Source organism: Lissotriton helveticus, chromosome 2_1 (assembly GCF_964261635.1).
Source record: "Lissotriton helveticus chromosome 2_1, aLisHel1.1, whole genome shotgun sequence".
In the NCBI taxonomy this organism is placed as follows: Eukaryota; Metazoa; Chordata; class Amphibia; order Caudata; family Salamandridae; genus Lissotriton; species Lissotriton helveticus.
In genome coordinates, this window is record NC_136059.1 from 280,571,227 (window position 1) to 281,089,465 (window position 518,239).

The 518,239-nt window shown below is 46.2% G+C and overlaps 1 protein-coding gene across 2 annotated transcripts; it reads left to right on the top strand.

Moving 5' to 3' along the window:
- The first annotated feature begins 1,346 nt into the window (after positions 1 to 1,346).
- POLI (DNA polymerase iota) lies at positions 1,347 to 311,555 on the top strand. 2 transcript variants are annotated; one of them, XM_078677262.1, is made up of 10 exons: positions 1,347 to 1,527; positions 7,686 to 7,811; positions 61,720 to 61,884; positions 69,510 to 69,662; positions 121,070 to 121,306; positions 144,458 to 144,636; positions 172,871 to 172,962; positions 277,512 to 277,645; positions 279,479 to 279,687; positions 310,312 to 311,555. In XM_078677262.1, exons 1-10 carry the CDS (start codon positions 1,422 to 1,424, stop codon positions 311,173 to 311,175), a joined length of 2,265 nt encoding a protein of 754 aa, XP_078533388.1. In that variant the 5' UTR covers positions 1,347 to 1,421; the 3' UTR covers positions 311,176 to 311,555. The 2 variants fall into 2 exon arrangements, with proteins under 2 accessions (XP_078533388.1, XP_078533389.1); XM_078677263.1 differs by lacking the exons at positions 1,347 to 1,527; positions 7,686 to 7,811 and adding an exon at positions 57,752 to 57,772 and having other exon boundaries at positions 310,312 to 311,323.
- The last annotated feature ends 206,684 nt before the right edge of the window (positions 311,556 to 518,239 follow it).

The window sequence follows — 518,239 nt, forward strand, 5'->3', positions numbered from 1 at the left end:
CAGCCGCACTCAGCTGCTTGGTGCAGTACCATGATTGCGCTTTCCATTACCCGGGCGCGGCTCTCACTATTGGCCTGACGTCATCGCAGGGGACGTCACGTCACATCCTGCTGCCGGAGCGCAGGGTTAGTTTTGAGAGCTGCAAGGTATTTTGCGGGCAGCTCTGTGTATCATGGCCGGAATGCTGCAAATAATTCATGGCGCAGACATCGGACGGTGCTGCGCTCAGTCAGTGCTGTCTGCTGCAGCTCGCACCGGGCCTCGCCACAGCTTAGTTTGCCCATTCACCAGTTGGCCCGTGTTATGTCCACGTACGGCCAATGGGGCTCTGCGCTGACACAGAGTAAGTGAAGTATCACGCACGGTTTCCTCTTGTATTCCTACTGTAATTTACTTTTAGTAAGTATACGTCATTAAGCCTGCGTACAGTTACATACTGCAGCTCTGCACGTAGTCTACACAAACAAGTTGAACTCAGCTGCGAAAGTAAAATCTGTCTTGATTAGAACTTACGATGTAAAGGTCACATATACATGCCCTCAATGCCTAATTATCGCACACATCAAGCCGAATCTGCCTCTCTGAGTGAGTGTATCTTAAGGTCATTTTCACAGTTCCGGTCAGGCATTGTCCCAGGTGAGGGTTCAGGCCTGCCTATAGCTGCCAAGTTTTCAGATTGCCAAATGTGACATTGTCTAAATTGCTTAGTTTAATGCTCGCAAGAAAATGTCACTCATACTCGTTGAAATGTCACTCATAATTGCATTGAAATTTTGAAAATGTCACACATAGAAATCTGAAACCTTGGCAGCTATGCAACCCAGGGAGGAAAACATAGTTTGGAAATATGACTGACAGTTGTTAGCAGTGACTAAACCGCCTCTTCCAGAGTTGGGGGTGGTTAAACCAACGTGCACTGGGCTAATGGGTCCAGACACGGTACAAGCCTAACCGTGTGGGGCTTACGGCGATTGCTATTTCAAAATGGTAATATTGTTTAAATTATTTTTTAGAACATTTATCTGAATTATATCATGCTTTAAAATCTAATAAAATGGTGTCCATATTTTTATGAATGAAACAGGATGTATTATTCATAAATAAAACAATCAACCTGTTTTACAAAAGAAATCTAAAGACATTTTGCTAATTTTTGAGTCAACATATTTATCCTAGTTTATGACGAAAAACAACTTTTTTCTCTCCTTTCACATCAGAATTACATTTGTTAAAGGGATTTTTTTACACTGTTAAAGGGATTTTTTTACACTTCAAGATGGCCGCCCAGTTAGTGAGTAGGTAGACTTCATTATTTCCAGCGCCAGCACAGGTCTTATTTTGGACCGACAGATCATGCTGCTACTGTGGTGGTGCAGGCTTTGGAGAATTGCTTCCCGCGCTCAGAGCTAGAGAGCGCGGGCATGGACTTTTCCGAGATTACCCCGGAGGAAGAAGAAATCGAAAACTGGTTAGGAGACCCCGCGGCAAACGGTGCCACGCCCAGTAGAATCCTGTCCCGCACAGAATGTAAATAACAACCTCAGGCCTAATAGTGGCTTGGTTTAAAATTAACCCTAGCAAAACTAGCAGCTGAGGCCGGTCTTTTGTACTGCGCAAGGAAATTCATGTCTCTGGGTCTTGTTTTGCGCTGTGCCGATGAGTACATACATGTGCCTGTTGTGCGTCAAGTGACCGACTTGGTGCTTTTTTTAACGTAATATTGGGGGTCAAGATGTTGCAGAGGAAAGGGTGGGGGAGGAGGGGTCAGGTGTCAGGAGGGGCCGAGGTTGAAAAGAAGATTTTGACATTCACCTTATACATTTATTTATAAAATAAACATCTGCTGAGGAATTGGCGTCAAGAACAAACGTGACAGTAAATCTGTTTATAGCTTACTTAATTGGCTGAACAGAGACTGCATTTTAAAATATCTTACAGAGTTTAGACCCCTCCTGTTGACTACTTTCTTGGACTGGCAGATTTGAGAGGATTATATCAGTGATAAGGTAATTAGTGATTACGGTAGTTTTGGGAATGTTCTGTGTTTTGTCAGTAACAATTTTGACTCATGAGGTAGCATAGCTGGTTAATGTACTTGCTGCCGAGCACATAGTGTAACATAAATATTACAGATTTTAATTGTATTTAGCTACGTAGCTTTTGACCTTGAGATTTTGTTACTTCCAGTTCACAAGATGCAATCTGCGTAGTGATCTATTTTCTGGCATGAAGGAGCTGCATGCAAATTCTAAATCATGAGTTTAGATCCTTATTGTTTTTTCCTCAGTATTTTGTTATTCTAAGACTGCAAAGTAAAGTTCCTTTCGGATGTAGTAAAGCCTTAATAGTACAGACCGCCAAAATCACTGCATTATGTTTTATATTCTGTGTTTCGCCCAATCATTCACTCTTAACCTATGATGTCTACAAGTATGAGCAATATGTGATTCCTTTCACTTATAACCCCCATTTACTTATGTAACATTTTCCGTAGATTTATCTACACACTCGGATGGTTTATTGTGCCACTGTGTGTGATGTAAAATGTTCTGACAACCTACACTGGGATGTGTAGCACTGTAAATACAATTAAATAAAAAAAAGTAGTTGCCATTTAAACACTCACACACAGATAAATCTTGCATTCTTACAATGCAGATACATCTCTTATGTGGGGCGTTGAACAAAGTCAAAAACCTTCCTCCAAGTCATAATTTCTCTAAAGTGCTTGTGAAATAATAACAATCTGTGTGCCTTTGTTAAATTCGACTACATTGGCATCTAGGTAATATGCGCCAGAGGAATGCTTGCAATAAGTCCAATCACAGGAAATCGCTTGAGGGTAGCATCCCAACACATCATTCCTGTGCTCCCCATGCCTTCTCTGTTAAAACCCAGCTATATGCAAATCACTCTTGGTCCTGCTCCAGTAGGAACAGTCCAGCCTGGACTGCAAAGTCTCGTCCTCTCTGAACCGAAAAGCAAACAACCTAATACCTTTTTCTCCCAGATTAGGGCTTGTCATATGGGTGCTTCTTGTTATCTGTTGAACAGTATGCACGGGACCCGCGTCTGGGCATACCTTTGGCACTTACATCTTTACATTAAACGCACAAAAGGTAATGGAAGGAATGCTTTCAGTTACTTTAACCACTGGCAGTCGCCTGGATAGCATTCCAATTTACCATTATTTTGCCCATGATGCCAACTCATGTTGGACCTAGCTTGTACTTGCACTGCCCTGAAGTTTTGCTGCGAACAACAAAACTGCACTACCAGAATTCAAAGTGCTGTAATCTGAAAGAAAAATGTGCACTTGACGGTTTCACTTTCTTCTAATCCCTGTTATTTCCAGTATACTTGGAGGAAAATGCCCTTCCCACCCACAAGGCTTAACAAAGGGTCAGATGAACAAAGCCATTTTGTGGTTGCAAAACCTGCTATTCTCAAAATCAGATTGTTTGCAACAGCAGAACGGCTTGCTACTATGTACCCATTGAGCGTGTCGGGAAAGGACTTTCCTTTTTCGAAAATGGATTTCCTGAATGATTTCGAATCACAATTAGAAAGCGGCTTCCCCTCCTAATTGCGATTTCGAATGGTACGTATCAATGTATTGGAAGTGCATTCATTAAGTGTTAAAACTCCTCAAAAGAGGTGATAACGGATTTACAAAGGGGTAGCTGTCCCCGTTAGAAATCTTCCCTTTTGGAAATCATGTCCGATGACCTCATGGGAAGAAGGTAGTGGTCCCGGAGGGAAGTGAAGAACCTGCAAGCAGATGGGACAGAGTCTATGCCACTCAGGAGTGACTAGGAGGCACGGAAGAGCAATGCTCACCGATGTTGGACAGTTCAAAAGAGTAGAATGTGACCTTGTCACTGCAGCTGTGAGGACCAAGTGACGCTGATGAAGACCAGGAGCCATGTGAGCTGTCCCATGTTGGATGTCGGTGACTAGGTGGTCGGTGTACGTCGGAAGAACCAACAAGCCTTGGTTGCTGCAATTGGCATGAACAACGAACAAGGAGCAGGAAGAGATGCAGGAGGCTGGAGCTTCTTCTATCCCAAAAACCTCTGGAGTGCAGAGCCAACAAGCATTGGCAACAGCAAGTCGACACTGTGCACAGGGGTTTGGTCCCAGCGGTTCTGACGCGGAATACTGGCCTCAAAATTGCAGAAAGGGCAGGTAGGCCTTGAGGGAGTTGCAGAACCACCACCTGTGTTGCTGAACCTCTGGAAGTCCGTGGGACGTCAGGATCAGGGGACCGGTCAGCTTTGTTGAGGTGCCTGCAGATGCAGGGGAGTGACTACATCACTCCAAATGAGATTACTTTGTGTGTCCTTGATGCCCACAGGTCTAGAGAAGATCCTTGAAGAAGCACAGACACTGGCGACAAAGAAGACTTGCAGAACAGCAAGACCAGGAGCAGCAGGAGTCTTCTACGGTGCAGTCTCAGTTCCAGGCGAAGTCCAGTGAAGTTCAAGTGTCCAGACGGTCGAAGAGTGGCGTGGTTTCAGGCTTAAGTCTTGTTCCACGACAAATTTAAGCAGCCACCCACAGTTAAGCCCTTAAGTACCCTAGGGAAAGGGTTGTAATGACTCATGGGTCCGTTCCAGAGGAGGGGCTGGGCATAGGGGAGGATACATCCATGTCCTTTGTTCAGTTTCGCACCAGAGCGGGAGGCAAGGTGTCCCTGGACAGGCTGAAACTGGAGTATGCAAGGAGGGCACCAAATGTGTCCTTCAAAGCAGTCTGGTCACGCTGGCAAGGGCCCCCACCCCAGCCCCGAACACTAAATCATGTCTGGGAAGTGGTCACATCTCCCTGCAGCAGGAAATCTATTGTTCTACCTTCCCTGCTCGTACTTGATTTAGCAGCAGGAGGACAGAATCGTGTCTGTGGTCGGCAGCAGCACTAGCTTGCTGTCAGACCCTAAATGGGTGTTACCGGTAGTACAGGGGGGTACCGCAAGGGAGCCCCCAAGTACATGGGATCATACTTCCAACACTGGAACCTGTGTTGGGATATGATTCCAACATGTATAATACCAAACATGACTGGGTTCGGTGCAGCCACTATATAGTTAGACATCTCATAATGACTGATGTCCACTGTATGTATTAAAATGGCTGAGCGCACTTCCAAAGCATGGAGAATCGACTTCTGGGTTTACAGGGGTGTTCTGCTCATGGACGGGCATCCTTGCACCCATAACCAAGCACCCTGCCCTCAGGACTGACTAGGTTTTAAGTTTAGTGATCCCAGATATAAGGAAACTTATATCTGTCATGAGAGGTGCAAGCACCAATTCCCACTGGCTGCAATAGCAGGCTAGTAAACAGTGTACGTGTTTAAGTGCACTCTCATTGGTGGCATAATACATGCTGCAGCCCATGGGAGACCTCTGGTGTACCTATACCTGGGTCCCTTAGTATTATTTACTAGAGACTTACAAGGGAACACCAGTAGCCAATTGTTGACTCACAAAAGTACTTACCATGGTCAATTTAGGGAGAAAGCACAGTGACTGGGGTCCTGATTAGCAGGATCCCAGTCAGTTTAGGTAAAAAACACTGACACCAAACAAAAAGCGGGTTAACCATGAAAGCAGATCCTACTTTCCTACAAACTGCATGATGGCAAGGTCTGTTAAGTTTAGTTTGTGATTGCCAGAGGAAACGACTACTCAACCCAGTAGCCTTAATGCCACTTTTCACAGAATAGTTCATGAGAATGTGTCAAAGGGTCCCTATTAGAGATTACAGTATAGAAGAATAAGCCACTAAGGACAATAAACCTCCTTCGCAATCTTGTAGTTATTGATTGAAGCTTAAGAATAATACACAAATAGTAGCAAGGCACCAGTGTCTCCTTACCTAAGGGAAGATGATAAAAACAAGCAAAGAATTTCAGAAGGAGTTCCAAAGGAAGAATCCAACAGTAAGTAACAAAACAAACCCAACAAATAGCGAAAGGGGAGCAAATGTGCTGTGAAGTGTTCAACTCTTGTATCTTTACATATGATTCAAATGGAAACTGACATCAGAGGAAACGACTCAACTCAGTTTTAGATTGGAAACATGAGACCGAGTTCTCTGAACAGACCACCATTGTGGAAAGGGAAGTTTGTAAGGCTTGTCCATGCTTCTTTCATGTAATTCGTGACGTTTGCCTGACAGACGAAGAAGCCCAAGTTTGACTTCCTGTGCCCAGCACAGAACTCTACAGTCCCATCACTGCTCTACCCGTTTGATGCTCACTGACCTCAGAATACCCATGCAGGAAGACCAGGGTAGTCCTGATGACGAGGACACCCAGCCATGCGCCCAGCGCTCTATTTTACAGCACGCTGCCGCCTTCCGTGGTAGGCATGTTGTCTTCACAATATTCTAATTCTCTTAAGCTCTTGGCAAAGATGTAACACATATGTTGATCTAGTACAATCAATATCCGGTATTGTTTAGTTGTTACTTTATTCACAGTATATGTTATTTGCAATAGCAAATAGATACTGAATGTAAATTGAAGCTGGCCTATCTCTTTCTTTAGTTAAAATACTTAATAGATTTCAGCTAGCTTTGAGTACAGTAGGAGAATGTAAAAAAAGCAAAATAGAGTGTTTACAATTTCTATACAGACAGGGCTAATAACAGATCAAAAATAGAAAGAGATAAAACAATCCACATGGATAATATTAAGGAAGAAATAGCATGGATTAAAAATGTTGTTTTTAGTAAATTGTAAAAGGCTGAGGTCTAAATTGATATTGAATTAAATGCGTTTAAAAATATGGCATCACTGTCAGAGGCAGCCTAGATTAGAGTTGGACCTTCCTTACTAGTGCCATATCTGTTTGACTCTGTTGGCCTGATCCCTTGATTGTGGCTGCTTAAACACAGTGCTAGCCTGCCTATTGCCCTCTAACTCTCCTGGATAGATTCTAAAGAGGATTCAGTATGGCTGGGTTAGTATGTTCCTGCCAGGCATATGTGCTATGTCCCTACTGGGTAGACCACTAACATAATCTACAATGCTGCCTGCACTGAGTACATGCTCATGGACCTCACTTTTGATCCCCACAGACAGCTTGCTCCATTAATAACCACTGCCAAAGTTCAGCCCCCTAGAAGCGCCTCCTCTTCAGACAAAATACAAGTGTTTTGTGTGGGAGAGATACATTTATTCACAAGGTACATCCCTTTGAATGCCTTTTCCCTCCCTTTCCTCCTTGAGGAAGGCTTCATAAAGTTCCATATGCAATGGAATACCGCTTTTCATTGAAACACATGGACTTGACCCAACATAAACCTTCTGTCTCTCAACCTGCTTCATAATACCAGAGTGCTCTGAATCACCCACATGGCTGTACATTGGCTGCAAAAAAAAAAGAAATATTATGTTATACAGTTATACAAAGTGTGGGGCTAATGTTAAAAAATATCTATTCATCAATGTATTAATTCACTGATGCAGCTCCATAGATTCAGCGGAAAAGAGCATGCCAGTAGTTGGCGCGATGAAACCTTTTTAGCAGTCATTTAAATCTTATCACAGCAGTACTCCTCCTTAAAATTCATAAACAATTTATGTGATGGCAACATTGCATTATGTTGTCAGGTTAATTTAGTATAAAGTTGGAGCTCTATGATCTATAATTATATATGCTATTTTTTTCTCTGCAGTGTTTCCAAAGAAGGCTGTCTCAACTGCAAGTGCTGCGCTCCGCGTTGTTGCCCATATTGACATGGACTGTTTTTATGCACAGGTAGAAATGATTCGAGACCCTGAGCTGAAAGATAAACCATTAGGTAAGAATCAGTATTTAATTGCTTTGAAGTTGGATAAGATTTGTACCAGAAGCAAGTGGGTAAAAATCATGTAGCTTTTAGGAACACATACATGAGATGACGTGGAAGTCCTACCTTGGCCAGCCTAGTGAATCATTTTGATTTGTGTTGAACCTTATCGTTCTAAAGCACTAGATTTTTTAAAACAAATGATAGGTAAGTCTTAGACTGACATACATGTCATTCTCCGAATAAACTTTCTTTTTAGAACTTGCGGCACAAATAAAATGAGTCTGAGCTGGTACAAAGGTCAATTGAGTGTGACTGAATACTATTGGAGGAGTTGTATTCCAACTGAGTGATTCTGAGGGTCAACTGTTGGTTCCTTGGTATTGTTTGATGGCCATCTGAATGCGTCGCAGGACAGGTAGATGGTCTCGGAGGGTGGCTGAGGAATAGCTTATGCCTGGCTGAAGTCTAGCTTTGGATTGGTAGGGCTGGTTTAACATCTCTGAGAGCCAAATGGAGCTCTTTGAGGTCGTGGTGATGTAATGTAAGGCTAACGTAATGTATAGACCAGCTAAGGGCCTACGCAGAAGATAAACAATGGCAAGCTCAGGGCTATCCTAACTGCTGGCTGAATGTGACTGAGTGCAGACTGAAGAACTTTCCGGTCTCAGTTGGGGGTCTCTAAGGGCTTAATGAAGTGATCCAATGGGCTAGTTGGCCTGCACGTGGACTCTGAGGAATATCATAGGAGTTCTAGGACCCATTAGCTGGCCTCTGATCCAAAACCCACTTCAGTCCCAGTCCTCATCCTCCTTCACAGGTAAACCTTTGAAAAGGGGGATAAGGCATGTTCCTATCCTCTATGGTAAACACAATTGGGGTAATAAAGCCATGGAGCAAACTCCTGCCCCCACACCTGCCAACATAAGGTGCTGGGGTTTACATGGTTAACAGAACATTTCCCCCCCAGGCTTAGCGCTGTGGTTCTTGTAGAATACTGTTCTGTCTGCGAGAAAGTTTTGTCCTGCTGTACCTACCTATACACTGACAGCGGTAAAGCTTGTTGTGCTGTTGCCTTGACATACCTGTTCACTGTGTCTGAGTGAACCAAACAGTAGTGGTGGTGGCTAGGACCATTGAATATCATGTATGTTCCAACTTTAAGTTTTGCCCCTAACAAACTCCCCATAACTTATAACCAACAGTATTCAATGTTAACTGTTGAACAATGTAGGGTTTGTTATTTGCGTGGATGGATGGAGGAGTCAAATATATTTTTTAGTCGGGGTGAGGGGGTGGTGAGTTCAGCATAAACAGTTTTGAAGACCACAGGCATATCAAATGAAGATCTTGTTTTGATGCTTGATGCCTCCAACTTCCTGCTAAATCTGTGTGCATTATAACAATCTTTTTAATCCTACTAAATATGCACTCCTGTGAACTTTAATAGTCATACCGCTGACCACAGTTTGCAGCCTCTTATGTGGCATTGCTGTGGCTTATTGTAGTTTATTTGTATTTTTGCTAATTTTGCAAACGTATGAAACAATAAAAGTAGTGTACCTTTCAATTCTGGTTTTGATGCCGAATCTTCAATGCAGTTATGTTTGCTCAGTGGTCTGCTTATTCTTCTTTTAAGGGTTGTATAACTTTGACGTAGGGTTGTAGCAGAGTGTTGATGTTCCTGATATGTTGTGTTCAGGCAATTGGCTCTCTTTCCTACCATCATTTGCTTCCCTTAATTTTGAAATTGTTAGTTATGCCAGTACACAATGAGTCATTGTAGAAAGCAATCACACTCTGGATGTATGTTGAAAGGTGTATTCTCAGCAGCACAGCAAGTCCATCGTCACAGGAAAACAGCCAAAGTCCACCTGGCTTTCAACACTAGCATGCACATGCCAATAAATTGAATCACAATGCAACAGTCATTTTGAAGAGCTCCACTTCAAAATGTTGCAATAAGAAAGTGATTGATTTGTTACCTGGCACATTATGGTTGTTTATGCATAATATATTTACTTGGAATGTGAGGGGTATGCACACACCCTCACGCCGATATACAGTGTACTCTTACCTTGAACATAGATCTGCCCACATAGCACTATTACAAGAGACCTACTTGACACTTGCCGAAGCCAAACGCCTTAATCGATGTTGGCATGGCCAAGTGTTCACCACTGACTACTCCTCCTATGCTAGGAGAGTCCTAATATGGGTGAAGCTGGGGACCCCGTTTGTGGCTGACAAGGTGGTGGTGGATTCAGACGGTTGATAAGTAATCATACAATGTCGCCTAAATGGTTGACCGCTCCTACTAAAGAGCAATGTATGCCCCCAACACATATTGGACCTCGTACCTGCACAAACTACCTGGCATCGTACCTCCACAAACCATCTGGCCTACTATCTAGTTGGAACGTGATCCCATGGCTCTTAGGAGGAGACTTAAACTCTGTCCTCAGCACTACATTGGATCGTTCCTTCCCTCCCCTACCGTGCACATTTGAGTCATCCAACCCCCAAACACTGACCGACTGGCTACAACACTGTAGTCTTGTGGACAAAAGGCGAGTCTGCAACCCTGAAATGTGGGTGTACTCATTTTACTCTAAAACCACACCATCTGCATGTCAGGATTGACCGCATAGTTGGATCAGCTACACTCCTTCCTAAATATGATCGTCGGCTAGCTGAAGCACGTAGTCAGCACAACTCGCTGTTGAAGCGCCTCAGATGTTCAAACTACATGGCACACTCGTCTCGCACTCACACGATATCAGATCACGCTAGACAATTGCTATTGTGGCTGATATGCCAGGAGCAGTCCCGGCAACCTATTCTCTCATTACGCACCCACTCGGGACACCTCCTCTGCACACAGCACGCAATACATGCTGAACTGACACATCATTATATCTCACTCTACAAATCGACAATGGGACTTGGTCAAGATTGCCTCCAAACAATCTTCTCCTCAATACAATTACCCACCATTTTCCCTACACAGTGAGAGAAACTCAATCAGCCAATCACGCTCTTTGAAATTCGCGAGGCCATTATGGCCCTGTCAACCGGCAGGGCTCCAGGACCAGATGGCTTACCTGCTGATTACTACACTGTCTATGCCTCGGTACTGGCTCCTCACCTGCATGCCTTATATGCAGACGCCATTGCTGCTTTCATTCTCCCTGCGTCAATGCGCAAGGCTTTGCTGATCTCCCTACCTAAGCCTGACAGAGACCCTACTGCTTTGAGTTCCTACCAGCCTTTGGCCTTGCTAAACACCAATTATAAAAAAAAGGCTAAGGTCTTCACCGACCGCCTGGCGCCCTTAGCCCCGTCTCTGGTCCACCCAGACCAGAACGGGTTTGTCCCAGCCAGTAACACCTCACTAAATCTGTGTTGTTTCTTCCGGGTCTCCACCTATTCTGCAATACAATAGCCACAGTCTGGAGAAACCCTTTGACTCCCTGGAATGGGAATTTCTATTTGCTACCCTACCTCGCTACAGTATCGGGTGCTGATTCCTTAACCTGGACCTACTGTTCTATACAGCACCGACCGCCAGAGTAAGCACGGGCTCATGTATATCAGACCCCATCCCAGTATGTTGTAGTGCCCACCAAGGATTCCCGCTCTCCCCTCTGCTTTTCCCCTAGCTATAGTACCTCTTGCAGGCGCTATTCGAATACATAGTGCGAACTGGGGTATCCCACTGGGAGATGAAACACAGGCAGTCTCTTGTATGCATACGATCTCCTCTTGTCTATCTGTGACGTTCGGTCAGATCCTGTTACATTGGCTTGGATACTCAATGACTTTGCTGCCCCTTCAGGCCTGAGGGTCAACGGGGCCAAGTCATGTCTATTCCCCTTCACTCCCGCATGCCCTAACCCTACTTTTTATACTCCATCATGTCCCCATGATTTGCAACCAAGCCCGATCCGATACTTAGTGTTTAGAATCTATAACTAGCCAGCCGATTTTTTTTTAAGAGGATAACCATGGGAGAGCGATAAAGGCTGCAGGTCCCAGATGACTTTCTGGCGCACGCCCCCCTTATATGTCATGGGTCGGTGGCTCTTCTTAAAATGGTGGCCTTACCGCGTCTCCTCTGTTACTTCACTATCCTGCCCATCTACATTATACTCCCCCTCTTCTGCGCATTTGACAGTATCATGATAGAATTAATTTGGAACCACTCCCATTGTCGTGTGGCACTCTCCAAACGATATTTGCCCGCAGGCCAAGGCGGGCTAGCAGTTCCAAATAGGAGCAAAATTATCTCGCCCCCCAGGTTCAGTGGGTGGCTAAATGGATTGCGGTACTCCAGAACACGACACAGCAACTATCTCACCGGCCTAGACACTCTCGGCACTGCTCCGGCTATTTCATCCTTGCACTTGGGGTAGACCACCAGAATGCTTACTACTTGGAGTTGCGTACTGGTGCTATAGCAGAAACCTGTACATAACGTGATTCTGTATGCACCAGTCCTAACCCTACTGGGCACACCCCAGGGCCACACAACTAGCACATCCATGGAACTTTCCACTTGACAGGAAGCTGGTCTACATGAGGCACAGGGTCAGACTGATTTGCTTATGGCCATGTCTGAACTGGGTGGGCTAAAGAACGGTGATGGATTAAACCCAGATCTGTTGACTGGGTGTGAGTGTTTGATTGGTTCAGATGCTCCGTCCATCACCACCCCCTTTTGTACCGCTTGTTCGCCATAAGTTGGCAGGGTATGCTCAGACGTGAGTCCCTTGCTCACTTTGCCACTGTATTCAAGCAAGCCTGGCTGAAGATGGCTGTAATGCCAGAAACCGGTCCTAGGTAGCTTGTTTCCGGTCCAGGGAAGGCATGGCTTGGCTGTTCGGGCTGGACTGTTCCCATGAGGCACAGGGTCAGACTGATTTGCATATGGCCAAGTCTGTACTGGGGTGGCAGAGTGGGCTAAAGAACGGTGATGGATTAAACCCAGATCTTTTGACTGGGTGTGAGTGTTTGATTGGTTCAGATGCTCCGTCCATCACCCCCCACCCCCTTTTGTACCGCTTTGTTCGCCATAAGTTGGCAGGGTATGCTCAGACGTGAGTCCCTTGCTCACTTTGCCACTGTATTGAAACAAGCCTGGCTGAAGATGGCTGTAATGCCAGAAACCGGTCCTAGGAAGCTTGTTTCCGGTCCAGGGAAGGCATGGCTTGGCTGTTCGGGCTGGACTGTTCCCATGAGGCACAGGGTCAGACTGATTTGCATATGGCCAAGTCTGAACTGGGGTGGCAGAGTGGGCTAAAGAACGGTGATGGATTAAACCCAGATCTGTTGACTGGGTGTGAGTGTTTGATTGGTTCAGATGCTCCGTCCATCACCCCCCCCTTTTGTACCGCTCTGTTCGCCATAAGTTGGCAGGGTATGCTCAGACGTGAGTCCCTTGCTCACTTTGCCACTGGATTCAAGCAAGCCTGGCTGAAGACTGCTGTAATGCCAGAAACTGGTCCTAGGAAGCTTGTTTCCGGTCCAGGGAAGGCATGGCTTGGCAGTTCGGGCTGGACTGTTCCCATGAGGCACAGGGTCAGACTGATTTGCATACGGCCATGTCTAAACTGGGGTGGCAGAGTGGGCTAAAGAACGGTGATGGATTAAACCCAGATCTGTTGACTGGGTGTGAGTGTTTGATTGGTTCAGATGCTCCGTCCATCACCACCCCCTTTTGTACCGCTTTGTTCCCCATAAGTTGGCAGGGTATGCTCAGACGTGAGTCTCTTACTCACTTTGCCACTGGATTCAAGCAAGCCTGGCTGAAGACGGCTGTAATGCCAGAAACCTGTCCTAGGAAGCTTGTTTCCGGTCCAGGGAAGGCATGGCTTGACAGTTCGGGCTGGACTGTTCCCATGAGGCTCAGGGGCAGACTGATTTGCATATGGCCATGTCTGAACTGGGGTGGCAGAGTGGGCTAAAGCCCGGTGATGGATTAAACCCAGATATGTTGACTGGGTGTGAGTGTTTGATTGGTTCAGATGCTCCGTCCATCACCACCCCCCTTTTGTACCGCTTTGTTCGCCATAAGTTGGCAGGGTATGCTCAGACGTGAGTCCCTTGCTCACTTTTCCACTGGATTCAAGCAAGCCTGGCTGAAGACTGCTGTAATGCCAGAAACCGGTCCTAGGTAGCTTGTTTCCGGTCCAGGGAAGGCATGGCTTGGCAGTTCGGGCTGGACTGTTCCCATGATGCACAGGGTCACACTGCACCTGCTTTAAATTGTACATTCCAAACTGATCACTTAACAATGTCATTTCATGGTATAGAAACGGTTCCCAGGAATGACAGGGGTGGAAACCGTGAATTGAAATTGAGGCTACAGGAAGCACGCTGGATCATGCGGGTTCATGCAGTGGAGTGGGGTTTAAATTTTGATGAGGAAAAGCAATACTTTTTAGGCTGATCAATCACTGATATGCTCTACATTTGACTATGAACATAATTTAATGAAATCTCTTTTGGATACAAATATGTACTCTGCTTTTCCTGCAGTAATTGTATGAATGTCATCTCGATATTTTCTGTTCATTAATAGTTGGGGTTTATGTGAACCAAGTAGTGGACATTTATAAGGTTTTGACTATTAAGAACAAACTTAGAATATATGGCTTGGAAATTATTTATTTATTTATTATGCAATTTGTAACGCGCAAACTAAACCCGAAGGTGTCAAGGCGCCTATCAAAAAGATCAGAATAGCAAAGCACCACTACAGGTATGCACGTACAAAGAAATGGGTCTTTAGGGCAGATCTAAAAGCTTGTAGAGTGGAAAGAGACCTTACTTCAAGAGGGAGAGCATTCCACCATTTAGGAGCCAGATTGGAGAAAGCTTTACCCCCCCATCTGGTCTTCCGAATACGAGGAACGGAAAGAAGAAGTCTGTTGGAGGAACGGAGGTTCCTGCCAGGATTATAAGGTGACAAGATAGCTCCAATGCCAGTGAGGCTTGTTTTAGCTAAAGCCTTGTAGACCATACACAAGATCTTAAAACAGATACGGTCCACAACGGGGAGCCAGTGAAGCTGCTTCCGGGCAGAGGTGGCAGAGGCACGTCGGGGTAGATCGAGAACAAATCTGGCTGCTGCATTCTGGACCACCTGCAAGCGCTGCAGCTGACTTTTATTCAGTCCTGCATACAGCGCATTGCTGTAGTCCAGATGAGAGCTCAGGAGTGCAACGGCAAGTTGCTTTCTTGCCTGCAAGGAAAGGTAGTGCCTAATTTTCCTTAGTATATGGATAATACCCCAACAGGTCGATACAGTCCTGTTGACCTGTTGGCACATGCTAAGGATAGGATCAATCATGACCCCCAGATTTTTAGCCGAGGAGGTAGGATCAGGGCAGGCACCAAATGAGTCCGGCCATCACTCAACAGACCAGATCTCTTCCTTTCCTCCGAACACCATCACCTCAGTCTTCTCCCCGTTCAGTTTCAATGAATTGTAAATCATCCATTGGCCGACTGCCTCCATACAAGATCTAAAATTGGCGGCAGTCGACGTAACTGACTGGGAGAGAGAGACGAGGATCTGGGTATCATCCGCATAGGAGACTACCTCCATCCCAAAAGATCTAATAAGTCTGGCAAGGGGGGTCACATAGATGTTGAAAAGGGTAGGACTAAGCGCTGACACTTGCGGGACCCCACATTGCACAGACAGGGATGGAGATAGAAACTGGCCCAGCATCACTCTTTGCTCTCTATGGTCAAGAAAAGAGGAAAGGAGTCCCAGGGCTGCCCCCCGAACCCCGATCTCCCTCAGTCGAGATGTTAATACCGAGTGAGAAAGGGTATCGAAGGCAGCCGTGAGGTCTAAAAGGATCAGGAGGGAGGTCTGTCCCCCATCAACTCGCGTGCGGATGTTATCAAGCACTATGGTGAGGGCAGACTCGGTGCTATGTTTCCTCCTGAATCCATGCTGGGATAGATCCAGACAGCCCGAACTCTCCACGAAGGCAGCCAGATGTTTATTTAAGTGGGCTTCTAACATCTTAGCGGGAGCCGGGAGCAGTGAGATGGGGCGAACATTTTTTAATACCCCAGGATCAAGAGAGGGCTTCTTGAGCAGTGGTTTAACCACAGCATTTTTCCACTGCTGGGGAAAAATGCCCTCCTTCATCGCCCTATTCATGATGTCAACCAAAGGGGGAAGGAGGGATTCTCTACACTGCTTAAGGATCTTTAGCGGGCAAACATCCAGCGCAGAGCCAGATTTAGTTTTGTTAAGAAGGATCTCAAGATCCTGGCAAGAGAGAGGAGGAAAGGATTCCAGACCCACATGCTGAGATAATTCTACAGAGTTAGAGCCCAGAACAGCGGACACCGGAGGCTCAGCGGTAGAGGATCTTTGCGACTCCAAGGCAAAATAGATGTCCGATATTTTGGACTGAAAGAAGGATGCTATCTTGTTACAGAGCTCCTGAGATGCAACAACAGGATCTGGGATCTGGAGAGAAGTAAGAGAGTCGACAATCCTGAAGAGCTCTCTAGGAGATGAGTGAGGATGTGAGGACCGTAAAGTATTCTTGTTTGGTCTTAATCACTTCCAGCTTGTATCTTTTTAACAGGATCTTGTGAACTTCTCTATCCTTTTGGTCCCAGCTAGTATGCCATAGGCGCTCCTGTCTCCTTACTTCTTGCCTAAGGAGCCTTAGTTGTTCTGAGAACCAAGGAGCTGAAGGTCTTTTCCTGGCTGAATAGCAGGACCTAGCAGGAGCCAATTCATCCAGGGCCTCCGAGATAGTCTTTTCATAATGCGAAACCGCTGAGGACACATCCATCCCCTGAGTAGCGGACAAACTAGACGTCCACGTATGAAAAGAGTTTTCCCTGATATTTTTGTAGTTCCTTCGTACTTCCATTGTACTCGGGACCCTTCTGATAGTGTCCTGGTTCGGATAGGTCAGATTAAAAGGAACGGCCAGGTGGTCCGACCATGAAAGATGGAAAGGGTCGGTTACAGTCAGCCTCTTGTCGTTAGAAAAAATTCCATTGAGTGTGTGCCCCGCTCGGTGGGTGGGTCCTTCCACCAGTTGGGTGAGTCCACAGGCTGACATAGCTTCCAGCAGGGAAATAGTGTCATGGGCCTTCAACAGCTCTAAGTGAAAATTAAAATCCCCCAGAATAGTGAGATTTTGGCGGCCAAAATAAGGTTCCAGAACCTGAAACAACTTCAGCCCGAAATCTGTTCTAGGGCCAGGGGGACGATAAAGCAGAATCCCGTTGAACGCGGGATTAGAAGAGTCGGACAGGGAAAACTATAGGGCTTGAAACACATCCTTGGGATCAGAGACAGGTATAGTATGGCATAGAAACCTGTCTTTATACAGAATAGCTAGCCCACCGCCAACTCGACCCATTCTATCCTGCCGTGCTAAGCAGTAACCCTCAGGGACCGCTTCAACAAGGTCTGGACCTGAAGAGTCTTTGGCCCATGTTTCGGTAATAAAAACCCAAGAGGGTTTCCTTTCTAATATGAGCTCCTTAAAGACCACATTATTCTTAATAAGTGAGCGGGCGTTGATTAAAAAACAATTTTCGCTCAACGCACTAAAACCAGAACAGGGCTCCAAGGGAGAGGGGGGGCAAGGTAGGTTAGAACCTCCCGACTCTACCTGATAGCAACCACATCCGATGGATAGTAGGAAGTCTTCAGGAACGCACCTATGAAAACAGGGTGCTAATGGAGGTGTGAGCCGTAGTACATCTTGCAAGGAGTATTTTAATGGATGATGGCCTCCCTTATCCTGACCTATAGTCCAGCCGTCCAGCCCGTCCTCAGCGCGGACGGGCGCAGACGGGCTGGACTCTGGCGCGACTCCGGCGTGGCTGCGGCGAACACGCTGCGCGCACACGCTGCGCGTCATTATAACCAGTTTAAATAGAGCTCTAGACAGTCCTCCTGACTGCTAGAGCGCGGGAGAGTCCAGCGATTGCCTACACCCACCCAAGATGGCGTTCACCAAATCCTGAGCGCGAGGGACCGGCCCGCCAAAGTAGCGGTGAGGAGCCAATTAAATGCAAGAATGCGATCGGGGGTTTTAAAAACAGGGTATAAGAGTCACAAACAACATTAAATAAAATACAAAACGGGATAGTTAAAACAAAGGTATCCTGAGCCAGAGCCTAGCTGTATTAGTGCTAGCAAAAAAAAACCAAAAAATCCAAAAAGAACTCAGAGGATCTGAGTGTTCGTACTGTCCATAAACAAATATGTTTAATACTAATATGTACAAGGCAAGTAACCGGCTTGAAAATATTATCTTGCCAGTTAGAAATCTATATATTTTGTTCTCTTATGTTGATTTGCAGTATAATAGCCCAAATTAACAAATTGTTCTCATGTCCTCTCACAGGTGAGGGGTACACTATTGGGATTTCTTCTATTTCCTTTGTACTGTGATTTGGCTACATATTGACAACATAAATGCTTTTGGCGACTTTTCTCTTTTGCTTTCCCTTCTAACCTTTATTCTTACATTGTCGTGTATTTCTATAGGTTCTGAATCGATCCCCCTATTCCTGACCCTATTCTGGTTAAACTAACTATCAAGTTAACTAACAGTCAGCCCATGAGGCAAGAAACCCCCCATGATGCAGATACCGTTATCTGACGCAGTCACACTACGGCACAGGAACGTGTTATCTGATTAGGTCATAACGCTTGAGATCTAATTAGACAAGCGACATTCCTCCAGCCCCTGATAAGGCATACGACGTTCTCATAACAAATCAAACCTATGACAACCTGGATAATCCGTGCGGCCATTGTTTTGATTTCACAGAGAACTTTAGTAAAGAATGTGCTAACGAGCAAGTCGTATGACATCTTTATTGACGTACCTATGTCCATCCTTACGTCAATCCCGGCACCTTTAAGGTATAAATATTGCCGACCTTGCCCTATGCAAACACACGCGTGGTGACAAGACGGAGCAGCCATACTTGCCGAAGCCGAGAGCAGAAGCAGACCCCGCTGGCAGCAGCCCCGCCTTCCTGACGCGCTGAGAGACGCGCTGCTATCTCAAGCCGAGAGACCCAGCACCGGTGTTTCTGGGCAGCCCTCGCAGGCAGCCTGGAATATCGAGAGCAGAGAAAGAGATACCATTCCTCATCCATCCTAAATTCCAGGTACAGAACTGAATAACCCCTCACAGAGAATTCTTTAGTTATTCACTTGGCAAAAACAAACTTAACTTAAACTGTAACTTTCTATTCCCGCCCACGCATTAGACTTAGGTCAGGTACACGGGGTAGGCGTATTTAGAAACACCAGTTGAGTACGTTTAGTCAAATGTATATGTGTATGTAAATATATTTTAATCATTTTAAACATCGTATGGCTCAGAAACCATATCAATGTTTTTACAGTATTATTTTATACTATTGCTTTTAATGTATGCACTTTACTTAACTATAAGTATTGCAATAATATCGATCCATTTCTCTTGTACGAGAAAAGAGACTGATCAATAAATAACACCTTTTATTGAACACGCCCGTCTCTTCCTTTTCTCTACATTCTGATGAGACTAAGAATGCACGTACTGACTGAGTAAAATAATTGCCTTGTGCTCACACGACTCTTGAGATTGACTCTTGATTAGGGGAGAGCAAAGTTGTCATGTTCTATGGTTGTCAGAAACTAAATCCCTTCTTGTCTAATCAGGGGATTTAATCCTTCCTTGAACATTCGAGAAAGTTTCTAGCGAACTCTGAGCTTAGCTGGCAAACCCAAAAATTAAGTCTAGTATCGACAGTAGTAGACCTAGTTAACGTCTGGCCTAGGCCTTTACTGCTGTAGGTACTATTCCAATGCGCAGAGCCTATTGGGAAAATAGGAGCTACACTACATGGCGCCCAACGCGTTTGGAAAGGGCGATAAAACGAACGTAAGACATTTAGAGTAACTCAGTCGTGCTTTCTCACTCAGACCCCTTTTCCCAAATACTCCAAAGACGTCTGGAGTGGGTGAAAGGTTATAATATCCTCCAAAACCTCGCAGGAGGGAACTCCTATGTATGGTTTTTGGTCTAGTCAATGTTGAAGGATAAAACAGTTCCAGAATATTGTGCATCTAATCTCAGGTTTCCATAAGAAACCTGATCTGCAAATAAAAATAATACCATCCTGTCAGTAAAATGGGAGACAGTGATGGAGAAAGAGAGGCAATTAGATTAGCCACTGAAATAGCAGATGCTGATGCTACCATGCAAGCAGCAGACGCGGATATAATACTCATTCCGGTCATTAAAAGGAGATCTATAACCTTAAAACTTATAGAAAATGGACTGACACCTAGAGGTGGCACAGTCATATTCGTAATTGAGGCACACGAATATCGGCAGACAGAGGTATACTATACATGGATACATTTTCCAGCAGCAAATGCTGTAACAAAGTACTTCCACTATTACAAAGTAGAGGAACCTCCTGAAACGTACACTCCTTTCGAGGAGGTGGAAGTACCACTCAAATTCCAAGAGCATTTGCTCTTATTTGATGGCGCCCTAATACATAACAATCACATTACAAGGCTCGGTCCTTTAGGAAGACCAGGAGCAACGTGGCCGGTCTTAGCCGGATACACACCACATCCAGACATCGAAAGAATGCCTGCAGCAGAGCTGTTAATACAGCTAAAACAACTACTAAAAATTCATAGACAATTAGTTCAGTATGTAATGCGGACTTCAACAATTCAGCCAGCGATTAAACTTCCACAGCTGACCCCTCACCAGGGGAACACAAATAAAATTACACCACAGAACATCCAATCCTGCCTAGGTAAAGTTCCAGCTAAACGGGAACAGATACCATTCTGGTTGGCACAGAAAATTACCCAAATAGAGGCGGTGTTTCCTGACACCACCCCGCTGGAAAAACACAGGATTCTGACTATATGTCTCCCAATGGGAATCGCACCACACATTGAGGACTGTGACACTTGGGGTACAGTCTTTGCTTCCATCTATACAAAAACGCACGGTGTTCCATCCATTTCGGTAATACCAGATGTGCTTAAACAAATTCAAGATGAATACGGTCCAGAACCTGCTTTAACTCTTGGTATGAAATTACTAAAAGACTTCAAACAGGTTTCGGCTATATTACTAGCCAACATAAAGGGTGAAGCAGCAAACGTGGCGATCCGCCAGAGGTTAAAAGAGACAGATATAGCAGACCAACCAGCTGAAATTGCCAGAATCATAGAAAAATCCTATGAAGAACTAGGCAGAGATAGTCTAGGTGGAATACCGGTAAAACCGCAACTGACTACAAGTCCAGAAAAAATGTTTTTTAATAATAATAATAATAATTCACCAAAAAAGAACTGGGATGGGAACAAACAATCCAATCCTAAAGAAAAGAAATTCCAGTCCAGAGGAAGGTCTCCTAGGCGAAGAGAGAAATCTCCAAACCCGAGACAAAGGTCACCCCAGAGTGACCCCTCTGGGAATAGATATAACCTTAGAAATAGGGATAATATTAAAAAACCTGATAGATATCAAGACATTGATACACGTCCCTCTCAATCTTTTCAGAATTCCTCGCAGAAATCGGAAAGAAGAGGACGATCAGAAGAGCACGCCAAGTCCAAAGACAAGGAACCTGCTCAACTGAAAAAGAAATCACAATTTCCAAAAAAAGAAGGTAGCCAGTATCAAGGTAGTTAACAATGCCGAGAATACTGAGGACACAACTGAAAAACGGAGAGTGGGCTCAGACAATGCTAGACAGCGCAGCAGAGGTGAGCATAGCTCGCAAAGTCCTTATGAATCATCTGGAGACAGTGGACACGAATGAATACCTTCAAGTGGAAACTGCAGACACCAAAGTTAGCAAACCCCACAAGATATACGAGATAACATTACGTATAGAGGGAGATAAGACTAGGAAAATAAGGGGACTATTTTGGGATAACCTATCCAAGGGCTATGACATCCTTCTAGCTGAAAAAGACTGGCCACCAGAGTTTGTCAGTGAGTGCCCTCATGGCGAAGAAGTAATTATGCCTGCCTTCTCGAATCAAATACCGATTCATAAAAAATACACACTTGCTAGAAAGTGGGCAGTGGCCTTAGCACCTGCTTTATACAAAAATCATGTAGGATGGGATGAGGACTCTCCTCCTCACAAAATCCAGCTAAAATCACAACCAACTGCACAAAGGCAGTACCCAATTAAGCAAGAAGCTAAAAAACAAGTAAATGAAATATTAGATCAGCTAGAATACCAGGGGGTGATTGAAACTTGCACCTCACAAATGAACAATCCTTTGTTTCCGGTCTCCAAACCAGACAATTCATACCGTCTAGTTTTGGATTACCGACACCTTAACACATGTTGCAAAACTTTTGCAGTGCAAAACTCAGACAGTGCTGCACTAATGAATAACATAGTGCGCAAAAAATACAAAACAACCTTGGACATCTCCAATGGATTCTTTTGTCAAAACATAGCACCAGAGAGCAGATATTTAACAGCTTTCTCAGTAAATGGCACTCAAAAACAATTCTGTCGGTTAGCCCAGGGGTACAAGAACAGCCCAGGGGTATTCTCAGCGAGAGTAACAGAATTACTACAACTATATGATGATGAAGCGTTATCTTATGTCGATGACATTTACTTAACAGATGATGACTTGGAGACTCACTTGAAAAGAGTGAACACCATAATACTTGGTTTCGCTGCAGAGGGTTACAAATTCAACTTCAAAAAGTCCAGAATTGCCCATCTGACAGTCCTATTCTTAGGATATGAGTTATCAAGTGAAGGCAAAAGCCTGGCAGACAATTTCCTAGAGAAATGTGCCGTAATCCAAGCTCCTAAAACACTAAAAAACCTACAGTCAATTCTAGGCTTCCTAAATTTCGGAAGAACATACATTGCAAATTACGCAGAAAGGGTCAAGCCCCTTTATGATCTAATTAAACCAGACTTTAAAAGATCCAGTTGGACTCAAACACACACAGAAATTTTGAGATCCTTACAAACAGACATGCTAATTAAGACAAAATTAGAAACCCGTGATAATACACGCAACCTTGTGATCCGAGTCATCCCAGGGAAATGCGGATTCACATACCTGACCTCTAATGAGGGAGAAAAGGTACCAATTGCATTCAAATCACATTTGTACACAAAAGCTGAACAGAGATTCAGCAACAAAGGAAAAATTGTTCAAGCAGTTCAAACCGCAATAGCTAGAGAAAAAGACATAGCTGACGGTAGACATATCACAGTCAGAACAGCTGAATCAGCCTTTGAGGCATTAACAACACCGTGTAATTTACCATCAACAACATTAGATCCAGAATGGATACAATGGGTGAATTCAATTACAACGGACAAAGTATACTACTACTTTGATCCAGAACTAGAAGAATGAAAAAATCTAAAATATGAAAAGACGTATCCTCTGCCAATCGACATTCTGCCTCTACGACATTACGCCTGTGTAATCTATACAGACGGACATGCTCAACCCTCCGTTTGGGGAGAACATGCATACAATCCCACATGTGAGATCACAAAAGAAGTGTGGCGCGGAGGTATATTAAAACCTCTATTAACAAAATCACACTCAGTAGAAACTAATTCAGAACTACAAACTGAAATAATAGCTTTGAAAATGGCGCTAGATAATGCGGATCGCGAATTCCCGACGCTTATAGTGTCAGATTCATATTTCTGCGTCAAAGCATATAACAAGGATTTGCAGACATGGATTCAGAACGGTTACAAAGATGACACAGATGCACCAATAAAGCAGAGACTTCTCTGGGAACAAGTAGCTCTTTTAAAAAAAGAACTACCAAAGACTCACGTGACTCACTCACTGAGTCATCAACGTGATGGCGTTCACGTTGTAGGGAATTCATTGGCTGAAACAGCCGCAGCGGCAGCCACTAAATCGGCTCCCGTAGATCGAAAAAAGCGTACATTAAAATACATTGACGGTGAAACAATGCTGGCGGTGAAAACGTCATCAAAAGGCGACTGCTCAGCGTTACCGATCAACTATCCACTCAATTATACATACATAATCAATGCAAACTCCGTCCCTTTTGCTCGAATCCCTGGAGTGGGGGATAGAGTGATTCCAAACATGGACAGGAGACACTTGTTAATCGCAGACGCACACATGGGCGAGGGTCTCAGACACCTTAAATTAAAAGATTCTCTGGAAGAATTACAATCACGGTACTGGTGGCCAGGCATGAGCCTGCACTACACCATGTTTGTAAAAAACTGCCCAAACTGCAACAGAGATCGCAGTGGGGAGAGAAGCAGTTTAATACCTCGTCGTATCAAGGCAGATAATATTACCAACAAAAAGAATGGCTTGCGATTAACATACACAGGCTAGTTCCACTTATAATGTAGATCCACTGCACTCGGCTGACGTCCGGACTGTTATACAAGATTTGCGAGTCTAAATGGCATATACGCTAAGAGCATGCTACGTTCGACCATTTTTTTTTTTTTCTCTCAGGCAATCCAGCCTGGGGGGGGAAAGAATGGCCAAATGAGCACAGCCCAGCGGGAATCTTCTCACTTCCTTCCTGAGGGTATGGGATGGTGTAAAGAAAAAACCAAGGCAGAAAGCAATCTATAATGGAAAGGACATTAGGTTCGGGAGCTGGGTGGGTCAAACATCTAATAAGTGTCCAACGTAGTCTAAATAACTTGCCAAGAAATTCTCTGAAGGGATTCAGTCCGTACGAATTATTATTCGGAACTAGGATGTTGATCTCTGACCTTGATAGTCAGACTTCAGTGGTAATAGAAAAAACCTTTGATGTCAAAGACCGTTTGGCTATTTTGCAGGACTTAAACAAAACAAGAAAAGATCTGAGCAACATACAGTTGAAACAACAGCCAACAACCACTGAAGAATCACCACCTGTCCCAGCAAGACCTGTCTGGATTCCAAAAGTCGGGGATCTAGTCAGGGAGAAGATCGCGGTAAAGAAGGAATTTGGGCCTTCTTACAGAAAAGCAGTTCCTGTCTTGTCTGTCAACGGGACAAGATCAGTTGTACTACCGCCACTTGCTGGAAAAAAGGAGAACCGAGTTGTATCCATCGACCTGGTAAAACCACAACATGTGGCCGATAACAAACAGTAGGCCAAGTGGACTCCCAATAAGTAGCAGAACACCAAGGTTTGCTACCAGTACAGAGGTCCTAACAAAGAGGCTCATCACATTCGAAACGCCTAAAGAAGAACAACAAGGACTATGCAACAATGCAATAGAACTCAGACCTCTGAAAACCCAAATAAAGACATTTAGCAGAGACACACCAATCTACAATGAAGTTCCAAGTGAAATTGCAAGAAACAAAAATCCTGAACCAATTGGAACAATTGACAGAACTGCATCTGGTTACTTCATCAACTTCGATGATTCCTCTGAAGGTTTCAGCGAACAAAAGACACAGCCATCATCAAAATCCTTTAAAGACAAAGCTAAGGAACTTTTGAAACAACTGAAAGAAACATATCTGGTTACTCCATGGATTGAATTTTGGGTGGGTTTTGGTGCATTTATCCTCATACTTTGGCTCATCATGGTATTTACCTTGGGACGCTTCATTGAGGGAAAATATGCTAAAATGGACACAGCAAGTCAGAACATCAACTTGGTCCTCAAACCACACACATCTTCACACGTCGAGAAACGAGAACTTTCTTCAGAACTTTCTTCAGCCAACTTCACAGCAATTCCAATACCTGGTGGGGTAGCCTGGGACAACACGGACTATGAAATTTATGGTCCGGTCGAGATCCTGAAATATCCACACCAAATCAAGATCTCCTTGAGTGATTTTGCAAAACCAAACTCATTTGCTGATGATTGGGACTTTGAAAGTATAAACAATATGATGTCTGACTTAGTAATGTCTGCTAAATTTACAAAACATGATTATTTGCAAGGTTCTACAAATTATGATAGTATGTATTGCTATAACCATTATGGTAACCATTTCTTGCATAAATCTGCACAACCTAGAAATGTTTTAAATTATAATCAATGGGAACATTGTGCTACACCTCCAAAAGGGAGCTCTAGAACCGTTTATGACAAATATTCATATTTTTCAGGTTTTAACATAACTAATGCTGAAACATTTTATTACAAATTGTCAAACAAGACAGGGATGAAAACCATGATAACCAACACAAAATTGATATATTCAGATTCATTCTTTGAAAAAATGAATACATTTGGATTTGATTATTGGGACAAAAATGTTGATTTGAAAAGTGTTTGGGGTACAAAAGAATGGCAAGTACAGGGTATAGAAGCTTTGTTTAGAGCCTGCATGATCCCAGAACAAATGATATTTTTAAATGACACTGTTCAACAAACCACCTGTCTTGGCTTAGCCAAAATCAAAGATTTAAATAACCCGTCTATTCCAAAGCCAACAATGTTTAGCAATAGCTCTGAAACAGATGAAGAAATAGACATAAACCATATACTTAACCAAAACAGAACACATCCTGATTGGAAACAATGGTTGATCTGGCCCACAGATACAAATCACTGTCAAGATAGATTCCTGAATAAAACACAGGGTTTCAAAATGACCAGGCCAGACCCTAGATATCCCCAAAGACATCACCCAGGGATAATAACAACCTACAGTGTGGGCAAATTATGCCTTCAATGGCTACAAACTTCCACACTGCCTGAAATTAAGCAACACCTAACTTTACTTACTGATGGTGCTGACTTGCGTGATTTCATACTGGGACCACGCAAACAGCGTCAAAAGCGTTTCATAGCAGCCTCTGTATATGCAGCATACAATGAGGCCTGGAAGGTTACTCAAATTGAAACAGCAGAGAGAATACGTGAAATTGATCGTATTAATTTGGAAAAATCACTTTCTGTAGTGGACAATGGGTTAATGACTCTGTCCTCCAGAATATTTTCATTGGACAGCATTGTGTCTTCAGCAATCGATATATTATCGCAAGACTTACTGTTATTACAACATGGTCAGTCACAATTGCGCTCTATTGTACAGCTTGGCTGGACGTTACAAAATCTGCGTTCAGGCTATGTGCCTTGGCGTTTAATCAACACAACGTCACTATTCCAAATCTTTAACCTTACTGATAGACAAATCGGTATGGCGCAGAAGGGTGCTGATTATACAATCTTGAGCATTGAAAAACTAGAAAGATTACCGATGACAATGTCAGAACGACCTGTCAGTGAATGGATAATCCACGGAATCATAAATATTCCAATCTCAACCTTCAGGTTTCAATACTGCCAAAAATATATACAGGCTGGCATGTACGAGAAATTGGGAAAGGGGTACCTTAAAACAACTTGGAACCTGCCCTATTCACATGCATGTGTCAGTAATAAAGGACAGAAAGTGTTTCTAAGTGGCAACAATTGTGCTATGTCACTAAGCGGCACGCTTCTGTGTAACGGAATTAGTTTGCACGGAGCCTGTGAAGGGAATTCATACAACCTTTCATGTCACCAGCAAGGCGCACCTGCAACTGAAATAGAACCATTCTTTCAAAGACTCTATAATGGGAGTTACATTCTTATTGTAGACCGCAGATGTTGTAGTCTTATGCCCGGGACTCCTTATCTCGTCACCACGACGGCGAAGGTCAAGTGCTGTGGACGTTCTTTGTTCCCCAGCTCCTTACCAGACAGGGAGGCAAGGGCATGGCCCGGTTTGAAAATTACTTCTATTCGAATAGATACTTTAAGCAGAATGAAAACAGTGCTTCTTCAGACGCCTACAAGGCTCACGTCATCAAAAGAAACATATGATCTACAAGTCGCAAGGACGACTGCAGAGATACATACATTATTATCGACTAATTCCCCCGTACATTTCGCGGAAATCCTGAGCGAAATCTTAAATATTTCTGATACCACTGGGGTCTCAAAGGTATTTAAGACAGTATTTTCGATGGCATTAACACCATTCAAAGCCATACTGGGTATTTTTCCAGATTTCGTCCATTCGATTTTTGGCGGACTTCCCCTGATCCTGGGACTAATTGCAGGAATCCTATTCCTAGTCCTTATTTTTCGTTATGGCAACCCATGTCACAGATCAAACTCTCGCGACAATGGAAGATACGATCCTAGCCATTGGATACCGGGACCGGATATCAAAAATCCTGGGACTCTCCCGGCTTAGAGACCTAAACATGACTTGGTTTCTATCATTTCGACCAATGTGGCAAAGGTGTGTTTTACCTGTACTAAGGTGTCTGCTATGCGGAGAAGAATGCGTGTTAGACACCTGTCTGACGCTACAATCGGATGCGCCGGTGGATGCAGATACACTGTTGGTTCCTACCAAGGTTCACGCTCTGTGCTGCCCTCAAAGGCTGCCAATCCTGATGACGGCATTCCTGGAATCTTCACCACTACGATTGAAGAGTAGTGAAGTTCAAGATGAAAGCAACATCGAACAGGTACGACCTTCTGTCAGCAATGCGAATCAGAATGTCAATGGAGACAATCATGCGCACGAATGCATGGTTACCCCTATTTCCGACTTAGTGGAACTTTCCCATGAAGCTGTTGACAGTTTTTTCGAAAGCCTGAATGATATGATGTTCTCTCCAGAACAGAAATAGAGACTTTTGAGTAAACTCGCACACGGCGTTCCCTGAATTCGGCCTTCAACTTTAAAAATAAAGTCACATGAACAATTACAATCCAGTTCACGGACAGCAACTTTTTTCAGCAAGCCCCTTAAAATATTTTTCTATATATTTTTTCCCCGGGACACTGATCTTCTGCTTGAAGTAAGAAACTATTCCTAGAGAACTAAGATTTCTATTTTAGATACTTTATATAGACTTTAGCTGCCCGCTGGTATGTTCACAAATATTTTATTATGTGATGAAATGGTCTCGACCTTCCTTTCTGTATAGCTATATTAAGAGCCATTTCATGTGTATTTCTCATATACCAAAAAGCAATAATGCATTACAATGCGTGTTTACTTTTGCATTTAATTCATAGCTTAAGTGCATACAATATATATGACTGCAATTTTTCAGTATATTTGAAAATTTCGAAATGCATTTATGTATTTTGGGGTGGTAAGGTATACACTATACTCTATAGTATGTTGTACTATGTTATACTATGCATAGATTAGTAGATATGACCATAGTTAGCGTGGAGTGGGTGTCGTGTATTTCTATAGGTTCTGAATCGATCCCCCTATTCCTGACCCTATTCTGGTTAAACTAACTATCAAGTTAACTAACAGTCAGCCCATGAGGCAAGAAAACCCCCATGATGCAGATACCGTTATCTGACGCAGTCACACTACGGCACAGGAACGTGTTATCTGATTAGGTCATAACGCTTGAGATCTAATTAGACAAGCGACATTCCTCCAGCCCCTGATAAGGCATACGACGTTCTCATAACAAATCAAACCTATGACAACCTGGATAATCCGTGCGGCCATTGTTTTGATTTCACAGAGAACTTTAGTAAAGAATGTGCTAACGAGCAAGTCGTATGACATCTTTATTGACGTACCTATGTCCATCCTTACGTCAATCCCGGCACCTTTAAGGTATAAATATTGCCGACCTTGCCCTATGCAAACACACGCGTGGTGACAAGACGGAGCAGCCATACTTGCCGAAGCCGAGAGCAGAAGCAGACCCCGCTGGCAGCAGCCCCGCCTTCCTGACGCGCTGAGAGACGCGCTGCTATCTCAAGCCGAGAGACCCAGCACCGGCGTTTCTGGGCAGCCCTCGCAGGCAGCCTGGAATATCGAGAGCAGAGAAAGAGATACCATTCCTCATCCATCCTAAATTCCAGGTACAGAACTGAATAACCCCTCACAGAGAATTCTTTAGTTATTCACTTGGCAAAAACAAACTTAACTTAAACTGTAACTTTCTATTCCCGCCCACGCATTAGACTTAGGTCAGGTACACGGGGTAGGCGTATTTAGAAACACCAGTTGAGTACGTTTAGTCAAATGTATATGTGTATGTAAATATATTTTAATCATTTTAAACATCGTATGGCTCAGAAACCATATCAATGTTTTTACAGTATTATTTTATACTATTGCTTTTAATGTATGCACTTTACTTAACTATAAGTATTGCAATAATATCGATCCATTTCTCTTGTACGAGAAAAGAGACTGATCAATAAATAACACCTTTTATTGAACACGCCCGTCTCTTCCTTTTCTCTACATTCTGATGAGACTAAGAATGCACGTACTGACTGAGTAAAATAATTGGCTTGTGCTCACACGACTCTTGAGATTGACTCTTGATTAGGGGAGAGCAAAGTTGTCATGTTCTATGGTTGTCAGAAACTAAATCCCTTCTTGTCTAATCAGGGGAGTTAATCCTTCCTTGAACATTCGAGAAAGTTTCTAGCGAACTCTGAGCTTAGCTGGCAAACCCAAAAATTAAGTCTAGTATCGACAGTAGTAGACCTAGTTAACGTCTGGCCTAGGCCTTTACTGCTGTAGGTACTATTCCAATGCGCAGAGCCTATTGGGAAAATAGGAGCTACACTACAACATCATTAGTTATCCGGTAGCATCACGTGACCGCTACATTATGACAGAATCTTAGACTGAATTTAGAACCTTGAGTTACTATCAAGTTTATGATTTAATAGGATACCTTGGGAGTTGACGATGCGTTCAGTATTTAATCATGAGTGACTACGATATCATCCGTGGCGTTAGTAACGCGTTAGTATCATTATTTCTTTGCGTTTTAAACATCGTATGACTTTGCAGTCTCAGATAGAAATGGTAATTGGTACTAATGCTATTATTTTACTTCAAACTTACTGTTTATTTACAGTCGTGCTACTAATGAAATTTAGACTCTAAACGCTTTAACAAATACACATTGACATTGATATTAATTCCGATATCCACACCTTAAGATGGTGGTTACATTTAGTATATATGCCTTGACTATCCTTCGCTGACTTCGTTAGTCCATTTTTTATGTTTACTACCATGTCAATCTGGTTTTAACACCTTGGCTGCTAGGGAGATTCCCCTCCTGTGCTGAAGACCATTATTTACCATTGTTCATGACGAGCTAAGCTCGTCATGAGCACACGATCAGTGTACTGCATGACGAGCTGAGCTCGTCATGAGCATCGAAGGGGTTAAAGAGTAACTCAATATGGTGCAGATACAAACCGCCGATATTCGAAAAGTTGTAAGTGGCCTTTCCCGTACTCGGAGGAGAGTTATATTTTTTAACATTGCTTACCGCGCGGCTCACTCAACTGAGAATTTAACTTACCTTGCAACCTATACATAACTGGTTGCCCCGTAATAATAGTTTGCAACAAGGTGAAATAGTCGGTTTTAAACTCATATATTTAAAACTAATGTTGTAACCGTGGATTTTTAAATGCGCCCATCGTTTCGGGCGTGTTTATTTAACGTTGTTTAACTATCTTGGGGTGATTTAAGGATCGTGCAATACGGACATTACAACAATATGTGAGCAACCTACGTTGTGTTTTTATAGGACGTCGGCAAAATTGGTTTTTATTATGGAATGTCTTTACACGACAAGACTGATGTTTGAGATTTGAAAATATATTGGAAGATTGGAGAACGACATCAAATATTGAACGATTACTGGATCCCCGTATCATAATTGGAATTTTTACATTTACAGTGAGTGTTTCTCTTGATACATGTTCGGATTGAAAATGGTTTTCACTGATAACTGGTTAGTTTATGCTGCTAAACTCTGTGGTGCAAAGAGTGAAGAAAGACACAGTTTAGATTTCCGTCTTTGCGTTTTTTCTGCCCTAGTTTGCTCTGGTGTCTTTGGCGTGTAGTCAAGAAGGCCCATCACTCGTGCTTCTTGATATACTGAAACTAGCCATAGGTGAGCCCTTCGCTTTCATTTTTATTAGTTTTTCTTTATTTGCTTCTGTCTCACTTCTTTATGTGGTTCGGGTCACTATTGCACGTATAACACTTCAGACTCTTTAATTGAATATTTGATTTGTTTCTTTATTAAACACATGGATTTATGGTTTCATTCTTATATACTCACGGGTGTGGTTTTCTTATCACACCACCAATCTTTGGATGTCGTTTCGGTCACATGATTTAGTATTTCCAACTCTTTCACCTTGTTTGACACTCTGGTAGTCCTATACTCCGATTGGCAAGTACAGTGGTATTCCGTCCTGGAAGTAGGATGTTTGATCTAACTTTTAGATATTACAATCTGTAAATTATGTTAAAAGTGTTATTGCTGATTGTTGTACTAATATTCTGACTACATACCCAGGCCACATTGTATTGCTATGAATTCTCCGTGGTTATTGTGGTTTCATTTGTAATACTCTTATTTAGCAAGTCTGAGTTTTACTCAAATGTATAACTTGTTTTGGTTTTACACTTTTGTGATCATGTGTATTGTAACTTTTTACCCCTGAAGAAGTAGGTTGGTTTCAACACCAAGACGAAACACGTGTTGGCGGCTAGTGTGTGTTCGTTTGAAGAAGACTGAAATAAATCAAGATGAAATGCGATGACTAATCGTCTTATTTGAATTGATGGACTATAAAACTTGTCTTGGAGCTCAGGATATACCCCTTGTTTTTCTGCTTTACATCTGTTACATTCTGAATCACAGTGTTTGATCCGTGGAGGGTGACCAGGATCTTATCCTTTGAGCTCAACAAATTTTCAAGATTTACTTGTGTTTCTTCCCAGCGCAATTAACACTCACTCACCTGTCTTTTTCTGTTGTGATTTGCATATGGCCATGTCTGAACTGGGGTGGCAGAGTGGGCTAAAGACCGGTGATGGATTAAACCCAGATCTGTTGACTGGGTGTGAGTGTTTGATTGGTTCATATGCTCCGTCCATCACCACCCCCCTTTTGTACCGCTTTGTTCGCCATAAGTGGGCAGGGTATGCTCAGACGTCAGTCCCTTGCTCACTTTGCCACTGGATTCAAGCAAGCCTGGCTGAAGACTGCTGTAATGCCAGAAACCGGTCCTAGGAAGCTGGTTTCCGGTCCAGGGAAGGCATGGCTTGGCAGTTCGGGCTGGACTGTTCCTATGAGGCACAGGGTCAGACTAATTTGCATATGGCCATGTCTGAACTGGGGTGGCAGAGTAGGCTAAAGAACGGTGATGGATTAAACCCAGATCTGTTGACTGGTTGTGAGTGTTAGATTGGTTCAGATGCTCCGTCCATCACCACCCCCTTTTGTACCGCTTTGTTCGCCATAAGTAGGCAGGGTATGCTCAGACGTGAGTCCCTTGCTCACTTTGCCACTGGATTCAAGCAAGCCTGGCTGAAGACTGCTGTAATGCCAGAAACTGGCCCTAGGAAGCTTGTTTCCGGTCCAGGGAAGGCATGGCTTGGCAGTTCGGGCTGGACTGTTCCCATGAGGCACAGGGTCAGACGGATTTGCATATGGCCATGTCTGAACTGGGGTGGCAGAGTGGGCTAAAGAACGGTGATGGATTAAACCCAGATCTGTTGACTGGGTGTGAGTGTTTGATTAGTTCAGATGCTCCGTCCATCACCACCCCCTTCTGTACAGCTTTGTTCCCCATAAGTTGGCAGGGTATGCTCAGAAGTGAGTCTCTTGCTCACTTTGCCACTGGATTCAAGCAAGCCTGGCTGAAGACGGCTGTAATGCCAGAAACCGGTCCTAGGAAGCTTGTTTCCGGTCCAGGCAAGGCATGGCTTGGCAGTTCGTGCTGGACTGTTCCCATGAGGCACAAGGTCAGACTGATTTGCATATGGCCATGTCTGAACTGGGGTGGCAGAGTGGGCTAAAGAACGGTGATGGATTAAACCCAGATCTGTTGACTGTGTGTGAGTGTTTGATTGGTTCAGATGCTCCGTCCATCACCCCCCCCCCCCTTCTGTACCGCTTTGTTCGCCATAAGTTGGCAGGGAGTGCTCAGACGTGAGTCCCTTGCTCACTTTGCCACTGGATTCAAGCAAGCCTGGCTGAAGACTGCTGTAATGCCAGAAACTGGTCCTAGGAAGCTTGTTTCCGGTCCAGGGAAGGCATGGCTTGGCAGTTCGGGCTGGACTGTTCCCATGAGGCACAGGGTCAGACTGATTTGCATATGGCCATGTCTAAACTGGGTGGCAGAGTGGGCTAAAGAACGGTGATGGATTAAACCCAGATCTGTTGACTGGGTGTGAGTGTTTGATTGGTTCAGATGCTCCGTCCATCACCACCCCCTTTTGTACCGCTTTGTTCCCAATAGGTTGGCAGGGTTTGCTCAGACGTGAGTCTCTTACTCACTTTGCCACTGGATTCAAGCAAGCCTGGCTGAAGACGGCTGTAATGCCAGAAACCGGTCCTAGGAAGCTTGTTTCCGGTCCAGGGAATGCATGGCTTGGCAGTTCGGGCTGGACTGTTCCCATGAGGCACAGGGTCAGACTAAATTGCATATGGCCATGTCTGAACTGGGGTGGCAGAGTGGGCTAAAGACCGGTGATGGATTAAACCCAGATCTGTTGACTGGGTGTGAGTGTTTTATTGGTTCATATGCTCCGTCCATCACCACCCCCCTTTTGTACCGCTTTGTTCGCCAAAGGTGGGCAGGGTATGCTCAGACGTCAGTCCCTTGCTCACTTTGCCACTGGATTCAAGCAAGCCTGGCTGAAGACTGCTGTAATGCCAGAAACCGGTCCTAGGAAGCTGGTTTCCGGTCCAGGGAAGGCATGGCTTGGCAGTTCGGGCTGGACTGTTCCTAGGAGGCACAGGGTCAGACTGATTTGCATATGGCCATGTCTGAACTGGGGTGGCAGAGTAGGCTAAAGAACGGTGATGGATTAAACCCAGATCTGTTGACTGGTTGTGAGTGTTAGATTGGTTCAGATGCTCCGTCCATCACCACCCCCTTTTGTACCGCTTTGTTCGCCATAAGTAGGCAGGGTATGCTCAGACGTGAGTCCCTTGCTCACTTTGCCACTGGATTCAAGCAAGCCTGGCTGACGAGGGCTGTAATGCCAGAAACCTGTCCTAGGAAGCTTGTTTCCGGTCCAGGGAAGGCATGGCTTGACAGTTCGGGCTGGACTGTTCCCATGAGGGTCATGGTCAGACTGATTTGCATATGGCCATGTCTGAACTGGGGTGGCAGAGTGGGCTAAAGACCGGTGATGGATTAAACCCAGATCTGTTGACTGGGTGTGAGTGTTTGATTGGTTCAGATGCTCCGTCCATCACCACCCCCCTTTTGTACCGCTTTGTTCGCCATAAGTTGGCAGGGTATGCTCAGACGTGAGTCCCTTGCTCACTTTGCCACTGGATTCAAGCAAGCCTGGCTGAAGACTGCTGTAATGCCAGAAACCGGTCCTAGGAAGCTTGTTTCCGGTCCAGGCAAGGCATGGCTTGGCAGTTCGTGCTGGACTGTTCCCATCAGGCACAGGGTCAGACTGATTTGCATATGGCCATGTCTGAACTGGGGTGGCAGAGTGGGCTAAAGAACGGTGATGGATTAAACCCAGATCTGTTGACTGGGTGTGAGTGTTTGATTGGTTCAGATGCTCCGTCCATCACCCCCCCCCCCTTCTGTACCGCTTTGTTCGCCATAAGTTGGCAGGGAGTGCTCAGACGTGAGTTCCTTGCTCACTTTGCCACTGGATTCAAGCAAGCCTGGCTGAAGACTGCTGTAATGCCAGAAACTGGTCCTAGGAAGCTTGTTTCCGGTCCAGGGAAGGCATGGCTTGGCAGTTCGGGCTGGACTGTTCCCATGAGGCACAGGGTCAGACTGATTTGCATACGGCCATGTCTAAACTGGGTGGCAGAGTGGGCTAAAGAACGGTGATGGATTAAACCCAGATCTGTTGACTGGGTGTGAGTGTTTGATTGGTTCAGATGCTCCGTCCATCGCCACCCCCTTTTGTACCGCTTTGTTCCCCATAAGTTGGCAGGGTTTGCTCAGACGTGAGTCTCTTACTCACTTTGCCACTGGATTCAAGCAAGCCTGGCTGAAGACGGCTGTAATGCCAGAAACCGGTCCTAGGAAGCTTGTTTCCGGTCCAGGGAATGCATGGCTTGGCAGTTCGGGCTGGACTGTTCCCATGAGGCACAGGGTCAGACTAAATTGCATATGGCCATGTCTGAACTGGGGTGGCAGAGTGGGCTAAAGACCGGTGATGGATTAAACCCAGATCTGTTGACTGGGTGAGAGTGTTTGATTGGTTCATATGCTCCGTCCATCACCACCCCCCTTTTGTACCGCTTTGTTCGCCATAAGTGGGCAGGGTATGCTCAGACGTCAGTCCCTTGCTCACTTTGCCACTGGATTCAAGCAAGCCTGGCTGAAGACTGCTGTAATGCCAGAAACCGGTCCTAGGAAGCTGGTTTCTGGTCCAGGGAAGGCATGGCTTGGCAGTTCGGGCTGGACTGTTCCTATGAGGCACAGGGTCAGACTGATTTGCATATGGCCATGTCTGAACTGGGGTGGCAGAGTAGGCTAAAGAACGGTGATGGATTAAACCCAGATCTGTTGACTGGTTGTGAGTGTTAGATTGGTTCAGATGCTCCGTCCATCACCACCCCCTTTTGTACCGCTTTGTTCGCCATAAGTAGGCAGGGTATGCTCAGACGTGAGTCCCTTGCTCACTTTGCCACTGGATTCAAGCAAGCCTTTCTGAAGACTGCTGTAATGCCTGAAACTGGTCCTAGGAAGCTTGTTTCCGTTCCAGGGATGGCATGGCTTGGCAGTTCGGGCTGGACTGTTCCCATGAGGCACAGGGTCAGACTGATTTGCATATGGCCATGTCTGAACTGGGGTGGCAGAGTGGGCTAAAGAACGGTGATGGATTAAACCCAGATCTGTTGACTGGGTGTGAGTGTTTGATTAGTTCAGATGCTCCGTCCATCACCACCCCCTTCTGTACAGCTTTGTTCCCCATAAGTTGACAGGGTATGCTCAGAAGTGAGTCTCTTGCTCACTTTGCCACTGGATTCAAGCAAGCCTGGCTGAAGACGGCTGTAATGCCAGAAACCGGTCCTAGGAAGCTTGTTTCCGGTCCAGGGAATGCATGGCTTGGCAGTTCGGGCTGGACTGTTCCCATGAGGCACAGGGTCAGACTAAATTGCATATGGCCATGTCTGAACTGGGGTGGCAGAGTGGGCTAAAGACCGGTGATGGATTAAACCCAGATCTGTTGACTGGGTGCGAGTGTTTGATTGGTTCATATGCTCCGTCCATCACCACCCCCCTTTTGTACCGCTTTGTTCGCCATAAGTGGGCAGGGTATGCTCAGACGTCAGTCCCTTGCTCACTTTGCCACTGGATTCAAGCAAGCCTGGCTGAAGACTGCTGTAATGCCAGAAACCGGTCCTAGGAAGCTGGTTTCCGGTCCAGGGAAGGCATGGCTTGGCAGTTCGGGCTTGACTGTTCCTATGAGGCACAGGGTCAGACTGATTTGCATATGGCCATGTCTGAACTGGGGTGGCAGAGTAGGCTAAAGAACGGTGATGGATTAAACCCAGATCTGTTTACTGGTTGTGAGTGTTAGATTGGTTCAGATGCTCCGTCCATCACCACCCCCTTTTGTACCGCTTTGTTCGCCATAAGTAGGCAGGGTATGCTCAGACGTGAGTCCCTTGCTCACTTTGCCACTAGATTCAAGCAAGCCTGGCTGAAGACGGCTGTAATGCCAGAAACCGGTCCTAGGAAGCTTGTTTCCGGTCCAGGCAAGGCATGGCTTGGCAGTTCGTGCTGGACTGTTCCCATGAGGCACAGGGTCAGACTGATTTGCATATGGCCATGTCTGAACTGGGGTGGCAGAGTGGGCTAAAGAACGGTGATGGATTAAACCCAGATCTGTTGACTGTGTGTGAGTGTTTGATTGGTTCAGATGCTCCGTCCATCACCCCCCCCCCTTCTGTACCGCTTTGTTCGCCATAAGTTGGCAGGGAGTGCTCAGACGTGAGTCCCTTGCTCACTTTGCCACTGGATTCAAGCAAGCCTGGCTGAAGACTGCTGTAATGCCAGAAACTGGTCCTAGGAAGCTTGTTTCCGGTCCAGGGAAGGCATGGCTTGGCAGTTCGGGCTGGACTGTTCCCATGAGGCACAGGGTCAGACTGATTTGCATACGGCCATGTCTAAACTGGGTGGCAGAGTGGGCTAAAGAACGGTGATGGATTAAACCCAGATCTGTTGACTGGGTGTGAGTGTTTGATTGGTTCAGATGCTCCGTCCATCCCCACCCCCTTTTGTACCGCTTTGTTCCCAATAGGTTGGCAGGGTTTGCTCAGACGTGAGTCTCTTACTCACTTTGCCACTGGATTCAAGCAAGCCTGGCTGAAGACGGCTGTAATGCCAGAAACCGGTCCTAGGAAGCTTGTTTCCGGTCCAGGGAATGCATGGCTTGGCAGTTCGGGCTGGACTGTTCCCATGAGGCACAGGGTCAGACTAAATTGCATATGGCCATGTCTGAACTGGGGTGGCAGAGTGGGCTAAAGACCGGTGATGGATTAAACCCAGATCTGTTGACTGGGTGTGAGTGTTTGATTGGTTCATATGCTCCGTCCATCACCACCCCCCCTTTTGTACAGCTTTGTTCGCCATAAGTGGGCAGGGTATGCTCAGACGTCAGTCCCTTGCTCACTTTGCCACTGGATTCAAGCAAGCCTGGCTGAAGACTGCTGTAATGCCAGAAACCGGTCCTAGGAAGCTGGTTTCCGGTCCAGGGAAGGCATGGCTTGGCAGTTAGGGCTGGACTGTTCCTATGAGGCACAGGGTCAGACTGATTTGCATATGGCCATGTCTGAACTGGGGTGGCAGAGTAGGCTAAAGAACGGTGATGGATTAAACCCAGATCTGTTGACTGGTTGTGAGTGTTAGATTGGTTCAGATGCTCCGTCCATCACCACCCCCTTTTGTACCGCTTTGTTCGCCATAAGTAGGCAGGGTATGCTCCGACGTGAGTCTCTCACTCACTTTGCCACTGGATTCAAGCAAGCCTGGCTGAAGACGGCTGTAATGCCAGAAACCAGTCCTAGGAAGCTTGTTTCCGGTCCAGCTAATGCATGGCTTGGCAGTTCGGGCTGGACTGTTCCCATGAGGCACAGGGTCAGACTAAATTGCATATGGCCATGTCTGAACTGGGGTGGCAGAGTGGGCTAAAGACCGGTGATGGATTAAACCCAGATCTGTTGACTGGGTGTGAGTGTTTTATTGGTTCATATGCTCCGTCCATCACCACCCCCCTTTTGTACCGCTTTGTTCGCCATAAGTGGGCAGGGTATGCTCAGACGTCAGTCCCTTGCTCACTTTGCCACTGGATTCAAGCAAGCCTGGCTGAAGACTGCTGTAATGCCAGAAACCGGTCCTAGGAAGCTGGTTTACGGTCCAGGGAAGGCATGGCTTGGCAGTTAGGGCTGGACTGTTCCTAGGAGGCACAGGGTCAGACTGATTTGCATATGGCCATGTCTGAACTGGGGTGGCAGAGTAGGCTAAAGAACGGTGATGGATTAAACCCAGATCTGTTGACTGGTTGTGAGTGTTAGATTGGTTCAGATGCTCCGTCCATCACCACCCCCTTTTGTACCGCTTTGTTCGCCATAAGTAGGCAGGGTATGCTCAGACGTGAGTCCCTTGCTCACTTTGCCACTGGATTCAAGCAAGCCTGGCTGACGAGGGCTGTAATGCCAGAAACCTGTCCTAGGAAGCTTGTTTCCGGTCCAGGGAAGGCATGGCTTGACAGTTCGGGCTGGACTGTTCCCATGAGGGTCATGGTCCGACTGATTTGCATATGGCCATGTCTGAACTGGGGTGGCAGAGTGGGCTAAAGAACGGTGATGGATTAAACCCAGATCTGTTGACTGGGTGTGAGTGTTTGATTGGTTCAGATGCTCCGTCCATCACCACCCCCCTTTTGTACCGCTTTGTTCGCCATAAGTTGGCAGGGTATGCTCCGACGTGAGTCCCTTGCTCACTTTGCCACTGGATTCAAGCAAGCCTGGCTGAAGACTGCTGTAATGCCAGAAACCGGTCCAAGGAAGCTTGTTTCCGGTCCAGGCAAGGCATGGCTTGGCAGTTCGTGCTGGACTGTTCCCATGAGGCACAGGGTCAGACTGATTTGCATATGGCCATGTCTGAACTGGGGTGGCAGAGTGGGCTAAAGAACGGTGATGGATTAAACCCAGATCTGTTGACTGGGTGTGAGTGTTTGATTGGTTCAGATGCTCCGTCCATCACCACCCCCTTCTGTACAGCTTTGTTCGCCATAAGTTGGCAGGTTATACTCAGACCTGAGTCTCTTGCTCACTTTGCCACTGGATTCAAGCAATCCTGGCTGAAGACGGCTGTAATGCCAGAAACCGGTCCTAGGAAGCTTGTTTCCGGTCCAGGGAAGGCATGGCTTGGCAGTTCGGGTTGGACTGTTCCCATGAGGTACAGGGTCAGACTGATTTGCATATGGCCATGTCTGAACAGGGGTGGCAGAGTGGGCTAAAGAACGGGGATGGATTACACCCAGGTCTCTTGACTGGGTGTGAGTGTTTGATTGGTTCAGATGCTCCGTCCATCAACAACCCCTTTTGTACAGCTTTGTTCGCCATAAGTTGGCAGGTTATGCTCAGACGTGAGTCTCTTGCTCACTTTGCCACTGGATTCAAGCGAGCCTGTCTGAAGACGGCTGTAATGCCAGAAACCGGTCCTAGGAAGCTTGTTTCCGGTCCAGGGATGGCATGGCTTGGCAGTTCCGGCTGGACTGTTCCCATGATGCACAGGGTCACACTGCACATGCTTTAAATTGTACATTCCAAACTGATCACTTAACAATGTCATTTCATGGTATAGAAACGGTTCCCAGGAATGACAAGGGTGGAAACCGTGAATTGAAATTGAGGCTACAGGAAGCACGCTGGATCATGCGGGTTCATGCAGTGGAGTGGGATTTAAATTTTGATGAGGAAATGCAATACTTTTTAGGCTGATCAATCACTGATATGCTCTACATTTGACTATGAACATGATTTCATGAAATCTCTTTTGGATACAAATATGTACTCTGCTTTTCCTGCAGTAATTGTATGAATGTCATCTCGATATTTACTGTTCATTAATAGTTGGGGTTTATGTGAACCAAGTAGTGGACATTTCTAAAGTTTTGACTATTAAGAACAAACTTAGAATATATGGCTTGGAAATCCAAAAAGAACTCAGAGGATCTGAGTGTTCGTACTGTCCATAAACAAATATGTTTAATGCTAATATGTACAAGGCAAGTAACCTGCTTGAAAATATTATCTTGCCAGTTAGAAATCTATATATTTCGTTCTCTTATATTGATTTGCAGTATAATAGCCCAAATTAACAAATTGTTCTCATGTCCTCTCACAGGTGAGGGGTACACTATTGGGATTTCTTCTCTTTCCTTTGTACTGTGATTTGGCTACATATTGACAACATAAATGCTTTTGGCGACTTTTCTCTTTTGCTTTCCCTTCTAACCTTTATTCTTACATCATTAGTTATCCGGTAGCATCACGTGACCGCTACATTATGACAGAATCTTAGACTGAATTTAGAACCTTGAATTACTATCAAGTTTATGATTTAATAGGATACCTTGGGAGTTGACGATGCGTTCAGTATTTAATCATGAGTGACTACGATATCATCCGTGGCGTTTAGTAACGCGTTAGTATCATTATTTCTTTGCGTTTTAAACATCGTATGACTTTGCAGTCTGTAACGAGGGTGAGGTCGGAAAGCGTACCCCGGGGGAATGGTGGAATCCGTGCCCCTCTGACCCTGAACCTCCTCCTTCGTTACAGACTGACCCCTGGAGGAACGATCAGTGCAACGGCAGCGTGGACGGCGATCACAGGGGCCCCTTTAACTGGGCGTTCGATTCCGCGAAGGAGGACCCGCCCCCTGTGGACGTCAGCACTACCGGAATGGTCAAAGGCCAGGATGTGATGTACGGAGGGTGTGTTTTCACCCCGGAGGAGCGGAAGGAGGAAGTCGAGACGGCGACAAGCGGAGAGAAGGACGGAACCGAGGAAGAAAAAACCCCTGAGGAACATCGAGGAGGCGAGGTGGAGCCGGTGGAGAGAGGAGAGCCAGGAGGCCAACGACCCCGTGAACCGCCGTGCCACACTCCCGAGGGAGGAGTGTGGCTGTCACAGGTACGGCGGCGTTGGGCAGCCTGGGTGGGGAGCCGGAGTGCTCACGTGTAGTATAGTGTAAAAAGCCCTTGTTTGTTTCATCCCTAACGTGTCTCCGACCCCCCCCTTTCCACTACCCGCTTCCGTCCCTGTACCTCACCTCCTATCCCGCCCTTCGATCACCGTTGCACTAAGACGTATGAGCACTGCTGTACACTAGGGCTGTCCCCACTACCCCGGTCCCTGAAGGTGCATAGACTGAGAAGAACAAACAGTAACGGCCTCCCTCTCTCTCTGGTCTCTTACATGTCACGGAGCTGGTCGGAGTCCCGCTAGAGCGTCCCCACATACCATCAAGAAACGGACGAAGCAACAACCACGGATCCCAGCACATTACCCCGAGACCGCCTGACCCAGAGGAGGAGAAAGACATTTGTGTATAAAAGCACCTTAAAAATAAAACCTTCTTTGCCCGCAACACCTGGTGTCAAGGTCGTCCCTGTAACCCCGCCTACACTGGTGTCAGAAGTGGGATCTTCCCCAACGGACCCGGCCATGGCAATGGACCAGGTGATTCAAACCCTGATCGACGGGCAACAAAAGCTGGAGTGGGCCATTGGGCAACAGATCAACACAGCAGACGCCGACAGGGAGCTGTTTCGCACCACAATAACCCAGCAAATGGACAGCATTCAAAAGACTGTACAAGCCCCAGGCACAGTAACAATGGCTGATAGAAGACCCCTAGGGCCACACCCCTCAGGAGTAGCATTACAAAAATACGTGGCGGGGGAAGACCCCGATGCTTTTCTCCTCAACTTCGAAAGGGCCGCTAGGGCTTGTGGGTGGCCAGAGGAGAAATGTCCTTTCTTCTTGGCCCCGTTACTGACAGGTGAGGCCCAAACAGCCTATCAAGTAGCCAACCATTCGGGCACCGCTTCCTATTATGAAGTTAAAGAGGTGATACTGGACCACTTAGGGATGGACGCAGAGGCCTACAGGCTCAGGTTTAGAAAGGAAAAGGGGAACACCGGTGAAAATCCAAAAACTCTGTACCTGAGGATCAAGATGGCGGCGGAAAAATGGCTGAGACCAGGTAGCAGAAGTAAGGAAGAAGTTATGACCAGTATTATCTTGGAACAATTCATGGAGGCCTTGCCCTATGGCACCCAGAGGTGGTTGCGACAGCATCCAGGGCTGACAGCTGCTCAGGCGATCGAGATGGCGGCCAACTACACCAGGGCTGCCCCCCGGTCCTTCCCTTGGGATATGGAAAAAGGTGGTAAGACCAGTGTCCCGCCTCCAAAACAGGACAGAAGAAAGATAATACCCGAGCCCCTCAAACCTCGGCCCTACCGGCCGGAACCCCCCCTGAAAGGGCCTCAATGCTTCGAGTGTGGGGAATGGGGCCATATAGCACGGATGTGCCCCCACAGGAAACCAACGGAGGAGCCCATGGAGGTCGGCTACATACCCCGAGCCGTGATGTACACAGCGGAAATGGGACCCTCGTTTTACGTAAGAGTCCTAGTGAATCAGAACCCAGTGAAAGCCCTGTTGGATTCAGGTTGTAGACAATCTGTAATCCAAGAGCGATTGTTGCACCCAGCTCAAATAGGCCATGAAGGAATAGTGCACATTAGGTGTGTGCACGGGGACGTGAAACCCTACCCCCTGGCCAGCATCACCTTACACCCAAAGGGTAGGGATCCCTGCACGGTAAAAGTAGGAGTGGTGGGTTCTTTGCCTGAAGAGTTAATCATAGGAGTGGATAATCCAGACTTCCTGTCTATGTTCAAAAGAGAACTGAGAGACAGCCCCGTAGGGGCTTACCTGTCGATAGAACCCTGGGCCTTGGATAGGGGGTTCAAGTTCGCCCAGGCTAATGATCCCTCACTCTTGAACGCGTGGGAGGCGGCTCACGTGGCACAGAATACCCAGACAACAGCGTACCCCCGTTTCAAGATAGAAAAAGACCTACTTTACAGGGAAGGAAAGGCGGGAGAACCAAGTCAACTAGTGGTACCCAAAGACTGCAGGGAGCAGATACTGTTTTATGCTCACACGCACTTAACTGCTGGGCATAGCGGGACCGAGAAAACAACCCAAAATATATTGCGTCTGTTCTACTGGCCTGGTATATACAAGGAAGCGGAAACCTATTGCAGACAATGTGAGGTGTGCCAAAAAAAGAACCTTACTAAACCCCCTGCAGTACCCCTACAACCTTTACCTGTCATAGGCAATCCCTGGGAAAGGGTGGGGATGGATCTCATTGGTCCCTTGCCGCGCACTGCCAGAGGACACACATATGCCTTGGTAGTAGTTGACTACAACACAAGGTTCCCGGAAGCCTTCGCCATCAGTGCGCCTACCACCAAGAATGTGGCAGATAAATTAGTGGAGTTATTCTCGAGGGTGGGGTTTCCGAGGGAGATCCTCACCGATCAAGGAACCCCATTCGTGTCCCGTATGATGCAAGAAGTGTGCAAGTTACTGGACCTACGCCACATCCGCACCAGCGCCTACCATCCCCAAACGGATGGCCTCGTAGAGAGGTACAACAGAACATTGAAAACCACGTTAAAAAAACTGTTGAACACCGAAGCTAAAGATTGGGATAGGGTGTTACCCTTGGCCCTCTATGTCGTAAGAGCCCAAGTCCAGAGCAGTTTGGGGTTTTCACCGTTCGAACTTCTGTACGGGAGACAGCCCAGATCCCTGCTGGAAATCACCAGGGAAGCATGGGAGGGTGAGGAAGCAGCAGAACAGAGAAGTCTACTGGACTACACCCAGCAGTTAAGGTCTCGCCTGGGCAAGTTGCGGGATCTCGCCTATTCCAACCTAGAAAAAGCACAAAACAGCCAAAGATATCAATACGATAAAGGAAAAAAATGGAGAACCCTAGAGATAGGCGATTGGGCGCTGGTACTCCTACCATCATCCACCCAAAAATTCAGGAGCGAGTGGAAGGGGCCGTACAAGGTAATAGAAACCATCGGCCGCACAACCTATCGGGTGCGACTGTCCCCATCAAGGAGACAAACCTTCCATATCAATCTCCTGAAAAAATGGCTAGGACCCCCCCCCCAGTTCAGCCAATCTAGCCCTTCCGTCAAGCCAACAACTGTCGACCTTGGAACTACTTCCAGTCAATCCGGAGATAAATGACAAAGAAAAAGAGGAACTGATGGAAGTCCTACGCCCCTTTTCCCCATTGTTCTCCGATACCCCTGGATGCACCCATATGGCGGAGCATCAAATACAAACCAAAGAGGGACAAATCATCAAACAAAGGGCTTATCGTATACCTGCGGCCAAAAGGGCCGACGTAAGAAAGGAAGTACAAGACATGCTTAGACTAGGGGTGATTCGGCCTTCGAGAAGTAACTGGGCCTCACCCATAGTCATGGTGCCAAAACCCGACGGGTCAACCCGTTTTTGCATGGACTTCAGGGCGTTGAACGCTATCTCCTCGTTTGACGCGTTTCCCATCCCAAGGGTGGATGAGCTCATAGAGCGAATAGGGGAAGCCCGCTACATCACGACTTTTGACCTGACCAAAGGGTATTGGCAGGTGCCTCTGCGGGAGGAAGATAGGCACAAGACGGCCTTCGCAACAGAGGACGGGCTATTCGAGTTCAACGTGCTACCTTTTGGGCTCCATGGAGCCCCGGCCACATTCCAGAGGTTGATGAACACCGTGTTGGCCCCCCATAACCAGTATAGCTCAGTATACTTGGACGACATAGTCGTCTTTAGTCCTACATGGGAAACACACTTGAGCCACGTTGACAGAGTCCTTCGTGCTCTGCAATCGGCCGGGCTACATGTGAATGCTCGGAAATCCAGAGCCGCCTATTCCAAGGTGAAGTACCTGGGGTTTATGCTGGGGGATGGAGTAATAGCCCCCCAGGAAGAAAAGATAAAAGCAATCACCAAAACGCCATTCCCTAAGACCAAGCGAGAATTAAGGGCGTTCTTGGGCCTTATCGGCTATTATCGGCGTTTTATCAAGAACTTTGCTGCCCTCTCAACACCCTTGACGAACCTCCTACAGAAGCAGGTACGGAATACCCTGCCATGCCCACCTTCAGATGAGGCTAATGCAGCTTTTCAGGCCCTGAAAGAGGCCATCACCTCAAGCCCTGTGTTGATTTCTCCCGACTTTGAGAAACCCTTCTCCCTAGCAACAGACGCATCCGACACTGGCATAGGAGCGGTATTATCTCAGGAGGGTTCCGATGGACACGAACACCCCATCCTGTACGTGAGCCGAAAACTACACCCAAGGGAACAAAAGTATCCTACGGTGGAAAAGGAATGCTTGGCAATACGTTGGGCAGTGGACAAGCTCAGGTATTACCTGGAGGGCAAAGCCTTCACACTCTACTCCGATCACGCCCCTTTGCAATGGATGCACAAAAACCTATCCCATAATGCAAGGATCCTGAGGTGGTTTTTATTTCTCCAGCCATTCGCCTTCACAGTTACACATAGGAAAGGGTGTGATAACGGCAACGCAGACTTCCTGTCCAGAATGCCCATTCTCCCCGAGCGGGCGAATCCAGGGGGGGAGGAGTGTAACGAGGGTGAGGTCGGAAAGCGTACCCCGGGGGAATGGTGGAATCCGTGCCCCTCTGACCCTGAACCTCCTCCTTCGTTACAGACTGACCCCTGGAGGAACGATCAGTGCAACGGCAGCGTGGACGGCGATCACAGGGGCCCCTTTAACTGGGCGTTCGATTCCGCGAAGGAGGACCCGCCCCCTGTGGACGTCAGCACTACCGGAATGGTCAAAGGCCAGGATGTGATGTACGGAGGGTGTGTTTTCACCCCGGAGGAGCGGAAGGAGGAAGTCGAGACGGCGACAAGCGGAGAGAAGGACGGAACCGAGGAAGAAAAAACCCCTGAGGAACATCGAGGAGGCGAGGTGGAGCCGGTGGAGAGAGGAGAGCCAGGAGGCCAACGACCCCGTGAACCGCCGTGCCACACTCCCGAGGGAGGAGTGTGGCTGTCACAGGTACGGCGGCGTTGGGCAGCCTGGGTGGGGAGCCGGAGTGCTCACGTGTAGTATAGTGTAAAAAGCCCTTGTTTGTTTCATCCCTAACGTGTCTCCGACCCCCCCCTTTCCACTACCCGCTTCCGTCCCTGTACCTCACCTCCTATCCCGCCCTTCGATCACCGTTGCACTAAGACGTATGAGCACTGCTGTACACTAGGGCTGTCCCCACTACCCCGGTCCCTGAAGGTGCATAGACTGAGAAGAACAAACAGTAACGGCCTCCCTCTCTCTCTGGTCTCTTACATGTCACGGAGCTGGTCGGAGTCCCGCTAGAGCGTCCCCACATACCATCAAGAAACGGACGAAGCAACAACCACGGATCCCAGCACATTACCCCGAGACCGCCTGACCCAGAGGAGGAGAAAGACATTTGTGTATAAAAGCACCTTAAAAATAAAACCTTCTTTGCCCGCAACACCTGGTGTCAAGGTCGTCCCTGTAACCCCGCCTACACAGTCTCAGATAGAAATGGTAATTGGTACTAATGCTATTATTTTACTTCAAACTTACTGTTTATTTACAGTCGTGTTACTAATGAAATTCAGACTCTAAACGCTTTAACAAATACACATTGACATTGATATTAATTCCGATATCCACACCTTAAGATGGTGGTTACATTTAGTATATATGCCTTGACTATCCTTCGCTGACTTCGTTAGTCCATTTTTTATGTTTACTACCATGTCAATCTGGTTTTAACACCTTGGCTGCTAGGGAGATTCCCCTCCTGTGCTGAAGACCATTATTTACCATTGTTCATGACGATCTCAGCTCGTCATGAGCACACGATCAGTGTACTGCATGACGAGCTGAGCTCGTCATGAGCATCGAAGGGGTTAAAGAGTAACTCAATATGGTGCAGATACAAACCGCCGATATTCGAAAAGTTGTAAGTGGCCTTTCCCGTACTCGGAGGTGAGTTATATTTTTTAACATTGCTTACCGCGCGGCTCAGTCAACTGAGAATTTAACTTACCTTGCAACCTATACATAACTTGTTGCCCCGTAATAATAGTTTGCACCAAGGTGAAATAGTCGGTTTTACACTCGTATATTTAAAACCAATGTTGTAACCGTGGATTTTTAAATGCGCCCATCGTTTCGGGCGTGTTTATTTAACGTTGTTTAACTATCTTGGGGTGATTTAAGGATCGTGCAATACGGACATTACAACAATATGTGAGCAACCTACGTTGTGTTTTTATAGGTCGTCGGCAAAATTGGTTTTTATTATGGAATGTCTTTACACGACAAGACTGATGTTTGAGATTTGAAAATATATTGGAAGATTGGAGAACGACATCAAATATTGAACGATTTCTGGATCCCCGTATCATAATTGGAATTTTTACATTTACAGTGAGGGTTTCTCTTGATACATGTTCGGATTGAAAATGGTTTTCACTGATAACTGGTTAGTTTATGCTGCTAAACTCTGTGGTGCAAAGAGTGAAGAAAGACACAGTTTAGATTTCCGTCTTTGCGTTTTTTCTGCCCTAGTTTTCTCTGGTGTCTTTGGCGTGTAGTCAAGAAGGCCCATCACTCGTGCTTCTTGATCTACTGAAACTAGCCATAGGTGAGCCCTTCGCTTTCATTTTTATTAGTTTTTCTTTATTTGCTTCTGTCTCACTTCTTTATGTGGTTCGGGTCACTATTGCACGTATAACACTTCAGACTCTTTAATTGAATATTTGATTCGTTTCTTTATTAAACACATGGATTTATGGTTTCATTCTTATATACTCACGGGTGTGGTTTTCTTATCACATCACCAATCTTTGGATGTCGTTTCGGTCACATGATTTAGTATTTCCAGCTCTTTCACCTTGTTTGACACTTTGGTAGTCCTATACTCCGATTGGCAAGTACAGTGGTATTCCGTCCTGGAAGTAGGATGTTTGATCTAACTTTTAGATATTACGATCTGTAAATTATGTTAAAACTGTTATTGCTGATTGTTGTACTAATATTCTGACTACATACCCAGGCCACATTGTATTGCTATGAATTCTCCGTGGTTATTGTGGTTTCATTTGTAATACTCTTATTTAGCAAGTCTGAGTTTTACTCAAATGTATAACTTGTTTTGGTTTTACACTTTTGTGATCATGTGTATTGTAACTTTTTACCCCTGAAGAAGTAGTTTGGTTTCAACACCAAGACGAAACACGTGTTGGCGGCTAGTGTGTGTTCGTTTGAAGAAGACTGAAATAAATCAAGATGAAATGCGATGACTAATCGTCTTATTTGAATTGATGGACTATAAAACTTGTCTTGGAGCTCAGGATATACCCCTTGTTTTTCTGCTTTACATCTGTGTTACATTCTGAATCACAGTGTTTGATCCGTGGAGGGTGACCAGGATCTTATCCTTTGAGCTCAACAAATTTTCAAGATTTACTTGTGTTTCTTCCCAGCGCAATTAACACTCACTCACCTGTCTTTTTCTGTTGTGATTTGCATATGGCCATGTCTGAACTGGGGTGGCAGAGTGGGCTAAAGAACGGTGATGGATTAAACCCAGATCTGTTGACTGGGTGTGAGTGTTAGATTGGTTCAGATGCTCCGTCCATCACCACCCCCTTTTGTACAGCTTTGTTCGCCATAAGTTGGCAGGGTATGCTCAGACGTGAGTCCCTTGCTCACTTTGCCACTGGATTCAAGCAAGCCTGGCTGAAGACAGCTGTAATACCAGAAACCGGTCCTAGGAAGCTTGTTTCCGGTCCAGGGAAGGCATGGCTTGGCAGTTCGGGCTGGACTGTTGCCATGAGGCACAGGGTCAGGCTGATTTGCATATGGCCATGTCTGAACTGGGGTGGCAGAGTGGGCTAAAGAACGGTGATGGATTAAACTCAGATCTGTTGAATAGGTGTGAGTGTTTGATTGGTTCAGATGCTCCGTCCATCACCACCCCCTTTTGTACCACCCTTACCCCTGAGGCAGCATTAGTAATGGATCTGAATCGTCCGTGTACCGACCAAGAATGGACCACAATACTGGAGAGTCAAAAATGTGTCCCTCATAACGCCCTCTTCCACTTAATCCAATATTACATCATACAGAGGGCATACCTCACCCCAGCTAAAATTAATTGATATTTTCACCGCACTGATGTGGCTTTCCCCAGATGTTGCATCCCAGATGTCGATCTCCTCCATATGATATGGGCCTGCCCGACTATTGACATTTATTGGCAGGCAGTCACAACCACATTATCCCGCTGTACTGGACACACTGTGTTGCACACATGGGAAGTATGCATTTTGAGCCATTTTCACTGGAGCAAACAACAGAGGGTTACTTCCCTCTTCCTAGATGTTGGCATGATAGTGGCCAAGCTCTTAATCACGAGATGCTGGAATTCACCTGAACCTCCTCCTCTGGTGGCCTGGAGGCAGTCATTTCTGGTATGGGCCAAGGCTGAGAACGCTGAACTACACAAGGAAGACACCCTGGACCTTCGTAAAATCCATAAAGCTACTGACTGGGACACTATACTACACTACTTCCAAAGTGAGCCGCCGCTAGAGTCGGGCCACCCAAACACTATAACAACAGCGACGGATGGGGCTTGAGAGACACGGCACCTCATCACATAACTGACACAAGCGATGTTAGGTTGGACTAGCATGTTCACCTCACATTTTCTTTATGACTCGAGGGTCCAGTTACCACAAGAATGCACAATACATATATCCTGGATGAGCGGGAGGAGGGAGGAAGGGCTGGGGTTGCCTAAATTGGGCCAAGTTATCTCTATTATTTATATGTTGTCCCTCTACTTTCCCTTCTGCCTCTTGTTACTGATGGGTTTCAACGGGTACCGCACTCCACTAACGCCACGTATGCTTAGCACCCATTTTCATGTAGTGACGCAACTAACCTACCAGCATTAATACATTACCACGTACCTATCTACTATTACCTACAAAGTCAACATATATTTGTTAGATTGAAGCTCTGGAGATAATTTAGTGAAATAAATTATGTTTATTACCATAAGGATACAAGCAGGTACCGCAGCACGACTGGTCAGCTGGCTCTTCCTAATCTCTTCTCAGTAACTGCTCTTAGCTTCGCGTTCCATGTTCTATGGAACGCGAATACACAGAGCGCGCATCAAGACATGTTAAACATACACAACATAACACATCCCCTTCGGAATACAATAAAAAAAATGAATTAAGGGATACATATCATCCCCTTCCTTTTATAAAAGAAAGAAATAATATTAGGAAGAAAGCATAAACTGAGAGAGAATACAATGAAATGTGGTGAGCAAATAAAAAAAAAAAAAAGCAACTGGAGGTCTACTGGAGGTCTTTTGTCATGTTTGGAATGCCTGGAATCCACATTAAGATCATCATGACTAGTAACCTCTGAACTTCTTGAATCTGTTTCCAAAACAGGTGAATCAGGAACTGGGGAAACAGTAACAGTATTGTCTTGAATGACCTCATAAAGATTAGCATTAGAGTTTACATCAGAAAGATTACTACCTAACAAGTCATCAAAATCATACCAGTAAGAAACTTTCTCAGAGCATTCTGAGGGTGCAGAACATTTTGCTACTCTTTTGAGGTTCCAAACTTTTCCATCAGTGAGACGTCCGCATTATTCAAAATTTCAACAACTTGCATAGGTTCATAAAAACAACTAACCTCTTTGGAAATCTTGCCAGGTTTTTTCACTCTAACCCATTGTCCAATGTCAATGCTGACATTTTTTGCACCATGTTTAAGATCACTCTTTACTCTTAACATGAGCAGCATCATTTTTTTCTTTTACCAAGTCCTCAGACCAATTCACTACATTGGACCTGAACAACCAACCGGTACTGAATTTGTCCCTGGGATTTCTTCCACACATTAGAACTAAAAGTGGATACCCAGTGACATCACATATGGAAACTCTGTAAGCCCAAACCATTTTTAGGACCGGAGTTTCCCAATCATTACATTTAGCAGACAGTTGAATGGTATTTTTAATAACATGGTTAAAGCGCTCAACCATGCCGTTGCTGTTTGGGTTGTACAGTGATGTAGTTCTGTGTTTAATACCTAGTCTATTGAAATATTCTTTAGCTTTGGTTGAGAAAAATTGTACACCATTGTCACTCAAAACAGACGTAATGCCTTCCATTATAAATGACTGAGATAGAAAATGAAGGACAGTATCAGTGTCAGCTTTGTTAACTATTTTGACAAAAGGCCATCTGGAATAATCCATTACCACTAAAATGTACTTCTGCTCATTTCCAATGGGACCCATGATGTCTATTGCAGTGTGCTCCCAAGGTGAACTAGGTCTAGTCATAGTACTTAACGGAGGTTTGAAAGTGATTAAAGACTTGTCAGCAGCATGACAGGGTTTACATCCTCTTACAAATGTCTGAATTTCAGCATCCATGCCAGGCCACCAAAACAAAGTTTTAACAATTTGTTTGGAGCGGACAATGCCAAAATGGCTTTCATGACACAGTGCTATTATAGATGAACGCAATGTTTTAGGGGGAATAACTCTTTCACCCCGCCAAATGCTTTCACCCTGAATGCTAAGATCAAACATGACTTTCCAGAAAGGCTTTTAAGGATGGTCACTGCTTACTTTCCTCGGCAAAGATTGTACTAGATGCAATTGTACTAGATGTCACTTGTGATAATTCATCATCTTTAAGGTATTCTTCCTCCCATTTGTCTTTCAAAATACCAGCGTTCCCTTAATCCTGCACATAAGCAATCTGAAACGAATTCCAAATTTCATCTTCACACATATCTAATTGTTTAGGCATTTTTTCCAGGAAGATACTCCATTTTGTAACAATAATCCTGTAATCTAATTGCAAGTCTAGCAACTCTAGTTGAAGTATTTCAGGGGTGTGGAATTTAATAAAATATCTACTTGTCCATGGGACAGGTAGCTTCATAAATCTACTTGTCCTGTAACTAAATCCACTTGTCCCTTTGGTGCCATGTAGTGCACCGTCAAATAATGGCAACACTCTCATTATAGAAGAGCTTAGATAATAGCCTCTCTGGTTATGTCAGGCTCATATTATAGAAGGTTTCGAATACTAGTGATTTATTTATTTTGCCTCTTTATTGCAGATCTACCCATTCATCCTTTCATTCACCCACTGATAGCTAGCATTTCACCTTAACATTGGCATCCATTCATTCTTTCATCAGACTTTCACCATTCTGTTTGTCCATCCATCCATCCATTTTCAAACCTACCCATCCATCCCCAACCATATCCATCCATCTCAGCCATCGATCCATCCTTTCGCTCACCCATCCTTCCGTTCATCCATCAATGAACCCTTTCACTCATCCATCCTTCCACTCATTTGTCAATTTACACTTTCACTCATCAATCCTTTAGCTTACTAATCAATCCACCCTGCAACCCATCTATCTTTTCATCCTTTCCTTCAACACATCCATCATCCATCCACCATCCCCATCACTCATCCATCCTTTCACTCATTCATCCATCTAGCAAGCCACACTTACACTCACTCATCTATCCACCCTTTCACCCACACATCCATTCATCCATCCTTTCACTCACTCACCGTTACATGTTAGTTATGGGCCTTTGACTGCTGAGCTGCAGACAGATGAGGCCCATCAAGAGCTCCACCCCGTAGCAGCTGCTAAAGAGAGGGGTTCACAATGCCCCTGGCCAAACCTATCCTTCGAGCTCTAAATCTATCATTCAAACTCATCCATCCCTCTTTCCTTCCGCTCATCCATCCATCCTTCCTTTCGCTCATCCATCCATCCATTCAATTTCACCCCCTCCATCCCCCCTTTCACTCATACCCATCCTTTCACACATCTCTCCATCCTTTTTTTCTAACATCTTTCACCCTCTCCATCCACTGACCCTTTCACTCATCCCTCCATCCTTTTGCTCTTTCATCTTTCACCCCTCCATCCTTCTTTTCCCTCATATCCATTCACCTTTTCACTCATCCCTCCATCCATCCTTTTGCTCTTCCATCTTTCACCCCAACCATCCTCCTTTTTACTCATATCCATCCACCCTTTCATTCATCCCTCCATTCACCATTTCACTCCACTATCCACCCTTCTACCCATCAATCTATACATCCTTCCACCCAGCCATCCAACCACCCACTCCACCATTCATTCATCCACTCCTTGTCTCATCCATCAATCCACCCTTTCATTCAACTATTCATTCGTTCACTCATCCATCCTTTCACCCCATCCATTCATTCACTCATCCATCCTTACAATCATTCATCCATGTATATATCCTTTCACGTCAATTATGAACCTTTGTCTGGACCTGCAGAAAGAAGAGGCCCATCAAGAACTCGACAGCTGCTGTAGCTGCTACAGCGGCGTGTTCAGATGCCCCCGGTGCACGCATGTAGTGAGACGAGAGGCCCAGTGCAAGGACAGACATGAGGGTGTGCCTGAGGACTGCATGCATTCCACATTGGGAAACTAATGAGCTTTATTGTAAGACCTGGATGATGTAGGATATGAGAGGCCAAGGGGGCGGCTCAGGGCAGTCCGAGGGGGCAGCAGAGTGGTGTGGGATTAGCAAATTCAGGCACCGAGTGAAACATAAGGTGCACAGTAAAGGAGGGTTGTGCAAGAGCTGCATGAGAAGGGAAAGCATGGCACTTTACTGTAGGCCCCGAGAGTCGAGGGTGAGAAGGGATCTTGGGGCTGATTGAGGCCCAAGGGTGAAGCACAGAATAAAAGGCAGGAGGTCACCAGGTTCAAGTCAGAGCAGGAGCCAAGCGGCCGATAACATTACATTCCAGTGATGTGAGTGTTCTGGAGCTGCAGAAGCTCCATGCTCGTTTTGTGCTAGAAGAAAATGAAAGGACCTGGGGAGGGTCATGAGTCTGGGGGAGAAAGCAAAATTACTCCAGTGCTGTGGATGTTTTATACGGAGCTGCAACTTTGACCTCAGCTCCATCATGTTGTTCTTATGCTCTTGGGAAATTAAAATGCAGGCCCCAGCTTTTGCATTGACCCTTTCACTGCCAATAAACTTTGCAGAGCTAGGTATTAACTGGCTGTGACTAACAGGGTTTAACAGCGGTGTATGAGATTACTGCAAGATTGTCTACTTGTCCTTTAGACAAAATAGAAATTAAAACCTCTTGCCCTCGTAAGAAATCTAGATGTTTCGGGCGTCGGGAGATAGGAATTCCCCTCCCCTGGTATTTATTGTTCTTTCAGTGGTCAGAACCTTGAGTAACGGTCTATTATCACAACGCAAAGTAAACTGTTTAACCAATACAAATGCACGGAAATGGTCAACAGCCCAAACGCACGCTAAGGTCTCTTTCTCAATGGTTGAGTACTTCTCCTCAGTGGGTGACAAGGATCTGGATGCGTAAGCCACAATATGTTTGTTACCCTTAAGGTCAATTTGAGCCAAAAAAGCTCCTAAACCTTTAATGCTGGCATCGGTTGTTATTATGATTTGCGCCTCAGGATCAAAACTTTTCAAGGAAGCAATTTTAGTAATACAATCCTCAATGTCTTCAAAATCCTGTTCACACTCAGGTGACCAAACAAATTTTGTTTTGTTCTTTAAAAGTTGCCTAATGTTATAGGTTCTAACCGCAAAATTTGGAATATACTTTGAACAAAATTCTGTAAGACCTATAAATGATCTTACGTCATCTTTACAATTAGGAGCAGGAACACACTTGATGGGGATTAGGTTTAGGTCTTAATTCCAATCAATAACATGTCCCAGATAAGTACCATGATCACTGGCAAATGTACATTTGGAATATTCAATAGTTAAACCTTTTGATTCTAAAATGTTTAAGACTGTTTCTAAAGTTGTATCATGTTCCACTTTGTTTTTTCCAAATATAAGGATGTCATCCTGAAAGAATTTGTTATTTTTTATGTTGGAAAAGAACCTATGCATAAGACGTTGGAAAACCGCTGCAGCGGATGCTAGGCTGAAAGGCATCCTTTTGAACTGGAAACAGCCCTGCGGGGTAATAAAAGCAGTACATTTCTTGCTACCTTTCGAAAATGGAGTCTGATGATACACGGCAGACAAATCTATTGTGGTAAACCACTTGGCACTTTCTAATAAAGCCAACATTTTGTTTATTTTTGGTAGCGGGAACTGATCAACCACAATATTTTCATTTAAATGCCGCAAATCAACACACAACCTCAATTTCCTGTTACTGCTTTTAACTACGACTAAGGGAGAAACCCAAGATGACACTTCAATAGGCTCAATTAAGTCTGAAGATACTAATATGTCCAGTTCTGTAGTGACATCATTCCTTAAAGCAATTGGAACATTTCTGACTTTGTGAATTTTTTGAACAGTGTTGTCCTTAAGAATTATCTTGTGTTCAAAATCTTGTAACATACCAATTTTCTTTTGAAAAACTAAGGTAAACTTCCTTAAAAGTTTTTCACCAACCTTGGTGCCTTCATCCATTACAAGCACTTTTTCCACAGAATTTGGATCAAGAATAATATGTAAATTCCCTTGGTCTTTCCATCCCAATACTGATGGACCCTTCTTTGAAATATACAACTTACCATAAGATTTTCGATTTTTAAATTCAAATCTGAACCAACAAAAACTTATTATGTGTATTGTTTCACCCCCATAACTCTCAGGATCAATATCAGAGGTGAAAAGTTTTGAACCAAATTTACCAATGAAATTCTTTTTCCAAACATCTTCATTATTAATGGAATAAGGTGACCCTGAATCTGCGTACATTTTCACACACACTCCACCTATGTGAATCCAACATTCTGGTATATTATCAATCAGCAAACATCCATCACTAATGTTGAGAAGGAGTTTTTTCTTTAAAGCAACAGAGCAGTCAGAAATCTGTTCATCACTACTGCTCGTAGTGTCATCCGAATCAGTGTCTACTAGGATACACTTCACAGCTTTAGTTTTTCTCCTACATGCTTTAGTGTAATGTCCATACATACCACACACACCACATTTACTCTTCCTAGCGGGACAAGATTTAGCAAAAGCTAAATGTTCAAGACTTCCACACCTATAACACTTGGGAGGTTCATTGCTCACTTTAGACTTACTCCATCCATCAGCTTTCTGCTTATAACTATAAAGTTTTCTAGAACTGGAACTCACTTTAGCTACCACATCTTAAGCAATATTTTCTGTTCTCAAGGCATTAGCACATCTAAGAATATCATCAAGGCTAGCATCCCCATTCATCCAGAGGCGTTCCTGAATAGCAAGATTAATGGCATGCATAACCACTTGGCCACAAACTAAATCCTCTAGTAACCCACCAAAAGCCCAATCCGTTGCCAATTTTTTTAACTCACTAACATAGTCATCCACGGATTAATTTTTTAGTTGTTTCCTCTGAAAAAAAAATTGTATCGTGTAATACCGATACAAACTTTGGGAGCAAAGTATTTATCCAAGTTTAACAAAGCAACAGTGAAAACATTGCTATCCCCACTCCCAACTATGGGTTTGTTCATTTGATTGTAGGATTTAAGACCTTTTGGGCCTAAAGAATGTAATTGAATGCTTTTTTTCTGTTCAGGTGACATCTTGCCATCAGAGTCCGTGGTCTCAATATAGTTAAAAAAAATTCTTTCCATACTGTCCACTTTAAAGCAGGTTCAGAACCGCTGGACCAAAAAGCCTGAGGAGGACTCAATGAGAAGGTTAGTTAACTCATGTTGCTACGCAAATAAATGAAAAAATGTAAGGTGGAAGCGCTAAAATAGTGGAATTGTTCAGTGTAAATTATAGTGAAACACTGTCCTTTCTTCACCACCTAAATTGCTGTAAAGTCTAACTTCAATAGTCAAAGTTCAGGGAAGAAAGAAGAAAAACTAAAATGTTTAAAAATGGAATTAATTATGAAAAGTCTGAGTCCCTGTTAGACCTGGCACAATTGGCGTGGGTCTCCCTTCCATTTTTCGCTGTTGTCTCCTATGTTTTTGCTGGTATTAGATGCTCTGGGTGCTGTGCCACTGCCATTCAGTGCCACAGCGCAAATGCTTCCTATGTAAATATGACTGTGATTTGGTACATCCCTGATTGGCTTATTTGAGTTACTTATTAGTCCCTAGTAGTGTGGCTTGTGTGTGCCCAGGGCTGGTAACCCAAATGCTGCTGGTCGACTTGCAGCGCTGGTTTGCGCCACCCACAAAAGCAGCTTGTAAATGGGTACCTCAGACCTGCCACTGCAGTGTCTGCGTGCAGTCCAGAACTGCCGTCTTGGCTCTGAAGTGCCCACACTTCCCAGCCCCTGAACCTTCCCTTAGCATCATGTCAGTCACCCCTTTGGTAGGTGCATTGTGTGCGTAAGGTAGGACATGGCTTGATATGTGTAGCATGTCCTGGTAGTGAATTACCCTCCATTTTGTTTTTCACTGCTGCAAGGCTACCTGTTCTCCATAGGTCTAGAATGGGCAGATTAGCTATTACATCTTATAGTCCTAATTGTCCCAAGGAACATGGTAGAAATTCGAGTTTAGTATGCCTGAGTTCAGAATAATAAAATACATCTTTTAGCAGAGTTGGTTTTAATATTCTGTGTTTGAAAATACCACTTTTAGAAAGTAGGTATTTTCTTGCCTAAGCCTTCCAGTGTGCTCTGCTGTTATGTGTATTGGCTGTCTGGGTTTAGAGGGGCAAGGCAGGCTGAGTCAGACCTGGGATGAATAGAGAGATCTGCATTGAGTACTGGAGAGGGGTAGCTCCTTGACGTGAATAGAGCTGTTCCTGGCAAGGTGAATGCTGACTCCAACTCCTACTGTGCGTCTGATGGCAGACCCCACTCTTTCTGAAAGGAAGGATGCAGCCTGGTAAACAAAGTGCTCCAGGCCTGAGCAGTACTGGTTCTGGCTGGGTTCAGTGAATAGAGACTTTTGAGAACAAAGACTTGTGGGGTATAAATATCTGTGCCCAAACCCCTGATTTTTGTATTGCTCCTGGATGTCAAGAGGAACCTCTGTCCGTATTACTGAAGGAATCTGCAGGAGAGGACTGTCCTTGTGCTTGTGTGCGGTTTCTTGGATTGGCCTGCAGTAGTTCCCCTTGGACTTGGAAGAAGAGGGAAAAGGACTTTTGAAAGACTTTTATTTTTGCTAAGCAATCACCCAAGGGCTAGAAGAGAGCCAGCCTCCTGCTGGAGTCACAGGCACATCTGACTCCCCCACCAGCCTCCTGATTCCTCCCAGCGAGGATTTCTATCTGCAGGTGAGGCTCCTCTGAGTTCCAGGGCCTCTAATTCTACTACAGAGAAGAGAGTGCTGAAAATCGTCGCTAACGCCCGCTTGCGAGCCGCCGCAGCTGAAGAGCGCAAGAAAAATCCATGCGCTGCTACCGCGCTCGCAAACCAAAGATCATCGCATCGCACGCTTGCGGGCCACAAAATGCTCGCTAGCCCCAGAGATCATCGCATCGCACGTTTGCGGGCTTTTCGAAGGCTCGCTAACCCCGGATCATCGTCCGGCATTTTCCTCGCATCACACCCGAAACGTTGCTCCCTCGTGGGGCGCCATTTTCTTTCATCGCAACAAGATCGCACACGCAGCAGGATCAGCGCATCATCCTCCCTTGCGGCAAGGATTCAACGCATCGCTGGCCTAGCGTGGGGAAAATCATCGCTACAGTCCGTTTGCGACATTGTGCTTGTTTTGCTACGAAATCCAGGTACTTTGTAAGTAAAAGGGTCGCAGAGACCCCTACTTTGAACTGAACCCCTATTTGAACACTTTTTCCAGCTTTTCAAGAGTACCCTCCTTTTTTAGTATTGTGTCTTTTTTACCGTTATTGGTCTTGTGTTAAGTCTATATATAAAGATACTTCTTTTTTATAACTACTTGTGTGGTATCCCTTTGTAGTGTCCTTCACTGCGTTACTGTGTATGATCATAAATGCTTTACACACTGCCTCTGAGATAAGCCTAGCTGCTCGTGCTACGTTACCACAGGGTTGAGCAGGGGTTATCAAAGGGTGTAGCCCCCTTACTCTGAATTAGGAAGACTGGTCCCTACTTGGACTGTGGCCAGCCATTGCCAACTAGAGACCCCCATTTCTAACAGTCACCTTGAGTAAAGATGCAGTGAAGTGATCCAATCGCTGAAGAAAAATCCTTTAAAGACTCAAAGTGCTGATGAAAATGCGTTTAAACAGCAGAAACGCTCTTCAATAACATTAGGAAGGCCTTCCCAATCCACAATGGCCGCTACGTGTCATGTGACACACCACGTTCCTTACGGACGTCCTACGCGCACCCAGAGTTCAGCTTGATTACACGGAATGACTCCCAGTTTGAGGAACCGATCGCGAGCGAGCGTCGAGCAGTCAGCTGGTTGCTATGGACTGCAATTGAACTTGCATCCTTTGAACGGTAAGACCAAGCACAGCATATGTTTCAACACTCAGAGCGTTTAGATATCAAATAAGACAACGCTCACCGGTGCAATGAATTTTCCTACTCCAACAGCATGTCCCCTTCAACTTCCGAGTTGCTGAAGAACTCTTTAGAAGTGTCGCATCAACTCTGCCTGTATCCAGCATACAAAAAAAAAATCTCGCTGAGTAATCGCTTCAAGTAGTCGTATCCCGATCGTCGCCAATTGTTAGATTGAAGCTCAGGAGATAATTTAGTGAAATAAATTATGTTTATTCCATAAAGATACAAGCAGGTACCGCAGCACGACTGGTCAGCTGGCTCGTCCTAATCTCTTCTCAGTAACTGCTCTTAGCTTCGCGTTCCATGTTCTATGGAATGCGAATACACAGAGCGCGCATCAAGACATGTTAAACATACACAACATAACAATATTCCTCTTTTTGTATAATGCTAATGTTATGAAGTGTGGGAACACGCTGAGAACTCGGCAGAGTAACTAATACTGAAATGTTGATCCCCCAGTGCTTAATTTGTACAAAAAAATAAGTGCCAGGGCCCTCGTCAGGAGGCCGCCCCAGTTTGTACCACCCATTGCCACTTCTGTCGCTGCCAGTGACAGTATTTACAAAGCTTCTAGCCACCACACTGCTACAAGTGTGACCATTCAGACTGTTGGAGGACCCTCATAGCGATCAGAATGGCTTGGGAGGCAGGTATTCGTTTTAATGTATATTTACTTAATAAAAACTGTTGTTGTGGTAATCTCTATGTTACACAAACAGCACCACCATGTGGGAGCTGTCATAAGTCCCAGTGCTGTCAATTAGGTGCCGGTGCCGAACACCGGAAACCACCGGCTCAAATTCACGTACAATTTGGGAAAAATAAAAAGATTTAAACAAAAAAAATGATGGTAGTTTATGTAAGATATCTTGTTTACTAACAGACAAAACAACTAAATATCTTGTTGCCAAGCTATATTTGTTAATGTGAAGCTTTCATTTTTTTCATGTATTTTTAATTGAAGATTTTAGTATTGTGGATTTGTTATTGCGTCAAATATTTTTACACAAAGTAAAGCTTCTTTAGATGAAATATGATTTCAAGCTTTTAATATTGATCACCGATTAGCTATCAAATTGCCAAACGCATTAATCTACTTCTCAAATCAGCTGTTCATTTAGTATTGGTCACCGATTAGCTATCAAAGTGCCTAGGGAATTAATATACTTTTCTTTTCAGGTGTTCAACAGAAGTCTTTGCTTGTCACCTGTAATTATAAAGCCAGAAGTCTTGGTGTGAATAAATGCATGTCTCTGAAGGAGGCTAAAGATGTTTGTCCGCAGTTGGTTCTGATTAACGGGGAAGACCTCACACCCTATAGAGAAATGTCTTACAGAGTCACAGGTACAGCATATTTCCTGTTACTTTTAATCGCAACGAGGTACACAAAGATGGCCTGTTTCTGTCAGAATGTCATTATCATAGCCGGGAAGGTGTGACACTTGTGGTGTAGGATGCATTATCTTAAAAATAGGAATTTTAAGAACAAAATTATGTTGCGTGAAGACGTTTTGTAAAATGCTTGTTTTGTATTTGAAAATGATTTCTAAATGTTGTTGGGGTGCTGTAGAAGTTAACAACATTGATGAATACAAACATGTTTTTAATGAAAAATTCATATTTTGTTTTTATATATTGTTAGCATTTCGATGTAATCTTTATTGAGAGCATATAGTTACAGTACACAACATGATTTAAGGAAAAAGGTGGCTAGACAAAGAAAATCCAGGGCGTTCCAGAGTACTGGCCTTAGTAACTGGAAAATGCTGAATCTTTGGAACTGAAAGGAGGCTGGGTTTAGTTTGTCCTGGACTCAGGATTCAATGAGAAAGCTATCCAGCGTAGTGCCTTGTTTGTCCTTCAGGGACACTGTTGGGAGCAGAGGAGCACAACTAGCAATCCTGAAGTAGTTCACTTTGTTTTCTACTAGGGCTGATAGAGTTTTAAATAAGGATTTAATGGTCCATAATGAGAAGTCTTGCAGTACTTTATAATGTTATGTAATCATTCCAGTTTATGGTTACATGGTTGAGTTGAACACCACACTGCGGTTCCTTGTTGAGGAAGACAGATTAGTTGTGTCAGGCAATGGTGAAGGGGCAAAGATGGGATCGGAAAGATAGTTGGTGGCTGAGTTAACAGGAAAGTAGAGGACAAGGAATCGCTAAAAATATCTAACGTTTAAAATCCACTTCTGTGTCGAGGGTACAAGAGGGAGAAGGTCCAGTCTTTCAGGGCTCCTATCAGGTTACACACAGCAGGTCTGATCCTCTTCGAATATTGCAGAGGTCCTGAAATAGTTCTGCTATGCAGCAACTGATGCTTTGCAGGTGGCGGAGAATGTTCAAATTTAGATACATGTACAAAATTAAAATTAACTTGTTCCACCAGTGAGTAGGCTCCCAAAGCTGTTTTCAATCTCGGGGCTGTATCTGAATCCTAGAAAATGATTATAAACCTTAATCTGTAACTTTTTGCAGGAAGTAACTAAAATGGTAATTCAAACACTAATTTCCATATTTACAAAAAAACATGAAGTGTAGCAAATCCTGAGGAGATACTTCGTCGCAGCCACAGGATGCCAAGACCTGACCTCTGCAGCTCCCTTTCGGAACGGCAAGCATCAAGTGAAAATAATCTAAATGAAACCTGGTCAATAAAAACCACTCATGAGATGAAAGTGGCCACAAGAGATAGGGCTCAGTGGATGGCGATGTTTTGAGCACCATATGTTGCGGACACTAGTTTTTCCAATTTCTAAGTCATCTCTACAAAACCTTTTTAAGGTAGTGAAAGTTTTCTTTACAAATTCCACGTCCTTCAGGGTAATTGATTCAGGCTTTAAAAACAGGTCCGGCCGTCCCAGCTCTTCACAGCATCCCTTAATATAGTTTAACCATGTGTTGCGGGGTAAGCGGGACGCGGGGAGGGGCAAGAGGAACTGACGCCGAGCCTTTAAGGGTGTTTTTAAGTGAAGGCTATATTTTCATAAAAACTCTTCTGTTTCGGCTTGTAAGTCTCTCTCTGGCGAATGCCGCTGGATGCGTTTTGATGGTCTTTAAGGGATCCAGTCTGTGACCGTTTGAACAGTTTATGCCCCAAGTACAGGTTCTCTGGGGAAACAGGACTCTCTCACAGCGGATGGTACCAGGATCCAGAGAAAAGAAAGAAAAGGGAACAAACACATGTATTAGGACGGTCGTCCTGGTTTTAAATCTCAAAAGGGGCCGGGAGTGAAGGAAACCGAGTGCTATGGTGTCTACACTGTACAGAGGCAGTGAGATTCGTGCGCGTGAGGGGGGGCGTGCAGACTCTTAGGAACTATGTACAACTATGTACAAAGTAGGTATATCGAACAGGCGTGCTCAGGGAGCAGGAGGGTTACGCTGTCCCACCCAACCCGCTACCTTGCCCCGTAACTGTTGAAGCCACGCTCCTCCCGTGGGAACGTGGCGGGGTGACTCGTGGAGTCGTTGACCTCCTGGCTTGTCGTCAGTGCCGATGTTGTTCAGGCCTTTGACTACCTCGTCTGCCTCTTCCTCCGCTCTCTCTCGATTCGCTCTCCTCTGCTCTCGCTCGTCCTCTGCCTCCACGGAAACGCCGTCCGTCCTCTTCCTGGTTCCGTCGTCTTTTGACGGGTCCTGCGTGACGTCAGCCAAACTGGGAGGAGTCTCGTCCGGCTGATATCCCCAGTTAAAGGCGCCAGGGTCTTTTCCTTCTTCCCAACTCCATAAAGGTTGATCGTCAGGAAACCAGTCAGCGCTTCGATGAGGGTCAGACTGCTGTTGAAAGTGGATAGAAGTTGGTGAGAGGGGAACGGCGGACCACCATTCCCTTATCCTGTCGGGTGCCTCGGGCGTATGACCCGTCCCGTCACACCATGGAATGCGTGTCATATGATCAAGGGTCATGGTCTCTCGTAAAATCTGATGGTTAAGAGCTAGATCTTTGTTTAACCAGCAATTAAGCCAGAACAACAAGGGGTGCATAGCCAGTGTATTCCCAATATAAGGCAATCCCAGGTCCTCATGAACTACCGAGTTTGATGTTCCACTGGGCACTCCTAAAATTCGTTTTAAAAAGACATTTTCCGCCACCTGCAAAGCATCAGTTGCTGCACAGCAGAACTGTTTCAGGACCTCTGCAATATTAGAAGAGGATCCGACCTGCTGTGTGTGACCTGATAGGAGCCCTGAAAGACTGGACCTTCTACCTCTTGTACCCAGGACAAAGAAGTGGATTTTAAAGGTTAGACATTTGTAGCGATTCCTTGTGCAGAGTCAGTAGCATTGCCCACAGCGAGTTGCTTTATTGCCCTTTTTGGAGTTACTGGTTGGAGACCCTCAGCCACATCATTCTTCTTCCTCAGGACAACATGGACAGAGACCCACAGGTCTCTCTCACTGTCGGGCCTAGCCAGCCTATCAGCCTGTTCTTGGTTGCTCGCTGCCTGCATGTCCTCCACCTTCATGATTATAGTCGAAATACACCACTTGAACTCATTGTCTAAACCTCATAAAGCAAAGAAAGGCCTTCATCTCACTTGTTCCCTTTGTCAAATCCTGTATTGCAGATTCAGTTCTTTTTAATTTTGCTCATATGGTACCTTGCCTGTGTTCTATCCCTGTAACATTAAGCACCACATTACCTACTTTCTGGACAAAGTTCAATTATTCCATCAGTTTTTGATCTCTTTTAGCAAGGATCTCCATTTGGCCACTGGTGACTTCTTCTACACCAGTTCCCCTTCATGCAGTGATTTTGGGTGAAAACAATCCTCTGCATGTCTCTTGTAATCTGAGATTGCGGGGATAATGTGCCCCTATGAATTCAGAAAGGGAGTTTGAGGTTCCAACAAGCTCACACGTTTGCATGGAGAAGGCCATGCCATGGGAGCAGGGTTGGAACATGGAATAAAAGCCTGACCACTTGGCTCATGTGTCATTAATTAAGATACCTGTGGCATGCTGATTGAAATGCTGGCTTGGACTGTTTCTGTTCCAGTTCAGCAGTACCCTAGTAGTCAGTAACTGTGAGTCCCCTCTCGAGTATGCAGCTTGATCTTTGTGCTGCAATAAAGAACCATTTTAATTTACCATGCACACGAGAATTCTCGGATGCTCACCAGTGAAGAGGATTGCAGAACTGCCACATAAGGACGAGTATTCAACCATTCAAAGGAGCAAACCATAGAATTGCTATCAGCAGGTTGTAAACTGGGGGCGGGGGGATGCTGGTAAGATTGCATAAATATTGTGTCACTGTTAATGAGATACTGAAATTACAAGCATGCAGTGTTACAGCAAGAAATAATAGATATTTAATTATTTTACGAATTGTAAAATTTAATAAAAGATGCTTAAGAAACATCTCCTCAGTTGCAGCACAGGCGTAACGCTGGCAGTAGGGTGCTGCCTTCTTGTGACGAAGAGTGATAAAGGGATGCTGTGGAACCACCTATTTTGGTGGTTGCCTCACCCCCCATAGGAAAGTGCACCTCCCTCTTAAGTCACAGCAGAGGCTTAGAAAGATGAGAAGGCGCCTGAATGGATGGATGGCGTGCATCATAGGCTGATGCACCCCTGCCAGGAACCTGGAGACTTGTGGCTTGTACCCTGCACTCTCTCCAGGACTGTCTAAAAGACATCCCTAACAGCATTATACAGAATGGACTAACAGGGCACTGAAAAAAGAGGGCCACAAGACTTGCGAACACTAGTGCTGCTGTCTGTGTCCCAGTTGTGGGCATTACAGACTCTTTATTGGACACACAACCATTCTTCAAATGGCCGAAGGCCTTGGTGACTGGGGAATGCAGGCAAGGAGAGTAATCTGCTGTGGAAGACCATAAAGGCTACTGTCAAAAAGACACCAGTCAGGAGAACATCTGGGCTGGTAAGGAGTGCAAGATATGCCTTCTCCTACAGCTGCTGCTAAGGAGAGAGCAGCATTGCTAGAGACTTTGGAAGACAATAGGAATTCCTCCTATAGTAATCTATGCACCAATATGCAATCGGAGACTTCCCCTGTGGTCCAATGTTTGCCACCAGTAGCACACTGGTGGAAACACAGCAAAAATATCTTGTTGCCTATATGCAGCACTGTGTGTTGTGCCATGGGTGCTCCGGTGTCAGAGACCCACAGCCATGAGAAAATCCCTAGCAAGTTCAGTGGTTGCCTCCCTGGGACCATGAGCGTGTGCCATCTAAACTTTATTCTACTTAGAGGTGAGGGACACTTTGACATCATCCCTGCCCCAGAAGATACTTAAGGGATTATCACCCAAACCATGCAGTGGTGTGGGAAGCCTGCCCTAGCAATGCCAGAAGCACTGCTACCAGCCACCTTGATCCCTGTGGTGGGAATCCAAGCAGTGCATTGGAGAGCAAGCAGATTGGAGCCCACAGTGTACCCCACCTGGTTGAATACAGGCTATGCGGTCGTAGGGGGAAGATATAAAACCACATGGCACTGGGACTGCTGTATACTCCCTAAGGAATAAATGTGAGGATACCACACGCGGTGGCAGGGACTCCTCCCTTGAAATAATGTTTATTTACTGTGTGCTTGCATTAAAGAATAAAAGAGGAAATCTCCTTGGCCACCGCACATATAGCTGCGCACCCGATAAGCTCCTGACATGGCAAAGATTTGCATATTATTCTAGCAGCTACCTAGGATGGAACAACGAATGAGCAAGAGAAATTTGTTGTTGGAGGGGACCCAGCTCATTAGCAGCTGCATGCCTCCAAAAGGCCCTTTAGTCAGGAGAAATTTAACTGTAAAGTCTCCCTAGAAGGAGGACAGTGTACCCAGGAGGAGCAGGGCAGTCACTTGAACCATTCCCAGGGTTTAGCTTTAAGAGTGGTTTCTAGGTTTCCTGGTGTAAACGAATATTCATGTCAAAGGGTCCAGACTTTATATTTTATCAGTGTAAAGCAATATTAAAGTCAGAAGGTTTCGGTTATTTATGATGAAAAGCCAGTATCTTCATTGTCATAATAAAAGCCAACAGGCTTCTGATTTAGGGGTAGGGTTTATCTGGTGATCTAATTCTCACAATGATTTGCTCCCTAGTTGTTCTACAAGGAAGGAAGGGTTCCAAAGTGCCAATTCCACCTGGAATCTCTAAATATTTCTAATTGTGTGTGTAGGATTTAGTTCTGTGTATGCATTAAACTATTTTTCATTTTTAAAAGAATCAACACACTGACTGCACACAAGTTACTGACTGTCATTTGTTGCATTACTGAATCAAAATTGAACTGCTCTGGATCCTACCCTGAGAGCCAAAGGCGTTTTTGGCCCTCAGTTGAAGATTCCGCATAACTGCTGTAACTTTCCATTGTCATGTTACCTCCTGAACCGGATTTCTCATACACCCTACTCTCAAATGGACCTTCTCAGTTTGATGTTTTGAGAGGATGTAGTGCAATTACACTTGTCAGTCCAAGTGGTAGCCTAATGGAGTTGGTACAATTTGTTTCATTGAGGGTAAGAAGGAAGATGTACTTAGCAGTGTTGAACTTAAGTAGGAGAAAAGTAAATGTGTGCATGATAGACTGAACAGTATTCGGAAAGTTGCTGTAGATGTCGGGGACGAGCCTATGGTAAATTTGTCAGGAGCTGTTAAGAAAAGGTTGTTGAAGGTTGCACCAGTGGAGGCTATGAATGAGTTTAAATGTAATGGATCTGGGCAATCCTGAAACATGAAAGGATTGGCTAAAATACGTAGAGCATTAAAAACTGCCTAGCAGAAAACTGATTCAGAATTTGTCTTAAATAAGAATTAAACAGAACAATGTTTCAATGCTGATCATCCCAGCGGGATGGCTTTGTTTGATTGAGAGCTTGTCTCACATGAACGGCCGAGTATAGAACGATTTCTTCATTGATCTTTTTTTCTCGTTTTATTGTGGTTTTGTGGTTTGGTCTAGCCTGAAAAGGAGTGGTGTGTGATGTCTTCTGTCTTCCCTATAAAATGCTTGTATGGCGTTATTCTTCAGAACTATATTGCTGTTACAGTTCGTGTGTTCTGGAATGTGGATTGACAGTTGGGAGATGAGGCACTGCTTTTAGGTCTTGACTGTAGACAGGTAGGACTATTGTTATCAATGCTAAACAAACACATAGAATGGGCTTTGGTTCAGCGCTTTGCTCATGATTGGATGGCTTTGTGGTCTATCTTGATTGTCTAATCCTGATTCATTGTCATCTCTCCTTCCTATTCTTGTGATTGTCCCACCCAGGAGCTTTTCGGTCACACAGGGTTAGGACTGGCTTAGTTATATCCTTCCACTGCTTGCTCAAGTGAACTCAGTTTTATTTTGGTTCAAGCACTGCATGGGAGCCAATGGTTACCTCTGTCTTTTGCTCTCCCTCATGCACTCTGTTCTCTTCCCCCACACCCTGATACTCCCTTCCTCGTCCTGTTGCTCATTCTTTTACCCATGTATTTAAAATGTCTGCTTTTTTTTGTTTCATATTTAATGACGTTCAGCAGCTGCAATGTTAGATGTGTACATAAAAAATGGCATCCTGCATCATGATGTATGCCCATGCATGACAATTCATGACTAATGCATGTGCCTCAGTGGTCATCTTGGAATGACAACTCATTCCAAATTTGCCAGCCACTTGTGTGCATGCCATCGAGAGAGGAAAAAGCCAATTGTAAAGCCAATGGACCTGCATTTTAATTCTGCATCTATTGGCTGTGCCAGTGCTTGGATTTTCTTTTTTGTCTAGTCTCCGCTTACGCTGGTCGCCATTCCTGTGCACTTGAATACAGGAGTTATGTCTGGTACCCTTATCTCCGCGTCTGCCTCTAAACTAGTGTCATCTTATGCAACATTGATGATGCATTTGTTAAACAATTCTACGCTTGTCATGCTGGTCTGGTAGAGTGTGATGTACAACATTATATGCTAGCTTTATATTTATTATATTTATTTGCTTGTTTTTTGCAGAACTTTTAGAGGAATTTTTTCCACTGGTTGAAAGACTCGGGTTCGACGAAAACTTTATCGACATTACCGAAATGGTGGATAAGAGACAAGAAAAACAGCTCATTGATGACTATTCCAATATTGTTGTGTCAGGTCACATATATAACAATCATGGTGAGTTCTTCATTCTAATATACCCACAGACATGGCATGAAACGTTCTTTACAATAGTGTGTTTAAAAGTGATTACAAATATTTTAAATGAAGTTTGTTACCCAGAATCGAAATTTGCCTAGCTTAGTAATGGTAAGATTCAATTCTATTAAGGACACGGAGGCGAGATTATGCTTTTCCTTCTTCGCTGTGTATTCCAATACAAACTCACAGCAGCCCAGAAAAGCTCAACAAATGCTTACATATCCCAAAACAAAGGGAAAAAGCATTAGACCAAGAAATAAAACATGTGATTTCCGGATAAACAAACTACAAATCCCATCAGTCCATGAAAGTAAACACATCATTAGTCCTTTCACAATGCCCATAATGTCTAGATAGGGTGTCCATCTTGTGCCATCTTCCTCTTTCTTTGCGCGAGTCGTGCCAACATCTTACTGGTCCTGTTTTGAACCGACATTCCCTAGCGGAAGAGACACAACAGCGTAAGCATCGTAAGACAAATCTATACTCTTAAAACAAATCCACACTGAATCTTAGCACAACTTGAACAATCCATAGTCCCCAGGTAAAGCCAAAACCGGACTACTTACTGCATTACGGGCGGCATGTCGCCCAAAGATGAGTTGGGAGGGAAAATCCTCGCCTCTATGCCCTTAATAGAATTGAAACGTACCGTTACTAAGTTAGGCAAATTTCGATTCTATGTCTGGACCGGAGGCTTCAGATTATGCTAGTTCAAAGCTTACTTACCACTAAATGTGCAATGTCCACTACTGGTTTGAAATAAAACCTCTTAAAGGTGGAATCTGAGGACCAATCCACCGGACGCATCAAGTCCTCCAAACGAGCACCTAGAGAAAAAGCTTTCAAAGCCATGGTTCCTCTAGCCGAGTGAGCTCCGAACAGCTGAGGGTCAATGCCTGCTTCCTGCAAGACCCAACGCACCCACCTGACAATGGTGGGGGAGGAGACTGCTTTGTGTGGCTTTCGTAAGACAATGAGCAATTGTCTTTCGCCCGGAGGACGAAGCTCTGTCGTCATGTCTTCGTTTGCATATATAGGCATTGAACCACGCAAACCTGGGAGCGTCTACAAATGCTGGATATGAAATCGTCTTCGACGCTGACTTTGTGCGACGTTCCAATGTAAAGATAACCCCTTACGGAGAAAAAACTCTAGCTGAAATGTCTAAGGCTCGCACATCCGAAGCCCTACGGCAAGACACCAAACACAAAAGCATGGCCAACTTAGCCGACAGTTCTTTCAAAGAAAGATATTTGTTGGGTTGCCATGAAAGAAAAAGATTCAGGACGACGTTGACATCGTAAAGGACTGAATAGCGCGGTTCTGGGGGTAATGAAAGCCGAATGCCTCTTAGGAGTCTATACACAAAAGGATGTTCCCCGACCGGGACTCCCTCTATCGGCTGGTGCGCCCCTGAAATCGCAGAACGCATTGCGTTAATAGTACGATACGCCTGGCCGTCTGACGCCAACTCCGCTACAAAATTCAGAATGGGAACGACGCCTGCGACCAGGGGATCCAGGTCCCGTCGAAGACACCCAACGCACCCACCTGGTCCAAGCGGATCGATATCTCTTTGCGGTACTGATCGCCCAAGCCTTTGTCAAAAGGTCCTCAGCTGATCTCGAAAGGCCTGGAAGCGACCCACGTCGCCTGAAAACCGCCATGTCATGAGGCGGAGAGAGCCGTGCGTTATGAGGTGATGGGGCTCCCTGTCCGGATTGAGAAGAAGACGAGGAAACCAGGGAAGTAGGATTGGAGAATTCCAGAAGAACTGGAAACCAAACTTGAGACCTACAGAATGGCTTCACCACTACCATCTCTGCTCTCTGGCGGCGAAGTTGGGGTGCCATCCACACCACCATTGAAAAGGGGGGAAACGCATAAGCCTTCTCCTGACTCCAGTCCTGGAGAAAAGCATCCGGGGCTTCCGCGAGAGGATCCAGCCTCCAGCTGAAGAACCGTAGGAGCTGATAATCCAAGCGGGACGCAAACCGGTCCACCGGGAACGGGCCCCACAGATCGTTCAGCCATCGGAATACCTGAACATCTAGTTTCCACAGGCTAGAGTCCCGTAGATATCTGGAGTGCCAATCCGCCACCTGATTGGCTAGACCCGGTAAGCATTCGGCTGTCACGGATACATGATGAGCGAGACAATAGTCCCAAAATTCTGTTGCCATGTTCGTTAGCGCTCAAGACTGAGGACCGCCCAGATGGTTGATGTATCGAACCGCTGAGACGTTGTCCATTCTTAGGAAAACACAAGACCTCGCTGACTCTCTGGTCCAGCAGCGAACTGCGAAGAACCCCGCCAGAAGCTCTAAGCAGTTTATGTGTAACTCCTGTTCCTCTGACGACCAGGCGCCACCTGTGGAGAATTCCCCGCAGCGGGCGCCCCAGCCAGACCTGCTGGCGAGGGATTCTATTATTAGGTCTGGAGTCGACCCAAAGATTGCCCGGCGGTTCCAGGCCTCCATATGGGTAAGCCACCTGGACATCTCTCCTTTCACCTCCTCTGAGAGGGGAACCAACTGTTCGTAAGTCATGCCTCTCCTGAGGTGGTGCACCTTGAGACGCTGAAGGGCTCGATAATGGAGGGGCCCTGGGAAGATTACCTGGATGGAGGAGGAGAGAAGCCCTACCACTCTGGCAATCTGGCGCAGGGAGGTGTGTGATTTGGAAATTGTCTGTTGCAGCACATGCCGAATCTTGGCCATCTTCCGGGCTAGAAGCCTTAAGGAAGATTGTAGAGAGTCCACGACAAAAGCGAGGAATACCACACTCTGGGACGGGTAGAAGACAGATTTGTCCTTGTTGATGACGAAACAAAGACCTTGTAACAAGGAGACTGTCGGTTGAAGTTGAAGGCCCAATTTCTCGGGGCATTGGGCCATCAAGAGGATGTCGTCCAAATAAGCAATCATCCGAATACCCTGGCTCCGCAGAACTTCCACCGCCGGATGCAGCAGCTTGGTGAAGCACCAAGGGGCCGAGGAAAGTCTGAACGGAAGGGCAGTGAACTTGAATACCTGATCCTTTCAGATAAAATGAAGAAAGCGACGGAGAGGGAGATGAATGGGTACCACCAAGTACGCGTCCTTGAGGTCCAAGCGGAACATCCAATCGTTTGGAAGAAGAACATCCTGAAGAAGATGGATTCCTTCCATCTTGAAATGACGGTAGAATAACCACCTGTTGAATTCTTTGAGGTTGATTACCAGACACTTGCCTCCATCGTTTTTTTCCACAAGAAAGAGATTGCTGAGAAACCCCAAGGGATGTCGAGTTGACCGACAAATGGCCCCTTTGCGGAGTAGCACTGAGACCTCTTCATCGATCAATTGCGCATCGGCCAATGAAAAAACTTTAGGGCGCAGAGGCCTTGTCTGGTGGGGCTGATCGTAAAACTCTATAGGAAACCCACGCACTGTCTGTAGGACCTATGCGTCTGCAGTAATTGCTGCCCAAGCCTCTGGGAAGGCCGCTAACCGACTGCCAATTTGAACCTGGTCTGCAGAGATAACACTTACCGTTGGAACTGTTGTTGCCGGCGTTATTCCTGAAGCCACCTCGCCCATCTGAAGTGCTGGCCTCTGGTAGGATAGAAGTTCGTGTAGTTGGCCGAGGTGTTCTATTGACCTCTTCCAGAGCCTTGCCTCTTGTTGGCAAAATTTTGACCACCACAGCCAGTTGCGTGGCCCCTGCCGTGACCGGCCCCTCGAGAAAAACGCTGTTGAAACACCCTTTTTCACTGGATAGGGCCTTGTCCAGGAATGTGTAGGTCGAAACGAATTTCCCTAACTCTTTAATGAAGGGGTCTCGAAGAGGCCCCCTTGGGGCCACCGCTCCTGCTTCCGAGGAGGCCAATTTTGGGTCCAAATTAATCCAGAGCGAACGTCGACGCTCGGTCGAGAGGGCGCAATTGGCGTTCCCTAAAAAGATGACCATCCTTTGCGCCCAATTTGACAGCACGTCGGGGGGGGATGGCGGAACCTGACACCTTCGCTTCTTCTGCCATATCCAGGATCTTTGTGTTGGGCCCTATCGCATCTAGCACTTTGTCCTGACAGGAACGCCAGGAGCCGTCAATGCCTTTGCGGGATCTCTCACGAATTTTGCCATGAAATTGGCCATTTTTGCATCTAACTGCGGTGTCAACGTGACCTTTCCTTCCAACGTGGGACGCGAACACTCCACTCGCAGAAAACTTTTCGCCTCCTGGATTATTTCATCCGGGTCCAACATGCCCAAGCTATCCTGCGATAACTCCGCGGCTGAGCCAGACGGGCTCTAAGAACGCACCAACTCTTCGTCTTCGTCCGTGTCTACTGGTGACATCCCCCCATGGGATGAAGGAGCCGTCCCCATAGACACCGAGGGTTTGGGGGCTGGTAGTAGCGCAGGGGTGGGGTTTGTCGCCTTAGCTAAAAAAGCGTTGCACAGATTCTCAAAGGCGTCCCTATCCACACCCTGCATCCCCACGGAATCCCCCTCCCTGTAAGGCTTCTTAGGGGCAGGTGACCCCCACCCCCCAAGGGAGGTGCGTCATTTACCGGTGATCCTAAAAGCGCTTGCACCAATTTTGCACACTCCTTCACAATACGGGTTGACAAGCACTCTTCCATGGGGCCCACTATCTCTGTAACACAGCGGTAGATTGAACTGTCCTCCACGTTAAAGAACTCATCATCATTGATGTACTGATGAGTTTCCTCATAGAAGCCCTCTCACATGTCTAGGGACTCTTAGTGACAGGTTTGTAATAAAAGTTAGGCTGAGGGCAGTGCTGAGCACATTAGCGCTAAATGTGGGCAGGCATTAGGCCAGCAAAAGCTTTAGGGCCGGTTGGAAACCAGGAATTGAGGCAGCACGAGCCTCAGAGCGCGCCGACCCTCTATAAAAGACCGGATCTTAGCCGCCTCCATGTGTGCTGCCACACACTGTAGTGAAAAAAATACCTTTGCAGGCTCCTAAACCAACACGCTCTTAGTGCTTCAACTCGCCCGCAGGCGTCTACGCAGTAGAACCGCCGAACTGACCCTCGCGGTCGTTCAATTACAGGGGCAAAATACGGACCCAAGTCTGGGCGTTCAGGTGAGGCGGTGGGGTTAGTTTCTGGCACGTCCCTCTCCTCAGTGCGACTCCCGTCTCTGAGGAGAAACACGCTGAGGAGCAACAAGACGCAACGGCTCCCCCTAGCGGGCGTAAAACGCACCGCAACACAAAATGGGAGATCGCGTGAGGGACTTTGCAGAGGCAAATCACAACAATTAGCACCACAAAGACCCCTCCCAAAATCAATTAAAAGGCATTTAGCTAGCCAATTTACAAGCAATCAACATCACAAATTACTATCAAATTACAGGCACAATCTCAGAGAAATGAAGAAACCACTTAACTGGCTGCGAAGCAGCGAAGAAAGAGGAAGATGGCACCCTATCTAGACGTTATGGACATTGTGAAGGGACTACTTCTGTGTTTACTCTCATGGACTGAAGGGATTTGTAGTTTGTTTATCCAGAAATCACATGTTTTATTTCTTGGTCTAATGCTTTTTCACTTTGTTTTGGGATATGTAAGCATATGTTGAGCTTTTCTGGGCTGCCGTGAGTTTGTATTGTAATAAACAGCGAAGAAGGAAAAGCATAATCTGTAGCCTCCGGTCCCGACATAGAATCCCTTGCAAACCTCAAACTTTGTAAAAAAAAAAAAACAGAAAAAAACCCCCTAAATTTTGCAGGCCGCCCAAATTTTTGTCCATTTGCGGGGGCTTCCCCGGGTAGCAAATACTGTCCGTTCTGCGATCATAGCCAGATCCATATCTCTGCACCATGCTGTCAACAAGGGTAGTTCCATTGCGCCCCATTTTTGTGCAATATTTCGTTTCGCCACCATCAGACCCAACGTGACCCACATCTGGCTATGACGCGTCAAATCATTAGGTTCCCATATGTTAAGCAGGCATCTGCGTGGGTCTGGCAGAAGTGACACCTCCATGACCTGTGACATTGTGCGCAATACTTGTCGCCAATAGTTTGCCAGTTTTGCACATTCCCATATGGTATGTAAAAACTAGCCCGCCTCCCCGCACCCTCTGAGACAATAGGGATGTTGTGATTTTTGTAATTTATGCATGGTGAGTCTGGTATAATATATTCGATGCAGAACCTTGAGCTGTATAAGTCGGAGCCGTGCGGGGATTCCCACCTCCTTGGGTGAAGCCAGGGCATCCTGCCACTCAGTCATCTATGTCCCCCAAGTCCGCCACCCACTTGTCCCGCAGAGAGATTGTCGGATCTGGGAGATTATGAATCAATTTCTTATATGTGAGAGATGACGCGCATTTCTGCATGTAGTCCGTAAGTAGCCAATCTTCCAGCGGGGCGGACTCGGGGACCTCCGTGTCTGGTGGGATCACTGCTAACAATGCATGTCGTATTTGTGCGTACCTGTAGGTCTCAGTCGGGCCCAGGTCGTATTGCTGCTGGAGTTGGGAAAATGATATCGCAGTACGCCTGTCCCACATATCTCCCACCGTGGAGATGCCTATGTTGTCCCATTGTGTAAATCCCTTGCTGTTCCGTAGCTCTCCCAGTTTCTTTGTATCCCAGAGTGGGGTGAGTTGGGTTATGACCCCTCTCCATCTCAAACGTGTTTGTGCTGTGTGCCATAGCGTGGCTGTATGTCGTGTGTGCCCTTTTAGTTTCCGCATTAGCCCTTTATTATACAGGATCGCTAGCATATTATGTTCACCCAATTGGGCTCTATCCGCCCTATAAGCTGGGTCGTCGTGGGGCGCATGGATCCATTGGTTAATGACCTTTAGGTGTGCCGCCCAATAGTATAGTTGTATATTGGGGAGGGCTATTCCTCCGTCATACCAACTTTTGTGTAGCTTTGCCTGTGCTATGCGAGTGGGTCGGGGGCCCCAAAGAAGGACTGACACTTGTGCCGCTATCTTTTTGAAATACCGGGGAGAGACCGGGAATGGCGTATTGTCAAGAGCGTAGAGGTACCGGGGTAGGGCCATCATCTTATACAATGCCGCCTTACCAAGGAGAGTGAGGGGCAGAGACGCCCAATGCATCACATCTCTACGTAGGCGCTCCAGAGGGGGTGCCAGATTCTTGGAGTGAAATTCTGCTGCGTCTGTGTAATATGTATTCCTAAGTATGTAAAGGAATCACTTGCAACCACTAACGGACAATCTGCAGAGAGCTGCGGTGCGGGTCCTTTCAGTATATAGAGTTGGACCAATTTATTGTGTACCCTGACATTGACCCGAAATTATCACAGATGTCAAGGAGCTTAGGTAGTGAGCGGTCTGGATCTGTGAGATATACCAGTAAGTCGTCCGCATATAATGAGAGACGATCCTCCCATCCTTCCTCCCATCTAATCCCTCTCAACAATGGGGCCTCTCTAAACAATGTCGCAAGAGGTTCCAATACAAGCGCAAATAGGAGTGGTTACAGGGGGCAGCCCTGACGTGTCACCCTCGCCAACGGAATCTCGCCCGATAGGTGTCCATCAGCCGTCACTCAAGCCAGAGGTCCCGTGTACAGGAGCCGTACCCATGCACAGAATTTAGGGCCGAATCCCAGATGTGGAAGTACCGCAAAGAAATATTGCCATTCCACCATATCAAAGGCCACTTTCGCGTCTAGGGATAGCACCACTGCCGGTTCTGATAACGATGGAGCTTTAGCCAGTACGCCATGCAGGCGTCTGAGATTGAGGGGCGTGTTCCTGTTAGGCATGAAGCCTGATTGGTCAGGGTGTATCAAATGCGGTAAGTGGGTCATCAGTCTGTTGGCCAACAGTTTAGCCAAAATCTTAGCTTCAGGGTTTAGCAGGCATATCGGGCTGTAGGAGGTGCATTCAGCCGGATCCTTACCAGGTTTTGGAATTGCTACTATCGTTGCTATTCGTTGGTCTAAAGGCAGTTCACCCTTCTCCAAACTCTCATTGTACATTGCCAACAAAGGCGGGCACAAGGTTTCTGACATTTGCTTATACCATTCAATCGGAATCCCGTTGGGTCCCGATGCCTTGCCTGAATGAATCGATCGAACTGCCAACTGTAACTCTTCAATCGGCAGGTCTGCCTTGAGCTCCAGGGAGGCTTCCGGCATCAGTGTCGACATCTCTATCGGCCGCAGAAAGTCCACCGCCTCCGTCACGCCGGAGGTTGGTGTGTAAACTACGCGGAAATGGTCCGCCAGTGTATTTACAATTATTTCTGGGTCAATCGTGAGTTGGCCCCCGCCTGCCGTATATGCCGTATACCCCTAGCACTACTCTCCCGTTTATCGAGCCATGCTAGCATTTTCCCAGCTTTGTCACCTACATCATTTAGTCTATGTCTGGAAGCTGTCAGGTTGGCCACTGTCCTCTCCTTCAGATAGTCCTTATGTTGTTGTTGTCGAAGGCGTAAAGTGTCTGCCTTATCTGGTGTGGGGTCTGCTGTGTATTCTGTGTCAGCTGCCTGTAATGCCAATTCTAGATACCACAGTTCCCTCTGTTGTGCCCGTTTGTGTCCTGTGATTGCTGCTATTGCCTGTCCTCTAAGGACGGTTTTGTATGCCTCCTACACTATAGATGGCGATGGAACCGACGCAGTATTCTCCTCAAAGAAATGCTTTGTAGCTGTACGGAGTTCCTTTTTAATTGCGGGAACGTGGAGGTAGCCGTGGTAGATAGGGTATATCCTCCCGCGAGACCGTTGGCGATAGGAGTAGGTCAGTATCACCGGGGAGTGATCTGAGATGCCCCGGGGCTTGATGTTTACTTCCTCTACATTTTCTAAGCTGGCTTCTGACGTCATAAAATAGTCTAACCTGGACAGACTGTTATGTACAGTGGAGTGGTATGTGTATTGGCAAGTCGCAGGATGTGTGTGTCTCCAAACATCGACGAGTCCCATCGCCTCCACGAAACCCTTGAGGCGAGAGGTTCCCAGTGTCGGAGGCCTAGCCAGGTATTTATCTACGGTGGTGTCTATGACTGCGTTAAGTCCCCTCCAATGATAAGGTCTCCCTCCAGCAGTGCTAGGAGAAAGTCACTAAGTGCCGGGAACGCCACCGTGTGTAGTGCTGGTGGGATGTACACTGATACCACGTTAAAAAGTCTGCAACCCCACTGACCCTGTATTGCTGCAAACCTTCCCTGGTCGTCCGTCTTAGTCTGCAGGACTATGAAGGGGGAACTTTTCTTTACCAAAATACCTGTCCCTCTGGAACTTGAGGAGAATTCGGAGTGTGCCACCATTTTACACCCCCACCTGTGCATGGCTTTACATGCCGTTCCTGTGAGGTGCATTTCTTGTAGCAACGCTAAAGCGGGGCCGTGGCGCTTCAGGGCCTGCAGTACCAGACCCCTGTTAATTTTATCTCCCAGCCCCCGAACGTTCCATGTTACAAACTTTAGAGGGGTTATGGGAGCATCCTGGGGAGTGTTCAGGGTATTATCAGATTGTGAACCAAATGCCATGGGTGCGGTGTATAGAAACCGGGAACTGCAACCTAACCAGCTCCATCCAGGAGCTACTGATCAAACATGCCTGTGCTCTGTCATCAATGCCACTAAAAACTAAAACCATGCTAAACAAAATCCCAACTGCCCTCCCCTTAAACCCCCCTTCCCACCCTGCCTCCCTGCGTAACGGACTAACAACCGCCCGCTGCCCCAACTTAGCAGAGTGCTTCTTGCCAACCCCAACCATAGTACTTGCTTGACGGGGGTAAAGAATCCAGTAGAGGCCTTAGTCCTTCCTCGCCTCCAGGGCCCATCTCATCCCGGTATTCAAGTCAGCTCGACCGTAGCTTTGTCGTGATGGCAGTTATCCCCCGAACAGTATCGGGCGCTCACGATTATCCTTGACCGGTCTCGTCTGCTACTGACCGGGGTGAGTGGTCCGAATCTGGGCGTTTTGTCGCTTGGCTATCGGTGACTTCCTCCTCTCCTCGGTTTGGACGGCCCCTAGTCCTGCGTCTCAGTTTGTCAACTCTTCTCCAGCCTTCCAGCCAGTCGTGGGCATCTTCCGGAGTCTCAAAGAACCACGTTTTTCCCTCTGCTATCACTCTGAGCCGGGCGGGAAAGAGCATGGAATAGGGCAATTCCTGCGCTCGCACTGTTTTTTTGACTTCCAGAAAACTACGCCGACGTCGGGAAACCGCTACTGTATAGTCCGGGAAAAAGGCAATCGTTGAGTTGTTGATCCGAATTGGCGGGGAAACTCTAGCTGTTTGTAAAATGGCATCTCTGTCCCGGAAGTTGAAGAGTCTAGCGAGCACCGGCCTGGGGGGCGCCCCTGGTTTAGGCCGTCCGTCCGGAACCCTGTGCGCTCTCTCAACCCAGAAAAAACTGGAAAGGCCTTTGGGGTGTAGATGCGTTTTCACTAGCTCCTCGACGTAGAGGTCCATAGCTTGCGCACCTTCGCTTTCCGGTATACCAAGGATACATACGTTGTTCCGGCGCGAGCGCCCTTCTTGGTCATCAAGCTTCTCCGCTAACTGTTTGTTTTCTTCCTCCAGCCTGGACAGGGTTTTTTGCATCTCTGCGGGATCAGTCACCAAGGACTTGGTGACTATTTCTACTTCCTTAACACGGTCCGCCATTTTATAAAAGTCGGCCCGTAGCAGTGTATAATGTCTGTTGATATCGTCCCCACTGTTGTGTGGACGCTCGAAAGGGCTGCCATAATGTCCTCCAGCGTTACCTTTATCATATGCATATTTGTCCAATTTGGCCTGCGTATTCTGAGTTTGTGGGCCCCTGCCCGACATTGCAGCGATGATGGCGAGCCCAGCGATGTTCTATATTGCGTTGGTTGCCTTCCTTGGCGCGTTGGCCTCATGTGTTGGCAGGCGCAGAGTCACACACCGGTGTCCGCACGTGGGGCAGCAACGGCTATGAGGGTCGTCCCAGCGTTCCGGTGTTAGGCGCTTTAGGGCTTGCGCCCGTGTCTAGCTGGTAATGTGGGTTCTAGCCCCGGGCTCTCGGCCCCTTGAGTGGGTCTGTGTCTCCTGCGCTGTGTTCATAGGGTCTCCCAGGGTCGGTTTATGCCGCTTGTGTGCTGCATCACTGGGTCATCAACTCCTGAGGAAAAGGGGGGGGGCATGAGAAGTCCAACACCCCCTGTGTCTCAAACCCCCCCTCCCCACAGTCGCTGTCACGTCCTGTGCCTCCCCACTGTTGGTCCGAGAGCGCCCACGGCCCCATACGATCCGGGCCCCCAGCCGGTATTAGATCTCCAGGCCTCACTGCACCAGCGACGCTCCTCCAGCCGTGCTGCTCCCGCCGTCAGCCAGTTCGGGGCCCCCGGGTGGTGTATAGCACGCCACAAGTCGCATTAGTGCTCACTGTTTTCTCCACCCGCGGGGCAACACTCGCCTTTGTCCGCCCCCTCCACGCCTCAATCTCGGGTCTGCAATCACGCCAGGCCCCGGTCTCCGCTCAGACGATAGGCCGCCACAGGCCGTTCGCGGTTTTGGGCAGTTCCTGATATCGGATTAATTTCGGAATGTCGCCGGTCAGTGCCGCCTGGTTCCAGACCCCAGCTCAAGCCCTTGGAGGATCGTAATTCAGCGGATAAATGTCCGGATTAATATGAAGGGCTACACCGTCCCTGGAGCTCTTCAACTAAGCAGCCATCTTGCTTGGCTGTTAGCCACGCCTCCCCCTTGAGGTATCATTTTTTATCGGGAGGTCTGGGGGAACGCTGGGTGGTCGGAAATTTGTGGATCCACGCCGATTCCAGATCTTTCCCTCAGAGAAATGTGAGGAAAATGTGTTTTGGGGGATCCACGCAAGCCATACCTCATTGGACTCCCCCGGGTGTCTAGTTTTCAGAAATGTGTGGGTTTGGTAGATTTCCCAAGATGGACTCCGAGCCTGGGCCCAAAAACCCAGGTGTCCCCCCTTGCAAAACCAGGTTGTTTTGTGATAAGTCATTTTGATGTCTCCTTTATATGTTTTGGCCCTTGCCTATCACGGGTACCTGGGGCACCCACATGAGTGAGGTACCATTTATATCGGGAGAAATATGAGGAAAATGTGGGGTTTTTTGGACGCATTTTTATGTTTGCAAGGGATTCTGGGTTACAGAACCTGGTGAGAGCCAGACAAGTCACCTCATTCTGGATTCCCCTGTGTGTCTAGTTTTCCAAAATTTATAGGTTTGCTAGGTTTCCCTAGGTGCCGGCAGAACTAGGGTTCAAAATCTACAGCTAGGCACTTTGCAAAAAAGGGGTCAGTTTTCATTGTGGAAATGTGGTGTGTCCACTTTGCGTTTTGGCCCGTTTCCTGTCGCTGGTACTAGGCCTACCCACACAAGTGAGGTACCATATTTCTTGGGAGTCTTTGGGGAATGCGGGGCAGGTAGAATTTTGGTGTATCCATGCAGATTCCAGAACTTTCCGCCACAGAAAATGTGGGTTTTTTCGGACGCATTTTTATGTTTGCAAGGGATTCTAGGTAACAGAACCTGGTGAGAGCCAGACAAGTCACCCCATTCTGGATTCCCCAGCGTGTCTAGTTTTCCAAAATGTATAGGTTTGCTAGGTTTCCCTAGGTGCTGGCAGAACTAGGGTTCAAAATCTACAGCTAGGCACTTAGCAAAAAAAGGGTCAGTTTTCACTGTGGAAATGTGGTGTGTCCAAGTTGCGTTTTGGGCCGTTTCCTGTCGCTGGCACTAGGCCTACCCCAACAAGTGAGGTACCATTTTTCTCGGAAGACATTGGGGAATGCGGGGTGGGTGGACTTTGGTGGATCCACGTAGATTCCAGAACTTTCAACCACAGAAATGTGAGGGCAATGTGGTTTTGGGACAGATTCTGAGGTTTGCAAGGGATTTTGGGTAACAGAACCTGATGAGAGCCAGACAAGTCCGGTTCAGGGTGTCTAGTTTTCATCAGGTTCTGGGTGTCTAGTTTTCAAAAATGTACATATTTCCTAGTTTTCCCTAGGTGCCGGCAGAGGTAGGATTCAAAATCTACAGCTAGGCACTTTGCAAAAAAAGGGTCAGTTTTCACTGTGGAAATGTGGTGTGTCCATGTTGCACTTTGGGCTGTTTCCTGTTGCGGGCACTAGACCTACTCACAAAATTGAGGTACCATTTTTATTGGATACTTTGGGGATTGCAGGTGGGTGGAAATGTGTGGATCCATGCAGATTCCAGAACTTTCCACTACAGAAATGTGAGGAAAATTTGTTTTTTTACAAAGTTTGAGGTTTGCAAGGGTTTCTGGGTAACAGAACATGGTGAGAGCCAGACAAGTCATCCCATCCTGTATTACCCCGGGTGTCTAGTTTTAATAAATGTATAGGTTTGCTAGGTTTCCCTAGGAGCCGGCAGAACTAGGGTTCAAAATCAATATCTAGGCACTTTGCAAAAAAAGGGTCAGTCTTCACTGTAAAAATGCGGTGCGTCCACGTTGCGTTTTGGGCCATTTGCTGTCGTGGCCACTACGCCTACCAACACAAGTGAGGTATCATTTTTATCAGGAAACTTAATGGAACACAAAATTGTGGCGGAGCAACTGTTATTACCTATTGACCTTCAATGCATTTCTGCCTACGAAATGTAAGACTGTGTAAAAAAAGACGTCACTTTGAAACATGACCTATAATTCACATTCTGGTATGGATAGCCACAATTTTAGAGATGTGCATATAGCTACTGTTTCTAAACTCTATATTTTGTTCTCATTTCAGAAATACATAGGTGACTTTCATACCAATTTTTCCCTGCTTATATTATTCCAAAGAATTACTATATACCCGGTACACAATAAAAAACCATTGCAAGATGCTACTCAGTTATTGGCTCTGGGTTCCTCAGGTTCTTGGTGAACGTACAAGTCCTATATATCCCCACAACCAGAAGCGTCCAGCGGATGTAACGGTATTTTGCTTTCAAACATCTGTCATACTTAGTAGAAGTTACAGGTGAAAATGTTGGCACAAATGGCGTTTTTTTTTTAACTCATTTTCAATTATGTCTATTTTTAACTGTTAGTTTCTATACAAAAACCTTGAAGGATCTACACAAATGACCCCTTGCTGCATTTAAAATGTTGTCTACTTTTCAGAAATGTATAACTTTCCAGGATCCATCATTGCTTTCATACCCATTTTTACCATTAACTGAAAGGATGTTGAAAGAGTAAGAAAAGGCTATGTCCCAGAAAAAAGCCAAAACTGTGTAAAAATGTTTGGTTTTCTGACAAAAGTCTGCTTGTCCCTGAAAGCTTCGAAGATGGTGATTTCAGCACAACAACCCCTTAGTTGATACCATTTGCAGAGAAAAAACAGATGCTTTCATCTGAGGCCCTTTTTTCCAATTTTTTAAAAACAAACAAAATGTAGCTGTATTTTGGCTAATTTATGGGTCCCCTCCAGGGGAATCCACAAACCGTGGGTACCTTTTGAATCACTGTGATGTTGGAAGAAAAGGGCGCAAATTTGGCATGACATTGCACACCTCTAAAGTAGTTGGTCTCATAGGTCTGTGGGACATGTCATTCTAGCCTTTCTACGCCAGTGGGTGATGTCCTTCTGCGTCCATGGTCATATCAACGTGTAGTCCGAATTTAAGTCTCGCCTGCCCAGGATTTGGTTTTGAAAATCTGGTCACCCTAATTGCTTACCACAAAGTGAAGTGTCTTTTGGTGCTTGAATATTAGTTATAGCTGTGCCAATTTACACTTTGTCTGTTTGTAAACCAAGAGCTATACTAGGGAAATTCCTGAGACCCATGGCTCATTTAGCTCATGTTGTGCTGTTGCAAGTGACCAGAAGGTCGTCATCGCTGAACTGTCAGCAGTTGATTAAAACAATGTGCCATTTCTTTAATCAGGATTTATAAAGCGTGATTAATTAACCGATAGGGTATCCTCCTTGAGAGGAACTGGCACTGGCGAACAGAACACTGGCCAAACACAAGCCACAGTATACTGTAGGAGTTAGCGCTAACGGGGCACAAAACATTTGTTAAAAATGCCCAATTCCTTTAATGTAAAGTGCTTTCAAGGCAGCTCAGCTCTATGTTGGCACAATACACAAAAGTCATTTGTAGTATATGGTTAGGTGTGCGGGCATTAACTGCTCCATGAGAAGATCACTGTGTGGCCTCTAGCCACAATTTTTAAAGTGCATGATTGTATGTTATTACCTTATAATTGGGCCTTAACTGCAGAGTTGAACAGGAACGGAAAAGTTTGTATTGAGCCAGCCTGCAACAATGAGATTGTGAGCTGAGCAGCAGCTTTCCTTCCCCCTCAGTTCTCCAGTTTCAGTCTAGTTTATTGCGCCTGGCCCGAGTCATTTGAGCAAGTCTTTCTCCTTCCCTCCCACCTTGCGCAGCCACGAAAGTTTAAGGTCACATGATCTATTGAGCTAGAGTTTCTATTAGCGGTTAGTCGTGGATTCTGATTGGCCTTCCAGGGCTAGGATTCCTACTAGCTGCCTGATCTAGGGTTCCTATATGCCCTAGCGTTTATGGATAGGTCTTCCTTTGGTTCCCAGGGCTATGGTTCCTATTTGCTCTAGGGTTTAGGGCTTGATTTCCATTGGTCCTCAAGGCTAATGTTCTTATTGACTCTAGGATGTAGAGCTTGGACTCCTAATGGTTGCTATAGTTTTTGTTTCTATTGGCTAGGGTTTAGAGTGTGGGTGTGGGCTCCCATTGGCTCTTAAGGTGAGGGTTCCCATTGGCCCACTTGATTACTAGGGTTATTTAAACCGAGGACTTAGACCTCCAAGGTAAAGGGTAGTGGGTTAAGGGTGCATGTTGTGGCTTGATAAAGTCTTAGGGCCAGAAACCCTGCATCTCCACCATAACTACTTCAGGCAAGCAACCGCTCATTTATTAGGGAATATAAATTCTACTAAAACATATGTTATGGGGTGTCCCTTGCATGGTGATTTGCGTACACCCCTGCCCCCCTGTAATGATGTCTGGTTCCCATGCGCTGATTTTTGTTGTCCTGGGCGAACACGGATCATGAGTGTGCGCCATGACATAGGCCTATCTATCTCATGGGTTGCGGTATTTTGGGTTGGGTTGGGGTAGTTAAGGTAATACCCTATTAGTGGCTAAAGCCTACTGCATTGTGAGGAGTTAAGCAGCATGCACGCGGTGGCGGAAGCATGCCGTGTAGTGATCAGTAGGATTGAACATGCCTTTTTGCTTGTCACTGAGGTGAGGCCCACAGGCTCACTCTTTTCAAATTCCTCAGCTGTAGGTTTAACTCACCTTTAGCCTACATCAGTTTAGTGTGAAGCGTATGTGTGCCTGCGAATGGTACAATATATGGAAAGATTCTAGGTTCTAATTTGGGAGACCCAGTGAAACCACCAGAGGAACACGAGGAGGTTGAAGAATCCCTCCAGACAGATTTGTCGATTGCTGCATTCCTGAGAGCTTGTTGGGACACACTGGAGTAAGGTAGATGAGGAAAAGGGTTTTGTCTGATCGGCATAATTTGTACCGGGACTCCATTGTTTTTTTCATTGCCATCTCGTGTCAAACACTTCCACGCGACGCACCTGGTCGTTTCTGCTGATGCCTGAGAAAAATCTAAACTGACACGACAAAGACCATCTTGCAGCCTGCATTTCTGCCCAGGAACTGTCGCACACCCAACCCCCTGTTCTTTGCAGTTCAACAGAAAGCCATGAGACACCCACGCCCTGTGTAAACAAGCTTGTTTTCCATCTCCTGCTCCCAGCCTGGTAAACATCCTTGACACCGTGATCAGTTTATCTGGACAATGGTCTGACTGTTGGGCCCTGATCAGGGTGATTAAACAATGACTTAAAACCGGCTTTGATCAAGCTGAGTGAACAATGATCTGTGTACCAAGCCTTGACCAGGTCACCAACTACAAACATCGTCTGGATCTGGTTATCAACTGCAAACACTGCCCTGATTGAACAATGGACTAACAACCAAAAGACTGGGATGAAAATGTATAAAAGGCTTGTAAGCTACAGAGTGAAGTAGCAGCCTCCTCTGTCTTGTCTCTGACTAGCTTGGGACTCTGTTCCATAGCCCGGGCTATTGAAATAAATCTGGGTTCCTCCTGCAGACGAAGGCTCCTGTGTCTCCTTTTACTAAGTATGGAAGGTATGGAAAACTAGAGCGGTTCCCCCGCCGCCGAGACCCAGTAAGTGGGTTTAACCGGTTCTTCATAGAGCTGCACTCTTCACACCATTTGAAAGGGTGCTCTCTGATTCAGAGAGAGGTCAATTGGGTGGACCCTGGGCCCTTCTCAGGAAGGGGATGGGGCTGATAAGAGAATCATGAAGAGTAGGGCTGAGGCCAGGAAAAATCTTTTGATACACATTTCACTGTGACTGACATCCAGGTGTGAACCTCTTAACACTCCTGTGGCTTGCGTTATGGGGCTATCAGATTTGGAGTCTCTTCTGCTGTGACAGACTGCTTTCTGGAGGAAGGGCAGGGCACGGCACAGGAGAGGGCACTTCAAAAGGAAGCAGACCAGCAACATATATATACTTGAAAGACTTCTACTCTAAATCACGTTTGGTGTGTCTGGAAATAGATGATAAAAGGGGAGGAGCTTGAGGCCCCGAAAATTGTCTACTGTCAAGCAGCTAGTTTGGCTTCATGAGGAGGAGATGCTCTGTAAGACTTCTGCCTGTGACCAGTACTGGGGGCCAAGACTGGGTGAGGGGACATCACTCAGAAAATCCAAGACCACCTACCCATGGATCACCTGCACCTGCCTGCTTCCCAAAACCAGTGTGGCTTGTGAGGAAGAGGAGAGCATTGTTGGGAGCACGGTCCAGTGGGGGATCCTGGCGATTGTATCCCTTTAGCAACGTGCGAGGAGACGATGTAGCCCTGATCGGGACATTGCCGAGCACAGTTTTGAAGTCAGTGACTCATGTTTCCTAGGTGCGGCTGCTGTGACAATTGCTGCCGTGCCAATAGGGTTGCAGGCTGTGCGCGAGGTGAAGTTGGCGACCATGTAAGACAGGGCCACACTGAACATTGCTGATGCTCTGATCTGATCATAGCCCATGTTTAGAGTGAGGTCGGTGACCCCGTATGCCAATGGGCTCCACAAGAACATGGTAAGTACATCTTGACTAGTCTGGTTGAGACCGATGTCGTGAGGAGGAGGCCTCCTTGTTGAGCTGTGCGGGCCAGAGCCTCAACTGAGGACAAGAAACGTTGCATCCTGCCCCACCACACCTGCGTAGAGAATCCCATCAAACCTACCTGCATTGGAGGAACATCAAGGACCCTTCCTGGCTGCTGCCTCTGTAGGATGCATATGAGGAACTAGCGACACCCCACCGCTGCCCTGCCTGGGCCTCCTGTGTGTGTGAAGAACTCATTGGAGACCGCTGTTTGAGCTTCAACGCCCATTGAGGGGATGCGCCCGGAGACTTTGATTGTGCAGGTCCTGCTGTTGTTGGTAAGACTAATTTACGGGCTGGACATCCCGGATGGCCTTGCTGTAGCACTCTTGAGACTCGAGCTGCTAGAGAGGCTTAACCTGAATGTCTCCTATAGGGAATGGGAATAACCACTACTGCTATCGACAGGAGAGTGGGACTCAGGAACCCACCTGTTAAAACTCTTCATCCCTGACCTCAGGGAACTGTGTGTATTATTTGTGAATTCCGTTTTTTACTTTGTGTTTGTATATAAGTACTCCTCTTTTCATAAAAGCAAGAATTTGACTGGACTGACATTTATTGCTGCTGAATGGACTTTGAATTTTAAACCTGTGTTCATCTCTCTGTGTCTTCCTTCCCCACGAGAAGCCTTGGACTGCTTGACCATCGCTACCACTAAGATTCAAGTGCTGAACGGGTAAATGGCCCAGTTACTCAAGACCCATAGTATGTCTGGCCCCCGGGACACGAGGAATAAAAGGCTCCAGTCCCCACAGTTGTGCCCAGTAACCCTTGTTTGCCCCTAGGTTCTCTGCACTATAAACTATACAACCATGTTTAACACCAAAATATGCCACTACACCTACACCACACAACCTATTAATAACAACACACTAGCTGTAAAATTACAAACCAAAGAGCTGGCAAACACAAGGTCACCTGTTGGAAGGAAACTAACACAAAGACACTAAATTCAAACCTAGTATCACTGGGTTCCCCTATTGTACCTCCCCAGAACCCTCCACACCGCATTCAAACCACCAGCCAATACATTAGTTACAACACCACTACCCTACATGAAAAGCCTTACACGTCTTAAAATTCAGAATTTTCTAACCATCCACCTTTACCCCAAGCTGCAACCAGACTACTGCCCCAAAGCACCCACACCAAAATCCCCATGGCCCTGTTCCTTCTCTAACACTACATCACACAATCACTTCTAGGCACCTTAGCAGAAAGAGGAAAGAGACACAACTATAGATTGCTTCAGCAATTTTGACCTACTTTCAGAAACTGCACCTGATACCAGCTTTGTTACAGAAACATGGCTCACATATGCCACAAAGCCATCACAATAGATATTTGCACAAGCTCTTATCCCACCACTGAACACCAATTATGTTGGACCTGGGGTTACCAGTCCACATATATATACTTGAAAGACTTCTACTCTAAATCACTACTCAGTGGAGTAGTGTGGCTCACTGGTTAGAGGCGGCAGGCCTGAGAGCAGAAGTCAGCCTGGGACCAGGGTTCAATTCCCGACGCGGCAGGGTCGTGGACCTTGGTCAGCGGACTCGATAATTCTCGCTTCAGTGCTTACTCTAATCAGGGGTTCCACTCGGCAACTCTGGGCATTAGCTTGCCTAATCTCCACAACGGCCCCACCAATTCCGGGGATGCCTGGCTCCACCTTGGGGACTCCCAGCAAGGGACCATCCCACAGGGAAAGCCGGGACGGGTTCCCCAGAGTTATACAGCGCCGGGACGCCCCGTTGCTGGGGCAGCTGTGCGCTTTACAAGTATACTACACACACACACACACACACACACATAGGGTAGCCTGGCACAGAGTAGGAAGGTCTATTCTCCAAGGCAAATTTGTGTTATGCTTGCGTCACATCCCTCACAGTAACCCAGCGCCCATCCACAGAAAAATGACACTACACCAGTTTAGAAAAATACAGATGACTTTTATAAAAGATCTTTTTTATTTTGTTCTGGTAGTCATATTTGGGTTACACACATTAGGCACCTCCCCCATCAATTTCCTGCACCAATAAAGATTCAGCAATACATCGTTCCCTAGACTCAGTGGATTCAACAATTACACTTATTACTTCAAATTGTAGACGGTCTCTTGGTTGTTTAGGGAAGGTTCAATAGGAAAACATTTTACATTAAAACTGGTTAGCGAAATCATGCATTAGAACAGTTTGGAGACCACTTTTTAGTCTTGTTTAGTTAAATTGCATTAGGAGCTTGCTCAGCAGGTGCCAGTCATTCCGTCCTGTTAAGATAAGAGCAGGCAGGAATTTCAGTCAGTACCATATATTGGTTTAGATGTCTCGCCATGCACTGGCCCCCTGTTTTACTTTACTGACCAGCGACAGCTCTAGGTCTGGTAGATCTCCGGTTTCAGGTTAATTGTCCTGCCAGATCGGGCTCCTCTGGCCAACACAACAGTTTTAATAGGGTTCATATGGGTGACCAACCACTAGGACCTGTGGCGTCAGCTTTCGAATTCAAGTCCCTCACCAGCCCCCAGATCCCTGCTTACTTGTGGCCAAGGCACCTATGTTCCGGTTCAGCCGTCTCTGGCAGCTGAAAAAGATCAGACCTCACCGTCAGCTCTTTCTGTTCAGCGTCGTCTCCCTCGCAGGCCAGGCCGCTCTACATCATAGCCTGCACTGAGGGGAGGACGCGATTGCTGAGCGGTGCCGCTGGAATCACCTCGTCGTGGCTCCTCACCGGAGCGCTTTCGTCGTTTCCTTGTCAGGCCGCGCAACTGGGCCTGTGCGGGGGAACAGTGTCTTCAGTGCGGTGCCGCCCCTTCCCTCAGGCAGCTGGCAGGACCTCCTCCGAACCCACTCACGAGCGGCTGATTCCCCGATGCCACTCCGCCCCCTGTCATTTATGATTAACCCTCTACGGGGCCTGCGCGGGGGAACAGTGTCCCCACAGTTTCTCTCCGCCGTCTACTCCGCCTTCGCCTCAGATCGGGCAGCGGCTCCCGGGGCACCTCCGTCACCGGCTCTTCCCTCCCCCTTCCTTAGTTGGGAGCCTCAGCAACCTCCTGGGTTACCGCCAGAATCGAGGCCGCGAGACAGGCGGTCCTCACCACAGCAGCCACAACATCAATCGATATGTCCCTGGGGGTAAGACAACCTCCCGGCAGCGCTTCATGGCTCAGGTGAGAGGGGGTAGGTGGCACAAGAGTAGGTTGGTTATGGGATGGGGAAGGGTGTAAAGTTCCCTCAGTCCTATCCCTACCCTTCTGTAGAATTTTAGAGTTCTTGGGCAGTTTCCTTTAACCGGATAGCGGGGCAGAACTTTCCACTCAGCTCAACCCCACAACAGTCTCACAGGTTCACCCCAGTGCCAGGGGTCAGTTCCTCTTGACTCGTGAGGACCCTATGACCAGGGACATCAGGGGCGTAATTAAGCAGGGCCAGGTCTCCTGGTAGGGGGGCGGTGACTGCAGTAAGGAAGCAACCCTTGAAAAGAAGTCAACCCTCGGAGTGTCCTAACCCCCTAGCGCCACAGCCTGCACTCCAGCTAGCTACCCTGCCACACAAAATGGCCGCCCTGGTTCTGTCCTTATATACCCCTAGGCCCAGGTCACTAGAATGGGCCAGAAGGTTCTAGATCACTCTCACTAGTCTATGGGCCAGTCCCTGAGGTAAAAATTTGGCAGTTACAAGCCTCCATTTTGTGTCTCTCTACTCTTCCATTTTAAAGGAGCACCTGTGCCTCAGGTTGTTGTAGGGATAAGGAGGCACCCAAAACCCTAAAGACAACACCAAAAACTTTAGTGGACACAAAAATAAGAAGGTTAGGAGGCAAAAAAAAGGACAAAATAAATAAATAAATAGGAGGGACCACCCAAAGGGCTGACAGGTCTAACACGCGTCCCCCCAGCTGAAAGTAGGGAGAGCTACCCAACCCCTTGGGAGTTCTCATCACAAAGGCGGAAATACCTAGAGAGACCGTCTGCATTGGCGTGGTCCACTCCAGGCCAATGTTCCACCCGGAAGTCCATTCCCTGGAGGGAGATGGACCATCTCAATAACTTGGGATTCTCTCCCTTCATCTGCATCAGCCAACGAAGGGGCCGGTGGTCAGTCTGTACCAGGAAGTGCGAGCCAAACCGGTATGGCTGCAGCTTCTCCATAGCCCATACCACCGCAAAGGCTTCCCGCTCAATCGCACTCCACCTCTGTTCCCGGGGAATCAGCCTTCTGGACAAGAAGACAACAGGTTGGTCCAGTCCCTCTTCATTGAGTTGCGATAGCACTGGCCCAATGCCATGCTCTGATGCGTCCGTTTGGACAATGAATTCCTTAGAAAAATCAGGGGCCCTTAGGACTGGAGCTGCGCACATTGCTTGCTTCAAGGTGTCAAAGGCTCGTTGACAGGGCTCTGTCCAGACTACCCGTCAGGGTTGTTTCTTGGATGTGAGTTCAATTAGAGGTGCCACAATTGTGCCGTACCCCTTCACAACGATTCAAAAGGGGGTGGGGATGGACAGAGTATCTGAATTAAGCAGAAAACTCCTACCCAGTCAAAAGATCAGGGCTTGATCCATCACCGTTTTTTAGCTCACTGCACCATCCCAGTTCAGAACCTGGCTAAATGCAAATTAGTCTGACCCTGGCCCAGTGCATCATGGGAACAGGGCAGACCAAACTACCAAGCCAATTCTTTACTGGAAAGGAAACAAGCTTCCGAGGACCGGTTTCTGGCATTACAGCCGTCTTCGGCCCGGCTTGCTTGAATCCTGATGGTGCAGTGAGCAAGGGACTCACATCTGAGCATACCCTTCCACACTTGTGGTGGCCAAAACGATTCAAAAGGGGGTGGTGATGGACAGAGTATCTGAATTAAGCAGAACACTCCTACCCAGTCAAAAGATCAGGGCTTGATCCATCACCGTTTTTTAGCTCACTGCACCATCCCAGTTCAGAACCTGGCTACATGCAAATTAGTCTGACCCTGGCCCAGTGCATCATGGGAACAGGGCAGACCAAACTACCAAGCCAATTCTTTACTGGAAAGGAAACAAGCTTCCGGGGACCGGTTTCTGGCATTACAGCCGTCTTTGGCCCGGCTTGCTTGAATCCTGATGGTGCAGTGAGCAAGGGACTCACATCTGAGCATACCCTTCCACACTTGTGGTGGCAAAAACGATTCAAAAGGGGGTGGTGATGGACAGAGTATCTGAATAAGGCAGAACACTCCTACCCAGTCAAAAGATCAGAGCTTGATCCATCACCGTTTTTTTAGCTCACTGCACCATCCCAGTTCAGAACCTGGCTACATGCAAATTAGTCTGACCCTGGCCCAGTGCATCATGGGAACAGGGCAGACCAAACTACCAAGCCAATTCTTTACTGGAAAGGAAACAAGCTTCCGCGGACCGGTTTCTGGCATTACAGCCGTCTTCGGCCCGGCTTGCTTGAATCCTGATGGTGCAGTGAGCAAAGGACTCACATCTGAGCATACCCTTCCACACTTGTGGTGGCCAAAACGATTCAAAAGAGGGTGGTGATGGACAGAGTATCTGAATTAAGCAGAACACTCCTACCCAGTCAAAAGATCAGGGCTTGATCCATCACCGTTTTTTAGCTCACTGCACCATCCCAGTTCAGAACCTGGCTACATGCAAATTAGTCTGACCCTGGCCCAGTGCATCATGGGAACAGGGCAGACCAAACTACCAAGCCAATTCTTTACTGGAAAGGAAACAAGCTTCCGGGGACCGGTTTCTGGCATTACAGCCGTCTTTGGCCCGGCTTGCTTGAATCCTGATGGTGCAGTGAGCAAGGGACTCACATCTGAGCATACCCTTCCACACTTGTGGTGGCAAAAACGATTCAAAAGGGGGTGGTGATGGACAGAGTATGTGAATAAGGCAGAACACTCCTACCCAGTCAAAAGATCAGAGCTTGATCCATCACCGTTTTTTTAGCTCACTGCACCATCCCAGTTCAGAACCTGGCTACATGCAAATTAGTCTGACCCTGGCCCAGTGCATCATGGGAACAGGGCAGACCAAACTACCAAGCCAATTCTTTACTGGAAAGGAAACAAGCTTCCGCGGACCGGTTTCTGGCATTACAGCCGTCTTCGGCCCGGCTTGCTTGAATCCTGATGGTGCAGTGAGCAAAGGACTCACATCTGAGCATACCCTTCCCCACTTGTGGTGGCCAAAACGATTCAAAAGAGGGTGGTGATGGACAGAGTATCTGAATTAAGCAGAACACTCCTACCCAGTCAAAAGATCAGGGCTTGATCCATCACCGTTTTTTAGCTCACTGCACCATCCCAGTTCAGAACCTGGCTACATGCAAATTAGTCTGACCCTGGCCCAGTGCATCATGGGAACAGGGCAGACCAAACTACCAAGCCAATTCTTTACTGGAAAGGAAACAAGCTTCCGGGGACCGGTTTCTGGCATTACAGCCGTCTTCGGCCCGGCTTGCTTGAATCCTGATGGTGCAGTGAGCAAAGGACTCACATCTGAGCATACCCTTCCACACTTGTGGTGGCCAAAACGATTCAAAAGAGGGTGGTGATGGACAGAGTATCTGAATTAAGCAGAACACTCCTACCCATTCAAAAGATCAGGGCTTGATCCATCACCGTTTTTTAGCTCACTGCACCATCCCAGTTCAGAACCTGGCTACATGCAAATTAGTCTGACCCTGGCCCAGTGCATCATGGGAACAGGGCAGACCAAACTACCAAGCCAATTCTTTACTGGAAAGGAAACAAGCTTCCGTGGACCGGTTTCTGGCATTACAGCCGTCTTCGGCCCGGCTTGCTTGAATCCTGATGGTGCAGTGAGCAAGGGACTCACATCTGAGCATACCCTTCCACACTTGTGGTAGCCAAAACGATTCAAAAGGGGGTGGTGATGGACAGAGTATCTGAATTAAGCAGAACACTCATACCCAGTCAAAAGATCAGGGCTTGATCCATCACCGTTCTTTAGCTCACTGCACCATCCGAGTTCAGAACCTGGCTACATGCAAATTAGTCTGACCCTGGCCCAGTGCATCATGGGAACAGGGCAGACCAAACTACCTCACTGCACCATCAGGATTCAAGCAAGCCGGGCCGAAGACGGCTGCAATGCCAGAAACAGGTCCCTGGAAGCTTGTTTCCTTTCCAGTAAAGAATTGGCTTGGTAGTTTGGTCTTCCCTGTTCCCATGATGCACTGGGCCAGGGACAGACTAATTTGCATGTAGCCAGGTTCTGAACTGGGATGGTGCAGTGAGCTAAAAAACGGTGATGGATCAAGCCCTGATCTTTTGACAGGGTATGAGTGTTCTGCTTAATTCAGATGCTCTGTCCATCACCACCCCCTTTTCTGAATCGTTTTGGCCACTATAGGAGTGGAAGGGTATGCTCAGACACGAGTCCCTTGCTCACTGCACCATCAGGATTCAAGCAAGCCGGGCCGAAGACTGCTGCAATGCAAGGAACCATTCCCCGGAAGCTTGTTTCCTTTCCAGTAAAGAATTGGCTTGGTAGTTTGGTCTGCCCTGTTCCCATGATGCACTGGGCCAGGGACAGACTAATTTGCATGTAGCCAGGTTCTGAACTGGGATGGTGCAGTGAGCTAAAAAACGGTGATGGATCAAGCCCTGATCTTTTGACTGGGTATGAGTGTTCTGCTTAATTCAGATGCTCTGTCCATCACCACCCCCTTTTCTGAATCGTTTTGGCCACTATAGGAGTGGAAGGGTATGCTCAGACATGAGTCCCTTGCTCACTGCACCATCAGGATTCAAGCAAGCCGGGCCGAAGACGGCTGCAATGCCAGAAACCGGTCCCCGGAAGCTTGTTTCCTTTCCTGTAAAGAATTGGCTTGGTAGTTTGGTCTGCCCTGTTCCCATGATGCACTGGGCCAGGGACAGACTAATTTGCATGTAGCCAGGTTCTGAACTGGGATGGTGCAGTGAGCTAAAAAACGGTGATGGATCAAGCCCTGATCTTTTGACTGGGTATGAGTGTTCTGCTTAATTCAGATGCTCTGTCCATCACCACCCCCTTTTCTGAATCGTTTTGGCCACTATAGGAGTGGAAGGGTATGCTCAGACATAAGTCCCTTGCTCACTGCACCATCAGGATTCAAGCAAGCCGGGCCGAAGACGGCTGCAATGCCAGAAACCGGTCCCCGGAAGCTTGTTTCCTTTCCAGTAAAGAATTGGCTTGGTAGTTTGGTGTGCCCTGTTCCCATAATGCACTGGGCCAGGGACAGACTAATTTGCATGTAGCCAGGTTCTGAACTGGGATGGTGCTGTGAGCTAAAAAACGGTGATGGATCAAGCCCTGATCTTTTGACTGGGTATGAGTGTTCTGCTTAATTCAGATGCTCTGTCCATCACCACCCCCTTTTCTGAATCGTTTTGGCCACTATAGGAGTGAAAGGGTATGCTCAGACATGAGTCCCTTGCTCACTGCACCATCAGGATTCAAGCAAGCCGGGCCGAAGACGGCTGCAATGCCAGAAACCGGTCCCCGGAAGCTTGTTTCCGTTCCAGTAAAGAATTGGCTTGGTAGTTTGGTCTGCCCTGTTCCTAAGATGCACTGGGCCAGGGACAGACTAATTTGCATGTAGCCAGGTTCTGAACTGGGATGGTGCAGTGAGCTAAAAAACGGTGATGGATCAAGCCCTGATCTTTTGACTGGGTATGAGTGTTCTGCTTAATTCAGATGCTCTGTCCATCACCACCCCCTTTTCTGAATCGTTTTGGCCACTATAGGAGTGGAAGGGTATGCTCAGACATGAGTCCCTTGCTCACTGCACCATCAGGATTCAAGCAAGCCGGGCCGAAGACGGCTGCAATGCCAGAAACCGGTCCCCGGAAGCTTGTTTCCTTTCCAGTAAAGAATTGGCTTGGTAATTTGGTCTGCCCTGTTCCCATGATGCACTGGGCCAGGGACAGACTAATTTGCATGTAGCCAGGTTCTGAACTGGGATGGTGCAGTGAGCTAAAAAACTGTGATGGATCAAGCCCTGATCTTTTGACTGGGTATGAGTGTTCTGCTTAATTCAGATGCTCTGTCCATCACCACCCCCTTTTCTGAATCGTTTTGGCCACTATAGGAGTGGAAGGGTATGCTCAGACATGAGTCCCTTGCTCACTGCACCATCAGGATTCAAGCAAGCCGGGCCGAAGACGGCTGCAATGCCAGAAACCGGTCCCCGGAAGCTTGTTTCCTTTCCAGTAAAGAATTGTCTTGGTAGTTTGGTCTGCCCTGGTCCCATGATGCACTGGGCCAGGGACAGACTAATTTGCATGTAGCCAGGTTCTGAACTGGGATGGTGCAGTGAGCTAAAAAACGGTGATGGATCAAGCTCTGATCTTTTGACTGGGTATGAGTGTTCTGCTTAATTCAGAGGCTCTGTCCATCACCTCCCCCTTTTCTGAATCGTTTTGGCCACTATAGGAGTGGAAGGGTATGCTCAGACATGAGTCCCTTGCTCACTGCACCATCAGGATTCAAGCAAGCCGGGCCGAAGACGGCTGCAATGCCAGAAACCGGTCCCCAGAAGCTTGTTTCCTTTCCAGTAAAGAATTGGCTTGGTAGTTTGGTCTGCCCTGTTCCCATGATGCTCTGGGCCAGGGACAGACTAATTTGCATGTAGCCAGTTTCTGAACTGGGATGGTGCAGTGAGCTAAAAAACGGTGATGGATCAAGCCCTGATCTTTTGACTGGGTATGAGCGTTCTGCTTAATTCAGATGCTCTGTCCATCACCACCCCCTTTTCTGAATCGTACCCCTTCACAAAGCGTCGGTAGTATCCTGTGAGGCCCAGGAAAGCTCGGACCTCGGTTTGGGTCTTGGGGGGCTCCCAGGCCATGATAGCTTCAATCTTAGCCTGGAGGGGCTGCACCGTTCCCCTCCCCATCAAGTGGCCTAGATACACCACAGACCCCTGCCCAATCTGGCATTTGCTGGCCTTGATTGTCAAGCCAGCCTGTTTCAGGGCTTGGAGAACAGCCTGTAAGTGACATAAGTGGTCCTCCCAGCTGCTGCTGAAGACGGCAATGTCGTCGAGATAAGCAGCAGGGAAGGCCTTCATCCCGGAGAGGACCTTGTTCACCAGCCGCTGAAAAGTGGCAGGAGGTTTCTTGAGCCCAAAGGGCATCACACAGAACTGGTAGTGGCCCTCCGACGTGGAGAAGGCTGACCTTTCCGTTGCTCCATCTGTAAGGGAGATCTGCCAGTACCCTGATGTGAGGTCAAAAGTACTCAGATATTGGGCAGCTCTCAGCCGGTCAATGAGCTCATCCGCCCTAGGGATTGGATGAGCATCTGTCTTAGTCACTGAATTCAGTCCCCGGTAATCCACACAGAACCTGAGTTCTGGAGTGGTGCCTGGCGGGGCAGCTTTTGGTACCAGAACCACCGGACTGGACCAGGGGCTACTTGAAGGTTCAATCACTCCTAGCTCAAGCATCTTAGTGACTTCACTGTGAATGCTGGCCTTCACCTTATCTGACAGCCGGTAGGTCTTAGACTTCACAGGTGGGCTGTCTTCTGTGTCCACATCATGGGTACACAGGTGGGTCCTTCCCGGGATAAGGGAGAACAGCAAGGAATATTGCTCCAGGACTTGGCGGCAGTCCCTCCGCTGTTCAGGAGTTAGGGATGGTGAGAGAATCACTCCCTCCACAGACCCATCCTTTTCTTGAGACGAAAATAGATCAGGGAGAGGCTCACTCTCCTCTTCCTGTGCTCCATCAGTCACCATCATCAAGATGACCTCGGGCCTCTCATGGTGGGGTTTGAGGCGGTTGGCATGGAGCACCCGATGGGGCTGCCTGGGGGTCTTAAGGTCCACTAAATAAGTGGCCTTGCCCTTCTTCTCAATCACCTCAAAGGGGCCTGTCCAGCGATCCTGGAGGGCACTAAACTCCCCAGGCACCATCACCCACACTTTCTGGCCAGGCTCCAACTCCACAGGGTGAGCATTGTGGTCATACCACTCTTTCATCACTGCCTGGCTGGCTTCCAAGTTGTCAGAAGCTTGCTTCCACAACTTAGCCATTTGGCTCCGGAAGGCCAGCATATAGCTCACCACATCCTGGGGAAGCTTCCTGGGAGTCTTTTCCCATCCGTCTCTCACCAGGCTGAGAGGTCCACGAACAGGGTGCCCATACAGAAGTTGGAAGGGGCTGAAGCCCACTCCTTTCTGTGGCACTTCCCTGTATGAGAACAACAAACAGGGTAGGAGGACGTCCCATTTCCTCCGCAGGCTCTCAGGCAGACTTCTGATCATGCCCTTCAAGGTTTAATTGAACCTTTCCACCAGACCATTGGTCTGGGGGTGGTAAGGAGTGGAGAACCGGTAGGTAACCCCACACTCCTTCCACATAGCCCGCATGTAGGCTGACATGAAGTTGGTCCCTCTGTCAGACACAACCTCCGTGGGGAAACCCACTCGGGTAAAAATCCCCATCAGGGCCCTAGCCACCGCAGGTGCAGTAACGGTCCTCAAAGGAATTGCCTCTGGGTACCGAGTGGCGTGATCCACCAGAACCAGGACAAACCTGTGACCAGCTGAAGTGGGTGGATCCAATGGCCTAACAATGTTGATGCCAACCCTTTCAAAGGGGGTGCTAACGACAGGTAGTGGTTCCAGGGGAGCTTTTAGCTTAACCCCTGTTTTCCCACTGGCTTGGCAAGACACACACGTCTTACAATAAGTGTCGGACGCCACCCTTATTTGAGGCCAGTAAAAATGGGGGACAAGGCGGGCAAAGGTCTTGTCCTGACCCAGGTGTCCTGCCAAGGGTATCTTGTGAGCCAATTCTAAGAGAAAGGCTCGGTAACGTTGGGGGACTACCAAGGCCCGTGACGAACCGTGCACTGGAGCCTTGGGTTCACTGTAAAGGAGTCCATCCTCCCAGTAAATGTGGAAATTCCCTAACATGTTACCTGCTGCCTGGGCTTTGGCCTGTCGCCTCAAACCCTCAAGGGTAGGTCACTCCTTCTGGCCCTGACAAAACTCTTCCCTGGTAGGCCCCCCCTCCACGTGCCATTCGGCAGGGATAGGTAGGTTCTCCAGGGAGACAACATCCCCCTCCGTGGACTCCGGGTCCACCACCACAGGTGGCCTATCCATCTCACGGGGCGTGGATGCCGAGGCAGGTGTCTCCTGTCCCCGGATCTTTCCCTTTCTGGCAGCTGGCTGTGCCTTTGTTCCAGGCTTCAGCCCTGGCGAACTCCCCCTCCGGGTAGTCGCAGACCGTGTGCTGGCACAGGTCCACTTAGGTGTACCCAGCTTCTCTGAGTGAGTCCGGTATTCCACCTCCTTCCAAGCATTGTGCTCCATATCATTCCCCTACAGACAATCGACTGGCACGGCAGGGCTTACGGCAACTCAAAGAGGACCTGCGACCCCTTCCCACTCAAAGGGAACTTCGGCCACAGGGTAGTGACCTAGTCTGCCGTCAGCCATCGCGGCGGGGTGGAGTACGTTTGGGATCACCTGCTCTGGGGACACCAGATGACTCCTTACCATAGTCATACTGGCACCTGTGTTCCTCAGAGCTTCCCCTCTTTGGCCATTGATGGTGACCCACTGCCCACACTTGGTAGTATTTGGGGGCACCTGGATCTTGGGACCATCTCTCTATCTCCCAGGGACACTAAGGTGACTCCCGCCCACTCCCCTCCCTTATCTAAGGGCAACTCCTCCCCGAGCACTACACTAGCAACTCCCGGGGTTTTTCCTCCAGTGGGAGGGGGTGGTCTCTTTAGGCACTTGACATCTCCTTTATAGTGCCCAACTCCACCACATTCATAACAGCGGACAACCCTTGGCTGCTGACTATGGTCAGGATGAGGGTTTTTCTGCGGGTTGGCCCTAGGAGTGAATCCTGATCCCCTTCCTTGGGAACTGTTTTGGGGGCCTTTTGAGAACTCCCTCTTTTTGCCTCCCCCCTCTTTCTTCTGGGGAGCGCCCTGACCAGTCCTTTGGGAATCCCCTCCAGTCCCCTTTGAGGACACCCGGGTACTGGCCCAGATGTCCGCCTCCTCAGCAAGCTTCCTGGGACTGGTCAGCTTGCTGTCCACCAGGTGTTGTCGCAGCTCTGGAAAACATTTCTCGAGTAGGTGCTCCTTTAGGATTAGATCATACAACCCCTCGTAGTCCCCCACCTCGCTGCCTTGCACCCAACCCTCTAGGGCCTTCTTGGCATAGTCTAGGAAATCCACCTAGATCTGTGTAGTCAGTTTGTGGCTGCTCCTGAATTTCTGTCTGTATTTCTCAGGGGTCAGCCCCAACTTCCTGATCAGTGCCACTTTCATGGTGGGGTAATTAGTCTGTTCCTCCTGCTCTAGGGCTAGAAGTGCATCCCTCCCTACTGGAGGCATATATTTATACAGGCCACCCCCCCAGTGTGTCTCTGATATCCCATGGGCTCTTAGCGAGACCTCATAGGCAGCCAACCATTTGGCGATGTCGTCCCCTACACTGTAACTGGCGACTACGTCTTTAGGCAAGTAGGGTCTGGGTTCCCTGGTTGTTTCTTTGGGTACGCTGCCACCATTAGGAGTACTGGAGGTCCCTACCTGTAGGGCTTTGAGGTCTAACTCCTTTAAGCTAAGCTCATGAGCCTCGTCAACTCCCTCTCCTTTTCCAACCTAGCTAACTCCCACTTCAACTGCCTTTCCTCTTTCCGGTCAATTAATTCGGCTTCGGTCAAGCTCCTTTCAGAGACACTACTGCCCTCCCTCGAAAGTATCCTAGGACCTTGTAGTAGGTTCCCCCCTTCGGTTTGGTACAGTTCATCCATTCCGATGACAGTGTCCCTATCCCCCTCTTCCTCCTCCTTCTTCCCATCTGGGTTAGCTGCAACCCATGCTCTCAAGCTGGTTTGGAGTTCCCCCTTTTTCGCACCACGCTTGAAGAACACCCCCTTGCTCTGGCAAAATTCCCTGAGTTGGGCCACAGTGTAGGTCTCCAACTCCTCCAATTCAAATTCCATTTTGCCAACAGGGTCCCAGACAGTCACTTTGAAAAATTCAAAGAAGAGACGTTAATTAAGGGCTACCTCCACCCACCACCAGAAAAGAATTTGGAAAAACAAAACTTCTAATTAGGGAGTCCGCCAGGAGAAAACTCCAGGTGTAGGTACGTGGTGGACACTAAGCTACTGCTAAGTGGACGCAAGCACAAGCTCTTATCCCACCACTGAACCCAAATTATGTTGGACCTGGGGTTACCAGTCCACATAGGGTAGCCTGGCACAGAGTAGGAAGGTCTATTCTCCAAGGCAAATTCGTGTTATGCTTGCGTCACATCCCCCACAGTAACCCAGCGCCCATCCACAGAAAAATGACACTACACCAGTTTAGAAAAATACAGATGACTTTTATAAAAGATCTTTGTTATTTTGTTCCGGTAGTCATATTTTGGTTACACACATTAGGCACCTCCCCCATCAATTTCCTGCACCAATAAAGATTCAGCAATACATCGTTCCCTAGACTCAGTGGATTCAACAATTACACTTATTACTTCAAATTGTAGACAGTCTCTTGGTTGTTTAGGGAAGGTTCAATAGGAAAACATTTTACATTAAAACTGGTTAGCGAAATCATGCATTAGAACAGTTTGGAGACCACTTTTTAGTCTTGTTTAGTTAAATTGCATTAGGAGCTTGCTCAGCAGGTGCCAGAGTCATTCCCTCCTGTTAAGATAAGAGCAGGCAGGAATTTCAGTCAGTATCATATATTGGTTTAGATGTCTCGCCATGCACTGGCCCCCTGTTTTACTTTACTGACCAGCGACAGCTCTAGGTCTGGTAGATCTCCGGTTTCAGATAAATTGTCCTGCCAGATCGGGCTCCTCTGGCCAACACAACAGTTTTAATAGGGTTCATATGGGTGACCAACCACTAGGACCTGTGGCGTCGGCTTTCGAATTCAAGTCCCTCACCAGCCCCCAGATCCCTGCTTACTTGTGGCCAAGGCACCTATGTTCGGTTCAGCCGTCTCTGGCAGCTGAAAAAAGATCAGACCTCACCGTCAGCTCTTTCTGTTCAGCGTCGTCTCCCTCGCAGGCCAGGCCGCTCTACATCATAGCCTGCACTGAGGGGAGGACGTGATTGCTGAGCGGTGCCGCTGGAATCACCTCGTCGTGGCTCCTCACCGGAGCGCTTTCGTCGTTTCCTTGTCTGGCCGCGCAACTGGTCCTGCGCGGGGGAACAGTGTCTTCAGTGCGGTGCCGCCCCTTCCCTCAGGCAGCTGGCAGGACCTCCTCCGGACCCACTCACGAGCGGCTGATTCCCCGATGCCACTCCGCCCCCTGTCATTTATGATTAACCCTCTACGGGGCCTGTGTGGGGGAACAGTGTCCCACAGTTTCTCTCCGCCGTCTACTCCGCCTTCGCCTCAGAGCGGGCAGCGGCTCCCGGGGCACCTCCGTCACCGGCTCTTCCCTCCCCCTTCCTTAGTTGGGAGCCTCAGCAACCTCCTGGGTTACCGCCAGAATCGAGGCCGTGAGACAGGCGGTCCTCACCACAGCAGCCACAACATCAATCGATATGTCTCTGGGGGGAAGACAACCTCCCGGCAGCGCTTCACGGCACAGGTGAGAGGTGGGAGGTGGCACAAGAGTAGGTTGGTTATGGGATGGGAAAGGGTGTTCCCTCAGTCCTATCCCTACCCTTCTGTAGATTTTTAGAGTTCTTGGGCAGTTTCCTTCCACAGGATAGCGGGGCAGAACTTTCCACTCAGCTCAACCCCCCAACAGTCTCACAGGTTCACCCCAGTGCCAGGGGTCAGTTCCTCTTGACTCGTGAGGACTCTATGACCAGGGACATCGGGGGCATAATTAAGCAGGGCCAGGTCTCCGGTTAGGGGGGCGGTGACTACAGTAAGGAAGCAACCCTTGAAAAGAAGTCAACCCTCTGAGTGTCCTAACCCCCTAGCACCACAGCCTGCACTCCAGCTAGCTACCCTGCCACACAAAATGGCCGCCCTGGTTCTGTCCTTATATACCCCTAGGCCCAGGTCACTAGAATGGGCCAGAAGGTTCTAGATCCCTCTCACTAGTCTATGGGCCAGTCCCTGAGGTAAAAATGTGGCAGTCACAAGCCTCCATTTTGTGTCTCTACTCTTCCATTTTAAAGGAGCACCTGTGTCTCAGGTTGTTGTAGGGATAAGGAGGCACCCAAAACCCTAAAGACAACACCAAAAACTTTAGTGGACACAAAAATAAAAGAAGGTTAGGAGGCAAAAAAAAGGACAAAATAAGTAAATAAATAGTAGGGACCACCCAAAGGGCTGACAGGTCTAACACACAACTATAGATTGCTTCAGCAATTTTGACCTACTTTCAGAAACTGCACCTGATACCAGCTTTGTTACAGAAACATGGCTCACAAAGACTTTGCTCCGATACGCCACAAATCCATCACAATAGATATTTGCATTATTAGCTAAATTCTTATTGGCCATAAACACCACTAACAATAATACAAATTGAAAACCACACAATGGGGAGGTGCTAGACCTTGATGATAAGATGTCACCCAACTCCAACAATTACTTATTCAGCCCTCAAAATTTAAAGGCCACCACCCAGCAATACTGCAAAGCTGTTATACTGTAATGGCTCAGGCCCCAGACACCTGAGCAGGCTGTTGCAACACATACTGACCAGCTAATGCATTGCATACTGACTATACGTTTGATAAATGCAACAGATAACAGGCTATTCCAACATATTAAATCCTACTGTCCACTTTTAAATATGATTCACCCTACCTTGTGGACTACAAAGCCTTCAATGGGGTGACTTATTAATATTTTAAAATGAAGTTTCTTCCCCTGTCAAAATCGTTATTTTGCCAGGTCTGTCTTTAGGTTTAAACTGTAGCAGTCAGGCTACAACTAACGGCCTAAAGCCATGTTTTCCTTTTCACACTAGCGTATGGCTGCAGTCACAGGCAACATTGAACTTTCTATACCATAAATGCATTTTCTGCACCAAATACTATGGCCTGATTAGAACGATTAACCAATTTAACCAGGTTTTAACAAATAAAACACATGCACTGGGGCCTGATTTGCAGAGATCCAGCGCTTAGAGTCAAACATCCAGCAACATCAGTCCAAAAACAAAATTTGGGGAGGCACTTTCTCACAATGTGGATCTCTTTAGCTCTGCATACTGTGTTTTAACCATATAATATTTGATTTGATTTATGGATTTGTAAAGCGCTTGTATGCCCGTGGGCGTCTTGGCGCTGGGTAAATGCAGGGAGACTAGGGCACAGTAAGATTGTGATGTATTCCTATAGGTACTGTATCGATTCCCCTATTCCTGACCCTGGTTTGGTTAATAATTAACTAGCAGCCATCCAACTGTGCAAAAACCGTTATCTGATTAAGCAACACCACGGCACAGAAGCGCGTTATCTGATTAGGTCATAACGCATGCCATCTAATTAGACAAGCGATATTCCTCCAGCCCCTGATAAGGCATACGGAGTTCTCAAAACAAATCCAACCTACAGCGACCTGGGAAATTCCCATAGCCATTGTTTTGATTTCACCGAGAACTTCAGTAAAAGAATGTGCGAACGAACCCGTTCATATGACATCCTTATTGACGTATATATGTCCATCCTTACGTCAATCTCGGCACCTTTCAGGTATAAATATTACCGACATTGCCTTAAGCAAACACACGAGGTGGTGACGAGATTGGAGCAGCGAGACGTGCCGAGGAGCCCAGCAGAGAGCGAAGCCCCCAGGCGCTGCCCCTCCTTCCCGACGCGCTGAGAACGAGACGCTGCCTTTCTCCTGCTGAGAAATCCAGCTCCGGCGCTTCCAAGCAGCCCTCGCAGGCAGCTGGAATATCAAGACCTGGGATAAGAGATACCAGCCCTCCACCATTCTAGATCTCAGGTACAGAACTGAATAACCCATGCAGAGAATTCTCGAGTCAGTCCCTTGGCAAAACAAACTTAACTTAAACTGCTACTTATCTACTCCCGCCCACGTATTAGGCTTAGGTCAGGTACACTGGGGTAGGCGTGGTTAGAAGCACCAGTTGAGTACGATTAGTCAAATGTTTATATGTATGTATCTATTTTATCCATTTTAGAGTATCATATGGCTCAGAAACCATATCAATGCTTTTACAGTATTATTTTATAATTCTGTCTTTACTGTATGCACTTTACTTAACTACAAGTATTGCAATAATAGCGATTCATTTCTCTTGTATGAGAAAAGAGACTGATCAATAAATAACATCTTTTATTGAACACGCCCGTCTCTTCCTTTTCTCTACAATCTGGTGAAACTAAGAATGCACTGAACTGACTGAGTAAAATAAGTTGTCTTTTGTTTTCACACGACTCTAGAGATACACTCTTGATTAGGGGAGAGCAAAGTTGTCATGTTCTATGGTTGTCAGAAACTAAATCCCTTCTTGTCTATCCATGGAGGTTAAAATCCTCCTTGCCTATTCGAGAAAGTTTCTAGTGAACTCTGAGCTAGCTGGCAAACACAAAACTTTAAGTCTAATATCGTCGGTAGAAGACCTAGTTAACCTCTGCCCTAGGTCTATACTATTGAAGATATTATTCCAATGCGCAGAGCCTATTGGGATAATAGGAACTACACTACATGGCGCCCAAACGTTTGGATAGGCGATAAAACTAACGCAAGACATTAGAGTAACTCAGTCGTGCTTTTTCACACAGACCCCTTTTTCCCATAATACTCCAAAGACGTCTGGAGTGGGTGAAAGGTCATATCCGCCAAACCTCGCAGGAGGAGACTCCTATGTATGGTTCTTGGTTTACTCAACGTTGAAGGATACACTGTTCCAAAATATTGTGCATCTAATCTTTGTTTCCATAGAAACCTGATCTGCAAATAAATAAAATATTCTTCTTGACAATAGTATGTCAGAAACTGAAGAAGAAAGGGAGACAGCTAGATTAGCAACTGAACTCCTAGCAGCTGACAATACTCTGCTGCAAAATGACCCGGATATAATACTCATCCCGGTCAACATAAGAAAATCTATAACCTTAAAGCTTATAGAAAATGGACTGACACCAAGAGGTGGTACAGTCATATTCGTAATTGAGGCACACGAATATCGGCAGACAGAGGTATTCTATTCATGGATAAACTTTCCAGCAGCAAACGCTGTAACAAAGGACTTCCACTATTACAAAATAGAGGAACCTCCTAATGAGTACACTCCTTTCGAGGAGGTGGAAATACCACTCAAATTCCAAGAGCACCTGCTCTTGTTTAATGGCGCCCTAAAACATAATAATCACATCACCAGGCTCGGTCCACTAGGCAGACCAGGAGCAACGTGGCCGGTCCTAGCCGGATACACACCACATCCAGACATTGAAGAAATGCCTGCACCAGATCTTTTAGCACAGCTAAAACAATTAATAAAAATACATAGACAATTAGTCCAATATGTAATGCGGACTTCAACAATCCAACCAGCAATTAAAATTCCACAGCTGACCACTCATCAGGGGAACACAAATAAAATTACACCTCAGAACATACAGTCCTGTCTAGGTAAAGTACCCGCAAAACGGGAACAAATTCCTTTCTGGCTAGCACAAAAAATCACTCATATAGAGGCGGTGTTTCCAGATACCACCCCTGTTGAGAAACATAGGATTCTGACTATCTGTCTCCCAATGGGAATCGCACCACATGTGGAGGACTGTGACACTTGGGGAACAGTCTTTGCTTCCATTTACACAAAAACACATGGTGTACCATCCATGTCAGTAATACCAGATGTGCTAAAACAGATTCAAGATGAATACGGTCCAGAACCCGCCTTAACTCTCGGTATGAAACTACTGAAAGATTTCAAGCAGGTCTCTGCAATATTATTAGCCAACATAAAGGGAGAAGCAGCAAATGTGGCGATTCGCCAGAGATTAAAAGAGACAAATATAGCAGACCAACCATCTGAAATTGCCAGAATCATAGAAAAATCCTATGAAGAACTAGGAAGAGATAGTTTGGGTGGAATACCAGTGAAACCCCAACTAGTTGAAAGTCCTGAAAAAGTATTTATAAAAAATAATTTAAACACTCAAAAAAAGAGCTGGGATGGAAATAAGCAATCCAATCCTAAAGAAAAAAGATTCCAGTCCAGAGGAAGGTCTCCTCGGCGGAGAGAAAGATCTCCTGATCAAGGATGCAAGTCTCCCCAAAGGGTGCCCTCTGTGAAAAAATACAACCTTAGAAATAGGGATAATATAAAAAAACCTGATAGATATCAAGATATTGATACACGTCCCTCTCAATCTTTTCAGACTTCCTCGCAGAAATCGTAAAGAAGAGGACGATCAGAACACAGGGAAGAACACGTCAAGTCCAAAGACAAAGAACCTGCTCATCTGAATAAAAAATTACAATTCCCAAAAAAGAAGGTAGCCAGTATTAAAGTAATCAACAATGCCGAGAATACTGAGGACACAGCTGAAAAACGGAGAATGGGCTCAGACAATGCTAGACAGCGCAGCAGAAGTGAGCATAGCTCGCAAAGTCCTTATGAATCATCTGGAGACAGTGGACACGAATGAATACATTCAGGTGGAAACTGCAGATACCAGAGTTAGCATACCTCATAAAATATATGAAATAACATTGCGTATAGGGGGGATAAGACTAAAAAAATAAAGGGTCTATTTTGGGATAATCTCTCCAAGGGCTATGACATCCTTCTAGCTGAACGAGACTGGCCTCCAGAGTTTGTCAGGGAGTGCCCACATGGCGAAGAAATAATTATGCCTGCCTTCTCAAACCATATTCCAATTCATAAAAAATATACACTTGCAAGAAAGTGGGCAGTAGCTCAAGCCCCTGCCTTATATAAAAATCATGTGGGATGGGATGAGGACTCTCCTCCTCACAAAATCCAGTTAAAATCACAACCTACTGCACAGAGGCAGTACCCGATTAAGCAAGAAGCTAAAAAACAGGTAAAAGAGATCCTAGATCAACTTGAATACCAGGGGGTGATTGAAACTTGCACCTCACAAATGAACAACCCTTTGTTTCCTGTCTCCAAGCCAGACAATTCATATCGTCTTGTTTTGGACTACAGACACCTTAACTCATGTTGCAAAACATTTGCGGTACAAAACTCGCATAGTGCTGCACTAATGAATAACATAGTGCGCAAAAAATACAAAACCACATTAGACATTTCTAATGGATTCTTTTGTCAAAATATAGCACCAGAGAGCAGATATTTGACGGCGTTCTCAATAAATGGCACGCAAAAAAAATTCTGTCGTTTGCCCCAGGGGTTCAAGAACAGCCCAGGATTATTCTCAGCGAGAGTAACAGAATTACAACAAACATATGATGACGAGGCATTATCTTATGTCGACGACATCTATCTAACAGATGATGACTTGGATACTCACTTGAAGAGAGTGAACACCATAATACTTGGGTTCGCAGCAGAGGGTTACAAATTCAACTTTAAAAAGTCAAGAATTGCCCATCTAACAGTCCTGTTTTTAGGATATGAACTATCAAGTGGAGGCAAAAGCCTGGCTGACAATTTCCTAGAGAAATGTGCTGTAATCCAAGCACCTAGAACACTGAAAAACTTACAATCAATTCTAGGCTTCCTAAATTTCGGAAGAACTTACATTATAAATTATGCAGAGAGAATTAAACCTCTCTATGATCTAATAAAACCAGATTTTAAAAGAATTAATTGGACTCAAGAACACACAGAAATTTTGAGATCTTTACAAACAGATATGTTAGTTAAAACAAAATTACAAACACGTGACAACACACGCAACCTTGTGATTCGAGTCATCCCAGGAAGATGCGGATTCACATACCTGACCTCTAATGAGGGAGAGAAGGTACCAATAGCATACAAATCACATTTGTACACAGAAGCTGAAAAAAGGTTCAGCATTAAGGAAAGCATTGTTCATGCGGTTCAAACAGCTGTAGCAAAAGAAAAATACCAAGCAGACGGTAGACAGGTTACAGTCAGAACAGCAGAATCAGCTTTTGAGGCATTAACAACACCATGTAATTTACCGACAACTGCACTGAATCCAGAATGGATACAATGGGTAAATTCTGTTGCTACAGACAAAGTAAAATACTATTTTGACCCGGAAATGAAAGAATTAAAATATCTAGAATATGAGAGAGAATACCCTCTGCCAATCGACATTCTGCCTTTACGACAGTACGCCTGTCTAATATATACAGACGGTCATGCTCAACCCTCAGTTTGGGGAGAGCTGGCTTACAACGCCACATGCGAAATTGTAAAAGAAGTGTGGCGCGGAGGTAAATTAAGACCTCTACTTACAAAAACACACTCAGTGGAAAAAAATTCAGAACAACAAACTGAAATAATAGCGTTAAAAATGGCGCTAGATAATGCCGATCACGAATTCCCGACACTTATAGTGTGCGATTCGTATTACTGCGTCAAATCATACAATAACGACTTACAGAAATAGATTCAAAACGGTTACAAAGATGACACAGGTGCAACAATAAAGCAAAAAGTGCTTTGGGAACAAGTAGTTCTTTTACAGAAAGAACTACCAAAAACTCACGTGATACATTCAGTGAGTCATCAGCGTGATGGCGTTCACGTTGCAGGGAATTCATTGGCTGAGACAGCCACAGCGGTAGCAACTAAACCGGCCTCCGTAGCTACAAAAAAGCGTACAGTAAAACACATTGACGGTGAAACTGTGCTGGCGGTGAAAACGTCATCAAAAGGCGACTGCTCAGCGCTACCGATCAATTATCCACTCAATTATACATACATAATCGATGCAAACTCAGTCCCTTTTGCTCGAATCCCTGGAGTGGGGGATAGAGTAATTCCAAACACGGACAGGAGAGGCTTGTTAATAGCAGACGCACATATGGGTGAGGGTCTCAGACACCTTAAGCTAAAAGATTCTCTGGAAGAATTACAATCAGTGTACTGGTGGCCAGGCATGAGCCTGCATCATCAAATTTTTGTAAAAAACTGCCCAGACTGCAATAGAGATCGCAGTGGCGAGCAAGGAGGACTAGTGCCATGGCATTTCGCTCCAGATAAACAACAACAATAATAAAGTACACATCATGAAAAAAGCGTTATATTAACATAAAAAGACTAATTTTCACTTATAATGTAGACCCAAGCGCTCGGCTGACGTCTGGACTGTTATAAAAAGATTTGCGAGTCTATAATGGCATATACGCTAGGAGCATGCTACGTTTTGACTAATGTATTCCCTTTAGCCCTCAAGCTTATGGAGAAGCATGGCCAAATGAGCATTGCATAGCGGGACTCTTCTCACTTCCTTCCTGAGGGATACGGGATGGTGTGAAGAAAAAACCAAGACATAAAGCAATCTATAACGGAAAAGGTATTAGGTTCGGGAGCTGGGTGGGTCAAACATTTAATAAGTGTCCAACGTAGTCTAAATAACCTGGCAAGGAATTCTCTGAAAGGGTTCAGTCCGTACGAACTATTGTTCGGGACTAGAATGATGATCCAAGATCTTGATAGTCAGACTTCAGTGGTTAAAGACAAAAGCTTTGATATCAAAGATCGTTTGGCTATTTTGCAGGACTTAAATGAAACAAGAAAAGACCTGAGCAACATAAAGTTGAAACAACAGCCAACAACCACTGAAGAAAAACCACCTGTCCCAGCAAGGCCTGTCTGGATTCCAAAAGTCGGGGATCTGGTCAGAGAAAAGATCGCGGTAAAGAAGGAATTTGGGCCTTCTTACAGAAAAGCAGTTCCTGTCTTGTCTATCAACGGGACAAGATCAGTAGTACTACCGCCCCTTGCTGGTAAAAAGGAGAACCGAGTCATATCCATCGACCTGGTAAAACCGCAATCATGTGGCTGATAACAAACAGTAGGCCAAGTGGACTCCCAAGAAGTAGCAGAACACCAATGTTTGCTACGAATACAGAGGTTCAAACTGAAAGACTGATCACATTTGGAAAATCTACAGTGAAACAACAAGGACTATGCAACAAAGCAATGGAACTTGAACCTCTTAAAACCCAAATCAAAGCTTTTCATCAAGAAACAACAACCTATGATGATGTAACTACAGACTTTGCTAATGAAACAAAGCAAAATCCAAAAACAATTGGAACAATTGACCGAACAGCATCCGGCTACTTCATCAACTTCGATGATTCATCTGAAGATCTGAGTGAACCTAAGAAACAGCCATCAACAAAAACTTTTAAAGATAAAGCTAAGGAACTTTTTCAACAGCTGAAAGAAACCTATCTGATTTCTCCATGGATTGAATTTTGGGTGGCCTTCGGTGCATTTATCTTCATTCTTTGGCTCATCATGGTACTATGCTTGGGACATTTCATTGAAGGAAAATATGCTAAAATGGACACAGCAAGCCAGAAAATCAACTTGGTCCTTAAACCACACACATCCTCACACATCGAGAAAAGAGAACTTTCTTCAGTGAACTTCACAGCCAATCCTATACCAGGCGGTGTAGCATGGGACAAAACTGATTATGAAATCTATGGTCCGGTTGAAATCCTGAAGTATCTACACCAATTCAAGATCTCATTGAGTGACTTTGTAAAACCAAGCACATTTGCTGATGATTGGGACTTTGAAAGTATTAATGATATGATGTCTGAACTTGTGATGTCTGCTAAATTCACAGAACATGATTATTTGCAGGGTTCGTCTAATTATGATCAGATATTCTGCTACAACCACTATGGTAACCATTATCTACATAAATCTGCACAACCTAGAAATGTTTTAAATTATAACCAATGGGAACATTGTGCTACTCCTCCAAAAGATAGCTCGAAAACATTTTATGATAAATATTCATACTTTTCAGGGTTTAACACAAGTAATGCAGAAACATTTTATTTCAAATTGTCAAATAAGACAGGTATGAAGACCATGCTTACAAACACAAAATTGACATATTCCGATTCATTTTTTGAGCAAATTAATACATTTGGGTTTGATTTCTGGAACAATAATATTGAAACAAAAACTGTTTGGGGTACAAGAGATTGGCAAGTACAAGGTATAGAATCATTGTTTAGAGCCTGCATGAGCCCAGAACAAATTATATTTTTGAACGACACTATTCAACAAACTACCTGTCTTGGCTTAGCCAAAATCAAAGATTTGAACAAACCGTCTATTCCAAAGCCAACAGTGAACAGTAATAGCTCTATAGATGTTGAGATAGACGTAAACCATATATTAAACCAAAACAGAACACATCCTGAATGGAAAAAATGGTTGATCTGGCCCACAGATACAAATAACTGTCAAGACAGATTCCTGAACAAAATACAGGGGTTCACATTGACTAGGCCAGACCCTAGATATTCCCAAAGACAACATCCAGGGATAGTAACCACCTACAGCGTGGGCAAGCTCTGCCTTCAATGGCTACAAACGTCCACACTGGCTGAAATTAAGCAACACCTAACTTTACTTACAGAAGGTGCTGACTTGCGTGATTTTATTATGGAACCACACAAACAGCGTCAAAAAACGTTTCATAGCGGCCTCTATATATGCAGCTTATAACGAAGTCTGGAAAGTAACTCAAATTGAGACAGCAGAAAAAATACGGGAGATTGACCGTATTAATTTGGAAAAATCACTTTCTGTGGTGGACAATGGGTTAATGACTCTGTCCTCCAGAATATATTCTCTGGACAGCATTGTGTCTTCAGCAATCGATATAATATCGCAAGACTTACTGATGTTACAACACGGTCAGTCCCAATTGCGTTCTATTGTACAGCTTGGCTGGACGTTACAAAATCTGCGTTCTGGCTATGTGCCTTGGCGTTTAATCAACACAACGTCATTATTTAATATCTTTAACCTTACTGATAAACAAATCAGTTTGGCACAGAAGGGTGCTGACTATACAATTCTGAGCATTGAAAAACTAGAGAGATTACCATTGACAATGTCAGAACGACCTGTCATTGAATGGATAATACATGGAATAATAAATATTCCGATAACTACTTTCCAGTTTCAATTCTGCCAAAAATATATACAGGCAGGCCAGTATGAAAGGTTGGGTAAAGGGTACATTAAGTCAATATGGAACTTGCCCTATACACACGAATGTGTCAGTAATAAAGGTCAGAAAGTGTTTCTCAGTGGCGATAATTGTGCAAGATCACTAAGCGGTACACTTCTGTGTCAGGGTATTAGTTTGCACGGAGCCTGTGAAGGGACTTCAAATAACCTTTCATGTTACCAGCTAGGCACACCTGCAACACGAATAGAACCATTCTTTAGGAGACTCTCGAACGGGAGTTACATTCTAATAGTAGATCGCAGATGTTGTAGTTTGCTGCCCGGAAAACCTTATCTCATAACCGTGACTAGGAAGGTCATGTGCTGTGAACGAGTTTTGTTCCCTAACGATTCTCCAGACAGGGAGGCAAGGTTATGGCCAGATTTGAAAATTGCTTCTATTCGAATTGATACTTTAAGCAGAATGAAGACTGTGCTCCTACAGACGCCGACCAGGCTAACATCATCAAAAGAAACGTATGATCTCCAAGTTGCAAGGACAACGGCAGAGATTCATTCATTGTTATCAACTAATTCCCCCATACATTTCGCAGAAATACTGAACGAAATCTTAAATATTTCTGATACCAGTGGTGTCTTATGTGTATTTAAGACAGTGTTTTCAGGAGCTTTAACACCATTCAAAGCCATCCTGGGTATTTTTCCAGATTTTGTCCATTCAATTTTTGGCGGACTTCCTCTCCTTTTGGGACTAGTGGCAGGCTTCCTATTTTTGATCCTGTTATTTCGCTATGGCAAACCATGTCACAGACAAAACACCTGCGACAAGGGAAGAAATGATCCTAGCCACTGGCTACCGGGACCGCATAACTAAAGTCCTTGGACTAGCACGGCTTCGGGACCTGAACATGACTTTGTTTCTTTCATTTAGACCAATGTGGCAAAGTTGTGTTATGCCTGTATTAAGGTGCTTGCTATGCGGCGAAGAATGCGTGTTGGACACCTGTCTGGCACTACAATCGGATGTGCTAATGGACGCAGATACCTTGTTGGGTCCGGTAACGGCTCATGCATTGTGCTGTCCCCAGCGGCTACCAATCCTGATGACGGCATTCGTGGAGACTTCACCACTACGATTGAGGAGTAGTGAAGTACAAGATGAAAGCAGCATCGATCAGGTACGACCTTCAGTCAGCTATGCTGATCAAAACATCAATGGAGGCAATCATGCTCAGGCTCATGAATGCATGGTAACAACTTTTTCCGAGTTAGTGGAACTTACGCAAGAAGCTGTTGACAGTTTTTTCAACAGTCTAAATGATATGATGTTTTCACCAGAGCAGCAGGAATAACTTTGAGCAAATTGGCACTCTGAGTTCCCTACATCCTGAATTTGGCCTTCAACTTTTTAAAAAAAGCGATATGAAAAATTTTCTCATCAGTTTCTTCAGACTGCAAGAACCTTTTTCCCCAATTCCAAAATATTTACGATTTTTTGGGACACTTCTGCTTAAAGTAGACATTATTCTTAGAAACCTGAATTTCTATTTTAGGTAGTCACGAGACATTAGCTATCCTCTAGCACTCTCATACAAAACTTTATGATTGTGATGAAATGGTCTCGCACTTTTTTTCTGTATTAAGAGCCATTTCATGTGTGGTTTTCGCATTTTATTCATGCTGAATTTAAAATATGCATTATATGTTTAGCATTATTAGACTGCTTGTGCATATAGTACACGTGATAGTACATATGATTGTGTTTCGTATATTTTATAATTCCAATTTTCAGAATACATATGAATGTATTTTGGGGGGGTACGGTATACACAAACGCTACTGGTTTCACTATGCCTAGATTTGTAAATATGGACATAGTCTACGTGGAGTGGGTGTGATGTATTCCTATAGGTACTGTATCGATTCCCCTATTCTTGACCCTGGTTTGGTTAATAATTAACTAGCAGCCATCCAACGGTGCAAAAACAGTTATCTGATTAAGCCACACCACGGCACAGAAGCGCGTTATCTGATTAGGTCATAACGCATGCCATCTAATTAGACAAGCGATATTCCTCCAGCCCCTGATAAGGCATACGGAGTTCTCAAAACAAATCCAACCTACAGCGACCTGGGAAATTCCCATAGCCATTGTTTTGATTTCACCGAGAACTTCAGTAAAAGAATGTGCGAACAAACCCGTTCATATGACATCCTTACGTCAATCTCGGCACCTTTCAGGTATAAATATTACCGACATTGCCTTAAGCAAACACACGAGGTGGTGACGAGATTGGAGCAGCGAGACGTGCCGAGGAGCCCAGCAGAGAGCGAAGCCCACAGGCGCTGCCCCTCCTTCCTGACGCGCTGAGAACGAGACGCTGCCTTTCTCCTGCTGAGAAATCCAGCTCCGGCGCTTCCAAGCAGCCCTCGCAGGCAGCTGGAATATCAAGACCTGGGATAAGAGATACCAGCCCTCCACCATTCTAGATCTCCGGTACAGAACTGAATAACCCCTTGCAGAGAATTCTCGAGTCAGTCCCTTGGCAAAACAAACTTAACTTAAACTGCTACTGATCTACTCCCGCCCACGTATTAGGCTTAGGTCAGGTACACTGGGGTAGGCGTGGTTAGAAGCACCAGTTGAGTACGATTAGTCAAATGTATATATGTATGTATCTATTTTATCCATTTTAGAATATCATATGGCTCAGAAACCATATCAATGCTTTTACAGTATTATTTTATAATTCTGTCTTTACTGTATGCACTTTACTTAACTACAAGTATTGCAATAATAGCGATTCATTTCTCTTGTATGAGAAAAGAGACTGATCAATAAATAACATCTTTTATTGAACACGCCCGTCTCTTCCTTTTCTCTACAATCTGGTGAAACTAAGAATGCACTGAACTGACTGAGTAAAATAAGTTGTCTTTTGTTTTCACACGACTCTAGAGATACACTCTTGATTAGGGGAGAGCAAAGTTGTCATGTTCTATGGTTGTCAGAAACTAAATCCCTTCTTGTCTATCCAGGGAGGTTAAAATCCTCCTTGCCTATTCGAGAAAGTTTCTAGTGAACTCTGAGCTAGCTGGCAAACACAAAACTTTAAGTCTAATATCGTCGGTAGAAGACCTAGTTAACCTCTGCCCTAGGTCTATACTATTGAAGATATTATTCCAATGCGCAGAGCCTATTGGGATAATAGGAACTACACTACAAGATCACGGCTAACCAGGCGTGAATAGCCAAGTTTATACCAGCTTCCTAAATGAAAGCAGGGAGGGGCTGTTTATAATTGTGTGTGGGAGCAGGTTCCAATCTTTAGCTGCATGTAACAGGTAGCTTCTTCCCCCTCACCTAACCTGTTTGTATCGGGGTACCTGAATCAGTTTTGCATGACTGGATCATAGCTTCCTGGATGGCTCATACAGTTTGAGATCCGTTTTTAGGAACTGAGAGCCAAATCCATGAAGGGCTTTGTATGCTAGACCTACAGATTTAAATGTGTTTCTTTTTACCATAGGGATCCACTGGAGGACACCTAGGCGATGTGCAATAGGCTCAGACCTGGGAATGTCCAGTACCAGCCTTGCTGCTGCATTTTGCAGGCATTGTAGTTTAGCTAAGTGCTGAGCTTGCATCCCAGCGTACAGAGCATTCCCGTAGTCCAGCCTTGACAGGGCCAACGCCGTTACCACCGTTTTACGGGAATCACAGGGAATGAATGGCAGAAGCTTCATTATTTTCAGCATATAATATATGGTGGATTTTAATTTGTTAGTCTGAGCGTCAAACGTTAGTCTATTGTCAAGTATCATACCCAGATTTTTCACGTTGTTAACTGGGGATTGGCAGTTGCCTAGACTAACTGGCTACCATTCCGGAGACCAGATTTCACTGTTTGTTCCTAGTAGCATGACCTCGCTTTTGTCTCCATTCTGTTTTAAGCAGTTTCTCTGCATCCAATGACTGACTTGCATCATACAATTTTTTAATTTATCTGCCGTCTCTGTGGTGGTGTTTGCGTTGAAACCACTATTTGGGTGTAATCAGCAGAAGAGACCGGTAGTAATCCACAAGTCCTAATAATTTCTGCTAAAGAAGCTACATACAAATTAGAAAGAGTGGGGCTTAATGACGATCCTTGCGGGAACACCACAGGGGGAGTTGAAAGGTCTTGATTTTGCTTCTCCCAACTCGACTGTGAAAATCCTATTGTACAGGTAAGAAGCCAGCAATGTTCTTGCAGTTGGATGAACGCCGGCCTCTGCAAGTCGACCCAGGAGTGTATCATGGCTGACCTTGTCAAAGGCCGCTGAAAGATCCAAAAGGATCAAGGCGGCCCTCCCCCCGGCATCCAGTACACTCCGGAGTTCTTCGACTGCCATTAGCAGGGCTGTTTCTGTTCCGTGTCCCTCTCGGAAGCCGAATTGCGAGTGGCCTAAGACATTAGTCTCTGGGAGGAATTGGGCCAGCTGTTTGTTTAACAATTTCTCCAGAACCTTTGCACCGAAAGGTATTCTTGCAATAGGTCTGTAGTCCTCTGGTTCTTGTGGCTCTAAATTAGGTTTCTTTAGTAGTGGCAGTACTGAGGTAGTTTTCCACGTATCTGGGAAAAGACCGGAGTTCACTATTTGAGACATAAGCCTAACCAATTGTTCGCTTAGCAGCTCCGGGAATAGATGCAGTACCTTCGGTGGACACTGGTCCACTAGAGCTCCGGACTTAGTGTTTATGACCACCTGAAATATCTGTTCCAGTGAAGGTGGCGAAAATTGAAACAGGGGTTTCTGTTTCGTTGGGAACTGAAGATTTGCTACATATAGCCCAGTGTAATCCTAATCCCTGTCACCACCCATTATGTTGTAGAAGTGTCCTATGTTTGCACAAGTTAGACACAACAAAATCTTTAACATTATGTCGCCATGCCCCTTTCAGCAGCAGGAGTCATAATGTCAACTGTCATGACTTGAATTCTCTTAAACTTGTAGTAGAGCCATCGCTTGCATACATGCCCCAACTGACAATCTCTGTACAGTGCTAAATACATATTTTATTTTGCAATTATCATATGTATAGGCAGGATTACAAATGTAAATTATAGGGTATATATAGGACATCAACATGACTGAAATGCTCTATGTTGCAACTTTCTTTAGCAGTTTAGGTATGCCATAGGTTATGGTGAGAGTGGTGAACATTAAAGCACTTTCGAAGTAGTGCACATAAAAAACATAATACTTAAGATAGGTGCTGCATTGGGGACCACAATTTACTAAATTAACAGCTCGGCAACCTAAACTTAAATTGAATATCACAATTGCATCAAGTTGAAAAGTAACCTTGAGGAGACATTTAAAAAAAATTCATTATTGTGTTTTATATAGTGCAAACTTTACCTTAGAAGGGTATCAGAGCGCTTTACAAATAAATCAATACGTAGAAAATAGATAACCAAGAAACATAAAAGCTGACATTGCTGACAACTAAAAATGGCATGTATCGCCCATAAAGCGATTCATCATAACACACCCAGATATCTTGCCAAGAAAATAAAAATTGCAGGAGGAAATAGACCCATCCGGAGTGCTAATCTACTGATGCTGAGACCACCTATCTTCAGGAAGAAAAAAACTTATGAGAGATCTTTCTCTGGTGCAGCCCCTAGAATATGGAACTCCCTTCCTGCAAACATCAGAAAGATCTCGAACACTGCAACATTCAAGAAGGAAACTAGGTCGTTTCTCATGAACAAATTCCTCCAGTAGATAGTCAACTTGCCTTCGGCGACTCTACAGCGAGGGTCATCTGGATTACATATTGGGAAGCATAAAGAAGTTGACCCTTGGCAAGAAGTCATTGACTGTACTCTTGCATCTGCCCTTTATGTGCTCGTTTTGATATATACATTATTTTTTTATAGGCTACTTATGTGCGTGTTATTATCCTTGTTGTTCTTATTATATTCCATATGTTGTTAAGCGCTCTGATACCCAAGGGTCTAGTTCGCGCTATAGAAAACTGTTATAAATAAAAATTGTCCATTGCAAATCAAGAGTGGGGTAGTGAGTTATAAACCAGGACTCAGACAAGCCCTGGTTGGAGAGTTGTCATTTCAGTATCCAGAGAATGAATCAGTGTAGAGATTTGTTCATTAAAAGCAGTTTGACTTCTTTTTTTAATGAAGTGATTGAAGGGATCAGTCTGAATTCTGGGGGCAGGTAGTTCCAGATTCTAGGCGTCAATCCGGAGAAGGCTCAGTTGTAGGTTTTCTTTTTCTGAAATTTTTGAGGTTTCAACAGTAAGGTGCTGGTGCTTCTGGATGATCTGCCACCGCCGGACAGTTCCAGTTTGTCAGTTCCAGTTTGTCAGCTAGGTACTTCGGTGTGTTGAAGTGTAGGGCACTGTGGGTCATACAAGCAATTTTCATCTGAATTCTTGCCTCATAAGAGAGCCAGTTTAGTGCCTTCAGAGCTGGAGTGATGTGTTTGTACCTTTTCGATACAGTGATGAGCCTTTCAGCAGAGTTAAGGGATGCCTTTATTGGAGCCAACTTGGATCTCGGCAGCCCACATAGGGTAGCACTCCCATAGTCTAATCTGGGCATCACTAGAGCTTGCACCGCTGATTTAAAGTTGTCAAAGGGGAGGAAGGGTTTTATTTTTCCTGGAATGCTCATGTGAAAGATTGTTCATCTGGTGGCTGAGCTGATATGTTCTTGCATGTTGAGATTCTTGTCAAGTGAAATTCCTACTGATCTTGTGGAATCTATAATGTGTGGAAGGCTGTTAATTGTTTCATCCAATCTTTGATGTCGAGGGATCTTTTTTTGGTGGGGCAATTTGGAGGAATTCGGTTTTGAGCGAGTTGAGTTTAAGTTTAGTTTCTAGTTAGCCAGGTTTTTTTGCAGAGTTGTGTTGAGTAGTCGTTATTGTGTTAGTTGTGATATTTGGAGAGTCCTAATAACTGCATATTTACTATTTTTTGTGTGAAAAACTACATTTTGATTGCACCTCCCTTTGTTGGCCTTTAAATTGGTAACAATGCTTTGAGCCAACTGTAGGTATGTCATCAGTTGATAATTAATTTATCTCTTACAGCTTTAAATCTGAGTGACCCAATGCATATCCGACTAGCTATTGGATCGCAGATCGTAGCTGAAATGAGGGCTGCGCTCCTTGACCGACTGGGTCTTACTGGTTGTGCAGGCGTGGCTTCAAACAAATTGCTCTCCAAACTGGTGGGTGGTACATTTAAACCAAACCAACAAACAATTCTTCTTCCTGAAAGCCACCAGCATTTAATTGCAAGCCTGGACCACATCAAGAAAGTGCCTGGTAAGTTACCCATTCAACTGTGGGGGATTTCTTGTAGGAAAATCATGAATCAAGCTATCAGAAGCATCTATGGTACAAATCCCTGTAATAGAAATGAATTATCAAGTAAAATAATGTCTAATCATATTTATAGAATGCCTTGACATACATTAATAGAAAGTACATATAATTGCTTCGACACATGATGTTCTATGTGATGTTATATTCTCTGAAAGGTCTCGTAGTACCATATATTCTAGGAGACAGCATAGACAAATTGATTGGTTAGTATTTGAAATATTTAAATCTAATCTCAAGTGGTAAATAAAATTCTTCCTTTATAAACAATCATTCCAAGCATTGGAATTTCAGAAGTAGCATACAAATGTACCAAATGCTATTTGGTGGATGCACACTTTAGTGATGTTCAGTTACTGGACATAAAACACACAAAAGGTGACAGAAGGAAGTCTAATCACTGGCAGTCACTTGGGGGTAAACATTCCAACCAATTTTTCTTTTGCCCACCATGCTACTTTAGTTTGGACCCAGCCGTTTGCAAATCAGGCTTGACCCTGCTCTAATAGAAACAGTTCAACCAAAACTGCCTGGCCAGGTACTCCCTGAACAGGAACACAAGCAACCCAAGACCGGTTTCACCTGTTTGAGGCTCGTCAGTCTGGTATATCGTGGTTAAAGTGGCAGAGGTTTGGGCTGGACAGTTCCTGTTGGAGTAGGGTCAAGACTAATTTGCATATGACTAGGTCCAAACTTTGGTGGCTTGACAGTCAAAATATTGGTGGAAGGTACTGCTATCCTGCATGAATGCCAGTTGTAAGCTTATTGCAAGAATTTCTCCCATCACCTTTTGTGTGTTTGATGTACCGCCCTAAGTGGCAATGGAATGCCCATCTGTGGGTCCCAAGGTCATTGTGCACTGAAACAAGGTTACACATGACTGACGAGACCCAATCAGGGCAAAACAATCTTATGTTGCTAGTGTTCCGGCTCAGGGAGGACCATGCTTGGCAGTTCGGGCTGTACTGTTTGTATTGGAAAAGAGTTGAGATGGATTTGCATATGGCTGAGTACAAACTGTGGTGGCATGATCGGCAAAAGAGCGATGGGTTGAAATACTACCCCGGGCTATTGCTACCCTGAGCACTAGCAGTGGTTAGATTTATTCTGTGCTGATTTGTTTAAAAAATGTATAAGCGGCCGGGCCACCTGTCAGGAGGTCACTGCAGCTTGCACCACCCATTGCATCTGCCAGTGCCGCCAAAGACAGAACCAACATAACTACTAACCATGGACAAATGTGACTATTCAGACTATTCCAGACCCTCAAAGCAATACCATTGGCTTGGGCAGCAGATACATTTCAATGTAAATAAAATGAATAAAGAATTTTTGTTTTGTTCCTCTCTAATTTAGACAGTAGTTAGTTATAAGTGCTAGTGCTGGTGTTTACAAATAAGTTCCAGTGCTGACCACCAAAAACCACCGGCTCAAATTAAGCACTGGTCTTATTGCAAGCATTCCTCCCTTTGCCTTTTGTGTCTTTGATGCACAGTTTCTCTTAAGAGCGTATGTATTGCTCACCTTAGCCCTAGGGTGGTAGTAGTTGCCATCCTACCCTATCCCATAATTTAATTCCAAGCTTTGTTGATGTTCTGAGATAAGTACTATTTAACATGCCTGGCCCATAGTCCCTTCAGTGGGTAGTTGTTCTTTGCTTGTAAACCTTTTCATGTGTTTAATTAAGATGCCACTTTGATTTATTTACTTTTTCGTACGTCCATTCTTTTGTCGCTGATCGCTTGCCTAGGTAATTATCCCCCACTGAATGGCGTTTGTCCTTCTTTTTTGTACCTCATGTTGATTCTTTTGCTCTTGTTCAGTAGTTCTGCAATCTGCCTTTTGATCTCAGTTTCCCTTTTGATTGGCCTTTGCGTGAACCATGGCAGTGTTTGTGCGTGGGTCATCGGCACCCTGTTTGTTTGATATTCCTTTTTAGGTCTCGTATAGGGCAGCGCATGCATGCGCTGCCTCTATGAGACATCAAGTAATTAGCATTAGTAGTTAAACTCCACCCATTGCATTTCTCTTTGTTTCCTCACTTACCATTGGTTAAATCTGACATTGCTCTTCTTAACGTGCTCTCTGTTGGCTGGAGGTCCGTCATGTCATTTCCGTTTTCTTCGTTTCTGGCAGGAAGCAGCAGGACTCAACTACTGTTAACTTGCGCTGCAGGGCGGAATCTTTGAATGTAGGCACTACTTTGTTTTTTTTCCCATGGCGCCTGGTTCGCGCCCCTCGTTTCTTTTGATGTCCCTTGGGCGCCCGCTCCACGTATATCATGTGTTGGATGTCCTGCGTCCGCTTTACTGAGCCGTGTTTTACGAGCATGCTAGGCATGCAGTGATTCACCGCCACCCCCACTCATGCCGGGCTTGAGAACAACAAGAGTCACCACCTGCGTGTCCAGGCAGGGGGCGGGTGAGCAACGATCCACTTCCTGGCACAGGTCGGGGATAACCCTTAATCTCCGGCTTCTCTACTCTGTTCATCCACACCAGTCTCTTCGTGCCCCTGCTCCTCGCTGCTGTAGACATCGTCCGTCTGTCTGTGTTTGGGCTGTCGTTTGGTCACTGCTTGTTTCTCTCAAAGTCCCTTGTCTTTATCTATGACTGTCGTGTTTCCCTCAGTTTTTAAAGCAGCGCCATTGTACATGAAAGCCCACCAGTTACCTGCAGGCTCTGAAATATTTGCGCTATATTTGACCTTTGGAATGTTGTGCCAGTATGAGGGTGAAATCCATCTGCTAACAGATAAGTTCCGCAGCCAAGGGTAATAAAGGATCACAAGGGTGAACACCTCCCGTTCACTCCGCTTAAAACGAATCAAAATGCAGCGGATCTGGAGGGAGAGTTTGAAGTATTGGAGTGCGAGCTGGCCTATCTCAAAGAGCTGACAGGCACTGCATTCACAGAGTACTCAAGGAAATCAGCGGAAAGAAACGACAACCAAACCTTGCACAAGTACACCCTAGCAGGGAATTGCGGCTGCCTGTCTTTTACCATTGAGTTTCAGCACCTTCGTAATCTGCAAAATGACATAACCCTCGCACCGTGCCCATTCCGTGGAATACATACGTATGCCCCCCCGCCCGCCACATTATTATCACAATAACTTAGCCAACAATACGTGAATCTGTTGTGGTCGTTGTTGGCCGCAGTTTTATTAGGATTGTAAAAACATGCTGGTTATACATCTGTCATTTGCGAACTGCCGTAGGTTAGTCATAAATCATACTTGTCATAAACCATAAACCATCCTGGGTCGCTTCTGGGCCGATACTCTTGAGGTACATATCAGTTTGTAAATGGCACACCAAAACCAGTTCCTTTTGCTAGTCCTTGGTAGTCCTCTTTGTTGGTTATTTCTGGGATCACCATTTGGTTGGTCGCCCACGCCCTCTGCGTGTAGTGGAGGGTAGCTTCTCTCTCTGGAGTTAGGCCCCCACCTCGCTACCTTTTGCGCCCTGCCGTCCGGCCGGGTCTGGGCCGCGAGCGCCCTCTCCTTTTGCAACTCCTCTCCTTGGCGCGGCCACCTCACCCTGCTGTGCGGCATCCAAAAGCGAGTGGCCCTCATCCTACACACCGCCTGTCAGTGTGTCTCCTTAGCCAATCCTTGTACCATTTTCCGCCACGCCGCAGGGAGGCCAACGTCTTTCTGCGGCTCCCCCCATAAAATAAGTTTTTTTTTTTATCTGCCACCCGCGAGAGCCATTGCGCCCCACAAGTTGTCCCAAAAACTCTCATCCCTATGCCGGAGAGATGGACCCCGTCTGGCCCATACAATTCTGGGCGTCCTGGGTGAATCAGACCATGTCTGATGGATTCCAATCCGTTGGTCTTGCAGAATTTGTGCATTGCTATGTTCAGTTTCCTCCTGGCGTTATCCACCGCTTTGTTGGAATCTGCGCCCCTCCAATGCCTCCTGGTCACCATCTCAGACCATATGACCGTCGTGCCACCGAACCATGTAGCCGCCCTGGTGAGGTCCGTCTGAATGGCCTGCCCCAATGCTTTGCGTCCCATCTGGGTCAGGTCGTTGCCGCTGAGATGAATGAGCAGTACGTCTGGATGCCATGCTGAATCTGCCAGTAGGTTGTCCAATGTCGCCGGCAGTTGCTTCCATTTCATCCCTGGATGCCCCAGCCAGCGAATGCATGTCGCTTTGGGTCTGTTCTCCAACCTGTGCCCCGACTGCTGCCATCAGGTCTCCATCCTGGACACGAAGAAATGACCCACTACCCATACCAGCTGTGGGCGTCTCCCTGCCGAGAGAAAAATTAGTAGAGTAAAGGTGGCCTGCTGCGCACCGGGTCCATTGTCTGCAGTCTGGGGTGTGGAGGGAGGACTTCTGACACCCTGCCGTGCGGCATCCCAAGGTTGCCCTGCTTGCTGGTCACCCTGCCGTGTGGCATGCCAAAGTGACTACCCCCCCCCCCCCATGCAATGCCTGATCTGTTCTACAATAGTTGTGGGCGGATGTACGTCTTGTAGGCCCGGGACCGCAATCTTCCGACCGCATGAATTCTTTCCTCTGGCATGCCATGCTGCGATGCCGAGGTGGCTGCGCCGATTCTGAAAGAGTGGGGCGCAAAGGACTCCGGGTGGAGCCCGGCTTTTTTGAGGCCCTGACGCATAACCGCAGTGAATTGGAACTTGCTCAAGTTACTCCCATCCTGGTGTTTGAATAATGGGCCTTCGCCCGCTGGGCGGGACACCATGTATTTGACCAGACAGCATACTGCGCATACACTGGACTCTGGAATGCATTGCAGCCGTATAGTCACACCCTTTTCTGCTTTGTCGTTTTTTGATCTTCTTAATATTATCTCTACCACCTTTCCTAAGGGTCTGATGTCTGTGGCCTGGAGGCACTGTTGGGCCGGGTCCCACTTGTTAGGTGCTACCAACTCGCTGATGCGGAAAGCGCCCAAAAATGCGGTGGTAAATGCTGCCCCGAAGAGTTGAAGCTCAAAGTTGTCTTCTGTAACCCTTACCAATGCGTCTAGTAGCTGGCCCAATGTTTTAAAATCAATGGGACGCCTGGTGTCCGCTCTTACCCCCTCAGCTCTTTTCCACCCTTTTAATGCTGTCTTGAAGTATAGGGATGCTGTGGGATCCTCCCCGTGAGGATCTTGGCAAAGTGGGCAATGGCTGTCAGATGGGCCTGTGCCCACGACCTTGTTTTCTTGTTATTAAATGCCCACTGTATGAATTTCTCCACCGCTGTTTGTGTGCCAGCCCTATTGCTCAGTGACTGTATGCCCCCAATCCGCATTACCGTGGCAGCATACTTCTTGTACCTTCTAGTTGCCTCGGGGTAAGTGAGTGATTTATCAGTATGGATAAGTCTATCCCCCCAGGTCCCACAGGTATGCCGGGAAAGGGGTCATTTCCTCGTCTGCCCCTGGTACCAGCTCTCTGAATCACTTCATCTGAGATCGCGAAAGGGCTTCCGCCGCCGTGTTCTCTGCCCCTGGCACATGTCGAGCCTTCAGCTCCAGATTTCCCTCCAGCTGCAATTTAACCAACTGTCTCATTAGCCTCAGCGTGTCAGGGCACCTTGCTACGCCTTTGTTAATGGCCTGTACCACCCCCTTGTTGTCAGACCAAAGGGTCAGCTTCATGTCTCTCAACTCCTGTTTCCATATTGTCAACGCTACTATTATTGGGAAAAGTTCTAAGAATGTGATATTACTGGTGGTGCCCTGTCTGTGCCACTTTTCCGACCACTGGCTCCCGCACCACCGCTCCCCAAGGATAGCACCGAAGCCCAAGCTCCCTGCCGCATCCGTAAAAAGGGCTATCTGTCTGGCTGTCACCCATATCAAGATGCCATTAAAGTTTTAGAGGAACTCATCCCACATGAGTAGGTCCTGTTTAACCCCAGTTCCTAGCCGGATGTGGTGGTGTTTGTGGGTGATGCCTGATGTCAGCTGTGTGAAGCGCCTGGCAAAAACTCTCCCCGCGGGAATGACTCTGGCTGCGAAATTGAGTTTCCCAATCAGACCCTGTAATTCGCAGAGTGTGGCCTTGCTCCGGGCACACAACTTCCTGACCTCCTCCCTGAAGTCCTTCACCTTGTCCACGGGCAGGCTGTCTGTCCCAGCTATGGAGTTCAGCTCTATGCCCAGGAACGTAAGTCTCGTGGTTGGGCCCGTCGTTTTTTCGGATGCTAAGGGGACCCCTAGTGTCCCGGCCAGCTCTTCAAAAGCCGCTAGTGTGGTCCCGCATGTGGAGGACCCTGCGGGGCCTGTAAACATGAAATCGTCCAAGTAATGCAGTTTCCCACCTCCCGGATGTCTGTCGTGTAGGGCCCCTTCCAGAAAGGTGGCAAACTGCTCAAAATATGCGCACGATATGGCGCAACCCATGGGCATTGCTTTGTCGATAAACAGGTCCCCTTCCCACTGAAACCCCAACAGGTGAAAACTGGAGGGGTGGACAGGCAAGAGGCGAAAAGCGGATTCAATGTCTGCCTTGGCCATCAGTGCCCCCTTTCCTGCTGCCTTTACCAGGTCGATTGCGTCATCCACTGATGCGTAGCCCAGAGAGCAGGCCTCGGGGGCGATCCCATCATTCACGGAGGTGCCTTCAGGGAATGAGAGGTGGTGAACTCAAGGAAATCAGCGGAAAGAAACGACAGCCAAACCTTGCACAAGTACACCCTAGCAGGGAATTGCGGCTGCCTGTCTTTTACCATTGAGTTTCAGCTCCTTCGTAATCTGCAAAATGACACTGCGGCTGTTGTTACAGATTCAAACATCGTAATTATTGAATCAGAGGGCGACTCCGAGCTAAGGACATTTGTATCCAGAATAGAAGAGAAAAAAAACCTATTGCTCTTCTTTCGTGCTTTCTCGACTTTCTCTGAAAGTTTTACGCATAGTAAAAAAACTTTACGTCGTTTCCAGGGACAGTATCATGTTCTTATCAGGCTGCCAGAAGCATCTTCAGCAAATCACGTGGTTGTAACCAATCCACAGTTACCCGGGAGTGAATTAATAATTGTCTGGCAAATCCTTGTCAGTGAAGAGGGAACAGTGACTCAGTGCTTAATTTGTAAAATGATAAGTGCCGGGGCCCTAAGTGCTGCACAGGTGTGCTCCATGGGAGGGGCCCCAAACACGAGAATGACCCCCTTGGAACCGGTGCCTCCGCGCTGCTTCCTCCTGTTTTCTGTCGTGGTTGAAGACTTTTTTCTTGGTACAATATAGAGCGGGAATACATTAAAAGCGCAGGTCGGCGTTTTCCACAAAAAATTTAAAATGACACTGTACTGGGCATGAGCCCTTTGGTGAGTTTAGCGCTGACTGCCAGGAAGTAAGCTTCGGCACTTGAATTAAAAAATGAGCGATTGCGAGCAAATCACTTTTCTGCCATGTGCCTCAAATTGTAATATTTAAAAAAAAGACAACTGTTGACTTTGCTTTCTATTCAGTTCCAAGGGTTCATATCATTATATTGTGGTCAAAACAATCAGCGTACAAAAATATCGTCTCGGGGACATTGCAAGCTGAGGAAATACAGATTTACTGTCCTAACCCCACATCTGCGTCCCTTCATGATAGAGCGGCATGCAACAATAGATGCAGCATTTTTGCAGGTTCATATTTCAATCCGAATCATTCTGATCTATAGACTCGCTTGTCCAGGCGCTTGCACATCAAACACCATCGGCCTCCGCATCAGACTTCAAAGGAATGTGCTCCCCCGACCCCCCTTCAGACCAGTGGCGTAACGAAACTTGAGGGGCCCCCTGCAAACTACATGCTCCTCTCATGCTCCGTGCCAGTCTAGAGCTCTCAGGCCAGCGACCCGCCAGTTAAAGGTTGGGCTTAGTCTGCCCGCAGGTTATCATAGGTGGTGGTCCATTCATTACAGGGTCCCTGCCATCAGTACGCCGGAGATGTTTGCCCAATTTTAGGTGGGTTTCCTGATGCAGACTCCTGTCATGATATACAACATCGGGCCCACTCATCGTTCAGTTTTGACAAAAGTGCATCCACTGCTCCTTCTGGTTTCCGTTTTAAAACATTAGACAAAGCGACAATGCAGTATTTCAAAAGCAGATGTAACTACAAAGAGCACATTTTGATAATACATTTTTATTAGTAGACAATAGCAATCTTAAGAGGCATTGCATAGCTTCATACACACTGTGACCCCAATTCCATCACAGTCTCTCTCTCTCAATGAGTCAGTCTCTCTCTCTCGCTCAGTCAGTCAGTCTCTCTCTCTCTCTCTCTGTCATTCAGTCTCTCTGTCAGTCAGTCTCTCAGTCTCTCTCTCTCTCTCTCTCTGTCAGTCAGTCATTCGACCTCTCTCTCTCTCTGTCAGTCTCTCTATCTCTCTCTCTCTGTCAGTTTCTCAGCCAGTCAGTCTCTCCGTCAGTCAGTATTCAGACTCTGAGTCAGTCAGTCTCCACTCTCTCTCCATTCTCTCTCCAGTCTCTCTCCAGTCTCTCTCCACTCTTTCTCCAGTCTCTCTCCACTCTTTCTCCTCTCTACTCTCTCGACTCTCTCACTCTCTCTCTCTCCACTCTCTCTCTCCACTCTCTCTCTCCACTCTCTCTCTCTCTCTACTCTCTCTCTCTCTCTCTCTCTCTCTCCACTCTCTCTCTCTCTCTCCTCTCTCTCTCTCTCCTCTCTCTCCATTCTCTCTCTCTCCACTCACTCTCTCCACTCACTCTCTCCACTCTCTCTCCACTCTCTCTCCACTCTCTCTCTCTCTCCACTCTCTCTCTACTGTCTCTCCACTCTCGCTCCACTCTCTCTCTCCACTCTCTCCACTCTCTCTCTCTCTCTCTCTCTCTCTCTCTCTCTCTCTCTCTCTCTCTCACTCTCTCCACTCTCTCCACTCTCTCCACTCTCTCTCTCCACTGTCTCTCACTCTCTCTACTCTCTCTCTAATCTCTCTCCACTCTCTTCACTGTCTCCCTCCACTCCCTCTCCACTCTCTCTCTCCCTTCTCTCTCTCTACTCTCCCTTCTCTCTCTACACTCTCTCCACTCTCTCTCCACTCTCTCTCCACTCTCTCTCCACTCTCTCTTCACTCTCTCTTCACTCTCTCTTCACTCTCTCTTCACTCTCTCTCCACTCTCTCTCCACTCTCTCTCCACTCCCCCTCTCTCTCTCTCCACTCCCCCTCTCTCTCTCTCCACTCCCCCTCTCTCTCTCTCTCCACTCTCTCTCTCCACTCTCTCTCTCTCCCCACTCTCTCTGTCCCCACTCTCTCTGTCCCCACTCTCTCTGTCCCCACTCTCTCTGTCCCCACTCTCTCTGTCCCCACTCTCTCTGTCCCCACTCTCTCTGTCCCCACTCTCTCTCCACTCTCTCTCCACTCTCTCTACTCTCTCCCCACTCTCTCTACTCTCTCCCCACACACTATCTCTCCATTCTCTCTCCACTCTCTCCCACTCTCTCCACTCTCTCTCCCACTCTCTCTCTCTCCACTCTCTCTCCACTCTATCTCCACTGTCTCTCTCTCCACTGTCTCTCCACTGTCTCTACTCTCTCCACTCTCTCTCTCTCCACTCTCTCTCTCTCCACTCTCTCCACTCTCTCTCTACTCTCTCCACTCTCTCTCTACTCTCTCCACTCTCTCTCCACTCTCTCTCCACTCTGTCCACTCTCTCCACTCTCTGTCCACTCTCTCCACTCTCTGTCCACTCTCTCCACTCTCTCTCCACTCTCTCTCCACTCTCTCTCTCCACTCTCTCTCTCCACTCTCTCTCTCCACTCTCTCTCTCCACTCTCCACTCTCTCTCCACTCTCTCTCTCTCCACTGTCTCTCTCCACTGTCTCTCTCCACTGTCTCTCTCCACTGTCTCTCTCCACTGTCTCTCTCCACTGTCTCTCTCCACTGTCTCTCTCCACTGTCTCTCTCCACTCTCTCTCTCTCCACTCTCTCTCTCCACTCTCTCTCCACTCTCTCTCTCCACTCTCTCTCTCCACTCTCTCTCTCTCTCTCTCTCCACTCTCTCTCTCTCTCTCCTCTCTCTCTCCTCTCGCTCTCCACTCTCGCTCTCCACTCTCGCTCTCCACTCTCGCTCTCCACTCTCGCTCTCCACTCTCGCTCTCCACCCTCTCTCTCCACCCTCTCTCTCCACCCTCTCTCTCCACCCTCTCTCTCCACCCTCTCTCTCCACCCTCTCTCTCCACCCTCTCTCTCCACCCTCTCTCTCCACCCTCTCTCTCCACCCTCTCTCTCCACTCTCTCTCTTTACTCACTCTCTCTACTCTCTCTCTACTCTCTCTCTCCACCCTCTCTCTCTCTCTACTCTCTCTCTCCACTGTCTCTCTCCACTGTCTCTCTTGCTCCACTCTCTCTCTTGTTCCACTCTCTCTCTCACTCCACTCTCTCTTTCACTCCACTCTCTCTCACAAAGTAGTGTACGTTGCCATGGGCGTCCGCAGAAATGTTTCCGGGGGGGCACATTTTTTACTTCATCACCATCCCCCTTGCACTCTTCTCCCCTCTGCCTTGCACCCTTCTCGCCCTCTCCCTTGCACCCTTCTCTCCCTCCCCCTTGCACCCTTCTCCCCCTACGCCTTGCACCCTTCTCCCCTCTGCCTTGCACCCTTCTCCCCTCTGCCTTGCACCCTTCTCCCCTCTGCCTTGCACCCTTCTCCCCTCTGCCTTGCACCCTTCTCCTCTCTGCCTTGCACCCTTCTCCTCTCTGCCTTGCACCCTTCTCCCCTCTGCCTTGCACCCTTCTCCCCTCTGCCTTGCACCCTTCTCCCCTCTGCCTTGCACCCTTCTCCCCTCTGCCTTGCACCCTTCTCCTCTCTGCCTTGCACCCTTCTCCTCTCTGCCTTGCACCCTTCTCCTCTCTGCCTTGCACCCTTCTCCTCTCTGCCTTGCACCCTTCTCCTCTCTACCTTGCACCCTTCTCCTCTCTACCTTGCACCCTTCTCCCCTCTGCCTTGCACCCTTCTCGCCCCCCCCTTGCCCACCCCCTGCGGACGCCCACATGGTGCTTCTAACAAGAGTGCTTACCTGAGAGCACCATTTTGCTGCCTCATCCCTTCTCATATGAGCTTTGCCCTGGAGAATGCTCTCTCTGAGGGCTCCCACTCCCACCCTTGTCAGTGCTCTGTGCTGCCTCCTGCTCTCTCTCTGGGGCCCCCACCCCCGTCCTTGTCAGGGTCTCGAGCAGTGTTCTCTGCTGCCTCCGCTCTCTCTGGGGCCCCCAGGCCCCCCTGTCCTTGTCAGGGTCCTGAGCAGTGCTCTGTGCTGCCTCCTCTCTCTCTGGGGCCCTCAGCCCCCGTCTTTGTCAGGGTCCCGAGCAGTGCTCTGTGCTGCCTCCTCTCTCACTGGGGCCCCCAGCTTACATCCTTGTCAGGGTCCCGAGCAGTGCTCTGTGCTGCCTCCTGCTCTCTGGGGCCCCCAGCCCCCACTCTCCTTGTCAAGGTCCTGAGAAGTGCTCTGTGCTGCCGCCTCCTGCTCTCTGGGGCCCCCAGCCCCCCTCTCCTTGTCAGGGTCCCTGCTCTGTGCTGCCTCCTGCTCTCTGAGACCCCCAGGCCCCCTCTCCTTGTCAGGGTCACTGCTCTGTGCTGCCTCCTGCTCTCTGGGGCCCCCAGCCCCCCCTCTCATTGTCAGGGTCCCTGCTCTGTGCTGCCTCCTGCTCTCTGGGGCCCCCAGCCCCCCTCTCCTTGTCAGGGTCCCTGCTCTATGCTGCCTCCTGCTCTCTGGGGCCCCCAGCCCCCGCTCTCCTTGTCAGGGTCCCTGCTCTGTGCTGCCTCCTGCTCTCTGGGACTCCCAGCCCCCCCCCCCTCTCCTTGCTAGGGTCCCTGCTCTGTGCTGCCTCCTGCTCTCTGGGTCCCCGAGCCCCCCCCTCTCCTTGTCAGGGTCCCTGTTCTGTGCTGCCTCAGAGGAGCAGTGGAGACTGCTGTCTCTGGGACACCCACCCTTGTCCCGTTGGCTCTGACTGAAGAGAAACAATGTTGATACTTTGTTTCTCTACAGTCAGAGGGAGGGGGGTGAGGGGCTCAGAGCAGGCTGCAGCCCGCACCTGCTTTCGAGGGAGAGAGGCTTGCTTCAGCGCAGGTCTCTCTCAGAGCTCTCAGAAGAGCTAAGGGGGTGGGCCGGGGCCGGGGCCCCCTTCATTAATTGAGGAGAGTAAATGTATGTGTCTTGTAAAGCGCACTGCTGCCCTGAGGCGTCGTGGCGCTGTAGTCCGCTGGGGAACCCGTCCTGGCTTTCCCTGTGAGATGGTCCCTACTGGGTATCTCCAAGGTGAAACCAAGCATCCCCGGCGAATGTGGGGGGCCGTTGTAGAGATGAGGCAAGCTAATGCCCAGAGTTGCCGAGTGTGATCCCTGGTTAGAGTAGGCACCGAGGCGAGAATTATCGAGTCCGCTGACCCTGGTCCACGACCCTGCCGCGTCGGGAATTGAACCCTGGTCCCGGGCCGTTCTCTGCTTCCGGGTCTGCCGCCTCTAACCAGTGAGCCACACCACTCGACTGCGGGGCCTGCGGTCTATTGTCAGGCACCTATCAGTTCTTATTTTATAAACACGACGCATTCTAACGAAGGTCTCTTAAAACTTGAGTCCATCACACATTGGTATTTACCCATGGTGATATTTTTATGAAATTTCTGAAAGTCTATCTACACAGAATCCGGTCCACGTATATTGAAAATGACAACCAATGTTAGACCGTTCCTTGTGATTAAGAGAGAAAACTGTCCTGAAGAAGGTGAACATCTGTGTGAAATCACTGAAACGCAGCGTCAACCTTTGTTTTCTTGAATTATGGACTGTATATATGAATGCTAATGAAATGTTTTAATGTATGATTTGTTTTTAAAACTTTGTGTAATAAATTGCTTATAACTATTTTTACAAACTACACTTTTTTTGTATTCCTTTGAATTTCTGTTGTTTGAGTGACCCTTCAAATTTAAATTTATATTATTGCACATGTATAATGGTAGTAGTACGGCGTTATTTGATAAAAAACATATCTTAAAAGCATCACATTAAAAAGATACATTTACACCTTAGGGAAAAGGGATTTGATACACAAATTACATCAAAACAAAGTAAAATCACAATTTACAGATTAAAATCAGAATTTACGCATTTTCTTTAAGATCTAAGATGAAACATTTTCTTTAAGCCTTTTTGATCTAATGGCCCAAGCCCATGATAAAAATTTGGAGAGACCACATACATACAGGATACGCAATGCCTCATTATGATGCCTAGTGCCCAGTAATCTACATAATGGTTTAAGCCAACATTTCCTCGGCGACAAATATGCAGGACATGCGAACAGAATATGTGCAATAGATTCTGTTCTAGACTTACAGATTGGGCAGAAGGGTGTTGTTTGAAATGGGCCATTCCAGCGGGCAGTTAGTTCGCGCACTGGGAGCACCCCGACCCTAAATCTAAAATACAGAGCCCTATCAGCAGGTTTACGAACTATATCAAGGTAGGATTCCCGGAAAGCCACATCCTTAAACCTGAGAAAATCTTCTGTTAGTCTAACAAGCTTAGGGTCAGTACTATTTCTGGTTGTGACCCAACTCCAATAAAGATTCTTCAGTTTTGCCTTAGAAGGGGAAGACCTACTTACCCAGGCTTCGTTAAGTCCCAATTCACCCAGTAAGAACTTCACATTTTTAAGCCACTTTATTTTGTGCCAACCCGACATCGACATTACTTCTGCGAGCCCCTCTGCATACTTTAATAGTTCTGGTACTCGCCATAGCCGGGCCCATAACAGTAGTGGACGGACTTTTGCCAGATCTTTAATCGAATGGCATCCTAGATCAAGTAGCAAGGGTACCGATGGGGTGCTCTGCGGGAGTGACATTAAGTCCCTTAGGAATTTATTTTCTGACCTTACCAACTGTTCCATATTACAAGTGCCCCAAAGCTCCGCCCCATAAAGGGTCGCGCTGACACCCCTCGCCTTATAAATATGAATGACCGGGGCAATGGGTCTGGTTGAGGAGGAACGTTGTTCCTTAAGGAGCACCCCACTACCCTTTTGTGGCTTAATAGCATTTTACAAGGATGAGGGTTCCACGGCATAGTGTCCGAAATACGTATACCTAAATAGTCAAATACAGTGACCCTTTCCAAGGATACCTGGTTTAGGACTGGGGGTCGCTCAAGTTTTTTCGGGGGGTTCAACACCAAATACTTTGTCTTGTCTGTATTTATTACAAGCCCTCTTTGGGTGCCAAAGGCCTGAAAATTATCTAGGAGGCTCTGGAGGCCCACAGGAGACTTGGATATTAAAAGCGTATCATCAGCGAATAAGAGGGTTGGAATTCGCTCGCCCACCAGGGATGGTGCATCAGATGGATTTTCCAGCAAGTGCTCGACCACACCATTCACATATAGGGAAAAAAGGGTGGGAGCAAGAACACATCCCTGGCGGACGCCTCTCTCTACTGGAATTCTGTTTGTCTTTTGTCCCTGAATGCCCCACCTCACTTGTGCAAAATTTCCTTCATGAAGCTTCACTAGAATTGACAGAATATTTGAAGGGATCCCCATATCGGACAGCACTCCCCATAAGCTCTCCCGAGGCACCAGGTCAAAGGCAGTCTTTAAATCAATAAACGCAAGGTAAAGACTGCCTTTGCCTATAACAACCACTTTCCAGTAAATTATTAAAAGTCTATATGCCTGCTCTATTGTCCCGGTACCAGCCCTGAATCCCGCTTTGTAATCTGAGAGGATCTTATTTTCATCAGCCCATTGTAGGATTCTTTCCAGTACCACCTTCCCGACAACTTTCTGGGTGGAATCTACTAGGCTTATAGGGCGATAGTTAGAGGGGTCGTCCCTACGCCCCTTTTTGAAAATTGGGACTACCTCAGCCCCCTTCCACGATTCAGGGATTGCGGCACCGTTGTCAATGGCGATAAGTAAAGTATGAATAAGTTTCCCCCATTTGGGCAGATCAAAACGAAGCAGGTCCCCGGGGATGCCATCTGGACCAGCTGCCTTTTGAGGCACAATGCGGCTAATCGCATTTTCCACTTCCTTAACTGTGAAGGGATATCTATCTGGTTCTCCTAAGGGTATCTGAAAACTACGAAGAGAGAACTCATTATCACCTCCCTGTTGCCATATGTACAGTTTCGAAAAGTGATCAAACCACATTTGGCCAGTAATGTTACACGTGATGAGGTCACTAGCAGGACTGTCCTTGGCTCTTATGGTATTCCAGAATCGACCCGCATCCCTCCCATCACTGGCCTCCTTAAGTGTTTGCCAATACTGGTCCTCCCACTCCTTTTTGGCTTCTGTTACCACTAGCTTGTACTCTTTCCTAGCCTGCTGGATCAAAGCTTGCAACTTGGACTTAACTGCCTTGATTAGTGCAGATTTCTTCTTTTGGCATTTAGATGTATACCACCCCTGTTTACCCTTGGGCCTCTGTGGCTCTCTCTGAGCCCCACCTCTAATTTGCACCAAGAATAGGTTGCCCACCGCTTCGATAATGTTCTGAAATGCTGCCGTCACCCTGGAGGGATCACAACAGATTAAAACGGTTGTGTCCAACTTGCTCTGTGTGGCTGTCAAAAGGGCCCCTATGGACTGGACTTTCCCTTCATCCTGGGCGACTTTGCACCACTTCAGACACCTTCCACAATTTGATGGACAAACTTTTGAAGTTGACATTATTTTACTTGTTGCAACTGGACCATTTTCGCTTAGCCATAGGTGATGCAAACTCAAAGAAAGCAGGTTATGGTCACTATCTATGGTTGGTAAAATGTCCATATCCTGCATAAAGTGCCAAAGCTTAAAATCAAGGAGAATATAATCAATCCTTGATGTGTGGTTAACCATGTTGTACGTGTGGGCCCCGGAAGGATCTAAGACGGTTCTGCCATTTGCTGCTCTTAAGCCGAACTCCATAGCTAATGCATTCAGCTGCATTGCCCGTTGCGACCATCTTTTTATTGGTTGGATCATAAGTGTGGGTATACCCCTCCTGGCATCGTCCTCGGTAAGATCTAAAATATCCTCTGCCGCAAGGGGCTCAAACGTACAATGAAAGTCCCCCGCAACCAGAACATGCATATCGTCCTGACATTCTCTAAGTTCATTTTCAAGTAGTGTAACTGTGGAGGATGAAGAGCCCCCTTTGGTGCCCCTAGCATATATATTAAATATTTCTAGGGTTCTCCCTCTTTGTGCCCCTCTCAATGAGATCCTGAGAATATCTGGTGAGTTACATTGCTTTTGTGAGATGCTACATTCCAGGGAAATACTGACCCATATTAAGAGCCCCCCAGAAGGGCGACCCCTCCCAGATATTGCGGATACTGCTGACAAAAAGTAAGTAGTATAGCCGACCTTGAGATTGGGCTCCAAACTCCAGGTCTCCTGGAAGATGCAAATCATATACGACTCGACCAGGGTATTCCAATCTGGAAGGTCTAGTTTCTTGGAAATACCCGCTATATTCCAGCTAATGATCTTTATAGTCGTGTCGGCCACAGTTAACTCCTGGGGTACGAATAATGGTGCCGTGGGTATATTAATTGGCTCCCCTGCAGTCTCAATTACCAAGCGTGACGGGGTAAAAACATGCAGCATAAGGGTATCACACGAAACAATAGATTGATCTGGTAGGGTCATACAAGTATCATTGGAACCATCCTGGGTAACCTGGTCACCAGTCGTTCCAATCCCAGACTTGAGCTTATTGGCCAATCCCTCTGCCTCAGGGCTCCAATAGTTGTTCTCTACAATTGGAAGTTCAAACACTTGCCTTTTCCCCAAGTTAGCTACATTAGAGAAAGGGGAATTAGCAAGGGTAAGGGAGGTCCCATGTGGTTGAGCAGGGGTTCTGGACCTATTATGTCCGTTATTAACGGCGGTATAGAATGGGCGATTTAAAATTGAGTAATCATCTTGTCAGTAACCACCATCTATCCCATAGCAATCTAGGCCTCTATCAAAAGCAGGGATTGGATGGATGTAGCAGTTGTTACTAAGGAAATCGCCTGTCACCCCCCACCCCCCGAAATTGATTTCGACTGCTCTGCCTATGTTGCAAATAGGCAGGCTGCAAGTGGAAGTGTCCCAAATCGTATGTACCAATTCCACTACCATCATGCCCATTCTGTTGGTTACAAATGAATCTTGCGACCCGAGCGTCCCTAAAATTTACAAGGATGCAATCACCGGGAACATCCTTAGTCCTGTTACCTATCCAATTAACCCTTCTTACAAAAAGAACCTGGCCATCAAGTTGCCTTGGAAGAGCTCTATTGTTCTTTAACCAGTATGTAGTTTTGTTTTTGAGTTCATGGTAGGATTCCAATTTACCCGCCTTAAGTCGTGGAACTCCAGTTAGTACAACTACATAAGGCAAACATTCAGGAGGCAAGTTAATGTGGGGAAAATTGGTATCGTTAGTGGCTACTGTGTCAGACTTTTGGGGTGATACAAGTTGATCGTTACCCTGCCTTGCTGCTTTACTGTGGCTATGATCGACTTCCCGGCTCTGTGTGTGTGCACTTTCAGGGGCTCCTTTATCCCCTTTGGCCAGTAATGGGTTTATAGATTTTCTACCTTGCTGAGTAGTGGTGGCTATCACTGGAGTGTTGGTTCTACACCGGGGCCCAGAGATTTCTTTTGAAGTTACAGGTGCAGAATCGCCTGTGTGTGTGGGAACTAACTTCTGTTCTGATGTGTCCTGGCTATTTTTAGAGTGCAATTTAATTAGAGCCTTTAGGGAAAAGAAATTGTCAAGTGTCCCTTGTTCAAAGAGTTCCAATCTCTCTGACAGTACTTTTACCCTTTCGAGAACCGGGAGTATAAGTGACTTCACAATATGCTCAATATGAGCAATAAGAGGAGTGTCATTTGCAGAGCCTGAAGACGAAAGTGGCTTCGGGCAAGTGGGGAGGATTAGCAAGAGTTGATTCACTGCTTTCTGGAGTATGAGTAGATTTCTCTGATCTCCCTGAACCCAACACATTTTCATGTACGCTGTGTGTTTTTAATTTCAACTTCTTTGCGGTTTTGTGACATCCCCCCCTTGACCCGCTACCAACTCTCTTTCTTTTAGTGGGTTCAATTCTCGTATTCGCCATCTTTGAGTGCACTGAGATTCCCTGAAGTGGCATAATACTGCTAATACCCCCATAATCGCTATTAGGGGCAACTGCCGGCACCAGTGCAGTCGGAGAATCCGACTGATTTGATGAATCTAGCGCAATAGGCCTCTCCAGGTTAGCTTCAGTACTGCCTGGGCTAATCGGCGTGTTTGCGGTGTTAGCACCTTGTAGGGGCTCATCAATGTTGGCAGGAGAAGCTGCCAACGACAGCGGCCCCAAGGAGGAATGCTTACGGTTCAGAGCCTCTACGGAGAGACGATGCTCGGTAATGGCAATTTCCTTTTCAAAGACCGAGTATGCCCGAGTGATGAACTGATCGAGCGTGCCACTGACATAACCTCCCCCCCCCCCCTCCCTCCCTTCCCTGACCGAGTAGACATTGACATGTAAGATGTTAACAGTTACAGGTAAAAAAAGGTCCCGCTATAGCAATAGGGTGCCAAAGAAAAATCAAAAGTCCAAACAATGTCGTGATGGAGTACAGTTCCTTGGGGTATATGTTTCAGTTGATGAGAGATTAGGGGGGTAGCCCAGCCCGGCCTCTTCCGGCCCCGGACGGCCACAGATGGCCTCGCCCTTGTCCCGGGCTTCTCCCGGCGCAAACCTGTGCGCAAACCGCGCAGCGGGAGGCTGGTTTAATTATATACAGTCAGGAAGGGGGCAGCAAGAGTCAGCAGCTGTAGGGTGTTACGGGGCTGCTGGTCCTCGCAGTCCCGTCCCCAAGCCTCTAGCAACCCTCACACCCAGTCACACACCCTCACTCACCCGTACAACCCTCTCACCCTCACAACCCTCTCACCCTCACTCACCCTAACACACCCTCACCCTCACACACCCTCACCCACCCTCACCCACCCTCACCCTCACACACCCACGCCCACCCTTACACCCCCTCACCCTCACACCCCCTCACCCTCACACCCCCTCACCCTCACACCCCCTCACCCTCATACCCCCTCACATCCCCTCACCCTCACATCCCCTCACCCTCACATCCCCTCACCCTCACATCCCCTCACCCTCACATCCCCTCACCCTCACATCCCCTAACCCTCACATCCCCTAACCCTCACATCCCCTCACCCTCACATCCCCTCACCCTCACATCCCCTCACCCTCCCTCACACCCTCACTCTCACACCCTCACTCACACCCCACTCTCATACCCCCTCACCCTCAAACCCCCTCACCCTCGCACCCCCTCACACACCCCCTCACACACCCCCTCACCCCCATCACCCTCACACCCCCTCACACCCCCGCACCCTCACAACCCAACACCCTCGCCCTCACCCACCCTCACACCCCCTCACCAGCACTCACACCCCCTCACCCAACCCCTCACCCTCACACACCCCCTCACCCTCACACACCCCCACCCTCCCACCACCTCACTCACCCTCACACTCACTCATCCTCTCACCCGCACGCACCCCCTCACCCTCACACCTCCTCACCCTCACACCTCCTCACCCTCACAGCCACTCACCCTCACACCCCCTCACCCTCAAAGCCCTCTCACCCCTTCACTCACCCTCGCACACCCTCACCAGCATAGCATAACAAAACATAGCATAACAAAACACAGCATAGGATAGCAAATCATAGCATAGCATAACAAAACAAGCATATGAATGCAAAACAAAACAGCATAACAAAACAAAACAGCATAGCAAAACACAACACAACACAACATAGCATAGCATAACAAAACAAAGCATAGCATAACATAACAAAGCATAGCAAAACAAAACATAGCATAGTATAACAAAACCTAGCAGAACAAAACATAGCAGAACAAAACATAGAACAAAACATAGCAGAACATAAAACATAGCATAACATAACAAAATAAAGCATAGCATAACAAAACAGCATAACAAAACATAGCAAAACACAACAAAACAGCATAGCATAACAAAACACAACAAAACCTAGCATAACAAAACACAACACAACATAGCATAGCATAACAAAACAAAGCTTAGCATAGCACAACAAAACATAGCATAGCAAAACAAAGCATATCATATCAAAACAGCATAACAAAGCATAGCATAGCAAAACACAACAAAACATAGCATAGCATAACAAAACAATGCATTGGATAGCAAAACTAAACATAGCATAGCATAACAAAACAAATCATAGGATAACAAAACATAGCATAGCATAACAAACATAGCATAACATAACAAAACCTAGCATAACAAAACACAACACAACACATAGCATAACAAAACATAGCAAAACACAACAAAACAGCATAGCTTAACAAAACATAGCATAGCAATACATATAATAGCATAGCAAAACATAGCATACCAAACGCAACAAAACATAGCATAACATAACAAAACATAGCATAGCAAAACAAAGCATTGCATAATAACACAAAACATAGCATAGCATAACAAAACATAGCATAGCATAACAAAGCATAGCATAACAAAACATAGCATACAAAACATAGCATAGCATAACAAAACATAGTATAGCATAGCATAACAAAACACTGCAAAGCAGAACAAATCAAAGCATAGGATAGCAAAATATAGCATAGCATAACACAACAAAACATAGGATAGCAAAACAAAACGTAGCATAGCATACAGCATCACTGGGCTCCACCACAGCATCACTCAGGGGCGCCACAATATCACTATGCGCTACCACAGCATCACTGAACGCCACAGCATCACTCGTTTGCCATCACAACATCACTCAGCGCCACCACAGCATATATCTGTGCAACCATTCAACAACACCTGGTTCAAATATGTTCTCTCAATGTTTCAAGCTTTATTACAAATGTCACAAAAAGATGTTAATATTTCACTTCTGTTCTTGGATTTTCGTCACAATAAAATACACTTAACATAATCTTCACAAAAGTTATTTACAAAAGTTTAAGCTATTGCCATTATAAATTACAATAACTTTTATTTAAGTATTAATAAAAAAAAAAAAATTAAAAGCCATTGTTATTTGTAATATCAATACATGTAAGTCACGTAAATACAACACATATTGCATTACAAATGCTATAGGTGTCACATTTGCATAAGTTATAACTATTGGCATTGTAAATGACAAAGCTATTAATTTCGCTATTTTCAAAAACAAAACATAAATAAAAACATTGTCATTTACAATACCAATAGCTCAAACTTTCCTAATGCGAGACCTATTGCATTGCAAATGCTTGTTTAAACCCGTATGTGGCTGATTGAAACTCATCTGTGTATTTTATTCTTTCATTGTTCACATTTTGTGGTAAACTGTGTTTTAAATAACTCTTGCTTTTCTACTCATATTCTATTCTACTTTTTGGGTGTAATCTGGTCGTCAAATTCCTCCACTGTATATAATCCCCTTTTTGTCAGAACCACACTCTTTTTTCGTATCTCGCCATCTCCCTTGGGTAGATTATCTCCTTTTGTAAAAATGATTTGCCTTTGACAATCCCCTTTTTGTGACTATCCTCCAAAATTCAATGTTATTTTTGTGGCTGATACCTTCCCCTTCGTCACTTCTGCACCCGCCCTCTATGCAGGAAATATAGTTCTCAGGCTCCATCTGAAGTATCTGCATAGTCTGTGTTGGAATACTCGTAGTGGACAATGGATGTCCGGCTTTTTGGTCAGTCATGGAGTACACCAACCCCTCCCCAAAAGTTTTTTTTATTAAGAACAGTTACCTTTCAACTGCTGATTGTCTTAAAGGGGGCATATTTTTATCTTGAAATCCTTTCATATATTTTGTGCTTCCCCATGCGCACCTTGACATGAACACTCTTCTGAAATACCTCATTCACCAGAGTGCTATTGCTCGAAGAGCCAGGTCTTGAGGAGCCTTCTGAAGGTGAGCAGGTCCTGTGTCTGCCGTAGATGGGTGGGGAGGGTGTTTCAGGTTTTTGCAGCGAGGAAGGCGAAGGATCTGCCGCCGGAGGTCGATCGTTGGATGCGCGAGACGGCGGCCAGGGCGAGGCTGGCAGAGCGGAGCTGGCGGGCGGGGGTGTAGAAGTTGAGTCTGTGGTTCAGGTATGCTGGTCCGGTGTTGTGGAGTGCTTTGTGTGCGTGGGTGAGGAGTTTGAAGGTGATCCTCTTGTTGATGGGGAGCCAGGGCAGGTCCCTGAGGTGGTGGGAGAAGTGGCTGCGACGGGGGACGCTGAGGATCAGTCGGGCTGAGGCGTTCTGAATGGGTTGTAGTCGTCGCAGGTGTTTGGCCGGGATTCCTGCGCAGAGTGTTTTGCCGTAGTCTAGCCTGCTGCTGACGAGGGCTTGGGTCACTGTTCTTCTTGTTTTGGTCGGGATCCACTTGTAGATCCTGCGAAGCATGCGGAGGGTGTTGTAGCAGGAGGAGGAGATGGTGTTGACCAGCTTCGACATGGAGAGGGAGTAGTTGAGGATGAATCCTAGGTTGTGTGCGGGGTTCGTGGGTGTTGGAGCTGCTCCCAGTGCGGTCGGCCACCAGGAGTCGTCCCAAGCAGAGGGGGTGGAACCTAGGATGAGGACCTCCGTCTTGTCTGAGTTTAGTTTCAGATGGCTGTGCCTCATGCAATCGGCGATGGCCTTCATTCCCTCGTGGAGGTTGGTTTTGCCGGTGTGCGGGTCCTTGGTGAGGGAGAGGATGAGCTGGGTGTCGTCGGCGTAGGAGATGATGTTTAGGTTGGGCTATTTTCTATTGGCTAATTACTGAACAATCATTTATCACTTCGATTTCCAGTCTTTCAGCATCCAAATTAAGGATCATTGGTGACTTTGCATAAGGGTTAGCAAAAACAGTAACCACTACACTACTCCACAAATTATAGTGCAGCAGTTTAACTAGAAATGTAAAATGATCGTGATAAGGCTTTTGTGAAGGCATGTAGTTGGTTTAGGGTGCATAAATAAATACTAAATGCCTTGCCCTTTGTTTGCTTGCTCTGTGTAATGTGTGTAAAATTGCTATGCAATCTTTTAAGTGCTTTCATATTCTCAGGTATTGGATATAAAACAAGTGAGCGGCTTGAGTTGCTGGGCATTCATAGTCTACCTGATCTTCAGACCTTTCCACTTGCAGTGCTTGAAAAGGAGCTGGGTTCTTCCATTGCTCAGAGAATCCAGATGCTCAGTTGTGGAGTGGACAATTCTCCGGTGACACCCACAGGCCCACCCCAGGTAGAGACCCTTCCATTTATTGTATTAAGAAACTAAACACTCTTCATTCTTTATGGTAATGATTATCGACTGAAAGTATGCTTTACTGAATTGTAAGAGTAAAATATCACAGTGCTATTAAATTGTTAGATTTAAAGGAAAATAGTTTTTTGCATAACAATGAGATCCATAGCGAAGTAGACTCCAAAACTGCATAAAAGAAACTACCAATATTGGAGCTGATTTTTACAGAGGGCTCTAGTTGACATCAAGTAGACAACGAGAGCAAAGCTCAAGTTGTCTATGTCACTTATAACCCATCTACAGTTTATGTGGTGTAGGATTCTCCATCAATAAGCACTGCCTGTAGCAGGAGAGGAGTCCGTAAGGGGTCACACACTAGATACCTCTCTTCATTCTCTGTTCACCACCCTCGAGCTGTCACTGCCTTACACCGTCCTTCTACCTCAGCCATCCCCTCGTCCCCCAGTACTACCTCCAGAAAAAAGGAAAAAACCTGGCATCCTTCTTTTGGAGCGAGAGACATGGCTTAAGGTCAAGTAGACTGTCATTGATAAATCTACTGCTTCCTTCAATCTGGTGAGACATAGAGGTGATGATAATTCAGCATCTGATTACAGAGCTTCCTTTTTCACTGGTTTGCAATAAGTGAGGTGAAGAACTGGGTTTCAAATCCTGTATGGTGTAGAGTGGTTTCCAATGAAAGCCAAATTCAACAAGGTGGTTGGTTACAAGGCAAAACAAAATTTCTACAACCAGATAAGAAGCTCGTAAGAAGCTGTAGAAAGAAATTTAGAAAATGTTAACGATACATAAAAGGGTACTCCATGATATTATCTTGTTCATTTAGTAATGCTTAAATATAATACCAGATATATTTTCATTGATGGTGAGTGTTGAATTAAAATGTAATAAAATTGTGACGTCTGGCATATTTCATTAAACAGATATCCAATAAACAAAATGTGATTATAAAGTAATACAAAATTATAAAAATGTTAACAATCAGTTGGAGACATACACTGATTTTAGATAAAACAAAGTGACCAAAGTTCAGAAAATTTTGAAATCATACCTTACAAGAAAATTATTTAGATCTCGAGCTTAAGAATGACAAAACTGTAAACTGGAGCAGGGGATCAGGGAACCACAAATGAAGGGAAGGCTCTACAAGAACTTGGAGAAGTGACTACTATGGAATCCAGCAGGGACAAGGAGGAGAACAGGAAAACCAGAAATGGAGCACATAGAGGAACTAAGTGTGAAAAGGTGAAGAAGGAAATCTGAGGGCATCAGTATGAGTATTAGAGACAGTAAGAAAAATGCTGGGCAGAACTCCACCTCCTGGACAAGATCTGGGTAAGGGTTGTCAACAAAACAAAGTACAACAACCCAAGTCCGTTCTCCCATCTTTACTAGTGAGCCAGATGTTTTCGCCTATAGGCTGATTTCCAGATTTAAAATTCATGTAAAATCTTCTTACATCAGTGTTAGGGTTTGACTTTAAATAGAACCGGATTTCCACTATTTTCACAAATGTGCAGCTAGGATGTAATCATTTAATGTTTACACATATGAAGAAATAACGAAACCTATTTGTTTAGACACTATTTCATCCATAGTTTCATATTGATTGTGCTGGAAACCATCTTAGAAAACAAATATTTTTCTTCAAAAACATTTGAAATTTCACTTCTGATTTACTTTTTCATAAGAAATGATGAAGCCTTAGAAAAGTTGTAAAAATCATGTATTACGTGTGGAGTAAGCTCGATAATGTATGGCAGTTATTCCCATTTCAGGTCTCAACTAAAGGTTGAGCGCCACATACCAAAATGTTTTGAAAGTATACACGGTCATTAACCCGTTAAGTGCTGGCGTCGGCCGCTGGGCGTCGCAAGCACTACCTTCGTAGTGCTGCGTACGGCTGACGCGGCCCGCCCGTTTTGCGGAAAGGGTTAAACAGATAATGTCTATTTACTAGTAGGGCCCTGAAGAACTGAAGCAAACACATATCAACTGAGCTAGATTTTGGTAGTTGAGTTTTAAGATGACAAGACCTTAATAGAATATTGCTCTTTGTAACTCCTAGATGAGTACAACATTTAAGTACCTCAAAACATTTGTTGTTAAACGCCTACGTAGGCTTTGTAGCCCACAATGTAGGGTGCCTAGTGTTTAAAAGTGGTGCATGTACGAGGGGCATGGCTAGCAGCCAACCAAGATGGCCACACCCTGAGTGAGCTCCTGATGAAACCCCGAATATCAGTAAGAAACATCTGTACATGCGGCCAGTTACAATCCGGTGGTCCCGACAATGCGTAGAACGTTTGGATGAAGTTTGAAAGACCAGTGACTGCTCCCTTCTGCAGAACAGGCGAAGGGGGCCGCCGTGAGAAAGTGTGGCCTAGTGAGTGAGCAGGTACAAAATGTGAAGTGGTCGGCGTAGTGTTAAATTAAAGATAGAACTAAACGGTGGTCCATTAACAAATTCAGGAGAAACACGTGTATGCCTATGATGGAACCTGAATTTTAATTCATTCAGTGAGTTATGTCAATACATACTTCTGTATCAAAAGACATTTTTGACATCTTGACAAGTACACAGTAGTATTCTATACAATATTATACAGTGCTCATAGGTGCTATTAACAAAGGGTTAATTGGTCCTCCTTTCTGGGGTCTTCCTCAGGACAAGTGTTGGTGTATGAGCACTAGAATTTGAAGGCTCTGGGGGTCTAATCTTGAATGATGGCTGCCGTGGAGAGCCGTGTTCTAAGGTACAGGAAATCTTCCTGATAGGGTTGATGATTCCAATGGACAAATAGTTTGTTATTAATCCGAACTTTAATTGGTCCTGTACCGCTAACCAGTCGGTATCAGCATCTGTGAGCGTCAGCCGATCGCTCTGCAGAGTCACCCGTAATCTGCAGAGCGATCGGCTGACGCTCACAGATACTGATATCGACTGGTTAGCAGTACAGGACCAATTAAAGTTCGGATTAATAATGAACTATGAATTAATCCTTTGTTAATAGGGGTCGAAACGTCGACAATATCTATCTAGAAACATACACTATAGGATTGTAAAAGAATTCATTATTGCCCTATGTGTAATGTTTGAATATGGGAACTTATGATCGATAATAGACTGTAAAGGTTCCACCATATATCACTGAATTGTGCCTTTACCACAACGCCTTTACCCTGTCCCTCACTGACCTAATCAATTCTATCCCACCCCAATTACTTTTCCCTCTCTTGCACCTATGAGCACTGTATAATATTGTATAGAATACTACCGTGTACTTGTCAAGATGTCAAAAATGTCTTTTAATACAGAAGTATGTATTGTCATAACTCACTGAATGAATTAAAATTCAGGTTCCATCATAGGAATACACGTGTTTCTCCTGAATTTGTTAATGGACCACCGTTTAGTTCTATCTTTAATTTAACACTACGCCGACCACTTCACATTTTGTACTAGTGGGTGAGCAGGGCGCTGCCCAGTGAGAGGCAGTAGAATGTAGATCTCCGAGCCTTCGCATATCAGGAGCCGGCTCCCGAAACAGCGGAAGCGGTACGCTGCGGGTTGACCTGCCCGAGGGCGGAGAGGAGGATACACTGCGGTGCGGCTGCTCCGACCTAGGTTAGTGGAGAGGCAAGTGAGGCGGAAGCAAGACCGAAAGCCGTGACCGGGAGGAGGCACTGACGGCAGCTGTACTTGTAAGCTGGCTTCGAATGAGTGAGAGGCAGAGAGACAGAACATCAAGGAGTTGCCATCGGTGCACGCCCAGATAGGGAATATTGTACAGCCCGCTGTGAGGTGCAACTGAATGGAACCGAGTGGGAGTGCCTGCAGTGAGCACGGCCATCTATCAACTCCTCACTAAGGCAAGGTCGCGGACGCTATGGAAGATAGTGAGGCGTAGGGCTGACAATGAGGCGATGATTGTGGAGGCACAGACAGGAGACACGACCTGGGTGCAGGACACGGGAAACACGAACATCGCTGAAAAAGCCGCACATGCGGAGCACATTGACTGGTATTGGAGACCCTGCATCAGAGTCTGATGAGGGGCCAATAGCCAGCCAGTAATCTAAGACTGCTGCCGATTGAGAAGATAAGGAGGTGCAAGGTGAGCAGTAAAACGTTTGTTGTGGAGGCCCGGATAGACAGGCGATATGTCCGGGGCTCAAGGCAGTAGAGGCGCGACCACGGATGAAAAGCCACACGCAACAACCATATGGCTCTGTATCAGAGACCCTGCATTAAATTCTCACAACAGATAAACAGATAGCCGGTAGTCTAAGACGAGATAACCAGCCCGTGAGACAGCGGTACAGCTGTATAAGACAAAGGCGAGCGGCAGTGACCAGACCAGTTGTTAGAGGTGTATAAGGAATCCGGCTGGTGTGGTGTGAAAGGAGTGGCCACAGCTCACCTAACAGTAAGATGGTGAACCACAAAGGTGAAGCACCAATCAAAGTTAGATACATTTAATAACCTTAAGGTAGACAGTCTAACGGAAGGGGTCACGACCAGTGCCAGAAGCTGGTGACTGAGGAAGGAGGCCTTACACTACAGGATATAAGGAGTGCTCTCAGCACTTGAAACAAAAATTGATACGGTCACTTCGGAGGTAGCGCTGATGAACACCGACCTTCCTAACCTGGGGGACCGGGTCAAAGTCACTGAAGACTCCATAACCACGCTCCAGTCATCCACTAAAGAGCTTGAGGCGCTTGTTGGAAAGCTCCAAACTACGACTGCCCTGAAGGAGAGACTAGAAGACTATGAAGGGTGCGCCCGCAGAAATAATTTTCACATTTTGGGAGTTACCAGAAAGGGCTCAGGGCCCGGCAATGGACTTATTTTTTGAGGATCTCATTACAAACACATACAACCCCGGGATGTCTCTAACTATTTCTCTGTGGAACGGGCCCACTGAGGATGCAATATTACAGACTGCCCGCTCGACCCCTCCATTAAAATATGACAATGCTACGAAAACCTTCTTTACGGATTTCACGGTTAAAGTCCATAAGATGTGGCGCACCTTCCTGGAAGTTTAAAAGTGGCTTTTTGAGAGAGAACTGAAATACACAATGCTGCTTCAAGCCAGGCTCTGAGTTGCGGCGGAGTGTAAACATGATTCTTTGACTTACCCTAGGATGCCTGGGAGTGGCTGGATGGCTTGAGGAAGCCTGAAAACAATAGAACTAACTCCCACCAACGAAAAAGTGAGAAGGTATTGTGACTACCTGGGAGACAATAGAGTGGGAGTTGGTGACGGTCAACAATGGACCCATTAATGACAGGCCTTCGTAGAATCTTCAACTTCCTCCGATGAGAGCGGATACTTGCTGGGAGTGAGTCATTTAACAAAAGCTGCTCAATACGTTAGACAGATAGTAGATAGATGGTAGTCACAAATACTACCGGGGTCACTTGAGAGGCTACTAGCAGAGGAGAATAATCTGGACTGGAGCAACGTGTAGCCACAAAAGTGACTCAATGGAAAGCGGCAGGGGATTGTCTAAGATCCTGTTGAACTCAACTAAACCGTTACAAAGTGGTAAACTTAGTGCATGCTTAGGGGAAGGAGCTCCGGTGGGTGGAAGGCCGACTGTTTAGGTTTCGTAGGTACATTATATGATTAGTAATGACAGTAAAGCACGATGCATGTCTCAAACACTTATAAGTTGCAATACAAGACATTTCCCAGACTACTTTAGAGGAGTCTGTAGAAATTCCATCTGCCCGATTGCCCCAGAACGGGTTACGGGCGGACTTTTGGCTCCCACGGAATTGTTATATCCTTGGTCGTATTTCCAAACATTATAGATGCACTGTAAAATGAGTAGCGATAGACCCCCTCAATTGCTTCATAATCCTCTTTTGGAATGACAGTGGTCTAGAAGATAAAATCAAAAGAGGAGTGGTGTTACAAAACCTTAAGCGACAGAAACCCACATATAAGCGGCTTCCTACTGTGCACTTAATAAATGGGGCTATAACCTAGTTGCTCATGCAGGCTATACCAGAGATTCAAAAAGTGTGAGTATCTTATTGCGCAAGTCCTTTCAATTCACAATACTTAAAGTAATGCACAACCCACTCGAAGTTTTGTGACATTGTCGGGGAACTGGGAAATATTGTGGTTCTCTATATCCCCCCCCAAGATTACATTCCCCCACACTCGCTGACCTAGGTTCACACAGTCAGTCTGCCACAGGGATAGCTGCTCATTGGAGGCGATTGTAATACGGTGCTGAATGGAGAATCGGACCGCTGACCAGCCAGACAGAGCGATATCCCAGGGAAATCCGTGGTGGAGTTTCTCTCGGCGATCAGCCTAGTAGAAGTGTGGCAAATACGCAATCTATCAGCCCAACAGTATACCTTCCATTCCAGTGTTCACAGGAGCTTGTCCCTCATAGACTATACAAAGCTGCCATTGTTTCAGATTGCTATGTGTGGCATTTTCCTAATTTATGTGTAAATATGAGTGACATTTCAACGACTATGAGTGACACTTTCTGGCGAGCAAAATCAAGCAATAAAGGCGAGGAAAACATAGAAATATAAACAATTACACACATCTCAGCAATAAGAAACTCCAAGAAAAGTCACATTGCAGGCCACCGGCTGTATTATTTCAAAAAGAAATAAAGTCATCAAAAAAATGATTAGGTGACTGAGCGGTCCGCCCAATCCAGCACGCCACCCACTGTCTGCTGATCCCGACTGACGGCAGTCACCATCAGAGCAGCTGCAGCCTGTCCCTACAGGCTTTGCTGACTTAATGACACTGGGCATGCTGAGAAGTTCAGTTGACCGGCACCACAGTTGGTCTCACATTCACCCGACCCAAAAGAGATAGTGGGAGCGACTATTAACATAGTTTAAAACTGACAGTGAGGCCGTAGATCTCTGTGTAATGCACAGTTCCCCACAGTAAGAGGGAAAGGCAGGCGGCAACTCAGAAGGTGATCACGCCGCTAAAGCGAATGTTTATTAGCATGCTAGGTAACATGCCTCGTCATGTTAGGCAGCGGTAATAACACCCTCTTTACAGTAAAAGTGTAATAAAGCTTTACGCACAATTCACTGGTGTGGTCCATTGGAATATACAGAGGAACCGGTGACCATGGCAGACGTTTGTAAGACAACATACAGAAACATGAAGTTCATGTAGGTGCCGCCCCCAACTGGGGATTTTACATGGATGTGCACATATACAATAATATCATAAACATATGCAAAGTGATCACCGCTGATGGTGTCTGCTCTAACGCACTCTTTCACTCTGGTAACAAGCCTCATTTATACATCCAGGATTAGCAATTAGGCCTATGAGATTACCTTACTGAGGCGAGACCGAGCCGACAGCAATTGGCGGGCCATGGCCGCAACGACTCATGTACTTCCTCTGCAATGCCCTGCCGCAGTCTGGTTCCGCTATATGTGCTGCCTCTGGGCTGCTGAGGAACCGCTCGTGTCATGTCGGGTCACAGGACCACTTTACTGCGAGCACAGCAACTCTGCTCTGCCATGATTGTTAGAAGAGCACTGCAAGTTCAAGTCAGCCGCCTACGCCAGTGCGCTCAAATCTAGCCACCATTGCGGGGCAGCCAAAATGAACAGATCGCAACCTCCGCCCGCTGAGCGCTCGCGCTGCAGTTGGCAAGGCAAACCCGCCTATAAAAGTGTGTATCTCAAACTGACACCATCTCATTGGTTACTGACTCTTGACGTAATTCCATGCTGTCGGGTTTCATTAATGTGCAACATTGTATCAGTGCAGCAGCTAGAGCTATCCCCCTTAGCCTGCCAGGAAAAGTGTGCATTGCTCGCTGCCACAACTTTCACAGGCATTGTGGTGCATTATAGCAGCCTCCGACTTGGCAGCTGCACAGGCGCTATAACGCGTGACTTTGCATTTCAGTGCGGTGATGCGGACCACCACACTGAAATGTGTTAGTCTAACACCTGTTGCGTGCTACTTGGCAGGGCTGACTATATATATTCGGTTTGGTGGACCAGCTATCAATGTTTGGGGAGATGACCCACCTCCCAAGAGGTATTTCAAACCACTCTCTGCTTAGTGCCTCCTACGGGGATGTGCCCTCAATCAGGGGGAATCAGATGTCACTTAACCCATGGTATCTCAAAATACAATCTATTAAGCAGAACCTAATAAAAATGCCAATTAATTATTTTGAAGAGAATAATGGGTTGGTAGAATGGAATCGAACTTTATGGGAGGCCTACAAGGCAGTAATCAGAGGTCAGGGAGTCTCCTTAATATCTGGTCATAAAAAAATGGAGGATGAAACAGCTTACAATAGTGGAATAGGAGATTCGGAAATTAGAATCTGAGGTACTGCTGTCGGACACCCTAGAGGGGCAACACAGGTTACAAATTAAGCAGAATGAATATAGGGATATAGCCGAGCAGAAAGCCAGAGCACAACACTGTGCGACCTTGCACGACTATACGAGGTGGGTGACAAAGCAGGCAAGTTGCTGGCATGGCTAGATAGAAGAGAGCATGCTTCTAGATGGATGTACGAAATCATTTCAGAAAAGGGAGAACCGAGATTGACGGGGAATAGTGAACGCCTTTGCAGCATACTATAGACAATTGTATGCGCCGTCAACACAGACTACCCAGGTGGCAGCTCAGAACCTGCTATCAAACCCTAATGTGCCCTGCCTCGAAGAGACTGATAAAGATAGATTAGAATTAGAGCTTACAGAAAGGGAAGTGTTGCAGGCCATCAGGGTTTTAAAAGCTGTGAAAGCAATGGGCCCCAACGGCCTGCTGAATTATACAAATTAACAGCATCCACAACGGCCCTGTATTTTTTGCGGATGTTTCAGGAAAGTGTCAAAGTGGGGACGCGGCCCGAAAATCATAGTTTGGCCAATATTGTGGTAATACACAAAGACTGTAAATCACCAGAAGATTGCGCATCATACAGACCAATATCGCTGCTTAATGCAGAAGTGACTATCTTCGCAAAAGTCCTTGCGACCTGCCTGGCTCCGCTGATGCATAAGTTGATCCACCCCGACCAGTCTTTAATCATGCCAGGTAGACGTACCGCACTCAACCTAAGGTGCCTTCATGGCGTGTTGGGAAGAGCCGAGAGTATTAGGGAAGAGGCAGTTGTAATGTCACTGGACGCTAAAAAGGCGTTCAATGTTATAGAATGGCCCTTTTCATTCTCGGTCCTAGCGAGATTGGGCTTCAGAACCAAATTTTTGCCATGGGTCTGATCTTATGCTCAGAACCCCTAGCGCAGGTGACTGTAAATGGGGGATGATCAACAATTTTTAAACTACTCAGGAAAACGAGGCAGAGATGCCCCCTATCGATATTTGCCCTGGTATTGGAACCTCTGGTGGTGTGGATATGGGGTGACCAGCTTATCAGAGGACTTAAATGGACAGTGGATTGGGAGGATAGACTCTACGTGGACGACATTCTCCTTGATCTGGCCAGCCCATATTCTTCCCTGCACAGAGTGCTTCATATATTCACCTTGTACCAAAAATACTCCGGGTATACTATAAAGTGGGAGAAATCGTTGATATACGTCCTCTGGGCCTCGAGTCAGAGGCTTCCCAGAACCTGTACAGCTCGTGTGGTGACAGAGGGATTTATATACCTGAGAATTTATGTAACTAAAGATCCCGCGGTGTTCTTTGACCGCAATTTGGACCCCCTCACGCCGCCTACGGTAAGATGTGTGACATTGAAGTACTCTACCCCTGTCTCTATTAACCGCATGCGCGCTAGCGGTTTTCCCGCTGCGCGCTGCGTTTAAAAAAAACCCGCGTTACGTGACGAGCTCAGCTCGTCATCCGTGTAGCGCAGGTTACGCCCATGACGAGCTGAGCTCGTCATCAGCCCCGAAGGGGTTAAGCACGGCTTCCCTATATAAAATGATGGTGCTTCCCCGATTTGTATACATCTTGCAAAACACACCATGTTTGGTCCTTCCTGACTACTTTCGCGCTGTAGAAGCCGAGATATGGACACTCCTCTGGGATGGCAGTACTCCGCGGATAGCATTGAACAAATTAGTCAAGAGTTGGTACGATGGGAGGATTGCACTTCAAGCGTTACAATACTACTATTGGGCAGTGCAACTCATAGTGATTAACCCATGGCACACGTAGCCCAACACGAGCCAGCCTATAGCATGGATAGATATAGCATGAGACAGGTATGCTACCTTAGGGCCATCTATGGCGGGACACAGGAGGCACCAGTGAATACCTTAACGACGGTCAAACTATGGCATATAGCATCAGCTGCAATGGGGTAGAAATATAAGATCCCTCTGGCTATGCCACTATGGGACTCGAGTCGCCTGGGACTGTTGGTTGGCCAACCGGGTGTCGATAAGTGGGACCTTATTGGTCTCTCCAGAGTCGGCGATCTGTGGGTGGGGGGGAGATTAGACCCTTTGCTGACCTTCAGAAAGATTATGAACTTGCCTCCGCTGAGACCTTCCGATACCTCCAGATACGACACACATTGTAACAAGCCATCCCAAAGGACACAGATCTCCCAGCCTCTTCCCCCTTGGAGGATAGGCTCCTAGATGATTATTTGTACAAAAAGGAAATTTCATTACCGTACCGGAAAATATTGAATAACTCCCCAGTTCACCGGAGAGAATGCGTACCAGATGGGAGGAGGACTTGGGGAATTTACTGGAACGGTTCCTCGAGTGGGCTAACGCAAACTCAATCATCCCTATTAATTTGTCGGGGCTCGCAAAAAAAAAACTGGGACTCTGACAAACATGGTACTGACCCTTCTGCTTTATGCCTCATAAACAACCAGTCTATCAATGCTACATAGACTACAAACCTGCCTTCGACTGTGTCACCTGAAACGTGTTTTGGAGCAAACTAAAGGACTGGGACGCACCACCAGTTCTTTTAAGAGCAATTAAAAACCTATATTTGTACACCTGGGTCAGAGTAAAGCTGGGTAGCAAGGCTTACCTGTCCAGGGCCATTCCAACATTCTGTGGGCTCAAGCAGGGAGGCGTTCTAGCCCGACACTTTTTTACCCTATTCCTGGTCGAACTTTCTTCATCACTGGCTTTGGTTAACTCTCACACCTGAAGCTTGGCACTATTCTCATCTCAAACTTGCTTTATACCGATGGCTTGGTGTTGATCAGACACCACCCATGATAACCCAATAAGAAACGACCTGACACTCAACACCAAGAAAACCAAAATAATGAACTGTTGTAGAAGGAGAAAAATTAGCTGGTTACTTTATTTCACCAAGGTCGAAGAAGTCAATAATTACAAACACCTCAGACTCAAAATTGTCAACAAAGGAAACTTGAAGCCTGATAGAGAGGAGATAAAAAGAAAAGGGCTTGCTGTGGCAGCAGGTTTTAAGGCGCATTTTGGAACCTGAATGGGTCATCGTATAGCTCTATTTTAGAAATAGCAAGATTGTCCCAACTCTGGCATACGAACACGTAGCCCTTCATGGTAGGGCCTTAACTACTCTAGACGACACGGTCAAGAGTTTAGAATCTACAGGGAAGTTTTCTATCTCCTAGATAAACCTCAACTGCCCAAATCAGGCTAGAATTTATTCTAACCAAACAATAGCTAGATGTGCAGCATTTACCATCATGTGATAAAAACTCCAGTCTGCATAAAGAAAACACCATGAACTGAAACGTCTGGCTGGAGATCAACAGACCCCACTCATCTGCCTCAGAATATCTCAAACACTCTATTAACCTGCTTGGACTACCTTAACTGTTGTCTGCAATGACTACACTCGAGTCGTTTCAAAGAACTAGTAAAACATCAAACTAATTTAATCTTTGGAGGATAGGGCATCTCTTGAGACCCGCACCCATGCATGCTTGGTACTAAACAGCTATACAGTTCTAAAACTACAGCTACACCTGGGTGAAGCCTCCAGTAGAAGGACCAAGGGATCCTTCCTAAAACATAGGATTGGCATCCTCCCCACTAAAATGCATGCAGCACCTTGGCTTAGGGCAGAAGGAGGAGCTCCCTTTAAGTTGTGCGGCCAACCAAAGGAAGCTGCAATCCACACTTCCTACCTTTGCAGATACACCTTAAATCTACGCTGCCACTGGCTTAGGCCCTTTTGGAATCAGGTTGGTGTGTGTTGGACTTGGCCCTTTTTGCAGGGTCATCCCAGAATTTTTTACCTTCTTCCTGGTATTTTTTCCGACCCTGGTGTTGGTAGTTTTAGGACTCTGGGCACTTTATCACTGCTGTTCATTGTTAAAGTGCATGTGCTTCTTCTCTATGGTAAACTTGGTAAGATTGGTCTACACCTGTGTGGCGTATTTAATTTACCTATCAGTCCTTTGTAAAGTGGTATCTCATATACCCAGGGCCGGTAAATGAAATGCTACTGCTTGGCTTGCAGCGCTGCTTGCGCCACCCACCAAAGTAGCCTTTCAAACCTGTCTCATGCCTCTGCCATTGCAGGGCCTGCATGCGCAGTTTACTGCTGCTGTGACGTGGCACATAAAGTGGTTGCCTCATGTGCGACTCCCCTTTTACTACATACCAGTCACCCTTAAGGTAGGTCCTGGCTAGCCCTATGGGCAGGGTGCGCTGTAGGTAAAAGGTAGGACATGTGCCTTAAATGTGACCAAGAGCCTATTTGGTTTCTCACTACTGTGAGGCTGCCCTCCCATAGGAATGCATTGGGGATTCTCTGATATGTGTTTCAGTGGTAATTCCTGACATGAGAGGAGTAGTGTGATCACGTTTGGTATGTTTGGAATAGTGGTAATAAATGCTGCTTAATGGTGTTCACAGATTTATTATCACTATTTTAGAAATGCCACTTATAGAAGTGGTACAAAAGGGGGTGGTGATGGACGGAGCATCTGAATCAATCAAACACTCACACCCAGTCAAAAGATCTGGGTTTAATCCATCACCGTTCTTTAGCCCACTCTGCCACCCCAGTTCAGACATGGCTATATGCAAATCAGTCTGACCCTGTGCCTCATGGGAACAGTACAGCCCGAACTGCCAAGCCATGTCTTCCCTAGACCGGAAACAAGCTTCCGAGGACCGGTTTCTGGCATTCCAGCCGTCTTCAGCCCGGCTTGCTTGAATCCAGTGGCAAAGTGAGCAAGGGACTCACGTCTGAGCATACCCTGCCACACTTATGGCGGCCAAAAGCGGTACAAAAGGGGGTGGTGATGGACGGAGCATCTGAATCAATCAAACACTCACACCCAGTCAAAAGATCTGGGTTTAATCCATCACCGTTCTTTAGCCCACTCTGCCACCCCAGTTCAGACATGGCTATATGCAAATCAGTCTGACCCTGTGCCTCATGGGAACAGTACAGCCCGAACTGCCAAGCCATGTCTTCCCTAGACCGGAAACAAGCTTCCGAGGACCGGTTTCTGGCATTCCAGCCGTCTTCAGCCCGGCTTGCTTGAATCCAGTGGCAAAGTGAGCAAGGGACTCCCGTCTGAGCATACCCTGCCACACTTATGGCGGCCAAAAGCGGTATAAAAGGGGGTGGTGATGGACGGAGCATCTGAATCAATCAAACACTCACACCCAGTCAAAAGATCTGGGTTTAATCCATCACCGTTCTTTAGCCCACTCTGCCACCCCAGTTCAGACATGGCTATATGCAAATCAGTCTGACCCTGTGCCTCATGGGAACAGTACAGCCTGAACTGCCAAGCCATGTCTTCCCTAGACCGGAAACAAGCTTCCGAGGACCGGTTTCTGGCATTCCAGCCGTCTTCAGCCCGGCTTGCTTGAATCCAGTGGCAAAGTGAGCAAGGGACTCACGTCTGAGCATACCCTGCCACACTTATGGCGGCCAAAAGGAAACCGGAAACAAGCTTCCGAGGACCGGCTTGCTTGAATCCAGTGGCAAAGTGAGCAAGGGACTCACGTCTGAGCATACCCTGCCACATTTATGGCGGCCAAAAGCGGTACAAATAGGAGTGGGCATTTCTGTGTGCTATGTGTCTTTGTGCCTGCCTGTTGTGTATTGCATGTCTGGCTCTGGATGACAGGGGCTGGGGAGGTGCATTGGCTCCAGAGGGGCTGGGTGAGTTATGTTATGTTTTAACAATTTGTAGTGCGCACTAATGCCCACAGGTTTCTAGGCGCTCACGGTCTACCATACTGTGTCGGGCAACGCTAATTTCTAAAAAGCCATGTCTTGAGCAGTTTCCTGAACTCAAGTAGGAAGGAAGCCTTCCTAAGGGAGAGCGGAAGGGAGTTCCATTCTCTTATTGTGTTGTAACTGAATCTCCTTCCCCCCCAATTTGTCCTTTTAACTCTGAGGGTGGGCATTGGCAGAACGAAACAATCTATTTGGAGAGTACCAGCTAAAAAGGTCCTAAAGAAATTGTGGTCCTTCTCTGTGCAATGCCTTATGTGCCATACAAAGAGCCTTGAATTTGACTCACTGACCAACTGGAAGCCGATGTAATTCCTGAATCCCTGCTCTGATAGACTGGTATTTGGGAACATCCAAGACCAGTCTAGCCGCTGAATTTTGTACTGCCTTCAACCTTCTGAGTAAATTGGATTGCAAATTAACATGTAAACCCATTACAATAGTCCAGTTTGGATAAAACCAGTGAGGTCAGTACTGTTTTTCTGGTATTTAAGGGGATAAAAGGTAGTATCTTGCGTAAGATTCTACTAGTAAGAAAGGAAGAGGACACTACCTTGGAAACTTGGGACTTAAGATTACGTTTTTCATCTATAATGACTCCCAAATTCTTTGCCTTGGCTACTGGTGTGGGAGGGGGAACAGGGTGTCTGGCCACCAAACTGGCGAACACCACCTCAGTTTTATTTGAGTTCAGCTTCAAGCAATGCCTTCACATCCAGTTGCTCAGGGTGACCATACAGTCATGAAGTTTGGTCGAATAATTTATATCCTTGTCGACTGCTGAGATAACCAACTGGGTATCGTCAGCATAAGAAGTGGGTTTTAAATTAAAACTTCTGATCAGGGTGTTAAAATCTGGATTGTGGCGTAAACATTATCTGCGCCATCTTGTCCTTTTCAGATCCATACGTGCGCGTAAGCAGCAACCATTTTGATTGCCATGGCCTCTCTGCCCACCCCCGATAGCCAGCGTCTCTCTCTCCCCCTCACTCCCCAGCCTCGCAAGCATCCCCGACAGCCCCCGGTCTCTCCTGCTTGGGTCATAAACGCACCTCCAGCGCGACCCTTTCTCCGAGCCACATCCCGTGCTGAACCCCCCTCACTCTTTCATCTCATTCATAGAACAGGCCCTTTTGATAACCTCTTCCTCCCTGCCCGATTGTCCGGCCTGACCCCAGGCCATCACCTAGCTCAACAGATGCAGTTTATTGCCCCCTACAGTAGGACCTCGCCCCACATCAAAGGAGCTGGGATTAATCAATGCCTTCACACCCCTAGATCCGACCGATCGCCCACATTCCTGTTCCCAGCGGAATGTCCAGCTGCGCGATAGCCATCATGCTGAGATTTGGGTGGGGACCTCTACTGTAGATATGTGTGAGAACGGGCCTGAACCGGGGATTCCAAAGATGCCTTTTTGAACTTCAAAGCAATACCACGGATGTCATAAATGTAATAAAGCCATAAACCTGTGTATAAGAGGCCAGGCCTCAGAGATGCGGTTAGAGCACCTCGAGAAGATACTCTGTTGTCTGATTTGACGTGTTCTGCTCCGTCGGAATAAACTCCTGTTTCCTGCCTTCCAGTCTCCAGCGCCTGCCTCTTTATTTGGTAACCGTGAGTTGGGTGAGAGGCGGCTAACGCCGGGCAAACCTTGAAAAGGGGTAATCGACCTGATCTGCCTGACCCCTTTTTCTACAATTGGCGTCCCAAACGTGGGGCCCATCAGCGACACGTGGATCCAGTGGGAGAGGTCCTGACGACGGAGTGAACGACTGCAACGATCGGGAAGTGCACCTGCCCGATAGACCCTCGTCTGGCAGCCGATCATCCGAACTTCACTGGTTCCGAGCAGACCTCTCTCGAGTGATCTACGGTCCTGACTGGGAACCATCAGGAGTGCCACGACAGAAGATAGAGGACGATCGGGCGCTGGAATCGGAAGACAGGAAACTGTCCATGCGGTCCGGGTAAGGTCGTGTAACACGACAAACTGTGAAATATTTGATTGATTGATTGGAAAATACTAGTATTACTCTCCGAATTGTTGGTTCTCTTGGAGATTCTCTGTCTGCAAACGGAGAGGAATAGAAAGTATTCTCTCTTCCTTTGCAGGTAGTGAAGGGTAGGTAACGCAGGCCTTTGCCCCCGTTGTAATCCGTCGTACCTATCTTTCTCCCCCACTGATTGATTGTTTGCCCGAACATTGTTTGTTCGAGGATTGTTTTCTCGAGAATTCTCTGTCTACAAACGGGGAAGGATAAAAGTATTCTGTCCTTCTTTGCAGATAGTGAAGAATAGGTAACGCAGGCCTTTGCCCCCGTTGTAACCCGTCGTGCCTATTTCTTTCTCGCCACTGATTGTTTGATTGAACGGACATTAATTGTTCGATATTGGTTCTTTGGAGGTATTCTCTGCTTACAAATAACGTGGAATAGAGATATTCTGTCTAGTCTTTGTAAGCAGTGAAAGGGTAGGTAGCGCTGGCTTTTGCCCCCGTTGTAACCCGTCGCGCCTATTTGATTCCTCATTTGATTGATTGATTGTTTGTCCGAACATTGACTGTTTGGAATTGGTTCTCTCTTTGGGTATTCCCTACTTGCGAATACTGTAGAATAGAAATATTCTGTCTAGTCTTCGCAAAGTAGTGAAGGATAGGTAGTGCAGACTTTTGTCCCCATTGTAACCCGTCATGCCTATCTTCTCCCCATTGTTCAGTAGTTGGTTCAGCCCGGACCGCTTATTAGAGGTGGATCATCCGGCTCCTCTGGAGGGCACCCCTAATAAGGATATGTTTTTAAAGTATGGACTAGTCGCCGTAGCTTATAGTAAATTATGGCATAAATATACTAAAAAGGATCAGGAAAGTCAGTGGCCACTGATAGGATCCTTCGATGACGCAAAAATAAGCGTGCTGGAAACAGCCCTTTGTAACAATAAAACAACGCCCACTATGCTTGATAGTTTCGGCATGTGGCGCAAGGACTAGAGAAAGAATTGCGAAAAGCAGCTCATTTAGCCGCGAGCAAGTTGAAAGAAGAGATAAAGGAAAGAGAGGGAGCTAGACTGAAGCAAGAATCCGAGACATCGAGCCAATGTCCCGTTAGAACACCCTCTACGCTTTACCCTGAGCTACCTTCGAAGCAGCGAGCGAACGATGATCTACTGCTAGGTCCCCCGATCATCTACATGCCCCCTCCATACGCCTCTTCCCAACCTCTAGTGCAACGCGCGCAACCCCCTAGCACAGATGAGAGCAGTGCCAGAGCCTCGGTCCTCACGGCCTCCGCGCCGGCCGAGCCCCTTGTACTCAGCGCAGCGCAAGCAGCAACATTAGATGAGCCCGAAACTGAGAAGAAAGACTCTGCTAGGCTCCATCGATTGAGTAAGAATGAACGAGCAGGGATTGATAAGATCGCAAAGACGCTAGTAGAACGGAAAGAAAACGAAGATTACGTGACAGATATATGCAATACATATGCTGATAACCACAAACGACACTTTGTTGCACGTTTCTGTTACCACACCCTTAACGCCTATGAAGACCGGTATCGTAACAAAGGTCCTGAAAGCCTAACGACACTGTATAGAAAAGTCGACATTGGAGACGAGGGCGAAGGTGATGTGACGGACCTCTTCTCGTGCACGCTTGAAGTCTTCCGCCACCTCACTGAACAAAGATTAGAAGCCGACACCACTACCCCTGTAGCGACTGAACCTCAAACCGAGAGAACTGACACCATGATGCCAATAAGAGAAGCGGCACCTTATTTGGTCCCCTCACGAGGACAGGGAACACACGACGATATTAACCACCAAGATGCGAGAGGGAGGGTAGTGTACAACTGGGTCTACCAACCCTGGGATCGGCAAGACATCCTGACTTTCCGAAAGTCCTTGCCCGATCTACGAAAGAACCCCACTGCCTTCTACACAGAATTAGGTACCGCCTTGGGTTCGACGATTATGACCCTAGCGGACATCGACTTGTTTTTTGGGCTATGTCTGCCAGCTGATGTGTGGAAGCAAATCCGGAAAGTCGACCACCTTGAGCTGTTCGGACATACCTGGTCACAACGCGATGGCATAGACAAACAGCGAGAGCCCGGACAGCAACCCTTGAAATCGATTCTAGACCTGCCAGACAAAATAGTACTAAAACTGAAAACCATAGTACCAGAAAAGAAGGTGGACTGGTCGATAGTAACGGCTTGCTGCCAGAAACCACAGGAAGACGCCTCAGAATATTTCTCCCGGTTCGAAACGGTGTTCTCCGATTACAGTGACTAGGACATGACCTCTGCGACCGGACATCACTTGTTCGTCCAGAACTTTGTAAAAGGCCTGACACCAGAAGTCTCGCAAAAACTGCAGACTAGTGAAAGTAGTTGGGCTGCCTCCAAACCCGCGGCTATCCTTCAGATGGCTCAATACTACGAACGGCAAAAGAACGAGAACGATAGGGCGACTGAGAAAAAGAAAAAGGACTTGAAAGAACGAGTGATGATTGCTCAATTGCAAGGAGTGACGACAGGAAGGGAACAGTATAGAGGAAACTACCAGTCGAATGCTCCTAGAAATCCACCCCCTAGAGACCGCACACCCGGACCCGGCGCTCCACGAACAGACCTCGATGAGAACCAGTGTGCATTTTGCAAAGGATTTGGGCATTGGAAGTCCCAGTGCCCGGTCCTGCTAGAAATGTACAAAAATAGGGTTGCAAAAGACGTAGCGGGTGGGCCGAAAAATACAGGACAGGGACGAGGGCACGCAAACGACGCCAGAAATGACAGATCAGGCAGACCGAACACTTTTGACCACCCCCGACAGAACCAATGCCAGCAGACTGACTGTGACGATGCCCGCGACTGGGCATAGGACTGCCTAGGGCAAGGGAGGGATCCAGTCGAGCTCTATGTTGACCAGCAAGGTCCTTATGTCACCGCTAAGGTCCTAGGTACGAAGTCTCCATTTCTGGTAGACACTGGCGCGACACGTAGTGCGTTATCTAAACGACTGACTCCAAGGGCACCCTTGTCTGGCTCACACATAACATCAATAGGCTTTGATGGAACGCCCTCCACTAACCCCTTATCCGCACCGGTTTCCTTCGACTTGGACAGTAACCCCACTGACACGACGTTTCTGCTTTCCTCCAACACCCCCGATGCCATTATGGGACTTGACTTACTAAAGCATTTCCGAGCTACTATCAGGTGTTCACAGGACGGAGTTCGAGTCATTCTGTACGATAACCCAACTTTGCTCAGACCTCATCCCGCACGACACATGTTCTCCATCTCTGACGCTGACGCATCCTTACTTGACTCTCTACCTCTGTATCTGTGGGCTAAAACTGACGCTGACGTAGGACGAATGATGATCGACCCCGTGCACATAACTGTTCGCCAAGATGCGATACTCCCAAAACTCCCACAGTATCGGATATCGCCCGAAGGTGAGAAGGCATTGGTAATGATAATCCAGTCCCTGGTAGAGGCAGGAGTGGTAGAGGAAGTAGTCAGCAATATTTGCAACAGCCCTATCCTACCCATTGTGAAGAAGCAGGGCGAGGGAGATGAGAAAGCGTACCGCTTCATCATCGACCTTCGAGAGGTCAACAAGGTAGTTGTACCTCAGTACCCCGTAGTCTCAGATATCGCCACCATTCTGACCCTGATTCCTTCCACAGCCACCACCTTCACTGTAATAGACCTCAAGAACGCTTTCTTCTCCATCCCCATCCACCCAGACAGCCGCTACCTTTTCGGCTTCACGTTAAAATCCCGCTCATATAGATTTTGTAGAGCTCCCCAAGGTTATACAGAAAGTCCCAGCATCTATAGCCAGGCCCTCAAGAGGCAGCTGGACGCCGTTCAGCTACCGGAGGGAGTGGTGTTGATACAGTACGTCGATGACATCCTTTTGGCGGCCGACACCACTCCACTTGCAGTCACAGCCACCATCCAACTCTTGCACTTCCTTGCGGCAAATGGCCACAAGGTCTCCAAGAGAAAGTTGCAATTCTGCCAACCCCAGGTCACCTACCTAGGCCACCTCTTGTCCAAAGACGGGAGAAAGCTTACACCCGATCGAATTCAGGCCATTCTAGAAACCCCTGTCCCAAAGACCCAGAAACAAGTCCTCTCCCTGGTAGGCCTCACCTCCTTCTGCCGGCAGTGGTTGCCAAATTTCAGCCTCATTGTAAAGCCACTACTTTCCCTACTAGCCAAAGATGTCCCCTTCCCACTCCCTTGGACCCCCGAATGCCAATCTTCCTTCAAAGAACTTCGAGACGCCCTTTGTTCTGCACCAGTCCTAGGAACCCCCGATTACACCAAGCCCTTCTCTCTCTATACTCACGAAAGGGAGGGGTGCGCTTTGTCTGTCCTGACTCAAACTATTGGCCCCAAACAATGACCATGTGCCTATTTCTCTGCCACCCTTGACCCCGTAGCGAGAGCCTTGCCTGCCTGCCTTCGAGCCGTAGCTGCCGCTGCTGTCTCTATCCGACAAAGTGAGGGGATCGTACTATCGAATTCCCTCACGGTATTAGTGCCCCATGCTGTTGACACCCTCCTGAACCAGACTAAGACGCAACACCTGACTAGCGCACGACTGACTGGATACAAACTGACTCTGCTTGCACCCCACATCACGCTGAAAAGATGCACCACACTGAACCCAGCCACCTTGTTGCCTCTGCCCGAAAACGACCCAAATGTCCCCCTATATATGACTGTGTGACCCTCACAGACGAACAGACTAGGAGTAGAGTTGACCTCCGAGACACCGCCTTCACAGACCCTGACGGAGAGCTATGGGTAGACGGCTCTTGCATCAAACTCTCCGACTGCACCACCTCAGCTGCCTATGCAGTAACGACAGCCCGAACAGTAATCGAGACAGCCCGCATCACACAACGATCCGCACAGGCGGCAGAACTGATTGCCCTCACACGAGCATGTATTATAGCGACAGGGACCACGGCAAACATTTACACGGACAGCCAGTACGCCTTCGGAGTGGTTCACCATTTTGGACTCTTATGGAGAGAAAGGGGATTCCTGACGTCCCACGGCACGCCCATCCTCCACGGAGATCTAGTCTCCGCCCTGATTGAAGCAGTTCTCCTCCCCAAACGATTAGCCGTAATCAAATGCCAGGCACACAGGAAAGTGACAGACTTAGTCGGACAGGGAAACGCACTGGCCGACATCACTGCCCGAACCACAGCTGAGAATAGGACGACGACACGCATGTATGTGACCAGGTCACAAGCAGAAAAATGGACTGACGCTAGAGAAACGATTAGGGACATCCAGTCGGCCAGCACACCTCACGAACTGACTGAGTGGGCTCGGGTAGGCTTAAAAGACGATGAAGGCTGCTGGCGGACAAAAGACACAAACAAATGGTTGCTGCCTGACTCGTACCTGATTCCCATACTGACTATGGCACACTCCCCCGCACACATAGGATCTGCCCCCATGATCGAACTCATCTCCAAGGTCTGGCACAACGACAAAATCCCCGACTCAGCCAGACGCCTGGTCCAGCAATGCCTTATCTGCCTGCAACACAACCCTGGGAAAGGAACTGTGGTACCCCGGGGAGGGTTTGGGGTCCCCGACCATCCCTTTGAGGTCCTCCAGATGGACTACATCCAACTAGAAAGATGCCAAAGCCTGAAGTATGTATTAGTCATTGTGTGTGCCTTCAGCAAATGGGTAGAAGCCTATCCAACCCGTGATAACACTGCCATGACCACTGCCAACGTACTACTGAAAGAGTTTTTCCCTCGCTACGGTCTTTGTCGAATTCTATGGAGCGACAACGGCCCCCACTTCATAGCTGAAGTTATCCAACTAATCTTGAAAGGGTTGGGTGTAAAACAGAGGTTTCATGCAGTCTTTCACCTCCAATCTGCTGGCTTAGTTGAGCGACACAACGCCACACTGAAACTAAAACTGTCGAAGATAGTGGCCACCACAGGACTTAAATGGCCAGATGCCCTCCCACTGGCATTGCTATCGATGCGCTCCACTCCCACTAAGCACCATTTGACCCCCTACGAGGTTGTATTTGGGCGACCGATGAACCTCTGGACTGCCCCTAAACCGACCTCCATTCACGACGTCCCGGATGTCCTACTGTCTGATTACTTGTGCAAATTGACTAAAACGTTGTCTGTCATTCATCAGCAGGTGCAGCAGGCCATCCCCGATGCTTCCAGGGGTCCGGGTCACGATATCCAACCGGGGGATTATGTGCTGATCCGAAATTTCCAACGGGCAAAGAGTCTGGAACCCCGGTGGACGGGCCCCTGGCAAGTACTGATCACCACCCGGACGGCTCTTCGAGTGGAGGGGAAACGACACTGGCTGCATGCACACCACTGTAAGAAGGTCTCCTCGACCCTGGCCACGACAGAAAACGTCAGCACCCAAGAAGAGCTCCTGAACAAAGACCGGCCATCACTGAACTGTTATCCTGATGCCGAGGCACTCAAACTTGCAAAATTCTCTGATCCCACTGTGCCATCCAGGGAAGGGTATTTCCTGCGTCGAAAGGAGGGAGCTTCGGCTAAGTAGACCACGGACTAAGTTGAATCTCAGAACGGTAGCCTAAACACAACCAAGGGTTACCCAGAGAGAAGCTAAACGAAGTCTGCGGTTCTGCCCACTACCGAGCACCTCGAAGATGATGGAAGCGCCAGATAAGAAGATGATGGAAGCAACCGGAAATACCCACTACAGGAACCCAAAGACTGACAGTATGCACAAATCAAAGACAATTGCCCTTTTCATTGTCCTCCTCTTTTGCCTCCTCCTCATGACTTCCTTCTGGATCGTGGAAGAGAGCGCACCCGCTCATCAGATATTGCTGACCACTGCACAGCCAACCACTATGAAAGAGCACCACCTGATCTCCCTTTCGCCTCGGCTCCGAGAAAGGCGTAAGGAGTTCTGGAACAATTCCTTCGTGCAACTGTTGCACCAACACAACCTTGCCGCCAACGCCACAAACTGCTGGATCTGCGGGTTGCTCCCGCATGCCACCGGACACTCCATCCCTTTCATCCCTTCCCCTTTCTCAGTTCATGGCTCCTGCCTTGCCTGGTTGATCCTCTTGCAAGAGAGCTACAAGGACAACGCCACTTCTGGTCAAACAGTGTCACACTTTTATCATGGGTTCTGGCTGAACAAAACCGGGAGGACATCTGCTCCCTTTTGTCCTTTGACCTCTGGTTCCTCCTTCCATATGGACATCCCTGCCAAGGAACGAGTTGAAATGCAGGTGTTCCATAATCCAGCCAGACCCACCTTCTCCTACCTACGGAAACGAACTGCTGCCACTCTGACTGTGGCTCTGTCTGTTATCAATGTCACGGGCCTCGTGTGCCTCGAAGGCCTGGGAACACAGCTGGTGGGTCACAGTTCCTGCCACATCACCAGAACATTGGACTCAATTGATCCCCCCTCCTTTGTTGCTTCTACGAATATGTACTTTGTTTGTGGCACCAAAGCTTACACTTGGCTTCCAAAAGGTTGGGGGGGTACTTGCTACATCGCCTTCATTCTCCCTCCAACGTACGTGGCCCCAGCAAACCATCACCGGCAGAAGCGCGCAAGAGACATTGAACAAGCCGACTCCACCGGAGCACAGTTCCTGGATGCAGTGAAGGGACTTGTTCCTCTGTGGGGCCCAATGGCAAACAGCCGCGACATCCGACACCTGACCCAGGCAGTAGAAACGACCATGAACATCACGGCTGGCATCCTCACTAACAATACGGCCGAGCTTCAGGCAGTCCGCCTGGTGGCTCTTCAGAACCGCCTTGTTCTAGATGTGGTTCTAGCTGACCGTGGAGGAGCATGCCGCATCATCGGATCCAGCTGTTGCACCTACGTGCCAGATAACTCTCCCTCAGTCTACAAAGCAATCGAGCACCTCCACAGACTTTCTTCAGAGGTTCACCAGGAGCAAGAAGGATGGTCGTTTGGGAGCTGGTTTTGGGGTACTCTGAAGGACTGGGGATGGAGGTTGTTTACATTTATATTGATACCGGTCGTGGTACTGTGTGGGTGTTGCCTAGGTATTCAATGCTTGCCACCTTTGTGTTCACTCATTACTAACTGCATGTGCCCTTAGACTCCGAATTTCGAAGCTGAACGTATGAAAGCTTTGTATGATATCGAAATACGTAATATAATGGGGATAGACATAAATGGACAAGCTGGCTAGATATGTTGAAAAGGGAGGACTGTTAAAATCTGGATTGTGGCGTAAACATTATCGGCGCCATCTTGTCCTTTTCAGATCCATACGTGCGCGTAAGCAGCAACCATTTTGATTGCCATGGCCTCTCTGCCCACTCCCGATAGCCAGCGTCTCTCTCTCCCCCTCACTCCCCAGCCTCGCAAGCATCCCCGACTGCCCCCGGTCTCTCCTGCTTGGGTCATAAACGCACCTCCAGCGCGACCCTGTCTCCGAGCCACATCCCGTGCTGAACCCCCCTCACTCTTTCATCTCATTCATAGAACAGGCCCTTTTGATAACCTCTTCCTCCCTGCCCGATTGTCCGGCCTGACCCCAGGCCATCACCTAGCTCAACAGTTGCAGTTTATTGCCCCCTACAGTAGGACCTCGCCCCACATCAAAGGAGCGGGGATTAATCAATGCCTTCACACCCCTAGATCCGACCGATCGCCCACATTCCTGTTCCCAGCGGAATGTCCAGCTGCGCGATAGCCATCATGCTGAGATTTGGGTGGGGACCTCTACTGTAGATATGTGTGAGAACGGGCCTGAACCGGGGATTCCAAAGATGCCTTTTTGAACTTCAAAGCAATACCACGGATGTCATAAATGTAATAAAGCCATAAACCTGTGTATAAGAGGCCAGGCCTCAGAGATGCGGTTAGAGCACCTCGAGAAGATACTCTGTTGTCTGATTTGACGTGTTCTGCTCCGTCGGAATAAACTCCTGTTTCCTGCCTTCCAGTCTCCAGCGCCTGCCTCTTTATTTGGTAACCGTGAGTTGGGTGAGAGGCGGCTAACGCCGGGCAAACCTTGAAAAGGGGTAATCGACCTGATCTGCCTGACCCCTTTTTCTACAAGGGGAGCCAATTCGGAGACATAAATATTAAAAAGTGTCGGGCTAAGCGAGGACCCCTGTGGCACCCCGCAAGGCAGCGTAAAGGGTGCTGACTTAAAATTGCCCAAGTGCACAGATTGAGTTCTGTCCGAGAGGAGTGAAGTTAGAAGGGAAAGGGCCTTTCCTCCTGCCCTATGGTTTTTAGGCGTTCAACCAAAAGTGTATGGTCCACGGTATCAAACGCCGGTGACACGTCGAGGAGAACGAGGGCTGCCGACCCTCCACCGTCTAGTGCCTTACGGATTTCTTCTGTAGTTTTTATTAAAGCTGTCTCAGTACTATGACCCGTTCTGAAACCAAACTGACTCTGGTCTAAGATGTTGTTCTCTGTAATGAAAGTAGAGAGTTCAGTGTTTAACAGTTTCTCAATGATTTTAGCGGGAAGTGGGAGCCTTGCGATAGGATGGTAATTGGCAGGATCTGTTATGTCCAAATTCGAATTTTTTAGGAGAGGCAGAATACAGGCTGGTTTCCACCGAGACGGAAATGCCCTTGTAATAGCATCAGATTAAACATGAGTCAACGCTAGGCTAAATAGGCCGATCTGCATTTCGAGTAGTGGGAGGAGGAGCACCTGACCCTGATGAGGACTGTGCCTGCCTTCCACAATGCTGGCTCCGCCCCCCAGTGTTGTGTCTGCGGCCAGAGCCTACACTGACAATGGGGACTATTGTGCACTTGTTAAGTGCCCACCACAACTGGTTTGGACTGGGTCCTGAGCCCTGTGCCAGGGCAGAACAAAGACACATTTAGTATAAATATTGGGGCTGTGCCCCATCCTTTTTGTGGTACTTGGAATTGAGGATGACTGCTGGGCGCCAGGAGGAACCGCCATGAAAGACTTCCCCTATGCTGGAGGGCCCTGTGAGCTGGGCTGCCTGAGCCCAGCTCTGCCCTGTGTGGCCTGAATTCCAGCACAAGATGAGCGCTTGATTCATTTCCCTGCTTCATTTTCCTGCCTCTGGACTGGAGAGAGGTAGCGCAAGGGGAGCGCTGTTCTGCTTCCTCCCCTCACTGATCGATGTGTAGTGGGACGCTTTGGCAGGACCCAAGAACCAAAGGTGGAGGGGTCTGCCAATTGCCCCACATCGCTGTGCCCCCACCCGAAGAGCGTAGCGGCGCTGCACCCTCTGCTGGTTGAACCTGAGGAGATGGCTCTTGTGGTGAGAACGGCGAGAGCAGCTGCACTGCGAAGCGGAAGACAGGAGGAGGACGCCTGGATGTGGGCGGGGCTCCTGTAAGGAAGGGGAGAGCCCCAAATGCTGCCTCAGCCTGTTGGTGGGAGGAACCTACCCCTGTGAAACGGAAGTCAGGCGGAAGCTGCCTGGTTGTGGGCGGAGCTGCCTTCCGCAGACGAGGCCGGAGACTCCGCTCCGGTTTCTGCTCCGGTCTTGCGGGAAGACACAATGGGGTAACCCAGTATCCCTTAGAACCTGGGCAGTAGTAAAAAGATACACAATTGGTTCTGGTGGGTGCGTATTATGTGTTCACATTTTTTCTGACTATTCAATCAATTATTAATTTCCAAGCCAACCTTTTTCAAATGAATTAATTACAAGAAATGCAAAACCAAACCGTCTAGGGTATAACAAAAGATTTGTATAAATTGGTTCATTTATAAATACCCTTATTCCAATATATAAATGGCTGTCAACAATACATGCTGGCGCATCATATGTGAAAAATATTGTGATGAGACTAACGCTTGTGGTCCGCAGAACTATCTAAGAAACCTTGTATTACTGGCCGATTCCCCCCCTTCCTTTCCTCCCCTTATCCCAAATTATCACTGAATATAGTACACTTTCACGAATATCACTGAGCACTGAATGTCACGATTTGTTTCACATATGATGCGCCACCATGTATTGTGCGTTCTGATGGTTATGCCAGTGGCCCAGTGGCCCGAATAGCCCTGTAGTGTATATAATCCCTGTAAACTCATACCTAGTGCCAGGTGGCACGTTGTACATATGTGATTGCGCACTAATGTGTTTTATGAATAATACAAAGGCTATTTTTGATATATCCTTGTGTGAAGTTTCTTTTGTGGTGGGCCTGGTGTGTTGCTGCTGTGTGAGTGTGTTGGGCAAACGCTTTACACATTTCCTCTGGGATAAGCCTGAATGCTTTGCCTAGCTACCGAGGGGCTGAGCAGGGAATTATCTCCAGCGTGTAACTCCCTTGCCCTGTCTAGCGCATGCCCTAGCCAACCAGAAATCCCATTTCTAACAGCGTGCACCTCAGCATACAAGCCATAATAGCATGTTTTAACTCTGGGAACCCTTGAGTAATTTCCAGAACTATAAAATCTCTCCAGGGAGTCGACCAGGTCTTTAAAGAAAGCACCCCATCAGCCTGTACCGCTCACTCAGCCGTGATCTCTGGTCTCCAACGGGGATAAGGGCGATGAATACCCTCTCATCAATCACAGCACTGAACTGACATTCCCAGCTCACTTTTCGTGTTTTATTTATCACTTGCACAGTCTTTCCTTTTGCACAAAGCACTTTCTGCACCCGGGCTACATGAACCATCTTTGCCTCAGGGCAATTAATTGCCAAATCTTCCACAGATGGTTAAGCTGCATTTAGCTCATTTGCAGAAAGAAGGACTTCAATTTTTAGCTGGGACATTTATTTTATTTATTTAGTTTCTTGTAATGCGCATGAATCACCCCACATTGAAAATCGTGCATTCAAATCCTTCCTTCCCTTGTACATTAAGGACTTTTTTATTATTTTAATGTATTTTATTAATTCACTGCACTTAATATACAGTGTAATGATTTTAATTAATTGACCAATTCAGTTTACTCTGACTTTGACTGTTACCGTTAATTGTCTCATCTCTGGCATTTTTTGTAGTCCATCAGCGATGAAGATTCCTTTAGAAAGTGCTCCACAGAAGTTGAAGTTAAAATGAAAGTAGAGGAGCTGCTATGCAAACTTCTGAGCAGGTAACTACAAACGTTTACTTCTTATTTAATTAACATTTGTGATTGTTCTAAATGCGGACATGGTCTGTCTTTTATGTACAGATGTTTTTGAGTTGGATTAAATGTAGATTAGAGCTGTCTTCCGTGTACCTGCCGTAATACGTGCCCTAAATTAAAAGGTTATCTATGATCAAAGATAACTCTTATGTAGTCTGAACGCTTAATCCTTTAATCCTGGATCAGAACACATGAAATAATTGATACTCATTTAACACTAGGAAGACGATCACTGGCACAGCCAATTAGTGTGATGCACGCTCTTAAGAGCTGACAATAGCAATACAAAAACCCTGCTTTATAGCAAACCAATTAAAATAAGCATTGGCAATGCAAATCGCTCCGGTTTATAAATAAAAGTGCATCTTAAGTCACCAATGGGAATTTAATAAGCCATCATACATCTCTCTCACTCGTTCTTGCCGTCACCCATTTGCAGAACATATTTAAACACAAACATACCCAACAACATATGCTAGATAAAAAAAAAGTAGAAAAAAGAAAGCATGCTACCAGCTGCCTTTCAATAGCAAATGAAATTAAATATAGGGCGAATTGCCATCCTAAATTCTCCTTGTGCATACAGTTTCAAAGTCCCAGCTTGGCTGCCACATTTCAAACCTAATGTGTTGGTCATCTTGGAATTGTAAAACATTGATATGCTGTGGACAATGCCACCTAATTTAGAGGCAGTGGCTGGGTTGGATGAAAATACAAAGTATATGAAACGAGCACCAAGCATACGTCCTATTGGCATTGTCTTTGAAGCTCTTGTATGCTCTAAAAATGAAAGTAAAAAGAGGAGGAGGAAAGAAGTTATTGGCCAGGCCTCTCTATCCACCTTGGTAGTGTGTAAAGGTCTTCCTGCCTTTTGCCAGGATGATGGACAGCTTATCAGAAGGCCCCCCCCAGTGTGTTTCCGCCGGTTTGGGTGACACGTTCTTCATGTCCTGGAATATGAGGACATCTCCACCAAACCAAGAAGAAAGTACTCCACTTGTGTTGATATTTTGTGCAAAACTGTGGGCTTTTGTTGGATAGAGGGGCCGGTGCCATTCTGTTCTGGTCCAGTCACTCACACAGCTAATGACACACCCACACAGACACTGATACGCCCACTCTCAGACCCACTCAGAAACTCACACACCACTAACAGACGTACTCAGACACTCTCATAAGCACTCATATAACTGCTCAGACACTCATGCACCTGCTCACAGACCCACTCAGACATGTACACCCACTCCCAGACCCACTCAAACATTTATGCGCTTACTTACATAACCACAGGTACTCTCTCACACCCATCTGGTACAAGAAGACGGCATTGGGTGACTTGTTGGAGCTATGCATGTCTTCTCGGAACATCGGGGATGAACACTACAGGCTGGTGCTGCTTGATGTCGTCAGCTGATGCCTGTTTGGGGTTTTGATAAAGATCAAGAACAAAGTGGCATATACCCCAATGCTGCCATTAGGGTGTATTCCTAATGTCCGACAGGTTGCAAAAGTTACGAATGGGGCTGATTGGGCAGATGCCAGAATTGTAACAATGGGTGACTTCTGTGATGGCAGTGCAGGTCACACATTCCAAACATGGAAACTGGCAAGCTTAATTCCCACAAGCCATTTCTCGACCTTCAGTACACTGACCAAGATAAAGCAAATCTGATCACTTAGAACCGAGCTACCGCCAATGAACAATGTTTGGACATAGTGATTAATTTGGAAAGTAGATAAAAGACCGAGTCCACACTTAACTCAATGTTACCAGAAATGCCAGTTCATCAGTCCAGGTGCTGCAACATGGTTGACAGACGTATGAGAGGAGGTGACCGTCGCAGAGTGGCATACTGCGAAAAAAGTGGCCATAAAAGCTCAAATTCATCCAGCACAGTTTACTAAACCACACACATTTGACACATTGTCACTTGCATAAATTGCACCAATCGTTTTCTGACTAATGTGCCAGATACCACTCAGACCTAATGCAAGGGTTTTGAAGCTGCAGAGTCGTACAGTATTAGAAGAGGTCGCAGATACAGCAGAACAATTCTCGAGTGTAAGAATAGTTAATAACCCCCAAACCTGTTTCCTGGCTTTACGGTCCCACACCCAAGAAAACAAGTATGAGTGTAAATTTGTGGATTTAGCACTACTGTTGACCAAACAGCAGCTTTCCATGGCATGGAAATATGTAGGCCTTGGCGGAGTTAGCGGAACTCCTTGAAGCGCCAGAAACTCCGCCGCTGTACGTGCTGATTTTTAGTGGCAAGAGTTTTTCCTGCGCTGTAAAACCAGCACTAATGACATCACACAGAGTGCCAGAAGGCCCAGCTTCTTTCTGCTGCTCAAGTAGATTTTCTATTTGAGCGGCAGTTTCCATAATGCAAGCGGCAGCTTCCTTAACCAGGCCACAGCTTTCTCAACGCGAGCGAAAGCGACCTGCTGCGACCGCCCACGTTCAGAAATCTCGCCAGGAGGTGATGTAGCTTGTGATATCTCTCGCTTTCCAACGTAATGTTAGCGAGCCGCGCGAGAGAAAAAAAACCCGCTCTACATCGCTTCACAGACTTTTACGTAACTCCGCACTCCACTTGGAGTGAGCAAAACTCTGTGAACTCCGCCCGTGGAGCGAAATTGTTCACCCTCGCCCCCCCCAATCAAATATGACAGTTTGCCCAAGATAGCACAATGGAGGAGAGAGTTACTTAAATGGGCAAGGCAGAGAACGAGGTATTGAAACAGCAGCAAACAATTAAAGGGGAACTACCCACATAACTGGGATCCGATAATCCTAAAATTTTCTGAGAAATGCAATGAGAAGCCCCCGAACCTGTAAAACAAATATTCTGCATGTGCGACATTAGACTCTAGAGTAGCCATGGCAGCCCTACCCGACTGTACATGCTTCATTAATTTCATTGTAGGAAATGACTTGCTAACATGCGTAAATGTTATGTGCGACAGATAACTCAGACTGGGAACATTTGCCAAGCCTTAAATGCTTTTATCATAGCTGTGAGTGATATTTAGTGGCGATTTGCTTAATAATTAATATACATGTTAGCTTTAGTTCATCACATGGAGGTATTCTCCAAATGTAGAACGATTCTCTTAACAAACAAATTGTTGATATCAAGTCTATCGGAAATACTGTGCTACTGCCATACTATTTCTGTAAAACTGAGCCTCATAGTTTTTGTATATTGCAAAGAATATAATAGAATACTTATTTATAGTTGGGTATCATAATAAGATCTTAGCTTATGTTATAAAAAAAATCTCGACATTTCCAGAAAGGAACAAAGGTTAGAGTGACGCTCTAGGGAGGTGTTGAAATAATACAAAAACTATAGTTTAAAGACTGTGAATATATACTTTTATTTGTTTTCTTGGAATCATAAAAGGGTGGAACATACCACAATAAGATGTATAATGTAACCCAAGTGTACTGGACAGAAAATGTCAATAAAACAATTTTGTACTTATGCCCCTCACATAGTGTAATTCATTCCCACGGCCAAGAATGTGGTATGAGTTACTTCGACCACAATATAAAATTAGTTGTACACATGATTGTTCCTCCTATTTCGAGTAAAGTGCTTGTGCTAACAGGGCAAAAGGAAAGAGAGAAAGTGCAAGATAAAATTCTGGAAGGAACTCAGCCCGACTACTTGATGGAGTGCTAGTCATCTGTCCTTCTTTCGGAGTTCTTTGATCACTGAGTCCTTCTTTCCAAGCTGCTAGTTTCAAAAATAGACATATCTATGCTTCCAATTTCGAGTAAAGTGCTTGTGCTTAATAGCGGGAGGGGAGAGAGGGAAAGTGCAAATTAGAAGTTCTGGAAAGGACTCTGCCCGACTACATGATCGAATACCGGTCATTTATCCTTCTTTCCAAGTTCTTTTGACCCTAAATCCTTGTTTTCGAAATCTTGCGCTGCCCAATTCAAGAAGTTAATAGTATTTCAAGACAGTTGGACAGAGGAGCCGCTCAGGCATTTTATGACAGCCGCTCTACAAGTCCTTATTTGAGTTTCCCTTAAGGCTGGTCGTAAGAGGATCTTCCTTTCATTGGTTAAAGCCAGGCAGATGCATAATATGTGTAATATAGACACTGCTCCCTTACCACAGAGGCGGCAGTCCGAAGTTGATCAGATCCGTAGCCATTTTGGAGTAAGATCTATTGTCGTGAAGGACCCCAGTCTTAGTAAAGTTAGTTTCCGCTTGTAGTAATCTGAGAAGCCTTCTTGTAGATATGGTTGCGGTTTCAGCTGTTTATAGCTTGGCATCACCATCCATGCATGACTTTTGCCGGCCAATAGAGCTTTATCTGTTTGCAACGATGTTTGTTTGATCTCTTTATTGGTAATTTATTTGAATGCGGAGTATGGCATTGGGGTGTTATAGTTGGGCATCATAATAAGATCTTAGCTTATGTTATATATGTTATATAAAAAACAAATCTCGACATTTCCAGAAAGGAACAAAGGTTAGAGTGACGCTCTAGGGAGGTGTTGAAATAAGACAAAAATTAACATTTAAAGAATAAATAACCACAGAAATTCACTAGTTCTAGTATAGCGAGCTACCTATAACTTGCGCCACGCCATGCACTGCTTATGACCTCACACATTTCATCACTGGTGATATGTTAAATGACCTCATTGATGACATAAACAATGACATAATAAATTACAGCAAGTAAACACTAATAAATTACAAATATATACAAATCAAAGTTGCTAAAACAATATGAAATCCTTCCAAACAGGGCATAATTGTAATTATATTTATATAGCACTTACTACCCCTGACGAGGCGTAGAAGCGCTTTTCGGCAAGTAGCACGCTACTCCAGAACCTAAAATGGGTTAATGGTGGATTAGTATAGGAAATATGAGTTAATTAGAGCGGTGGGCATGCAAGTCTGTTAATTGGATTGAATAGGATAATGGAGGGGTAGAAGAGGGAAGAGTCTAGAAAGTGTTATTTGAGAGATCATAGAGGTAAGATAAGGTTTGAGATGATTAAAAGGAGTGATGGGGAGGGAAGAGTCTCTAGAAAGGGATTAGGGAGATAATAGTAAAATGCTGTTTGGTATAAGTCAAAGAAGGGATACAGGAGGAGAGAATTTAGGAAGGGTTGTTTAGGAGTTTATAGTAGTAAAATGAGGGTTTGGGTGAGCCGAAGAGGAATAGAGGAGGAAAGAGTCTAGAAAGGGTTACTCTGGAGATGACAGTAGCAGAATGAGGTTTAGGGTCAGTCAGAGAGTGGAGGCAGAGGGTACATCGATAGAGGCATAGGTTGAGACAGAGTAGTTCATTGGAGAGAGTCAAAGGTGTTTTTATATTTATTATTCTCTTCTACAGTAGAAGTAAAGTAATACATATATAGATGCATTACCACAGAAAGGGTTTACATGTATACATGTAGAAGGAAGATAATATATCTAGTTTTAAAGTGTTATTGTTGTTCAAGTGTTTGCTGTACTTGAAGCTAATTTATTTGTGTATTTCTATAGCTTTTTTCCTTTTTTGTTTGTTTTATCTTCACCTTAATATTTCAATAGAGAAGCAGCTGTAGATAAAATAGAACAGAGAACCATAAGCATCCAATCAAATCCCAATCAAATAACTTGTACGAAAACCATACAGTCACCTATAAACATGTGGCGATATATATATATATATATATATATATATATATATATATATATATATATATATATATATATATATATATTCACTGAAAAAAACATAGGTTATAGACCATATATAGTTAGGAATTAGCATTTAAAAAACCTTATTTTACTCACACAAAACCATTGAAATTCCATATATAGTTAGTTGCACTAACTATATATCGCGCACCCGCAATCCACTGCTGATCATGTCACATATTACATCATTCATGACATGGTCAGTGACATCACTGATGACATCACTGATGACATCTCAAATGACATCACTGATGAGATCACTGATGACGTCATCCAGTGACTGTATAATTCTGTAAAGTTAAAATATGTCTTACATATTGAAGAATGAATGGATGTATAAGTGTCTTGATGAAGGATTTAGTAGGGGCATGGCTGACTGTATGAGTGACTGATTAAATGTGTCTCACTGAGTGCATGGGTTAGTGACTAAACTGTCTTAATTTGTGCATCATTATGTCTGTTGTTCTGTAAACTGCTGCATGTGTTGATCATTAGCTATATGATTAACTGTATGGGTTATTGATTGGTTGCCCAAGCATTTGTATGGGAGACTGAGTGTGTGTGTGGGTGGCTGGGAGGTGTATGACTCTCTGCATAGATGTGTGAGCAGTTGATTGACTAGATGTATGGGTTCAAAAGTGCATGTGGAAACAGCTGTATGGGCGGTTGACTGTGTGCATGAGTGTATTGGTGAGTGAATGGATATCTCAGTGCTACATGTCAAAGTAAGTACATATGTAAAACACAGTACATGTGAGAGTTGACATATATAAATAACTGTGCATAAGAGCCAGTGAATGTGTGAGTGGCTGTATGGATCATTGTGAACTTGTATCCAGGATTGTATAAGTAAGTAAATATGTTTTAGTATATGTTTGAATAAGTAAGGTGTGTATAACTGTATAGTTGAGGAAATGGAGGTGTGATTGATTCTTTGCATGACTGACTAAGTGTCTGAGTAACTCCATGGATGAGTGACAGTCTATGAGTGTCTGTTTACACTGAGTGTATCTAAGGTTATATTAGAGTCTGAAGAGGTTCATCGTATTATCACATGAATGATGTCATCAGTGATGTGATCAGTAATGTCAAATGAGATGTCATCAGTGATGTCATTTGAGATATCAGTGATGTCATCAGTGATGTCATTTGAGATGTCATCAGTGATCTCATCAGTGATGTCATTTGAGATGTCATCAGTGATGTCATCAGTGATGTCACTGACCATGTCATGAATGATGTAATATGTGACATGATCAGCAGTGGATTGCGGGTGCGCGATATATAGTTAGTGCAACTAACTATATATGGAATTTCAATGGTTTTGTGTGAGTAAAATAAGGTTTTTTAAATGCTAATTCCTAACTATATATGGTCTATAACCTATGGTTTTTTCAGTGAATTTTCAAGGTTTTGTAAATGCTAATTCCTAACTATATATGGTCTATAACCTATGGTTTTTTCAGTGAATTTCAATGGTTTTTTAATAGCAAATATCATAAGCTGTCGAATGTCAAGTACGTGGTAAGTGAAAACATTTTCGTGTTTATGCACACTGATCTGCTTTGAATGGTGCCCCCCCCCCCCTCATTTCTATTAAGAGTACTCTCTCTTTGCAGATAGTGAAAGGTAGTTAACGCAGGCCTTTGCCCCCGTTGTAATCCGTCGTGCCTGCTTCTCTCTCCATTTGATTGATTGTTATCCAAGTATTTACTGTTTTAGAATTAGTTCTCTTTGGTTCATTCTCTATTTACAAACAAACACAGAGTCGCAATACTCTGTTTAGTCTTTGCAGATAACGAAAAATCGTGTAAAAAAAAAAGAAAAGGAATCGAGCAAAATCAGTAGGCCACTAATGGGATCTCTTTTTGACCTCGCTAAAATGGAAACATTAGGAACAACCCCTCATGACAAATACAAAACTAGTGAGATGAACTGAACTCCACACAATGATGGCTGCAAAACAGCTCGGCTCCGCCACCCACCCCGCCCAAAATAACGATAAAGAGCGGCTGCCATGATTGGTTGCGGAATGGCCACGACGGAGCTACGAAATGGTGCTGCTCTCATGCTAACCCCAGCTTCAGTCTGAAACATCCAGAAACACTGTAGACTACCAATTCGATCAGTTCCGGTAGCGCCCCAATGTAACCCGGTAGAGAAGAACTAGCCCTCCCCTCTTTGACTGATGGTTCTTGTTGCCTGTCCCTTCTGTTGTCATTTAACAGAACTATTTAGCCTGCTGAAAGGGGCTGTGTTCCGACCGCTGGTTGGTGGAGACATTTTGACTATATTCTGGACCTGCGTTGTCGCGTAATGCGTCATATGACGCGCCGCGTTAGCGCATCCGGAAGTCATCCGGGGCGCGCAGCGCGTAACGTAAGCATAACAAGTCATGTGACTTGTTAATAAAACTTTTCATTGGTTCATTTTACTTTTCTTATTGTAATGATGAAAGGCTTGGTCATATGACCTAAAAATTACGCTTTTCATTACTTCCGAACATTATTTTTTCTTAAATATATGTTATAATGTTCCAGGCTAATGTACTTTCCCGGAAATTTTACAACTGTCCTGCAAGTAAAATATATTCTTTTTTCGAGAAAAAGAGCGTTTCTTCGTCCCATGACGGAGCCGTTGAGCAAAAGAGGGTCGACCTGCTGTCTTAGTCGCCGATACGCCTGAATATGAGATTCTTATCGATCACTTTATGTTGCAGGAATAGAAAACACAACAGCCCTTGACCATTTATCTTTACTGCGTTCCTTCGTATTATACCTTTTACCCTTCATGTAATTGGTCTGCTTTATTTCACTTGCCTTTTAATGATTCTAAAACAGTGACTATTATTAAAAACTTTACCAATGTATATACTACTACCATGTTTTCTTTTAAAAACCTTTATTGTGAAAATTTCATTATACAAATACGAGCCTATAACCACGTGGGCCTGCCACGGAGCAAACTGTAATTGTATATGATGAATAGACATTTACACTGTAGAGGAACGTAACGGGCGGGCCATTAGGTTGCAAGAACTAAGGTGTCTAACAGTTACGGAATCGGTGGACGTACATTTTATAATTAAAATACGACAGGGCCAGTTACAATAAAATTATCTAGATATACATTTGCGGGCAAGTACCATGGGTGACGTTAATTCGAACTTTCAACAGTACAGTAATCAATAACACATCAGAACTTAATATCAATAGGGATGTCGAAATATTCAATCAATTCTCGTCCCCGCCCGCCATGTGCTTCAAAACTGCATACGTATCTCGTGATTTCAAGGTTCTGCAACCAGTACACAACAAGGAGTTACGAGTCCCATTTATTCCGGCGCCATTTTGGGCGAGGACGGGCAGGTCCAGGATATAGTCAAAATGTCTCTACCAACCATCGACTATGATGATGTTCATATGCTGTATTTATTAGAGTAACACTCATCTGTCCACATGAAATTAATTTGCCACAATCTAAACATGTCATTTTAATCTTTCCAAAGTTCTTCTAAAAATTTGGGACCGTTTCCCTTGCCTCTGAAGCTCTCAGTGCCACTTCTTTGATGAATGTACTAGCAGGTCAGGGGTTCTCCTCCAAATCTCTCTTTTATGCAGCACTATAATTAATTGGTGCCACCTCTCCATATGACGATGCATGGTATAGTTACCACAACTATATTTTTTTTCGGTTCCTCTGGAGAGTTCATCGTGGCAGATGAAGCGTGTAACGTACCGGGCATTTACCTTTTTTTGCATGTACAGGAAAGGAAAAAAAAATCGAGCGTCCGAGTTCTAAGGTGTCCCAGGGCCATTTTAGTGGACCAGGCCCAAATCCAAAGAACAGGCCGCCATTTTGAGAGTCCTCTTGCAGCCGCCTGTCGCTGTAGCATCAAGAGCAGCCGAAACTCAGCTGAATGGCAACTGAAACGGTAAAGGGGCGCCCCACTACAGCAGACGAGCCTCCACCTAGGAAGGCCCATTCACGCCGCCTCCCCCCCCCCCCTTCGGGCACCCCACGCCGTTATTCGGAGCAGTATTGTAGGATGGCCACACCAGTGCGGCAACTTGCTAGACATCACCTCGGTGCCATCCGGATCTCGGCGCCCCACTGCAGATGAAGTGCCTCTCAACTATGAAACCACCACGGTGACATCCGGATCTTGGCGCGTTGTGCTACCTTCGGCCTATTCGCACATCGGTCCGCTACTGACGCCATCTCACAGGCTAATGGGGCGACCCACGCCGAGTTTCAGCATTGTAGGATGACCACACCAGTGCACCTTACTAGACACCACCTCGGTGCCATCCGGATCTTGGCATCTCAGCGCCTTGTGGTGTCTTCTATTCAGAAAATATTCTTGCGCTACCTTTGGCCCCATTCGCACATCGGTCCGCAACTTAGACATCACCTCGGTGCCATCCGGATCTTGGCATCTCAGCGCCTTGTGGTGTCAGTCAGAAAATATTGTTGCGCTGCCTTTGGCCCCATTCGCACATCAGTCAGCTACTGACACCATCTCACAGGCCAACAGGGCGCCCCACGCCGACTTTTACCATTGTAGGATGGCCACACCAGTGCCACAACTTGCTAGACACCACCTCGGTGCCATCTGGAACTTGGCATCTCAGCGCCTTGTGGTGTCTTCAATTCAGAATATATTGTTGCGCTGCCTTTGGCCCCATTCGCACATCGGTCCGCTACTGACGCCATCTTACAGGCCAATGGGGCGCCCCACGCCGACTATCAGCATTGTAGGATAGCCACACCAGTACAGCAACTTGCTAGACATCACCTCGGTGCCATCCGGATCTCGGCGCCCCACTGCAGATGAAGTGCCTCTCAACTATGAAACCACCACGGTGACATCCGGATCTTGGCGCGTTGTGCTACCTTCGGCCTATTCGCACATCGGTCCGCTACTGACGCCATCTCACAGGCTAATGGGGCGACCCACGCCGAGTTTCAGCATTGTAGGATGACCACACCAACTTGCTAGACATCACCTCGGTGCCATCCGAATCTTGGCATCTCAACGCCTACTGGTATCTTCCATACAGAAAATATTGTTACGCTGCCTTTGGCCCCATTCGCACATCGGTCCGCAACTTAGACATCACCTCAGTGCCATCCGGATCTTGGCATCTCAGCGCCTTGTGGTGTATTCTCTTCAGAAAATATTGTTGCGCTGCCTTTGGCCCCATTCGCACATCGGTCCGCAACTTAGACATCACCTCGGTGCCATCCGGATCTTGGCATCTCAGCGCCTTGTGGTGTCTTCTACTCCGAAAATATTGTAGAAAATATTGTTGCGCTGCCTTTGGCCCCATTCGCACATCAGTCCGCTACTGACACCATCTCACAGGCCAACAGGGCGCCCCACGCCGACTTTTACCATTGTACGATGGCCACACCAGTGCCACAACTTGCTAGACACCACCTCGGTGCCATCCGGATCTTGGCATCTCAGCGCCTTGTGGTGTCTTCAAATCAGAAAATATTGTTGCGCTGCCTTTGGCCCCATTCGCACATCGGTCCGCTACTGACGCCATCTCACAGGCCAACGGGGCGCCCCACGCCGACTTTCAACATTGTAGGATGGCCACAGAAGTGCGACAACTTACTAGACACCACCTCGGTGCCATCCGGATCTTGGCGCGTTGTGCTGCCTTCGGCCTATTCGCACATCGGTCCGCTACTGACGCAAACTCACAGGCCAACGGGGCGCCCCACGCCGACTTTCAGCATTGTAGGATGGCCACACCAGTGCGGCAACTTGCTACACACCACCTCGGTGCCATCCGGATCTTGGCATCTCAGCGCCTAGTGGTGTCTTCTATTCCGAAAATATTGTTGCGCTGCCTTCGGCCCCATTCACACATCGGTCCGCTACTGACGCCATCTCACAGGCCAACGGGGCGCCCCACGCCGACTTTCAGCATTGTAGGATGGCCACACCAGTGCGGCAACTTACTAGACACCACCTCGGTGCCATCCGGATCTTGGCGCGTTGTATTGCCTTCGGCCTATTCGCACATCGGTCCGCTACTGACGCCGCCTCACGTGCCAACGTATTTTCTCCGCATTTTATACCCTATGCCGCATAACAGGTCATGTGACTTGTTTATAAAACTTTTCATTGGTTCATTTTACTTTTGGTTTCCTAATGATGGAAGGCTTGATCATATGACCTAAAAACAACACTTTTCATTGGATGAAAACTTTTTTTTTCCCCAAACGATGAAAGCCCCACCTTGTTTCTGGATGTTTCAGACTGAAGCTGGCGTCAGCATGAGAGCACCACCATCTCGTAGCTCCGTCGTGGTCATTCCGCGAGCAATCATGGCAGCCGCTCCCCACCAGAAGCCTGCAGGAGTCGGGGCCCCCAAAACTTTTGATGAATTCTCAAGGCGGAGGGGACGCTTTCGAGAATGGGGTCCAAGACCTAGCAGACAAGCGTCCGATTTCCAAGGTGTCCCAGGGCCATTTCAGTGGACCAGGCCCAAAAAGGAAAGAGCCTGCCGCCATTTTGAGAGTCCTGTGACAGCCGCCTATCGCTGCACCGCAAGAGTGGGCGCAACTCAGCTGAATTGCGGCTTTTGACACAGTGGACCAAAAACGGACGGAATGGCAACTGAAACGGTAAAGGGGCGCCCCACTACAACAGATGACACTCCACCTGGAGAGGCCCGTTCACGCCGCCTCCCCCGGGGCGCCCCACGCCGTTATTCGGAGCAGCATTGTAGGATACCAAAACCAGTGCGGCAACTTACTGGACATCACCTTGGTGCCATCGTTCTGCTGCCTTGGAACTATTCGCACAACAGTTTGCTACTGATGACCCACCCCCCGCGACGCCCCACGCCATTATTTGCTGGGTGGCAACTTACTAGACATCACTTTCGTGTCATCTAGATTTCAGCGCGTTCTGCTGCCTTGGAACTATTCGCACAACAGTTTGCTACTGATGACCCACCCCCCGCGACGCCCCACGCCGGAAATCTGGAAGTTGTGCTGCGTTGGGACTATTCGCACAGCCGACCGCTACTTCGTTGTTTTTCCCTAAAAATGTTTATATGTTATTACTATTTTTGTTTTCTTGTATATATTTATAAATGATTAAAGTTTTATAATCTTACTACTTTGTCGGAGTGCTATATATTTTTAATGTGACACATAATTGTAAAAACTTTGATGTACAAAGAGTCATCCCTGGAATCTTCCGCTTCAGGCTCGGTCACCTCCCCAATCACAATACAGGATGGTTTTCAGATAATAGCAACGCTTCTGCTGTGACGGATCTCATCGAGTGTGGGCCTTGATCTACTATAACTCCTTTGAAGAGGGGTGATTCTTTACAGCTGTGGCCATAAACTACATCTGCAGGGCTAGCTGATACCCTAGGACCAGCCTGGACAATCGGACACAGAGGAAAAGGAGTGTCAGAGGGTGCGGTAGTGAATAGGGCGAAAGGGAGGTGTCGGGCAGGCACAGGGTGTGATTCTCAGGGAAGAGCAGCGCAGATGGGGGGAGGTTTATTACCCATGCATAAGACAGAGAGCGGGGGTGACCACTGCCTGGGGGAGATGCATGCGAGGGTGGGGAGCCATGCTAAGGATCGACAGCGTGCACAGAGTGGGTCTGGTCAAGGCATCTAAAATGGCTGCCTTGCACGACAAAAGTGTGGCATTTGAAAAAAGACAAGATGGCGCAGACAATGTTTTTCAACACTTCCTGATTTCCTTCGAATCGAACGTTAACAGACGTTGGGGCATATTACCAAAGTTAAGCGATATTTATCCCTAACGATGCTTAGCAACGATTTTTTTACCGTCAGAAATTATCGCAGATAAACCTTGCTATTATCAAGGTTTATCGCAAATACGATAAAAAACGACCGCAATGCATTAATATCGCTGAAAACTCAGCGATATTCATGCATTACCGAGCTAATGCTCTTAGCCATGTTATCCACCTCCCATTGGATAACATGGCTAAGAACTGCTCAGGGCAGGTGCTAGCTTTTGGAGATATTCGCGCTTATCTCGAATATTTCCAAAAGTTAATAATAGGAGATAGCGATGTTAGCGACTGTTTCCAGTCGCTAACATCTTGGCATGCCCACTTTGCATGTCATTAGTGATAAATATCACTCACATGCAAAGTGGGGCCCAAGATGGTCGCTATCTCCTACTAGCCGTCGCTAACTGGTGTTAGCAACAGCTAGGTAATACAGATATAATTTTATCTCCGCGAAGCGGAGCGCTGTTACAGATATATATCTTGTTTTTGAACGTTAATTTCTCAAAATGCACTGAAGCACATATATTGAGACCTAGCAAAGGCACATCGGGCTACCAGTCCCTAATATTTTACCAAGTTTCGTGCAAATCCATTCAGCCGTTCGATTATTATTATTATTATTATTTTTTTTTGCCCCGCGGGGCCCTTTTAAAACCTCCACATCAAACCTAGGGGGTCAGCGAGGATCTACTATGCCCCCTTATGGTCATTTGCCCCTTCGCTTTGGCCTCCTCTTGTCTCTCGATCCTACCGAGAGACAAGATGGCGGCCGCTACGGACTGTTTGGAATGTTTACAGACACCGGAGAGCCAATCAGCTTCGCTTCGCAAAGCTCCGTAACGCGAAAAGTACGCGAAGCGGTGCGCTGTTACAGATATATATCTTTTTTTAAACGTTAATTTCTCAAAATCCACTGTAGCACATATATTGAGACCTACAAAAGGCACATCGGGCTACCAGTCCCTACAATTTTGCCAAGTTTCGTGCAAATCCATTCAGCCGTTCGGGCTAAAAGTGAGGCCAACCGCCCTATGGAAAACTCAATGTTAAAAACACGTTTTGGGACCCCCCTTTTTTCTCGGCCCCCCCTTGACGAACCCCCCCCAAATTTTCAAGGGCTGCTCAGAAACAAAATGTGCCATTTTCCTGAAAATTTCAGCCAATTCCGTCCACAAACGCCAAAGTTATTAGACATAGAATTTTCAAAAATCCCATAGAGAAAAAATCCTAACTATATATACCTACTGGCGACCGCCAGTAGGTAATATATATATATATATATATATATATATATGTGTGTGTATATATATATATGTGTGTGTATATATATATATATATATATACAAAATGTCTGCAGCATTCACTTTACATATTTACATTTTTACATATATATGGCGGGTCGCGCAATATTCTATACATATTTTAACTTCGAGCCCTTAATGTTCTGATCAAGCCTGTAACTTTTTGACCACATAAGGTATCCACGCCAAATTTGCGTCCTTTTCTTCCAACATAATGTGGATTCTAAAGGTGGCCAGGGTTTGTGGATTCCCTTGGAGGGGTCCCAGAAATTAAGCGAAATGCAGTAAAAATTTAGTTTTTTTCAGAAAAATGGGAAAAGCGGGCTGCAAATGAAAGCCTCTGGGTTTTTCCCTGCAAATGTTATCGAAAAAGGGTTTGTTGGGCTGAAATCTCCATTTTCTCAGCTTTTAGGGAATGACAGTCTTTTGTCAGAGAACCAACATTTTTCACACAGTTTTGGCATTTTTCTAGGACATAGCCTATTTTTGATATTTTTAGAGCTTTCAACCTCCTTCCAGTTAATGGTAAAAATGAGTTTGAAAGCAATAATGCATCCTGGAATGCTATACATTTCCGAAAAGTAGACAAAATTCTGAATTCAGAAAAGGGTCATTTGTCTAAATCCATGAAGGTTTCTTTATAGTAACTAACAGTTAAATATTGGAATAATTGAAAATTAGTTGAAAAAAACAGCCTTTTGTCTCAACGTTTTCACCTGTAACTTCTTGTAATTTTGACAACTCTTTAAAAGCAATATACCGTTACATCCGTTTGACCTTCCTGGTTGTGGGGATATATAGGACTTGTAGTTTCACCAAGAACCCGACGAACCCAGAGCCAAAAACTGAGCAGCAACTTGCAATGGTATTTTATTATTTACCGGGTATAGAGCACATATTCTTGGAAAATGTATACATGGAAAAATCGGTATGAAAGACACCTATGTATCTCTGAATTGGGTACAAATTATAGAGTTTAGAAACAGTATATATTTGCACATTTTCAAAATTGGGAATACTCATACTAGCATGAGAATTATTGGTCATTTTTCAAAATCATATTTTTTTACACAATGTCTTTCATTGGGAAGGGAGAAATGCATGAACACTCAATAGGTAATAATAGTTGATTTTCAAATCTGAATTACCCTAAGTCTCCCGATAAAAGTGGTACCTCACTTGTGTGGGTCGGCCTTGTGCCTGCGACAGGAAATGGCGCAAAATGCAACGAGGTCACACCTCAATTTTGCAGTTAAAAATTGACCCTTTTATGGCAAAGTGCCTACCTTTCGTTTTTGAACCCTAGCTCTGCCGGCACCTAGGGAAACCTAGCAAACCTATACATTTTTGAAAACTAGACACCCAGGGGAACTCAGGATGGGGTGACTCAACTGCCTCCCACCAGGTTCTGTTACCCAGAATCCCTTGCAAAGCTAAAAAATTGACTAAAAAACGCATTTTCCTCACATTTCTGTTGTGGAAAGTTCTGGAATCTGCGTGGATCAACAAATTTCCACACACCCAGCGTTCCCCCAGGTCTCCCGATAAAAATGGTACCTCACTTGAATGGGTAGGCATAGTGGCTGCAACAGGAAAAGGCCCAAATCGTACGGTGGAGACTTAAAAATAACCTATAGCAAACTACCTTATTTGTTTTGGGGGGGGCACCTGAGTTTTTTGCCCGGAGCTCGGCGGCAAACTTGGGAAACTACCAAACCCAAACAGTTCTGAAAACTAGACACCCGGGGAGTCCAGGGAGGTATAGCATGCGCCCATCGTATTCCTACCGAGAATTCCCTGCAAACCTTAAAATTAGGTAAACAAAACACTTTTCCATACATTTTTGCGTGTGATCTCCGTGACGGCGTTCCCCTTGTTCTCCCGAGTAAAATGATACCTCACTTGTGTGGGTGGGCCAAAGCAGAACAGGCCAAAAATGTATTTTTAAGAAATTGGAGCGTTTGGTATTGACAAATAAAGCACAGAGAATTCTACTGTTTTGGGGTCATCCTAGTCACAGGCCTTTGGCACACCCACACAAGTGAGGTATCATTTTACTCGGGAGAACAAGGGGAACGCAGGGTGGTAGGACATTTGTGCTGGCACGGAGAATCCACGCAAAAATGTTTGGAAAAGTGTTTTTTTTAACCTAATTTTAAGGTTTGCAGGGAATTCTGGGTAGGGAAACGTTGGGGGACCCACGCATGCCATACCGCTCTGAACTCCACCGGGTGTCTAGTTTTCAGAACTGTTTGGGTTTGGTACTTTTCATAAGATGGCCGCCAAGCCTGGGGCAAAAAACACAGGTGCCCCCCCCACAAAATAAGGTAGATTTGCTGTAGGTAATTTTTAAGTCTCCACCGTACGATTTGGGCCTTTTCCAGTTGCAGCCACTATGCCTACCGACGCAAGTGAGGTACCATTTTCAACGGGAGAACAGGGGGAACACTGGGTGGGAGGATATTTGAGGATCCACGCAGATTCCACAACTTCACCACATAGAAATGTGAGAAAAAAGTAATTTGTTTTACAAAAAATTGAGTTTTGCAGTGGATTCTGGGTAGGAGAATGATGAGGGACCCACGCAAGCCATACCTCACTGGAGTCCCCCGGGTGTCTAGATTCCAGAAATGTGTGGGTTAGATAGGTTTCCCTAGATGGCCGCCGAGACCCGGGCCAAAAACTCATGGGAACCCCCTTGCACAACCAAATTGTTTTGACTGAATTAAGTTTTCAATTAGAGAGCGTGAGATTCTTGGGACAATATTGTATGGAAATTGTGACAGACATTTTCAAGTTTGCAGGACATTGTGGATTAAAAAAAACCTTAGAATTCCCAAGAAAGACATGACCATATACTCCCATGATTTAACAATAATATCTACATTTAGTAAGTTATTTATAGCTGTAATGTACACCTTAACAGAGTTACTCAAAAGGCAAACATTCCAGCACAGCTATCTATTCCTCAAAGACACACACATACAGGTTGGATTTGGCACGAGGGCGAGTGATGGTTCAGTACATAAAATTTTATTAACAAGATATTTCAACGAAATGAAATTCTCTGTCAATAAATAAATGCATAAAAACCGAACCAGTGACTCGCAACTCGTGAGCTGTAAAGCCACGACAAGGCACCAACCATTTTACAGGCCATTCACGCACGTTTCATACCCGATACACACCAGACCATTGACACCATCCGGAAGGAAAATCAACACATTACAACATTCACAAAAAGGGACAAGGTACACCCTACTGCAGAATGAGAAAAAAGACAAATGTTACTGCACAGCCATCTAATCCGCAAGCACACACACATACTGGTTGGATTTGGCACGAGGGTGAGTGATGATTCAGTACATACAATTGTATTCGCAAGTTATTACACAAAAATGAAATGCACTGCAAATATTTGAAAGCATGAGAAACTGAACCACTGACTCACAGCTCGTGTGCTGTAAAGCCACGTCAAGGCACCAACCTCTTTACAGGCCATTCATACACCTTTCATACGTCTGACACATACAAAACATTCACACCGCCTGCCGCGGACCCATCACATTACAACACTCACACCAGCAGACAGCGCCATTCAAGGGCCCATCACTTTCACACGCCCACATTCCTGACACTGCAACTACACAAAATGATGGACTGCGTGAGTGTCACTCAACTAGCAGTGTTTGTAGTGACCAACAGAAAGTAACTACTCGCATAACGCCAGCCGAGCGCCAGTCCACCCACACCACCATCCAAGCACCAGGCCATGCACACCGCCAGCCAAGCACCACTCCGCGCACACCGACAGCCAAGTACCACTCCACGCACACCACCAGCCAAGCGCCACTCCACGCACACCACCAGCCAAGCACAACTCCACGCACACGGGCAGCCAAGCACCACTCCACACACACAGCCAGCCAAATACCACTCCACGCACACCTCCAGCCAAATACCACTCCACGCACACCGCCAGCCAAGCGTCACTCCACGCACACAGCCAGCCAAGCACCACTCCACGCACACCTCCAGCCAAGCACCACTCCACGGACACTGACAGCTAAGCACCACTCCACGCACACCTCCAGCCAAAAACCACTCCACGCACACCGACAGCCAAGCACCACTCCACGCACAACGCCAGCCAAGCACCACTCCGCCAGCCAAGCGCCAGCCTACGCACACCGCCATCACATTTTGAATTTTTTTTAGCAAAACAATTGCAAATAGATAAAAATCTAGTAACACAAAATCTGTAACTAAATACATTGCACAAATGACAACCTTAAAAAAGAATACAAATTATTTAAAAAACACAGACCAGGCAGTACATTTTACCACTCATGGATACTCCCAAAAATTCTTTTGTGTGTGGTAAGCTCTATAACAAGCAGGCACACACAGCCCAGGGTTAGAAGGACACCCAGGGCAGTAAAGACGAGTCTCCTTCCGCAAACCTCTTCGCCAACAGACTCTACATCTCCTAGTGGGAAAGTCTTTTGTAGATGTGGGAGGAATGTAATCAGGAAAGTGGCGATCTTTCAATCGAGCCACATCCTCCACCACTCCAAATCTAGGAACACTTACTTGCTCCATAACTTCAAGGCTAGATATCACAGAGTGCTGAAACTGAAGAAATGTCAACTTTGACCCAGGAGAACACTCCTTGAACACAATAAAAGCATTGAAAGTTGCTAAGTTGAAAAAATAGATGGCCAACTTCTTATACCAAACATAAGCCTTCCGAATAGCAGTGTAAGGTTCCAACCTCTGATCTACTCTGTCAACATCACCCATGTGCTTATTGTAGTCCACAATGCACACAGGTTTGTGCACTTCAGCAACCTGACCCCAAACTGACAGAGGTGAAGTACTCGCATCATGGATGGTACTCAGCATGTACACATCCCACCTGTCCACAAATTTCACAGCTAGTGATTGCCACAACGTAAGGAACTGCACTGACCCCTCTGAAGTTTCTTGCAAACAAGCTCCTTTGGAAAACCTTTGCGGTTAGAGCGGATTGTGCCACATGCAAAAGTGTCCACTTTAAACAATTCCTTAAACAATTGCACAGCAGTGTAGAAGTTATCAAGGTACAAATGGTGGCCTCTGTTGAACAGTCTTCAAGCAAGATCCCACACAATTTTCTTTGACACTCCAAAAGTGGACGCACAACCAGGGGGGTCAATAGTGGAATCTGTACCAGTGTACACACGAAAATTAAAAACATACCCTGTCTTACTCTCAGACAACATATACAGTTTAATTCCATAGCGTGCCCTCTTGCTAGGGTTGTACCGCCTAAAAACCAAACGACCGTTGAACAAAACCAAAGACTCATCAATAGAAATTTCTTTCCCAGGAATGTAAATCTCTGAAAATCGATCAACAAAGTGATCAAGAACAGGCCGAATCTTAAAAAGACGGTCACAGTCAGGGTGACTACGTGGCATCGCAAAAGAATTATCCACAAAATGCAACATGCGTAGCAAAAGTAAATACCGATCACGAGTCATAACAGCTGGAAATATGGCTGTTGCCATCAAGGGACTGGTAGACCAATATGAAGCCAGGTTCGGCTTCTTTAACAAACCCATCAATAAAGTCAATCCCAAAAACTTCTTCAGCTCTTCCAGATTTGTGGGAGTTCACCGGGTAGCTCTAGAGTGGGGCCTAAGTTTGTCACTGTTGACCTTCAAAAACTGTTCAGCATACAAATTAGTCTGCTCAACAATCTTACCCAAAAACACATCATCCATAAATAACTGAAAATACTGTATAGGCAAAAAGTTTTCACAATCCACTCTACACCCTGCATCACCGCTAAAGGCAGGCAACAACGGCTGTACCATGTTAGGATCAGCAGTGTCCTCCTCTAACACAGGCCCTTCATCTGCACTGAGAGTACCTTCATCATCCGATGATTCCATGTGGAGAGAAAACTCACTACCAGAATCTTCCCCTCCCTCTTCTCCCTCAGACACACTGTCAGTGTCATAATCCGGCTCAGAGGAAGACTCAAGAAGCATACCAACCACCTGCTGAGCAGTCCTTCTACGGCTAGCCATAATGATTACTAATAAAAGTAAATTGTCACACAAGTCAACAACAACAATCACTATGTAAAATAAATAATAAACAATGAACAAAATTCACCTTTATCAAAAATACCTATACACTGCAAAACAAAATCACTCACTTGCCTGAAGCAGCTAAACTCAACACCACGCACTCTGCACAGGCACAGTATGGATCAACAATATCCCACTAAAAAAGAAAGAGAAAACAAAAATACACATAAGACAATGCAAAACACATCACAAAGAATTTCATGCTCAAAACAGTAACTAAATGCCACTATGACACCGCTTACAAAAAAAATTACATACATTACAATATAACTCATTTGGAGTACATACAACAAAAATAATTTTTCTTATCTAAAAAATGCAACTACACAAAACTGCAGAACAACCACTGTCAAAACAGCAAACAGGAAGCAAAAGCTTTACACTAGATTTAAAAAGAAGAAAAAAAAATTAGATTCACATATTCAAAAAAAGCACCAGTCCACCTGCCAAGCTAAGGGGTAGGTGGGCCTAACAGTATAAAATCAAAAGGGGAGCAACCCTTGCCCATGAGGCCACCCCCCACCAAAACAAAAATTTTAAAAACGCTGGTGTTCAGTGGCTTCTGCCCCCCTTGGGGACAGATGGGACTAAACACATTCTGCTACTCTACCACTCAAAGAGGCAGTAAAGGCCACAATCATCCTCCCATAAAGGGGGAACGACCCACGTCCAAGGGGCGGATCCCCAGCATAAAAATAAACCCTGGTGCCCTAGTGACCCATAAAAAACCCAGCAAAACTGCCCTTCAAGACAACACCAAAAGGGGGATGATGGACGGAGCCCTTGAGCAAATCTAACACTCACCCCCAGTCAACTGATCTTGGTTTAATCCATCATCATTATTTAGCTCAATTCACCAACCCAGGTTAGACATGGCCGAATGCAAATCAGACTGACCCTTTGCACTTTGATTGCCCTAAGTTGGCAGAGGTGGGTCCCTTGCTCACTTTGCCACTGGACTCAAGCTAACCTGGCTGATAACGGCTGATTAGCCAGTAACCAGTCCCATTATGGATGATTCCGGGCCAGGTAAGATATGGCTTGGCAGTTCGGGATGGACTGCTCCCATGAAGCATAGGGTCAGAATAATTTGCATATGGCCATGTCTGAACTGGGCTGCTGGAGTGAGCTACACCAGCTAAAACCTAACATAATGGGCAAAATATATGCACCAAAAAAGGGGAGTGACCCTTGCCCAAGGGGCCACTCCCCACTAGAGTTACTCAATTGGCACAGTCTGCCACATACATTTAAAAAAAATTAAAATCTGCCCCCTGGGGGGGCAAACAAAGCAAAAAAGAGTCACTACCCAAAACAAAAAAACAAAAAATGTGGGTGTCCTAAAATGGCCCCCAAGGGGAGTGACCCTTGCCCAAGGGGCCACTCCCCAGCATTTCCTACAATTTAAAATAAATTTGACCCCCCCAGGGGGGCAGACAAAGCCTTCATAATTGCCCCCAAAACGGGAGGGACCCTTGTCCAAGGGGTCACTCCCCAAAACAATAACAAAAAATGTGGGCTTCCTAAAATGGCCCCCAAGGGGAGTGACCCTTGCCAAAGGGGCCACTCCCCAGCACATCCTAAAATAACATTAAATGTGCCCCCCCCGGGGGCCAGGCAAAGCCTTTTTACTTGCACCCAAAAGGGGAGCGACCCTTGTCCAAGGGGTCGCTCCCCAACACAAACAAAAAACAATAGTCCTCGCAAAATGCCCCCCAAATGAGTGACCCCGTGGGTGGGGCTCATGGCGAGCAGAGCTCGTCATGAGCACCCGAGCACTGTATGCCATGACGAGCTCAGCTCGTCATGAGCATACAAGGGGTTAAACTGTGGTGCATCTTGTACATTGTAGTATAACAGATTGCTTCATGAGCTAGGCGTCAACGTAAGCCATGTTCCCTTATTTTGTAGACTTTGTGGTACAGCAGGTTCAAATCGGCGGGCATGGAAATGTTCAAGCGCAAAGCTGTAACTTTGGAAGAGTGCGGTGCTTCACCACAAAGGAAGAAATCTTGCCTTGTATTCAAGGAAGAGTGGATGAAAGAAATTGTGGAGGCTGAGACACAGAAATCATGAAACAAGGTTCTCCTGGGAGGGGCGCTAGAGAGCGCACTGCGGGATGGTTGACTCGTGAGTCAGCTCCGCCGGATAGATGCAAAAAAAAAACGATAACTACCCGTGCTAATGCCGCTGGACCTCCGCAAATGACATCATCTTGGATCGGAAGGTGATATCTACAAATTGGTGAGCTTGCAGTGGGCTAAAACTTGGATACGGGAACATTATAATGGAAATACCGTATCAGAGGGCACTGTGACCCAAAATGGCGGTTCCCGAAGTTTGAAACTGCCGGCTACTGAGGTGGACAGAGGGCATGCCTGGGGTGCGGACCTGACTTGCAAGTAGCCACACGAAAAGGCAATCAGCTCCACTGCTCTCCCGGCAGAAACGAGGGGACACAAGCATCGGGACGAGGGTATTTGGCTATGCGTTCCATGACTAACAAGATGGCGGCTGCAGTGGAACGCAGAATCCGCCGATCGTGAAATTCCACACAAGACTGCTTCCCAGAAGAAAATGAGTGCCCCAAACCGCCGAGCCGAGGTAAGATGCCGCTGCAGGTGGGAAAGATAACGACTGTTGATGGCTGCGGATACGCACGGGCTGCCTGGAGAAAATAGCTGCCTGTCTCACGAATCACACACCTGCTGCACTGCGGGAGCGAGCGACGCACCAACCCTCCTGGGGAAATAACGCGGCGAGTGGGGCCAAACTGCTCGGTTCCCGAAGCGCTGGACGAAGTTTGTCACACCTAGCCCTACAGCGAGGAAGGGAGCTGCCATTAATACGCCACACATGCAAGAGCATGAAATTGAACGCCGGACCTGGCCAATGAAGCAGTGAGGGAGGTCGAGTGATGACAGCCAAGGCTCCATAAAGTAACAAAACGCCTCGGGGTACTATCTCATGCTTTATAGTCAATACCGCCATATTCCCAAAGACTACCAATTGGTACGCTAATGATTAGCACTGGCACTCGTAGGAAGACGGTTACGCAGAAGGACAGCCCATTACATAAGGCGACATCAGCTCCAGAGAGTGCCGCTACAGATAAAACTCGAAGAAACGCCCTACCACGTTATTCCAACATGGGGAAACCAGAAAAACAACAATCCAAACTGCAATTTGAGGCGAAGAAGCAACAGCAAGCCGCTACGAGGACATCGGACACTGAGGGAGACAGTGAAACATGTGATGGCACAAGTATGGAGAAGGTCCTGCGGGCTATCCAACAAAGCCTGACTGACATGAACAATAAATTAGATACTGTGGTACTGAGAGTTGACAATATGGCTGCAAAACTTGATAAACATGGTGAGAGGCTAGTCGAAGCAGAACAAAGAATATCAAGAGTGGAAGACGAGTCAGCAACTACAACTAAAGTATGTGGTGACCTGGGAAAGACGCTCGAGACACTGCGTGCCAAGGTGGAGGATCAAGAAGCTAGGTCCAGGCGCAACAACGTCAGAATTGCGGGCCTGCCGGAATCCACGAACACGGGAAGGATGGAAGACTACGTAGAAAAGTTGCTAAAAGAGCTGTTTGGAGAGGAACAATTATCATCTGTCTTCCTCGTGGAAAGAGCGCACCGCTCCTTGGCTCCCACGCCGAAACCGGGCGCACCGCCACGGGTGATAATCGCTCGAATGCTCAATTACAGGGACAGGGACACTGTTCTTCGACTAGCTAGAGAAAAGGGGACGGTGACGCATCAGGGAAACACCCTTCAATTTTACCCGGACCACACCATGGCTGTCCAGTTAGCACGAAAGGAATTTGCGCCAATAAAGAAGAAGCTGCGGGAATTAGGCGTGGAATATGCAATGTTATACCCAGCGCGGCTCAAGATCACCAATGCGAGCAAACCTGTCATCCTCTTAACTGTCAACGCAGCGCACGAATATATCAAGAAACTGGGACGGCGACGAAAAACACAGGACCGTGAGGAACAAGGAAGTGGAGACGAATGAGTATAAAATGGACTCGAGGGAATACTAATGTGTTGGTCTACAATTGGCTAGAGGTGCCGCAGGTTGAGTGATTTGGATGCAAGACACTTCTACACACATAGCTAAGTAACGAGCCACGAACGAATTGAACGGTTTATCAAGCACGGAACATGTGCAGAAGTGCTGAATAGACGGAAACACAGGGGGCGCTAGCACCATCCGCGCACCCTGCACAGTGAGTAACAGCATGGTCCACACGGAGCATAGAGGGACGGAGGGAGGAATGAGACTATGGAATATTTCACGGTCGAAGTCGCAAAGACACACTGAAACAGTAGGGTGTGGAATGGGAGAATGTTTCTCGTTTGTATTACTGACCGGATTGTACAGGGAGGTGGGCGGTGGGGGCGCGGGATGGACAAACGCGACACTTAGGAATGTTTGAAATGCATCTGTCCACATCCACTATGTGGATGGAGAAGTGTGCCGCTGGTGACACCCCCAGGTGGGTGCACCCCTACTACGGTTCTATTGAATGTTTTGTTCTTGAATGGGGATGGCTTTGGCAATGTTTGGGTGCTGGAGTGGGTGGGGGGTGGAGGGGGGAGTTGGGGGTGTTTCGAACTACTGCACTGTATCTAAGAAGCAATGCGACCTCTGTCATTCCATTGAAATATATACACCATTGCGATCACATATCTACACTTGGGCTATCACAAAGAATCACACCAGAGGCATTTGGTAACACGGGACACCAAGATGATGGCACATTACTCTAACATGGACCGCCTAGCAGATTTAAAGTGCATCACTTGGAATGTTAGGGGCCTGGGAAATCCAAAGAAAATAAGACAGATTTTTGCTTATTTTGATAGACTACATGTAGACATCGCGTTTCTTCAAGAGACACATTTGGCCGCTACCGCCAACTCCACATTGGGTGCGAGATGGGCGGAATCGGTAACCAGTTCCAATTATTCCACTTACTCTTGTGGTGTCAGTATATTAATACGGAAGGGAGTGCATTTTGAGATATCGACAGTGCATAGAGACACAGAAGGGCGTAGTGTTATTGTCCTTGGCACAGTGCGCAAACGACAGATTGCATTGGTGAACACGTATGGCCCCAACACGGACGACCCGGGTTTCTTTACAAAATGATGGCACGAAATGGCACAGCTTCAGACCGACCACATCATCTGGGGTGGGGATTTTAACATAGCACTGCAAGATGGGTTAGATAGATCACAAAACACACCAGAACCGCACACACGAGCGAGGGTGACATTGCGGGACGCACTCACTGACTTACGGTTGGAAGATATATGGAGAGTTCACAGACCAGGGGAGTTAGAGGCAACGCATATCACTGCATCACACAATAGTTGGTCCAGACTGGATTACTGGTTGGGTACAGGAGAAGTGGTTGCCTGGACCACCTCTGTTAAACATCTGCCGAGAACACTATCGGATCATTGCCCTGTACTCTTGGTGCTCCAAATCCCACACTTTGTACCTCCGCCTTTCACATGGAGGTTTAATGCTAGTGCTTTGCGAGACTCAATATACACCGACACTCTTCATAAAGCGATAGTGGAATACTTTGAACTAAATTGCCCCACGATGGATGACCCCTGCCTCCTATGGGAAGCTTTTAAAGCGACAATACGGGGAGTGTGCATTAGCACTACCACGGGTATACTAAAGGACATCCGACACCAATTGAACACGCGGGAAACAGCTATACAGGCACTAGAACAGCAATACGCACAAACAAGGGACAACAAATCATTGGGGGATATTCAAACGCTCCTACAGGAACATCAACAGTTCGCTATGGATGAACTTAATTACATAAGCAAACGTAAGACGGCTAGAATGTATGGCGAGGCTGGTAGACCGGGCAGGACATTGGCAGAGAAAATTTGCAAAGGTAGACCACCGCAGCATATAGCTGCGGTCAAGACTCGGGAGGGAACGATCACTCGAGACATTAGGACCATTCTGGGTGAATTCATGTCGACATATGGGCAACTATACGAGGCGAGACCTTCGCTGTTACAAGAAGACATGCTGGCATACATGGATGATGTAGAGATAGCGTGGCTATCGAACAGTCACAGGGAATATTTGGCTCGCCCTGTCACGGTGGAAGACGTAATAGACACTATCAAACACTTACCTAATGGCAAGGCACCGGGTCCAGATGGATACACGACTGAATTTTATAAGACATTCGCTGATCTATTGGCCCCGCACTTGGTCAGACTATACGGTGCAGCGCATGAGGCACAACAACTGCCAGCATCTATGAGGGAAGCCATGCTGGTAGCTTTACTAAAACCTGGGAAGGATGAGGAACTTTGCGACTCTTATCGCCCCTTATCCCTCATAAACGTGGACACGAAGATAATAGCGAGTCTCCTCGCTGCGAGACTTAAGCCACTAATGCCACTTTTGGTGAGACCGGATCAATCAGGTTTTATACCGGATAGGTCAACTACACACAACATGCCCTAGCCCATTATCTGGCACCGGAGGTGAAGGCGGTGGCGGTACTTTTAGATGCCGCCAAAGCTTTCGATACGATAGACTGGACCTTCTTATGCACAGTAATGGTGCGGATGGGTTTTCCACCCATATTTACACAGTGGATAGCTATGCTCTACACGAATTTAACGGCCCGCATCCGGGTTAACAAACATGTTTCAGAACCCATAGCTATTTGCCGAGGCACGAGGCAGGGCTGCCCGCTCTCCCCGATGTTATTCGCTCTGGTGTTGGAGCCACTAGCCTGTAAAATCAGACAGCATCACCACTATTCTGCCATCCAACTACCAACGCGCCCAATTCACATATCCTTATATGCAGATGACATGGTGATTTACGTCAAAGATCCGGCACAACATCTCAATCCCCTGATACGGGAGTACATAAAGTATGGCCAACATTCTGGACTGCAAATAAACTGGTCAAAATCCTTAGTCTTGGCACTGACAGACAGCACTTCCCCATTTACACTGGATTACCCACTAGAGTGGCAGGACGAACCTACGAAATATCTGGGGGTGTGGTTCCATAGGGATCCTGAGCAAGTAATTAGAACTAACTATGGCAGAGTTATAACATCATTGGAGGATAAAATAAAAAGGTGGAATAGACTACCACTATCGTTAGCAGATAGAGCAGCGATTGTGAAGATGGTACTATTGCCCAAATTACTATACCTGTTTACCAACATCCCCATTAAACCCCCGGCAGAGGTGTTCAGAAACATAAACAGATTAGTACTGAGCTTGCTCTGGGCGGGAAAGCATGCTAGGATAGAATTGAAAACGATGACACTACCATACGACAGGGGAGGTTTCAAGGTTCCTGACACTGAACGAATGAGAGGTAAATGGAGCGCGTTGCTGGGCGACACACTGTCGGAGAAAGACTGGGAAACGGCATGTTCACTCACTAGTATGCTGACTCCTAATGGAAACCTTAGAATAATACACTATAAATACCTTCATCAGGTGTATTACACGCCAGAGCGCCTCCATAGATACGGTTTGCGTGAGGATGCGAAATGCACAAGGTGCAGGGCAGATAACGCAGACTTCTTACATCTGGCATGGCAATGCGGGATGGTGGGGGAGTACTGGAGGGAGGTGGTGCGACTGTTGAATGCAATGCTGGGGGAAACACTTGACTGCACGATACTGAGCTGTCTGCTGGGTTTGGTCCCAAGTCTCAGAGCGACGAAGCGAAAGTTTTGTGTGGTAGCCCTGTTAATGGCTAAAAGGAGAGTGGCAATGCATTGGAATGGGAAAAGGGGTCCAAAAGTGAAAGACTGGCTGGTTGATTTAATGTATTGTAGAGATACCCTAGCGACTTATGAGGAGGACCTGCCGGCGAGATCACGTCCCAGGGATTATTGGACATATCTGAGGGATTACCTACAGGCACAGCCAACGGATACGACTGAATGATATAGCCTATATACTGTGTTATACAAGTGCTTAAGAGGTGCTCAATGGTTTATTCTTAACGTCAGACTGCGGAGGGAGATTGCCGTGGTGCAGTGATAGTAGTTTTGCTGGTTTCCTGTTTTTTGTTTTCAATGTCCTTCATAGTTACAGATGAAGGTACAAATGAGAGTAAAATGTAAGTGAATAACTATGCATTTTAAGATACGTTGCAAGACACTAACATGTATAGGTTGCTCGTGACTGCGCCGCCGGTCCCATGGATGTCGGCTAAATGGCTGTGTTCATCTCACATCACCCAGAACGTGCTATTTGTGTGTGCAGCCGGCCCGTTGGGGTTGTAGGCGTGATTTTGTATATCTAATTGCAAACTGTGGAATAAAAGACTTACACTATAAAAAAAACTACAAAAAAAAAACCAAGGTTCTCGTGCAACTCGGGGAACTATTTCAATACAATCCAGACGTGGGCTTGATTTACAAAGCATGTGCCGAAGCCAAGATTTTTGGGGACTTTTCCACAGGGAAGAAATGGAGTGATGGCTGGAAACTGGATTACATGAAACGTCATCTACTTAGCAAAGTACACAAGTCTGCCATGGTGATTTTGAGAAACAGAAGTGCCGCTGCCAGGTTTGGTTATGAAGTGCGGCAATGCAGACAGAAACTGCCACTGACAAAGCAAATAGAATGAAAGTAGTTGAACGCCAAAGATCTATGCCTGAGGAGATAAAAATTCTCATCAACAACGTGTTGCTGGCAGTCAGGATGAATACTTCAATGTTATCTGTACAAGACATCCATGACCATCTAGCTTTGTATGTCAAGATACCAGACAGCTGGAGGAGCAAGAACTCTGCCTTTGAGTTCCTTGAGGCCATCAATAGTGTGATACGCTGTAAAGCTATGGCGAACCTCAGCACGCTCTATATCACACATTGATAATTGATGAGAGCACAGATATTTCTGTTACAAAAATGCTCATCCTGTACTTCAAGTTCCGACCTGTAACATCAACAGAGAACAAAACACAGTTTGGGGACATAGTGAAGCTGACTAGTTGTAATGCTGAGGCTATCACTACTGCTGTGAAAGACTTCTATACTGCCAATGAACTGGACCTTATGAAAATGGTCATGTTCACATCCAATGGTGCGTCTGTGATGCTGGGTAAAAATAATGGTGTTGCTACTCGCCTTAAACAATCCATTCCTCATCTAGTTGAGCAGCATTGTGTCGCCCATCGAGAAGATTTGGGAGTTGATGATGCCTGGCAGAGGTTTCCAATGATTAAATAGATGGAGACATTACTGAGGACTGTCTACACTGTGTCCTCCAGATCTACTGCAAGGAAGTCCAAGCTGGATGAAATTGCATCGGTCACTAAATGTGAAGTGGTCTCTTTTCGACCACTGAATGAAGCCCGGTGGCTTTCAAGGCATTTTGCTGTTGGTGCACTAATTCGTAATTACGAGGTTGTTCTTAAGTACTTTGAGCATGAGAAAGTTGAGGAGAATGATCCAGTTGCTAAATATTGTTACAAAAAGCTATCAAACTCCAACTACCATATTTCACTTGCAGTACTTAATGACATTCTGGGTGAATTTGTATCTTTGTGCAAACTATTCCAAAAAAGTTCTTTGACTACTGTTGAAGTTGTACAGTATGCAAGAGCAAAGATTGGCCAAGTTAAGCGACAGTATTTGGGGACACTGTCTTTTGAAGCAGCAATGTAAGAGATCTGATAGTGTTTTACAAGGAAAGGCAAGTATTTGACTGTGGGCCTATTTTGTCTTTTGTTTCCCTTCTTTGTGAGCACATGCAAAAAAGGTTCCCTGAAAATGAGCTGAAAGAATGGGCAAGTTTTTAAATCCAGGCAATAGCAACACAATCCACATTTTGATTTTGGGACTGAGAATATACAAAGACTTGTTGAAAAGTATAAAAATGTCTTGGTCCTGGGTGATTGTGAAACACCAGAAGATGTTGTTCGACAATACAAATACTATAAATATGTGGTGGCAGAACATGTAAAGGGTGGGTTATTAACCACCTTTCAAGACATGGTGAATTTCACTGTACGCAATGCTGCTCAGTATAGTGTGGTGTCTCAGCTTGTTGATGTCTGCGCAACGTTTCAAGCATCCAGTGCAGATTGTGAGCGAGGATTCAGCCTCATGAATACTATCAAGAGTAAATTGAGGAATAAACTAGAGCAGAAGCATTTGGATATGCTGATGGGGACAAAGGCCCACCTCCTGAATGGGAAAGTTGATCTAGATAGAGTTTATCAGCACTGGAAAAATGGCAAGGATCGCCGTGAGAAGCAACCCTGTCACCCATCTAGTTATGCCATTTGACATGTCTGAACGGCCTTCTCCCTTATTGTTTATGTGTAGGCTTTCCTGTTTTCAGTTTCTATTTTTGGTAAATTCTGGTGGTTTTTTTTCAGTGTTTTCAATATCTTAAAAAACAGTTGTTATCAGTGGTTACACATTTTCGCGTCACTAAAAACAACAGAAAAAGTGTTTTTCTGGTGTTTATGGAACGTTTTGCTTTTATTATTGCTTGCTTTCTGCACTGAAAGAACATGGTATATAGACAGTGTACTTATAGTGTATATGAGGTCCAAATAGGTTTTTGCAAATTAATCTTATTTTAGTACACCATACAATAGTTCTTCAGTGAGTCTTTGGGTCATGTGCGCTCGCTCTTTCCTTCCCATGTAATCTTCTATGAAAAGGCCCTCTCAGCAATCATAGCCCCTTGGGCTGAAAACCATCAGCTAAGAGACATAGTTGGGATGGCTCTTTCTTTGATGCCACATAAAGCACAAAATGATAAATATTTGCGTTTTAGTTCCTGTGCATTAGAAACCAGTGCACCAGAATGGATTAAAAAGTCAATAGCATCCCTCATTAACTCTTAAGATTGTAAAGATGCTTTCAGCATACCATTTAACAAGTGGCAAGGATCTCCTACAGGGAATCACTTCAGCTCGGGTATCAATTTTGACAGGTCATCACACAACTTTTTTATATACGTAGCTGAATCACTGCAAGTACAAACAATATCACTCCAATCTTTGTTGAACTTGGAAAGAACCTTTTTTGCAGAGCATTACAAGTGACACTGCGTTCAATGTTTTCCAAAAGTCTGGTGTCATGTTTTCACCACTATCCCAGATGCTTGGTGATGATATACTTGTCACCATACCTTGCATTGAATGTTTAAAGCCTGAGGTGTTGGCAATTCACCTACTATCAATACTGACCCACTAGAAACTATGGTCTGATGTATTAAGGGATTTTACCCATTCCCTGTGGGTAAATGTGATGACACATATTAGGAAAGATTTTTATGAAACCAGACATTTTACCTATCGGTGAAAGAATCAAATGCAGCCAAAATATCCAATATGAGTTTGATATTTTCTGATTCTCTACAGTTTATAAAATAATTAAACTAGACCTAAAACATGAAACTAAACCCTGCATCTTTAGACCAAAGGCCACAAAACTGAAAAAAGTAAAAGTTAGAAGTAACAATATTTTAGTGGCATCCCTAAAGAACAAAACTCAAGCAGAATAATGTTAGCCAGTCTTCCTTACTGCTAGCTTGTATAACAAAGTTACATTATATTGACACCTTCGGAAAGAAAAAAATGACTCTTTCACTCTCCTTTCCTTTCTTTGAATGTCATTTAGTTTGTGGTTGTGCAGGTGTTTTTTTAGTGTTTATATGTTTTTACCGGTGAGGGCTATTTATCTTTCAGTGGGGTTTTATCAGTTATTATAGGTTTAAACCTAAAACCCCACAGCCTATTTATGTGTGATATTGTATAGGCTCTCAACATTTCTCCACCCAATGAACAGTGCTCCAGTTAAGAATATTTATTAAAATATTATGATTGTACCACCGTTGAAGTTTGGTGCTTTTCTAAACTTGAAGTGTACTTGCCTGTGTAACCAATTCATGTCATGGCGTGTTGATCCAATTTGCATACTGCCCTTAAGACCCTTATTGTTGCGCTGTATGTGTGAAAATGCACCATCTTTTCACTTTTTAAGTAAACGTTTTGAGTGACATTTGGTGCCTCACACATGCGCGGTCTGGTTCCTGGCGCACATAGCCATAGTTGCAGCGCAGAGACCCTCCACTGCCGCACACAGAGGAAAAGAATTAGAGGGAACATTGGGCCTGATCCCACAATGGACGATGTCCGATATTACCTGCTGCTTGCTTTTCACAGAATTCCCTTTGTTGAGGTGCATCAGACACTGTGCTTGCGTAGCTAACTGTTGCTAAACCACAAAAGGGACACTGCAACTAGGACGTGGGATGCAAAAAGTCATCCTGAAACGTAGGGGTGCAAAAAGTCACCCAAACAAACAATTTAAAAGGAAGGAAGAAAAGGGGAAGGAGACAAACAAGCCTAGGTATGAACACCCATCGTAACAAAGGTAAATATTGTCCTTAATAGCCTTCACACACCCTTAGGCTATCATGTTTCATCATACACCAATAGGATGTCATGCTTCATCATCGGGCTATAGCTCCACGTGGGGCCGGCGCTGCAATCCCCCACGGGCCCCAAGAAGGGACACTTAACTGGAGATCTTTTAGGACAGCCGGATGGTGCATGCAGGTGTGCGGGGAAAAAGGAGGTATGGGGTAAGATGAGGGAAAAACCAGTGCCTAGTGAGAAATCAAGATATGGGGGGGGTATTGTACGCAACAATATGTCGTCATGATATACCTCTATGAAAAAAGTTCTTGTTCTAATAGGTATATTCACCTGATGAATCAAGGAAACAGGGGTCAACATGTTTCATGCTCTTAATCGCCAAAAGGTCGGTGGCATTTCGTCAGGACCAAAAAACCTATAAGTGCACGTGAATTAAAAAAACCTCTCAACTTGACAGGGCGGCCAGGAGGGTTATGTATTCTGGCTCAGGCTACATCTTCTTAATGTGTCCCGCTCCTGTATAGTACCTAGGACAAAGAGACAGACAAAGATATACTTGTGTATGCATCAGTAACAACTTGATGTCATAACGTGTGCCATCAGTGGTGCACATCTTTCACAGAAAAGAGACAACAGTGAGCTGTACACAAGAGGCACACCGCAAACATATAAATATACGAGTGCATGGGTAATAAGGCAGAATCGCCCCAATATAGGCTCAACCATCACATGTGTGATAGTGAACTCAATGCCACGTGGTTGTTTTAAGAGAAGGCTCTAGATCTAGAGGGACTACTTTGCAGGCGCAAAAAACAGGGAAAATTGAGATAGTTCAATTAATTAAACAAACACGTCTCACTAATTAAGGGAAGTGTTGGCTGGACCAAGAAGGGAAAACAAACTTTGTTCACGAGTGTTAATCACAAAATTAGCAACAAAAATAGCAACAAAAAGCAGGCTTACCTTGCTCATTGACGAGTGTCAGGCAAGGCGTGGGCATCCTGCACTGACTCGTTGGCGAGTTTGTAATCACTAGTCAATAGAAAACATAAGAAAACAAGAGAATAGCTGAAGCGAACAACCATGAGCCAGCCTCCGACTCGGAGAAGGGTTGGTCCTTGAGGGCCATGCCTTTTTTCTTCCATTTTTAACTAGCACCGGATGCCGGGTCTTCTTGGCAGGCATCCGACATGACTAGGTTCACAGCTGGCAGCCCCTTGAGAGCAACGTAAGTACAGAGCGGGTCCCTCTTGTGGGATCCCGGCCGCGAGACTCTGGGATATTTTTGCACGAGTCGGAGGCTGGCTCATGGTTGTGCGCTTCAGCTATTCTCTTGTTTTCTTATGTTTTCGATTGACTAGTGATTACAAACTCGCCAACGAGTCAGTGCAGGATGCCCACGCCTTGCCTGACACTCGTCAATGAGCAAGGTAAGCCTGCTTTTTGTTGCTATTTTTGTTGCTAATTTTGTGATTACCACTCGTGAACAAAGTTTGTTTTCCCTTCTTGGTCCAGCCAACACTTCCCTTAATTAGTGAGACGTGTTTGTTTAATTAATTGAACTATCTCAATTTCCCCTGTTTTGTGCGCCTGCAAGGTAGTCCCTCTAGATCTAGAGCCTACTCTTAAAAAAAACCACGTGGCATTGAGTTCACTATCACACATGTGATGGTTGAGCCTATCTTGGGGCGATTCTGCCTTATTACCCATGCACTCGTATATTTATATGTTTGCGGTGTGCCTCTTGTGTACAGCTCACTGTTGTCTCTTTTCTGTGAAAGATGTGCACCATTGATGGCACACGTTATGACATCAAGTTGTTACTGATGCATACACAAGTATATCTTTGTCTGTCTCTTTGTCCTAGGTACTATACAGGAGCGGGACACATTAAGAAGATGTAGCCTGAGCCAGAATACATAACCCTCCTGGCCGCCCTGTCAAGTTGAGAGGTTTTTTTAATTCACGTGCACTTATAAGTTTTTTGGTCCTGACGAAATGCCACTGACCTTTTGGCGATTAAGGGCATGAAACATGTTGACCCCTGTTTCCTTGATTCATCAGGTGAATATACCTATTAGAACAAGAACTTTTTTCATAGAGGTATATCATTACGACATATTGTTGCGTACAATACCCCCCCCCCCCATATGTTGATTTCTCACTAGGCACTGGTTTTTCCCTCATCTTACCCCATACCTCCTTTTTCCCCGCACACCTGCATGCACCATCCGGCTGTCCTAAAAGATCTCCAGTTAAGTGTCCCTTCTTGGGGCCCGTGGGGGATTGCAGCGCCGGCCCCACGTGGAGCTATAGCCCGATGATGAAGCATGACATCCTATTGGTGTATGATGAAACATGATATCCTAAGGGTGTGTGAGGGCTATTAAGGACAATATTTACCTTTGTTACGATGGGTGTTCATACCTAGGCTTGTTTATCTCCTTCCCCTTTTCTTCCTTCCTTTTAAATTGTTTGTTTGGGTGACTTTTTGCACCCCTACGTTTCAGGATGACTTTTTGCATCCCACGTCCTAGTTGCAGTGTCCCTTTTGTGGTTTAGTGATTAGGTTAGGAGCATGGACACTGTATCTTCAATAGCTCTTGGGTTTCCCTTTGTTGTTAATGTAGCTAACTGTTGCACATGATTATTGTGCTTGGTTGACAGTAGTCGGTGGAGCAGCAGGTCCGAATATCGAAACAGGGTCTTGATTGTATGATTGAGGATGTCAGAAGTTAAAGTCTGTGATTATTTCTGTGTACCACCTCCAATCAGGTGCAATAAACTCTAGGTCCCAACAGTGGAACGGATGTCATGATTCCACAATGGAAGATGTCCGATATTACTTGTTGATTGGTTTTCATAGAACTCCCTCCGTTGAGGTGCATCAGACTCTGTGCTTCCGTAGCTAACTGTTGCACATGATTATTGTGCTTGGTTGACACCAGTCGGTGGGGTCTTGATTGTATGATTGAGGATGCCAGAAGTTAAAGTCTGTGATTATTTCTGTGTACCCCCTCCGATCTTGTGCAACCAACTCCATGCTTTCGAATTCAACAGTACGTGGCTGTGAGGCGTTAATGAATAGTGCCTCTGGCCTACACTACGCTCAGCACGGCTCACAATTCAGATTGAGTGGTGATTGTTTAATTACAGAATCCAGTAGTCAAGTAACAAGAACTGAAATATACACAATATCCTTTTAATATACTTGCTTGAAGAATTTTTTTCCGATGACTTGTAGGTTTACTACAATGACCAAATGCATCTTGCAAGTCGAAATGAACACTGAATAGTCTACACTGTGAACAGCAGAAATTACAATTCGATTTGTTTTGATTTATTTATTGCAGCGTTTTCTGTAATTTATGTTGTGTTTTGTGAAGAGGAAGTGAGAAAAAGTATTCATGGTTGTCTGTGTGAGTACTGCCTTCAATTAACACTGCAGACAGCAGTGTACACATGGAGATCGAGTCGCTATTGCAGATGACACAGTCCTGTAGGAAAAAACATTGTTCCAGTGCGCTCTGTCTGCACCATGCATACGTATCTTTACAGGCTCTGCACACGCTTTTTTTGCTTCGCGTATGACAAAGTGGGCCGCTCAAGTCCACGTTACGTATCTGTGTGCCCTTGCTGACCGCTCTCTCTGGTCTACACTGCAGACAGAAGTGTTCACAATTGAGATCGAGTGGTGATTGTTTAATTTCAGAATCCAGTAGTCAAGTAACTAGAACGTCTATTGAAATATACACATTATCCTTTTAGTATACTTGCTTGAAGACATTTTTTTAGATGACTTATAGGTTTACTACCATGACCAAGTGCATCTTGCAAGTGCAAAGGACCACTGAATAGTCTACACTGTGGACAGCAGAAATCGGAATTCGAGTTGTTTTAATTTATTTATTGCAGAGTTTTCCGTAATTTATGTTGTTGTATTTTGGGAAGAGGAAGTGAGAAAAAGTATTCATGGATGTCTGTGTGAGTACTGCCTTCAATTAACACTGGAGACAGCAGTGTTCACAATTCAGATCGAGTCGGTATTGTAGATGAGGTAGTCCTGTAGGAAAAGACATTGCTGCAGTGCGCTCTGTCCGCACCACATATACGCATCATCGAAGGCTCCGCACACGTTTTTTTTTTGCTTTGTGTATGACAAACTGGGCAGCTCAAGTCAATGCCACGTGGCTGTGGGTACTTGCTGAACGCTCTCTCTGGCCTACTCTGCAGACAGCAGTGTTCACATTTGAGATTGATTTTTATCAAACAAAGGGGTTTTCCCTAATCCCCGAATACTCCAACTGCTTCTGGGCAAGAAAGACCAACACAAACAAAAGTAATGCAGTGGAATGGATATAGCAATATTTCGTTTTATAATTTCTTTTTTTTCTTTACTTTATTTACCGGTTTTATCAAGAACAGTTACAAACCAGCGGTCACAGTCATAACCAGCATAGAATGCGCAATACAACAGAGAGATCCATAATACAGAGTATCCAATTATCTCATGTCTGAGCACACATAGCACATATCATAATAAATCAAACCATAGGAAATGTATCTGCAATCAAAGCAATTAGTCAGGGGTTTCCTTAAGCAAATCAGGGTGTTCTCGCAAATAATCAGTAAGTGGTCCCCAGATGTCTGAGGGCCTTGAAGCAGCAGGTAATTCTTCCGCATATAACATAATGTTGTCACGGCAGTACACAGCGTCCAGTATCCAATCCCTGAACGCCGGGGCTTTTTTACTGTCCCAGCACATAGAAACCCGTCGCTTCGCAAGTAGTAACATAATTGCAACCAATTTCTTTCTCATGGACCGTAGTGGTATGTCGAGGCCCAGTAGGCATAGCCGTGGGGTGCATGCCAAAGTGTAGGAGACCATCCGCCTCAAGTGACCAGTCACCGTTTCCCAATATCGTTGCACCCTCCCACAACCCCATGCAAGATGTGCAAAATCAGCTTGATCCATCCCACAGCGTTTGCAGCTGGCAGCATCCCTCAACTTATATTTACATAGTTTGGCTGGGGTGTGATATACTTGGTGTATGTATTTATAATGGATAAGTCGAAGATTGCCATTTGTTGTCAGCAACGTGATCAGTGTACAGCAGGCAGTCCAGTCCTCCTCCGTTAGGGGGGGTATCTAGTAAGGTGGACCACTTATCGCGAGCCCTCGATGTATCTGCTCCAATCTCCGACTGTATCTGTTTATATAGTCGTGATATGAGATGTGTTTGAGTGTTCGAGGTGAGAGCCATTTGTAACGGTTGCAGTGTAGGGGGTTCATCTGGAAAAGAAGGGTATAAGACCCGGGCAGCGGCATTTAATCTGTGATACAGGAATCGGAAAAGTAGCAATTGATTGTATATATAGGACAAGTCCCCTGGAGTGATGAACGAGCCGTTTGAGTATAAGTCACCTAGCTTAGATATGCCCACCTGTTCTAAAAGAGACATGTTGTTTTTTCCAGCGTCACTGATAATCCGGGGTGGTGTGCCAAAGGGAGGTTGGGAGCATATATTGGGGTCTTGTGTGCTAGTTGGCTGATCCGCTGCCAGGCCTGAGAAGTTGTGCGCACCGTGTTTATCTCCCGCGAAGTAAGGTGAGGCCGAACATGTGTGAGTATGCTAGTCAGCGGTATAGGGTTCGCGTCGCCGTCTTCCACCACAAGATGAGGCAAATATGCCACTGGATGATATCAGTAATAGGCAAAATGCGCCTGAGCACATAAATAGTAGAGGTAAATATCAGGCACTGCGAAGCCACCCGCACTGTAAGGGAGGGAAAGTGTGTGAAGACTCACTCGAGCCTGTCTGCCTGCCCATATTAGTTTTACAAAATTCGTACGGATTCTGGCAAATACCAAAGAGGGGGGTGTAATCGGTACGTTGATGAATAGGTACAGCAACCTGGGCAACAGCACCATTTTAACCAGGGATATGCGATCGGCTAGTGAGAGAGGGAGTGTGATCCATCTTTGTATTTGCGTTTCCATGCGGTCAATCGCGACTCCGTAGTTCTGTCTAATCACTAGTTCCGCATCCCTATGTATCCAGATCCCAAGATATTTAATGGGTCATCCTGCCACATGAGGGGGAAGTCCATATGTGGGGCTGTTGTGCACTCAGTCAGTGGCATCACTGCAGATTTACTCCAGTTAATGTGCAGGCCAGAGTGCCTGCCGAATTTCACATATTCGCGTAATAGCGTGGAGAGATTACTCTCAGGATCACAAAGGTTTAATACCATGTCGTCGGCATATAGTGATATACTTATAGGCCGCAAACGGAAACCAAGTGCAGTGTGGGCATACTTCTGACGTACTTTACAAGCGAGGGGTTCCAGCGCAATCGAAAAGAGGAGGGGGGACAGCGGGCAGCCCTGTCTGGTGCCGCGCTGGATAGGTACACTATCGGAGATGTATCCGTTGACTTTAATGCGTGCCGTGGGTTTAGGGTAAAGAAGAGTGATCCACGTTATCAGTCGCGGGGGTAGACCAATCTGACGCAGAATCGTAAACATATAAGGCCATTCCACAGAATCGAAAGCTTTGGCGACATCCAGGAGGACCGCCACTGCCTGTAGATCTGGGTTTAGCTGGTGTAGGAGTGCGAAGATCGTGCGCAAGTTATGAGTCGTGGATCTTTCAGGGATAAAGCCTGACTGATCGGGAAGGATTATGGTAGACATAAGGGGTTGTTATCTTGTGGCAATGATCTTTGCCAGTATTTTCACATCTGTGTTGATTAACAACAGAGGTCGATACGACTCCGCCTTCGTAGGGCACTTATCTGGTTTTAACAGAGCCACTATGAGCGCCTCTCTGAGTAAGTGGGGGAGAATCTCATTATTATAGGCCTCATCATACATTTCAAGGAGATGTGGTATCAACATATCCGAGAATGCTTTATAAAACTCTCCGGTGAACCCATCGGGTCCCGGTGATTTCCCATTTGGCAAAGCTTTAATGGCCAATAGTGTTTCCTCCTCTGTTATTGGTTGCGCCAGGTATTCCCGGTGGGCATCTGACAGCCATGCCAATGCTATGTCCTCAATATATTTTAAAATCTCCGGCTCTATTGCTGTGTGTTGTGTAGTGTAAAATTCCCTATATGTGTCCACAAAGGTGGCTAATATCCCGGGAGTGTCATAGTGTTTTAGTCCCTCATTATCCTCTATCTGCGTGACTGTATGTTGCCTGTGCTCTGTGCGTATCTCTGTGCCAGTATGCGTCCCGGTTGGCCGCCCTCTCCCAGTCTACGCGCCCTGTGACGTCGAGACGTGTATTTCATTTCGTCATCTGCCAACTCGTTGTATCGATTTACCTCGGCACGCAGGGTCCCTAGTGTGGCGGCATTGTGAGTGGCATCATATTCAGTCTCTAGCAAGCGAATATTGTCCTCGCATTTCTCCAACTGCGTTCGTATATCTTTCAGTATACCTGCAGAGGTACCTATGCAGACTCCCCTGATTGTTGGCTTGAAGGCTTCCCACAGTGTACCTGCACTATCTACAGATTGGGCATTATGTATGAAAAACTCTTCTATCGCAGTATGTATTGCCTCTTTGTACAAGGGATCCAACAAAGCTGTTGCATTGAACCGCCAGACAAAAGGAGGTGGTGCTTACGTGGGGATATTCAATGATAGAGTAACTGGTTTATGGTCCGATAAAGTTCTGGGAAGATGCTGAATATCCTTAGCCCAGGTGGAGGCATGGTCCGTCAGCAGCCAGTAGTCTAGCCTAGACCGGCTGTTATGGACAGTGGACGAGTGAGTGCTCTCCTGAAGATTGGGGTGACGCTCTCGCCATACATCATGGAACCGAAATTCTGTCATGCCACTAAGGATCGCTGAAGCTTCACGCTTATGGTGTTCAGTAGTATCGTAAGATCTGTCTAATGTCGTGTTTAGATCCCCCCCCATATCCACTCCAAGGGCGGCAGTTCCCGCATCTTGGCTAAAAGGGTCAGGAAAAAAGCCGGATCATCTGTATTAGGCCCGTAGGTATTGATGACACCCACTTTAGTGCCCCGGAGAAGACCTGTTACAATAACGTATCTACCTTCTGGGTCAATATGTGTTTGATCCAAGCTAAACTGTGTGCCCTCAAGTATAAGGATCGACACTCCACGTGCATATGAAGAGTATGTTGAAGAGATTGCGTGTGCAGCCCATCTGTAGCCCAGTGTTTTCGCTTTGCTAGGGAGCAAATGCATTTCCTGCAGGAGTGCCAAATCCACAGAGTGTCTGTCTAGATATGCAAAAACCTGCCTGATTTTTTGGGGACTATTGAGGCCTCGAACATTCCATGTCATGAGTTTCAAAGGTCGCACCCCTGCCATACCAATGTTATAGTGTAAGATACATATACCATGTGCGTCATGATCATCTGTGCATTCTCATGGATCAATAGACAAACCAATGCAGTGACCGCTCCAACCGTAACAAACACCCCCCACCTCTCCCCACCCACTTCGCCAAACCAATCATGACAAAGCCACTGCCTGATATACACAACCTAGAACGGAAGAGGAAAAAGGAAGAGAAAACAAAAGGAAAAAAACACTACCATTCAACACACACAATCCCGGAGTGTCCACAGGACGGGGTCAAACAATGTGGGTCACACATGGGGGGCGGCAGTTGCCCGCTATAAACCCCAGCTAGGTGAATGCTGGGGGATCAAGCCAATTGCATAAAACACATAGGGTGTCATGGTGTGCTGAGCCGCAACGTCAGACTTAAATTGAGAGACATAAAAGCACAAGTATGGAAACAGAGGTTACAGCCATTAGTTACACTATCTTATCTGCCAGTGCCAGTTCTCAATAGTAAACCATATAGGGCAAAGAGCAAACGTAGGGTGGGGACACCCTCAGACCGGCACTGTGCAATCCATGCTCTCATAGTACAGCTACTTAGGGAAGATCAGTTATTCATCATCAGAAGGAGGGCCTTGCTCTGCCTGATGTCCGCGCGGTGATTTACGTCGCAAGACATATGGATGGTTCGCCTGCAGAAATTTGAGTACTTCTTGCGGGATGTTACAGATTGTGCTTTTCCCATCTATGGTTATTTTCAGGCGTGCTGGGTAAAGTATGGCATAGGGAATGTCACTGTCTTTCAGTTTCTTTTTTACCTCCAGATACTGTTTCCTCGCCTCCTGGACCTGCGATGTGAAATCCGGATAAATAGAGTTACTCATCCCTTCATGATTCAGTGCCCCCAGCTCTCGAGCCTTTCTGAGCGCCACATCCCTATCTCTGTAATTTAAGAGTTTAGCTATTATAGGGCGGGGTCGTGCCCCAGGCGCAGGTGGCGGCGCCAAAGTGCGATGCGCCCATTCCACAATAAAGACTGGTGAAAAAATATCCCTGCCAAGGATGGTGTAAAGAAGAGTCTCAACATACGTTTCCATATTAACAGTCTGTGTGGTCTCCGCCACTCCCAGGATGCGTAGATTGCAGCGCCGGGACCGCGCCTCCAAATCCTCCGCCTTTGCCGCCAAACTCTGCAGGATTTTGTCCACCTTCTTATGTTTCAGCTCAAGCTGTTGTGCAGTGTCCTCAGCATCTGATATGATGCGCTCCGTATGTTTATCCAGCCGCTCCGACATGCGGTCCACACGGTATGCTAGCGAATCTATCTTCCCATCAATGTTGGTGAGGGTGGACTGTATAGTTGCAAACATCGCCTGGACATCCATTGTGGATTGCACGGCAGCAGGAGATGCGTTTGTCTGGCTTCGACCGGACTAGTCAGCAGGCGTCATCGGGGTTTTTCGCTGACTGTCAAACTGCAGCCTAGGCTGGGTCTTATCCGGCTTGCCCATGCTTTCCGGCCGCAGGGGGACAACGACGAGGGGAATCCCAGGCAAAGAGTACATGTATGCACCAGTGACGCCGCCGCCGCCGACAAGACACAGGACGCAAAGGAGTCTGCGCTATGAGGTTTAGCACATGGTAGGCGCTGCAGTGGTAAAGCAGAGAATAGGCCCTCAATTCGAGACAGGGCTGGTACTTGAGGGTCCTTCAGCTGTCCAGTAGGGTTGATGGTCGGCCAGGGGCCACAGGCCACGGCGCACCAAATCACAGAGGGGGCGATGTAGCGAGAGAGCAGGTGCCCGCGCCTCAATCAGTTCAGACCACCACACAGCAGGGGAACAAAGGCCCGCTCCCAAGGAGGCCAAAGGGTGACCGCCACAGCACAGTCCCCAGCGCATAGAAAGGATCTCCCGTAGAGCCGGCAGGTCAGCAAATGTCTTGACTCCCTCGCCGCCGTCCCGCACCCCGCAGCAGCCGGCAGCACCAATGGAGGCAGAGCACCCCCGCACGGAAGAATCTGCGGAGGACGGTAGGCTCTTCTCTCGTGCAGTTTATGCAGGGTTGCTCCTACCTCGGGGGTCACTCGGCCGCGTGGAGGCCCGCTGGAGTCCCTCTGGGGGGGTGGCGGCCCACAGCAATGCCGCTGTTAGGCACAGGACGGCAGCTCCGGGAGGGCAGCCGCCGCTCTCACGCATCCGCCGATGGACGCGAAGCGCAGCGCAAGCTCAGACGCCGTCACCCTCGCAGTAGGCCCAATTCATTCGCCCAGAGCCCTGGGCTCGCGTAGTGGCGGCGTGGTCTCGTGCGCTGGGAAGCGCACCTCTCCGATCACCGGGAGGGCTCGGGCCATGCCCGAAAACAGCGTGTAGAGGCACCGGAAGAATCTGCGGAGGACGGTAGGCTCTTCTCTCGTGCAGTTTATGCAGGGTTGTTACGGCCTCCAGCAGCCAGACACCCAGGATCATGAGGATTGTGGCTCGATCGGCAGAGCTCGCCTAGAGCGCAGCCATTTCCCAGCTCGGCAAGCTCCGCCCCCCCCAAATATTTCTTTTTATAATTAATGGAAACCTTAATTAATCCATTAATGAGAAAACAATCTCAAAGCAACCAATTATCTTAATTCAAAAACACACTCACACTAGGTTGTAGATCTGATGTAAATCGTTATATATACAATTCTTCATACATATCTGTTTTTTCAACACATGAATAATACATATTTATTTACAAGGACATACAGAAATATATATACATATACATGCATACAGACAGTACATTTATATGTCAAAAGACAACACACAATGCTTCGGACCTAAGTACTAGTAGTTCTGCGAAACAATATACGATTCACAGGTCACATTCAAGACAACCCTTGTGTAAACACCTTTCAGGGTATATAACATTCCACCCTATTACACTCTAAACAGGTGTTACAATAATCTCTTTTCAAAAAATGAATTAGAATAGCGAAAGGCTTCTTTTTATGTCTGGTTGACGCGTTTCAGCCCATTTAATTTAAGCCTCATAAGGACTGTGGGCCAAAGGAAGCCTTGCCGTCAAGCCTGTATTGGGCACCTGTGTAGCAACCTCCAACCTCGGCCGGGCTAAATCACAGTAGATATGAAAAGACCACGTCTCTCGGTTCTCCTCACTGTCCCCACGTTTCTTTCAGTATTCGACGCCTGCAGGAGCTGCACGTAGTATTTCTTGACAGTTTCCCTCTACTGCTTCCTGTCACTGGAGGAGGGGGTAATCCTTTCATCACCCAGTCTTTTCCACGCATGCCTTTACCACCCAGATGCCTTCACCGCTCATGGTAAGTATTTATTTATTTATTTTATTTATTTAGAAGCTTGTAAAGCGCACGGCTACCTCCGGCGGAAGTGTCCCGGCGCTAAGATTACATGAAAGTCCCCATAGAGAGTAACCAAGAGTACATCCCATTAAGGGAAAGGAAATACAGAACCTGAAAATGTTGCAGACCTAATGATTAGTGAACAACCAGGTCTTAAGTTTGCGTCGAAAGGCTGGCTCGGAATCAGAGAACCTGAGATCAAGAGGAAGGCTATTCCAAAGCTTGGCAGCAGTGACGGTGAAAGATCTGCCGCCACTACGAGAGAGCCTGAATCTTGGCACCGTCAGTAGACGCAAACTGTTAGATCTCAGATGTCTAACTGAAGAAGAGATCTTAAGACGTTTTCTCAGATAGAGAGGGCCGATTCCATGGATTGCTCGGAATGTCAGGGTCAGTATTTTAAAATCAATGCGTCGGGCTATAGGAAGCCAGTGAAGCTCATCCCGGTTGGCTCTAACCGAGGTACGAGCAGGGATATTACCAATGAGCCGAGCAGCCGCGTTCTGGACAATTTGCAGGCGGTCAATTAAGTATAGGGGGGCACCTGCATATAGACTATTCGCATAGTCTAGATGGATGGTAATGAGTGCCTGGATAACTGTTTTGCGAGATGATTGAGGGAGGTAGGGGAAAATTTTCCTGATCATCCGCAATTTGGAAAAACAAGCACCTACCACTTTATTGACTTGGACACTTCCAGACAAAGCGTTGTCAAAGGTGAAGCCAAGGTTGCGAGCCGCTTGTACAGGAGAGGGGGGAGGATTCAAAACGGTATGCCACCAAAGACTTGCAGGGGGGGGGGGATTTCTTGCTGAAAAAGAGAACCTCCGTTTTGTCGGTGTTGAGGGCAAGGTGATTGGCTGCCATCCAAGTGCAAATATTGCCAAGGCAGTTTCTAAAGTTGGAAAAGAGGGAGTCAGAGCGGTCTCTAAAGGAGAAAACAAGCTGATTATCGTCAGCATAAGAGACCACCCTGACACCCCAAGACTCCACTACCTTGGCAAGAGGGGCCACATAGGCATTAAACAATAAAGGGCTCAAGGCAGAACCCTGGGGCACTCCGCACAGGAGGGGCTTATCCTCTGATTCAAAAGGGTGCAACGTAACTCTCTGAGATCGACTGGACAGAAAAGATTTAGTCCAGGCCAGCACTGTCCCTCCTACCCCTAACTGTTGTAAACGGGTGGCAAGTATATTATGGGATACAGTATCGAATGCAGCGGATAGGTCGAGGAGGACCAACATGGCCTCCTCGCCCCTATCCACTGATTCCCTGATGATCTCAGAGACTTCTACCAGCGCCGTTTCAGTGCTGTAGCCGGTTCTGAAGCCGGACTGGGAGTCGTGTAGAAGCTGGTTTGATTCTAGATACTGCGCCAACTGTTTCTGTACCACCTTCTCCAAAATCTTGGCAGGTTTGGGCAAAAGCGATATGGGCCGATAGTTGCTAAATTGCAGGGGGTCAGCACCATGTTTTTTCAATATAGGAATTAGCCTGGCCTGCTTCCACACTTAAGGGAACTGACTGCGGGACAGAGAGGTATTCCAGATGGAGAGAAATGGATTTACTAGAATAGGGGCAAGAATGCCCATGACTTTGGCCGGGACTGGGTCCAGAGGGGAACCAGACTTTACGTTGTGTAGCAGAGACAGCGCAAGGTCCGGGGTCAGCTCATTAAAGGAGTTGAAAGAACAGGGGATAGAACCTGAAATGTCTTCAAGGAGGTTAGGAGGTGCCGTAGCAAAGGAGGGGGAGAGTTTGACTATTTTCTCCTGGAAGTAATCCGAGAGTCCATTACACAGATCTTGAGTGGGGATACATTGGGATTTTGAAGCCGGGGGGTTTACAAAGTCTTTCACAATGGAGAAAAGAGTTTTGGAGGAGTTATGCGCCTGTTGAATGAGAGTGGAAAAGTAAGTTCTCATAGAGGAACGTTTCAATTTGTGAAAATGGTTCCGGGCCGATTTATAGGCCAATTTGGCTAGAGGGTCATAATCCTGTCTCCATTTACGTTCCAACTGTTTACACTTGCTTTTTTCATCCCGAAGCAGGGGGGAAAACCAAGGAGCAGAGGGACGTGACCTGGAAGAGGTGAGTGGAACAAGAGGGGCAACAGAGTCAAGAGCGGCATAGAGGGTCGAATTAAGTAAGTAAGTATATATCTATTCCCCCAGATGGAGGTTAGTTATTAGGGGGTGGCCCACCCCAGCTTCATCAAGCCGTGTCCTGCCTCACATTTGAGATTGAGTCGGTATTGTAGATGAAGTAGGAAAAGACATTGCTCCAGTGCGCTCTGTCTTCACCACTAATACGCATCATTGCAGGCTCCACACATGCTTTTTTGTTGCTTCCCGTATTGCAAACTGTGGAGCTCAAGGCAGTGCCGCGTGGCTGTGGGCATTTGCTGACCGCTCTGTCTGTCCTACACTGCAGACAGCAGTGTTCACAATTCAGATTGAGTCGCTATTGCAGATGATGCAGTGTTGATGGCAACAGATATTGCTCCTAGTACGGCCCGCCCGCAGCACGCAACATCGCTGGCTGTGCACATGCTGAATGCTTTTGATGTGGCTATGTGAGTGCACCATAACTGATGCTATAATCTTTTTATATATTATTTCAGATCTATTGATTGTGTCTCAGTATACCACGAGTTGTGGTTCTTTTACGATAGAATTGTTTCTGTATTATTTCACATCTTACTGTTCCTACCTTAATTTTTAAAGTTAAAAAAAGGATAATAAAGTTGCAAAATATTAAAAAACAATTAGAAAAAATATAGGTTTTATAACTATTAAAATATGAAATTAACATTTAAAAAACCTTTGAAATTCACTGAAAAAACCATAGGTTTTACAGACTTTATAGTTGGGAATTAGCATTTAAAAAACCTTAGAAATTCACTGAAAAAAAACATAGGTTTCAGGGACGTTATAGTAAGTTGGACATTTGATTCATATAAAACCAGAGAAATTCGCCAGTTATTCTTAATTGAGCTAACTATATCTTGCGGGCCTGCAATGCACTGCTGATGACGTCACATATTACATCACTGATGACATCACTGATGACATCTCAAATGACATCACTGATGACATCATCCACGTGATAATCTGATGCACATACTGATGCTCTAATATAAACTTTGATACACCCACTCTAAAATACAGACTACTATGTTTGAAACCATCCACACAACAATGCCAGATACTACATATCACTGACTATTTCCTAGGTCTAATCACACATCCAGTGACTTATACATACAGTTACTTATCAATACAGTACTATAATATGTACTCATACACCTATACATAGTCACAATCTACCACTCATCCATAGTTACACACACACCTAGTCAGTCATGCAAAGAATGAATTACATACTAATTTACTCATGTATACAGTTATACACACCAACTGAGTTATTCATACACACACCACATCACTTATTTTTTTGATATCCACATTTTATTGAATTTCAACACAGACAAACAAATCAGCAAAGTCACGGACAGTAGATACTCGGGTACATCTTCAAACTCCACATGACCCCAGTACTGCACCCTGTGAGGTGTACAACCACAGGTACAAAGCGAATAATACTCTTACTCTTCGACAGCGCACAACCATTTACCCCACACCCTCCAATATTTCTTGGGGCATCCTCGTGTTGCGTATAGAACTTTCTCTTGTGTCGCGCACCAGTCCACGCCTTTGCGCCACTTTCCCAGAGTTGGTGAGTCAGGAAAAATCTATGCGGCCGCTATATCGCGTTTGGCAACTATCATAGCTGTGTTGAAGATGGTCTTATCATTCCGGGACCCGTCCAACCCGTCCGTTATCTCCAACAGCGAGGGTCGTGTGGAACTGTCCATCCCAGGACCTCCGTAAGTTCTTCTTCAATGGCACCCCAGAAATTTGCCAGCTGAGGACAGGACCAGACCACATGGAAAAAATCTGCTGCGGCCTGGCCGCACCGAGCGCATGATGCGTCAGGGCATAGCCCTGCTCGATGAACGCGTACCGGGGTGAGGTATGTGGCATGTAAATAGTATAGTTGGATTAACCTAAGTTTGGAGGAGGCTGTAATTGTACTGGGCGCCATAAGCGCATCACGCCAGTTCATTTCGTCCAGGGGCCCCACCCAGTCTGTCTATTGGACTTTCAGTCTGTCCAGGGAGGCGGGAGTATTGTTAATTAAGGTGCAGTATATACGGGAAAAACCCCCCTGCCCAAATCCCCCAATAACGTCTGGGCCTCCGTGGAGCCGAGTACTATCTGCGACGTGTGTGCGAAGGGCGTGTCTTAACTGTAAGTATCTGTAGAATTTGGCGGGGTGCAGGGAATAGCGATCGCGCAGATCTTGGAAGGAAAGCATATGGCCCCTCGCCCAAACGTCCCCAAGCTGTGTTATGCCTATGAGGTCCCAGGTTCTGAACCCGGGTAAACCGCTCACCTCCCGGAGCCAAACTCCATGCCAGAGGGGGGGTGCATTGGGTCAATTTGCCAGCCGAACCGGTATGGCGCAGCAATGCCCGCCAAGCCAGGAACACCGAGCGCGTCACGTCTGGCAGCCGAATCGGGACGGGCCCCCCGTACAACATGGCTTGTACTTTAGAAAATCCCATCGCACACAACTCCAGCCGGTAGGCCGGGTCAAACCATCCCCCGTTGAACCAATCATGAGCCACCAGCAAACGTGTGGCTATATAGTAGAGATATAGGTGTGTAATGCCTATGCCCCTGTCAAAGAAAGGAATCCTGCATGTGGAGAGGGCCAGGTGCGGCCTCCCGCCGCCCCATAAAAATCGGGTCAGTAGGCCATCCAACTCCTTAAACCAGGATCTGGGGAAACAGAACGGGGTGTTTTGGAGGACATAGAGGAACCTAGGGAGGATCAGCATTTTAATAATAATTATAATAATTTTATAAAAATTATAAAGCGCCTGGTTACACTGAGGTCAGTGTGTCCCCGCGCTGTGGCATAGCTAGCAACAATTGAGCGGGCAAGTATTCAGTCCTCAGATGCGAAACCTCCTCATTCTCTAGCCAGAGGGAAGAGGTCGTTTTTCAGTTGTGGGACACCCCCGCGCCGCACGGCCACCAGCTGCTGCGTGTGCCCCCAGTGCCTGCCTCTGTCTCAGCGCCGGCCTCGCTGCCGCCCTGAGCGATCTCCGTGGTGTTTCCCCGTTTTTGCCTGTAATTGTGCTTGTTTTTGCCTGAATTTGTGCTTGTTTTTATTTCTTCCCCAGATCGTGTGTCACTGTATTTCTCACCCGCTTTTTGCCTGAATTTGTGCTTGTTTTCCCCAGATCGTGTGTCGCTGTCTTTTTCCCCTGTTTTCACTTAGATTTGTGCTTGTTAATTGCCGTTTATCGTCGCGCTTTGCCCCCGCTTCCCGCCACCGCCTTGAGCCCCGCCCCTTTTCTCTTCTGTTTCCCTCCCCGCTCCCGCCTCCCAGCTGCTCCGCCCACCCGCGCACTTGGCCTTAAATGGCGACCGTGCGACACAGGTGAGTGTGACCCACTTGTGGGACACCCCCGCGCCGCACGGCCACCAGCTGCTGCGTGTGCCCCCAGTGCCTGCCTCTGTCTCAGCGCCGGCCTCGCTGCCGCCCTGAGCGATCTCCGTGGTGTTTCCCCGTTTTTGCCTGTAATTGTGCTTGTTTTTGCCTGAATTTGTGCTTGTTTTTATTTCTTCCCCAGATCGTGTGTCACTGTATTTCTCACCCGCTTTTTGCCTGAATTTGTGCTTGTTTTCCCCAGATCGTGTGTCGCTGTCTTTTTCCCCTGTTTTCACTTAGATTTGTGCTTGTTAATTGCCGTTTATCGTCGCGCTTTGCCCCCGCTTCCCGCCACCGCCTTGAGCCCCGCCCCTTTTCTCTTCTGTTTCCCTCCCCGCTCCCGCCTCCCAGCTGCTCCGCCCACCCGCGCACTTCGCCTTAAATGGCGACCGTGCGAACGCGCAGCGGGCGCGCCGATTGTGCGCCGAAGGCGCGCCAAAGGTAAGCCCGTCTGCGCCCGTCCGCGCCTGGACCGCGCCCAGTGCCAGGACCCCTGGCCCCCACCGTCGGAAGCCGACCCGACGAACCTACAGCGCCGCCGACCTCATCGCACTCAACACCGGCCACATCCCAGGATGTCACCGAGCCGCCCCGAAGCACACCCACGGACCTTTCAGCTGCCACGCCTGCAAGTTCACCTGCATCCGGACCTTCCCTGCACCCGCCAAGCCGAACTCCAGCAGCACCCACCTCAAGTGTATCCTGCTCAACACCCGCTCCGTCCACAGACACGCCGTAGAACTCTGGAACCTGCTCGACACCACCGCCCCCGACGTTGCCTTCATCACCGAGACCTGGATGAACGCCTCCTCAGCCCCAGACATCGCCATCGCCATCCCAGAAGGCTACAAGATCGTCCGGAGGGACCGAGACAACCAGACCGGAGGAGGCATCGCCATCATCCACAGAGACACCATCCGCATCACTACCAACACCGATGACACCCTCACCACCGCCGAACACCTGCACTTCCAGATCCACACCAACCCGAAGACCACCCTCAGAGGCACCCTGATCTACCGACCCCCGGGACCACGCACACGATTCAGCGAGGACATCGCCGACTTCGTCAGCCCGCACGCTCTCCCCTCCGCCGACTACATCCTCCTGGGGGACCTCAACTTCCACCTGGAGAACAACAACGACCGCAACACCATCACCCTGCTCGACAACCTCGACAACCTCGGACTCAAGCAACTGGTGACCACCCCCACCCACCTCGCCGGACACACTCTCGACGCCGTCTTCTCATCCAGCAAAGACGTCACCTTCAGCCACGCAACAGGACTCCACTGGACGGACCACAGCTGCGTCCACTTCACCTTCAGAAGAACGACGATCCACCACCTCCAGCAACAGGTTGCTCGAAGAAGCTGGAACAAGATCACAGCCGACCAGCTCACCGCCTCCCTGAGCCAGCACCCTCCCGCCAACTCAGCGAACCCCAGCCAGGCCGCCGACAACCTCACGAAATGGATCAACGACTGCGCGGACGAACTCGCCCCTCTGAGAACCCCACCCAGCAGATCCTGCAGCAGAAAAACACCATGGTTCACCGACGAACTCAAGAGCTCCAAGAAGAACTGTCGAGCCCTCGAGAAAGCCTGGAGAAGGGAACCAACGACGGACAACATGACCACCCTCAAGCTCGCCACCCGGAAACACCACCAACTGATCCGCGCCACCAAGAAAAATGCATACAAGGACCGGCTGGACAACAACGCACACAACTGCAAGGAACTCTTCAACATCGTGAAAGAGCTCTCCAACCCCAGCGCCGGAAACAACGACATCACCCCATCGCAAGACCTCTGCAACTCCCTCGCGTCCTACTTCCACAACAAGATCACGGACATACACAACAGCTTCAACAACCAACCAACGCAAGCCACAACCGCAACGACGCCACCCACCACCACCCTCCGCACCTGGACCCCGATCAGCACCGAAGACACCATCCGCACCATGAACTCCATCCATTCCGGATCTCCGACTGACCCCTGCCCTCACCACATCTTCAACAAGGCCGACGCTGTCCTCGCACCCCACCTGCGGGACATCATCAACACCTCCTTCGACTCCGCCACCTTCCCTGAGAGCTGGAAGCACGCCGAACTCAGCGCTCTCCTCAAGAAACCAACAGCAAACCCCACCGACCTCAAGAACTACCGTCCCATCTCGCTCCTCCCGTTCCCGGCCAAAGTCATCGAGAAGACCGTCAACAAACAGCTGGCCGCCTTCCTCGAGACGAATGGATCCCTCGACCCCTCACAGTCCGGCTTCCGAGCGAACCACAGCACCGAGACCGCCCTCATCGCCGCCACCGACGACCTTCGAACCCTGATGGACAACGGAGAAACAGCGGCCCTCATCCTCCTGGACCTCTCCGCGGCTTTCGACACGGTCTGCCACCGCACCCTAGTACAGCGCCTCAGCAACATCGGAATCCAGGAGAAGGCACTGGAATGGATCACCTCCTTCCTCGACGGAAGAACACAAAGAGTCCGCCTACCACCGTACAAGTCAGAGGCCACCAAAGTCATCTGCGGCGTCCCTCAAGGATCCTCACTGAGCCCCACCCTCTTCAACGTCTACATGAGCCCCCTCGCGACCATCGCACGCCAACACAACCTCAACATCATCTCCTACGCTGACGACACCCAGCTGATCCTCTCCCTGACCAACGACCCCGACACCGCCAGAGCCAACCTGCACGAAGGGATGAGAGACGTAGCCGAATGGATGACGACCAGCCGCCTGAAACTGAACTCAGACAAGACGGAGGTCCTCATCCTGGGCTCCACGCCCTCCGCCTGGGACGACTCCTGGTGGCCCCCCGCCCTGGGCACCGCACCCAAACCGACGGACCACGCACGCAACCTGGGCTTCATCCTGGACTCCTCCCTCTCCATGACCAGACAAGTCAACGCCGTCTCCTCGTCATGCTTCAACATCCTGCGCATGCTACGTAAGATCTTCCGGTGGATCCCCACCGAGACGAGGAAGACGGTCACCCAAGCCCTCGTCACCAGCCGACTGGACTACGGCAACGCCCTCTACGCCGGAACCACCGCCAAACTCCAGAAGAGACTCCAGCGGATCCAGAACGCCTCGGCGAGACTCATCCTCGACATCCCCCGACGCAGCCACATCTCCGGACACCTGAGAGATCTGCACTGGCTCCCGGTCAACAAGAGAATCACCTTCCGGCTCCTCACCCACGCGCACAAAGCCCTACACGACCAAGGCCCGAGCTACCTCAACAGCCGGATCAACTTCTACACTCCCAAGCGCCTCCTCAGATCAACCAGCCACGCCCTCGCCGCCGTCCCCCGCATCCGAAGAGCGACAACAGGAGGAAGATCCTTCTCCTACCTGGCCGCCAAGACCTGGAACTCACTTCCGACCAATCTGCGCCTGACCCAAGACCACCTCTCCTTCAGGAAGAAGCTCAAGACCTGGCTGTTCGAGCAGTAGCGGCACCCCCCCCCCTCCCAGCGCCTTGAGACCCTACGGGTGAGTAGTGCGCTCTACAAATGACCTGATTGATTGATTGATTGAGTTGTTTCCGGAATATGCGTTCCGAGGTCTCTGATTGCATTTCGGGTGGGAGTCTGTTCCAGTGTTGAGCAGCCTGAACTCGGAAGGCGCGCCCACCCATTCGAGCTCTTTTAAAACTAGGGACCTTAGTCAGCCCTGTCCCGGAAGATCTCAAATGGCGCACAGGAGTATACGGGGTCAGTAGGTCCAAGAGGTAGGAAGGTATTTTCCCCCGCATGATACGGTGACTAATCAGCAGGGTTTTATAGAGCTCCCGTTCTTTAATAGGCAGCCAGTGAAGGAATTCAAGGGCTTTCTTAGATGACGCTCTTTTGGGAAGCATCAGGATCATACGGGCAGCCGCAATTTGTATACGCTGTAACCGAGTGATACACTTGACATTAGCTCCCAGGTACAGGACGTTCCCATAGTCCAGCCTAGATGTGACAAGAGCATGGACAAGGGTTTTCCTGGCCGAAGTAGGGAGTAGATCAAGTGTCTAACGCATACTCTTCAGAATACCAAAGCACTGTCCTGCCACATGTCTGGTATGGTGTTCGTAAGAGATTTTATTATCTATCCAGATACCTAAATTTCTAACTTGTTCGCTGGGAGAAGGTTGAGGCCCCAGCACCTGCGGCCACCATGCCGATGTCCACACAGACGGTGCGTTCCCCACCACCAGCACTTCAGTCTTACTTCCGTTTAATTTCAGACAATTATTTGCCATCCAGGCCGCTATTTCTTGTAGGCACATCGAGAAGTTACTGGCTGCTGCCTCATCTGGTTGAGCGAGAGACACCACAAGTTGGGTGTCGTCAGCGTAGGTTACCACTTGTACCCCAAACCTTTCAGTGATCTCTGCTATCGGAGTTACGTAGGGGTTAAAAAGGGTGGGGCTCAAGCTGGACCCCTGAGGCACCCCCTGATTCAGCCTGGTACTTTTCGAGCGATAGGGTCCCTGGGCTACTTGGAAGCTGCGGTTCTGGAGGAACGGTTCCAGTCACTCAAAAGCTCTTCCTGCCACTCCCCCTTTTTTAGACACTGCAGCAAGATGTGATGTGCTACAGTGTCGAACGCAGCGCTTAAGTCCAAAAGGATAAGCGCTGTTGTCTGACCTTCTTCCACCAGCTTACGTATGGTTTCTGTTGATAGAAGTAGGGCCGTTTCGGCCGAGTAGGACGCTCGAAAGCCTGATTGGGTGGGGTGGAGTAGTTTACATGTTTCAATGTGTTCTGTCATTTGTATGTTGACAACTTTCTCCGCAATTTTAGATAAATAGGGGAGGAGGGAGATTGGACGCAAGTTGTCTAATTGCTCTGTGCTAATATTAGGTTTTTTCTTCAATGAAAAACATGGCGTTCGGACTAGAACGTTCAGGGTCTTTTTGACCAGTGGGGCCACGTTGAGGGACCAGCCCAGCTCCGGGAGCATGGTGATCCATATTTCAAGATACTTAAAGGAATTGTGACGGATCGGAATATTAGACTGCCAATCATAAGTGGGACCAGCACTGATTTCCCGGGGTTCAGCCTAAGACCCGATGCACGCCCAAATGCCTGCAACAGCTGGAGACAGTGCGGCCCCGAGGAAGCGGGCTCGGCCAGGAAGAGCAGAACGTCATCCACATAAAGCGCAATCTTGTCCGTGTCTGTATTCGGCCACTCCCATCCCTTAACCCGAACGTCAGCCCGCACCAGAGCCCCCAGAGGTTCCATTGCCAGAACAAACGGGTGAAAGGGGACAGCCCTGCCGCGTGCCCCTGGCAATAGGAAAGGCCTCGGACAGGACGCCGTTCACCAGCACCCTCGCCCGCGTGTATAGCACCTGGACCAAAGCCCGGAACTGGGGCCCAAATCCCATCTCCCTCAACACGTATTGGAGATGAGCCCAAACCACCGAATTGAAAGCTTTTACAAAGTCTATAAGGAGGAGGGCCAATAGGGGGTGAGTACGTGTCAGTGGGCCAGTGCCGATTGCACCCTTCGGAGGCAATGACTGGTCGCGCGTGCGGGCATAAAGCCACATTGGCCCGGGTGGACCAACGTGGACAGGTACGGCTTCAGCCGTTGGGCCACTATGGTGGCATAAATTTTGATCTCTGTATTGAGGAGAGATATAGGCCGATAATCCGCACAGTGATGGGAGGGGGGCTGGGTTTTCAGAATGACCACAATAGTGGCAATGTCCGTCTCCGGTGGGAAGGAGCCCCAATCAAGGGACTCCCGAAAAAGGCCAGTCAAGTGGGGCACTAGTGTGTCGCGGTAAGCCGCATAGTATTCTTGTGGTAGACCGTCTGGTCCCGGAGTTTCACCCTGTGACGTAAGAGAAATGGCTTTCTCGATTTCTTTCTTAGAAATGGGGCGATCCAGAACTTTCTGGGCTGCCTCATCCAACCGAGGGAGACTGACGCGATACCCACCAAGGACATCATGGAGCGATGATTTAGGAGTTTGGGCAGCATACAGGTGCACATAATAGTTAGCAAATAAGTGTGCCATCGCTGAGGGGGCGCTTAGTACCATTCCCTGTTCATCCACCACTTGCGGAATTATACGGTTCACCCTGGGGAAGGTGGCCAGCCTGTGCAAAATCGTACAATTTTTGTCCCCCCACCCATAAATTCGTGCCACCGAGGACCACCAGAGGAGCTTGGTCGCATCCAGAGACAATTGTCTAATTTCAGACCGGAGAAGGGCCAGTTGTCGGCTTTGCGCGGCGTCAGCAAGCAGGGAGGGGGATTGTTCCAAACGAAGCGCCTGCGCTTCTTTCACGGTGATTTCCCGATGCTGCTCCTATCTCTGCTTCTTGAGTTATCCGTTCGCAAAGCCCCGGATGGTTGCCTTCCCAGCCTCCCAAATGGTCCCCGGGGAAGAAACACAGCCCTCGTTCGTGAGGAAGTATTGTTCGAGCTCCTTCTCTACCGCCTTCTTGAAATCTTTGTCTTGAAGGAACCACGCATTCATCTTCCACGTTTGGCGAGCGGAGGGAGGAGGAACCCCTGTATTAAGGAGCACCGGGGAGTGGTCCGAAATTCCCATGGGTAGGATACGAGTGTCTACAACTGTTGAACAGTCAGTGGCAGCGAGAAAGATCATGTCTATGCGTGCCTGCGTGTGGTGGGCTGCGGAGGTGAGAGTAAAGTGGGATGCCCGCGGGTGCCACATGCGCCACACACCGCAGAGGCCCAGCGACTCCAACCATGACCTCAATTGAGTGGCCTGCGCAATGCGGACAGCAGAGGGGAGGGCCTGTTGTGTCTAATGTTGGACTGGAGACCGCATTGAAATCGCCACCCACAACCATGACACCTAGGGGGAGAGGGGCGAGGAGGGCGTACGTCTGTGTCAGTGTAGAGAGGTAAGCATAGAGGGAGGCGAATATATGGACATAAGATGGAGCGGGGAGCTGGCCAAAGAGCCGCATACCACCACATATGTGCCTTGAGGGTCGTGGATCACCCGGGATGAAACAAAGGGACGGCGACCCCTCGGGAACCCCTAGAGAAGCCGGAGTGTCACACTCTGTCGTACCTGTACCGGGCTAGAAAGGGGCAACAGTTCCCCAAAAGGTGGGTCTCTTGGAGAAGGAGGATGTCAATGTGGAAGCGCTGCGCATAGCGCAGGACCGCGGTGCGCTTCAGCCTGTCCAGGAGGCCATTGACGTTCCAGGACAGGACGTGGAGGGAAGCCATGGTCGCAATGTCGTCAGTCATGGTGGGTGGTGTCTGGGGCTGGGCCACACCACCCCTTTGGGTGGTGCGATTGTGAGCTGGAGCCAATGTGTATGTAGGTGTTCGGGCGGAATAAGAGATAGTACAGTCTTAATAGTTGAAGCATATACCTGTCCGTGGGAGCTGAAGCAACAGAACAACTGATAGAACAACAACTGGGGAAGAAATCCCTCACTAAACCGCCCCCCCATTCCCCTCCCCTACCCTACACTTCGAGAACGGAAGCATCTGTCGACCCCCCATTTTAACTAAACCAAACTAAAACGCCCGGATCTGTAGCATGGAGGACCCCTCCAGAAGAACGGATAAGCAAAGCATTGGCATGGAGCAATGAACAGTAACAAAGAAGTCCATCATAGTCTGACGACCCCCCACTGAAGCGCTGCACCCCACTGGAGGTCGTTTGTCCAATACTGAACACATGGTTATTAGAATGTGGGAGTGCGGGAAAGATCCGAGTCCACTTGGGCCTGCGGTAGGGACGACCTCAGTAAGTTGTCAGCGGATCGGGGCCTGCCACGTGGTGAGGAGATTGGTTGACTGGAGGAGTCTCTGCGGTCAGGAGCCGTTACACTAAGGGATCTGGATGTCGTAGCACGTGACTGCCGCCCCTTATGAGACTTTGTGCGACGCCGGCGCTGGCGTCCCGGTGATCATTAGATCGAGACTGCCGCTGAGACTAAGGGGTGCTGCGCTGGAAAATCGCACTTTTTAAAATACAACTCTTCCTCATTGCCTAAGCACTGTATGGTGATTTAGACTTACATGCGCTTCGCTAGGGTGATTTTAAAACTGTATATCTTTTGTAAATCGTTGATTTTAATACTGTTACATCGCTCCTTACCGCCTTTGCACTGCTACCAGTCTGCAACTACCCGCCAAAGCTCCCCGGTCCGTCACGGCAAGTGCCGATTGTACGGAGGGGGCAGAGGGCGCAGGTAGCAGCAATACCACTTCCGGCTTGGGAGAGCAGGACGGGGGTGAGCGGGCTAGTCGTTGAATCTCTGAGAGCACAAATAGCCTGGTAGGATACTCACGGAGTCCATTAGATCGAGACTGCCGCTGAGACTAAGGGGTGCTGCGCTGGGAAATCGCGCTTTTTAAAATACAACTCTTCCTCATTGCCTAAGCACTGTATGGTTATTTAGACTTACAGGCGCTTCGCTACGGTGATTTTAAAACTGTATATGTTTTGTAAATCGTTGATTTTAATACTGTTACATCGCTCCTTACAGCCTTTGCACTGCAACCAGGCTACAACTACCCGCCAAAGCTCCCCGGTCCGTCACGGCAAGTGCCGATTGTACGGAGGGGGTGGAGGGCGCAGGTAACCACAATACCATATCCGGCTTGGGAGAGCAAGACGGGGGTGAGCGGGCTAGTCGTTGAACCCCTGAGACCATTTTAACTGATGCTGAATCGTGCGCGCAGCGGACGTGCGCAGCGGGCGCGCCGGCGGCGTGCCAAAGGCAAGCCCGTCTTCGCCCGTCCGCTCCTGGCACCGGCCCAGGGCCATAACCCCTGCCGAAATATTCACTAATTCAAGTAGGAAGGTGTCCCGGGGTGCCCGGGGACTCGAGAGTAAGACTAGCCTCTACTGTGCTAACTGGCAAATCGAGGGAAGGAGAGGCAGAGAACTTAAATAGGCTTCTCAAAGAAGGTTTTATTTGTGTATAGGTCTTTCTCCTTCGGCTGGTGATGCGTTCTCTGGCGAAAGCCGCAGGGTCATAGGCCGGAGAGCGGGGTAGATCCAGTGTGGCTCTAGAGATGGTTCCACACGTCCTCCGAACCAGGGGTCTCCGTATGAAAGAGAAGAAGACAGCAGAGTATCAGGGCTGGGTATTCTTACACGGTGAGGGACCGGGAGTGAGGGAAATCCGTGCCACGTGGTATATACAGAGATCATATAAGGAGAGGAAGTGCTCGTGAAGGGGGGGGTCAGGGACACTTTACACGGGCTGTACAATTCAATCGATAACAGGCGGGACTCGGCTTCCCATCCACCCTGCCATACGACCCCGTACCTGTTGTAGCCACGCTCCTCCCGTGGGACCGTGGCGGGGCGGCTCGCAGATCTGTTGGCCTCCTGGCTTCTCCGTCTCCTCCGCTTTCCTCAGGCTCACGTCCTCCGACTCCTCAGAATGGCTGCTCACACGCTTCTCTGCTCCTCGGCTCGCTTCTCGGGAAATGCTGTCCGTCATTTCCTTGATCCGGGCTCCTTTTGATTCCGGCGCGTCATCCTCTGGGGGCGGGGCTACCAGTGCAGTGTCCAGCCCCTTAAAGGAATAGGTATCATGCAGGTCCGCCGTCGACCACCAGTATTCCGGGTCTCCGATTCTCCAATCCGAGTCCTCGTCAGGGCCAGGCGGCTGTGGAGAGGGAACGGAGTCAGGTGAGAAAGCGGGGTCGGACCACCAGTCCGTGGTCGGACCCCCCTCTAGAGGCCCCCAGGGACCCACCCCGTCACAGAAGGTTTTCTCCAGCCTACTACTGCATAGCCTACGGCCAAATCGTTCTTGTGCACCCCTCAATCCAGGAGACGAAATCAAATATTGTACAAACTGTCATCTTGAGTTCTCCTACGCACATTGCAAGATGACAACACCCCGCTGCCAGCGTCAGGGTCCCCCATTAAATAAACAATTAAAGGCCTCACTAGTGAATGCCAGATCCCTGGTGAAACATAACACAGAAGTAGCAATCCTGATTGACTCCTATAATCTGGATTTGCTGTTTGTAACTGAAACCTGGGCAGATAGATCGTCTGACATTGATCTGGCTTTACCAGTGCCGAAGGGCTATTCACTCCTCCACGCTGATAGAACCGGGAGGAGGGGAGGAGATCTAGCCATCATCAGCAAAGACACACTTCATGTGCAGGGACTTGAGAGTCTGAACTCCCTGGAGTACGAAACACTTCCTTTCAAGATTCGCATCACTAATAACTACACATTCTCTGGCCTCCTACTGTATAGGCCTCCAAAGGCTAACATCCCCTTGGCACAACTTTTGGGGCCCGTTCATGAGTCCAGCCTATCCACGGCACACTTCACGATTTTGGGGGATTTTAATATACACCTGGAAAAAACGGATGATAGCTATACGAGTAACTTTTTAGATACTATGTCCAGTTGTGGCATGTCCCAACTAGTAAATCAGGGAACGCATTCCGCTGGACACACTCTGGACGGAATTTTCACCTCGAATCCCAATATCAGACTAGGGGAAGTGTTGTCTGTCCCATGGTCCGATTATAAAGTAATTTATTTCTCATTAAACCTGGAGCAGACAAAAATGGTTAGGGCGTCGAGGGCAGGGGAGCGCCCATATTAGGATTGGGAAAGGATAGATAGCGCGGAACTACAAGCACGACTTGGCTCCACTACCTTACATCTAGATAAGGACTGCGACATAGCCACACACCAGGTAGAGAGCTGGATCAAATCAGCAGTACTGGCAGTCGCCCCTTTCAAAACCAAAATACAGAAAAGGATTAAACGCTCTAAACCCTGGTTCTCCGAGAAACTTAGATTGCAAAAACAGACTTGCAGAAGGGCAGAAAGGAGATGGAGGGCAAACTATGGAAAAAAAGAGAAAATAGATTATGGCAAAACCTTAATCATTTATAAAAATTTGATAGTGGAAGAAAAATCGGCGTTCTTTGTCAAAAAGATCGACGAGGCCAAAGACTCAAGTAAAGAACTGTTCGCCACGGTAAAGAAACTTACTGGTCCCGTGATCAAACAAGTCTAGGGCAGCATAGACCTATGCAACAAACTAGGACAGTCCTTCATGGACAAGGTCCGACTTATATACGATTCATTCCCTCTGAGGCACATTGTCACACATGTGGAGGGTACCAGTCAACCGGTTCTCCCCACTCAAGTTAGCCCTCAGACCTTAGCCCCCCTATCCTCAAATGTAAGTTTTCTATTCCCTCGACCGAAGAGATCAGGCAGCTGGTCATGTCTACCAAATCAGGAGGCCCTATGGACCCTTGTCCACCTAAAGTCCTTCATCTGTTTCCTGATCTGCAGAGCGCCCAACTGCAGCTACTCTTCAGCAACATAATTCAGTCCAGCTGATTCCCTAAAGCTTGGAAGGCAGCCTCGGTACTTCCACTACTTAAGAAACCGGGTCTCGACTCTTCCGTCCCAGCCAACTTCCGACCAATCTCAAGAATACCTTTTCAGGCTAAAATTCTGGAGAAACTGCTGAACTCACAACTGGCAGGATTCTTTAGGAACAGGCATATCCTAGATGACTCCCAATATGGGTTCCGGGAGGAACATGGGACGGAGACTGCCTTGGTGATGGCAGCGGAGGAAATCAGGAGTATTCTGGACACAGGAGGGAAGGCCGCCCTCATTTTGCTAGATTTGTCGGCGGTCTTCGACACTGTTAACCATGATATCCTCATAAGCAGGCTGAAAGCCATAGGCCTTCATGCTTCAGCTGTCAATCTGCTGGCCTCCTTCCTAGGAAATAGAACCTTCTCAGTTCAGCTTGGGAAATTTGTATCAAAGTCCTTTGATCTGCCATGGGGGGTCACCCAGGGCTTGTCATTGAGCCCATCCCTCTTTAACCTATACGCCGCCCCTCTAGCCAATATCATCAGGAACGGCCAGTTCGTTACTCTATCCTACGCGGACGACACCCAAATAGTGGTGGCTATCACTAACAATTCCACAGAGACCGCGGTTAGATTCAGACACTGTATGGACCAGGTCAGTCACTGGATGCTGGACAACTGTCTAAAGCTAAATGGCGACAAATCGGAGGTTATGCTATTAGGAGCCAAGCCGGATATCTGGTCCAACCTCTGGTGGCCAGACAGCCTAGGTAGATGCCCGTCGCCGGTGGACAAGGTGAGGAACTTAGGTGTCATATTCGATTCCAAACTAACCTTCGAAGCACAAATAAACAATCTCTCCGCATCTGTCTGGTACACGCTGAAACTCATTAGGAAATTGTTGCCATATATTCCACCTAACACCGCAAAAACCTTGGTTACCATGTTAGTTTTATCTAAATTGGATTAAGGCAATGCTTTATACGTAGGGCTCCAAAAACAGCTGCTACAAAAACTTCAACGACTCCAGAACGCGGCCGCCAGGCTGGTTCTGAATATCCCTAAGTTCGAACCTATAACACAAAAAATGAGAGGCCTCCATTGGCTCTCTATTGAAAAAAGAATTCAGTTCAAGTCAGCATGCCTGGCGTACAAAACTCTGCACGGATCAGGATCTCATTTTCTGAAAAGAAACTTAAAACCCTATGTACCATCTAGGATGCTAAGATCCAGCAGTGCTAAGCTCCTCACGACCCCCAGATTCAGACAACTAAGGTCGGGGGGGAGAAGCTTCATAGGCAACACGGCTAAAACATGGAACAAGTTACCTGTCGAACTAAAAAACAGCCCTTCCCTGTGGTCCTTCCGTAAGAACTTAAAGACCTGGCTTTTCTCAGCCTAGCCAGGAGGTGCACCCGATTCATCGGCAGCAGTTTCAAGCTATGACAGCGCCAAGACGCCCTCGGGCATTCAAGCGCTTTACAAATCACAAAATCAAATCAAATCAAATCATGGCCCCTCCCCGGCTGCGATCCCGTGTGATCCAAGGCACCCTCATCTCGGTGGCGAAGGGGACGTTTCTCTGTCAGCCACGTCCATGCTGCCTGGGGTGATTCGAAGAATTGTGTTTTGCCCTGAAAAATAACTCGAAGACGTGCCGGAAATTGAAGTTGGTATTGCAGGCCCATGGTGGGCAGCTTCTTCTTGACCTCCGTGTAGGAGCGACGAAGGTCTTGGACTTTCTTGGTATAGTCCGAGAATATCATAATGACGTGGTTTTGGAACCTGAGGGGACCACTCACCCTGGCCGCCCGCAAGATGGCATCTCGGTCTTTGAAGTTAAGGACTTTCAGGATAAAGTGGCGGGATGGCGCACCAGGAGGAGGCCTGGACGCCAGGGACCTGTGGGCCCTCTGTACAACAAACCATGTTGACAGGGCATCAGCCGGCATTCATGACTTGAACCAGTCTTCAACGCAGGTGGCTGTCTGTCCCGCGTCCATTCCCTCGGGAAACCCCACCAGATGGAGGTTATTGCGACGTGCACGGTTTTCCGCATCCTCAGCACGCCTGTGAAGCTCCCCGGTACGACTACGAAGTTGGGCCACTTGATCTTAAAATTTAGAGATGTCGTCCTCTGCCGTGGAGATGCGGGATTTAGCCTCTGTCAGGCGTGCGGTAGTGTTGCGGATGTCCTGTCTGAGGAGGGACACATCCATCTTGATTTCTCCAATCTTCCCCTCGACAGACGCTTGCGAAGTACTGATAGCCTGGAGAATGGTAGCCAGGTCCGTGCCCTGTGGGGGGGGTCCCCCTGCCGCCCCCACATCTCTTATTTATGCAGATACTAAAACATACTTTCTGTCTTATACAATCACTGATACAAGCAGACACTCATTTATACACCTACTCTTCAAATAACTTACTCTCACATCCCATATACTGCCGTAAAACATATGTAGTTACTCACACATATACCACTGAGACATTCATTCACTCACCAACACACCCATACACACACTAACTCACCCATACACACACTACCTCACCCATACAGCCCTTCCCAGATGCACTTTTGAATCCATACAACCAGTGAATCACCCACTCAGACATCTGTGCACAGTCACCCCCCCACATGATCCACACAGACACTCAGGCACCTATACAGATACTCAGACAACAAATCAATAACCCAGATAGACAGTCATGTAGCTACTCACCAACCCATGCAGCCGCTTACACACCAACTGAGAGACTAATAAAGAGTTTCACACAGTTTAGTCCCTAACCCATGTATTCAGTAAGACACGTTCAATCACTCACTTACACAGTCAGTCACGCACCTACTAAATAATCCATTCAGGGACTTGTAAATCCACTCTTTCTTCAATACACCTTGGCATAGATATGAATGAAAAATATTTAAACTTTACTGAAACACACATTCACTGGATGATATCATCACTGATGTCATCAGTGATGTCATGTGAGATATCAGTGATGTCACTGACCATGTCATGAGTGGTGTAATATGGGACGTCATCAGCAGTGCATTGTGGGCGCACGAGGTATAGTTAGCTCAACTAACTATAACTGGCGAATATCTCTGGTTTTATATGAGTCAAATGTCCAACTAAATATAACGTCCCTGAAACCTATGGTTTTTTTCAGTGAATTTCTAAGTTTTTTTTAAATGCTAATGCCTAACTATAACGTCTGTAAAAACCTATGGGTTTTTCAGTGAATATATATATATATATATATATATTCCAAGCACAATCTAATAACGTACGCTCTCAGGACAGTAAGCAGATCACCAGTGTATAGTCCAAGTTTATTACACACCGCATTTCGACTGTAGACACCGCCTTCATCACGTGTAATGTGCACACCAACAAAGGTAAGTGATAAAGTTTCAAACAAGTAAACAAAGTGGAAGAAGGACTATGCCACAAGACAAAACCATGGCGACCATGATGTAATGGTCAACACATAATGCATAACATATAATAAAATGAAATAAAGTTATCCAAATATAAGATACACACAGTAAATGCAGTAATGCCATATACATACATACAAAGTCCCAATACTGTCTGTGTCGAAATTACATACAGAAGCTAATATTTAATCTGGATCGAGAAAAAGCTCTGTATGCAGTTAATGATTATGCTGTCTCCAAACATCCAATCTATTTGCAGGATGCCCTCCCGTCCGTAGCCAGTTTGAGCCCGTGCAACAGTGATAGGGGAAATGCAAAACCCATTTACATTATGTGTCGTCAGCTCTCACTATGACCCAAGTGAGGGGAGAGGATGAATGGCCACTACCCTTGTTGCCATCAAGACTAGTCTCAGTAATTGACAAGTGCCAAATACCAAGTACACGAGAACCTGAAAACTGATGTTGACCAAAATAGGGAAACACTGGCAGACGTCAGCGTAGTTGCGGTAACGCTAATTCGTAGAGAACCAAAACAATTAGGGCACACTAGTGAAAAGATCGTTCATTGTAACTTGTGTGTATCAAAATAACTAGACTGCGGTATGTGGGGCAAGTGCCCAAACAAACTGGTGTAAACCATGGAATAAAATAGTTATGACTCGAACACATACCAGTTACCCGCAAGTGAGGAATCTATTCTAAAGATGTGAAGGATGTGAGGGGGAAAAGGGTAGGCTGCCTGTGCAAGTGAATACAAGTGAATGGGCCCCTTCCTTTCCGCCTGCAACAGAAACAAAGGAAAATAAATGTATTAAAATCATGAAACAGAGTCTGCTTTTACAAAATCACATACAATTGTAAGGCATTAAAAACAATTCCTGATACACACCCGGGCCACGGGAGAAACAGATAATGAGAAAAAGTGTCTTCTCTGGGGACGCATTGGAAAAAGCACAACAACATCAGATAAATATGTGAATACAGTAATATGAGAGGGGGGCTATCTAGGACTCCTCCTTTAAATGTATTGATAATTCCTCATTAATGTTCAAACCTCCTGGGCTCTTAGATTGAAAATCAATAATATATCTTGATTCACATTGCCTGAGTAAGAGCATGCTATCCCCTCCCCTAGGATTTTGGGGGATTTGTTCGAGAATCAAAAAGCTTAAATCAGCTACATTAGAGAAATGTCTGTCGTAGGAGTGGCGTGCCACAGGGTGTTTGATGACCGTGATCAGGGACTTGTAATAGTCCGAAACGCGTAGGTGGAGGGTGGAGAATGCCTACTGGAGAATAAACAGAATTGAAATCAAATTGAAGTGGTGTGCGGCGTCTTCTTGAAAGAAGAGAACTTGTTGTAAACATTTGTAGCGAGGTCGTCCCGATCCTCGCCGCCAGCGCCAGCTAACCGGACGCTCCCCCCGTTTGGGACATTTGCTTGTGAGATATATATATATATATATATATATATATATATATATATATATATATATATATATATATATATATATATATATATATATTCACTGAAAAAAACATAGGTTTCAGGAGTTATATAGTTAGGAAGTAGTTTTTAAAAAACCTTTGAAATTCACTCAAAAAAATATAAATTTTAGTGGTGTTATAGTTAGCTGGACATTTTACTCATACAAAACCAATGAAATTGCTCCTATATAGTTAGTTGTACTAACTATATTTCGCGCACCCGCAATCCACTGCTGATGATGTCACATATTAGATCATTCATGACATGGTCAGTGACATCACTGATGACATCTCAAATGACATCACTGATGACATCATCCAGTGAATGTGGTTTGCTTCGTTATTTAAATATGCATTATATATATAGCAATTTACATTGAAGAATGAGTGGATATATGTAAATAAATATTTGGATGGAGGATTTAGTAGCAGTGTAATTGACTGTTTACTTGACCAATTTATAATATCTCACTAAATATAGTGGATAGTGACTAAACTGTGTGAATATCTGTATCACTTTGTCAGTTGTTGTGTAAACTGATTCTACAGTTGGTTACTAGCTATGTGAAAGTCTATATTAGTTACTGATTAGTTAACTGAGTATTTGTATGGGAGTGGGAAAGTGTGTGTGGTTCGGTGGGGGGTGTGTGACTGTCCAAAGATGTGTGAACCGTGATCAGGTTGATTCATAGTTGTTCAGTAGATATATGAAGTTAAAACTACATGTTCTAACAGTTTGGGTGAGGGAATCTCTTTATGGGTGTGGTGATGAGCAAATATATTTCTCAAAGGTACAGGTCCAACAAACTAGAAAAATAAAAGGCAGTGTATGTGTTAGTTGTTGTATATAAATAAGTATACATAAGACACAATGATTGTGTGAGTGACTGTATGGATAACTGTATACTTGTAATAATGATTTTATAATTCACTAAGTATGACTTACTATCTAAATGAATAGAAGAAGTGGTGTTTGTATAAGTGTTTTGCTAAGTAAATATGTAAGTATGATCCATTGTTTGCATAAGTGAGTAGGATGACTTCATGTGTGAATAGGATGCGTGCTGTTGTTTAATGTCGATATAGATGTATAAGTATTTTTGATAGTGTTCTATCGTTCATTGACAGCATGTATGAGTGAATCCATAGGTAAGTGATTAGATGTGTGTATACATCTATGAATCACTGAGTGGATTTTTAGATACTTGTATTGCTGTGACAATGGATTTAAATATGATACTCTGTATTTTACAAACAGTGATGAAAAATTGTAATAGTGTATGAAAAGGTGTATGTGATTGTCACGTGGATGATGTCATCAGTGATGTCATCAGTGATTTCATTTGAGATGTCATCAGTGATGTCACTGACCATGTCATGAATGATCTAATATGTGACATCATCAGCAGTGGATTGCGGGTGCGCGAAATATAGTTAGTACAACTAACTATATAGGAGCAATTTCATTGGTTTTGTATGAGTAAAATGTCCAGCTAACTATAACACCACTAAAACTTATAGTTTTTTGAGTGAATTTCAAAGGTTTTTTAAAAACTAATTCCTAACTATATAACTCCTGAAACCTATGGTTTTTTCAGTGAATTTCAAAGGTTTTTTTAAATGCTAATTCCTAACTATATAAGGCCTGAAACCTATGGTTTTTTCAGTGAATTTCAAAGGTTTTTTAAATGCTGATTCCTAACTATATAAGGCCTGAAACCCATGGTTTTTTCAGTGAATTGCAAAGGTTTTTTTAAATGCTAATTCCTAACTATATAAAGCCTGAAACCTATGGTTTTTTCAGTGAATTTCAAAGGTTTTTTAAATGCTAATTCCTAACTATATAAGGCCTGAAACCTATGTTTTTTCCAGTGTTTTTAAAAAAAAAATTTGATTGGTTAACTGGCTTATTAAGTGTATCTTAGTGAATACATATATTAGCGAGTAATGTTTAAATATTTAAATATATGCATGAGTGATGTAATATGTGACGTCATCAGCAGTGCATTGCAGACGTGCAAGTTATAGTGAGTCCAACTAACTATAACGTGGGAATTTCAATGGTTTTATGCGAGTAAAATTTCCAGCTAACTATAACTGGTGTGAAACCTATGGTTTTTTCATTGAATTTCAAAGGTTTTTTAAATGCTAATTCCTAACTATGACTAGTGTGTAACCTATGGTTTTTTCAGTGAATATATATATATATAATAAAGTGGTAACACTTAATACATTTAATTTGAAAAGGAAGAAAATGAGGGGTTTCATTTTGCCATAGAAATTATATATCTATATCTATATATATATCTCTATATATATATCTATATATATATATATATATATATATATATATATATATATATATATATATATATATATCTCTATATATATATATATATATATATCTCTATATATATATATATATATATCTCTATATATATATATATATATTCATATATTCACTGAAAAAACCATAGGTTTCACACCAGTTATAGTTAGGAATTAGCATTTAAAAAACCTATTAAATTCACTGAAAAAACCATAGGTTTCACACCAGTTATAGTTAGGTGGAAATTTTACTCGCATAAAACCATTGAAATTCCCACGTTATAGTTAGTTGGACTCACTATAACTTGCGCGTGCAATGCACTGCTGATGACGTCACATATTACATCACTCATGACATGGTCAGTGACATCACTCATGGCATCTCAAATGACATCACTGATGACATCATCCAGTGAATGTGTATCTTTCTGAAAAATAAATATTTTTTATATATGTATATCTAAAGGTTGATGGAAGAATAAATGGGTAAATAAATGTCTAAATGGATGTTTTTTCTGTGTAAAATTGATTGGTTAACTGACTTATTAAATGTATCTTAGTGAATACATATATTAGCGAGTAATGTTTACATATTTAAATATCTGTATCTGTGTCTCACTTTGTGTATAAGTGGCTGCATGGGTTGGTGAGTAGCTACATGAGTGTGTATATGGGTTATTAGTTGTTTTTTTGAGTATCAGTGTCTGTATGGTTCGGTGGGGGATATTACTTAGAGCACAGATGCATGAATGAGTGACTCACTATTTGTATGTATTTTGAAGACAGCATGTGTGCAAGATGGTATGGGTGGATGATTGTGTGTATGGGTGGGTTAGTGAGTATGTGTTTTTATAATTGATTGTTTAAGAGAGTAAATATGTTTCCGTTTCTGTAGAAGTATGTGTAGTGGTGTGTATATAGCAGTATAATCAAGTAAATGGTTTTTTGATAGTTTATTTGCATGTGTGAATTTGTGTGTGAGTAACTATATGGATGAGTATTAGTGTGCAACAGGATGTATAGGTGTATGAGTACATATGATGAGTAAGTACATGCATGAGTGACTATATAGAACTGTTGGTGAATGAGTGGATGTGTATGTAGATGTTGGAATTACCTAATAAGTTGTTGTAATTGGTATTGGTTTCTCCTTTTTTAAGAAAATGTTAGTTTCTATTTTTGAATGTGTGTGTCAAAGGTTATTTTATGCTGATAGGAGGTCTGGCACTTTGTCACAAGGATGTTGTCATCAGTGATGTCATTTGAGATGTCATCAGTGATGTCATGAGTGATGTCACTGACCATGTCATGAGTGATGTAATATGTGACGTCATCAGCAGTGCATTGCACGCGCAAGTTATAGTGAGTCCAACTAACTATAACGTGGGAATTTCAATGGTTTTATGCGAGTAAAATTTCCACCTAACTATAACTGGTGTGAAACCTATGGTTTTTTCAGTGAATTTAATAGGTTTTTTAAATGCTAATTCCTAACTATAACTGGTGTGAAACTGTTTTTTTCAGTGAATATATGAATATATATATATATATATATATATATATATATATATATATATATATATATAGAGAGAGAGAGATATATATATAGATATAGATATATAATTTCTATGGCAAAATGAAACCCCTCATTTTGTTCCTTTTCAAATTAAATGTATTAAGTGTTACCACTTTATTCCAATCAAGATGACTTCAGGTGTGCCATACTTTTGTCATAAGTAAGACTGTTAGCGTTCTAGTTGTTCTTTAGAACACTCTGGGACATTCTGTCATTGGGCTATAGTTGGGCTACATCTGGCTGATATTTGGGCTGCATTTGTTTTTTTTTGTCTCTGGTGGCCATCTTTGGGCTACATTGGGCTACATTTGGGCTCTAACATATATATATAGCCCAATGTAGCCCAATATATATTTTTTCAAAGTTAATTTTCGTAAAAACCACTGGAGCACATATCTTGAGACATAGCAAAGGCACATTGGGCTACCAGTCCCTACAATTTTGCCAAGTTTGGTGGAAAACCATTCAGCCGTTCGGGCTAAAAGTGAGTCCAACCGCCCTATGGAAATTAACATGGGGAAAACACGTTTTGGGACTCCCCTTTTATCTCGGCCCCCGCTTGACGAATCCCCCCCAAACTTTCAGGGAAGGAGCGGAGCGCCGCGAGGCAAAGTTAAGGAAAATTTCAGGCAGATTCCTCAACCGGCGCCAAAGTTATTCCCAATAGAATGTTGCGATTTCCCTATGGAAAACAATCCTAACTATATATACCTACTGGCTAGATGCCAATCTTGAGTGAAGGTATCTTTGTTGCATGTATTTGGTGATTTTATTCTTGATGTAAAGTGGTCCTGTTCCATGTATTGCTTTGTGGGTGTTACAAAGCAGGTTAAAGGTGGATCTTCTGGTAATGGGTAACCAATGTAAGGCCCTCAAGTCAGGGGAGATGTGGGGTTGTGACTTTACATGTTGGAGTAGTCTGGCAGAAGAGTTCTGAACCCTTTGTAGTCTTTGATAAAGCTGATCTGTGGGAGAGGCCATTAGCATACTCAAATTTCAGCAGTACAATAGAGATAGTAGCCTGGACCGTGTGTGGAAATCCCAGGTGGGGGAAGATATGTTGCAGAATTTTCATGATGATGAAGCTTGATCTTGCTAATTTGTCCACTTGGGCATTCATTGATAACTTAAAGTCCATGGTAATTCCAGGGTTTCTTACTTCCCTAGATACTTCAGGAGGTGGTCCCAGATCGTCAGGCCAGGTGCAGTGTATGTCATAATTTTTCCAATCGCCACATGTAAATATTTCAGTATTGTAAGCATTCAACTTGAGATGGCTTCATGTCATCCACTGATCAATGGTTCTGAGGCAACTGACGATTTTGGAGTTTCCAATGTCTTTGGGGCTTTCTAGATTAAGGAGTATTTCTGTGTCCTCTGCATAGTTATGGCATGTGAGCTGAAATTCATTGATCATTGCCGGTAATGACTTCATGTAGATGTTAAAAAGCGTGGGTGAGATGATAGAGCCATGAGGGACCCCTGCTTTCGTGAAGTACGGTTTGGATGAAAAAGGGGTAGTGTTCTGTTTTGAAAGTAGGATGTGATCCAGTCAAGAGCAGTCCCCTCAATGCCAGTTTCGTAGAGTCTCTGTATTAGAGAATCATGGTCAACTGTGTCAAAGGCAGCTAAGAGGTCCAAGAGAAGTACTGCAGCAACCCCAGTCTGGTCTACTGTGTTTTGAAGGTCATCCCAGATGGTGATGAGCGCAGATTCTGTTCCTCTTCCTGGGCGGCATTGTGTTTAGTAGTTTGACATTATGGAGTTATCTTCACTGAATTGTGACATCTGGGCAAATGATGCTCTTTCTATCTGTTTGCTGAGGAAATACCCATTTGTAATTGGTCTGTAGTTGCGGTCATGCGGGTCAAGGTTTGTTTTGTTTTGTAATGGGCTTACGCACACCATTTTAGGTCTTCTGGAAAGAGTCCCTTTGTTAAAGAATTATGATTATTATTATTTTTAAATTTTTTTAGTTTTAATAAGCCATAACAAAAGAAAACCATCATAAATCAAGACTTTCCGTCCCCCCCAGCCCGAAGCAATATTACAGATCCAATAGGTCAATGACAGGAAGGGCAAAAAAGATAAAATAGTTAGCCAATTACACCGGACACCTGGTCAACAATACCATAATGAAATATTTTACAAAAAAGCAACTTCTGGCCTAGATGCATTTCATTCCATGCACAGTGCAGAGTACAATGTGCAAAGTTGAAAGTCCTCTTTACAGATTTTTTCGGGTAAAGTGACCCGTGCTAAAAGTGCATGCAACGCAGAGTAAAATAAGACAGAAGGTAGCATGTTAGTGAGCGGGCCAGATTAACTGATTGATATTGAATACACCAATAGCAAGTCTGTACAATACGATCTCCCCTTTTTTAGGATTCGATACACGTCACTAATCAGTTAAGCAAGCAATGTTTTGCTGTAACCTGGGTGCACTCAGGTCAATGGGGATTCACAGTCTTCCTTATGTTCGTTAGGGATTGACCTGAGAGAGCCCTCTAAACATGGGCTCCCAGATGACGAGTCCCATTTTTTTGGCCCGCGCCTCTTCTTGGCATAGATTGCCCTCTCCAAATTCCCTATTGACAATAACCGTGCCAACCAGTGCGAGAATGGTGGAGGGTTTGAGTCAATCCAGGCAGAGGTTATACAAAGCCTATAAACAGCCATGGCTACAAAAATTAGAGCCCCGCCTTCTGTTCTGCTAATAGAGTCTTGTATCCCAGCAAGATAGTCGTAGGCGTAAGCAGAGCTTCTCGTGCTAGTACTTTCCCCAGGAAGGTTTGTATTTGGATTATCAATGGCCCTAGTTCAGTGCACGAGACAAACATATGCACAGAGTCTGCACTGTACTCTGAGCAGCGGGGACAATACGTGCCTTTGCCTGTACCCCACTTGGCGATTCTACTGGGCGTGAAATATAAGAAAAAGCAAGTTTTATAAAATTGTGCTTTTAAATTGGCAGAGAGTAGATTGCTTTGTGCATATTGAATGGCTAGGTAAAAGGTATTATCAGCAATTTTTTGTTTCTGCTGCCATTTGTTGGATGTTGTGGCCATATCATCGGGCATAAGTCTATTCAGCAAGGTATAGATAGACCCTAATCGGGGAAAAATGGGTGCAGATAATCTCTCTACAAGTTCATGTTTAGCAAAGCCAGAGGGCTCCCCGGCCTTCCGTGATAGAAGGTCCCTAATTCGCAAGTACTAATAAACCTCGTTCTGGCCCAAATTAAATTTGGTCCTGAGTTCTTCAAAAGATAAAACCCCACTTGATGAGTACAAGGCCCCTAGTGTGTTTATCCCAGAGCTGAACCATTTTGGTAAATATGGTCCCTCGAATATTTCGGGCAAGTTGGTGTTATTATTGGTGGGGGTATAATGATTTAATCTACCCAGCCCAAGGAGTTTCCACGTGGCTGTAAATACCTTGTAGGCATCTCTAAGAGTCTTGAATCTTACCCTCTTATAGTACCCAAACTTTATTTGGCGCCACAGGCAGCCTTTCACCTCTGGACCTAACAGTAGTTCAAATGGTGTTGGGGGCCCCGTGGTAGAGGTAGGGAGTTGCTCTTGGAGCAGTATGGGGCATCCTTGTAAAACCGTAGCCCAATAATATAATCACAAATTTGAGAGAGCCCATCCACCTCTGTCAAGGGGAAGAGATAGATATTTAAATGACCTTCTAGGATGGGAATAAGCCCATATGAATTGGGAGAAAAGACTATCAAATTTCTGTAGTGCTTGATTAGTAAACTCTAGAGGAATGGCTCTAAAGTATTATAAAATGTTGGGAAGAACAGCATTTTGATGACGTTGCATCAGCCTACCATGGTCAGATGTAAATTGTTGAGCCGATTCAATGCCTATTTTGATGTCTGCACCAAGGGGGTCCAAGTTCTCTCTAACTATTAGATCTGTATCTGCCAAGATATTTACCCCTAGGTATTTTGCCTATTTCACTTCTCTGCGATCAGCTCAATTCGTCTGCCTATTCATGATAATCTGAGTTTTTCCTTTGTTTAACGCGTACCCTAAGATATTTCCAAAACCTTGTGCCACGTATTCTATGGCTTTTATAGTCGGGTGTGACCAAAGGTAGATCGTCTACATAAGCCATGATTTTAGAATGCAGTCCATCTCGGCACGTAGCTGAAATTTCTAAGTTGTTGATGAGCTTTCTGATAAAACGATCTATATAAATAGCGAAGAGCAGCGGGGCGCAGTGGCAGCCCTGGCAAGTTCCCCACGTGATCTCAAACTGCTCTGTTAATTGCCCATTTATTAATACCCTAGCAGTAGGGTTGAGATATAATCCTTTGATGGGTTAAATGGCCTTGGGTCCAAAAGTCATCCACTTTGTGACATATCACAGAAAAGGCCAGGAGAGCCGATTAAATGCTTTTTCAGAGTCAAGAAGTATTAGCGCCATCGGGTCTCCTGAAATCTGTGCCGCGTAGTGCCCCTTTCAGGAATGAACCCGTGTTGCCATATGGAGACCAGATGCTCAATTTTAGTGGATAGTAGGGAAGCAAAGATTTTGGCATACATTTTAGAATCTACGTTAATGAGTGCAATTGGGCGATACAAGCCCATTTCTAGAGGGGATTTGCCTTTTTTGAGGAAGATAATTATCTTGGCAGACGCCCAAGAGGCAGGAGTGGTAGCCCCATTAAAAATCTGGCCCACCTAAGCGGCATAATCTGGTTGGAGAAAACTTTATAGAACTCCACTGGAATGCAGTCGGTACCAGCCGCTTTACCATCTGGTAAGTTTACCAGAGCACTGGCTATTTCATCCCAGGAGGGGGGTCTTCTAATTGCCTGCGATCCTCAGTATCTAGGTGGGACAATAATAGCGAGTCCAGATATTTGTCTATCTCCTCCTGTCTGATATCTAGGGAGCTGTAACCGTCTTCTGTATATAGGTGAGAATAAAAGTCCCAAAAGACAGCCCTAATCTCACTAGGATCAATAGTGATATCCCCTGTTTAGGCCTGAATGGAATGTATCGCATTTGTAATGAGATGCTGCCTAGTTCTTACAGCTAGCTGGTGGCCGACTTGCTCGCTGCATTAGTGTATCATTTTCCTTGCCGTGACCCATTTTGCAGCTGCTTTCTCCACCAGAATTGAGTCAATTTCCGCTCTAATGATGGCTGTTTCTAACTTTTCAGGTTCGATGTCTGCCCCCGTCAGAACCGCACAAATACGTTTTTCTTCCGCTTTACCCAGCTTTTTCTGGAGCTCCAAGATCTGCCCCTTCTCCTGTTCATCCTTCCTAAAGGAAAACCGCAGTGTCTCTCCTCGGATACCTGCCTTCAGGGCATCACAGACAACCATGATTGGGGCAGAACCAGTATCGACTTCCAGAAAGTCCAGAATCCAGCCTTTAATGTGGTTTTGATACTTCTCAGGGAGCAATAATACTCTCTCAAAGCTCCAGATCGAGACTGGCTTGCGGAGTGCTGTTCCCCTTAAGCTTAAGATCAGTGGATTGTGATCTGACGGAATTTGTGGTAAAGTATCAATCTTGCTTTCATGGAGCAAAGAAGATGATATCAGAAAATAATCCAATCTAGCAAAGGAATGATGTGGAGCTGAGTAAAAGGTATAGCCGGGCTGGTTCGGTTTGAGGTTGGATTAGACGTCCACCAGCCCATGTGTATGTATTAAGTTCTTTAGGGCATGAAAGACCTTGGGTTTCTGGGCTTTGTACCTCCAATAACTATTTGTTCCCCAATTGCTAGCTAAGTTGATATTAATACTCTACAAATAATTAACTGGGAGAGGCCAATGGGCTAGCTCTTCAGAAACATAGTCAATTACCCCAGGCTCATCAACGGTACTCCCATAAATTGTACAGAGAGTAAAGGAGGATTCCGTGGGTAACTGGCATTCTGTTAGTGCCCACCTCCCGTGGGGGTCAGATTTGATACGGAAGGACCGTAGTGGGCGATTGCGTTGAGCCAGAATGCCCACCCCTTTTATCCGCGCCCCCTGCGAGGTCCCCCCCCCCAACTAGGCTGTATCCTAATGAGTTTAAGAGGTGTACTTGTGAAGCCTCAATAGGAGTTTCCTAAAGGCAGATTACGTCTGCTCCCATGAGCCCTAGGCCTTAGGAGACTTTTTATTGTTTTCGTGCATCATTCAAACCACAGATATTTAGTGAAACAATTCTAAAATATGTTGCATTGGTCGTATTAATACAATATAATATTTAAAACGTGCATAGAAATCACATGACTATACATACGATACATGCTTCTCAAAGAAAACAGGTCTATTCAATCGAAAATCCTGCTAGCCCTGTCTGCTTCTGCAATAAGTGATTTCAAATTTTTTGTGCAAAATGAAAACCAAAATCCAATCCACAAAAAGACCCAACCCATCCTAAACCTTCTTGCGCTTCCATCGATCATCACCCTTGCCACCCCGCCCTCCCCCCCGCCATCCCCCCCAGGAAAATGAGCAATCAGGTATAACATGAATTATGGTCGCCTGCAATAACACCCCGCCACCAAATTTCATACCCTAGTTCAAGCTAAGTTGCGCCAATGGTATGAAGTGGTAAGAAGCAATTGCTAATCCTTTCAAGCGTAATTGATTTGGATCCACGAGGCTCCATGGAGCCAGCCCGTGGTGGCCCTGCCGTCCCTAGCATTTTTCCCCGCTCTTCGCTCAACATAGGAAAAGCAGAAAGAATTAGGCAGTGTTAATTAAAGCTTTATAATGCTGGTGATTGCCTAGTAGTGCCTAACTCTATCCTTTGTTGGTCTTTATTTTATTAAGGTAATCTTGGGCTTTGATTTCAGAATAGAACATTTTCGGGGTTCCATTCAGGATGACCTTTAGTTTGGCAGGGTTCAATAAAAAGACTTGAGCACCAAACTGTTGAAAGGGAGCAATTAATTGATGGAGGCACCCCCGCTGCTCCACCGTAGTGTGGCAAAAATCCGTTTTTGCGAAAAATGTCACCCCCTCAAAGCTTTTCTGGGAATTCGGTCAAGCTTGGTCATAAACTAGTTGCCGGAACAAAACATTTCTGAAAAATACAAGGAAGGCTTTGGGCTTATCCCCACCGCTGGTTTGTTGTTTTCTCAGCGTGAGGGAGAAAAGGTGGGCCCGTTGGATCTCATGATCCTAGTTCCAGTCTAAATGGTCTGGTAAGGCCCCCTTCAAGAGTTTCACTATGAAGCGCCGGGGGTCTGCCCCCCTCAGGAATCACAAGTAGGCAGAGATTGTTCTGGCGCTGCCTGTTCTCCTGCTCTTCTATTTTCCACATGACGTCTGTTATGCACGTGCTTTGGGAAGAACATAGATTGTTCAACGTCGGGAGTTCGGATTCCAGGCTTTCTGTGCAGCCTTAAATAATGGTTACCCTTTCCCCTATACCCGAGCAGGTTTTGTTCAATCTTCTAAGTCCTCCCTGCAATTTTTTAGCAGCACCCATGGCTTGTCTGCTATCTAGTCATACTTTCTGCTGGAACTGTTTGATCAACAGCAGGATGGATGACAAAGAAGGTTCTTCAGAGAAGTTTGAAATGGCATGCGGGTTGTCTGGGTCTAGGGGTTTGTCAGATTCCTTGCCATAAGGGAAAACAATTTGGAAGTCAGAATAGTCCCACTTCAGTTGACTATGCTTTCCAAGGCGCTTCCCATCTTGCTTGCTATGCGTGCTCTTCCTGCGTTGTACCGTGCCAGTGTCTTTACCGGAATCGCTGTGATTGAAGTCTGAATTATTTCCCTCGCTTGAGGTAGTAGGATTGTCTTCGGCTTCTGAGTCTGTACCATCCATCACAGAAAAGAAGTGGTCCCCAACCGTATCAGGATACAGGGCGGCCTGAGGAAATAAGGCAGGGTTGTTGCCTTGAAGAATGATTACGCTGCCACTGGTTTACTTCTCGGGCCTGGGCCGGTTGAGTCATACCAGGTATTTGGACCCGATGTTTGAGGGTCTTCAATCCTAATAGCCAGAGAGGGAGCTGCAGGGTAGATCTGCTCAGGGGTTCCTTTCGCGCCTTCAATTAAGCTCCCTGAGGGTAAGCCCCTGGGCTGTGCTGACGCTGAGTTCATTAGCACAGCTGGCGTTTGAGTGTCAGGCAGTCCTTGCATATTTGTTGCAGAGTCAGTGTTATCCTCCCCTCTCTCCCGAATTTTTAAATTTTTCCCCCCGTTGAGATAGTGGAGTTCAGCCCGGGGACCAGTTTAGCGCTTGAGGGCTGGGAACCACCGCCCTCTTTCCCTATCGCTCTCTTGGCATTCCCATTATCCCTTTTACCTTTAGGTGCAGTCTCCTAATCAGGGGCCTCCACCCCATGGTAGAAGAGCCAGCGTTGTTAGTAGCTGTCTTTGTTTTTGTACCTCTGCCTCCGCGGGATGCCATAATCCGCGGCAGCAAGCGTTGGGCTCTCCTTAGAGTTCGTAGGACCTCAGCGGGAGCCACAAAGCATGTGAAAAGTATTAAGACTCCAAGCAGCGAGAGATCCCAAATTGTCCCCCATCCGTTTAAAACTGCAGCGTATCGATGAAGGCGCTTGTTCTCCTACAACAATGTATCCAGTGGAAGCCTTTCCGTGGTGAGATCAAGTGCTTGTGAGCCGGCATTTAATGGCCAGGTAACATAGCCGATAACAGAGTTTGCTTGTGGCGTGGGCGGCATATGACCGAGTCTTACGCTTATGCCATCTTGCTCTCCTTGTACCCTAGTTAAAGAATTATTGATGATTTTTCTTACAGGTATAGCAGCAGAGGTAGTTGAAAGAATGTTCTTGAAGATTTCTGGTGGACAAGGGTCCGTAGGGCAGCCGCCCAGCCTGCTTGCTTTGACTAGGTCCGTAGATTTGCTTTATGTTATTTGTTTGAACGAATGCAGAGGCTGGCTTTGCCTACTCTTGGAAGAGTGTTTTGGAAATGGGTTGCTGCTGGTTGTTTTCCAACGTGTCTGTTTTGGTTGTGTAATGATTTGCCAGTTGGTCAGGGAATTCTTGAGTAATGAGTGGAGTTACTTCTGTGCATTTAGGGTTATTTTATAAAAAAAATTATTTGCACATTTATCATTTTGACTTCTATCTGAATAGTGCTTTTTATAGCTTTTTTGATCACATGTATATTCTGTTAGGTTTGTGTAGGTGATGTTTTGTATTGATTGCTATTTTAAGCCGGGTGTGTTGCAGCTTTCTCATTTGTTGTTTTATCTTTTTTTAGTTATGTATTTCTCCAAGGTCCTTGATTTCTTTTCTCCTGTGTTTTTGTTCTTAGTGGTATAAGGCTATCAAAAGCTATCTGTACTCACTCAAGAGTTTTTGAACAGAATGTATTGTGCCTAGATCTGTGTTGGATGCTAATTGTGTCTCGAAGTATTCAAAATTGAGTTTATTCCATAGTTGATAGCTGGATACATGTAAGGTGTTCTTCGGTGTGTTGATTTGTGGGGTTTTATGTTGGAAAGCTGACCATATGGCTGGAGTAATCCATTAAAAGGTAACTAGTTCTGGATTTGCAAAAATGCCATCTAGGATGTGTCCAGTGTGTGTGTGGGTTTGTATGTGATCTGATGTAGGTTCAGTGTGACTAGGCCAGTGATGAGTTTTTGGATGGGAGCTATTGGGGTAATCAAACCAAATGTGAATGCATAGTGTGGAGTGTAATGTTATAAGGTTGAAACTATGTCTAGAAACGTGTCTGGGACAATAGCATTGCTAGGTGGTGGTCTGTAAGGAAGGAAGAATAACCCTTCAGTACCGTCAAACATGACATCCTACTTGTTCTACTGGAACGCACAATTGGACTATCGGGGGTCATTCTAAACTGATTTGCCTCGTTTCTTCACAACAGAGCTCAAAGAATCAAGGTTGGTCAAATCCTGTACTATACCGCTCCGGTCCCACAGGGGTCCACCCTATTGCCTGCTCTCTCCAAACTCTTCATGGGGCCTCTAGCCGAAATTTTAAAATTCTCCCACATCAAATACCACATGTATGCAGATTACACCCAACTGTCCGTAAAAATTTCCTCCCCTGAAGATGTCTGACTACTCAACACAACTCTGCAAAAAAAAAAAAACTGGTTGATCAGAAACCACCTCAAACGCATCTCTCTCAAAACCGAATTCCTCTTAATCGCCCCACCAAGAGGATTCTACGACATCCAAGATTGGATGAAACATCTAACACCCTTCAATTGCCTTCCTCAAGTCATAGATGCCACAGGATAACTAGGAATAACACTCAACAAGAATCTCAACATGCAAGAACACATCAGCATAACAACCAAAGGAGACTACCTTCAAATCCACACACTGAGAAAATAAAACCCTTCCTCCCCTTCGATGAGCTCAAAACAGCTGTGCTACCTTATGTTGTCTGCCAAGATTCAAGCTGGCTCCACTAAGGGCATCCCTTAACTCTGCTGCAAGGCTCATCACTGGGTCCAAGAGAAACAACCACATCACGCTCGATCTGAAGGCACTAAACTAGCTCCCATATGAGGCAAGGATACACCTGAAAATGGTTTGCTTGACACATATAGCACTACACTTCAACACACCAGAGTACCTACCTTACTAACTGAAACTGTCTGGCGATTGTAGATCTTCTAGGAGCGTCAGCACCTAATCGTTAAAACCACAGACATTTCCTTAAAAAGGAAACATTCACCTGAACCTTCTCTGGAATGGCCCTGAAGAACCGGGATAACCCACTTACTGGGTCTCAGCGGCGGGGGAACCGCCCAAATCTTCAATACCTTCCATACTTAGTAAAAGGAGACACAGGAGCCTTCGTCTGCAGGAGGAACCCAGAGTCCCAAGCTAGTCAGAGAACAAACCCAGGAGGCTGCTACTTCACTCTGTAGCTTACAAGCCTTTTATACATTTTTTATCCCAGTCTTTTGGCTGTCAGACCATTGTTTAATCAGGGCAGTGTTTACAGTTGATAACCAGATCCAGACGATGTTTGTAGTTAGTGACCTGGTCAAGGCTTGGTACACAAATCATGGTTCACTCGGTTTTGATCAAGGCTTAGTTTTTCAGGTCTTTGTTCAATTGCCTTGATCAAAGCCTTGATCAAAGCCCGGTCCTTCAAGTCATTGTTTAATCACCCTGATCAGGGCCCAACAGTCAGACCATTGTCTAGATAACCTGATCACGGTGTCAAGGATGTTTACCAGGCTGGGAGCAGGAGATGGAAAACAAGCTTGTTTACATAGGGCGTGGGTGTCTCATGGCTTTCTGTTGAACTGCAAAGAACAGGGGGTTGGGTGTGCGACAGTTCCTGGGCAGAAATGCTGGCTGCAAGATGGTTTTTGTCATGTCAGTTTAGATTTTCCTCAGGCATCAGCAGAAATTAACAGGTGGGCCGCGTGGAAGTGTTTGACACGAGATGGCAATGAAAAGACAGTGGAGTCCCGGTACAGATGATGCTAATCAGAAAAACACTTTTCCTCAGACCCGCCTTTTGAAATTGAGTGGCAAATACTTTTAAGAGATGGCAATGTTCATAAGACCATCTGTTTCTTGTTGGAGCATCATCATCATCATATTGGTGTTGTGAATGTTAGAGGGTGGAGGCTTGATGGTCCGGACACACATTGTACAGAGCATTGGCAGGCACTGAAAGCACAAACAGCAGGAGACCAGGACAGCTACTCCCAAAGCAAGGAAGATGAGGATCCTCCAACCCCACTGGGAAAGTAGGCCCCAGATCCAGCCGGTGAGGGACCAGCTGCCTTCATCCAAATGAATTTCAGAAGAAAGGCGATGCAGACATCGGATGGCATCGTACACTGTAGGTGCGTTGTCTGGGATGTACACGCAGCAGCTGGAGCCTATCAATTTACATACACCACCACGATCAGCAAGGATGACGTCGAGGACCATGCGGTTTTGGAGCGTTATAAGGCGGTCCGCCTGTAGCTCTGCAGTGATATTGGAGAGGGCACCAGCTGTTACTGTGATGGTGGCCTCAAGGACCCTTGTCAGTCCTCGTACAGCCCGACTGTTTTCCATGGGGCCCCAGAATGGAAGAAAACCTTTAAAGAAGTCCCCAGCTTCCTGGCCCGCTGTATCCTCGGCTGATATGACGACCCTACGTGAGCGGCGCAGTGCGCCCTTCATTGACTGGTGGTAACCTCCATGGGTAGAGTATGTTGGTGGAAATAGGAAGGCCAGATAGCAGGTACCAGACCAGTTACGGGGGAGCCAAGTGTAGGCGGCAGTGCCACAGATGAAATAGGTGTTGGGGGATGCCACCAGCTTCGGAGGAGATGTAGAGTTCAAAGCTTTTGTGATATCACACGTACTGGTACCAACTTTCTTAGTCCCAATGCCATGGATGCAGACTCGGCCTTGCACATTTATGACATTCACAGTGTCTCGTTCATCAGGCAGTATCCTTCTTGTGCGGAATCTGGAAAATGTTCGTCGAGTGGTTGAGTTGAATACTACAATTTCACTGAGCTCATCTGATGGTAGTAGCAATGTGGACGAGCTGGTCGGGCAAAAAAGAGCATTGGCATTGCCAGATCTGTTCCGCCAGAAGTCATCCCGAAATGTCCCAAGGATAGAATTGGCAGTACCATTGACAGTGTAGGCCTCCTCCATCAGCATCCACCATGCAAGACAAGACCCAGTGATGGAGAAGGGGTAAGGAAAGAATGGAACAGTGTGTATCATGGAATGCGGCATCAGTCCAAAAACCCAGCAGTTGGAAGTGTTCATGATCAGCTGATGATGATGCAACATCTGGATGAAGGTGTTGTTGAAGAATTCTGCACGGCGGGGTAATTCGTGGGCTGGTAGCGTGTAATACTGGTGTTCTGCAGGAGTCTGGGTAGGAGTTGGTGAGGTAACCGGATGGTAGATTAGTAACAGCCAACCAAGGAAAGACAGGATGAGGGAGACAAACAGCGTCACCACGGTGGCTATGAAGCATTTACTATGTCGGAGACTGACATCTTGTTTCTGGATTCTGGCGTTTTGGATGGCTGCCATTGTGCTAAGCCAGGGACCTCTAGCGGCTGTCTGTGATTGGTGGTTGCTTCACTGGGCGCAGGTGCCAAGGAGCCCTATGGCATGCCTTAGTCTGACACACCAGCACTACTCTCATCTGGGAAGATCACAGCCCTACAGCCTATCGGCACTTGGCGAAGTCAAGGGCAAGCCTTCCCTCGGGGGCGCAAGTTATATCGGTCGGAAGTAGGAACAGTATGGTTGGGAAACAATTGTTCTTGGTGTTGAGCAGCGTTAGGGGAAGGTTCCATGCTTCCTTTCAGTATGTTGTCACTCTCTGCTTCCGTAGATGTAGAATGCAGTCTGGCATCGCTGAATCGGAACTGTTTCTGTTTCTGAGTCTCCCTCACCCACTGATCATAGGGGAGGGGCAGAGGCACACGCCGGCAGGGAGACGAATGAACCCAGTTCTTCCGACCTTCTACTTTCACAGCGGTGCGGGTGGCCAGTAACACCTGACGGGGCTGTGTCCAACGGGGCTCGAGGCTCTTAGTCCGTTGAAAGTTCCGGATCAGGACATATTCTCCAGGTTGGATAATGTGTCCTGGGCCCTCGCTTTTGTCAGGTATGGCCTCGTGCACCTGGTGATAAAGAGTACGAAAGGTATTAGTTAGACTGTACAGATAATCAGTAAATGCAGGGTATTCCACATCAGACAGTTTCTTAGGCCGTGGGACACCCCAGACATTGGCAGGCCTCCCGAACACGATCTCGTGGGGAGATAGCCCTATCCGGGTGTGTGCCATTGTTCTTGTAGACAGTAGAGCTAGGGGCAGAGCATCAACCCAAGTGACACCTGTTTCGGCTACTATTTTGGCCATTTTAGTTTTTAGGATGCCATTGTACACCTCTACTAGACCTGCTGACTGGGGGTGGTTAGCTGCATGAAATGTTTGTTTTATACCCAATGCTGTACAGACATATTCCATAATTTGGGCTGTAAAATGGATCCCTTTGTCACTCCAGACCAAGCGGGTCAAACTAAATCGTGGGAGGTATTCTTTTAATAGCACTTTGGCTGTAGTGATAGCGGTAGGCCTCCACCCATCGGCTGAAGGTACAGACCACCACCAGGACATATTTTAGATTGTTACATCTGTCCGTCTGGATGTAATCCATTTGGAGGACTTCAAAAGGGAAGGTAGGAGGAGAGAATCCTCCTTTAGGAGTAACTGTGCCTTTTCCTGGGTAATACATTAGGCAAATCATGCACGTTTTAACCAGCTTTTCAGCATATGCTGGTATCTTAGAGCTGTACCACATAGGTTCCAACAGCTTGCATATTCCTTTTGCACTAATGTGAGCAGGACCATGGGCCATCGTAACTACTGGTGGCACGTGACTGTCAGGTAGCATCCATTGTCTTTCCATAGTCGTACGGACCCAGCAACCATCAATTCCCTCCTTTGCTAACTGCTCCTTCCACACCCTTAGTTCCTCAGGAGTAGCATGGGACTGAATATCAATCACGCTTTGTACTGTGTTTTCAACCATGCCCTTATCTATCACCCACCTAGCGGGACCTCCTACATAGATTCCTTCTCTTTTCCTAAGAGCTGTTTGTCTAGCCGTCTGGTCAGCCAGGGCATTGCCTTTCCCAACATCATCTGTCACTTTCTTATGGGCCTTACATTTTATAATGGCCACCTCTCTGGGGAGTGTCAGGGAGTCTAACAGTCTGTGAATTAGGGGGCCATGTTGGATCTTGGTCCCATGGGAAGTAAGGAAATTCCTTTCTTTCCACAATCTCCCGAAGTTGTGGGCCACCCCAAAGGCATACTGACTGTCAGTATAGATATTTACTGTTATTCTCTTGCTTATCTCACAGGCTTTAGTGAGGGCCACTAATTCTGCTGCCTGAACAGAGCACTGCGGAATCTGAGCTGTTTCTACTACTTGCCCCAATGTCGTGAGGGCGTAGGCGGCTGAGGTGTTACCATCTGGCCCTCTGAGACATGATCCGTCCACATACAGTGTACCTTCTGGTTCTGCTATCGGGGTATCCTGTAAGTCAACCCGTCCCTTTGTCTCCTCCTCTGTTCTTAATATGCAGTCATGTGGGTCTGAGCGGGCATCCTGAGTATCCAGTGGGAGTAATGTGGCGGGGTTCAGTACAGTGCATCTTTTGATGTTGATGTGGCTGGCAAAGAGTGTCAGTTCATATCCTGTGAGTCGTGTGCTAGTGAGTTACTGTGTCTTGGTGTTATTAAGGAGGGTATCTACAGAATGGGGGACCATCAGAGTCGGGGGGAGTTCATGACGATTCCCGCACTCTGACGGACCATGAGGGTGGCCGCAGCGGTCGCCCGTAGGCATCCTGGGAGAGCCCTTGCAACAGGTTCTAAGGTGGCTGAAAAATAGGCACGTGGCCGTTGGTGACCTCCAAACATCTGGGTCAAGACAGCGCATGCACAGCCGTCTGTCTCATGTACACAAAGAAAAAATTGTTTGCTATAATCAGAAGTACCGAGGACTGGAGCAGTATACAGGGCCCTCTTCAAATCTTGGAAGGCCTGCGCATGCTCTGTAGTCCATGGAAAGGAACTGTCTGAGATGTCCTTAGTGGTGAGGGCAAGAAGAGGTTTGACCATGACCGAAAAAATGGAAATCCACTGTCTACAGTATTAGGTTAGGCCTATGAAGGCTCGCACCTGCTTTTGTGTTCGTGGGGCCTTCATACATTGATAATGGCTACACGATCAGCGGTGAGCTGCCTTCCCTCCTTCGAGAGGAGATGACCTATATAGGTCACCTTCTCTTGACAAAACTGAAGATTTTTCAAAGAGACTTTGTGATTATGGAGGGCAAGGTGGCGTAACAGAGAGTAGCTTCTTTACATGCTGGGGCAGAATTTGCAGCAATGAGGAGGTCATTTACTTATTGTAATAGTGTGGAATTATCAGGGAGTTCCAAGGAATCTAGTTGACGTTTTAGGGCTTGACTATAGATACTGGGGCTCTCGGTGAAACCTTGAGGGGCGCAGCAGAATCTAAAGCTCCGCCCACCAAGGGAGAAACCCATAAAATGTCTGCTGTGAGGATGTATATGAATGCTGAAAAAAGCGTTCTTCAGGTCTATGACAGAGAAGTGCGTGGCTTCAGAAGGGACCATCGTTAAGAAGGCTGTAATGTCGGGGACAACAGGATATTGGGAGATAGTTATTTTGTTAAGGGCTCTCAGGTCAATCACAAATCGGTATATTTTAGGAGAGAGAGCATTTTCATTGGTCTTTTTAAGAACAGGAATAATGGGACTGTTACAGATATTGCCACGTGTCTCCTCCACTACGCCCTTGTCCATCAATTCAGATATTATTGTCAAAAGGGCCATTTCTCCTTCCACGGGTAGTCGATACTGTCGGAGGCGGGGGAGAAGTGCACCTGGCTGGATGCGTACCACATGGGGGAGAATGTTGAGACACCCTACATCAGTGTCTGATGATGCCCAGAGGGAGGAACGTAAAGACAACAACTCTGGTGGGAGGGAACCGGACAGATATATGTAGGAAGCTGCGGTGGGAGAAATTCTTAGGGATACACCTTGGGGATACATGATATGGTTGCTTTCAGTAAATCCATGCCTAACAAGTTTTCACTGCAACCTGTAGTAAGGACCAAGGGAGCGTCCACATGTGCAGGGCCAATATTGAGAGGAAGGGGTTCAGAGACAGGGCTGGTCACAGGTGTTCCTGCAAAACCCACAGAGACATTCATATTGCCAGAAAGGGATGCCTCCGAGACTGACAGACATGCAATAGAAGACCTGGTGGCCCCAGTATCCAAAAGAAAATTCTTATCGTTCCCCACAACTGACATTTGAACATACGGGCCCCTTTGATCCACTGGAATTTGCACTCTGGTAATACCCCTTTCCTGGCTGGCCTATGCTTGGTAAGATCCTGTCTCATCAACTTCGTCATAATCATCATTGTAATAAGTGCGTGTAACGGTTGCTTCGTACCCATCAAACCTGTTGGGCGGGCGCGGCCGGATGGGAGTGTCATCCCTGGGCCTACGCTCTTAATTCCGAGTCTTCCCTGTTCGGATGTTTTCAGCTAACACGGGACATTTATCTATCCAAAGGCCGTACCCCTTACAATAAGCACACTGATCTGTTTGGAGGGCTCCCATGCGTTGAGGGCTGGAGGGGGTAAACTGACGAGCCCTCGGAAGGGGTTGGAGTTGAGGTCTAAAATTCTCGCGGGCATCGGGACCTCAGGAGGGTAAGCCTGCTGCAGAATTGCCTTAGTCTTAAGATCCCTAACCTTCCTACTTTCCCTGTCTCTATCTTCATTCTCCCTATTCTCGTGCTATTGTGCCATAGCCAAGATACCAGTTATAGTTTGGGTAGACCACGTACTTTCAACTTTCTTAAGCCTGGCGGAGATCTCAGGAAGCAAGTTGCTGACAAACTTATTGACAAATACTGGGCCAGAATCTGGGGTCCGGAGATCCAAACCACTGTGTCCCTTGTATTCTGTCTCAAAACGGGTAAAGAAGTCAGCCACATTCTCATCTTTTCGCTGCCTACAGGCGTTTATTTTATCCCAGTTAATGACAGTTTCCGGCAAAAGTGTTTTCATAAATGTCATTATTTTACTGGGCAAAGTCAGGATGGCAGCTTCTGGTTTAGTCCCTCCTACTCTTGCTTCTTCCATAGCCTCTAAGTCAGCCCATGTACCTCCCAATGCCACTTCATGGTCAGTATGTCGAATCTTATCCCAAAGTTCAGTGGGGATAACCGTACCAAAAAGTAAATCTATATCTTCAAAAACGAGAGTACCTGCAGATATAATCTGACCTAATTCTCTGTAAAAGGCAGCCGGATTCTTCCGGGGATCTGGTAATTGTCCTTTTAACTGCATTACTTCTGACCTTTTCCAAGGAACATGAACACAAAGCCTGCGCCAGAGTGCTTCAACAGCCCCTCGGTCAATATTTTGAGCATCGGTAAGTGCGTTAACAAAGACAGGGGCCGCCTCCCTCATTGGCATAGCTGTTTCCAGAGGGGTGTTAAGAAAAGCTGTCATATCACGGTAAGCCATTACAGCAGACATAGCGCCAAACATCCCCTCTCCCTGAACATTGCCTCTATTTATTTGTGACCTGAGGTCCATTTATCCGATGGGTACCTGTTTAAGCGCATTCTCAAATCTTTGCATGACAAAAGTACACATATATTCAGCCCAGGTAGTCTGTTCCATAATCGTCCACTGAGAAAAGGGGGACCATTTTTCTTTAAAAGTATCAATATTCCCGTTATTTATCCAACATTCACACTGTTGCCTCTGTAGGTCATTTTCTCGAAGGGACGAAAAGCTGACTGCAGAGCGCAGGGAGGCCAGTCGGGGGGAATTCAACAATTTATATAAATTCTGCTTAACTGTAGACCACGGGAAGTAGGAAAAGGGCGGGTAGGGGTAAGGCCGCAGGGGTTGGGCGGAAGGAGACTTGTTGTCATTCCCGCAGCAAGGACAGGGTTAACGGGCGTGGTTGGTGTCATAGGAAAAGTCGGGAGGGTCGGTGTGACAGGGAGAACAGTAGGAGGGGCAGTGGGGGCAGGAGTGCGTGGTTGCGGGGGGACATGCGGGGTGTGAGGCGTCAGGACAGGGTACATTGGGGCATATGCAGGAGGACTTTCTAGCATGGCATCAAGCAAGGAATCACCTTCTTCCCCCTCTTCCATATGGCCCTTTCCTTTCTCCTCACAAGCTGGATAACATTTTTGTACACGTGCCCCATGCTCCCTATCAACTATTTCTACTGATTTTATCATTTGATTTTGTACATTTTCTCTGGCGTGGTCGGCCTTTGACATACGTTCCTGTTTTCTTTCTTGAGCCTTCTGTTTTCTAGCTCTCTGCTCTATATCTTTCCTCCAAAATTGGACAGATTCAAACATAGACGGCGCGTTTTTTCTTTTCATTAATTGTTCCTCTAAGTTGCCGAGAACTTGGGAATTAAAGGAGCCATAAAGTGGCCACTGTAATTCCGCGTTACTTTTTTTTGTATATTTTACCCAGAATGAGGAAATCATTATGGCAGAAGGGCCATGTTTAACATACATCATATGGCCAGGGGTCCCTTATGGAGGAAGCGGACAGGCCGCCTCCAGCTGGGAGTCCTGCGTACACATACAACAACATAATCTCTTGAATTTACTACTGACTGGCATGCTTAAAAACAGATAACAGCCACCAGCGGGTTTTTTTAAACTCACCTCGCTTGCTTGGTTTTTGCAAAAGTCAATAACAGCAGAATCATACAGAACAGACACCACCGTGTTTTTAAAACTTCACCTCGCTTGCTTGGCTTTGGCAAAAGTCAATAACAACTTGGCTTTTGCGAAAGTCAATAACAGAATCATACAGACTTGGTGGATGATTAGTCCACCCTTACCTTACAGGGGTCGTTCTCTTCTGCAGACGTAGGGTTGTGTCCTGCTCCAGAAATTATTTGCTAGGGGACTCCAGCGAGAACACGGTCATGTGGCCCAGACCAGATGCGGAGGGCCAGCGGGCGAGTCGTTCGGTCTACCGGAATACAAGAATCCCTCGGGTAGGGCGCCTCTGTCGGAGTCTCTCCGTGCACCTCCTCACATCCACCGGGCCTGACCTTCGTGCTCGTGGAGTCCCTGTTCAGGCACCATTTGAAGAACCGGGATAACCCACTTACTGGGTCTCAGCGGCGGGGGAACCGCCCAAATCTTCCATACCTTCCATACTTAGTAAAAGGAGACACAGAAGCCTTCGTCTGCAGGAGGAACCCAGATTTATTTAAATAGCCCGAGCTATGGAACAGAGTCCCAAGCTAGTCAGAGACAAAACCCAGGAGGCTAGTACTTCACTCTGTAGCTTACAAGCCTTTTATACATTTTTCATCCCAGTCTTTTGGCTGTCAGACCATTGTTTAATCAGGGCAGTGTTTACAGTTGATAACCAGATCCAGACGATGTTTGTAGTTAGTGACCTGGTCAATGCTTGGTACACATATCATTGTTCACTCGGCTTTGATCAAGGCTTAGTTTTTCAGTTCTTTGTTCTATTGCCTTGATCAAAGCCCGGTCCGTCAAGTCATTGTTTAATCACCCTGATCAGGGCCCAACAGTCAGACCATTGTCTAGATAACCTGATCACGGTGTCAAGGATGTTTGCCAGGCTGGGAGCAGGAGATGGAAAACAAGCTTGTTTACACTGCAAAGAACAGGGGGTTGGGTGTGCGACAGTTCCTGGGCAGAAATGCAGGCTGCAAGATGGTTTTTGTCATGTCAGTTTAGGTTTTCCTCAGGCATCAGCAGAAATGACCAGGTGGGTCGTGTGGAAGTGTTTGACACGAGGTGGCAATGAAAAGACAATGGAGTCCCGGTACAGATGATGCTAATCAGAAAAACACTTTTCCTCAGCCCCCAGAATTTGGAATTCCCTTTCCCCTGAAATCAGAATGAATTAGTAAATCACTTCAATCAAAAAAGAAGTCAAGCTGTTTTTGATGAACAAAAACCTACACCAGAACTCTCTGACTCAGCATATGGAAATTTAACTGACAGAATGTCTCAACGTAGGCTCTCACTCACTGTCGACGCCTGGATGCTCAACTCACTGACCTCCTCCCGATCTGCAACGAGTATTGACAGCATTTGTGCTGCTTGTCATGCTCTCTTCTTGCCTAACCTATTGTAAAGGGCTCTGATACCCTACTAGGGTCAAGTCTGCACTATATAAAAAAAATGTAAAATAAGTTACAAGAGAAAGTTGGCGTTGGGTTGGATCTGGTAATGAGGGCATTACAACCTTTTTAGGAAAGTCAGCTTTGGTGAGATTTATTATTTCCTTAAATATAACTGCTAGTCTATCTCTTTTGCCTATACGATATTACGTGTGATAACCTGGAGGAATTACTTCATGAAACACTAGAGCCATGTCAGCGCCCATCAATGATTCAGTTATGAGGAGTAAGTCCGTTTTTGTGTCATTGAGTAGGTGATATATGTAGCGCTTCGTTTGAGAGACTGATTGAGCATTTATTAGTAGGCAGTTTAGAGATTGTGTTTTGGTGGTGGTGTGACTTTGTTTTCTTGAAAAGTGAGCAGTATTTTAGCTCGAGCATTCGAGACTTCTTGTATATACTTATACGTGTATGTACTTTGTGGGCTCTGGAGATCTGCCCTAGGACTTATCTGCTTCTGCTTAGGGATTTTTTTTCTGCCAACTGCCTCTACCTGTCTTGATAGAAAAACGACCAGTAATGGTCAGTAAAATGCCAGAATTGCTTTCTGCTTGTTCAACTGCCTCTATTTAACTGTCTTGATCGAAAACAACCAGTAGAGGTCAGTAGAATACCAGAATTGCTTTCTGCTAAGGGACTTTATTTTTTTTTATTGTTCTGGCAACTGCCTCTATTTACCTTTCTTGATAGAAAACGACCAGCAGATGTCAGTAAAATACCAGAATAACTTTGCATTGTATAGATTCCAGTCCATGGAAATGGTCTTCCCCGAGCACCTGTAGACAATCATATTTTTTCAAATCTTGTATGTTCAGTGATATGACCACCGAAGGCCCTGCTTTTATATTACAAACAGAGCTTTGAACTATACCATTTCCTGCTGAAAGGCAATGTTTCTCTCCATGTGTTCCCATAACCTGGTGTGTCACACAGTTTGGTTCTCACTTTCCCTCCATGTTAAAGAACAGTAGATGTTTCAGCACCCAGGCTAATGTGCTGCGTAGCTAAATACAAATAAGGTCCCAAAGGCGAGACCAATTACATTGCAAATGCTTGTTTTAACTTGTGGCAGGTGTGGCAGTTCTGTTATTAACTATATGAGGATAGCAATAGTGTTGCTTTTCTTTATGGCATTCTTCGTCCTGCAGGCTTAGAAGGTATTTTGTTGGGTCCGCATGTCTACATTTTGGAGATAGTGGTTGAGAGTGAGTTGGTGAACTGTGTTGTTTTTGTAGAGTAACCTTGTTGTGTAATAGACATGGAAAGTTGTGAAGAGTGGCATGTTGTTTATTTTGTTTGCGTCTGTTTAGGAGTGGTTGAACACGTGGGACATGTTTTAAGGCTCTAAATTGTACTGCGGATGAGAAGCAGTTGAATAAGAGGTGTTGTGTTGGAGTATTTGTGGTAGGGGTTGGATAGAAAATTTGGGAGTAAAGATGGTTTGGGATTTGTATTATTTATGTAGACAGGAGGATGGGAGTGGGTGTATGTTTCTAATTTGTGACAATGTATTATGAAAATGTGTGTGTGTGAGATTTTGATGTGCTGGTGTGTATGCTTTCTTTTGTTTTTGTGAAGTAGTGGAAGGAGATATTGATGTAGTGGTTTTCCAAGAAGGATTTGTATGTAAAGTACTGTTAGCGAGTGGAAGTTGAATGGTAAAGTGGGTGGGGGGATGTGTTGGAGAAGAGACTATGTTGTGTGTGAAAGGGGATGGACAAGATTCTGAGCTTTTGTGTAAGAGTTGATAGCTGTAAGAGGGAATTTGTGTGGTGGAGGGGAGTGTAAAGATTGTTTGGTTGTGTTTTCTTGGTAAAAAGAAGAGGGTGTTGGTGGATGATATGGTGGAGGGTTGAGTATAGGTTTGGTGGGGATAGAAAGGGGTCTGTTAGGAGCAAGTAGAGGGCAGAGCTGGTTTTTTGTATGAACAGGAAGTGTGTGCCTGCATTAAAGTTATGTATAATGTGGCTTTTTGTTGTGTTGGTGATGTGTGGATTCGTTAGTGGTATAGGACAGAGTGGTATTTTGTGTAAGAATGAATGTGCCATTGTGTGATAGTTGGAGTAGAAGGGTGTATAGGTGTGGTTTGTATTGGTTGTTGAGACATTGAAATGTGGAATCTTCTTTCCCCAAGTTTTGCTTGAGTGGGTCACGACATAAAAATCCTTTATCTACTATGGTAATCCATCAGTTTTCATGTAATAAAATACCTGCCTACAGACTTTAACATTCACCTTTAAACCCCTTTTGCCTTTAATATGTGTTTTTCACAATGGTCAGTTTAGGCCTACTACATTTGCCGTACCTTTTCATAATAAATGGATCAATCCTATGGGATCTAACCTGACTTTTCCCTATGAACCAGTAAGGGCCTGTAGCCTTTATCATTGGCTTAACACCACAACCACCACAAGCCTACTGAAGTGCAGTTAACTGACAACCATCAGACATCCAGGAATAAAAGCACTGATATGAATGCAAAATTATAATTTGGCCTGTTCTCAAAAAGGCTTAACAAGGATTACTACAGTGGGAAATCTTCTACCCCAACCCTTGGATTTGTCAGAGGGGGTGACCAACTCCAAAACTATTACTTACTGAGGAAATACCTGTTTACAACCTATAACACAGTCTGATACTAATCCACCCATAAAGGTCGACGGGGTCTAACAAATGGTATTCAGAATAAATTAGCCGGCATTAATGACTTTGTGACTTTGTCATAAGTTTCATAACATACTGATCAGACCTATGGCATTGGGCATACCATTTTCCTGTCAACCAGTCAGGTCTTTTGTCTTCATCACTGACTTGTATCGAGGGTTAGATTTCCCACATGGCAGCCATCAAACATAGTCATCAAATCCCAATAGTACTTTAAATTCAGTTGGCAAGGCAAGCTACTGTCTATACTAACAGACATTACAATGTACACATCTTCTTCAGTACAAATCTTCTATCCCCATGGTTTGTCAGAGAGGGAAACCAACACCCTAGTGTAAAGTGGTAACCTGTGACATTCCATGCAACAAAGATACCCCTCTGCACACGTTATTATAAAGTAGCAACAATCCAACCATAAATCCATATTGACATTTACGTATTATTTTGACTATAAATACGAGAAGCCTGCTACAAGCCTGCTATCTTTATCTTGATTTTTCATATTAAACAGAACATTCCTATGATCTTGATCATTGGTTTTCCATCACAGTCAACACAGGCTTGCTGTATTGAACATACACTTTCCCACATGGCAAAACGTGCTATACAAGCACTCTTTCTCATGGAAACACACAACAACTTCTTCCTAATTAAATGCTATACTCCAAGGAACCAACATGTGGTTGGAACCTAAGACCCTCTCTCATTAGTACTTCTGAAACATCTTTATGTATTGATCACATAAAGCCTAGCTATAGTTGAACTGTCAAGTCAGCCTCAAAAAAGGATCGACTCTGACTTACAATCTATAAGTGAGATAAAACATTAAATGTGCCTTAAGCAGTTCTTTAAATGGGCTGGTACAGTCCTGCACGGAGTACCGGCACTTTATTTTGAGAAAGAGAGTACTAGCACTTATCAAGAGATACGTAATACTTTTAATTGGAGAGTATCAGCACTTCTCAGAAACAAGTAGGTACTCTGGTACTTCTATTTTTCCAATTCAAGCACTGGCCGTAAGAATATACTTTGCAAATACAAAATAGTCTGTCATGCAGTCCAAGGAAAAGAAACACCAAAAGCAGGCAAAAGGGAGCAGATGAGACTAAAATACTCCTGTGACTGATCCAGGATGTGGTAGAGAAAGGCTCAAGCCAGTAGGTGAAGGTTCCTTAGATGAAGAACCCAGTGGCCAAAAGATGCTGAACCAATGTACCAATATTTTGGGTAGTTGTCTCATTAATGGTAGCTACTACTTTCTCTTATGTGGTTTGGTTGATTTTCCTTCTGCCCAGCAATGTCCTTTGATATGTTTCTAGGCTCCCTTCACCCCAGCCCCAGTCTCCTTTGCTCCCCTTTGTGTTTCATCTCACCACAACAATCCCCAAGTATTCTCAATTGAGCCTTGGATACCACAAGTTTGTTTTTCTCTCGTGTCTTTTCTTTTATGCAAGGGGGTTCTGCTCATGTTGCACACCACAAAGGTCAACATCCCAGCCGCTCTTCATTGTGAACTTATGCCTTCATGTGTTTTTTGTCCTAGACCGGGGCAGCCAGATGTGCTCTCCCTTAGGTCTCCCCAGCACTTACACCATCACTGCCTGTGCCGGGATGGCTGATCTCTCTCCAGAACCACCTGTGTGCAACGAAGGGAGGCAAGGTCTAGATTAAAAAGCCATGCATGCCTGCAGGCTCATGACCGGCTTCTCACTACCGCATGGAAGGAGTTGTTTGTCTCCACCACAACCCACTCTTCCTCACTAATTTGAGCTGTGAAGTCTGGTGAATTATCTCTGTATGTGTCCTGTTCTGACCTGTTCTTGCTACAGCATGTATTCAGGTGGAATGTGGATGAGGGGAAAGGGAATGGAAGTGATTGGTCTCCATCTGTCTTAGCTCCTTATTACTCAAAGTTGTGTGTTTGTCTCCTTCTTTCATGACTTTCCCACACATGTCGGATCACGTCTACAGATGTTTCCCGGAAGACCAAGCACAATTGTCAATCTTCTGGCACAAGCTGTTTTTAAACCTTCTGCCCCATCTATACACACAAGTAATTTACAAAATATAACCTTTTCTATTTTTGGGTCAGTTGCCTCATTCCACCCGTTCACTGCGTTGCAACAAGCTCAGAATTATTTACAGATTCTTATCTCAAGCTAAATATTCCCATGATCTTTTTCAGACACCAGGCCTTAGATGGGGTGTGACAGAAACCTGCAGATGGACCCCACAGTGGAGAAGCTTAAAGCTTGTCCTGTCCTGTAATAGAGGCATGGCTCCTGTCCTGCCTCCACCCCTCCGCTGGAAAATATAATCCTGATTACTTCATGTTAGAAGGTGGTTCTGACCATCTGAGCTGCCCCGATTTTTTGCTTTTTGAACACCTCTTTGTTAAGCTGTTACTGTGGGAGAGCCTCATAAGTTGGGACTCACTCATGATGAATATTGACTGCATGTGTATTGTACCGGTGTTCCCCTGGAGCAAGTAGGCCGCTGCACTGCAGCTAAAGTAAAGGTTACATGCAGACACATGTGTACATGCGTGTGCACAAGTTTAAGGACTGTGCAGGGGAGATTACTGGTGTGTGCAGCCCAGGAGCAGCTACAAAGTGAATGGTGTGGCAGGACTTATGCAGAGCTGGGTTGTGACATGGAATAGGCTTTATACAATGGGAAGAAACATGTAGGGAATGTCAGTGTGCTTTACTGTTTTCACTCCATTACTCTCCTATGAGGATGGGGAGCACATGGGCTACTTTCACTTTCCTAGGGCCTACATATTTCAGACATGCACTGAAGTCCACTGTAACTTATGTGATCTGAAGTATTCTGCAGAGTCCAAAGTCCTATTTGTACTGCTTTTGGGTCATCCAGAAATGTCATATTTCTCAGAGTCAGCTCCTAACCAGAGCCTGGGGGCTGACCCTGCCAGGCTGGATTAATGACCTACCTCCCCAAACTGTAGCATCAGAGGCCTAGCCCTGCAAGACAAGCATTCCAAGGGCGATGGCCACCTCTTCAAGAAAAGATGATGGGTGGAGCTACAGATTAATCCATCAGCAGCTGTCACCTGGTGACAGGCACCAAGCTGCTCTGGAGAGAAGGCAGCGAGCGGGGAAGGGGCTTTCAGAGACCATGTGGCATGAGACCCCTGGACGACGCTGTTTTGAACAAACCCAGAGGCCTGGGCAGGAAGGAGGGGCATAAGGGGCAGAGAAGGATGTGTCGCTGTTTGATCGGGCCAACAGAGATAACCTGCCAGCCCCTACCCCATTCTTTAAAAAGAGTTTGCACGGGAAGAGGAGCTCTCTCTGGGGTGTGGCCTGCGGAGGACGACTGGTGCTGGAGCCTGGCACCATGGGCAGCTGGAAGGAAGAGCCTCTAGACTGGCCCAGGACCCTGACTTGCACCACAAGGGGAGGCCAGGACAAAGAGACCAGAAGCCTGGTCCTCTACGCAAGGAGAAGAGAGGCCCAGGAAGAGAGCCAAGCGAAAGGTTGGCACAGGGAGCCAGTGAAGACTGCTTCCTGCTGCATTCACCCTCCTGGAGATCAAGAGTGCAGAGGAAAGTGCTCCCAGTGACTGGGTAGCACTACCAGGAGCCAGATGAAATACGCCCCCTAAAAGGTAGGCGACCTTTGACCTCTGCCAGGACCAACGACTAATTGAATGGGGCTCTGCCGCCGTTCCAAGATGTGCCCCTGGGGTGTGTCAGGTCCCACGGGCTGCCCCCTCAAGAAGATAAGCCCACAAGGGGTGCCAGGAGCCCACCCTGGCCCCTGACGAGACTGGAGGGAGGGGAGCACCGTCGCGCCCTCTATCGGGAGACAACAAGCCGGGGAGCGCTGTCGCACTCTCCGCGAAGAATTCCCCAGGGGCCCGGGATCCCAACTCCGGGCCCGTCACTCCGAAGATAAGCTGGGGATCACCATCGCGCTCCCCGTGAAGGCTGCCTCGAAGACCAACGCTGAAGACCTCGACGGGGAGGGGTCCGGGATCCCAACTCCAGGCCCTGCGAGGGAGGGGGAGTGCCGCCGGACTCCCCCTTGGCTGGAGGAAGACGGGGAGATTGCCGTCGCACTCTCCCGAGGTCCGGTTGAATCAGCGGGAGTCTCCGTGTCTGCCAGCCAGAGCGGGCTGACCAGAGAGGGATCCGGGCTCCTGCTGCCGCACGCGAGGGATTATGGCCAGACGGGGAGCCGGCGGGAGCCACCGGGGATGGGCTCCTCCAGTGGCTCTCCAGCGAGCCTGCGGTACGGGGTTCCCGAGTGGGACCGGGACCCCGATGGGGAGTGAAGAGGTACAAGGGGCCCGGGTGGGACCAGCCTCCAAAAATCAGCTGGAGCTGCTGGGGGAGGGCTCCCCAAGCTGCCATCACAAACCTGGGGGTCCGGACCGGACCCTCCACTGAAGCCAAGACGTGGCCTGAGGCCCACAGCCCGGCTCTCCAAGAGCAGCAGGGGAGCCGCTGCTATGGTATCCGCGGGGAAGGAAGGAAGCGCCCCATAATGCCTTGTAGGGCCGGACCGGCCTGCAAGGGAAAACGGCTTTTCCTCGGTTGGCGGTGGCCCCACACGAAAATGGAAAGTCCCTCAATAAGTGTCCGGGGACTTGCAATGAATAACTTCTCAAGGGCTCAGCCAGGCATTAATAGCAACCTGTGGCTGCAACTTTTGTTCTTCAGCTGGTGGGTGCCTTAAGGATTGCACTGAGGTGTGAAATATGGATGGCTGTGCTGGGGATGTCTGGAGAAGGGCATCCCCTGGAGGTGAAGAGGTGTAATGGTACCACAACCAGAGGCATCCCCTGAAGGTGAAGAGGTGTAATGGCACCAGAACCTGAGGTTATCATTTTTAGAGGAACTGTAGGTCACACGTGTAAAATGTGAATTCATAAACAAAATGGGTTTAAACTGCCAGACACTCCTGCTAGGGTGTCTGGCTGTATCTGCTTAATCCTTTGATTTTAACTGTGGTGCCTTGTAGGGACTTTAATTGCAATGCATTACAACTGTTGTCAGCTATGATAAGTACCTCATTTAAAGTGATGCCCAAACATGTATTCTTGCTACTGCGTTAGGGGAAGAACAACCCAGGCTGTTAGCCACTAAGATGTAGAGGTGTATACTGTATAGTCAGTATACAATGCTGAGTCAGGGTTATGTGTCCCCTGGGCAGGATTACCTATTTTTAATGTTTGTTGAGATGATTTGGTGGGACGCCACTGGGATGGTGCCAGTTGGCTAGGCCCTCGCTCCAGGTTGTGTCAACCCACTGCATTAGGGGGCAAGACGATGTCGATGTGCATACATGGGAGTGGTGGTAGTAGACACCCCCCCCCTCCTCGCGGGAGGGGTGTCGATGTTATGCAATGTCACAAAGTAATTCCAACACCTTATGTATATTTGTAAATTGGTGCATAGTATTGAGTAGTGTGTGTGTCTAATAAATGTACTCTTACTTTTATAAAGCAAAGTACAGACTGGACAATCAATTAATGAGTGTTATTTCTGCGTATTTGTAATGGCGAGTACTAGCCTACACCACCTCCCTTGAATAAGCCTTAGACTGCTCGGCAACTCTACCCTCTGTCAAGCTCTATAATAGGGTGTTTGGTTCCCAGTGAAGGACAAATGTGACATGTTATTTGTGCAGGCCTCACAAATACTGCCTCGTTTTCAGACACTTCCTATTTAAATATTTACTACATGATATTTAACCGTATTTACAACCGTTTTCATGGAATCGCACCACTTTCTCACTGGGTGCCATTTCTTACTACCTTTCTTATAGAACTGGGAAGACCATCATTTGATCAATTATGTCTGATATTTTTTGGTGTATAGTGTGAGAACGTAGATTCATTTTACCTGTATTCCTTAATGATTGCTTCTGTGTTAAGAGAATGCAAATCCACATACGTGCCTTAATGTGTTTTGCCATATTTTATTAATCAATAATGATTTCCCTTTTATGCCTCTGCTTGAACCCTACTCTAAAGCCTTTACTCTAGTTCACACCTCCACACATTTTAAATTGATTCTAATCTTTGTTATTCCATGTTGCACACTGCATATTGTAGCTGAAGAATTCTACAAAGTGTAGCCTCTTTCTGAAGTGTATACATCGAAGTGAGGATTTCGGAGAATAGTAGAGTCGGGTATTGCTGGCAATACTTGTATATTTCCTTTCAACGTCTTCTTGCATTCTTCCTACCTAGTCATTAGTGCGTATGTATAGGTTTTGATTGCATCACATGCTCTCGCTTCCATTCACTTGCATCGAGGAAAGGTGCATAAATAAAGTACTAAAATGTATGGACTATTTTTGCATTAAATGTCTAACTCGTGTACCATAGCCCAAGTTGGTAACTGTGACGCAAATTGTGTGCACAACAGAGTGTTTATATAAGATGTATTTACATTGTTCTATGGTGTATGTTAATGTGGTGTGGATTTAGCTACTTTTTGCCAGTTTTATGTTTTTTGTGCTGAAAAACGATGCTATCCTGCGACCAAACCCTTAGTTTAAGCTTATCGATGTCAAGCCCTCCTTGGAAAGTTATTTTTCGTGGGTTGTCCATAAGATTAGCAAACCAGTGCACATTATGCAGAAATCAGTTTCAAGACTCAAGCCTTTATCCGACATCAAACATATGCGTAGTCTCTTTTTTGCAAATATATATATATATATGTATATGTATATATATATATATATATATATATATATATATATATATTCACTGAAAAAACCATAGGTTTCACACCAGTTATAGTTAGCTGGTCATTTTACTCATACAAAACCTTTGAAATTCCCCTGTTATAGTTAGTTCAGCTAACTATAACTCGCGCGCCTGCAATGCACTGCTGATGACGTCACATATTACATCACTCATGACATGGTCAGTGACATCACTCATGACATCACTGATGACATCTCAAATGACATCCCTGATGACATCACTGATGACATCATCCAGTGAATGTGTCTCTTTCTGAAAGATAAATAAATATTTTTTATTTATGTATATCTAAAGGTCGATGGAAGATTGAATGGGTAAATAAGTCTCTAAATGGATGTTTTTTTTGTAAAATTGATTTTACAACTGACTTATTAAGTATATCTTAGTGAATAGGTGTATTAGCGAGTAATCTTTAAATATTGAAATATCTCTATCAGTGTCTCACTTTGTATATAAGTGGCTGCATGGGGTGGTGAGTAGCTACATGAGTGTGTATATGGGTTATTAGTTGTTTTTTTAAGTATCAGAATGAGTGTCTGTATGGTTCGGTGGGGAGTATTACTTAGCGCACAGATGCATGAATGACTGACTCACTGTTCGTATGTGTTTTGAAGACAGCATGTGTGCATGATTTTATAGGTGGATGAGTGTGTGTATGGGTGAGTTAGTGAGTATATTAGTGAGTGAATGACTGTCTCAAAAGTACCTTTGAGTAACTACATATGTTTTAAACTAGTATAGGTGAGTATTGATGTATATAAATGAGTATATGTGAGAGCGAAAGATTGTAAGTGTTCCTGTTTAAATAAGTATGTGTTTCTATAAGTGATTGTTGTAAAGAGTAAGTATGTGTACGATTCTGTAGAAATTAGTGTAGTGGTAGGTGTATAGCTGTATATGCAAGTAACTGGATGTTTGATAGTTTATTTGCATGTGTGAGTAACTCTATAGATGAGTGTCGGTGTGTAATAAGATGTATAGGTGTATGAGTACATATGATGAGTGAGTACATGTATGAGTGCCTATATAGAACTGTTAGTGAATGACTGGATATGTATGTAGATTTTTGAAATACTGAATAGGTTGTTCTAACTGGGATTGGTATCTCCATTTTTGTGAAAATGTTACTTTCTATTTTTGATCGTGTGTATCAAAGGAGAGGAGGTCTGCCACAAGGATGATGTCATCAGTGATGTCATCAGGGATGTCATTTGAGATGTCATCAGTGATGTCATGAGTAATGTCACTGACCATGTCATGAGTGATGTACTATGTGACATCATCAGCAGTGCATTGCAGGCGTGCGAGTTATAGTTAGCTGAACTAACTATAACAGGGGAATTTCAAAGGTTTTGTATGAGTAAAATGACCAGCTAACTATAACTGGTGTGAAACCTATGGTTTTTTCAGTGAATTTCAAAGGTTTTTAAAATGCTAATTCCTAACTATAACTTGTGTAAAACCTTTGATTTTTTCAGTGAATTTCAAAGGTTTTTTAAATGCTAATTCCTAACTATAATGTGGCTGTAACCTATGTTTTTTCAGTGAATTTCAATGGTTTTGTAAATGAAATTTTTTTAATGTAATAATTGTTATATTTTTTATACTGATTTACTACATTCGTATAATTTTTTTATTTTTAGATATATTATTTTTTTTAATTACATTACATATTTTTAATATAAATTGATAAAAAATGTTTGCAACGCAGCCCCCTGATGCGTTTGCAGAGGGGGGACTAATTACACTTGCATACTGGGGGTCCCTGGGGGCCAACTAGCCCACCAGGAACCTCCAGTATTCCCCAGGGGGCTGCATTGCAGAGAGGTGTAATGAGGCCACACCCTTTTTTTACACCTCTGTGCAGCGCAGCCCACGGGCGCGTTTGCAGAGGGGGAACTAATTCCCCTTGCATACTGGGGGTCCCTGGGGGCCAACCAGCCCACCTGGTACCTCCAGTATCCGCCAGGGGGCTGCATTGCAGAGAGGTGTAATGAGGCTATGCCCCTTTTTACACCTCTCTGCAACGCAGCCCCCTGGTGCGTTTGCAGAAGGGAAACTAATTCCCATTTTATATTGGTTGTCCCTGGGGGCCAACTAGCCCACCTGGAACCTCCAGAATGCGCCAGGGTTCTGCATTGCAGAGAGGTTTGTTTGCGTGAGGGGGAACTAATTCCCCTTGCATACTGGGGGTCCCTGGGAGGCAACTAGCCCACCAGGAGCCTCCAGTATGCGCCAGGGGGCTGCGTTGCTTTGCCCCGGAGGGCGGCGGTCCCCGGGGTAGTGTGGGGGGGATTGGGCACCCCCCACACTTCTTTATCACACACAATTTGGTCCCCCACAATTTGGTCCCCCTGGGGGGTAATTTTTAAATAAACATACCGGGTTTTAAAAAAAAACATTTTTGGCCTTGGGGGTCCTTGTGGGACCCCATGAGCAGGCCCAGGGGGTCAGGGTGCTTCTACCCTACCCCCTTTTTGTGTTTTACACTTTTGTTTTTCTGCTTTCTTGTGCCTCGGTCTACTGAGCACAAGATGGCTGCCAACACTTCCTGGTTTGAAGTGTTGAAAGCCAATGAACATGCAGCTCGTGCTTGAGAAGTTTTAGAACTCAAAAAGGGGGAGGGTAGAAGCACCCTGACCCCCTAGGCCTGCTGAGGGGTTCCCACATGGACCCCCAAGGCAAAAAAAAAAAAAAGCAGGCCTAGGGGGTCAGGGTGCTTCTACCCTGCCCCCTTTTTGAGTTCTACACTTTTTTTTCTGCTTTCTTGTGCCTCAGTCTACTGAGGCACAAGATGGCTGCCATCAATTTCTGTTTTGCAGCCAATCAGCATGAAGCTCGTGCACGGCAAGGTGCGCGCACGGTGCGCGCTTATAGATATATCATTGATTTTAACTTTAATTTCTCAGCAACTACTGGAGGGATTTATACCATTTAAACAAAAGCGTGATCTGCGTACCAGACCCTACCATTTTCCCAAATTTGGTGTAATTCCGTTCAGCGGTTCGGGCTGTAGCCGTGTCTAATCGTCCTATGGAAATTAACATGGGGAAAACACGTTTTGGGACCACCCTTTTTTCTCGGCCCCCGCTAGACGAATCTTCCCGAGACTTTCAGGGAAGGAGCGGAGCGGGCCATCTTCTTTGAGAAATTCACGGAGATTCATCAACCGGCGATAAAGTTATTCCCAATAGAATGTTGCGGATTTCCTATGGAAACTAGGTCCTAACTATAGCTACCTACTGGCGACCGCCAGTAGGTAATATATATATCCATATCCTTGCCATGGCTACTAATGCACTCTGTCGTGCAGGAAAGCAAAGTGAACACAACCTAAAATAAATTAGTACTTAGTAGCATATTTATGGACGTGATCTCCCCACGCAAATTGTTAAGAAACATCATTTTCATTTTAAGTTTTATTTGTTTTCTGTGGAAAGACCGTTGCAAGAACATAGTCTACTGTATATTTGCTATTAGTTTTTTACTTTTGTTTCTTTTTTTAAACTAGAGTCCACAAGGATGGGCGGAAGCCTCACACAATCCGCCTTACCATCCGTCAGTATTCACAGACCAACAAGTGGTCTAATCGGGAAAGCAGACAGTGCCCTGTTCCTTCACACCTTATTCAGAAGCTTGGTGCAGGTAATGTAAGAAAGTAAGAGTTGCAGCGAAGTCTGGTGCGGAGGCAGCAGCAGTGGTTGAGCTTGTGTGTCTTGATGAAGCGCAGTGTGGTTTCTAATGTAAAATGTAAATGCCATTTGTAAAGCGCACAGCTACCTCCAACGGAGGTGTCCCGGCGCTGTCCGTATACCACTTAGGAACCCTTCCTGGTTTTTCCCTGTGGAATGTCCACTCCTGGGCACCCCCAAGGTGAAGCCAGGCATCCCAGAGCTGTTGGGGCCGTTGTGGAGATTAAGCAAGCTATTGCCCAGAGTTGCAGAGTGGGACCCATGATTAGAATAGGCACCGAGGCGAGAATTATCAGGTCCGAGGAAATTGAGCCCAAGACCTGCCGAGGCGGGTATTGAACTCTGGTCCCAGACCAGACCTCTGCATCAGGGTCTGCCGCTCTAACCATTTGAGCCACACTTCTCCACTAATAGGCTGGTATTTGCACATCAATAGAGGTAGTTCAGCTGCTGGATCTTAGCCATACATAAAAAGCAAGCCCCATAGAAGGTGAAGGACCCTTTGACCCTTCCTGCCGAAAACAGTTAGCTGGGCATCCTCATCCTCGGCAAAATCCTCAGTAATCATCCTGCCTGGACAAGAATTCACTGCAAAAACTTCTCATTGCAGTCAGCCAACTCTCATCCAATCCTTCCCTCAGGTTGCAAAAGGGCATTAAATAACTCTGATACTTTCTGCCCTAAATTATGCTCTGTACTTATAGTACCCTGGCTCCTAAAACCTCAGTGCAACTTGTACCAATTTTCCAGATCCCCTGGAGGAAGAGTGAAGAGAAAGTTGTATGAACTGTAGGGAGAACCAGCAAGGCATCTGCAGAGTGGCAAAAGCCAAATGTAGCCACTATCTCTACAGCGTGCCCGCTGAGCTGAGTGGCTCACTGCTGGTTGTCACTGTGCATGTCTTCCCCACTTCACCTAAATGACCACTTCTTCCAACTGAGGTGATCCCCCTCAGATATAGCCCTCACACAGCTATGGTGACTAGACTGTGCCAGTGCAACGTAGTGCTGTCATCAAGAATACCAGCTCAAATGCACACACCCATCGATTCACACAGTAACATTGTATAAAAGCTCTACATGATGTTGGCGAACGGGTCACTCCTTCACAACAGTGACGGATATCCCGTCCGCCGAAATATCAATCCCATAGGATATAATGGGATTTATATCATTCCCATAGGATATAACAGGAATTAGATGATAGCGTACGGGATAACCCATCACCACTGTGACTGAGTAGCCCATTCACCAAGATCTAAATCAGGCCCTTACCGTTTAAAGTACACCAAAACTACATAGAAAAAAGTAACAGTAAAAATGTATCAAATAATTATAAAACCAGTATGAAAAAGTTCATATAAATAATAGACTAAAGTAAATGGTTCTAAACCTAACTGTATAATAGACATTGGTGGAAATGGAACAGTGTATCTTAAATTTGCAATGAAGATATGTGAACTGCTACCTTAGTATGCATATTGGGACACTGGCATGTTGATGATGTTACAAGTGTGGATAAGGGATTTAAGGAGCAACAAATTAGAGGAGGAAGGGCCTTGTATGACAGCGCTGTCCGATCTCGTACCTGGCCTTACAAATTAGTATAGCAGACCATTTTGAGGTCTGTGTTGCAAAAAGATGATTTTACACTGCATTAGATGTTGCATGCGCATGTTGCGTGTAACTGGGCTAGTTATGTCTTTTGTTATGTTGTTAGATGAAACTGGTTGTCGGAGTACAGTATAGAAATAAGCCAATTAATTTGTATTTGAACTTTCCACCAGGGAGCGACGATGTTGTGATTCCATTGGTCGAGCTGCTAATGAATCTTTTTAAAAAGATGATAAATGTCAAGATGCCGTTCCATCTTACGCTATTGAATGTGTGCTTCTCTAAGCTAAAAAGTGTTTTCAACTCAACCAAGGGATCCATTGGGTTTTATTTGACTCAGAAGACATCATCTTCTTCCCCTCAGTCACAGAAGACCGTTAAGGTAGGGTTGAGTATATGTGTATTTATGGTTTCTGTTTAAGTTTACATTAGTCCTCATTAGACTGTATGAGTCATGGCTGCTTGACTGGACCGTGAAGTACTGTTCTGTTATGCCAAGGGTATCGTTTGTGGGTGTTTAATTTTAGGTCAAGTAACAGAACATCTCTCTTCTAGCCCCTCCAAGCTGTCTTACCCACCCAAAACAAATCATGATGTTTTCCCAGTGTACTAGGCCCTCCTATGAAAGAGTTCTACCACCCACAATATGTTTCCCAAGGTGTGAGCCACCATGCTCAATATGAGTTGATTACTATGTGCAGTGGCACCCAATTACATGATTCTGTGGTGCCCAGAGGTCTTCGCATTGCACCTGCTGCACCTTAAAATTGGTGCACAATTATGAGATGCACACAGAGGTATTTTAAAGGACTGGTTTAAAATGCAAGTGGAATCCTTACTCCTCAGAACCCCCTTCCATCCATCCTTCCACCCACCACAATCACTTTTCATGTCTGCTCTTATCAACTCAGTCCCATAAGGTCCTGAACTCTATCCAATCATAAAAGGATTAAAAGTAGCATTTTTCTTATATACCATTTTATCAGTTTTGAAGTATAGAGTTTGCATATTTTAGCTTGTTGCATCAGTTGTCTTTTCTTGATCTAGTAGGAGATACCAAGACAATATGATTGTACATTTAACATTTTTGTACGTTTACTTATCTTTTGTTCTCTCTAGATATTCAAATCTTTTCTAGATTAAAAACTGCTCAGGATTGACATACACTTCTCCACACCTGAGATATTTCATTTTAGTAAACAGTAATTATAATGTGCGGGCTTGCATTATGCTAATAAATACTGTACTACAATTTGATTAACTTCAGTTCAATGTAGCAAAAAATGGATAATGCCACTGTTAGAAATTACCCTTTCTAGTGTGCTTTCCCGCGACCTTTTCCTTTTGTCCTTCCTGGTTTTCTGCAGATCTATGTGCCAGTCTTTGGACTTTGAGCATTTTGACACTGCCAATCTGAAAGAGACATGTTAGTATTAGATTCCTTACCTTAGAATATCCCCAGGCGTCAGACTGGATCCGGAAATTTTTGCGTAGCAGTACCCTTGTGCGTCGGTAGGCGTCGTCTGCGGCACCGCGTCCGTCGTCGTGGGCGCCGTGATGACGTCGTCGGAGTACTTAGACGCCGCCTCCGCGTGCTGACGTCAGTTCTTCTTTTTTCCGCACCAGCAAGCGCAGATCTGGAAAAAGCAGTAACCCTAGTCAATTTTTGACTAACTTTTTGATCGTTTTTTGATCATTTCTCAAAGTCTTTCGACTCCGATTGGTGCCGTAGGGATGCCCGGCTTTAAGCACTGCGAGGATTGCGACCGCACGATGTCGGTCACCGATCCTCACCACCTGTGTTTACCATGTCTAGGCGTCGATCACGACGACAAGACCTGCTCCGACTGCCGGGCCCTCTCTTCGAAAGCCAGGCGGGAGCGGTCCCGCAGGCGACTCGAGCTCTGGCAGTCGGTCCCGCACCGCGAGAGGTCTCGGTCCCACGGGAGGTCGAGGGACAGGTCGCGGGCTCGGAGCCACCACAGCTCCGAGAGTAGGCCGCACTCCTCCGGGTCGCAGTCGTCGTCAGGTAAGAAGCACAAGAAGTCCAAGAGGCGTCATCGCTCTGCGGACTCCCCCTGACGCTCGCGCGATGCGGCCGGGGGTTCGGGTGACACCGCTCACGCGGCTCCGTCGGAGTCGCGGGCGCCGCGTTCAGCTCCACACCCTCCGGTCCCTGGGCTCAACGCGACGCCGGAGGAGATCGAGCGCTTCGAAACTCTCTCCTCTGACGGGCTCTGCGGCGCCTTCGGGCCCAGCGGACCCGTCTGGGGCCTTTAGCGGGTCGGGGGTTGCGGCCCCGACGCCGTCGGGTGCTTCGGCCCCGACGCCGCCGGCGCCTTCGGGCCCGGAGCCGAGGGACGCCGCTGGACCTTCTTCGGGATCTGGATCGTCGCCGGTGGACCTTACGACCTCCCTGGCGTCGGACCATCAGGTGTCGCCTCCGGCGCCGCCCGAGGTCCCCGATGCCCCCTTCACTCCTGTTCCGACGTCGGGACGGCCCCGTTGGGCGCCGCTCCAGACGTCGTTTGGGGAGTTTCACTTCTATGAGCAGGCCCCATTAGTTGAGAACCCTGTGTTTCAGGAGATGGGTGATGAAGGGGATTGGGAGGGGTCTGAGGACCCTTTGACCCGAGAGTGTCAGTCTCATGAGGACTGGGCAGGAGACCTTGGGGAGGCCAGTGGCCTGGACACCTCTCCAGACACTGGTTTTGTCTCCCCTCCTACCGTGGCTTCGGAGGAGGGGGCAACCTACAGTGTGGTGTTGATGAGGGCTGCCAAGGCCTTGGGCCTTGAGCTCCCCGTCGCGGCCGTGAGGACTAATCTCCTCACTCAGGTCCTTAAACCGCAGTCAAGCTCGGCCGAGCCTCTGCTGCTCTTTAATGAGGCCTTGACCGACGTTCTTCTGGGCACTTGGTGCAAGCCCGCTACGGGTTCGCCCGTAGATAGGAACGTGGCCAGACGCCACCTCCCAGCACCGGGCGACCCATGTTTCCTGTCCACCCACCCTACCCCCGAGAGCCTGGTCATCCAGGCCTCCAATTCCCAGACCGCATTCCCGTCGGCACCGCCGGACAGGGAATCCAAGAGGTACGAGCAGTACGGCAAAAAGATCTTCTCGTCCCTTAGTCTAGGACTGCGGTCTTCCAACACCGCATGCCTCTTGGGCCGCTACACCCACTCTCTGTGGGATACGGTTGCGGAAGTGCTGCCAGAGTGTCCGTTGGAGGTACGGGCCAAACTCGGCCAAGCCCCTGTGGAGGGCCGGGATGCAGCCAAATATTCTATTCCGGTGTGGGCTGGATACCACCGACTTACTGGGTAGAGCGATGGCAACAACGGTGGCGGTCAGACGTCACGCCTGGTTGAGGTCCGCCAACTTTTCGGCCGATGTCCAGAACACCTTGATGGACATGCCGTTTGATGGCCGTCGCCTCTTTGGCGACAAGGAAGACCATGCGCTCGAGCGCTTTAAGGACTCCAGGGCTACGGCCAAGTCCTTGGGCCTCTCGGCCCCGCGCCAGCAATCTGCTGCCTTTCATTGCTTTCGTGGCCACGGAAGGGGTGTACCCACACGTGCCGCCGGCCACGCTCCGCAGGGTAATACCCAACGCGGTGGCGGCCGTGGGACCCGCCGTCCCGGCGGTCGGGGACAAAGGCGAGGTCAGTCCACACCTTCCCCCGCAGCATCCGCCTCAAAACCCTCCTAGTCCGTGCTTTCAGGCCCATGTGACGCCAGTGGGGGGCAGGGTTCGCCATCACCACCTCCACTGGCGCACCGTCACTTCGGACAGGTGGGTGCTGCAGATCGTCCGAAGGGGCTACTCCCTCCCCTTCGAGGCGACTCCTCCAGCCATGCCACCGCAGAACCACCGTGTATCGGGGGATCATTTGCGACTTCTGCAGGAGGAAGTTACGGCCCTATTGGCCAAGGGGCCATCGAGCGCGTTCCTGGGCCAGATGTAGGGTGTGGTTGCTACTCCCACTACTTTCTGGTACCCAAGAAGGGCAAAGGGGGCCTGCGCCCTATCTTGGACCTAAGGAACGTCAACCGCTTCCTCCGGAAGGAGAAGTTCAAGATGCTGACACTGGCTCAGGTCCTAGCTGCCCTGCACCCAGGAGACTAGATGGTAGCGTTGGACTTGCAGGACGCTTATTTCCACATCCCCGTCCTGCCGGCCCACCGGCGCTACCTGCGGTTCACGGTTGGTAACGAGCACTTTCAGTATACCGTGCTCCCCTTCGGCCTTACCAGCGCCCCACGAGTGTTCACAAAGGTGATGGCGGTGGTCGCAGCTCATCTGCGCAGGTTAGGGGTTTCAGTCTTCCCCTACCTCGACGACTGGTTGTTGAAGGCGGGCTCGCCCCAGACAGTCGTCAGCCACCTCCAGACTACGGCAGATCTCCTGCATCGGCTGGGGTTCTCCATCAATGTGCCAAAGTCACACCTGTGCCCCTCTCAGAAGCTCCTTTTCATCGGAGCGGTTCTCGACTCGGCGCGGTTTCGGGTTTATCCACCCGAACAGCGGGTCCGGGATATTCAGGCTCTGATTCCAATCTTTCAGCCGTTATCCCGGGTCTCGGTCAGGTTGACGCTGCGGCTTCTGGGGCTGATGGCCTCCTGCATCCTGCTGGTGCATCACACCAGGTGGCGAATGCGGGCTCTGCAGTGGGCGATGAAGTTTCAGTGGGCCCAGCATCAGGGCAACCTGTCCCACCACGTCCTGATCTCGGAGGGCACTGAGAGACAGCTGTAGTGGTGGCTCACGGACCGCGATTGGGTCAGCGGCAGATCCCTCTCCCTTCCCCAACCGGTGCACGTAGTTGTGACGGATGCGTCCCTCCAGGGCTGGGGAGGCCACATGGGAGAGGCGGAGATCAGAGGCCTCTGGTCTCCGGCGGAGGCATGGCTCCACATCAACCTGTTGGAGTTATGGGCGATTCGTCTAGCACTGAAAGCATTCCTCCCCTCTGTCCGGGGGAGTGTAGTGCAGGTGTTCACGGACAACACCACCGCCATGTGGTACTGCAACAAACAGGGCGGGGTGGGGTCGTGGACCCTTTGCCAGGAGGCTCTGCGCCTCTGGCAATGGCTGGAACACCAGGGCGTGACCCTGGTGGCTCAACACCTGGCAGGTTCTCTGAACGCCAGGGCGGACGAGCTCAGCCGTCGGTGCATGATGGATCACGAATGGCGTCTGAACTCGGACATGGCGCAAGGCCTCTTTCAGCAATGGGGAGAGCCTTGGTTAGATCTATTCGCCACCGAAGAGAACGCGCAATGTCATCAGTTCTGCGCGTTGGAATTTCCAAGGCGGCACTCGCTCGGAGACGCTTTTCGTCGTGAGTGGAGCTGCGGTCTACTGTACGCCTTTCCGCCTATACCACTTCTGCCCAGAGTGCTGAAGAAGATCAAGCGCGACCGGGCCCAAGTCATCCTTGTGGCTCCGGACTGGGCTCGAAGGTACTGGTATCCAGAGCTACTCAGTATGTCAGTCGATCCCCCGGTTCGTCTGCCTCTTCAGGAGGACCTTCTGTCGCAGCTGCAGGGGACGGTCCTCCACCCGGACCTGTCCAGTCTCCACCTCCATGCTTGGAGATTGAGCGGCGACAATTGAGGCCATTTGACTTGCCTCCTGGAGTCTGTAACGTCATTCTGGCAGCCAGGCGTCCCTCCACAAAGTCGGTATACGCCTGCAGGTGGAACAGATTTGTGGCATGGTGCACAGCAAAGGCTGTGGATCCTCTTGCTGCCCCTCTTTCTGAGGTTCTTCTCTTCCTTCTCTCTCTTGCCCAGCAGGGCTCTGCTCTGGGCACTATCAAGGGCTACCTTTCTGCCCTTTCAGCCTTTCTGAGGCTGCCTGATCAACCTTCTTTGTTCAAGTCCCCTATTGTAAATAGATTTCTAAAAGGCATCACACACACATTCCCTCCTGTTCCGTTTGTGATGCCTCAGTGGGACTTGAACCTGGTTCTTACGTTTCTGATGTGCGCTCCTTTTGAGCCACTTCACAACTGTCCTCTCCGCCTTCTAACTCTGAAGACTGCTTTCCTGGTTGCCATCACCTCTGCTAGGAGAGTGAGTGAGCTCCAGGCCCTTTCTTGTACTCCACCTTTCCTTTCTGTCCATCCGGACAAAGTGGTGTTGTGTACTAAGCCATCTTTCCTGCCCAAGGTTGTCACGGCCTTCCACATCGGGCAGTCTATCACCTTGCCAACCTTCTTCCCGCCACCGCATCCCTCTAAAGTGGAAGAGCGGCTCCACCGTCTGGACCCAAAACGTGCGCTCTCATTTTACTTGGATCGCACACGCCAGTTCCGGGTGGATGACCAACTCTTTGTTGGTTACGTGGGCGCTAAGAAGGGGAAAGCGGTGCACAAGAGGACCATCTCCCGGTGGATCATCTTGTGTATCCAGGCATGCTACTCCTTGGCTGGAAAGGAGCCCCCTGTTGGATTACGGGCTCATTCCACCAGAGCCACGGCGACTACAACTGCCCTGGGCCGGGGGGTGCCCTTACAAGACATCTGTCAGCAGCTACGTGGGCATCACTGCACACGTTTGCAAGACACTACTGCCTGGACAGCCGAGCCCGGAGGGATGGCTTCTTTGGCCGTTCTGTCCTCCAGGACTTTCTGGTGTGATTATTGGTTCGCAGACCCACCACCGGGGTTGGTATTGCTGGGGTATCTATTCTAAGGTAAGGAATCTAATACTAACGTGTCTCTTTCAGATGCACAAGTTACTACTTGTGTAACGATATATCTGCAAGAGACATTAGTTAGTATTAGATTCCTTACCGACCCACCCATCCTCCCCGTTCTACGAACCGATATCTAGGGGTAGGGTTACCCCCTTTCAGGGCCCTAGTTTCAATGGCACTAGTGTTGGTTTTTAACATGGCTCTGCGTTTCTGGCGCGGAAAAGCTGTGTCTAAGAACTGACGTCAGCACGCGGAGGCGGCGTCTAAGTACTCCGACGACGTCATCACGGTGCCGACGACGGACGCGGAGCCGCAGACGACGCCTACCGACGCGCAAGGGTACTGCTACTCAAAAATTTCCGGATCCAGTCTGACGCCTGGGGATATTCTAAGGTAAGGAATCTAATACTAACTAATGTCTCTTACAGATATATCGTTACACAAGTAGTAACTTGTGCTTCAGTGCCAAAGCGCTGTGCTTGTTATATACATACTGGTAATTTGTTTATATATGATTGGATGATTTGAGTTCGCTCTAAGACCCTTGTCGAGGGGTAAGACCTATACATAGGGCATGTAACTCAAATGTTCCTCCGTGGGCCTGCAGCACTGGTTCTGACACTGACTGAGGTAGCGCTTCAAACGTGCCACCGGCTTTCCATGGCGGGGCCTGTGTGTGCAGGTTACGGTTTCTCGGCTTGGCATTTAAAAAGCTACTTGCCAAGGTTCTACATATTTCCCGCTATATCAAGGTACTCCCTAGGGGTAGGGTGTGGTCTCTACATGCACTGGTATTGAATGGCAGCAGATGGTGTGTTCGGTACCATACGGCCTGCTTCTCACATTGGATTGACATGAGGGATCTGTGGAAAGGCTATTGAGCTGTATTTCCTATGTGCAGAACAGTGCCAGCATAGTGTTTGATATCAATGAGTTAGCTATGGCAAATCCTCTCAGATGATGTGAGTGGATTCAACATTACTAATGTGGAAATATAACTTTGGGAAAGTGGGCATTGCTGTACACGTGCCTCTGTGTGCCTGTCTCCAGTCCGGGTGCTTCAGTGACAGCTACATCTGTCCATTCCTGATAAGACAGCCATAAACTAGGGGCTCAAGGGAAACTGCAGACCTCTAGCTCTGAGGGGCCTTCCTGGTACGGATACGAGGGGGTGGAATTGGCATCTGCATTCCAAGGGTAAGGGTCTTGACCCCACTAAAGATATTGATCAAGCCTCCCAGGGTAGGATGTCCGACAGGACAACATTTAGAGGGGGCCTGTGTATTTGAAAGGTGGCCTTTTGAACAGATCTCATCCGCAGAGGCTATTGTGGGTATAACTGCTGGGGCTCTGCGCTTTGGGATTGGAACCATACTATGCTGGTTCGACGCTGGGACATCAATTAGAGGAACTATTGGGGCAGGAGTGACTGCAACTGGATTATCCACAGACTTGTGGTGGCCTGAGGCTTGTCGTTCCCTAGGGAGGGGCCTATCACATGATGGATTTTGCCTGGATGTTTCTGGCCTGCAGCTAATTGCCAACTGTCATGGCACGGGTCCCTAAGCACTCTCGAAGGGCAGGTTGGCTCGCCTCCTGTCCACGGGATCCCAAGGGCAGAAAGGATCTCCCTGTTTCCACAAGATTGTGTGCAGTAATCACACTGTGCCGATGTGTGTGCTTGTGATGATCAGTGGCCACAGCAGTTCGGTTTGCCGAGCCTGAGAGACCCGAGCTTACCACCGGAAACCTGTGCTAGCTCGCTGTCAGGGACTGTCAGGAACTATGTGGGGAATACAGTCAGGGACTTGGGCAAGGACTCGGAGCTGGGTAGAAAACATACACAGAAAGAGGACAGCGCTGCCCAGGATCATACAGGGAGTCAGAGGAGAAAAAGGGATCCAAAGGGGAAGCTTCTACAAGTGAACAGGATGGGTAAGACTCAGAAAGGAAGGGCACTCACGAGGCAATTTAGCTTTCTGACTGACTACACCCAGGACAGACTTGCAAGACATATATATAATACAACATTAACAATAAAGTGGAGTGTGGGGTAAAGTACTCAGGAGCTCCACACGGTAAGACTAAAGCTCAGTAAGTTGCTCATCTACAATTACTGTTACAGATACTGACTGCAAATACCCACATATAGGATATGCCTGCAAAGGCAGGGTCTGTGGAGCTTATGCCTAAGGTGATGTTATAAATGCAACTCAAAGACAATACTCACAGTGAACAAGAAACACCACTTAGGTAGTCGGCTGTGCCCAAGGATCCTGGCGAACAAACAGGAACACGCAAGGCAGTAACAGAAAGAGGGTAGAACTAAACACAAGCACAATAGACAAGGAGCTAGCAAGGAGTGCTTAACAGGAAAGACAGGAAATCACAGGGCACACTTGGCAGAAAGCAGGTAACAAACATACAAGGCAACAGAAGCAAGACAGCAGAATAGAAAGACAGTAACTAGAACTGGAACCAAGGAAATGGGAAGAAAGGCAGAGACTGGAAGAGGATATACAGAAGGGGAGGCTATAAGGGTATACTATAATAGTGCAGGTTAAGGAATCAAGAAAATAAAGTAGCATAGAAGGCAGTGCTTGGGCAGGAACAAGAATTAAGCTAAGGCTCAGGAGTCTAGGTAGCACTGCAGGCAGTGCTAGTTCAGGAACAGGGAATTAGCTACAGCTCAGGAAACAAGGAGTCAAGAGAGCAGTGCAAGCAATGCAAATCAGAAACAAGAAATAGTTGAAGCCCAGGAACAGGAATAAAGAATAACTATAGCTCAGGAACTCAGGAAACGAGAGCACAGCAAATAATGAAAATCAGGAAGAAGAAATATCTGAAGCCCAGGAACATGAACAAAGAATAACTATAGCTCAGAAACTCAGGAAACAAGAGCACTGCAGGCATTGCTAATTCAGGTACAAGGAATAGCTATAGCTCAGGAACTCAGGAAACAAGGTAGCACGGCAAGAAGTGCTAATTCAGGAAAAGGGAAACTGCTGCAGTTCAGGAACATGGAATACTATGGCTCAGGGGTCAAGGTAGCACTGCAGGCAGTGCTAATTCAGGAACAAGGAAAACAGCAGCAGGTCAGGAACAAGGCATAACTAAACCTCAGGAAACACTGGAAAAAAGGATAGCAAAAGCTTAGGGAGCACTGGAAACAAGGATTGGTCTCACCGATAAACAGCTACAATGACCAACCTTGGCCTGAAGGGAGCTGGGGCCTTATACGAGTTCACAGTAATCACATGCAGCAGGTGCGAGCAGGCTAGCAGCAGCCAGCCACAGGTGAGCTGAATTCTTCCACCCATCCTTGGCCTGCAGGGGTGGATACAAAGCAGTGAGCAGGGAATTCTGGGCAATGGAGTTTCAGGCATGAGTAGGCTGGCTTCAAGTATAAGAAGGCTGGCTTTCACAAAAGCCGGCATGGATTGGGAATGGATGTCAGTTCCCAATAAGTGTCCAAATGGCTGGAAGTCAGGATATGCATGCAGGGGAGGGTCTGGAAGCTTATTAGAAGACTGGAAAGTCCCACTATGTGGCCCCCTGGTGGTGGGTACGAGAGAACAGGGAGCGAATCGTGACACTCGCACTCCGTAGTGTGTGGTGTCCAAGAGGTGTTGGGGGGTGTTTGCTGATTCCAGGGGACCCGAGATGGCAGCCTATCCCATGCATAGAGTGTATTTTCTTTGGTGGGAGTGGGACACCAGATGTGCCACCAGCATCTAGTGAAACACAATGGATATGTGGTGCTGCAGTCTTGATGCTTACTAGACCATACTCAAACATATGTGCAAGCTGTCCTGCGAACCAGGATTCACACAGGTTTATGTAATGGAACATATCAACAGAACTGTCTGCAAAGCTTCACAGAACCCTTTAGCTCTAGTTTGGCAAGTAAATACTAGCTTCTGAACGCAGATTTACAAACCTGGTTTGCAAATAGGCAAGCAAATAGGCAAGAACAGGTGTTGCTGTAAAACCTAGCCTAGTAATTGGAATTTGATTATATTTTTAACCTGCCTGATCAGTAGGCTATGATTGAATTAAATATATTGAAAAGATTGTACATTTGCCTAAATAACAATTCAAGTACAAGGTGTAATCCTATTACCATGTAAAAAGCAACAAGAAGACTTCGATACAAAAGAGAGCATCAGGGTTTTCTGCCCTTTGTTTTGACAGAGTATCATAGGTGTAGTTGGGCGTGCCTTAAGCACAGCTTCAGTGCACTACCAATGAATTGAAAAAGACCAGAGCCTGTGTCCTGACCTTGAGGGTGGGGCACTAATCAAGGTAACAAAATGATACGCAGTAGTCAAAAGTGAATTAAAAATGCCTTTTCTTTCCAGGTTGTGAATTGTAAACATTGTAGACACCCTGTCAACCCTAACTTGCTTTTCTGTGTAGTTGAATCGCATTGATGTTTATTGTTTTATGGCTTCAATAATAATTTAGAATTATATTCTCTTAATTTTTTTTTTTTTATAAACCTTTTTTAAAAAAAATCAAGGCATGACATCAAAAAACCAAGTCACGCGTACATTGGCAATATTGTTACGCTGCAAGTGGTACTTGAGACATAATCATCACGAAACAATAATTACAGTCCCCAATTAAACATATTTAGATCCCCTTTACAATATCTTCTCTCGGTCTTGGAGGTTCACATATCTCTCCCCTATAGACGTTGCATTGCCCCCAAACTTGCGTCAATTTATTCCAGCACCCCCTGGCTTCGTATTTGGACGTTTCCATGGCCATACACCAGTCCATATCTTTACCCCATTCCTTTATGTTCTGTAGGCTCTGAGCCCTCCACAATCTCGCGATGTTTCGTTTTGCCACCATCAGCCCCAAGGTGATCCATATTCGCTCCTTGGAACTCAGGTCTGTAGGGCCCCACACATTTAGGATGGCCAATTTAATATTGCAATCTATCTGCTGCCCTAACACTTCTTCCATAAGGCTCACTACCGCCTCCCAATATCTCTGGATAGTTGTGCATTCCCAAAGAGTGTGGACAAAGGTCCCCTCCTGCCCACATTGCCTTATGCAGCCACCATCTGAGCTATATCCCATACAAACCAATAATGGCCCAGACAGATAGGATCTATGGAGAAGCTTCAGCTGCACCTGGCGAAGCCTGGAGGAGATGGCCACCTCACGAGGCGAGGCCACAGCCGCCAGCCATTCTTCAACATCCAATCCCGCTACATAGTGGTCCCATTTAACCCTCAGGTGAATCAGGGGATCTGCCATGTTGTTAATCAGCTTTTTATAAATAAGTGATATGGCCTTCTCTGGTAGGTCGCCATCTAAAACTCTATCTTCAAGTGGGGAGGACTCGGGGAGTGCTCCATCTTTATGGAGAACCGTAAGTAAGGCATGTCCAATTTGGAGGCACCTGAAATGTTCAGGTTCAGATTGCACTAATTCGTATTCCTGCTGCAGCTGAGGAAAAGGGATCACCTCACCTGACTTCCACAAATCACCCACCCTGGATATGCCTATGAGGTCCCAGCGATCAAAGGCCCTCGAGCAAATCAGCCTGCCCAATTGTTCGCTCTGCCAGAGTATGTGGCCTGTGTGATTTTCCCCGCCCATCCCAAGTTTTTGGTAGCCGCTTTCCAAACCTGCACCGCATGCCCAGTTGGGCCTGTCAAGGCTGGCTTTAACGACCGCACATAAAGAGCCCCTTCAAAACTGCCTCCCGGGAGGAGCCATCTATCAGTCTGGAAGGCCGGGTCACCCTGCGGCCTGTACGTACATTGGTTAATTGCTGCGAGATATGATGCCCAATAATACTTCCCTATGTCTGGACGTCCAATGCCCCCATCTAAACGCCTTAATGTGAGCTTATGTTACGATACGAGGTGGCTTACCGTCCCACAGCAGGTCCCGTATGAAACAATCGATTTCTTTGAAGTACGAGGATTCAACAGGGTACGGAGTGTTGTGCAGAGTATATCAGAATCTGGGAAGGGACATCATTTTGAATAGGGCCGCATGCCCCAAGAGGGACAATGAAAGCGATTTCCAATGTAGGATGTTAGATTTACAAGCATTTCCAACAAATGTATCTGTTGTAAAAGGACTACATCGGGGGAGTGTCTTTTCAAAAATTGGAGCACTATGCTCCGCTTGATCTGGTCTCCCAGCCCCTTGACGTTCAACGCCAACAGCTTGAGCCCTTGTCTAGTTGTCGCGCCCATCATGTCCTATTGCATGTTCACTCAGTTGCAGGGGGAGCCTCCCATGAACGCCCCAAGTGGGGGACACCTCAGTAGACCACTTCGCCTTCATAAACAGAAATACAAAAAGCATATAATCAGTAATTGCCATTCCTCGGAGCCTGTCATACTTGTCATACCTATTAAACATAGAACAATACAAACTAAAACATCCACCCCATCCATCGCAAGAAATCCCTGTGTCAAGAAAAGCAATCTGGATGACATTCTGTCTATGGTTCATTTCGGATCGACCTTGTGCACAGGGTCCCAACCCCCTCAAAAACCTCATACTTGACCCCCCTCCCTGCCACACTGCATGGCAGTAACAAAACCTCCCGCCATCCCAAACTTGCAGAGTACATATTGCCCACCCCTTAAATTTGAAGGTGTGTGTGACCAGCTGGGCACCCGGTCCAGTTACGAAGATAAATAGTAAAAAAATAATTTGAATAAAGTAACCATGCAACTACATTATTATATCAAGCTAGCAGTGTGGCTATAGTTCAACTGTCTCTTAGGCACAGTTCAGCAGCGGGCCCGGCCACTATGGGGGTCTGGTCATCGCCCCAGTCGTACGGCTAGTAGCCAGGGCCTAGCCCACAAGAAGGTTTTCATACAGACCAGTTATTCGGTCCCCCCCGTCGCTGCTTCATGTTCACCAGGCTTGGAGCTCCCGCTAGAATCGCCATTGCCCCTCTCGCCTCCCATCTTTAGGGCGCGGTTGTTTTTCCGTCTTGCCGTGCGCCATCCGTCTAACCAATCCCGGGCCTCCCCAGGGGGTGGTGAAGAACCAGGCCCTTCCCTCCGATTGCACCCTCAGCTACGCCGGGAAGAGCATGTCATACTTAAGATCCTTCTCACGAAGTGGCTTTTTGACCCCCAGGAAACTGCGTTGCTGTCGCTGCACCTTGAGGGAGGAGTCTGGGAAAAATGATATTTTGTTTTAATGAAATCCAAGTGGGGGCGCGGCTCGAGCTGCCTGCAGGATGATCTCCCAAACACTGTAGTTGAAAACCCTAGCCACTATAGGCCTCGGGGGGCTCCAGGTCTCGGTCTGCACCCCGGCACTCGGTGCGCCCTTTCCACTGAAAAGAAGTTAGAAAGCGTTCCTGGTTTGAGATAAGTGGTGACCAGTTCCTCTACGAACAAGTCTGCTGCAGGCTCCTCAGCTCTTTCCGGAACCCCCAATATGCGGACATTATTGCGCCAGGGGCGCCCTTTATAGTTGTACAGCTGCGCCTCTAGTTTGGTAGTGTGGACATGGAGGTTGTCCACCTTGCGCTGCAGTTCTAAGGTATTGTCAACCAACGAGCTTGCTTTTATTTCAACTTCTTTCAAGTGAGTATTCATTGACCGCATATCTGCGCGGATAAGGGACATCTCCGTTGATATCCATGACTCCAGCGACGTGCAGATGGTAGTTATAGCAGTGAGTATGTCCTGTAGCATCTATTCTTTTGCCCCATCCCTGACTGCTGCTACTCAGATGAGTCTTCACCCTAATTTTGACCTGCTCCAGGGCCTTTGTCCCAGGTGAATTTGTCCAGTTTGGCCTGTACCGTGGTCCTGGACCCTCGACCCCCAGCCATCGCCCAGTCGTGTCAGGCAGCGAGTGACGGGGGGAAAAAAGGGCAGGTTGGCGCCACTCAGGTGGCTCTCGATGTAACCCCGCCTGGCGAACGACTATGCGAGGTGGTGGCGGATTTAGTGCAGCTAGGGTCTTAGTAGAACCCGAGGGCCAGAGTGTTTCAACCCCACGGGGACAAGATGTTGGAGGTCAAGCCAGACCACAGGCAGGCAGTCACACCCTTGATAAGCCGCCCAATGCGGCAAATCTATGGTAGGGGTGTGGGTGATTATGTTACACCTCTCGGCTCCCCTTCACCATGCCCTCAGGACCAGCGCTGAGCCCCAAACAAGACTGCCCCCCCGCCCCCAAGGGAATCTCCAGGCATGCCATCAGGGATGGAGTCCGCAAAGCTGTCCTTCCCATGACATCAAGGGAGGTGGGGGGGGGACCTCCTCTCTCCTCCCTGGTACTTCGCGGCAGTGTCTAATGGCCCGGTCGCCCCCGTGCCAGGAGATGCAAGGGATACAACCAACTTCACGGTTTGTGAACGGGCCCCAGAGGTAAAGGATCCCGGTGGGTCACACCCCTCTCACCGCCCCAGCAGCGTTTCTTGGTGGGCAGGTAGCTGACGAAGTCTTGAGCTGGGCACACGGTGCACCCACACCCGGCAGGGCTCAGCCGTGAGTCCCGGTGGCGATCTCCCCACTACACATGCAAAACGGCAGAGTTCAAGGTATTTCCACCCCCGATTTGCACAGGGGGACTCACCCGTTGAGATTTATGGTGCCGAAAACACCAACGGGCTCCACCGAGTCCTACTCCGGGGGGACCGCAAGGCGCGAGCCGCAGCGGGCCGCCTCCCCACTGATCACCTCTTCAGGCCACTCCTGTATGCCGCCCACTGTTCTTGGGAGCCCCCCATTGGCTCACACGTTGTTTCCCGCACTGCGGGCTCGTGCTTATACTGCTTCCTCTGTAAGAGCCAACATCGCGGGGTAGATCTGTAGCCCGCGGTCGAAGCTTCCTCAGTCTTTCACACACGCCACGCCCAGCTTAAACCATGAAGTGCGCCATATCGCCGATCACCGTTGTTGCAAGCCGAATTTGGCAGTAGCACAGCTAGTTCGGCTCGTGCCGAGTTCCGGTTACTTTGGCATCTGGTTTCGTCCGATTCAGAAGCGGATTACTGGGCGGATTTTGTTGGACTGGGTGCGCTCGGTCGGAGCCACCTCAAGAAGCGGCCATGTTGTTCGGCTGCTGGCCACACCCCACCCTTAATTATTATTTTTGATCCAAAAGATGTTAGCAAAAAATACTGGGTCTGATTCACAAAGGAATATACACCCTTGAGTAAGTTTACTACTTTTGGCTATTGCCAAAATCAGTGTAATTTACTGCTTAAAAGTTTTTTTTTTAAGTAGCAATAAGTCCAGCACCACACATGGCCAAACACTGGTACTGCAACACATCCATTAGAAAACACTGGCGTTAGGGAATGAAAATAATACTCCATGGGAAGAAATATAATGTTGAAAATTATTCATAAAAATAGTATGTATTTTTTATTTACTTAACATAATATTTTAATAACCCTCTTGGGTGATTTGCTGCGCTTTATATATACATGATTGATTATTTGCATTTTAAAATAAATATAACCGTACAATTTATTAAAACATAATTAAAATACTTTGCTCTGATGTACAACCAGAGCTGGTGTATTCCCGAAAGCCAACTACCCAGAGGTGAGGGGAAATCATCTAGAGCATTTTCTTGCTGGAAGGAGCGGATCCTCTGACCTGAAGCGCCATGAAGCTGTAGCAGCTTGCCCCCCAGTGTTGTGGGCCTGCCAGCCAATTGAAAACTGAGAAGAGCGACCTGTGGGTTCAGAGAAGGCTGGGGCACAGTTTCTCAATATGAATAATTCCAGAAAGTACCTAAATCAAGAATTATGTTGAGTGGATTGAGCTGCACTGCCCAAGAAGTGTTCCCGAGCAGATTGAGCTGTTGCACCAGAGAAGTGTACCTGAGTGGACTGTACCGTTGGACCAGAGAAGTGTGCCTGAGCGACTAAGCCACTGCACAATATAAGTGTGCCTAACTGGAGAGAAATGCTGCACTAGAGAAGTGTGCTCAAGTGGACTGAGTTGCTAAACTAGTGAGGTGTGCCTGAGCAGACTCTGCTGCTATGACAACAGAAGTTTGCCTTAGCAGACTGTGCCTCTCCATTCTGATGTCTGTGCCCGGGTGAGGTTATGTCGCAGTAAGGGGCGACGTAGAGGTGAACCATTACTTTTGACCTTCATGGCCTTCTCTGACTCACTAAAGCGCAACCATCAACCAGAGGAATGCATCATCGGCAGAGCCCCAAATGCCTGCGAGGACACAAGGTGGTGTCCTCCACTGTGTGTGCCACAATCCTGCTGAACATGCTGGTAAGGGTTCAGAATAACAGTAGTCTCTGCCCCTGCTCCTTGAATGCAAAATGTTCCCTACTGCATATACTTATGGATTGTGTTTTTTATCTCTTACAGTATTAAGTTTTTAGAACCTCTGTTTTTTTTTTAAATATGACTGTCCGTGGGAGGAAGGCTGTGGAGCTGTTATCCAAAATGCAATATTTTGATGTGGCAGTAGGAATTGCTTGGTTTTTACGGTCTGTGAAACAGTTTTAATGATTAAATGTAGTGGGAAGAGTGTGTTGGGCAGCCAAGACAGGGCCCTTTTATCGATTTTTAACTGTTTGTGTTTTTAGAATGTGTTATGGACTATTGTCTAAATAAACTTGTTTCTAACTACTACTGCTGAACACAGGAAGAATGTCAGCTGGCTTTTCTCCTCCCGGAAGAAGGAGTGAGAAGGACACAATTTGCAGGTCCCTTCTGGCTGCTTGATAAGGACTGAAGGTTGTGGTGAGAACTAAGAAACTAGGACTGTGCTCAAATAATTTAGTGCAGAGACTGGAACAAGAAGTGATCTGCACATGAGCCTTGATATATGCCAGATAACTCGAAGCTGAATGGGGGACCTGCTTAGTACCATTGTTTTCAGTTTGAGCATCCCACACTTCCTCCCCTAGAAGCCTGGAAGTGTTCTGAGAGCTAGTTGCTGAGAGAGTTATACTAGGTTCTCTTTTGCAGAGCCATAGGAGGATTTTGATCCCAAGACGTCAGAGGCATATTTGCCCAGCCCCATGGCTGATGTCCAGTAGCCACTGCTTGCCCCCGAACAGGAGGAGTATTTTTAAAGCACAGACATTCACTGTAGTATCTTGGTTTTAAAAATATCCAGTTGGTGTCCAATAAATGCTGAGGAAAGATTAGTTATCTAAAAAGAAATGTGGTACTTTTTTTCTAAAAGAAATATTGTGAGAAATAGATTTAAGTCAATGTCCTAAAACTAGGACACTAAGGTGGAAAAGCATTTAATGACAAAAGAAGAGTTTGTGAAGTGGGAAGATACCAACAGAATGGAAGAAGCTAAGTGTATTGTACTTAAGTGGGCGCATTTAATCAGTTTAGAATTCAGAACATCTGGGAAGGATCCATAGGCCGGGCAATGACTACAAAGCTGCCGCTTCAGTGTCACACCTGAATGAGGCTTCACCGAGAATGTCCAAATATCCTTGATGGACATGCCATTTGATGGCTCTAGCCTCGTTCCCTGGAACAGTTTAAAGAAAGCAGGACCACAGGACGTTTCTTGAGTCAAATCAGTCTTTCTGCCCTCACAGACAGTTTCACTAGCAGTTTTGCCATCTCTGTGGCTATGGTCGTGGTTTGCAGTTTTGCCAACTCTATTATACTCGACTAGTGTTGCAGGCCATTCCTTCTGTTTCATGACTGAGGCAGTGGGTTCACAAAGACAATATCCAGGACAGCAGGGATAGCGTGCAGCACATTGCCCTGCCCCATCTGCAGTCGCAAGACCGCTATAGTAGGTTATTTCTTGCACACACAACCATGTCAGCGGTAGGCCATCACTTCATAAAGGTGGGTTCTCCAGATTGAAAAATCGGGGCTATGTCCTCCCATTTCTTTCTACCCTTCCTTATCTTCCACCACCATGAAGGGTGGCTGACAGAGGCCCACCTGTCTGTCTTGCAACAGAAAGTGCAGGCCCTTTTCACCAAACGGACCATTGTGAGAATTCAGGCATCGAAAGTAGAGACTGGGTGTTATTCCTGCTGTTTCCTTGTGCCGAAGAAGGACAGAGGGCTTCATCCTAATTTAGATCTTCACTCTTGCAAAGCCTTGGTATGGAAAGACAGATGTATGATACACTAACCTAGCTCCTGGAGACTGGATGGCAGGGTTGGACCTGCAGGATGCTTATTTCCATATCCCAGTCCTGCCCGCTCACAGCCATTACCAGCAGTGGGCCTAGGGCATTTTCAGTTTGCAGAGTTCCCTTTTGGCCTCTCATGTGTCCCTCAGGCGTTCACAGCAGTAATGGCGATGGTCGCGGCAGATCTTCGGAGGTGGGGGTACTAATCTTCCCCCTACCTCTACAACTGGTTGCTGAAGGCAGGCTCGCCCAAAGCAGTCATCAACCACCTCCAGATGACAGCGAACCTCCTAATATCGTTGGGGTTTACTATCAACATGCTGAAGTCACACATGACTCCTTCATAGATGCTTCCATTTATCTGAGATATTCCTTATATGGTACAGTTATGTGCCTTCCCGAGAGCGGAGAGTCCAGGGCATTCAGGCTATGATCCTGATGTGGAAACCTCTGTCCTAGTTCTCAGTGTGGATTACTGCGAGGCTATTTGCATTGTTGGTTTCCTGCATCCTACTGGTCTAACATACCAGATGACACATGCAGGCTTTGCAAAGGGACCTCAAGCCCCAGCGGGCACAGCAGCATGGATGTCTGTCACATTGTGTCCAGATTATGTGGGAAACTGCTAAATGTTGCAATATTTGTTTCCGCCAACACCCTTTGTGATGCCACATTGAGATTTGAACTTCTTTCTTAGTTTTTTGACATTCATCCATTTTGAGCTGCTGCTCAGTTGTCCCTTGAGGTTTTTGACTTTGAAAGTGGTTGTTCTCATTGGCATAACATGTGACACAAAAGCGGGTTTAATTAGTCCTGCAGTGCCACGCCATTTTTCATTCTAGCACAGGGTCGCCCTAATAAAGTGTTGCAGCAAACCATGTAGTTAGTTTTAATCACGTTTTCTTCTCTTGCTCTGCTGCCATCACAACTCCAAGCTCCAAAATTGGGTATTTAGTATATACCTCTCTTAGTACATAAAACATCCCTGACCTCCTCCCTCTCAGTGAGGGGATTGTAGCCCGTATCATGACTAGACATCATTATACAAGGAGGTTTCCCAGTGAGGAAGCATACCTTTGGTGGGTGAGGGAAACTGTTTAATAAAAGGAAAAGGTGGGTGGGTTTTTCCAGACAGGCAAATAATGTACTTTTGGCTCAAGGGTTCATATTTGTGAGTTAATCCTCCTTGTACAACATTCTTCCTATATAAGTGGTGTTCAGGACCTGTGCTACCATTCACTCGAAAGTGATCTCTCCATTTCATGTCGAACAGTCTACTGGCATTCTTTGCCCCACCTCGTTCCTTGCGTTTGGACTCCAAGTGAGCACAAAGCTGTTCTAATGATTGCACCAAAGACCATCTAGTAGACGATCAGCTCTTTGTGGGTTTCCTTGGGGGAAAGAAGAGCAAGGCAGTGCAAAATCGGATCATCTTCTGATGGATTGTTCTCTGCATAAATATCTTCTACGCACAAATGAAGAAGCAGCCTCCAGATGGCTTACGGGTTCATCTTACTACAGCTAAGGCTGTTACCACTGTGCTAGCACACGGAGTAGCTGTCTCGAACATTTATCAAGCAGCTTTGTGGGAGTCTGTATATACGTTCATTGTTAGAAATGTGGTCTCTATTTGGTAGAGGGATGCACCCTGTCCAAGTAGGGACCATGATTTAAACTCTGTGGGACCCAAGTAATCCTCTTCAAATCCTTCTTGCAAAATTTCATCTTGAATTTCTTTTGTTGGATCGAACTTGAGTAAGCTGTACCAGTTAGTATTATACACAACTTCTCCCTTCATCAAGGTATTGATGATACTAATACTGTGAATACATTGTTCACAGACTCCAAATCAATTTTGAATACAATGTATGGCCTTCTACAGGAAAGAAAAAGAGGAAATAATTCTTTGACATTTTCAAAAAAGAAAAATTGAGGTAAATCGCCATAATTGTAAATTTGTATATAATATCGAACATGACTGGAGGAACACATTAGCTAATTTATTGTAAATATCATTTATTCCACAGAAAACATTCAGTTTTCGTAGGGGTTTGAAACGCGTCAATGGCAAAGGCTAGGGCATAAGCAGACAATTTTTAAATATGGCTGATGGAGAATATAATCAAAATATCCATCTCATTACTGGGCATATTTGCAATAACCCCTTAGCATGCTCCAAGAGGTTTACAATAATTCCATCATCTGTGACAGTCACCTCTGGTATTGTATAATCACCTAAGACTGGTATTGTCATTGCACTGAATTATGTTGGTTCAAATCAAGTCGATTTTGTTGTGATTGTAATTTTTTTCTGTAAAATATTTTTCTGTTAAAATGTTTTTTCTTCTGCAAAAATATCTTCTTTTTTTCAAATATCTGTATATTGATTTATCTATACTTTCGGTCAGTATATCTGTTTATCCATACAAAGAAAGGTCTTCACTGAAAATGAGTTGTTCTGTTGGTCACATCTCAAAGTATAATATATGAATATGTTATTATTTGTATAGTTGAATGTAAAACACATGCCCAAGGTTATGAATTCATTTGACTTGGTCTTTTGAAATAAGTACTTTTAAACTATCACAACCATATACTTTTGTTCTTGATTCAAATTTATTTATTTATTTTTAAAATTTGTAAAGCGCAACCTCTACCCGTAGGTGTCTTGGCGCTATGTCTCAACTTATTGTCTCAGTGGAAACAATATCCAAATCCAAAAGTGGTAAAGTAGAGAAGAAAATTACTGGTCAAACAACCAAGTCTTCAACAGTTTTCTGAATTGAAACAGTGAAGGGGTAGATCTAATCACCAGCGGAAGAGTATTCCAAAGTCTGGCTGCAGTGTTCGTAAAACATATGTCTCCCCAGGTAACAGTCCTTGTCCGTGGCACCACTAATTGGTGCGAGTATATGGATCTCAATTGTCTGGTAGGGCGATAGAGGATGAGCTTCTGTTTAAGAAACTCCGGCCCAAGACAATGCAAAGCTTTAAAGGTAAGACATAAAGTTTTAAATCTGTTCCGATTTTTGACCGTTAACCAGTGATAATTCCTGATTACTTGCTTAATCGGTTTGAATTTGGGAGTCCCAGACAGCAGTCTTGCCGCTACATTTTGAATTAGTTGTAATTTGGCAACCACCCGAGATTGAGCGTTTGCGAATAAGCCATTGCAGTAATCCAGGGATGAAAGTACCAATGAGCTCACCACCGTTTTCCCAGCATTCTCTGGAAGAAATGGTATAATTTTCCTTAAAAGTCTGAGTTTATGGAATGCTGAGGATGCTATCTGATTGGCATGATTAAGAAAGTTCAGTTTTTCATCAAAGATTACCCCTAGATTCCTGACCTTCTGAACGGGGGTTGGTAAGGCTCCGAGTGATAAGGGCCACCAGACTGATGACCACAGAGGTGACAATTTTCCGAAAATAATCACCTCGGTCTTCTCTGAATTGAGCCTTAAGCACTTACTGGCCATCCACTCCTTAATTGCCAACATGCCTTCTTGAAACCGAGCCGCCACCTCTTCTCCATCATTATTGATGGCTAGCACCAACTGGGTATCGTCGGCATATGTGGTAAGGCTCATCCAGTAGTTTTTGATGACCCTAGCTAAGTCCGACACATAGATATTGAAAAGTGTCGGACTTAGGGATGAGCCTTGAGGAACGCCACATGGTAGAGCCAAATCAGCCGATTTAAAAGATCCCAGTGTTACGGCCTGCGTTCTACCCGACAAAAAGGAGGCAAGCAAAGCCCTGGCCCTAGAATGGATGCCCAACTCTCCGACACGGTCAATCAAGATGGAGTGATTGACCGTGTCGAAGGCCGCAGACAAATTGAAGGGGCCCAATCTGGTTGATAGTGCTAGGGTCCAACCCCCAATATGTACACATTCTAAAAGTGGCATTTCTAAAACAGTAATGTAAAATCCATCTTTACCAGTAGAGATGATTTATCATTACCATTCCAGAGATATGAAACATGATGCAGCTAGTCCTCTCTAATCAGGAATTATACCTAAAAGGTATTTTAAGGAATTCTCAATGTTGGCCTATGAGAGTAGTGGACCTCACAGCACAGAAAAACAAATTAAGCTATGTATGTCTATAAGGACATGTAAAACATAAAACTACATATCCTACCTTTTAGTTGCACCCCACCCTGCCCTTAGGGCTACCTAGATCAATAAATAAATAGGGGGTTTGCCCTAGTCACTCCGCATCACAAGGGCGATAACCAAATGCAAACCACAAAAGAAAGGTTGAGATGCGGGAAAAGATAAATGCAATGCAATTTCTTGCAATGATTGCGTTAATTAATCATTGACTTGCATACAAATTACATACAAATTTATTTCATTGTTTTAAAGCTGTAATCATCCTCTCCTCCATTAAAGTATTACTTTATGGTGTCGCATGACAAACACAAAATTAAACAAAACAGTTAACAAAACTATCCATCAAATCAACACAAATCAAGTTGACATCAGTTCTTAACTTTTATATAACACATTATTTTAGCATTTTCTAACTTTTCTATTCCCAATCTTCCAGTAGGTATAAAATGTTGGCTGTGCTTTTAGTAATGTGTACATTTGTACTGAATATACCGATATTAAAGCTGTGGAGACTTCTCAGAAATATTTTCCTAGGGCTACCTAGGGCCTACCTTAGGGGTGACTTTTGTGTAATAAAAGGGGAGTTTAAGGCTTGGCAAGGGAATTTTAATGCCAAATCGAAGTGGCAGTAAACTGCACGAACATGTAGATCTTGTGGGTAGGCCAGAGACATGGTGAGAGGACTACTTTGGTGGGTGGTACAAGCAGTGCTGCATGCCCACTAGTAGCATTTAATGTCTGGGCCCCAGGCACGGATAGTGTACTTTACCAGGAAATTATAAGTAAATTTGATATGCCAATTGGGTATGAGCTAATGCTACCTTGTTTTAGGGAGAAAGCACATGCACTTTAGCACTGGTTAGCAGTGGTAAATTGTGCAGAGTCCTAAAAACAGCAACAACAACTACAGAAAATGGAGGGTGGGAGGCAGGCAGGCAGGCAAAAGTTAGGGGACGACCACCCTAAGGCTATTCGTTCTAACTTACATGAACCACTACTGCCTTGACAGTCACGTCCATCGAGAGTGCCATTTTGCCTGCTCAGTTCTGTAGGACTTTCTTTTGGTTTGAGCCAGTTTACACACCCAACCCATGGGGAGGTAATGCTATGGTATGTATTCACCAAGTGAGGAATCTGTGGTTAGAAGTACCCACCAGAAGAACAAGTTACTTAACTTTGGTAATGATCTTTCAGATACTCTATCTGACTACAGATTCCTCACCAAACCTCCCACCTGCCTGTTCTGTAAACGGTACTCCCCCCCCTCACTTTAGAGATCTGAACATTATTCATGCCAATTTGCTGAGGGTTCTGCGTCTGAGTGCACCAATAGCTTAAGAAAGTAACCGGTATCAGTGCACATTTGTACCGCTTATGTATCCAGCTCTGCTCTTCACTTACATAGAGGAACATCTGTGAGAGCTGTATAATCCCACCTGCCTCCAAGCAGGAGTACTGCTCTAACATTATCAGAACCTGTCTGACATCTGGGGAATATTCACAAGGTGAGGAATCTGCGGTTAGAGTATCCTCCAGAACGATTGTTACTGAAAGTAAGTAACTTGTTCTTTTAATATATATTTTGTTGTAGTGGTAAACCCACTTTAGTCTTTATCACTATAATAGATAATTCATATCACGGAAATGTTTACTTTCCCAGTTCCTAGAAAATAATTTAATCAATAGACAGCTTGGTTTTCCTTAGAAGATGAGATTCTCTATACTGAAATACTCAGGAACTCATGGAAATTTCCATACAGCCAATTAACCAGATTGTCGCCCCTTCTCTGAACTAACTGAGATCCTTTTCTAATTTGTCAATCTATGGAGGCAAGGGGAGTAAGCCTTTGTAAGTAAACCTGACTCTCCTCAGTAGCTACACTGTGGTTAACCCTGCAGCATTATTTTTTGGTTTCGTGGTTTGCCTTAGATTTACCTCCTTGCTCATTCTTTCTTACCAGCCTTTTCATTGCAGAATAGTTTGGAAGTGTAAAGAAGTTTAAATCACCTAAGTATCTGGTATATGTGTGGGTGAACTTGCTCATCCTCTCATTGTCCAGAGTTAAACTGTCAACATACTTATTTCTGGATGCATATTTCTTTTTGTTCGCATAATCCTCACCTGTGTAGGGATTGCTCTAAAGTACATGCTAAGGCTGTTCAACACATCTATCCAGTACTCAAGATTCTTTTACTCCAACTTACTGATGGGTACAGAAGCAAGAGTTGCAATGGTATTTGTCCCATAGAAGAAGAACACTAAGAACGTTAAAACTAATACACTTCAAGTTCTCTGAATAAGGCAGATAGACAAGTTCTAATTAGGACTGTGACTATAGATATTTAGTGGCAAAACTTTTCAGGACTATTTTACCGGTTTGGCCCAGCTAAACCACTTACTGTGTGGGCTGGTCCCATCTTAGACCAAGCATTTAATCATTAAGAACCATTTCTCCAGCATTGAATCTTTCATAGATTCACATGCTTGAATCTTCCTCGTCCTCAGGGTGGGAGTCTCACAGTATTAGAAAATATAACAGTATAAAAGAGAAACTCCATGAAAACCAATACAAATGCATCACACATTGGCAACCCATCACCATCATTATATGGTCCAAAAGTCAGCCAATGAGACGCCAGCCCCGAGATCACAATCCCCAGCAGAGCCACCATACCTCAGATTTCCAACCGCACGTCTTGTGAGAAGGAGTCTCCCTGAGCTCTGCTCAGTTTTTCTCTCTGTGGTGAACTTTTGACCTGGCTTTCATCTCAGTATTTCTCTGGAATAGAGATATTGTTATTTTCTTCATTTTGCAAGATGTCTGAAGGCTCTAAGAAGAGGCTTTTCAGATCATGTAGATCTTGTGGGAAGGCCAGACTCTTCTCTGAGGACCCCCACAAATATTGGTTATATTGCTTGCACCCTTAACATGTCCCTAAGGAGTGTAAGCATTGCAGGACTTTCACCCCCGAAACTCTTAAAGATAGAAAGGCATGTTTGCTTCTATGGCTTCAGAAAAAGAAATCCAAATCAGAATCTGGTTCTGAGGATGAAGAGGCTCATTCCACTCCAAAAAGAAAATTAGAGCCCACTGTATCAAAAACTGACTCTAAAAAACTGAAAGTCAGTAAATCTAAGGACAGGGGACTGGAACTGCAACCTCCTGAATGTGTTCCTAAAAAGTCTTCTTCTTCAGTGCCTCACACTTCTTACAAGAAGTCTATAGAAAAAAAGGCTCAGTCGACGGACCTGTTGACGACAAATCCTTCGATGAGAGTGATGGTCTCAACGACAATTACACCTACAACGACATTGATGGCGAAAGCGTCGTCAATGGCAACATTAACGACGACGGCAGCTTTGTCGACGGCAGTCACGACGACGACTGCTCCGTCGACGACGGCATTCAAGTCACCCAATACTCAAAGATCGTTGATGACTGTATCTATGAGAAGGTTTCCACCGTCTACGACCTCGTCGATGGAAGGAAAAAGATCCTTAGTTGTGCCTGATGCAGGAAAGTTTTCTACAGATTTGACATCCTGGAGCAAAGTCTCACCGCTTCCTCAATCCCATCTGTTGGAAATGCAGGAATCCGAGAGGGAAGGTTCTTGTGGAGTTGCGTACGGTCCCTCTCAACTTAAGATAAAAAGTCAAGAAACAGATGAGGAAGAATATCACAATAAATCTGAATTTTTACAGGAGGAATTGCCTTTTAAAGACCGCCCTCTTTCAGTTTCACAGAGGTACAAATCTTTTCAAGATATTTAGGAGTATAAGGAGGAAGTGGATGATCCTCCAATAGCCAGAGAGGAGTTGATGTCCGTGCCACTTTCATTGGTCACAGATTTGAAGCACATGATTAAGGACTATTATAGGTGCTTTCCAGAAGCAAATGTCCCTTGATCGGAGACTCCAAGCAAGACACAAACCTCACCGTCCGCTGAGAAGGTAGCACCACCGCAGGCCTCACAGAAAACGTGCCCTCCTACAGTAATACAAAAACAACAGTTGATGGATAGAATGCAGAACAATGTCATATATTCACCCCAGTACAGAGATCTGGGCCGAAATCCATCGTTTTTTTGCACTCCACACCACCCCAGTTCAGACATGGCCATATGCAAATCAGCCTTGACCCTGTGCCTCATGGTAATAGTCCAGACTGAACTGCCAAGCCATGTCTTCCCTCGACCGAAATCAAGCCTCCTAGGACCGGTTTCTGGCTATCAGCCGTCATCGGCCAGGGTAGCTTGACTCCAGTGGTGTGGAGAGCACGGGACTCACGTCTGAGCATACCCGTCCCACTCGGGGTGACAAATGCAAAAACAACAGTTGATGGACAGAATGCAGAACAATGTCATACATTCACCCCAGTACAGAGATCTGGGCCTAAATCCAAGGCTGATTTGCATATGGCCATGTCTGAACTGGGGTGGTGTGGAGTGCAAAAAAACGATGGATTCAGGCCCAGATATCTGTACTGGGGTGAATGTATGACATTGTTCTGCATTCTGTCCATCAACTGTTGTTTTTGTATTACTGTAGGAGGGCACGTTTTCTGTGAGGCCTGCGGTGGTGCTACCTTCTCAGCAGACGGTGAGGTTTGGGTCTTGCTTGGAGTCTCCGATAAAGGGACATTTGCTTCTGGAAAGCGCCTATAATAGTCCTTAATCATGTGCTTCAATCTGTGACCAATGCAGCGCCAGTCTACGAGGAGCAGAACCCATATGATGAAGCATGACACCTAGCTTGCTGGGTGTGTGAGGGTTTTAGTTCCAAAAAGGGAATCCCCCCCTCCCTTTACTCCACCCTCTACGCCAAAACACACACTCCTCCATAGCCCTATCGGGGAACTTTGTACCCATCTTGTGCTATTAATCTATGAAATATATCAATACTGGAGAACCACAGTATGCAGGTAAGTAACTTTTCTTGAGCATTTCAATTTCAGAATTGGACGACTTTGGTTATGATGTATATTCATTTTAAGATATTTTAATATAATTACAAATTTATGGTGTTTAACTTTTGTTTGCAGTTGTGAAGTCTCTGATACTTTTGTCTTGACAGATATTTTTCACCTTTTTTTACTGAAGCAGTGTCTACTCGTTTTGAAGCACCACGAGATAGTAAACTTGTATTACTGTTCCCTCAGTGGGATTTAGTTTTTAGGTTAAGCATAGGTTGCTTACCACTTTATCAGATCTTACAGCAACCTTTAGTACCTTCCCACAGCTTACAGTTATTTGCTATTATCGTTCTCATTTGCTTGCTTCTCATCTACTGGCTGGCCCGGTTTATCTTGTGTCTGTCCCTTCCCTAGAACATAGCATCTTTACCTGTTATCTTCCACTGCTCACTTTTAGGGACATACGTTTTTCTTTTCTCTTAAGCACTCAACACATGTGTGTGTGTGTTTTCCAGCTGTCCCCATCATGTGTTTCTACCCCCCCCCCCCAGCTCCCGGTTGCTCTTTGACCTGTGTGCTTTTGTCACCTTATGCTCCAAGTTGCTTTCTCCTGCCTGTGTGCTACTCTCCACCCTCTTTGTTGCGTCCGCCCCATACCCTTGTGTTGCTTCCCCCACCTGCGCCCTCCATGTTGCTTCGCTCCACATGTGCTCTCCGTTTTGCTTTCCCTCACCCGCTTTTAAGGAAAAAATACACGTTTGTGCCTTTTCTTTTTTAATTTACGCAACCATTTCAGAATAGTAAATAAAAAGAAAAGGGACACGTTTCATTTCACAGGCGCACCTACAAAATAACGTAGCTATGTCATAGCACCTTTTTCCCTTTCTCTCTAGCAAAGCAGCACAGCTTCAGGGATGCTGTACAGCCATTGATAAAGCCAATAGGAACCCTAATGCGCAACCTATTGTCTTTGCCAAAACATGGTAAAATCTACTATGTTACCATTGTATACTTGATTTAGGGATTGTCTTGCAGAAATCCACAACCAAAATTATCAATACCTTCTATGTCAATTGTGCACTGCGTACGTAGTCTGCCTTGCACATCGGATACTTTGCAAGTAAGTTGTATGTTGTAGTGCAGTGTTTTCCAAACTGTGGTCCGCGGACCCCCAGGGGTCCGTGACACATTCCCAGGGGGTCCGTAGGCAGCAGTTTTAAAAGCACAGAAAAGTTTCTTGTGTAATTAGAAGCTTTCCAGCAACAATAAAAGTGTCAAGATAATTCCAGTGATTAATGTACCTGCTGGAGAGCGAGGCGAGTTTTGTTCAGTGGCAGCTTTGACTTAACTAATGTAGCACAGAGGGTTAATGTGTCTACTGCAAAGAACGTGTAACATGCATTTTAGAAAAGCAGTACTTTATGTGCATAGGTTCGTGGTTACTGCTTTTGTCACTGAGATTATTTTGTTACTGTGCACTTCATAAGTGGGAATCGTAATCTAGCAGAGTGGCCTCTAAACTGTCATCAAAGAGCTGCTTGCAAACTGCATGGTACCAGTTAGTAACTTATGTTTTTTCCCAGTTATTCATTATCCTGATGCTGCTAAAAAGATTTATTTGGGCGGAAATACATTTTTAATGTTACTAGCCAATGTGTTATGTTCTGAATCCTGAGTTTGTGCTTTTCCAGACCAAGCACTCTTTAAAAATACCTACCAGTATGAATGACATGTAATCTTTGTAGTCCCCTTTACCTTATATAACATTTTATATACACACTGATTTACATGTATGATTTATTGTCTCTATATGTGTGTGATGTAAAGTGCTCTGACATCCTACAATGGTATGAGAGATGCTATAAAACAAAGGAAATCCATGTGACTAAGGGCCAGATGTACGATCCGTTTTTATATGCGCGAATGGGTTCGTGAACCCATTTGCGCATGCAAAAACATATTGGGCCATGTACATATCCTATTTCGCAAGTCGCAATTTGTTTGCGACTCACTAAATAGGTTTTGCAACTTGCTATTTGGAAGGGGCATTCCCTTCCAAATAGCGAGTCTCAAAACCATGTACAAATGTTTTTCGGTCGCAAAACACTTGCAATTACCACCTACTTCAAGTAGATGGTAATGCATTTGCAAATAGGAAGGGGGACCCCTTCCCCTTTGCAAATGCATGCAAAACTATTTTTTAAGGGCAGGCAGAGGTCCCAGGGACCTCTGCCTGCCCTTATAAAATGAAACTGAAACCTTTCATTCTTTTTTTTTAAATGCATGATAAACGGGCTGCATTTTTTTAAAAACTTCCTTATTTAAAAGCAGTCCCAGACATGGAGGCCTGCTGAGCCCAGCAGGCCACCATCCCTGGCAGGGCAGCATTTCCAATGGGCTCGCAAATTGCGATAGGCTCATTAATATTAATGAGCCCCGCAATTTGCGACCCCATTGGGAATCCCAAACAGTGTTAACACACTGTTGTACATTTCATTTAGCGACTCGCAATTTGCCACTTGCTTTGTGTCGCCAATTGCGAGGCGCTAAATGAAATGGTCGTACATCTGGCCCCAAAATCCTTAGTACTTTGAGTATTTGTTTTGAGTGAACACGTGTGTTTTTTTTTAATTACTGTTTTAATATTTGAAATTGAACTCATTCAAATTGCTTGGGGGTCCCCGGCTTCTAGTGGTGACTCAATGGGGGTCCTCAGGAGTCAAAAGTTTGGGAACCACTGTTGTAGTGGATATAAATGAACTTAAATTCAATTTGGCGCAGAGGGCTGTATGCACAATTTCATGCAGCGGTTAAAAGTAGGTTGTTGACATGGCTTTCAGCACTGGTCACAAAACAAAATAATAGATGTCAAACCACAGTCACATTGCAAAACTCTAGTTTATTTTGGGCTTTGTTTTCCAAATGTGTTGCTATTGAAAAGTTGCCATTGTTAAATAAATCCCTGACCATCGTACTATCACTAGAAGCTTTGTTGAGTTGTAGTTACTGCTACAAATCAGTTTTATACAAGCTGTTGACAATAAATATTCTACGTTCTCAACCATAAATGTATCTTTCATATTTCTCAAAGATGCAGGTACCATGTATGCAGTTTTTCTTTTGTATTTGTTACCTAATACATTTTAATTTGCATTTTGATTTCCTAGAAAATGCAACCTGCTGATGTGGAAGATGGGAAGCACAACATTAGCAGACCTTCCATGGAAAGCCAACTATACCCTTCAAGTACCAATGATGTGGAAGATATACAGGCACTTCCACAGCAGTCACTTCCTGAGGGAGTTGACCATGATGTTTTCAGTCAGTTGCCAGAAGACATCAAGAAGGAAATCCTTTCCAGCACTCGTGGGAGAGTGGCTTGTACAAGTAATGTGTTGAGTCGTCCTTCATCAAGCTCCAAAGGAATTGGTTCATTTTTTGCAGCCAAAAAGGTTGTCAGCCCAACAACTATCAAGACAGACAATTGCAGCGTCACTTCCTTGCTAGTTGCTGAACACCACCAAAGTAAATTGCCCAATGCATCACTGTTGTCCACATCAGAGAAACAGATTGCTACTTTTGTTGCTGATGAACTAAATTCAGTTAGAAGGCATGAACATGCGGTTCAAGGTCAGAGCTCAAAGCAAGGGGCCACAGAGCCACCTGCCTTCTCACCTCCCAGTGACCATCCAGTGGCCCTTTCCCCAGACTCTGAAATAAAAAACATTTTTCAAAAGCCCCAGTCTTCAAGCGACCCTGTATCGTTTATGGACATATCTTGTCACGATGAACAGCATGTGAGTCCTGGTGAGACTGATGCATCTCTTCCTTCTGGTGTGGATCCTATGGTCTTTTCAGAACTCCCCCATTCTGTACAACAAGAACTCATGGCGGAATGGAGTCAAAAGAACAATGTTCCCAAAATGCATCATAATAAACGAAACCAGCCAATAAAGACACCCAAAAGGAAAAAAAAGTCAGACAGGTCACCACAGCCTAACAACTTAATGAAGTATTTTAAACCAAACTAATTATTTTGAAGACCAGGAAAAAACACATGCAGTTAAAGATCTGCAATATTGGTTGGTCAGAGCTTCCTAGTAAGAATCCGTTGAATTTATAAATAACATAGTTTATTCCCAAAATCATATAGTTGCTGAACAGAAATATGCATGTTGATCAACATATAATGTATGTCAATCACATAATTGAGACACTCACTTTAAGGTATGATGGCACTTCTGTTTATAGAGTTTGAAGGGAAATACTTGGCCAAGAGCCATTTACAAATTTTCCCATGAAGCAAAGGTCTTCAACTATCCTTTTGTCCGTAGCTTTGTTGTGCATTTAAAGTTATGTCTGAGTGCTGTGCTCACATGAATAAAACATATTTATTTAAATTTATCAGTACTATAAATAGAGCCAGTAGAGCACAATTTATTTTCATATAATAAATATTTTTTTTTGTTTATTCAGAAGGTAGAAAGTGTGACTTTTAGTTGTGTTTGAATCTGTGCTAATTTACCTCTTTATGAATTAGTTAACCCCATCATTAATTGGGTGCATTATGCTGATCATTTAGTAAATCACACATAAATACCAGTTTAGAACAGCAAAAGCACTGTTGGTTTTCCTAACCAAAGCAAAAGAATAAAGTTATTCCTGGCTTCAGTAGATCGTCTGCACACTGGCACAATTGCCACATAGAGGTATTTAATACTACTCATTTATTGACTGTGCTACCACACCTTGAGTTCTAGGGGATGTCACTTCAGTTTCTTTTAGTGCTACTGTACACAGCTAGGTACTGTGATTAGAACACCATGTCCTCAAGTTTAAAGGTGTGTCTGCTGCATTCTCTGTTGACCTTCAAATCTCACAGAAACCAGGTGGCATGGCCATTAATGATCTTTGCTGTATCTCAGAGCAGCGGAAAGAGTATTCCTGTATGTTGTTGGGATGGCTTCCTTTGTCCTGAAATCTAGTTTGGGCCAACATAGGCATTGAAACCAGAATTAACAGTCCGCTTTTGCTTCAGGTATCATGCATTCATCATGGTCCACAAATACTACTTTTAGACCAGTCCGCCTTAGGGTGGTCTTCCCCCAAACATTTTGCCTTCTTCCTCAATTTTTGATGTGATGCCTATAGGACTTTATGTACATTAACACTGCTAGCCAGTACTAAAATGCATGTGCCTGCTACTTAAAACAGGGTAACATTGACTTATCCCTGGTTGGCATATTTAGTTTACTTATAAGTCCCTAGTAAAAAGGTGCGACATGTACCCAGGGTCTATACATCAAATGCCACTAGTGGGACTGCAGCAGCACTTATTGTGCCATCTACTTAAGTAGCCCTTTAAATCTGTCTCAGGCCTGCTATTGCAGCATGTGTGAAGTTTAAAACTTCGAAATTGCCAGGCCCAAACCTTCCTTTAATACGAATGTAACCCCCTAGGTTAGGCCTTGAACCACCCACAGGCAGGGTGCAATCTATTTAAAAAGTTGGACATATACTTTGGAGTTGTACATGTCCTGGTAGTACAAAACTCTTAAATTTGTTTTTCACTACTGCAAAGCCTATTTCTCCCATAGGATAACATTGGAGTTACCTTATTCCCTTTAATAAGCTGTAACTTCCAGATGGGAACAGCTAACAAGTTCATGTTTCGTGTATTTGGAATTATAATAAAAAATCCTCTCATTGTAAAGTGGGATTTTAAAATACAATTTTGAAAATGCCACTTTCATGCATTAGCTGTTTGGGGCCAGATGTACAAAGCATTTTTCTTATCGCAAATGATCCATTTCACAGAATCAAGCCGTTTATGACTGGAAAAATGCTTTTTTAAGATGTACAAAATGCAGAATGGGATTCAGTAACTTGTTAACTAATTGCAGTTTGCATTTGTGATTCGGTATTTGGAAGTGGCATTTTTTGGACGTCCCTTCCATATACCAAATCGGTATGTTATGTATTACTGTTTTGCATACTAAATTTCGGTCTCAAAACAGTAATACTTTACCACCATTTTAAAAGTAGTGGTAACTCATTCACAATTCCCCCATGGGACCTCTTTTCCCTTTGAGAATATTGAAAAAATGTTTTTTAAGAGCAGGCTGTGTTCCCAAGTAACCATTTCATTTTTTTTCTTTTTAATTGCTCTAGTTTTCATTTATGGAAAACGGACTGCATTTAAAAAAAAAAAATAATCTATTGCTTTATTTAAAAACAACAATTACAGATATGTTGGTCTGCTCACCTCAGCAGGCTACTATCAATGTGATGGCTGTGATTCCTAATGAATCGCAAATTGTGATCTACCTCATTAAAATTCATTAAGTTGGTCACTAGGAATCACAAATGAAGAAATAAACATTTCATACATTTAGAATACCAATTACCAAATAGCGATTCAGGTAAAATTGCTATTGGGGAATCGTCATTCTAAAGGTACGTACTTGTTGTGGTCAGATAGCCCTTACGGTATCCTTGGGTGTGTGGTGCTCCTGCATGTGCGGTGCTGGTGTGCCGTTTTCTCCTTGTTGGTCTGTTTCGTGGGTGTGGGCGGGTTGTCCTTTTCCTTTCTCCCCTGTGCAGGCGTGGTGCTGACCAAGCCTTTTCTGCGCAGCTGTGTTGGGCGTAGGAGGCGGAACGGGGCGTATTTAGAGCCCTTTCCCTTCTTCCTCATCGCTTGGGTTTGTTTCTGGTTCCTTGCCCCGGAAGGAGTTGGCCTTGGCTTTTTTGCACCCGGCTGAAGTTTGAAGTGCTCGTTACATGGAGTAGTCCTTGCCTGTGTTAGATCCTTGGAGGATTCGGTTTGTTTCTGGCTGGAACAAATGGACTGAACTTCTTGTTTTCTGGACTTTGGAACGCTAGCACTCCAGTCAGGTTGGCGAGGAGTTGTTTATCCTCGTTTTATCGTTCTGGATTGCCTTCCTTTTTTTCCTCTTTTTCCAGTGCACTGGTTGTTTTTCCTATATGTGCTCTCCCATCCTTGTTGGTATATAGCAGAGAGGCTTAACAGCGGGTTTTTTCACTTTCGTGTTTTTCCCTCTATTTTGGCCGCTTCAGACCTTTCTTCTGGGCACAATTGTAGACGTCTTGGAGTACGCTGAATTATTGCTTCCTGGCATGACTGTTTGAATGCTTACATTTCAATGCTTATGGAGGCGAATACTCAACAAGTAAGGTGTGAACCAGGAAATTGTGATATTTTGATTTAGTTCACTTTGGGGTGTTTTGTTTATTGATGTCTATATCTTTTTTGTATTGCATGTCCGTGTAGATGCTTGTGGAGTGCCTACAGTCCCAGTGAGACCCCGAGAGAAGCCTAGCAGTCTCACCACGTCCTTCCCTATTTTCTTTTTCTTCCTACCTTCCCCCCGGTGCGTTGGGCGCTCGTGCTGATTCAGTTTAGCACAAATGGTCAAGGCGCTGGGCCGGGGTGAATGGTATTATCTTCGTTCCCGCAGTACCTGCACTTCAGGTGAGTAAGGCTGGAAAACCTCTGACCCCTAGTGCTTGCAATCTGTCACTGGGCCACATGGGTGGGTGTAGCTGACAGTTGAACTTTGTGTATCCCTCCTAGACAGCCACACACAATAGAAAGCTTCGGTGTGCCTGGATGGGCCATCACTGGCAGGATGGAAGGGTAAAGATGGGCAAACCCCTACTTAAACTTGATTAGCTGTGTCCTGTCGCCACACAAAGGACTGCATATTCCCCATAGTTAGTCTGGAGCCAGGAAACCTCTGCACTTGTTATAGGTATTGGACCTTATACACCAACTATTTAGTACACTTCTGAACCTGTGAAAGACTCTGCTAGGAAGGATGACTGATGTGCTGCTGAAAGGATCACCACTTTACTGGACTGCTCCCCTGAAGGACTGCTACCTGTTGTTCTGACATGCTACCTGCTGCCTGGGTGAGATGATCTGGACCTATAACGTGAACCCAGGACAACCAGTGATTCCAAGAGCTAGTATTGTGTAGTTCTACTAATTCGTAGTACCTACGCATTTGTTTGGACAACATAAACTCGGGGTACCTCCGTAAGTCACCCCTAACCTATCAGGGAGTAAATGGTTTCTGGCAACCACTGAACAAGGCAACCCTGACATCTCAGGGATCATTGAAACAGTACCTTTTTTCAGTCACTCGTACTTACTTACTCTCAGAGAAGTACACAGAAAATACACCGTGGGATGTTTTCAGTAAGTTTATTGAACCGTTAATCTTTTTTAAAACACATGTGCTGCAATGACTAATGGACAGAAGGAGATTAACTTGATTACAAATACCAAAAGCGTAAATAGTCGATCTAGTTCTACCACAGTGCTAAAATAGTGTATATATGTTGACATACAAAACAAGGAAGTAATCAAGCATACTCCCACAATGCAAACCCTACTCTAAGTGTACCTAGAGTGTGTGTAGGTGTAAAGCCAAGAATCCCCCCCAAGCGACGATCCAACCTCATTACCTGATGGGAGAGAATGAAGAACCCCATCTTGGTCACGAACTGGACACCACTCACAAGATATCAGACCGCTGCATTGTGAAGTCTCAGCATGTACGGACCCTCAGTGTCCGCTGAAGTGCCTCTTATACTAATCTATTGGGCTGCTCATATTTTACAATAGAAAACAGCCTTGCAATGTGACTATAGATTAATGATGTTATGGATAAACCCTGTCGCCCCGTGGGTGAAAATACAGATGATATTTGTACATGGTGCGAAAAGAGACCTTGTTCATGGTTTTCAGGACATTGTGATAATGTGCGAAGCTAGTTGTGTAATCAAGTTTAGTTTCAGGGAAACTAATCCAATATTGTCGAGCACGCAAATATGTGCGAAAGGTCACAGCAGAAATTTTATTTTTCTGACAATGTAAGAAATAAGCTGCTTCGCTACATGAGCCTACCTTGGGAATATAACACCCACTCCTCATACGATGGGTCGCTATCTAAAAAGCCAGCAGATCATTTGAAAACTACTCTTAAAAGCATCAAAAACTGGGTTTCCCTTTAAAATATTTATTTATAATCCTTTAAGTCATGATATCATTTTTTATCCCAAGCACTCAGAAAGCATGGTGCCTAAAAGAAAAAAGCAGAAGCTGTTTTTGGTTCATTTAAAAAAAATAAAAAAAAAATAGGCCAAATTGTTCCCACATGCAAAAAAGCCTATTGTTTCTGTGTTCGAGTGGTAGACGCAACATTACTGCAGACGACGTTCCCAGAGGCCCACCTCTTAGCATGTTTATGGCGCAAAGGTGATTCCATCCAGTTCCCACAGCAGCTACTGAGAGAGGTGTTGTATCCCATACGTTTTCCGCAGAGCCTCTGTTCACATCACTAGGAGCTGAAGCATCCCAGGGTGGCTCTAAGAATGCATTCATCATAAATGGAATACGCTGCGGACAGCAATACGCATGGGCCATTAATGGGTCCTTCAGTACTTCAATGTACGGTGGCACAACCAATTCTGATCCGACACTTAGATCCGGGATGCATTCGTGGCTGCAAAGGATACGAACCAGTGCCCTCAGGACTGTTCCCAAGACACTAAAACTCAGGACTAAAACTGTTAATGCAACCCTTTTGTAAAGAACTTCTTACAATACAAAAATGTTTTAAATCAAATATCTGGAGAATAAAGTGTAGTAAGAGAACTCCAACATGGCTGCCAAAATGCACATTGAAGAACCGCGGTCTAGTGTTTCCCTCTGAAGTTCAGAGTGGAATGTTCGTGATGCAAGAATCCCACTCTGCACTTCACTGAGGCAATTTACCTGGTAGGAATTATTCTTTTAAGTTCCATCGTGTTCGTTTAGTGAGGGTAGAAACATTGTGTGTGGGCGTCTTTTAGTTTCCTCTGTTTACTGAGATTATTTATGTTGTGCTGCAGGAGACTAGTGTGCTTTTAGGAAGTCTCCTTGTTTGGTTGTGGGTGGTTCCTAGTTTCCCCTCTATACTCTGGATTTCCTTCAAGTAACTCCCCAGTGTCTGAGTTGAGATTAGTGTCACAATTTAGCAGCTGCCAAACTCTAATAGCTCTCCTTCCTCGGAAAAATGTTGAGTTAAAAAGTAAATAAAAACTGGTTGTTAATCTCGAGTTAAGTTTCTGTTTCTAAAAGGCTCCTCCCTATGTTTAAAAATATTTTTACAGTGGTTTAGTTGCCAGTTCACTGAAGTGTTTAGTTTAATACGTTCGCGAAGTAGCTTAAATGGAGATTAGTGTCTCTACTTTGCGGCTGTCAAAAAAGAAGAGAGCAGGTATTCCTGAACGGATATTAGTGTCTCCGCTTTGCAGCTGTAAATGAGTAAAGGTGTTCCAGTGCATCCTGAGCTCTTCATGAAACCAAAAAGAGAAGTGTTTCCAGTGGTTGGGAAATATCGTCATTCTGCTCCCGAGAATGTTTTCTGGCTCCTAACATGCCCGTTCAGTTCTTGAAGCCAAGGTGTGCCGAAGCAGTGTACCATGTTCTCACAGCAATGCAGCACTAACAGTGCTGTTTGCATTCCGAGTTGAACTAGGACATCCATTGCCAAGCAGAAAATCAGAATTCCCGCCACCAGTAGCAAGACTAGCGGGAGCCCTCCAAAACGCTTCCCCAGAGTAAATGATAGATGGTATAACTCCGAAAATCGTCTGAAAGTTGTTAACCAGTTCAGAGCCGATACAAAAAAGTGCTCTATTCTTTTCGTATTAGACATGGTAAAGATACGATGGACCATCTCCCCAAAATGCAGCTGTAAGTGGGTGTAGAGTAGTGTCTCTATCTCAGAAGAGGACCTTGCTACCTGGAGATTAAATGCCTCTCTGGCTGAAGTTAAGGCCAGATCCTTTTGAAAAAAGCATGGCTTTCAGTTTACTCTAAGAATCAAACTGTATGTTGGAAACATCTATTGAAGGCTATAGCGCTGCCTCCCTAACTGTGCGGGCAGGTGGAAACATTACTTGTGTACAACCAGTCACTATGGATTTAACCGGCACTAGATACGCGATGCCCAGTTCCATCCCGGAGCAACCTTGATTGTCAGCTCCAAGTAGCTCCCATTCGAGAGCAGCCTGAACACAGGATGAATCGAGGCCACCAAGCTGAGTACCAAATGGAGGGGGACTTCCCTACGATTAGGACCTCTGTTTTGCTGCCTTTCAATTTAAGACAGTAACTCGACATCCATGAGGTGAGGTCGCTCAGGCAGGAGGAAAACTGGATGGCTGCTCCCTCCTAATTTTGAGAAACAGTGACAGTTGTGTGTCAGACACAATGGTGACATTGTGTTTTTCCACAATTTGCCAAGAGTTCTGTATAAGGGTTAAAAAGAATTGGGCTTAGAATTGAGCCCTGTGGAACCCCTTGTGAGAGCAGAATTCTTTTAGAGATATGGGGACGCTGCGCAACTTGAAAACTGCGATCTTGGATGAAGGAGGTCATCCATTTTAGGGCTACTCTCTCTAACCAGCACAACGCAAGTCGCTGTAGGGGTAGTTTATGGGATACCATGTCAAATGCTGAGCTGATGTCAAGTAAGACCAGAGCTGCAGTCTGACCTTCATACGCACGCCTACGTAGTGTCTCTGTAGCAAGAAGCAGCGCTGGCTCAGTAGAGTGCTCAGCTCTAAAACCTGATTACATGGGATGGAATAGGTTGTTCCGATTGATGTGGACAACCAATTTGGAGTTCACCATTTTCTCTGTTATTTTGGAGAAATAGGGCAGGAGTGAGATGGGGTGTAGATTATCCAGTAGACCCAGATCAGCTGATGTTTTTTTCTTTGAGGAGAAGACAATCACCGGTTTCCACTAACACAGGACCACATCATGGCAAAAGGAAAGCTCCAGAAGCTGCCGAACATGAGGCAGTATTGCTTTGAGTCCTTCCCTGATGACCTTCGGCGAAGTTGGATCCACTGGAGAGCCAGATTTGATACTTTTTTTGTTTGTTTTATTTTGTTTATTAAGTATTTCCATATCACATTGCATACACATTATCCAATAATACATTGCAATGTCATACAGTCAAAAGGAAAAAGAAAAAATAGAAGAACATGACGCATCAAAAGGTGCAACAAGAATAACAATCAGGTACTCCCTTGAGATCAATATTCAACACACGTGTCTACACAATATTCACACCATAGCATTGTCATCTAATGTCTGAGTGCCACAGAGGACCAGGTGGATCAAACCCGCAATAATTACCCATCACCCTGTTCACACTGAGCCACCAGATATTCTCTCAAAGGGGCCCAAATGCCCATAGGCCTTGAGGACAGCGGTAGCTCCTCAGCGTACAGTTCTAGTTGCTCCCGGCAGTATACCTTGTCTTTGAGCCACATATCCACTTTCGGGCTCATCCGGCTAGCCCACGTGAACAGCACCCTCCTCTTTGCCAGTACCAGTGCCACCCGTACAAATCTGCCGTCATCAAACCAGGCACATAACTCAGTAGACACTCTAGTGATGTGCAGTTAATCATCTGACCAGTCATGGTGTGTAGTAGAGTGAGGACCTCTTCCCAGTAGTGATATACCGGCCTGCACTGCAGTGCACGGTGGAGAAAGTCAGCCCCACCCTGACTACACCTCCTACAACAGTCTGAGTCCCTGAGCCCAAGCATGTGCAACTTATGAGGAGTGTGGTACACCTGATGAAGAAACTTCAAATGTATGATGCGTAAATTGCAATTGGACGTCAATCGCCCTGTGAGCATACAGATTACAGATTTGTTCCCATATTGCGTCAGTAATCGGGGGGTCTAGCACCGCATTCCATCGTTCCAAACTAGTGTCCACCACGTAACCGTCTCCCCCTGCACTGCCCTGTATAATCTGGTGAGCAGCTTCTTTCTAGATGGGGCAACTATTATCAGCTGAAGCGCCTGTAACACTTCCGGCTCATCAGGGAAACAGGTGTAATAGTCCCTCATCACCCGTCTGAGTCTGTAGCAGATGTACTGAAAGAGTGGCGTGGGATTTTGTATGTAGCTCAGGTCAGCTGCGGAAATAAACTTCCCTTCAACATATAAATCAACCCAGGAGAGCAAGACCAGCCTCTCTGAGGGCCGTGATGGGACCCCTCTCTCTCCAGCCACCGACAAAGCAGAGTGCCCCTCTATAGGCAGTACAGGCGCATATAAAGGCAGTTTGTGAGCCCGTCTATCAATCTCCTGCCATGTAGAAATAGTGGCGTCTATCGTTTTTATTTCCGCTTTGGGCATATGTCTATTGGTGTGTGTGATGATGCTTTTCAAGTGTACAGGATGCACATCACCTTCTTCCACCGCTACATGCGGGATGAAGTTGTGAGCCCTTAACCAGAAGTATGCTTGTTGGGCCTGCCCACATAGGTAGTATGTATATAGGTCTGGAGCATTAAAACCCCCTTTCTCGAGCGTCAACTTATGCCAACCAATCCGCGGCTGTTTGCCCCCCACACAAGCCTCAGCAGTTGGGTCTGGACTGTTTTAAAAAAATGTGTGGACAGCTTGATCGGAATATTACAAAACATGAATAAAAATGTGGGAAGGATGATCATTTTTATCACTGCTATGCGGTCCGCCAGGGACAGAGGTAGACAGCACCAACGATCAATCTGTCGCACCAAGTCTGTATAAGCACGGCCTTAGTTCTCCATGACAACGACCTCGGGATCGCGAAGCAGCCAGATTTGACTGGTTCTTCCGACCATACAAGGGGATATTCCACCTGGGGCGAGACAGTAACAGGCATGGGGGATAAGAACAGATTTCTCCCAATTTATTTGCAGACAAGAAAAGAGACTGAATTTGATGTATTCTCGCAGGACCGGCGATAAGAAGCATTGTGGCTTGCGGACATAATGGACCATGTCATCTGCGTATAGGGAAATCCCAACCGGCCGATTATGGAAGTTCTACGGGGCCGCCCTATGTATTTGCCGGATTTTGCATGCCAGCGGCTCCAAAACACTTGCAAAAAGGAAGGGAGACAAGGGGCAGCTCTGCCTTGTGCCACGTTCGATACTGAATGCCTCTGACGTAAGCCCACCCACTCTGACCCTCGCGGAACGTCAGTGTATAGGACCTGAATCCAGCAAACAAATACAGGGGGAATCCCATCCTATTAAGAATATACACCATATACTTCCTCTCTATCGAATCGAATGCTTTTGCAGCATCTAAAAGAACAGCCACGGACGGCAGACTAGGATTGAGCACATGGATCATGGCAAATATTGTGTGAAGATTAAAGGAGGTGGACCGCTCCGGGATGAAACCGAATTGATCCGGCAGAACGAGCAGTGGCATCAAAGGCTGAAATTTAGTAGCTAAAATCCTCGCCAGAATCTTCGCATCTAGATTTATCAGAGATAACGGGCAATATGAGTCGCACCGCGATGGAGTCTTATCTTTTTTTAGTAAGGTAATGATTAAGGCCTGTCTCGGGGATGAGGGGAGATAACCCGTTTCGTGGGCCTCCGCATACATTTCCAAAATGTGCGGCGCAAGGAGATCTGAATATGCCTTATAAAACTCTGCTGTCAGGCCATCCTGCCCCGGAGCCTTGTTGTTCGGCAGTGAAAGAATGGCCACTTTAACATCCTCTTCCACAATGGGCAGACTCCGATATTTCCTGTGCATGTCGGACAGCCACACAGAGGCCGTATCTTCAAGGTATTCATTCCTAGCCGATTCGGGCATACCTCCTCAAGTCGTGTATATGTCCGCATAAAATGACTGAAACTGCTCTATTATGCTGTCGTGGGACTGGTGGGCCTCGCCGTTTGCATCAACAATATGGTCAATTGGGGGGGTTATCAGCCCTGTCCCGCAATCTATTAACCAATATCCTAACCGTCCTGCCACCCTCACCATAGGCCCTGGCCACATACCGCTTAGATAAATATTTCACCTCTGTGGCTGCCAGCGAGTTATGCTCCTCGATGTGTTCATGGATTTGGGCCAGCGTCTCGGTCGACGGTGCATTGCTGTATTGGGTCTCCAAGTCCCCAAGCCGTTCTTCCAGCTTACGTAGTTGCCCCCTGAGATCTATGAGTATTCCCACAGAGGTGCCTATACATACCCTTCGAAATTGTCACCTTAAAGGCTTCCCACAGGGTCGCCTGGCTCTCCACGGAACCTGTGTTCAATTCAAAATACTGTATGATGGTATTCCCGATAGTCTCAGCATAAACTGGGTCTAACAGTGCGTCTGCCCGAAAGCACCAAGTGAATGGTCTGTGCAAGTTGGCGGGTACAGACATCTCAAGGACAACAGGGTTGTGATCAGATAAGGTTCTCGGGAGTGTATAAACCTTCTCCACCCATCCATTTGCCTCCCCGTTAAGCAGCCAGTAGTCCAACCGAGACCAACTATTAAAGGCAGGGGTGATATGAGTGCCCTCCAGAACCTCCACATGGGGCAGCCGCCAGGCATCTACTAGGCCCATCTTCACCATAGCATCGCGTATGTACTGCGCAACTTTGACCGTGCGCGCCCCAGCTGGGTTAGATTTATCCTCCTGCAGATTAAGATGCATATTGAGATACCCCCCACAAAAGAAGCGCTGCTTCCGGCCAGGTGCGAAGGGCATTGAACAACTGCACAAAGGGCGTCGGCTCATCCACCACAGGGCCATATATGCTTACTATTGTCACTAATGTCATCCCCAGCTTGCCATGTCTGTATAGGCTGAAACGGGACACCCCTTTTAATAAGAATAAGGACCATGCGTGCATAAGACGAGTAAGAGGAAGCCAGGCAATTAGAAGCCCACCTGCGCGCCACCGCACCCTCCGTAGAGGCAAACAAGTGGGTGTCCTGTAACATGGCAATCTGCGCATTATGTCTATCTAACTGCGCCAACACCTGTCTCGTCTTTTTAGGCATGCTCAACCCTCGACATTCCAAGTTATGCACTTATAGAGCTCCCCTTTCATCTATAGTAGCAACCAATACAGCTCGCATTGCGGATTATTCTAAGATACATAGGTAAAACATAGCGATGCAACATTAGATCTCCAAGCGCAGCACCTTAGGTTCAACAAAACTAAACAATCCCCCCCCCCACTTCAGCATCCCCAAATTGCCAAAGACATATCCCATTCGTAAAACCTCCCCCCCCCCTCCCTACCCCCCCACCAAACACAATAAAAAACATCGGAGCAAGAGGGGAATGCCCATCGGGGGATGCAGCGGTGCAAACCACACCCCGTTCTAACAGGGAGGGGGCCGCCGAAGTGGCAACTCCGTCCCCCACTGTGGCCAACCTATAAGTTGCATAGTAATACAATGTACGTAGGACAGCCATCAAAGATGTCACACTTCCCCCAGCACTGTATCGGAACAGAACACAGCAATCTGACATATCAGCCAACCAAAGAAAAAGTACACTTTTTCTAATAGAGGACTACAACCCTCCGAATGTTGTGTCACTGCTAATGGCAAAGGTATTAACAGTGTTCCATAGCTTTATATTCATAGCTTCCAGTCATAGAAATCCGGCGGACTTGAGTACATAGTGGCACCGGGCACATGCCTCCTTACTGTTCATTCATCAATGTCGGACGTGTGGTCTTGTGACTTCCTCCGACATCGCACGGATTTAGCGTGGTCCATCGCAAGTTTGGGATTTGTGAAAATGTTACCTTTGTCGGCTTCTCCAATGCGCAACCTCGCGGGGTAGAGCATAGCGTAGGGAATCTGTTCTTTGAGCAGAACTTTCTTGATGCCTTGGAACTCCTTCCGGGCCGTCTGCACATTCGCTGTGAAATCCGGGTAGAAGGACAACACATTGTTCTGGTACGTTATTGTGCCCTTTCGCAGAATCACACGCAGAATAGTGTCCCGATCCCTGAAATTGAGCAACCTGGTGATGACAGGCCTCGGCGGGATGCCCGTAGGCGGACACGCCGCCAATGAGCAATGGGCCCTCTTCACAACGAACATGGGCGACAGTTCGCCGGCTCCGCAGATTTCCCGAAGCATCGCCTCCATATAGTCCTCCAGGCGCCCCACATTGGTGAATTCTGGAAGGCCCAGGACGCGAATGTTGTTGCGCCTGGACCTCACTTCAATGTCTTCATTCTTTGCTTGGATAACCGCAAGGAGCTTTGTGATATCCGATGTCTTCGCCGCTACTTGCTGTAGGCCATATTCTGCATCCGAGATGCGTTGTTCGGCCTCGCTGATTTGCGCTGCTTGCTTGTCCAGTTTCGCGGAGAAGTGGTCCATTCTTCCATTAAGGGCCTTAATTTTCCTGTCTATGGCCTGGAGACTGGCCTGGATGGCAGCAAGCGACTTTTCCAGTATGATGGACCCCTGAGACGTCGCCTCCAATTCCGAATCTGAGGCCACATTATGTGCAGGTTTGCCGCTTTTGCGTAACTCAAAATTTAGGCGCGGTTGGTTCTTTTCTGGTTTACCCATGTCGTGTGTCTCTACACAGATGGTGCACCGCCAATGGTACGGTTATGCTGCCCACGTCGTGTGTAACTGGGTAGCTGCACCACACAAAGTTCACCCTCAGCTCTAGCCCCAACCGATCAGTGGCACGATGAGCAGGCAGAAGTACCCTCCCAGGTACTTAAGGGCGCTCTACTAGCTGTGAGGACATTTGCTAAACTCACCCTTGAGGCGGTAAGCCGGGGGTACCTTGCGCTCACTTGCGCTCTATTGTGACTCGCCAGCGCTGATTTGAAGCGGTGGGGTTATTGACTGAAAATAACTTTTAACAATTGTATATATTTTAATAGGTGGCGTTTTTAATCATAGCCCCTACCTTAGCGAGATTTACATCGCTAGGACACTCTTCGTGGGTGACGCAGCGCCGCTGTTGCTAGGCGCTGGTCACTTCCCCCAGTAACTGGAGCCGCCATCTTGGGCCGGGGAAGGCTCGCGTTGGAGATCGCAGCCCCTCCCGCCCTCCCAGGTACTTAAGGGCGCTCTACTAGCTGTGAGGACATTTGCTAAACTCACCCTTGAGGCGGTAAGCCGGGGGTACCTTGCGCTCACTTGCGCTCTATTGTGACTCGCCAGCGCTGATTTGAAACGGTGGGGTTATTGACTGAAAATAACTTTTAACAATTGTATATATTTTAATAGGTGGCGTTTTTAATCATAGCCCCTACCTTAGCGAGATTTACATCGCTAGGACACTCTTCGTGGGTGACGCAGCGCCGCTGTTGCTAGGCGCTGGTCACTTCCCCCAGTAACTGGAGCCGCCATCTTGGGCCGGGGAAGGCTCGTGTTGGAGATCGCAGCCCCTCCCACCCTCCTCCCACCTATTGGAATGTATTTAGGTCAGGGGTCATCCCGTCCGCGCAGCGGGCGGGCGCAGCGGGCGCGCCTAAGGCAAGCCCGTCTGCGCCCGTCCGCGCCGGATCCGGGCCCAGGGCCATGCCCCCTGGCCCTTTTCCATTACCACCTTTGAGGACATATACCTCCAGCCAACTTAGGAACTACCGACCGTCAAAAGATCCCCTATGTTCCACATTTGACCCGCACTCATTGGTAGGAAATGCTCATCAATGCTCAAACTGTGATGCTTTAATAGCAACCTATTACACCCGCCCGCACCAGAAACCCAATAAGACTCCTTGTGACTATCTCATGGCCCTCATTAATGTCCGGTCACTGGGTAAACATCGACATGAGATAGCTGAGCTCATGGAAGAAAAACAACTAGACATTTTGTTTTTAACTGAGACCTGGTTGGATAATGCTTCTGAACCGGACTTGGTTATTGCTGTTCCCCATGGGTTCTCAATCCATAGATTGAATAGACAACGTAAGAGAGGGGGAGGTATAGCCATAATTGTACGGGATACATATGTGGTCAGAATTGACGAGATACCGCTTATGTCATGCGAGGCTCTTCAATTCTCTATCAAACTTACTCCATCCATAAATTTTAAAGGTATCCTTCTTTACCGTCCTCCAGGACAAAGGTCGGCTTTCATCTCTGACATCAGTCACATTCTTGAAGTATCTGCTTTGGACGGTTCATTTACCATACTAGGTGACTTCAATTTTCACTTCGACAAAACTGAAGACAGTGACACAGTCGCCCTCCAGGCATGCCTAACTACATTTGGCCTTTCCCAATTAGTGAAAGCCCCTACTCATGAAGGAGGTCATATTCTGGATGGCATCTTTTCCAATCTAAATAACCTCCAGGTTTCTGCAATTTTTCCCATTATATGGTCTGACCACTTTGTTATAACGGCCATTTTAACCAGTTACACCACAGGAGTAGCTATGGGGAAGGATAATAACCGTCAGACCTTCTTGGATTGGAAGAATATTGACAGCAATAGCTTACAATCAGCTCTGATTAAAACTAGCCCGACTTTATCACATGATCCTAATCTCGCCATTATTCAATATAATGAATGGGTTGCATCTGCTGCCACTCGCTTGGTCGAGTCAAAACAAAGCTCTCGAAACAGATCAACACCATCTGCTCCTTGGTTCTCGGATACATTAAGAACACAGAAGCAGTTGTGTCGGAAGAATGAGAGGAATTGGCGCAGGCACTATTCCGAAGAGGCCAAAATAATTTACAAGCACTCGGTTATCATATACAAAAATATGATCCTAGACGCCAAGAAGAAGTACTTCTCGGAAAAAATTGAACTTTCTAAAAACTCAAGTAAAACATTGTTTGAGACAACTAAACAATTGGCTGGTTGTCTACCTAACCTTCAACCTCCCCCTTCCCAACTGTTCTGTGATGCTTTGGCCAACTACTTTTATGACAAAGTTAATGATATCTATGCCGTCTTCGCCAGCTCCGCAAAAACGCCTGTAAATACTACCCCTGAGAAGGCGAGTCCCTCTACAACCAGTCCTTCTCTATCTCAGTTTGAGGAGGTCTCTATTACTCAGGTCAGGGACTTTTTGTCACCTATTAAATCAGGCTCTGCCCTTGATCCATGCCCGTTTAAAGTATTGCTACCAATTCTGGAAGTTTTGCTCCCAGCCATTACTAATATATGTAATACTCTGATTACTACAGGAGTCTATCCCGCTGACCTAAAAAAGACATTACTTAAGCCACTGCTAAAAAAACCAAACTTAGACAGGAATGAGCTTAAGAACTATCGACCGATTGCCAATTTGCCCATCTTGGCCAAAGTTGTCGAAAAGGCCTTAAACGCCCAACTGTCAGCCTTCATAGAACTCCATCATTTATTGGATGATTCTCAGTTTGGTTTTCGCCAACATCATGGGACGGAGACGGCCCTGATCAAGGCCACAGAGGATATCCGAATTATTCGTGATGCGGGTGGCACTGCGGTCTTGATATTGTTGGATCTTTCAGCAGCATTCGACACGGTCGATCATGCTATTTTGATCGACCGTGTCGAAGATCTGGGGATTAAGCATAAGGCCAAGGCCCTACTGGCATCCTTCCTTGCCGGAAGGACTCAGGTGGTCACCATAGGGCCTTTTCAGTCTACCACCCTGTCCCTGCCATGCGGTGTACCCCAAGGCTCATCCCTGAGTCCGACACTTTTCAATATATACGTGTCGGACCTTGCCAATACCATCAGAGCTCATGGGATGAGCCTCACTTCCTATGCTGACGATACCCAGTTGGTCTTGGCCATCAGAAATGACGGGCAAAAAGTGGCTGATAACTTCAATCTGGGCATGCAGGCTATAGGAAGTTGGATGGCCGCCAACTGCCTCAAATTGAATTCGGATAAGTCCGAGGTGGTCATCTTTGGACACTTATCCCCAGATTGGTCCTCCCGCTGGTGGCCACAGTCCATGGGTTCACCGCCCACCCCAGTCAGCAAGGTGAGAAACCTGGGCGTCATGGTTGATGACAGGCTTACTTTTCTTCCTCATGCAAATCAGATCGCCTCCTCCGCATTTTATAAACTACGAATCATCAAAAAAATCCTCCCTTTTCTCCCTACCTCAGCTGGCAAAACTTTGATCACGTCCTTGGTCTTATCCACCTTGGACTATTGTAATGCTCTATTCCTGAATGCCCAAGAGAGAGTCCTCAACAAGCTGCAGACTATTCAAAATGCTGCTGCCCGACTGTTGGGTAACATCCCCAAATTCCAATCAGTCTCGAGCACTATCAGAGAGTTGCATTGGCTCTCCATTAGGAACAGAACTAAGTTTAAGGCTCTGTGCATTGTCTATAAGGCACTGCATAACCAGGGACCAGCCTTTCTGACTCAACAACTTATCCCCTACCGGCCCGCTAGGTCCCTGCGGTCCTCTGATCTCTTCCAGTTGGAAGTACCCCGTACCAAACTGGTCTCATGGGGCGACAGAAGATTTCTTGTTTCAGCACCCAAGCTCTGGAACTCCTTGCCGCTAATCATAAAGAACAGTCCCTCCTTGTGGTCCTTTCGAAAACAACTCAAAACTTGGTTATTTGACCAATAGGTAGATCCTCCTTTAGGGCTGAATTTAGCAGATATCAGCGCCGAGATGCCCATGGGCCTTTGTAGCGCTTTACAAATGTTTAAATAAATAAATAAATACCAGCACACTGTCCCTCCGGGCCCAGACTCCCAGCGCAATACAAATACCTTCCTGCCCTGGTAGGTTCTTATGGTGCGGGAGTGCACATAGCCAGCTGTCCAGTAAGGTTTTCAGACTCCCCCTGAGGCTTGCCGCCAGGTGCAATTCGCGGAGGGGGGCCCAGATTCTAAGCACCGCGGTGTGATGTCCACAGGTGTCTATATATTGCGGGTCTCGTCTATTAAGGCCCACAGCACACGTGTCCACAGCCAGCCAACCCGCCTGTAATGGCGGCATACTGCACCTCCACACACTGTCTCCTCCGGCAGTGCACACCCCTTGCGGTCAAGATAAATCGGGGCAATCAGTCCAGACACGGTCCTCTCACAGGTAAGGATCGGACGGCGTCGGCAGCAGGGGAGAGAAAGCGCCAGTCCAATAATGCGCCTCCAGCAAGGATCGCGGTAGCGGCCCCATGTTCCGGCCGTACGGCCCACTCGCGGCCCTCTTCAAAGGTTAACGCGGGCGCTCGCGTAGATCCAGCTGCCGGCGCACCCCACACTAGTCCCGCTCACCTGCAGCGGCCGGCGGCACAGCCCCACGCAGCCGCAGACTCACTCATGAGGCACCACAGAGAGCTGAGCAGCACCCGCTATGTTCCGGCCAGTGCCAGGCGCCGCAGCAGCGGAATCCCGGGCAGCAGTAGGACACCTGGGGCTGGCCTCTCTCCTTTAGTCTGCCGCCATTTCCCAAAGGCCGTCGCACGCCCTGCACTAAGATCTCGTCTCAGGGCATCCGCCGTGCCACAAAACGCATTCCCAGCGGACGGTCGCAGCGTCAGCAACAGTGCCCCACCATTGATTGCAGCGGATGGCCCAGCGGGGTCAGGATAATTGAAGGATTACGATCGGCGGCCGGCAGAGCAACACTACTGTGCGCCATCTTGCTGAGCACAAGGCCACGCCCCCAGCCAGATTAAATACTTAATGCTACGCATTTTAACTCCTTCCGCATAGGAGGGGAATACTCTGAGAGGGCGATACCCTCAAACGTAAGATTTCTGTCAGGGTGGAGGAGAGACCCATTACGAGCCTCATAAGTGAAAGTCATATATTTTAGCTACTTTCGCAGCAAATAAATAGTCAATCTGGTTACATGACTCGAGAGAGCTTGGGCACGGAAGACACTGCTCTCTCTAATGAGGATAGATCTTTAAGGATGGAGAACAATTCTTTAGAGTAATTGTCCACTTGCTCTATTCTGTCACTATAATACGCAAAATGGGTTTTCCTAATGAGAGCATGATAGCTTTTTAGTTCCGCCTTATATGGAGCTTTATTGCTTTTGGAGAAATCGTTCCTCCATTGGCGCTCTAAGCGCTTACAAGATTTTTGTGCTATCATCAAATCTTCATTGAACCAAGGTGCCGATTTGGTTAGTCTCTGAGGGATATTAGTGGTCCATGGAGCTACTGTATCCAATGCTCCAAAGATCCACTTGTCCACTGCAATGTAGACAGCGTAAATATCCTCTCCCAAATGGGGATGACTCTGCTAAAGAGCTTTGGTGAAGCTCCCTGCATTGATTCTGGTCCATTTCCTGCATGCTGTATTCAAGTGGCCAGGGGAGGGGGTTTAGCCACACCACCAGATGATGGTCAGACCAGGGTACCGCCAGTAGGGCTTCAACCTCAATCTCCACGCAGTTGGAAAAGATGGGATCTAATATATGACCCAACTGATGGGTGGGTCGCGTGGCTTTGAGATTAGCCAGCTAATTCCTGACAGAGGGATTGCGCTTCGGTGTCCGTATGGGAGTCAAGATGTATATTATTATCACCCCGAATTATCAGATTACTATGGCACAACACTGGTTGGACCACCGTCTCCACCAGACTCGAGATAAAATTAGTTGCCTGGCCAGTGGGCCGATAAATCAGGAAGCCATTAAGCGCAAAGTCATCCACTGTCGCTATGGTAAAAAAGGCAGCTTCACAGTTGTCTTTGTTAACCACTTTCATGGGGCATTTTAAAGAGAGTTTAAGAATAATGGCTATCCCTCTTCCGTGCTTAATGGGGCGGTCCTGTCTAAGGATACTGTAGACTGAGGGAAGGGATTGTAATTTCTCGACTAACAAAACGGGGGGCTGAACTGTTCCTGCAAGGAGTGGGAAGAGAATAGGAAGACTACAGAGGGCTGTGCAAGAACTGGCGTGACCAGAGGTGTATATGTAACACCTGTGGGCATCCCTTTTGTTGGATGTATTTGCCTCACACACCCCGAAGGATGTCATGCTTCATCATCGGCGGTTGCTCCTCGTCGGGGGGGCGGTGCAATCCCCGACGGGCACACCTCAAAGAGGGGCACTTTGGCGGAGATCTTTTGTATCCAACTGCCCTATGGTGAAGTGTGGGTGTGTGGGCGGAGAGGCAACTGCGCCCAGGGTGAAGGTTAAAATGCAGTAAGAGGTACCGGAAACTATTTTATTCTGGTGGTCCCCCTATTGCAGTTAAAATCGTGAAAACGAGCTCACTCAGTGTCACCTCGTTAGGTAGAGTGACCTATGTAGAGCTCTGAAAAACAATAAGTGGTCAACATGTTTCTCGCAATTGGATTAGTATCCTGCGATTCATCAGGACCTTAGAACGTGAAAAGTAAAGAAGAAAATATAACTCAATAACATGCTAGTGTCATGTATATGGTGTGGTATAGGTATGCAGTTTACCTCAATGGGAAGTCCTATGCCTAGAAAATGAGAAAGAAAGCAATTACACAATTAGTGGTACATTTCTCATTAAAGCAGCAAGGATTGCCAACGCCAGAATGTGAATATAATGAGGCATGCATGGGGCAGTGTGGGGAATTGTCACTACCTCTCCATGCCAGGTGGTTTCAGCGTGCAGTGTGGTGTGCACACACACTCTAAAACTATATCAGTGAGGAAGCACAGAATATAAAAAAAGTTATAAAAACAGCAGGCAACTACGTAAACATCAAGTTGGCTCAGAAAGGCGTCACGAACCTTGATTGTGTGAGTGACAACACCTAACACTCAATGTGTACTATCAAACCTAGGTGGCACACATAGTCATGAACTAATCAACGCCGGACTCACCTAAGGGTTAAGGGCTAAATACCACATGAGTGGTCGGCGGGTCAGTACATCGGGGTGAGCCTTCAGATTTGGCTGTAAAATAGACATAGTGCAAAAAGAGTGAAGAAATTGCTTCGTATTGATCATATAAGGTGTTAAAGTGGAAGCGCTATGAAAGAATTCAGGAAGCCGGTGTAACTTGGCTGGGCACTGGGCATGTTACACCAAAGGTCTGGAAAACATTTCGCTGTGTTCAGGTGTATTTCAAATTTATTTATAACACAAAAACGCGGTAAGGTGATTGGCAATACGGTAGGCAAAAGAAATATTATGCAGGAAGCCGGCGTTGAAGCCTTCACCCGGTCAGGTCTCCTGGTGCCCCCACATATTATAAAGAGGGTGAAGGAAACGCTCCACTTTGTTCAAATTCCTGAATGGAAGTGCTGGTGAGGTAATTAATTAAGGCAGTCGGTGCTGACTTAGTTGGGTAGTGAATCTATTGCAGCGGAGGGCTGGAGAATGTTGCGCAGTGTTCAATTGTTGTTTAAAAAAGCGGAAGCACTGCACAAGGATTAACGGAAGCTGGTGTTACAGCCTCCAAACAGTCAGGACTCAAAGCGTGCAAGCCCACAAAGGGGGGGGGAGTTTGGGGGTTCTCCTCTTACCTCATTCTGCCCGTGTCCGTGTATGGTCACCTACCCATCTCCGCCGAGCTCGGATAGATGGTGTAGCACTCACGGAGATTGTTTTTATTGAAGCCCGGCTCGGGGCTTGCGATTGAGGACCCGCCTCCCTCCCAAATCATGTGACTCGGGAGGTTGATGGATCGGCCATGATGTAATGGTCAAAACGGGCCGCGTAATGCATGTGTAAAGTTAGCATGTATGGGATTTAACGTTTCTTCCTTCGGTTATATGGGGACAGAATGTTAAATATGGGGGGGGGGGGTGTGTGAGGCAAATACATCCAACAAAAGGGATGCCCACAGGTGTTACATATACACCTCTGGTCACGCCAGTTCTTGCACAGCCCTCTGTAGTCTTCCTATTCTCTTCCCACTCCTTGCAGGAACAGTTCAGCCCCCCGTTTTGTTAGTGAAGACCACTCACGGACACATGCTGTAACTGGACCTTCCACTCTAGTGGTAACTAGTGTCCGTTGATCCATTGATCTCCCTCCCTCCTTTTGATTAAGATTGTAATTTCTCGGGCAGAGTCCTCATTCAGCCATGTTTCTGTAAGGAACATTCGCGTCAGGTTGATTGTCAGTAGGACAATCCTAGATTTCAAGCTTATGCCTACCGAGTGACCTGCATTTATGAAGTAAAAACTTTAATTTATAATCTATCATCATGGGACCTACCTTTAACAAGGTCGATTTGAACGGGCACTGCCTGCGTACAGCAGAGTTGGTCTGACTCAGCAGATAAGGTGTGGCTGCATGATTCCAGAGAAGTCACAAATGGGGTAACCCAGTATCCCTAAGAACCTGGGCAGTCATATGCTTATTATCAACAATTGGTTCATTCGGGTATCCCTTCCTATTCCTCACAATTGTCGTAACATTATTGTATATATTGTAGATTGTACCGGCACCAATTACACTGCACACGAATTGTCACAAATGTCACTACTTACTCACTATTGTACAGCACCTTCAGCCTTGGTAATTCATGTAAGTTTATAAATGAATGGATTTATAGATTATCATAACCTATAAAATATCACTATAACTTGTGAATTGTTTGGATTTTCATTTTTGATTTATTTTCAAATAATCATGTTCTGAATTTTCCAGCTGATAATTAATGAATAATAGAGTGTGCCAACATAAGATAAGTAAAGAAATATGTTTTACCCGAATGAACCAATTGTTGATAATAAGCATATGACTGCCCAGGTTCTTAGGGATACTGGTTTACCCCATTTGTGACTTAGCCTGTTTAAGTGCAGGTGCATATCTGTGAGGGTTTACTCTCATTAATTGTATTGTTTTGTTGTGATAAATTTATATCACTTGATTTATGATGTCTGATAAAGAGACACTGGCATATAGTGAAGAGTATATAGCCAAGTTGATACAGGAGCAAGGTGCCTCCAACATCCTTTTAGGGGCTGAAAGGACACCAGCGGATGCTGGACTTAATGATAAATTAGCAAAGTTAGAGAGACTAGAGAAGAAATTGATAAGGTCACGCCTGGACATGTTCTGACCAAGTATCTAGAATCAAACATCATCCCCAAGGGATTACAAGTCCGGAATGAGCCCGCGATATTTATAGATGTGCCCAAATCAGGGAAGGGTTCCGCTACGTCGCAAACAATTGCTCCAGGCACTGGATGGTGCTTGGAGTAGAGACTGCGATTGAGTATGTGAGAAAATTGACACAGGAAATAGCAGAATTAAAAAGAGAAATCTTGGATGACTCCGCACTGACCAATGCAAAGGAAGCCCTAGAGCGCGCTGATAAGGCACTTGTGGATTTCAACACAATTACACTCAATAGGAAGCTTGACAAACTCAGCAAGGACATGCGCAATTACGATAAAAAAGATAACCTGCCCCTACATCAGTGACGATTACTACCAACAAGATAGCCAGGGATACTTCACAAACAGAGGAAGACAGGGCCCAAGAAGGTTCCCCAGTGGGGAGTAACTCTGACTCAGAAACTGATAGACCCTCCACTAGCAATCAAACAAACCAAGGTCCTCATCATTTTTTAGGGGACAGCTACATTCGAGGCAACAGGGGATGGGGCGCACACAGAATTGGGAAAGACCACGGAGTTGGGGAAGGGGACGGAGTACACCACAGGGCACCTCCCGCGTCAGGTTCTACCAGCCGGAGACGCACGGCGAAATATCAACGAGAAGACAGATATACAGGTGGTAGATACTGTTGCCCCAGTATTGGAACTTTCATAGATTCCCATGCTTTGTATCATTCCCCGTCGTCGGACTGGGAGTCTCGGTAATAAAAAATATCATAGTAGTAGGTACAAAAGAGAAAGAAAAGGCCTAGGCCTCATTCCCTTTTGTAACATATCAGCCTCTTTTTGTAAAAGAGACCAAACTCTAGGCGTCAGCCAATCAGAAGAGCCTCACCCTTAGAACCTTCCTGAAGGAACCTCAGAGCCTCAGATTTTCTACCGCACGTTGTGCTAGGGAGTCTCCATTGAGCTCTGCTCTATTTCTACTCTTTTAAACCCATTTCTACAGATATTTCTTCAGGATTTCCTTCAGTTTTCTTCAGGACACTCTTCTTCTTCAAAATGTCTGAGGTTGAGAAGAAAAAAGCCCTTTTCAAGCCCTGTTCCACCTGTGGGAAGAAAAGGCTGTTTGTGGAAGACAAACACAAGGATTGCATCTACTGCCTATATCCAGATCACAGGGCAGAGGAATGTAAGATTTGTCGCACTCTCTCCACCAAGACCTTGAGAGATCGTGCTGGAAGGCTTCTTACATGGTTGCAGAGGCAGAAAGAAAGGAAACATGGAGTTTCCAGTGATGAGGAGGAATCGGCGTCTTGTGCTTCCTCTAAAAGGTCAGTGAAAAGGGGTAGAGGTTCCCCATCTTCCTCTATTGGGCGCCCCTCTAAGGCTTCAAAGAAGACCCCCAGGGAGTCTGATGGCCGGGGTTCAGGAGGTTCCCCCCACTGCAGTGGGTCGGGCAAGGCAGAACTGGTTTCGCCTCCTAAGGGTGAGAAGACAGACCCAGCCTTCAAGAGACCCTCTTCACACTCTTCAGAGAGGAGTTCCAAGTCCTCTACGACGAAGACTTCGTCGACGGTGGCTCCGTCGACGACGAAAATGAAGCCCAAGATCCAATTGGAAGTATGCCGACGGCATCGTCGACGACGGCGAAGACATCGTCGACGACGGTGTCGACGACGGTCATGTCGTCGACGAGTGCTTCGACGACGACAACAATTTCTACATCGACGGCGGGCTCGTCGTCGGTGGCGTCGACGACGACATCTACTATTCCTATCTCGTCGACGAGGATTTCACCAGCGTCGACGGCCCAACCAACGATACTGGCTGCAGAGAGAAGGGTGACAATATCTCTCACAAGGATCACGCCTGAAATGACGTCCCCAAGGAGGGTGACCTCATTACCCCCAACGACGTTGCTAGACCAGGACTACTCTGAGGGAGACGGTCAGGATAGTTTTGAGTATGCAAATAGCCCATCTCAGCTTCTCATTAAAAGTCAAGAGACGGACTCAGAGGAGGCATATGAACAAGGTGGAGGTGCCTACCCACGAACAGACCACTTAATGGACTGTGAATCACAAGGCATGGTTTCAGTACCGACGTCCTTCCTGCATGACCTGCACAAGATGTTGCAAGACTACAAGTCCAAGGCCGAGCGACCAGCGCCGAGGAGGTCTACTCCGTCAACACCAGTGAAGGACCACTCTTCAAGTGTCCCTCCTGTACACCCAGTGCAGACTCCTCCTCAACCACAGCGGCCAGTGCCCCAGACTGCGTCTGGATCAGCGGATGATCCGGATGAGGATCATGATAATGATACGGATGCGTCATCCGGTGATAATCAGGACTCGGATCAGGAAGGGGATGAATACAATGACTACATCATCCCGGATCCAGCTTCGCCCCACCAGGACCTAGGTGACTCTCCTCCTGTTGACATTGGCGGTTTTCACCAACTAATGGAACGTGCAGCCGGCCGATTTAAGTTGGTTTTGCCTGCACAAACCACAGACTGTTTCTTGTACGATTTTAAGGACACTCACCGCAAGACTACGAGGTCCATTCCGATTGTGGACCATCTATGGGAGGAGGGTTTGAAGACCATGAAAAACCCAGCGACGGTGGTCCCTGTGCTACCGCGCCTTGATAAAAAGTATAAAGCGCCGGATGATGCACCGGCTGCCCTGACAGGTCATCCCAAACCGGACTCTGTAATCTCACAAGCGGCGCAAAGGAAGTCACGGAACCCTTCTGCTCCCTTGACAGCCCCTCGTGACAAGGATGGACGACGGATGGATAACACAGGCAAGAGATTTTCATCCATTGCTAGCCTTCTGGTTCGCGCCGCCAATGCTTTGGCAATATTGGGACGATATGATCGCCAGTTATGGTGCGATATAGCTCCCTACTTGGATCAGCTTACACCGGAAAGCGGGCTGGAAGCCAAGAAAACCTTGCAAGAAGGTGAAGCGGTCTCCATGGAGATAATAGATTGTGCCATGGACATTGCCACAACGTCCTTTAGGGCTTTGGCAGGAGCAGCAGTATTAAGACGCCAAGGGTGGCTAAAAGCGAGTTGGTTTCGGCCAGAAATCCAAAACAAGGTCCTTGATCTACCTTTTGATGGCGAGGCACTCTTCGGCAAATTGATCGACGAAAAGCTGCAAGACATCAAGAAGGACACGGAGACAGCTAGATCGCTGGGCACACTCCAGTACCGCAAAACTCCTTTTAGGGGCACAAGAGGCAGAGGTGGCACCTATAGAGGCGCATTCCAACAACAGCGCTATTCTTCAAACAACTCTGGGTACCAGCCGAATCGCCAGTCATACCAACAAAGACAGGGCCAGTCCTCTGGTTATTCACGACCTTACAATAAAGGCAAGCAAACTGCCCGTGGACGAGACTCGTCCAAACGCCAATAGCGGCCTTCTGGCTCTGCCTACTGCTCCCTCCTCCGAGAGATCATCAGTTGAAGGCAGGGTGTCAAAATTCCTTCTGAACTGGTCCCAAATTACATCGGACCGTTGGGTGCTCAACATCATCAGACGGGGACATACTTTGGAGTTTACGGAAGTCCCTCCACCCAGGCCCCCATCAGCCATCCCTTCAAAACATCTGCATCTCCTGCGGCTAGAAGTACAACAAATGCTCCGCAAAGGAGCGATAGAGCCGGTCCCCTCCAATCAACAGGGCCACGGTTTCTATTCCAGGTTCTTCCTGGTGAGAAAAACGCAGGAGACATGGCGTCCCATCCTGGGCCTCAGGGAGCTAAATGCCTATCTCATCTCCTTATCCTTCAGGATGGTATCCCTACAGGACGTTTTGAAAATGATCAACCCGGGGGATTATATGGCCACACTCGATCTGGAGGATGCGTACTTCCATATCCCGATTCACCCAGCGCACAGAAGGTTCCTACGCTTCACAGTAGCCAAGAGCCATTTTCAGTTCAGAGTCTTGCCGTTCGGCCTTCGCTCTGCTCCAAGGATTTTTACGAAGGTGCTGGCACCTGTAGCAGCATTTTTGCGGAAACACCACTTCCAGGTCTTCCCTTACCTGGACGATTGGTTACTAAAGGCCCCGACCAGAGTATTAGCGCAGGACGCGGTGCAGGCTTGCACCACTCTGTTCCAAAATCTGGGTCTCACCTTGAACATGGAGAAATCCACGCTGCTGCCGTCACGGACAGCGCGGTTCCTGGGAGCGATGTTGGATTCGCGGCTCTCAAAGGCATTTGCTACTCGAGAACGGGTACAGAAACTGCAAAGATTAGCAGGAAGCCTTCAAAGAAAAAAGTGTCTTTCTGTACGCAGCTACAAGTCGCTGTTGGGGGTGATGTCATCTTGTATACCCCTGATCCCGCACTGCAGGCTACGGATGCGCCCCCTGCAGGAGCAACTGGACCTCCAGTGGCAGCAAGTGCACGGATCATTCGACGACAAAGTAATGGTCACTCGAGCGATGAAGGAGGCAGTGCTGTGGTGGTGGAATCCACAGAACTTATCCCAAGGTCTATCCTTCGCAAGCGTTCCATCACCTCACATACTGACGACGGACGCGTCATTGGAGGGATGGGGAGCAGTGATGCAGGACCTGCAGGTCAGCGGCCATTGGTCTCCAAGCGACCAAAAGCTACACATCAACCTGTTGGAGCTGAGAGCGATCAGGCTAGGCCTTCAAGCCTTTCTTCCACGTCTCCAGGGTTCACAGGTGCTAGTCAGGATGGACAACACCACGGCTATGCATTATGTGAACAAGGAAGGAGGGACAAGGTCACTCCCCTTGTCGCGAGAGGCTCAACAGATTCTGGAATGGACAATTCTTCACGGAATTTCTCTAAGGGCGGAGCACTTACCGGGAGTGCTCAACGAGGGCGCCGACAGGCTGAGCAGGCTCGCCTCAGTCAGTCACGAGTGGGAGCTGAAACAACAAGTGATAGATCTACTCTTTCAAAAATGGGGCACACCAGAGGTGGACCTTTTTGCAACACCGACCAACAAAAAGTGCCTAGTCTACGCCAGCAGGTTCCATCACCAAGGCTCATTGGGCAATGCCCTATCGATTGCCTCGACGGGGAGGTTTCTCTATGCATTTCCACCGATTCCCCTGCTTCCTCGTCTCCTCAGGAAAATGAGGACGGAACCATGCAAGCTCCTCCTTATAGCCCCGGCATGGCCAAGACAATTCTGGTACACCGAGCTCCATCTGCTATCGCTAGTACCTCCGATAAAGCTGGAAGATGTTCCGGATCTCCTGGCAATGTCCGAAGGACAAGTTTGGCATCCAGACCCAAGGTCGTTGCACCTGACTGCATGGCTCCTGACCAGCGAGAATACATGAATGTTCCTCTTTCCAATGAGGTCAAAGACATCCTCTCTCAGGCAAGGGCTCCGTCCACAAACAAAACATACAGACTAAAGTGGAAAAGATTCTGTATCTGGTGCAATAAAGAAAAGATTGATCCTTTCACGTCAAAACCTCATCAGCTCCTACCTTACCTACTCTCGCTAGCTAAGTCTAATCTGTCCCATTCTACTATCAAGGTCCACTTGGCGGCAATTTCAAGATTCAGAAGATCTGATTCTGGTCCTTCGTTGTGGTCTGCAAGAATTATCAAACAATTCCTCAAAGGCCTGTTCAGGGTCTATCCGCCAGTGCGATCTCCTCCTCCAACATGGCATCTAAACTTAGTTCTGGCTCAACTAATGAAGGGTCCTTTTGAGCCGATTCACCGCTCAGACCTAAAATTCTTATCATGGAAGTTAGCGTTACTCTTGGCCCTCACATCAGCGAGGCGAGTGGGGGAGATGCAAGCCCTAACTATCCAAGAACCGTTTTTACAGTTCAAAAAGAACACTACCATCTTAAGGACGAACCCAAGGTTCATTCCCAAGGTCCCCACTGACTTTCACCTAAATGAGCCGGTCATACTAAAGACATTTTTTCCGAACCCAGTCACTCCAGCAGAAAAGACATTGCACACTCTGGATTTGCAACGCTGTCTAAAGTTCTACATGGACCGAACCAAAGACTTTAGAAAATCTTCACAATTGTTCATTGCTTTCGGCGGTCCAAACAAAGGTCTCCCTCTGTCTAAACAGGGGATCTCGAGATGGATTTCAAGTGCCATTCTGCATTGCCAAAAGTTAGCAGGAAAACCTCTAGTGGGCAAGATCCGTGCTCACTCGACGAGATCAGTGGCTTCTTCTACGGCCCTCTTTGCGGGGGTACATATCAAGGACATCTGCAGAGCTGCTACCTGGAGCAGCGTGCACACGTTCACTAAGCATTATTGCTTGGAGTCATTGCAGCAGGATGATGCGGCTGTGGGCCAGGCTGTCCTGAGAAACCTCTTCAGGTGATGGGTGAGCTTTCCTTTCTATCCCACCTTCCATGGGTGACACATTTTGTAATTTTCTGGCTAATGTTATGATATACTGCTTTACAAAATGTGTTTATGATGTTTACTGCTTGCTATTCTGATACAAAGCATGGGAATCTATGAAAGTTCCAATACTGGGGCAAGAAAACAAGTTACTTACCTGTAACTTTGGTTCCCCAGTATTGGTAACTTTCATAGATTCCCATGCGCCCACCCACCTCCCCGGGGAAAGCTCAGCCTTCAGCAACTATGGTGTCTAGCACACTACGGCTACGAAAATCTGAGGCTCTGAGGTTCCTTCAGGAAGGTTCTAAGGGTGAGGCTCTTCTGATTGGCTGACGCCTAGAGTTTGGTCTCTTTTACAAAAAGAGGCTGATATGTTACAAAAGGGAATGAGGCCTAGGCCTTTTCTTTCTCTTTTGTACCTACTACTATGATATTTTTTATTACCGAGACTCCCAGTCCGACGAAGGGGAATGATACAAAGCATGGGAATCTATGAAAGTTACCAATACTGGGGAACCAAAGTTACAGGTAAGTAACTTGTTTTCATACACACTGAACAAATTTGTCAGATTCATTAAGACATCACACTATCGGGCCAATGGAGGGTGCCATAGCTTCCCCTGCGATACCTAACCCATTGGTTAGCCTAGAAGAACAACACAGGCTGGAAAACCACAACTCAAACCACAACACCAACGGTGTTGTTAGCCAATTACCATGTGTTAATGACATCAGTGCAACTTTAGCCCACCTGATTCCTACACAACCAAATAACGGTAATGATATGGCATTGGTGCTTAGTACCACTTCACTAGCTGATTCTATTATAAACTTGTCCAATCATATCATGACTAGCGCAGAACGTAGCATCTTGGCTAAAGGACTATCATTCGTACCCACAGTGGTACCGGACTCCTTTAAAACAAAACTTGAACTTCAACGCTTCTACCGTAAGATCCGACTGAAATATTATTTTTCCAGGAACACCTATACCCCCATTAATGTGGCAACAGCGTTCAAACCAGCCTCAACATTCACACCTGCATCCTTCATGATGAGCAAGAGGATTCTCGCATTTGAAAAAATAGTGATGGAGGATACAATGCGTCTGCTAAGTACAAAGAAATACATTCCTTACAACATTAGCAAGGAGGAACGCCTAGCACTCACCACATTGGGACAAAATGAATCCCTAGTTACCAAAGCGGCGGACAAAGGTGGGGCTTTGGTGCTACAGGACAGAGAAGACTATGCTAAAGAGATTAGACAACAACTGGGAGTAGCGGAGAGCTATCAACCTATTACAAGGGACCCCACGGTGGAGATAAAAATACTCATTCACAGTGTGACAGAAAATGGAATGCAAGACGGTTTCCTGAGTAAAAAGGAGGCAGAGTTTCTGAATCAAAAGGAACCACGCACACCGACTATCTACACCTTGCCGAAAGTGCACAAGAGACTGGAGAATCCACCTGGGCGACCTATAGTTTCCGGATGTGGGTCATTGTTGGGGCCCCTAAATCAATTCATAGATCACTTCTTGCAGCCCTGGGTACCACAGACCAAGTCCTATGTACGCGACACAATGCATATTATACAATTCCTGGAAGACCATCCCTTTGACCAACAAAAAAACATATTGGTCACGATGGATGTTTCATCACTGTACACCTCCATCCCGCAGGACAAGGCCATGGAAGTAATTAGAACCACACTAGACCTGAGGCCAAGACCTCATTGGATGCCTACCCCATTTCTGACAACGTTACTTGAGATAGCAATGAAAAAGAATTACTTTGTTTTTGAAAAACAATTTTACTTTCAGTGCAAAGGTGTAGCAATGGGGGCTACCTACGCTCCCAGTCTAGCGAATATTTTTATGGACAGCTACGAGGAGGAGCATTTGTACAAAGAAACAAACCCATACCTCAATAAAATCGAGGTATGGAAGAGATACATCGACAATGTCATCATGATTTGGGAAGGCGAACAGAAAGAGCTAGAGGAGTTTCATACGTTGCTCAACCAGAGAAACGGTGACATACAGTTCACCATGGTCAGCAGCAATGTATCAATAAACTTTCTGGATGTGACCTTCAAAAAGGAAGAGGGGAGACTGTATTGTGATCTTTATCGCAAACCCCTAGAGAGGAACACACTCTTAATGTATGGGTCTCACCACCCACGAAATCTGAGAGATAATTTGCCCTATGGGCAGTATTTACGAATAAGGCGAAATTGCTCACACAGAAAGGATTTTTCATCGAGTCAGAGGTTTTAACCAACCGCCTATTGGAGAGGGGCTATCCAAGAAACCTATTCAAGCGTGCAAGGAAAAGGGCTTGGTACAACCCGAGAGAACAACTGTTGGAAGTCAGAGAGAAAAGGGATGAGATTGACAATATCGTATGTGTTACCACCTTTAATACAAAAAGCACGGAGGTGAAGAAAATCATATTGAAGTACTGGAATCTCATTGCTGGTGAACTTCAAACAACTGAGAAACCCATCTTCGCCTTTAAAAGAGGAAGGAACGTAAAGGACAATGTGGTCCAGGCCTACTTGGAGCCACATAAGTAGCCAGACATAAGGACCTACGTGGGCCTTCCACCTATAACTGGCCACCATAAATGTGGATCATGCAAGGCTTGTGATCAATAATGGGAGGGAAGTGAGTTCACACATAATAACAGGACTTTCAAACAACTAGACTTCACAAACTGTAACAGCACTACTGTGATATATGAATTACTGTGTCCGTGTGAGAAAATATATGTGGGTCAAACCACACAAAAAGTCAAAACACGCATCTTACAACACATGAGCAGGGTAAGATGTAAAACGCTAGGTGCCCCTTTGGTGGAACATTTTACAACACATAATCATACACCAAATGATATCAAATGGTGGGTCCTAGAAAAGATACGCATGAATCCAAGGGGTGGCTCCATCACGCACTCCCTGAACTACAAAGAGTGCAGATGGATACATACCCTTAACGCAGTACAAAATGGGCTGAATGAGATTGAGGAAACCAGCAGGCAAATGGGGCAGCTGTAAACATAACACACCAGTCTAACCACAGGATCAGTGGGCTCACTATCCTTTCCCCAGAATGCAGCTCATGATTCATGTTCCTTTAATCCCGAATCTACCATGGGGTATTCAATTACTACACTCAGATCCTGTGTAGTTTGAGCAACACGAGGTATGGTTCTCTACCACGTTTAGCATCCAATGCGCATATTAGTAGGCACACCCTAAGAGGCATGTCTGGTCCGAGTGCTTTGCGCGCCATATTTAATACACACCGAAAAGAGCGTAGCATGCACACAGCTGAAATATGATTATGTTGATCAATGTATCAATACATTTGTGTAATTCCAAATCATGACTGTAAAATGTACTGTAGAATGTAAGATGGTATACCTTGTGATCCTTCATCTAAGTGTAAATACGTACAATGTAAAAAATCCCAAGCCTGTAAAAAATCCCAAGCCTGTAAAAATCCCAAGCCCGTAACTTATTAACTAATCAACATGCCAAATTAATTTATCTTGATTGTTGACCAATACCCATATATGCCAGGGTCTCACACGCGATCCACCTCTCGGCACACCCTTCAATAATTATTCTTGTATTCGGGATTCGTACCCCGACATAGAACCCCGGTGCAGTTATACCACATGTCCATTCACGTCATAAATGACGATTTGCCCAACAGTCACTTAGTTACTTAATACGCCTCATGACGAATTGTGGGAGTGCCCGTGGCTGCGTCAGAGGACTGCTTACAGCAGGGTCGCTTAGCAACAATCAACGCGTTCGCGCCACCAACATCCTCGTTGGCGTTATGAGACTGGCTATATCCAGTTGTTCTTGACGAAATGCTTAGCATAACACAGAAAGCGTTACCGGGCAAGAGCTCCACGCCTCCGGTTCCCGCACTTCTAATACAACGTTTGGCTTGCAGCTCTTCAGCTTACTAAGAAGGTGAGAATCGAACTCCTATTAGAGGTCCGTGTTTAGTGATGGCTAAAATCGCTCGTGTTTTTTGTATTTTGAATCACGCGCTTATCACACATTCCGTTTTCACTTTCATTCCTTAGCTGGGAAAGCGTTATAAGTAATTGGTCAGACTGCAGTGAAGTCGCAAGGACCTTTTTGAACTCTCGTGGGTGAAAGTCAATTAGCACCACGGCGAGGTAAGAATTTTGGATACTCTAAATAGGTTGATCAAGGTATGTTCTATGCCCGCAAGCCACATCAGCACTAACTAGGCTTCTTGCTCTCCTACAGTAAATCACCACAGCTGCACAGCTCCTCATAAGTTTGCCCGGCTGGGCTTACTAGGAGGTGAGTGATTTCATTTGTTAGGCTCTTTCCTAGGCCTATTTTAATGAGAATCCACATCTGAAAAATTGTTCTCTTAATTTAATTTATAGGCTGCCTCCCACCCCCACCCTATCCTGCACAGTCCTGAAGAAGACCCGCTTAGACGCCCCAAGTGCGCTATCCAAGGGTTTAAACGTCGACAAAAATCCCAGTGGACCATTTTCCTTAGGATTCTGTACCCAATACTGACGTCTGAAGTGTACAGACCATACTAACCATTTTTCATTGGTCACACCCCTTCCCTTTCCTCACAATTGTCGTAACATTATTGTATATATTGTAGATTGTACCGGCACCAATTACACTGCTCACCAATTGTCACAAATGTCACTACTTGCTCAGTATTGTACAGCACCTTCAGCCTTGGTAATTCATGTCCGTTTATAAATGAATGGATTAATAGATGATCTTAACCTAAAAAATATCACTATAACTTTGAATTGTTTGGATTCTCATTTTTAATTCATTCTCAAATAATCATGTTCTGAATTTTCCAGCTGATAATTAATGAATAATAGAGTGTGCCAACATAAGATAAGTAAAGAAATATGTTTTACCCGAATGAACCAATTGTTGATAATAAGTGCATGATTCCAGAGTCGGAGATGCTAATTCTTTTAAGCGTTCAGTCGGGTACCTCAAAGGGTGACCGTTCATGAAACAGGAAGGGGTTCTGGCCCCAGCCGGAAGCCGACGTGAGCAGGCGGGCTTGCCTTTGGGGTGCCAGCGGCGCGTCTGCGCTGCGGGCATCGAGGAGAAGACTGCCTCCGGGGGCATGGCCAGAGTAGGCCAGTCGAGATTCAAGGCGTGGAGCGAGACAACTCGCCACGCCCTGCACTCGGTGTAGAGGAATTCAGGGCCAGGGAAAGAGTGTGATGCAAGTAAGGGGTGTGGAGCCTGGCAACTCCGGCACCGAGGTGCTACAGGGAAAGCAAAAGTAAAACTAAAAAAGGAGAAAGGTCTACTGTGGGAGCCAGGCACCTCCTGACAATAAGTGCTTACAAGGAAATTAAGTATTTTAAAAAAAAGTACAAGATAGTACAGTTAAAACAACACACAACACTCCAGCCCGAGTAGAGACACACTCAGGGAGGAGTGGGAGCACACATCAACCAGCGCTCCTACCAGGTGTAGAATCCTTCCAATTGGGATCTGATGAATTAAAAGAACCATTACGTATCATGGTATCTAGTGTACCCTCAATGAAGTGTGTTAAATGCTGACAATTCTCGAAGCATGAGAATCCGGGAATACGTAGGGTTCAAATCCTTCATTTTTGCTATACCAAGACGTGAAGTTTGTTACACTGTTTTGTTCGGGAAAATCCTTTGATATGGTATGAGTCATGCTCTAAATTATCCCTCTGTTCTCTGAACCTGCCAATTCTTTCTTCCACAGACATAAGCGGATTATATCAGCTTGGTGTTTGTTAGCACATTTTTCTTTGCAGGTGTAGGTGCAAGCCTATAATAACACAAGTCTGAGTATGATGTCTCAAAACCTGAAAAATAAGTAAACTTCCATTCAAATGTATTTGAACTACCTTTTGGCGATGTTGGGCAGTGTTCCCATTGTGTGTGATTATAACGAGCGCGTGGGTTGCTAGCTTTGTGTAAAAATAGTGACCATTATGTTGGTAACAGAACATATCTCCATAATTACTTGTACCATCATACAATTCATCATTAGAAAATGCAGCTGCAAGCAAATTATGTACGGTTTCAATGTCCCAATCATTAGAGAAAGTTCTAGAGGTGATAATATAATTTAAAGAAATGTTAAACAAATAAGGAATTCGCAATAATTCAGTAGGACCAAACACATCATATGATAACCTGCCCCATACAATTCCTTCAGGAACTGGAACTGCTGTAATGTTCACCAGGGGCTGTTCCCTTAATTCACAGTGTGGTGATACATGTGGTTTAAGAACCAAGTTTACAAGATGCACTGCATGTCCATTCAGAAGTAGGAAAAATACAATCATTAAACCAATCCAAAGAACCAGGAAAAGTAATCCAATTGTAATCCAGAGATTCAATCAATTCAATTCAAGTTTATTTGGACCGAAGATCCTTAAACAATTTTAAAGGGTACATTAAAAATCATCATAAAATTTCATATTATACATTCAGCTTTCCTTTCAACTTTACCCATAACCTTATACATCAAATTATATGACAGTTCAATTATAATCCCTTTTAAAAAATACTTTGACTTTTTTGATGAACTTTCCCATGGCACAGGCGATATCTAAGTGGCTCATTTCAGTTAAAAGGTTTACTGCCTGTGCCCTATTCTTAATATCATACCTTTTAAAAACCGGCATTATAAAGTTCATTAGAATATCTAAAATCATTTGACAGTCCACTAATATATGTAAAATGTCACATGAGGTTCCCAAAGTGCATGTGCATTGTCCCTTACTGTCGAACATTGAGCCTTTCACCCCATTGTTCATGTAGCAGGGATTCACCCGAATTCTTAGCCTTAATAGATCTCTTCTTAGTTATCAGTCAGGTAGCCTATCAATATAAGGGAAGTGCTGTTCGGTTTGCCATGCAGGGGCCATAAAGGGTACTGAGCTTTTCTTCAAGAGGTAATTTTGGACCTGTGCCCGTGAAGCTTCTTTTACCTGGACCCTAAATTCCCTCTTGCCAACCTTAATCAGAAGAGTGTTGGAGAACATATTAACCTTCATCAAGCAACACGCTTTTGTGATACTTGCTCCAATCTCCTTTGCCCATTTTAATTCGCTCTTTTCAATCTCATTTTTACACCATTGTGAAAGTGTAAAATCCTCTCCTGTGCCAAAATCGAAGTCGTGCCATACAGGCTATTATACCCCACGAGGTCATTCCCAATTCTAGTCGCACTGCCTGGACCATTGCCGACTTAGGCAATGAGAGTAGATTTTCCAGAGATGTATCCAGGGAACAACAAGGTATGTCTTTTTCAGCCAACGATATAGAGCATACATTCGTAGCCTGAAAGAGAGAGGCGGTGTTGGCAGTTAAGGTTCACTTGGATCTGATGAAAAATCGTCATATTGCACGTAGTAGCCAGACGCTGTCTGGGCTTTTCTTGGCAGCTCAGTAGGTTTTGTAGAGCTGGTAGATGACTCTATATGTCACATGTTTACATAGACATCATCAATTTTTTTAATTGAGATAGCTGTACTTGTTTGTACAGTTGTAGTTATTTTAAAAGGGAAAAGTATAATTTTGTTGATGTTTACAGCTCCTCTTTGGAGAGTGGAGTCTTCAGTCATTATTAACGCTTCCATCTGAACTGCCTACTTGGTTGCGAGAGGAGCACAGTGGCTACTCATGAGCCCACATGCCATACTGTTGAGAATCTGCCACATAGTCTGTTTTTCTTCAGATAAATAAAGACAAACCTTTTGTGTTGGCAGCAGGCAAGGGGCGTAAGAAGTGCAGCTCTGGTACCTTCAACAGCCAGGACCGGTAAGATGGCCCAAATTATTTCTTGTCTTCTATCTTTTCTCTGACCAGGTCTCCAAATCTTCGGGACCCCGGCAGGTCTTGCCAGGACTACCTTCACTAGGCCAGTGGCGTGCATTTTACTTGGACGTTGCATTGTAAAGCCCGAAATTCATTGAGTACCTGTAAAACAGCCAAACGTTCATTAATGTCATATGGTGTTTAAGCCACCACTGTGCTGACACTATCGACGTCTAGTACCCACATTCTCACACCAAACAGGAATTCATATGGTGGACGATCCCCTCAGGATTTTCTTGGCTTGGTGTTAAGTGCCCTCTGGATGCCATATAGGTGATTGACCCAACTGCCCTAATACCCTTGCTGTTAAGCATTGCTTTAAGTCATGTTTTTTTCTCTCAACAACCAAATTTACCTCAGGATGTTATGGGAAGGGGAGTGCCGCAAGGCCTCACCCAAACTAACCATGGCCTCTTTGTAAGCCCAAGAGCTTAACGCCGTACCCAGGTCAGAATGTAGGGAGCCAATTGCGTATTTCCCGATAAAGACTCGCAAATCCTTTATGACAGTTTGAGCATCAGCCGAGCACTATGACCAAACCCTCAGGAATATGGAGCATGAATCCACTGCCACAAAGAAACTTGTAAGTCCCATCTGATTTTAAGGGGCCGCAGTGGTCCAAATAAACACAAGCTGAAGGCTTGTCTGAGATCAATTGAGATGTCTGTGCTGGACATGCTACAGTGGAGCCATTCATCTGCTGGCAGATGTTGCATTTAAGGACAAAGACATTGGGCTGATTTGATACGCCTTGCCACCAATAGCGGTGCTTCAGTAATGAAACTGTAGCAGTAATCCCTGTGTGAGCAGTACCCACTCCCTCATGTGCAGCTAGTATTAGTCCTAATCTGCAATCAGTGTTTGGTATAATTCTATCTCCCACTCCTGGAATCTTAGCGTACAGAATGTTTTGTGCGTCTAACTTGTAGGAGTGCTTGAGTGGAAAGCCTTTTGGCAGGGGTGTTCCGTTGCGCGTGGCATTAAGCACCACAATATTTGTTCCATCTATCTTGACTTGAGCGAGTTATTGCAGCAACGGCAGCAGTCCAAACTGTTGCCTTAGCTGCTTTCCCCGCCATTGATTTCTCTTCAAAGTTAACACGTTGATGACTCAAGGTATGAATGACATGAGCCCGTGGCGGGACTTCTTTCAGCTTTGCCATTTGTTCCCAATGCATTTTGTGCTTTACAGTGCAGCCTTTAGAGTCTCTAAATCCATTCTGGCCTAATAGTGTAAATATTCATTATAAGACTGGACACAGTAAAATTCATCACACACAATTAGTGTGGGGAATTCAGGATATGTATTTTATAGTGCCAGTATCAGAGCTTTTAGTTTCGCCAGTTGTGCCGTACAGTCCCCTAGGGACTTGAGTGTGTGTTTTCCCCGGACAGAACTCTCCGTCCTGCATGCACTCTTTTACAGTTGCTCATGCTGCGGAATATTGTTGTTTCATTCCTACTGCCGGCAGGTCAGAACCAACGGTATAAATGATGCATTCATATCAAAGTAGAGGCATAATTTCATTCAGCAGAGGATATTCTTGCCAATCTACATCTGTTGCAGTGAGTCTAATTTACATCTGTTGCAGTGAGAGTTAGCCCATTAAATCCATCGTGGATGCAATGCTTTAGCATTTGGGATGCTTGGGTTGGTACCGGGGTCACGACCATTATTCGTTTCCTCTGCGCCAGTGCTCTCTCTCTCTCTCACTCCAGCAGTCTGTACCGCTGTGAGTATTTTTTCAGTTGGTGCATATGCATTTCAGCGTTTGTGTACAAATGTGATTTGTATGCAATAGGGACTGTATCGCCTTCATTGCTGCCCAGTTGCTCCAGCAACTACGCGGATCGCCAGGTTAGTTGTGTTAACATGAGTATGTAAGTGTTTAGAAGCAAATATGTGAGCTTGTACGGAACATAGAATATCTGTATGTTCCTCTGTCCAAAGATGTACTGAAAAATCAGGTCTAAATAAGTTGTAGAAAGGTTTCACCCTTTCTGTGTAATCCAAAATATATGTTCTGCCAAATTCAAAAATACAAAAATGGATTGTAGTCTTTTCCGTGTCGTAGGAGGTTGGAGCAATACACATTTTTGTAAAAACTGTGCTGCCAGGCTTTTGCCTTCACTTGACAACTTGTAACCTAGAATAAGACACTGAGGTGGGCATATTTTGAGTTTTTAAATTAAATTTGTATCCCAAGTGAGTGAACCTAAGTATGTGGTTCACCCTAGACAAGTGTTCCATTAATTCATTGTCCATCAGATAGATGCCATCTACATTGGACAACGCCTCTCATCAAAATTGAAGTAACTCTGTTACTCTGGCGGAAAACAGCCCTGGGCTATTATACCCCTGTGGTAATTGACAGAATTGGCGTTAAGAACCTAGTGTTGAGAATGCTATCAAATATCTGCTACCAGTCGCTATATTTTAGCAAAGAAATCCACTTGAGATATATAGTTTTATTTTTTATTTTTCCGCACAATGTTATTCATCAGTGCGGCACTATGTGCATTTTGTACTGCAAATATACGTGTAGATGCGTTCTAATGTCTGTAATCTAAGACTAGACAATATGAATTATCTGGTTTCCTTACAGAGAACAAGGGGTTATTCATAGGTGAGGTGCCATTCTCCATCACACCCTAGTATTCAATTTGATCTAGGATCTCCCTGACTTATTTCTTTGCTTCATGCTTTGTTGGGTATTGTCTCTGTGGTTGAGGAATCGATTATTGGGATTTCGTGATGAGGTGACTCATCATCCCAACCAACATGATTGCGGTAAAGTACAGGACCTAGCGCTAACACCCACTCCTAGGCGCATGCATTTTTAACTGATTTGAAGACGAGTTCGGAGAAATCAGGTAAAATAACTTCTTCCCCCATTGGGCGATCCACTATAAAATCAGGTGGCCAATCCTTTTGAGGCAAAAGAATGTCATAACCATATGTTTTGTTCTCTCAAAGGAGCCCCTACACCCGCCTGGGTATGTCCCCCTCCATTTGGAGAGTTATTTGGTATAAACGATGTAGGACACTTACCCGTGTATTAGGTGTTTCCACCATGATATGCTCGCTCAGCTGTACTGCCGCCAGATAATCCATCTGGTTCCAGCAAGCTATTGTGACTTCTGCCACGCTGTATATCATCGTCCCTGCCCATTCCCCTTTCAGAAGCAGAGTCCTCAGTAGCCTTGGCATTTCTAATTTTAATCCTGGCTAACTTCTTTTTTTTAATAGATGTTTTTTGTTTGTCTTCCTGTTTAATGTGCTATGAGTCTCTCTTTTGGCTTGACTTGCTTCTGATCTGTGTTCTGATCGTCTCTCTCTGAACGTTGTTCTGATGTCTCCTGAAAGGAACAAGAGGAACCTGTATCAGTATCCCGATACCCGTGAGGCTTCCTAATATTGTCACAGTTTCTCAAATTGTATTTTCTCTCGGTGTGTTCCTGTTGAGGAGACCCAACCTGTGACTGTTTTGTTTTGTTTATTTTTTGTTTACTACCCCATTTCTTCTTGCAGAATTGGGTGCTTGCTTAGAGTTATCCTTTTCAGAATTGCTCTTAACTATTGGTTCCCAGGTCTGGCTCCCAGATTATCTCTACCAAGCAAATTCGATAATCCTAGGCAATTCTCGCTCCTGTTGTGCAGGAGTGAATTCCCTCAGGCGTTGGCATATAGCCACTGCTGTTGCCCCCCCTTTTATTTTACTTAACATAATGGCAGATACCTGGGCAAAATTGCCCATCAGTTTCATCCCCAGATCCAGGGCAGGCTCTGTCCAGTATTCATTTTGTATTTGTTTCAGTACATCTGGTATAACTTCTATTGAAGGGGTACCATGAGTTCTGGTATATAGGGCAGCAAAGATTTTACCCCAAGTGATACAATCTTCTATTGGGGTAAGCAATTTGTTAATATGTCATGTTTTTCCAGTTGACCCTGTTGTGCGTTGATTTAAATGCCGGTACATAGGTTTACTGAATCATGTCCTTATATAGACACAATTCGCATTGCCCTTATTTAGGCATAGAAACCCAGTCCTTATTTAGGCATTTACCATGCAATCCAAATGCAAGCATGGTCACCTACATCCGTCAATCCCACGTCACAACGAGTTCTTAGAAAACCAGACCCATTGGGACATTCCCTGCTTGGATTATTGATTTCTCCAAGAAGTTGTTATTATGCATGAACAACTATTCCTTAGGGGTTCATTCATGACGTCTTCCTCTGCCTGACTTTGCGTCAATGCTAGCAGGTATAAATATACCTTCACTTGCCATGGCAAGTTACTGCTGCATACTTGCACGACACGGCTCGCCACGGCAAGTTTAGAAGGAATTTGAGTCCCCGCCTGACGCACTGACCAGACGCTGTATTCCCTTTTTGCAAAGATTCCATCTTCCAGTGTTCTGACTTCCTTCGCGGGGTGTTGGAGTTTGAGATCCGGAAAGAGTTTCCCACCTCTCTCATTCTAAGGTATGGAGCTGACTAGAACCTAGAGGAACTCTTGGCATACAAACTATAGCATACCATACTGTAGAAAACAGCACCTACTTCTTACATCGTTCAACACTTTTGTTAGGTACACTGGGGTAGAACTATTTAGATGCACCAGATGAGCATTCACTTTTAGCCTGTGTTATTTATGTGTATGTTTATAAATATAGGACATAGCTAAAATACAATGCTATTACAGTATTATTTCTTCTTACTGCTCACGCTGTACATTTTATATCGTGCATACTGTCTAACAATTGTAACAGCTCATATCTCTTGCACGAGAAATAAGACTGTTCAATAAATCCTTTTATTGAAACGCCTGTCTGTTCTTTCTGTGTAACTGCAGAAACTAAGCATGCACGATTGACTGAGTGAAACTGTTATCTATTGTTTCCACGATTCTGAGACATGTTCCGATTCTAAGGGAAACAAAGTTGTTATGTTTATGCGGTTGTCAGAAACTAATCCCTTCTTGTTCATTCAAGGAGTTTCTAGTGACCTCTGAGTTAGCTGGCACACACAAGTAATTAAGTTTAATGTACTCGATAGGAGCATACTGACCTTAGTCCTATGCTAAAACTATAGTGTATATTATTTCAATGTGCAGAGCCTATAAAGGAAATAGGAACTACACTACAGCCCTTATGGGGAAAAACTGCTTCAGCTGAACTGTATTTTGCGCTATCCAGAATGGGGTTTGCTCCCAGCTGGTGGGAATCTTTCCCCTAACGACATTCGGTGTTTGGGGGCTAATATCTGTAGTAGCCGTTTGAGGTGGTACAGCCTGAGCAGGTTGGACTGTCAATGTTCTCATTGTGTATCGTGTAAGATTTCTGCAAAGTTTTCCTAAATCTCTATAAAGTGCACACATTCCTGCTGCTGTTAAAGTAGCAATGTCTGGATGTAGTGTATATGAAGTGAAGACCAGCCAGGTCGCTCTTTGCTGAGCGGACCGAATATCATGTTTTCTGTGGTATGGGGTAGAGCACCTTTAAGCCAATTAATATGCTCTTGATAATTTAATCGGACATCTATGTCCACGTATGGGAAATACTCCTCAGGTTATTCATCTTCAGTGTAAGTTTGGAACGACTCTGTGCATGCATCTGCTGGCGGGAACTTAACTCATGAGTAGAATACCTCTGTTCTGAGTGCCTCATGTGTCCCAACCACGAAGGTAACATCTCCACCTGTTGCCGGGAAGCAATGTTGTAATAATTTCATAGTAACTGCCTGTCTTTGATTTTCTGTAATACTTAGAGCCTCTACCTGCTTCCCAATGTCCTTAGCTTGTTCGGTCATTGTCAGAGAAGGAATATTTATTAAAAATACTTATAGAGATATTGTGTGCACAATGTGGGAACTTGTAATCCTCCAAGCTTGAATAACCATCAGCCAATACATAGGGTATACCTACTCAGCCGAGGCGGATTTATATCCCTTCCCACTTTGGACGTCTCCGGTTTAAATGTGAGTAGGGGTCTATGAGAAAGCATTACTGAACTACTCAAATTGACTGTTAAATAAGAGCCCACCTACTTTGGCAGCGCCATGTCATGTAGTTCCTACAAATCCACAGGATCTGCTCATTTGTTTGGACATCATAAACTAGGGCCTTGGTGCCAAGACTGATTCCTTACATCTCCGCAGGATATTTTGGCCTATAGATCAGCTAGCTCACAGTACCACTGTAAGCTCCCCCTCCCCCCAAACTACCAGGGAGTGTATGGTCTCTGGCAACCACTGAACATTACAACCCTGACCCCCAGAGATTGTGGAAACAGCACAGAACCTTTCGCTCAGTCACTCGTGCTTACTTACTCTCAGAGATGTATACAGAGAATACACAGTGGGACGTTTTCAAGAAGTTTATTGAACCAATGTTATTCTTTTATAAAATATGTGTGCTGCAATGATTAATAGACAGAAGCAGATTAACGTGATTGCAAGCACCAAATGTGTAAATGGTAGATATTGTTCTACCATGGTGCTAATACAGTGTATATACGCAGGCATATAAAACAGGGAAGATAGAAATTACATTTGTACATAGTGCGAAAAGAGATCTTGTACATGATTTTCAGGGCATTGCAATAATGTTGTCTATAGCTAGATGTGTAAACAAGTTTAATTTCAGGGAAACTAATCCAACATTGTTGTGCATGCAAATATGTGTGAAAGGTCACAGCTGAAATGTTCTTGTTAGGACAATGTAAGTAATAAGCTGCTTCGCTACATGGGCATACCCTTTGAATATAACACTAGTCTCTTGTAACTAGCATCTGGACTTTGTAACTGTGGCTCCTACCCTGCCAAGCGGTGCCACCCCAGTCCTCATGCGACTCTGGGCAATAGATCACTTAAACTCACCGACGGCCCCCAGCGCCTTGAGACCCTTAAGGGTGATTAGTTCACGCTTTACAAATACTAGATTCTTTTTTTACTACCTCCAATTCCTGTGTCCAAAGCAACTTAGCATCCATTTTGTGCCTCCAGTCCTGGCTTGTGGCAAAACAACACCACCAGCTTCAGTTCAGTCAGGACTCAGTTGGACGGGGCACACAGGCTCAAGGCCACAGGTTAGTGGGGGTAGGGATCGTGGAAGCTATCTTGTGGGCCACCATGGTGAGACCACTGGGGTAACTGTCACCCAGACCACCATCAACCAAGTCTTGGGTGCCTCCCATCAGTGCCAGACATGATGGGCCAGGTCCTTACAGATCTCCAGGACATGAAGCAGTTGCAGAGGGAGCACAGTGTTCAGATGGAGAACCTGAACTCCAATTTGAGCAGCCTGACTGGAGTGCTGCAAGACATCTACACCCATATGGGCATGGCTTTTTCTGCACCATCCGTCCCTTTCTGTGGTTCAACTACATCTTCTCTTACTACATCTGCAACTGCCACAGAAAGGGAGGCCCTGCCACAAAAGGAAACACCTGCAGCTGTGTATACTCCAGTCCCCCACAGGAGCACACGCTCATTCAGACCACCAGGAGAGGATGGCAAGACCACCACCAAGAGACGCCAAATCTAATTTCCTCCAGTGTGATCAAGAAAGACCTTTATTCTGGATTTGCCCTTCCACCAAACAGTTCAGCACATACTTTTTTCTCATTACATCAATAGTTGTATTAACAGATAATATGTAAAGAGACTTACACTCATGTGTAGAGAAGTTGTTAATAACATCCTGATGTAACTCAATTCCTTCCTCCTTACCACTATCATCTTCATTTGGCATTTCAGGATTCTCACCCGGTGGCTGTCTATGGTCTCCATCCTCTGCGATGTAAGGGATGTTCCGTTGCAGGGCTATGTTGTGTAGCAGGCAGCAGTACATAGTGATTTTACACACCTTATCGTGTGAGTAGAGAAGCGTTCCACCAGTCATGTCCAGACAGCGAAATCTAGCCTTCAGGACCCCAAAAGCTGCTCCACTGGCCTCCGTTTCCTTACATGGGCCTCATTGAAACGGACATCCACTGGTGTTGTTGGATTCCTCAGCGGTGCCAACAACCATGGTCAGTTAGGATGAGCGGAGTCTCCTAAATGGAACAAAAAGAGAAGAGCCAAGATAAGTAACACCATTTCAGATCATTCACCTTGAAATTTCCCAAACAATTTGTCAGATTGTTTTACCAACAAGCCAGGTCCTCTCACGTCCAGGTTGTGACATTTGCAGGGGTATGCTGCTGTTCATAAGTACAAAGGCATCATGGGCTGATCTAAGAAAAGGCGCTAAGACGCTTGTGATGACCAAATCAGCTAAGCGGACAACTTCCATATTATTTGAATGGAGTGTTTCCAGTTCCGGTAGGCTTGTTCCCTGGCTTTTGGTGTCTCTAAGACAATATGCGTGCCATTAATTGCTCCAAGCATGTAGTAGTTGCCCCAAAGCATAGAAATCGGCCTTCACATTTGCAAAATCCTCATGTCTGTAAAACTGGATGAAGCTGTTGATGTGTTTCATCATTGATGAAAGAACTTCTTGTAGCACACCACTGAAAGTTGGTTGTGATATTCCACCAGATACTGACACAATGTGTTAGAATGATCCTGTGGCCGCAAAATGAAGTACTGCTACGAATTTGACAATTGGTGTTATAGGTGTGGAATTTCTGTTGTGAGGCCTAAGATTTGGCTTCAGCTGATGACATGAATCCAGTATAGTTTTCCTATTCAGTCTGAACTTTTTGATACTATCCCTTTCTTCCATGCTGCTAGTACACTTCAGGCTGTTGTCTGCTCACACTCCCAGGTTTCAAATGTCTGAGTTGAAGGAAGTGTGAATATTTTACACATAAATATATTTGATTATTAACACAAATGTAGCTGACTGTATTTTAAATATGAAAGATTGTGTAAAGATCACATTTCTAATGTATTTTTTGCACAATCTATTTTTCTATATTTTGTCATGGTACTTTCACTGTCAGTGTAAACGACACCTCACAAATATCTCATTTGACCACAGTAAAGCATTACATAAAAATATTTTTTTAAACTACGAGTATCTTTCGAAGTTTGAATATGTAAATACAGTAGTCACTGTTTTGAGTGGTTGTAATACTCTTAACAGTCACAAACGCCATTTGCCCATCTAAAATAGTAGCCGCCTGACCTTGACGTCAGAACATTTGCAATCAGACGTCCTCGACGGAAGTTGACTACGTATTGGGTGTTCAACCTCTTGAGGGACACAGCCAAAGGCTAATGTGTGTGAAAGCAACGTACGAAGGCCAATGGCTGTGTCTATTAATGATCGCGTACGTCAAGTACATGTACGCGGTGGTTAAAAAAAAAAAAGCTCACTTGCCTCCTAATACTGCAGCCATCAGGACCTCCTCCACTTTTGCTGCTGTTACTGACTGCTGGGAGCAACAACGGCAAGTCGAAAAAGTGTGAATGCCTTCTCCCCAGAGGAGCTGGAGTTGCTGGCACAGGGGGTCCTTTCCTTGTATGGCAAGCGCTATGGGTCACTAAAGGAACAGGTATATGTCTGAAATGTATATGTTGATCTATCTAACTGTTTTTCCCCATTATCACAAGCTACAATGTCCCTTTGAGTTCCTGAATGAAGTGTAGTGAGTGATGTGTCATATATTTTGTTCCTTACATAGGGCAATGATGTTGCAGATTTCTATGATAAAAAAACATCATTTGTAAGAGTTGTGTGTTTAAAGCCCTATATTCAACTTGGTGTGTATGTAGGGATGTATCCATGTATGTGTTTGAATTACATGTTAAATGTAGAAATATCACATCATGTAAATTAGAAAATGCATGATCTTGTCTTCACAACTGTACATATGTATAATTTCTGTACAAACCAAATGAAAATGATGTTTGCCATCTGCATCGTCCCTCAAATCACTCAGCCTAGATCAGGGGTCTCCAAACTGTTGATTGGGAGCTACCAGTAGCTCCCAGACCCCTTCAGAGTAGCACACAACCTTGAGGTAAGTTATTAGGTGGGCACAAGGTCATTTTTCCAAATAAACTTTAAGGGAAGGCTGTGCTCATTTGACATCATGATCATCAGGCTACAGATGGAAGGACGTGTTGTTTAGCCTTCAGTAATTCACAATGTTTTGCACTGATCTCAAGTAGCTCACATCTCAGACAATGTAGAAGCCTGTGGGAGGGCTGGGCAGAAATATAGGCGCAGAGGCTGTATGTATTTCTTAATCTTGCTTTTTATTTGTGACTTGATATAAAGAATAATGTATTGTGAAACGTATACAATATGGATCATTTCTATAATAATACGTGTGGGTTTTCCTTCTGTCTTCCAGAGGAACCTTCCTCCACAATGCCGCCACCCAGAGCTGAAAACAAATAAGAAATAGTAGTGGTAAGTAGGAGTTCGGGAAATACTTCATTCCTTACCCCTCACCACACCCTTTGGTGATTTCTCGTGAGAGAGAGGGGTTTTATTTGGGTGAGTGAAGTATAAGGCCCGGGGTAACACAGTATGCATATTTCTGGCCAACTGGTCTATTCGGAGTTTATCCCTAGTCACCGAGCCCTTAGCAATTCCCTTCCTTACAGGATGTGGGTTATAAAACCAGGTTAACCTCACCTGGTCTTTATGGCCTTGTTCCCCTCCTTGGGATTGGATACAGGAGTATTACTGGTTACTTCGCTCGTAACCTGACTCTGGAATCTACCAGGGGTCTCATTGCCTAGAGATTTCCTTTCAAGTCCTCTGTTATGGCGGTTGTGAAAAGATTACACTGTGCCCTCTCCTCACCGTGACCCATTTACCTCCCTTACCCACTACACTGCAACTCTACTGAGTTGCGGCTCCTCTCCAGCATCCTCTGATGGGGTCCCCCCCTCCTCACTCCTGGAGTCAGGCGCCTTGTTCTGATCAGCGTCGCCCTCCAATTCATCATCAAAAGCCCTAGATGCCATCTTGCTACTCTGCTCCTCAGCTTATCCGGTCCCGATTCTTGTTCTTGCCTCGATTCCTTTCCTTCCTGAGTCGGCATCTTTTTCTTCTCCTCCTTTGTCCCATAACTGCCTCTCAATTGTGGTGACACTGCCTTTCTGTTCAAAATATCTTGTATTTTTTTTTATGGTAGTCCTTTCTCTTTTTCCCTTACAAATATTGTGTTGACTTCGGGACTCAGCTGTGTAGACAGCAGGACAAATATAGGGTAAGTAGGTGGAGTGGAGGGGGAGGGGGGAGGTGGAGTGGATGGGGACGTTCCTCACATCCCTCTTTCCTAAATTTCTAGCTTGTAAGAAACATGTTCTGGGGCTATTTAGAAAAAAACATCAGCATTTTCCTGTTCTGTTCCTTTTCTTTGCAATGTCTGGAAACGAAATGGTTGTAGGACAAGTAACCAACGTAGTTTCAGTTTGTTGTTTCCCTTGTTGCAAGTCATCCATTCAAGTGGGTACCAAAAAACAATGTTCACAAGGAACTCATTTTGAATATCAATGACAATTTTTGCAATTAAAATAATTGTAATGCTTAATCACACAAAAAATATATATATACTGGTTGACTCTTCTATATGTCCATGTGTAAATCAGACCAATCATATAAATACTTTTAGACAAGCTCACAGAATTTTCAAATAGTTATACCTAACTTCAGCCAAAGTAGGCACATTTATTTTTGCAAAAGAGTAAACACAATTTAATGATTTTCCTAATATTTTTTCACATAAAAACTGTTTTCGTACCCCCAAGTGTAGTGACCCTAACCATATTTACAGTGAACATTAAGTGACATATTCAAACATAAAACGGTTATCAGTAGGTTTCACAGAAGGGCAAATTGTGAGTAACAGGATAAAAAAGTTTTGCTCGGCTGCGGCATTCGCTAGTAGACTTGTGACTAGCGAATGCCGCAGACGAGGAGAAGCAAATGCTCCCGACTCTTACCGCTACTTAGTGGATGAGATAACTAAGCGCCGTTATCTACTCTTATAACACAAGATTAAATATCGTTGGATACATGACCGCATTACATCCAAATACTGTCCCCAGATACACTGTCCTGATGAGACCCGGGATCTAGAGAGGGTTGAAACGCCGTCGACGAAATTACGAAAAGAGACAACTTTAAAAAAACTTTTTTATCCTGTTACTCACAATTTGTCCTTTTGTGAAACCTACTGAAAACCGTTTTATGTTTGAATATGTCACTTAATGTTCACTGTAAATATGGTTATGGTCACTACACTTGGGGGTACGAAAACAGTTTTTATGTGAAAAAATATTAGGAAAATCATTAAATTGTGTTTACTCTTTTGCAAAAATAAATGTGTCTACTTCGGCTGAAGTTAGGTATAACTATTTGAAAATTCTGTGAGCTTGTCTAAAAGTATTTATATGATTGGTCCGATTTACACATGGACATATAGAAGAGTCAACAAGTACGATGGGACCCCCTCAAAAGAGCAAGATGTGGCCAAGGAACAGAGGGGAAGAGAAACACATGTAATGTAAAAGGTTGTTCCTTCAGTGGCCATATTTTTCATTTATGTGAATACATCTATATATAACAAAAGTAGGTGACAGAATTTTTTTTTATTCTAAACAGGAATTATTCAAAAAAATGTATATTTTATTTTTCTTTTTTTTTAAATTCATATAAATACTATTTTAGATCAGAGATTACATAAAAAATACATTCTATTCATTTCAAGAAGTCAGAGATAACACAAATAAGTCATAAGTATAAACAACAGGAAAGATACCCCTTGGTAACAACCATACCAATCAACATACTCGCGTACTAACAATCATACCACAATCAAACCACATACTCAGATAGAGAAAAGGAACTGGGTTGTAATTGGCAAGATCACAATGCTATCGTTATTGTTAGGGCCCCAAGATGTAATTTTTGGCCCTTGTAGCAGGTCTACGCGCGTTTCGGCGGCTCTAGGCCACCTTCATCAGGACCTTTTTCATCATGTTAGTGCAAGTACCAGGGGATAGTACAACTCTTGGGTATCCTATCACCTATGATTCTGTCGGTGAAGTCAAAGGTAGGATAGAGGCAGACTCACAGCATCAATAACACTGCTCACAGTGGAGGCAAAAAGCGTCAGAACTTCAAGGCTTCATGTCAGAAGTTGGCAGGCACTGTGTCTCTTCTAAGTGGCGAGATAGTATTTGGAGATCCGTTTTATTAAATCTTGAGGATTTACACCTTTATATCTGGTGTCAGGATATTAAGACTCAGATATGTACGTCCGGCGGGGGGACTAAATTCCGTTACTTCATAGTCTTGTGGTTCGTAGTGACACGACGTAGCCCTCACCGTTGACAAGAAACCCCGACAAACATTCGTAGGAATAAGCTGTGCCTTTTTAATATATAGATGTATTCACATAAATGAAAAATATGGCCACTGAAGGAACAACCTTTTACATTACATATAGAAGAGTCAACCAGTATATATATTTTTTTGTGTGATTAAGCATTGCAATTATTTTAATTTCAAAAATTGTCATTAACATTCAAAATGAGTTCCTTGTGAACATTGTTTTTTGGTACTTATGTACTTACCCAGTTCACAAGGACATATGGGTTGCTCTTGTTACTATAAATATATATCTATTCAAGTGGGGCATGGTCGTGAAGAGAGTAATCTCAGGATCTTCTCAATAGTTACGCAAGGACTCTGTCTCACTAAATGGCCAGGGCTTCTTTTTCTACCACCACTTAGGTCTTCTCTCTGGGAAACAATTTGCAGCTGATTTAAACAATGGGGTGTTCCTCTCCTTTGCTGTTTGTAATAAGACTGCCCCCAGACTCCTTTCAGATGCATCGGTCTGCAAGATGAAGGGCTTGATGTAATAAGGGCTGATTAGGACTGGCTCGGAGGTGAAGGATTGCTTTAAAGCGTGTAAGGCCTTTAGGACGTCTGGGCAGAGTTGTTGTAGCCCTACCTCTGTTTTTGTTGTTTTATTTGGTAAATCCATCAAGGTTGCTGCTATCTGTGAAAAGCAGGGAATGAAGCATATATAGTACCCTAGGATACCTAGAAAGTCTCAGAAATATTTTATTTTTGCACACAGGGACATTGGTGATGACGATGACGATTTATTGTTTCTTCTTGAGGTCGTATGTGTCTCTCTCCCAGAAGAAACCCCAACTACTTGACTGTTCTGGCTGCCAGGTGACTCTTGGCAGGGTTGATTTTCAACCCGCTTGTATCTAATGCCTGCATGACAATTTGTAGGTGATCTAAGTGTTGTTTACACGAGGAACTGTATATGATTATGTCTTCCATATAGGCTGCAGCATACTGGTCGTGTGACGTAAGTATAGCTTTCATCATACGCTAGAAAGTAGCTGGGGCTCCATGAAGACCGAAAGGTAATATAGTAAATTGTCATAGGCCTTCTGGATTAGTAAATGCTGTCTTTCTTTATCTTGTTCCCAATGGGTTTATTGCCAGTACCCATTACAGAGATCAAGCATACTGATGTATTTTGCTTTTCTAATCTCTCCACCATTTCATCCACTCTTGGGAGTGGGTAGGTATTGAATTGTGAAATCTAGTTAATTTCTCTAAAGTCTATACAAAACCTGACTGACCCATCAGGTTTTGGAACCGATGATTGGAGAGTACCACTCGCTATTGGATGATTCAATCACACCCGTTTTGAGCATTTGTTGAACTTCTAGTTCAGTGGTAGCCCTTCTGGCCTTGGGGTTGTGATAAGATCTGAACTGCCCCCTTTTCCTGGGAAAGTATGGATGACTTGTTCCAACAGGGAATTTTTTTTCTGGTAACTGGGGAAAAAACATCCTGAAGGGGTTGAAGTCTTTGGATCAACTCCTGTTTGAGGGTAGTAGGGAGTTCTGGATCTATACTCTGCAGTTATAGGGGATGTTATTTCCTGGTATACTCTATTATTACCTGCATATTACCTTCTCATTTTTCAAGAGATTGATATGGTAAAGCTGGGATCTTTTCTGGTTTGGGTCTAGCTCAATTCGATAAGTGACGGGTGTCGCCTTCTCCGTGACTACATAGGGGCCTTGCCACTGTCCTAACAACTTATGATCAGAAGAAGTCATCATTAGAAAGACAGGGTGCCCCATATTGAAGGATTTTTTCTTAGTTTTTTTTTATCGTACTAACATTTTTGGGCTATCTTGGCATGTTACATATTGGATTTAACTGTACTTCTGATCTGTCCCAATTAGGTTTTTAGGTCGGTCACACACTAGAACAAATGTTTATCCCCGTCCTTCTCTTTCTTCCACTCTTCTCTGGCCATATCTAACAGAGATCGTGGCTGTCTGCCATAGAGGAGTTAGAACTGGGATTATCTGTACTTCTCTGTTCTCATCCAGGGGATACTCATCAATAGTCATAATCTATGAATAATTCCCGCCCATGTGCGGGATCCCGGAGCATATAGAAAATACATATATATATGCATATGTGAAAACATATACATGCAGCCTAAAATATTTCCAGAATGGCAAAGATGCTAAAATTACATAGGTTTGCGTAGTAGCACCTATACTCTCCCAACCCCTAAGGAAGAAGGAAAGCAGTAAACATTTGTCGTAGAACAATGCTTTATTGCCATAGAAAAACCTGTAATTGCAGGCATTTGCCAGTAGGCTGTAGCAGAGTATAAAGAAACAAAGACAATTGACACCTTGGCTTTAAGGCATTACAGTGTTCTTCAATCTGTGGGGCGCGCCCACCTGGGGGGATGCGCACTTCACTTCAATCTCACCTTTGTTCCCTGCGTCTGTGCAAGAAGACTCTGGTATGTGGAAGGGGGAGGGAGGGGAGATCGATGGGGCAGGAGGTGCCCGTTCTTTTGTCCTGTTAACTCTCCCAGGAGGGGGGTAATTCACAGAGCTGACAGCTTCAGCTGCAGTGGGAGGCGAGGGGTCTCCACTGAAAGCGTGTCTGTTTGTTTGCTTTCGGTTTTAGCAGAGGAGACATCCTGCCTCCCACTGCAGCTGAATTAACCCCCTCCTGGGAGAGTTAGCTCTTCCCAGAATGGAGACAAAGTTTCCAGAGTTCGAGTCTCTGCAATGAAGCTCAACATATTGTGATTCTGGGCAAATCACTTAATCTCCCTGCGCCTCACAAGTGGCTAAAGAATCAGGTGACAAGACTAATACAGAGTCAACACATGCAGATTAGGTCAATGTATCAGAGGGATGCTACTCGAAAACAGGGATAGTAATAGACACCAATGCCATGGACCAGTCTTTGATTTAAGTAGCTTGATGGGTCTACATATGTGCACTGAAACTGGCTACTGAGAGACTGGTAAGCCTCACCAGTGGCAGCAAAGAAACGAAATAAGGGACCAGAAAAGCACCCATAGACAGGGAGAAAGATCACAAATGTCACTATATTATGCTGCATTTTCTCCCAGCCAGAGCTGCAGAGAACCCATTATGGGAGAAAGTGCATCTGCATGTACTCCATCTGCTCCAAGAGGGATCCAAAGATAAACAAATTTTGCCACTCAATCCTTCAGAAGGACACCTAAGGCCGTTCCAAATAGTACAAGGTACACTTCAAACTTGCCTGGAATAAAGTCCAAACTCCACATCTTTAAGATTTATGGAGGCTGTTCCAAGCCACAGGCGATGGAACTGGAATATAACTTGCGAAGCATAAGTTACGATTTTGAGAGCCTGGTACATAAATGCCACGTGTTCAGGCTCCTCGGACATGTTCTGACTACTTCTGAATGAGCCAAATTCACACATCTCAATTCTTTTCTCTCAGCATGAAGCCAAAAGTACAAAGGAGGAGATGGTTGGTAGTTCAAAAGAGGACAATAGTGTGGCTTGAATTTAAACGTGCACTGAAGTCCCCAAATTTGTACTGTTGTAAGTGGACAATCAAGGTTATTAACAGCAACAGACTGGAGAAACCCTCATAAATGCCTTGTAGAGTCTAACCAAGGGGAATGGCAATGAAGAACAAGCCTGGGGAGACAGCTGCCTGAAATAAGGAGGAGGGCCAGCGTAAGGAGACCCAGGGACTTAAATAAGAACAGGGCCAGGTAGTGCCATAAGGAGAGGGCCAGGCTGAGTCAGCGCAAGGAGAATGTGGAGCTGAAATGCGGAGCGGTGCCAGCCTGAGAGGAGACTGCGGGGCTGAAATGCAGAGCTGTGCCAGCCTGAGAGGAGACTGCAGGGCTGAAATGGGGAGAATCTGTGGCACGCCTGGCTGGAGAGAGGCTGTGGGCAGTTTGGGATGCACAGATCTGGACACACATGAGACCACTGCGTGAAGATTGGCAGGAGGCACCGCACTGGGCTTAAGGACTGTGTCCAGCAAGACCACCTCACCTCAATGGGAGGGACCGGTTCAGATGGTAAGGCAACCCTGCGCAGGGCACCATTACTAAAGATGCAACCCTAGCACCCAGCAGCAGAGGGGGTCTGATCTGGCTAGTGGCAGAGCTGTGGGCCCCGGTTACTTAGATTATCAGCTCTGGGCACATGGGTAAAGAGACCATGGGTTGGCCTGACCGAGGCGGAAGGGGGGCGATCGAATGCCAACAGGTCTTTACATCTGAGGAGACCTTGGCAGCAACTTTGGGAAGAACACACACCACCGCCCCTCTTAAAGGCATTAACCAGAATAGGGAGCTCGGATTTACAGAAAATATTTGAAGAATATCAAATGTTTATCACCCAGTGGGAAATGGTCCGCCCACAGTGGATTGTTAATCAGGTACAACTGCTAACTATCCCTGCTTTGTAAAACCTAAAAAACACCTCCCCCTGTTTTTAGTCGACCCTCTCCAAAAACCGGGACATGAGCGCGTGGCGGTCGAGTCCAGAAATTTCTGTCAGGTGGTGGGGGGGCCAAATATCTAAAAAAATTCAGCTGGGGGGGCTCAAGCTACAAAAGTTTGAAGATCCCCTGCTCCCATGATGCACCACAGGTGGCAGTTAGGTCAGTTCTTTTTTCTGGCTCCTGAGAGGATCCTGGAGCTTCAGCTCTTCAGTTTTTTTTACTAAAACTGGTTTTTGAAGAGAATTTTCAGAAAATTCGACATTTTCTGTTTTCTAAAGGCTTCTGCTTCTGTGGACTTTCACTAATTTTTTCCAGTCAGAATGCCAGGTTTATTCAGGAAGTGTCCTTCCTGTGACAAGAAAATGGCACTGGCAGATCCACACTCTGTGTGTATTGTGTGCCTTCCATCCACACACAATCCTGATCAATGCCACCATTGTCAGAAGTTCTCCAGGGGAACTTTGCGAGACAGAGAACGGATAAAACTCCATGCTATGCTGGAAAAGGACAAGAGTCATCAGGTGGGTGGCCACGGAGGCCCCAGGACATCGTCTTCCAGCAAGCAAGGCCAAAAACGATGAAGTTCCACTTCTCCTGACCCCAGGAAGAGGAAGGGGAGAAGAGATTCATCGCCGAAGTCGCCGTCGAAGAGGCCCAGACACTCTTTAGGAACACCATCTTGACGTCGAGAGTCTCTGCCGCATCCAAGTAAGTCGGCGTTGAGGCACCACACTTCGGGCTCGAAGTCTGTGGCTGCTGATAGGACCAAGTCTCCGTCGAGGCTTCCGTTGACGTTGAGACACTCTCCGCCGCCCTCGAGAGGGTCAGCATCGAGAGTACTGACGGCTAACATATTGCCGCCAGCTGGCGTGCCACCGTCGAGATCTCACCACTCGTCCCGCAGTTTGTCTCCTCGCCGTCCACAAGGTGCTGTAACTGGTGGTCGCAGTAGTCCGGGCTCGGATTACTCCCGCACGTACTCACCATCTGGTCCAAGGAAGAGCACTCCGGCCAGTCCTTTGAAGTCTCCCCCTAGGAGGCCAAGATCTCCTGCCAGGCCAAGATCACCTTCCAGGCCAAGATCGCCTTCCAGACATCGGTCTAGGTCCAGGGGTTGGCACAGCCGCCACCACCACCACCACGACAGGCCCAATAAGAGAAGGCGCACAAGATCGCCTACATGGTCATCGTCTACAAGATCTACGGTCCGGGACTACTCTCCTCCACATCGCCTTCACGGGTGTCACCCATAGATGACATCTCTACTTTTACAGATGTTCTGGGTAGGGGGGAAAGAAACTTAACACCTCTTTGCATACCCGGGTGGTTCCCACGTCTGTCATATTTGATACCCTGCATCACCGGACAGCTCCCAGACCACTGCTACCTCTGGTGCCTGGATTCCTGGAATTGGCTATGGCCACCTTTCTTACACCGGCGACGGTGGGTTCTGTACCATCCAGAATCGCCAAAAAATACTGGGCTCCAGCAGAGGACCCCTTGTTCCTCAGGACTTATCCACTAGCTGATTCGGTCATTGTGGCGGCAGCCCTGAAATCCCACTCCGCTTCCACCTCATCCTCGGTGCGTCCTGAAAAGGATAGCAAACAAATGGACTCGTATGGGAGGAAGATGTGCAACACTTCAGCATCATACTTGAAGGTGGCCAGTGCCTCTGCCCTTCTCGGGAGACGTTTCACCGAGAAGCTTCCCAAAGAAGACCAGCAGGATTGCACCGAAATCCTACAGGAAGGAGGGCTTGTAGCCAATTAAGTCATAAGTGCTGCAGCAGATGCTTCCGATCTCGCTGCTCATGGCTACTCCCATGGAGTCTGCTCACGACGCTCGGCTTGTCTGAGCCTCACACCCCTAAAGCCTGATGCTCAGAAAAAGATACTAAACGTCCCTTTCAATGGCTCATCTCTGTTTGGGGCTCTGTTTGGGGCTCACGCGGACGACGAGATGACCAAGATGAAGGCTGAGCTGAACACTGTCAAGGCTGTGGGTTGGAGAAACGCAAGGAGTTTAAGAAGCGCTTCCGTCAGGGCGACACGCGGTCTTACCAACAGAGGGTTCAAACCCCTCAGTGGTCCTCCCAGACTCAGCAAAGATCTCAGTTCCAGCAGAGATGCCCTGGTAGAGGCAGAAGCAATAACAACAAGCAACAGTCCACCTCCAAGCAGCTTCCCAAACCTTGAGTCGTTGCTTCCTCCTCAACCGTTCGCCACTCCGTTGGGAGGGAGTGTAGCGTGTCACCTGGAAGAGTGGAAAACCATACCAAAGGACAAATGGGTGCTGAGTATTGTGCAGCATGGTTACTTGCTGAGGTTAAAATCTCCTCCTCTGCAAGTGTTCTCTCAACTCAAGCGCCTTCCTCGAATTCAAAGTCAGCTATTGAAGGACGAAGTTTCTATCCTTCTCATGAAAAAGGCCATAGAGGAGGCCTTTCCCATACGAAGAAATCAGGGAGTATACTCCCGCTACGTTCTAGTCCAAAAACGAGGAGTAGCCAAAGAGTACAGACCTATCCTCGATCTATGCCTGCTGAACAGGTTTATCAGAAAAGAAAAATTTCATATGTTAGCCCTGCACCAGATCTTTCCACACCTTCCCCAGGGAGACTGGATGTGTGCCATCGACCTGCAGGACGCTTACTTTCATATACCTGTCTTAGTAAAGCATCGGAAATTTCTCAGGTTTCAGATAGACCGTCCCCACTACCAGTATCGAGTGCTACCGTTCGGCCTCAAACCCACCCCACGGACATTCTCCAAGTGCATGGCGGTGATGGCTGCCTACCTCCGCAGGCAGAGGATCTTCGTCTATCCCTACCTAGACGACTAGCTCCTGAAATGCTCCACACCTGCTCTGCTTCAGAGCCATCTCTCTTACTGTCTCAATCTGATACATTCCTTGGGGTTGCAGGTCAACTACAAAAAGTCAGTACTCAATCCCACCCAACGAGTACACTATCTGGGCGCCTCTCTGGACTCTGCAGAGGCAAACGTGTGTCCTTCGGAAAAGAGGTTATCATCCATGCTTCTGAAGTGCCACATCCTGTTAGACACCCAAAACCCTACAGCCAGACAAGTATCGTCGCTACTGGGATCGATGGCCTCATGCATCTACATTGTGCCCAACGCACGTCTTCACACGAGGCCTCTGCAGCAGGCACTAGAGGACCAATGGTCTGAAAGATCAGGCCACTGGGAGGATCAGGTCTCTCTCCACCAAAGTAAAAAAAAGGAGATTTCTCCTGGGACTATTTAGTTACCCTCTAATTAATGTTAGTGATGGGTAATGCTCCTGCCAATGATTTCTCACACTTTCATATCCTTCTTTCATTCATCACATGCTCAGTTCCTAATTAAAAAAAACACAGTTTGTTTTTAATAGAAAGTAATAATGACATAAAATACAAAGTTATATAATGAATATCAATAACAATTAAAAGTCCTATTGACTAGAAGATTTGACTGTGAATGAAATTAAAAACACAAGCATATGTGCAATAATAATGTACACTACTAAATATTAGAGAGCAAACAACCAGGTAAAGTGCAAATAATAAAAAGCATCCTAAATCCCGTTACTCTACATTGAACTCAATATACATTTAATCAGGTGTCCATTAATCATTTCATCAAAAGAAACACCCGTATGGTTCCTTGGATGTAACCCTTAATGATGCGTCGACGCGTTTCGGTAGCTTTATGTGTTTCTGTATGCCACCTTCTTCAGGACAATATATACATAGAAAGCTCTCTTCTCACAACAGCATGTGTGTCCTATTTAAAACAATTAAATATGGTTAAATACTACTCTATAAGCAATCAATTTTCTATGTACTTTGATGTCTGAGTATGACTAGACAATTTTTTTTTTAATGCTACACATCTAACATTTTTACCCCCCTACCAAATTAGCGTTTAGTCAGTGATTATGGTACAAGTTTTGAAGAATGCCCCACAACTCAATTCTGTGTACATATATCGTGTAATCTAAAATGTCATAATCCCCCCTGAGGAACCCGATATTTACCAAGACCAACATTCATTCAACATCTACCATTTATTCATTCACGGTTTGTGTACCTTCCTTGATATAAGAGATAATGACAAGGACCAACCTTTTGAGCTCGAATTGTAATTCCAAAGTATCTTCTGGTTTGTGTCCAAACAATACCAGACCATGTACTCCAAGTAATTCTTGGGGTCCTCCTTTGCTGTGTTATTATTCTAAGTGAAAAAAAGTATACAGTTATTATATTATTGCCTTGATATCAAGTACTGAGGCTTAAAAAGGACTCTTCACTAGTATTTGACCTACCCTTGCACTCAAGTGGCTGTTTTAATTGTAGTCAAGTGCTGTGGAACAAGCGGGGCTCATGGAGCTCGTACGCTTCTTTAAGAAAGCTCTAAAGCGTCTTAGATGTATCGATCTAGAGAAACCAATAGCCCAATTTTATTAAAGACTGTAAAAAAGAAGTTAGCCAGTTTTATTTCTAGACTATTCACAGTTTATACGGATTCCCTACGTTTGTATAAAGGGGTTTCAGAAGATGTCCGTTAACCATACTCACCACAATATGGTGATATCACTGGGATATACTTCCAGTGTTTGTCTTTGTTCAGTTTCTCAACCCCTTCTTCAATACTTGCAGGTGTTGAGGTCTGAAAACAATGTATATTGCAAAAGTAAGGTATCATTTTGTATTATTTTTTAGTCCTCTTATTTTAAATAATGTAAAGATATGTGTCCTTTCTGATGTAACTTATATTGTCTCCCCATTGTTTATGAGCTAGCAATGGAAGCTTCTGTTTCAAAGGGAGATATCGAGGGGAACAGAAGGATTTCCATTCTATCACTCCTTCGTACACCATCATCGCCGTCAGGCCTTCACTAAAGCGACTATTTTGTTATTCGGATGGTACTGGTTTAATAGACAGACTGCTGTAATTACACATCCTCAAACACACTGCCCGTGCGGTCTACGTATTTACCGCATATGTGGGATATTGCCAATATCATTCGAACATACCTCTAATCCAAGTCTTGAGTCCTACATGTCTACAGGTACCCAGTCTAAAGATCGCCTGATTTTAGCCGTGTTCTAGGATGCAGTTACAGGACACATACTGAATTAGGCCTGCCCTCCCTACCTCTATGTAAATACGGGCAATTTCTGCCGTTTTACAATAGATGCCCGTTTAAAGAGTGCCCCAAATATTCACTAACTAATTATGAAACCCAATACTGACCGGCTCTAGCCCATGCCGTGGCCCACATGTACCCGTAGTTCACTTACTTTTGTACACGATAGTTCCAGCGCGTCACCCTTCTGCCGTATTCCGTTAGCTGGTTTGTGGCTATCACGGTGCTCCCTTTTGAATACAATCTAATTGTCGGCACCTGTGCAAAAACGCGCCTGCAAGGTCACGTGGCTATACGTTTAGATACATTGGATTGTGCTCTTTACGTACGGTTTTGTTTACTTTAATTTAAAGGGACCGTGCCCTAATCTGCCCTCGTGTATATTCTTTAAAATCTCGTCCTGTATCCATCATATTAGAAATCGGTTCCCAAAAATTGTTTTACTGATATTTTGTTTTTATCGCCCTGCGAGAAAGAAAATATTTTTTTTTTAAAAGGCTGATCCGTTAAAAGGTAAATGAAAAAAATATATAGAATCTTAGTGCCCTCCATGGGTACTAAGTTATTTAAATCAACATAGGGTCCGATTCAAGTCGTCAATACGTCATTGCTTGACACTGTTATACTTATATTACAAAGGTGGTCATCAGCTACAGTGACCAACATCATAGCCGCTCAAACCACTCGATATAGAGGGTTTAGATCGCACTCAATGATGGTCTCCTGATTTTGTTTCCATTCATATAGAGAGTTTGTCATCAATACATTTAACTACATTACCTTTCTTACTAATTAAATGAATCTTCTATTTTGGCCCTATGGGTTCTGATGTGTACTGATAGTAGGTTGACATGTTTCACTGTCCACCTTCACAGGGACTCTGTGGCCGGTACACCGAGTCTGCTGCCAGTGAATCAGTGAACAGACCCCCTACAGCTACTCTGGACCTTATACTCAGAACCATGTCTCTTTTACTTGTATTAACCTACGAACTGGATATCCACTAATGCATGTGCCAGATTTAGTTAATTATGCTCATCCACTCCTCTCTAGTGTTAAGTCCCTTCTTTACAGTATTTAATATGGAGATGTACCACTGTTCTTGGTTTTTTCTTTTCATTGTAACATCTCCCCCTCTCTTGTTCATCTCTATGCGTTCAATGATAAACCACGAAAATTCCAGACAAGAGTGGCCCTTTTCTTTAAAATGATCTACTAAGGGACAGTTAGACTTTTGATTTTTAATGGCGGATCTGTGTTCAAGGAGACGAACTCTCAACTCTCTCCCTGTTACGCCCACGTAGCCCAGATTGCATGGGCATATAATTAAATAAACTACGTTTTTGGTTTTGCAGTTGTTCAATGACCTAGGTTTTAGAGTGTAATCGTTGTATTTGTATTCTTTACATTGGATACACTGATTACACACACTACAGGTACTGCACGCATAGTTCCCCACTGCTCTTTCTCCATTTAATGTAGTTTGTATCTGTTTGGGTCCCTCTCTATATGTATGAATCAAGTCTCTCTCCACCAAAGTGCCAGAGACTCCATCAGATGGTGGATGAAACGTTCTCATCTTCTGCAGGGAGTCCCGTTTCATCAGTCACCTCCATCGCAGACAGTGGTCACAGATGCCTCAATGCACGGCTGGGGTGCTCATATGGACCAGCTGCAGGTACAAAGTCTCTGGTCCAAAGTAGAAAGAAGCTACCACATCAACTTCTTCGAGCTCCGGGTGGTCTGTCTGGCGCTCAAATCTCTCTACCCGTCGCTGCGCACCAACCACATTCAAGTTCAGACAGACAACACAACAGCAATGTTCTATCTGAACAAGCAGGGAGGCACACGGTCACGAGTTCTGTCTCTGGAAGCTCAATCCATTTGGCGCTGGCTTCTAGCGAGAGGTGTCTCCATCGTGGCAGTTCACCTCCCAGGAATCCTGAATGTTCAGGCAGACAGCCTCAGCAGAGAACTAGTAGAACGCACGACTGGGTGCTCAACGAAGACGTCACTCAGGAAGTGTTTCGACAATGGGGAGTACCAGACATAGATCTGTTCGCAGACGCGGCAAACCCAAAATGCCCCGTTTTCGCGTCCAGATTCTCCCAGCAGGGATCACGGGGGAATGCACTTTTGATCAGCTGGTCTTAGACATTGCTGTACCCGTTTCCTCCCCTGCCTCTGATCCCGGCGGTGATACAGAAGTTCTACAGGACCAACTCCAAGATGATCCTGATAGCGCCGGAGTGGCCACGTCAGTGGTGGTACTCGGATCTCCTCCAGCTGTCGGAGGTTCCTCCCCGGAGACTGCCCTGCCGCCCAGACTTGCTGACCAAGGACGAGGGGAGGGTGTTTCACCCCAACCTTCCTTCCCTTCGATTGATGGCATGACTCCTAAGGTCATCCAATATGGCCACCTAGACCTTTCAGCTGACTGCATGAACATTCTTAAAGAGTCAAAGAGGCACTCCACTAGGAAGTCTTATGCTTTCAAGTGGAAGAGATTTTACATTTAGTGTATTAACAATTCTCTTGATCCAATCCATGGTCAGGAGCAGGTGATTCTCCCCTACTTATTGCATTTGGCAAGGTCAGGCCTGAAGTACCCCTCCATCAAGGTTCACTTAGCGGCAATAACAGCCTATAGGATGTCTCCTTCTCAGACCTCATTCTTCCTCATGCCTGTGGTCCAAGATTTCTTAGAAGGGCTTAAGAAACTGTTTCCACCAGTGAGGTCTCCCTCTCCTCCCTGGGAGCTTAACATTGTACTTACCAAATTGATGGGTGCTCCCTTTGAGCCTATCCATAGGGCGTCTTTGCAGCATTTGACCTGGAAAGCTGCTTTTTTGGTAGCCATCACCTCCCCCCGCAGGGTGAGCGAGATCAAGGCCCTGTGTTGCAAGGAACCTTACACAGTGTTTCATGCGAATAGGGTGGTGCTGAGAACACATCCAGGCTTCCTGCCCAAGGTGGTCTCAGATTTCCATATCAATCAGACTATCACTCTGCCTACTTTCTTTCCTCAACCAACCACTCCCCCGGAGAGGTCTTTACACTCTCTAGATCTCCGTAGGGTTTTGAAATTTTACCTGGCTAAAACTCTTCCACTTAGGAATTCTGACCGGCTCTTTGTTAATTATGGGTCAACTAATACCAGTCTGTCAGCTTCAAAAAGGTCTGTTTCAAGATGGATCATCTCCTGTGTAGCTCTGTCTGACCAATTAGCTAACAAAGCTTTACAGGGCAAACCTCATGCACACTCTACTAGAGGGAAAGCTTCTACTATAGCTCTCCTTCGCAACATTCCAATATCTGAGATTTGTAAGGCGGCTACATGGCGTTCAGTACATACCTTTACCCGCCATTACTGCCTAGATTCAGATGCACAGGCCGATGCCCAAGTGGGACCGGCCTCTTTAAGGAATTTGTTTGCAAAACTGCATTATAAATGTGATGTTGATTCATGTTTTTGCTGTATACTTGATTGCTCGTCCCCAAGACTTTGGGTATGGGCTTGCTAATCTATTCATAGATTATGACTATTGATGAGTATCCCCTGGATGAGAAGGATTAGTTACTTACCTGTAATCCTAGTTCTCATCCAGGGGTATTCTCATCAAAGTCATAAGCGACCCACCCACCTCCGCGGACTAGCATTACTGCAAAGTTATGGTATGTTCCTTACGGATTTACTCAGGTGTTTATGCACCTCCAAAAAGAACTGACCTAACTGCCACCTGTGGTGCATCATGGGAGCAGGGGGTTGCCTACAGTTCTTAAAGGCACGGTCCCCCTACTCTAATACCTTAAAGGCAAGGTGTCAGTTTTCTTTGTTTCTTTATACTCTGCTGCAGCCTACTGGCAAATGCCTGCAAGTACAGGTTTTTCTATGGCAATAAAGCATTGTTCTATGACAAATGTTTACTGCTTTCCTTCTTCCTTAGGGGTTGGGAGAGTATAGGTGCTACTATGCAAACCTATGTAATTTCAGCATCTTTGCCATTTTGGAAATATTTTAGGCTGCATGTATATGTTTTCACATATGCATATATATGTATTTTCTATATGCTCCGGGATCCCGCACATGGTATTATTCATAGATTATGACTTTGATGAGTATACCCCTGGATGAGAACTAGGATTACAGGTAACTAATCCTTCTTTGCATTGAGAGCAAACTAGGCAAGCGGTAGCATATCTTCCCATTTCTCGTCTCCAAGTCCAGCAGTTTATTTAGTATACTCTTCAAGGTTGCGTTGTATCGCTTGATGAGCACATCAGTTTGCGGATGATAAGCCGCAGTACGGATCTGTTTGATCCCCAGCTGTTTAAAGACATGCCTCATGAGTTTAGAATAATGGGGTCCTTTGATGTGTTAGGATCTCCCTTAGGAACACCACTCTGGAGAAGGCATTGATTATTGCTTTTGCCAAGTGTGTGGTGTTGGGGTGTCACAGGGTAACAACCTCAGGAAAATGAGTGGCATAATCAACAAGCACCAACACATAATCGCAGCCAATACTGAAGGGTAGAAGAGGGCCTATTATATCCATGCCCACTCTAGAGAAGGGCTCTTCTATTACAGGTCAGGGTATCAAGGGCACTTTGCTAGGGCAACCAGATTGGGCACTCCCTACAATACCTTTACGTTTGCTGGTAGATCCCTGGCCAGTAGAATTTCTCTAGGATAGCTTTTTCCATTTTTTCCAGTGCTGAAGTGACACCTCAACAGATGACTATGGGCCAGGAACAATACCTTTTCATGAAAGGGAGCAGGGACTATTAGTTGAGAGGGCTGTGTTTTCCCACCCTTCTGGTAAAATATCACTTCTTTAGAGAAGAACTGAGGATCTACTTCGTCGGGGCCTTCTTGTTCGGCAGTGTTCTTCCAGGCTGAACGTAGGGTGGGATCTTATCTCTGAGCCACTTTAAAGTTCCTTTCTGTTTCGCAGATAGCTTCCTCGGAGTAGTCTGGCAGGACTATTCGGTGTGCCTGTTTCTCTTCCGGACTTTGTCTTCAACTTTTACGGGATTTCAATCGGAGTCATTCATGGTCCTTGGCTTAGAACAAGGGGGCGATTCCCCACCACTAGCTTCCCTCCTTCCAGGTTTCCTGAACCAGATTCTCCAAGTGGGGATAATCGTTTCCCATGATAAAGGGTTCTGGTAACTTTGGTATCAGTCCTACCATGAGGGGAACCAAGTGTCTGCTTGGTGTTGGATATGGATCTCTTTTATAGGGTATATTTTGTTATCCCATGGAGGCACTTAATATTTACAGATCCATTGGTATGGGTTACACCTTCAGGAATGCTCTGTGGACACATTACACTCTGTAAGCCACGAGTATCTGAAAAGGCTGTGTTGGGTTCCCCGTTTACAGAAAAGCAACAATGAAAGTGATATCTGCCTATGATCTTAAACAATACTAAGATCTCACTAGTCCTATGTCCATGGGCTCCTCTTATTGTGAGCAGAACTGTGCAATGTGACCCAAACCACCACACTAGAAGTATTACGGACCAGTAGGGATAAGTTTGGAAACAGGCCCTGGCATCAAAGTTACGGTCTCTAATTTCTTGGAGTTTTAGGGCTTTTCTCATGGGAGAGGGGTTTTATTTGGAACAGTGGAGTATCGTGCCTGGGGAAACACAGAATGCACATTTCTGTCCAATGGGTCTATTGGGAGTTTTCCCCTAGCCACAGAACCCTTATCGATTCCCTTACTTACAGGATATTGAGTATAAAACCAGCTTAACCTCGCCCGTTTTTTATGACCTTGTTCCTTGTCCCCCTTCTCGAGATTGGATACAGGGATATTACTGGTTACTTACCTAATAACCTGACTCTGGAATCTGCCTGGGGTCTCATTGCCTAGAGATTTCCTTTCACCTCCCCTGGTATAGCAGTTGTAAAAAGATTACACTGTGCCCTCCCCTCACTGTGACCCATTTCCCTCCCTTACCCATTACGCTGCAACTCTACTGAGTTGCGGCTCCTCTCCAGCATCCTCTGTTGGGGTCCACCCCTCCTAACTCCTGCAGTCAGGCGCCTCGTTCTGATCAGTGTCGCCCTCCAATTCATCAACAGCTCTGGATGCCGTCTTGCTACTCTGCTCCTCAGTTTATCCAGTCCTGATTTGTCTTCTCTCCTCGATTCCCTTCCTTCCTGAGTCTCAGCGTATCGACTAGAGATTGTTTTTTACAACTCCCCTGTTATGACTGTTGTAAAAAGATTACACTAAACTCTCCCCTCACTGTGACCCATTTTTCTCCCTTCCAACCCCAACATACATCACACCTGTCCCACTTTAACTTACCCGCCATGCTACAATACTCCTGAGTATTTCTCGCTCTCCAGCATTCCCTGGTGGTGCTCACCACTCCTCGCACCAGGAGTCGGGCGTCTCATCCTGATCAGCATCGTCCTCCAACACGTCAGCAGCTCTGGATGGCTTCTCTGCTCCTCAGTGTTAAAAGTTAAGCTGCAAACGTCAACATTATCGGCGCCATCTTGCTCTCCTTGAACCCATTCGTGCACGTAAGCGGCAGCCATTTTGAGCACCATGGCCTCCTTGCCCCTCGCTGATAGCCAGCGCGTCTCTCTCTCTCTCTCTCAACCTCGCAAGCATTCCCCCGCACGCTGAGAACCCCCCCCCCCCGCTCTCACATTCCCTGAGTCATAAGCCCCTCTTCAGCGCGACTCTGCCTCAGAACCCCATCCTGTTCCCAGCGCGACACCTCCCTTCATTCCTTTCATGGTCCCAGGCCCTTTGATACAAACCCCCTTTCCTGTGTGCCCGTTTGTCTTCCTCTTTCCCAGGCCGACACCTAGCTCTGCCGATACTGTTTATTGCCCCTCCCCGTACAGTAGAAAGCTTCCCTCATCAAAGGACCCCCGAGTTGATCAAAGCCCCCACCCTAAGAGATCCGATCAAACCCCCACATTCCGTGAATCGGCGGAATATCCAGCTGCGCGATAATCATCACCTGTTGTGACCGGGGTGGGGACTTCAACTGTAAATGTGTGTGGGAACGGGCCTGTAGGGGAGATTCAGAGGATGTCCTTTCATACTTCAAAGCATTACAAGACTGTGTTACCTGCAATAAAATTCATTTAACTGTGTATAAGAGGCCAGGCCTCAGAGATGCGGGTAGAGCACCTCGTGACGATACTTGCTGTCCGAACTGATGTGTTCTCCTCCGGAGAGAATAAAACCCTTGTTTCCTGCCTTCCAGTCTCCAGCGCCTGCCTCTTCATTGGTTAATATCTTGTGGGTTTAAGAGGCGACACCGCCGGGCAATACTTAAGGATCTCTTATTCTGATTGGTAGCCTGACCCTTTTTAACAATTGGCGTCCCAAACGTGGGGCCCATCAGTGACTCGTGGATCCAGTGGGAGAGGTCCTGACGACAGAGTGAACGACTGCAACGATCGGGGAGTGCACCTGTCCGATAGACCCTCGTCTGACAGCCGATCATCCGAACTTCACTGGTTCCGAACAGACCTCTCTCGAGCGATCTACGGTCCTGACTGGGAACCATCAGGAGTGCCGCGAGGATTACGAAGAAAAGAGGACGATCGGGCGCTGGATTCGGAAGACAAGAAACTGTCCATGCGGTCCGGGTAAGGTCGTGTAAACATGACGAATTGCGAAATAATTATTTGAACTGTTTAGAAAATATTAGTATTACTCTTTGTTAATTTATTTGGAGATCCACTGTCTGCAAACGGAGAAACAACAGGCTCTCTCTTTGCAAACAGTGGAGGATAGGTAATACAACCGTTGCACCTATCTTTCTCCCCCACTGATTAATTATTTGAAACTGAACTATTGTTCGCAGACTGTTTTCTGGAGATTCTCTGTCTGCAAACAGGAAAAAGCCCCCTCCCCCCTTTTTACAGATAGTGAAAGGGTAGGTAACGCAGACCTTTGCGGGCCTACTTATTCTCCCCACTGAATTGTTTTGACCGAACGTTGACTATTTGATATTTGTTCATGAGGTATTCACTGCCTGCAAACAACGTAGAATAGGAATATTCTATCTAGTCTTTGCACGCAGTGATAAGATAGGCAGTGCTGACTTTTTGTCCCCGTTGTGCTCCGTCATGTCTGTCTTCTCCCCACTGATTGGTAGCCTGTTTAGCCCGGACCGCTTATTAGAGGTGAACCATCCGGCGCCACTGGAAGGCACCCCTAATAAGGACATGTTCATGAAGCATGGATTGATCGCTATAGCCTATAACAAACTGTGGCATAAATATACAAAAAAGGATCGAGAAAGTCAGTGGCCACTGGTAGGATCCTTCGATGATGACAAAATAAATGCGCTAGAAACAGCCCTTGGTAAAAACAAGACAACGCCCACTATGCTCGATAGTTTCGGCATGTGGCGCAAAGAAACTGAACAACGTAAAAAGAAAACTGAGAGTAGGTTGGGAAAAGAGCTGCGAAAAGCAGCCCACCTAGCTGCTCAGAAACTGGAAGGAGAGATTAAGGAAAGAGAGAAAGCCAAACAGAAACTAGAAATGGAAACATCAAGTCAGTGTCCGGTTAGAACGTCCTCCATGCTCTACCCCGATTTACCCTCGAGACAACGAGCCAACGATGATCTGCTGTTAGGTCCTCCGACCATCCACATGCCCCCTCCATACGCCCCCTCCCAACCCTTAGCACAGCACCTCCCACCCCCAGGTACAAACGAAGGTAGCATCACAGCTTCGGCCCCCATGGCCTCTGTGCCGGCCGAACCCCTTGTATCAAATACTGCACAAACGACAACGTTAGACGACCCCGAGACCCCAAGGGCTGGTTCTGCTAGAACAAACAGACTAAGCAAAGATGAGCGAACAGGGATCGACAAGATAGCAAGGACACTGGTAGAAAGGAAGGAAGATGAAGAGTACATCACGGATATGTTTAACTCGTATACCGGGAGTCACAGGCGACATTTTACCGTACGACTGTGTTACCATGTCTTGAACGCATACGAAGACCGATATTGAGACAAAGGTCCCGAGAGCCTAACGACTCTGTACCGGAAGGTCGATATCGGGGATGAGGGCGAGTGTGATGTGACGGACCTCCTTACGCGTACGTTTGAGGTTTTCCGCCACCTCACTGAACGAGAATCGGGAACAAAACCTACGACCTCCGTAGTGACCGAGCCGCAAACTGAGCAATCTAACACCATGATGCCGATACGAGAGGCTGCCCCTTATTGGGTCCCTCCACGAGGTGCAGGGACTAACGATGATACAAACCACCCAGATGCGAAGGGAAGGGTAGTGTACAACTGGGTCTACCAGCCATGGGACCGGCAAGAGATTCTGACATTCCGGAAATCCCTGCCTGACCTACGTAAAAACCCCACGGCCTTCTACACTGAATTGGGTACAGCCCTAGGATCAACGATTATGACCCTGGCTGACATCGACTTGTTTTTCGGGTTATGTCTACCAGCTGATGTGTGGAAACAAATCCGGAAAGTCGACCACCTTGAGCTGTTTGGACATACCTGGTCACAACTCGATAACATCGATAAACAACGAGGACCTGGACAAAAGCCTTTGAAATCCATTCTAGACCTTCCAGACAAAATCGTACAGAAATTAAAAACCTTGATTCCAGAAAAGAAAGTGGACTGGTCGATAGTAACGGCCTGTCGCCAGAAACCCCAGGAGGATGTATCGGAATACTTCTCCCGGTTTGAAACGGTGTTCTCTGATTACAGTGGCCAGGACATGACTACTGCAACCGGACACCATCTGTTTGTCCAGAATTATGTTAAGGGTCTGTCAGCAGAGGTCTCCCAGAAACTGCAGGCTAGCGAGAGTAGTTGGGCAGCCTCCAAACCTACGGCTATCCTCCAGATGGCCCAATATTATGAGCATCAGAAAAATGAACACGATAGGGCAACAGAGAAAAAGAAGAAGGACTTGAAAGAGAGGGTGATGATGGCCCAACTGCAAGGGGTGACTATAGGACGAGACCAATACCGGGGAAACTACCAGACGAACGCCCCTAAGGCTGCATTTCCCCAGGACCGCACTTTGACTCCCCACAGTGGACGTACAGACCTTAGAGAGGACCAGTGCGCTTTTTGCAAAGGAACTGGCCACTGGAAATCCCAGTGCCCAGTTCTTCTGGAAATAATCAGAAACAAAGACCCCAAGGACATAGTAAGTGGACCGAGAAATAAGGGACAACAGCGAGGGCCCCCAAATGACACGACTAACGATAGATCAGGCAGACCAAATACATTTGATCGACCCAGGCAGAACCAATACCAGCAATCTGACTACGATGACGCCCACAACTTTGCATAGGACTGCCAAGGGCAAGGGAGGGATCAAGTCGAGCTCTATGTTGACCAGCAAGGCCCTTACGTCACTGCTAAGGTCCTGGGTACCAAGTCTCCATTTCTGGTAGACACTGGCGCAACACGTAGTGCGTTATCTAAACGACTGATCAACACGTAGTGCGTTATCTAAACGACTGATTCCGGGGGCACCCTTGTCTGGCTCACTTGTAACATCAACAGGTTTCGATGGAACGCCCTCCACTAACCCTTTGTCCGCCCCGATCCTCTTTGACGTAGAAAACAACACCACTGAGACCACGTTCTTACTTTCCTCCAATAGCCCTGACGCCATTATGGGACTTGACTTATTGAAACACATCCGAGCGACGATCAGATGTTCTCAAGATGGAGTACGAGTTTTCCTTTACGACAACCCCGTTCTGCTTAGACATTGCCCTCCCCGACGCATGTTTTCCATCACCGACGTTGACACATCCCTGCTTGACACTCTGCCTCCGTATCTGTGGGCCAAGGCGGATTCGGACGTAGGGCGCATGTTGATTGACCCAGTGCACATTACTGTCCGACCAGACGCAACACTCCCAAAACTTCCACAATATCGGATATCGCCCGAGGGCGAGAAGGCATTGGTAAAGATTATTCAGTCACTGATAGATGCAGGAGTGGTAGAGGAAGTGGTAAGCAACGTTTGCAACAGCCCTATCTTGCCCATCATCAAGAAACAGGGAGAGGGAGATGAGAAGGCATACCGTTTTATCATTGACCTTCGAGAGATTAACAAAGTGGTGATACCCCAGTACCCTGTGGTCTCGGACATCACCACCATCCTGACTTTGATTCCTTCCACAGCCACCACCTTCACTGTCATTGACCTCAAAAACGCATTCTTTTCCATCCCCATCCACCCGGACAGCCGATATCTCTTTGGCTTCACCCTAAAAGCCCGCTCATATAGGTTCTGTCGAGCACCCCAGGGCTACACAGAAAGCCCTAGCATCTACAGCCAGGCCCTCAAGAGACAACTGGATCAAGTCCAGTTACCCGATGGAGTGGTGTTAGTGCAATATGTCGATGACATCCTCTTGGCGGCCGACACCACTCCACTGGCAGTTACAGCCACCATTCAACTCCTGCGCTTCCTTGCGGAAAATGGCCACAAGGTCTCCAAGAAGAAGTTGCAATTCTGCCAACCCCAGGTCACTTACCTAGGCCACCTTTTGTCCAAAGAGGGAAGGAAACTCACTCCTGATCGAATCCAAACCATTCTCGAAACTCCTGTCCCGAAGACCCAGAAACAGGTTCGCTCCCTACTAGGCCTCACCTCCTTCTGCCGACAGTGGTTACCGAACTTTAGCCTCGTTGTGAAACCACTGCTTTCTCTGCTAGGTAAAGACGTCCCCATTCCACTCCCTTGGACCCCTGAGTGTCAAACCTCCTTCACGGAACTACGAGATGCCCTTTGTTCAGCCCCTGTCCTAGGTACCCCCGATTACAAAAAGCCCTTCTCCCTTTACACTCACGAAAGGGAGGGGTGCGCTTTATCTGTCCTGACCCAGGCCATCGGCCCAAAGCAACGACCGTGCGCTTACTTCTCTGCCACTCTTGACCCTGTAGCCAGAGCCTTGCCTGCCTGCCTTCGAGCTGTAGCTGCTGCTGCAATCTCTATCCGACAGAGTGAGGGGATCGTACTCTCGAATTCCCTCACGGTACTGGTACCCCATGCAGTTGACACCCTCCTGAACCAAACCAAGACACAACACCTAACGAGTGCACGACTGACTGGATACGAACTGACTTTGCTTGCACCCCATATCACCCTGAAAAGATGCACCACACTGAACCCGGCAACTCTGTTACCCTTGCCAGAGAACGATCCCAATGTGCACCCTGTACATGACTGCGTGACTCTTACGGACGAACAGACTAGAAGTAGGGTTGACCTCAGAGACACGGCTTTCCCTGACCCCGACGGGGAGCTGTGGGTGGACGGCTCTTGCATCAAACTCCCCGATGGCACCACTTCCGCTGCCTACGCGGTCACCACGGCTCGAACTGTAGTCGAGACGGCCCGCATCGCGCAACGATCTGCCCAGGCAGCAGAACTGATCGCCCTGACACGAGCCTGCATTCTGGCAGCAGGAACCACAGCGAACATTTACACCGACAGCCAGTATGCCTTCGGGGTGGTCCACCATTTTGGGCTCCTTTGGAGGGAAAGGGGATTCTTGACCTCACATGGCACCCCCATTTTACACGGGGATCTAGTCTCCGCCTTGATCGAAGCCGTCCTTCTCCCCAAAAAGCTTGCAGTCGTCAAATGCCAGGCACACAAAAGGGTGACAGACATCATTGGGCAGGGAAATGCACTAGCCGACATCACGGCCCGAACGACAGCTGAAAATAGAACGACAACACATATGTACGTGACCAGGTCACAAGCAGAAAAATGGACTGACGCTAGGGACACTATTAGAGACATTCAAACGGCTAGCACACAACACGAGCTGACTGAATGGACACGGGTGGGATTAAAAGATGATGAAGGCTGCTGGCGGACAAAAGACACAAACAAATGGTTGCTACCTGACTCGTACCTGATTCCCATACTGGCTATGGCACACTCCCCTGCCCACATAGGATCAGCCCCCATGATTGAACTTGTCTCCAGAGTTTGGCACAATGATAAAATCACAGATTCCGCCAAACGTCTAGTCCAACAATGCTTGATATGCCTGCAACACAACCCCGGGAAAGGAACTGTAGTACCCCAGGGAGGATTTGGCGTCCCAAATCACCCATTTGAAGTCCTGCAGATGGACTACATCCAGCTGGACAGGTGCCAAGGCCTGAAATATGTACTTGTCGTGGTGTGCGCATTTAGCAAATGGGTGGAAGCATATCCTACCCGTGACAACACTGCTATGGCCACTGCAAAAGTACTGTTAAAGGAGTTTTTCCCCCGTTACGGCCTTTGTCGTATTTTATGGAGCGATAACGGCCCCCACTTCATAGCCAAAGTCATCCAGTTCATCTTAAAGGGGTTGGGCATCAAGCAGAAATTTCACGCAGTCTTCCACCCCCAGTCTGCTGGACTAGTTGAGCGACACAATGCCACTCTAAAGCTTAAACTGGCCAAGATAGTGGCTACCACGGGTCTGAAATGGCCAGACGCCCTCCCATTGGCATTGCTATCAATGCGCTCCACCCCCACCAGACATCACTTAACACCCTATGAAGTTGTTTTCGGTCGACCCATGAGTATCTGGTCTGCACCGAAACCAACTTCCATTCATGACGTCCCGGACGTCTTAATGTCTGATTATCTGTATAAATTGACTGAAACTCTGTCTGTCATTCATCAGCAGGTGCAGCAGGCCATCCCCGATGCTTCCAGGGGTCCGGGTCACGCCATCCAACCTGGGGATTTCGTGCTTCTCCGGAACTTTCAGCGGTCAAAGAGCTTGGAACCCCGGTGGACGGGCCCCTGGCAAGTGTTAATCACCACCCGGACGGCTCTTCGTGTGGAGGGGAAACGGCACTGGCTGCATGCACACCACTGTAAGAAGGTCTCCTCGACCCTGGCCACGACGGAAAACATCGACAACCAGGAAGAGCTCCTGAACAAAGACCGACCATCGCTAATCTGCTATCCTGACACCGAAGCGCTTGAACTTTCAAAATTCTCTGATCCCACTGTGCCATCCAGAGAAGGGTATTTCCTGCATCGAAAGGAGGGAGCTTCGGCTAAGTAGACCACGAACTAAGTTGAATCTCAGAAAGGTGACCCAAAGCAACCAAGGGTTACCTGGAGAGAAGCTAAACTAAGTCTGTGGTTCTGCCCACTACCGAGCACCTTGAAAATGAAGATGATGGAAGCGCCAGATAAGAAGATGATGGAAGCGCCAAATAAGAAGATGATGGAGGCAACAGGAAATACCCACTACAGAAACCCAAGGACAGACAGACTCCATAGCTCGAAGACAATTGCACTCTTCATCGCAATCCTTTTCTGCCTTCTCCTCATGACCACACTTTGGATTGTGGAAGAAAAAGCACCTGCTCACGAAACATTCCTGACCACTGCTCAGCCTACCACCATGAAGGAACATTATCTGATTTCGCTCTCTCCTCAACTCAGAGAGAGACGAAAGGAGTTTTGGAATAACTCTTTCGTACAGCTCCTTCACCAACACAATCTCGCCACCAATGCCACCAACTGTTGGATCTGTGGGTTGCTACCCCACGCCGCTGGACACTCGATACCATTCATCCCCTCACCCTTCTCAGTTCATGGCTCCTGCCTTGCTTGGCTGATCCTCCTGCAAGAAAGCTATAAGGACAATGCCACCTCCGGCAAAACCGTAGCGCATTTCTACCACGGGGTCTGGCGAAACAAAACAAAGACACACTTCTGCCCGCAGACTTCCAACGACTCAATCCACATGGACATCCCTGCTAAAGAACGAATTGAAATGCAGGTGTTCAACAATCCAACCAGACCCACCTTCTCCTACCTGCGGAAACGCACGGCTGCCACTCTGACTGTGGCCCTGTCAGTCATCAACGTTACCGGCCACATGTGCATAGAAGGACATGGGACACAGCTGGTAGGCCGCAGTGCTTGCCGGTTTACCAGAACTTTGGACTCTACAGATCCACCTTCCTTTGTGTCGTCCCCGAACATGTATTTCGTCTGCGGCACAAAGGCCTACACCTGGCTCCCCAAAGGCTGGGGGGGCACTTGTTTCATCTCTTTCATCCTTCCTCCAACTTATGTGGCCCCGGCGAATCATCATAGACAAAAACGAGCCAAGGACATTGAGCAAGCCGACTCGACAGGAGCACAGTTCCTCGATGCTATGAAGGGACTTGTTCCCCTCTGGGGCCCGATGGCGAACAGCCGTGCCATCCGACATCTGACTCAGGCAGTTGAGATGACAATGAACATCACAGCTGGTATCTTTGCTAACAACACCGCCGAACTCCAAGCGGTCCGCTTGGTGGCCCTCCAAAACCGCCTTGTCCTAGATGTGGTTCTTGCGGACCGTGGTGGAGCATGCCGCATTATTGGGTCCAGCTGCTGTACATACATACCGGACAACTCGCCCTCAGTGTACAAAGCCATCGAACATCTTCACAGACTCTCTTCAGAAGTCCACCAGGAACAGGAAGAATGGTCGCTTGGTGGTTGGTTCTGGAACACTGTTAAGAACTGGGGCTGGAGACTGTTCACCATTATCCTGATTCCTATAGTTGTAATAAGCGGTCTATGCTTAGGAATCCAATGTCTGCCACCCCTGTGTTCATTATGTGCACAATGTATTTGCCCTAAGACTGTGGACTTTGGAAACGAACGCATGGGAGCATTATATGATGTCGAGGTTAGGAATTTGATGAAGATTGACATTGAATAGACAAGTTGGCTAGATATGTTGAAAAGGGAGGACTGTTAAAAGTTAAGCTGCAAACGTCAACATTATCGGCGCCATCTTGCTCTCCTTGAACCCATTTGTGCACGTAAGCGGCAGCCATTTTGAGCACCATGGCCTCCTTGCCCCTCGCTGATAGCCAGCGCGTCTCTCTCTCTCTCTCTCAACCTCGCAAGCATTCCCCCGCACGCTGACAACCCCCCCCCGCTCTCACATGCCCTGAGTCATAAACCCCTCTTCAGCGCGACTCTGCCTCAGAACCCCATCCTGTTCCCAGCGCGACACCTCCCTTCATTCCTTTCATGGTCCCAGGCCCTTTGATACAAACCCCCTTTCCTGTGTGCCCGTTTGTCTTCCTCTTTCCCAGGCCGACACCTAGCTCTGCCGATACTGTTTATTGCCCCTCCCCGTACAGTAGAAAGCTTCCCTCATCAAAGGACCCCCGAGTTGATCAAAGCCCCCACCCTAAGAGATCCGATCAAACCCCCACATTCCGTGAATCGGCGGAATATCCAGCTGCGCGATAATCATCACCTGTTGTGACCGGGGTGGGGACTTCAACTGTAAATGTGTGTGGGAACGGGCCTGTAGGGGAGATTCAGAGGATGTCCTTTCATACTTCAAAGCATTACAAGACTGTTGGAAATGGGATCCCCGGCTGGCCAGGGCTTTCGCCAAAGTCAGTCAGAGACCACCACACCCAAGTCAGGGCAAGGGAGTTACACGCCAAGATAACCCCTACTCACCCTCTAGGTAACGTGGCGCGAGCAGCAAGGCTAAACTTGGAGGCGATGTAAGTTAAGTATTTGCGCACGCACCCCAGCAACAACAACCAAAGGCCCACCACAAAGGAAACTCCACACAAGGTTATATAAAAATAATCTTTGTATTACACCAAAACACATTTAGATAAAACACACACTTTACAATGTGCCAGAGGCACGGGCAGAATTTACAAGGGATTATTTACAAGACAGGGCCACCTGGACCACTGTCAGGAATCAGAAGTAGCACTTTCAGAAATAATACTTTCAGAAATAAAGCAATACCTTCAGTAATAAAGCAATACTTTCAGTAATAGCACTTTAGCAATACCTTCAGTAATAAAGCAATACTTTCAGTAATAGCATACAACCAGTCATTACTGGTAACAGGGCCTCACTAGCACCACCTGTACTAGGGAGAAAACAACCACCTACACGTCACACTACCTGTAGGGGTGCAAAAGCAACACACATGATGTCGTAACATTCAGAGGTGTAAAAGGACAAAGAGAACACATGATGAATAATCTACCCATTCAGAGGTGTAAGCAAAACACATGATGCCGTAACATTCAGAGGTGTAAAGGCACATGACGCATAATCAATACATTCAGAGGTGCAGAACAAATACCAATTTCCCCAAACTCACCAGTCACCACCTGTGACTGTCCCGGTGTCCCAATGTCAGGGCCTAAACGTGGCAGTTGCCCACAAAGTGCTGGGCAACTGGAGCAGGGAAAGTTAGCGCAAAGTTGGAGCCTCTCTGGGCTCAAAGAACCACAACTGTGGCACTGGTGAGCCTCTCTTAGGCTCCCTCACCAGCAAGGGGGGCTGCTGAGCCTCTCAGGGCTCCAGCAACAGAAAGGTACAGCCTCGCTGGGCTGGGGGGTCCCTCGCTCTGGGGACCCAAAGCAATAATGCTGGCCAAGAGCCTCGCTGGGCTCTAACGCTACTGGTGCCCCCGGGGCACCTCGTGGCTCCACAAACGCGGAGGTGCTTTCTCTCAAAGTTGGAGCCTCTCTGGCTCGGGTTGGAGTCCCCCTCTTGGGGACTCGGGTCGCTCACCAGTGCCCCCTGAGCCCTCAGGCTCAAAACACAAAGGCGCGAGGTCGCGCTACAGAGAGGGGGCGGGGCGGACACCGGCAATGTGTCCCGACGCTCCCCTCTCTTCTGCAGGCACCTACCGGGTTCGCGCTGGGCTCTCCAGCGACGGCGGGTCTCTCCCGCTGGTCCCGGGGCTCTCCTCTTCACACGGGAGCCTCGGGGACCCGGCCGGCAGCTTCTCTCTCCCCGGCTCGTCGGAGGAGGCGGGACTTCCGGTCGGCCTTTCCTGGGCCGCGCTGCGATTGGCCGGGCCGCTTCACTACTTCCGGGTCGCCGCGGGCAGCGCGGCGGCCCGCTTCCTAGGCAGGCAGGCGGCTTCCCAGGATCCGAGGAGTGGGCTCCCTCGTAGATCAATAAATCGGCACAACACCACAGCAATAAGCGGGGTGGCACCCGCGCTGTCAACTCGCCAACATATATGTTGGACTTTGGCCCTTAGGGCAGGTTCACCCCTAGACTTTTTGCTTGAAATGGTGACCTGGAGATGGTGATTTTTGGATACTGCGCACTTTCACTGTGTCCCAGTGGAAAGTGCGTGCGCACTCTGAGTGCATGTGCTGAGCTAGGCCTGCCCGCCCATAGGAATGCATGGGGAATGTATGTGTCCCTGGTAGTTCCTGATGCGTGGGGTGTACAGGCTTGAGTCTGGTATGTGTGAACTCGTGAGAGTGAATGCTGCGAGATGGTGTATGCAGCATGTATGTGTCTAGTAGCGAAGCGCCATTTCTAGACATGGCTGTACGTGTGCTGTGAGGGTGCTGGCGTGTGATTGGCTGGAGCTGGCTGGGATGCCAGGCTCCAGGAAGTCTGTGTGGGTCTGCCCCGGTGGTGAGTGGGAGATTAGCATGAGTGATGTGTGGGAGGAGTGTACCTGTGTCCTGGATGGGCTGGGTTTTCCCCACACAATGCTGGCTCCGCCCCCCTGTGGTGTGACTGATGACCCAAGCCCTGCCAGTGAATAGAATGGGTGGTTGGGCCATCAAGAGTGCTCCAGAACCAGCTGCGACTGGTTCTGCCCCCACCCTGCACCTAAAGACAAAGGGAAAAGGTGTATAAAAGAGGGGCTGTGACCCCATGAAAATGTTCTTGTTTGCTGCTTGAATCTGCCAGGGGCGTGCTGCTGCTTGGGCTCAGGGATGGCTTGCCTCCCTGAGCCCTGCCCAGCCCCTGGCTTGCTGATGGGCCCCTGAAGGACTTGCTGTTGCCCTAGCACCTGGGAGCGCTTTGGATTTCCCCTGTAGCGCTTGAGAGCGCTTTGTTGCCCCTCTAGCGCTGGGAGCGCTGAGATTGCCTGCCTAGCGCTTGGGAGCGCTTTTTGCTGCTGTTTTAGCGCTTACGAGCGCTTATTTGTGCCTGCAGCGCTTGGGAGCGCTGTGGTCTGCAGAGGCCGGTGCCCACCCGGCATCCGATCGCCCCGTGTGGCGAGTTGACAGCGCGGGTGCCACCCCGCTTATTGCTGTGGTGTTGTGCCGATTTATTGATCTACGAGGGAGCCCACTCCTCGGATCCTGGGAAGCCGCCTGCCTGCCTAGGAAGCGGGCCGCCGCGCTGCCCGCGGCGACCCGGAAGTAGTTAAGCGGCCCGGCCAATCGCAGCGCGGCCCAGGAAAGGCCGACCGGAAGTCCCGCCTCCTCCGACGAGCCGGGGAGAGAGAAGCTGCCGGCCGGGTCCCCGAGGCTCCCGTGTGAAGAGGAGAGCCCCGGGACCAGCGGGAGAGACCCGCCGTCGCTGGAGAGCCCAGCGCGAACCCGGTAGGTGCCTGCAGAAGAGAGGGGAGCGTCGGGACACATTGCCGGTGTCCGCCCCGCCCCCTCTCTGTAGCGCGACCTCGCGCCTTTGTGTTTTGAGCCTGAGGGCTCAGGGGGCACTGGTGAGCGACCCGAGTCCCCAAGAGGGGGACTCCAACCCGAGCCAGAGAGGCTCCAACTTTGAGAGAAAGCACCTCCGCGTTTGTGGAGCCACGAGGTGCCCCGGGGGCACCAGTAGCGTTAGAGCCCAGCGAGGCTCTTGGCCAGCATTATTGCTTTGGGTCCCCAGAGCGAGGGACCCCCCAGCCCAGCGAGGCTGTACCTTTCTGTTGCTGGAGCCCTGAGAGGCTCAGCAGCCCCCCTTGCTGGTGAGGGAGCCTAAGAGAGGCTCACCAGTGCCACAGTTGTGGTTCTTTGAGCCCAGAGAGGCTCCAACTTTGCGCTAACTTTCCCTGCTCCAGTTGCCCAGCACTTTGTGGGCAACTGCCACGTTTAGGCCCTGACATTGGGACACCGGGACAGTCACAGGTGGTGACTGGTGAGTTTGGGGAAATTGGTATTTGTTCTGCACCTCTGAATGTATTGATTATGCGTCATGTGCCTTTACACCTCTGAATGTTACGGCATCATGTGTTTTGCTTACACCTCTGAATGGGTAGATTATTCATCATGTGTTCTCTTTGTCCTTTTACACCTCTGAATGTTACGACATCATGTGTGTTGCTTTTGCACCCCTACAGGTAGTGTGACGTGTAGGTGGTTGTTTTCTCCCTAGTACAGGTGGTGCTAGTGAGGCCCTGTTACCAGTAATGACTGGTTGTATGCTATTACTGAAAGTATTGCTTTATTACTGAAGGTATTGCTTTATTTCTGAAAGTATTATTTCTGAAAGTGCTACTTCTGATTCCTGACAGTGGTCCAGGTGGCCCTGTCTTGTAAATAATCCCTTGTAAATTCTGCCCGTGCCTCTGGCACATTGTAAAGTGTGTGTTTTATCTAAATGTGTTTTGGTGTAATACAAAGATTATTTTTATATAACCTTGTGTGGAGTTTCCTTTGTGGTGGGCCTTTGGTTGTTGTTGCTGGGGTGCGTGCGCAAATACTTAACTTACATCGCCTCCAAGTTTAGCCTTGCTGCTCGCGCCACGTTACCTAGAGGGTGAGTAGGGGTTATCTTGGCGTGTAACTCCCTTGCCCTGACTTGGGTGTGGTGGTCTCTGACTGACTTTGGCGAAAGCCCTGGCCAGCCGGGGATCCCATTTCCAACATTGGCGGCAAGCGGTGGGATAAGGATTTGTGTTTGCGTTGTACCTTAGTAGCAGCTGGCTGCACCACAAAACTCTGCATTTTAGATAAAAACATTTTGGGGATTATTGTATGGAGTTTGCTAAAAATGTCATTTCTGTGGAAATGTGTTTCTTGTGCACTTTGAGTTAGGTGTCCCTAGCTCGGGAGGGTAGATCATCCCCCTAAGTGCAGTGTGTTTTCTGGATTCACCAGAAGGGTGGGATCCAGTGGTGGCAGCATAAGTGTGTCCAGTGCATGTGTCCCCCGTCCCTGCCCTGGAGTAATGGTACCTGTGTCAAGTGTGGTCAGGTTGAGAAGTCAGGGGTGGTAGAAACTGCCTTACCAGTCTGGGGAGGGGTGTGTGTGGATGAATGGTGTGTGGCACTGGATGTGTTTGTGAGTTCTCTGGATGGGGAGCTTGCTGAATGCTAGTTTTGTTCAGATACCTAAGTCCTGTGTGTTGAACTTTTCCCAAGAACGTCTGCAGATAGTGGAGCCTGCTTTTTGATTTCTGTGGTCTGTTGAGAGACAGAATTTTGGAGTTGGTAATGTTCTGGGAGGAGAGAGGCATAGGGGATGGAGTGATTCCAAAAGGAGTGTCTGAGGTGTCTTCCAGCCCAGCGTGGTGGAAGAGGTTCAGTGTAGCCCAGCTAGGTCTCGGTGTAGGGGCTCACGTCCTGTCTCAAGAGGAGAAGGAGTGGGTGGGACTGCATGTCTCCAGGTGCCCGAAACCCAGTGTCAGGGCCTGGAGTGTTTCTGAAGGGAACATCAGGTCGGGGGCCTAGGCTGTACCAATAGGTCATTTGAGGAGGATCTTCCAGAGTGTCTGGAGAACGTGGAACCTCTGTAACCAGGGTTCCAGTAGTTCTGGTGTCTGGCAGTACCGCTCCAGTTGGGAGGGTGCAGAAGTCCAGATGGAGGGGTGCGAGGGGGATAGGTTCCCCAGTGGAAGAACCAGTGGGTCAGGGGCCAACCAGAAGGGTTGTGTCGCCAGTGAGTGACCATGGTGATGCCACTTCTGTCCTGAGTGTCAGGCAGACTTGTACACGACACATTAGTTGTGTCACCCTCAAGGAAGTCCTGGTGCGCCAGGCATCTGACCAAAGAGGTACGTCCCTTGGTTGGGGAGCCAGTAGCCGGTGTTTCCGGATCTGGACGTAAGGGCAACTGTATGTAGTGTCCTGAAGTTACAAGAGGGAACTCCTGCCTGATGAGAAGGAACCGGGCAAGCTGTATGGGGTATTGACCTGCAGTGGTTGCCTTGCTGCTGAAGGAGGAGAGAAAGTCTTAGATTTTTGTTTCCAACTTGTAGAAGTCCTGGTGCGCCAGGCATCTAACCAAAGGGTAGCATCCCTAGGTTGGGGAGCCAGGGTCAGGTGTTGCCTGTCCTGGACGGCAGGGCGACTGTAGCCAGTGTCCTGGCCGGTTTGTCTTCTAGGGGTACCCCTGTGAACACAGGTGGGGCTCATCTTAAGTGAAGAGACCCTGTGTTTCCCAGAAGGGGTGGTACAGGCCTAGCAGGGATCTTTAGGGTTCTTGGCTGAGTGTTGTGGTACTACCCTGAGAGCAGGTGGGGCCTACCTTAAGTGGAGGGACCCTGTTCTACAGTGGGAGGGTGCAGAACTCTGGAAGGGGGTCAGAGGAAGTCTGACCCCTGTGCATCCGGTGAATTTGAATCCCAGGTGGTAAACCAGTTAAGGGAGCTGTGACTCAGTCATGACCACCCTGGTGTCCTGTAGGCACCGCACTGAGCAACGTCCCCCTCGAGCAACGCCGCCTCTGCGCTCACCGACGTCGTCTCGACGCCGTCAACGAGCCATAGGATGCACCGCAACTGGGGGGCACCGCGGCGTGCAACGCCTCGCTACACCGTTCTGGTGGTGGTCTGACTGTGGTCACTGCTGCTGAGGAAGACAGGTCCTAAACTGGTGGGAGAGTTGTGTTCTGGAGGGTGCTTCAGAAATAGAGGTAGGGTGGGGCATTCCTGCCCGTGACCTCTGGTCAGCCTGAGGGTGCGGACCCTAGGTTGAAGGATCAGTGGTAGTTGGAACTAGACTGAGAAAGGGAGTGGAGAATGGCTATTGTAGGCCAGGGGTTACTACCCCCCACTCTGTGGATGGGCATGGACCAGTGGTATCTGGGTGGCCTAGGGCCTGGTCCTGGCCGTGGACAGCTTGGGAGTACCAGTGGGGTAGCCCAGTTGGTCCAGACAGTGTGTTTAGAAGGAATCCCATGGGTTCACCGTGGCGTAGAACAGGAGGGTGTCCCTGCAGTTGCGGGCCTGCGTCCGTGTTCTATCGCCCCAAGCAGGGAAGTCCATCACGGTGGTGATTGGTCTCCCCTGCGTTTTGGCTGGAAGGGGGTTATACTGTGTTACCTGCAATAAAATTCATTTAACTGTGTATAAGAGGCCAGGCCTCAGAGATGCGGGTAGAGCACCTCGTGACGATACTTGCTGTCCGAACTGATGTGTTCTCCTCCGGAGAGAATAAAACCCTTGTTTCCTGCCTTCCAGTCTCCAGCGCCTGCCTCTTCATTGGTTAATATCTTGTGGGTTTAAGAGGCGACACCGCCGGGCAATACTTAAGGATCTCTTATTCTGATTGGTAGCCTGACCCTTTTTAACATCAGCTTCTCCGGTCCCGAATCTCGTTCTCTCCTTGCTACCCATTCATCCTGACAGGGTTGGATTGGGAATGAAAATCGGCCCGGGCACGCAAAAAAAAAATCGGCCCACATTTGCATAAACACTCCTCATATCAGTGCGTTGGTGTAATTTTATAAAAAAAAACTTTATGGGGGGGAATGCACGTGTTAGTTTACACTGGTAAAGGGAGTGATACCTCTGCTAAACGGAGGTAATGAGCGCCCATCTGCCTCTAGAAAGGCCACTCAGACTCCCACTGGGCCGCTGGCTACATTCCTACAATAGAAACAGCGCCCAAATAGCCCCCCAGACTGCTAAAAAAAGCAGCCCACAGCAGAACTCGGACACCGGCCCCTCGGGCATTGCCCGAATGCCCGCGTTACCAATCCGACGCTGCATCCTGAGTCTGTATCTTTTTCTCCTCCTCCTTTGTCCCGTGATTGTCTCTCGATCGTGGTGACTGCCTTTCTGTCAAGAATAATAATAGTCCGTCATTAGTGTAATTGGATTTCTTTTGATAGTAGTCCTTTCTTTTTTTCCCTTACAGATATTGCATTGGTTTCGGGAGTCAGCAGTGTGGACCGCAGGACGAGTATACAGTATGTAGATGGAGTCGGGGGGGATTTTCCTGACAGAGCCCCCTGGGCTAGATGATGTCACTGGCCAGGATTACTGTGTGTAGAAAATGAAAAGGGATGAGGCTAGTCAACAGGTCACACTACAAAGGTGTGTATTAATATATTTATTTTGCTCACTATGTGAAAATGCACATGTTGTATGGTAATTTATGCATATGCTGTGATAGATGTAGTAAAATGTGTTTCCTCAATACCAATAAGCTTCTAAACAGTTTTTTTGTTTCATTTCTTGTATCCATAGAGGTCAATGCCCATCAGAAGCGGGACATCTGAAAGGCCGTCACCAGGAAGGTGCGGATGCTGGGGTTCTTCAGGCGGCGCAGCGTCCATTGCCGTAAGAGGTGGTAGGACCTACAATGCTGGACCAGAAAGTCAGCAGAGGTCCAGCTTGGGCAGTCCTCCCAATTTGGGAAGCGGGTGCACTGCGCCCTTATCCCCCTACTAGCCTGCATTCTTGCGGTGGCCTATCCCCAACTTGATGGGCAGTTGAGAGCTCAACTGCAGCTTAAAGGATGGTAAGGTCTTATCTGAGTTTCACATATTACACAATAAACTTTTTGTTACAGCCAGGGATTTTCCAATCCACATAAAGGGTGACCCATGTCCAACGCCCAAAGCACACATATACCTCAGGTTGTTTGATGTCATGAAGGACAGTTGTTCCAAACAGGCCAATAGTCTTTGTTGTGTCATGTGTAATGCTCCTTCACTATTGTGGATGATGTAATGGTAGACCAATTACATGTGGGATTGCATAGTATTCAGTTATGATACAGTGAATGTTCCCAGTGTCACATTGTACTAATTTGAGATATTTTGGAGTCAAATGTGAATAAGTCGTTGCTCTGTACTAAAGTGGATTCGAAATGTATCAAGCCCCATGTAATTACCTACTCTATTGAAGTAATTTTTCAATCCACAATGACAATATGTCTACATGTCTTCAACAGCATAGGTAATTACATAGTGTGACACATTGAGCTACTTCAGTACTGAAAGCATATATTATGTTGTACATTTCTACAGTACTTGAGGTAAGTGTTACTATTTTGAAATGGCCAAACAAAGGAGACAGGGTTTCAGTTTCTTCAAATATTGGTACAGCATTGCAGTATTTGTTGACACACATGATTCATATTTTACTTTTAGTGTATGTCATTAATGCATCTTTTTGGACCTCGTACACACAGTGTCAAATGTATATTTGGTGTATATAAGTTCACTATTTAGACAACAAAGGCCAAACATTCAGAGGTGTTCATCAGTTCCTTTAGAGAAATGATTATGTTTAAGAGACAAGCTCATATTTGATGTAGGAGCTTTCTTGATGAACTATGAGCAAATGGTGTCTGAAGATGTTCCCTACATGCTTTAGATGGTGATTCAAATAACCAGTTTGTGAGCCTTGTAGGAGGTGCAATATGGAAACTAGGATAATGTTTTTGCTCAAAGTTGATGAGTTTTATTTATCCAGCTACAAGAAAACCATGTTATATTATCTATATTATCCACCTTTCTCGAAAACAATGCCCTACATCCCACCCAGACGGGCTTTAGACGTAAGCAAGGAAATGAGACCGCCCTTATAGCCGTAGTCGAAGAAGCGAGAAAAATAGTTGACTCTGGAAGCTGCGCTGCCATCATTTTATTAGATCTCAGCGCAGCCTTCGACACGGTAAACCACTCGATAATGATTCAGGAGCTGAGTGATGTCGGGGTATCAGGGTTGGCTCTTAGTTGGCTTCAATCCTTTCTCACTGACAGAACTTTTGCTGTCTTTGAAGAGGAGGCAATTTCTAAACAGATTCCCTTGCAATTCGGCATACCCCAGGGATCCTCACTTAGCCCTACCATGTTTAACATCTACATGAGGCCATTGGCTCAGGTGGTTCTTCCCTGGGGGGGTCCAGTTGGTTACTTACGCCGATGATACCCAGCTGGCAGTCTCCCTTTCCAGACAGGGCACCTCTGACATTAACCTTTCTTCCTGCCTAAGTAAAGTGCTTGAATGGATGGATGCATCCTTTCTTAAATTGAATAGCGCCAAGACCGAAATAATGATGCTGGGGCACATGGCCCCCAATAATCTAGATCCTTGGTGGCCTAGTTGCCTTGGGCCGCCCCCAAGAAGCAAATTAAGAGTCTTGGCGTCTGGCTAGATCCCAACCTTAATTTTGTAGTACAATCTCGTAAGGTTGCGGAAACCTGCTATGGTGTGATTAAACTGCTAAGAGAGATCCTTAATCTTCTCCATTTTGAAGCCAGGCGGCAGCTGATCCAGTCTCTCATTTTGTCGCGTCTTGATTACGCGAATGCAGTTTACCTGGGTGCTCCCCAGGGAACCATTAAGATCCTGCAGATAGTACAAAACTGTGCTGCACGACTGTTAATGGACGTGCCAAAACGCAGTTCGGTTACACCTGTATTGGCTCCCAGTGCAGCAAAGGATTTGGTTCAAGGCTATGTGTATTGTCCAGAAGTCCATTGCTGACTCTGGACCTGCCTTGATCCAACCCATGTTTCAACTCCATCATATTCCCCGGACCCTCAGATCCAACCATAAGAAACTTCTGACAATCCCTAGGATAAAAAGGACACGCATGGGTGGCCAACGCTTCTCTCTACAGGCCGCAAAGTTCTGGAACCAGCTCCCTGATGCTATTAGACTGGAATAAAACCATCTCAGTTTCAGGAAACGGCTCAAAACCTTTGTGTTTCCTTGATCAGGAGTAAGTGACTATGTACTTAACGCGCTGGGATGCCTCCGGGTAGCTATGCGCTATATAAATGCGTAATCATTCATTCATTCATGTCTTTTCAGCATCATCCGGAGCAGGCAAAGGAGACATTGGCCACAAAGGAGGGGTAGCAGCTGGACACTGTCTCACCTGGTGAAACCACCGACACAGAGGAACACAGTGCCACACAGTGCCATGGAGGGTGAGGGGACTGGCATGGAGGGCTTAAGGTCAACATCTTCTTCAGAAGCCTCCCCAAGCGATCAGTCCCTATTGGTGGTGGACCCTACTGGTTCCTGGTCCACAACCCAGTGTAAGGTCTCCACCCTCTCTCCTGTTACCCCCCCCCCCCCAAGTTGGTCAACGGCACCCCCTTAGAAGGAGTGGTGTATCCTTTGCTCCAGGCACCTTTCGCCCTGCCCCTGTTTTCCCGGCTGCGCTGAGTGAGGAGGCTCATGACCTCCTCAGCAGCATCGGTGTAGGCTAGACTACCCTCCTGAATACAATCCAGGTCCTCAGCCGGCATATGCAGCAAATGCTTGCTTACCTGGAAGGCATTCCTAGTGATATGTCTGGCTTACATGGGTTTTATTCTTTTCAAGTTCTGGCCTCCTCACTGACCACAGCCTTCCAACCATCCCAACCTTGTGCCCCGCCTCATGCCCTTTCCCCTTCTCAATTCCCTATTTCCAGCCCTGTCCCAAGCACACTCACACCTTTCCACACACACATAAACACAGGGACCAAAGAAAACACAGGTGCACAACCAAACATAGACACTGCAGCCACCACCCCACCCACATGTACCCACACCATCACATCCACAAACACTGCAACTACCACCAGCACATCCACAGCCACCACCACACCCACATGCACCACAACCACACCCAGCACCTCCACAAAAGAACACATCTATCCACACACACACACTAGAATTCATACCTACAACACTCTGACGCCCAAACTCATCCAAACAGCCACCTATGATGCAAGACACACTCAAACATGCACCACCTGCACCCTAAACAGACACATGAACATCAGACACTGCCTCTCCCTCAACCTCCCAAACCCAACTCCTTGACAAACACCCTGCTCATTTTCCATGAGAACATGTCCATTTCACCCTTGCCCTAACCCCTTCCAAACTCCAACCTAACCCACCCCTAGCAACTGCAAATTTACCCCATCCACACCTCAAACCCAGCCTTTCACATCCCACCCAAACCCTACCAAACACAAATCTACCCCTTCCACACCGCAACCCACCCCCTCCGCATCCCAGCCCGAGCAAATGCAAATCTACCCCTTCCTCATCACAACTCACCCCTTCCACATCACAACCCCCCCCTCCCATACCGAAGGAAACCTCTCCCTTGCAAGATCTTTGAGGTGCCTGCTCTGCCCACTAACGGTCCCTTCCTGAGGAGGTTCCCCTGGGTAGTGAATTAGGAGGCAAGCTTTGTTCCACTGCACAACACTGCACAATTGTGGACTTGATGGATTGCCATTTGGCTTAATAATTATTTTGAGAGCCTAATCTCATTTTGTGGAATACATCCATACTTTTGAATTCACCAAATTAGTTCTGGCATTATTTTCCCTTAGCAATTGTTTGATTCCTAGCAGTGTTTCTGAGTAAAATGTGAAGTATTTATTTTTCTTAACCATGATGACAGATGATACAACTTATATTTTTTAATGTCTACTTTAAGACTACTTTAGACTACTTTAATGTCTACTTTAAGTGCCCTACACTGGTTAACATAGTATGTGATGGATATTTGAATTTGATGCAGGTATTCATCATAGTTATGGTCACTTGTGCCAACTAATTGATGCTAAGAATGTTATTTAGGCTGTGTTACTACAGGTGTGTTTGTTTCACCTTGATTACTGGTCAATATGAAACAATTTGTGACTAATGATTTTGGATACAGGACTTGCACTAGACAAGGGGAAATGTTACATAGATGTATATGTTGAATACTTCCAATTTGTAACTGACGTTGATTTTACTGTTAATTTCTAAGGTAATTGATGCACCTTGTCTTGTGCACTTTTACTTCATGTTACATTGCACTTATTCCTAGGATGTGTGTTGCAAATGTTTTTAATGTGGAATTTTAGACATTTCTTTAAACACACCTGTATGGTGACTTTTTCATTTTTATGTGGATATCCTTTTTTGTGCGAGTGTCCATTTTTTTTTTAAGGCCAAATTTATGCATAAAATGTGATCATACAGGTGTGTTTCTTAAAATTTCTTAAACGTCAACATTACATATAGATGCATTGCACATTGGTATGCTATTGCTTTTAAAAGAGATTTATAAATGCATGAGTCCTGTGCAAATGTTAACAGACAAGTCAATAGGTAAAAGTGGAACTTACCGTAGATTGCATCCACAACGGCGTTGGGTTTTGTTCGTCATCAAGCAGCAGCAGCAGTTAGAAGATCTGATCCATGGCTGAATAGGAAGAGTGAAATTGACGAAAGGTGAGTTTCTACCTTATATCCCTTCCATTCGGCTAACTGAGGTGTGCCACAGTCACATTGGAGGGAAGGCACATCGTGATTAGGCCGGCAGGGAAACTGGCGGTCCTCCCTCCAACAGCCGCTTTTGCCTATCCCAAAAGCTCTGATTGACGCGGTTGAGATTTCCTGGCCGTGATGGCAGGACCGCAGTGGTCTTTCATCTGTGCAGTCGCCAACAACTAAATAGGGAAGGCGGACCGCCAAGCCAGCAGGCGGTAAGACCGGGTAAAAGTAATGCCGGGACTCGAGTCACCAAGATCTAAATCAGGCCATATGTTAGAAAAGACCTTTAAAGCAAGAGTGTTGAACACAGGTCTAGAAGGGCTTGATCCATGAAAGATTGTCAGAAAAGAGGATAACATTAGTTAACATATAACAAATTTAAATCGCTGTGTTTTTTAAATGTGGGTTAGATCCATGTTTCCTTGACCTATGTATGTCAAGGCTGTTTTAGAATATACTAAATTCATGTATTTATTCATATGCCTCAGCTGGTCGTGCTGCAATGAGTCATGTGGGGGTGATCCTATGTGCTCAACCTTGTGATTCTTTGTATCTATGGCTGGTTGGGCTTATAACACCTATGGTAAGATCACTGTCACCACATCCCTTCTTCCCACACCCTGTTTACAGATGGGTTTCTGGGCCCTGTTGCTGGGCCATCTATTGGACTTGTTCAGTAATCACACCATGTTAGTAGTTCCAACTTTTGTATGTGGATTGCAAAAAATGGGCTTCATTTGTCTTCTGTTGGGAGATTTCCTATTGGGCTCCTTGCTTTCCATCGGTTCATCTTTAACTGTAGGCTGACTTGCATTTTTATTTGGAGGAACACTTGGAGACTTGATTATGAACATAGTATTCATTCCTGATTGTTTCAGGATTATGCTTAAAGATGGTATTATGTTGCTCTCCATTTTCGACCCTAGTTTATTTATTTAGGTAGTTAGTGATTGATCTTCTAGTTGTGTTGTGCATCTGTTGTGAAGGGAAGTGTACTGCATGACTCTATATAGTGTGTTTCCCTGCACAATGTTGAACTCCTTGAATTTGAATTGAATTTGAATTTAAAATATTTATTAAGCGCAACGTTCACCATGCGGTTTCTTGGCGCTGTGGAGGCAGATTAGCAGTAAAACAACAAAACTGAAGGGGTAACAGGGAAGGAAAGGAATTTACATTGGGAAAGCTTGAGTAAAAAGAAGGGTCTTAAGATCTTTACGGAAGGCAGAGTAGTGAGTAGCCAAACATAAATGATCGGGGAGGGAATTCCAAAAGGAAGGTGCCAGTACAGAAAAATTGGATCCGCCCCATTTCTTGCGTCTATACCGGGGAACCTGAAGAAGTGATTGAGTGGATGACCGCAGCTCACGGACAGGGATGTACTCTTTTAGTAGAGAAGAAATGAAGGCAGGGGCAGTCCCTTGACGTGCCTGGAAGACCATGCATCCAGTCTTAAAAAGAGATCGCTCCTTAACAGGCAGTCAATGTAGTGCTTTCAACAAGGGGGTAGAGTGGTGAGAGCGGGGGAAACCATAAATCAGTCTGGCCGCCTGGTTTTGGACCAGCTGGAGCTTCTGCAGACTATAGGCCGGGATACCGTTGTAAAGGGCATTGGCATAGTCCAGCCGGAAGACAACCAGAGCGGACATGATTAATTTAAGAGCGGAAGGAGAAAAGAAACGGGAAACAGAGCGGATAGTACGGAGTACAAAAAAACAAGAAGACACCACAGAACTGATTTGTGAATGAAGATTGAGATGATTGTTGAGTTTGATACCCAGAGTTTTAACTGAAGAAGAGGGTGTAGGAGGGGATCCCAAGGAGGAGGGCCAAAAGAGAGAGTTCCAGGGACTGGAGGAAGCACCTGTAAGGACCAGCTCTGTTTTGTCAGGGTTCAACTTCAGATGGTTGTGGTTCATCCAGTCCCTGATGAAGATCATGATCGACTGAAAATTAGAAATAGAATAAGAAGAAGAAGACAGATTAAAGATAAGCTGGAGGTCATCTGCATAAATAAACACAGTGGCCTCCAGCTGTTGGAGGGCGAAGATCAAAGGATAGATGTAAAGATTAAACAGAAGGGGAGAGAGAGAAGAACCCTGGGGGACACCACAAGTGACTTTGAGCTGGGTGGCCGAGAAATCCCCCAACCGAACCGCCTGGGCACGGTCCCTCAGGAAGGACGATAGCCACACCAGGGCTGGGCCCTCGACCCCCGCCGCTCCGACACGGGACAGTAAGATGGAATGGTCAACCGTGTCGAAGGCGGCGGAGAGATCGAGGAGCATCAGGGCCTGGTTGTTATTTTGGTCTATGCCCTCCCTGAGATGGTTCAGGACCGATACCACGACGGACTCGGTGGAGTGCCTAGGCCGAAAACCAGCTTGGCGGGACGCAAGACCACCATTGGCTTCCACATGGGCACTGAGGACTGATGTTACGTGCCGCTCTAGCACCTTGCCCAAATAAGGCAGGAGGGAGATGGGGCGATAGTTAGCTGGAATGGAAGGGTCCAACCCAGGCTTCTTAAGGATGGGGACTATAGTGGCAGATTTAAGGGCAGGAGTTACCACGCCCTGAGCCAGCGAGCTATTGAGGAAGGATATAGGCGGTTTGGGACAGACAGAATAAATCTGTTGTAGAATGTAGGCTGGGCAGATATCCGCCGGGGAACCAGATTTTATTTTGGGGAGTATTGCAAGGAATGCCTCCTCAGTGAGCGGGGGGGAAAAAGGAAAGAGAGACGTGGGCAGTCGGGGGAGAAGGCTCAGAAAAAGAAGGGGAAGGAGATGGGATATTGGCTCTGATGTTAACAATTTTTTCTAAAAAATAAGTGTTCAACGAATCACAGAGAGACTGGGAAGGGGAAGGTTTAGGGGTGGCCCTGTCAGAACAAGCCAAGTCCTGGACAATGGAGAAGATCTCCCTGGATTTGTTCTCCGCTGCCAGAATTTTCGCTGAAAAGTAGGTTGTTTTAGCACTCAATATGGCTTTTTTGTAGTCATTCAGCAAAAATAGATAACGCTTTTTTAATGAAGGGCAGTAGTTCATTCTCCAATGCCTTTCTGCCCGCCGGAGAGTCAGCTTCTTTGCCTTTAAGTCGTCACCAAACCAGCGATTTGATTCCTTTGATCTTTGGGTGGATATCCGTCGTAGTGGGGCTACCTTATCACAACCTCCAGCAAGCCAGGTGTCGATGGCGATGGCTTGAGAGGTGGAGGATAGACCCTCTAGGTTTGGTGCGGAGATCAGCAGCGAAGATGACAGGGCAGGGAGGTCCACCCTATTCCAATTTCGTGCCCAGATATTTTTGGTAGGTGGGATCTTAGTTGCCAACTTAGGGTGGAGGGAAAAGGATACCAGGGCGTGGTCTGACCAGGGACAAGGGGACACGGTCATGGAGGAGACCAGGGCATTAAGAGACCAGACCTGGTCTAGTACATGGCCGTGGATGTGGGTAGGGGTGTGCAAGTGAGATGTAAAATTAAGGGATGTGAGTGAATCAGAAAATTGTTTGGAAGCTGTGCTTTCCTGAGGGTCTGAGGGCCAATAATTGAAATCCCCTAGTACCAGGATAGAGGCATGGTTTATCGCTAAAGTGGCCAACAGATCCTGAAAAGCCGGCAGGAATAGATGAGATGACTGAGGTGGACGATACATCAATAAACAGGTGAGCGGGGGAGAAAAGGCCAGTGATCGAGCTACCAAATGCTCGGTGAAATTGATAGTGGGGGAGGGAAGAAATTGAAAGTTGTACTCGGCTCGAGCAATGAGGGCTACTCCACCTCCTAACTTGCCCCCTGATCGATCGGCACAAAGGGCCACATAAGGAGTGGGAAGGGCGGCCAACAGAGAGGGCAATGAGGTGTCACAGAACCATGTTTCTGTTAGAAGTAACATATCAGGCTGGTGAGTATCCAACAGCACAAATAGCTCTTGATAGTGCTTTACGGCCGACCTGGTATTAAGTAAAATAAGAGATAAGGGAGGGGGAAGGGATACGTGAGTAGAATCAGGAGGGTAGGACAGAGAAGGAGCCAGGTTGGAAGGTGTTGGATAATGAGGATTTAGATAAAGGCCAGAAGCAATAATGCGGCTGATGGTAGAATTTGCTAGGGGCCAAGGGCCACGAAGAGCATTGAGGGCAGTGGGGGAATAGGGAGGGGCATGAGGTCGCGCCCCTAGCCCCGTCCGGCCGCGGACGGGCGCAGACGGGCTGGATTTTGGCTCGACTTCGGCGTGCCTTCGTCGCGCCCGCTGCGCTCGTCCGCTGCGCTCCCTCATTGGGGGACGACTAAATAGGGGCGGAGCGCGGGGGTGTGGCGTCGAGCTAGGTCGCCTGACCTGCCCAACTCAAGATGGCACCCACACTCCACCGAGCCCTGAAGTAAATTTAAAAGGTAAGGCTCCAGTTGCCTTTGGAAAAGTACAAAATGATTTAAAAAGATCGGCACCGCTGCTCTGACTCAGCAGGGCGTCAGCGCTTCCACAGTCTCGTGTGTCCAACTGCAGGCGCGAACCCACTGCCACCGGGGTCGCCTGCCTCCAGGCTGAGCTCTGAAGACGCTGCTCCTAAATAGGGGCGGAGCGCGGGGGGTGTGGCGTCGAGCTAGGTCGTCTGACCTGCCCAACTCAAGATGGCGCCCACACTCCACCGAGCCCTGAAGTAAATTTAAAAGGTAAGGCTCCAGTTGCCTTTGGAAAAGTACAAAATGATTTAAAAAGATCGGCGCCGCTGCTCTGACTCCGCAGGGCGTCAGCGCTTCCACAGTCTTGTGTGTCCAACTGCAGGCGCGAACCCACTGACACCGGGGTCGCCTGCCTCCAGGCTGAGCTCTGAAGACGCTGCTCCTAAATAGGGGCGGAGCGCGGGGGTGTGGCGTCGAGCTAGGTCGCCTGACCTGCCCAACTCAAGATGGCGCCCACACTCCACCGAGCCCTGAAGTAAATTTAAAAGGTAAGGCTCCAGTTGCCTTTGGAAAAGTACAAAATGATTTAAAAAGATCGGCGCCGCTGCTCTGACTCAGCAGGGCGTCAGCGCTTCCACAGTCTCGTGTGTCCAATTGCAGGCGCGAACCCACTGCCACCGGGGTCGCCTGCCTCCAGGCTGAGCTCTGAAGACGCTGCTCCTAAATAGGGGCGGAGCGCGGGGGGTGTGGCGTCGAGCTAGGTCGCCTGACCTGCCCAACTCAAGATGGCGCCCACACTCCACCGAGCCCTGAAGTAAATTTAAAAGGTAAGGCTCCAGTTGCCTTTGGAAAAGTACAAAATGATTTAAAAAGATCGGCGCCGCTGCTCTGACTCAGCAGGGCGTCAGCGCTTCCACACTCTCGTGTGTCCAACTGCAGGCGCGAACCCACTGCCACCGGGGTCGCCTGCCTCCTTGCCAGTCACTTGAAAGTACTGTAGGTTTTCTTGATCTCTACCTCAATGACAATCATGCATGTCCACTGAGGGTGTTCCTGTTTACATGTTTTGAGACCCTACCGCTTGACTCTAAGGTCCAGGAGGCATGTGTAGCGCACCCCTTTTTTACGGAGTGGCTACAGCCCTCTCTACTCAGGCTGTGGTAAACTGACAGTGGTGGCAGCATTAATCTATACTCACAGGTCCCGGTTGCCTCTACGAGGGGGTGCCGGGCATCTCCCTCTTTGTAAAGTGTGTGCAGTCTCCTTTACCTGGGTTCTCAGGATATATCTATTGAGAGCCAGTGGGTGAGGATGGTGAACCATTGTGTTTAATGTGAGCCTAGATGGTATCTATTCTACTGGACCTTCCAGCTCCCCTGTGCCCTTCCTGTTCTTAGTTGAAGTTTGCTGGATTGGGGTAGGCGTTAGCTCTTATCTGTATTTAGCCAAGACTCCTTCTGCTGGGACGACCCCCCTCTTTTTCTGACGGGTGGCGGTCAGGGCCTCTTGGTCTAGAGTTACTTATAATTCTTCTCTGAGAGATAGGACAGACAGGTATCCAGAGACTGGGAGAGCCCTCCTCACATGTATTGATTGCTGACTGATCATGCAGTGAACATACAGGAAATATGCCCCAGGATTGGAGGGGCATTAAGGAAGCAAAAGTAGCAGACACTCTGATTGGTTTAGCCCGACACTCAGGTAATGATAAACGTCTGGCCTCATAGTCCAGTTGGTTGTTCAAGGCTATTCTCTATTCTGACAAGGCACCAACAAGAGGTTGCTGAGGAAGCTGAGATCCAGTAGTGGAGTCCAAAGATTGGATTGTCGTTTTCCTTTCAGACCCAGGGATAGGGTTTGAACTTGAGAAGGTGCATCAGTAGTGGATTACGGGTGAAAGGAATTTGCGAGTCTGACAGAAGGAGCTGGGCTGCAACTTGTGGGGCGGGATATCGGAGCAGAGACAGATCTGTCTGTCTTTTGGAGGCTTCTGTCCTTTAGAAGACAAGGAGACTTCAGACAGCTGCTTAAGATAAGGAAACTTAATGCACATCAACATTGAGGAAGATGGAGTAAAGTCTATGTTTTCATTGAAGTTGAGACTGCTTCACCCCTGACCCCTCCCCTATGATGTGAGAGCCTGTGGATGCTTCCAGTGACCATCTGTAGCAGGGCAAACAGTGTCCTGTTGAAGAACTTAACATTTGAACCCTTGGTCCCTGCTCCAGGACTTGCATAGACTCAAGCTTTGACCTTGCTTCTCCGGCACTGGTAGCAAATAGCCCCGTCCTCATGGTTGCTCTACTATTAGAAAATATAGACTGTGACCAGTGGGTTTTGTGGTACAGGGTTTGTGGTACCTCTTTTGTGTCATCTGAGGGTATCAGGGTGGACTGGCTCCCTGGCCAGCCACTACCCTCATATAGCTAGCCCAGTGGCTACTGGACTAGTGGGATTCAAGTAACTGTGCCAAGACACCAGGCACCCGTATCCAGACCCTTGACACCATCAGAGTGGTGTCCTTGCCAGGTAAGGGTGGGCACTCCTGGTATTTTAGATGGTGGGACAGTGGGTAGACAGGGAACACTTGACTTCATATCAATTGCTGAAACCCTAACATTGTATTACAAGTATAGGTACCATTGATCTATCCTTCAATAGTAACCCAGTCTAACGTGTTCTGTCAAAAGCAATATTAACTGTGTTTTATAGTGCTTAGTGTGTAGGTGCTATATAACTGTTTAGGGTCAGAGCTCTGGACTAGGGTGTACTAGAAACTTCTGTTTTTTGCTGTGTATCTTAGTTTTATGTGCAGTGTATTTTTCTTGTGTGTATTACAGTGCTTTTCTTTTATGTACTAAAGCATTGACTGGCCATTGATCCTACTAACTGGTATTGCGGTTTAAAATACATTCTGAATTTCTGACCCACCTCACTTCCTTGAGTAAGCCTCGGACTGCTCTGTCTCACTACCCTGACGGAGTCAAGTGCTGGAGAGGAGTACTTTGTTTGGAGTCCAGTAGTAGTGTGTCCCCAGGACATAAGCAGTGAAAAGCTCTGATTGATGCAACTGTAGCCCAGTAACTCCTGGTGCCCTGAAAACCTGGTCACCATAGCATTTTTTGTGCTTTCATTATTGTGCCATCTTAAATATATTTTAGCATGCTTTGACAAACGCACTGTAGACATTCCACAATTAATACCAATGACAGAATCCTTAGTGCCTGTGGGTAAAATTACATTTTCAGCAGTTTTTTCTTTCATCCGCTAAGCTACCTTTACCTTCGTAAAGCACAATGTACATACATTCTCTTTACTGTGTTCACAGTGCAGGCAGCCCTTGCTCCCCCTCCCAATTGCCATTTAGTCCAAGTCCTGGGTCTTTCGTTTATCACTAACCTTTATGGTCACACTGACCTGTCTCTAGGCAGAGCCGAAGCTCAGCTGCAGACCTCTACTCCTACATATCTGTTATCTGCACCTCGTATCTCTGCTTTGCTCCTGTTCTGCGTTCTTGTTTGCGCATACCAGAAGTCCCTGTGTGTCATTTCATGTGTCTTGCACTGTGTATGTATGTGCAGCCTCTCATTTTCTGTCTCGTGTATATATATATCAAACATTGCTTAAGATGTTCCAGAGACGTGCTATTCTTCCTACGTGAGCAATCCCGTGCAATAAATGTGTATTGCTGAAGCTCACTGCATCTTCCTTTCTCCAACTACTTTTTCAGATGTGACTAACGAGACCTTTAGCTGCTATCTAGAGGTAACTTATCTTAAAGAGCTTTAGAAGTACTCTGCAGCTAAGTGAAGCACATAAGGCCTTTGATCTTCCATAGTTTTGTGGATTTCCAATTGGTAGGATTGGATGCTGCAATGAGTCTCCATTCACCAACAAGCATTTACAATGCAATGGTCTCGGCATTGTTAAAGTTAGAGCTATTGGCATTGCTCATGACATTATTTTTATTTATGTTTTTGTTATTAAAACATAAATAAATGGCATTGTCATTTACAATGCCAATAGCTTAATCGCTCGCAAATGCGAGACCTATTGCATTTGCACCAACACAGAGCCGCACACACAAAGCCACCCACACACATACAGAGCCACCCACAGAGTCATTCACACAGAGCCACCCACACACACACAGAGCCACCTACACAGAGCCACCCACACGCACCCACCCACACACACACACACACACACAGAGCCACACACAGAGAGCCACACACACACACAGAGAGCCACACACACACAGAGAGCCCCCCCCCACACACACACCCCTCTCTGCCCAGTAACGCCCTAGGGAACAGAGGCACGAAAAACCGGATCACAAGCAGGGCACAGAGGCATAAAAACTGGATCACAAGCAAGCACAACCAACGAGGGGGAGGGGGCAGGACAGCAAGCACAACCAACGAGGGGGCAGGAGAGCAACACAAAAACCTGATCACAAGCAGGGCACAAAAACTGGGCACAAAGGCGCAAAAACCGGGCACAGAGGTGCAAAAACCGTATCACAAGCAAGCACAACCAACAAGGGGGGGGGCATGACAGCAAGCACAACCAACGGTGGGCGGCAGGACAGCAAGCACAACCAACGAGGGGGGGGGCAGGACAGCAAGCACAACCAACGAGGGGGGGGGCAGGACAGCAAGCACAACCAACGAGGCGGGGGGGCAGGACAGCAAGCACAACCAATGAGGGGGGCAGGGGCAGGAGAGCAACACAAAAACCAAATCACAAGCAGGGCGGAGAGCAACACAAAAACCGGATCACAAGCAGGGCGGAGAGCAACACAAAAACCGGATCACAAGCAGGGCGGAGAGCAACACAAAAACCGATCACAAGCAGGGCACAGAGGCACAAGCAGGGAACAGAGGCACAAGCAGGGGGCAGAGGCACAAGCATGGCACAGAGGCACAATCAGGATCACAAGCAGGGCACAGAGGCACAAAAACCGGATCGCAAGCACAAACAACTAGGGGGGCGCAGGACAACAAGCACAACCAACGAGGGGGGACAGCAAGCACGAGCAACGAGGGGGGGCAGGACAGCAAGGGGGGGCAGGACAGCAAGCACAAGCAACGGGGGCAGGGGAGCAAGCACAAGCAACGAGGGGGGAAGGACAGCAAGCATGAGTAACGGGGGGCAGGGGGGCAGGGGAGCAAGTACAAGCAACGGCAGGACAGCAAGGGGGGCAGGACAGCAAGCACAAGCAACGAGGGGGGGCAGGACAGCAAGCACAAGCAACGAGGGGGGGGAGGACAGCAAGCACAAGCAACGGGGGGCAGGGGAGTAAGCACAAGCAACGAGGGGGCAGGACAGCAAGCGCAAGCAACAAGGGGGGGCAGGACAGCAAGCACAAGCAACGAGGGGGGGCAGTGGAGCAAACACAAGCACCGAGTGCACAGAATAACAATAAAATAGGAAGCAGGACATAAAAGTACAGCCAAGCAGACTCCATTTGTTAATTGTTTCGTTCTGCTGGAATTTGACTGTCATCCAAAAGGGAGTCAATCCCAGACTTTCCACAAATTAAAAACGGCGATAAACATCCATTTCTGGAAATGTCTCCTGCCAGGACCCGTGGCCTGAGATTAGGAGCCGGAGGCCAGGCCGCGCCTGACAACAATATCCAGCATTAATCCCACAATGGACGGGCCGTGACGTCAGCGCCTCTGCCTGATGCTCAAGCGTGAGGCACATCTGGAAAGAAGAATCTCAGGCCTTTTTATTTATCCTTAAATAGGAATCTGTGTCCGACTCCGCGACTCCGACAAACGCCCTCGAGCCTGTGAACGTCACCAGCAGAAGCGGGCCTTCTTGGCCATAAAACGAGCACTGTGGGCCGAACTCTCAGACAGACCCCGAAGTTTGCAAGAGGAAAGTGTGCAGATGAGAAGTGTGACTCCGAGAGGTCTTACATATTAGACTAGGCCCACAGCATCCCCCGGCCCAGGATACACGCCTCGGAGAGTCAGAACACTGTATTGTGTCAGTCTGTCAAAGACAGGCATACGATATACAATACTAAACATACACCTCTTAATATTTAATGACATACCCCAATAAGAGACAAGCTAAAATTATTCCTAATAAAACTAAAAACAATCCACGCTGTTGACAAGATCGCTCAAGGAGACAAACGGCCTTTGATAAAGTGCTCGGGCTTGGTCCTCTGCAGCTCTAAAGTGCTGGCGCTCACAAGAAATGCATTGGTTGCGCTTGCAGCGAGCACAAGCAACGAGGGGGCAGGGGAGCAAGCATGAGCAACGAGGGGGGGAGGACAGCAAGCACGAGCAACGAGGGGGTGCAGGACAGCAAGGGGGGCAGGACAGCGAGCACAAGCAATGGGGGGACTGGGGAGCAAGCACAAGCACACAACGGGCACTTCTTACCGTATGAGTTCCTGCTTTGCCCTGCTGCAGTCAAGCCTCCTCATCACGTGGACGAGCGACGAGCCGAGCCAAGGGTCTGGGAGCTGAGTCTGCTCACGCTGCCTGCACGCGCCAGTCGGCCCTCTGATTGGTTAATAAGGAACACCAATCAGAGGGCCGACTGGCGCCTGCAGGCAGCGAGATGAGGGGCGTGCTCTCTCCCGATGACGTCAGGGAGAGAAAGAAGAGTAAAAACACACCCCTCTGTCCCAAAAAGACGGGGCTTAAATGGAGTGACGCCCCTCTCCTCCAATGGCTGCCCAGCATTTACGAGGCCAGCCAATGGAGAAGAGGGGCGGGTTTAAGCCCCCAACACTGTAAACATTAAATCTCGGCTGCGCAGTGTAACGCTAGGCCGAGACCTAAAAAAAAGATATTTGTGTACAGCAAGCCACAGGCGATAGTAGTAACAGCAATACAACAGTGTTTGTGGGGTTAGCCCAGATCCCTGACTCCAGTATAGCCACAACACTACAAAGAGTCTCCATTGGTACAGTGCTCAGTTACCCAAACCACTATGGCTAACCACTCACAATGTCGTTTTAATAGTAGGGCAACAGTAATTTCAAAATGCAATTAAAGTTAGATGCTTACGTTTATCAGTGATACTAGTAGTAATTCGAGGCTTTAAAGATTATATGCAACTATGGATATAAGGTCAAAAAAATTAAATAGACTGTTTGCAGAATGCACCATCTCCTACTCCAGTAATATAGGGATATTAAGATATTGTCATTAACTAATATTGGTTGGTGTTAGTTGAACCCTATTGCCAAAATGGGTGAAACTGCATTGATTTGGGTGATTTCACGCTGATTGAGATTTCACTGGCGAATGCTGAAGAGATCCTTGAATGAATGAGAAGCTTTATATATTTAGTAGAGCTAAGAAAGTGTTTTAAGAGACTATAAGTTTAATAGTGTATGTTCAAAGAAAATTGCAAGGAAAGGTGAGCCCTTGCGAGAAGTGAGGTTGTGTGTCTCAATGTTTTGTGCTGGGATTGGTAGCTGTGATTGGTGACATAGCAGTGTTGCGCTGGGATTGGAGCCTTAAAGGTGAAATTTTGGATTTGTTATTAAGAGACTGTGAAAACAACAAATGGAATGTAATTGGCTCAGCAGAAAATGTACATATATGGGAAAAAATCATGACATTCAGTTAATCGTGTTATTTCAGTACTCAAAGGTGAAGAGGCGCCTCCTAAGGGTATGCCTGCATACATTATGACTACCGAACATGGGTGAAATACATGTGCTTAGCTTTGCCAATAGAGGAGGATTACTGAGAAAAAGGGTGCTTTGAGCTTCCTAAATACCGGACATTTAACACCAAGATTCTTGATTATTTTAAGGGAAAATTGTATCAAACAAAGCTACCACCTAAACCCCTTCAGTATGAAGCATTAAATGCATGTGAGAAAGTTTCCAGTAAACATTAGAAGGAACTAATAAAGGGCAGTGAAGAATTACGCGACTGCCCCATGTGATGAAGAACAGTGTAGATAGAGGAAAGCCATCAAAGAAGGGACTAAATTATATCCAGTCCTTATTTCAGATACTATTAAGAGGGGAAAGGGCAAAGATTCCATTACGAAAGAAGGGGATTACATATTGATTCAGGGGATGAAATATTGGAACAAAAGTTGACTTTGAGACCTCCACCACATGTAAGCCCGGCTTACATGTGGTGGAGGTCTCAAAGTCAACTTTTCCCAGAACTCACAAATAGTTGCCTGGAAGCCACCACTAAATATTCAAGCACTCATAGAGCCGGATGCTAATACTTATAGCCCCAATATTATTAGAAAAAATTGTTGCGACGGAGGAGGGAAATATACCAGCCTAGTTTGATGTAATAGCAGGAGCTAGTAAGGCAGAGAATGTAGGGAAACCTGAGAGATTAGAGGTTGAAAATGAAAAGCCCCTGAATGCCTCACAACTAAACGTTGAATTGGGAGAAATAAGGAGAAGTTTGGAATTTGAACACACAGAACAGTGTCAAAGGAAAGAATTAACATACCTATGCAAGGAAGTTACAAGAAGAGCAGCCTTAACTCATGACAAATTAACTAAACTAGCTCAGAAATATGAGAATGATCTTACAAAAAATGTAAATCTACTCAGAAGCTGTAGGTTTCAATTGGCTGAACTAGCATTTGAAAATATGAGGATTACGGGACTGCAATTACATAGCATAGAATTGGTCAAGTGCATTCGCAGGTGGGGTGAAATTGAAATTTTTATAATCAAATGGGCAAAGAAACATGAGAAGAAAAAGGGAAGCATCTATTGTAGGGAAGGAAGATGAAGGAAGTGAGGGAGAGGTGACAGTTTATCTACTTAACAAAATAGCAAAAGGAATGTATATACATGTTCCTTGGAGTCCTGGTGATTTGGTGGTATTCACAAACAATTTTCCCACATTGAGAGATAAGCTGGTGAAGTGGTATGCACAAGTGGAAAGGTTCATAAAGATTTCAAATTGACTGAGGATTGATTTGAATACTTTTTGGGCATTGTAATGCCAGCTGATATATGGGCTGATTGTAAAACTGTGGTGCTGTGGCCAGAGAGGAACTAGCAAGAGTGCCTGGGACAAATGCACCATCTGCTACGGTGATGGAGAAGTATGAAGCAGTTATTACATTTTTGAAGGGCAGAGTGCCTCCGAAAGATATGGATTGGCTCAAAATTAAACTAACTACTCAGGAGCCAGAGGATACTGTACATGAGTATTATGAGAGATTGCTGCAGGTATTCCAGCAGCACAGCGGACGTTAATATCCTGAGAAGGATATGGGTTTTTTTGTGTCCCGCTTTGTATTGGGATTGAATCTAGAGATCTGTTCGCACATAACCCAAAGAATGAACTGTTGGCAAAATAAGTTCCTCAACAAATACTGTATAATGAGTTGGACATGAAGTAGAAAAAGATAAAAGAAAATTGGATGTTGGCATAGATGAAGCTGGCTCAGAAAGATTTTTCGAACCCTTCTTTTATATTTAACTAAGGAAACATGCAGGGAGTTATGATGCCACAGTCTGGTTTTCAGGGGAATCAAGGAGGAATGCAAATGTCACAGGAAAAAGGTAGAGGTGTTCCTGTGGTCATAAGATCTAGATCAGATATTGCTGCTATGAAAAAGATTACAGCTTGTCACATCTATCATAGAATTGGACAGTGGAAGAAGGAATATTGATATAACCCTGAAAATGCTGGAGGAAATGTGCAAGTGTTGCAAGGTATGCAAATGCAAAATGTGCCCGCTCAGAAAATGCAAATGGCAATGCAGGCACGTGTCCTGATGATGCCAAATGCACCTGCATAAATGGGGAATCCTAGATTTAATTTGAACCAAATGCCAAAAATTAATACGAACCAATTTCAGAATGCCCTTCCACAATTTCAGAATCCAAACCAAAATACCTTGCAACAATTCCTGTTATTAAAACTGATGGTCTGGATCTGAAAATTCTCAATGATAGTGCAGTACTTGACGCACATAGTGGCCCAGATGTAAATGCAGAGGTTTATGGCCACCCCTTATCATTTATCATTGATACCGGTGCTACCAGGTCCACAGTTAGAACCATGGAAGTCCCAGACTTACCTCTCTCGGGGGAAACTCTTCAAGTTGTAGGAGTAACAAATAAACACATTCAAAATTCAGTTTCTGAAAAGGTTCCAGTACAGATAGGTTAATTCGAAGAGAAGCACCAATTTGTTGTTTGCAATTCAAGTCCTGTGGATTTGTTAGGAAGGGATTTGTTGTGCGAATTAAATGGCACTATTTACTCTCCGCCGGAAGGCATGGAGTTCCAGACACATGATGAGGATGTGGATTTTAAATTGATCAGATAGCAGACTCAAACAGCAATTGTCCTTTTGCTAAATATTGATGAATTAACTGGAAGATCTGAAAGAAACAGTGAATCCCAAAGTTTGGGATATTACAGGGAAAGACCTTAGACTAATTAAAGGTTTAGAACCAGTTGGAATTGTGGTGAATACAAATGTTACATACCCCAGAACACCACTGACCCCAGAGGCAACTGCAGTAATACAACCAGTGATAGATGGCATGTTTCAACAAACATTGGAAAATGTAATAGGTTTCACCTGTGAGATTAATAAGCTGATTTTTGTTGTAAGTTGTAGTTTGGTGAGCAGTTGTGCAATATATGTTACTGAAATTCCATAAAAGTGTTGTAACTTGTTTATTGAGAAAGCCAATATATTGTGCAGAAGCTGGTGGTAATATGAGGGAGATTAGGAACGGGGGGAGGCTTTAGGGCCCTGTGCCACGGCACCTGCTGTATCATTTAAATCATGGCCCTGGTACTTGCAAGGTAACTGCAATTGTGACTGCTTGTTTAGTAGCAACATATAGCAGTAATTGGTGTTCAGTGGGTTTCCTGGAGTTTTGGGCCCTATGCCACTGCAATGCTGCCTGTAAGATCCGGGTGATGATAAGAGAGAGATGAGGCAGCAGCATAGAGTAAACCCAATAAGGATTTATTGAGTATAGCTGTAACGACCCCATCCAACATCAAGCCCTGCAACTGCCAACTAAACAGTTGCTCACATTCTGTGGTCCTTCGTATTCCACATTCTATGTCTCTAACATGCAACAGTGAGGACACTCTAGAATCAGGACACTACATCACCTCCCCCTCTCAATGGAAAACAAGAAAAATAAAATAACCAAATATAAAACCGAGGGGATACGGTGGAGAGATTATTGATCTCCTAGGATGGTTTTGGGGAATAATTGATTACAAAGCAGAATGATTCTTTAGTGAGCTAGTTTCACCAACACGATTTGCATGTCTTTTTTTAGACTCTAATGATAGTCCCTCTGTCTGTTTGAGGGACATCCCATCTGTGGGTAGAGAATGCAAATCCTGGGTTACTGAGTTCCCTGAGGTGTTTGATGATAAATTAGGGTGTTTTAAGAACTACATGCATCAGATCAGGTTTAAACCTGGTTCCCTTCCAAAGGTGGCAAATGTTTGGAGTGTTCCCCTTATGGTGAAAGAGAGTATGAAGGTAGAGCTTGACAAATTAATGGCCAATGATATTATAGAAGAGGTTGAGGCAACTGAATGGCTTTCTCACATAGTTATGGCCCGAAAGGCCAATGGGGAAGCCAGACTCTGTGTGGACCTAAGGGAGCTCAATAAGGCGGTAGTAGTGGATCACTATTCACTACCTAACATTTGTGAGATGTTGTGCTGTCTTGGAGGAGCTAAACACTTTTCGATTTAACTTTGGCCTACCATTAGGTCAAACTACATCCCTCCTCACAGAATCTTACAGCCTTTATTACTCCCTTTGGTACGTTCACATTTTTAAGAATGCTGTTTGGCTTTATCTCAGCAGCCGCAGTCTTCCAAAGGGTCATGGAACGCATCCTCAAGGGTGTTCAAGGGGTCAAAATATACCAGGACGTTGACCTGGTGTTTGGTGTGGACTCTCAAGAGCATGATGTTAGGTTGAGATTAGTATTGAAGAGGTTGAGTGATGCTTGATTAACTTTACAGGCCAATAACTGCAAGTTTGATCCAGCTGAAATCGAATATTTGGGTCACCAAGTCTCTGCGAGTGGAATTAAGCCCAAGGCTTAGGAGAGGGTAGAGGGGTTGGCCTAACGGCTAAGGCGCTCGACCTCGGACCTGGGGATCTGGGTTCGAGTCTCGGTAACGACGCCAATAAACCTCCTGTGATTCTGGGCAAATCACTTAATCTCCCCGTGCCTAAAATGAAAAGTGTGTCCTCATGTAACGTAACTGGTGCTATGTAAAGCGCTCTGACACCTGATTCTGTTCGGGTCTAGTTTGCGCTATATAAAACTCTGCAAAAAAAAAAAGCTGCTTTGGTTGACACCATTTGCAAGAAAGTTTGTGATGAGGAGTTGATGGGTTTTTGGCAGGTTAAGGATGAATTGTCCGTTGTGGATGGTCTGCTCATGAGAGGTAGCAGATTGATTCCCTCACATACCTTATGGGATGAATTATTGAAGAACGCCCATACCAGCCACATGGGTATAGTTAAGGCCAAGGAGAGGCTAAGTGCATTATTGATTAACACAACATCAATGGGACCCCCAGGCCCCTTGATTTGACAAATGTCAACTTCATCAACACATCATCAATGGAACCCCCAGCCCCCTTGATTTAACAAATGTCAACTTCATCAACATCTTCCTCAAATAAATTCACTTCTCTGACTTTCTTTAGATCTCTTCCAGATCTACAAAACCTTGTAAAATGGCCTTTACAACCACAGGTGGTGCAGGAAGGCTTCTAACCAGGACAGTCCTTGAAATTTGCCATGTGGCCTGAGTTTCCACACCTAGAACATTTACCCTGGAAGTTCTTGAAATTGCTTCGATGAGAAACAGCCTTATTTAACATTTTATTCTTTGCTCCATCATGCTTACTCTTGTATTTATCTTTATCTATAGTAAGCACAGAACTCTGACTTTTATCAAGTGAATCATTCTTTTGTATAGTCTCTAAACATGCTTTGTAATGTTCACACGTTTTAGCAATCGTAACTACTTCATGTAAAGAAGGGTTATCTTTCTGCCACAAAAGTGTCTATATCAAAAGTGTCTATACCTAACATCATTTGATCCCTGAGACGCTCCTCTAAAGATAAGCCAAAATTGCAGGTTGAGGCCAATTTAGGCAATTCAGTGATGTACTGCTCTACAGATTCATCACGTTTTTGCATTCGCTTACCAAAGATATATTTTTCTAGAACTGTGCACACCTTTGGTAAGTAGTGTACATCTAGTTTTGTTATAGAAATTTCAAACTCATTGAGTGTGGACGATTCACTGTCCGAGAGGTCAGGCAGATGCTCAAATACTTCTTGGCCCTCAGCCCCCAAACAGTGCATTAATTAAGAGGTTTTTCTTTCAGTGCTGAGAGATGTCCCACAAACACGAGCGTAGTTGTTGAAAACCTTTATCCACTTCAACCAGGGGATACTAGGTTCACCAGGTGAAGATAGGAAGAAAGCTGGAGCAGGAACATTTTGCATAGTTGTTAGCTTGAGACAACAAATAATGTAACAGACAGAAATAGAAAATTAAACTTTGACGTAGATACAACAGCTGTGTGTATCAGCGATGTTGAAGGATGAGCAGTTGCAAGAATAGTACTAGAAACAGACAGCAATGCGCGTAGTAATATTGGAAGCTGTGCGCATCAGTGGTACTGAAATAAAACTGATGTACAAAAAAAAAATGCAAACCCAAGCAGCTGTACACATCAGTATTGAAGGACGCCCAAACTGTCACAATGGATCACAATGGAAACCACTATAATAAGAGCTGTGTATCAGCGAAGATGCACACAACGATGACAGCAAATTACAATAAATATGCTCAGTAGGCTGTGTGCATCAGCGATGTAGCGCTATGATAGTTGTGCACAAAGGTGGGCCCTGCAACGGTCTACTGAACAGGCATTGGAGCGCATTAAATGTATAAAGCTGTGCACATCAGCAAAGATGCGCATTGAACGCTGTGCGCAAAGCAGATAAAGAAGGCTTGTAGGCACTTAGGCATTGGAGTGTATTAAATGTAGAAAGCTGTGCGCACCAGCAAGGTTGCGCTTTAATTCAGTAATTCACAGTATTGACGTGCATTATGTAGAAAGCTGTGCACATCAGCGAAGATCCACATTGAACGCTGCAGCACAAGTCAATAACAAGCCACAGGATCACCATGGAACCCCTGTAGATACGTGTGAGCTTCCATGTGACGTGTACACAGCGTTTCCCAGACTCACAAACTGATGCTAACTTTGTGTTTCAGTGGCGTGAGTAGCACACGAAAGTGCACGCTCACACTGACCTTCCCTTCAATGACTGTGACAATTTTATCTACGAACTGCGAGAGACATAATTACTTGTTTCATCTTCAGTTTTCAGACACACTGGGCCTATCACTTCTGGTTTTACTAACTGCACAGATATATATCCATCTACGCTGGTTCCCAGTCTCTGTCAGGCCCCATGGACCCCTGAAACTGTTTCATATGCCCTGAAGAAGGTGACACCCTGGAAAGGGGGTGATAACATCGAAACGCACGGCAGCGTGTCTTTCTCTTTGTCCCTTATTTTTGTAAAACCAATTTGTGCTAACTCAGCTTATGTTTATAAATTAGTTTCATCAAGATATATTTCAATTGTTTTGACACTTAATCCACCTAATAGTGGACTGGATATGATTAATTAGATTGCTGCTTTCAGAGATATTAGCTCTGTCTTTGCATATGTTTTGGGACGTTTTATCTGACTGTTAGACCTGGCATCTTTGGCGTGGTTTCCCCTGTCTTTTTGCCTCTGCCTCCAGTATTTTTGCTGGTTTGGATGATTTGGGCACTTTGCCACTGCTAATCAGTGTCAAAGTGCAAGTGCTCCCTGTGTAAATTGTTATTGTGACTGGTTATCCATGATTGGCATATTTGTATTACCAAGAAGTCCCTAGTAAAGTGCACGAGTGTGCAGGGCTGGTGATTAAAATGCTACTAGTGAGCCTGCAGCACTGATTGTGCCACCCACATGAGAGAGCCCTAAAATGGTGTCTCAGGCCTGCCACCGCAGGTCCTATGTGCAGTCTGCCATGTCCTCCTGGTCAGTGTCCCCACTCACCAGGCCTAACCCTCCCCTTTCTGTACACATTGGTCACCCCTATGAAAGGCCCAAGGTACCCTCTAGGGCAGGGTGCAGTGTATGTGAAAGGTAGAGCATGTACTAGTGCAAGTGACATGCTCTGGTAGTGAATGACAGCCATTTTCGTTTTTCACTATTGTAAGGCTACCTTGCCCATAGGCTATCATAGGGAATGCTGGCTACAGTGGCTACCAGCATATCTTCCCATAGGAGCAAGGTAGGACATACAAGTCTGGTATCGCTGAAGTCAGAATTTAATAACACACCTTTTAGGAAAGGTTGTTTTTAAATCCTGTGTTGAGACCAGCACTTTTAGAAAGTTGCTGTTCTCTTGTCTGACCTTTCTGTGTACCTTGGCCTGTTTGTGAATTGAATGTCTGGTTTGAGAGTGACAGGGGCTGGGGAGCCCCCAGGAGGCTGGCTGAGTCAGCCCTAGGCTGAATAACTGCATCTGCATCTTGAGTGGTGGGAGGGGATAGCACCTGGGCCTGAATAGGGCAGCGCCTGCCTTCCACGATGCTGGCTCCACCTCCTGCTGGGCGGCTGACGACCCTGCCCCTCTCTCTGAAAGGAAAGGAGAAACCAGGAAAACAAAGTGCTCAAGTAACACCCAGAACTGGTTCAGACCGGGCTCAGAGCCCTCCTGCACAAAGGGAACAAAGACTTTTAGGGGTAGAAGTACAGGACCCCTGACTACAGAAAATTAGATCATCCTGGAATCAAGAAGGAACCTCTGCCAAGGAGAAAGCTGGAAGACTGAAGAAGGAAGACTGTCCTGCTGTTGCTTTGCTGGACTGACCTGCAGTGGCTTTGCTGCCAAAGAGAGGGGAAGGACTTTGCTTTGTGCTTGCTTGAAGGAATATCCAAGGGCCTGAAGAAGAGCTGGCTCCCTGTTAAGAAGTACCAGGAACAAAAGGACTCGCCCCCCCCCCCAGCTTCCCTGAACTCTACTGAGAGAGTTCTGTCCTTCCTAGAGTGCTTGGGCCAGTTGTGGTGCCTCTGGAAGTTGTACCTGTGTTGGGAAGCTGGAAACCAAGATTTAAAAAAACTTGAGTACAGCTGTAACAACCCCATCCAACATCAAGCCCTGCAACTGTGAACTGAACAGTTGTTCACATTCTATGGTCCTTCGTATTCCACATTCCATGTCTCTAACATAGCAACAGTGAGGACACTCTAGAATCGGGACACTACAATGCACTATTCAAATCATGGCCTGGTGCCTGCAAGGTAACTCCAATTGTGACTGCTTGTTTAGTAGCAACATATAGCAATAATACGTGTTAAGTGGGTTTCCTGGAGCTTTTGGCCCTATGTGTCACTGCACCATGCAACTGGGTCGTGTAGGGGGCTGCCTGGTGACTACTCATGGAGATGAAACTGAAGTTGAACCACTTGCAGTGAACGGTGCCCGCAGCATGACTACTGGGCCCTGCTCCTCTGGCTGGCTGCAGATCCTCTGAGGAGAACAAGACACCATCTGCAGCCAGAAACTAAGAGGGGGCCGCGTTGAGTGGAGTTTGTGAGGAACAGCAGCAAAGTGACCTAGCCACGATTTCTGAAGGAAGGGGGGAGCGCACTGAGGCAGGTTGATGCAGTGCAGCTGACTGTACCTCCTCCGAGGAGAACGAGACACAATGAGCTTTAATATATATTTTTTTTGTCCTCCTCCCTACCATGGTTACATATAGCCGAACTGTTGGAACAAGGGAACAAGGGAACAAGGACCTACGGTAATACCGGCGTGCTGCCTCAGTCATATACTGGCATGGGTTGCAACAGGATCAGGAGGAGCCAACCCAACAGCTACAGCCTCTACCGTGCCAAGCCCAATCCCTTGTTATCGGGTTGGCGGCTAGTTTACCATGAGCCAGTGACACCAATGCTTAAACCACTGACGTATCTTATAGATACCTATGTGGAATAGCTAGGAGATTATACCATGGCTAGGTAATCATCGGACTTGGGGGGGGGAGGGGAAACCCCCCAAGCAGCTAATTAGACCAATCAATCAAACGCCAAAAAGCTCTCTTGTCTGGTTTCCCAGCCCTGGATAGGTCTAATTTCGCAATTTGAGAAATTGATAGACACCAGTCATGGAGAGTTGGAGGGGCGGCTTCCATCGCTTACAGATTTCTCTGCGTGCCACCAGCATGCAATAGAACGGAAGGTTCTTAGCTGCGCTCCGATTCTGATCCAAGATACCAAAAATAACCAGGCGAAGATCGATAATCACTGAAAAGCCCAGTGAGGTTGTGAGTTTCTTGCTTATAGCGTCCCAGAATGATGACAAGTGGGGACATTCAAAAAACATGTGCGCGTCGGAGGCTGATATTAAGCTGCAGTGAGCGCAAGCCACCGAGCCACCTGGGAAGAACTTAGAGAGCCTCTGTGGAGAGTAGTATGCCCTATGTAGAGTAAATAAATGGTTTCTACGCAGCCACGCTGGTTTAACCAGGTCCCACAAAACAGTGCAAGATTTTATCCAAAGAGCATTCACATTCAGGCTTGGCAATATAGAAGCCCAAAGTTGTTCGGGGAGAATAAATTCCCCATCAATCTCTTCCAAGATTAAATTATACCATACAGCAATTTCTTTTGTAGCAGCTGGTTTATCCAACAAGAGAGATTCCAATTGGCTACCTCCGCCCAGTGGGAAGTTGTAGAGGCGAGGGTTTTGGGTTGAGAACGCTTGTGCCCAGCTTAATATTTGAAGATACTTACATCTAGAAAAGCTGGGACCTATTTTATTGACTAGATGTTCCCATGGAAGTAAAGTCCCTCCCACAAATAAGTCCCACCATGTGGCTATTCCTGCCTCCTTCAATGGGATTGCTAGCGTATCGTTCACCCAGCCTGGGGCGGCGGGGAGATCCCATATGGGTGATCTGGAAGAATGATAACCCAATTTTGTGGAAGATCTAATATTAAACCAGGTTTTAGCTAGACTCTCTAGTACCTTTCGTTTGACCTTTTTGAAGTATTTAGGATCGCCAAACTTAAATAAAAAACCCGACTGCCCAACTCCTTCGCCCTCCAACATGGCCGAGAACATCCTCCCTACTCCCTGATCTGATGGCATTTTTAATAACATGCGTGCATGTGATAGTTGGAATGCCCATGCGTATATTTGCAAGTCAGGCCCTGCCAGTCCCCCCTTTTCTCGTCGCCGCCTTATTTTTTTCCAAGCAATCCTTACATTTTTTAAGAGATTGGGTAAGGTTGCCCCAGATGTCTTACATCCTAACCAGAAGGGCTTTGTCAGGGGTCATCAGCTCTATGAACTGACGTATGACTTGATAGGAGCCATAGATATGGCTACTACCAACGCGTTGCCGCTCGCTATTCTCACGTTGGATGCCATCAAGGCTTTCGACAGGGTCAACTGGTTGTACCTGTCGGGGGCCTTGGCTAAGTTCAACGTGGGTGAGCGTTTCCCCAGAGCTGTGAAACTACTCTATCATAGTCCGTTGGCTTCTGTTCTGGTTAATGGCGGATTGTCCGAACCTTTTAATGTCACAAGAGGAACACGACAGGGCTGCCCTTTATCCCCATTGCTCTTTGATTTTTATATTGAGCCCTTTGCTCAAAAATTAAGAGATAATAACTTCATTAAGCCCTTTAAGTATAAGGCTTGGGAAAGGAGGGTGGCCCTTTATGCGGACGATGTCATGATTATATCCTCAGATATCAGAACTGCATTTCCTGCTGCCATTAAGCTTGCCCTCGAATTCGGGAAAGTCTCGGGGTATGAGGTAAATGCCTCAAAAACTGAAATAATGGTGTGGAATAGTGACGTTACTGGATTAAATGTGCAGCCCAGCACTAGCTTAAGATATCTGGGGTTAAAAATTGTCAAAGATTTTAAAATGATTGCCTCTACCAATCTATCTGCAGTCGCTAAAGAGTGCCGGAAATTGCAGGGTTCTTGGGGGCACCTCCCCTTGTCGGTTCTGGGCCGTGCAAATCTGGTAAAAATGACCATCTTACCTAAATTGTCTTTCTTGTTTAATACGATTCCACTCTATTTTGATAAGTCTTCCTTGGCTAAACTACAGTCGGACATTACTTCATTCATTTGGAAGAAAAAAAATGTAAGGATTGCTTGAAAAACAAAAAACAAAAAAAAAACCAATGAGCTTAATATTGATGTATATATTTATTTTTAAATATTTTGTGCCACTCCAACAAAAATTAAGGTGTAAGAGAGTTTTGAACTGCAACAAAAGATACAAAAGATTTATCTGTAACAGCAACGGATACGAGGAGGCAATCAGAACATCAGTGTAGATTAAGAAAGGGGGACCGATAAGGGGGGCTTGCGAGGAGCGACGGTAAAGTGACCCAGCCGTGATAGTTAAACAAGAGCACCGAAAACCGAAGACCAGAACTGCCCACCTTGGCCCTGGGGAGACAGGTTCGATTCTCTGCAACAGCTCAGGATCCTAAACAAGCATGCCAAAAAGAGAAGCCTCACAAAGAAGTTCAGCGGATGAAAAGGAGTCTTTGCGCAAAGACATGCACAGCAACAGGAAATAGTATGTGGCGGCCAATAGAAACGGAGGAAAAGTACGTGGCAAGCACACGGACCTATAAAAAGTAAAAGCAGGGAAAAAGCCCCTTTTAATATTTATATTAAACACAATAGATTTCACAAGCACAGCGGAAACGCTGTGAAGGCGAAACCTAAAAAGGAATATTTAAATAACTAAAAGTCCATATAACTCCCCAATTATGGGTTTACCGAAACCCAACAGTAAATATAGGATAGTTCAAGATTTAAGAAAGATAAATGAAACTGTAGTTCCCTCTTGTCCTGTGGTGCCGAATCCAGCTACCATACTGTTCCAATGCTATGTACTGCAGAATGATTTACCATTATTGACCTATGTCAGGCTTTCTTCTCTGTGCCACTGCATGAAGAAAGACAATTTCTATTTTTTTTGTCTTCCAGCAGAATGTATTTAAATTGTGTTGTGTCCCTCAAGGGTATACAGAGAGTCCATCAATCTTTAACCAGGTTCTAAAAAGAAATATAGTGACTCTGAAAATGCCACACAAATCCACTCTTATTCAATATATAGACGATTTGCGTGTGGCATCAGAAATGCAGAATGCCTGTAAAAATGACACCATTGCACTCCTGAACCACCTGACTGAGAACGGACATAAAGTGTCTTCAGGGAAATTACATTACTGTCAAAAAGAAGTTCAATATCTGGGACACATGGGGGGCGTGGCTTAGCGCCCGACGGAGATGGCGGTGTCGGCGTGAGCGCTCCGCTGCGGCTCGGGGACAATAGCGGACCGAGTTGGACTTTGCCTCGCTGAGCTCCGGATTTTGCTGTCGGAGTGTGCCTGGATCACAATGCGGTCCTCACTATGAGTTTGTGAGCTCATTTTCGGCTTTTTTCAGGTAACGCTGTACCTACGCAGCTCTGCGACGGCCGCAGGCCGCCATCTTGTCAACACTCTTCATGCAGCGCTCCTCATGAAATCGCAACCGGCGCTCCCTGCATTTCTCGCTCCAATGCCTGTTACCATCCTCTTCTCTCACGGTGGGCTTCATGTAACAACAAATTAACTGCTCGCTATGTGAAAACGGCCCAATATCGCTTTCAAGTGGCATTTCTCTTCATCATTTTATTTTTTTTTTTCTATGTGCGCAATAACCATTATACTGTTTTGATGCTTTCAGGCTTCTTCACTACAATTTTGTCTACGCAGCAACGTTTTTTCTGCCTCCTTTTTCCACAGTAATTGCCTCTAACCTACTGTGGCAGATTCTCTCAACCGCATTCGCTGTATTAGCAGTTAATGGACATTCTCTATCTACACATTGGAAGTCGTTAACCCCATTGGTTATTATTGATTGGAAGAGTGCATTCTTGTATAGGTGCCTTCCTTTTTTCCTGACTTTGGCAGCCCTCTCTCTTGCAAGAGCTCTCTCTCTCCTATATATCCATTGTGACTCCACCAATTTGACTTTTCAACTTACCATTCCTGTTGGGATTCGCCTCTTTTTCACATTGGTGCCTGCTATTACTGGATGGTAAAGGGGCTCTTCCTTTTTTGGTCACCTACTGCTGCCTGAGAAGTAGCTTATCACCTTGATGGGCAAACTTACAGCGAACTGCGTCGACAAAACCTCAAAGCGCACCTTCATCAAAAATTCGAGGTTTTTTTTTCGGCATTGGCCCAACTAGAATCCTCTCAGGAATTTCCTGCTCTCATGTCGAAACCAGCCATGGAACCTCTTCCCCCTTCCAACGGGAAGAACACAGTTAAACGGCTGAAAAAAGACCCACCCTCTCCAACTGCCTCTGCTGCGACTCCGTCTGCCTCTATTGACTTGTTATTAGAGGAGATAAGGGCACTCCGCCCTTACATGGAAGAAACCAATGCTAAATTACAAGTCTTAACTGATAACTGGGCCCAAATGGAGACGCGGGCCACGTTAGTGGAGCATACTGTAACCTCACTTCAGGAATCCTCTGCTAAAACTGTCCACATGCGCTCTCAGATCTCTTCTCTTCAAAAGCAGGTTGAAGACAGGAGAACAGGAATAGACGCAATAACTTACGAATCTACGGCCTTGCGGAGAATTGCGAAGGGAATGACCCTATAGCCTTTTTCAAGTCTTTCCTTCCAAAACTTCTGCATCTTCCGGAGGACACTGAACTTAACATTCAACGGGCTCATAGGCTTGGCCGAGTCCCATCGTCTACTTCTCCTTCAACAAAGCCAAGAGGTGTCATAATGTATTTCCTACAATACACCGACCTTTTGAAAGTTCTTTCTGCAGCCAGAGCCGCTCCTCGTCTTACTTGGTCTGGATCCACCTTGTTTTTTGCACAGGATTACGCTAGAGCTACGGCCAACCGTCGCAAAGCCTTTTTGGACATGAGGCCTGCACTTCGCTCCATTGGTGCCCGGTATGGTCTTTTCCATCCTTGTCTCTTCCGGGTCACTTATAATAACAAGACCACGACCTACAAGGATCCTGTGCGACTCCAGAGCTTCCTCAACTCCTGCCACGCTTCGACCATGGATACTTCTTCTACCTCTTCAGCATTTCCTCCTTGATTTATGAGACTAATGTTATTATTTACCATTCACAGTCCAGTATTTTATGCATGAGTTTTTACATTGGTTTAATACTGTTCTTACAGTTATCTACGTTGCGATTCCTTGTCCTCTTTTCAGGTTGCTCTTGCTATTTAATTTGTTTACTGTCTTCTTCCCTTTTTGCTTAACCTACCTTTCTTGATATATCCTTTGCATTGTCCATTTAATTGTAATGCTTTCTTATTTTTCCTAATGATTTCCTTCTCTCCTCACAGATCTTCCCTCATGCTTCATGTTTCCCCAGCCGGGCGGTTGGTTCGCCTGCCTTGACCGCCTTGTCTCCTCCAGTTGGCTCTACCCCCCCCCTCCCGTCGTACTCGTCTGCTTCACCCTCCTGTCTGTACCTCCTCATTTTCCCTAGTTGTAAGTATACTTCCTTTCTTTATCGACATGTTCATTTCTTACCCTGTCCTCGACTCTTCTTTCCTTTTCCTTTATTCTCTCTTTCTACTCTTTGAGGTGTCATTTTTGCTGTTCCTTTTTCAACCTTGCTTTATCCAATTCTTCTTTCCTTTAACTTCTTTATCACTTCTTCACCTTTTCTTCTCATGTATCTTTCATTGTATCATTATGTGTCTTTATTGCAGTAGTCTCCCCTTTTTCATGTTTTCATAATGTCAGTGCGTATTATTTCATGGAACGTTAAAGGTCTGAATTCCCCAATTAAGAGACAACGTATTCTTTCTCACATTGCTAAATTAAATGTAGACTTCGCTTTTTTACAAGAAACTCACTTGACTGAAGCAGAGTCTGTTAAGCTTAGAAGGGGCTGGGTGGGAGAGGTTTACTTTGCACCTGGAGATGGTAAGCGAAATGGAGTTGCTATTCTTATTCGTAAATCTCTTACTTATTCTGTTTTAGAAAATGATTGCGATCCTCATGGTAGATGGTCATTTGTCAAGCTCTCCCTGAGGGGTGTTCCACTCTCCCTTTTTAACATTTATGCTCCCACTGGTGGTCATCCGACTTTTTGCCGTGAGATAGCTACTCACATTTCCAGTCTCGTATATGATCACTTTATTTTAGCGGGAGACTGTAATCAACCTCTTGACCCTTTTATCGACCGAAATTCCAAGACTCTTTTATCCCAAATAAGCCTCATAAACTTTTTACCCATGCTATTTCACAGCATAAACTCATTGATGCATGGCGCTTATATAATCCAACGGCCAAAGAATTCACCTTTTATTCCCCTTCCCAGCATTCCCAATCACGTATTGATTATATTTTTGTATCCCATCACTTGGCACAATCTCTCATTCACGCTGAAATCGGTCCCATTCTTTTATCTGATCACGCTCCTGTCCATATTGATATTTATATCCTACCCAAGATTAATGGACCGAAGAGGTGGCGTTTTAATAATTCCCTACTTTTAGATCCCAAATTTACCGCCTCTTTTATTGACTTTTTTAATGAATACTTTCTTTTTAATGACACTCCCTCTCTTCCGACCCACATAATTTGGGATGCTTTCAAGGCCGCGGCTAGAGATTTCATATTTCGCTATGTGTCTGCAAAGCGGAGAGATGCACGCAAGCATAACAATGACCTACTCCGCAAAATCAAGAGTTTGGAGCACTCCTACTATACCTCTCACTCCAGGGAAAGCTTGACAGCACTTATTGATGCTAAATTGAAATTTAATAAGAAATCTACAGAAGACGCTTCTCTTTATTTGTTGAAATCTAGTTCCAAATTCTATGGGGGGAAAAATAAAGCGGGGAAAATTCTAGCTAATTATTTAAAAATTAAGCACAACAAGCTCAATATTGAATCTGTGTTTGACGAAAATGATACCCCTCGACACAAAGATGCTGATATTCTGGATGAATTTTCTCATTTCTATTCAACCCTTTATTCCTCTGGAACCCATCCTACTTCTCAATCACTCTCTGATTTCTTCTCTACCATTCGTAAACCAGACCATTTTCCTATTGATTTAACCCCTTTGGAATTGGATGTCTCTCAGAAGGAATTACTATCTGCTCTAAGCTCCCTCAAGAGAGATAAAGCTCCGGGACCTGATGGTTTCACCGTTGAGTTTTATCACCATTTTTCCGCATTGCTCATTCCCAAGTTGCATTCCCTTATTGACTCCTTTATAACCTTGGGTGGTTCTTCGGGTACCTTTGCTGACGCCCATATCTGCATTATTCCCAAGGAAGGCAAAGATTCTAGATATTGTAAGAATTATAGACCAATCTCCCTTGTCAACATTGATTATAAAATATATGCCAAATCTCTCGCAGCCCGATTGGACTCCTTTTTACCTGATTTACTTGGCCCTGAGCAATCTGGTTTTGTTAAAGGTCGTTTTATTACTGATAATACTAGGCTTTTATTTAATGTTTTATCCAAATCTCCACGCTTTTCAGACTCTCTAGCAGCTATTGCCTTAGACGCAGAAAAAGCATTCGATAGAGTTGAATGGACCTATCTTTTTTCTGCCCTTAAATGGTTTGGCTTTGGTCCCAAATTTTTGTCCTTAATTTCTTTTCTTTATTCCAATCCTAGAGCAGCGGTCTGTGCAAATGGTCTGGTTTCCTCTTTCTTCGACCTAGGCAGAGGTGTCCGACAAGGTTGCCCTTTATCTCCCTTCCTATTTAACTTAGCCCTGGAACCCTTCCTATCCAAGCTTCGACAGAATCCTGATATTCACGGCTTCCACTTTTCACAGTCTCGCGTCAAGCTTGCTGCTTACGCTGATGACATTTTGCTCTTTATTTCCAACCCCGCTGTTTCTATCCCTGCTTTCCTTTCTGAGGTTCATGCATACTCGTTGATTTCTGGATACAAACTAAATAATGACAAATGCGAAATTTTACCCCTCACTAAATTCACTTTCAAACCTGATTTTGCTACATCCAATTTCACCTGGAGCTCTTCTCACATCAAGTATCTAGGTTTACATGTTACTTCCTCCATCAAAGATACGGTCTCCTTATGTCTTAATAAATGTATCCAGAAGTTAACTGATCTAACAACCAAGTGGCACCCACTTTATCTCTCTTGGTGGGGGCGCCTTGATACTATTAAAATGATGCTATCCCCTATTGTCTTGTATACCATCTCTAATATTCCTGTCTCTATTCCCATGAAGTTCTTCAGAAAAATTAATTCCATTCTTACTTCTTTTCTCTGGTCTGGCAAAAAGCCTCGAATGTCTCTTCACCGATTAACACGTCCTAAATCGGAAGGAGGTGTTAATTTTCCTGATTTTCCTACTTATCATAAAGCTTTTCTTTTACGCCAGGCCTCCTTTTGGCTACAAAACCCCGAAGAACCCTGTCCTCTCTGGGTTAATGTGGAACGTCTGTCCATTTCACCTTTTACTTTTGCTGAATTTCTTTCTTTTACTCGCAAACCACAGTTATCATCTCATCCCATACATAAATTCACCTCCAAGTTACTTCTATCCTCTCCCCCACCCGCCCCTTCCTCTGTTGCTGATTTTTTATCCTCCACTATATGGCATAATGCCCATATCCTTATTAAAGGCAGGCCTTTCTATTGGAAGTCCTGGCGACAGAGAGGTTTGATTTGGGTTTCTCAACTTTTCTCTCAATCCACTTTTCTATCTTTTCACTTGTTGCGTCTTTACCTGCTTCCTTTGCACGTAAATATCTCTTATTGAAAGAAGCTATCCTGCCTATCTATGCCCAGTTTCTGCACTCTCCTAGCCTCTCTCCATCTCCTACTCCTACCTCACTACTCCACTCTTTCCTGACCTCCCACTCCAAAGCTTCCCTTATCTATGCTTTCCTGCGCTCCAAATCTCTTCCTCGTCCGAAATCTAAAGTAGAGGAACAATGGGAAAGTGACTTTGCCACTTCTTGGCCCATTTCACTTTGGGACAAGCTGTGGATAAAACTTCGCAAATCTTCCAGAGCTGCCAATCTCACCCAAACTCTATTTTTCATTTATAATAGACTCCTTTTTACACCGTTTCTGCTTCATACCAGATTCCCCTCTGTCCCTGATCTCTGTTGGTCTTGTTCTACTCCTGCTGCTACTCTGTTCCACATGCTCTTTTCCTGCACTATTATTCAGAACTTCTGGAAGCAAATTTGGTCCCAAATTAACGATATCTTCCACACCCAAATCCCCTTTACTTTTACTCATATTTTTCTCTGTAGTCTTTCTCCGTGCTGGGACCAGGTTACTTTTGATGTACGGATTATTGATTTACTGGTAGCAGTTGCATTCCAACAAATTACTGCCAATTGGAAAGATTATACGAAAATATCGATTAAAGCATGGTGGTATAATGTCTGTCACAATCATAGATTAGACACTGCCTTTGTTTTTCCTCCTCAATTGGCGATGAAGCGCACTGTTTTATGGCTCCCTATATCAATGTACCTCGATGCCTCTGCTAAAAAATCGTTTCATTTGTTAGCACCTCAACAAGAAGTTTCCAAACCTCCCTGATTGACCTACTCGTTCCTAATCATTTTCATGTATGACAGATTTACTACTCTTTTTCAATTTTCCCTCTCAATCTTTGCTTTAACTTAATTTTTAACTGCTGCATATACTTATTGTATTTTTCTCTTTGATATGTTATTTGATTATGTTTGCAAAGATTCACCAACTTATTTTGCTCCTCTTCAATATTATTGTATTACTGTATTGACACCTTTTTATTTTCAATAAACTTTACTCTGAACTTAAAATATCTGGGACACATCATTGTCAATGGGGCTACGAAAGTGTCACCAGAAAGGGTGGAAGCCATCTTGCAGATGAAACCACCAATAACTCAGTAAGAGATCAGAATGTTTTTGAGAATCGTTGGCTACTATCGCCAGTGGGTACCAAACTTTTCCTTTGTGGCACAGACTCTACTGAGGCTGACACGCAGAGATGTATCTGATTCCATGGGTAAATGAATGTACAAAAGCATTCCTAGAGTTTAAGGAAAAACGGTGTTGCGCTAGGAAAGCTAGATTAAACAAAATAATTCACACTATTTTGCAGTTAGAGAGATGGGTGCTCTCTCTTAGTTTTGACTCAAACACATGGAGGATCTCGAAAGCCTGTTGCCTACTTCTCTATCCCTTGAGCCTGTAGCAGCAGGACTCCCCTGTTGCCTTAAAACGGTGGCCGCCGTAAGTACTAGTCTAGAAAAAAGCAAGAATATAGTAATGGTATACCCACTACCTGTTATTAGCAGCTGCGGTTAACAAGAACAAAGACTCAATATATGACCCACAATAGGTTAACACGGTATGAACAGAATGGCCTCTCATTGGACAATGTTCTTTAAAAATGTTGCACAGTGCTGAACCCTTCAACATTATTGCATTTAAATGATGATGATAATTGTGAAGAAAGTGAACATAACTGTCTAGATGTCACGGAATTGTGCACCAAACTCCTCCCTGACATTAAGGATGAATCTCTGACTGAGCTTGATTATGTTATTCGTAGATGGTGCATGCTTGCGAGGTAATGATGGCACACACAGAGCAGCAGAGAGTGTGTGCACCATAAATGATGTGGTTGAAGCTTCCTGGCTTCAAAATGTTTTTCTGCCCAAGTTTCTGACCTGATTACTCTTACTAGAGCCTGTAGTTTACTGGCTCTAATGAGTCACCAAATTTACTGCCAGCCAGTATGGGTCTGGTGTAGTCCATGATTTTGGACATTTGTGGTTACAGAGAGGCTTTCTTACATCCTCAGGATGTAAGATGGAGAGATCTTTTTGCAACATTGATGAAAGACACAGGTATGTGGGATGAACTGAAATGGGCGCAAAAAATGTGTCAGAAGCAGAATAGAATGGTTAGATAAAAGCAGGTTGCGTGAAAAATGAAATCATATTAAAATGTCAGCAGACTGGTATTACTGGATAGCTTGTTGTTTCCAATGATACGATACTACCATGGATACACACACTTAGGGAGAGATGTAATGGCGAGACTTCACAGAGAGAATTGGTATAACCCATTATTCAGGATGCTAGCAGAAGAGGTTTGCCATTGGTCTATAAACTGTCAACATTTAAACATAGGGAAATGGACACATGTCACTCTAACACACCTAGGATGGCCCATTCAACAGGATGCAGGTGGATTTTATTGAGAAGCGTTCATAATGAGCTGAGATATATCCTGGTCATCGTGTGTGTCTTCTCAAGATGGGTGTAAGCCTACTCAACACAGCCTCACTGTAGCAAAGTTGTTGTTGCGTGAATTGATACCCAGGTTTGGCATGCTGATTTCTCTTGAGTCAGCTAGAGGAACACACTTCAACAGCAAAGTTATGAAAATGATCTGCTCAGCCTTTCAAATTGAACAAAGATTTACAGTTACAGACCAGAAGCCCCTGGTATAATTGAACAAATGAATGTACCATCAAGCCTCCATTGGCTAAAGCCTGTGCAGCCACCTCTCTAAAATGGCCAGATGCTACACCATTGGTACTGATGAGTTTTCGGAGTATACCTGACAGGAAGACGGGGTTATCTCCCCATGAGATCTTAAAGGGCAGGGAAAGGAGATTACCTGCTGTTCCTGCAAATGCTCTTTTAAATATTACTGACAGTATTTTTTGAGATTACTCTGAAAGACTGGCTTACGTAATCTGTTCTCTCTCTCATCAGGTCTCAACGGCCACACAAGATCTACATCAAAAACAGTGCCACAACCTCAATCCTGGTGATTGGGTCATGATCAAGAAGCTCGTTTGGCAGACTTGCCTTGAACCCAGATGGAAAGGCCACTAACAGGTGATTCTCACCACACATACAGCTGTGAGTGTGCTGGATTCCCGTAGGGGATTCATGCCTTGCACACCAAAAGATTGAGCAATCCAGAAGAAGTGCCTTTGATTCTGAGTGAAGAGCATTGGTAGTTGTACACCCAGTCGAGAGACCGCCCAGACCAGCAGCACCATTGCCAGTTCACCAGCAAGAGGATGAGAGGGGGGAAGATCAATTGACAGAAAATCAAGTGCTAGTACCTGAAATAACGCACAGTGGCGTGGAGATCTCTAATTGAAGAGAAAGTGAGATAGAATCACTGAGAGAAATTGCCACTGATGTGGTCCTGAGACAAGAAGATCCAGGTGAAGGAACCAGCACTGGAACAAGGAGGGTAAATCAGCAAGCAGAGTGGCCAAAAATTTATGAAAACAAGATTCCGAGAAGAAGTTCTTGAATATCTTGAATACCCGAAATAATATCTGAAGAGGCTGAATCAAGTGATGAAAATAGGCCAGACCCGAACCAGCCAAAAGAACATGAATGCCCTGTTGCAGATATTCAGCACCTGAATGGTCACACTTTGTGAACATTTCTTAGAATGTCACTTTGAAAGATGTGTGCAACGTGAACTCTCAACTATTTGAACCTCCCTGAAAGAAAGAGAAATATTAGGAAAAATTCCAGGTTTGGAGAGAAGAAGAAAGACTTGAACTGTGTCTGTTAGAGATTTGTTATTTTAGTTCTTCATTTTACAGATGACCAGCCTAGACCCTAGCTGAAAGTTACAGAAGAGCAGGGACAACAGTTTAGAAGAACACGGAGTAAGATTAAGGATTGTCTGGTTAGAAGCTTAACTGAAGAAGAGAAAAAAAGCTATTTGATATATTTCGCTACTAGCCATTGGGCTAAGTGTCTTCAACTGACTCAGAGAATGTGTTGCATTAGAAGTAAATGTGACTATATTATGAGTTCCAATTTTGTAATATCAGTATGGTGAAGAGGTAAACAGTTCTTAATTTGTCAAAATATAAGTGCCAGGCCCAAGGTATTTGTCAGGAGGCCCCCTGGTTGGTGTTGCCAACTTGCCCAACCACCACAGCCAAATGCTATCCATCGCACATCAAAACTGTGATGTTTTGGACTATTCCAGGTCACCTACAGCTGTAAGGATGGCCTTGACCCGCAGTTTTTTGTTAGTAGTACGAACATTTCAGTGATGAATTATGTTAAAAAGTAAACAGCGCCACCATGTTGTGGACTCTTAGAAATAAGTGCCAGAGCTAAATAGCCGCACAAATTAAGCACTAGAAATATATTTGCCACTTTGCTCTAATCTCCGATGTCTTCAGAACTTTTCGACTCATTATTTGTATCTTACCGCAGAAGAAATACCTTTTCACAGACAGTCGCCCCAGCATGTACAAGGTGCGCTAAACTGAGATCCGTAATTGGAAACAAATGTGCCGGGACTGTAAGAAAACCAGGCGCTTTTGGTATTCACTTTTAATTGGTTGGGGAAGAGGGCAGGCGGCATTTTAACTCCAGATCCTTGATTTGCAATGTTGGTCAGACAACAAGAATCGACTAGATGTGGGCAGGCCACTGAACACAGAGACGTTTTAAGGCATGGGCAAAGTGGGCTTTGGCCCGGGGCCCCACTTTTTCAGCGGGCCCCATGATAGAGCCAGCTCTGTTCTGCAGAGAGTCTTGCCCTGGTGACCTTAAATAATTATTAAACTTACTGTTTTATATACCATGTTCCTTTAATTCATTTTTAATGTGTGTGATGTGTGAGAGCCTGTAACAGACAATGTTGAATTTGTTTCATGCAACATCCATGATACAAGTTATTTTAGATGACAGGACCTCACATATGAAAATGAAAGGCTGTCAAGGAGAATATATATGAGTGAACTGCTGCTGTGCTACAATATTGAAAACACAGGTCAGCATCCATGAACATTAGATGTAAACATATTTAGAATGTGGACCAGTGTCCTGTGCACTGGTAGTGACCTGGCCAAAAAGAGCATGAAGGAGCTGAAATTGGTTTATAACATAAAAGCTGTTCCGCACAGGGGCCCCAAAATACTTTTGGCCCGGGTCCCCCAAAATCCTTAAGATGCCCCTGACTGAAAGCTGGAGCTAGGTGCCTGGCTCTGGCTCAGTTCGAGGTCTTCTTGGACTCGAGCCCAAAACGAGCCAAGATTGAATGTGGCTTCTGCATGCCACCCACATTCTAACCTCATACACCAGAAACTGAACACAAAGCATTAACCTTTGAAGTAAAACGACGAAAGACAGAGCAATATACTCATCTAATGGCTGAACTGCACAATGTAAAACAAGAAAACTAGTAATTATTGCCAGCTGCCCTGCTTGCGAATTGTGTGAACCTAGGCAAAAATGTTATCTCTACAAAACCTCCTTTTTCTCCATTATCACATATGAGAGCACCTTCAAATATGTGAGCTAGGGATGTGCACTGTAGTAAGACCTCTTGTGTTTGATTTAATATTCTATAATGTTGCTCCATCTATGATCAGAATCTAATCCACATTTAGGATATACATGACATTTGACTTGCCTCTTGGCTCGTTAATGGCATTGTCGTCGGGAGTGTGAACAGAAGTTTTTCTAAGTTCATCAACAAATATGGACGGACCACTGTCTTATCCCTTTTTCTATCAAAACAAAACCCTTAGCGCAACCCAACACTATGCGCTCTCCCGCACCCTTCCCGACCAATTGGAAGAAAGTCGCGGACCGTATTATGTTAAATCCCCGGCCCCTCGCCCCCTTTCCCACTATTGTCGGAGATGTATCTCAAGATTCTAAAAATCTCCACTCCTGGATTGACACAATGGTTACATCCTTCTCCAACCCAACCATCCTGAAATCAGTTCACCGTGTGAGAAAACCCAATGCCCCCTGGTATACCCAGGCCCTCGCCGAATGTCACCTTAAATGCAGGGTCCTTGAAAGAGAGTGGAGGAAAACCTATGATGATACTTCCAGATCCCTCTACATCTCACAGAGGAAACAATACCTCTCCAATATAAAAAAAGCCAAAAAGGAGTTTTTTACTTCAGCTATAGAGGAAGCTAAACAAAAACAACAGACCATTTTTAATATAGTTAAGTCCTTCACCCACCCCAAGGCCCTGACAACGGCAATTCCCCCATCTCAAGCCCTCTGCGATCAAATAGCTGATTTCTTTATTGACAAAATAAATACCATTCACAAAGATTTTCCCCCTCCCTTAATTCATACGCAAGATGCCGGCACTACATTACCTTCATTTGACAATTTTACTGCAGTTTCCCTGCTACAAACACAGAAGGCCATCATGACTTGCAAATCAGGAGCACCTACGGACTCCTGCCCTCCGATTATTCTTCACTGCCTCATCGAGGCTGTCAACCCCTCCATCAATGCCATTGTTAATGACTCCCTCAGCTCTGGCATTGTCCCCGCTGAATGGAAGAAGGCCATAGTCAAGCCCCTTTTGAAAAAACAAAACAAATCCCCTACAGATCTATCTAATATGCGCCCCATTTCTCTACTCCCGGTACTAGGCAAAATCACCGAGCGGCTGGTCCACGAGGAATTAAAAGCCTTCGTGGAAAACAATCACATTTTGCATCCACAGCAATCTGGTTTTCGCCCTGGCCACTCAACAGAAACTGCACTGATTGAGCTATCGGACACCATTAAGTTCCTGCAGGATGAAGGGAGACATGCCGTACTCATCCTACTCGACTTAACCGCGGCATTCGACACCATCTCGCACGCTATCCTTATTAATAGAATGCGCGAGATTGGAGTGTCGGGTACTGCTTTAATATGGATTACATCATTTTTATCCAGTAGAACACAAACAGTCTCACTTGGCCCTTTTCTCTCCGGCGAAAGACCTGTTACATCCGGTGTGCCCCAGGGGTCCATACTTAGCCCCCTCTTGTTTAATCTATATATGGCCCCCCTCCTAACATTGATTGAATCCCACGACATCCTCGTCACTTCATACGCTGACGACACTCAGCTCGTCGTCACCATTGATAAAAAATACCCCGACACAGCCCTTAGATTTCAGAATTGCCTCTCCCAAGTTTTTTCCTGGCTCAATCTTAACCATCTTAAGTGCAACAGCGCAAAAACTGAAATAATACCACTAGGCAAAGACATCCTTTTCTCACCAAAGGATTGGTGGCCTCAAAACTCTGAAGCACCGCCTTGTGCGGTCTCCTCGGCCCGCAACTTAGGTGTCCAATTTGACTCCTCCTTGAGTTTTGATGACCATGTGCGCATCACAGCTGGGTGCTGCTTCAACCTCATCCGACAGCTGAAGAAATTCTTTGACTTCCTCCCTATCTCTGCCAGGAAAACAGTCGCGGTGGCCCTAATCCTTTCCCGGCTGGACTATTGCAACGGCCTCCTGGCAGGAATAAAGAAGTCTTCTTTAAAGAAGTTACAAAGTGTCCAACATGCAGCAGCCAGACTAGTTCTCAAACTTCCAAAAAGGTCCTCGGCCTCTGCAGCCCTCAACACGCTGCACTGGCTTCCCCTTCACAAGAGAGTCCTTTTTAAACTCCTTATCACGGTCTTTAAAGCCACTAGGAACACCGGCCCTCTCTATCTAGCCAAGCGCTTCCAGCGCTACATTCCATCGCGCTGCCTGAGGTCATCTGAAGCTAATTTGATTGTAATACCTAGAATAAAACTAAAAACAAAAGGTGGTAAAACTTTTTCATTCCTGGCGTCAAAGGTATGGAACGGTCTCCCCTTTAACCTTAGACACGTCCCCACAGAAAGCCAGTTCAGGAAACTCTTGAAGACCTGGATTTTCCTCCAGCCCGACTCAGCAGTTCTTGCAGCCATCTGAGCCACTCCTCGCCACGCTGGTTCTCTGATCGCTTAGCGCCAAGATTCTCCTTCCGGAGCGATAGTCGCGCTTTACAAGTGTTAATAAATATCAAATATCAAATATCAACGAAAACTATCACTTTTACAAAATGTCTTTCGATTAAGGGATATTTTCTGATGTGCTACGGTGAAACACTTCCCCATGTTCAATATATACACTTTTTTGAATTTTGAAGAGGCTTTATCACATTTTATTGATGTTTGTTGCACAACTTGCATGCCAAATATTTTCAATGCTCAGCTCGTGCAGGACTCCTAAAGCTAAGCCAGGCTCTTGACTTAGATCTCACTGTTAAATTTGTTGACTCGTCTATTTCTAGATGCTATGCTACAGAATAAAATGGATATGTCCTGGTACTTTGGTTCATCAATATTGATATTTTATTACACAAAACGTCAGACGTCTCGATGCCCTAAATGCAACGACTGGATCAGTTCAGGAAGTTGAAAAATACTTCAACTTTCTGAAAAATCTAAAAGAAATGGGCTACAGAAGAGAATTGACAAGAGATGGGTCACCTCAAGGAATGGCTTGGAAGTGGAACTTTGATTTGTGAAGTAACTCATCAAATATGCAGGAAACGTATTTTCCCTTTCTTTTTTACTCTCAGGATATATTTTTCTCTTATTGACATATAAATATGTATCTGATCCACTTCCCAATTAAACAGGCATTGCCAAAGACAATAGGTCTCACCTGTGCAAGAGCTATTCACTTTGCCAATATGTTTTAGACTTGTTGTACACCAGTGCAGCTACTGTTCACCATGGCTAAAAATGAGTGGAGTGAGATGGGGTAGATTGGGGTAGACTGGTGGGGTAGATTGGGATCGGGTACACTGAGGTGAGGTAGATTGGGTTTGACTGGGGTAGGGTAGATTGGAGTGTGGTTGATTGGATAGGTTAGGTAGAGAAGATTGGGGTGGGGTAGATAGGAGTGGGGTAGATTTGGTAGATTGAGGTAGTTGGAGTGGGGTAGATGGGAGAAGACTGGAGTGAGGTATATTTTAGTGGCATAGATTGTAATGTGGTTCTTTGGGGTAAGTTGGTTTAAAATGTTGTGGAGTAGTTTGGAGTGGAGTCGATTGGGGTAGGATGAGTAGAGTGGATTGAGGTGGATTGGAGTGAGGTAGATGGGAATTTGGTAGATCAGAGTGGGGTAGATTGGGGCAGATTAGAGTGGGGTACATTGAGATAGAATGGCGTGGGGATATTCGGGTGTGTTTGGAGAGGGGTAGGTTGGTGTTCTTTGGTGTAGGTTGTGGGGAAGATTGGGGTAATTTGGAGTGGGGTAGGTTGAAGGGGGATAGTTTGGGGTACATTGGAGTGGGATAGATGGGGTAGAATGGATGGGGTAGATTGAGGGAGGTTGGGCTGGGTACATTGGTGTGGGGTAGATTGGGGCAAGGTAGATTAGGGTAAGGTAGATTGGGGTAGGGTACTCCAGCCTACCCCAATCTACTCCAGCCTGGGGTAGGCTGGAGTAGATTGGGTTGGGGTAGCCTGGAATGTGATAGATTGAGGTTGAGGAAGACTGGTGTGGGGTAGGTTGGGACAGATTGGGATGGGGTAGGTTGGGGCGGGCATATTGAGGTAGATTGGGATGAGGTACACTGGGGTGGTGTAGATTAGGACAAACTGGGGAAGATTGTGGTAGATTGGGGTGGGGTAGATAGAAGTGGTGTAGTTCGGAGTAAATTGGAGTAGTGCAGATTGGAGTGGGCTAGGTGGGGTAGACTGAGGTAGGTCGGTGGGATAGATTGGAGTGGGGTATGTAGTGGTAGATTGGGGTTGGATAGATTGGGTGGGATGGGTGGGGTAGAGTGAAGTGGGGTAGGCTGGTGAGGAATGGGGTGGGGTAGATTGAGGTAGGATGGGTGGCATAGATTGGAGTAGGGTAGATTAGAGTAAATTGGAATTTGGTAGATTGGAGTAGACTGGGGTGGGGTAGATTAGGGTGGAACCGATGGAGGTAGATTGCAGTGGGGTAGATTGGGGCTGCTTGGGGTAGATTGGGATGGGGCACATTAGGGTGGGGTAAACTGGGGCTGGTAGATTGGGGTAGGTTGGGTAGGGTCGATTGGAGTGGGGTAGATGGGGTAGTCGGAGTGGTGTACATTAGGGTAAACTGGAGTGGTGTAGATTGCAGAAGGGTAGATTGTTGTGGAGTAGATTGGAGTGGGTTAGAGTGTGGTATATTGAAGTGAGGTGGGTTGCAGTGGGGGTAGGTTGAGGTAAATTGGAGAGTAGTAGATTGGGTGGGATCGTTTGGAGTGGGGTAGAGTGTGGTATATTGAAGTGAGGTGGGTTGGAGTGGGTGTAGGTTGAGGTAATTTGGAGAGTTGTAAATTGGGTGGGATAGATTGGAGTGAGGTACATTAGAGTAGGTTGTTTTGGGAAGATTGAGGTAGGGTAGATAGGGGTAAATTGGAATAGGGTTCATTGTGGTATATTGAAGTGCGGTAGGTTGACGTAGATTGGAGTAGGGAAGATGGGGTAGATTGTGAAAGATTGAAGCGAGTGAAGTAAGGTAGTGGACCCTAGTTTTCAAGCTCACTTGCACTGTAAAATCTTTTGAGGTTAGGGCTTCATATACTGCCCTGTTTGATTTTTGCTGTAGTTTACGTTCTCCCTGGACAACACTGCAGCTTCTCTCGCTCGCTAATTTCCCAAGTGAGAAGGGCAACGACAAGAGAGATTGAGAAGAAAGGTGTGTGGGGTTGGAAGAAGCAAAATGGAATACTGAGTCATTGGCAAAGGAACCTCAGTAGCAAGTATGTATGCAGTGCTTAAACACAACTAAAGGGCGGCAGGACACAACATGGAATACAAAGGCAGTGACATTTGCTTGTTATTGTAATAGGAACAGAACCAAAGTAGCAAGCATGTATGCAGTGCTTAAACACAATTAAAGGGCGACAGGGGAGGTAAAGAAGTAGCAGACAGGGCATGGGGATGATGCAGAAAAGCAGCAACATGGATAGGGTGGGAAGGAAAAAGAAACAGCACAAATGGGGCGTGTGGAAAGCACAATTGAAAAAGTAGCTCCTAAGAGTGGAGCAGTGGATGGCCACAAGTACTTGGTCCATGCTCTAGGGGAGGGCCAAACACAAGCAGAGGCATGCATGCCATGACAAATGGGAATGAAGGATATGAGAGCTAAGTGGAGGGGAACAAATGGTAAGTAAGGGGTGGGCTGCAGCCCGCTCACTGTAAAGAACATGTCTCGAAGAGACAGCACATGCAATGTCCATCCAAGACCTAAAAAATTGTATATGTATAATTGCTGTACCATGCTTGCTTTTGAGAGTGCTAGGTGAGTGTCTGTAATAGAAATTCTGTGAGGGTGTGTGCAAATTCGAGACTTTTTATGCATGCATTCTAGTAGTAGCCTGAAGTGTGTATGTTTGTGTGCTTTAATACTGGCTTTTGTGCGGATTCTAATGCTGATGTTTTTGAGATAGTACTAAAGGATGTGTAATTAAGCATGAAAGTATTACATGGTGTGTGTCTGAGTGCTGGAGTGTGTTTAATGTAGTACACATTTATACACATGCCAAAATATTAAAATGTATTGCGTGCAAGTGATGGACTGAGGGTGAGACAGTACAATCTTCTTTTATAAGACTGGGAGGGAGTTCTGTAATTTCGCTGATGTAATGCACACCTGTATCCAAACAGAGTTATTGTTCCTCTTGGCAGAGTTAACAAGAATTGATCGGCTGAACGGTAAACAACGTTTACAATGCAACTTTTACCACGCATGCCTTTACCACGCAACTTTTACAACGCAAGTCGTTACAACGACTTGCGTTGGGGGGCACTGGATAGTGAATAGTTTAATTTACTATTCCAACTCCAGTCCCCGTGGATAGTAGGGAAGGTTTTGGATAGTAAATTAAACTATTACCTATCCTAGAGCGCCCCCCAGCGCAAGTCGTTGTAACAATTTGCGTTGTATTTTTATGTTTAAATATCACAGTTCATAGAGTTCAATAATGGCTTTCAAAATTCATCAAATCAAAGAACACATTTGAAAAGGAAAACAACAATCAATGTTGACATGGCTGTAAATTCTAGTAGTTGCTACGTGCGTTTCGGCTATCAGCCTTCATCAGGAAGCCATGATTTGAGTCCAAGAAAACCTAAACAAAATACAAATATCAAAAAGTCCATATCAGTGCTGTACTACGGTGCTATATACATAGTTTAAAAAATGCCAGTAGAATAGCACACTATTTAATTAATTATAGTTAATCCATCAATAAAAACTACTAGTCATAGCAACCTGTTTTAAACAATCTAACAAATAATGGCCCAAAAAGGGTCCATGTCATTTAATCACTAACACCACAAATCCATCACCATGTGACTTCACTAAGCAGTGTCCTATGTCTATTAGACTTTAAGCTAAAGTGGGAGGAAAAAGAAAGGAGACTGGTGAAAGAAAAAAGGAAGAAAAAATAACGAAAAACTCAACCGGGAAAAAGGGGAGAAACAGGATGTATATACAATAGTACCATATCATGGTTACTCAACTCATAATGGACCTAATGTAATGGAAGCTCACTATGAAGATACTACCATGGTGTAAATGAGATGCCTACTTAGAAAGAATATATTGTATATATTGAACTGATGGTATCATCTAAGCACTAACCATTGGGTACAAAAGGGTGATTTAAATGTGTGTAGTTGCATTTAATTGCTGTAAGAGGTTGTCTAAATGATCCGAAAATAATGCAGTGCAGGGCAGGACACTGCGTCTGTCTGTATATGGTGATTAAGGAAGCGAGCAAATAGCTCTGAAACAGAAAAACAACCGGCAATTGATAATAACTCACCAGGATGTCTAATGCTGCATTGGTACCTGACTCAATTGCTATAAAATCACTAATTACTGTAATCCATAATTGTTTATACGTATGGCAACCGATGATTCCTTGTGGTGTTTAAACTGAAAAAGGGGAGGGGGCACACATGGTCTATGCAGCAGCCATATGTCTCTTCATAAAAACAAATTCAATTATAGGAATCGTATGTCCATTAGTCATTTGGTGGACCAAAGATCGGCTTCAGTTAGAATGGCTTTAGCTGATAACGAGGTAAGCATAGTCGGGAATTGATGATATTAACTTGCCCAAAATATAATGCTGGGCCAGTCAGCATGGTGGCTTAGGAGAGTCGATACAATGTATTCACGTCATTAACCCCTTCGACGCTCATGACGAGCTCAGCTCGTCATGAGGTACGCCTCTCGTACGCTCATGATGAGCTGAGCTCGTCATGAACCGCAGGTTTTTTAAAAAGTCAGCGCACAGGGGGAAAACCCGCAGCGCGCATGGTGTTAAGGAGTTCGGGTACTCAGGACCTCGAATTGGCCAAAATGTACGACAATTAATAATTTAGTAATAGATAAACTAGTGGCATATAAAAAGACCGCCAGTCTTTAGTCGACTGTTTGTTGTGGAGGGAGACACCGGGGGACAGCCTCATTGTAAAGTGACTCAGTTCCTGGTAGTGCCACTGATAGCCGCCATCTTGGTTGGGTTAGCGGTCTAGCATCTCCGCTCCCAACCAGACTCAGGCAATATAACTTGAGCAAATGGCGCGAGAGCGCAATTGATAAAGATAAGGGCTTGAGTGCAGCCTGCATGCTCGCTGTTACTCCTCGAGACCAGCACAGATTAAGCAGGAACTTTTAACACTACTTACATTGTGTACTTTGCGGCAAAATTATAATTTTAATTGTGACAATTCTACTTCTTGGCGCCTTTTAAAACACTTACTGCTGGAAATCACGAGTGCACTTGGCACCCTGCCGTCTCCTCGGTCCACCGCCAGTCTTTAGTCGACTGTTTGTTGTGGAGGGAGACACCGGGGGACAGCCTCATTGTAAAGTGACTCACTTCCTGGTAGTGCCACTGATAGCCGCCATCTTGGTTGGGTTAGCGGTCTAGCATCTCCGCTCCCAACCAGACTCAGGCACTATAACTTGAGCAAATGGCGCGAGAGCACAGTGGGCGCGCGCCGAAGTCGCGCCTAAGTCCAGCCCGTCTGCGTCCGTCCGCGCTGAGTGCGCGCCAGGGGCCAGGGACGTTGCCCCTTTTACACTCTGTCCCCAAGTAAGTGTGCTTTACTCCTTAGAAGCCCTCTTGGCCTTGAAGCCCTCTAGAAAGCGTTGTCACCACTCATTTTCCCTGAGGCGCTCTTACGTGCTCCCACATGTAGCTGTAAGGACAAATACAATCGCCTTGATACATTGAGCAGCCCCAAGATCAGGACCTTATCTGAGACTCCTGACCCCCCCCCCCCCCCCACCCCCCTCCCCTCCCCCTGGCTATTGAAGAGGGCTTTCTTATTAATACCAGGTCATTAATTAAAAATAACATTGCTTTTAAAGACTTTGTTTCCTTTAGGAAACCTTCCTGGGTATTTATTACAGAATCTTGGGCGTCGGAATCCTCAGGTCCTGAGCTTGTCGATGCCATTCCCGAGGGCTATACTTTATCTCGGATGGACAAAATTGGGCGAAGGGGAGGAGGACTGGGTATATTACATAACAATTCGTCAGTCTGTCGTACCAAGCACCTGTCCACCCCCTCAGATGCTTTTCAGGCTATGTACTTTTCTCTTGATTCTATGCCCACAGTTTCCTTCTCCGGTCTTCTGTTATATAGGCTTCCTGGACCTAGGTCGGCCTTTAGCAATGAATTATTAAAAATGTTGGAACCTTTTATTGACAGATCTATTATTACCCTGCTTGGTGATTTTAATTTTCACCTTGAAAACTTGAACTCCAGTGATACCTCTTTATTGGTGGAAACGTTAGCTTCATATGGCCTGAGCCAGCTGGTCGATAGTCCCACTCATGCAGCCGGCCACACGCTGGACGGCGTTTTCTCTAATGACCCTAGATTAAAGACAGGCTCCCCTATCCCCTTGGCATGGTCAGATCATCTGGCCATTCCCTGGAGTTCAAATTTGCTCTTTCTGTCCCCGTCTCTACCGATCATAGTAACTGGGAATTAAGAAGGAGCTACAGGGAGGTCAACAACTAGACACTGGCCCCATTTATGAACACACTGAGGCCCCTCAGCCTAAAGGATATTGATGCCGCCACTCTCGAGATTTCCAGCTCCATCTCGGAAGCTGTAGACATCTTGGCCCCTGCTAAACAGCACAACTCGGCCAAAAAGAATCCCTCGGCACCCTGGTTTTCCGACTCCCTCAGGTTGCTACGGTAGGGTTGTAGGAAACACGAGAGGTGTTGGTGGGCTCATCTTGACCCTAAGGAGAGAGACATCCACAAGCGCCTCCTTAAAGAATACAAACTGGCCATAATTGAGGAACAGAAGGCTCACTTCATCAACCTGACAGCCTCCCTCAATTTGTCTAGAGATCTGTTTAAGATTGTTGACTCCCTTTCTGCTCCTCAGATACCAGACCAGCTAGTGGGCTCTCAGGAGCTCTTTGATAAGATCTCCAACTTTTTTCATACTAAAATAGTCGGTATCTACACATCACTTCAATCACTTAATGTTAATTTGCCTGCATCCCCTTTCATTGTCCCTGTTTCTTCTGACCCTGGGACGAAGGATCCTTGCCCCAGTTTCCTTACCTTCCCCCCTCTTACCTTGGAAAGGATTAACCTGCTCCTCGATAAAACCAAGTCGGGTTCTCCTCTGGACCCCAGCCCCCTTAAAATACTCAAGAAGTGCAGGGAGGTGCTGATTCCTCCTCTCTTAGAGGTTATGAACCTATCAATCTTGGAAGGAACTTTCCCACTATCTTGGAAATTGGCGGTGGTTAACCCTCTCCTTAAGAAGCCCTCGTTGGACCCTGAGGTGATGAAGAACTTCTGCCCCATATCTCTTCTACCCGCGCCAGCAAAGATTTTGGAGTCACATCTCAATTTCCACTTAAGCTCCTTCCTGGATGAATCCAGCTTGCTGGACCCATCCCAACACGGTTTCCGGAGAGCCCACAGCACCGAGTCCGCCCTTACAGTGGTCATCAATAACATCCGTTCGAAGGTCGATATGGGCCAGACTACTCTTCTGGTCCTGCTCGACCTTACGGCAGCCTTTGACACCCTGTCTCCCTCTGTTCTGGTCACTCGTCTCAGGGAGATTGGTGTTGGAGGCGCAGCTCTGAGCCTTTTGACCTCCTTTCTCAATCAAAGAGAACAGAGGGTGAAGCTGGGTGAATTCCTCTCCTCTTCTAAACCCGTACAGTGTGGGGTCCCCCAGGGATCTGCCCTGAGCCCCACTCTCTTTAATATTTATGTGGCCCCTCTCGGCAGGCTAGTACGATCTTTTGGGCTGGAGGTACTATCATATGCCGACGACACCCAGATGATGGTCTCCCTCTCTCACTCGGTGAGTTCTTCCGCTCTTAACTTCAGGAATTGTATGGATGCTGTCTCCCAATGCATGGTCCAGAATTCCTTGTAGTTAAACGGTGAGAAGACAGAGGTTCGGATCTTTGGAGGCGACCAGGACATCTGGTCAAGTGACTGGTGGCCTACTTCCCTTGGGCCCTGTCCACTTCCTTCTCAAATCGCCAGGAACCTGGGTGTGCTGATAGACAACTCGCTATCTTTCGAACGTCAAGTGTGAAGGACCGTTTCCACCTGTTGTGGTATTATTAGGATTCTGAGAAAGATTGCTTATTATCTCTCTCCTGAAGCGAGGAAGCAACTCACTGATTATTGCAATGCACTTTACTCAGGCATAAATAATAATAAATAAGAACCTCATTCAGCGCCTACAGACTGTTCAAAATGCGGCGGCTAGAATGGTTCCTAATCTTCCCAGACTCTCCTCAGCCTCCTCAGCCAGAAAGATCTTACACTGGCTTCCCATCCAGTCCAGGATCTCGTTTAAGATCCTGTGTCTCGCCCATGGGGCTCTGTATGGGTCAGGATCCGAAGGCATTAGGTCCCTCTTACATGCCAACTCTCCCTGTAGAACCCTTCGATCTTCCAGTAAAAATCTTCTGGCAATCCCCCGATTTCGCAAAGTGAGGTGGGGAGGGAGAGCCTTCGCTTCACTGGCACCTAGGTTGTGGAATACCCTTCCACCTGATTTGTCTGGACAACCCTCCATTATGCTTTTTCGCAAAGCACTTACAACCTGGCTCTTTCTAGAGGCGTACCTGTAATTCCTGCTCTAGAAAAATTTACCAGCTGTCCGATCTTTCAGGCCCCTTGACGCCCCTGGGCTAAGTTGCGCATTATAAGACCCCCATTCATTCATTCATTCATTCATGTATAAAGTGCCCCATCGCTTACCATTAATAAGAGGGATGTTTGACTAGACTGTTCCTGTAGTCGACCGGAACAAGACGATCAACGGACCCGTGAACCTCATAGATAGCGATGGTATGTGTAAGTACTAAACAACAACGGAGAGGCAATAGTAACTATCCAAAAACTCGTTATAAGTAACAGTATTTAAAGTACTGATATGCAGTGTATATGCAATGTTAGCAGTAGCTTACCGATTATATAAGCTCTGTGTGGCGTTCTACTCCAATACGTCCGTTTTGTTAAGGGAGAGATCAGCGTGTCTTGAATGGATAAAAGGGGGCCCCCCTTCACAGCATCGTCCGTATCAAAGATGTGGATCGCGCCGAAAATGGATGAGAAGGTCCCCGTAGCAAATCGGTCAGCAATAAGGAAGGCCAAACGTTGCTCAATAGTTTTATAGCCGAGGCCAGGGAGAGGTGCGTCGCGTGCGGTAAATGTGACCTCCATGACCCGGAATCTAAATAAAGAAATAGGACACAAGAAAAGAAAGGGGAGGGAGAAAGCTATGGCGGTCATTTTAAAGGGGGTTTCAATAGTGAAACAGATGAATGAAATGAAATGAAAATGAGTTTTGTATAGCGCAAAATAGTTGCCCGGTGGCGTCCAAGCGCTGAGATTGCGAGATGTTCCGCAAGGCGAATGACACAGAGGAAAGGAAAGTTTTATTTATTTATTGAACAAAAAAGTTTTCAAATGCTTCCTAAAGGAGGTCAGATCTGGGTTAGACCTCAATTGAAGGGGTAGGCTGTTCCACAACCTAGCAGCATTAAGGGTAAAAGAACGGCCTCCTGATCTAGCCCGGTTAACTTTGGGCACCGTAGCAAGAAACGCGCTAGCAGAGCGCAACTGTCTACTGGGAAGGTAGGGGGTGATTAAGGAGCAATTAATCAATGGGCCAGTTGCCCAGAATGACTGATGGGCGATACAAAGGGATTTGAAAGTAATCCTGTCCCTGACAGGAAGCCAGTGCAGTCTTGTTAATCCAGGTTTAGCCGAGGACCTACGGGGAATTTGAAGTAGGGTCCGCACTGCACAATTTTGGATCACTTGCAATTTCCGCAATGTGAAATCAGGGGCACCCAAATAAAGTGCATTTCCAAAGTCCAGCCTAGAGTGGATCAATCCCTGTACAGCAATTTGTTTAGCTTGGAATGGTAACAGGGGGAGAATCTTCCTCAACATTCTGATAAGGCCGAAACAGGTGGCAGACAGCTTGACAGCCTGGTGGTTTAGCGTCAGGGACCTGTCCAACCAAATGCCCAGGCTCTTAATGGCATCCTTTGGGACTGGGGGGGACCCAGGCAGGCCGGCCAGATGGAAGCCAGCGAGGACGGGGTCGAGCGACCCAGCATCATGACCTCTGTCTTGTCCCCGTTGAGTTTAAGACACGACAGGGTCATCCAGCTGTTCACTTCGCTCAGGCAACCAGCCAAATCCACCGAGGACGTAGGTCCCTCAGCACGAGTCAGAGAGACCACCAACTGGGCATCGTCCGCGTAGGTAACGATCTTAATACCATACGGATGGACGATACCTGCCAGTGGTCTCATATAGACATTAAACAGCGTCGGGCTGAGCGAGGAGCCCTGCGGGACTCCACAGCCCAACGGTCTGCTGGTGGAGATGGTGTTTCCCTCAAAAACCTGAAAAGTTCTATTGGTCAAAAATGACCTGAACCATTTCAGTGCTCCCCCTTGAATCCCGATCTCATGGAGACGCTGCAATAAGATTTCGTGATTCACAGTGTCAAAAGCGGAACTCAGATCGAGGAGGATGACTGCCACTGATCCTCCCCGATCCAAGATGCATCTTGTCTCTTCCAGAACTGACAATAAGGCCAATTCTGTCCCATGTTTGGGGCGGAAACCGGTTTGTGACGGGTCAAGCAGATGATGATTTTCTAGAAAATTAGTTAAAAGGTTGTTAATGTATTTTTCCAGTATTTTGCTGATCCAGGGGAGCAGGGAGATAGGACGGTAGTTGTTAAAATTCTTCATGTCCATATTAGGTTTCTTCATGAGTGCCCTCACCCTAGCCTGTTTCCATGCAGGTGGAACGGTGTTGGTGGAAATTGAGGCATTAAGTACCTCCAGCATAACAGGGAGGATAATGTAATTAACTGCCTTTAAGGAGCTTGGTGGAGCGGGGTCACTAGGAGAGCCCAATTTGACCTGCGCCATTAAAGTTCCCAGAAGGTCCGAGTGTAGCAACGGGAACTCATCCAGCACAAATGGCAAATTGTCTGTTATATCCTGCTTGGGATGCTCCAGGATGTCAGCTGAGGCATTTGAGAGAATGGTAGGGAAGGATGAGTAGATAAGATCCACTTTGTTATAAAAGAAATCGGCTAACTCATTACATCGGACTTGTAAGTCATCACTGTTTACAGGGGGCTGGGGAAGTTTAGTGAGGCATTTTACAATCCGGTAGATCTCCTTGGAATTGGAGCTGGCTTCAGAAATCTTTTGTGTATAATATTGGGTTTGTGCTTTCTTTATTTCTGTCTTATATTCCCTGATGGATTTCCTATACAAAATGTTGTCTGGGTCAGTGTATCCCAGACGCCATTTCCTCTCTAGCCTTTTGCACTTGCGTTTAAAATCCCTAAGCTCATCAGAATACCAAGGGGCCGAAGCCCTAGATCTCTTTGCCCGGGTATCTTGGAAGGAAGTATGGTATTCAGTGCTCTTGTTATCCAGTTGTTAAATTCTTCGTTAGCTGACAAGGGATCTGCATCAATAGATGGTAATGTGGCTAGTAGCTCGTCGGCCCATTTATCTAATGGGAGTTTGGACCAGTTTCGAGCGTTCCGTGATCCTGGCACCAGAGCAGGGGGTTTGAGCGTGTGCCAGGTTAAAGGGACTAACCAATGGTCCGTCCACGGGAGCACGATAGGGTGTTTTGCCTCTAAATTGGGGCAATTACTAAATATGGGGTCTAGCAAGTGCCCTTTCAGGTGTGTGGAAGATCGGACAAGCTGCGATAACTGCAATGCGGACAGGTCAGCGATAAGCTCTTGGGCCATATGATCACCGATATCTTCAAAATGCATGTTTAGGTCGCCCAATAGTGTATAATTGGCAGAGGTGGAGGCTAGGCCTGCAACAGCTGAGGGTAAAGAATATACAAACTGTCTGAGCGGACCCGGGGGGCGATAGATCAGTGCTCTAGCAAAATTAATATTAGGCGAGAGCTCCAGACTGAAGGACATACTTTCACAGTCTAGAAAGGGACTGGGGAGGCAGCAGCAAGAATAAATGTCTTTAAATATTATTGCTAGACCGCCTCCTTTCCCGGAAGAGCGATCTAGCCTTGCTATTTGATATCCTTGAGGCAGAGCTTGTATTATGTCAGGCTCCGAAGACGGGGTTAACCATGTCTCGGTGAGAAAAACTATATCTGGGGTAAACTTGTCAAATAGCAGAGATAGTTCAGTTTGGTGCTTAGGTAAGGACCTACAATTAAGAAGAAACATCTTAAAGGTATGCTGAGTCCTAGTGGTGGAAGTGACTTTGAGATGAGAGTGACAATGTGGACATTGGGTAGGCAGATTCAAAGGATGATAAAGGTGGTTACATACTGTCTTAGCAGGTGGTCTTAGATAGAACAGTTCACTGGAGCTATATCCCTTTAGATTTCCTGGTAGAGGGGAAGGTGGTTGTGGCCCCTGGTCCCGTGCGGTTGCGGACGGGCACAGACGGGCTTGCCTTTCCAATATTAGTGCATTATTTCATTATTTGTCAAATATATGTAGAACCATAACGTGAGAAATGAATATCTTCAATTGCAAGAGGAATATATAGTGAACGTAAGTATGTTCAATAAAGAAAGTTTTTTTTTTTAATATACCGAAATTCTTGTATTGAAATTGACGTGCAACCTAGGGAGGACATTCATAGTTGGGCTGCAAGGATAATTGTAAAAAAAAAATGTCAAATTCTGTGACAGTTTGTATATGTATAGCAAAGTACCAACAAAGCCTTGTTCATATAAGCTATATCTTCAGAAATTCCACAGTTCAGCCACAGTTGTATTTTAGGACTTGATTCGAAGGAATTTCATTATTCATCCCAGTGAGGTAAGTATGAAAAATAAAAATCCAATATACCTCTCTGCACTTACGTATGTTCGTACTTGTAGTGCCAGAGGTGGTACGAATTTTTTCCAGGATCAGCCAGCGTATGTCATCAGCACTGTGTTTAGCCTCCAGATAGTGTTTCACCAGCGGGGCTTGTACTTTATGTGTGCGGATGGCTGACCTGTGTTCAGATAGTCTAGTGGACATCATGCGAGCTGTTTCGCCTATGTAGCCTTTATTGCAAGGGCATATCACTAAATAGACCACGTTGATTGTTCTGCAATTAGTTATGGTCTTAGCTTGCAAGTTTACGTTATTGAAGGAAAATGGCCTAGCTTCAATCGCAAATTCACAGACCACACTGGAAAGGCACTTATAATTTCCAGTAGGTAAAGCTTGACCAATGATAGAAGTTTGCACTAAATGTGGTAGTTTAGTCTGCATCCTGGAACGTACAACAAGGTCCTTAAGATTCTTGTTTTTCCTATACGCATATAGAGGTTTTGGTAACACGTTGTTTTTTGGCCTAGTAGCATTTAGAATGTGCCAATTCGTGTCAATTATATGTTGCATCTTTGCATTCATAGTTGAATGTCTTGTCACAAATACCAGTCTTGGATTGGACTCTATAGGATGTGTCGTGAGTAGGTGCTGTCTGTCAAAAAATCTGCTCCGTTTATACGAGTCACGTATGAGACGTTTCGGGTATCTACGTATTTGGTTTTCATATCTTCAGCTCTTTTATCAAAATCCTGTACCGTGGTACAATTCCTGCGCAAGCGCAGGAACTGACCAAACAGGATACTAGTTTTTTGTGTCTCTGGGTGAAAGCTTGTGAAATGTAACAACGTGTTACGGGCTGTGGGCTTAACGTAAAGATCTACTTCTAAGCAGTTCTCCCTATTTTGAATGGAAATGTCTAGAAACTCCTCTTTATTATTGCTAAAGGTAGCTGTGAATAAGATGTTGTTATCACATAAGTTAAGCCAAGAAACGAACATGAGAAGCTTTTCTGGATTTGAGGTCCAAATAAAAAAGACATCGTCTATATATCTAGACCATGCTGTTATAGACTCACTGAACGGAGCAATTTCATTGTTCACAAATTGTGACTCATACAGGGCCATATATATATTAGCCACTGTTGGGGCACACAAAGCCCCCATACTTACATCCTTTGTTTGTTGAACTAGAGAGCCGTTAAATTCAAATGTGTTTTCAGTTAGGACTTGTTTATCCTTCAGCCAGAAAGTTGTGTCCGCCTTCCTCAAAACCATTATGGCTGATGGAGGGCTGTTTTGGTGACTAAACTGACACACCTCTTAATGAATGTGTGAATACAAAGGGTGCCCCCCTCTGCCCAGACAAGGGTGCCTAACTATCCCCTAGTTACAGTATTATTATACCACTTTTGCAGAGATAGGAAATTCTCTTACCCACCTATGCGGCCCCCTCATCGAGAAAAGTCACTTTCAAACTCCTCACCCACGCCTAAAAAGCCCTAAACAACATCGGACCCAACTACCTCAACGAGAGAGTCTCCTTCCACGCACTCAAGAGAAACCACCGCTCCACCGACCTTGCACTGGCAGAGGTCCCCCGCATCCGCAGAAACAGAACCTGAGGCTACATCACAGCCAAGACCTGGAACAGGTCCCGGTGAACATCAGACGCTCCCCGACCCTGCACACGTTCAGGAAAGACCTCAAGACCTGGCTCTTTGGCTGATCCGAAGCCGTCTTTCCCCTCCACCCACCAAGCGTCTTGAGACCCTCGCAGGTGAGTTGCGCTCTATATAAACCCATGATTGATTGATTGATGTATGAATGCTCTAGTAGAGCTAGGAATAGAGATCCTTGTTGACCTGATGTGAGAAGGTGGTTCTGACTATCTGAGCCGCTCTGATTTTTGAGCTTTTACTGTGAGTAATCCTCATAAGCCGGGTCTCACCCACATTGAACTCATGATAAAATGGACTGCATGTGGATTTCAACAGTATCCGCCTTGTGAGATAAGGCCGTTGAGCTGCAGCCAGGGTAAGATCCTTCAAACTCCAGATATGCACAAAAGTACACTGTAATTTGTGTAAAAAGTATTATTATGCTGAGTTCAAAGCCATATCTGTACTGCTTATGGGTCATTCAGAAATGTCATAGTCCTATGACTCCGCTCATAACCTGAGCCCGGCTGGGTGTTACCCTGCCAGGCTGGATTAATTATCTTCCTCAGAGGCCTATCCTTTCACTGCAAGCTTTCCCAAGGGCAAAGGTCTTCTCTCCAGTAGGGAGAGATGGGGTGAAGCTGCAGGGTATCAATCAGCTGCTGTCACCCGGTGCTGGAGCCTGGCGACATGGGCAGTTGGAAGGAGGAACCCCCTGACTGCATCAGGACTCTGGACTGTGCCTTTAAAAGGAGTCCGGCACAGTAAGAGGAAGCCCGGGGCCTCTGCGCAAGTAGAAGAGAGGCCCAGAGGAAGAGCCAGTTGAAAGGCTTGGTCAGGGAGCCAGTGAAGACAGCTCCTTGCCGAGTTACCCTCTTGGAGGCCAGGAGGGTGGTGAGAAGTGCTCCAGATGGCTAGGGCTAGCCACCAAGGGTGCGACAAGGCCAACAAAAATTGGGCACACGGGGCCGAGATATACCCCCCAGAAGGTAGGCATCCTTTAACCTCTGATCGGACCGACGACATAGCGCATGGAGCTCCACAATTGGTCTTTGATGTGCCCCCTGGGTGAGTCAGGTCTCGGGAGCTGCCCCCAGAAGAAGGCGATGCAGGGGAGTGCCTTTGCAACCCCTGTGAAGGTGCCTACGGGGCCCAGGTAAAGTCCGGGACTGTTGCCACGTTCCCCGTGAAATGGCCCCCAGGGGCCAATGAGGCTACCCTGTGCCCGATGAAACCTGAAGCCAGGGAGCGCTGTCGCGCCCCCGTGAAGCGCTTCAAAGGAAATAACCCCTCAAGGGGTCAGCTAGGTTCTTAAGCCAGCCTATTGCTGGAACATTTGTTCTGCAGCTGGGTGCTGATGTTTAGGACTGCACTGAGGTGTGGAAGGCTGAATTTGGGATGTCTTCGGGGAGATATCCCCTAGAGGTTAAGAGGTGCAATCTCAAAAGTGGTGCATTTACATAATGTGTTCCATTTGGGGACTGGAAGTCACAAGCAATATGTGAAATAAGTAAATTGGAAATATGTTGCAAGGCATTCTTGCCAAGGTGCCTGGTTGTAATTGCATGATCATGTAATTATAAATGTGATGCCTTTCAGGGGCTGTGATTGACTTGCATTGATCATGTTACCAAATATTATAAGTACCTGTCATTCCAAGTGATGCTTAGACATGTATTCATGCTTTTGCGTTAGCTGAACAACCAGACTGTCAGACACTGTGATTTAAGTGTGTATACTGTATACTCAGTATGAGCTGCTCTTAGTCAGGGTTATGTGTCAGTATGCACACACACAAATATCAGTTAAAAATCATATATTCGCTGAATATGTCGATCTCTTCCTTGGCCCCTTGGTGAGAAATTTGCCTTCTTATATACAAGATACTAAGCACATCTTGAGTACCTTGGCAACCGGGCACGATACTGGTGACCATGGATGTAGTGTCATTATACACTAGTATTAACATAGACCTAGGTCTTCAGGCTGTTAATAAACTATTGCACAATAGACCAGCTTCATTGTGGCAGCACACAGTGATGTTATCTACAATGATGGAACTAATACTGAGAAACAATTTCTTTATGTTCGACCAGACGTGGTATCGCCAAAAGAGAGGTGTCGCCATGGGGTCGAGATTTTCACCCTCTTTTGCGAACCTCTTCATGGGCACATTGGAATCAGATCTAATTTGGGGTACTAAAGGCGCTCTATATATCGACTCCATTATATTTTGGGGGCTATATATCGATGTTTGTATTTTACTTTGGTCTGGTACAGAGGAACTTCAGACCAGCTTTTTTCAACACTTGAATAATAGCTCATGGGAGATCAAGTTCACAATGGAATACAGTAGGACACACATTGAGTTTCTTGATGTTGAATTTTATATCTCCAACAATACCTTACAGAGCAGGCTTTTTAGGAAGTCCACTGCATGCAATGCGATCTTGCATGCTTCTAGTTCACATCCTCGACACCAAATTAACTCCATACCTTATGGAGAATTTCTGAGGGCTAGAAGAAATTGCACTGAGGACTTTGAGTTCAAAAATGTTTAAACAGTAGGAAAGACAGATTCTCTACAAGATGTTACCCAATTATTGTAATCCGCAAGGCTGAGAAAAGAGTTGGTATAGTGAATAGACCTGACATATTACTTTCACAAACATTAAGACTACCATGTAAAGATACTTTGAGACTGATCACTGATTTTAATTCCCTACATGGAGAGTTACGCAAAAGCGTAGGACTTTTGGAATCTGAGAGAGCGATTAGAGACTTCATTTCTGACAAAGCACAGATTACTTTTAGGAAAGGCAACACACTCAGGACTAAATTAAGCCCAACTGTACCTCGTGGTACCAACCTCACGACCTGGATGACGCAACATAGTCTTGGTTTTTATAAATGTGGCTTCTGCACCATGTGCAGATGGGCTAAACATTGCACTACACATTTCACTGGTCCGAGAGATGAAAATTTTGCCATCAAAATGAACATTAACTGTACCACGAAGTTCGTAGTTTACATCATTGAATGCAACTGCGGCAGATACTATGTGGGCAGCACAATTAGACCCCTCAAAGATAGAATAACAGAACATCTCATAGCTATACATAAACGAGACCCCAAGTATCCTGTGGCATTACATGTCGCTGCATGCCAAAGTGAAGAAAGTGACATACATGTACGATTCTTTGGCATTGACATGGTCCCATAAGGTGTCAGGGGTGGCAATAGGGAACTTAAGCTACGTCGTACGGAGGCCATGTGGATCATGCGCTTACGTACGGTCGAGCATGGACTGAATTATGACCACGAGCTGCAATATTTCTTAGGTGATTGATATGTTTGTGTAAAATTTCCTGTTAGAAATGTGAGCTTGTAATTAGATACACGTCAGACTGGTTAATGAGGCTGAAACTTGGCCGGTGAACTCTCTATCATATTGTCGTAGAGCGTCACTCATGTACTGATCTTCATACATATGTCTATCTGTGCATACTTCTCCTTTCTGTCTCCTCTTCTATATATTCCGCTTGATGTTCAATTTGTGAACTTTTTGTCCGTTCAGTGTGATGATATACACCAATACCATAACAGCGTTTTATTCTACAGAGTACAAGATGCGGAATGTACTTAAGACGACTAAATGTCGAGGGATATTCCCTTACTTTTCTGCAAGACTGGTTATCAATTGACTTGTAAAATCCCTTTTCATCTTTAATAAGAGCCTTTTTACGAGTCACATTCTGACACTTACGGTGGCAATATACACCTCCAGAAATATTAGGACATTGTGGTTGATATGTTTTCTTTATGTTTATGACCTATATATCTGTGAATTAGCTACTAATTATTATTTAAATGTACTGTATCTAGCCACGTATGTGTGGGACCTGCACGCACGCACATTCTCGCACACACAAAGTATTGCATGATTACTTCATATCACAATAGGCTGATCATCGCGCTGTCCTGGTTCTCTTGTCAGTGAATTGACTTATTAAACAATCTTCTTGGAGTAATGTCGCAGTGTTACTCTTTTCGATCTCGGCCTTTTGATGGGATTCAAGCAGTCCCTCTGGATTAGGATGAACAGCCCTGTTCTTACTTCCCTATACGCCTCTACGCCGGCAGCACGCAATAAGGTTAGCGGCCTAGTCTTCAATGAAGGTCTGTTACGTTACGTTTCCTATATAACGTCCGCAACTTCCGGGTCACATGTCCATAAAGGAACACGGCGACCCAGGAGTACGCGGTTTCACTGCACTCATGTGAATCAGGTAAGGCTCTGGTTCCTCTAACTACGATCGTTGTTTCGTTTGTTGTTTTGGCTTAAATAATCTTTTTCTTAGCCTGATTGCTGACAGTACCTTGTCTCTGCTGTTTCCAGACATTACGGAGACATTGGGGATCTTTATCGAGATCGTTCACGACTCCCTTGGCACTACACATCTTTACACCATCTATAGGTAAGATGGTAGCTGGCGTACAGGGTCATTACCAATATGATCCCTGTGACATACCATGTTATGTTTTATATACGTGCTCTCGCACAACTCAAGGGCATTGATCCTTATGCTATTTAACATTACAGAATCGCATGATTTTCACGATTCTTCTACTGGTTGCCTACGCTTTTATACTGGGACTCTGCTTAGTGATCGCCCACTCTTGAAACAGGGGTAAGAACCTTTTTTCAGGAATTTACAATGCCGTTCATGTTGTTTGATATTTTCTATGATCGGTAATTTTCCTATTTTATTTCCGGGATACTCGTGGATCACCCGATGCACACCCAGCTAATATTACTGAGTGTTGATCTTATTTTCAGATTATGGGTACAACACGGTGCCTATTTAGTCGGTTTTGCTAGACGTAACTGAACAACAGGTGTTTTGATTGTAATATTAACCACTCAGGATTCTAACTGTGATGGACACCTTGACCATTGGATATTGTTACGATGTTTTCTCTTGCCATTTAGCATTTCATCAATTTGATGTTTTTGTTTTGATATTGAACGAATAATCGAGAATCCGGCTGTTTACCCTCATATTATCTCATTACCCACATTGTTTGACCCTTATACAGTGTGGACATCATTTCCCTGAGACCTACAACCAAGGTCACGGGCCCTGCTGGGTCGGAAATATCACCAGCAGAGCGGTGAGGTATGTTCTTGTGAATTTTGATTCTCATAGATATGCCCCAGCTCTCAGAGAGAATATTTGACTTATGAGTTCTTCCTCACTTCTTTTTCTTCAGTCAGTCAGTCAGTCAGTCAAAATATCTTTATTCGACTCAATTAAAAGTCATACAAAGAAATTAAAAAACATTTCATACAAACAGTTAGGAACATTTCATACATGTTAAGATATGACAATAAAACCATTTACATTAAAACAGATCTAGGCATACAAAGGTTAAAAACGGAATAACGATGGATCTAATGGGTATGTTTTTTCATCCTAGCTGCAGCTACCAAGAAATTGGCTATACAAAAGGTAATACGTGTGTTGGTCAATGATTGTAAAAAGAGCAGAGCCGGTCTCACTTGTGTGAAGCCAGCCTCCTTCAAAACTGGTACCAGATATTTTTTTCTTGGCTCTGAATAAAACCCACAAAACATAACAAAATGCATAGTATCCTGGGGTGAAAAATGATCGCAGCTGCAGGGTAAAGCTAATTCCGGTTTTTCCCATATTTTAAAAGTGCCTAAATAAAAATGTAACAAATTAAACCTAAACTTAGTTAAAAGAAACCTATGGAATGGGATTGTAACAAAACCAAGATAAGGTGCTAAAGAAAATGAGTTGACGAGTAAGTAATGACCCCTTACTGATGGTTTCACCAATTCCCTTTCCTCACGGGATGCTCTTGCCCTCCCCATAAAGTGCTTTTTGACAAGATCAATGTCTTGGACCTTGATATCTTGGGGGGAAGTGAAGAGCTCTGGACGTCCCAAATCTGAGAATGCCTTCAGCAGATAGGCCAGCCAAGGGATCTTTTTAAAATGGTTTAGGGACAGGACGTCGGACAAGATCTTATGGTTCAGTGGAAGGTCTTCATTGAGCCACGTCTTTAACCAAAAGATCAGGGGAGCCATATTCAACCCATCAGTAAGGAAATCTAAGCACACCTCCATGTGTATAGAGTAAGTTGGTGTTGACTGCGGCACAGAGAGGAGTGTCCGTATGAATCTGTTCTCCGCTCTCTGGATAGGTTCCACGTTTACGTAGCCCCAGAGTGGTGAACCATATGACGCAAGAGCGACAGGTTTACTCTTGTAAATTTTTAACAACGCTTTCATGGGCCTGGCACCCAACCTACCCGCGAAGCCCATGAGGGCAGACGATGATCTAGTAACCGCCAGCCTCTTCGCCCTCACTTGAGGACCCCAGGTTCCTCTCTGGTCAAAAAGGACCCCCAAGTAGGGAAAAGTGGAAACTCTAGAAACCATATCCCCTCTACGCGTGAAGGTTTTTATTCTCCTCTTGCTGCTTTCTCGGCCCACCACCATGGTATGAGACTTGCTAGCATTTATTTTTAAATCAAGCTGTTCCATGAATGTGCCAAAGGCATTTAAGAGGCGTTGAAGGCCGACACCCGTGCGCGCAATTAGCACGGCGTCGTCCGCGTACAGGAGCGCTGGGATCTTAACTGCTCCTGCACATGGAACGTCGACTTCCATCTCCTCCAAATGTGCACCCAAACCGTTAATGTAGATGGTGAAGAGCAGGGGGGCCAATATGCAGCCCTGCCTTACCCCCTTCAAGGATTTGAAAAGGGACTTGCACCTACCCTCATTTGTGACCCGTACGGCCGCAAAAAGCTCCTGATGAAGGGAAGCCATGAATCTCACCAATGCCTCATCGATCCCCATCTTCAGCAAGGTCATCCATAACTTAGCCCTGTTCACCAAATCGAAGGCTGAGGAGAGGTCCATGAATGCTAGAAACAGGGACCCCTCCTTGGCCACCGTGTTTTTCACCACACTTCTTTTTCTTGATATTTCATTCATACAGACCTCCCGGTTTCACACAGCCACATTTAGGTATGTGTCTTCTCCACGAATAAGTTGTACCCACACGTCACCCTAATAAATGTTTGTTTTGCACGAAGTGTGAATGAACCGATCACTACTAGCTACACTCGTTTGCATGGTATTTGACACGAGATGTTTATACAAAACTCCTATATTTTAGGAGGAGACTTAAAATAAGTCATGTTATATTTATAGGATTTTCCCCTCTACTTTCCTCACCTAGACTCTTTTCACGTTGTCACTTATACACTACCAGCATAAACTGTTAATCGCTCAGTATGCGCACAATCGCCACGATTACGTTTGGGTGTACTCATTTGCCAATATAAGTTTTGTTTCACTCCAGTGGAAGCTATGACATGTTTTCACACACCATGAGATGTTGTGATCAATATTACTGCACAACTTCTTACGAGATGCTCCATTGTTACCTATTTGTTATTTCAGCCCTGAGGATTCGCATAGGCGATGAAACACGTGTCGGCTGGCTGTCTAACATAATAAAGGATTCAACGGAATACTCTCCCGCAGAAGATCCCCACTACTTTCTGTTGCTTTGTTTATTTGTACACTGTTATATGACTGTTATATAATTTTTAACTGATATTTGTGTGTGTGCATAGGGTACTCCTGTAATGCATTCAGTTGGTAGTTTCTTCTACTAACTGCTGAGTGGTTCCAAGGGTTTCCCACTCACCCAGTTGCACCACTTCTACACAGCGCGCTACTTATTGATGCGTCCACTGATGACAGTGCACCCTTTGCTAATCTGACTTCGAAAACCTTTTAGGATTTGATTATGTGTCAGTATGGCAGGTGTTCCCCTTATAAATGTGTTTTGAGATAATGGGGTGGGCCGCCACTTGGGTGGTGCCAGTGGGAAGGGCCCTCACTCTAGGTTATGGTCAACCCGTTGCATTTGGGGGCAAGATGATATTCACACATGTGAGTAGTGGTACGAGATCCCCCCCCTTTGCGGAGGGGTGGGAATGTTTACGCAATGTCAAGAAATATTTCGAACTGCTTATGTATATTGGTAAATTGATGCATAGGATTGAGTAGTGTGTGTGTAATACATGTACAGACTGGACACTCTATTATTATTATTATTATTATTAATGATTTTTATTGATCTACCAATAAAGTACCATAGTTACAATGAAGCATAAGATGAAAGAGTAGAGTAATTAAACATGTATTATCAAAAGAAATAGCAGTAAGGAACAATCTGTTACAATGATAATAAGAACAAGCATTGGAAATGCAATAGGCCTCGCATTAGAAAAGTTGGAGCTATTGGTTTTGTAAATGACAATTTTTTTTATGTGTTGGTCTTGAAAATAGCAAAACTAATAGCTTTGTCATTTACAATGCCAATACTTGTAACTTTTTCAAATGTGACACCTATAGCATTTGTAATGCAATATATTTTGTATGTACGTGACTTACATGTATTCATATAACAAATATAAATGGCTTTTAATTTTTTTAAATAATTAATACTTAAAAAAAGTTCTTGTAATATATAATAGCAATAGCTTAAACTATTGTAAATAACTTTTGTGAAGAATATGTTCAGTGTATTTTATTGTGACAAAAATGCAAGAACAGAGGTGAAATATTAATTGATTTTACAAATAACAATGGCTTTTAATTTTTTTTCGAATAATTATTTATTGTAATTTATAAAGGCACTAGCTTAAAGTAAATCCTCAAAAAACAAGCATTGGGGTTTATTAGTCAAACAAAGATGCAAGCACAGTGTGAGGGTGAGGGGGCAACGCAGGGGGCAGGATTACAAACGCCACGGGAGAGGGGAGCAATTGGAGTGCGGCGGAAGCATCAAAGGGCTGGGAATGCGTGGGGGGAAGGGGCACAACACGGTGACATGGAGCAAGCTGGCACTGCGCGCGTTCAAGCTTGCAGCCAGGGAAAACAGGGGTAGCAATTTGAAAAGACCCTGTACAAAATGTCGAGCAAGCTCGACCTAAAAAGATGAGGCAAATTAGTATGCTGCCGCCATGACTATGAAGCAGGGGCCGCCATGCTTGTGCCGGGTGCGGCTGGCTGAGTGGTGGTGAAAGTTGATATGGGCGAGCCCCGCAGAACCAAAGAAAGGCACAAGGCTGCCATTGTAAAAGTTAAAACCTCGCATGGCGCTGGGAGGTCGTGGTCACATGATGTTTTAGCTGCACGGCGACTGTTGATGCATCTCGGTGTACTGTGTGTGTGTGCAGTGTTTCTGCTCCTACCTGCCGTAGACACACGCTCTAAGGTGGTGGGGGGAGGGGAGGGGAGGCGAGGAGAGGCACCCAGAATGGCCATCACGTGCGTGCAACAGCTATAAAGAGCGTGCAAGGGATAAATCCTAATCTTAATGGTGGAGAAAGTTGATTTGCGCAAGCCGGCCAGAACCAGAGAAAGGCACGCAGCCGCCATTGTAAAAGTTAAAGCCTGGCATGGCGCTGGGAGCTCGCAGGTCACATGATGTTTTCACTGCATTGCAACTGTTAATGATGTCTAGAGCAAAACAGCAGTGACCTCGGAAGGATGGTGGGGGCTTGGAGCACGATTGTAAAAGTTAAAGCCTGGCATGGCGCAGGGAGGCCACGGCTCACATGATGTTTTTGTCACATAGCAACTGTTAATTATGTTGGGACAAAACAGCAGTCACCGCGGTGGGGACGGAAACATGCTAGAAATGACGAGCAGGGAGAGAATAAAACAGATGTGGAGAAGAGAAGGGGTTTACGCAGGAAGAGGGGAAGTAGGACGATGCAAGGCGAGGAAAGAACATCAGAAGATGAGAAAGAGGGGTGGGGAGAACAGAAGGAGATGAGGACGGATAAGCCATGCTGTGGGGAGGGGAGTAGGGGGAGGATAAACGCGAGACACGGACTGGCGGCCGTGAAAGTACGGCCGGCCGGCCGTGAATAATTAGGGGAGGAGAAATGCCTGAGGCAGAGCGCACGCTGGGGGAAGCTTGTGGGAGGGAGGCTGGTGGCTTTGATGCGTGCACGCGCTTTTCACGGGCACTGCATGAAATCGCCCATTTGGTTAAGCTCTGGTTAAGCCCCTATATCTCTCACCAGCCATGCGCAAGCGCATTAGCAGGCGAGACCTAAAAAGGGGATAGAGAAACCATCTTATGGATGAAAAGAAGTAAGAAGAATTAAGGGTACATATGAAATCAGGTGATAGTGGAATATATTTCAAAGAATAAGAATAAGAAGAAAGAAAAATAGGGAGAAGAGGAAAGAAAAGAAGAGAGAAGAAGAGGAGAGGGGAAGAGGGAAACATGAGATAAATAATTAAGGTACAAATGGGTGTGAAGATAGGAAAGTAGTAAAGGGAAGTCAAAATAAGTCAGATTTGATTTTCTGAGATAACGTTGATGAGGAGACAGTAGGAATTCTATGTTCATTACAAATAAGGTCCCACCACATTAACGTACACATTTTAGAATTATCTTTCCAACAAGTTATAATCGTTTTAAATGCAAGAGAAATAAAAAGATCAAACAGTTTCAACTTTGGTGAGGTGTCGGAAAAATCATCGGACATGGATCCAAGAAATACATTTTGAATTGATAATGGGATATTACAATGGAATATCTTAGAGGACTTAGACCACATGGATTTCCAGAATTTAAAAACATTGGGACAGCAATATATTAAGTGTAACAATGTGCCATCCGAGGAGAGACAAAAGTGAGAGGAAGAGGGATTAATCTTATGAATGTGGACAGGGGTGCAAACCACTCTGTTCTAGAGGAAATATAAAGATTAAGTAATATTAGCAGCTCTTGAGGTAGTGAAAATGTTATGCGAGAGTGTGTTCCATTTGCTAGTGGAAAGGGATATAGAGAGGTCTTATTCCCAAGCTATATCAGATATGGGCGTAGACAAAAGCTTGCATATAACAGAAGTTTTGGGAGAGAAGTCAGGGGGAATTGTTTTGAAAGGGGGCAAGGATGTAAATAAAATGGGGTCATCAGAAAAGTTTTGGGATAACAAGAATGGCTGTAGAGCATTTGATATTTGTGAGTATTGTGGAAAGTAGGAAAGAGGTAAAGTATAACGTTCTTGTAATATAGTAAAGGGTATGACAGAGTTATGGGATATTAGCTGAAGAACATAAAAAATACCCTTTTCTTTCCAGTGTTTGAAATAGAATGATTTATATCGAAACTTAATGAATTTATTGTACCAAATGGCAGAAATAAGAACTGCTTGCTGAAAGGTAGCACCATCTGTAAACAATGCATGTATCAAGTGTTGGCAATATTTTAAAATGGGGTATTGAGAAATGAAGGTACAGTTGGACTTAGAGCAGATGTTGGAAAAGGAGAATTCATATAGTACAGAGCGCTCAAAAGTAATCCATCTAGGTATTGGTGAGTCATGCTCCAGCTTATTTAAAGCATAAAGTTGTCGAAGTAAAAAAGCAGTATGGTATAATTTAAAATTAGGGAATCTCACACCTACTTCAGTTTTTGGTTTAATTAATTTAGATAAGGCAATCCGAGACGGTTTATTCTTCCACAAGAATTTAATACAAAGAGAATCAAGTTGTTTAAAATAGTAATTGGGAATTTTAAATTGTAAAATAGAAAGTAAGAAAAGAATGAGAGGAACAATCATCATTTTGATAATATCCAATCTACCCCACCAAGATAGAAAAACAAGGGACCAAGAACTAAATTAATTTTGAATCTCACGTTTTAGTGTGGTAAAATTGTATAAAAGAGTGAGAGGAATAGTAGGGGAGAACCATACACCCAGATATTTAATTTTAGAGGGACACCATTTGAAATTGGTGCCAGAAAACATATATTGATAACAGGTAGAGTTTAAAGTTAGGACCTCTCAGTTTTAGAAAAATTTAGTTTGTATCCAGAAACTTATAAATCAATTTCCTGTAAAAAAAAAGGTGTCAGAGAGGAAGGAGGTTTAGATAGATAGATCAGGATGTCATCTGCATAAGCAGATAATTTGATTTCGGGGGTTTTATGTTGAAAACCAGTTATTAAGGGGTTATGCCGAATGCATTCAAGAAAATGTTCAAGGCACAAAAGAAATAAAAGAGGGGAAAGTAGACAACCTTGTCTGGTGCCTCTATGTAAATTAAAATATGGGGACAAAAGACCATTGACACATACAGATACTCGGAGTTCAGAGTATAATAAATTAATAAATTAAATACATTTGGGACCGAAACTAAACCAATGAAGAGTTTTGAACATGAATGACCAATTTATACGAGCAAATGCTTTTTCTGCATCGAGGGATAATGCAGCTACCTACTGTGCTGATCACCTTGGTTGACTGAGTGAGGAGCAAGTCTGCAGCCCATAGACGTACAACACTGAAGAAGATTCTGCCAGTATGATCCTGCTAACTGCACCATCCAGCTCTGCAACAGCCTGTCTCCTCTGAGCATGCAGGTAACACAGTAAACGAGGTTGTAAGGCGGTGTCTTGAATACACAAAAAATAATCCTGATGTTAATAAGTTAACTTTTTGCCACTTTGAACTCTTTGGCTCAAGAACTATTTAAATTAACCTATGAACAAGGTGACTGCTTAGTTATTTGCAACTGTGTCTAAACTTTACCTATGTCCCTAGCTCAAACAATTTGCTATAGATATTTAGGACTGCAACTAAGAGCCATATAGGGCACCATATAGGATGAATTGCTTGACTAAGAACACTTAGGTGAGATTGTATATCCTTTATTTGTACTCCCATTTAACTGTGTAGTATTTTTTTGCTGAGATATTAAATCACTTTATTTTGCAAATAATGAACACTTCAATGGGCAGTGATTTATTGTGACTGTTGTTTCACTGCTGAGTACCTGCATCAATATTATGCTTTTGACTGCAAAACAGACCATACTAAAGAAGTGGGACAAGCCACTACTGCTACACCTCCACGCATGGAATCACGGACTATGGACCATTCAAAGCACGAAAAAGTCATATGCTCCACCAGAAGAGATGAATGAGTTCCATTACCAGCAGACTTCAGAGAACTAACATGCTCAAAAACTTTGAGAGGAAATCTTAGCTCGCCTGGATCCTTCATGCCACTACTAATAGAACTACGTTGATTTGGCTGTACACTACTTGAAACTGACCCATCAGAAAAAGTGTTTTTTCCGGATGGCCAACCAGGGTGCTGGGAGGCACAGTGTGAAGGGGAGTGAATGGGTTCATTCCTGTCTTTTGCTGTGTTTTTTGGTCGAGCATTAGAGACCTCTTGTATATACTTTAGTATAACAACAAAATACCGATCAGGTTGAGGACCCATGGGAATATTTAAAGACCACGGCTCTAGGAACATTCCCAAACTATACTACACAACACAAGGGTTCCAGAGGGTCTAGTGAAATAGTGAATCAAACGTGCTAGTCACCAGGACACATATCAACCCATTAACTGACTACCTATAACGGTACACCGGGACGCCCTGACAGATAGTCCAAGGTACCCATCAGTCACCACTCGGAACCGCCCTTCATCATCTGGGATTCCTTAAGTAGACCATCGATGTATACATATGCTATTCTCATAGGCAAAGATAACCAAGATGGTATAGAGGTTCCTTTGGTTGGAATAGAAATTAGTATGGTCATACACCTCCTTCGGGAGTTAAATGGTAAGTTATAAGGTGACTGATAGTGTGCCGAGCAAAAAAAGAAATTGAATGTGGAAGAAAAAGAAAATAAGGAAAATGTGCAATTAAAATTGGATTGGGGAGTACAGAACAACTTTATTCGGATGATACTCGCCCTACCAAATTTTAAAAATTTGCCAAGGCAGGTTAAGAAATGACTGCCTAGAGGTGGTACCAGGTCGACATGTTTCAGCAATAATGGATACAATTATCCTTGCTTTCCTCAGGACCTAACAACAAATGAATTGCTACTGCAAAAACTAAAAATAGTGGGTACAGTGAAAACATAAAAGTAAAGACAAGTATAGAGATCACCTGAAATTCCTAGGTGTCACTTGTTGTCTTGCTCTCACAAAACGTGTGTTAATCGGAAGCCTGCGCTGGAGTACCGACGGTTAGAGCGGTGCTTCTCATCATTCCTGAGCTGCTGCCAGGTGGGGTGAGGTCTTCACTTCTTACGAAACTGTGATTAACACACGTTTTGTGAGAGCAAGGCAACAAGTGACACCTAGGAATTTCAGGTGATCTCTATACTTGTCTTTACTTTTATGTTTTCACTGTACCCACTATTTTTAGTTTTTGCAGTAGCAATTCATTTGTTGTTAGGTCCTGAGGAAAGCAAGGATAATTGTATCCATTATTGCTGAAACATGTCGACCTGGTACCACCTCTAGGCAGTCATTTCTTAACCTGCCTTGGCAAATTTTTAAAATTTGGTAGGGCGAGTATCATCCGAATAAAGTTGTTCTGTACTCCCCAATCCAATTTTAATTGCACATTTTCCTTATTTTCTTTTTCTTCCACATTCAATTTCTTTTTTTGCACTGCACACTATCAGTCACCTTATGACTTACCATTTAACTCCCGAAGGAGGTGTATGACCATACTAATTTCTATTCCAACCAAAGGAACCACTATACCATCTTGGTTATCTTTGCCTATGAGAATAGCATATGTATACATCGATGGTCTACTTAAGGAATCCCAGATGATGAAGGGCGGTACGAGTGGTGACTGATGGGTACCTTGGACTATCTGTCAGGGCGTCCCGGTATACTTTGGTATATACTTTAGTATATCCCAAAGAGTGTCCTGTGCACAAAGACGCACTCCACCACAGGTAATTCCTTGAATGAATGGTGCAGTCATCCATGGCCGGACTGCTGTGATGTAACATATCCCAAAGAGTGTCCTGTGCACGAAGATGCACTCCACCGCAGGTAATTCAACTGAATTATTGATTCAGGGGAATTGTCAAGTTTCATCTAGATTCTTTTTGGCCTTAGGTGTTTCAGAGACCCTGGCCCCTTAATCATAGGCAGCTGATAACAAACGGAGTTCACTTCAAAAGAGCACTTTTATTTACAATTTACGCCCTCTGGTGGGTTAAACAAGTGCATTTTAATTTAATTAAAAGGATTCTGGTATCTGTAGTGGACGTTGGATCTAGATGAAACTTGACAGTTCCCCTGAATGAATAATTCAGTTGAATAACCTGCAGTGCAGTGCGTCTTCGTGCACAGGACACTCTTTGGGATATATACTTTAGTATATATACTTTAGTACATACTTATATGTGTATGTACTTTGTGGGCTCTGGAGATCAACCCTAGGACTTGTCTGCTTCCGCTTAAGGACTTTATTTTCTGTTCAACTGCCTCTATTTAACTGTCTTGATAGAAAATGACCAGCAGAGGTCAGTAAAATACCAGAATTGCTTTCTGCTGAGGGACTTTATTTTTTTTATTTTTCTGGCTACTGCCTCTATTTAACTTTCTTGATAGAAAACAACCAGCAGAGGTTAGTAAAATACCAGATTCATTTTAGCATTCTCTAGATTCCAGTCCATAGAAATTGTCTTCCACGAGCACCCATAGACAATAATATTTTTTTTAAATCTTGTATTTTCAGTGATATGACCACCGAAGGCCCTGCTTTTATATTAAAAACAGAGCTTTGGACAATACGATTTCCCGCTGAAAGGCAATCTTTCTCTCCATGTGTTTCCGTACCAGGCGTGTCACGCAGTTTGGTGCTTACTTTCCCTCCATGTTAAAGAACAGTAAATGTTTCAGCGCCTAGGCTAATGTGCTGCTGCATAGCTAAATACATGTAAGGTCCCAAAGGCGAGACCGAATGCATTGCAAATACTTGTTTCTTTTTGTACTGTATCCTGCACTATGAATCATGATTTCAGGCAGGGTAGATCCCATCTGAGTGGTGTAATTTAATTTTCCAGCATTATATCACAGCATTAAAGGTCATATGACTTCGTTTTTGGTGATACCATCATTGTGCTTATTTAGTACATTTGAAAGCTGAAAACCCTCGCCTCTTTTTGGCCACAGAATATTGGCACGTATGATAGTCACTCTTAAAGTTTATTCAGCTATAATTATGCACTCAGTACCTGCCTAGGCAAAGCACTGCCTGAGAATGTCTATGTGAAATGAAGAATTAAGTAAAACAAACAAGTATTTGCCGAGCCGTGGATAGAGGTCGGTCGTCCTGGAAAGCATACTGAGGTGTTATGCTATTTTTGTGATTAATCCATGGTAGATTCTCCGTTTATCTTTATATTCTAGCCTGGCCTGGTCAAGAAAGGCTATCCTCCACTGCCTCTCTAAACGCTTGCATTCAGTCTTAGCAGAACGCAGGTCCTTATTAAACCATGGGGCTTATTTCAGAGATCTACACCGTGATTTATTTACACATAGCGGGGCAGTGCCTCTTTTATTCGTTTTTCCAGATTGTCGCATGCAGTTTCAACATTAGTGCCCCCAGGCTGCCCTCCCTTAATCAAAGCCGCATTGAACTTTTCCCGAGAGAAGCCGGCCCATTTACGACACAGATGACTCATTGTCGGCTGTTCCGGGGCTCTGAGTCCTGGGATTCTCACTGCAAAGGGAACAAGTGAGTGATCAGACCAGGGGACGGGAATAGGCGTGTTCACTTCCACTTCCCCCCAATTAGCAAACACAGGGTCCAATCAGTGTCCATCCTTATGGGTAGGGGTCTTCGAGCTCAGGGTGAACTGAAGAGACTGCAGTTCCTGACACAGATCTACAGCCCCCTTGTCCAAGGGGTTCTCTTAATGCACATTCAAATCTCCTAACAGGAGGAACTTATCCCTCCGCAGGGCAGATTCCGTCATGCCTTCTAGAAGGCTTGCAGCAAAGCGTGTGTAGGGGCCTGGAGGTCTATAAACCAATAGTCCCTTTACCGTGATGCGCGGGTTGACCCTGATTGTAAAGGCGCCGGCCTGGCAATCAGCTATAGTCGAAAGTTCTAGTTGACAACTTAACGGCTGCTTGAAGGCTACCTTCCCCCCCCTCTGCCCGACATCCTGTCCAGCCTAACCATCATATACCCTAGGGGGAGTGCTTCAATTATATCTGGCTCAGAGTCTGGATCCAACCAAGTTTCCGTGAGGAATAGGAGGTCGAGCTTCTTGTCGGTAAGATATCCAGCCTATGCTTACGCAGAGATCTGGTATTCAGCAGACCACATGAGAGCCTCGTTGTCTCTAGCTTACTCTCATCTATCCCTCTGAAAGCAAATTGACACTCTTTGCATACCCTGTCCCCGTCCGCTTTCATGGTATGGCTGCAAGCCATAGGGATTCTGGGACAAAGAGTATGAAGTTGATTTGCACTCCATTGAACTCTGGCCACATTTTGAGCAGGGTTTTTGGCCCCGGTCCCCGCACGGCCGCGGACGGGCGCAGACGGGCTTGCCTTTGGCGCACCACCGGCACGCCCGCTGCGCGGCTGTGTCAACATCCTCCTTTTATCCCTCCCGACATCAGCAGCTAGGGAGCACTAGACCGCAAACCGGTCCCCCCGTGTACCGGAAGTGACTGTCTCTTCCCTTCCTCCCCCTCCGCGCAACGGTGCTAGTCACCGCGTCGGACCGAGGTGGGAAGGGGGGAAATCGAGAGCAGCCTCCACACAGTATGCACCCCCTCAGGTAAGCCCCACAGAGTGTAGCGGTGTCCAAAAGTAACACTAAACTAAAATGCTTTCCCAGGAAGCAGCAACAGCACGGACAAAGTAATTTATGTTTTTTAAAATCAGGAACGATTAAAAAATCAGAGTGCAGCGCTGTGCACAGCAGCTAAGGGCATTGCCACTGCCCACTCACCACAGCACGGCCGGGCTAACAGGTGCCTTTTATCCCTCCCGCGTCAGCAGCTAGGGAGCACTAGACCGCTAACCGGTCCCCACGCGTACCGGAAGAGACTGTCTCTTCCCTTCCTCACCCTCCGCGCAACGGTGCTAGTCACCGCGTCGGACCGAGGCGGGAAGGGGGGAAATCGAGAGCAGCCTCCACACAATATGCACCCCCTCAGGTAAGCCCCACAGAGTGTAGCGGTGTTCAAAAGTAACACTAAACTAAAATGCTGTCCTAGGAAGCAGCAACAGCACGGACAAAGTAATTTATGTTTTTTAAAATCAGGAACGATTTAAAATTCAGAGTGCAGCGCGGTGCACAGCAGCTAAGGGCACTGACACTGCCCACTCACCACAGACGGCCGGGCTATCAGGTGCCTTTTATCTCTGCCGACGTCAGCAGCACTAGACCGCCGCGTACCGGAAGTGACTGTCTCTTCCCTTCCTCGCCCTCCACGCAACGGTGCTAGTCACCACGTCGGACCGAGGCGGGAAGGGGGGAAATCGAGAGCAGCCTCCACACAGTATGCAACCCCTCAGGTAAGCCCCACAGAGTGTAGCGGTGTCCAAAAGTAACACTAAACTAAAATGTTTTCCCAGGAAGCAGCAACAGCACGGACAAAGTAATTTATGTTTTTTTAAATCAGGAACGATTAAAAATTTAGAGTGCAGCGCCGTGCACAGCAGCTAAGGGCACTGCCAAAGCTGAGCATTATGCGGAGAGAATTGGGGATGCAGAAAATTCCACTAAGGAATTATTTAAGATATGCAGGGAAATCTCCGTACTTAAACCCTCCACTATATCCAGAGAAAGCTCGGAAGAATCGTGTCATCGTATCGCTGACTTCTTCTCAGAGAAGGTGGCCACGATATACTCCTCCTTTCCGGGAGCTAAAAGAAGGGGCACAGAGTTTGTGGAGCCCAAGGGGAGTGACGGGGAGAGCATAGGTTGGAGAATTTTTCCACCCCTCCACCCGAGACGCTCCAGAAGATCTGCAGGTCCATAAAGTCAGAGTCACCTAGGGACCCTGCCTCACCCAAATTGCTCGTGGAAAGTCTTGACACTCTTGAGCCCTACATCAGGCATCTGCTAGATGTGTCCTTTAGTACACACACAGTGCCTGATGGCTGGAAACAGGCGGTGGTACTTCCCCTGCAGAAGAAGCTCAACGTCAGTATGGAGAAACTGGACAATCTCCGTCCCATATCGCTGCTGCCTTAGTTGGCCAAAGTGGCTGAGAAGGCCGTTAATCTTCAACTTATGGCCTATGTGGAGGAAGCCAATCTCCTCCACCCAACGTAGTTTGGGTTTAGATCGCTCCATTCAACCGAATCAGCCGTTCTTATGGCCATTGAGACCATCAGACAAGGAGTAGATGAGGGACAGACTATGGCTCTCATCCTCCTGGACCTGAGTGCTGCCTTTGACACTGTAGCACATTTCACCATGCTACAGTGTCTGAATAAGGGCGGGGTCTCAGGCGAAGCGCTAAAGTGGCTTCTGTCCTTTCTGACGAACCGCAGGTTCCAGGTCAGACAGGGAGATCACTTTTCCAGCGCAAGAGATTTGGATCAGGGTGTGCCCCAGGGCTCTACCCTGAGCCCCACCCTATTCAACCTCTACGTTTCGCCTGTGGCGAGTATAGTCGAGGGATATGGAATGCAGATTGTGTCATATGCCGATGACACACAGCTGGCCATCTCGCTATCTCGGGCTCCTGATCTGAATACGCCCAACTTCAGAGCCTGCATGCAGGAGCTTGCCTCCTGGATGGATAACAACTGCCTGAAGTTGAATGGTAGCAAGACTGAGGTGCTCGCGGGGGGGGGGGCCTTCGGTGTGGTCATCGGCATGGTGGCCACCTTGCCTAGGTCCAGTCCCTAAACCATGCCAACAGGCTAAGAACCTGGGTGTATGGGTGGATTCAGACCTCACATTTGCTCCTCAGATCAGTCGTGTGGTGGGGGCCTGTTTTGGTATCCTGAAAGGTCTTCATAAAATCATTGACCTTCTCCCCTCTGGAGCTAGAAGGACGCTGGTGCACGCCCTGGTTACCTCACGACTAGACTATGGCAACCTATTGTATTTAGGGGCCACGGTCAAGAGCCTTGACCGTTTGCAGGTGCTGCAAAACGCAGCTGCTCGGCTGGTCCTGAGGCTTCCAAGAAGAGCTGCGTCGAAATCTGCTCTGGAAGCTCTTCATTGGCTACCGGTTAGGAAGAGAATTGTGTACAAGGCTCTATGCACATGTCATCGGATCATTCAGGGTAGAGAGCCTAGACCTTTGCAAGCCTTAATTACGATCTATAGGCATGCCCGCTCCCTCAGGTCCACAGGCACTGGCTTGCTGGTGATCCCTAAAATTAAAAAGGCCCGTTTGGGCGGTAGATCGTTCCGGCTCCTGGCAGCTAAGAGCTGGAACAAACTTCCCGGTGAGCTGCGTCTGGAACCTCTGGAGGCTAGGTTCAGAAGCAAGCTTAAAACCTTCCTGTTCCTGCAATAATATGTAGGGGTGGTCCAGTACAGGAAGGGGTGGGGTACCTGCAGTACAGTGGGGGCTAGGGGGCCTCTCACTCACCATAGCGCGGGGACACGCCGGTGTGCGTAACCAGGTGCTTTATGAGACTCTTTATTATTATTATTATTATTTGATTGTATAGTGCACACGATTACCAAGATATGGTGTGCTGGCGGTAAGATTGTCGAAGTTGAATAGCTACTTTAACTTATGACACTTACGATAAAACTAAATTTAAAGAAGATATGTTTCATTTGAACAAAATAGCTACATAAATATCAACATTTTAGAAGAAGAAAATGGGAGACTTAGAACAAAAAATGATAAATGGTAGAACCTGGGCTCTAAGTGGGTCGGGTCTCACTGGTGCTGAGCAACGACAGTTTTTTTATGGGGACCTAGAACCAGGTCTCTATTCAGGCTCTGGTTTGTGCCCTGGCACGGGCGGTGTGAGAAGTTGGCCTGGTATATGATGTTCACTATTCTAGGGAACACCTTGCACCAGTCCAAACAACCCTTATGGTGATGGTTGTAAGTCAACCTTATAGACCAGCTATCCTAGTGGTAGCGTGGACAGAACAGTCTTAGGCTAAAAGACTCTTGAGGGTGTGTAAAGCCATCTGTTTTACCATATGTAACCCCTTGAATATCAAATTAAAGGACACCACACAGTATTTATATAAAATATATATGTATTTATTTACTAACACACTCCTCTGAACTCTTTAGGAGATCAGAGGCAACAGCACATAACAAGTTACTTAGTCAGAATACGTTAAGTTGCACAAAATACAGTTAGGCCCTAGGGGCGAAGCAAACCATATACTAAGAAAGTGGTATAAGTACCACGTCACAAGAAAAGGAAAGGCCTAGGGTCTAGAGAATCGCTGGGGCTACACTATCTGACCCTCAGGTTAGGAGTAGGAGGTCCACAGGCGGCGCGTGCAGTGTCTTTACACACACGCGAGAGTCAATGTTAAGTCAATGGGAACTTAGAGTTTAGAAAAAGAAAGATTCAGGACACTTCCGGTCTAGCTAGAAGGCAAGAACTAAAAACCTAGACACTTGGATAGTCAATACCCTTGGGAGCACCGAAGTACTCGCGTTACCTCACCCACAGGAAGCAAGTGCATAGGTGTGAAGATGTGTCGGGTTTCGCCGTTGAAGTCTATGGAGCCTGTGAAGAAAGATGCTGCAGGCGACCTGGAGGAAGATGTCCGGGTGGATCCAAGGGTGGATCGAGGATGAAGAAGACCTGAAAGCAGAGGGGACAGAGTCTGGGTCACTAGCCAGTGACCGGGTGGAACCAGAAAGGAACCAGACGACGTCGAAGAGCAATCAGGTGCTGTCGTGAAGCTTGTCTCTTCAGCCACGCGGACCAGGAGGCGTCGAGGATGACCAGCTGCTGGAGAGGAGCTGTCCCATGAAGGTTCTTGCAGATGGAGGGGTTGACTGATGGATTGGAGTCAACAAGCCTTGACCAAGGCAACCCACGCAGGATTCAAAGAAGGCTTCTGGTGCAGACCAGCAAGGTCTGAGGTGCCTCACGTTTGCAGGGAGGCAAGGGCCAGTCTGGAGCAACCAGACCAGCGAATTGGTTCAAAAGGATTGTCGTCACAGAGGCTACTAGCCAACGGGCCCGCAACCGGACAACGCGTCACCTGTCAGACAAGATCAAGAGTAGGATTTGGAAACACGAGTTCGTGGACGTGTTCAAATTGTTGCACAGGGAAGTGCAGACAAAAGAGGGTTCTAAGGAGTGGGAGTTAACCAGGCGGCCCAGGGTACCCAAGACTGTGGAAAACTGGACATCTGCGTTCCTTATATACGCTAGTATATACTGTGAGAAGCACCTGGACAGGGCCATAGCCTTAATTAAGTACATGGATATAATCAGAAAGGCACTGATGCAGTGTGGTGGTTTCGTGTGGCTGAGCTATGAGGAGTAGTTTCGGGATCATTGGGGTAAGGTGGACGCGGAATTATGGATGCAGTGGATGGCATCCACACATTCGTCAGCAGCCACACATACGGCCAGCGGTTTGCCCTTGGCTTATCGGTCCTTTCTGCCGCGTCCCGTCCACAGTGGGGTGGGGGGCGGGGCTGCCGCTAGTACAGTTACCACGGGTCAAGGCGCCAAGCCAGGTAGTTATAACACCGGGGCCTGTTGGAGTTACAACAGAGGTTATTGCTCGCGCTACCCTTGTAAATTAAAGCACGAGTGCTGTAAGTGCGGAGGAAAGCATGCCCTCACACAGTGTCTTACCCTGGTCACCCCCTCGGAATAGTGGCGTAACGCGAAAGGGAGGGGACAGGCTGGAGGCGATGGCCCTGTGGCTCTCGTGTTACCCGGATCAGGAAGCGGCGTTGCGTCTGCGGTGGGGTTTCACGGAGGGCTTTAGAGTGGGCTATCAAGGTCTCAGGGAACAGAGGTGGGCAGAAAACTTGAAGTCAGCGAAAGAGTTGCCAGGAGTGGTGGCTGCCAAACTGAGTAAGAAAGTGGAGGAATGGAGAATAGCTGGCCTGTTTAGCGACTGGCCGACAGATGACCTAATTATTTCTCCGCTGGGGGTAGTGCCCAAGAAGGAAGAAGGTGAGTTCCGGATGATACACCACCTCTCATGGCCTGAGGGTCAATCCGTGAACGATTTCATCGCCGTGGAGGACTCCAGGGTGCTTTATGCGTCCGTGGACGATGCGATCCGCCTAGTGCGGGTGTGCGGGCCGGGGACGGAACTGGCGAAATGCGATATCAAGTCAGCCTTCCACCTGCTGCCAATACACCCTGCGATTTCTCGCTCCTGGGGATGCAGTTCAGGGGTGCCATCTATGTGGACAATGTTTTGCCCATGGGATGTGCTATTTCCTGCACGCTGGTTGAACTGTTTAGCACCTTCTTTCAATGGGCCTTCACGCGGGTGCAGCGGGCATCGGGACGTCACTTACTATCTCAATGATTTCCTCTTCGTAGGGACAGCCCGCTCCGGGGACTGTGGCAGGGCTCTGTTGCATTTCCAAGACATGTCGAGGCATTTTGGTGTTCCCCTTGCCCCCGAAAAGACGGCGGGCCCCAGTTGCAGTCTGACTTTCCTGGGGATTGAACTTGATTCCATCCAGTGGCTGGCTCGGCTTCCCGCAGCGAAAGTGAAGGAAATTGAGGATTGCCTGTTGTGGGTGATCGGGGAGAAGAGAATTGCTCTAAGGGCAGTACAGCGTCTCCTCGGTTTCCTGAATTTCGCGTGTAGAGTAGTCAGGGCGGGACGGACGTTCTGCAGGCGGCTCGGCATGGCCATGTCGGGGGCAGTGCTTCGCACCACAGGGTTCGGATCTCCATGGGGGTGCGGGCGGACTTGAGGACTTTGCTGACTTTCTTGACGGATTTCAACGGGGTGTCCTTGGACTTTGATGAAGAGAGGGCGGTATGGCAATGTCAAATTTACTCTGATGCAGCAGGGTCAGCTGGCTTTGGGATTTTCTGGGATGGCAGGTGGTGCGCGGAGAGCTGACCGGCTCATTGGTTGAAACAAGGGAGGAGCATTGCCTTTCTGGAATTCTTTCCTTTGCTGGTGGCGCTGGAGGTGTGGGGTCTGGAGTTTCAGAATAGGTCAGTGCTTTTTCATGTCGACAACATGACTGTGGTGGAGTTGGTTAACCGCCAGAGGGCCAGGGATCTGAGATTGCTGAGGTTGCTGCGGATTTTCATGTTGAAATGCTTGCGTTTGAATGTGGTTTTAGAGCCAAGCATGTCCCTGGAGCGAATAATGACATTGCGGATGCTTTGTTTCGTTCGCAGTGGCAGCGGTTCCGGCGTTTGGCACCAGGAGCGGATCAGTGCAAGACCGAGCTGCCAGACGACATTTGGGCCTTGGGGGAGTGAGAGTGATAGGCCTGGTGGAACATTCTATTGCCGATACCACAAGAAGGACATACCAGCTGGCCTGGGTGGAGTTTGGCTCATTTACGTGCTGGCATCAGGATTCTGTTTTGGGGGACCGGGCAGCAGTGGAGCAGGGTGTCCGGCGGTTTGTTTTGTATTGCATTGACAAGGGGTTGACTGCTGCGAGGATATCTGGAAAGCTGGCAGGAGTGGCCTTTTATTGTAGCCTGTTTTTGGGGTTTGATCCTACAAAGGATGTGATTTTAAGTAGGATGCTCCGAGGTTGGGGTAGGGAGAGACGGAAAGGAGGAGGGATGTTGAGGGAGGCAGTTACATTTGAGTTGTTGGTTCGGCTTGTTGGGGTTTTGCCGGAGTGTTGTTATGACTCCTTTGAGGTACGGATTTTTAGGTTGTGCATGGTTTGGATGTTCTTTGGAGCCTTTCGGGTGTCATAATTGTTGGGTAAGAGGTCCATGGCTGGCAGGAGGTATGATGAGATCCGTTTGGATGGCGTGCGTTTGGGGATTTGGTTGAGGCACTCTAAGACGGATCAGTTAGGCCGGGGCAAGTGGGTCTGGCTGTGTGAGTCAGGAAGAGTGAGTGTGTGTCTGGTGGCCAAATGGAGGCTGTTTTTGGCAGCTTCGCAGGGCAGGCATGGTGAAATATTCTGTCAGGAGTCTGGCTCAAGAGTGACGTCTAACCAGTTGCTGGCGGTGTTGCGTATGGCTTTGCGGCGTCTGGGGCTGGACCCGGCTGGTTTTGGGACTCACTCCTTCCGCATTGGGGCTGCGACAGCAGCGGCCCATTTGGGGTGGTCTTGGGACAGGATTCGGCAGATTGGGAGGTGGAAGTCTAGGTGCTGTGAGCGGTATGTGCGGAAGTGAGGGGAGGGTGGGTATGGAATAATGTTGGAAGTTTTTTGTTGTTCTGGCTTGTTCTAACGTATTTCTCTTTCGTAGGTTGCATGGGTGGACCGGGGTCCAAAGCGGTCATTTGGATCGTGGGGCATTCCTTCGTGCATTGGGCGTCCAAGTACGCGGAGCAATAGGTGTACGGCCGTAACCTGGGACTCAAAGGACAACAGCATGAGGTGCACTGGTGGGGAAAAGGTGGGATGCGATGGGTGGCACTATTGCCTTGGCTCGCAAAGATGGTTCCCCAGAAAGGATGCCCGGACTTACTGATAATACATTTGGGGGAGAATGATTTGGTACAGCTGTCGGGTTTGGCGCTCTTGCAGCTGATGCAGAGGGACTTGGAGGTGCTAAAAACAAGGCTTGCAGGGACTTGCATTGCCTGGACGGAGTTTGTCCCCAGGAAAGTATGGAGGGGTGCAATGAAACACGGGGCTATTGAGAAGGCCCGGAGGAAGCTCAAAAGAGCAATGAGACTGTTTTGTGGGGACAATGACATTAAGGTTATTTCTCACGGGGGACTGCGACTGGAAGAACCCTTACTGTTCAGGGACGATGTAGTGCATCTTTCACGCTTGGGGAATGCGTATCATATGATGGAGATGAGGGATGTGGTCAGTAAACTGTGGAACGAGGCGATTTGGTGTTGCAGGTCGGTGTGAGTGGGTGAAAGATGCACGGTGTGAAACCAAAGGGGGGGGCAGGTAACCTCCTTACAGGGGGTTCCCTGGTTGGCGATTCTTTGGAGGGGTAGGGGGGTCAACAGCGGGCGCACCCATCCCTCGGAGGGGGGGAGATTGAATGAGGTGGGGAGATGGAGGCGTGACTGGAATGCCAGAGGATATTGGGGGTAGGATGCTAGGTGATTGGTGGACATGGATGAGATACAGAAAGGGCAGGGAGTGGTTGGAGGCATGAATCAGAGTGGGTGAAGTGAGTGAAATAAGGATGAGTTGTGGCGGTTTGCTGTGATTATTGTTGATGTTATTGGTTTATTGTTTAGTGTTGCAGCCTGGTCCTAATAAATGGCCTTTTACGCTTTACCATCTGCGTGGTCTGTTTATTGCGCAATTTAAATCAGCGCCGCCAGCCCACAAACAAAATCTGACATAACCTGTGACAGTTGGCTGTTCCTTACCCCTGTGATGACCCCCTTGCGGGGGCTGCAGCAGTGAATGCGATGGCGTGTCGTTTGGAGCCTGCTTGCCGCGTCTAGGGGCCTGGCGGAACAGTAGAGGGGTGAATGATGATCAGGCTGTGGCCACGGAGCCTGTCCAGGCTGAAGGTGATCCAATTGAGGCCCCGCTCGATGCCGTCAACCAGGCCGCTGGACCTCCGGCGTTGTAGGCGGTGCTCCTCGGGTCCCGGGTGAATTGCAGTGACGACGCCCAACATTGGAATGGCCCCGTGCGGCAGCTCGGGACATGTTTGTTGCCCTGGGACCAGGATTGTTGGTGAGTGAGGAGGGCCGAGCGGGGCGTGCCCCGTGACTTTGCCGGCTCTCCAGTCCCTGTATTTTCCCGCAGACACGGCGGCTCTGCCCGGGCTAGATTAACTGCCGGGTACCACGGAGGAGCTCACCTCATACCCCTGATCTTGGCGGGTGCTTTCTGGGGGCAGCTGCAACTGTTCTTTGAGCGCTGCCCTGCACCACTGGTGGGCACTGATAGCCAACGGAGCCTGGGTGAAACACAGCAAAGGACCCCCCCTAATGTAGGCCTGCAGTACTCTGATGTGGAAAGGCTGCTGGATATGGGATATGTCAATTGAACACTGAGTAAGGCGTAACCCCTGATACTGTGTAAAGACTGCACAACATTTGCAGTGTATACTCTGCTGTGCCGGGTGTGTTTGTACCATATGATTGCCCTGGGTCTTGTGCAGAAATTACAACGCTGTGATGTAGTCCAGGCCCACTGTGATAGTCTTGCACTGGGCCCGGTCAGAACAATACAGTTATTGACCTTTCCATCCCCACACTGAGATACCACGGTACTACCGTTTACAACCGCCATAACGAAAGATAAAACAACAGGTGCGGTCGCCAAGCAAAGCACCATGGACAAGTTTACTGGGGCTGGTGCTAGCCCCACCAGATAACTCTGTGCTCCTGGCATCCATCACTCAAACACAGACGGGGTTGGAGGCCCAAATAGGTTCAGTGCTGCGACAGGATCTCAGGGGGGTCATCGAGCGCATCACGGAGGCGGAGTCGAGGGTTTCAGGAGTTGAAGATGCTGTTTCAAATCTACAGACACGGGTCGCTTCCCTGGAGAAGCTTACAAAGGGTCTCGCTACACGGGTGGAGGATGCGGCAGGGAGAGCCTGCCGAAACAACCCCCACTTTGTGGGCTTCCCGGAGGGCTGTGAAGGCAAGGATATCGGGAAATTTCAGTTGGAATGGTTGGCCTCGTGGCTCCAGAAGGAAGCCCTATCCCCATGCTTCATCATAGAATGCGCACACAGGGCCCTGTTGCAGCACCCGCTTCCTGGGGCATGGCTGCGACCCATGATAGCACGTATTCTTTATTATCATGACAGAGACTCAATCCTTAAACATGCCAGTATAAAAGGCGATCTATTTTACGATTCTCAAAGGATTATGATATTCCCGGACTATATGGGAATAGTCCTACAGCAGCGCTAATCGTTCCAAGCTGCCAAGGCACGCCTGCAAGAGCTTAAAATTGTATATTCACTTCAATTCCCTGCCCGACTGCGTGTCGTTTATAATTCCAGAACGCTCTTCTTCAACACACCGGAGGCCATTTTCAGTTGGACAGACAAGCAGGTGCGGCCTAGGCCCCTACACCCCCTTGCTAGGACTCACATGGCTGATGTACACAGCAGAAGGGCACACAGCAGCATCGGTCCAGGTCCACATGGCGCTCCAAGACACAAGAAGATAACCAGAATGACAAGTCTTCCGTGAGCGCCTCGACATAAATAACTGCATATATATATCCTTAATTCAAAGAATACTATGCCAGGAGTTTTTATTGTGATCAATCAGCCACCGGTTAATTAATCGTGGCTGGCCGTTTAAACACCACCCGTGTTTTTGAGAAGTTGCCTTTATGGCTAATGGGTATTACGGGATCCTTTGGAGGAACACACCGCTGGCCCCCGGTTGGGGCCACTGTGATGTCTTATCAGCGACAGATGCTTCAAACTTTATGAGGTATTGGGGTGGTGGGTGGGGTAGGGAGAGGGTAGGGGTTGAATTATGTTATGCTTGTTATATCCAATGCTTAGGTGATGTCATGTTAGATATTCTTCTGTGCAAACCAGTATCCTACACTATTCAGAGTATACCAATGTCGTCGTTGACTTCTGAAACCCCACAGGGTCAGCTGTGTGTTATGAGCTGGAATGTTCGGGGTGCACTTGATAAAGTCAAACAGGGTGCAATACTTCGACAAGCCATGAGATCTTGAGCAGACATAGTAATGCTGCAGGAGACAAACCTCATGGGCACTAAAACACCATGCCTCTTTCGCTATGGCTACGATCATGTGTTCCATGCAGGATTTACTTGTGGTTTTAGGGGAGTGGCCCTGTTAATACATAGTAGAGTAGCAATTACACATATCGCTCACTGGACAGATGCACATGGGAGGTACATTATCGTCCATGGATCTGTCAATGGAGAGAGCATGGTTATGGGTAGCATATATGCTCCCCCTTTGCTATCTTAAACCTTCATAGATGGCTTCATGGATACATGGGCTTCCCTTCCCGACGGTCTTGCAATTATGGAGGGTGACTGGAATTACGTAATGCATATGTTAATAGATAGGAGGCGTCCCCAAGGGTCTAGGGCGAACCTAAGAGATTATTAGCTACTTGCCCTAGTAAATATGCTCGGCTGGGTGGACACATGAAAGATGCTCCATTCTCATGATGGAGACTTTCCACATGGCATTTGCAAAACTAAAAATATAAAGCTCACATCAATAAAGTGGTGGCAGAGTATTTTCATCTTCATGAGAACACGGTCTCCTCGTCGGCGATATTGTGGGAAGCCATGAAACCTACTTTACGTGTCATTGACTTATGTTACACTGCTGCAGAGCAACAACATCCGACACAAGATCTCTCACAGCTAGAAGTCCAAATCATGACACTAGAAAGACTATGTCATGAGCAAGAATCTTCTGTAATGCATAGGAACCTTTGGCTTGCTCAACAACATTATTAAAGAATGTTAATGGGTGAAGCCAGACGAACATGGTTGGGAACTCAGAGTTGCATTTACCAGTGGGGCAACAAATCTAGCAAACTACTCAATCACTTATGTAAGCAGGCGACAATTTCTACACCCCTTTCCCCTATTCAGGACATACAGGGGGCGGCGCTTACAAACCCAACTGACATCGCCAACAGTTTCACTCATTTCTACAAAGACCTGTACCAACCTAAAGAGGTGATATAGGTCTCATTGACTGAGCAAATTCTCGTAGATATACCACCCTGCACTGTCTTAGAAGACATGCAGGACGCCCTGGATGCACCTATTACACTAGAAGAAGTCACAGCTGCTGTATCCGAATTACGGACGGGCAAAGCTCCAGGTCTTAACCAATATCCTTGCCAATTCTATAAAGCTTTCATAGCGCAGTTGGGCCCGCATCTCCTCAATACAATTTATGAATCAGTAGAAATGACACGACTCCCATCTGATTGGCGCCATGCAGAAATTGTAGTCTTCCCCAAGCCAGATAGACCGCCTGAACACCACTCTGCATATAATCCAATATCCCACCTAAACATTGAATCGAAAATACTCGCAAAAATATTAGCAAACAGACTGCTACCACATTTGACTGAGATTATCCATTTAGATCAAGCTCACTTCATGCCTCACCGAGCCACCCGTCATAATATCCGGAGTGCAAAGAATGCAATTGCTGACGTGGATCGACTAAACATTTATTTATTTATTTATTTTTGCTATTTTTAAAGCGCGCAAATACCCATACGGGTGTCTCGGCGCTAGTGATCAGAAACTCCTTACTCTTTGAGGGTAGTTAGGCAGAGGAGAAAAACCATGTCTTGAGGCTCTTTCGGAATTTGATGAGGGTGGGGGCAGTTTTGATATGCAGAGGGAGGGTATTCCATAGTTTGGCCGTAGCTGTAGTAAAGCACCTGTCTCCCCAAGTGGCCTTTTTTGTCCGAGGGACAGAGAGCATGCAAGTAGTAGAAGATCGAAGTGTTCTACTATGCTCCGGAGGATGAAGAGCCATTTTTAGGAACTTAGGCCCTGGGCAATTAAGGGTCTTGTAAGCTATACAAAGAGCCTTGAATTTTATTCGGTTCCTGATTGGGAGCCAGTGGAGCTCTTTGATGCGGTGGGATACCGATGTGAATTTGGGGATTGAAAGTAAAATTCTTGCAGCCGCGTTTTGAACGGTCTGGAATTTATTAAGGACTCCTTCCTGCGCATTAAGAAGCAGAGAGTTACAATAGTCCGTTTTTGAGAATACAAGGGTACTAATGAGGGTTTTGCCAGCTGACTGAGGTAGATATGGAAGAAGTTTCTTGATTTTTTTGAGTACAAAGAATGCAGATGATGTCACGGCATTGGCGTGGTGGTGAAAGGTCAGTTTGTCATCGAAGATAACTCCCAAATTGCGCACCTTCATCACCGGTTTGGGGGGGGATCCCAGCTCCGGAGGCCACCATTGTGGGGACCATGCTGGTTTCAAGCTCCCGAATGTCATCACCTCCGTTTTATCGGTGTTAAGCTTGAGGCAGTTTGATGACATCCAGGAGCTTATTGCCTTCATACCTTCCTGGAAGTTGGCTGCTACGCTGGCTCCGTTATCATGCACCGATAGCACTAGTTGCGTGTCATCGGCGTATGTGGTCAGTGCAATGCCATAGGATTTTATCACCCTCGCCAAGTCCGATACATAGATATTAAAAAGCGTCGGACTTAGCGAGGAGCCTTGTGGGACTCCACAGGGGAGAGAGAAGGTCTGGGAGGTGTAGTTACCCATTTTGACAATCTGTGGCCGGTTGGCGAGAAATGAAGCGATCAGACCTGCAGCATTACTACCTGCAGATATGGACATAGCCTTTGACTCTATTAGTTGGCTATACCAGTTTACACTGCTACCACATTATTATTTCAGCCCACAGTTCATAAAATACATTAAACTCCCTTACACAGATCTGACGGCCACAATAAGCGTCGCCAATTGCGTCTCGGCTCAATTCTCTGTGGGGCGGGGAACTCGGCAGGGATGCTCCCTTCTTTTTGCATTAGCCATAAAGCCGTCGGCCATCTGGGTCCGGAAAGATGCACTATTCCGCTGCTTTGAATGGACAATGGACATAGCCGATCGTATAGCATTATATGCTGACGACGTACTTTTTTTTTCTTACAGACCCAAATAAATCTAGACCCAGAACATTGCAGATAACGCGGATCTTTGGGGAAACATCAGGCTTATACTTGAACACTCGCAAATCAACCATTTGGCCTTTGCGGGTTTCCTAGGGGTTTTCCAAGCGGGATGAAAGCCTTCAATTGGCAAAAGATGGACTGCTATATCTGGGTGTATTCCTGTCTCAGTCCACCCAGATCTCCTGGGATAGGAACTTGTGCGCCGCTACTGAAAAGGTACGATCTAGCATTAGGTTATGGACAGGGTGCCCCTATCACTATATGGGAAATCTGCTATTTTTAAAATGGTTTCCTTGCTGCAACTGCTCTATTATCTGCAGAACCACCCATATCCGATCCAATCTTCGTGGTTTAAACTCATTAATACCATAGTGGGGTAGTTCTGGTGGGGTGGGGGTGCTTCTCGGGTCGCGCTTCGCACATGCTTCCAATCTACGTATTGTGGCAGGATCGCGACCGCAGACATACGGGCCTACTATACGGCCTCACACTTACAAGTCATTAATGATTGGCATTATGTTTCCCATTTGCAAACGCCGAGTGTGCTTACCGGCTGTTTGTTGGACCTTTTGGCGTTTGCACATCACCTCCTGGATCCACTGCTAGCCGCACCCGCTCCGCGGGTGCCGCGTCGCTGCTAGAGACCTTGGGGTTGCTGGGAGCACTCTCGGCTCGCAGCCTAGGAGGAATTGCTTACCGCTGCTATTGCGGTCACCGGAGGACCTGGGGCGGAGCACTAGTGGCAGAGCAGTTCAGGGACTCGCTCTACCAGTAGTCCCTGCTCTCTCAGCACACCTGACGCGTGCTGTCCTGCTGCCCCGCCCACAAGCTGCTCTGTGCTGCTGATAAGCGGCAGTGTTTTGCGAAGAAGGTGGGACCCATTTGCAAACGCCGAGTGTGCTTACCGGCTGTTTGTTGGACCTTTGGGCGTTTGCACATCACCTCCTGGATCCACTGCTAGCCGCACCCACTCCGCGGGTGCCGCGTCGCCGCTAGAGACCTTGGGGTTGCTGGGAGCACTCTCGGCTCGCAGCCTAGGAGGAATTGCTTACCGCTGCCATTGCGGTCACCGGAGGACCTGTGAGGTTCCGTGACAATTGTAAGTGATGTTTTCGACTCGCACGAATATGATCGAGTCTGGTATCTAAGAACCGCAAATGACGAGTTTAGTAAGTGTGCGCAGTTTCGCTGTGCTAACTTAAACCGTTCGTTTAATATGTGGGTTTTTCATCTGTACCCACGGGTTCCATCTTAGATACGGCATCCATTTTGTCTCTTGCCCTCAAGTAGCCAGCGAACGGACACTGTCCGCTTCATTACCCTGGGACTCTCAAGATATTTGTGGAAGACACATGTTCTTTGTGAATATCTTTTACGATGAGGGGGATGATACTGTAAGGCAGATGGCCCCGCTTGAGGCTCATCTTGCCGTGCCGGTTTATTGTCTCAGCCGTGCATCTCATTAGGCACGTCCCTTTGATGCCTGTATCTCGTGTTTCCCGATACCTCCCCTTTTACACCCTTTTCGATCTCCCCACTGTCTCCATCTTCCTCTGCACCTGTCTTTGTCCCTATTTCGATCTGTTTTACTGCCGATTGGAATTCACTAATGTTGGGAAGATGGGTTTTTACAGTTGGGAACCGCCAAATGTTTCCGCACTTATGTTCCGGACCTAATGTGTACCAAAGTGACCAAAGCGACCCCTCTGAGGGATAATTATGGGAACCAGGTTGTAAACTTTTGTGTACCATGTTGTCCTATGAGTAAATTCTGTATAAAAGGAGCGCTCCACAGAACCAATTTGAAGCAGTCTCCCCAAGTTGCACGTGTTGTACTTGTTGTGACTTCTGTGTTCCCTGCAGTAAATAAACCTTGAATCTTTGACGCACAAGGAAGTGTCCCGTGTCTCTGTAGTTTGTGCGCCGAAACAGGTATCCCATGAAGGTTATAGGTGTTGTTCCCTGGCACCGCTGGTACTGTTAAAAGTCCAGTCCTTCAATTGGCGCCCAACGTGGGGCGACTTCAGCGGTACCGGTCCAAAGCCTGATGATCGTGAGGAACTTCGTGTGAAATCTCCGAGGGAAGGTGCACCCCGCTTCATCGATCCTGTTGTCGAAATAAGTGGCCCGAAGTTTTTCCCTGCGAAGATTCCCGCCTCCTGATGGCTGCGACGGACCGATGCCCTGACTGTCGACCTGTCTTCGACGCCCGGCGTAGACCTTATGTACAAGCGAGACGATAGACGGACCTTCCTGGTGACGCCATTGAAGTTCTGAGTTAAGTATTTGTGGGTCGCTCCCAGTCCTTAGTGGTTGATCTAGCTTCTTGGAAGCTTCGTTGTTAGCCTTTAAGGCTTTGTTGTAATAGCTCACTGAGCTTTGTAATAGCCTCCTCAGGCTTTGTGGTTAGCTCTCCGAGCTTTGTGATAGCCTTAAGGCTTTGTTGTATTGCATGGTTCCATTGCATTTGTGGTTCTTAGTATTGGTTCTTAGTATTATTTGACAGTTGCAATTGCCAAAAACCGAGGGTTTTGACTTACACGAGGTTTCATTGCTTCGATAATCCTTGAAGTTTGATACTAGGTTAGTGTGCACGATGCCTAGCCATAGTGGTTTGTTTCGTATTTTCAAATGTTGCGCAATGGATTCCCGGTTGGAGGACTCGTGTCCGATACCTCCAGTTGGAACTCCGATACATGATCTTTATAGTCGACATGGGGTAGGTCCTATAATCTATAATGATTACTGGGTCCCTTATACAAAGAAAGACGGTGACCTTAGATGGCCACCACATGGAACTTTTGAACTTTCGATTTTAGATAATCTTGAGGCTAAATTATTTTTAAAGAAAGCTAGGCCAGCTATGTTTGATTCCTTTCGGATATGGCGTAAAGAGGCCAAGCAGAAAGAAATCAAACAACTTAAAAAGGATCAAAAGCAAGAGTTCGTTCCTGTAATGCAAGCTATAAAAGAATGTAGACAAGACAAAGAAGAAAAGGACATGGAAATCTCTACTAGATTGCATCACATGAAAATAGATAAATGTTACCCAGTTTTACCGAATAAATCAGAAAAGAAAGAAGAAGATTTGAAGGAGGATTCCTTGTTATCATATTTGATGAAATCACCACCTCCTTATGTACAGGGTGCTACTGCTCCTGTAGTTGCTCCTGTAGTACCTCCTGTTATACCTCTTGTTGCTCCAGCGGCTGCGGGTCAGCCCACTGTTAACCCTACGTTTGTTTCACCACATGTTCTTGTTCCTACTGCTCCTGTACCTGTACCTTCACAGACTGTTGTTTCTGCTACTCCGACTACCTTGTCTGTTCCTACTATGCCTTCTTTCACTTCCAGTGTTGTTGCCCCTGTTTTTCTTTCCCCTTCTGTTCGTAAGCGTGTTCCTAACTCTGTTGCTACCCTTTATTCACCTCTTTCTGGTCCGTTATTTTCGTCTGATTCATCTGAAACTCCTCAGAGACGGAGTCAGATCCCTAGTGGTAGGGAGAAAGAGACGTTAGTAACAATGGCTCATAGGTGGATGAAACATCCTGCTAATTACACTCCACGTGTGGTCTTTGATACGTTTTCCCAGTTTAATGAGCCTACGCAGAGATTTGTATTTGAGGAGATGTGTAACTTTTTGAGGGAAGAGTGGTATAATGATGATGTAGATAATGTACCGTCCGACATAATTGAACTTCAGAGTCACTTTTCGAACGGTATGATTATAGGAGACGATGTACGACGTGCCGTGGAACGCTTATTAGCATTCAGATCCACAGCACATTCTCGGGTATCATTAGATGATACCACTGAGAACTGGAAAGCGGTTCCTGGTCAGTATCCCATGAGAGAGGTTCCGCCACTGTGGGTGCCTGGCGATCCTAATGCAAACCCTCCGGTGCTACCGCATTTTCGAAGAGTGTGGATACATCTTCCATGGAAACGATCAGAAGTTTTGCAAGTGAAGCAATCCTTGCCTGATCCGCGTAAAAATCCGGCTGGTTATTATAAGGAGTTATCACAACTGATAGAAGCTTCTATTATGAACCTTGCCGACATCGACATGTTGTTTGGCAACGTTGTACCGCAACCAGTTTGGGCTAAAATTCGTCAAGCCAATCACGCAGTTGAATTAGGGGGTGATTGGGCTGCACTGCTAGCAGCTGATGCATTACAAGTCGGTGGGGCCAAGCCTGAACAGTTGATCTTGGATTTGCCTCAGAAAATAATTACGCTCATGAAAACTCTCATGCCAGCGATGAAGGTGAACTGGGATAAGTTATCAGCTTGTAAGCAAAAGAAAGACGAGAGTGTCTCAGATTTCTTTACAAGGTTTGAGGAAGCGTTTGTCGACCACAGCGGCCAGGACATGGGCACTGAGGGAGGCCAGCGGTTATTCGTTGACAAATTCGTGTCAAATTTGTTGCCTGAGCTATGCAACAAATTAAAGAATTCAGAAAGTGCGTGGGCAGTTTCAACCCCTGCGCAAATACTAGCAACGGCCCAGTATTATGAGAATAGGGAAAAGGAAGAAAGTGATCGTGTAGAAAAGAAAACGAAAGAACTCAAAACGAAGGTTTTGTTGCAGCAAGCATACCCTCCACGATCAAACCAAAATGATTCACAACAGCAGTATCGACCACGAGCACAGCTCGATAGGACACAGCCGCGCTCTGACAACTTTGATTACAGATCTTCACTTGGGTATAATCAGTGCGCATAGTAGGAAAGAGGGACACCTAAAATATGATTGTCTAGCCTTACGAGACCGTCTGAATGGTGTGTCGACACGTGGAAATCGTGGCGGTGGTCCCCAACAAGCACCACGTGGTAGAGGTCGTGGTTCATCACACAATCAGAGTGATCGTTATCAAAATCAATCAGACGCAAATAATTGTTTTGACCAGCGCAATGCGTGGTCAGTTCGATCTGCACAGTATAATGTGGACGATTATTATGCAGAGCATGAGACTGTTGTAAATGACCACTACTAGGACAGCCAACGACAAAGAGAGGGAGTAGTGTCAGTTCCGGTCGATCAGAGTGGGCCTTACGTTGCAGTGGCTACATCGGGTGTAGTTGAGCCTTTTCTGTTAGACACTGGTGCGACGAAAAGTTCCATCATGCATTCAAAACTCCCTGGCGCACCTTTGTCTGGCTTAACGAACGTTTCCGTTGGATTCTCTGGCGCCCCTGTTAGTAACCCAGTCTCTAACCCTTTGCTTCTTATGATTGGACCTCGTGAGCTAACGGCTCCACTGATTCTATCTACAGGCTGTGGTGAAAATCTTTTGGGCCTGGATTTGTTGAAACGATTATATGCAACATTGTATTGTTCCCCCGAAGGAGTGGAGCTTACATTAGGACGGAGAGTGATCTCTCCCATGTATTTGTCAGTCGATAAATTCCCACCGGAATTGAGTTCCCTCCCTGCGTCTCTATGGGCCACAGGTCCCAATGACGTGGGCCTGTTAGACATTCCACCCTATGTAATTCAATTGAAACCAAATGCGCGATTACCGCGTTTACCTCAATATCGTATTTCTCTTGAGGGCGAACGAGCGCTGTTAGCAATCGTTCATGATCTCATTGGAAAAGGTGTTGTTGAAGAAACTCGTGGAAACGTGTGCAATAGCCCTGTATTGCCGATTCTGAAACGAACTGACCCAACTAAACCTCCTGTGTATCGCTTTGTTATAGATTTGAGAGAGGTAAACAAAATAGTAGTTCCGCAATTTCCTGTGGTTCCCGACATTACGGCCTTACTAACAATGATTCCGGCAACTGCCTCCTGGTTCACAGTGATCGATTTAAAGAATGCTTTCTTTAGCATCCCGATTGCCGAGGAAAGCAGAGACCTATTCGGATTTTCATTAGGTGGTCGCAGTTTTAGGCTAAAACGCGCTCCACAGGGCTACTGTGAGAGTCCGTCAATCTACAGCCAAGCATTTAAAGGTCAACTTGATGCCTTTGTATTACCAACGGGTGCAGCTTTGATTCAATACGTGGATGATCTTTTAGTGGCAGCTGATACAGAAGCTATTTGCAAAACGGCTACAGTATCACTGTTACGCTATCTACATGATTTACACCACAAGGTGTCGCCTTCAAAGCTACAGTATTGTTGTCAAGAAGTTACCTATCTAGGTCACTTATTGTCAAAAGAAGGGAGAAGGTTGACCCCAGAAAGAATTGCAGCGATTTCCCGAATGACTGTGCCAAAAACTCAGAGAGATGTTCGTGCCTTTTTAGGTATTACGTCCTACTGCAGACAATGGATTCCAAATTTTTCATTATTGGCGAAACCATTGATAGCCCTTACGTGCAAGGATGTGTCATCCCCAGTACCTTGGTCTGTAGAATGTCCGAAAAGTTTTTCGGAATTACGTGATGCGCTGTGTTCGGCTCCTGTGTTGGGTACCCCTGACTACAGTAAGCCGTTTACACTATACGTTCACGAGAGGGATGGTTGCGCGTTGAGTGTTTTGACACAACCTTTTGGTGGTAAGCAACGCCCATGTGCCTATTTTTCTTCAACTTTAGACCCAGTAGCAAGAGCTCTGCCAAGTTGTTTAAGGGCAACAGCGGCAGCTGCGGCGTCCATTCGACAGTCCGCAGGTCTAGTCATGGATAATATGCTCACGGTAATGGTTCCGCATGCAGTCGACACTCTATTGAACCGAACGAAAACTCAACATCTGACAAGTGCAAGATTGTCTGGATATGAGTTGACGTTGCTGGCCAGTCACATACGGATAAAACGATGTAATGTGTTGAATCCAGCAACATTGCTGCCGATCGACACAGAATCAAGTGATGAAGCAGTACATGACTGCTATCTCAAAACTGAAGAGGAAACTAAGGGTCGCATTGACCTAAAAGATACTCCATTGACAGACCCCGATGGTACTTTGTATGTGGATGGTTCTTGTTTCAAGTTGCCGAACGGTGATGTGACAACTGCGTATGCTGTAGTTACATTGAGAACGATTGTGGAAAGCGCAAGGTTAAGTCAGAATTCGGCTCAGGCTGCTGAGTTAATTGCTTTGACGAGAGCGTGTGTGTTGTCTAAAGATAAACGGGTGAATGTGTTTACGGATAGTCAGTATGCGTTTGGTGTGGCACATAGTTTTGGACGACTGTGGAGAGAGAGAGGATTCCTTACGTCACATGGCACGAAGATTCAGCATGGCCAGCTTGTGAATGATCTTTTGGATGCACTTACGTTGCCTAAGCAAGTGGCGATTGTTAAATGTAGTGCGCATCGTAAGGTGACGGATGATGTTGGTCGTGGTAATGCGTTTGCGGATGAGACTGCTAAGGAGACTGCCCGGAACCTTAGCACTCGAATGTATGTGACGAGTTCGGTTAGGTGGCCTGCAGAATCAAGTATGTGTGAAAACACTATCGAGAGTGTGAAAGCAATTCAGAATGAGGCTACCGAGACTGAAAAGACGAAGTGGAAAGAAAGTACGGGAAAGTTGGATGCGAATGGTTGTTGGATTGACTTATCGGAACAGAAAAGATGGATGTTGCCTGATGCATATGTGCTGGCTGTTGTGACTATGGCACATGGGTTAGCACATATTAGCGCGAAAGGTATCTGTAAATTGCTGTTTCCTGTGTGGAAGAATGATGGTATTACGAAATGTGCTGAACGCTTGGTTAAGAATTGTATGATATGTATGTTGTACAATCCTGGTAAGGGAACCCCAACTCCTTCTGGTAGTTTTGCTCCCCCTTCATGTCCCTTTGAGGTGATCCAATTGGACTTCATCCATATGGAACGATGCAATAACCTGAAATACGTTTTAGTTGTTGTTTGCGCATTCTCCCGATGGATTGAGGCCTATCCTCTCAAAGACAATACTGCTTTGTCCACTGCGAAAATCCTACTGAAGGAATACTTTCCTCGGTATGGAATGCCTAGAATTGTGTGGTCAGATAACGGAAGTGAGTTTGTGGGGAGTGTGATGAAGAGTGTGTGCAAGGGCCTTGGAATTAATCAGAAGTTCCATAGTGCCAATCATCCTCAGTCAGCTGGTTTGGTTGAAAAGTACAATGGCACCCTTAAACTAAAACTAGCAAAGATTCAGGCTATGACAGGTCTTTCGTGGCCTGACGCTTTACCCTTAGCATTGCTGTCAACAAGGGCAACTGTACACTCCCGAGTAGGGCTCAGTCCCTATGAAATAGTGTTCGGTCGTCCTGCCAATGTTTGGGGGGTCCCTAGACCGGGTGCCTTTTGTGATCTTGAGTATCCAATGTTGATCGATTATCTTCATGACTTGACTGCTAAACTGAGGTTAATTCACCAATAGGTTCACGAAGCATTGCCGACGCAGACGGAGGGTCCAGGCCACCAGCTCCAGCCCGGAGATTGGGTGGTAACGCGAAATTTTTCGCGCAAGAACAATTTGGATCCCAGGTTCACTGGACCCTATCAGGTCCTCCTTGCCACGAGAACTGCAGTTCGTCTCGAGGGGCGGAAGAATTGGGTGCATGCCACCCATACCAAGAAAGTCCCCATCCCGTTGCCAGCAGACTCGTGGGTGAGGAAAGGCATTGCATCAACTGAAACCGAAGGATTGCCGACGTTTGTACCTTTCAGCGACGCACAACCTGTCGGAGAATCCTCAGTGCAGCAAAAAGGCATTGTTGAACACTTGTCATCAGAAGACTCAAGACCAGAACATTCAGCTGATCAACAGGGTGTTGTCCCTTCAACGGATCTTTTGTTTAACGAACAGACACGTCCTGGGAAAACCCGATATTTTTTGCGATCCAGCACTAAAGACTAATAAAAAAAACCCGTTCTGTCCCTTGACAAGTGCATTATCCCGTTTTCCATGATCAGTTTGAACACTCATACTATTGTAATTATTTTGTACATATTCATTGAGCTTCGTTCCTTACACTTTTTGTTTCCACAGCTGAGAGACATTGATTTTGCATATATATATATATTTGTGAAATAAAGGCCGTAGGGCCGCGCGCATACTTCCTTCTGGTTAGTAGGTCTTGACGCTAGGTTAAAGACCGTCGGTTCCTGGGAACTCCTAGGAATTGACTATTGCTACACAGAACGAAGTGCGTCAAGAAACGTTGCGGACGGTCATAGGGAATGGCATTTTCGAAGCTGATGGACTTGGAAAGAGCTCAAGCACAAAGATTCAAGCTGCAGCAACTCAGTCGTACCAAATGTTTTGTGTTCCAAATGTTCGTACTGTTTGTGACTGTTTCTGCGTTATTGGCGGGTGGAGTATATTACACGATGTCTTACTTCTTGCCTTCTACCATACCTACTCCTACCCCTGACCTTAAACTCACCTCCACTGTTTCTCCTCATTCTTTTCACATTTTACCTGAACACGAGCAGGCTAGACGTGCAGAATTCCGCAACAATTCCTTTATTCAGCTCCTTCATCAGCATCAGTTAGTGGTTAACACTACTAATTGTTGGGTGTGTGGGTTGATGCCGCATACTACGGATAAGGGAATTCCATATCTGGTGTTACCGTATAGCTCCCAAGGGTCTGCTCGAGCATTTCAAACAATGTTTCGAAGCGCACTGGGTTTCCACCCCATTCGAGAACCACGTTCCCCCTACTCTGGTCCTACCTCGTACCAAAAATCTTTGTCTATAGCAATAGAGGATTTAGATAGTGATATCTATGATCCCTCGCTTATCCCTGAAGAAGAGGTACAAGCCTATAGGGTCCTAAGTAGAGGCGAATATAGTGTGTTCACTGGTGAAAAACAGCTTAAAAGCTCGCCTCCGATATGGGTCGTACCCCACATTGGCAATTTTTGTTTAATAGGTCGCGGCCGTAGATCGAAAGCCCGACTTGGAGAGAGTGCTTGCACTGAAAATTATATTTTGCCAATGGTCTCGTCCCCTGTGTTTTTGGCTGCCAAGGGTACATACTTTATTTGTCATGATCGTGCGTATGCATGGTTGCCCTCTGACTTCATGGGCTCATGTTTTATCGCAAACTTGTTGCCTCCGACGTTTACTGTAGATGCAGATTATCACAAAACTAGAGTTGTGAGAGGCGTAATTAGTGAAGAGGATACTGCCGGTCAAGAGGCAGGAGACTTTTTCAAGGGTTTCCTCCCATTTTGGGGACCTATGGTTAATAGTAGGAACCTGAGACAGTTGACTCGAGTGGTAGAATCGACAGCTAATATTACTGCCAGTGCCCTTGGTAATATCACCACAGAACTTCAGGCGGATAGACTTATGACGTTACAAAACCGTATGGTTTTAGACGTGATCTTAGCAGATCGAGGTGGGGTATGTAAGGTGATCCATTCGAGCTGCTGTATTTTCATTCCTGATAACGCTCCGACTGTCTATCAAGCCATCTCGAAGTTGCATAAGATCTCCGAATCCATACACGTGGATGTAGGGGATTGGACGCTACTTGGATGGATTTGGGGCCTGATGTCGACTTGGGGTTGGAAGATTCTGATGATCATTGGAGTCGTTGTAGCGTTCCTGTTCACGTGTTGCCTTTGCGTGCAGTGTGGTCCTGCCTTATGTGGCCTCTGTGCTACAACGTGTATGAGACAGCCACCTGTTACCAAGGGGTCTCGATTGGACAGAGCTATGCTACAGCAACATCTCGAGGGTCTGATGAATATCGAATATGATTCTGACTAGTGCTTGCCTACATGAGGGCAAAAGGAGCGTCTGAGGTTCCGTGACAATTGTAAGTGATGTTTTCGACTCGCACGAATATGATCGAGTCTGGTATCTAAGAACCGCAAATGACGAGTTTAGTAAGTGTGCGCAGTTTCGCTGTGCTAACTTAAACCGTTCGTTTAATATGTGGGTTTTTCATCTGTACCCACGGGTTCCATCTTAGATACGGCATCCATTTTGTCTCTTGCCCTCAAGTAGCCAGCGAACGGACACTGTCCGCTTCATTACCCTGGGACTCTCAAGATATTTGTGGAAGACACATGTTCTTTGTGAATATCTTTTACGATGAGGGGGATGATACTGTAAGGCAGATGGCCCCGCTTGAGGCTCATCTTGCCGTGCCGGTTTATTGTCTCAGCCGTGCATCTCATTAGGCACGTCCCTTTGATGCCTGTATCTCGTGTTTCCCGATACCTCCCCTTTTACACCCTTTTCGATCTCCCCACTGTCTCCATCTTCCTCTGCACCTGTCTTTGTCCCTATTTCGATCTGTTTTACTGCCGATTGGAATTCACTAATGTTGGGAAGATGGGTTTTTACAGTTGGGAACCGCCAAATGTTTCCGCACTTATGTTCCGGACCTAATGTGTACCAAAGTGACCAAAGCGACCCCTCTGAGGGATAATTATGGGAACCAGGTTGTAAACTTTTGTGTACCATGTTGTCCTATGAGTAAATTCTGTATAAAAGGAGCGCTCCACAGAACCAATTTGAAGCAGTCTCCCCAAGTTGCACGTGTTGTACTTGTTGTGACTTCTGTGTTCCCTGCAGTAAATAAACCTTGAATCTTTGACGCACAAGGAAGTGTCCCGTGTCTCTGTAGTTTGTGCGCCGAAACAGGTATCCCATGAAGGTTATAGGTGTTGTTCCCTGGCACCGCTGGTACTGTTAAAAGTCCAGTCCTTCACCTGGGGCAGAGCACTAGTGGCGGAGCAGTTCAGGGACTCGCTCTACCAGGAGTCCCTGCTCTCTCAGCACACCTGACGCGTGCTGTCCTGCTGCCCCGCCCACAAGCCACTTCACGGTGTTTAAAACGACGCTACCCTCCGCTGTGCGGGAGCACGCGGGAGCACGCCGGGAGAAGCCCGGAACAAGGGCAGGGCCATCTGTGGCCATCAGGGGCTATAAGAGGCCGGGCCGGGCCACCCCTCTTGGTCGCAGGAACAAGGTATTTTCTGCTGCACTGACTATGGCCTCAGGTACGCGATCGACCAAATCACGCAAAGTTAAAGGGGATCCAGTGACAGGAACTATGGAACAATTTATCACTCGGGCGTTATCTATCGTGGAAAAGGAGATTGCCATTACAGATCACAGACTATCCAGAAACTCATTAGGCTTGCCAGAAAAACGTTCCTCTATGGGCAGCCTGGCTCTGGTCCCTTCTCCTGCCCACTCACCAATCCCTGTGCTCGTAGAAGAAGTACCACTTGATGATGAGATTGATGAGCGGGTCTCGAGGATCAGGGCTAGTCTTGATAGATTGTCGTCCATTACTGTTCTTAATGGCAAAACCCCACCACCTATTCCTGCCCCCCTGGTTACTTGTAGTATAGCGCCCCCTACCCCTATTAACAATAATGGGATTGGCGTAGACCCTGTGGTAAACATAGGGATCGCGGCCAGGGTTGGTATTAATCCTGACACTACTCTCCAGGACGTGGCAGTCTTTGGGAGATCCCCCTTCATAAATCCATACAAAAGGAAACGTCCTCCTAGTCCACGGAAGGGCAATACTTCCAAACCCTGTTGTAAGTTCAGAAGGAAAGCTGTAGCCAAGTGGGGCTTTTGCAACACTGTTAGTGAATCAGGGAAAGATCTTTTTAATTCCCAGGTGGCAAGGGGGATGAGCTTGGGTGCCCACGATTCCACCTTCGGCCCCTTACAGAACCCAGTGTCTCAGACTCCTCTGGGTGATTCCTCACCTTTGAACAGTATTGAGTGTCTACTTAAATCGCTGGTTTCACCTATTATGGATAAGATGGAGGGGCTCTCTAAACGGGTAGATTCCATAGAGCAAAATATGTTGGATGGCTTCTTTTCCATAAAATCATTGATTAAGCTCCATTCGAAACTTTGTGTAGAAGATAGGGCAGGAATGGAAGGAAGTGGCATCATCCATAAGCCAGCAACCTCTACCCAGGTGCCCGCTGTAATCTTGGGCCGTCAAGATCATTCCCCTGGCCCTTTGCCTTCAATTCCACCAGGCACCCAGAATCATGTGATTACAGCAGCTTTAATCCACTCGCACCCTAAGACTGCGAGCCCTCTTTCCCGATCCTCCGGGAAGGCTGTAGCGGGCAACAATCCCCCAACTCAACCCCCCTTGATTACATCTAATAGCCAGTCTGTGTCACCCAGTCCTTCAGCAGCTCCCCTAGTAGTAGCTCCCTCTATAGTTGCCCCTACGGCGACTCCTGTAGCCAGGCCCCTAGCCCAGACACAAGTACGAAAAAACAAGCAGGCTCCTTCAGCAAGCCTTCCTCCGGGGTGTCAGCCATTTGTTGTGGTCTTAACAGGGGTCCCAGTTCTTAAAACAGGGGAAAATGAGTCTTTTGAGAATCTAAAAAATAAAACTTCCTTCTGGCTCAGGCAAAATAGACCCCTCCCAGATTTTATTGATGGGAGGATCATTAACGTCAGACGGGTGGGGTGGGTTGGAAATAGGCACAAAAACCTTAAGGATGACTGTGTATTGGTGAATTTTAGGGACCCAAGAGCTGCAGGGCTGATCAACAGGCAAGCTAACCATTATGATTCTAATGGCATACAGACAAGGGACTTGGGATATTTTTATCGTCCCTTGCCTACTATGTGGCCAAATCAGCTACCCACAGAAGGGGGAAGAGGGGTGTGGTACCCACGACATGCAACTCTAGGCACTGACAGAATGGCTGGGAACCACCCTCAAACCTTTAGTCCATATGGGTCGGGATACTGACTTGCCAATCCAGCTCCCTCGGATTTTTCCCTCCATTCTCCTGTTCTAGAATTTAATTGCTGCGATTCAGTGGGATTAGCAACCGCTGCAGGAGCCAATGTAGGAGCCCCTAAGAGCCCCTCTAGTTCTGGTTTGGAGGAACAAAGTAATGAAGTACCCTTAACCAGAGCCACAGGTATCCATGATCCACTATCCCCTGTCTTGAAAATAGTAAGCTGGAATATTGCGGGATTGAGCCGCAACCTTGATCTTCCCGACTGGAACTCCTTCATGGAAGCCTTTTCAATCTGTGCATTCCAAGAAACGTGGTCATTAACCCCTCAGTACAGAGTAGGTTCTACTTCTTACTTTATACCTGCAAGTATCTCGGAATCTGGCAGAGGCCGGCCATCGGGCGGGCTACTGATCTGGGTAGATATTGCGTTGGGTCTCCAGATTAAGGTGCATTGTCCGAAATCCCCCGACTTACAGAGGCTTTCACTCAAGAGTTCAGGGAGTGGCACCAGCTTAGAACTCTTTAACATCTATACCAGAGGGGACTCAGGTAGCGCCATATCCCCTACACTGCTTGTCTTAGAGTCAGAGCTAAGGGATGGCCCTGCCAACTCTCCCATTCTTCTAATGGGGGACTTTAACTGCACCTACGAGCCTTTGTCACGTGAGGATATTTTAGACCTCAGTGAGGAAGACTCTAGGAAAGGTATTTATTCCCTCTCTCAACCTACCCCCTGTAAAAAGGTGGACACCAAGAGTAGTACAACTAAACGCCCTGACACTTGAATTTGGGCTGAGAGCCAGCAATGGGAGAACAACCTCAGATCCCAATGGGGCTCATACTTTCAACAGGGTGGGATTCACCTCAAGAATTGACTACATACTTCTTAGTCTAAACTTATGGGCCCATCTTGTTGATATGAAGGTTGCTGCAACAACTGACAGCGACCATAATCCCCTGTGCCTGTCCCTTACCCCCGTATGGAAATCTAGGGGATGCCCTGCGAGAGTGTCCACTCCTTCAGTCGTGAGGGAAAGCAATGAGGTAATCCCTGCTAATTGTCTGAGGCGCCTAAAGTGGGATAGGGTAGCGCTCGATCCCCTCAAGATTACTAACATTGGGGAGATTATGTCGAATGCCATGTCAGAACTTGGACATGGCACACTAAACCCAGGGGATATTGCAACCCTATTCTGCAAAACTACCAGTTTAATAGGAGATTTGTTTATTGTGACTGGGAAAGCGAGACAGGCGTATGGGCAACCTCGTGCCGCAAACAAAGAGGGCTGGTTCACACCGGCCTGTCGGGCGGCCAAAAAAGCTGTTATTATTGCGGTTAAACAGGGGGAAGGAGCTACCATAACCTCGAAGCGGAAACTGTATAAAGCAGCGTTAATTAAGGGCCGCAGGGAGTGGGAGGATGCTTTCTGGGCCAAGTTAAAAATAGCTAGTGGGGAAAAGAATGCCAGAGGTTTTTGGACCCTCATAAGGGAGAAATCGAGACCCACTGATTCCCTTATTACCTGTAACATTCCTGAAGAAGCCTGGTTCAGCCACTTCTCCAAGTTGTATATTGCCGGGGAAGGGTTCGAACCAGACTCTGCAGGTAATGGCTCCTCCCCTGACACACCCCAATGTGATGAAACCCCTTTTACACCCAAGGAAGTAGAAAGGGCTGTGACCAGTTTAGTCCCTTTTAAAGCTGCAGGTCCGGATGGCATACCGGGGGATTTACTTCGGAAGAATCCTGTTGAATGGGGAATCCTAATCGCATCCCTGCTCAATGCCTCTGCTGAAGGTGCCCCCTTACCTGATTCCTGGATGGGCGCCGAGGTTGTCCCGATTTATAAAAAAAGGCAGTCGAGAAGACCCTGCGAACTACCGGCCTATTAGTCTTATCGATTGCTCTCAAAAAGTGGCTGGAAAAGTCGTATTGGGTCGTCTCCTGGACTGGATTGACGACAATAATATTCTGTCTGTCTTCCAAGCCGGGTTTAGGGCAGGTACAGGAACAATCGAACAGTCACTGCGCCTATTGATGTTGTATTGGAAGGTGGTAGTGCTAGGGAAGGGAAGCTTGTACCTAGCCTTCATTGATCTGCGCACTGCGTTTGATTTAGTTCCACGCCATCAACTCTGGAGGGTATTACAAGAGCTGGGTATGCCTCACTACCTTCTGTCCCTTATAGTCAGGCTCCATACGTCCAATTTTAAACAGGTGCGTTGGGGGGCACAGGGCCAGAGGACTGGGCGTATTGAGGTCGGCAGAGGAGTCCGCCAGGGTTGCGTACTTGCTCCCACTCTTTTCTCCCTTTATGTAAACGGGGTAGTTGACCATCTGCTGTCAGCTTCTGCTGAAGCTCCCCGTTTAGCTGGGCAGCTTGTACCCACCCTTTTATTCGCGGACGACACTCTGCTGATCTCAAAGTCACCCGTTGGTCTACAGCGCTTGTTGTCCAGCTTTGAGCTTTTTTGTAACTCGAGGGGACTCAAAATAAATACTGATAAGACTAAATATCTCATCTTAAATCCCCCTAAAAAACTGGGTACGCCACCATTGCTGGATAATGTCCCTCTGGAACGTACTAGGGAGTTTGACTATTTGGGGATTCGACTGGTTGACTCCATGAAGTGGGATAGCCATTTAAACAAAATGCTCCTTAACCATAAGAGAATTGCTGGAACATTGCTGAAAGAGCAGAGGGCATCCTCAATGGAGCCAATAGGTACGGTTCTTGAGATTTATGCTGCAAGAGGAGTTAGCTCGGCGCTTTATGGTGCTGAACTTTGGGGAGGATTGAACATGAGTAAGCTCACCCTGTCAGAAAACAACTTCTTCAGAAATCTCATGAGCCTCCAAGCATCTGTCCCTACTATTCCGCTTCAATTGGATTTGGGTTGTCGCTCGATCGAGGATCAAGCAAGGCTTCGCCCCCTTCTCCTGTGGGCCCGCATTTGGAGGGTGAAGGCTCTCACCAGTTATGCAGAGGGCCTACGGGAAATTCTGGACTCACCGAGTTGGGCCAAAATCAGGTGGCTCAGAGACATTAAAGCCCTCCTTCTGAACTTAGGACTGGGCGAGTCATGGGAACAGAGGTCCGCCCCACCTAAGTCAATACTCAAGAAAATGTATTGGTCCTGGATTACTGAGAAAAGGAACAGCAAAACGAACTTGTGCAGAACAACCAGGTCCTTTCTGTTGATCAAGGATGCCCCATTACGTGAGATCTACCTAGACATCATTTTAATTCCCTGGGACAGAGCGTTATTTTTTAAATTTAGAATTGGTTCCTTGCCAACCAGGGAATTTACCTCTCGCTGGAAGCCGCCCTACCAAACTGTTTCGTCTTGTCCTTTTTGCCCCACCAGGCCAGAATCCATTGGACATATGTTCTTTGAATGTCCCGCCTATAAATTGCCTCGTCGCATATGGATCAAGCCAGTATGTTCGATACTGGGGGCTAGGCGGTGCGCTGATGCACTAAGGATTCTTCAGACTGATACCTGTGTTTTAATTGTTTGTGCTGTAGCCAAGTTCCTAGGGTGGACTTGGCGCATAAGGTCAAAGTGGCTTAAGCAAATTGTTTAATTAGGTCTCGCTTAGAGACTGTTTTAGTTAATTTATTACCCAACCGTTATGTAGCGTCTCTATAGATGAATATGCTCACGGGGGGGGTTTCTCAAACTTCATAACTTCTTAAACTTTTTAGTTTCTCATCATTTTAAACTACGGGCTGTTTTTAGATAAATGTTATTGTTTCTTACTTTGTATGCTTTTAAAGATATAACTATATCGAAATAAAGCTCCTTTGACTTGACTTGTTTCCCACTATGATCCAGCGTATGCAACTGAGCGGTGGATTATTTAACCACCCGACCCCTACATCTCATCTATATAGTAACTTAAACCGCCACTCTTTGCTACCCGCTACCAGAGTAGTAATTCTTTGCTGCCACAGTCCCTGTGGCGAATGGGATGGTGGGGCCGCCCTGCCTGGGAAACACCGCTTTGGCGCAACCAACTACTTTCACACTTGGTTGGGCTACAGGGATTTGAAGACTGGGACCATATCGGCATCTCAACCATTCACAATGTCATACAGGGCATTGCTCTCAAATCGTTTCAGATCCTTAAAGAAGAATTCTCCATTTATTATTCCCAGTTCTATAAATACTTGTAGTTGTGCCATGCTCTCACAACACACATTGATAAAGCCAAATCATTTCCGGAATTCATTCCATTGGAGGGTAAGATTCTTATGAGTGACCTAGGAGACAACAAGATTTCAAAAATATACCAATCCCTCATTACGCACAGTACCACTACCCTCGAGAGACTTAAAGAAACATCGCAAGCAGACATACGTCCACTAGACACCGACGACTGGACCGAAGCCCTTGACTCGCCCGCAGCGCTGCCAATTCCTCCGGACTGCAATTTACCCAGTTTAAATATCTACATAGGGCATATTATACTTGATGCAGACTATGGCGAGCTAACTTAATGGAGTCCCCCATGTGTCTGCGATGTCAACACGATGAAGGGCCCTTCCTACATACTGTCTGGACATGTTCAGCGTTAGATAGATTTTGTAGTGGGGTACTGACATGCCTGGCTGAAGTTGTCGTATCGGAGTTACCTAGTTCCCCTAGATTGGCGTTGCTACATATAACAGATACCCTAGGCGGCAATAAATATAAATGTCACCTACTGTGGTTAGACCTTACTAGCGCTAAACGGGATATTGCCAGAACATGGAAATCAGATATACCTCCTACGATCGGGGCTTCGAAAAATGGGGTGGATTTCTGTATGGGGTAAGATATACCTGGCTTTCAAGCTTGTGGATGCCCACAGAAACATCCTAAAATCTGGCAAAGATGGGCAGACTACCGAGGGCTGGTCTTACCAGCACAGACAGCGATGAGGGATATTATAGACTTTTATATTATAGACTTTTATATTATAGACTCTGAAATCAGATAATATGGTACACAGAATAACTAAATACCATGATGGGAAAATGTTGGATTTTTTTTTTTAAAAACAATCTTTATTGCGTCAGTCATCAAATATTATGCAGAGCTCTGTAACCCAGGGACCAACTGACACATTTTACAGTATAGTAAGTGTGTCGACTTTTTCCAAACAGCAATATATGACTTACAAAGGAACATATAAAAAATACAACACCCCCCCATACACTGTCGTTGCACTACGTCTTATGCTATCTTATGCTATCTCTCCAAAGGGCCAAGGTCTAACTCCAATGCCTCTCTGAGTCTATCCAGCGTAGTGGGACCATTTGTTACAAAAGACTGGTAAATCTGGGAGATTTTTTGGTCAAGTAAGACCCCCATAAACTATTTGGCCTCGACAGGGCTAAAGTCCGGAAGTGACTCCAAACCAGTGACCTTGGGAAGAATGGCATGTCTGAACTGAAGATATTTATAAAACTGGGTCTTAGACATCTGGAAATCTTGCTGGAGCTGCGTGAAGGACTTAAGAACCGTACCTCGCATCACATCCCCAAGGGTGGAGATCCCTATATTATCCCAAACACGGAAGCCTGCCAGGCCATCCAGCTGGGGCAACCTTCCATTGGACCAAAGTGGAGTTACCTTCATCAACCTGCCCCACCAGCCTATCTTTCGCAGCACCTGATTCCACACCTGAAAGACCACTCTAGCGGCGGAGGGCCGAGCCCCACGCATCAATACTGTGTATAAGATAGTATGTATAGTATTGGTCCCCATACATCTCCGTTCCACCAGATCATTCAATATTAAAAGATGAGAGGCCATATAAAATGACTGGACATCCGAAGTGGCTAGTCCGCCACAGTAGGTCGACTGGAAGCACGTCCGCAGTGCCACTCTAAAAGCCCTTCCTGCCCATAGAAACTGCACCAAGGCTGAATTGACCAGGCGAAACCACGACGGGCGGACAGGGAAGGGATAATTCTGCAGCTGATACAGCAATTGTGGTAGTGACACCATCTTGAAGATGGCTGATCGTCCAGGGAGAGATAGGGGCACATGCAACCAGGTCTTCAGCTCTTCGCGCACCCGCGCCCATACCGGTAGAATATTAAGCTCCCATGAGACCTCCATGGCTGCCGTCAGGAAGACCCCCATGATTTCACCCCTATTGTAGTTGTCTGCACTGCTGAGGTCCACGGACCGAGCTCCATTCTTTGCCCCAAGGTCCACAGGGTAGACGTACGTGGATTCATAAACAGGCCACATGATTCCACAAAGATCTCCATAATCCGGAGCAACCTAGGTCCCGTCTGATTGATATCCTCCAGAAAAACAGGACATCGACGGCATAGAGGCCGAAGCGGTCCAACAACGCCGGTCCCTACTGAAATCCAGCAATCTGTGCATCTATGGCCAAGGCGAAGAGAAACGGCGATAGTAGACACCCCTGCCGAGTTCTCCTACCTACTGGAAAGGAGAAGGAAGCAGACCCCGCGATACGACCGAAGCCGTGATTTCAGTGTATAACAATTTCAAATAGACTAGGAACCGTGGACCCTAATTTAGCCGGTCCAGAAGAGCAAATAAATAAGTCCGCAAGCAGGAGTGCACCCGGTTCATCTAGCCCCTGAATAGTGTGTATGGCAATATGGGCACGACGGATATTATGCATAGTTGCCCGTTGGGGCATAAAAACTGCCCGTCGGCTGGACTATTGAGGCGATATGTGGCTAAAGGCGATTGGCCAAGATCTAAGCCTCTATATTCAGCAAAGAAATGGGGTGATAGGGTGCATGCAGGTCCGGGGTTTGCCCCGACATGTGAAACACTACCACCTCTGCGTGTCTCCAATCTTGCGGTAGGCAACCACGCTCTCTAGCCTCCTCCACAATTCAGAGGAAATGTGGTCCTAATTTCGTAAAATATTTCTTATAAAACTCACATGGGTACCCATTAGGGCCTGGGGCCATCCCGGAGCCCAGGTCTCCCAGAGCCACCCCCAGCTCCTCCTCCTGTGAACGGAAGCTCCAAGTCCGCCTGAACTGCTTCCTAGAGGGTCTGAGGTGGGAGGTCCGCTAGAAACCGATATATCTGCTCCTCCGACAGTATAGAGTGTGGCATAATAATGTGCGAAGCTCTCTGCGATCGCTGAGGGATCACCGAGTGTCCTCCCATCAGGCCCAGAAATACAAGGGAGTACCAGGGAAAGCATAGTGCCCTTGCACAAGCTATGGAGTAGTTTTCTAGACTTGTCCCCCCATTGATAAATCCTACTACGGGACACCAGCCAAGCCAGACGGGCCTCATCAATCATCATATGTTTGCCTTGTCAATATTAATTGACGGCGTGCAATCCTTTAAATGGGCCGGTACTCACCGGTACTGAGTACTGGCACTTCTACATTTTCTGCGCTTGAGTACCGGAACTTCTTCTTGTGCAAAGAGAGTACCGGTACTCATGGGGCAGCAAGCCAACTCCGTGCAATTTGGCATTTAAAAAAAAGAAGCGTGACACACAGCCGACGAGTCAGTCCTTTCTGTGAAGCACTCGAGTGCTAATCTCCCTTTACCATCTGTTAATTGAGCTACGCCCTCCTCCATGTCGTGCTCTCTAACCGGGGCTGCTGCAGCCTCCTGGATACACGGGATTCTTTTCAGATGACCTGCACGCTGGGCTGTTGCGCTTTGTTGGCCATCAAACACCTTGGAAAAGTGGAGGAAGCTGTTTTTATTTTTACATTAATTGTGCCTCCTGCAGTCATGGTATCTTCAACCGATTTGCAAGGCGTAAAAGACTTGTTGGGGGACAGATGAAAGGCCCAATTTGCATCTCGCCCCTCTCCCTACTGATACATTGTCAGAGCTTAACTTATAAATAGGAGAAATAATATACATACCTTTCCTTCAATTGAACAAGATATTGTGTTATGTATGTTTGATTTCTATAGCACTTTCCCAATGCTTGTGAGGCCAAAGGCGCTATTACACTGGAAACAATTAAAGAAGGGGTTTACATTCAATTAAAAGTAAAATATTTATAACATTAGAAAATAAATGTTAGTGAACTTTTTTCCTAGTGGCTTTGAAACAATTTCAAACATAAAGCGCCAATGAAACAAAATCTTAAATGAAGAGGTGCATTCAGTCATGAGGTTTTATTAATGATTTGAATTAATGGCCAGCCCTCCACGTTCATCTGCTTGTTCCAGGTAATTGTTGATTTTAGCACAGTTTATTGTGGGTGCACAAGAACTAAATACCCTATACGAGTGCTTCTATGTCCCTGTGTGTGTTCTTGTATGAGTGAGTGTTGTCTGCAGTGTGCACATCTGCACACCAATTAAATGTCAATTAAATTAAACGTGTGCCACTGGCCCGGTCCCTTATCACTATCTGTATCCCCGCCCCCATAGCCCTACCCCCATAGCCCTACCTGCCAATAACCCCGCCCCCTAGCCCACATCTCAATTATGTGAATACCTGCACTTATTTTTTACCATTTAAAGCACTGACGGCGTGCTAGGGCGCCCCCTCTTCCCTACTGGCCGTTCCAGGTCAATAAGATGTGCCCAGTCCTGCCAAGTATCACGCATTGTGTGACTCTAACGCATTTCAGTGCGGTGTTCCGCATCACCGCACTGAAATGCATTATCACGGATTTAATGCCACTCCGAAATTTGCTATGCCAGGGTGCTATCGTGCACTGCTGGAGCCCCTGTGCACTTGTGCGTCGGCTCTGGTGCTCCTTGCAGACTTGCCAGTAGCTGTGGCTCAGTTAATAAACTGTAACTGATCTTTGTGTGCTCAGCTCTGTAGTGCTACAATGTTTCAAATCACCCACCCTGCTGCCACTGCATTTTGAATCCCCGCAGCGCGGCTCTCCGTCACTGACTGACAGGCCTCTGACCTGGCTGACCCGGGACATCGGCCGACGCCGGAGTGGTGTCTCAGCACCCTGAACAGAACAGGGGCCTGTCGCCTCTATGCTGTGCAAGTCGAGTCCTGGACTGCACACACTACCTGGGGAGTCATCGCGGCTGGAGGTCTGTTAGAGGGGAGACAGCTCGGAAATCAAGTTCCTCCAGAGGTGGGCGGGGCCGCGGTGGGGGCATGTGGCATTGTTACGGAATTTCTTACTTTAATTTGAGCGGCAGCCATTACTCGCACCACTCGCTACCCAATTGGTGACCACAGTGCGTCATCATGCCTGCCGCTCTTGGTGCTCCGTTTGCAGCAATACTGCTGACTATAGTGCCTCGCACCGGTCGGGTCGCCGCACAGTGGAGCTTATTTTATGGCCATTGCTCGGCTGCCGCCAGGATAGTTATAAACAGGACTCGAATGAACAGGCCGCAGCATGGAATAAATGCGGGTGCCTGCGGCAAACCGAAGTGAGTGCCACAAGTGTTCCTGGAGGTCCGCCTGAGCCTGGCAGTTTGCTGCAGAGAGTCGCCGATGTCAGTCATGCAGCGGCGCTGCCTGGCTGAAGATCCAGAACAGTTAGTAAGTAGTTACCACTGACTTGCCACCCACCGAGTGTCTGGTCAGTGTGTGTTAATTAGATCATTTTGAGCACGCTCTCAGGCACATTGGTAGATCAGCGCCGACAAGATGGTTGGAACTACGGTGCTGTTAGGCCACCGGCTGGGTCACGCCTGTCACTCGCATCACAGAGGTGCCAGCCCGAGTCCTGACCTGAGGTTGATTTTGCCGGCAGCGAGGGGGAGGGACATTGGCTTGCAAACTGTATTTTGTTTTTCTGTTCCCGCGCAGCAACACTAGGTACCAGTGTGTTGTTGCAGTTGTTGGGGCCTCACACATCCTGTGGTCCCAGACGCAGGAGAGAGGCCTAGCCTGGAGTGCTGCTAAGCTGCTCCATTTATATGTCCCTACGTGCGAGTTCCCTCTGCCTTTTTACCCTGTTTCTGCATTAAGTTGTGGTGGCAGTCTGCCCATGTCTTTGTGCCCCTGTGTCTATCTCTCTGTATATGTGTACCAGTGTCAGTTAATCCATCTCTTTCTGCCTCCTTGTCTCTCAGTTGGAGTGTGCACAGTACCACTGCATAGGGGCCTTTCACAGCCTTCTGATGATCCCATTCAAACTTCACTGATGTCCATTTCACACAGTGCACTAATGCCTGCCAGACATTTCACTCCTGCAACAAAGGAAGCGGGGGTGCACTGAGGAACTAGTACATCGTTTCTCATTGAGTAAATGGTTGTAATATGCAATATTTATATGTTCCTCTCGTCTTCATAGCTTGCGAGAAAGGGTCGCTCATACTCGTTGAAATTTCACTCATAATAACACTGAAATTATAAAAATGTCACACATGGCAATCTGAAACCTTGGCAGCTATGTGTGCCTCTGACAAAATGTTGGATTTTATGATCTATCATTATCATAGCGTGTTGCAGGTCTAGTTTTTCCTATAGTCATGCCTTGCTTCACTGTTATTGGCTTATCCTCATGACGTGTATTGGAATGTTGTAACTGTATTTATATGACGTCAACACCCTTCTGACGGTTGTCTTTCTCAGCACCTTCCTTTGACAGCTGTTACCCCCCTTCCTCTCGCAAGCTCGTTAGACAACATACATGGCGACGAGTTCGGGATGCAAATTTATATGACGGGCTTGTGAAGAGATAGATATTGAAGCAACGTATTTAAGTTTTCAAGGCAAGTGCTTATATTGCATTTTGGTATAAGGTATATTGCTTGTTATTAACTTCCTTTTCCATTATTTCTGGGAGCTACTTAATTTTCGTCGATAAAGGTTCTTATTACGTCGTGACTTGTATACGGATGAAGTGTACTGAGAGCAGCGATCGTTCGTGTCAAATTCACTCAAGAAAACTTTCAGGCAAGTTACGAATACTTTTCATTCTTGGCAGAGTCTGACACCATCGTAAAATGTGCGTATTCGTGTATTTTCACAGCGCGTGACTGGATTTCTGTGAAAGAGTGCAGTTACAGCTTCACAGTTGCCGTTGACAGTTAGACAGTTTAACTGTCATTCTTCGCTCCGCCCAGCTGTGCATCAGCCGGTGATAGGATGTACGTCGTCGACGACGTAGGTTACGCAACGCCATTTTGTTTTCCTCACAGCGGCATAATATTGGAACAGCTCAGCTGTACTAGTTTGTGACAAAAACGGCAAGGTATTTTCATCTCTAATTGATGTTTAAATCGGAAATATTAAACTGTAAATCGCATGAGTGGAATCTTCGGAGATCATCATTCTGAGTTGTTTTTCAAAGGAATTGACAATTTCTTTTTCATTTTGACGAATTCATGTAAAGTTTGGTTATGACAAACAAATATTCTTTTACTGGCTAAGAAATAGGTCGGAACTTTGTATTTACAATTTCAAATGTTTTCATCAAGTTTTGTTCCTAGGTACATGACAACATCGTGTTAGTATAACACGATTATATTTCTTACTAATAGAAGTTTAGTGCATTGATAAATGTAACAAAGCAGAAGTACATATGTGTTTGCAATTTAGTGCAACTATTGAAATATAGTGCAGTTTATATACTTCAAATTCTATAGAAGCATAGTTTATTCAAGTCATTCATCATTGAGTTCTATTTCAAGAAAGAGACTTCAGATTTAAAGCAGGAAGTTATGGCCAGTGATTCTAATTTCAGTGCTCCAAAGGCATTCCTCACTGAACCTGGTAAACCAGTCATGAAGTGGTGCAATTGGTACAGAGCATTTGAAAACTACTTAGTTGCCATAAATGGTAAGAAATTTGATCCTGAACGAAAGAAAGCTATTCTTTTTGGAGTTTTAGGTGTTGCTGGCCAAGAAATTTTCGACAGTTTGCCCGAATATGAACCGGCCCCTGGCCAATTTATTCCTTTAGATGAGTTTCAAGAAGCTGTTAAAAGGTTAGATGAGGAGGAAAATATTATGGTGGGCAGACACCGGTTCGTAATGAGAAAGCAAACCGAAAATGAGAATGTAAAGGAGTACATCGCCAGTTTAAGAGTATTGGCTACTAAGTGTGATTACCAAGATAGGGTGGATGAGTATATACGTGATCAATTCGTTTTCCACTGCTATGAACGTAAAATTCAAGAACGTTTGTTAGCATGCAAAAGACCTACTCTTTCTGAAGCAATTGATATCGCCAACGGTATAGAACGGTCATTAGAGGGTTCAAAGGAATTATCAAAGGCTTTGGGTTCAAGTTCCAATGTATGTTTAGTAAATGATAAAAAGAAAAAAGAAAATTATTTAAGCAACAAGTTTAAGGCAAATCCAAATGTTAACACATCTCAATTTGTATGTTTTAGATGTGGTTCTCGAAATCACAAGGCTGATTCTTTTAGTTGTCCGGCAATTGCAAAGAAATGCACAAGATGCCAGAAGGTAGGGCATTTTGCGGGGGTGTGTGGTACTTTTGGCCAGAAACGTTTCATTTCTACCAAAGTGAGTAGTGTTGAAGAATTTGATGAGAACATGTGTTCGAACATAGTGTTAACAATTGAAGATGAATATAAAAATGTCAAGGGTCCCTTAGGGTTAGCTTATGTTGGTGAAGTTCAACTTCACATAATGGCTGACTCTGGTTCGCCAATAACTATAATTTCTGACAAGAAATATTTGCAACATTGGCAACATGTCGATTTGATATCATCTGATATTAACTCCAAAGCTTTCGGGGAATTTGATATAAACATGTTTGGATTTTTTGAAGATATTTTAAACATCAAGGGTAGATGTGTGAAAAACAAAATTTATGTAGCTGAACGCGGTAGAGATATTGTTGGATGGAGAGATCTTGCCAAGTTAAAAATATTATTAAAACCTGGCGCAGATGACCCTATTGTACTTGATGAAGGTTTTATATCAAGTATTGATATTTCGTCTATTACATCCAACAATGAAGGAATTTCTTCTATCTTAAGTAAGTATGAGTCTCTATTCGAGGATCGTATAGGATGTGTAAAAAGGTTTTGTACATAAAATAATACTCAAAAAAGATGCTGTGCCTGTTAGGCATAAAGTCAGGTCACTACCATTATCGGTCAAAGATGAGTTGAATGTATTATTAGAAAAACTTGTCAAGGAAGAAGTTATAGAACCAGCTGATTCTGCTGAATGGATTTCGGGTATTGTATTAATTAAAAAGAAAAATGGTGAATTTCGCTTGTGTGCTGATCTGAGATCGTTGAACAAAAACATATTAGTGGATTGTTTCCCACTGCTCAAGATTCAAGAAATTTTGGCTGCCACAGGAGGTTCTAAATATTTTTCGCTCATCGATCTCAGGTCAGCGTACCACCAGGTCAAGCTTGATGATGAATCAAAAGAATTGACCACGTTTATCACTCCTCATGGGGCTTTCAGATACATAAATTACCTTTTGGCTTAGCGCCGTCGGCTAGTGTTTTTCAAAAGCTTATGGAAAACATGTTTGGTGGAATGGTAGGTGTCCAGAAATTTCAGGATGACATCCCGATTCATGCGAATACGATAGTTGAACACAATGCTATTTTGGATTCTGTACTTGGTAAGTTGCAGAAGAAAGGAATGACTGTATCTATGAACAAATGTGAATTTCTTAAGACCGAGGTAGAATATTTGGGTCATGTTCTTAGTCATGAAGGTATCAAACCTAAGTTAAATGTAGTGAAGGCCATCTCTGACGCTCCTAAACCAGAAGATAAAGATTCGCTGAGATCGTTCTTAGGACTCAGCGAGTATTATTCTAGATTTATAGAAAATCATGCCAATTTGGTTGAGCCCTTAAGAGCACTATTAGGCAAGGGACAACAGTTTCTATGGGATGTTCAACATGACAATTCTTTTCCGAAATTAAAAAGGCTATTGTGAATGCACCCACTTTAAAGCCTTTTGACACTAAAGGTTCCAACATAATTACTGTGGATGCCAGTTCGGTGGGCATAGGTGCTGTATTTACCCAGAAAGTAGATACGTATATGCACATTGTGGATTTCCTTTCAAGTAGGTTGACTGACGCTAAAAAAATCTACAGTACCATCGAGAGGGAAGCTCTTGCATGTGTTTGGGCAGTGGATAAACTTAAGATGTATTTATGGGGGAAAAATGCTGAACTAGTAACCGACCATAAACCTCTCACTTTCATGTTTGATGGGTACGGTAGAGGAAATGGGAAAGCTTCAACCAGGTTGGTGAGGTTACTTGCTAAGTTGCAAGAGTACAATTTCTCTATAAAACATATTTCAGGTAAGGACAATATCAGAGCTGATTTTCTTTCCAGGTTGCCCACTGAAAATTCAGAATTTCAGAGTGAGGATGAAACAGAATGTGTAGTGTCTGCTATAGACAGTTTACTGAGTTCATGCAATGTAATTTTAGAAAACGAGTGGATAAAGGCCATGGAATCATATTCTGTTTTGATGAAGGTTAAAAGTTACATGTCTACTAATTGGCCTCCTGTTCGCAATCTATCTTCTGACATTAAGGTGTTTTTACAAGTGTCTGATGAGTTAAGTATGGTTAAAGGGTTCCTTATGAGAGGTGATGTACTTGTTCCCCATCTAAGCTAAGGAATCAGTTGATTGCCACAGCACACAATTCTCACTTAGGTTCCACCATGACAAAGAAAAGGTTGAAGGAACAATATTGGTGGCCTCAAATGGATCTTGATGTAAATTTGTTCGTTGACAAATGCGATATCTGTATTAGATCTGATAAACACTGGAAACCAAGGGTGCAGGAGATGCAACTTGTATCAATTCCCAATTCCACCTGGTATAAAATGGCAATTGACATGGCCGGCCCTTTTCAGATTTTGGAGCAGGAGTCTAAATTCTTAATTATTGTTAGTGACTACTACAGCAAGTGGATTTATCATAAATTTGTTCATACAATTAATTCAGACTCTGTCATTGACTTTTTGGATGAGTGCTTCACCATTGAAGGAAGCCCACGCATACTGGTATCTGATAATGGGAAGCAACTACCTTCTAACAAAATGACTGACTTTTTAAACCGACATGGCATTCGTCAGGAGAAGACTCCGCTGTACTCACCTAAGTCAAACGGTCAGATTGAAAGAGTAAATCGTTTCATTAAGGACGGTATCCAATTGGCTTTGGCTTCAAGACTTCCCGTGAAGAAATTCATTCAAGAAAGAGTATTTCCATACAACACCACTCCCAACAGTGTTACTGGTTTTTCTCCTTTTAGGTTTCGACCTGGCGAAAAGCTGCGCAAGCAGCGTTTCGCGCAGGCGAAATCTTATGTCTTACACTGTGTGGCTGGGAATCCGCCCCTCTGTTCCATTGGCTAGCTCCATAAATGGAGGCTACCCATTGGAACAGAGATCTGTCCGTCAATTGCGGAGTAGATTCGGGGGCGTTCTGGCCATTTTTACTCATCCTGCCCCTTCTGACAACGTCATGCGGCCGTGGGCGGGGTTTATTTTTTTTTTGTCCTCCATGTTTGTTTTGGCCATTCCGCGGCCGACCGCCGACGGAAGTCCAGGTCCAGGTGAGTGCTGGCCCTTCCCGCCGCCCCCCCCCCTCCCGCTGTCCGTGACCGACCATCTGTTCTACTGAATCGTTTTAAAATATCAGGGTCACTTTATCAAACGACGAAAAAAATCAAATTATTAAAAGGGGAGTTTCAAATCTTTGGTTTTGATGCGGAAAAGAGTAATTTTATGGAAACGTGAACACCAACACGAAAATAAGCAACACGTTGCATGAAGATTATAAACACATCGTGAGACCCCAGAGGAAGTTAATATCTCACTAAACAGCTGTCGGGCGCTTGCCTGAGTCACACTTTGCTTAGCTGCTTCGTTGCTAACAGCAGGCTTTCTCAGGGACGGTATTTATATATTTTGCTTGAACTGTATAATGTCTGCATGTGAATCAACTCGTGCGCGGCCCTGATCAGCGGGCCGTTTGCTCTCTTTGTTGCTGTGAGTGGTACCTGTGCTGGTGTGTTAGCTTTAAAGAGCGTTTGGGGAAGGCGTGGAGCAGGCTGGGGTTCAAATGGCAAAGTGCCTGGAGAGAGTGGGGGAGGCGTGGGCTTGTTAGCTTGTTCTGTTGTCGGTGTTTTGTTGCCCGCCCCCCCTCCCGCTGTCCGTGCTCCGCCCCCCTCCCGCTGTCCGTGCTCCGCCCCCCCTCCCGCTGTCCGTGACCGACCATCTGTTCTACTGAATCGTTTTAAAATATCAGGGTCACTTTATCAAACGACGAAAAAAATCAAATTATTAAAAGAGGAGTTTCAAATCTTTGGTTTTGATGCGGAAAAGAGTAATTTTATGGAAACGTGAACACCAACACGAAAATAAGCAACACGTTGCATGAAGATTATAAACACATCGCGAGACCCCAGAGGAAGTTAATATCTCACTAAACAGCTGTCGGGCGCTTGCCTGAGTCACACTTTGCTTAGCTGCTCCGCTGCTCACAGCAGGCTTTCTCGGGGACGGTATTTATATATTTTGCTTGAACTGTATAATGTCTGCATGTGAATCAACTTGTGCGCTGCCCTGATCAGCGGGCCGTTTGCTCTCTTTGTTGCTGTGAGTGGTACCTGTGCTGGTGTGTTAGCTTTAATGAGCGTTTGGGGAAGGCGTGGAGCAGGCTGGGGTTCAAATGGCGTAGTGCCTGGAGAGAGTGGGGGAGGCGTGGGCTTGTTAGCTTGTTCTGTTGTCGGTGTTTTCTTGCCCGAAGTCTGAATATTTTGTTGTTTGGCGTCCCTCATGGCCAGCATGGCTGATTCAGTTGACAGTATTGTGCAAATGATCTTTTTGTTTAGTTTATCTGGGAAAACATGTTTTTGTTCATGATTGGACCGAATTAAAAGGTATCTTTCAAGCAGAAAGGATTGTACACAACACTGCTAAGCCTCCCGCCTCAATTTAGTTTTTAAATGTGATAATATCCAGAATGATTTCCTAATGCATTACCAACGCACTACTTAACAAAATGTATGAAGTGAAATAGTTTGATAGTTTGAAACCGTTTTCTGTTTGACTGTCTCTTCAATGCTCGATGTTGGCTGGGTCAAAAGTAAAGATGCCCATTTAGATCTCAGAGCGTCTCTTCTTACTGTTGCTGAGTACATGTTGCCTGCGGTGCTCCCGCCCTGTCCTCGATGTTTGGTCTTATACACCCGAGCCTTTAGAAACAAATTAGGTTTTGCCTTGCCATTGACAACATGTACCTGGACTGTGTTTTGGAGTGGTTTCGTTATTCATCTTAACTAATACGTCGTTTTTTGTATATTCGCTTGCATTGATTCCTCTTTTCTCTACAACTGCTTGAGCTTTAATGTTATTAGATAAAGTATTTATATTTGTTCCTTGGTATTGTCATGCCATGGCTACCAACAATATACCAGGAATACCACCCTTAAACTAGGTAAAGCATTATGTTAGGGTAAGCATTATCATAAAATGCACGCGCTCAGTATGTAATGAATTGCTACTATAATATGGTGGCTCGCAGTGTGTGGGGGGGCTCTGTGTGGGTGTGTGGGGGCTCTGTGTGGGTGTGTGGGGGGGGCTCTGTGTGGGTGTGGGGGGGGCTCTGTGTGGGTATGTGTGGGGGGCTCTGTGTGTGTGTGGGGAGGCTCTGTGTGTGTGTGTGTGGGTGGGGCTCTGTGTGGGGGGGGCTCTCTGTGGGTGTGTGTGTGGCATTTGCGAGAGATTAAGCTATTGCCATTGTAAATGACAATGCCATTTATTTATCTGTTTTCAAAACCAACACATAAATACAAATTTTGTCATTTACAATGCCAATAGCTCTAACTTTTGCAAAGGCGAAACCGTTGCATTGTAAATGCTTGTTTTTAATGAGAGAGAAGGTGTGATAATGAGATTGTTCCAAAAATTACTGGGTTTATTTATTTATTTATGCGATTTTATATAGCGCAAACTTTACCCGAAGGTGTCAGAGCGCTTTACATAAGAACCAGTTGATAAACATAAGGACTTAGGATTACATGCGTTACATAAAGGATACAAACAGAAAAAATTGCAAATGTACAAGATGTAAAGTCACACAAGGAGGAGATACAAATGGATATACTCTAAGAGTCGCATAGGAATGGTAGATAGTACAAAGGTCTACTGCATATACTAGTGATTAGAGTTATGTCTATATAGATAGGGAAGGGATATGACTGGATATACTCTAAGAGTCACATAGGTATGGTAGAGAGCACAGCGGTCTACTGCATATACTAGTGATTAGAGTTATCTCTATATACATAGGGAAGGGATACACATGGATATACTCTAAGAGTCACATAGGAATGGTAGAGAGCACAATGGTCTACTGTATATACTAGTGATTAGAGTTATCTCTATATACATAGGGAAGGGATATGACTGGATATACTCTAAGTGCCACAAATGAATGGTAGAGAGCACAGCGGTCTACTGCTTATACAAGTGATTAGAGTTATCTCTATATACATAGGGAAGGGATATGACTGGATATACTCTAAGAGTCACATAGGAATGGTAGATGGTACAAAGGTCTACTGCATATACTAGTGATTAGAGTTATCTCTATATACATAGGGAAGGGATATGACTGGATATACTCTAAGAGTCACATAGGAATGGTAGATGGTACAAAGGTCTACTGCCTATACTAGTGATTAGAGTTATCCCTATATACATAAATATACAAACATAGTAGATTTCCGCAGGCTGAGTTCCATTAAGTGGGGTAGGAGGGGGGACGTAGTCACAACACCAAGGGAGGGTGGGAGGGATTCGAGGGTATGGAGAAAAGGCAAAACAGAGAGGGGAAGAAACATTTGAGGATCCTCAAGGGGAAAAAGAGGGAAAAGAGTAAAAAGACGAGGGAATGGACAAGATGACGGGTCGGGGACCAGGGAAAAAACTGCTGAGAACGGCCGCAAAATGGCGGGCAGGACAAAGGGAAAAGTAAAGAAGTCCATGAGAGACTGTGGTCCACAATTGCAATGCCTCAGGAGTTTCCCGTACCGGGAGCTATAGTAGTGGTCATACGATTCTCCAATTGATCACATTGGTCAAATGATTCTCCAAGTTTTATAGGAGTGCCCTGTTCTGCCTGATGCCTGCTTGTAAGGGTGCTTGAAAAGGTTCAGCAACCAGCCGCTGGCAAAGTCACAAATTGAAATTTAGGGTGATCCGCAACCAGACAGTTCGGAGGCAGTCGCTATCTTGCTCACCGGTGTTTGCAACCA

Coding starts and splice junctions, on each gene's coding strand:
- POLI (XM_078677262.1), top strand. CDS start 1,422: ATGGACTTTTCCGAGATTACCCCGGAGGAAGAAGAAATCGAAAACTGG. Junction 121,307..144,457: donor CCACATCAAGAAAGTGCCTG/GTAAGTTACCCA, acceptor TCATATTCTCAG/GTATTGGATATAAAACAAGT. Junction 144,637..172,870: donor CACCCACAGGCCCACCCCAG/GTAGAGACCCTT, acceptor CATTTTTTGTAG/TCCATCAGCGATGAAGATTC.